This window comes from Homo sapiens, chromosome 17, assembly GCF_000001405.40.
Source record: "Homo sapiens chromosome 17, GRCh38.p14 Primary Assembly".
NCBI lineage: Eukaryota > Metazoa > Chordata > Mammalia > Primates > Hominidae > Homo > Homo sapiens.
In genome coordinates, this window is record NC_000017.11 from 19,057,419 (window position 1) to 19,477,007 (window position 419,589).

Here is a 419,589-nt window from a genome sequence, read left to right on the forward strand (position 1 = left end):
CTCGGCTCAATGCAACCTCTGCCTCCCACGCTCAAGCGATTCCCGTGCCTCAGCCTGCAGAGTAGCTGGGATTACAGGCTGGGATTACCACCACGCCCTGCTAATTTCTGCATTTTTAGTAAAGACAGGGTTTCATCGTGTTGGCCAGGCTGGTCTCGAACTCCTGGCCTCAGGCGATCTGCCCGCCTTGGCCTCCCAAAGTGCTGGGATTACACGTGTGAGCCACTGTGCCTGGCCTATTCCTGATGACTCTCCTTGCTCTGAAGTCTGTACTGTCTGAAATTAATATAGAGACTCCTGCTTTCTTTTGATCAGTGTTGGCATAGATCTTTCTTTATCCATTCGCTTTTAATACATAAGTCTTTAAAGTGTAGTTCTTGTAAGCAACATATAGTTACGTCTTGTTTTTTGCTCACTCTGACAATCTCTGTCTTTTAATTGGTTCATCTGGACCACTGATATGCAAAGGGATGTTGATATAATTGGATTAATAGCTGCCTTTTTTTGTTTTTACTGTTTTCTATTTGTTGCCTTTGTTTCTATTTTTGTCTTCCACTCTTTTTCTGCCTCTTGTAGTGTTTTGCCTTTGGGGTTTTTCTTTTTTTTATTTTCTTTTACTTTCTTTTTTTTTTTTTGAGACAGAGTCTCCCAGGCTGGAGTGCAGTGACGCGATCTCAACTCACTGTACTCTCTGCCTCCCCGGTTCAAGCAATTCTCCTGTTTTAGCCTCCCAAGTAGCTGGGACTACAGACACGCACTGCCACGCCCGGCTAATTTTTGTATTTTTATTAGAAATGGGGTTTCACCATGTTGGCCAGGATGGTCTTGATCTTCTGACCTCGTGATCCACCTGTCTCAGCCTCCCAAAGTGCTGGGATTACAGGCATGAGTCACCACACCCAGTCTATTTTTTTTTAAGTTTTTTGGTTTTTGTGTTTTTTTTTGAGATGGTATCTCGCTCTTGTTGCCCAGGCTGGAGTGCAATGGCAAGATCTCTGCTCGCTGCAACCTCCGCCTCCTGGGTTCAAGTGATTCTCCTGCCTCAGCCTTCCGAATCGCTGGAATTACGGGAGCCCGACACCACGCCCAGATAATTTTTTGTATTTTTAGTAGAGATGGGGTTTCACCATGTTGGCCAGGCTGGTGACGAACTCCTGACCTCAGGTGATCCACCCGCCTCAGCCTTCCAAAGAGGTTAGATTACACGCATGAGCCACCACGCCCGACCCTAAAAGTATTTTTTTTATAGAGATGGGGTCTCCCTCTGTTGCCCAAACTGGTCTCAAACCCCTGATCTCAAGTTACTGCCTGCCTCAGCTGCCCAGGTAGCAGGGATTACAGACACAAGCCACCGCCCCCGGCTCTATTTAGGAACATCTTAGTTCCAAGTTTTGGCAATTATGGATAAAGCCGCTATAAACGTATGTTTCCAGGCTTGTGCGGACATACATTTTCAACTCATTTGGGTAGACACCAAGAGCTGCATTCCAGCCTGGGCAACAAGAGTGAAATTCCGTCTCAAAAAAAAAAAAAAACACAGAAATGTAGGCCGGGCATGGTGGCTTGCACCTATAATCCCAGAACTTTGGGAGGCCAAGGCAGGCAGATCACTTGAGCTCAGGAGTTCAAGACCAGTCTGGCCAACATGGTGAAACCCTGTCTCTACTAAAAATACAAAAATTAGCCAGGCGCGGTGGCGCATGCCTGTAATCCCAGCTACTCAGGAGGCTGAGGCATGAGAATGACTTGAACCCAGGAGGCAGAGGTTGCAGTGAGCCCAGATCGTGCCACTGCACTCCAGCCTGGGTGATGAAGTGAAACTCTGTCAAAACAGAAATTATTCTCTCGCAGTTCTGGAGGCTCAAAGTCAGGAATCAAACTGTTGAAGCCTCGAAGGGGGATCCTTCCTTGACTCCTCCGGCGTCTGGAGGCTACTGGCCATCCTGGTGTTACTCAAACACCAGGGGTTCCATCTAGGGCCTGCCACTCACCTCACAGAAAGCCAATCAGTGAGACAACGATTCTTGCCAAGGAAGAAGGCTTTAATCAGGTGCTGCAGCTGAGGGGATGGGAGGGCTTCATCCCAGGAATGCAGGGGGTGGTTCAACATAAGAAAATCCGTTAACGTAATGTACCGCATTAGTAGAACAAAGGGAAAAAAACAGTCATTCCAGCTGACACAGAAAAAGCATCTAAGAAATTCTAACATTTCATCATTAAAACATAGAGAAAACTATGAAACGAGGGGATCTGCCTCAACATTATAAAAGGTATTTGTGAAAAAACCACAGTTACCATCATACTTAGTGGTGAAAGACTAAAAGCTTTCCCCCTAAGTTCAGGAACAAGACACAGAGGTTCACCTTTACCACTGCTACTCAATGTTTTTTTTTTTTGTTTTGTTGGTTTTGTTGTGTTTTCGAGAAGGAGTCTTGCTCTGTCGCCCAGGCTGGAATGCAGTGGCGTGATCTCGGCTCACTGCAGCCTCTGCCCCCGGGGTTCAAGCAATTCTCCTGCCTCAGCCTCCCCAGTAGCTGGGACTACAGGTGCGCACTGCCACGCCTGGCTAATTTTTGTATTCTTAGTAGAGACAGGGTTTCACCATGTTGGCCAGGATGCTCTTGAGCTCCTGACCTTGTTATCTGCCTGCCTCGGCCTCCCAAAATGCTGGAATTACAGATGTGAGCCACCGCGCCTGGCCTAGTCAACATTTTGCTAGAAGTTGTAGCCAGAGCCTTTAGGTAAGAAAAGGCACCAAATTGAGAAATAAGAAATAAAACCATCGCTTTAAATAGGGAAAATCCCAAAGAATACACGCACAATAATTACTAGAGCTAATAAGCAAATGCAGCAAAGTTTCAGGACACAAGATCAACTCACAAAAACCAGTTGTGTGGTTTCCTGTTTGTTTTTTTGAGGAGTTATGCTCTTATCGCCCAGGCCGGAGTGCAATGGCGTGATCTTGGCTCACTGCAGCCTCTGCCTCCCGGGTTCAAGCAATTCTCCTGCCTCAGCCTCCCCAGTAGCTGGGATTACAGGCGCAGGCCACCACGCCCGGCCAGTTTTTGTATTTTTAGTAGAGACGAGGTTTCACCACGTTGGCCAGGATGGTCTTGATCTCCTGACCTGGTGATCCACCCGCCTCGGCCTCCCAAAGTGCTAGGATGACAGGCGTGAGCCACCGTGCCCGGTCCAGTTGTGTTTTTATGCACTGGCAAGGAACAATTCAAAAATGTAATTAAGAAAACCGCTGGGCATGGTGGCTCACGCCTGTAGTCCCAGCACTTTGAGCGGCCGAGGCGGGTGGATCCCTTGATCCCAGGAGTTCAAGACCATCCTGGGCAATGTGGTGAAACCCCCTCCCTACAAAAAATACAAAAAATTAGCGGAGCGTGATGGCATGTGCCTACGATCCCAGCTACTCAGGAGGCTGACGTGGGAGGATCACCCGAGCCCTGGGGGTCAAGGCTGCAGTGAGCTGTCACATCATGCATCATTGCACTCCAGCCTGAAAAAGGAGTGAAATTCTGCAACATGTTACAACGTGAATGAACCTTGAAAACGTCATTCTAAGTGAAATAAGCCAGATACAAAAGGACAATATTGCATGTTTCCACTTATAGAGATACCTACAAGAATCAAATTCATAGAGACGGAAAGTAGAATAGTGGTTAAAGGGGTCTGGGCGGAGGGAGGAAAGGGAAGTTTGTTTTACGGGTAGAGTTTCAGTTTGGGATGTCGAAAAAGTTCTGGAGATAAATAATGGTGATGGTTACATGCCAATGGCTACACGAATGTACTTAATGCCACTGAATTGTATATGTGAAAAATGGTTAAAATGGTAAATTTTGTATCTATTTAATACCATCCCCCCTAAAAAAAAAATTGTTTTTAAGAGTCAAGATCTCACTCTGTCTCCCAGGCTGGGGTGCAGTGGGGTAACTGATCAGAGCTCACTGCAGCTTTGAACTCAGCCAGCTTCCCTGACTCAAACGATCATCCCGCTTCAGCCTCCCGAGTAGCTGGGACTACAGACGGTGCCATCACGCCCAGCTCATTGTTGATTCCCGCCCCCTTGGTAGAGACGGGATTCCGCTATATTGCCTGGGCTGGTGTCGAACTCATAGAACAAAGGATCCTCCCTCCTGGGCCTGGGCGTGGGCTCGCAAAACGCTGGGATTCCCGGATTACAGGCGGGCGCACCACACCAGGAGCAAACACTTCCGGTTTTAAAAATTCAGTTTGTGATTGGCTGTCATTCAGTATTATGCTAATTAAGCATGCCCGGTTTTAAACCTCTTAAAACAATTTTTAAAATTACCTTTCCACCTAAAACGTTAAAATTTGTCAAGTGATAATATTCGACAAGCTGTTATTGCCAAACTATTTTCCTATTTGTTTCCTAATGGCATCGGAACTAGCGAAAGTTTCTCGCCATCAGTTAAAAGTTTGCGGCAGATGTAGACCTAGCAGAGGTGTGCGAGGAGGCCATTAAGACTATACTTTCAGGGATCATTTCTATAGTGTGTTACTAGAGAAGTTTCTCTGAACGTGTAGAGCACCGAAAACCCCGAGGAAGAGAGGTAGCGTTTTCTCCTGAGCGTGAAGCCGGCTTTCTGGCGTTGCTTGGCTGCAACTGCCGTCAGCCATTGATGATCGTTCTTCTCTCCGTATTGGGGAGTGAGAGGGAGAGAACGCGGTCTGAGTGGTTTTTCCTTCTTGATGGCTCAATGACAGAGACTAGCTCGTAAACTCCGGGCCGTTTCCGGGCTGTTCGCTCCTGCTTGGCAATGTCGCGAGAAAGGTTTTCGCCTCCTGTTTCAGCGGTGACGGCTTTTGGGTTTTCCTCGGGGTGGCTTTTTAATTTTAGTCTTGGCGCGAGGCGGGGGATGCTGTGTGGCACCTCCTATTGTCTCTTTTTGCGTTTTCTCCCATTCTCGCTCCCTCTTTTGTCGCCGTTTCCCGCCCGCCACTCCCACCCCCAGACGGGGTCTCCGGGTCTCTTGTTCTGTCTGCCGGCCCCGGCTGGAGTGCAGTGGCGCGATCTCGGCTCCTAGCAACATCTGCCTCCCGGGCTCAAGCGAGTCTCCCGCCTAAGCCCTCCCGAGTAGCCGGGGCTTAAAGGCGCACACGCCACTCCAGGCTTTTTTTTTTTTTTTTTTTTTTTTTTTTGGCAGAAACGGGGTGTCAGCATGTTAGCCAGGCTGGTCTCCAACGCGTGATCTCAGGTGATCCGCCCGCCTCGGCCTCCCGAAGTTCTGGGATTACAGGCGTGAGCCACTGCACCCGGCCCTTCTATTTTTTTAAATAGCGACGGGGTTTCACCATGTTGGCCAGGCTGCTCCTGAACACCTGAGTTCAGGTGATCCGCCCGCCTCGGCCTCCCGAAGTTCTGGGATTACAGGAGTGAGCCACCGCGCCCGACTGAGAACTGTAAGAAATAAATTTGTGTTATTTAAGCCACAAAGTCTGTGTATTTTGTTATGGAGCCCAAGAAAAGCAGCTTCTTCTGAAACTAAACACTTTCGGTATGATCAGAACTCGTGCCTCTTGGTGTCTACCCAAATGAGTTGAAAATGTCCACACAAAAACCTGCACACCTGTTTATAGCAGCTTTATCCATAATTGCCAAAACTTGGAACTAAGATGTTCCTGAATAGAGCCAGCGGCTGTGGCTTGTGTCTGTAATCCCTGCTACTTGGGCAGCTGAGGCAGACAGTCAGTCACTTGAGATAAGCAGTTTGAGACCAGTCTGGGCAACAGAGTGAGACCCCATCTCTATAAAAAGTACTTTTAGGGCCGGGTGCGGGTGGCACGCCTGTAATCGCAGAACTTCGGGAGGCCGAGGCGGGCGGATCACCTGAACTCAGGTGTTCAGGAGCAGCCTGGCCAACATGGTGAAACCCCGTCGCTATTTAAAAAAATAGAAGGGCCGGGTGCAGTGGCTCACGCCTGTAATCCCAGAACTTCGGGAGGCCGAGGCCGGCGGATCACCTGAGATCACGCGTTGGAGACCAGCCTGGCTAACATGCTGACACCCCGTTTCTGCCAAAAAAAAAAAAAAAAAAAGCCTGGAGTGGCGTGTGCGCCTTTAAGCCCCGGCTACTCGGGAGGGCTTAGGCGGGAGACTCGCTTGAGCCCGGGAGGCAGATGTTGCTAGGAGCCGAGATCGCGCCACTGCACTCCAGCCGGGGCGGCAGACAGAACAAGAGACCCGGAGACCCCGTCTGGGGGTGGGAGTGGCGGGCGGGAAACGGCGACAAAAGAGGGAGCGAGAATGGGAGAAAACGCAAAAAGAGACAATAGGAGGTGCCACACAGCATCCCCCGCCTCGCGCCAAGACTAAAATTAAAAAGCCACCCCGAGAAAACCCAAGAGCCGTCACCGCTGAAACAGGAGGCGAAAACCTTTCTCGCTACACTGCCAAGCAGGAGCGAACAGCCCAGAAACGCCCCGGAGTTTACGAGCTAGTCTCTGTCATTGAGCCATCAAGAAGGAAAAACCACTCAGACCGCGTTCTCTCCCTCTCACTCCCCAATACGGAGAGAAGAACGATCATCAATGGCTGACGGCAGTTGCAGCCAAGCAACGCCAGAAAGCCGGCTTCACGCTCAGGAGAAAACGCTACCTCTCTTCCTCGGGGTTTTCGGTGCTCTACACGTTCAGAGAAACTTCTCTAGTAACACACTATAGAAATGATCCCTGAAAGTATAGTCTTAATGGCCTCCTCGCACACCTCTGCTAGGTCTACATCTGCCGCAAACTTTTAACTGATGGCGAGAAACTTTCGCTAGTTCCGATGCCATTAGGAAACAAATAGGAAAATAGTTTGGCAATAACAGCTTGTCGAATATTATCACTTGACAAATTTTAACGTTTTAGGTGGAAAGGTAATTTTAAAAATTGTTTTAAGAGGTTTAAAACCGGGCATGCTTAATTAGCATAATACTGAATGACAGCCAATCACAAACTGAATTTTTAAAACCGGAAGTGTTTGCTCCTGGTGTGGTGCGCCCGCCTGTAATCCGGGAATCCCAGCGTTTTGCGAGCCCACGCCCAGGCCCAGGAGGGAGGATCCTTTGTTCTATGAGTTCGACACCAGCCCAGGCAATATAGCGGAATCCCGTCTCTACCAAGGGGGGGGGGGCGGGGGGGCGGGAATCAACAATGAGTTGGGCGTGATGGCACCGTCTGTAGTCCCAGCTACTCGGGAGGCTGAAGCGGGATGATCGTTTGAGTCAGGGAAGCTGGCTGAGTTCAAAGCTGCAGTGAGCTCTGATCAGTTACCCCACTGCACCCCAGCCTGGGAGACAGAGTGAGATCTTGACTCTTAAAAACAATTTTTTTTTTAGGGGGGATGGTATTAAATAGATACAAAATTTACCATTTTAACCATTTTTCACATATACAATTCAGTGGCATTAAGTACATTCGTGTAGCCATTGGCATGTAACCATCACCATTATTTATCTCCAGAACTTTTTCGACATCCCAAACTGAAACTCTACCCGTAAAACAAACTTCCCTTTCCTCCCTCCGCCCAGACCCCTTTAACCACTATTCTACTTTCCGTCTCTATGAATTTGATTCTTGTAGGTATCTCTATAAGTGGAAACATGCAATATTGTCCTTTTGTATCTGGCTTATTTCACTTAGAATGACGTTTTCAAGGTTCATTCACGTTGTAACATGTTGCAGAATTTCACTCCTTTTTCAGGCTGGAGTGCAATGATGCATGATGTGACAGCTCACTGCAGCCTTGACCCCCAGGGCTCGGGTGATCCTCCCACGTCAGCCTCCTGAGTAGCTGGGATCGTAGGCACATGCCATCACGCTCCGCTAATTTTTTGTATTTTTTGTAGGGAGGGGGTTTCACCACATTGCCCAGGATGGTCTTGAACTCCTGGGATCAAGGGATCCACCCGCCTCGGCCGCTCAAAGTGCTGGGACTACAGGCGTGAGCCACCACGCCCAGCGGTTTTCTTAATTACATTTTTGAATTGTTCCTTGCCAGTGCATAAAAACACAACTGGACCGGGCACGGTGGCTCACGCCTGTCATCCTAGCACTTTGGGAGGCCGAGGCGGGTGGATCACCAGGTCAGGAGATCAAGACCATCCTGGCCAACGTGGTGAAACCTCGTCTCTACTAAAAATACAAAAACTGGCCGGGCGTGGTGGCCTGCGCCTGTAATCCCAGCTACTGGGGAGGCTGAGGCAGGAGAATTGCTTGAACCCGGGAGGCAGAGGCTGCAGTGAGCCAAGATCACGCCATTGCACTCCGGCCTGGGCGATAAGAGCATAACTCCTCAAAAAAACAAACAGGAAACCACACAACTGGTTTTTGTGAGTTGATCTTGTGTCCTGAAACTTTGCTGCATTTGCTTATTAGCTCTAGTAATTATTGTGCGTGTATTCTTTGGGATTTTCCCTATTTAAAGCGATGGTTTTATTTCTTATTTCTCAATTTGGTGCCTTTTCTTACCTAAAGGCTCTGGCTACAACTTCTAGCAAAATGTTGACTAGGCCAGGCGCGGTGGCTCACATCTGTAATTCCAGCATTTTGGGAGGCCGAGGCAGGCAGATAACAAGGTCAGGAGCTCAAGAGCATCCTGGCCAACATGGTGAAACCCTGTCTCTACTAAGAATACAAAAATTAGCCAGGCGTGGCAGTGCGCACCTGTAGTCCCAGCTACTGGGGAGGCTGAGGCAGGAGAATTGCTTGAACCCCGGGGGCAGAGGCTGCAGTGAGCCGAGATCACGCCACTGCATTCCAGCCTGGGCGACAGAGCAAGACTCCTTCTCGAAAACACAACAAAACCAACAAAACAAAAAAAAAAAACATTGAGTAGCAGTGGTAAAGGTGAACCTCTGTGTCTTGTTCCTGAACTTAGGGGGAAAGCTTTTAGTCTTTCACCACTAAGTATGATGGTAACTGTGGTTTTTTCACAAATACCTTTTATAATGTTGAGGCAGATCCCCTCGTTTCATAGTTTTCTCTATGTTTTAATGATGAAATGTTAGAATTTCTTAGATGCTTTTTCTGTGTCAGCTGGAATGACTGTTTTTTTCCCTTTGTTCTACTAATGCGGTACATTACGTTAACGGATTTTCTTATGTTGAACCACCCCCTGCATTCCTGGGATGAAGCCCTCCCATCCCCTCAGCTGCAGCACCTGATTAAAGCCTTCTTCCTTGGCAAGAATCGTTGTCTCACTGATTGGCTTTCTGTGAGGTGAGTGGCAGGCCCTAGATGGAACCCCTGGTGTTTGAGTAACACCAGGATGGCCAGTAGCCTCCAGACGCCGGAGGAGTCAAGGAAGGATCCCCCTTCGAGGCTTCAACAGTTTGATTCCTGACTTTGAGCCTCCAGAACTGCGAGAGAATAATTTCTGTTTTGACAGAGTTTCACTTCATCACCCAGGCTGGAGTGCAGTGGCACGATCTGGGCTCACTGCAACCTCTGCCTCCTGGGTTCAAGTCATTCTCATGCCTCAGCCTCCTGAGTAGCTGGGATTACAGGCATGCGCCACCGCGCCTGGCTAATTTTTGTATTTTTAGTAGAGACAGGGTTTCACCATGTTGGCCAGACTGGTCTTGAACTCCTGAGCTCAAGTGATCTGCCTGCCTTGGCCTCCCAAAGTTCTGGGATTATAGGTGCAAGCCGCCATGCCCGGCCTACATTTCTGTTTTGTTTTTTTTTTTTTTTTTTTTTTTTTGAGACGGAGTTTCGCTCTTGTTGCCCAGGCTGGAATGCAGCTCTTGGTGTCTACCCAAATGATTTGAAAACGTATGTCCGCACAAGCCTGCACACATATGTTTATAGCAGCTTTACCCATAATTGCCAAAACTTGGAACTAAGATGTTCCTAAATAGAGCCGGGGGCGGTGGCTTGTGACTGTAATCCCTGCTACTTGGGCAGCTGAGGCAGACAGTCACTTGAGATCAGGGGTTTAGGAGCTGCCTGGGCAACAGAGGGAGACCCCTGTCTCTAATAAAATAAAATAAAATAAAATAAAATAAAATAAAAAATATGTCTTCACTTTGAGAGGCCAAGGCAGGTGGATCTCCTGAGATCAGGAGCTCAAGACCAGCCTGGCCAACATGGCAAAACCCCATCTCTACTAAAAATACAAAAATTACACTGGGCGCAGTGGCTCCCGCCTGCAATCCCAGCACTTTGGGAGGCTGAGGCGGGCAGATCACGAGGTCAGGAGATCGAGATCATCCCGGCTAACATGGTGAAACGCCGTCTCTACTAAAAAAAAAAAAAAAAAAAAAAAAATACAAAAAATAAGCCGTGCGTGGTGGCGGGTGCCTGTAGTCCCAGCTACTCAGGAGGCTGAGGCAGGAGAATGGTGTGAACCCGGGAGGCAGAGCTTGCAGTGAGCCGAGATCGCGCCACTGCACTCCAGCCTGGGCGACAGAGCGAAACTCCATCTCAAAAAAAAAAAAAAAGAAAGAAAACAACAACAACAACAACAACAAAAATTAGCTGGGTGTGGTGGCACACGCCTGTAATCACAGCTACTCAGGAGGCTGAGGTAGGAGAATCGCTTGAACCTGGGAGGCAGAGGTTGCAGTGAGCTGAGGTCACCCTACTGCACTGCAGCCTGGGAGACAGAGTGAGACTCCACCTCAAAAAAAAAAAAAAAAAAGTCCTACATAGGTGAATGGATAAATAAACTGTGGTACATCCAGAGAATTAGATATTATTCAGTGCTAAAAACAAATGAGCTATCAAGCCATGAAAAAACATTCAAGAACCTTAAACGCATATTACTAAGAAAAAGAAGCCAATGTGAAAAGGCCATATACTGTACGATTCCATACACATGACCTTCTGGAAAAGCAAAACTATGGAGACAGTAAAAGGCTCAGTGGTTAGCAGGGGTTGGGGGAGGGAGGGATGGACAGGCAGAGCACAGGGGACTTTCAGGGCCACAAAACTACTCTGTATGACATGACAATGGTGGATACGGCATTACACATTTGTCCAAACCCACAGAATGTACAACACCAGGAATGAGCTGTAATGTGAGCTATGGACCTTATTTAATAATTCCATATGCATATTGGTACATCAGTTGTAACAGAAGTATCACGCTATAATGCAAAATGTTACTAACGGGGAAATGAGTGTAGGGGTCTGAGAGAGAGGATGTATGGGGATTCTGTTCTTTGTGCTCAATTCTTCTGTAAACCTATAACCGCTCCTCCCAGAAAAGTCTACTAATTAATTCTTTTTTTTTTTTTTTTTAAAGACGGAGTCTTGCTCTGTGTCCCAGCTGGAGTGCAGTGGTGCGATCTTGTCTCACTGAATCAAGAGATTCTCCTGCCTCAGCCTCCCAAGTAGCTGGGATTACAGACATGCATCACCATGCCTGGCTAATTTTTGTATTTTTAGTAGAGATGGGGTTTCACCGTGTTGGCCAGGTTAGTCTTGAACTCCTGATTTCAGGTGATCTGTCCACCTCGGCCTCCCAAAGTGCTGGGATTACAGGCATGAGCCACTGTGCCTGCCCTCTACTAATTAATTTTTTAAAACACTTAAAACACACAGGCATACGTACATAATGACAAGTCACTGGCTGTTCACACACAAACAGAATAGCATGGGTTATGATCCCAGTCTTAAAAAATCTTACCTGTCAGCTGGACGTGGTGGTTCACGCCTATAATCCCAGCACTTTGGGAGGCCAAGTTAGGAGGATCTCTTGTGCTCAGTAGTTCAAGACCAGCTTGGGCAACAGGGTGAAACCCCGTCTCTACAAAAAATACAAAACAATTAGCCAGGCATGGTGGCACGCATCTGTAGTCCCAGCTACTTGGGAGGCTGAGGCGGGAAAATGGCTTGAGCCCAGGAGGTGGAGGTTGCAGTGAGCCAAGATCATACCACTGCCCCCCAGCCTGGATAACAAAGCCAGACCCTGTCTCAAGAAAACAAAAAACTTGCCTGTCCATCCATTCATTCATCTTATATAGATAGATTGAGGCTGTGTGGAGAGAATTCTATGATGATGTTCATGAAATATAAAACCCCACAGATGGGGGAGATTTATTGCTTTTTTTCTGTATACTTTCTAAGTGGCTTGGATTTTTTCTGTTGAGCATGTTTATAAAACAAGTACTTAAAATTTTTTTTTAATTTAATGAAGTAGTGTGACATTTCTTGCACCTTTGAGTTTGTGAGCAAATATTCATAAATTTATATTTGGATGTATGAGTTTGTTGTGAGAAAAAGACCACAAATTCACGTATGAAAACCCAAAAACCCAATGTGGTTATTGATGAGGGGTAGGATAATAGATTGTTTGTTTGTTTGTTTGTTTGTTTATCTTTTCAGAGATAAGAGTCTTGCTCTGTCATCCAGGCTGGAGTGCAGTGGCATGATCACTGCTCACTGCAGCCTCAAACTCCTGGGCTCAAGTCAACCTCCCACCTCAGCCTCCCAAGTAGCTGAGACCAGAGGTGCTCGCCACCATACCTGACTTATTTATTTATTTACTTATTTATTTATTGTAGAGACAGGATTTCATTGTGTTGCCCAGGCTGGTCTTGATCTCCTGGCTTCAAGTAATCCCTTCCACTTCAGCATCCCGAAGTGCTGGAATTACAGGTGTGAGCCACCATGTCTGGCCCCTGGATTTTTTTTTAAGTGCATTTTATCATATTCTTTTTCCTCTTCCCCCTCCTCTTCCACTCCCCCTCCTCCTTTTCCTTCTATTTCATTTTCTAATCATGTCATTCCCTTGCTCACTGCTTTCAGTACCAGACACTAGGGAAATAAAAATTCCTTAAATTGTATGACTTATTAAAAGGTCCCAGCCCCTGTGGGAGGTCCACAGTTCCCCAAGCAAACGGGAAAAACAGGTTCACAAACTAGGTACCTTATATTCACATTATTTAAAGCTTACAGTAACCCATTTTACTGGTGGCAGGATTAAGAGCCTTAACCTAGGAATGGAGGAGCCCAGGTTCGAACCCACATGTGGGGCGCTGGGAGTGTGGTTCCTCCCAGGGCTGCCGGGTTTCTTAGCCGCATCTCAAGGCAGCCCCCAGCGGGCCGCGCCCCATCCTATGGCCGCCTCTGCCCTCTTGCGGCGGCTTCTGGAACTACAGGTCGCCTTCCGGTCCCGGAAGTGAATGAGGGGTCCCCCGGGGGCTGTGCTAAGGACGGCCTGTGGCAGGGCCACTCCACACCCCTCAGCGTCCGGGCCACACAGACACAGAACGCAAGAGAGAGACTGACCCACCCACGCACCGGTCCCCATAGACGCAGAGACCGAGGCAGAAATGACGGGATTGCCGCAGACCGGCCAGGAGCAGGGACAGACAGCGGCTCCGCAGACTCTGGTGGGACTGGGCTGAGGCCACTCTCGTGTTCTCACCACACCCTCTCTCAACTATAACTACCTAATAAAACTTAAAATTGTTCTATAAAGAGATGGGGGGGGGGGCGTGTTTGTTTGTTTGTTTGTTGAGATAGGGTCTTGCTCTGTCCCCAGGCTGGAGTGCAGTGCCGCAATCTCGGCTCATTGCAACCTCCCCCTCCTGGGCTCAAGCAATCCTCCCACCTCAGCCTCCCAAGTAGCTGGGACTACAGGCTTGTGCCACCACTCCCAGCTAATTGATGTATTTTTTGCAGAGACGAGGTCTTGCTATGTTGCGGAGGCTGGTCTTAAACTTTTGGGCTCAAGCCATCCTCCTGCCTCAGCCTCCCAAAATTCCTGGGATTACAGGCGTGAGCCACCACACCTGGTCAATACATGTACTCAAAGGGGGACTTTATCTATTGCTACTCTTAAATGGAAAATTTGTGTCACTTTCATAGGCAATAACAATGAAAGTGAATAGGATAAAAACAAAACAATGTTATTAAATGGTGTTGGATGCTTCCCCACAGAGGCTGTGTAGGATGAGTGCTCTGTTCAAAAACGAGTTTTAGCAAAGTGTGAGGACAGTTTTGCAAACATGTTTCATATTCCAACTCAGTAGACACAATTTTTCACAAAGTAACATTCTTCCTTTTCTGATATTTTCTATCGTATGTTATTCCATCTATTTCGTTTTATTTTTTAAAGCACTCAAAGGTGGGTAGAGGCAAGAAGTATAAAAACAGGTGGGGGTCGAGGCTGAGTGGCGGTAGTGAGGGCTCATACCTTCCACTTTTGTGCATGTTCAGATTTAATTTGCAAATTAAAAAGAAGTCGTGTATTTTGTTTTTTGTTTTTTTTTTTTTTTTTTTTTGAGACGGAGTTTCGCTCTGTCGCTCAGGCTGGAGTGCAGTGGCGCGATCTTGGGTCACTGCAAGCTCCGCCTCCCGGGTTCACGCCATTCTCCTGCCTCAGCCTCCCGAATAGCTGGGACTACAGGCGCCCACGACCACGCCCCACTAATTTTTTGTGTTTTTAGTAGCGACGGGGTTTCACCGTGTTAGCCAGGATGGTCTTGATCTCCTGACCTCGTGATCCGCCCGCCTCGGCCTCCCAAAGTGCTGGGATTACAGGCGTGAGCCACCGCACCCGGCCTTAAAAAGAAGTTTTAAAAAAACTAATTTGGATTCAGTATACTAACTTTATAGCTCACTAAGCAGTCACACCCCATAATTGGAAAAACTGTGTGCAAAATACGTAAAGCCCTAACACTGTGCAGAGATTTTACCTGGGCATAATCAGCAGACTGAAAGTGAATGAAGAAGGAAATTGCCTTCCCACTGTAGTTGATTGTCTACTGAGGCGGCCACCAAGAACTTCTCCCTGCCCTGTGCCCTCCGCCACCCCCACATCCAAAGGTGAAGCCTATTTCCCCTCCCCTTGCATCTGGCCTGGCCTTGTGGCTGTTTTCACCCCTAGAATGCACCCCCACTAGAATGCACCAGAAGCGATGTTCTGGGACTTCCAAGTTAAGACCTCAAGAGGACTAGCAGCTTCTGATTGTTATCATTTGGGATGCTCCTTCTGGAAATGAGCCACCACGTTGTGAGGAAGCCCAAGAAGCAACACAGAAAGACCCATGCGGAGAACTGAGGCCCTGGGCTAACAGCTCCAGCTAAGCTTCTAGCTGGCAGCCAGCAGCAACTGCCAGCCACATACTTCCTATCCATGCCTATGGCATCACATCACGAAAACACAGGATGACCGGGCGCAGTGGCTCACGCCTGTAATCCCAGCACTTTGGGAGGCCGAGGTGGGCGGATCACGAGGTCAGGAGATCGAGACCATCCTGGCTAACACGGTGAAACCCCATCTCTACTAAAAATACAAAAAATTAGCCGGGCGTGGTGGCGGGCGCCTGTAGTCCCAGCTACTCGGGAGGCTGAAGCAGAAAAATGGTGTGAACCCGGGAGGTAGAGCTTTCAGTGAACTGAGATCGCGCCACTGCACTCCAGCCTGGGCGACACAGCGAGACTCTGTCTCAAAACAAACAAAGAAACAAAAACAGGATTCCCAGTTAAAATTGAGTTTTGAAAAAATAGTGAAAAATTATTATCACTATTATTTTTATTTTTATTTTTTTGAGACGGAGTCTGGCTCTGTCACCCTGGCTGGAGTGCAGTGGCACGATCTTGGCTCACTGCTACCTCCGCCTCCCGGGCTCAAGCAAGTCTCCTGCCTGAGCCTCCCAAGTAGCTGGGACTACAGGCAAGCGCCACCACTCCTGGCTAATTTTTATACTTTTAGTAGAGACGGGGTTTCACCATATTGGCCAGGCTGGTCTCGAACCCCTGACCTTGTGATCTGCCCATCTCAGCCTCCCAAAGTGCTAGGATAACAGGCGTGAGCCACTGTGCCTGGCCTGACAAATTATTTAGTGTAAGTATGCCCCAAATAACGTGGGACATTCTCATACCAAAAAAAAAAAAAAAAAAAAATTCATTCATTGTTTTCTAATTTAACTGGGAGTCCTGTATTTTTATTTGATATATTCAACAACCCTGCGGACTTTCTCTGGCTTCAAGAGAATGCTCAGCCCGGGCGAAGGGCAAAAGAACAGTGAGGACAAGTGCCACCCTCTCCAGCCCTTGTTGGGACACTTCCGAGCTGTGCTCGCCCAAGAGCACTGAGCCTCTGCTGCCTGCAGCAGTGACCTGCTCCTTCTTGGCTTTCACCCCTTGATCTCACTTCTCCACATGCCTGCTGGTGCCTCCTAGGGTTACCTCCCAAAGAAACTCCCAGTACCGAAATTCTTGTCTCAGGGTCTTTTTTTTGAGACGGAGTCTCGTCCTGTCGCCCAGGCTGGAGTGTAGTGGTGCAATCTTGACTCACTGCAACCTCCACCCCCTGGGTTCAAGCAATTCTCCTGCCTCAGCCTCCCGAGTAGTTGGGACTACAGGCGTGTGCCACCACGCCTGGCTAATTTTTTGTATTTTTTAGTAGAAATAGGTTTTCACTATGTTGGCCAGGACGGTCTGGATCTCCTGACCTCATGATCCATCCGCTTCGGCCTTCCAAAGTACTGGGATTACAGGCGTGAGCCACCGCGCCCGGCCTATTTGAGAACTCAAACCAAGACAGGAAGAGCCGGGTAAACGCTAAGTTTAATGATGGCCGTTATTCCAGTTATTCACTCGCATTGCCTCTTACTGTAGAGGAAAATAAACAGGAATGTAATAATCACAGCTAACATTAATTAAGCCCCTACTGGATATGATACATGTTTCAGATGTACTAACTCACTTCTTACCAACAACCGTCTGAAATATCTTTAAGTCCATTTTCCACACAGGGAAACCAAGGCATAGAGAGCCTAAGCAACTTAACATCTCATTGCCAGCAAGCAACAGCAGCAGAATTCACACCTAGAAAGTGGGGCTTAATAAAATGTAAAATTGTTCTATAAATAGATAAAGTGTTATTAAAAAGAAAAATAGAATGAATTTTGAAACGTCAATTAATGTACTTATTTATTTATTTATTTATTTGAGATGGAGTCTTGCTTAGTCGCCCAGGCTGGAGTGCAGCGGTGCAATCTCGGCTCACTGCAAGCTCCGCCTCCCAGGTTCACGCCATTCTCCTGCCTCAGCCTCCCGAGTAGCTGGGACTACAGGCGCCCGCCACCATGCCCAGCTAATTTTTTTGTATTTTTAGTAGAGATGGGATTTCACTGTGTTAGCCAGGATGGTCTCGATCTCCTGACCTTGTGATCCGCCCGCCTTGGCCTCCCAAAGTGCTGGGATTACAGGCGTGAGCCACCGCACCTGGCCTATTCATTTTATTTTTAAGACAGGGTGTCACTCTGCTACCCAGGCTGGAGTGCAGTGGTACAATCATGGCTCACTTCAACCTCGAACTCCTGGGCTCAAGTGATCCTCTCACCTCAGCCTCCTGAGTAGCAGGTGGACACCACTCAGGGCCCATGTGTTCACATATTAGGCCACAGTGCCTCTCCAACCCCCAGAATGAAATCCAAGCCCCTTGGCCTGGTCCTCAAGTCTTTCTCTGACCTGGTCATCCCTGCCACCTGCCCTCTCTTCTCCAGCTACCTTGAATCACTTGAAGAATCTCCATGCCTCACAGCTTTCATTGCTGTTACTTCTGCCTTGAACACCCTTCCTCCTTGTCATTCCCACTTTTCAAGTCTCACATCAGCATGCACTGCCTCCTCCAGGAAGCCTCTCAGCACTCACCCCAGAGTCCGTCAGGCTCCTCCAGGTTCCTATGGCCTCCCAGCTGTCCCCTATTTGATCACAAGTGCTGGCTCTGGAAGAGTTGATAGAGGAGCAGGCGGCTGAGTGAGAGGCACCATGAGGAGTGGGCGGCTGAGTGAGAGGCACCGTCCTGCCCCATGGTTAGCGCAAAAATCGATAAACCAGCACCCAATGGGCACCTACTGTGTGCAAGGCACTGTTCTCAGTGCTGGGGCTACCCATGGAAGTAGACAGACAAAAATCCCCGCACTTACAGGCCGACTTTCTCCTGGGCAGGCAGACGATAAACACAGTAAGTAGGATGGAGAGCTGGGAGGTGGCCCAAGGAGAGCACATGAGGGAGGATGCTGGGCGTTCGTGCCATTTGCATGGCTATGACAGCGTGCTGCGGGGGCATCGATGTTCCCACCTCCCCATGAGGCCTCCCCTCGCATCCTCCGATACACACTGGCCCCTCCAGCTCCACTTCCCTTTTTTTTTTTTTTTTTTTTTTTTTTGAGAGAAGTCTTGCTCTGTCGCCCAGGCTGGAGTGCAGTGGCCCGATCTCGACTCACTGCAACCTCTGCCTCTCAGGTTCAAGCGATTCTCCTGCCTCAGCCTTCCAAGTAGCTGGGACTACAGGCGCCCACCACCATGCCCGGCTAATTTCTGTATTTTTAGTAGAGACAGGGTTTCACCGTGTTGGCCTGGCTGGTCTCCAACTCCTGACCTCAGGTGATCTGCCCGCCTCAGCCTCCCAAAGTGCTGGGATGACAGACGTGAGCCACCACGCCCGGCTTTTTTTTTTTTTTAGACTGAGTTTTGCTCTTGTTGCCCAGGCTGGAGTGCAATGGTGTGATCTCAGCTCACTGCAACCTCTGCCTCCCAGGTGCAAGTGACTCTCCTGCCTCAGCCTCCCGAGTAGCTGGGATTGCAGACATGCCCCACCATACCTGACTCATTTTTTATTTTTGGTAGAGACGGGGTTTCTCAGTGTTGGTCAGGCTGGTCTCAAACTCCTGACCTCAGGTGATCCGCCCGCCTCGACCTCCCAAAGTGCTGGGATTACAGGCGTGAGCCACCGCGCCCGGTCCGGCTTCACTTCTTTAAGCACTCACCCTGTGCTAGATAGACAACTGACATTCCGCGTTGTGTTTATTGTTTATTGCCCGTCCCCTCTATGTCAGCTTCCTGAGGCAGTGACTTTGCTCATCGTTGTCCCTGCGGTATCGCCGGTGCCCAACTCAGTATCTAGCACACGGTAAGTACTCAGGGAAGAGTTGTGGAGGATACATTTTGCGGAAGGGGAAACTGAATCTCAAGGAAGGAAGATGATTTGCTCGAGGCCACATGAAAATTAGAAGGCAGGAGAGGGATTTGAGCAGGGTCTGTGGCTCCGAGACCGAGGCTCCTCTCCGGGTGACTCTTCCCGGGATTCTGGCCTCATTTGGACCTCCAGGGCCCCGGACCTGAGCCTGGGGCAGAGCTGGGACCCAGGCGGGCGAGGCTGAGCGGCTAGCTGAGAGTCGCCAGCAGAGGGCGCTGTCTACACGTGTCCGGGCGCAAGGAGGCACCAGTAGGGCTGAGCCTGGGGAGGCAGAGAGAGCGGCGGGTTGTGGGGTGGTGGGGCAGTGGGGCGGTGGGGCGGTGGGGCGGTGGGGCGACAGGATGGGGAGGAGACTGAGGCAGCGGGTGCTGTGGGAACCTACAGGAGAACTTTACCAGCTGGATAAAGGCAGGTTTCCCAGGAGTTTATTTTTTAACTGTATGCTGAAAAATAAATGGGAGGTGGCGTTTGAGAAAGCGAAGTGTGTTCCAGGTGGAGAGAACAGCATGTGTGAAGGCCCAGAGCCGGCCCCCGGATCTTTTCAGAATGCATCTTGGTCAGGGGAGGATGGTCGGCCAGGACACATGCATGGCCCCCTGGAGTCGTGCAGCGCTGGCCTTGGTGAGTCTTCAGGCACAGATTGAGGCGTAAAGGAGGTGCTCCTGCCGAAATTTAATTATGCCCAGGCATGGTATCCCAGCATTTTGGGAGGCCAAGGTGAGAGGATTGCTTGAGGCCAGGAAGTTCGAGACCAGCCTGGGCAACATAGTGAGATGCGATCTCTACAAAAATTTAAAAAATTAGCCAGGTGTGGTGGCATACACTTGTAGTCCCAGCTACTCTGGAGGCTAAGGTGGAAGGATCACTTGAGCACAAGAAGTGGAGGCTGCAGTGAGCTGAAGGGGCCACTGCACTCCAGCCTGGGTGACAGAACAAGACCCTGTCTAAAAAACAAACAAAGAAGTAAATGCCCTAGTCTCAGGTATTCTGTTAGAGCAACACCAAACACACTAAGACAGGGAGGAAGGGGCTGGGTGGGCTCCCACAGTCCTGTCCAGCCACTGGGCCCGTGCAGCACAGCACTTCCCGGGTGCATCAGCATTGAGCCTTTCCTGAGTGCTGCTGCCATCTGTCCTCCAGTTATGAAGGGAACAAGAGACCCAGAAGGGGTGGGGCTGGCCCATGGTCTCCCTTGCTCACAGCCCTGGGCTGGAGCCCTTGTACAGAGCTGCCTCCTGGTCAGCCAAGAAAGGCTCACTGGAGGAGGAGGGGTAGGTCAGGCCTCTTCCTGGCCTCAGAACAGGATATGGGTGGGGGATGTTGGTGTCTCCTACACTGGGGCCTGCCCACCTTCTTCCCCCAATGTTCCTCCATCCTGCTCTGAGCGTTGTGCAGAGGACCCTGGACTGTGGGGTTCATCCTTTCCTAGGGAGCTTCCAAGGGCCCACACAGCCTGCTCCCCGCACCCCATGGAGGCGCAATGATAGCAGAATTACTGGCACTGTTAACCTGCTGGAGTGGGAACCTGGAGTCCTGGAAGGTCAGAGGTCAAGCTGGGGGGCTGGGGGCACTGCCTGCACTGGCCACTGCAGTGCAGAGAAGCTGAGGTGACCTCAATCTGAGAGACTGGAGACCAGGGTTGGGTGAGGGTGCATGGGAAACGGGTGGATGGGGACTGGGTGAATGGGTACTGAGTGGATGGGGACTGGGTGGATGGGGAGTGGGTGGATGGATAGTGGGTGGATGGGGACTGAGTGGATGGGGACTGGGTAGATGGATACTGGGTGGATGGGGACTGAGTGGATGGGTACTGGGTGGATGGGGACTGGGTGGGTGGGGATTGGTGGATGGGGATTGGTGGATGGGGACTGGGTGGATGGGGACTGGGTGGATGGGGATTGGTGGATGGGGACTGGGTGGATGGGGACTGGGTGGATGGGGATTGGTGGATGGGGACTGGGTGGATGGGGACTGGGTAGATGGGGACTGGGTGGGTGGGGACTGGGTGGATGGGGATTGGTAGATGGGGACTGGGTGGATGGGGATTTGTGGATGGGGACTGGGTGGATGGGGATTGGTGGATGGGGACTGGGTGGATGGGAACTGGGTAGATGGATACTGGGTGGATTGGGACTGGTGGATGGGGACTGACTGGATGGAAGGAGGGCAGGGGGCCAGGTGGGGCCAGGCAGCCTGCCTGCTCTGCTGAGCAGCCTGGACCCAGGGGCTGCCTCTCCCAGGCCTCAGTCTCATCATCTATAGAATGGAGTTTCCAGAGATGGTCTGAGGCCCCTTCCAACTACCTGCAATGTGCTGGGTCCCAGGTCCACAGGAAGGACTGGTTCCTAGGGTCTTCCTTCCCAGCAAATTGTCCCTCCTGCTTCTGGCAGCAAAAGCTTCCCAGGATAATATTATCAATAGTAATATTGTCCCCCCTCCTCCTCTGCCTCTTCTTGTGTTTCTATATTCCAGGAACTTTCCTAAATGATTCATTTATTTATCAAATAATTTAATCCCCCACAATCCCATGAGTAAGAGACATTTACTGATCCCTTTTTATAGTTGAGGAAACAGACTCAGGGAGGGGAGGTGACTTGCCAGAGCCACACAGCTGGCAATCTGGCTCCTGTACTTCCGCATCCCTGAGGTCACTTTGGTGCCCCCGCCGCATGCCAGGGATAAAGAGACCCAAGACCTTACCGCAACTCACGGAGACCTATGTGGCTGCATGTGTCACCCCCAGGCAGAGTGACTTGAAGGGCCCAGGGAGGGGCCTCTTTTCATCCTGGGGACTGCCAAGCCCTGGAGTCCAGCTGGGCACGGGCAGTCAGCCTGGGCTGGGGGATGGTGCCTGGCTGCTAGGATGCTGGTCCTAGCATGGCAGGCATGGGTTAAAATCCCAGCTGTGCCACTTTCTGGTGTGTGATTCCAGGCACGTGACCTTTCTGCTTTGTGCCTCAGTTTCCCCTTCTGTGGAACGGGGATAATAGCAACACCTCTTTTATAAGGCAAGGTGGTTGTGAGGATTCAATGAAGCAATACACGAAAGCAGTTGCCTGCTTGGTCCCGTGGGTTCTCCATGGGATAGGGAACCCACGGAAGCCACGCCCAGCTAATTTTTTTGTATTTTTTTTAGTAGAGACAGGGTTTCACCATGTTGGCCAGGCTGGTTTCAAACTCCTGACCTTGAGTGATCCACCCACTTCAGCCTCCCAAAGTGCTAGGATTACAGGCCTGAGCCACGGCTCCTGGCTGTTTGTTTTTTGAGACAGGGTCTCACTCTGTCGCCCAGGCTTGAGGGCAGTGGTGCTGTCATAGCTCATTGCAGCCTTGATCTCCTGGGCTCAAGTGATCCTCCCACTTCAGCCTCCTGAGTAGCTGGGACTACACGTCCACACTACCATGCCTGGCTAGTTTTTTATTTTGTAGAGGGGGGATTTCACCATGTTACCATGGTCTTGAACTCCTAAGCTCAAGTGATCCACCCACCTCGGCCTCCCAAAGTGCCGGAATTATAGGCATGACCCACCATGCCCAGCCTGAATGGCCACTTTTGATGGAGCACTTACTATGTGTCGCCAAACCCCTCTGAGCCTCAGTTTCCTCCTTTGTAGGTGGGACTTGCTCAGGGACTCACTGCTGGCCTTGGGGAGCAGAGAACTCAGGTCTTTGTGATTCCGAAGTCCAGGTTCTTCCACCTGCAACTGCAGTTTCCAGAATTGGTCCCACCCCAGGAGGATCAGCCAGGTGATATGAGATCCTGCTCGGGGCTGTGAAAAGGGAATGGGAAGTCAGGGCACCCTGCCTGGTCCCACACTGATCCACCTGGGGTACCCATCTGAGAAATAGGGGTGGAGACCAGACTGGATGATGCAAATGGCATGTGGCATTGATCATTGGCCCCTCACGCTGGCCACGGCCTCTAGGTGGGCAGAGTGCACTCCCTGTCTCTTGACTCTGGGCTCAGCCATGTAACTTGCTTTGGTCAATGGGATAGCAGTGGCTATAACAAGACCAAAGGCTTGAGGTGCACTTCCACAGTGGAGCTGTCTTCTTGGCTTCTGCTGTGAGAAGATTGTCCCCCTGAATGGCTGCCGGCCCTTCAGCCTCGCCCCGCCAAGAGACACATGGAACAGCCAGAGCCCAGCCTAGAGCCTGTATCCCAGCCTAGCCTGAGGCAGAGCCACCCAGCCAAGACCAACTGACCTTCAGCTAACCTGCAGATGCATCAGGGGGAATTAAATGATTGTTCTAAACCACTGAGTTTTGGGGTGGTTTGTTATGTGGCATTATTGCAGTGATAGCTAATACAAGCCTGGTGTCAGTCTACAACTCTTGGACTCTGAGCTGCATTTACGTCCTGAATCCATCACTTACTGAGAATCAGGTCTTTATTATTATTATTAATTTTACTCCATCAATTTCAAGTTTTCCATAAGAGACATAGACAATGTAAAGGTCAAAGATTTTGGGCGACAAAACAGAGATAACTACAAAACCTCTGGCAAACAACAGTTGCTACCTTTGCACCAAGCTGAGCTCTGAGCTTCCTGACAGGCATGGCAAAGAGAGGAAGAACATGCACTACTCATATGCTGGGGAGCATTAAGGTCCTACGGGCTGCGTCCCATGGGCTGGCGACCTCCCACTGGGGCCCTCTTCACATTGCTGTGGGATCCCAGCATTTTCCCCAACTTTCCTCCTTCCAGACCCTGCTCCAGTATCACCCCAACTTGAAGCCTTCCTGGCTGTTAGAATTTCTTACAGCAGATTGCCTCTGTCACTCATTAGTTCATCCCGTATCTGCTGGCATCAACCTATGTTGTGCTTAGAAAAGACTTATAGAGGCCGGGCGTGGTGGCTCACGCCTGTAATCCCAGCACTTTGGGAGGCCGAGGTGGGTGGATCATGAAGTCAAGAGATTGAGACCATCCTGGCCAACATGGTGAAACCCTGTCTCTACTAAAAAAATGCAAAAAAATTAGCTGGGCGTGGTGGCGGGCGCCTGTAGTCCCAGCTACTTGGGAGGCTGAGGCAGGAGAATCACTTGAACCCGGGAGGCGGAGCTTGCAGTGAGCTGAGATTCTGCCACTGCACTCCAGCCTGGCGACAGAGCGAGACTCTGTCTCAGAAAAAAAAAAAAAAAAAGAAAGAAAGAAAGAAAAGAAAAGATGTATTGAGGCTGGGCGCAGTGGCTGAAGCCTGTAATCCACCAAGGTGGGCGGATTGCCTGAGCTGAGGAGTTTGAGACCAGTTTGGGCAACATGGTGAAACTCCCGTCTCTACTAAAATACAAAAGAAATTAGCCAGGCATGGTGGCATCCGCCTGCAGTCCCAGCTACTCGGGAGGCTGAGGCAGGAGAATGGCTCGAACCCAGGAGGTGGAGGTTGCAATGAGCCGAGATTGCGCCACTGCATTCCAGCCTGGGCGACAGAGCATGACTCCATCTCTAAAAAAAAAAGAAAAGAAAAGAAAGGACTTGGCTGGGCACGGTGGCTCACGCCTGTAATCCCAGCACGTCGGGAAGCCAAGGTGGGTGGATCACGAGGTCAGGAGATCGAGCCCATCCTGGCTAACACAGTGAAACCCCGTCTGTATTAAAAATACAAAAAAATTAGCCAGGTGTGGTGACGGGTGCCTGTAGTCCCAGCTGCTCGGGAGGCTGAGGCAGGAGAATGGCGTGACCCCAGGAGGTGGAGCTTGCAGTGAGCCGAGATTGCACCACTGCACTCCAGCCTGGGCGACAGGGCGAGACTCTGTCTCAAAAAAAAAAAAAAAAGAAAAGAAAAGAAAAGAAAAGAAAAGACTTATCGAGTGAATAATGAATAAATGAATGAATGAGGAAATGAATTTACAGATGGGGAAGTGAATTAATGAAGTTAAAAGCAAGTACATGGAAGAAAGTGTTTGTTTACCTGAGTCTGATTAGGGGAAGGAGCCCTGAGTGGAGGCACTGTCGTTTGAGGTGGTCTTGCCTATACCTTTGTAAAGAATGCTTGAGAAGTTTCTTGAGGGGTTCTGGGAGCTGAGGATCACATAAGAATTCTAGCCGAGAACAATTTGTCAGCTGTCACAGTGCAGAGCATGATGGTTGAACTCAAATGCCGCCAAGCAGATGACAGGGACAGTTTCCACCTAGTTCAGGAACATAAGCTAAGGCACTTCAGGGAGGTTTTTTTGTTTGTTTGTTTTTAATTTTTTTGAGACAGGGCCTCACTCCGTCACCCAGGCTGACTGCAGTTGTGCGGTCTTGATTCACTGCAGCCTGGAACTCTTGGGCTCAAGGGATTCTCCCACCTCAGCCTCCTCAGTAGCTGGGATCACAGGCTTGCACCACTATGCCGGCTAATTTTTTAATTTTTTTCCAGAGAGGGGGTCTTGCTTTGTTGCCCAGGCTGCTCTCAAACTCCTGGCCTCAAGTGGTCCTTCCACCTCGGCCTCCTAAAGTGCTCAGATTACAGGCGTGAGCCACCGTGCCCAGCTGGGGAGTATTTTTATGTCCCCAAAATGCAGGATCTGCCTCCAGTTGATTTATCTTTAGTGAATAAGGATGAAAATGCTATCTATTTCCTGGAAAATCCTCTTGGCCTTCAACCAAAAATGGTTAAAACAGATCTTGAAGAAGAGCTAGTTGAGTGGGGCAAAATGGGAGCCTATGGTCACGAAGAAGGCAGCATCCTTGGGATACAGAGATGAGAGTATTGTAGGCCTACAGAAGGACTATAGGAGCCTACGAGAAAGAAATAGCCCTAGTGAATGCGCTGACTGTTAATCTACATCTTCTACTGTTACCCAGGGTCTCACTCTGTTGTCCAGGCTGGAGTGCAGTGGCACAATCACAGCTCACTGCAGCCTCAACTTCCCGGGCTCAGGTGATCCTCCCATCTTAACCTCCCAGGTAGCTGGGACTACAGGCACACACCACCACGCCAGACTAATTTTTGTATTTTTTTGTAGAGATGGGGTCTTGCCATGTTGCACAGGCTGGTCTCGAACTCCTTGGATTACAGGTGTGAGCCACCGCGCCCAGCCTTAGTCCAGTTATTGTTTAAGCCTATACCAAATGGTATAAAATTCTTATAGAAGCCAAAGCTTTCTCTTTTAATCATTATACTGTTGAGTCACAGCTACGACTCCATGGAGTTAACATTGAGGAAAGGGGATTATAAAGCCAAGACGGGGGAGGAAACCTTAAGAATAAAGGATATTGGCCGGGCGCGGTGGCTCATGCCTGTAATCCCAGCACTTTGAGAGGCCGAGGCCGGTGGATCACCAGAGGTCAGGAGTTTGAGACCAGCCTGGCCAACACGGTGAAACCCCGTCTCTACTAAAAGTACAAAAATTAGCTGGGCGTGGGCGTCGTGGCAGGCGCCTGTAATCCCAGCTACTCTGGAGGCTGAGGCAAGAGAATCGCTTGAACCCGGGAGGTGGAGGTTGCAGTGAGCTGAGATCGTGCCATTGCACTCCAGCCTGGGGGACAAGAGAGAGATTTCGTCTCAAAAAAAAAAAAAAAAGAAAAATTAGCTGGGTGTGGTGATGCATGCCTGTAATCCCAGCTACCCAGGAGGCTGAGACAGGAGAATCACTTGAACCCAGGAGGTGGAGGTTGCAGTGAGTCAAGATAGCGTCACTGCACTCCAGCCTGGGTGACACAGCAGGACTCCATCTGAGAAAAATAAATAAATAAATAAAATAAAATAAAGGATATCCCTGAAGCAATTGAGAAGGGAGGAGGCTCAATTACAGCAATCCTGTTCAGTGGGCTGCATTTTTATACTAGGCAGCTCTTTAATATACCTGCTACCACGAAAGCTGGACAAGTGAAGGGATGTTTTGCTGGCTTGATCTAGCATGTACAGTTGGAAATGCTGAACTCACTTACGTGACAGAAGAGTTGACTTTGCCCACTGGTGTTCCCACAATAATTTGAATGCAGGAGCAGGAGGTCTGGCAGGTACTTTTTCCATGAAAAGCATGCCCGTATGATTAAAGCTGTGCTGCTGGGGTGGTTTGGCTGTGAACTCAGCACCAGATTTGAGATGGATAACCAACTGCAGTTAATCCCTGGGGTTAGTGGATTCCAAATTTCAAATCCTCCCATTTTGTTGGTCTGTTTCTTACAGTTTAGAGATCTTTAGGCAGGCAGCGATTAAAGCATTGTGGAGAAAATCTATTTTGCTGACTGGTTATCTGGAATACCTGATCTAGCACTGCTATGGCAAAAATAAAGCAGAATCTAAGAAGCCAATGGTGACCTGGAGGTGACCATTACTCCATCCCATATGGAGGATCAGGGCTGCCAGCTGACACTAACATTTTTCTGTTCCAAAGAAAGATGTTTTCCAAGAGGTAGAAAAAAGAGGAGTGGTTTATGACAAGTGGAATCCAAATGTCATTCAAGTGGCTCCAGTTCCTTTCTATCATTCTTTCCATGATGTTTATAAATTTATCAATCTGGGCTGGGTGTGGTGGCTCACACCTGTAATCTCACCACTTTGGGAGGCCGAAGCCAGAGGATCACTTGAGCCTAGGAGTTTGAGAACAGCATGGACAACATAGTGAGACCCTGTTTCTACAAAAAAACAAACAAAAAAAAGTATTTTTAATTAGCCAGGCATGGTGGCACACACCTATAGTCCCTGCTACCCAGAAGGCTGAGGCAGGAGGATCACTTGATCCCAGGAGATCAAGGCTGCAGTGAGCTGTGATGGCACCACTGCACTCCAGCCTGGGCAAGAGAGTGAGACCCTGTCTCCAAAAAAAAAAAAAAAAAATTTATCAGTCTGCTCACTTCTGTACTTCACTCTGCAGAAACAAAAATTAGCAGTGTTTTCTAGAACAATTTAAGCAAATTATACTGAAAGCTGATGTGTGTTTTTTTTTTTACCATTATTCAATTTTTAGTTATTGAAAGTATTTTACAATTGATTGCATGTAGCTGGCAGTAAGTAATATACTTTACAGAAAAGAAAAATAAGTAAATGAAACAACAAGTAAGACTAAGGAGTGATGGGGGGGCTAAGGAAATTGCTTTTATTTTATACAAGTTTATTGAAAACCACCTGTACTTATCCCTGAGAGAGGATGCAGATATGGCCCCTGCTTATTAGAAGCACAGGTCTGAGGGGGGGAGGCAGATCCAGATCCAGACCCAGCCAATCATGGCTGAAGGTGATCAGTGCTGTGACAAAGGAGTCCCAGGGACTGAAGGGCCCAAGAAAGCCCCAGTCCATCCTGGAGGTCAGGGAAAGCTCCCTGGGGATGGAAAGAAATGGGTTGTATAGGAATTTGCCAGGAGAAGAGGTGGGAGAAGATGGAGCAACATGAGCAAAGGGTGAGGAATGAGAAGAACTAAGCAAATGTGCAGGAGAAATAAATGGAGCTTCTAGAAATTTAACACCTAGTAACATATTAAAAACTCAATGGAGAGTTTAAACGACAGTTTAGACAAAGCTGAATAGAGAATTCATGATCTGGAAGATGGATTTGAAGAAATTATCCAGAATTCAACCCAGAAAGAAAAATAAATGGAAAATGGGGGCAGGGGGGAAAGAAGAATTCAACCTGAGAAAGCTGAAGGAGGAGGAGGAGGAGGAGGAGGAGGAGGAGGTGGCAGCAGTAGCAAGGAGAAGGAGAAGAAGAAGGAGGAGGAGAAGGAGAAGGATGAGGAGGAGGGAGAGGAGAAGAAGAAGAAGACGAAGAAGAAGAGGAGGAGGAGGAAGAGGAGGAGGAGAAAACAAAGAAAAAAAGTGGTTAGGAGCCAGGGAGAATACAACAGGAAGAGCTAACATAGGTAGCAGTTCCAGACAGAGAAGGGAAAACGAGACAAATTCAATATTTGAAAACATGAAGTCTGACTTTTTTTCCATATCTAATAAGCACCACCAAATGCATAGATTCTAGAGATCCAATGAATCCCAAGCAAGATAGGTAGGAAGAAATTCATGTCTGGACATATTGTAGTGAAAATATAGAACACCAAAGTCAAAGAGGAGATCCTAGAAGCAACCAGAGAGAAAGCAGAGGAGATTCTTTAAGTGTTTCAGTGTTGCAACAGTGAGATATTCAAAGGCAGGGAGTATAGGGAAATGGGGCTCTAGTAGAGCCAATTATTAAGGGTGATTTTGAGCCAGAGGAGTGATACGATGAGATCTGTGTTTCAGAATCTGAGTATGGAAAGCCAGGTGCGCTGCTCAAACCTGTAATCTCAGCACTTTGGGGGGCCAAGGTGTGTGGATCGCTTGAGACCAGGAGTTTGAGACCAGCCTGGGCAACAGAGTAAGAGACGCTGTTTCTTTTTCTTTTCTTTTCTTTTTTTTTTTTTTTGAGACAGAGTTTCACTCTGTCACCCAGGCTGGAGTGCAGTGGCGTGATCTCGGCTCGCTGCAACCTCCGCCTCCCGGGTTCAAACGATTCTCCTGTCTCAGCCTCCCAAGTAGCTGGGACTACAGGTGCCCACAACCAGACCTGGCTAATTTTTGTAGTTTTAGTAGAGACAGGGTTTCATATTGGCCAGGCTGGTCTCGAACTCCTGACCTTGTGATCCACCTGCCTTGGCCTCCCAAAGTGCTGGAATTACAGGTGTGAGCCACCGCGCCTGGCAAGAGACGCTGTTTCTACAAAAAAATAAACAAAAAAAATTAGCTGAGCATGGTGGCATGTACCTATAGTCCCAGCCATTTGAGAGGCTGAGGTAGGAGGATCACCTGGGCCCGGGGGCTCAAGGCTACAGTGTTCACACCACTGCACTCCAGCCTAGTGTGCAGACTGGAGTGATGGAGTGAGACTCTGTCTCAAAAAAAAAAAAAAAAGAAAGAAAAGAAAAGAAAGATGCGGTTCTACTCAGCGTCATCTGATTGCTACCCTGTAAAAGTGCAGCCCCAGAGTTCTGAGCTTCTGATATCCCAAAAGAAATGGAAACAGGTGGCCCCTGGATGAAGGAGGAGGTCAGGGGTGGCTGGAAGGCAGGTCCTGGGGAGTGTAGGGGCTGGAAGAAGACGGAGGGGGAAGGTGTGGTAGACACTATTATAATAGCTGACTGATCCTTGTGTACCATTCCCAATTCCCCTCTTCCCTGCTGCTTTCCACTGTGGAGGCTGGAAAAGAGAAACTACTTACCTTCTCAGCCTTTGTTGCAGCTGGGAGTGACCATGTGACACAGTTTTGGCCAATGACATCTAAGGAGTCTCATTAGATCTCATTATGTGTGTGTGGCAGGGGTGGGGGTGGGGGGTGAGGGGGGCGGGGTGCCTGGGAAATTATTGACGAAAGTGACAAACGCTTTCAATTAACCCTGAAAGTAACCATTCCTTTTCCTTTCTGTCTTAAATGCGGAGGCAGATGCAACGCCAGGAGCAGCATCAGCCACGCTGTAAACAAGGGGGAAACGCCAAGCGCATTACAGAGGACGTCAGCCCTGCCATCACTGGGCTGGGGAAACAATGCCAGCCATGGCTGGTCTCCGGGTTCACAGTGATAAGGGAAATAAACCCTTATTTGTCTAAGCCATTGTGATTTGTTTTCCTTTTTTTTTTTTTTCAGCCACTTTACAGAAGAGGGATATTTGTTAAAATTCAGAAGGAGAGAGAAAAGGAGAGACTGCGCAGGTTGAAACGGTGGTGGGAAAATGTCAAAGAGAGAGAGACTTTGTTTGCAGGTGGCAGGGGCCTGAGCACGATTTTGTCACAATAGCAGATTGAGCACAGGATGTGCCAGGCACAGCGCTTTATACTGATCGACGCGTTTTAAAAATATTTTGTAGGCCGGGCGCGGTGGTTCACGCCTGTAATCCCAGCACTTTGGGAGGCTCAGGCGGGCGGATCACGAGGTCAGGAAATTGTGACCATCCTGGCTAACACGGTGAAACCCCGTCTCTAGCAAAAATACAAAAAATTAGCCAGGCGTGGTGGCACGCGCCTGTAGTCCCAGCTACTCGAGAGGATGAGGCAGGAGAATCGCTTGAACTCGGGAGACAGAGGTTGCAGTGAGCTGAGATCGCTCACTTGAGATCGCGCCACTGCACTCCAGCCTGGGCGATAGAGCGAGACTCCGGCTAAAAAACAAACAAACAAACAACAAAAAAAAACAAATTTGTAGAGACGGGGGGGGGGGGTCTCACAATGTTGACCAGGCTAGTCTCGAACTCCTGACCTCAAGCCGTCCTCAGGCCCGGCCTCCCAAAGTGCTAGGATTAAGGCCTGAGCCACCGCGCCCAGCAGAACGCATTTAGTTCTCACTGCAACTTTCTGAGGCAGGCTGTGCTGTTATCCCCACCACACAGAGGGAACTGCGGTGCTCTTCTTAGACAAGAAAAGCGCCAGCCAGCGGGTGGTGAGGCAGGATTTGAACTCGAGCACACGGAGCCCATCCAGTCCCGATGGACTGACTCCTCCGTCAGCGGAGGAGGGAGCGAGTCGTTAGGTGAACAGTGAGTGTCTCAGGGTCCCGAGTGTGAGGTGGGGCGTCGGATGTGTCGCGGGGTCCTGCCTGGCCGTGTCCGGGCCGAGGCAGGGGAGGACGATCCGGGGCAGGGCAGCCAGCACTGCTCTCCCTGAGGGCCGGGGCTGTGCGCGCTGCGCGGTCTGTGCGTGGGATACGCCGGGCCCCGCCTCGCCTTCCCGCCCCGTCTCCCAGTCCTCCGCCCTGGCCCTGCCATAGGGAGCCCGGCCCGGGGGTTCTGCGGCTGCCGCAGCCCTGACAGGGGCCGGGGGCGTGGAGGGAGCGGGCCGGCGCTGGCGCAGCCGCAGAACTGTGCAGGAGAGACTGTGACCCCGGTGGCCCTCTCTGAGTCTTGGTTTCTTCCTCCGTGAAATGGGGCTTGAGCAGCGCCTCCTCGACGGGGAAGAGGGCCCGCAGAGACAGCGCGCCAGAGAGTCCAGGGCAGCGCAGGGAAGGAGCCTGTGGATCCCTCCCAGACCCATCCCACCGCCGATCCCGCCCAGGGGCGGCCCAGAGCATTTCCTGAAGGGCCTCAGGAAATACCAGGCCCCCGCCCCCAACCCTCCCGCCACCCCCGCCGCCCCCGCCCGTCCGCCCGCTAGCGTCCAGCTCCCTGGCCGCCCCTCCCCCGCCTCCTTCCGGCCGGCCCCCTGCTCGCATCTTGGCTTGCTGAGGCTGCGGGTCTTGGCCGGGCCTTCGAGAATCCCCCGCCGCCTCCCCTTCTGGATGTATCTGCGCCGCCTCCTTTCTCCCTCCCCTTCCTTCCAGCCCTTCATTCCCTCGGGGCGGGCGGGCAGGCCGGCAGGCCCCGCGCAAACCTGGGGAAAGGTAGGTGGAGGGTGCGGGGTCCGATAACTGGCGGCCACACCCAGTAGGCCAGGCAGCTGCAGGAAAGAGGTTAAAGGAGTTGGAAGAGATTCTGGGAACTCGGGGAAGGAATCAGGGAAAGCTGCCTGGAGGAGGCGACATTTAAGTTTGGACTGGAAGAGCAAGGCGGGTCAGACAATAATTCATGTATTTACCAAGCATTTATCGAGCACTTACTGTGTTCAAGACCCTGGGGTTGGGGCAGGAGGCAAGATAACTGTGTCCTTATGGGTTTTGCAGTAGGGAAAACAGTGAAGGCAACCATCTCACAAACTGCTGGAGTTGAGACCACCAGAGGGGACAATAGAATGTTAGTTCCATTTGATCAATGAGACCAGAGAGGACTGGGGTGAAATTACTTTCCCACAGTCACAAGTAGTAGAACTGGGATTCGAACGTGTGCTACTGTAACATGAGCCCCTAACCACAGGAGTCTCTGTGGCTTTTCAAAGCAGACACGCTGCTGCACACAGGAGCAGCTGCCAGCCTGCCTTGCAGCAGCCATGGCCATGCTGCAGGGCCCACCCGGGGCAGGTGCTGGCAGAGGGGACAGCCAGCCACTGGTGGGAGATCTTGCCCTGGGAGAGGCAGCAGCGGAAATTGCTGTGGGATGGTGGAGGCTGTGGTGGCCATGATGTGGTTGCTTCGGGGCCCCTGTGGTTCCAACCAGGGCACTGTGCCTGCCTTCTGTGGCTTCTTCACCCACAGAGAACCCTCACTGGGGCCATGTCCTGCTTCCTGGAGCTGAGATTGAGTCTGGGAGCCCAGGTGGAACCCTTCTCACTCTCTGGGGACCTCCCACCCTTTATCTCCTGGGAGGCTGGGCTAGCATTCCTGCTTTATAGAAGAGGAAACCAGGGTCAGAGAGGCATGATGGCTCGTCCAGGGCCACACAGCAGAAGGCCCGTGTCTGCTCAATGACTGAAGATACGCGGCTCTTTTCTTGATTCTCCATTCATTCGTTCATTCACTCACTCACTGTAACACACGCACATATCCTCTGGGTACTCACTATTCCATTGCACAGCAACCTGAAGGCTTCCAGCTAAGCTTGAGCACCTGAGGACCAGCGACTCTGCCTGGGGGCTTCATCCAGCAGCTGCAGCCTGCTGGCCCCTGCCCCAGAAGGCCACCGTGGTGCTAGAGTAGGCTGTAAAGTGCTATCCCCCGAGTAGCCTTGATGCACAACTGACCTGGTGAGAGTTAGTGATAAACAGTTCTGCATCATCGCCCAAGGTTCCCCAGCTGTCCATAGTGTTATGTGCTCATTCCCATACCCTTTGTTGGCTCCTTCCCTTCCCTGTATCATTTTCCTGACAACCTGAAGGTGATTCTTGGGATCTCATTCAAGCCAAAAACCTTGCACTGGAATATTTTTCCGGACTGGGCTTCTGAGGGTAGCAAATGAAGACATTCATTTATTCAGTCTTCAAACACGATTGACCTAACCTGAGCCCGCCCCATGCTGGGCTCTGGGGGTGTGGGCATGATTCATAGGCATTTTCTGGCCTCCAGAGCCCCTTGCTTGACGGAAGAGGCAGGAACAGCTTCTGATGATTCTAACCCAGTGTGGTTAATGACGTGACCACATCTCCAGGGAGAATGACCCCTTCTGCCTGGGAGGTCAAGCGGCATCTCCAAAGATGTTCCCTTCCAGCTTGGCTTTGAAGGATGAGGAGGTGTTCCCCATCGGGACCAGGGGGCTGGGGAAATGGCATTCTTGGCAAAGAGAACAGCATGTGCAGACCAGGAGCAGGAGCAAGGAGGGGCTGACAGATGGTGGCACTAGGGACGTTGGCAGGGTCAGACTGTGCCAGCCTTGAAGGCCAGGGGAGACCCTGGGACTGTGGCGTGGTCATGGGAAACCACCACTGACAGTTTTGGAGCAAGGGCAGGATTTGGTTTTAGGAAACGCACTTTCTCTGGAAAGACCTACAGGTTTAACGGTCCTTCCTTCCTCATTGTAACTCCCAGCAAGTCAAGGGAGTCCACCCTGGTGCAGCTGAACAGCAGCATCGCTATACGTGGAGCTCTTATTAACACTTCATTCACTGGGTCTTCACACCCTTGAGTGAAGCATCCTTTTTAGTAACCTCTTTTTATAAGTGGGGAAACTGAGGCACGGTACAGGACTCAATCAAGGTCCCATAGCTAGGAAGCGGGGGCATTGGGATTAGAACCCATGTTTCTTGGCCAGGCATGGTGGCTCACGCCTGTAATCTCAGCACTTTGGGAGGCCGAGGTGAGCGGATCACCTGAAGTCAGGAGTTCGAGACTGGCCTGGCCAAGATGGCAAAACCCTAAACATACAAAAATTAGCCAGGCGTGGTGGCACACGCCTGTAATCCAAGCTACTCGGGAGGCTGAGGCAGGAGAATTGCTTGAACCCAGGAGGTGGAGGTTGCAGTGAGCCGAGATCGTGCCACTGCATCCAGCCTGGGCAACGGAGCAAGACTCCGTCTTAAAAAAAAAAAAAAAAAAAAAAGACTGGGCACGGTGGCTCATGCCTGTAATCCCAGCACTTTGGGAGGCCGAGGTGGGTGGATCATGAGGTCAGGAGATCGAGACCATCCTGGCTAACATGGTGAAACCCTGTCTCTACTAAAAATACAAAAAATTAGCTGAGCTTGGTGGCAGGTGCCTGTAGTCTCAGCTACTCGGGAGGCTGAGGCAGGAGAATGGCGTGAACCCAGGAGGCAGAGCTTGCAGAGAGCCAGGATCACACCACTGCACTCTCGGGACAGAGTGAGACTCTGTCTCAAAACAAAACAAAAACAAAAACCCAAACAACAACAACAACAACAAAAGAAGCTGTGTTTCTTTGGCTTTAAGCCCATCCTCTACGTTGCGCCACTGCCATGCTTTTCAGAGGCTAGAGGGCTCCAGGAACCACCTTCTTTCCCCGGCACAGCCCTGGGGGTGGGTGGGTGGGCAGAGAAGGGACAAGCAGCCCAAGTCACAGCCAGGGATGGAGACAGCATGGCTTCTTTCGGAGAAATGAAGAAGCAGGAGTGTTATTCTTGGCCAGGATGGGAAACGGGTTGGAATCTTGGCTCCTATGCTCACCAGCCATGTGGTCTGTGGCAAGCCACATCCTCTCTCTGTGTCTTGACTTACCCATCTGTAAAATGGTGGCTCCTCATAACCCCCACCTCATAGGGCTGTTGTGAAGATTGAACGTACTGAAGACTCAAATTCTTAGTACACTGCCAGGCACGTAGGAAGAGCTCTTAGAGTGTTATTTTATAGCCCTCATTTGAGAGGGTGTGGGCAGGAGCACAGCCTCTGGGCTCCAATCCACAAACTGCCATCTACTAGTCCATTTGTGAGCTGGCTGGTAAATTCACCTTCCTGGGCCTCAGTTTCTTCATCAGTAAAATGGGATAATGATGGTGCCTTCCTAGTTGGGTTGTGGTGAAGGTTAAATGAGATGCCATGTAGAAGTGCAGAGGAGAAGGGCTGCTATAAGGGGCTCCAGGTGGGTGCTGCTGTTATGATTGGGCACCTACTGCATGCTGTGTCCCTGCATACAGGAGTCGACCTTTGAGACCTGCTTGTTCATGGCTGTTTCACAGATGTCGAAGTGGAGGCTCAGCAGGGTTGGAGGTTCCCGGAGTCTCCCAGCTGGTAAGGGCGGTGTCAGGACTGGAACCCCAGCCAGGCTGACTCAGACATCCCTGGGGCCTGAGCCCAGCAGGGCAGCTGTGACTCAAGTTTGCAGGAAGAGGAGGAGGAGGGTGGGGTAAATGGGTGCTTGACGGAAGCCACAACCTCTATTCCCTCAGAAATGGAAGTGCTTGGTGAGGTTTGGTGTGTCCGAGCCGAAGAGCAGCCAATGACAGGCCTGGGGATCGTCTGGCACAGCCCACTTCTTGACAAGGCCTTGGAAACTTGGTCTCTGCAGCAGCAACCGGATTTCAGCCTGGGCCTCGGACACCTCGGCCTGGGTACGGATGCGACTTGGATGCAGTCCTTCCCTGGCAGTGGAGGGGATGCCCAGGCTGGCACAGGAGTCTCGGGTCTTCTCCGGCTCTACCCCAATCTGCTGTGTGATTTTGGGCCCAGGCAGGGACCCCTCTGGGCTCTGTTACTGGAGAAAAGGCAAATGGCTGGGACGGGTGGGTCCCCAGCCCTCCTTGCCTGGAGGTCTGCGAGTTGGAGGGCTCTGGGGTAAAGCCAGAGCCGGGCCCGGGGAGAGCCTAGGCTCATCTCTGGTGAACAGGGTACCCTCTAGCCAAAGCAGGGGCAAGGCGAGGCACATGCCCCTCATATGGGAGCTGGGGCTGACCCCCTCTCCTAGCCCTGCACACCTTGAGCACATGGCCTTGGCCCATCTGCCCTGTGGGTGGACACTTTCCAGCCCTGGGTCCTGAACTCTACCAATCAGCAGGAACCTAGACTCCTGAGGGGTGCAGCCTGGATGGGAGGTCAGGGAACTGGGTTCCTGAGCGCATCTCTGTGCCATTCATCTCTCCATTGGTTTCCCAAATGTGGACTGAGCACACACTGTGAGTCAGGCCTGAGCTAGGTTCTAGGGATGCTACTGTCAACAAGACAGATGAAGGTTCCTGCCCTCATGGAGGGGAGGGAGACAATAAGCAAAGAAATAAATGCATGATGTAATGTCAGCCAGGGAGCGATGCTGCAAAGCAGGGTGGGCGTGGGGAGTGACGCAGGCCGGGGTTGGGGAGGCATCGTTGTAGTGGTCGGGAAGACTGCTCCGAGAGGCAGACTGAGGGAAGGAGGATGGACATCTAGATGTCTGAGGGAAGGGCCATTTGGGCAGAGGAAAGAGCACAGGGCTCAGTGTGTGTGGGGGGGAGGTTGGAGGGGGCTCCGTGTGTAAGGGTGCGAATGGGGAAGGGAGGCAGGCTGCGAGTGGACAGGGCTATATGTAGACTTCATTCTAACTGTGACGCAAAGGCCTTGCAGGGTTTGGGAGGGGGACATGATCTCATTTGGTCTTCCCAATAACTCCCTGCCAGAAAGAGACAGAGCCCCAAATTGCAGTGAGGAAGCTGAGGCTTAGAGGACATCCCTGCACATGTCTGGGGTGTCATATCATCATCGGAGGAGCTGGGACTCAAACCCAGCTCTGGAACCTGCTCTGTCCCCAGCTCCATGATAACATTGTGTGAGGTGCTGGGTGCAGCTCCCAACTCCTCCCTGCTCAACCATGCTCTGTTAGCCTGTGGTCTACAGAGTGGCTTCCTCCAGGGATGTCTTGATGTCTTGCCTTTTTTTTTTTTTTTTTTTTGAGACAGGGTGTTGCTCCATTGCCCAGGCTGAAGTGCAGTGGTGGGATGATAACTCACTGCAGCCTCAACTTCCTGGGCTTAACAGATCCTCCCACCTCAGCCTCTCAAGTAGCTGAGATTACAGGTGCACACCAATACGCCTGGCTAATTAAAAAACAACAAACAAACAAACAAACAAACAAAAATATGTTTTTTTTGTAGAGATGGGGTCTCACTGGGTTGCCCAGGCTGGTCTGAAACTCTTGCCCTCAAGTGATCCTCCCGTCTCAGACTCTCCAAGTGCTAGGATTGAGCCACCACGCCCATCTGGGATGCCTTGTCTTTTATACCTTTACTCCACAAATATGTGCTTAGGCATTGCTTGCTGTGGCCAGAACCTTGCAGGGGTGAGAGACACAGGTAAATGAGAGCTGGTCCCAGCCCTCCCTCAGAAAGCTGCTGGACCACAGGGTGACAAAACTGAAGCTGTCTGTCACATCCGGGAGCAGGTGCTATGAGGATAAGCAGCCAGAGAAGACCCCTAACTTGATCTGTGGCCATCAAAGAAGGCACCCAAGGCAGGATGCCTCCCTGAATCCTAAAGCCAATTAGCAGTCAGCCAGGACAGCTGCTAGAGGGGGTCTAAGGGGGAGTGGAGAGGATGTTCCAGGCAGAGGGAACAGCAGACAGGAAGGCTCAGAGGTGAGTGTGAGCAGGCAGTCTCAGGGACCCCAGACAGTTGGTGAGGCTGCAGTGCTCAGGGGAGGTGTGCCAACAGGTAAGCTGGCAGGGCCGGGTCCCTGGGGGCTGGCTTGTCCTTTCTGCCATTGTCTGAGAGAGTGGGTGGCTGGTATCTGGTGGCCCAGATGAAGATAATGGAGATGCAATTGTGTTCTTCTTTCTGCTCAGTGCCTCTCAGTTAAGGACATTTGCAAAAATTAATAACAGCATATGCTTTTATGTCCTCCACTTAAATTTCCTTTGGATTAAAGAAAGTAACGGAGGGAAAGGAAGAAAAGCAGGAAGGAGCGAGAGAGGGAGGGGAGAAAGAGACAAAAGAAGGAAAATAATTTGGGGAAAAAAAATTTGTCCTTTTCTGGGCTAAGATAGCCCCAGCCTTTGCATTTTCTCACCCACTGAGTCACCAGCCTCCTGCCCTCTTTCAGGACTGTACATCTTGGCCTCTTACCTACTGTGTCCGCGTCAGCCTCCCTCACAGCCTGATGGCCCCTGCGGCAGCCCCAACCCGGTTTCAGGGGCTAAGAAAACTACAGTTGCATGAACGGGTGGAGGTGAGTGGGAGGCAGAAGCGGCGGGGAGAACCAGTCTGTTCCGAGATCTCTGGACCAACCAGTGGATCCTGATGGTCAGCCTTGTCTAGAGCCCCTTCCAGCGTGCAGGCCAGTCCTCCTGGCATTCTTCTAATTACACCGAGCTGTGAGTTATGTGTGCCAAGTATGTGCTGGATTTTGTACCAAGTGCTTTCCATTCATCAGTTCAGGGTAGTGATGCAGGTAGCTCCAGGCTCAGAGAGGAACAGTGACTTCTCCCAGGTCACACAGCTGGAAAGTGGCTGAGTCTGGATTCAAACCCAGACTTCCTTGTTGCTAGGACCTGTATTTTCAACCACTGCCTATGCCTCTATAACGAGCCAGCTTATGGCTGTGTTCACGCAAAGAGAAAAGCATCCAAATGGGAAGGCTGGAGAATTCAAGCAATTTTCCCGCGTGTCAGACAGTCCTGTTTCCCTCTCCCTTCAAAAAAAGTCCTGGATTATCTCTCTCTCTCTCTCTCTCTTTCTTTTTCCTTTTCCTTTTTGTTTTTTTTCTTTGTTTGTTCTTTCTTTCTTTCTTTTTTTTTTTTTTGAAACAGGGTATTACTCTGTTACTCAGGCTGGAGTGCAGTGGTGTGATCACAGCCCACTGCAGCCTTGATGTACCTGTGTCCCTGGCCTCAGGTGATCCTCCCACCTCAGCCTCCCAAGTAGCTGTGACTATCCCGAGAAGCTGAGACTACAGGTGTGCGCATGCCATCACGCCTCACTAATTATTTTACTTTTTGTAAAGACAGGTTTTTTTCGCCATGTTACTCAGACTGGTCTTGAACTCCTGGGCTTGAGTGATCCATCGGCTCCCAAAGTGTTGGGATTACAGGCATGAGCCACTGCACCTGGCCTGACATCTCAGTCTTGATTTGCACTTTTTGCCCAAAATAATCGAGTGTAAGGCAGGCCAGAAGTGGTCAGGGGGCAGGGACAGTCCCCAGCAGGGTGGCAAGTCTTTCTGCAACATTTTTGGAATACAAGCAGAAAGTGATTTGCTATTCCACACAAAACATGATTGGGAGGGCACTGGATGAATACAACTAAGATCTAAGCATTACTTCAACAAATATATACACAGAGCTAAATCAGTATCAGGAAGTAGTGGAGAAGCACTCAGAATAGGCACAGATCTCCACAGCTGTTAAGAGTCTTGTTACTTTTTTTTTTTTTTTTTGAGATGGATTCTTGCTCTGTCGCCCAGGCTGGAGTGCAGTGGCGCGATCTCAGCTCACTGCAACCTCCGCCTCCCGGGTTTAAGTGATTCTCCTGCCTCAGCCTCCCAAGTAGTTTGCCTTAAGGAGTGTAGACAAAAAGCAAGGGAAGCGTCCCCAGAGAGATCCCGGCCCACAGGGTCAGTGCCTCATCCCCACATAACATAAAAACAGCCTGGGACAGGCGCCCATCACCATGCCTGGCTAATTTTTGTATTTTTTAGTAGAGACGGGGTTTCACCAAATTGGCCAGGCTGGTCTCGAACTCCTGACCTGGTGATCCACCTGCCTCGGCCTCCCAAAGTGCTGGGATTACAGGCGTGAGCCACCGCGCCCGGCCACATTCTTTTTTTTTTTTTTTTTTTTTTTTTTGAGATGGAGTCTCGTTCTGTCACCCAGGCTGGAGTACAGTGGCATGATATCAGCTCACTGCAATCTCGGGCTCCCGGGTTCAAGCCATTCTCCTGCCTCAGCCTCCCAAGTAGCTGGGATTACAGGTGCACACCACCACGCCCAGCTAATTTTTGTATTTTTTAAGTAGAGACGGGGTTTCACCATGTTGGTCAGTCTGGACTCGAACTCCTGACCTTGTGATCCGCCCACCTCTGCCTCCGAAAGTGCTGGGATTACAGGCGTGAGCCACTGTGCTCGGTCAGCTGTTTATTGATTTTGAGTATGTTATTGATTTTGTGAATGGAGAAGGGATCATCGGGTAGGGTTCTTTGATCTGGAGCAAAAGATATGGATTCTGATTAACCAAAGGGGAAAAAAGAGGGGGGTGGATTTAGTGGAAAGAACTGGAGTAGTTCAGAGAACCAAAGGCAAGCCAGCACGGTGGCTCACGCCTATAATCCCAAAGACTTGGGAGGCTGAGGTGGGAGGATCGCTTGAGCCCAGGAGTTTGAGGCTGCAGTGAGCCATGATCACGCCGCTGCACTCCAGCCTGGGTAACAGAACAAGACTGTCTCAAAACAAATAAACAAAACAAAACAAAGGCCAGGCTTGGACAGGCCACCACCCAAGGTAGCTGCAGGATCTCAGAAATGAGAATTAACAGGCAAGTTTTTTGTTTGTTTGTTTGTTTGTTTGTTTTTGAGACGGAGTCTCGCTCTATCGCCCAGGCTGGAGTGCAGTGGCGCGATCTTGGCTCACTGCAAACTCCGCCTCCCGGGTTCATGCCATTCTCCTGCCTTAGCCTCCCGAGTAGCTGGGACTACAGGCGCCCGCCACCACACCCGGCTGATTTTTTGTATTTTTATAGAGACGGGGTTTCACTGTGTTAGCCAGGATGGTCTCGATCTGACCTCGTGATCCACCTGCCTCGGCCTCCCAAAGTTCTGGGATTACAGGCGTGAGCCACCGCGCCCGGCCTGTTTGTTTTTTGAGGTGGATTCTCGCTCTGTCACCCAGGCTGGAGTACAGTGGCGTCATCTCGGTGCACTGCAACCTCTGCCTCCCACGTTCAAGGGATTCTCCTGCCTCAGCCTCCCAAGTAGCTGGGACTACAGGCGTGTACCACCATGCCCCGCTAATTTTTGTATTTTTAGTAGAGACAGGGTTTCACCATGTTGGCCAGGCTAGTCTTGAACTCCTGATCTCATGTGATCCGCCTGCCTCGGCCTCCCAAAGTGCTGGGATTACAGGCATGAGCTACTGTGCCCGACCAGCAGGCAAGTTTTTGAAGGCAACACTGCTGTGGGTGGTCCACAGGGTGGACAGATGCTGGGCAGTTAATTCAACAGAGGACCTCTCCAGGTGGCTAGGGTGTTGGCTGACAGCATGCAAATCCCCAGAGCTCTCACCTGCAGCTGGCATGTGCAACCCCACTGAACATGAAGCAATTTTGTTCTGTAAATCCTACCTTTGGATCTGAGAACCAAATATAGGTTGAGATACCTGGCCTACCAGTAACCTTTAGTCTAGACTATGGAATTTCCCTTCTAGAAACTTACCCTGCAGTTAAATTTGCGCAAGAACATGTATGAGAAACAGAATGCAGGGTATAATGTACGTCATCTGCTGGGGACTGGTTAAATATAGGAAGGCTTTAAGAATGAGGTTGGGTACAGGGGCTCACGCCTGTAATCCCAGCACTTTGGGAGACCGAGGTGGGTGGATCACCTGAGGTCAGAAGTTCGAGACCAGCCTGGCCAATGTGGCGAAACCCCATCTCTACTAAAAATACAAAAATCAGGGGCCGGGAGTGGTGGCTCATGCCTGTAATCCCAGCACTTTGGGAGGCCAAGGTGGGTGGATCACTTGAGGTCAGGAGTTTGAGACCAGCCTGGCCAACACGGTGAAACCCCATCTCCACTAAAAATACAAAAAAGTAGCTGGGCATGGCGGCACATGCCTGTAATCCCAGCTACTCGGGAGGCTGAGGCAGGAGAATCGCTGAACCTGGGAGGTAGAGGTTGCAGTGAGCCAAGATCACACCACTGCACTCCAGCCTAGGCAACAGAGTGAGACTCCGTCTGAGAAAAAAAAAAATTTGGGCCGGGTGCAGTGGGTCACCTGAGGTCAGGAGTTCAAGACCAGCCTGGTCAACATGGTGAAACCGCATCTCTCCTAAAAATACAAACGTTATCTGGGCATGGTGGTGCATGCCTGTAGTCCCAGCTACTCGGGAGGCTGAGGCAGGACAATCATTTGAACCTGGAACACCGAGGTTGCAGTGAGCTGAGATTGTGCCACTGCACTCCAGCCTGGGCAACAGAGCAAGACTCTGACTCAAAAAAAAAAAAAAAAAAAAGAGCCTGGGCGTGGTGGCTGACGCCTGTAATCCTAGCACTTTGGGAGGCCGAGGCGGGTGGATCACCTGAGGTCAAGAGTTCAAGACCAGCCTGGCCAATATGGTGAAACCCAGTCTCTACTAAAAATACAAAAGAATTAGCTGGGCATGGTGGTGCATGCCTGTAATGCCAGCTGCTCGGGAGCCTGAGGCAGGAGAATTGCTTGAACCTGGGAGGCGTAGGTTGCAGTGAGCCGAGATCGTGCCACTGCACTCCAGCCTGAGCGACAGAGACTCCGTCTCAAAACAAACAAACAAACAAACAGAATAAGGCAGTTCTCTTTTGGTGGGTGTGCAACAATCTCCAAGAGTTACACTGTTAATGATATAAGCATGAGGTAGTGTGTGGAGGGAGTTACTGTTTCCATGCGTGGGGGTGAAGGAAATACATACAATAAGATTATGTCAGAATCTCTGTTACACTGTAACAGTGATTGCCATTAGGGAGGGGACCTGCAGATCAGGAGAAACAGTAGGAGGGAGACTTGTTGCATATGTCCTTGTGCACTGATTGAACTTTTTTTCTGTGCATGTATTTTTTTTTTTTTTCTTTTTCTTCGAGATGGCGTATTGCTCTGTCACCCAGGCTGGAGTGCAGTGATGCGATGTCAGCTCACTGCAAACTCCGCCTCCTGGGTTCAAGCAATTCTCCTGCCTTAGCCTCCTGAGTAGCTGAGATTACAGGCATGTGCCACCACGTCTGGCTAATTTTTGTACTTTTTTTTTTTTTTTTGTAGAGATGGGGTTTCCCTATGTTGCCCAGGCTGGTCAAATGCTACTCTTTTGAGCAGACTTCTTTGTATTACAGTTTGGAGTGGTTATGTTTTAACTCTCAAGCCAAGCTGAAAGTTTTAAGTGTGTGAAACTTGTCTGTAAATTTTCTGAAGAAGCAAGCACCGTGCCCTTCTGAGGCAGGTGAGGAGCTACGGCTTTCTCAGAACACACTAAGAGTCTCTTGTAGAAAGGTGCTATGCACATTTCCAAAGAAGGGGCGCTCTGAGAGAGGACAGCAGAGAATAGTGGATAGATGTTGGTCCCTGGCTCTGACTGACATGTGAAAATCTCAGCCTATCAGCTGGGCCACCAGCTATTGCCCCTCTCTGCACCTCAGTTTACTTTGCTCATCTGTTAAACAGTGATAAGTGTGCCTGTCCTACCCTGTTGCAACGATCTGTCAAGAAAACAAGCCAAGACCGGGTGCCGTGGCTCATGCCTGTAATCTTAGCACTTTGGGAGGCTGAGTCAGGCAGATCACTTGAGGCCAGGAGTTCAAGACCAGCCTGGCCAACATGGTAAAACTGTGTCTCTACTAAAAATACAAAAGTTAGCCGGGCATGGTGGCCTGCACCTGTAATTCCAGCTACTCTGGAGGCTGAGGCAGGAGAATCACTTGAACCTGGGAGGTGGAGGTTGCAGTGAGCCGAGATCTCACCACTGCACTCCAGCCTGGGTGACAGAAAACAAAAAAGACCTGAAGCCAAGGTTGTGTCTGTTTACTAAAACAATGCACGTGAAATGTTTTGTCCAGGTAGTTACCATTTCTTTTTCTTTGGGTGGGAGGGGGGTGTTGTTTGCTTTTTGTGGTTGTGTTTTTGTGTTTTGTTTGTTTGATTTGTTTTTGAGACAAGGTCTCGCTACTGGACCCAAGCGATTCTCCCACCTCAGTCTCCCAAAGTGCTGGGATTACAGGTGTGAACCACCAGGCTCAGCTTATGATAACTGTTTCAAGTCAGAATTTGACAATCTGAAGAAAACTTTTTTTTTTTTTTTGAGACGGAGTCTTGCTCTGTTGTCCAGGCTGGAGTGCAGTGGCGTGATCTTGGCTTACTGCAACCTCTGCCTCCCGGGTTCATGGGATTCTCCTGCCTCAGCCTCCCGAGTAGCTGGGATTACAGGTGTGCACCACCACGCCTGGCTAATTTTTGTATTTTTAGTAGAGACGGGGTTTCCCCATGTTGGCCAGGCTGGTCTCAAACTCCTGACCTCAAGTGATCCACCCACCTCGGTCGGCCTCCCAAAGTGCTGGGATTGGGATTACAGGCATGAGCCACTGTGCCCAGCCAAAAACATTTTTTTTTTCTTTTGAGAAAGAGTCTCACCCTGTCACCCAGGCTAGAGTGCAATGGTGTGATCTCAGCTCACTGCAACTTCTGCCTCCCAGGTTCAAGTGATTCTCTTGCTTCAGCCTCCCGAGTAGCTGGGATTACAGGCATGCACCACCACGCCCAGGTAATTTTTTGCGTCTTTAGTAGAGACAGGTTTTCATAATGTTGGCCAGGCTGGTCTCGAACTCCTGACCTTGTGATCCAGCCACCTCGGCCTCCCAAAGTGCTGGGATTATAGGCGTAAGCCACGGTGACCAGCCTGAAAACGTTTTCTAAATGGCCCATTTTGTTTGGAATCTTCACCACTTTGGGAAAAAGCCTAAAGATTAATGGAACAGAAATGTGCCATAAGATCAGAGACTAGATATTGAGTGGATGCTATCTTTTTTTTTTTTTTTTTTTTTTTTTTTTTGAGACGGAGTCTTGCTCTGTTGCCCAGGCTGGAGTGCAGTGGCACGATCTCAGCTCACTGCAACCTCTGCCTCCCAGGTTCAAGCAATTCTCTGCCTCAGCCTCCTGAGTAGCTGGGATTACAGGTGCCCGCCACCACGCCCGGCTAATTTTTTGGTATTTTTAGTAGAGACGGGGTTTCACCATCTTGGCCAGGATGGTCTCAAACTCCTGACCTTGTGATCCACCCTCCTCGGCCTCCCAAAGTGCTGGGATTATAGGCGTGAGCCACCGCGCCCAGCCACGGATGCTATTTTTATAGTTACACATTATGCTCTAGGGAGGAAAAATGATGAAGGTCATTGAAATTTGCTTATGAAATATAATTAAAGCTCTGGAAGAAAGATATTATGTAAATCCCAAGCAGAATGATCAGTTTATTAATTGATTTAATGAAGACTGAAAGTATGAAAGTTTGGAACTATCAAAAAAGCTAAATGGAAACCATTTCAAAATGGGGTTACTTAATCCCAGCACTCTGGGAGGCCGAGGCAGGAGAATAACCTGAGGTCAGGAGTTTGAGACCAGCCTGACCAACATGGTGAAACCCCGTCTCTACTAAAAATACAAAATTAGCCGGGGGCGGTAACGCGTGCCCGTAATCCCAGCCACTTAGGAGGCTGAAGCAGGAGAATCGCTTGAACTCCGGAGGCCGAGGTTGCAGTGAGCCAAGATCGAGCCACTGCATTCCAGCCTGGGCAACAAGAGCGAAACTCGGTCTCAAAAAACAAAACAAAACAAACAAAAAAACCCACAAAAAACAGAAAATGGGGTTACTATCAGGAATCTGGATACTGACTAATGAAAATGCAAGTGGGCTGGGCGCGGTGGCTCACGCCTGTAATCCCAGCACTTTGGGAAGCCGAGCCGGGCGGATCACGAGGTCAGGAGATCGAGACCATCCTGGCTAACACGGTGAAACCCCGTCTCTACTAAAAATATAAAAAATGAGCCGGGTGTGGTGGCGGGCACCTGTAGTCCCAGCTACTCGGGAGGCTAAGGCAGGAGTATGGCGTGAACCCGGGAGACGGAGCTTGCAGTGAGCTGAGATCACGCCACTGCACTTCAGCCTGGTCTACAGAGCAAGACTCCGTCTCAAAAAAAAAAAAAAAAAAAAAGAAAGAAAATGCTAGTGGTCTGGCTGAAGAAGGAGAAGAGGGAATTCATTAGTGTGGTGGGCACTCCTGGTCAGCATTTGTTCTTGTCGCAACTCCGGGAATGAGCCCTGATTTGACTACGCCAATTATCATAATTCCCCATTTCACCCTCCCATGATCCAAGTTCTTCCATTCAGAGCAAGCCTAGGATTTTAGTTTGCTGAATTGAGAGAAAGAGATGCTCTCTCTTCCTTCCTTCCTTCCTCCTTTCCTGTCTTCCTTTCTCTCTTTCTCTCTCTTTCTCTCTTTCTTTTTCTCTCTTTCTCTTTCTCTCTCTCTCTCTTTCTTTCTCTCTCTTTCTCTTTTCTTTCTGTCTCGCTCTGTCATCCAGGCTGGAGTGCAGTGGCATGATCTCGGCTCACTGCAACCTTCGCCTCCCGGGTTCAAGCGATTCTTCTGCCTCAGTCTGCCAAGTAGTTGAGACTACAGGCGCGCATCACTATGCCCAGCTAATTTTTGTATTTTTAGTAGAGATGGGGTTTCACCATATTGGCCAGGCTGGTCTCGAACTCCTGACCTTGTGATCTGCCCATCTCGGCTTCCCAAAGTGCTGGGATTACAGGTGTGAACCACTGCACCCAGACTGCTCTCTGTTTTCCATGGCATGGCCAGAGATCTGAGGCATGGATGTGCCACAGCCAATCTGCAGCTAGTCAAGACACCAGCCAAGGAAAATGGCCACATGTCCAAGAGGCATATGCTAAAGAATGGAGCCAGAGCCTTGATCGCACTGCACTTGAACCCTAGCTCTGGAAATTTTGGTTAAATGAGCCAATTGATTCCAATTATCATTTAAGCCAGTTTCAGTGGGGTTTTTCTCTTCCTTTCTTTCTTTCTTTCTTTCTTTTTTTTTTTTTTTTTTGGGTAGGGTCTTGCTCTGTTGTCCAGGCTGGAATACAGTGGCACAATCATGGCTCATTGCAACCTCAACCTGCTAGGCTTAAGGGATCCTCCCGCCTCAGCCTCCCAAGTAGCTGGGACTACAGGTGAGCACCACCACGTCCAACTAAGTAAAAAAAAAATTTTTTTTTTAAGAGACAACGTCCCACTATGTTGCCCAGGCTGGCCTCCTACTCCTAAACTCAAGTGATCCTCCCGTGTGGAGCACCAAAACTGCTAGGATTATAGGTGTGAGCCACCTCAGCTGGCCTGGGTTGGGTTTTCTTTTTCTGTTTTTTTTTTTTTTTTTTTTTTGAGAAGGAGTCTCACTCTGTTGCCAGGCTGGAGTGCAGTGGTGCAATCTGGGCTCACTACAACCTCTGACTCCCTGGTTCAAGCAATTCTCCTGCCTCAGCATCCTGAGTAGCTGGGATTATAGGCACGTACCAACATGCCCAATTAATTTTTCATATTTTTAGTAGAGACAGGGTTTCACCATTTTGGTCAGGATGGTCTTGATCTCCTGACCTCCTGATTCACCCGCCTTGGTCTCTCAAAGTGCTGGGATTACAGGCGTGAGCCACTGTGCCTGGCCTGAGTTGGGTTTTCTATCACAATAGTTCCAAAAAATGTATTGGCTTGTGTGCTGAAAAGTCTATGCTTAAAGCTTCAGGCATGGCTGGCTGGCTGGTTCAAGGTGCTTAATATCAGCAGGACTCTATCTTTTCTCTCATCTCTGTTCCCATCTGTGTTGGCTTCATTCTTAGGCTGGTTCTCCATTATGGAGCTACTCCAGGCTTATATCCCACTAGCTCAGTAACCTGATAGGAAGAGAAGCTTCTTTTTTTCTTTTTTTTGAGACGGAGTTTCACTCTTGTTGCCCAGGCTGGAGTGCAATGGCACAATCTTGGCTCACTGCAACCTCTGCCTCCTGGGTTTGAGCGATTCTCCTGCTTCAGCCTCCCAACCAAGTAGCTGGGATTACATGTACCACCACGCCTGGCTAACTTTTTTTTTTTGAGATGAAGTTTTGCTCCTGTTCCTCAGGCTGGAGTGCAGTGGCATGATCTCGGCTCACTGCAGCCTCCGCCTCCCAGGTTCAAGCGATTCTCCTGTCTAAGCCTCCTGAATAGCTGGGATTACAGGTGCACGCCACCACACCCAGCTAATTTTGTATTTTTAGTAAAGACGGGGTTTCACCATATTGGCCAGGCTGGTCTCAAACTCCTAACCTCAGGTGATCTGCCCGCCTCAGCCTCCCAAAGTGCTGGGATTACAGGCATGAACCACTGCACCCCGGCCCCTAGAAGCTTCTTTTTTCAATGATTTCTGTAGAAGTCCCAGGCTTGGCTTGAGAGTCATTGCTCTGCTATGAGTCAGGTGCCCATTCCTGAACTAATCACTGACCAGGGAGGGAAAGCTCTGATTGACTCAGGCTCAGAGCTGGAAGGGAGAAGGAGTCGCTCCCTTCAGCCTATTCAGATTCTTCCCAAGAGTTTAGTTTTAGGCATGGTGGCTCATCCCTGTAATCTCAGCACTTTGAGTGGGTGGCTGAGGCAGGGGGATCAACTCCAGGAGTTTGAGACCAGCCTGGGCAACATTATATGATCCTGTCTCTACAAAAAAATTGGAAAAAATAGCCAGGTGTGGTGTAGTCCCAGCTACTTGGGAGGCTGAGGTAGGAGGATTGTTTGAGCCTAGGAGATTGAGGATGCAGTGAACCATGATTGTGCCACTGCACTCTAGCCTGGGTGACAGAACAAGACCCGGTCTCTCTCTCACACACATACACACACACACACACACACAAAAGGCTGGGCATGGTGGCTCACTCCTGTAATCCCAGCACTTTGGGAGGCCAAGGTGGACAGATCACCTGAGTTCAGGTGTTCAGGACCAGCCTGGCCAACATGGTGAAACCCCGTCTCTAAAAAAATAGAAGGGCCGGGTGCAGTGGCTCATGCCTGTAATCCCATCACTTTGGGAGGCCAAGGCAGGCGGATCATCTGAGGTCAGGAGTTGGAGACCAGGCTGACCAACATGGTGAAACCACGTGTCTACTAAAAAAATACCAAAATTAGCTGGGCATGGTGGCACATGCCTGTAATCCCATCACTTTGGGAGGCCAAGGCAGGCGGATCATTTGAGGTCAGGAGTTCGAGACCAGGCTGACCAACATGGTGAAACGGCGTGTCTACTAAAAAAATACCAAAATTAGCTGGGCATGGTGGCACATGCCTGTAATCCCAGCTACTCAGGAGAATCGCTTGAACCAGGGAGGCGGAGGGTGCAATGAGCCGAGATTGCGCCACTGGACTCTAGCCTGGGCAACAGAGTGAGACTCCATCTTAAATAAATAAATAAATAAATAAATTTAGAAATACAAAAATTAGCCAGGTGTGGTGGCACATGTCTGTAATTCCAGCTACTTGGGAGGCTAAGGTAGGAAAATTGCTTGAACCTGGGAGGCGGAGGTTGCGGTGAACTCCGCGCCACTGCACTCCAGCCTGGGCAACAAGAACGAAACTTCGTCTCAAAAAACAAAGAAAAAAAGTTTAGCTTTGGAGTTTAGGCTTGGGTTTTCCAGGGTTACCACTTTTTAGCTGTGTTATCTTGGGCAAATAATGGAAGCTTTCTGAACCTCAGCTGTAAAATAAGGATAACGGTAGTCTCTACCTCTTAGGGTTTTTTATGAGGAGGAAATGAGGTACTGCATGCAAAACATTTGCACAATGCTCACTACTTTGTTGTCATTGTTACTAGTTCCTTTCTCCAGCACCTGCACTTCCAGGATGTTGGCACAGGTCCTTCCTTCCCCATGGGCTAGAAGGAAACTTCCTCCTGTGAGAGCTGTCATAGCTCTTTCTCTTGATTGTCTATGTGGCATTTGGTTTCTGCTCATGTTCATGCTGCCCAAACTCAAAACTTCTCTGTCCTAGACTTTCAACCCCTAGAAGGGAAAGGATGGCTCCATTCTTTTCAATGTCCTTAATAAGAGAACTGCCATCAACACCCATCCAGTGCATTTACAGTTTCCAAAGCATTTCCTCCTCTGCCTTTTCACCTGAGCCAGAATGCAATCCTAGGGAGTGGGAGGGGTTATTATTCCCACTTCACAGATGGGGAAACTGAGGTCCAGGGAGGGGCAGTGACGTCATGGTCAAGCAGCAAGTCGGTGGACAAGAAATTAGGTGTTTCTGGATTGCCAACACAAGTTTCTTTTTGTGGGACAAATAGTTTTGAATATAGAGTTCAAGCCTTTGGTGAAGATCCCGGGGAGCCTGTTCTGCACCTGTGCTAAGTGATTCTTTTCATTCAGCATGCAGTCTGTCCCTGTCTGCTGCCTGCCAGTCTTTCCCCCAAAGTCCCTTCCTGCTTGAAACCCTCCTTCCCTAACCCCAGAGACACCCCTGGCCTGCACTGCCAGCTCTTTCTTCTGAAATACACCTCTCCAACCGGCCCCCATCAGTCTGCTCCATTATCCACCTGGAACCAACCTCCAAACCTCTGCAAGGGCAGATGAGAGTGTCTCCTCCAGCCCTGTTTTCCATGGACTGCTTTGGGCACGGATGAAATTGTTCAGCTTATCCTGCAAGTTCCTCTGCAAGACTGCTTATGTGCTCTAGACTCATAGAACCTGGAATTGAATCCTAGCCCTGCCACATGCTGCCTCAGTTTCCGCATCTAAAATAGGAATAGGGCTGCTGACGTCAAGGGATCATCATGAGGATGAATTGAGAGAGGAATGCCAGGGGGCTGATACGCTTCAAGGAGGGGGTCCAGGAAAGAGAAATGACTTTGAGGAATGCAAGAATGTCCCCTCTGACCTTGCACGTGGCGGTCTTCCGGCCTCAGGACACCCTCCCCCACTTCTCAAGCCTGGGCTAATCTGGTGTTCTCCAACTCACTTCCTGTCCTGTAGGTTAGCTCATCATCTCATTATCTGTATCCAGTTCTCTTTCCAGGCTTGCATATTATCTGTGCGGCTACACACACTTGCTAGGTGGGTAGTGAAGGGAGTATTAGGCTCTGCATATGGAAAAGTGGGCCTGGGTGGCCAAGCCCCAGCATATCTCCAAACCTCAATTTCTTGTCTGTAAAATGTGAACAGCAAGAATGTGCACCTTGCTGGGCACGGTGGCTCACACCTGTAATCCCAACACTTTGGGAGGCTGAGGCGGGAGGATCACGAGGTCAGGAGTTCGAGACCAGCCTGGCCAACATGGTGAAACCCTGTCTCTACTAAAAATACAAAAATTAGCCAGGTGTGGGGGTGCGGGCCTGTAATCCCAGCCACGTGGGAGGCTGAGGCAGGAGAATCACTTGAACCTGGGAGATGGAGGTTGCAGTGAGCTGAGATTGTGCCATTGCATTTCAGCCTGGGCAATAGAGTGAGACTCCGTCTCAAAGCAAATAAATAAAAAAAGAATGTGCACTTGTGGAATTGTGGTAAGGTTTTAGACCAGCACTGGTCAGCATGGTAGCATCTAGCCACATATGGCTATTTACATTTAAATTAATAAAAGTTTAATGAAGTTTAAAAAATTCAGCCCCTCAGTCTCACTAGCCACATTTCAAGTGCTCGCTGGCCTCCTGTGACTCGTAGCTATCCTACGGACAGCACGCAGAAAGAACATTTCCATCGTGGAGGGAAATTCTGCTGAACAGTGCTGATTTAGAAGCATCACGCCCGTGCTGTGCATCAGCTCTGTGTTATAACTCATCTGACATTGTAAACTCAGGGCAGAAGCATGATTGCAGTGTAAAGTTCTGCTTTCCTTGGAGATGGGGTAAAGAGGTGAGGCTCACAAGGAATGTTGGACTGGTTGAGGGCATTCTCTGGGATGAGGGTGGACCAAGTTCAAAACGGGGAGCTCCGGCTTCTGCTGCAAGGCAGGCACATAGGGCATAATTCCCTCTGCTGGTGGAGAAGGGGCACCAAGCAGTGGGAAGGGTGGTTAACTGGAGAGTGTTTCTAGCATCTAGAGCTACCAGTGTTTGACTTTTCAAAGGAAAAGTGGCTATGTGGTTTTGCAAACGTGTTACAAGCTCTCTCCATTTTTATCGTATTTATTGTATCACTAGCTAGACTAATAAAGAAAAAAGAGAAGATACAAGTAAACATAATCAGAAAGGGCAAAGAGGACATTACCACCGACCCCATACAAACACAAAAAAGCCCTCAAAAACTATTATGAACACGTCTATGCACACACACTAAAAAACTTACAATAAATAGATGAATTCCTGGAAAGATACAACCTTTTTTTTTTTGCCAGAGAATGGAATTCCAGATCCTGGGTTGTTAGAACCTTAAGGGATACTTTCATCCCCTGGTTCCTGTACAGGGAGGAGGAATCTGAGGCTCAGAGAAGTACAGTGACTTGTTTAAGGTCCCTCAGTGAGTTAGGGCAGAGGAAGACTTCTGGCCACAGCTTCCCTGAAGCCAAGGCTAGGCAGAGTGTTGATGTCACCCAGGCAACAGGGATGGTGCCCTCTGCCCACCTAGCAAGCCCTGACTCATGCTCCGCGCCCCTGCTGTGAGAAGTCTCTGCTGACTCCCACCCTGATTGGAGCAGGTTAGTCAGCTTTGAGGTGCAGCCTCCAGTTCTGGCCCCTCCAGTTCCGGGACTCTCATTCGAGGCATTTGGGGCTGTCTCATTTCTGTGCCCAGCACAGGGCTTGGCACAGAGGAGGTGCTTTGTGGGTGCCCGCCAGTCAAGGGTTTCCGTTTTCGTGCCATGTAGGTAACCCCTTGCCATTCGTGCCCTTAGGTAACCCCTTGAGCAGCCTAAAGAAGCCTAGAGACTTCTCCGTTTTTGAGTATATTTTATTGACGTGAAATACACGCACGGAAAAGCGCACAAATCCAAAGTGTACTTCCGCGCATCTTCATAAAGTGAACACACTTGTAGCCTAAGAACCCAACCCTACCAGCGCCCGGCAGGCCCTGGCCCCCTTCCAGTCTCTCCTACTGAACAAGGTTTTTGAGTGAAACCGGCAGGCCGGAGCGTGAGTTTCTGCTTGACGGGGCGGGGTCTGCGCGTGCTGCCCGGCCGTGAGTGTGGGGGGGCCGTGAGTGTGTACGGGGTGGAGTGGCCTGAAGGGGATTAGAGTGCGCGCGTTCGGGTATTAATTTGCCAGGGTTTGTGTGGCGCTCGGGATTGGGGGTTTTTTGGGGGCTCGGGCGTCGACTGTGGGGCGCTGCGGAAGGGTGGGTCGTCCGCGTGGGGTCCTGGAGCGCAGGAGGCGGAGGGGAAGCCGCGCAGGGGCCACTAGGGAGGGGCTCTGGCGGGGTCGCAGGGGCGCGGTCTGCGGGCGTGGGGGCGGGACCTCGGGGGCGGGGCCTGAGGGCGCGCGCACGCCTCCGGCGCGCCCCCTCCCGGCCGCCATGTTGGCTGGTGTGTGGGTGTCAAACTGAGCCAGACGCGGCGGTGGCGGCGGCTCCGCGGGCTACGGTCGCTCCCGCCTCTCGAGCGCTGCCGGTGGCCGCAGCGGCGCACCCGCACCCGGCCCTAAAAGTACTTTTTATAGAGATGGGGTCTCACTCTGTTGCCCAGACTGGTCTCAAACTGCTTATCTCAAGTGACTGACTGTCTGCCTCAGCTGCCCAAGTAGCAGGGATTACAGACACAAGCCACAGCCGCTGGCTCTATTCAGGAACATCTTAGTTCCAAGTTTTGGGAATTATGGATAAAGCTGCTATATAAACAGGTGTGCAGGTTTTTGTGTGGACATTTTCAACTCATTTGGGTAGACACCAAGAGGCACGAGTTCTGATCATACCGAAAGTGTTTAGTTTCAGAAGAAGCTGCTTTTCTTGGGCTCCATAACAAAATACACAGACTTTGTGGCTTAAATAACACAAATTTATTTCTTACAGTTCTCAGTCGGGCGCGGTGGCTCACTCCTGTAATCCCAGAACTTCGGGAGGCCGAGGCGGGCGGATCACCTGAACTCAGGTGTTCAGGAGCAGCCTGGCCAACATGGTGAAACCCCGTCGCTATTTAAAAAAATAGAAGGGCCGGGTGCAGTGGCTCACGCCTGTAATCCCAGAACTTCGGGAGGCCGAGGCGGGCGGATCACCTGAGATCACGCGTTGGAGACCAGCCTGGCTAACATGCTGACACCCCGTTTCTGCCAAAAAAAAAAAGCCTGGAGTGGCGTGTGCGCCTTTAAGCCCCGGCTACTCGGGAGGGCTTAGGCGGGAGACTCGCTTGAGCCCGGGAGGCAGTTGTTGCTAGGAGCCGAGATCGCGCCACTGCACTCCAGCCGGGGCCGGCAGACAGAACAAGAGACCCGGAGACCCCGTCTGGGGGTGGGAGTGGCGGGCGGGAAACGGCGACAAAAGAGGGAGCGAGAATGGGAGAAAACGCAAAAAGAGACAATAGGAGGTGCCACACAGCATCCCCCGCCTCGCGCCAAGACTAAAATTAAAAAGCCACCCCGAGAAAACCCAAGAGCCGTCACCGCTGAAACAGGAGGCGAAAACCTTTCTCGCGACATTGCCAAGCAGGAGCGAACAGCCCGGAAACGGCCCGGAGTTTACGAGCTAGTCTCTGTCATTGAGCCATCAAGAAGGAAAAACCACTCAGACCGCGTTCTCTCCCTCTCACTCCCCAATACGGAGAGAAGAACGATCATCAATGGCTGACGGCAGTTGCAGCCAAGCAACGCCAGAAAGCCGGCTTCACGCTCAGGAGAAAACGCTACCTCTCTTCCTCGGGGTTTTCGGTGCTCTACACGTTCAAAGAAACTTCTCTAGTAACACACTATAGAAATGATCCCTGAAAGTATAGCCTTAACGGCCTCCTCGCACACCTCTGCTAGGTCTACATCTGCCGCAAACTTTTAACTGATGGCGAGAAACTTTCGCTAGTTCCGATGCCATTAGGAAACAAATAGGAAAATAGTTTGGCAATAACAGCTTGTCGAATATTATCACTTGACAAATTTTAACGTTTTAGGTGGAAAGGTAATTTTAAAAGTTGTTTTAAGAGGTTTAAAACCGGGCATGCTTAATTAGCATAATACTGAATGACAGCCAATCACAAACTGAATTTTTAAAACCGGAAGTGTTTGCTCCTGGTGTGGTGCGCCCGCCTGTAATCCGGGAATCCCAGCGTTTTGCGAGCCCACGCCCAGGCCCAGGAGGGAGGATCCTTTGTTCTATGAGTTCGACACCAGCCCAGGCAATATAGCGGAATCCCGTCTCTACCAAGGGGGCGGGAATCAACAATGAGCTGGGCGTGATGGCACCGTCTGTAGTCCCAGCTACTCGGGAGGCTGAAGCGGGATGATCGTTTGAGTCAGGGAAGCTGGCTGAGTTCAAAGCTGCAGTGAGCTCTGATCAGTTACCCCACTGCACCCCAGCCTGGGAGACAGAGTGAGATCTTGACTCTTAAAAACAATTTTTTTTTTAGGGGGGATGGTATTAAATAGATACAAAATTTACCATTTTAACCATTTTTCACATATACAATTCAGTGGCATTAAGTACATTCGTGTAGCCATTGGCATGTAACCATCACCATTATTTATCTCCAGAACTTTTTCGACATCCCAAACTGAAACTCTACCCGTAAAACAAACTTCCCTTTCCTCCCTCCGCCCAGACCCCTTTAACCACTATTCTACTTTCCGTCTCTATGAATTTGATTCTTGTAGGTATCTCTATAAGTGGAAACATGCAATATTGTCCTTTTGTATCTGGCTTATTTCACTTAGAATGACGTTTTCAAGGTTCATTCACGTTGTAACATGTTGCAGAATTTCACTCCTTTTTCAGGCTGGAGTGCAATGATGCATGATGTGACAGCTCACTGCAGCCTTGACCCCCAGGGCTCGGGTGATCCTCCCACGTCAGCCTCCTGAGTAGCTGGGATCGTAGGCACATGCCATCACGCTCCGCTAATTTTTTGTATTTTTTGTAGGGAGGGGGTTTCACCACATTGCCCAGGATGGTCTTGAACTCCTGGGATCAAGGGATCCACCCGCCTCGGCCGCTCAAAGTGCTGGGACTACAGGCGTGAGCCACCACGCCCAGCGGTTTTCTTAATTACATTTTTGAATTGTTCCTTGCCAGTGCATAAAAACACAACTGGACCGGGCACGGTGGCTCACGCCTGTCATCCTAGCACTTTGGGAGGCCGAGGCGGGTGGATCACCAGGTCAGGAGATCAAGACCATCCTGGCCAACGTGGTGAAACCTCGTCTCTACTAAAAATACAAAAACTGGCCGGGCGTGGTGGCCTGCGCCTGTAATCCCAGCTACTGGGGAGGCTGAGGCAGGAGAATTGCTTGAACCCGGGAGGCAGAGGCTGCAGTGAGCCAAGATCACGCCATTGCACTCCGGCCTGGGCGATAAGAGCATAACTCCTCAAAAAAACAAACAGGAAACCACACAACTGGTTTTTGTGAGTTGATCTTGTGTCCTGAAACTTTGCTGCATTTGCTTATTAGCTCTAGTAATTATTGTGCGTGTATTCTTTGGGATTTTCCCTATTTAAAGCGATGGTTTTATTTCTTATTTCTCAATTTGGTGCCTTTTCTTACCTAAAGGCTCTGGCTACAACTTCTAGCAAAATGTTGACTAGGCCAGGCGCGGTGGCTCACATCTGTAATTCCAGCATTTTGGGAGGCCGAGGCAGGCAGATAACAAGGTCAGGAGCTCAAGAGCATCCTGGCCAACATGGTGAAACCCTGTCTCTACTAAGAATACAAAAATTAGCCAGGCGTGGCAGTGCGCACCTGTAGTCCCAGCTACTGGGGAGGCTGAGGCAGGAGAATTGCTTGAACCCCGGGGGCAGAGGCTGCAGTGAGCCGAGATCACGCCACTGCATTCCAGCCTGGGCGACAGAGCAAGACTCCTTCTCGAAAACACAACAAAACCAACAAAACAAAAAAAAAAACATTGAGTAGCAGTGGTAAAGGTGAACCTCTGTGTCTTGTTCCTGAACTTAGGGGGAAAGCTTTTAGTCTTTCACCACTAAGTATGATGGTAACTGTGGTTTTTTCACAAATACCTTTTATAATGTTGAGGCAGATCCCCTCGTTTCATAGTTTTCTCTATGTTTTAATGATGAAATGTTAGAATTTCTTAGATGCTTTTTCTGTGTCAGCTGGAATGACTGTTTTTTTCCCTTTGTTCTACTAATGCGGTACATTACGTTAACGGATTTTCTTATGTTGAACCACCCCCTGCATTCCTGGGATGAAGCCCTCCCATCCCCTCAGCTGCAGCACCTGATTAAAGCCTTCTTCCTTGGCAAGAATCGTTGTCTCACTGATTGGCTTTCTGTGAGGTGAGTGGCAGGCCCTAGATGGAACCCCTGGTGTTTGAGTAACACCAGGATGGCCAGTAGCCTCCAGACGCCGGAGGAGTCAAGGAAGGATCCCCCTTCGAGGCTTCAACAGTTTGATTCCTGACTTTGAGCCTCCAGAACTGCGAGAGAATAATTTCTGTTTTGACAGAGTTTCACTTCATCACCCAGGCTGGAGTGCAGTGGCACGATCTGGGCTCACTGCAACCTCTGCCTCCTGGGTTCAAGTCATTCTCATGCCTCAGCCTCCTGAGTAGCTGGGATTACAGGCATGCGCCACCGCGCCTGGCTAATTTTTGTATTTTTAGTAGAGACAGGGTTTCACCATGTTGGCCAGACTGGTCTTGAACTCCTGAGCTCAAGTGATCTGCCTGCCTTGGCCTCCCAAAGTTCTGGGATTATAGGTGCAAGCCACCATGCCCGGCCTACATTTCTGTGTTTTTTTTTTTTTTTGAGACGGAATTTCACTCTTGTTGCCCAGGCTGGAATGCAGCTCTTGGTGTCTACCCAAATGAGTTGAAAATGTATGTCCGCACAAGCCTGGAAACATATGTTTATAGCGGCTTTATCCATAATTGCCAAAACTTGGAACTAAGATGTTCCTAAATAGAGCCGGGGGCGGTGGCTTGTGTCTGTAATCCCTGCTACCTGGGCAGCTGAGGCAGGCAGTAACTTGAGATCAGGGGTTTGAGACCAGTTTGGGCAACAGAGGGAGACCCCATCTCTATAAAAAAAATACTTTTAGGGTCGGGCGTGGTGGCTCATGCGTGTAATCTAACCTCTTTGGAAGGCTGAGGCGGGTGGATCACCTGAGGTCAGGAGTTCGTCACCAGCCTGGCCAACATGGTGAAACCCCATCTCTACTAAAAATACAAAAAATTATCTGGGCGTGGTGTCGGGCTCCCGTAATTCCAGCGATTCGGAAGGCTGAGGCAGGAGAATCACTTGAACCCAGGAGGCGGAGGTTGCAGCGAGCAGAGATCTTGCCATTGCACTCCAGCCTGGGCAACAAGAGCGAGATACCATCTCAAAAAAAAACACAAAAACCAAAAAACTTAAAAAAAAATAGACTGGGTGTGGTGACTCATGCCTGTAATCCCAGCACTTTGGGAGGCTGAGACAGGTGGATCACGAGGTCAGAAGATCAAGACCATCCTGGCCAACATGGTGAAACCCCATTTCTAATAAAAATACAAAAATTAGCCGGGCGTGGCAGTGCGTGTCTGTAGTCCCAGCTACTTGGGAGGCTAAAACAGGAGAATTGCTTGAACCGGGGAGGCAGAGAGTACAGTGAGTTGAGATCGCGTCACTGCACTCCAGCCTGGGAGACTCTGTCTCAAAAAAAAAAAAAGAAAGTAAAAGAAAATAAAAAAAAGAAAAACCCCAAAGGCAAAACACTACAAGAGGCAGAAAAAGAGTGGAAGACAAAAATAGAAACAAAGGCAACAAATAGAAAACAGTAAAAACAAAAAAAGGCAGCTATTAATCCAATTATATCAACATCCCTTTGCATATCAGTGGTCCAGATGAACCAATTAAAAGACAGAGATTGTCAGAGTGAGCAAAAAACAAGACGTAACTATATGTTGCTTACAAGAACTACACTTTAAAGACTTATGTATTAAAAGCGAATGGATAAAGAAAGATCTATGCCAACACTGATCAAAAGAAAGCAGGAGTCTCTATATTAATTTCAGACAGTACAGACTTCAGAGCAAGGAGAGTCATCAGGAATAGGCCAGGCACAGTGGCTCACACCTGTAATCCCAGCACTTTGGGAGGCCAAGGCGGGCAGATCGCCTGAGGCCAGGAGTTCGAGACCAGCCTGGCCAACACGATGAAACCCTGTCTTTACTAAAAATGCAGAAATTAGCAGGGCGTGGTGGTAATCCCAGCCTGTAATCCCAGCTACTCTGCAGGCTGAGGCACGGGAATCGCTTGAGCGTGGGAGGCAGAGGTTGCATTGAGCCGAGATCCCTGCACTCCAGCCTGGTTCGCAGAGACCTTGTCTGAAAAACAAAAAGAAAAGAAAAGAGAGTCATCCGGGATAAGGACAGGGCATTACATAATGATTAAGGAGTCAATGCTCAAAGAAGACATAACAGTCCTTAACATGTATGATCCTAACAAGAGAACATCAAAATATGTGAGGGAAAAAGCGACAGCACCGCAAGGAGAAACTATTATAGTTGGCGACTTCAATGTCCCTCTATCAGAAACGGACAGATCCAGCAGGCAGAAAATCCGTAACTCAGTAACACCCTCTATAACTGGATATAATGGAAACCTATGGACTATTTCATACAATGACAGCAGAAAAAAAAGAAAAGAAAAACGCTTTGGTTTTTCCCGTATCTTAGGCTGGAGAGCAGTGGCACGATCACAGCTCACTGCAGCCTTGAACTCCTGGGCTCAGGAGATCCTCCCGCCTCAGCATCCTGTCTAGTTGGGACTACAGGTGTGCACTAACACACGTGGCCAATTTTCTTTCTTTCTTTCTTTCTTTCTTTCTTTTTTTTTTTTTTGTGACGGAGTCTTGCTCTGTCGCCCAGGCTGGAGTACAATGGCACAATCTCGGCTCACTGCAAGCTCCGAGAATGGAGAATGGTTCACGCCATTCTCCTGCCTCAGCCTCCTGAGTAGCTGGGACTGCAGGCACCCACCACCATGCCCAGCTAATTTTTTGTATTTTTAGTAGAGATGGGGTTTCACCGCGTTAGCCAGGATGGTCTTGATCTCCTGACCTCATGATCCGCCCACCTCGACCTCCCAAAGTGCTGGGATTACAGGCGTGAGCCACCGCGCCCGGCCCTTCTTTCTTTCTTTTTAAATTTTTTTCATCATGCAGCTCAAAATGTCATAATTTTTAAAAATTTACTTTTCTGTAGAGATGGGATCTTGCTATGTTGCCCAGGCTAGTCTTGAACTCCTGGCCTCAAGCAATCCTCCTACCTCGGCCTCCCAAAGTTCTAGGATTACAGGTGTAAGCCTGAGTCACCATGCCTAACCACAAATATATATTTTTATTTTTTGAGACGGAGTTTCACTCTTCTTGCTCAGGCTGGAGTGTAATGGCATGATCTCAGCTCACCGCAACCTCCACCTCCCGGGTTCAAGCAATTCTCCTGCCTCAGCCTCCCGAGTAGCTGGGATTACAGGCATGTGCCACCATGCCTGGCTAATTTTGTATTTTTAGTAGAGATGGGGTTTCTCCATGTTGGTGAGGCTGGTCTCCAACTCCCGACCTCAGGTGATCCGCCCGCCTTGGCCTCCCAAAGTGCTGGGATTACAGGCGTGAGCCACCAAGCCTGGCCCAAATAAAATGTGGTGTTTTGTTTGTTTTTTTAGATGGAGTCTTGCTACGTAGCCCAGGCTGGAGTGCAGTGGCACGATCTCGGTTCACTGCAACCTCCGCCTCCTGGGTTCAAGCGATTCTCCTGCCTCAGCCTCCCAAGTAGCTGGGACCACAGGTGCGTGCCAACATGCCCGGCTAACTTTTTGTATTTTTAGTAGAGACGGGGTTTTACCATGTTAGCCAGGATAGTCTCGATCTCCTGACCTCGTGATCTGCCCACCTTGGCCTCCCAAAGTGCGGGGATTACAGGCGTGAGCCACCATGCCCAGCCTATAGATACTTTAAAAAAACATTTTATTTGTCACGGGTGCCGGGTGAGCGACCACGCCCGGCAATGATGAGTTTTATCTGGGCTGTTATACATCTGAGAAACGTCCAGGGGATGGCGCCCAAGAGGCATTTGGAGCTCAGAGAAGAGGTCAAAGGTGGACTTGGTGGGGTTAGGGAGGCTCTTGGGGCTGTGGGAGTGGTTCCTGAACTGTGATCCGCACTGTCCCCCAACTTACATACCCAGAACAGCCAGGCTTGGGTAATAGTGGGATCTCTCACCCTCAAAGGGCCAAACTGGGTAGAACTCAGGGCTTCCTTTTTTTTTTTTTTTTTGAGATGGAGTCTTGCTCTGTCGCCCAGGCTGGAGTGCAGTGGCACAGTCTCGGCTCACCGCAACCTCCGCCTCCCGGGTTCAAGTGAGTCTCCCGCCTCAGCCTCCCAAGTAGCTGAGATTACAGGTTCATGCCACCATGCCTGGCTAATTTTTTGTATTTTTTTTTAGTAGAAATGGGATTTCATCATGTTAGCCAGGCTGGTCTCAAACTCCTGACCTCAGGTGATCCTCCTGCCTCGGCCTCCCAAAGTGCTGGGATTACAGGCGTGAGCCACCACGCCCAGCCAGGGCTTCCTTTTTAGGATCCAAAGTTAGGGAGAAGCTGAGGCCACCCTGGCTGGTCTCTTAGCCCTGGAAGGATCTGACTGACCGTGATTAATGAGTCTTTTCACTCTAGCGGCACCAAGATATTCCAGGTCCCAGCTTGGTAGTGCCGGGAGCCAGCAATGAGTCCGCTCCAATGGAGCTCAGGCACCAGCAAGGACAGGGGGGCAGACAGGGGCAGGGGTCATCAAGACAGCAGGCATGGCTTAATAGCCATCCTAGGGATGTGAAGGGTGTGTCATTGTGGGTTCGACTTGCATTTCCCTAATGACAAATGAGGTTGAGCATCTTTCAGGAGCTGTGAGCCATTTGTATACCTTATTTGAGGAAAAGTCTTTTAGGATCCTTTGCCCATTTTTAAATTGTGTTTTAAATTGTTGTTTGTGTTCTAGTATTGAATTCTATGAGTTCTTGTGTATTCTGGATATGAAACTTTCACCAGATTTGTTATTTACAAATATTTTCTTCCATTCTGTAGGTTATCTTTTCACTTTCTTGAAAGTGTCCTTTGATGAGCAAAAGTTTTAATTTTGATAAAATACAATTTATCATTTCATTGCTTGTATTTTGAGTATCATATCAAAGGTTCCATTGACAAATACAAGGCATGAAAACGTACCCCTGCGTTTTTTATTTTTATTTAATTATTGTTATTTGTTTGTTGGTTGTTTCTGGTTTTTATTCTTTGAGACAAGGTCTTGCTCTGTGGCCCAGCCTGGAGTGTAGTGATGCGATCTCTGCTCACTGCAGACTTGACTTCTTGGGCTCCAGTGATTCTCCTGCCTGGGCTTTCCAAAGTGCTGGGATTACAGGCGCGAGCCGCCACACTCAGCCATTTTTTTTTTTCTTTATCAAGATTTTTTTGGCCGTTGTAGATCATTTGCAATTCCATATGAATTTCAAAATTAGCTGGTGAATCCCTTTAATGAATGTTTTATTTCAGTTACTATACTTTTCTTTTCTTTCTTTTCTTTTTTTTTATTTTTTTGAGACAGAGTTTCACTCTTGTCGCCCAGGCTGGAGTGCAGTGGCGTGATCTTGGCTCACTGTAACCTCTGCCTCCCGGGTTCAAGCGATTCTCCTGCCTCAGCCTCCCGAGTAGCTGGGATTACAGGTGCCCGCCACCATGCCTGGCTAATTTTGTATTTTTAGTAGAGATGGGGTTTCACCATCTCTGGCCTCCAAAAGTGCTGGGATTACAGGGGTGAGCCACTGCACCCGGCTATTTTAGTTACTATACTTTTCAACTTCATAATTTCCATTTGTTTTTTTTTTTTATAATTTCGATTTTTTTTTTTTTTAATTCGGAGTCTTGCCCTGTCGCCCAGGTTGGAGTGCAATGGTGCAATCTCAGCTCACCGCAACCTCTACCTCCCAGGTTCAAGGGATTCTCCTGTCTCAGCCTCCCGAGTAGCTGGGATTATAGGTATGCACCACCATACCCAGTTAATTTTTTTTTTTTTTAATCTTTAGTAGAGACAGGGTTTCACCATGTTGGCCAGGCTGGTCTCAAACTCCTGACCTCGTGATCCACCCGCCTCGGCCTCCCAAAGTGCTGGGATTACAGGCGTGAACCACCGTGCCTGGCAATTTCTATCTTTTTATCGGTATTCTCTATTTGATGAAACGCCATCATCATACATTCCTTTATTTATTTAGTCACAGTTTCCTTTGGTTTTATGAACGTGTGTATAATGGCTACTTTAAAGTCTTTTTCTGATAAATCAACATGTGCCCTCTCACAGGCAGTTTCCTTTGCCTGCATTTCCCCCTATCTATGGGTCATGCTTTCCTGTTTATTAAATTTTTTGCAGGCTTCATATTTTTTTTTTTTTTTTTGGAAACAGGACATTTAAATAATACATTGTAGCAATTCTGGGTATGAGTCTCCCCTGACCTGGGCTTGTTATTATTTTCTTGTTTATTTGTTTAGTGACTGGCTGGATTGTTTTAGTGAAGTCTATTTCTTCCGTACGATGTTCAGCTTCTATGGTCGTTCTCAGGGGGCCCAGCTTTGAGTATGCCTGCAGTTACTCTGGGATGACAGTGGTTTTGGAAGGCTCTCTTCCTCTTTCCCTGACCATATCCAGCTGTTAAGCTATGCAAATTTTCTTTTCTTTTTTCTTTCTTTCTTTCTTCTCTTTTTTTTTTTTTTTTTGAGATGGAGTCTCGCTCTGTCGCCCAGGCTGGAGTGCAGTGGCACAATCTCGGCTCACTGCAACCTCCGCCTCCCGGGTTCAAGCAATCCTCTGACTCAGCCTCCCAAGTAGTTGGGATTACAGGCACCTGCCACCACGCCCGGCTAATTATTGTATTTTTTGTTTTTTAGTAGAGACGGGGTTTGACCGTCTTGGCCAGGCTGGTCTTGAACTCCTGACCTAGTGATCCACCCACCTCAGCCTCCCAAAGTGTTGGGATTTTAGGCATGAGCCACTGCACCCAGCCCTTCTTTTTCTAATCCTTGCTTGGTTGAAATAAGCTCTGCAAGTTGCCAATGGATTGCTTTATAATTTCCTATAATGCCCTGCACTACACACTGATCCTATCAAGTTTGGCTCCTTGGAAGAAATAGTGTGTGAGGTCAATGTCTGCTATTTGTTCTGACCTCAGGAGGGCTCCCTCTACTGGTGCTATTCCCTGTTCTCTCCTGTAAACGAGCAGCCTAGAGTTCAGCTTGTGTCTTGAATCTTCTCCTAATTATCTCTCACCATAATCTCTACTATTCTCAAAAGCACCTTTTGGGCCGGGTGCGGTGGCTCACGCCTGTAATCCCAGCACTTTGGGAGGCTGAGGTGGGCGGATCACCTGAGGTCGGGAGTTCGAGACCAGCCTGGTCAACATGGTGCAAACCCCGTCTCTACTTAAAAAAAAAAAATTAGCTGGGTGTGGTGGTAGGCACCTGTAATCCCAGCTACTCGGGAGGCCGAGGCAGGAGAATCGCTTGAACCCAGGAGGCGGAGGTTGCAGTGAGCGGAGATCGCATCACTGCACTCTCAAACAAACCTAACCAAAATCAAAACAAAAGCAACTTTTGCCTTGAATTCCTTCGTTCTCTGTAGCAAATGAGGTCAGTTGCTTTGGGAAGAGATTAGGAAGTCTCTTTTTTATGGCCTGTTTCTTCATTAGACAAAAATCTCTCTGAGCCAGGGCCCTGGAGCTGGGGGTGGAGACTTTGGAAAGCTTCTCTCTGAGTGACACCCTGCGCTAGGGGCTGAGGACTTGGTGGGAGTGGGGACAATGGCCGAGGTCCTCAAAGTTTGCCTCTCCTGTTGTCGAGCTACTTCCACATGAGCCAGGGCCGGAGTGATCAGGACCCCAGCACTCGCAGCACACTGCACCCAAGGCAGAGCCTCTGTTCCTTGAGTGGGGCTGGGTGCAAGAAGGGGGCCCCCAACTCTTGGCTACACTCATCCAGGACTTAGTCTCAGCAACAGGTGGCTGGGGGTAGAATAGGAAATGGATGTCCTGTTCTTCGTGGGAGGCAAGCCCTCCCACTGGGAGCTGGGGGCAGAGGGAGCCCTGTTTCCCTGGTCTGGAGGCAGCAGGGGACCCCATGTTCTTGGCTGCAGCTGTCCAGAGTGGAGTCTCAGCCTCACTGAGCTGAGAGGAAGGGCAAGAGGGGCCATGATCTCAGTGCAAACACCATGGCCTCACCTTTTTAAACCAAATATTCATAGATGTTCATGAATCCATGTTTCTTCATTTGCATTTTCTTTTTTTTTTTCCAGACAAAGTCTCGCTCTGTCCTCAGAGGCAGGAGTACAATGGTGTGATCATAGCTCACTATCACCTTGAAATCCAGGACCGAAACGATCCTCCCACCTCAGCCTCCTGAGTAGCTGGGATTACAGGTGAGAGCCACCATGCCTGGCCTATTTTTGTTGTTGTTTATTTTTGTAGAGATGGGTTCTCACTATGTTGTCCAGGCTGGTCTTGAACTCCTGGGTTCAAGCATTCCTCCTGCTCCAGCTTCCCAAAGTGCTGGGATTACAGGTGTGAGCCACCATGCCTGGCCTGTTTCTTCATTTTCTTTTCTTTCTTTCTTTCTTTTTTTTTTTTTTTTTCTGAGACAGAGTCTCCCTCTGTCACCCAGGCTGGAGTGCAGTGGCACGATCTCTGCTCACTGCAATCTCCACCTCCCAGGTTCAAGTGATTCTATTTCCAAGTAGCTGGGACTACAGGCGTGCGCCACCATGCCTGGCCAATTTTTGTATTTCAAGTAGACACAGGGAGGTGGAGGTTGCAGTGAGCTGAGATCATGCCACTGCACTCTAGTTCAGGCAACAAAAGCAAAACTCTGTCTCAAAAAAATTTTTTTTCAGGGAGTTCTCTCAGGTGTTTCAGCCAATCTCTGATGATAAAAAGTTCCCCAATCAGCCTGTTTGGAGTGTTCCAGGGTCCAGTAGTCTAGCCCAGTCTACTAATTACAGAACTCAAACTGCATTGAAATTGCAGTTTCCATCCAATCTCACGACCCTTAACATAATCGCACCGGCAAAGTCCCTCTTGTCATATAAGGGAACGTTCCAAGTTCTTGAGATCAGGACCTGGATGTCTTCGGGGCTGTTACTCAGCTGATCACAGGGGGTTAGGGTTTCAGCACTGAGACAGTGGCTGGGTCTGCCCTGGCCTGGTGTGGCCTGTGGCCAGTGATGAGTTTTCCTCCTGTGAGCAGCTTTTGAGGGACCTCCATAAACCAAAACCAAAATCCTAAGCCCCTTAACCATCCAAATGGACTCCTTCTCTCGGCAAGGGCATTCCAAAGTTAACCTGAAAATGAGTTCAGGATATGATGGGAAGGGGGAGCTGGACATGCCTTGTTATAACCTCCTCGCTTTTGGAATTACTGTTAGAACGGACTCTTTCAGTCTGATAAGAAACATTTACACTATATTCTCTCTGAAGCCAGCTACCTGGAGGCTTCATCTGCATAATAAAACCTTGGTTTCCAAAACTCCTTATTTTGTTGTTTTTTTGTTTTTTTTTTTTTTTTGAGATAGGGTTTCTCTTTTGTTGCCCAGGCTGGAGTATAATGGGGTGATCTCGGCTCACTGCAACCTCCGCCTCCTGGGTTCAAGCAATTCTCCTGCCTCAGCTTCCCAAGTAGCTGGGATTACAGGCGTGCGCCACCACTCCCGGCTAATTTTGTATATACATTTTTTGAGATGGAGTTTCACTCTTGTCGCCCAGGCTGGAGTGCAGTGGCATGATCTTGGCTCACTGCAACTTCCGTCTCCTGGGTTCAAGTGATTCTCCTGCCTCAGCCTCCCAAGTAGCTGGGATTATAGGCACTCGCCACCACGCCTAGCTAATTTTTTATTTTTAGTAGAGACGGGGTTTCACTATGTTGGCCAGGCTGGTCTCAAACTCCTAACCTCAGGTGATCCACCTGCCTCGGCCTCCCAAAGTGCTGGGATTGCAGATGTGAGCCACCGTGCCCAGCCTAATTTTGTATTTTTGGTAGAGACAGGGTTTCACCATGTTGGTCAGGCTGGTCTCGAACTCCTGGCCTCAAGTGATCTGCCTGCCTTGACCTCCCAAAGTGCTGGGATTACAGGCATGAGCCACCGCGCCTGGCCCAAGCCTCCAGTTTCCGATGGCCCCTCGTTCCAGGCCCCAGCGTCTGCCTCATTTGGGGTGCTGCATTCTTCAAGGGTCCTCTCAGTCAAGTCCCATTTGTGGGGTCCTCTCTGGTCTCCCGGAATCAGGGCAGATTTACCCTCCAACAAAGCTTTGCTGCTTACCTCACTGCACTCCTTGAGCTCACTGTACAGTAGGCAGCCCAGGCTCCCAGCTCTGGCCCGAGCCACCTTGGGCAGGAATCCTTCGGGTTGAGGCCATGCGGCGAAGGAGTTGTAGGCATGGTTTGGCCCTCAGGCCTGCCTGGGTTTGAACCCCAGCCCTGCCACCTACCAACTATTGGTCACTTACCTCTTTGTAAAGGACTTGGCAGAGAATAAATACTTCTAAAACACATAAAAATAAACCCGGCATCTGTCCCACCGCCCCAGGGGACACCCATTCAGCTTCATAAGGGGAAGTCCTCCTCCCCTCATATGGCTAGAAGCACCTCAGAACTGAGGCGGGGGCCGATCCCAACCCCTCCATTGCATCATTCTGAGGCTTTGAAACCTCAACTGCAACAGAGCCGGAAAGAGGGGCCTTATAACATCCTGTCACCCTTGGGGTCGGGGGCAGCCAGAAGGCAGGGGTCTTTGAGTAGAGGGCAGCGTGGAGAAGCCCTGGAATGGAGCTGGGTGAGGCCAGGGCCAGCTCCATCCTGCCTGGTTGGCTCAGGGACTCCAGAGTGGGCGGCGGGCAGCTGTCATCTTCTCTTCTTCCCTCTCAACTATTTTTTTTTTTTTTTTTGAGATGGAGTCTTGATGTGTCACCCAGGCTAGAGTGCAATGGTGCGATCTCGGCTCACTGCAACTTCCATCTCCCAGGTTCAAGCGATTCTTCTATTATTGGCCAGAAGGTCAGGGTGTGTTCATAGAATGATGGGTCCATGTCAAAAGGATAAGGAGACAGCTTGAAGGAGACCCCACTGGCCTAATCAGGGGCATTTTAAGCATCAAAATAAATGTAATAGTAATGGATTATAATCCACTGGCTAAAATATGAAACCATGAGTCCATATTAATATAAATGAAGGAAGAAAAACTTCTTTACAGAAAAAAAACAATGTGACTTCACACTGATTCATCCAGTGTCCATGCAACACCACAGGGCTCTGCCTGGTTTTCCTTCCACGTCTGTGTCTCCCTTCTTTCCCAGGGAGAACCCTGGTTCCAAACAATACAGCTGTGCTTGTCCATTTGTGCGCTATCCTGCAACACTTGCAAAACAGTTTCAGAATTGCTACACCGATAACACTGCTCATAACAAACCCACTAAGGAAAGGTAGAGATTTATTTACAATTCTCTTTTTTTTTTTTTTTTTTTTTTGAGAAGGAGACTCGCTCTGTCACCCAGGCTGGAGTGCAATGGCGCAATCTCAGGCAGGAGGATCGCTTGAGTCCAGGAATTCAAGACCAGCCTTGGTAACATGGTGAAAACCCATCTCTACTAAAAATACAAATAATTAGCCAGACATGGTGGTGGGCACCTGTAGTCCGAGCTACTCTGGAGGCTGAGGTGGGAGGATTGCTTGGAGCCTGGATGGATCCTTGGCTCACTGCAGCCTCTGCCTCCCGGGTTCAAGCGATTCTTGTGCCTCAGCCTTCCCAGTAGCTGGGATTACAGGCACATGCCACCATGCCAGGCTAATTTTTTGTATTTTTATTAGAGATGAGGCTTCACCATGTTGGCCAGGCTGATCTCGAACTCCTGACCTCCAGTGATCCGCCCATCTTGGCCTCTCAAAGTGCTGGGATTATAGGCATGAGCCATCGCGACCGACCTACAAGTCTTGTTGACCTTAGGATTTAAGTCCCACCTAAGGTGCCCAGTGTCTAAACCAGAAGAGGTACCTTCTGAGCTGGTCTTTGATGGATGAATAGGAGTCTCCTGGGAGCAGAAAGAGGAGAACACCAGGCAGAGGAACCACGTGTGCAAAAGTCTGGGGTTGAAATGAGAGTTTGGTGTGGCCCCTTGCTGTGGCTGAAGCCCTGGGTTTGTTTAGAGTGAAGGGGATGACAAAGGATGAGAATGGGGGCTGTTTGTAGGGGCAGGTGGAGGTGGTGGATTGCAAGGGCCTTGAATGCCAGGTGAGGAGCTTGGGATTGAAGGAGCAGGAGGCAGGGCATCACAAGAGGCATCAGGGTTTAGGAAAAGATGGAGAGTCATTGGCAGATTGGTGAAGGGAGGCCAGCATCTGGTGCCATGAGACTCAGTGCCTGAGCCAGCAGGACAGCTTTGGCACTTCTCCTCCAGGCACCTCACTTTTACGGATGATAAAACATGGGCACAAGGGGGCCCCACTCCCAGAGCTTCAGGGAGACTCCCCAAGGGCCATTCCTGGCACCTGGGGTCTGAGGTAGGGACAGAGCTGGCTCACAAGCCCTCCCTGCTCTGTGACATGTCTGTTTCCTGTTTCTCCCCCATCAGGAGCAGTTTCAGTCTCAACTTCAAAAGAACAAACGCGCACTCAAAACAAAGGAAGACCGTCCTCGACTGCAGAGGAAGCAGGAAGCTGTCGGCCCAGCTCTGAGCCCAGCTGCTGGAGCCCCGAGCAGCGGCATGGAGTCCGTGGCCCTGTACAGCTTTCAGGCTACAGAGAGCGACGAGCTGGCCTTCAACAAGGGAGACACACTCAAGGTAGGGGGGCTGGAGCCTGCTGAGTTGGCCCCACACGGGGTGGGGGTGGATTTAGGAACCAGGGACCTGGGACTGTCCCAAGCAGACTGTGGCCCCTGGAAGACAGGCCCAGCCTCTCCAGTTATTGGCTGTGTGACTCTGGACAAGCCACCTTTTCCCTCGGAGCCTCAGATTCTCCATCTAGGAAATGGGGAGATAACTAATGACCCTCCTTTGGGGCTGTTGTGAGGATTCGATGAGATATTACCACAGTGTCTGGCAGGAGTTAGTTCAACCCCCAGTTTTCCAGGAAAAAGTTTGAAAAGAAAATTGTTGAGAGAGGGAGAGAATGAGAGCTAGAGAGAGAGACAGAGTATGGGAATGGAGAACAGAGCGAGAAAGAGGGAGAGAGAGAAGGTCTTAGGAAAGAAATAAGTACACATGCTAACCTAGTAGGGCTAAAATAGCTAAGATGAAAGTGTCAAGGATGAGCTTCCCAGTAGTGTGGAGAAAAGGGAAAATAGAGTCATACCACCGTTCATTTCTCCTTGTCTGGGCCGCTTTTGACAGATGTTGCAGCCTTCCAAGACGGTCTAGACAGTTGGGCCTGTGGAATGTGTCTCTGGAAATGTCCTTGCTTAAAAGTTTGCATATGAAAGCCATGCCCAGGATTCTGGGAGTGGCCATGCCAAGACGTGTGCACTGGAACTGCCAGTAAACCACACTAGGGAAGTGACTGCCCTTCCCTGGGCCTCAGTTTCCCCACTGGAGCAATGGGTGTTAGACTGGATGCTCCTCTGCGCTGAGCCCTGGGCGCTGCCCTTGGCCACAAGCTTCAAGCACAAGACGGGAGAGCTCCCTGTGCCATCACCCTGCTATAGCCAGGCCCCGAACTCAGCAGCACACCTCATGTACCATTTAAGCAATGGGGACTGGCACCCCCATTTCACAGGTGACTAAACTGAGGCACAGGGAGGCAACATGACCTGCTCGGTATGGAGTCAGTTTTGAACCCGTGTCCCTTTGGCTGTGGAACTTGCGCTTGGTCTGAACAGGCTGGGCTGGGGGTTGGGGTCCAGAGGAGGAGGAGCAATTCCTCCTTCTCTATGCTGGGGTGCTGGTGCTGGCACCTGGGGTCACTGCAGTGCTGGCTGTCGGCCTCGTGGACATGTGGCCAGATGGGGACAGGGCCAGGCTGAGCACTGGGGCTGTGAGCCCAAGGCATGACCCTCTGCGGGGATCCAAGTCTTGGTTTCTCATCTGAGAGCACTTCGAGGTCTCTAGACCCAAGTGTGGTGTTGGGAGGGAGTGGGGCAGTGATGAAATAGGAATGGGGTGCGCGGGAGGCGTTGAGCCAGGCTTGGAGGGATCAAGTGGCTGGGGTGGAAGCTGAGCTCCGCGACCATCCTGTCCTCTCGTCTAGCAAGTATTTTCCAGTGCTCCCTGTGGGCCAGCCCCTGCCATGGCACTGCCTGCCTACAGATTGAGTCCAGCCTGGGAGAGTGGGCGATGAAGCCCGTTCTTGAAATCTGAACTTTGGTCTTGGATGAAAACTCTGGCTCATGGACTCACCCTGGACAAATGGCCCCAAACATCACCTCCCTGGGACAAAGCCTCCCTCCCTGATAGGCCAGGCGTTTCTGGGTGCACGCACCCCCATGCTGTTGCCAGCTGGAGGGGCATGTGGTTAGTGGCTTCACTCCCATCTCTGCACGAGCAGCCTGGATGATGAGACCCAGACTCAGGAAGCCCATGTCACCTTGACATCTCCATGGGAAAGGGCGACGGTCCAGACCCAACACAGCCAGCCCTGGGCTCCCTGAACCTACTTTCTGCTGCCTGTCATTGTCTTGTCGGCAACTCTGGCAAAACCTACCCGAAGCCCCTCCTCCAGCCCAGGCCTCCATTGTCACTTACCTGGGCTTGCGTGGTGGCTCCCAAGGCCTCCCCGCAACAATCCCTGCTCCCCAGCCCAGTCTCCATGCAGTGGCCATGACTCAGAGCCTGGTCCTCCCCCGTACATCTTATGACATCTGCTCCTCCCTCCCTCAGCTCCAGACACCCTGGCCTCCTTTCTGTTTCAGGGACAGAGCTTGGCCCCACCTCAGAGCCTTGGCACTGGCTGTTCCGTCCGTCTTGGACACTGTTCCCCACATTTTCTTACCGCTGGTTCCTTCTTGTAATTCGGGTCTCAGCTTCCATGTCACTTCTTCAGAGAGGCCTTTCTGGACCACCCCACCTGTCCCGTGTTGACAATCTCCCTGCTCCCACCCAACCAGACATTCTCCATCTGTCACCTGATGTCCATTTTTCACAGCGCTTACTGCTCCATTAAACTACCTTGCTTATTTGTTTCTTCCCTTGTTTATGGTCTGTCTCTGCCTACTAGAATGTGAGCTTCTTGTTCCCTGCTCTGTCGTGGGGTGCCTGGCACACAGTAGGTGCTCAGTAAACAACTATCAAGCAGCAACTGCATCGGGCTGGGATGGTAAAGTGGGGCGGCAGCCTGGGTGGAGGGCACCATGTGGGCAAAGGCTCAGGGGCAGGCCAAGTTCTGCCTCTCACCTTGAGCAGTGATACTCCTCCAGGGAGGAGTTGGCCTCTCTCCCTTGTGAGAATTCCCGGGTCTCAGAGGGTCTGGGGCTTTCAAACAATGTTCACAGTAAGAAATCAGTTAACGTGAGGTCAAGAGATCGAGACCAGCCTGGCCAACATGGTGAAACCCCATCTCTACTAAAAATACAAAAATTTAGCTGGGCGTGGTGGCACACACCTGTAGTCCCAGCTACTCGGGAGGCTGAGGCAGGAGAATCGCTTGAACCCAGGAGGCAGAGGTTGCAGTGAGCTGAGATTGCGCCACTGCACTCCAGCCTGGTGACAGAGTGAGACTCCATCTCAAAAAGAAAAAAAAAAAGAAAAAAGAAAAAGAAATTAGCTAATGTAACCAATGGGACATTCCTGAGTCCTCTGAGTGCAGATGACAAAGAGACAAAACGAAGCAGGGACTGCATGAGACGTATTCCACCCAGTGTCCGCACTGCTGCATGCAGGGCAGGCCATAAATGCACCCATTGGACAGACGAGGGAGGACACTGAGGCCAAGGCCACAGAGAGAGTCAGAAGCAGACAGAATGTTCTGGAGCCCCAGGCTTCAGGGCATCCTCCTGGAATCCATGGCTGTGGTATGTGGCCTACAGGCCCTCATTTTCTCCTTAGGTTGGGGGAGTTGTTTTGTTTTTTTGAGACGGAGTCTCACTCTGTTGCCCAGGCTGGAGTGCAATGGCGCGATCTCGGCTCACTGCAGCCTCCAGCTCCCGGGTTCAAGTGATTCTCCTGCCTCAGCCTCCTGAGAAAGTTGGGGATTATGAGAGTATGCCACCATACTTGGCTAATTTTTTTGTATTTTTAGTAGAGACGGGGTTTCGCCATGTTGGCCAGGCTAGTCTTGAACTCCTGACCTCAGGTGGTCCACCCTCTTCAGCCTCCCAAAGTGCTGGGATTACAGGCGTGAACCACTGCGCCCGGCCTGTTTTGTTTTGTGTTGAGCGAAAGTTTTCCTGAGTCAGCCACCTGCTTCCGTTCACCCCTGGGTCTGCTGACCTGGCCCAGGCTGCAGGGGCAGGAAGGAAGAGGCTCAGCCAGCCTGGCCTGGTGGACAAAGCGGGGGTGGAGATGGGGGTGCAGAGGCCACCTGTGAGGGTGGGGCCTCAGGCCTGGGCCCTAGGAGGCCAATCCCAGCTACTCTTGGCAAAATATCACTGCTGGAGTTGATGCCCCTGTATTGGCCCGCCCTGGGCCTTTGGTACCCCGTGCCCAATTTTTTCTCTCAAGTACCCCTGAAGGATTGAGCTGACATTGGAACCTGCTCCAGGACTGACAGGAGAGATGTCCCCTCACAGGAGAGATGTCCCCTCAAGCTGGAGTCCAGTGACAAAGAGGACTGGAGGCAAAAATTGGTGGGCCAGGACCCCCTTGACCAGTGAGCCAAAAACTCCAGGCCTCAGAGTCCTGACTGACCAAACAGGCTCTGCCTCTCCCCTGCTGCGTGGCCTTGGCCAAGTCACTTCCCCTGTGGGCCTCAGTTTTGTTATTTGTAAAATAGCATTTGGTGATGTTGACCTTGGGGGCTATATGAGAATCAGGGGGACAGACGGAAGGCGTGCCCAGGGAATGGAGGCAGGACCCCCGGCCTCATGCTGTGCCCCTCCCAGGCCCGGCCCCGCCCCCCGCCTTGGTCGCTTGGTTGCTCCCCCTCAGGGACTCCCACCCCGGCTCTGGCTATTTCAGTTCCTCCGGGCCCACCTGTGGTGTGATGGGGGCCTCACAGGCTCGGAAGAGGAGCCCGTGTGACCGAGCAGGCCATGCCAGGGCTGAGAACCAGTCTGTCTCAGACCAAAGGCCCCCTTATCTGCTCCCCAGAGCCTGACGTCCCCCCACTGAATTGTCACCCCTGAGCTGTCTAAATGCGAGGGACCCTAGGTGACCACTGGTGGCTGTGCTCAGGCCGGGTCCCCCGACCTTCACCCCAAGGCTCAGTGCGTGGCATGTAAGTGCTGTGGGCCCCCCAAACTCGGGGGCACAACCCAGGAAGGAACTCAGGTCCCCAGTTCTGCTCCTGCAAACCCCATGGTCCGCAGGGCTCCTGGTGTCGGAGCCTGAGAATCCAGCTCCAGCCACCCCAAGCCTCCTACGAGTCCCCGACTGTGCCTCCCTTGGAGTCTGTGAATCACCTGAGGATGGGCTGTCCTGGGGCCAGGGGATGGGCAGCACTGAGGAACGAGGGCTTCTAATTCAGCCCTTGGGACCATGGGCAAGTCCTGTCCCAGGCCCCCAGCCCTGCTCTGTGAGTAGGCACAGAAGCTGGTGCAGGCGAGGCCCACCTGGGGCCTGGCGTGCAGTGGGGCCTCCGGGGGTGACAGTTGTTCCTTCTCGGTGACTGAGTGGCTTTGTGTCTCCTGCCCACAGATCCTGAACATGGAGGATGACCAGAACTGGTACAAGGCCGAGCTCCGGGGTGTCGAGGGATTTATTCCCAAGAACTACATCCGCGTCAAGCCCCATCCGTGAGTGGACAGCCCCATCCCATCCCCGTGGCTCTATCTCTCCTGGCCATGGGACCCCCTCACTCCTGGGCCTCTGTCCATCTGTCTGGGGCCCCCAGGCTCCACAGAGGCCACCAGCCTGGGCAGGCATAGGAGACTGAGTTCTGAGGACTTCCCCAGAGTGGGGACAGAGTCAGGGCAAGCCCAGGCTTCCACACTGAGGACGTGAGCCACTGGAGAATGTCCAGGAGGTCCCCGAGAGAGGACAAGGCCCTGGGCTTTCAGCTGGCTGCGCCACTGGCTGCTGTGTGGCCTCAGGCAGGTCCCTGCCCTCTGTTCCTCAGTTTTCCTATCTATAACTCAAGGAGGGCAGATGCTCCAATCTGTTCAGGGTGGAGGGTTCTAGAGCTCTTGCTGAGAGCTGGCCCGGCCCTGGGTTGTGGCTGGGAGAGGGCTGGGCGGGAAGCAGACCCTGTAGGCCCTGCCTTTGGAGTCTGGGGGGGAGTTGGACATTGGCAGAGCAGAGTCTGGTACCAGGGTGGAGCAAGAACTGGGCCTGGGGCCCAGCTATCCTGGGGCCTGGGACCTACCAGCCTAGGGATGTCCCAGGTTGGGCTCTGGGCAGGTGGCAGCCAACACTGCTGCCCTGAGAATGACTGGGGCAGGGCCCAGCCTCAGAACAGGCATGGGGCCCAAGAAATCTATGCAAACCAACTGGATATGCTTTAAATGGCAGCTGAGGCAGCCCCAAGATACAGCCACTTAGTCATTCACTAAACACTGGCCACAATTCCAGGGGGTCCAGCCCGGGTGATGCTGGAGACACAAGGGGTCAGAGCAGCTGTGTTCTGGGGGAGAAAGAGGACATGAAGGACATACTACATGGGAAGACAGTGAGCATTAAGGTGATTTCTCAGGGAAGGCTTCTCAGAAGAGGTGGCAATGAGTGAGGTTTTGAAGGATGTGTAGGAGTTGGTTAAGTAGAAAAAGAGAAAGGCATCCCTGGGAGAGGGTCAGGATGAGCAAAGGGAGAGCAATGAGAGAGAACTTGTGGCATGTGGGACTGGCAGGAGGCCCCCAAATGCCAAGCCATGTGGGGAGCCATGGAGGTGTTATGGTAGGACTCAGTCAGATATGGAGACAGGTGACAGGGCCAAGCAGGCTGGCGGGACAGTTTGGGAGCTGAGATGTGTGTGTGGCTGTGCGGTGGGAAGGGAAGGAGGTGCAGGGCCAGGGTGGGGCATGAGAGGTATTTCCTCTTTATCTCTCTTTAAGTTAGTTCCAAAGCTGCCACCACCTCCAGCTTCCTGTGCTGGGCGAGGCCCCCTCCGACCCAGGTCCTCAGCCACCTGCCCGGGCTGCAGGCACTCCCAGCCTCCCCCACAGAGGCTGCAGCTTCCAGTCGGCATCTGGGGCGGCAGCCTGGGTTCCAGGCCCCACTATGTCCCGCGTGGTTGTGTGACATTGGGCAGGTTTCTGTGATCTTTCTGTCAATTAAGGGGGAGAGGGAGGGGGGTGTGCGAAGAGGGAGAGAGACGAGAGAATCCGACCCAGGGCCACAAGCTGGAGCCAGTGCCCCAGGCCCCTGTAAGCCAATGGGACCATCCAGACATGCCAGAGGGCATGAACGGGAGCAATCCCCCTGGGCCAAGCTGTCAGGGAGGGGCCTTCAGGTGGAGGAAATGGCCTGGCAATGGCTGGAAGGCTGGCTGGCCTACAGCTGCTGAGAGGGTCGCATTTGCTCAGGCAGGGGAGAAAAGATGACAAAAGACCGCAGTGCCGGGCCAGGCCTGTCGAGGGGATGCCAGTGGTCGAGGCAAGACTCTAGCAGGGCAGTTGGGAGCCATGGAGGGTTTCAGCCTCCCATGCCTCTGGGGTCATCTCTGGCCATTTGTGTCTGGGACACAGCAGGGATGGGGTCAAGCCCCCGAGTAACCTGCCTGAAGTGATGCCCAGGTGTGTCCTCGACTAACCTCAGCACCTGCCTTGCTCCCCAAAATAACTATGGGGAAACTCCAGCTCCATACCTGACTTAGCCCATAAAGGCCTCAGGTGTGGGGTCAGAGGGAGGGCTGGGGCCTCAGAAATTCAGAGGTAGGCCTCGTGCCTATGCCAGGCCCACTCCTTCCCTGGGCACCCCCTCTCACCCCTGCCAACCCCAGGAGCCCCCGGGGGAGGCACAATGTACGCCAAGTGCTCCAGAGCCAGCCCCATCAGCAGGGGCCACAGCGGCAAGTGACCCAGCCTCACGGCCCATGGGAGTCAGGGATGGCTTCCTAGAGGAAGGGTGTGGCCCGCTGGGCCTGGAAGTTCAAGTAGATGTCTGCCAGGGAAGGCAGAGACAAGCCTGGCAGGGGGATGTGTGGGGGGAGCAGCAAACACCCGCGTACGAGCAGCTCATGCATCCTCCCAAGGCCCTGAGAGCTGAGCACCACCATCGCCATCTTTGAGATTAGCAGACAGAGGCACAGAGAGGTTGAGTGCCCCCCCAGGATCTCACAGCTGGCACGAGGTGGAGCGGGACTGCAGCCGTGTGGCATGGCCCTGGGCTGGGACACCCTGGAGGACAGCGGGGAAGCTCATAAGAACAGCTGTGGGACTGGGAGAGTCCCAGGCCATGCACTTGCTATGCAATCTGGTGGGGTGTGGGGGCGTCTCTGCCCCTATCTGGGCCTCGGTTTCCACATCAGTAAAACAGGAATGATGCGAGATGGCCACAAATGGAGTGACACTGGTGTGGGGGAAGGAGCCGGGCCCTGGAGTTTCAGGAAGTGCTTTCTTCTTGCCTCCATCCGTCAAGCCATGGTGGGGGCAGGGCTGGCAGGGGACGTGGGAACTCCTGGGAGGGTGTGATTGCGATGCTCTCTGAGGGCAACAGCCACCCACACACTGATGCCGCCTGAGGAGTTTTGTGGGTTCTTCGAAGAAACCTGCCCCCTCAGGAAACTCCCGCCCTGGGCCACGCTGGGCACTGTTGCGGGACGGAGCTGGGGGCTTCCTGGTGGAGAAGCTCTCTGCAGCTCCCCTGCCTGGTAACCCCAACCCTGGGCCCCCTACGCTCCCCTCCTGCTGCAGCCTGTGGCATTCACCTCTGGCCTTGAGACACCCAGGCTGGCTGGGCACCTGCCTTCAGGTCTCCAAACCCCAGAAGACCCAGGCTGAGCTCTCCGGATGGTTGCCCTGAGCCCTATACCCAGCGGCTACCTTCCCCACGTCCCCTCCCAGAAGGAAACTCGCTGGGACAGGGGCCGAGGGGCCCCCATTCGTTTGGGGGCAGCAGTGGTCTAGAATCTCATGTCTAGGAGTTCGGGTTTCTCCGGAAGCCGTCCCTGAGACACGAGCCTGATAACAAGGAATTTATATAACAGTGGAGAAGAGGACAGGGAAGTGGGGGAGCCAGTGGGGCAAACTGTTGGCGTCATCGCTGCTGGGGGTAACCGGAGCTCCATCTGGCTGGGGACCAGGGCCAGCTGGAGACAGTACAGAATGCGCACCTAGGAGTCATGCCTCCGGAAGGCCAGGCGCTGGGGCGTCTACCCCTCTGCTCCATCAGTCACCACTGGGAGTCAGACTGTTCCTGGGAGCCTCAGCCTGCCCTGAACCCAGGCCAAATATGTCAATCACCAGAAAAAAGGCCCCGAGGTCTGTACTGAGCAGCCTTCATCCTGCCAAGGCCGGCGCCGGGACATGGCCAGGACACTAGCGGCATGTGCAGCACCGCACGCCTTCTGCACTCAGCCCCGAGGGCTCATCAACATCCGAAACAACAGGAAAAGCCCCGCCTGGCTTCCACCACCTGTGCCGAGCTCAGTCTGACTCAGGGAGAGGAGCATTTATGGAAGGAGTGAAGGGGAACATTCTGTCATGGTGCCACCACGAGACCTGTGGCTGCTCTGGGCCTCAGTTTCCCCATCCGAACAATAAAGGGGTCAGAGCCAAAGCTGGGCTAAAACACTGGAGTTAGGAAAGCCAGTCAGAGACCACACAGCCCCTCCGATGGTGGGTGTTCTAGTCCTGCAGGCTGCTGTCACGGAATGCCATCCACTGGGTAGCTTATGAACAACAGACATTTGTTGCTCACTGTTCTGGAGTCTGAAGTTCAAGATCAAGGTGCCGGCAAATTCACGTCTGATGAGGCTACTTCCTGGTTCACAGACGGCTGTGTCTTTTAGCTGTGTCCTCACATGGCAGAGAGACAAGTGAGCTCTCTGGGGTCTCTTTCATAAGGGCACCAATCCCATTCATGGGGACTGCTAATCACCTCCCAATGACCCCACCTTTTACTGCTGTCACATGGGGGATTAGGTTTCAATATTTGAATTTTGGGGGACAGAAAGTCAGCCTATAGCAGTGGCAAATTCCTGAAGAGGCCGGGGGCTACCAGGAGCTACCAGGAGCCACACAGCAAGATAAGCAGGACTGGAAAAGGAGTTTCACTCCCAGACCCTGGGGATCTTGCAAGAGTCTAAGCATTTACCAGGCAACTTCTGCATACCCAGTTCTGTTTGGTCAGCAGCAAAAGGAACTTGTGCCTGTGAAAAAAATTCAGGTGGCCTGAGACTGTGGAATGGATATTTCCTCACCATATCAAAGCTACTATTATTTTTGTCATGTTTTTATATTTTCGACTTAAGAAGTTTTTTTTTTTTTGCCGGGTGCGGTGGCTCACGCCTGTAATCCCAGTACTTTGGGAGGCTGCGGTGGGCGGATCACGAGGTCAGGAGATCAAAACCATCCTGGCTAACATGGTGAAACCCTGTCTCTACTAAAAATACAAAAAAATATGTATATATGTATATTAGCCGGGGCGGTGGCACACACCTGTAGTCCCAGCTACTCGGGAGGCTGAGACAGGAGAATCACTTGAACCCAGGAGGCGGAGGTTGCAGTGAGCTGAGATCATGCCACCGCACTCCAACCTGGACGGCAGAACAAGACTCTATTTTTTAAAAAAAGTGTTTGTTTGTTTGTTTTTGAGACGGAGTCTTGCTCTGTCACCCAGGCTGGAGGACAGTGGTGCGATCTCGGCTCACTGCAAGCACCGCCTCCTGGGTTCATGCCATTCTCCTGCCTCAGCCTCCCCAGCAGCTGGGACTACAGGTGCATGCCGCCACGCTCGGCTAATTTTTTTGTATTTTTAGTAGAGATGGGGTTTCACCGTGTTAGCCAGGATGGTCTTGATCTTCTGACCTCGTGATCCTCCCGCCTCGGCCTCCTAAAGTGCTGGGATTACAGGCGGGAGCCACCGCACCCGGCCAGAAGTATTTTTTTAAGGAATGGGGGTGGGAGGTTCTCTATTCCCCAGGCTGGTCTCAAAGTCTTGGCCTCAAGTGATCCTCCCATCTCAGCCTCCCGAGTAGCTGAACTACGGTCACGCACCACCGAGCCTGATTTATTTTTTGACTTTAAAGAATCTACCATCTCAAAGGGAAAGTTAGACTGAGGTTGGCTGGGGTGTGGCTCACTGGAGTGTGACTTTTCTGTTTCCATAAGGGTATGTGTTTGCTGGCATGGTAGGAGAGGCTGGCCTCAGGAGCTAAAATGCTGGGATTGTGTTCCAGCTCCTGCCTGCCTCTGCTGTGTGATTGTGGGTGTATTGCTTCACCTCTCTGTGCCTCAGTTTTCCCATCTGTAAAATGGGTGCAATCACATCTCCCTTGTCTCAGACCTTGAACACCTGGCACGGGGTGGGAGGCTGGCTGAGAGCCTGGTCTCACACTGCCTTCACCGGCTCCCTCTCTCCGCAGGTGGTACTCGGGCAGGATTTCCCGGCAGCTGGCCGAAGAGATTCTGATGAAGCGGAACCATCTGGGAGCCTTCCTGATCCGGGAGAGTGAGAGCTCCCCAGGGGAGTTCTCTGTGTCTGTGAAGTGAGCTCTGGCCCTTGGGGGTGTGTGCAGAGGAGGGTGGGCGGGGTTGGGCAGCATTTGAGCTGAGCCTTGGGGCCCGGGACGGGCTCACGGAGTGAGGGTGGAGGAATGGCATCCCTGCAGAGGGAGCAGTCCGGGCAGAGGCCTTCCGGACACAGGCGGTGGTCTGGGCACCCCAGGGTGCAGCCCAGAGCAGTGGGGTGTGTTGGGAAAGCAGGATCAGGCCAGCTGTGCAAGGCCTCAATGCCAGGCTGAAGGTCCAGGCTTCTACGAGTATAGGAGCCATCATAGGTTCTTCATCAGGAGAGGGCGATGTCCAGGGTGGTGATGTGGCAAGAGATTGAGGGCAGGAGAGTGCTGAAACGCCCAGGGCGGGTGTCCAGGATGTGCTCCGCACAGGGTCCCACTCTATGTGATATAGTTGGGAAGATGCACCCTGAGGCCAGGCTGCCTGGGCTCAAATGCTAGTTCTGCCACTTCCTGGCTGTGTGAGCTTGGGCAAGTCACTTACCTTCTCTGTGCCTGTTTCTTCACATGTAAAATAGGCTATTGCACGGAAGAAACAAGTTGGTATATTTAAAGCAATTAGAATAGTCCCTGGCATGGAGGCAGGGTGGCCGTGCTGGGGAACATCTGGCATTGTATTAGGGCGGCCCTCAGCTGTGGTGTGGCAGCCTCTGGGCAGCACAGAATCCAATCCTAAAGGGCCACCCTGGAGTGATTGAGGAATCCAGGCTGGAAAGTAGCAGCAGGAATGGGGGTGGGGGTAGACAGGGTCAGGCTCCTAGTTAGTCTCTGTCCTTCCTACTCTTAGGCCTTGGTAGAATCTAGATGCATTAATTCAAGGAATATTTATTGATTAGGTGCCATGTGCCAGGATGCTCTAGGGGCTGGGGAAACCAAATGGGAAAAAAAACAAAGTTGCTGCTGTCGTGGGTTTCAGTCTTTGTGAGTGAACAAGAAAACATGTTAATACAGAATGAACCAAGGTGGTCAGGAAAGGGCTCTCTGAGGAGGTGGCCTTGCAGCAAAGATCTGAACTAGGAGGTGGAGGCTTCCCAGGTGCCCAGGAATGAGGAGGACCTGGGAAGAGAGGCTTCTAGGCAGAGGGAATAGCATTTGCAAAGACCCTGAGGTGGGAATGTGATTGGGGCATGTAGGAGCCCGGAGGAGGTGACGTGGCTGGAGCAGAGTGAGCGAAGGGCAGGGGCTGGAGTTCCACCCACATCCAGTGATCACAGAGGGCCTGAAAGGAGGTCGGGTTTTCTCTCAGAGCAATAGGGAGCCATGGAGGGTCTTGAGCAGGGGAGAGATGTAATTGGACTCCATTTTTAGCAGATGACTCTGAGTGCTGTGAGGAGAAAGAACTGTTGGGGGAGAGCGTGGTGGCAGGGAGGCCCGTGGGGAGTCAGGAGGGAGATGATGGCCTCTGGGACTGTACGGGTAGGGGCTGATGAGGGGACACAGAGAAATGGTTGGGCCCAGGCATGGAGGTGTGCGGGGGGACCACCAGCAGTACCAGCTCTCAGGGCTGCTGTGGGCACAGAGCCCGGAATGGAGGAGGCGCTTACCATGCCAGCTCTTACTGCCACCAGCGGAGCTAGCACTGGGGTGGTAAAGAGTCCAGCCGGGAGGAAGGGATGAAGGAAGGGGTGGCCCCAGAGGAGGGCAGAGTGGCCTCTCATGATCTCCTAAAGGATGAAGGCCAGGTGTGGTGGCTCACGCCTGTAATCCCAGCAGTTCGGGAGGCCAAGGCGGGTGGATCACTTGAGGTCAGGAGTTTGAGACCAGCCTGGCCAACATGCTGAAACCCCGTCTCTACTAAAAATACAAAAATCAGCCAGGCATGGTGGCGCACGCCTGTAATCTCAGCTACTCGGGAGGTTGAGACATGAGAATCATTTGAACCCGGGAGGCAGAGGCTGCAGTGAGCCGAGATTGTGCCACTGCACTCCAGCCTGGGTGATGGAGTAAGACTCTGTCTCAAAAAATAAAAATAAAAATAAAAATAAAGGACAAAGAAATACAGGCCTGGGTCGATAGCTAACACTGGGGCTGGGTGTGGAGATGCAAGCTTGATGGGGCTTGGAGTCAGGGGGTCCCAAAGAAGCAGACAAAGGCAGACTCAGACAGGCTGGGCCAGGAGCCCATGAGGGCTCCTGCTGGGGGAAAAGCATTCCCACCCACCTGATGCCTTCCAGGCTCTGCCGGGTCCCTGTGACTCCCATGTGTTCAGCCGGCCTGTTTTGAAACAAGCTCAAGCTGTTCACTGTGTGGGATCAGCACGTCTGCTGCTAGCCCTGCAGGGTGGCGAGCTCCCCTGAGCCTGGAGGCACCCGCAAGGAATAGGAGCCTATGGTCAGGAAGGCGGCTCTAGGGGTGTGTTCGTCCATTTAGTGTTGTGATAAAGGAACACGTGAGGCTGGGTAATTTATAAAGAAAAGGCGTTTATTTGACTTGGTGTTCTACAGGCTGTGTAGGAAGCATGGCACCGGCATGTGCCTCTGGTGAGGCCTCAGGAAGCTTTTACGCATGGTAAACGGGGAAGGGGATCCGGCGCATCACATGGCGAGACGGGGGCAAGTCGGGGAGGGAGGTGCCAGGCTCTTTTCAACAACCAGACCTCAGTCATTACTGCAAAGAGCCACTGATGAGGGTCTGTCCCATGACCCAAACACCCCCCACCAGGCCCCACTTCTAACACTGGGAGTCACGTTTCAGTGAGAGATTCGGAGAGGACAAACATCCAAACCATACCAGGGAGGCAGATCCAACGTCTCAGGGGTCACAGCCCCCCACATTCACCCTGAGCCCGGGCGCCCAGTTGGTGGAACCAGCCATCAGCCTTGTTCCCTTCCCTTTTCTCCTGGGGGCAGGCTGGTGATCCTGAGGGGCAGGAACGCGCATGCCCCCTCTGAGCCTCTATTTCCCCATCTTAAAAATGCGAGTGCTGTCAGCATGTGCGTGTGTGCGCTTGTGTGTGCTGGGGGTTTACTGTGCGTTCTTGGCCCTGACTGCCCACCCCCGGGATGGTGTGGGCACCTGGAGCCTGGAGTCCCCGCGGGCTCACCCCCCACCCCCCCAGCCCAGCCACCACTTCCCTGCAGCCCCGGGGAGCTGCGGCTCCTGCGGAGGCAGGACGTGGCAGTCTTCCAAGTGTCGGCTGTCCAGGGCCTGGTCATCTCCTGGGAATGGCGTCCGCCAGGCGGGCTGGCCTGGCTGAGTGGCTCCTGGAACCAACCCCAAAGCCCAAGGTCACCCAGCAAAGTGGGGGCACAGGGGACTCAAACTACGTCTGGAGCCCGAGTTGAGGGGGAGGGGCTGGCCCTCCCTCCGCCCTCCGGCTTCCTCCTCTAACAAATCACGCGGCCTCACTCTCCAAGTTAGCGCCCCAGTGTGCTGCCCTCTTCAGGCGTCTCTCTGTAAGTGCAGCCACCTGCGCACACGCACATGATCAGACCTGAACACCCCAGCCTTGTGAGTTTGCTCAGCACGCATTTATTGAGCATCAGCTGTGTGAAAACCACAAGGCAGGACTGAAACAGGAGACAAACCAGAGGCATGTGAAGGGGAAATGGTCACAGCCTGGCCCAGGGGTCTCTATGATGAGCAAATGAATAAATGAAATTCAATGACAGTGGATACATTCCACATAGTGAAGGCACCAGGGAGGAAGTGACATCTGAGTTGGGCTCTAAAGCATGAGTAGGATTTTGGCGCACAAGGAGAGTAGATGATATGCCAGGCACAGGGAACAGCATGAGTAGAGATCTAGAGGTGGGGAAGCGAGGGGTGTGTTTGGATAACAACGTGTTTTCTGACCAGGAGGGAAGATGGACAGTCTTAGGGAGCAGTTCTTGAGCAGGCGAGCCAGCACCGGTGTTTCCTGGGAAGGGATCTGGAAGCGACCCTCAGAGAAATCCTGGCCTGTGCCCCCGAACCTTTTGTCCAAGGCATACTGGCCAAGTGTGCCCAGGTCAAAACTGTCAGGAGCTTCCTGGGCTTGGCTGGCTGTGGGTTGTACACAGCACCAGCAGGTGGAGCCATTGACCCTTGGCTTCTTCCTGCCTGGGCCCAGGCTCCTGGGTCCTGCTCCCATTCTGTCCATCATCTGTCATGGGGCCTCTCAGTGGTCCTTGGACAACCACCAAGCAGGGGTCAGAGTTGGAAGCTGAGACTCAAATGGGGCATGTGGCTAAGAGCATGGTATTTTGAGCAACAGTCAGCTCTGACACCTGCTAGCTGCTCGCTGTATAATCCTGGGCAAGTTACCCCTCTGAGCCTCAGTTTCCTCATTTATAAAATGGACAGCTATGTAACGTGTTTTTTATGATGACTGGCACATGATAAGTGCCAGTTATCATAATTATATTAAGGCTCCAAGGACTGCACACCAAGCTGGGGAGGAATTAGGGAGCCCCTCCTGGCCTGGAAGGCTGCCCCCCACCCCCTGCCCATGAATCCAGCACTCTTAGAGAAGAGGCAGCAGCACAGGGAGTCAGGGAACCCAGATGCTGGGAAGCCGGGTGACCTGATGGCCACCTCGGAAAATGACAGCCTGGCAGATTTGTGTGTAAGAGCTCTTCCACCCTTGCTGGTTGGTACTTGGGAACTCTGATGGCACTATGCATGGCATCTCTGGCATACTCACACCAAGCCCTGTAAAGCTGTCAGAGGTGGGGTTTATGGGCCTCATGCTGCCTCCTAGAGCAACTGTGGCCATAGCTAGCTGCCCTTTATGAGTTTACAAAGGGCTGTCCCCCTCCTCCTCCAGGGAGCATGTCTGAGCTGGCGGGCAGCGGGCCAGGGGCCAAGGCTGGCGTGCAATGTCTGGGCTGCCTAACTTTTGCCCCACACTCCTATCCAAGCTACTGTGGACTCTTCTGCCATAAATGACAGTTTGTCTCCAAGTGACATATTTGCCTCCTTTCTAGCCAGAGGTACCCTGGAGTCAATGCACATGTGTTTGCCCTGCCCATCTGGTCACTGAACCCCTGCTGTGTGCCAGCCCTGTCCCAGGGCCTGGGGATTCAGCCAGCAACAAAATAGGGCAAAGCTCTCTGTCCCTCAAGTGCCCATGTGCTACTGGGTGACAGACAATAAGTGATTAGGAAATTGTATAAAATCTTACACAATGACCAAGGCTTTGGAGAAAATGAAGCAGGGAAGTGGTGGAGGGGGGGTGCAATTTTAGGAGGAAGGGACTGGCTGCAGGCAAGGACAGGGAGGAAGTGAGGAGACCTGCCTGATCCCCAGAAGCCCAGCTTGCAGGTAAGGAAACTGAAGCCTGGAGAGGTGCAGCAACTTCCCCAAGGTCACACAGCGAGGAACTTAGAGCTGGTGCCCACCGACCTCTGTGCCCTGACAGACCTGGTCTGTCCTCCACCCACCCTCCCTGAGCTCCAAAGACCCAGCAGGAGTCTGTCTGCACCAGTGTCCTGCCCCTCCCAAGCTCAGCTTGACTCTGGTTCCTGTCTGCTGCCGAACAGGTTGTTCCACCCCTCCTTTTCACAGATGGGCAAACTGAGGCCAGAGAGGGGCCATGCCTGATGGAGATCGCCCAGCGGGCAGTTAGCACCCAGGTGGGTCCACACGTCCACAAGCCCTGGTTGGGGTGGTGGAGGGGGTGTCCTAGGGCTCCTGCCCCCACCCCAGCCTTGTTTTTCCTCTCTGGGCTGACACTGTTACCTTTGCTGCTGCTGCTGCTGCTGCTGCTGCTGCCGCCACCAGGCCAGAAAAACTCGCTGGGCAGGACTGGCTGCTGCCAGCATTAGGCCTGACTTGGTCCTTGGGGCTTTTCTGACAGCCCAGGGGTCAGCCTAGCCCCTTGTTCCCCTGGGTAGGTGGATGTAGGGGTCACACAGAGAGACAAAGATACTCATGATTGCTCAGTGAGAGACTCACACATAACAGTCACTCCACACAGTGGGAGACACACACAGACACACACACACACAAGCATCCCAGGAATGCACACTCAGACACAATGGAGACGCTCTCACACCCCCGGCACTGCCCACTGAAGTGAATGGCTCCAGCAGCCTCTCCTCTCACCAACTCAGGCCCACAATCCCAGTGCCCCCTCCCTCCTCTGGCTCTGGGAGGCTCATGCAGCAGAGCCGGCTGCACTGGATCCAGCCCTCCCGGTTCCGGGGCCATCTGGACTCAGATTCAGTTCCTCCTGCAAGCCCTGAAGTTCCCACAGGCCTTGGGAAGGGGAGTGGAGATGAGGTCTGGAGAGGCCCCAGAGGGTAGCCCCAGTCTGGGGGATTCTCAAATGCTTTGAGGCTCCACCTGGGCCTTGAAGGATGGCTAAGGTCAAGACTAGACAGAGAAAAGGGAAAAGGCATTATTTCTGGTGAGGGCCATGAGCAAGAGCCCAGCCAGGCTAGGGAAAAGGGCCAGGCTGGGAGAGGGAGTGACAGCTGGGATGCTGGGCTGTGAGATGACAGAGACAGCACCGCTTGGCCTCAGGCAGGGGCTGGCTCAGCAGGAGGGGCTGCACCCAAGCCTCACTGTCCTCTGCTGTAAAGCAGGACATTTGGACCAGGTGGGAGAAGGGGCAAGATTTGCCATTTACTGAGCACCTAGTATGTGCCACACACAGACTAGGTAGGGGCTGGCACATGCACGTTTCCCAGATTTGAGAATTCTCCAGTTCCCAGGTTGGAAAGCCCTAGAATCCCTGGGTCCCTGGCTCCCTTTCCCTTATCTCCTGTTCTCCACTCCCTGACTCTACTATATGATCAAAGAACTGCTCCAGATAACGTTCTATCTGCTCTAGATAACTTTCCAAGTATCTAAAGATGAACTTCAAATACCATAAAATTCAAAGTTGTGGTCGTTTGGGTTTGAAATCATTTTCAAACCCACCACACCCTTTCTGTCCCCTCACCCAGAGGAGTGGGGCCACCTGTATGCAGGCCCCTCCTCGGGGCCAACAGGGAGTCAGGGCCTTCTGCCTGGGTACCCGGTGCCCCAGAGGTGGAGCCACTGGGATCCCTGTCTCCAGGCTTCTCGCCTGCCCAGCTGTGGGTCACCGTCACTCCACTGCTTGAAGCAGTGCTCCTCCCCAGGCACCACGGCCAAAGTTCAGTAAACCCTGGGCTGGTTAGCACGTGGCACTAGGGAGTCATGGGGCTCAGAGGCTGCCTCTCGGAAGCCTCTGGGAGGCTTCGGAAGGCCAGACAGGGCAGGAGACACACATCTGCCTGCACACCCACCTCCGCGTCACGAGCACATGAACTAGCTCTCTTTCTGGCTGTGTGACCCTGAGGGCTGGATGCATCTTAGAGCAATGGGTTGGCCACCGGAGCCTGGGTTCAGGGTCAGAACACCTGGTGGGCTGCAATCCCAGTTCAGAACCAACAGAAGTGGGTTTCAAGAACAAAGCATCGCAATGAGGACCTAAGACCTGGAAAGTGATGCTCTGTTTGCTGAGTCCCAGCTAGACTGGACCTTCAGGGCCCACTCCTGCCTCCCTGCCTTTTTAGTGTCTCATATGCAAGTCATTTTGAGTAGCAAGTTACAAGAAGGCTATGAGAGGGGCTGAGGGATCCAAGAAGGCCCTGACTGCGTGATGGGGTCTGATGCAGCTCTCACAGGATGCGCCATTTTACCTGGGCCTTGAGGCATGAGTAGGAGTTCAAGAAAAATTCCTTCCAGTTGGAGGAAATACTGTGTGCAAATGCCTGGAGGTGTATTTAGAAGTGGTTTGGGGCTGGGCGCCGTTGCTCACACCTGTAATCCCAGCACTTTGGGAGGCCGAGGTGGGCAGATCACCCAAGGTCAGGAGTTTGAGACCAGCCAGGCCAACATGGTGAAACCCTGTCTCTACTAAAAATACAAAAATTAGCTAGGCGTTGTGGCAGGTGCCTGTAATCCCAGCTACTAAAAATACAAAAATTAGCTAGGCGTTGTGGCAGGTGCCTGTAATCCCAGCTACTCAGAAGGCTTAGATGAGATAATCGCTTGAACCCAGGAGGCGGAGGCTGCAGTGAACCGAGATCGCACCATTGCACTCCAGCCTGGGTGACAGGGCGAGACTCCGTCTCAAAAAAAAAAAAAAGGGAGAAGTGGTTTGGACCCCTTGACTGTAATGGAGTAGGGGGAATCCCATTTTGCCCTACGCCTCATACAGACCAGAGGGTGGGAAACTTGAACACATCTTTATCTTAAATCTTTCATCTTAAAACATCAATAAGGAAGGAAGCCACCCCAGGGATGACTGGTGGAGAAACTCAACCACAGGCAGGGATAGGACAGATGGAGCAGCAGATCTGGGCAGCTGGGGTGACAGACACCACCCTCTTGTTCAGGAGAACCATAGACCTGAAGGAACTCAGGCTGTGGGTGAACCCAAGCTTGCAAATGTATTGCGACCAAATTGTTTAACCAGATTTCAATTTACAACCCAGGAGAGGTAGGGGTGTGTGTGTGTGTGTGTGTGTGTGTGTGTGTGTGCGCGCGCGCGCGCGTGCATGTGTCCCATCAAGGCATCAAGTGCTTTGGACTGGTGGTTGGATCTCATTTAGCCCAAATGTGAACAAAAAGATCCCTAGCCTGTGGCTCAGGAGGCTGAGGGGCTATCTACCTCCCAGTGGTCATCCTGTGCCCCTACCCTGCCTCACCCGGCTCACAGGGCCCCAGGCTTTCCCAGCTATTAGCTCCGCCAGCCACCTGAACAGGTGCCCTCCCTCGGGGTCCTAAACTGTCTTCTTTCTGGTTGGGAGCTGGGACTGTTCTGTGTTCTCCCCACAGCCCCTAGCCCAGCCAGGTGGGCCTAGGGTGGCTCTGTTGGCAGCACCCACACAGCCCCCAGGGTCCCAGGCCTCTCAGCTCCCTTGCAAGGAGTGCACTATCGCCCACATTTGGCAGGCCAGGACGCAGAGGCCCAGAGAGGTGGGCTGGGGTCTAAGTCCAGGCAGGCTGGCTATAGAGCTGGGAAGGGTAGCTAAGGTTTGGCCAGGCAGAGAGGATGAGGCAGGGAGGGAGGGCCTCCTGGGGGGCACAGCCCAGGTAGCAACATGGCAAAGTAGAAATGGACTTGGAATGATGAGCTCTGGAACAATAGTAATAGCATAATTGGAATAATTATTATTGCTATTGTTATGTGATAATAACCAATCAGGAGGGCATTAGGCAACGTTTTACATGTATGAGCTCAAATGTGGCCCCAGCTCTGACCTTTCTTGCTGTTGTGGCTCTGGGCAGGTCGCGGCTGCACTCGGGGCCTCAGTTTCCCCACTGGGGCATGAGGATTTCAAGAAAAATTCCCTCTAGCTGGAGGACACTCTGTGTGCAAATGCCTGGAGGTGTGTTTAGAAGTGGTTTGGACCCCTTGACTGGAATGGAGTAGGGGGAATCCTGTTTTGCCCTATGCCTCATACAGATCAGAGGGTGGGAACCTTGAACACATCTTTTTTTTTTTTTTAGAGACAGAGTCTTGCTCTGTCGCCCAGGCTGGAGTGCAGTGGCGCGATTTTGGCTCACTGCAACCTCCACCTCCTGGGTTCATGCCATTCTCCCGCCTCAGCCTCTGGAGTAGCTGGGACTACAGGCACCCGCCACCACGTCTGGCTAATTTTTTTTTGTTTTTTAGTAGAGATGGGGTTTAGCCAGGATGGTCTCGATCTCCTGACCTCTTGATCCGCCCGCCTCGGCCTCCCAAAGTGCTGGAATTACAGGCATGAGCCACCGCGCCCGGCCTTGAACACATCTTTATCTGAAATCTTTCATCTTAAAACATCAATAAAGCAGCAAGCTGCCCCAGGGATGACTGGTGGAGAAACTGAAACATAGGGCCCAATTTGCTCCTCCTGGGCCGTGAGGCAGGCCAGCCACCCCCGAAGCACAGCGGGGCAGCGCTGCAGTCATGTCTGCCATGATCTTGACCCACAGCTGCACCGCCTCCAGTCCCAGCCCCACAAGGCCTGTCCTGGGTGGACACGCCGAGTGTGAGAGGTTCCAGTTAGTTCCTCTGCCCAGTCCCAGCCAGGACAGGCTCTGCCTCTGGCCAGTTTGAAAGAGCAGGCTCGGCTGGGTGCGGTGGCTCACGCCTGTAATCCCAGCACTTTGGGAGGCTGAGGCGGGTGGATCACGAGGTCAGGAGTTCGAGACCATCCTGGCTAACACGGTGAAACCCCGTCTCTACTAAAAATACAAAAAAAATTAGCCGGGCGCGGTGGTGGGCGCCTGTAGTCCCAGCTACTCGGGAGGCTGAGGCAGGAGAATGGCGTGAACCTGGGAGGCGGAGCTTGCAGTGAGCCGAGATAGCGCCATTGCACTCTAGCCTGGGTGACAGAGCGAGACCACGCCTCAAAAAAAAAAAAAAAAAGAAAAGAAAAAAGAAAGAGCAGGCTCTCTCCTCCGCTGGGCTAGAAGGTACTTGGGGCGATTTGGCGATAGTGGGCTGGCTGGAAGGCTGGGCACAGACGGGAAATGAGAGAGAAAAATCCGTGGCTGGGCGCAGTGGCTCACGCCTATAATCCCAGCACTTTGGGAGGCCGAGGAGGGTGGATCACAAGGTCAGGAGTTTGAGACCATCCTGGCCAAGATGGTGAAACCCCGTCTCTACTAAAAATACCAAAAAATTAGCCGGGCGTGGTGGCGGGCACCTGTAATCCCAGCTACTCAGGAGGCTGAGGCAGAGAATTGCTTGAACCTGGGAGGCAGAGGTTGCAGTGAGCTGAGATCGTGCCACTGCACTCCAGCCTGGGCAACAGAGCAAGACTCTGTCTCAAAAAAAAAAAAAAAAAAAAAAAAAAAAGATAGCATCCACTCAATATCTAGTCTCTGATCTTATGGCACATTTCTGTTCCATTAATCTTTAGGCTTTTTCCCAAAGTGGTGAAGATTCCAAACAAAATGGGCCATTTAGAAAACGTTTTCAGGCTGGTCACCGTGGCTTACGCCTATAATCCCAGCACTTTGGGAGGCCGAGGTGGCTGGATCACAAGGTCAGGAGTTCGAGACCAGCCTGGCCAACATTATGAAAACCTGTCTCTACTAAAGACGCAAAAAATTACCTGGGCATGGTGGTGCATGCCTGTAATCCCAGCTACTCGGGAGGCTGAAGCAAGAGAATCACTTGAACCTGGGAGGCAGAAGTTGCAGTGAGCTGAGATCACACCATTGCACTCTAGCCTGGGTGACAGGGTGAGACTCTTTCTCAAAAGAAAAGAAAATGTTTTTGGCTGGGCACAGTGGCTCATGCCTGTAATCCCAATCCCAGCACTTTGGGAGGCCGACCGAGGTGGGTGGATCACTTGAGGTCAGGAGTTTGAGACCAGCCTGGCCAACATGGGGAAACCCCGTCTCTACTAAAAATACAAAAATTAGCCAGGCGTGGTGGTGCACACCTGTAATCCCAGCTACTCGGGAGGCTGAGGCAGGAGAATCCCATGAACCCGGGAGGCAGAGGTTGCAGTAAGCCAAGATCACGCCACTGCACTCCAGCCTGGACAACAGAGCAAGACTCCGTCTCAAAAAAAAAAAAAAAGTTTTCTTCAGATTGTCAAATTCTGACTTGAAACAGTTATCATAAGCTGAGCCTGGTGGTTCACACCTGTAATCCCAGCACTTTGGGAGACTGAGGTGGGAGAATCGCTTGGGTCCAGTAGCGAGACCTTGTCTCAAAAACAAATCAAACAAACAAAACACAAAAACACAACCACAAAAAGCAAACAACACCCCCCTCCCACCCAAAGAAAAAGAAATGGTAACTACCTGGACAAAACATTTCACGTGCATTGTTTTAGTAAACAGACACAACCTTGGCTTCAGGTCTTTTTTGTTTTCTGTCACCCAGGCTGGAGTGCAGTGGTGAGATCTCGGCTCACTGCAACCTCCACCTCCCAGGTTCAAGTGATTCTCCTGCCTCAGCCTCCAGAGTAGCTGGAATTACAGGTGCAGGCCACCATGCCCGGCTAACTTTTGTATTTTTAGTAGAGACACAGTTTTACCATGTTGGCCAGGCTGGTCTTGAACTCCTGGCCTCAAGTGATCTGCCTGACTCAGCCTCCCAAAGTGCTAAGATTACAGGCATGAGCCACGGCACCCGGTCTTGGCTTGTTTTCTTGACAGATCGTTGCAACAGGGTAGGACAGGCACACTTATCACTGTTTAACAGATGAGCAAAGTAAACTGAGGTGCAGAGAGGGGCAATAGCTGGTGGCCCAGCTGATAGGCTGAGATTTTCACATGTCAGTCAGAGCCAGGGACCAACATCTATCCACTATTCTCTGCTGTCCTCTCTCAGAGCGCCCCTTCTTTGGAAATGTGCATAGCACCTTTCTACAAGAGACTCTTAGTGTGTTCTGAGAAAGCCGTAGCTCCTCACCTGCCTCAGAAGGGCACGGTGCTTGCTTCTTCAGAAAATTTACAGACAAGTTTCACACACTTAAAACTTTCAGCTTGGCTTGAGAGTTAAAACATAACCACTCCAAACTGTAATACAAAGAAGTCTGCTCAAAAGAGTAGCATTTGACCAGCCTGGGCAACATAGGGAAACCCCATCTCTACAAAAAAAAAAAAAAAAGTACAAAAATTAGCCAGACGTGGTGGCACATGCCTGTAATCTCAGCTACTCAGGAGGCTAAGGCAGGAGAATTGCTTGAACCCAGGAGGCGGAGTTTGCAGTGAGCTGACATCGCATCACTGCACTCCAGCCTGGGTGACAGAGCAATACTCCATCTCGAAGAAAAAGAAAAAAAAAAAAAATACATGCACAGAAAAAAAGTTCAATCAGTGCATAAGGACATATGCAACAAGTCTCCCTCCTACTGTTTCTCCTGATCTGCAGGTCCCCTCCCTAATGGCAATCACTGTTACAGTGTAACAGAGATTCTGACATAATCTTATTGTATGTATTTCCTTCACCCCCACGCATGGAAACAGTAACTCCCTCCACACACTACCTCATGCTTATATCATTAACAGTGTAACTCTTGGAGATTGTTGCACACCCACCAAAAGAGAACTGCCTTATTCTGTTTGTTTGTTTGTTTGTTTTGAGACGGAGTCTCTGTCGCTCAGGCTGGAGTGCAGTGGCACGATCTCGGCTCACTGCAACCTACGCCTCCCAGGTTCAAGCAATTCTCCTGCCTCAGGCTCCCGAGCAGCTGGCATTACAGGCATGCACCACCATGCCCAGCTAATTCTTTTGTATTTTTAGTAGAGACTGGGTTTCACCATATTGGCCAGGCTGGTCTTGAACTCTTGACCTCAGGTGATCCACCCGCCTCGGCCTCCCAAAGTGCTAGGATTACAGGCGTCAGCCACCACGCCCAGGCTCTTTTTTTTTTTTTTTTTTTTGAGTCAGAGTCTTGCTCTGTTGCCCAGGCTGGAGTGCAGTGGCACAATCTCAGCTCACTGCAACCTCCGTGTTCCAGGTTCAAATGATTGTCCTGCCTCAGCCTCCCGAGTAGCTGGGACTACAGGCATGCACCACCATGCCCAGATAACGTTTGTATTTTTAGGAGAGATGCGGTTTCACCATGTTGACCAGGCTGGTCTTGAACTCCTGACCTCAGGTGACCCACTGCACCCGGCCCAAATTTTTTTTTTTCTCAGACGGAGTCTCACTCTGTTGCCTAGGCTGGAGTGCAGTGGTGTGATCTTGGCTCACTGCAACCTCTACCTCCCAGGTTCAGCGATTCTCCTGCCTCAGCCTCCCGAGTAGCTGGGATTACAGGCATGTGCCGCCATGCCCAGCTACTTTTTTGTATTTTTAGTGGAGATGGGGTTTCACCGTGTTGGCCAGGCTGGTCTCAAACTCCTGACCTCAAGTGATCCACCCACCTTGGCCTCCCAAAGTGCTGGGATTACAGGCGTGAGCCACCACTCCCGGCCCCTGATTTTTGTATTTTTAGTAGAGATGGGGTTTCGCCACATTGGCCAGGCTGGTCTCGAACTTCTGACCTCAGGTGATCCACCCACCTCGGTCTCCCAAAGTGCTGGGATTACAGGCGTGAGCCCCTGTACCCAACCTCATTCTTAAAGCCTTCCTATATTTAACCAGTCCCCAGCAGATGACGTACATTATACCCTGCATTCTGTTTCTCATACATGTTCTTGCGCAAATTTAACTGCAGGGTAAGTTTCTAGAAGGGAAATTCCATAGTCTAGACTAAAGGTTACTGGTAGGCCAGGTATCTCAACCTATATTTGGTTCTCAGATCCAAAGGTAGGATTTACAGAACAAAACTGCTTCATGTTCAGTGGGGTTTCACATGCCAGCTGCAGGTGAGAGCTCTGGGGATTTGCATGCTGTCAGCCAACACCCTAGCCACCTGGAGAGGTCCTCTGTTGAATTAACTGCCCAGCATCTGTCCACCCTGTGGACCACCCACAGCAGTGTTGCCTTCAAAAACTTGCCTGCTGGTCGGGCACAGTAGCTCATGCCTGTAATCCCAGCACTTTGGGAGGCCGAGGCAGGCGGATCACATGAGATCAGGAGTTCAAGACTAGCCTGGCCAACATGGTGAAACCCTGTCTCTACTAAAAATACAAAAATTAGCGGGGCATGGTGGTACACGCCTGTAGTCCCAGCTACTTGGGAGGCTGAGGCAGGAGAATCCCTTGAACGTGGGAGGCAGAGGTTGCAGTGCACCGAGATGACGCCACTGTACTCCAGCCTGGGTGACAGAGCGAGAATCCACCTCAAAAAACAAACAGGCCGGGCGCGGTGGCTCACGCCTGTAATCCCAGAACTTTGGGAGGCCGAGGCAGGTGGATCACGAGGTCAGATCGAGACCATCCTGGCTAACACAGTGAAACCCCGTCTCTATAAAAATACAAAAAATCAGCCGGGTGTGGTGGCGGGCGCCTGTAGTCCCAGCTACTCGGGAGGCTAAGGCAGGAGAATGGCATGAACCCGGGAGGCGGAGTTTGCAGTGAGCCAAGATCGCGCCACTGCACTCCAGCCTGGGCGATAGAGCGAGACTCCGTCTCAAAAACAAACAAACAAACAAACAAACAAAAAACTTGCCTGTTAATTCTCATTTCTGAGATCCTGCAGCTACCTTGGGTGGTGGCCTGTCCAAGCCTGGCCTTTGTTTTGTTTTGTTTATTTGTTTTGAGACAGTCTTGTTCTGTTACCCAGGCTGGAGTGCAGCGGCGTGATCATGGCTCACTGCAGCCTCAAACTCCTGGGCTCAAGCGATCCTCCCACCTCAGCCTCCCAAGTCTTTGGGATTATAGGCGTGAGCCACCGTGCTGGCTTGCCTTTGGTTCTCTGAACTACTCCAGTTCTTTCCACTAAATCCACCCCCCTCTTTTTTCCCCTTTGGTTAATCAGAATCCATATCTTTTGCTCCAGATCAAAGAACCCTACCCGATGATCCCTTCTCCATTCACAAAATCAATAACATACTCAAAATCAATAAACAGCTGACCGAGCACAGTGGCTCACGCCTGTAATCCCAGCACTTTCGGAGGCAGAGGTGGGCGGATCACAAGGTCAGGAGTTCGAGTCCAGACTGACCAACATGGTGAAACCCCGTCTCTACTTAAAAAATACAAAAATTAGCTGGGCGTGGTGGTGTGCACCTGTAATCCCAGCTACTTGGGAGGCTGAGGCAGGAGAATGGCTTGAACCCGGGAGCCCGAGATTGCAGTGAGCTGATATCATGCCACTGTACTCCAGCCTGGGTGACAGAACGAGACTCCATCTCAAAAAAAAAAAAAAAAAAAAAAAAAAAGAATGTGGCCGGGCGCGGTGGCTCACGCCTGTAATCCCAGCACTTTGGGAGGCCGAGGCAGGTGGATCACCAGGTCAGGAGTTCGAGACCAGCCTGGCCAATTTGGTGAAACCCCGTCTCTACTAAAAAATACAAAAATTAGCCAGGCATGGTGATGGGCGCCTGTCCCAGGCTGTTTTTATGTTATGTGGGGATGAGGCACTGACCCTGTGGGCCGGGATCTCTCTGGGGACGCTTCCCTTGCTTTTTGTCTACACTCCTTAAGGCAAACTACTTGGGAGGCTGAGGCAGGAGAATCACTTAAACCCGGGAGGCGGAGGTTGCAGTGAGCTGAGATCGCGCCACTGCACTCCAGCCTGGGCGACAGAGCAAGAATCCATCTCAAAAAAAAAAAAAAAAAGTAACAAGACTCTTAACAGCTGTGGAGATCTGTGCCTATTCTGAGTGCTTCTCCACTACTTCCTGATACTGATTTAGCTCTGTGTATATATTTGTTGAAGTAATGCTTAGATCTTAGTTGTATTCATCCAGTGCCCTCCCAATCATGTTTTGTGTGGAATAGCAAATCACTTTCTGCTTGTATTCCAAAAATGTTGCAGAAAGACTTGCCACCCTGCTGGGGACTGTCCCTGCCCCCTGACCACTTCTGGCCTGCCTTACACTCGATTATTTTGGGCAAAAAGTGCAAATCAAGACTGAGATGTCAGGCCAGGTGCAGTGGCTCATGCCTGTAATCCCAACACTTTGGGAGCCGATGGATCACTCAAGCCCAGGAGTTCAAGACCAGTCTGAGTAACATGGCGAAAAAAACCTGTCTTTACAAAAAGTAAAATAATTAGTGAGGCGTGATGGCATGCGCACACCTGTAGTCTCAGCTTCTCGGGATAGTCACAGCTACTTGGGAGGCTGAGGTGGGAGGATCACCTGAGGCCAGGGACACAGGTACATCAAGGCTGCAGTGGGCTGTGATCACACCACTGCACTCCAGCCTGAGTAACAGAGTAATACCCTGTTTCAAAAAAAAAAAAAAAGAAAGAAAGAAAGAACAAACAAAGAAAAAAAACAAAAAGGAAAAGGAAAAAGAAAGAGAGAGAGAGAGAGAGAGATAATCCAGGACTTTTTTTGAAGGGAGAGGGAAACAGGACTGTCTGACACGCGGGAAAATTGCTTGAATTCTCCAGCCTTCCCATTTGGATGCTTTTCTCTTTGCGTGAACACAGCCATAAGCTGGCTCGTTATAGAGGCATAGGCAGTGGTTGAAAATACAGGTCCTAGCAACAAGGAAGTCTGGGTTTGAATCCAGACTCAGCCACTTTCCAGCTGTGTGACCTGGGAGAAGTCACTGTTCCTCTCTGAGCCTGGAGCTACCTGCATCACTACCCTGAACTGATGAATGGAAAGCACTTGGTACAAAATCCAGCACATACTTGGCACACATAACTCACAGCTCGGTGTAATTAGAAGAATGCCAGGAGGACTGGCCTGCACGCTGGAAGGGGCTCTAGACAAGGCTGACCATCAGGATCCACTGGTTGGTCCAGAGATCTCGGAACAGACTGGTTCTCCCCGCCGCTTCTGCCTCCCACTCACCTCCACCCGTTCATGCAACTGTAGTTTTCTTAGCCCCTGAAACCGGGTTGGGGCTGCCGCAGGGGCCATCAGGCTGTGAGGGAGGCTGACGCGGACACAGTAGGTAAGAGGCCAAGATGTACAGTCCTGAAAGAGGGCAGGAGGCTGGTGACTCAGTGGGTGAGAAAATGCAAAGGCTGGGGCTATCTTAGCCCAGAAAAGGACAAATTTTTTTTCCCCAAATTATTTTCCTTCTTTTGTCTCTTTCTCCCCTCCCTCTCTCGCTCCTTCCTGCTTTTCTTCCTTTCCCTCCGTTACTTTCTTTAATCCAAAGGAAATTTAAGTGGAGGACATAAAAGCATATGCTGTTATTAATTTTTGCAAATGTCCTTAACTGAGAGGCACTGAGCAGAAAGAAGAACACAATTGCATCTCCATTATCTTCATCTGGGCCACCAGATACCAGCCACCCACTCTCTCAGACAATGGCAGAAAGGACAAGCCAGCCCCCAGGGACCCGGCCCTGCCAGCTTACCTGTTGGCACACCTCCCCTGAGCACTGCAGCCTCACCAACTGTCTGGGGTCCCTGAGACTGCCTGCTCACACTCACCTCTGAGCCTTCCTGTCTGCTGTTCCCTCTGCCTGGAACATCCTCTCCACTCCCCCTTAGACCCCCTCTAGCAGCTGTCCTGGCTGACTGCTAATTGGCTTTAGGATTCAGGGAGGCATCCTGCCTTGGGTGCCTTCTTTGATGGCCACAGATCAAGTTAGGGGTCTTCTCTGGCTGCTTATCCTCATAGCACCTGCTCCCGGATGTGACAGACAGCTTCAGTTTTGTCACCCTGTGGTCCAGCAGCTTTCTGAGGGAGGGCTGGGACCAGCTCTCATTTACCTGTGTCTCTCACCCCTGCAAGGTTCTGGCCACAGCAAGCAATGCCTAAGCACATATTTGTGGAGTAAAGGTATAAAAGACAAGGCATCCCAGATGGGCGTGGTGGCTCAATCCTAGCACTTGGAGAGTCTGAGACGGGAGGATCACTTGAGGGCAAGAGTTTCAGACCAGCCTGGGCAACCCAGTGAGACCCCATCTCTACAAAAAAAACATATTTTTGTTTGTTTGTTTGTTTGTTTGTTGTTTTTTAATTAGCCAGGCGTATTGGTGTGCACCTGTAATCTCAGCTACTTGAGAGGCTGAGGTGGGAGGATCTGTTAAGCCCAGGAAGTTGAGGCTGCAGTGAGTTATCATCCCACCACTGCACTTCAGCCTGGGCAATGGAGCAACACCCTGTCTCAAAAAAAAAAAAAAAAAAAAGGCAAGACATCAAGACATCCCTGGAGGAAGCCACTCTGTAGACCACAGGCTAACAGAGCATGGTTGAGCAGGGAGGAGTTGGGAGCTGCACCCAGCACCTCACACAATGTTATCATGGAGCTGGGGACAGAGCAGGTTCCAGAGCTGGGTTTGAGTCCCAGCTCCTCCGATGATGATATGACACCCCAGACATGTGCAGGGATGTCCTCTAAGCCTCAGCTTCCTCACTGCAATTTGGGGCTCTGTCTCTTTCTGGCAGGGAGTTATTGGGAAGACCAAATGAGATCATGTCCCCCTCCCAAACCCTGCAAGGCCTTTGCGTCACAGTTAGAATGAAGTCTACATATAGCCCTGTCCACTCGCAGCCTGCCTCCCTTCCCCATTCGCACCCTTACACACGGAGCCCCCTCCAACCTCCCCCCCACACACACTGAGCCCTGTGCTCTTTCCTCTGCCCAAATGGCCCTTCCCTCAGACATCTAGATGTCCATCCTCCTTCCCTCAGTCTGCCTCTCGGAGCAGTCTTCCCGACCACTACAACGATGCCTCCCCAACCCCGGCCTGCGTCACTCCCCACGCCCACCCTGCTTTGCAGCATCGCTCCCTGGCTGACATTACATCATGCATTTATTTCTTTGCTTATTGTCTCCCTCCCCTCCATGAGGGCAGGAACCTTCATCTGTCTTGTTGACAGTAGCATCCCTAGAACCTAGCTCAGGCCTGACTCACAGTGTGTGCTCAGTCCACATTTGGGAAACCAATGGAGAGATGAATGGCACAGAGATGCGCTCAGGAACCCAGTTCCCTGACCTCCCATCCAGGCTGCACCCCTCAGGAGTCTAGGTTCCTGCTGATTGGTAGAGTTCAGGACCCAGGGCTGGAAAGTGTCCACCCACAGGGCAGATGGGCCAAGGCCACGTGCTCAAGGTGTGCAGGGCTAGGAGAGGGGGTCAGCCCCAGCTCCCATATGAGGGGCATGTGCCTCGCCTTGCCCCTGCTTTGGCTAGAGGGTACCCTGTTCACCAGAGATGAGCCTAGGCTCTCCCCGGGCCTGGCTCTGGCTTTACCCCAGAGCCCTCCAACTCGCAGACCTCCAGGCAAGGAGGGCTGGGGACCCACCCGTACCAGCCATTTGCCTTTTCTCCAGTAACAGAGCCCAGAGGGGTCCCTGCCTGGGCCCAAAATCACACAGCAGATTGGGGTAGAGCCGGAGAGGACCCGAGACTCCTGTGCCAGCCTGGGCATCCCCTCCACTGCCAGGGAAGGACTGCATCCAAGTCGCATCCGTACCCAGGCCGAGGTGTCCGAGGCCCAGGCTGAAATCCGGTTGCTGCTGCAGAGACCAAGTTTCCAAGGCCTTGTCAAGTGGGCTGTGCCAGACGATCCCCAGGCCTGTCATTGGCTGCTCTTCGGCTCGGACACACCAAACCTCACCAAGCACTTCCATTTCTGAGGGAATAGAGGTTGTGGCTTCCGTCAAGCACCCATTTACCCCACCCTCCTCCTCCTCTTCCTGCAAACTTGAGTCACAGCTGCCCTGCTGGGCTCAGGCCCCAGGGATGTCTGAGTCAGCCTGGCTGGGGTTCCAGTCCTGACACCGCCCTTACCAGCTGGGAGACTCCGGGAACCTCCAACCCTGCTGAGCCTCCACTTCGACATCCGTGAAACAGCCATGAATAAGCAGGTCTCAAAGGTCGACTCCTGTATGCAGGGACACAGCATGCAGTAGGTGCCCAATCATAACAGCAGCACCCACCTGGAGCCCCTTATAGCAGCCCTTCTCCTCTGCACTTCCACATGGCATCTCATTTAACCTTCACCACAACCCAACTAGGAAGGCACCATCATTATCCCATTTTACTGATGAAGAAACTGAGGCCCAGGAAGGTGAATTTACCAGCCAGCTCACAAATGGACTAGTAGATGGCAGTTTGTGGATTGGAGCCCAGAGGCTGTGCTCCTGCCCACACCCTCTCAAATGAGGGCTATAAAATAACACTCTAAGAGCTCTTCCTACGTGCCTGGCAGTGTACTAAGAATTTGAGTCTTCAGTACGTTCAATCTTCACAACAGCCCTATGAGGTGGGGGTTATGAGGAGCCACCATTTTACAGATGGGTAAGTCAAGACACAGAGAGAGGATGTGGCTTGCCACAGACCACATGGCTGGTGAGCATAGGAGCCAAGATTCCAACCCGTTTCCCATCCTGGCCAAGAATAACACTCCTGCTTCTTCATTTCTCCGAAAGAAGCCATGCTGTCTCCATCCCTGGCTGTGACTTGGGCTGCTTGTCCCTTCTCTGCCCACCCACCCACCCCCAGGGCTGTGCCGGGGAAAGAAGGTGGTTCCTGGAGCCCTCTAGCCTCTGAAAAGCATGGCAGTGGCGCAACGTAGAGGATGGGCTTAAAGCCAAAGAAACACAGCTTCTTTTGTTGTTGTTGTTGTTGTTTGGGTTTTTGTTTTTGTTTTGTTTTGAGACAGAGTCTCACTCTGTCCCGAGAGTGCAGTGGTGTGATCCTGGCTCTCTGCAAGCTCTGCCTCCTGGGTTCACGCCATTCTCCTGCCTCAGCCTCCCGAGTAGCTGAGACTACAGGCACCTGCCACCAAGCTCAGCTAATTTTTTGTATTTTTAGTAGAGACAGGGTTTCACCATGTTAGCCAGGATGGTCTCGATCTCCTGACCTCATGATCCACCCACCTCGGCCTCCCAAAGTGCTGGGATTACAGGCATGAGCCACCGTGCCCAGTCTTTTTTTTTTTTTTTTTTTTTTAAGACGGAGTCTTGCTCCGTTGCCCAGGCTGGATGCAGTGGCACGATCTCGGCTCACTGCAACCTCCACCTCCTGGGTTCAAGCAATTCTCCTGCCTCAGCCTCCCGAGTAGCTTGGATTACAGGCGTGTGCCACCACGCCTGGCTAATTTTTGTATGTTTAGGGTTTTGCCATCTTGGCCAGGCCAGTCTCGAACTCCTGACTTCAGGTGATCCGCTCACCTCGGCCTCCCAAAGTGCTGAGATTACAGGCGTGAGCCACCATGCCTGGCCAAGAAACATGGGTTCTAATCCCAATGCCCCCGCTTCCTAGCTATGGGACCTTGATTGAGTCCTGTACCGTGCCTCAGTTTCCCCACTTATAAAAAGAGGTTACTAAAAAGGATGCTTCACTCAAGGGTGTGAAGACCCAGTGAATGAAGTGTTAATAAGAGCTCCACGTATAGCGATGCTGCTGTTCAGCTGCACCAGGGTGGACTCCCTTGACTTGCTGGGAGTTACAATGAGGAAGGAAGGACCGTTAAACCTGTAGGTCTTTCCAGAGAAAGTGCGTTTCCTAAAACCAAATCCTGCCCTTGCTCCAAAACTGTCAGTGGTGGTTTCCCATGACCACGCCACAGTCCCAGGGTCTCCCCTGGCCTTCAAGGCTGGCACAGTCTGACCCTGCCAACGTCCCTAGTGCCACCATCTGTCAGCCCCTCCTTGCTCCTGCTCCTGGTCTGCACATGCTGTTCTCTTTGCCAAGAATGCCATTTCCCCAGCCCCCTGGTCCCGATGGGGAACACCTCCTCATCCTTCAAAGCCAAGCTGGAAGGGAACATCTTTGGAGATGCCGCTTGACCTCCCAGGCAGAAGGGGTCATTCTCCCTGGAGATGTGGTCACGTCATTAACCACACTGGGTTAGAATCATCAGAAGCTGTTCCTGCCTCTTCCGTCAAGCAAGGGGCTCTGGAGGCCAGAAAATGCCTATGAATCATGCCCACACCCCCAGAGCCCAGCATGGGGCGGGCTCAGGTTAGGTCAATCGTGTTTGAAGACTGAATAAATGAATGTCTTCATTTGCTACCCTCAGAAGCCCAGTCCGGAAAAATATTCCAGTGCAAGGTTTTTGGCTTGAATGAGATCCCAAGAATCACCTTCAGGTTGTCAGGAAAATGATACAGGGAAGGGAAGGAGCCAACAAAGGGTATGGGAATGAGCACATAACACTATGGACAGCTGGGGAACCTTGGGCGATGATGCAGAACTGTTTATCACTAACTCTCACCAGGTCAGTTGTGCATCAAGGCTACTCGGGGGATAGCACTTTACAGCCTACTCTAGCACCACGGTGGCCTTCTGGGGCAGGGGCCAGCAGGCTGCAGCTGCTGGATGAAGCCCCCAGGCAGAGTCGCTGGTCCTCAGGTGCTCAAGCTTAGCTGGAAGCCTTCAGGTTGCTGTGCAATGGAATAGTGAGTACCCAGAGGATATGTGCGTGTGTTACAGTGAGTGAGTGAATGAACGAATGAATGGAGAATCAAGAAAAGAGCCGCGTATCTTCAGTCATTGAGCAGACACGGGCCTTCTGCTGTGTGGCCCTGGACGAGCCATCATGCCTCTCTGACCCTGGTTTCCTCTTCTATAAAGCAGGAATGCTAGCCCAGCCTCCCAGGAGATAAAGGGTGGGAGGTCCCCAGAGAGTGAGAAGGGTTCCACCTGGGCTCCCAGACTCAATCTCAGCTCCAGGAAGCAGGACATGGCCCCAGTGAGGGTTCTCTGTGGGTGAAGAAGCCACAGAAGGCAGGCACAGTGCCCTGGTTGGAACCACAGGGGCCCCGAAGCAACCACATCATGGCCACCACAGCCTCCACCATCCCACAGCAATTTCCGCTGCTGCCTCTCCCAGGGCAAGATCTCCCACCAGTGGCTGGCTGTCCCCTCTGCCAGCACCTGCCCCGGGTGGGCCCTGCAGCATGGCCATGGCTGCTGCAAGGCAGGCTGGCAGCTGCTCCTGTGTGCAGCAGCGTGTCTGCTTTGAAAAGCCACAGAGACTCCTGTGGTTAGGGGCTCATGTTACAGTAGCACACGTTCGAATCCCAGTTCTACTACTTGTGACTGTGGGAAAGTAATTTCACCCCAGTCCTCTCTGGTCTCATTGATCAAATGGAACTAACATTCTATTGTCCCCTCTGGTGGTCTCAACTCCAGCAGTTTGTGAGATGGTTGCCTTCACTGTTTTCCCTACTGCAAAACCCATAAGGACACAGTTATCTTGCCTCCTGCCCCAACCCCAGGGTCTTGAACACAGTAAGTGCTCGATAAATGCTTGGTAAATACATGAATTATTGTCTGACCCGCCTTGCTCTTCCAGTCCAAACTTAAATGTCGCCTCCTCCAGGCAGCTTTCCCTGATTCCTTCCCCGAGTTCCCAGAATCTCTTCCAACTCCTTTAACCTCTTTCCTGCAGCTGCCTGGCCTACTGGGTGTGGCCGCCAGTTATCGGACCCCGCACCCTCCACCTACCTTTCCCCAGGTTTGCGCGGGGCCTGCCGGCCTGCCCGCCCGCCCCGAGGGAATGAAGGGCTGGAAGGAAGGGGAGGGAGAAAGGAGGCGGCGCAGATACATCCAGAAGGGGAGGCGGCGGGGGATTCTCGAAGGCCCGGCCAAGACCCGCAGCCTCAGCAAGCCAAGATGCGAGCAGGGGGCCGGCCGGAAGGAGGCGGGGGAGGGGCGGCCAGGGAGCTGGACGCTAGCGGGCGGACGGGCGGGGGCGGCGGGGGTGGCGGGAGGGTTGGGGGCGGGGGCCTGGTATTTCCTGAGGCCCTTCAGGAAATGCTCTGGGCCGCCCCTGGGCGGGATCGGCGGTGGGATGGGTCTGGGAGGGATCCACAGGCTCCTTCCCTGCGCTGCCCTGGACTCTCTGGCGCGCTGTCTCTGCGGGCCCTCTTCCCCGTCGAGGAGGCGCTGCTCAAGCCCCATTTCACGGAGGAAGAAACCAAGACTCAGAGAGGGCCACCGGGGTCACAGTCTCTCCTGCACAGTTCTGCGGCTGCGCCAGCGCCGGCCCGCTCCCTCCACGTCCCCGGCCCCTGTCAGGGCTGCGGCAGCCGCAGAACCCCCGGGCCGGGCTCCCTATGGCAGGGCCAGGGCGGAGGACTGGGAGACGGGGCGGGAAGGCGAGGCGGGGCCCGGCGTATCCCACGCACAGACCGCGCAGCGCGCACAGCCCCGGCCCTCAGGGAGAGCAGTGCTGGCTGCCCTGCCCCGGATCGTCCTCCCCTGCCTCGGCCCGGACACGGCCAGGCAGGACCCCGCGACACATCCGACGCCCCACCTCACACTCGGGACCCTGAGACACTCACTGTTCACCTAACGACTCGCTCCCTCCTCCGCTGACGGAGGAGTCAGTCCATCGGGACTGGATGGGCTCCGTGTGCTCGAGTTCAAATCCTGCCTCACCACCCGCTGGCTGGCGCTTTTCTTGTCTAAGAAGAGCACCGCAGTTCCCTCTGTGTGGTGGGGATAACAGCACAGCCTGCCTCAGAAAGTTGCAGTGAGAACTAAATGCGTTCTGCTGGGCGCGGTGGCTCAGGCCTTAATCCTAGCACTTTGGGAGGCCGGGCCTGAGGACGGCTTGAGGTCAGGAGTTCGAGACTAGCCTGGTCAACATTGTGAGACCCCCCCCCCCCCCGTCTCTACAAATTTGTTTTTTTTTGTTGTTTGTTTGTTTGTTTTTTAGCCGGAGTCTCGCTCTATCGCCCAGGCTGGAGTGCAGTGGCGCGATCTCAAGTGAGCGATCTCAGCTCACTGCAACCTCTGTCTCCCGAGTTCAAGCGATTCTCCTGCCTCATCCTCTCGAGTAGCTGGGACTACAGGCGCGTGCCACCACGCCTGGCTAATTTTTTGTATTTTTGCTAGAGACGGGGTTTCACCGTGTTAGCCAGGATGGTCACAATTTCCTGACCTCGTGATCCGCCCGCCTGAGCCTCCCAAAGTGCTGGGATTACAGGCGTGAACCACCGCGCCCGGCCTACAAAATATTTTTAAAACGCGTCGATCAGTATAAAGCGCTGTGCCTGGCACATCCTGTGCTCAATCTGCTATTGTGACAAAATCGTGCTCAGGCCCCTGCCACCTGCAAACAAAGTCTCTCTCTCTTTGACATTTTCCCACCACCGTTTCAACCTGCGCAGTCTCTCCTTTTCTCTCTCCTTCTGAATTTTAACAAATATCCCTCTTCTGTAAAGTGGCTGAAAAAAAAAAAAAAGGAAAACAAATCACAATGGCTTAGACAAATAAGGGTTTATTTCCCCTATCACTGTGAACCCGGAGACCAGCCATGGCTGGCATTGTTTCCCCAGCCCAGTGATGGCAGGGCTGACGTCCTCTGTAATGCGCTTGGCGTTTCCCCCTTGTTTACAGCGTGGCTGATGCTGCTCCTGGCGTTGCATCTGCCTCCGCATTTAAGACAGAAAGGAAAAGGAATGGTTACTTTCAGGGTTAATTGAAAGCGTTTGTCACTTTCGTCAATAATTTCCCAGGCACCCCGCCCCCCTCACCCCCCACCCCCACCCCTGCCACACACACATAATGAGATCTAATGAGACTCCTTAGATGTCATTGGCCAAAACTGTGTCACATGGTCACTCCCAGCTGCAACAAAGGCTGAGAAGGTAAGTAGTTTCTCTTTTCCAGCCTCCACAGTGGAAAGCAGCAGGGAAGAGGGGAATTGGGAATGGTACACAAGGATCAGTCAGCTATTATAATAGTGTCTACCACACCTTCCCCCTCCGTCTTCTTCCAGCCCCTACACTCCCCAGGACCTGCCTTCCAGCCACCCCTGACCTCCTCCTTCATCCAGGGGCCACCTGTTTCCATTTCTTTTGGGATATCAGAAGCTCAGAACTCTGGGGCTGCACTTTTACAGGGTAGCAATCAGATGACGCTGAGTAGAACCGCATCTTTCTTTTCTTTTCTTTCTTTTTTTTTTTTTTTTTTGAGACAGAGTCTCACTCCATCACTCCAGTCTGCACACTAGGCTGGAGTGCAGTGGTGTGAACACTGTAGCCTTGAGCCCCCGGGCCCAGGTGATCCTCCTACCTCAGCCTCTCAAATGGCTGGGACTATAGGTACATGCCACCATGCTCAGCTAATTTTTTTTGTTTATTTTTTTGTAGAAACAGCGTCTCTTGCCAGGCGCGGTGGCTCACACCTGTAATTCCAGCACTTTGGGAGGCCAAGGCAGGTGGATCACAAGGTCAGGAGTTCGAGACCAGCCTGGCCAATATGAAACCCTGTCTCTACTAAAACTACAAAAATTAGCCAGGTCTGGTTGTGGGCACCTGTAGTCCCAGCTACTTGGGAGGCTGAGACAGGAGAATCGTTTGAACCCGGGAGGCGGAGGTTGCAGCGAGCCGAGATCACGCCACTGCACTCCAGCCTGGGTGACAGAGTGAAACTCTGTCTCAAAAAAAAAAAAAAGAAAAGAAAAGAAAAAGAAACAGCGTCTCTTACTCTGTTGCCCAGGCTGGTCTCAAACTCCTGGTCTCAAGCGATCCACACACCTTGGCCCCCCAAAGTGCTGAGATTACAGGTTTGAGCAGCGCACCTGGCTTTCCATACTCAGATTCTGAAACACAGATCTCATCGTATCACTCCTCTGGCTCAAAATCACCCTTAATAATTGGCTCTACTAGAGCCCCATTTCCCTATACTCCCTGCCTTTGAATATCTCACTGTTGCAACACTGAAACACTTAAAGAATCTCCTCTGCTTTCTCTCTGGTTGCTTCTAGGATCTCCTCTTTGACTTTGGTGTTCTATATTTTCACTACAATATGTCCAGACATGAATTTCTTCCTACCTATCTTGCTTGGGATTCATTGGATCTCTAGAATCTATGCATTTGGTGGTGCTTATTAGATATGGAAAAAAAGTCAGACTTCATGTTTTCAAATATTGAATTTGTCTCGTTTTCCCTTCTCTGTCTGGAACTGCTACCTATGTTAGCTCTTCCTGTTGTATTCTCCCTGGCTCCTAACCACTTTTTTTCTTTGTTTTCTCCTCCTCCTCTTCCTCCTCCTCCTCTTCTTCTTCGTCTTCTTCTTCTTCTCCTCTCCCTCCTCCTCATCCTTCTCCTTCTCCTCCTCCTTCTTCTTCTCCTTCTCCTTGCTACTGCTGCCACCTCCTCCTCCTCCTCCTCCTCCTCCTCCTCCTTCAGCTTTCTCAGGTTGAATTCTTCTTTCCCCCCTGCCCCCATTTTCCATTTATTTTTCTTTCTGGGTTGAATTCTGGATAATTTCTTCAAATCCATCTTCCAGATCATGAATTCTCTATTCAGCTTTGTCTAAACTGTCGTTTAAACTCTCCATTGAGTTTTTAATATGTTACCAGGTGTTAAATTTCTAGAAGCTCCATTTATTTCTCCTGCACATTTGCTTAGTTCTTCTCATTCCTCACCCTTTGCTCATGTTGCTCCATCTTCTCCCACCTCTTCTCCTGGCAAATTCCTATACAACCCATTTCTTTCCATCCCCAGGGAGCTTTCCCTGACCTCCAGGATGGACTGGGGCTTTCTTGGGCCCTTCAGTCCCTGGGACTCCTTTGTCACAGCACTGATCACCTTCAGCCATGATTGGCTGGGTCTGGATCTGGATCTGCCTCCCCCCCTCAGACCTGTGCTTCTAATAAGCAGGGGCCATATCTGCATCCTCTCTCAGGGATAAGTACAGGTGGTTTTCAATAAACTTGTATAAAATAAAAGCAATTTCCTTAGCCCCCCCATCACTCCTTAGTCTTACTTGTTGTTTCATTTACTTATTTTTCTTTTCTGTAAAGTATATTACTTACTGCCAGCTACATGCAATCAATTGTAAAATACTTTCAATAACTAAAAATTGAATAATGGTAAAAAAAAAAAACACACATCAGCTTTCAGTATAATTTGCTTAAATTGTTCTAGAAAACACTGCTAATTTTTGTTTCTGCAGAGTGAAGTACAGAAGTGAGCAGACTGATAAATTTTTTTTTTTTTTTTTTGGAGACAGGGTCTCACTCTCTTGCCCAGGCTGGAGTGCAGTGGTGCCATCACAGCTCACTGCAGCCTTGATCTCCTGGGATCAAGTGATCCTCCTGCCTCAGCCTTCTGGGTAGCAGGGACTATAGGTGTGTGCCACCATGCCTGGCTAATTAAAAATACTTTTTTTTGTTTGTTTTTTTGTAGAAACAGGGTCTCACTATGTTGTCCATGCTGTTCTCAAACTCCTAGGCTCAAGTGATCCTCTGGCTTCGGCCTCCCAAAGTGGTGAGATTACAGGTGTGAGCCACCACACCCAGCCCAGATTGATAAATTTATAAACATCATGGAAAGAATGATAGAAAGGAACTGGAGCCACTTGAATGACATTTGGATTCCACTTGTCATAAACCACTCCTCTTTTTTCTACCTCTTGGAAAACATCTTTCTTTGGAACAGAAAAATGTTAGTGTCAGCTGGCAGCCCTGATCCTCCATATGGGATGGAGTAATGGTCACCTCCAGGTCACCATTGGCTTCTTAGATTCTGCTTTATTTTTGCCATAGCAGTGCTAGATCAGGTATTCCAGATAACCAGTCAGCAAAATAGATTTTCTCCACAATGCTTTAATCGCTGCCTGCCTAAAGATCTCTAAACTGTAAGAAACAGACCAACAAAATGGGAGGATTTGAAATTTGGAATCCACTAACCCCAGGGATTAACTGCAGTTGGTTATCCATCTCAAATCTGGTGCTGAGTTCACAGCCAAACCACCCCAGCAGCACAGCTTTAATCATACGGGCATGCTTTTCATGGAAAAAGTACCTGCCAGACCTCCTGCTCCTGCATTCAAATTATTGTGGGAACACCAGTGGGCAAAGTCAACTCTTCTGTCACGTAAGTGAGTTCAGCATTTCCAACTGTACATGCTAGATCAAGCCAGCAAAACATCCCTTCACTTGTCCAGCTTTCGTGGTAGCAGGTATATTAAAGAGCTGCCTAGTATAAAAATGCAGCCCACTGAACAGGATTGCTGTAATTGAGCCTCCTCCCTTCTCAATTGCTTCAGGGATATCCTTTATTTTATTTTATTTATTTATTTATTTTTCTCAGATGGAGTCCTGCTGTGTCACCCAGGCTGGAGTGCAGTGACGCTATCTTGACTCACTGCAACCTCCACCTCCTGGGTTCAAGTGATTCTCCTGTCTCAGCCTCCTGGGTAGCTGGGATTACAGGCATGCATCACCACACCCAGCTAATTTTTCTTTTTTTTTTTTTTTTGAGACGAAATCTCTCTCTTGTCCCCCAGGCTGGAGTGCAATGGCACGATCTCAGCTCACTGCAACCTCCACCTCCCGGGTTCAAGCGATTCTCTTGCCTCAGCCTCCAGAGTAGCTGGGATTACAGGCGCCTGCCACGACGCCCACGCCCAGCTAATTTTTGTACTTTTAGTAGAGACGGGGTTTCACCGTGTTGGCCAGGCTGGTCTCAAACTCCTGACCTCTGGTGATCCACCGGCCTCGGCCTCTCAAAGTGCTGGGATTACAGGCATGAGCCACCGCGCCCGGCCAATATCCTTTATTCTTAAGGTTTCCTCCCCCGTCTTGGCTTTATAATCCCCTTTCCTCAATGTTAACTCCATGGAGTCGTAGCTGTGACTCAACAGTATAATGATTAAAAGAGAAAGCTTTGGCTTCTATAAGAATTTTATACCATTTGGTATAGGCTTAAACAATAACTGGACTAAGGCTGGGCGCGGTGGCTCACACCTGTAATCCAAGGAGTTCGAGACCAGCCTGTGCAACATGGCAAGACCCCATCTCTACAAAAAAATACAAAAATTAGTCTGGCGTGGTGGTGTGTGCCTGTAGTCCCAGCTACCTGGGAGGTTAAGATGGGAGGATCACCTGAGCCCGGGAAGTTGAGGCTGCAGTGAGCTGTGATTGTGCCACTGCACTCCAGCCTGGACAACAGAGTGAGACCCTGGGTAACAGTAGAAGATGTAGATTAACAGTCAGCGCATTCACTAGGGCTATTTCTTTCTCGTAGGCTCCTATAGTCCTTCTGTAGGCCTACAATACTCTCATCTCTGTATCCCAAGGATGCTGCCTTCTTCGTGACCATAGGCTCCCATTTTGCCCCACTCAACTAGCTCTTCTTCAAGATCTGTTTTAACCATTTTTGGTTGAAGGCCAAGAGGATTTTCCAGGAAATAGATAGCATTTTCATCCTTATTCACTAAAGATAAATCAACTGGAGGCAGATCCTGCATTTTGGGGACATAAAAATACTCCCCAGCTGGGCACGGTGGCTCACGCCTGTAATCTGAGCACTTTAGGAGGCCGAGATGGAAGGACCACTTGAGGCCAGGAGTTTGAGAGCAGCCTGGGCAACAAAGCAAGACCCCCTCTCTGGAAAAAAATTAAAAAATTAGCCGGCATAGTGGTGCAAGCCTGTGATCCCAGCTACTGAGGAGGCTGAGGTGGGAGAATCCCTTGAGCCCAAGAGTTCCAGGCTGCAGTGAATCAAGACCGCACAACTGCAGTCAGCCTGGGTGACGGAGTGAGGCCCTGTCTCAAAAAAATTAAAAACAAACAAACAAAAAAACCTCCCTGAAGTGCCTTAGCTTATGTTCCTGAACTAGGTGGAAACTGTCCCTGTCATCTGCTTGGCGGCATTTGAGTTCAACCATCATGCTCTGCACTGTGACAGCTGACAAATTGTTCTCGGCTAGAATTCTTATGTGATCCTCAGCTCCCAGAACCCCTCAAGAAACTTCTCAAGCATTCTTTACAAAGGTATAGGCAAGACCACCTCAAACGACAGTGCCTCCACTCAGGGCTCCTTCCCCTAATCAGACTCAGGTAAACAAACACTTTCTTCCATGTACTTGCTTTTAACTTCATTAATTCACTTCCCCATCTGTAAATTCATTTCCTCATTCATTCATTTATTCATTATTCACTCGATAAGTCTTTTCTTTTCTTTTCTTTTCTTTTTTTTTTTGAGACAGAGTCTCGCCCTGTCGCCCAGGCTGGAGTGCAGTGGTGCAATCTCGGCTCACTGCAAGCTCCACCTCCTGGGGTCACGCCATTCTCCTGCCTCAGCCTCCCGAGCAGCTGGGACTACAGGCACCCGTCACCACACCTGGCTAATTTTTTTGTATTTTTAATACAGACGGGGTTTCACTGTGTTAGCCAGGATGGTCTCGATCTCCTGACCTCGTGATCCACCCACCTTGGCTTCCCGACGTGCTGGGATTACAGGCGTGAGCCACCGTGCCCAGCCAAGTCCTTTCTTTTCTTTTCTTTTTTTTTTAGAGATGGAGTCATGCTCTGTCGCCCAGGCTGGAATGCAGTGGCGCAATCTCGGCTCATTGCAACCTCCACCTCCTGGGTTCGAGCCATTCTCCTGCCTCAGCCTCCCGAGTAGCTGGGACTGCAGGCGGATGCCACCATGCCTGGCTAATTTCTTTTGTATTTTAGTAGAGACGGGAGTTTCACCATGTTGCCCAAACTGGTCTCAAACTCCTCAGCTCAGGCAATCCGCCCACCTTGGTGGATTACAGGCTTCAGCCACTGCGCCCAGCCTCAATACATCTTTTCTTTTCTTTCTTTCTTTCTTTTTTTTTTTTTTTTTCTGAGACAGAGTCTCGCTCTGTCGCCAGGCTGGAGTGCAGTGGCAGAATCTCAGCTCACTGCAAGCTCCGCCTCCCGGGTTCAAGTGATTCTCCTGCCTCAGCCTCCCAAGTAGCTGGGACTACAGGCGCCCGCCACCACGCCCAGCTAATTTTTTTGCATTTTTTTAGTAGAGACAGGGTTTCACCATGTTGGCCAGGATGGTCTCAATCTCTTGACTTCATGATCCACCCACCTCGGCCTCCCAAAGTGCTGGGATTACAGGCGTGAGCCACCACGCCCGGCCTCTATAAGTCTTTTCTAAGCACAACATAGGTTGATGCCAGCAGATACGGGATGAACTAATGAGTGACAGAGGCAATCTGCTGTAAGAAATTCTAACAGCCAGGAAGGCTTCAAGTTGGGGTGATACTGGAGCAGGGTCTGGAAGGAGGAAAGTTGGGGAAAATGCTGGGATCCCACAGCAATGTGAAGAGGGCCCCAGTGGGAGGTCGCCAGCCCATGGGACGCAGCCCGTAGGACCTTAATGCTCCCCAGCATATGAGTAGTGCATGTTCTTCCTCTCTTTGCCATGCCTGTCAGGAAGCTCAGAGCTCAGCTTGGTGCAAAGGTAGCAACTGTTGTTTGCCAGAGGTTTTGTAGTTATCTCTGTTTTGTCGCCCAAAATCTTTGACCTTTACATTGTCTATGTCTCTTATGGAAAACTTGAAATTGATGGAGTAAAATTAATAATAATAATAAAGACCTGATTCTCAGTAAGTGATGGATTCAGGACGTAAATGCAGCTCAGAGTCCAAGAGTTGTAGACTGACACCAGGCTTGTATTAGCTATCACTGCAATAATGCCACATAACAAACCACCCCAAAACTCAGTGGTTTAGAACAATCATTTAATTCCCCCTGATGCATCTGCAGGTTAGCTGAAGGTCAGTTGGTCTTGGCTGGGTGGCTCTGCCTCAGGCTAGGCTGGGATACAGGCTCTAGGCTGGGCTCTGGCTGTTCCATGTGTCTCTTGGCGGGGCGAGGCTGAAGGGCCGGCAGCCATTCAGGGGGACAATCTTCTCACAGCAGAAGCCAAGAAGACAGCTCCACTGTGGAAGTGCACCTCAAGCCTTTGGTCTTGTTATAGCCACTGCTATCCCATTGACCAAAGCAAGTTACATGGCTGAGCCCAGAGTCAAGAGACAGGGAGTGCACTCTGCCCACCTAGAGGCCGTGGCCAGCGTGAGGGGCCAATGATCAATGCCACATGCCATTTGCATCATCCAGTCTGGTCTCCACCCCTATTTCTCAGATGGGTACCCCAGGTGGATCAGTGTGGGACCAGGCAGGGTGCCCTGACTTCCCATTCCCTTTTCACAGCCCCGAGCAGGATCTCATATCACCTGGCTGATCCTCCTGGGGTGGGACCAATTCTGGAAACTGCAGTTGCAGGTGGAAGAACCTGGACTTCGGAATCACAAAGACCTGAGTTCTCTGCTCCCCAAGGCCAGCAGTGAGTCCCTGAGCAAGTCCCACCTACAAAGGAGGAAACTGAGGCTCAGAGGGGTTTGGCGACACATAGTAAGTGCTCCATCAAAAGTGGCCATTCAGGCTGGGCATGGTGGGTCATGCCTATAATTCCGGCACTTTGGGAGGCCGAGGTGGGTGGATCACTTGAGCTTAGGAGTTCAAGACCATGGTAACATGGTGAAATCCCCCCTCTACAAAATAAAAAACTAGCCAGGCATGGTAGTGTGGACGTGTAGTCCCAGCTACTCAGGAGGCTGAAGTGGGAGGATCACTTGAGCCCAGGAGATCAAGGCTGCAATGAGCTATGACAGCACCACTGCCCTCAAGCCTGGGCGACAGAGTGAGACCCTGTCTCAAAAAACAAACAGCCAGGAGCCGTGGCTCAGGCCTGTAATCCTAGCACTTTGGGAGGCTGAAGTGGGTGGATCACTCAAGGTCAGGAGTTTGAAACCAGCCTGGCCAACATGGTGAAACCCTGTCTCTACTAAAAAAAATACAAAAAAATTAGCTGGGCGTGGCTTCCGTGGGTTCCCTATCCCATGGAGAACCCACGGGACCAAGCAGGCAACTGCTTTCGTGTATTGCTTCATTGAATCCTCACAACCACCTTGCCTTATAAAAGAGGTGTTGCTATTATCCCCGTTCCACAGAAGGGGAAACTGAGGCACAAAGCAGAAAGGTCACGTGCCTGGAATCACACACCAGAAAGTGGCACAGCTGGGATTTTAACCCATGCCTGCCATGCTAGGACCAGCATCCTAGCAGCCAGGCACCATCCCCCAGCCCAGGCTGACTGCCCGTGCCCAGCTGGACTCCAGGGCTTGGCAGTCCCCAGGATGAAAAGAGGCCCCTCCCTGGGCCCTTCAAGTCACTCTGCCTGGGGGTGACACATGCAGCCACATAGGTCTCCGTGAGTTGCGGTAAGGTCTTGGGTCTCTTTATCCCTGGCATGCGGCGGGGGCACCAAAGTGACCTCAGGGATGCGGAAGTACAGGAGCCAGATTGCCAGCTGTGTGGCTCTGGCAAGTCACCTCCCCTCCCTGAGTCTGTTTCCTCAACTATAAAAAGGGATCAGTAAATGTCTCTTACTCATGGGATTGTGGGGGATTAAATTATTTGATAAATAAATGAATCATTTAGGAAAGTTCCTGGAATATAGAAACACAAGAAGAGGCAGAGGAGGAGGGGGGACAATATTACTATTGATAATATTATCCTGGGAAGCTTTTGCTGCCAGAAGCAGGAGGGACAATTTGCTGGGAAGGAAGACCCTAGGAACCAGTCCTTCCTGTGGACCTGGGACCCAGCACATTGCAGGTAGTTGGAAGGGGCCTCAGACCATCTCTGGAAACTCCATTCTATAGATGATGAGACTGAGGCCTGGGAGAGGCAGCCCCTGGGTCCAGGCTGCTCAGCAGAGCAGGCAGGCTGCCTGGCCCCACCTGGCCCCCTGCCCTCCTTCCATCCAGTCAGTCCCCATCCACCAGTCCCAATCCACCCAGTATCCATCTACCCAGTTCCCATCCACCCAGTCCCCATCCACCAATCCCCATCCACCCAGTCCCCATCCACAAATCCCCATCCACCCAGTCCCCATCTACCAATCCCCATCCACCCAGTCCCCACCCACCCAGTCCCCATCTACCCAGTCCCCATCCACCCAGTCCCCATCCACCAATCCCCATCCACCCAGTCCCCATCCACCCAGTCCCCATCCACCAATCCCCATCCACCCAGTCCCCACCCACCCAGTCCCCATCCACCAATCCCCATCCACCAATCCCCATCCACCCAGTCCCCATCCACCAATCCCTACCCACCCAGTCCCCATCCACCCAGTACCCATCCACCAATCCCCACCCACCCAGTCCCCATCCACCCAGTCCCCATCCACCCAGTACCCATCCACCAATCCCCACCCACCCAGTCCCCATCCACCCAGTACCCATCCACTCAGTCCCCATCCACCCAGTATCCATCTACCCAGTCCCCATGCACTCAGTCCCCATCCACCCACTATCCATCCACCCACTCCCCATCCACCCAGTCCCCATCCACTCAGTACCCATTCACCCAGTCCCCATCCACCCGTTTCCCATGCACCCTCACCCAACCCTGGTCTCCAGTCTCTCAGATTGAGGTCACCTCAGCTTCTCTGCACTGCAGTGGCCAGTGCAGGCAGTGCCCCCAGCCCCCCAGCTTGACCTCTGACCTTCCAGGACTCCAGGTTCCCACTCCAGCAGGTTAACAGTGCCAGTAATTCTGCTATCATTGCGCCTCCATGGGGTGCGGGGAGCAGGCTGTGTGGGCCCTTGGAAGCTCCCTAGGAAAGGATGAACCCCACAGTCCAGGGTCCTCTGCACAACGCTCAGAGCAGGATGGAGGAACATTGGGGGAAGAAGGTGGGCAGGCCCCAGTGTAGGAGACACCAACATCCCCCACCCATATCCTGTTCTGAGGCCAGGAAGAGGCCTGACCTACCCCTCCTCCTCCAGTGAGCCTTTCTTGGCTGACCAGGAGGCAGCTCTGTACAAGGGCTCCAGCCCAGGGCTGTGAGCAAGGGAGACCATGGGCCAGCCCCACCCCTTCTGGGTCTCTTGTTCCCTTCATAACTGGAGGACAGATGGCAGCAGCACTCAGGAAAGGCTCAATGCTGATGCACCCGGGAAGTGCTGTGCTGCACGGGCCCAGTGGCTGGACAGGACTGTGGGAGCCCACCCAGCCCCTTCCTCCCTGTCTTAGTGTGTTTGGTGTTGCTCTAACAGAATACCTGAGACTAGGGCATTTACTTCTTTGTTTGTTTTTTAGACAGGGTCTTGTTCTGTCACCCAGGCTGGAGTGCAGTGGCCCCTTCAGCTCACTGCAGCCTCCACTTCTTGTGCTCAAGTGATCCTTCCACCTTAGCCTCCAGAGTAGCTGGGACTACAAGTGTATGCCACCACACCTGGCTAATTTTTTAAATTTTTGTAGAGATCGCATCTCACTATGTTGCCCAGGCTGGTCTCGAACTTCCTGGCCTCAAGCAATCCTCTCACCTTGGCCTCCCAAAATGCTGGGATACCATGCCTGGGCATAATTAAATTTCGGCAGGAGCACCTCCTTTACGCCTCAATCTGTGCCTCACCAAGGCCAGCGCTGCACGACTCCAGGGGGCCATGCATGTGTCCTGGCCGACCATCCTCCCCTGACCAAGATGCATTCTGAAAAGATCCGGGGGCCGGCTCTGGGCCTTCACACATGCTGTTCTCTCCACCTGGAACACACTTCGCTTTCTCAAACGCCACCTCCCATTTATTTTTCAGCATACAGTTAAAAAATAAACTCCTGGGAAACCTGCCTTTATCCAGCTGGTAAAGTTCTCCTGTAGGTTCCCACAGCACCCGCTGCCTCAGTCTCCTCCCCATCCTGTCGCCCCACCGCCCCACCGCCCCACCGCCCCACTGCCCCACCACCCCACAACCCGCCGCTCTCTCTGTCTCCCCAGGCTCAGCCCTACTGGTGCCTCCTTGCGCCCGGACACGTGTAGACAGCGCCCTCTGCTGGCGACTCTCAGCTAGCCGCTCAGCCTCGCCCGCCTGGGTCCCAGCTCTGCCCCAGGCTCAGGTCCGGGGCCCTGGAGGTCCAAATGAGGCCAGAATCCCGGGAAGAGTCACCCGGAGAGGAGCCTCGGTCTCGGAGCCACAGACCCTGCTCAAATCCCTCTCCTGCCTTCTAATTTTCATGTGGCCTCGAGCAAATCATCTTCCTTCCTTGAGATTCAGTTTCCCCTTCCGCAAAATGTATCCTCCACAACTCTTCCCTGAGTACTTACCGTGTGCTAGATACTGAGTTGGGCACCGGCGATACCGCAGGGACAACGATGAGCAAAGTCACTGCCTCAGGAAGCTGACATAGAGGGGACGGGCAATAAACAATAAACACAACGCGGAATGTCAGTTGTCTATCTAGCACAGGGTGAGTGCTTAAAGAAGTGAAGCCGGACCGGGCGCGGTGGCTCACGCCTGTAATCCCAGCACTTTGGGAGGTCGAGGCGGGCGGATCACCTGAGGTCAGGAGTTTGAGACCAGCCTGACCAACACTGAGAAACCCCGTCTCTACCAAAAATAAAAAATGAGTCAGGTATGGTGGGGCATGTCTGCAATCCCAGCTACTCGGGAGGCTGAGGCAGGAGAGTCACTTGCACCTGGGAGGCAGAGGTTGCAGTGAGCTGAGATCACACCATTGCACTCCAGCCTGGGCAACAAGAGCAAAACTCAGTCTAAAAAAAAAAAAAAGCCGGGCGTGGTGGCTCACGTCTGTCATCCCAGCACTTTGGGAGGCTGAGGCGGGCAGATCACCTGAGGTCAGGAGTTGGAGACCAGCCAGGCCAACACGGTGAAACCCTGTCTCTACTAAAAATACAGAAATTAGCCGGGCATGGTGGTGGGCGCCTGTAGTCCCAGCTACTTGGAAGGCTGAGGCAGGAGAATCGCTTGAACCTGAGAGGCAGAGGTTGCAGTGAGTCGAGATCGGGCCACTGCACTCCAGCCTGGGCGACAGAGCAAGACTTCATCTCAAAAAAAAAAAAAAAAAAAAAAAAAAGGGAAGTGGAGCTGGAGGGGCCAGTGTGTATCCGAGGATGCGAGGGGAGGCCTCATGGGGAGGTGGGAACATCGATGCCCCCGCAGCACGCTGTCATAGCCATGCAAATGGCACGAACGCCCAGCATCCTCCCTCATGTGCTCTCCTTGGGCCACCTCCCAGCTCTCCATCCTACTTACTGTGTTTATCGTCTGCCTGCCCAGGAGAAAGTCGGCCTGTAAGTGCGGGGATTTTTGTCTGTCTACTTCCATGGGTAGCCCCAGCACTGAGAACAGTGCCTTGCACACAGTAGGTGCCCATTGGGTGCTGGTTTATCGATTTTTGCGCTAACCATGGGGCAGGACGGTGCCTCTCACTCAGCCGCCCACTCCTCATGGTGCCTCTCACTCAGCCGCCTGCTCCTCTATCAACTCTTCCAGAGCCAGCACTTGTGATCAAATAGGGGACAGCTGGGAGGCCATAGGAACCTGGAGGAGCCTGACGGACTCTGGGGTGAGTGCTGAGAGGCTTCCTGGAGGAGGCAGTGCATGCTGATGTGAGACTTGAAAAGTGGGAATGACAAGGAGGAAGGGTGTTCAAGGCAGAAGTAACAGCAATGAAAGCTGTGAGGCATGGAGATTCTTCAAGTGATTCAAGGTAGCTGGAGAAGAGAGGGCAGGTGGCAGGGATGACCAGGTCAGAGAAAGACTTGAGGACCAGGCCAAGGGGCTTGGATTTCATTCTGGGGGTTGGAGAGGCACTGTGGCCTAATATGTGAACACATGGGCCCTGAGTGGTGTCCACCTGCTACTCAGGAGGCTGAGGTGAGAGGATCACTTGAGCCCAGGAGTTCGAGGTTGAAGTGAGCCATGATTGTACCACTGCACTCCAGCCTGGGTAACAGAGTGACACCCTGTCTTAAAAATAAAATGAATAGGCCAGGTGCGGTGGCTCACGCCTATAATCCCAGCACTTTGGGAGGCCAAGGCGGGCGGATCACAAGGTCAGGAGATCGAGACCATCCTGGCTAACACAGTGAAATCCCATCTCTACTAAAAATACAAAAAAATTAGCTGGGCATGGTGGCGGGCGCCTGTAGTCCCAGCTACTCGGGAGGCTGAGGCAGGAGAATGGCGTGAACCTGGGAGGCGGAGCTTGCAGTGAGCCGAGATTGCACCGCTGCACTCCAGCCTGGGCGACTAAGCAAGACTCCATCTCAAATAAATAAATAAATAAATAAGTACATTAATTGACGTTTCAAAATTCATTCTATTTTTCTTTTTAATAACACTTTATCTATTTATAGAACAATTTTACATTTTATTAAGCCCCACTTTCTAGGTGTGAATTCTGCTGCTGTTGCTTGCTGGCAATGAGATGTTAAGTTGCTTAGGCTCTCTATGCCTTGGTTTCCCTGTGTGGAAAATGGACTTAAAGATATTTCAGACGGTTGTTGGTAAGAAGTGAGTTAGTACATCTGAAACATGTATCATATCCAGTAGGGGCTTAATTAATGTTAGCTGTGATTATTACATTCCTGTTTATTTTCCTCTACAGTAAGAGGCAATGCGAGTGAATAACTGGAATAACGGCCATCATTAAACTTAGCGTTTACCCGGCTCTTCCTGTCTTGGTTTGAGTTCTCAAATAGGCCGGGCGCGGTGGCTCACGCCTGTAATCCCAGTACTTTGGAAGGCCGAAGCGGATGGATCATGAGGTCAGGAGATCCAGACCGTCCTGGCCAACATAGTGAAAACCTATTTCTACTAAAAAATACAAAAAATTAGCCAGGCGTGGTGGCACACGCCTGTAGTCCCAACTACTCGGGAGGCTGAGGCAGGAGAATTGCTTGAACCCAGGGGGTGGAGGTTGCAGTGAGTCAAGATTGCACCACTACACTCCAGCCTGGGCGACAGGACGAGACTCCGTCTCAAAAAAAAGACCCTGAGACAAGAATTTCGGTACTGGGAGTTTCTTTGGGAGGTAACCCTAGGAGGCACCAGCAGGCATGTGGAGAAGTGAGATCAAGGGGTGAAAGCCAAGAAGGAGCAGGTCACTGCTGCAGGCAGCAGAGGCTCAGTGCTCTTGGGCGAGCACAGCTCGGAAGTGTCCCAACAAGGGCTGGAGAGGGTGGCACTTGTCCTCACTGTTCTTTTGCCCTTCGCCCGGGCTGAGCATTCTCTTGAAGCCAGAGAAAGTCCGCAGGGTTGTTGAATATATCAAATAAAAATACAGGACTCCCAGTTAAATTAGAAAACAATGAATGAATTTTTTTTTTTTTTTTTTGGTATGAGAATGTCCCACGTTATTTGGGGCATACTTACACTAAATAATTTGTCAGGCCAGGCACAGTGGCTCACGCCTGTTATCCTAGCACTTTGGGAGGCTGAGATGGGCAGATCACAAGGTCAGGGGTTCGAGACCAGCCTGGCCAATATGGTGAAACCCCGTCTCTACTAAAAGTATAAAAATTAGCCAGGAGTGGTGGCGCTTGCCTGTAGTCCCAGCTACTTGGGAGGCTCAGGCAGGAGACTTGCTTGAGCCCGGGAGGCGGAGGTAGCAGTGAGCCAAGATCGTGCCACTGCACTCCAGCCAGGGTGACAGAGCCAGACTCCGTCTCAAAAAAATAAAAATAAAAATAATAGTGATAATAATTTTTCACTATTTTTTCAAAACTCAATTTTAACTGGGAATCCTGTTTTTGTTTCTTTGTTTGTTTTGAGACAGAGTCTCGCTGTGTCGCCCAGGCTGGAGTGCAGTGGCGCGATCTCAGTTCACTGAAAGCTCTACCTCCCGGGTTCACACCATTTTTCTGCTTCAGCCTCCCGAGTAGCTGGGACTACAGGCGCCCGCCACCACGCCCGGCTAATTTTTTGTATTTTTAGTAGAGATGGGGTTTCACCGTGTTAGCCAGGATGGTCTCGATCTCCTGACCTCGTGATCCGCCCACCTCGGCCTCCCAAAGTGCTGGGATTACAGGCGTGAGCCACTGCGCCCGGTCATCCTGTGTTTTCGTGATGTGATGCCATAGGCATGGATAGGAAGTATGTGGCTGGCAGTTGCTGCTGGCTGCCAGCTAGAAGCTTAGCTGGAGCTGTTAGCCCAGGGCCTCAGTTCTCCGCATGGGTCTTTCTGTGTTGCTTCTTGGGCTTCCTCACAACGTGGTGGCTCATTTCCAGAAGGAGCATCCCAAATGATAACAATCAGAAGCTGCTAGTCCTCTTGAGGTCTTAACTTGGAAGTCCCAGAACATCGCTTCTGGTGCATTCTAGTGGGGGTGCATTCTAGGGGTGAAAACAGCCACAAGGCCAGGCCAGATGCAAGGGGAGGGGAAATAGGCTTCACCTTTGGATGTGGGGGTGGCGGAGGGCACAGGGCAGGGAGAAGTTCTTGGTGGCCGCCTCAGTAGACAATCAACTACAGTGGGAAGGCAATTTCCTTCTTCATTCACTTTCAGTCTGCTGATTATGCCCAGGTAAAATCTCTGCACAGTGTTAGGGCTTTACGTATTTTGCACACAGTTTTTCCAATTATGGGGTGTGACTGCTTAGTGAGCTATAAAGTTAGTATACTGAATCCAAATTAGTTTTTTTAAAACTTCTTTTTAAGGCCGGGTGCGGTGGCTCACGCCTGTAATCCCAGCACTTTGGGAGGCCGAGGCGGGCGGATCACGAGGTCAGGAGATCAAGACCATCCTGGCTAACACGGTGAAACCCCGTCGCTACTAAAAACACAAAAAATTAGTGGGGCGTGGTCGTGGGCGCCTGTAGTCCCAGCTATTCGGGAGGCTGAGGCAGGAGAATGGCGTGAACCCGGGAGGCGGAGCTTGCAGTGACCCAAGATCGCGCCACTGCACTCCAGCCTGAGCGACAGAGCGAAACTCCGTCTCAAAAAAAAAAAAAAAAAAAAAAAAAACAAAATACACGACTTCTTTTTAATTTGCAAATTAAATCTGAACATGCACAAAAGTGGAAGGTATGAGCCCTCACTACCGCCACTCAGCCTCGACCCCCACCTGTTTTTATACTTCTTGCCTCTACCCACCTTTGAGTGCTTTAAAAAATAAAACGAAATAGATGGAATAACATACGATAGAAAATATCAGAAAAGGAAGAATGTTACTTTGTGAAAAATTGTGTCTACTGAGTTGGAATATGAAACATGTTTGCAAAACTGTCCTCACACTTTGCTAAAACTCGTTTTTGAACAGAGCACTCATCCTACACAGCCTCTGTGGGGAAGCATCCAACACCATTTAATAACATTGTTTTGTTTTTATCCTATTCACTTTCATTGTTATTGCCTATGAAAGTGACACAAATTTTCCATTTAAGAGTAGCAATAGATAAAGTCCCCCTTTGAGTACATGTATTGACCAGGTGTGGTGGCTCACGCCTGTAATCCCAGGAATTTTGGGAGGCTGAGGCAGGAGGATGGCTTGAGCCCAAAAGTTTAAGACCAGCCTCCGCAACATAGCAAGACCTCGTCTCTGCAAAAAATACATCAATTAGCTGGGAGTGGTGGCACAAGCCTGTAGTCCCAGCTACTTGGGAGGCTGAGGTGGGAGGATTGCTTGAGCCCAGGAGGGGGAGGTTGCAATGAGCCGAGATTGCGGCACTGCACTCCAGCCTGGGGACAGAGCAAGACCCTATCTCAACAAACAAACAAACAAACACGCCCCCCCCCCCATCTCTTTATAGAACAATTTTAAGTTTTATTAGGTAGTTATAGTTGAGAGAGGGTGTGGTGAGAACACGAGAGTGGCCTCAGCCCAGTCCCACCAGAGTCTGCGGAGCCGCTGTCTGTCCCTGCTCCTGGCCGGTCTGCGGCAATCCCGTCATTTCTGCCTCGGTCTCTGCGTCTATGGGGACCGGTGCGTGGGTGGGTCAGTCTCTCTCTTGCGTTCTGTGTCTGTGTGGCCCGGACGCTGAGGGGTGTGGAGTGGCCCTGCCACAGGCCGTCCTTAGCACAGCCCCCGGGGGACCCCTCATTCACTTCCGGGACCGGAAGGCGACCTGTAGTTCCAGAAGCCGCCGCAAGAGGGCAGAGGCGGCCATAGGATGGGGCGCGGCCCGCTGGGGGCTGCCTTGAGATGCGGCTAAGAAACCCGGCAGCCCTGGGAGGAACCACACTCCCAGCGCCCCACATGTGGGTTCGAACCTGGGCTCCTCCATTCCTAGGTTAAGGCTCTTAATCCTGCCACCAGTAAAATGGGTTACTGTAAGCTTTAAATAATGTGAATATAAGGTACCTAGTTTGTGAACCTGTTTTTCCCGTTTGCTTGGGGAACTGTGGACCTCCCACAGGGGCTGGGACCTTTTAATAAGTCATACAATTTAAGGAATTTTTATTTCCCTAGTGTCTGGTACTGAAAGCAGTGAGCAAGGGAATGACATGATTAGAAAATGAAATAGAAGGAAAAGGAGGAGGGGGAGTGGAAGAGGAGGGGGAAGAGGAAAAAGAATATGATAAAATGCACTTAAAAAAAAATCCAGGGGCCAGACATGGTGGCTCACACCTGTAATTCCAGCACTTCGGGATGCTGAAGTGGAAGGGATTACTTGAAGCCAGGAGATCAAGACCAGCCTGGGCAACACAATGAAATCCTGTCTCTACAATAAATAAATAAGTAAATAAATAAATAAGTCAGGTATGGTGGCGAGCACCTCTGGTCTCAGCTACTTGGGAGGCTGAGGTGGGAGGTTGACTTGAGCCCAGGAGTTTGAGGCTGCAGTGAGCAGTGATCATGCCACTGCACTCCAGCCTGGATGACAGAGCAAGACTCTTATCTCTGAAAAGATAAACAAACAAACAAACAAACAATCTATTATCCTACCCCTCATCAATAACCACATTGGGTTTTTGGGTTTTCATACGTGAATTTGTGGTCTTTTTCTCACAACAAACTCATACATCCAAATATAAATTTATGAATATTTGCTCACAAACTCAAAGGTGCAAGAAATGTCACACTACTTCATTAAATTAAAAAAAAATTTTAAGTACTTGTTTTATAAACATGCTCAACAGAAAAAATCCAAGCCACTTAGAAAGTATACAGAAAAAAAGCAATAAATCTCCCCCATCTGTGGGGTTTTATATTTCATGAACATCATCATAGAATTCTCTCCACACAGCCTCAATCTATCTATATAAGATGAATGAATGGATGGACAGGCAAGTTTTTTGTTTTCTTGAGACAGGGTCTGGCTTTGTTATCCAGGCTGGGGGGCAGTGGTATGATCTTGGCTCACTGCAACCTCCACCTCCTGGGCTCAAGCCATTTTCCCGCCTCAGCCTCCCAAGTAGCTGGGACTACAGATGCGTGCCACCATGCCTGGCTAATTGTTTTGTATTTTTTGTAGAGACGGGGTTTCACCCTGTTGCCCAAGCTGGTCTTGAACTACTGAGCACAAGAGATCCTCCTAACTTGGCCTCCCAAAGTGCTGGGATTATAGGCGTGAACCACCACGTCCAGCTGACAGGTAAGATTTTTTAAGACTGGGATCATAACCCATGCTATTCTGTTTGTGTGTGAACAGCCAGTGACTTGTCATTATGTACGTATGCCTGTGTGTTTTAAGTGTTTTAAAAAATTAATTAGTAGAGGGCAGGCACAGTGGCTCATGCCTGTAATCCCAGCACTTTGGGAGGCCGAGGTGGACAGATCACCTGAAATCAGGAGTTCAAGACTAACCTGGCCAACACGGTGAAACCCCATCTCTACTAAAAATACAAAAATTAGCCAGGCATGGTGATGCATGTCTGTAATCCCAGCTACTTGGGAGGCTGAGGCAGGAGAATCTCTTGATTCAGTGAGACAAGATCGCACCACTGCACTCCAGCTGGGACACAGAGCAAGACTCCGTCTTTAAAAAAAAAAAAAAAAGAATTAATTAGTAGACTTTTCTGGGAGGAGCGGTTATAGGTTTACAGAAGAATTGAGCACAAAGAACAGAATCCCCATACATCCTCTCTCTCAGACCCCTACACTCATTTCCCCGTTAGTAACATTTTGCATTATAGCGTGATACTTCTGTTACAACTGATGTACCAATATGCATATGGAATTATTAAATAAGGTCCATAGCTCACATTACAGCTCATTCCTGGTGTTGTACATTCTGTGGGTTTGGACAAATGTGTAATGCCGTATCCACCATTGTCATGTCATACAGAGTAGTTTTGTGGCCCTGAAAGTCCCCTGTGCTCTGCCTGTCCATCCCTCCCTCCCCCAACCCCTGCTAACCACTGAGCCTTTTACTGTCTCCATAGTTTTGCTTTTCCAGAAGGTCATGTGTATGGAATCGTACAGTATATGGCCTTTTCACATTGGCTTCTTTTTCTTAGTAATATGCGTTTAAGGTTCTTGAATGTTTTTTCATGGCTTGATAGCTCATTTGTTTTTAGCACTGAATAATATCTAATTCTCTGGATGTACCACAGTTTATTTATCCATTCACCTATGTAGGACTTTTTTTTTTTTTTTTTTGAGGTGGAGTCTCACTCTGTCTCCCAGGCTGCAGTGCAGTAGGGTGACCTCAGCTCACTGCAACCTCTGCCTCCCAGGTTCAAGCGATTCTCCTACCTCAGCCTCCTGAGTAGCTGTGATTACAGGCGTGTGCCACCACACCCAGCTAATTTTTGTTGTTGTTGTTGTTGTTGTTTTCTTTCTTTTTTTTTTTTTTTGAGATGGAGTTTCGCTCTGTCGCCCAGGCTGGAGTGCAGTGGCGCGATCTCGGCTCACTGCAAGCTCTGCCTCCCGGGTTCACACCATTCTCCTGCCTCAGCCTCCTGAGTAGCTGGGACTACAGGCACCCGCCACCACGCACGGCTTATTTTTTGTATTTTTTTTTTTTTTTTTTTTTTTTTTAGTAGAGACGGCGTTTCACCATGTTAGCCGGGATGATCTCGATCTCCTGACCTCGTGATCTGCCCGCCTCAGCCTCCCAAAGTGCTGGGATTGCAGGCGGGAGCCACTGCGCCCAGTGTAATTTTTGTATTTTTAGTAGAGATGGGGTTTTGCCATGTTGGCCAGGCTGGTCTTGAGCTCCTGATCTCAGGAGATCCACCTGCCTTGGCCTCTCAAAGTGAAGACATATTTTTTATTTTATTTTATTTTATTTTATTTTATTTTATTAGAGACAGGGGTCTCCCTCTGTTGCCCAGGCAGCTCCTAAACCCCTGATCTCAAGTGACTGTCTGCCTCAGCTGCCCAAGTAGCAGGGATTACAGTCACAAGCCACCGCCCCCGGCTCTGTTTAGGAACATCTTAGTTCCAAGTTTTGGCAATTATGGGTAAAGCTGCTATAAACATATGTGTGCAGGCTTGTGCGGACATACGTTTTCAAATCATTTGGGTAGACACCAAGAGCTGCATTCCAGCCTGGGCAACAAGAGCGAAACTCCGTCTCAAAAAAAAAAAAAAAAAAAAAAAAAAAACCAGAAATGTAGGCCGGGCATGGCGGCTTGCACCTATAATCCCAGAACTTTGGGAGGCCAAGGCAGGCAGATCACTTGAGGTCAGGAGTTCAAGACCAGCCTGTCCAACATGGCGAAACCCCGTCTCTACTAAAAATACAAATATTAGCCAGGCGTGGTGGCGCATGCCTGTAATCCCAGCTACTCAGGAGGCCGAGGCACGTGACTCACTTGAACTCAGGAGGCAGAGGTTGCAGTGAGCCCAGATCGTGCCACTGCACTCCAGCCTGGGTGATGAAGTGAAACTCTGTCAAAACAGAAATTATTCTCTCGCAGTTATGAAGTCTCAAAGGGGGATCCTTCCTTGGCTCCTCCGGCGTCTGGAGGCTACTGGCCATCCTGGTGTTACTCAAACACCAGGGGTTCCATCTAGGGCCTGCCACTCACCTCACAGAAAGCCAATCAGTGAGACAACGATTCTTGCCAAGGAAGAAGGCTTTAATCAGGTGCTGCAGCTGAGGGGATGGGAGGGCTTCATCCCAGGAATGCAGGGGGTGGTTCAACATAAGAAAATCCGTTAACGTAATGTACCGCATTAGTAGAACAAAGGGAAAAAAACAGTCATTCCAGCTGACACAGAAAAAGCATCTAAGAAATTCTAACATTTCATCATTAAAACATAGAGAAAACTATGAAACGAGGGGATCTGCCTCAACATTATAAAAGGTATTTGTGAAAAAACCACAGTTACCATCATACTTAGTGGTGAAAGACTAAAAGCTTTCCCCCTAAGTTCAGGAACAAGACACAGAGGTTCACCTTTACCACTGCTACTCAATGTTTTTTTTTTTTGTTTTGTTGGTTTTGTTGTGTTTTCGAGAAGGAGTCTTGCTCTGTCGCCCAGGCTGGAATGCAGTGGCGTGATCTCGGCTCACTGCAGCCTCTGCCCCCGGGGTTCAAGCAATTCTCCTGCCTCAGCCTCCCCAGTAGCTGGGACTACAGGTGCGCACTGCCACGCCTGGCTAATTTTTGTATTCTTAGTAGAGACAGGGTTTCACCATGTTGGCCAGGATGCTCTTGAGCTCCTGACCTTGTTATCTGCCTGCCTCGGCCTCCCAAAATGCTGGAATTACAGATGTGAGCCACCGCGCCTGGCCTAGTCAACATTTTGCTAGAAGTTGTAGCCAGAGCCTTTAGGTAAGAAAAGGCACCAAATTGAGAAATAAGAAATAAAACCATCGCTTTAAATAGGGAAAATCCCAAAGAATACACGCACAATAATTACTAGAGCTAATAAGCAAATGCAGCAAAGTTTCAGGACACAAGATCAACTCACAAAAACCAGTTGTGTGGTTTCCTGTTTGTTTTTTTGAGGAGTTATGCTCTTATCGCCCAGGCCGGAGTGCAATGGCGTGATCTTGGCTCACTGCAGCCTCTGCCTCCCGGGTTCAAGCAATTCTCCTGCCTCAGCCTCCCCAGTAGCTGGGATTACAGGCGCAGGCCACCACGCCCGGCCAGTTTTTGTATTTTTAGTAGAGACGAGGTTTCACCACGTTGGCCAGGATGGTCTTGATCTCCTGACCTGGTGATCCACCCGCCTCGGCCTCCCAAAGTGCTAGGATGACAGGCGTGAGCCACCGTGCCCGGTCCAGTTGTGTTTTTATGCACTGGCAAGGAACAATTCAAAAATGTAATTAAGAAAACCGCTGGGCGTGGTGGCTCACGCCTGTAGTCCCAGCACTTTGAGCGGCCGAGGCGGGTGGATCCCTTGATCCCAGGAGTTCAAGACCATCCTGGGCAATGTGGTGAAACCCCCTCCCTACAAAAAATACAAAAAATTAGCGGAGCGTGATGGCATGTGCCTACGATCCCAGCTACTCAGGAGGCTGACGTGGGAGGATCACCCGAGCCCTGGGGGTCAAGGCTGCAGTGAGCTGTCACATCATGCATCATTGCACTCCAGCCTGAAAAAGGAGTGAAATTCTGCAACATGTTACAACGTGAATGAACCTTGAAAACGTCATTCTAAGTGAAATAAGCCAGATACAAAAGGACAATATTGCATGTTTCCACTTATAGAGATACCTACAAGAATCAAATTCATAGAGACGGAAAGTAGAATAGTGGTTAAAGGGGTCTGGGCGGAGGGAGGAAAGGGAAGTTTGTTTTACGGGTAGAGTTTCAGTTTGGGATGTCGAAAAAGTTCTGGAGATAAATAATGGTGATGGTTACATGCCAATGGCTACACGAATGTACTTAATGCCACTGAATTGTATATGTGAAAAATGGTTAAAATGGTAAATTTTGTATCTATTTAATACCATCCCCCCTAAAAAAAAAATTGTTTTTAAGAGTCAAGATCTCACTCTGTCTCCCAGGCTGGGGTGCAGTGGGGTAACTGATCAGAGCTCACTGCAGCTTTGAACTCAGCCAGCTTCCCTGACTCAAACGATCATCCCGCTTCAGCCTCCCGAGTAGCTGGGACTACAGACGGTGCCATCACGCCCAGCTCATTGTTGATTCCCGCCCCCTTGGTAGAGACGGGATTCCGCTATATTGCCTGGGCTGGTGTCGAACTCATAGAACAAAGGATCCTCCCTCCTGGGCCTGGGCGTGGGCTCGCAAAACGCTGGGATTCCCGGATTACAGGCGGGCGCACCACACCAGGAGCAAACACTTCCGGTTTTAAAAATTCAGTTTGTGATTGGCTGTCATTCAGTATTATGCTAATTAAGCATGCCCGGTTTTAAACCTCTTAAAACAACTTTTAAAATTACCTTTCCACCTAAAACGTTAAAATTTGTCAAGTGATAATATTCGACAAGCTGTTATTGCCAAACTATTTTCCTATTTGTTTCCTAATGGCATCGGAACTAGCGAAAGTTTCTCGCCATCAGTTAAAAGTTTGCGGCAGATGTAGACCTAGCAGAGGTGTGCAAGGAGGCCGTTAAGACTATACTTTCAGGGATCATTTCTATAGTGTGTTACTAGAGAAGTTTCTCTGAACGTGTAGAGCACCGAAAACCACGAGGAAGAGAGGTAGCGTTTTCTCCTGAGCGTGAAGCCGGCTTTCTGGCGTTGCTTGGCTGCAACTGCCGTCAGCCATTGATGATCGTTCTTCTCTCCGTATTGGGGAGTGAGAGGGAGAGAACGCGGTCTGAGTGGTTTTTCCTTCTTGATGGCTCAATGACAGAGACTAGCTCGTAAACTCCGGGGCGTTTCTGGGCTGTTCGCTCCTGCTTGGCATGTCGCGAGAAAGGTTTTCGCCTCCTGTTTCAGCGGTGACGGCTCTTGGGTTTTCTCGGGGTGGCTTTTTAATTTTAGTCTTGGCGCGAGGCGGGGGATGCTGTGTGGCACCTCCTATTGTCTCTTTTTGCGTTTTCTCCCATTCTCGCTCCCTCTTTTGTCGCCGTTTCCCGCCCGCCACTCCCACCCCCAGACGGGGTCTCCGGGTCTCTTGTTCTGTCTGCCGGCCCCGGCTGGATTGCAGTGGCGCGATCTCGGCTCCTAGCAACATCTGCCTCCCGGGCTCAAGCGAGTCTCCCGCCTAAGCCCTCCCGAGTAGCCGGGGCTTAAAGGCGCACACGCCACTCCAGGCTTTTTTTTTTTTTTTTTTTTTTTTTTTGGCAGAAACGGGGTGTCAGCATGTTAGCCAGGCTGGTCTCCAACGCGTGATCTCAGGTGATCCGCCCGCCTCGGCCTCCCGAAGTTCTGGGATTACAGGCGTGAGCCACTGCACCCGGCCCTTCTATTTTTTTAAATAGCGACGGGGTTTCACCATGTTGGCCAGGCTGCTCCTGAACACCTGAGTTCAGGTGATCCGCCCGCCTCGGCCTCCCGAAGTTCTGGGATTACAGGAGTGAGCCACCGCGCCCGACTGAGAACTGTAAGAAATAAATTTGTGTTATTTAAGCCACAAAGTCTGTGTATTTTGTTATGGAGCCCAAGAAAAGCAGCTTCTTCTGAAACTAAACACTTTCGGTATGATCAGAACTCGTGCCTCTTGGTGTCTACCCAAATGAGTTGAAAATGTCCACACAAAAACCTGCACACCTGTTTATAGCAGCTTTATCCATAATTGCCAAAACTTGGAACTAAGATGTTCCTGAATAGAGCCAGCGGCTGTGGCTTGTGTCTGTAATCCCTGCTACTTGGGCAGCTGAGGCAGACAGTCAGTCACTTGAGATAAGCAGTTTGAGACCAGTCTGGGCAACAGAGTGAGACCCCATCTCTATAAAAAGTACTTTTAGGGCCGGGTGCGGGTGGCACGCCTGTAATCGCAGAACTTCGGGAGGCCGAGGCGGGCGGATCACCTGAACTCAGGTGTTCAGGAGCAGCCTGGCCAACATGGTGAAACCCCGTCGCTATTTAAAAAAATAGAAGGGCCGGGTGCAGTGGCTCACGCCTGTAATCCCAGAACTTCGGGAGGCCGAGGCCGGCGGATCACCTGAGATCACGCGTTGGAGACCAGCCTGGCTAACATGCTGACACCCCGTTTCTGCCAAAAAAAAAAAAAAAAAAAAAAAAAAAGCCTGGAGTGGCGTGTGCGCCTTTAAGCCCCGGCTACTCGGGAGGGCTTAGGCGGGAGACTCGCTTGAGCCCGGGAGGCAGATGTTGCTAGGAGCCGAGATCGCGCCACTGCAATCCAGCCGGGGCCGGCAGACAGAACAAGAGACCCGGAGACCCCGTCTGGGGGTGGGAGTGGCGGGCGGGAAACGGCGACAAAAGAGGGAGCGAGAATGGGAGAAAACGCAAAAAGAGACAATAGGAGGTGCCACACAGCATCCCCCGCCTCGCGCCAAGACTAAAATTAAAAAGCCACCCCGAGAAAACCCAAGAGCCGTCACCGCTGAAACAGGAGGCGAAAACCTTTCTCGCGACATGCCAAGCAGGAGCGAACAGCCCAGAAACGCCCCGGAGTTTACGAGCTAGTCTCTGTCATTGAGCCATCAAGAAGGAAAAACCACTCAGACCGCGTTCTCTCCCTCTCACTCCCCAATACGGAGAGAAGAACGATCATCAATGGCTGACGGCAGTTGCAGCCAAGCAACGCCAGAAAGCCGGCTTCACGTTCAGGAGAAAACGCTACCTCTCTTCCTCGTGGTTTTCGGTGCTCTACACGTTCAGAGAAACTTCTCTAGTAACACACTATAGAAATGATCCCTGAAAGTATAGTCTTAACGGCCTCCTTGCACACCTCTGCTAGGTCTACATCTGCCGCAAACTTTTAACTGATGGCGAGAAACTTTCGCTAGTTCCGATGCCATTAGGAAACAAATAGGAAAATAGTTTGGCAATAACAGCTTGTCGAATATTATCACTTGACAAATTTTAACGTTTTAGGTGGAAAGGTAATTTTAAAAGTTGTTTTAAGAGGTTTAAAACCGGGCATGCTTAATTAGCATAATACTGAATGACAGCCAATCACAAACTGAATTTTTAAAACCGGAAGTGTTTGCTCCTGGTGTGGTGCGCCCGCCTGTAATCCGGGAATCCCAGCGTTTTGCGAGCCCACGCCCAGGCCCAGGAGGGAGGATCCTTTGTTCTATGAGTTCGACACCAGCCCAGGCAATATAGCGGAATCCCGTCTCTACCAAGGGGGCGGGAATCAACAATGAGCTGGGCGTGATGGCACCGTCTGTAGTCCCAGCTACTCGGGAGGCTGAAGCGGGATGATCGTTTGAGTCAGGGAAGCTGGCTGAGTTCAAAGCTGCAGTGAGCTCTGATCAGTTACCCCACTGCACCCCAGCCTGGGAGACAGAGTGAGATCTTGACTCTTAAAAACAATTTTTTTTTTAGGGGGGATGGTATTAAATAGATACAAAATTTACCATTTTAACCATTTTTCACATATACAATTCAGTGGCATTAAGTACATTCGTGTAGCCATTGGCATGTAACCATCACCATTATTTATCTCCAGAACTTTTTCGACATCCCAAACTGAAACTCTACCCGTAAAACAAACTTCCCTTTCCTCCCTCCGCCCAGACCCCTTTAACCACTATTCTACTTTCCGTCTCTATGAATTTGATTCTTGTAGGTATCTCTATAAGTGGAAACATGCAATATTGTCCTTTTGTATCTGGCTTATTTCACTTAGAATGACGTTTTCAAGGTTCATTCACGTTGTAACATGTTGCAGAATTTCACTCCTTTTTCAGGCTGGAGTGCAATGATGCATGATGTGACAGCTCACTGCAGCCTTGACCCCCAGGGCTCGGGTGATCCTCCCACGTCAGCCTCCTGAGTAGCTGGGATCGTAGGCACATGCCATCACGCTCCGCTAATTTTTTGTATTTTTTGTAGGGAGGGGGTTTCACCACATTGCCCAGGATGGTCTTGAACTCCTGGGATCAAGGGATCCACCCGCCTCGGCCGCTCAAAGTGCTGGGACTACAGGCGTGAGCCACCACGCCCAGCGGTTTTCTTAATTACATTTTTGAATTGTTCCTTGCCAGTGCATAAAAACACAACTGGACCGGGCACGGTGGCTCACGCCTGTCATCCTAGCACTTTGGGAGGCCGAGGCGGGTGGATCACCAGGTCAGGAGATCAAGACCATCCTGGCCAACGTGGTGAAACCTCGTCTCTACTAAAAATACAAAAACTGGCCGGGCGTGGTGGCCTGCGCCTGTAATCCCAGCTACTGGGGAGGCTGAGGCAGGAGAATTGCTTGAACCCGGGAGGCAGAGGCTGCAGTGAGCCAAGATCACGCCATTGCACTCCGGCCTGGGCGATAAGAGCATAACTCCTCAAAAAAACAAACAGGAAACCACACAACTGGTTTTTGTGAGTTGATCTTGTGTCCTGAAACTTTGCTGCATTTGCTTATTAGCTCTAGTAATTATTGTGCGTGTATTCTTTGGGATTTTCCCTATTTAAAGCGATGGTTTTATTTCTTATTTCTCAATTTGGTGCCTTTTCTTACCTAAAGGCTCTGGCTACAACTTCTAGCAAAATGTTGACTAGGCCAGGCGCGGTGGCTCACATCTGTAATTCCAGCATTTTGGGAGGCCGAGGCAGGCAGATAACAAGGTCAGGAGCTCAAGAGCATCCTGGCCAACATGGTGAAACCCTGTCTCTACTAAGAATACAAAAATTAGCCAGGCGTGGCAGTGCGCACCTGTAGTCCCAGCTACTGGGGAGGCTGAGGCAGGAGAATTGCTTGAACCCCGGGGGCAGAGGCTGCAGTGAGCCGAGATCACGCCACTGCATTCCAGCCTGGGCGACAGAGCAAGACTCCTTCTCGAAAACACAACAAAACCAACAAAACAAAAAAAAAAAACATTGAGTAGCAGTGGTAAAGGTGAACCTCTGTGTCTTGTTCCTGAACTTAGGGGGAAAGCTTTTAGTCTTTCACCACTAAGTATGATGGTAACTGTGGTTTTTTCACAAATACCTTTTATAATGTTGAGGCAGATCCCCTCGTTTCATAGTTTTCTCTATGTTTTAATGATGAAATGTTAGAATTTCTTAGATGCTTTTTCTGTGTCAGCTGGAATGACTGTTTTTTTCCCTTTGTTCTACTAATGCGGTACATTACGTTAACGGATTTTCTTATGTTGAACCACCCCCTGCATTCCTGGGATGAAGCCCTCCCATCCCCTCAGCTGCAGCACCTGATTAAAGCCTTCTTCCTTGGCAAGAATCGTTGTCTCACTGATTGGCTTTCTGTGAGGTGAGTGGCAGGCCCTAGATGGAACCCCTGGTGTTTGAGTAACACCAGGATGGCCAGTAGCCTCCAGACGCCGGAGGAGCCAAGGAAGGATCCCCCTTTGAGACTTCATAACTGCGAGAGAATAATTTCTGTTTTGACAGAGTTTCACTTCATCACCCAGGCTGGAGTGCAGTGGCACGATCTGGGCTCACTGCAACCTCTGCCTCCTGAGTTCAAGTGAGTCACGTGCCTCGGCCTCCTGAGTAGCTGGGATTACAGGCATGCGCCACCACGCCTGGCTAATATTTGTATTTTTAGTAGAGACGGGGTTTCGCCATGTTGGACAGGCTGGTCTTGAACTCCTGACCTCAAGTGATCTGCCTGCCTTGGCCTCCCAAAGTTCTGGGATTATAGGTGCAAGCCGCCATGCCCGGCCTACATTTCTGGTTTTTTTTTTTTTTTTTTTTTTTTTTTTGAGACGGAGTTTCGCTCTTGTTGCCCAGGCTGGAATGCAGCTCTTGGTGTCTACCCAAATGATTTGAAAACGTATGTCCGCACAAGCCTGCACACATATGTTTATAGCAGCTTTACCCATAATTGCCAAAACTTGGAACTAAGATGTTCCTAAACAGAGCCGGGGGCGGTGGCTTGTGACTGTAATCCCTGCTACTTGGGCAGCTGAGGCAGACAGTCACTTGAGATCAGGGGTTTAGGAGCTGCCTGGGCAACAGAGGGAGACCCCTGTCTCTAATAAAATAAAATAAAATAAAATAAAATAAAATAAAAAATATGTCTTCACTTTGAGAGGCCAAGGCAGGTGGATCTCCTGAGATCAGGAGCTCAAGACCAGCCTGGCCAACATGGCAAAACCCCATCTCTACTAAAAATACAAAAATTACACTGGGCGCAGTGGCTCCCGCCTGCAATCCCAGCACTTTGGGAGGCTGAGGCGGGCAGATCACGAGGTCAGGAGATCGAGATCATCCCGGCTAACATGGTGAAACGCCGTCTCTACTAAAAAAAAAAAAAAAAAAAAAAAAAATACAAAAAATAAGCCGTGCGTGGTGGCGGGTGCCTGTAGTCCCAGCTACTCAGGAGGCTGAGGCAGGAGAATGGTGTGAACCCGGGAGGCAGAGCTTGCAGTGAGCCGAGATCGCGCCACTGCACTCCAGCCTGGGCGACAGAGCGAAACTCCATCTCAAAAAAAAAAAAAAAGAAAGAAAACAACAACAACAACAACAACAAAAATTAGCTGGGTGTGGTGGCACACGCCTGTAATCACAGCTACTCAGGAGGCTGAGGTAGGAGAATCGCTTGAACCTGGGAGGCAGAGGTTGCAGTGAGCTGAGGTCACCCTACTGCACTGCAGCCTGGGAGACAGAGTGAGACTCCACCTCAAAAAAAAAAAAAAAAAAGTCCTACATAGGTGAATGGATAAATAAACTGTGGTACATCCAGAGAATTAGATATTATTCAGTGCTAAAAACAAATGAGCTATCAAGCCATGAAAAAACATTCAAGAACCTTAAACGCATATTACTAAGAAAAAGAAGCCAATGTGAAAAGGCCATATACTGTACGATTCCATACACATGACCTTCTGGAAAAGCAAAACTATGGAGACAGTAAAAGGCTCAGTGGTTAGCAGGGGTTGGGGGAGGGAGGGATGGACAGGCAGAGCACAGGGGACTTTCAGGGCCACAAAACTACTCTGTATGACATGACAATGGTGGATACGGCATTACACATTTGTCCAAACCCACAGAATGTACAACACCAGGAATGAGCTGTAATGTGAGCTATGGACCTTATTTAATAATTCCATATGCATATTGGTACATCAGTTGTAACAGAAGTATCACGCTATAATGCAAAATGTTACTAACGGGGAAATGAGTGTAGGGGTCTGAGAGAGAGGATGTATGGGGATTCTGTTCTTTGTGCTCAATTCTTCTGTAAACCTATAACCGCTCCTCCCAGAAAAGTCTACTAATTAATTCTTTTTTTTTTTTTTTTAAAGACGGAGTCTTGCTCTGTGTCCCAGCTGGAGTGCAGTGGTGCGATCTTGTCTCACTGAATCAAGAGATTCTCCTGCCTCAGCCTCCCAAGTAGCTGGGATTACAGACATGCATCACCATGCCTGGCTAATTTTTGTATTTTTAGTAGAGATGGGGTTTCACCGTGTTGGCCAGGTTAGTCTTGAACTCCTGATTTCAGGTGATCTGTCCACCTCGGCCTCCCAAAGTGCTGGGATTACAGGCATGAGCCACTGTGCCTGCCCTCTACTAATTAATTTTTTAAAACACTTAAAACACACAGGCATACGTACATAATGACAAGTCACTGGCTGTTCACACACAAACAGAATAGCATGGGTTATGATCCCAGTCTTAAAAAATCTTACCTGTCAGCTGGACGTGGTGGTTCACGCCTATAATCCCAGCACTTTGGGAGGCCAAGTTAGGAGGATCTCTTGTGCTCAGTAGTTCAAGACCAGCTTGGGCAACAGGGTGAAACCCCGTCTCTACAAAAAATACAAAACAATTAGCCAGGCATGGTGGCACGCATCTGTAGTCCCAGCTACTTGGGAGGCTGAGGCGGGAAAATGGCTTGAGCCCAGGAGGTGGAGGTTGCAGTGAGCCAAGATCATACCACTGCCCCCCAGCCTGGATAACAAAGCCAGACCCTGTCTCAAGAAAACAAAAAACTTGCCTGTCCATCCATTCATTCATCTTATATAGATAGATTGAGGCTGTGTGGAGAGAATTCTATGATGATGTTCATGAAATATAAAACCCCACAGATGGGGGAGATTTATTGCTTTTTTTCTGTATACTTTCTAAGTGGCTTGGATTTTTTCTGTTGAGCATGTTTATAAAACAAGTACTTAAAATTTTTTTTTAATTTAATGAAGTAGTGTGACATTTCTTGCACCTTTGAGTTTGTGAGCAAATATTCATAAATTTATATTTGGATGTATGAGTTTGTTGTGAGAAAAAGACCACAAATTCACGTATGAAAACCCAAAAACCCAATGTGGTTATTGATGAGGGGTAGGATAATAGATTGTTTGTTTGTTTGTTTGTTTATCTTTTCAGAGATAAGAGTCTTGCTCTGTCATCCAGGCTGGAGTGCAGTGGCATGATCACTGCTCACTGCAGCCTCAAACTCCTGGGCTCAAGTCAACCTCCCACCTCAGCCTCCCAAGTAGCTGAGACCAGAGGTGCTCGCCACCATACCTGACTTATTTATTTATTTACTTATTTATTTATTGTAGAGACAGGATTTCATTGTGTTGCCCAGGCTGGTCTTGATCTCCTGGCTTCAAGTAATCCCTTCCACTTCAGCATCCCGAAGTGCTGGAATTACAGGTGTGAGCCACCATGTCTGGCCCCTGGATTTTTTTTTAAGTGCATTTTATCATATTCTTTTTCCTCTTCCCCCTCCTCTTCCACTCCCCCTCCTCCTTTTCCTTCTATTTCATTTTCTAATCATGTCATTCCCTTGCTCACTGCTTTCAGTACCAGACACTAGGGAAATAAAAATTCCTTAAATTGTATGACTTATTAAAAGGTCCCAGCCCCTGTGGGAGGTCCACAGTTCCCCAAGCAAACGGGAAAAACAGGTTCACAAACTAGGTACCTTATATTCACATTATTTAAAGCTTACAGTAACCCATTTTACTGGTGGCAGGATTAAGAGCCTTAACCTAGGAATGGAGGAGCCCAGGTTCGAACCCACATGTGGGGCGCTGGGAGTGTGGTTCCTCCCAGGGCTGCCGGGTTTCTTAGCCGCATCTCAAGGCAGCCCCCAGCGGGCCGCGCCCCATCCTATGGCCGCCTCTGCCCTCTTGCGGCGGCTTCTGGAACTACAGGTCGCCTTCCGGTCCCGGAAGTGAATGAGGGGTCCCCCGGGGGCTGTGCTAAGGACGGCCTGTGGCAGGGCCACTCCACACCCCTCAGCGTCCGGGCCACACAGACACAGAACGCAAGAGAGAGACTGACCCACCCACGCACCGGTACCCATAGACGCAGAGACCGAGGCAGAAATGACGGGATTGCCGCAGACCGGCCAGGAGCAGGGACAGACAGCGGCTCCGCAGACTCTGGTGGGACTGGGCTGAGGCCACTCTCGTGTTCTCACCACACCCTCTCTCAACTATAACTACCTAATAAAACTTAAAATTGTTCTATAAAGAGATGGGGGGGGGGCGTGTTTGTTTGTTTGTTTGTTGAGATAGGGTCTTGCTCTGTCCCCAGGCTGGAGTGCAGTGCCGCAATCTCGGCTCATTGCAACCTCCCCCTCCTGGGCTCAAGCAATCCTCCCACCTCAGCCTCCCAAGTAGCTGGGACTACAGGCTTGTGCCACCACTCCCAGCTAATTGATGTATTTTTTGCAGAGACGAGGTCTTGCTATGTTGCGGAGGCTGGTCTTAAACTTTTGGGCTCAAGCCATCCTCCTGCCTCAGCCTCCCAAAATTCCTGGGATTACAGGCGTGAGCCACCACACCTGGTCAATACATGTACTCAAAGGGGGACTTTATCTATTGCTACTCTTAAATGGAAAATTTGTGTCACTTTCATAGGCAATAACAATGAAAGTGAATAGGATAAAAACAAAACAATGTTATTAAATGGTGTTGGATGCTTCCCCACAGAGGCTGTGTAGGATGAGTGCTCTGTTCAAAAACGAGTTTTAGCAAAGTGTGAGGACAGTTTTGCAAACATGTTTCATATTCCAACTCAGTAGACACAATTTTTCACAAAGTAACATTCTTCCTTTTCTGATATTTTCTATCGTATGTTATTCCATCTATTTCGTTTTATTTTTTAAAGCACTCAAAGGTGGGTAGAGGCAAGAAGTATAAAAACAGGTGGGGGTCGAGGCTGAGTGGCGGTAGTGAGGGCTCATACCTTCCACTTTTGTGCATGTTCAGATTTAATTTGCAAATTAAAAAGAAGTCGTGTATTTTTTTTTTTGTTTTTTTTTTTTTTTTTTTTGAGACGGAGTTTCGCTCTGTCGCTCAGGCTGGAGTGCAGTGGCGCGATCTTGGGTCACTGCAAGCTCCGCCTCCCGGGTTCACGCCATTCTCCTGCCTCAGCCTCCCGAATAGCTGGGACTACAGGCGCCCACGACCACGCCCCACTAATTTTTTGTGTTTTTAGTAGCGACGGGGTTTCACCGTGTTAGCCAGGATGGTCTTGATCTCCTGACCTCGTGATCCGCCCGCCTCGGCCTCCCAAAGTGCTGGGATTACAGGCGTGAGCCACCGCACCCGGCCTTAAAAAGAAGTTTTAAAAAAACTAATTTGGATTCAGTATACTAACTTTATAGCTCACTAAGCAGTCACACCCCATAATTGGAAAAACTGTGTGCAAAATACGTAAAGCCCTAACACTGTGCAGAGATTTTACCTGGGCATAATCAGCAGACTGAAAGTGAATGAAGAAGGAAATTGCCTTCCCACTGTAGTTGATTGTCTACTGAGGCGGCCACCAAGAACTTCTCCCTGCCCTGTGCCCTCCGCCACCCCCACATCCAAAGGTGAAGCCTATTTCCCCTCCCCTTGCATCTGGCCTGGCCTTGTGGCTGTTTTCACCCCTAGAATGCACCCCCACTAGAATGCACCAGAAGCGATGTTCTGGGACTTCCAAGTTAAGACCTCAAGAGGACTAGCAGCTTCTGATTGTTATCATTTGGGATGCTCCTTCTGGAAATGAGCCACCACGTTGTGAGGAAGCCCAAGAAGCAACACAGAAAGACCCATGCGGAGAACTGAGGCCCTGGGCTAACAGCTCCAGCTAAGCTTCTAGCTGGCAGCCAGCAGCAACTGCCAGCCACATACTTCCTATCCATGCCTATGGCATCACATCACGAAAACACAGGATGACCGGGCGCAGTGGCTCACGCCTGTAATCCCAGCACTTTGGGAGGCCGAGGTGGGCGGATCACGAGGTCAGGAGATCGAGACCATCCTGGCTAACACGGTGAAACCCCATCTCTACTAAAAATACAAAAAATTAGCCGGGCGTGGTGGCGGGCGCCTGTAGTCCCAGCTACTCGGGAGGCTGAAGCAGAAAAATGGTGTGAACCCGGGAGGTAGAGCTTTCAGTGAACTGAGATCGCGCCACTGCACTCCAGCCTGGGCGACACAGCGAGACTCTGTCTCAAAACAAACAAAGAAACAAAAACAGGATTCCCAGTTAAAATTGAGTTTTGAAAAAATAGTGAAAAATTATTATCACTATTATTTTTATTTTTATTTTTTTGAGACGGAGTCTGGCTCTGTCACCCTGGCTGGAGTGCAGTGGCACGATCTTGGCTCACTGCTACCTCCGCCTCCCGGGCTCAAGCAAGTCTCCTGCCTGAGCCTCCCAAGTAGCTGGGACTACAGGCAAGCGCCACCACTCCTGGCTAATTTTTATACTTTTAGTAGAGACGGGGTTTCACCATATTGGCCAGGCTGGTCTCGAACCCCTGACCTTGTGATCTGCCCATCTCAGCCTCCCAAAGTGCTAGGATAACAGGCGTGAGCCACTGTGCCTGGCCTGACAAATTATTTAGTGTAAGTATGCCCCAAATAACGTGGGACATTCTCATACCAAAAAAAAAAAAAAAAAATTCATTCATTGTTTTCTAATTTAACTGGGAGTCCTGTATTTTTATTTGATATATTCAACAACCCTGCGGACTTTCTCTGGCTTCAAGAGAATGCTCAGCCCGGGCGAAGGGCAAAAGAACAGTGAGGACAAGTGCCACCCTCTCCAGCCCTTGTTGGGACACTTCCGAGCTGTGCTCGCCCAAGAGCACTGAGCCTCTGCTGCCTGCAGCAGTGACCTGCTCCTTCTTGGCTTTCACCCCTTGATCTCACTTCTCCACATGCCTGCTGGTGCCTCCTAGGGTTACCTCCCAAAGAAACTCCCAGTACCGAAATTCTTGTCTCAGGGTCTTTTTTTTGAGACGGAGTCTCGTCCTGTCGCCCAGGCTGGAGTGTAGTGGTGCAATCTTGACTCACTGCAACCTCCACCCCCTGGGTTCAAGCAATTCTCCTGCCTCAGCCTCCCGAGTAGTTGGGACTACAGGCGTGTGCCACCACGCCTGGCTAATTTTTTGTATTTTTTAGTAGAAATAGGTTTTCACTATGTTGGCCAGGACGGTCTGGATCTCCTGACCTCATGATCCATCCGCTTCGGCCTTCCAAAGTACTGGGATTACAGGCGTGAGCCACCGCGCCCGGCCTATTTGAGAACTCAAACCAAGACAGGAAGAGCCGGGTAAACGCTAAGTTTAATGATGGCCGTTATTCCAGTTATTCACTCGCATTGCCTCTTACTGTAGAGGAAAATAAACAGGAATGTAATAATCACAGCTAACATTAATTAAGCCCCTACTGGATATGATACATGTTTCAGATGTACTAACTCACTTCTTACCAACAACCGTCTGAAATATCTTTAAGTCCATTTTCCACACAGGGAAACCAAGGCATAGAGAGCCTAAGCAACTTAACATCTCATTGCCAGCAAGCAACAGCAGCAGAATTCACACCTAGAAAGTGGGGCTTAATAAAATGTAAAATTGTTCTATAAATAGATAAAGTGTTATTAAAAAGAAAAATAGAATGAATTTTGAAACGTCAATTAATGTACTTATTTATTTATTTATTTATTTGAGATGGAGTCTTGCTTAGTCGCCCAGGCTGGAGTGCAGCGGTGCAATCTCGGCTCACTGCAAGCTCCGCCTCCCAGGTTCACGCCATTCTCCTGCCTCAGCCTCCCGAGTAGCTGGGACTACAGGCGCCCGCCACCATGCCCAGCTAATTTTTTTGTATTTTTAGTAGAGATGGGATTTCACTGTGTTAGCCAGGATGGTCTCGATCTCCTGACCTTGTGATCCGCCCGCCTTGGCCTCCCAAAGTGCTGGGATTATAGGCGTGAGCCACCGCACCTGGCCTATTCATTTTATTTTTAAGACAGGGTGTCACTCTGTTACCCAGGCTGGAGTGCAGTGGTACAATCATGGCTCACTTCAACCTCGAACTCCTGGGCTCAAGTGATCCTCTCACCTCAGCCTCCTGAGTAGCAGGTGGACACCACTCAGGGCCCATGTGTTCACATATTAGGCCACAGTGCCTCTCCAACCCCCAGAATGAAATCCAAGCCCCTTGGCCTGGTCCTCAAGTCTTTCTCTGACCTGGTCATCCCTGCCACCTGCCCTCTCTTCTCCAGCTACCTTGAATCACTTGAAGAATCTCCATGCCTCACAGCTTTCATTGCTGTTACTTCTGCCTTGAACACCCTTCCTCCTTGTCATTCCCACTTTTCAAGTCTCACATCAGCATGCACTGCCTCCTCCAGGAAGCCTCTCAGCACTCACCCCAGAGTCCGTCAGGCTCCTCCAGGTTCCTATGGCCTCCCAGCTGTCCCCTATTTGATCACAAGTGCTGGCTCTGGAAGAGTTGATAGAGGAGCAGGCGGCTGAGTGAGAGGCACCATGAGGAGTGGGCGGCTGAGTGAGAGGCACCGTCCTGCCCCATGGTTAGCGCAAAAATCGATAAACCAGCACCCAATGGGCACCTACTGTGTGCAAGGCACTGTTCTCAGTGCTGGGGCTACCCATGGAAGTAGACAGACAAAAATCCCCGCACTTACAGGCCGACTTTCTCCTGGGCAGGCAGACGATAAACACAGTAAGTAGGATGGAGAGCTGGGAGGTGGCCCAAGGAGAGCACATGAGGGAGGATGCTGGGCGTTCGTGCCATTTGCATGGCTATGACAGCGTGCTGCGGGGGCATCGATGTTCCCACCTCCCCATGAGGCCTCCCCTCGCATCCTCGGATACACACTGGCCCCTCCAGCTCCACTTCCCTTTTTTTTTTTTTTTTTTTTTTTTTTGAGATGAAGTCTTGCTCTGTCGCCCAGGCTGGAGTGCAGTGGCCCGATCTCGACTCACTGCAACCTCTGCCTCTCAGGTTCAAGCGATTCTCCTGCCTCAGCCTTCCAAGTAGCTGGGACTACAGGCGCCCACCACCATGCCCGGCTAATTTCTGTATTTTTAGTAGAGACAGGGTTTCACCGTGTTGGCCTGGCTGGTCTCCAACTCCTGACCTCAGGTGATCTGCCCGCCTCAGCCTCCCAAAGTGCTGGGATGACAGACGTGAGCCACCACGCCCGGCTTTTTTTTTTTTTTAGACTGAGTTTTGCTCTTGTTGCCCAGGCTGGAGTGCAATGGTGTGATCTCAGCTCACTGCAACCTCTGCCTCCCAGGTGCAAGTGACTCTCCTGCCTCAGCCTCCCGAGTAGCTGGGATTGCAGACATGCCCCACCATACCTGACTCATTTTTTATTTTTGGTAGAGACGGGGTTTCTCAGTGTTGGTCAGGCTGGTCTCAAACTCCTGACCTCAGGTGATCCGCCCGCCTCGACCTCCCAAAGTGCTGGGATTACAGGCGTGAGCCACCGCGCCCGGTCCGGCTTCACTTCTTTAAGCACTCACCCTGTGCTAGATAGACAACTGACATTCCGCGTTGTGTTTATTGTTTATTGCCCGTCCCCTCTATGTCAGCTTCCTGAGGCAGTGACTTTGCTCATCGTTGTCCCTGCGGTATCGCCGGTGCCCAACTCAGTATCTAGCACACGGTAAGTACTCAGGGAAGAGTTGTGGAGGATACATTTTGCGGAAGGGGAAACTGAATCTCAAGGAAGGAAGATGATTTGCTCGAGGCCACATGAAAATTAGAAGGCAGGAGAGGGATTTGAGCAGGGTCTGTGGCTCCGAGACCGAGGCTCCTCTCCGGGTGACTCTTCCCGGGATTCTGGCCTCATTTGGACCTCCAGGGCCCCGGACCTGAGCCTGGGGCAGAGCTGGGACCCAGGCGGGCGAGGCTGAGCGGCTAGCTGAGAGTCGCCAGCAGAGGGCGCTGTCTACACGTGTCCGGGCGCAAGGAGGCACCAGTAGGGCTGAGCCTGGGGAGACAGAGAGAGCGGCGGGTTGTGGGGTGGTGGGGCAGTGGGGCGGTGGGGCGGTGGGGCGGTGGGGCGACAGGATGGGGAGGAGACTGAGGCAGCGGGTGCTGTGGGAACCTACAGGAGAACTTTACCAGCTGGATAAAGGCAGGTTTCCCAGGAGTTTATTTTTTAACTGTATGCTGAAAAATAAATGGGAGGTGGCGTTTGAGAAAGCGAAGTGTGTTCCAGGTGGAGAGAACAGCATGTGTGAAGGCCCAGAGCCGGCCCCCGGATCTTTTCAGAATGCATCTTGGTCAGGGGAGGATGGTCGGCCAGGACACATGCATGGCCCCCTGGAGTCGTGCAGCGCTGGCCTTGGTGAGGCACAGATTGAGGCGTAAAGGAGGTGCTCCTGCCGAAATTTAATTATGCCCAGGCATGGTATCCCAGCATTTTGGGAGGCCAAGGTGAGAGGATTGCTTGAGGCCAGGAAGTTCGAGACCAGCCTGGGCAACATAGTGAGATGCGATCTCTACAAAAATTTAAAAAATTAGCCAGGTGTGGTGGCATACACTTGTAGTCCCAGCTACTCTGGAGGCTAAGGTGGAAGGATCACTTGAGCACAAGAAGTGGAGGCTGCAGTGAGCTGAAGGGGCCACTGCACTCCAGCCTGGGTGACAGAACAAGACCCTGTCTAAAAAACAAACAAAGAAGTAAATGCCCTAGTCTCAGGTATTCTGTTAGAGCAACACCAAACACACTAAGACAGGGAGGAAGGGGCTGGGTGGGCTCCCACAGTCCTGTCCAGCCACTGGGCCCGTGCAGCACAGCACTTCCCGGGTGCATCAGCATTGAGCCTTTCCTGAGTGCTGCTGCCATCTGTCCTCCAGTTATGAAGGGAACAAGAGACCCAGAAGGGGTGGGGCTGGCCCATGGTCTCCCTTGCTCACAGCCCTGGGCTGGAGCCCTTGTACAGAGCTGCCTCCTGGTCAGCCAAGAAAGGCTCACTGGAGGAGGAGGGGTAGGTCAGGCCTCTTCCTGGCCTCAGAACAGGATATGGGTGGGGGATGTTGGTGTCTCCTACACTGGGGCCTGCCCACCTTCTTCCCCCAATGTTCCTCCATCCTGCTCTGAGCGTTGTGCAGAGGACCCTGGACTGTGGGGTTCATCCTTTCCTAGGGAGCTTCCAAGGGCCCACACAGCCTGCTCCCCGCACCCCATGGAGGCGCAATGATAGCAGAATTACTGGCACTGTTAACCTGCTGGAGTGGGAACCTGGAGTCCTGGAAGGTCAGAGGTCAAGCTGGGGGGCTGGGGGCACTGCCTGCACTGGCCACTGCAGTGCAGAGAAGCTGAGGTGACCTCAATCTGAGAGACTGGAGACCAGGGTTGGGTGAGGGTGCATGGGAAACGGGTGGATGGGGACTGGGTGAATGGGTACTGAGTGGATGGGGACTGGGTGGATGGGGAGTGGGTGGATGGATAGTGGGTGGATGGGGACTGAGTGGATGGGGACTGGGTAGATGGATACTGGGTGGATGGGGACTGAGTGGATGGGTACTGGGTGGATGGGGACTGGGTGGGTGGGGATTGGTGGATGGGTACTGGGTGGATGGGGACTGGGTGGATGGGGACTGGGTGGGTGGGGATTGGTGGATGGGTACTGGGTGGATGGGGACTGGGTGGGTAGGGATTGGTGGATGGGGACTGGGTGGATGGGGATTGGTGGATGGGGATTGGTGGATGGGGACTGGGTGGGTGGGGACTGGGTGGATGGGGATTGGTGGATGGGGACTGGGTGGATGGGGACTGGGTGGATGGGGATTGGTGGATGGGGACTGGGTGGATGGGGACTGGGTAGATGGGGACTGGGTGGGTGGGGACTGGGTGGATGGGGATTGGTAGATGGGGACTGGGTGGATGGGGATTTGTGGATGGGGACTGGGTGGATGGGGATTGGTGGATGGGGACTGGGTGGATGGGAACTGGGTAGATGGATACTGGGTGGATTGGGACTGGTGGATGGGGACTGACTGGATGGAAGGAGGGCAGGGGGCCAGGTGGGGCCAGGCAGCCTGCCTGCTCTGCTGAGCAGCCTGGACCCAGGGGCTGCCTCTCCCAGGCCTCAGTCTCATCATCTATAGAATGGAGTTTCCAGAGATGGTCTGAGGCCCCTTCCAACTACCTGCAATGTGCTGGGTCCCAGGTCCACAGGAAGGACTGGTTCCTAGGGTCTTCCTTCCCAGCAAATTGTCCCTCCTGCTTCTGGCAGCAAAAGCTTCCCAGGATAATATTATCAATAGTAATATTGTCCCCCCTCCTCCTCTGCCTCTTCTTGTGTTTCTATATTCCAGGAACTTTCCTAAATGATTCATTTATTTATCAAATAATTTAATCCCCCACAATCCCATGAGTAAGAGACATTTACTGATCCCTTTTTATAGTTGAGGAAACAGACTCAGGGAGGGGAGGTGACTTGCCAGAGCCACACAGCTGGCAATCTGGCTCCTGTACTTCCGCATCCCTGAGGTCACTTTGGTGCCCCCGCCGCATGCCAGGGATAAAGAGACCCAAGACCTTACCGCAACTCACGGAGACCTATGTGGCTGCATGTGTCACCCCCAGGCAGAGTGACTTGAAGGGCCCAGGGAGGGGCCTCTTTTCATCCTGGGGACTGCCAAGCCCTGGAGTCCAGCTGGGCACGGGCAGTCAGCCTGGGCTGGGGGATGGTGCCTGGCTGCTAGGATGCTGGTCCTAGCATGGCAGGCATGGGTTAAAATCCCAGCTGTGCCACTTTCTGGTGTGTGATTCCAGGCACGTGACCTTTCTGCTTTGTGCCTCAGTTTCCCCTTCTGTGGAACGGGGATAATAGCAACACCTCTTTTATAAGGCAAGGTGGTTGTGAGGATTCAATGAAGCAATACACGAAAGCAGTTGCCTGCTTGGTCCCGTGGGTTCTCCATGGGATAGGGAACCCACGGAAGCCACGCCCAGCTAATTTTTTTGTATTTTTTTTAGTAGAGACAGGGTTTCACCATGTTGGCCAGGCTGGTTTCAAACTCCTGACCTTGAGTGATCCACCCACTTCAGCCTCCCAAAGTGCTAGGATTACAGGCCTGAGCCACGGCTCCTGGCTGTTTGTTTTTTGAGACAGGGTCTCACTCTGTCGCCCAGGCTTGAGGGCAGTGGTGCTGTCATAGCTCATTGCAGCCTTGATCTCCTGGGCTCAAGTGATCCTCCCACTTCAGCCTCCTGAGTAGCTGGGACTACACGTCCACACTACCATGCCTGGCTAGTTTTTTATTTTGTAGAGGGGGGATTTCACCATGTTACCATGGTCTTGAACTCCTAAGCTCAAGTGATCCACCCACCTCGGCCTCCCAAAGTGCCGGAATTATAGGCATGACCCACCATGCCCAGCCTGAATGGCCACTTTTGATGGAGCACTTACTATGTGTCGCCAAACCCCTCTGAGCCTCAGTTTCCTCCTTTGTAGGTGGGACTTGCTCAGGGACTCACTGCTGGCCTTGGGGAGCAGAGAACTCAGGTCTTTGTGATTCCGAAGTCCAGGTTCTTCCACCTGCAACTGCAGTTTCCAGAATTGGTCCCACCCCAGGAGGATCAGCCAGGTGATATGAGATCCTGCTCGGGGCTGTGAAAAGGGAATGGGAAGTCAGGGCACCCTGCCTGGTCCCACACTGATCCACCTGGGGTACCCATCTGAGAAATAGGGGTGGAGACCAGACTGGATGATGCAAATGGCATGTGGCATTGATCATTGGCCCCTCACGCTGGCCACGGCCTCTAGGTGGGCAGAGTGCACTCCCTGTCTCTTGACTCTGGGCTCAGCCATGTAACTTGCTTTGGTCAATGGGATAGCAGTGGCTATAACAAGACCAAAGGCTTGAGGTGCACTTCCACAGTGGAGCTGTCTTCTTGGCTTCTGCTGTGAGAAGATTGTCCCCCTGAATGGCTGCCGGCCCTTCAGCCTCGCCCCGCCAAGAGACACATGGAACAGCCAGAGCCCAGCCTAGAGCCTGTATCCCAGCCTAGCCTGAGGCAGAGCCACCCAGCCAAGACCAACTGACCTTCAGCTAACCTGCAGATGCATCAGGGGGAATTAAATGATTGTTCTAAACCACTGAGTTTTGGGGTGGTTTGTTATGTGGCATTATTGCAGTGATAGCTAATACAAGCCTGGTGTCAGTCTACAACTCTTGGACTCTGAGCTGCATTTACGTCCTGAATCCATCACTTACTGAGAATCAGGTCTTTATTATTATTATTAATTTTACTCCATCAATTTCAAGTTTTCCATAAGAGACATAGACAATGTAAAGGTCAAAGATTTTGGGCGACAAAACAGAGATAACTACAAAACCTCTGGCAAACAACAGTTGCTACCTTTGCACCAAGCTGAGCTCTGAGCTTCCTGACAGGCATGGCAAAGAGAGGAAGAACATGCACTACTCATATGCTGGGGAGCATTAAGGTCCTACGGGCTGCGTCCCATGGGCTGGCGACCTCCCACTGGGGCCCTCTTCACATTGCTGTGGGATCCCAGCATTTTCCCCAACTTTCCTCCTTCCAGACCCTGCTCCAGTATCACCCCAACTTGAAGCCTTCCTGGCTGTTAGAATTTCTTACAGCAGATTGCCTCTGTCACTCATTAGTTCATCCCGTATCTGCTGGCATCAACCTATGTTGTGCTTAGAAAAGACTTATAGAGGCCGGGCGTGGTGGCTCACGCCTGTAATCCCAGCACTTTGGGAGGCCGAGGTGGGTGGATCATGAAGTCAAGAGATTGAGACCATCCTGGCCAACATGGTGAAACCCTGTCTCTACTAAAAAAATGCAAAAAAATTAGCTGGGCGTGGTGGCGGGCGCCTGTAGTCCCAGCTACTTGGGAGGCTGAGGCAGGAGAATCACTTGAACCCGGGAGGCGGAGCTTGCAGTGAGCTGAGATTCTGCCACTGCACTCCAGCCTGGCGACAGAGCGAGACTCTGTCTCAGAAAAAAAAAAAAAAAAAGAAAGAAAGAAAGAAAAGAAAAGATGTATTGAGGCTGGGCGCAGTGGCTGAAGCCTGTAATCCACCAAGGTGGGCGGATTGCCTGAGCTGAGGAGTTTGAGACCAGTTTGGGCAACATGGTGAAACTCCCGTCTCTACTAAAATACAAAAGAAATTAGCCAGGCATGGTGGCATCCGCCTGCAGTCCCAGCTACTCGGGAGGCTGAGGCAGGAGAATGGCTCGAACCCAGGAGGTGGAGGTTGCAATGAGCCGAGATTGCGCCACTGCATTCCAGCCTGGGCGACAGAGCATGACTCCATCTCTAAAAAAAAAAGAAAAGAAAAGAAAGGACTTGGCTGGGCACGGTGGCTCACGCCTGTAATCCCAGCACGTCGGGAAGCCAAGGTGGGTGGATCACGAGGTCAGGAGATCGAGACCATCCTGGCTAACACAGTGAAACCCCGTCTGTATTAAAAATACAAAAAAATTAGCCAGGTGTGGTGACGGGTGCCTGTAGTCCCAGCTGCTCGGGAGGCTGAGGCAGGAGAATGGCGTGACCCCAGGAGGTGGAGCTTGCAGTGAGCCGAGATTGCACCACTGCACTCCAGCCTGGGCGACAGGGCGAGACTCTGTCTCAAAAAAAAAAAGAAAAGAAAAGAAAAGAAAAGACTTATCGAGTGAATAATGAATAAATGAATGAATGAGGAAATGAATTTACAGATGGGGAAGTGAATTAATGAAGTTAAAAGCAAGTACATGGAAGAAAGTGTTTGTTTACCTGAGTCTGATTAGGGGAAGGAGCCCTGAGTGGAGGCACTGTCGTTTGAGGTGGTCTTGCCTATACCTTTGTAAAGAATGCTTGAGAAGTTTCTTGAGGGGTTCTGGGAGCTGAGGATCACATAAGAATTCTAGCCGAGAACAATTTGTCAGCTGTCACAGTGCAGAGCATGATGGTTGAACTCAAATGCCGCCAAGCAGATGACAGGGACAGTTTCCACCTAGTTCAGGAACATAAGCTAAGGCACTTCAGGGAGGTTTTTTTGTTTGTTTGTTTTTAATTTTTTTGAGACAGGGCCTCACTCCGTCACCCAGGCTGACTGCAGTTGTGCGGTCTTGATTCACTGCAGCCTGGAACTCTTGGGCTCAAGGGATTCTCCCACCTCAGCCTCCTCAGTAGCTGGGATCACAGGCTTGCACCACTATGCCGGCTAATTTTTTAATTTTTTTCCAGAGAGGGGGTCTTGCTTTGTTGCCCAGGCTGCTCTCAAACTCCTGGCCTCAAGTGGTCCTTCCATCTCGGCCTCCTAAAGTGCTCAGATTACAGGCGTGAGCCACCGTGCCCAGCTGGGGAGTATTTTTATGTCCCCAAAATGCAGGATCTGCCTCCAGTTGATTTATCTTTAGTGAATAAGGATGAAAATGCTATCTATTTCCTGGAAAATCCTCTTGGCCTTCAACCAAAAATGGTTAAAACAGATCTTGAAGAAGAGCTAGTTGAGTGGGGCAAAATGGGAGCCTATGGTCACGAAGAAGGCAGCATCCTTGGGATACAGAGATGAGAGTATTGTAGGCCTACAGAAGGACTATAGGAGCCTACGAGAAAGAAATAGCCCTAGTGAATGCGCTGACTGTTAATCTACATCTTCTACTGTTACCCAGGGTCTCACTCTGTTGTCCAGGCTGGAGTGCAGTGGCACAATCACAGCTCACTGCAGCCTCAACTTCCCGGGCTCAGGTGATCCTCCCATCTTAACCTCCCAGGTAGCTGGGACTACAGGCACACACCACCACGCCAGACTAATTTTTGTATTTTTTTGTAGAGATGGGGTCTTGCCATGTTGCACAGGCTGGTCTCGAACTCCTTGGATTACAGGTGTGAGCCACCGCGCCCAGCCTTAGTCCAGTTATTGTTTAAGCCTATACCAAATGGTATAAAATTCTTATAGAAGCCAAAGCTTTCTCTTTTAATCATTATACTGTTGAGTCACAGCTACGACTCCATGGAGTTAACATTGAGGAAAGGGGATTATAAAGCCAAGACGGGGGAGGAAACCTTAAGAATAAAGGATATTGGCCGGGCGCGGTGGCTCATGCCTGTAATCCCAGCACTTTGAGAGGCCGAGGCCGGTGGATCACCAGAGGTCAGGAGTTTGAGACCAGCCTGGCCAACACGGTGAAACCCCGTCTCTACTAAAAGTACAAAAATTAGCTGGGCGTCGTGGCAGGCGCCTGTAATCCCAGCTACTCTGGAGGCTGAGGCAAGAGAATCGCTTGAACCCGGGAGGTGGAGGTTGCAGTGAGCTGAGATCGTGCCATTGCACTCCAGCCTGGGGGACAAGAGAGAGATTTCGTCTCAAAAAAAAAAAAAAAAGAAAAATTAGCTGGGTGTGGTGATGCATGCCTGTAATCCCAGCTACCCAGGAGGCTGAGACAGGAGAATCACTTGAACCCAGGAGGTGGAGGTTGCAGTGAGTCAAGATAGCGTCACTGCACTCCAGCCTGGGTGACACAGCAGGACTCCATCTGAGAAAAATAAATAAATAAATAAAATAAAATAAAGGATATCCCTGAAGCAATTGAGAAGGGAGGAGGCTCAATTACAGCAATCCTGTTCAGTGGGCTGCATTTTTATACTAGGCAGCTCTTTAATATACCTGCTACCACGAAAGCTGGACAAGTGAAGGGATGTTTTGCTGGCTTGATCTAGCATGTACAGTTGGAAATGCTGAACTCACTTACGTGACAGAAGAGTTGACTTTGCCCACTGGTGTTCCCACAATAATTTGAATGCAGGAGCAGGAGGTCTGGCAGGTACTTTTTCCATGAAAAGCATGCCCGTATGATTAAAGCTGTGCTGCTGGGGTGGTTTGGCTGTGAACTCAGCACCAGATTTGAGATGGATAACCAACTGCAGTTAATCCCTGGGGTTAGTGGATTCCAAATTTCAAATCCTCCCATTTTGTTGGTCTGTTTCTTACAGTTTAGAGATCTTTAGGCAGGCAGCGATTAAAGCATTGTGGAGAAAATCTATTTTGCTGACTGGTTATCTGGAATACCTGATCTAGCACTGCTATGGCAAAAATAAAGCAGAATCTAAGAAGCCAATGGTGACCTGGAGGTGACCATTACTCCATCCCATATGGAGGATCAGGGCTGCCAGCTGACACTAACATTTTTCTGTTCCAAAGAAAGATGTTTTCCAAGAGGTAGAAAAAAGAGGAGTGGTTTATGACAAGTGGAATCCAAATGTCATTCAAGTGGCTCCAGTTCCTTTCTATCATTCTTTCCATGATGTTTATAAATTTATCAATCTGGGCTGGGTGTGGTGGCTCACACCTGTAATCTCACCACTTTGGGAGGCCGAAGCCAGAGGATCACTTGAGCCTAGGAGTTTGAGAACAGCATGGACAACATAGTGAGACCCTGTTTCTACAAAAAAACAAACAAAAAAAAGTATTTTTAATTAGCCAGGCATGGTGGCACACACCTATAGTCCCTGCTACCCAGAAGGCTGAGGCAGGAGGATCACTTGATCCCAGGAGATCAAGGCTGCAGTGAGCTGTGATGGCACCACTGCACTCCAGCCTGGGCAAGAGAGTGAGACCCTGTCTCCAAAAAAAAAAAAAAAAAATTTATCAGTCTGCTCACTTCTGTACTTCACTCTGCAGAAACAAAAATTAGCAGTGTTTTCTAGAACAATTTAAGCAAATTATACTGAAAGCTGATGTGTGTTTTTTTTTTTTACCATTATTCAATTTTTAGTTATTGAAAGTATTTTACAATTGATTGCATGTAGCTGGCAGTAAGTAATATACTTTACAGAAAAGAAAAATAAGTAAATGAAACAACAAGTAAGACTAAGGAGTGATGGGGGGGCTAAGGAAATTGCTTTTATTTTATACAAGTTTATTGAAAACCACCTGTACTTATCCCTGAGAGAGGATGCAGATATGGCCCCTGCTTATTAGAAGCACAGGTCTGAGGGGGGGAGGCAGATCCAGATCCAGACCCAGCCAATCATGGCTGAAGGTGATCAGTGCTGTGACAAAGGAGTCCCAGGGACTGAAGGGCCCAAGAAAGCCCCAGTCCATCCTGGAGGTCAGGGAAAGCTCCCTGGGGATGGAAAGAAATGGGTTGTATAGGAATTTGCCAGGAGAAGAGGTGGGAGAAGATGGAGCAACATGAGCAAAGGGTGAGGAATGAGAAGAACTAAGCAAATGTGCAGGAGAAATAAATGGAGCTTCTAGAAATTTAACACCTGGTAACATATTAAAAACTCAATGGAGAGTTTAAACGACAGTTTAGACAAAGCTGAATAGAGAATTCATGATCTGGAAGATGGATTTGAAGAAATTATCCAGAATTCAACCCAGAAAGAAAAATAAATGGAAAATGGGGGCAGGGGGGAAAGAAGAATTCAACCTGAGAAAGCTGAAGGAGGAGGAGGAGGAGGAGGAGGAGGAGGAGGTGGCAGCAGTAGCAAGGAGAAGGAGAAGAAGAAGGAGGAGGAGAAGGAGAAGGATGAGGAGGAGGGAGAGGAGAAGAAGAAGAAGACGAAGAAGAAGAGGAGGAGGAGGAAGAGGAGGAGGAGAAAACAAAGAAAAAAAGTGGTTAGGAGCCAGGGAGAATACAACAGGAAGAGCTAACATAGGTAGCAGTTCCAGACAGAGAAGGGAAAACGAGACAAATTCAATATTTGAAAACATGAAGTCTGACTTTTTTTCCATATCTAATAAGCACCACCAAATGCATAGATTCTAGAGATCCAATGAATCCCAAGCAAGATAGGTAGGAAGAAATTCATGTCTGGACATATTGTAGTGAAAATATAGAACACCAAAGTCAAAGAGGAGATCCTAGAAGCAACCAGAGAGAAAGCAGAGGAGATTCTTTAAGTGTTTCAGTGTTGCAACAGTGAGATATTCAAAGGCAGGGAGTATAGGGAAATGGGGCTCTAGTAGAGCCAATTATTAAGGGTGATTTTGAGCCAGAGGAGTGATACGATGAGATCTGTGTTTCAGAATCTGAGTATGGAAAGCCAGGTGCGCTGCTCAAACCTGTAATCTCAGCACTTTGGGGGGCCAAGGTGTGTGGATCGCTTGAGACCAGGAGTTTGAGACCAGCCTGGGCAACAGAGTAAGAGACGCTGTTTCTTTTTCTTTTCTTTTCTTTTTTTTTTTTTTGAGACAGAGTTTCACTCTGTCACCCAGGCTGGAGTGCAGTGGCGTGATCTCGGCTCGCTGCAACCTCCGCCTCCCGGGTTCAAACGATTCTCCTGTCTCAGCCTCCCAAGTAGCTGGGACTACAGGTGCCCACAACCAGACCTGGCTAATTTTTGTAGTTTTAGTAGAGACAGGGTTTCATATTGGCCAGGCTGGTCTCGAACTCCTGACCTTGTGATCCACCTGCCTTGGCCTCCCAAAGTGCTGGAATTACAGGTGTGAGCCACCGCGCCTGGCAAGAGATGCTGTTTCTACAAAAAAATAAACAAAAAAAATTAGCTGAGCATGGTGGCATGTACCTATAGTCCCAGCCATTTGAGAGGCTGAGGTAGGAGGATCACCTGGGCCCGGGGGCTCAAGGCTACAGTGTTCACACCACTGCACTCCAGCCTAGTGTGCAGACTGGAGTGATGGAGTGAGACTCTGTCTCAAAAAAAAAAAAAAAAAGAAAGAAAAGAAAAGAAAGATGCGGTTCTACTCAGCGTCATCTGATTGCTACCCTGTAAAAGTGCAGCCCCAGAGTTCTGAGCTTCTGATATCCCAAAAGAAATGGAAACAGGTGGCCCCTGGATGAAGGAGGAGGTCAGGGGTGGCTGGAAGGCAGGTCCTGGGGAGTGTAGGGGCTGGAAGAAGACGGAGGGGGAAGGTGTGGTAGACACTATTATAATAGCTGACTGATCCTTGTGTACCATTCCCAATTCCCCTCTTCCCTGCTGCTTTCCACTGTGGAGGCTGGAAAAGAGAAACTACTTACCTTCTCAGCCTTTGTTGCAGCTGGGAGTGACCATGTGACACAGTTTTGGCCAATGACATCTAAGGAGTCTCATTAGATCTCATTATGTGTGTGTGGCAGGGGTGGGGGTGGGGGGTGAGGGGGGCGGGGTGCCTGGGAAATTATTGACGAAAGTGACAAACGCTTTCAATTAACCCTGAAAGTAACCATTCCTTTTCCTTTCTGTCTTAAATGCGGAGGCAGATGCAACGCCAGGAGCAGCATCAGCCACGCTGTAAACAAGGGGGAAACGCCAAGCGCATTACAGAGGACGTCAGCCCTGCCATCACTGGGCTGGGGAAACAATGCCAGCCATGGCTGGTCTCCGGGTTCACAGTGATAGGGGAAATAAACCCTTATTTGTCTAAGCCATTGTGATTTGTTTTCCTTTTTTTTTTTTTTCAGCCACTTTACAGAAGAGGGATATTTGTTAAAATTCAGAAGGAGAGAGAAAAGGAGAGACTGCGCAGGTTGAAACGGTGGTGGGAAAATGTCAAAGAGAGAGAGACTTTGTTTGCAGGTGGCAGGGGCCTGAGCACGATTTTGTCACAATAGCAGATTGAGCACAGGATGTGCCAGGCACAGCGCTTTATACTGATCGACGCGTTTTAAAAATATTTTGTAGGCCGGGCGCGGTGGTTCACGCCTGTAATCCCAGCACTTTGGGAGGCTCAGGCGGGCGGATCACGAGGTCAGGAAATTGTGACCATCCTGGCTAACACGGTGAAACCCCGTCTCTAGCAAAAATACAAAAAATTAGCCAGGCGTGGTGGCACGCGCCTGTAGTCCCAGCTACTCGAGAGGATGAGGCAGGAGAATCGCTTGAACTCGGGAGACAGAGGTTGCAGTGAGCTGAGATCGCTCACTTGAGATCGCGCCACTGCACTCCAGCCTGGGCGATAGAGCGAGACTCCGGCTAAAAAACAAACAAACAAACAACAAAAAAAAACAAATTTGTAGAGACGGGGGGGGGGGGGGTCTCACAATGTTGACCAGGCTAGTCTCGAACTCCTGACCTCAAGCCGTCCTCAGGCCCGGCCTCCCAAAGTGCTAGGATTAAGGCCTGAGCCACCGCGCCCAGCAGAACGCATTTAGTTCTCACTGCAACTTTCTGAGGCAGGCTGTGCTGTTATCCCCACCACACAGAGGGAACTGCGGTGCTCTTCTTAGACAAGAAAAGCGCCAGCCAGCGGGTGGTGAGGCAGGATTTGAACTCGAGCACACGGAGCCCATCCAGTCCCGATGGACTGACTCCTCCGTCAGCGGAGGAGGGAGCGAGTCGTTAGGTGAACAGTGAGTGTCTCAGGGTCCCGAGTGTGAGGTGGGGCGTCGGATGTGTCGCGGGGTCCTGCCTGGCCGTGTCCGGGCCGAGGCAGGGGAGGACGATCCGGGGCAGGGCAGCCAGCACTGCTCTCCCTGAGGGCCGGGGCTGTGCGCGCTGCGCGGTCTGTGCGTGGGATACGCCGGGCCCCGCCTCGCCTTCCCGCCCCGTCTCCCAGTCCTCCGCCCTGGCCCTGCCATAGGGAGCCCGGCCCGGGGGTTCTGCGGCTGCCGCAGCCCTGACAGGGGCCGGGGACGTGGAGGGAGCGGGCCGGCGCTGGCGCAGCCGCAGAACTGTGCAGGAGAGACTGTGACCCCGGTGGCCCTCTCTGAGTCTTGGTTTCTTCCTCCGTGAAATGGGGCTTGAGCAGCGCCTCCTCGACGGGGAAGAGGGCCCGCAGAGACAGCGCGCCAGAGAGTCCAGGGCAGCGCAGGGAAGGAGCCTGTGGATCCCTCCCAGACCCATCCCACCGCCGATCCCGCCCAGGGGCGGCCCAGAGCATTTCCTGAAGGGCCTCAGGAAATACCAGGCCCCCGCCCCCAACCCTCCCGCCACCCCCGCCGCCCCCGCCCGTCCGCCCGCTAGCGTCCAGCTCCCTGGCCGCCCCTCCCCCGCCTCCTTCCGGCCGGCCCCCTGCTCGCATCTTGGCTTGCTGAGGCTGCGGGTCTTGGCCGGGCCTTCGAGAATCCCCCGCCGCCTCCCCTTCTGGATGTATCTGCGCCGCCTCCTTTCTCCCTCCCCTTCCTTCCAGCCCTTCATTCCCTCGGGGCGGGCGGGCAGGCCGGCAGGCCCCGCGCAAACCTGGGGAAAGGTAGGTGGAGGGTGCGGGGTCCGATAACTGGCGGCCACACCCAGTAGGCCAGGCAGCTGCAGGAAAGAGGTTAAAGGAGTTGGAAGAGATTCTGGGAACTCGGGGAAGGAATCAGGGAAAGCTGCCTGGAGGAGGCGACATTTAAGTTTGGACTGGAAGAGCAAGGCGGGTCAGACAATAATTCATGTATTTACCAAGCATTTATCGAGCACTTACTGTGTTCAAGACCCTGGGGTTGGGGCAGGAGGCAAGATAACTGTGTCCTTATGGGTTTTGCAGTAGGGAAAACAGTGAAGGCAACCATCTCACAAACTGCTGGAGTTGAGACCACCAGAGGGGACAATAGAATGTTAGTTCCATTTGATCAATGAGACCAGAGAGGACTGGGGTGAAATTACTTTCCCACAGTCACAAGTAGTAGAACTGGGATTCGAACGTGTGCTACTGTAACATGAGCCCCTAACCACAGGAGTCTCTGTGGCTTTTCAAAGCAGACACGCTGCTGCACACAGGAGCAGCTGCCAGCCTGCCTTGCAGCAGCCATGGCCATGCTGCAGGGCCCACCCGGGGCAGGTGCTGGCAGAGGGGACAGCCAGCCACTGGTGGGAGATCTTGCCCTGGGAGAGGCAGCAGCGGAAATTGCTGTGGGATGGTGGAGGCTGTGGTGGCCATGATGTGGTTGCTTCGGGGCCCCTGTGGTTCCAACCAGGGCACTGTGCCTGCCTTCTGTGGCTTCTTCACCCACAGAGAACCCTCACTGGGGCCATGTCCTGCTTCCTGGAGCTGAGATTGAGTCTGGGAGCCCAGGTGGAACCCTTCTCACTCTCTGGGGACCTCCCACCCTTTATCTCCTGGGAGGCTGGGCTAGCATTCCTGCTTTATAGAAGAGGAAACCAGGGTCAGAGAGGCATGATGGCTCGTCCAGGGCCACACAGCAGAAGGCCCGTGTCTGCTCAATGACTGAAGATACGCGGCTCTTTTCTTGATTCTCCATTCATTCGTTCATTCACTCACTCACTGTAACACACGCACATATCCTCTGGGTACTCACTATTCCATTGCACAGCAACCTGAAGGCTTCCAGCTAAGCTTGAGCACCTGAGGACCAGCGACTCTGCCTGGGGGCTTCATCCAGCAGCTGCAGCCTGCTGGCCCCTGCCCCAGAAGGCCACCGTGGTGCTAGAGTAGGCTGTAAAGTGCTATCCCCCGAGTAGCCTTGATGCACAACTGACCTGGTGAGAGTTAGTGATAAACAGTTCTGCATCATCGCCCAAGGTTCCCCAGCTGTCCATAGTGTTATGTGCTCATTCCCATACCCTTTGTTGGCTCCTTCCCTTCCCTGTATCATTTTCCTGACAACCTGAAGGTGATTCTTGGGATCTCATTCAAGCCAAAAACCTTGCACTGGAATATTTTTCCGGACTGGGCTTCTGAGGGTAGCAAATGAAGACATTCATTTATTCAGTCTTCAAACACGATTGACCTAACCTGAGCCCGCCCCATGCTGGGCTCTGGGGGTGTGGGCATGATTCATAGGCATTTTCTGGCCTCCAGAGCCCCTTGCTTGACGGAAGAGGCAGGAACAGCTTCTGATGATTCTAACCCAGTGTGGTTAATGACGTGACCACATCTCCAGGGAGAATGACCCCTTCTGCCTGGGAGGTCAAGCGGCATCTCCAAAGATGTTCCCTTCCAGCTTGGCTTTGAAGGATGAGGAGGTGTTCCCCATCGGGACCAGGGGGCTGGGGAAATGGCATTCTTGGCAAAGAGAACAGCATGTGCAGACCAGGAGCAGGAGCAAGGAGGGGCTGACAGATGGTGGCACTAGGGACGTTGGCAGGGTCAGACTGTGCCAGCCTTGAAGGCCAGGGGAGACCCTGGGACTGTGGCGTGGTCATGGGAAACCACCACTGACAGTTTTGGAGCAAGGGCAGGATTTGGTTTTAGGAAACGCACTTTCTCTGGAAAGACCTACAGGTTTAACGGTCCTTCCTTCCTCATTGTAACTCCCAGCAAGTCAAGGGAGTCCACCCTGGTGCAGCTGAACAGCAGCATCGCTATACGTGGAGCTCTTATTAACACTTCATTCACTGGGTCTTCACACCCTTGAGTGAAGCATCCTTTTTAGTAACCTCTTTTTATAAGTGGGGAAACTGAGGCACGGTACAGGACTCAATCAAGGTCCCATAGCTAGGAAGCGGGGGCATTGGGATTAGAACCCATGTTTCTTGGCCAGGCATGGTGGCTCACGCCTGTAATCTCAGCACTTTGGGAGGCCGAGGTGAGCGGATCACCTGAAGTCAGGAGTTCGAGACTGGCCTGGCCAAGATGGCAAAACCCTAAACATACAAAAATTAGCCAGGCGTGGTGGCACACGCCTGTAATCCAAGCTACTCGGGAGGCTGAGGCAGGAGAATTGCTTGAACCCAGGAGGTGGAGGTTGCAGTGAGCCGAGATCGTGCCACTGCATCCAGCCTGGGCAACGGAGCAAGACTCCGTCTTAAAAAAAAAAAAAAAAAAAAAAGACTGGGCACGGTGGCTCATGCCTGTAATCCCAGCACTTTGGGAGGCCGAGGTGGGTGGATCATGAGGTCAGGAGATCGAGACCATCCTGGCTAACATGGTGAAACCCTGTCTCTACTAAAAATACAAAAAATTAGCTGAGCTTGGTGGCAGGTGCCTGTAGTCTCAGCTACTCGGGAGGCTGAGGCAGGAGAATGGCGTGAACCCAGGAGGCAGAGCTTGCAGAGAGCCAGGATCACACCACTGCACTCTCGGGACAGAGTGAGACTCTGTCTCAAAACAAAACAAAAACAAAAACCCAAACAACAACAACAACAACAAAAGAAGCTGTGTTTCTTTGGCTTTAAGCCCATCCTCTACGTTGCGCCACTGCCATGCTTTTCAGAGGCTAGAGGGCTCCAGGAACCACCTTCTTTCCCCGGCACAGCCCTGGGGGTGGGTGGGTGGGCAGAGAAGGGACAAGCAGCCCAAGTCACAGCCAGGGATGGAGACAGCATGGCTTCTTTCGGAGAAATGAAGAAGCAGGAGTGTTATTCTTGGCCAGGATGGGAAACGGGTTGGAATCTTGGCTCCTATGCTCACCAGCCATGTGGTCTGTGGCAAGCCACATCCTCTCTCTGTGTCTTGACTTACCCATCTGTAAAATGGTGGCTCCTCATAACCCCCACCTCATAGGGCTGTTGTGAAGATTGAACGTACTGAAGACTCAAATTCTTAGTACACTGCCAGGCACGTAGGAAGAGCTCTTAGAGTGTTATTTTATAGCCCTCATTTGAGAGGGTGTGGGCAGGAGCACAGCCTCTGGGCTCCAATCCACAAACTGCCATCTACTAGTCCATTTGTGAGCTGGCTGGTAAATTCACCTTCCTGGGCCTCAGTTTCTTCATCAGTAAAATGGGATAATGATGGTGCCTTCCTAGTTGGGTTGTGGTGAAGGTTAAATGAGATGCCATGTGGAAGTGCAGAGGAGAAGGGCTGCTATAAGGGGCTCCAGGTGGGTGCTGCTGTTATGATTGGGCACCTACTGCATGCTGTGTCCCTGCATACAGGAGTCGACCTTTGAGACCTGCTTATTCATGGCTGTTTCACGGATGTCGAAGTGGAGGCTCAGCAGGGTTGGAGGTTCCCGGAGTCTCCCAGCTGGTAAGGGCGGTGTCAGGACTGGAACCCCAGCCAGGCTGACTCAGACATCCCTGGGGCCTGAGCCCAGCAGGGCAGCTGTGACTCAAGTTTGCAGGAAGAGGAGGAGGAGGGTGGGGTAAATGGGTGCTTGACGGAAGCCACAACCTCTATTCCCTCAGAAATGGAAGTGCTTGGTGAGGTTTGGTGTGTCCGAGCCGAAGAGCAGCCAATGACAGGCCTGGGGATCGTCTGGCACAGCCCACTTGACAAGGCCTTGGAAACTTGGTCTCTGCAGCAGCAACCGGATTTCAGCCTGGGCCTCGGACACCTCGGCCTGGGTACGGATGCGACTTGGATGCAGTCCTTCCCTGGCAGTGGAGGGGATGCCCAGGCTGGCACAGGAGTCTCGGGTCCTCTCCGGCTCTACCCCAATCTGCTGTGTGATTTTGGGCCCAGGCAGGGACCCCTCTGGGCTCTGTTACTGGAGAAAAGGCAAATGGCTGGTACGGGTGGGTCCCCAGCCCTCCTTGCCTGGAGGTCTGCGAGTTGGAGGGCTCTGGGGTAAAGCCAGAGCCAGGCCCGGGGAGAGCCTAGGCTCATCTCTGGTGAACAGGGTACCCTCTAGCCAAAGCAGGGGCAAGGCGAGGCACATGCCCCTCATATGGGAGCTGGGGCTGACCCCCTCTCCTAGCCCTGCACACCTTGAGCACGTGGCCTTGGCCCATCTGCCCTGTGGGTGGACACTTTCCAGCCCTGGGTCCTGAACTCTACCAATCAGCAGGAACCTAGACTCCTGAGGGGTGCAGCCTGGATGGGAGGTCAGGGAACTGGGTTCCTGAGCGCATCTCTGTGCCATTCATCTCTCCATTGGTTTCCCAAATGTGGACTGAGCACACACTGTGAGTCAGGCCTGAGCTAGGTTCTAGGGATGCTACTGTCAACAAGACAGATGAAGGTTCCTGCCCTCATGGAGGGGAGGGAGACAATAAGCAAAGAAATAAATGCATGATGTAATGTCAGCCAGGGAGCGATGCTGCAAAGCAGGGTGGGCGTGGGGAGTGACGCAGGCCGGGGTTGGGGAGGCATCGTTGTAGTGGTCGGGAAGACTGCTCCGAGAGGCAGACTGAGGGAAGGAGGATGGACATCTAGATGTCTGAGGGAAGGGCCATTTGGGCAGAGGAAAGAGCACAGGGCTCAGTGTGTGTGGGGGGGAGGTTGGAGGGGGCTCCGTGTGTAAGGGTGCGAATGGGGAAGGGAGGCAGGCTGCGAGTGGACAGGGCTATATGTAGACTTCATTCTAACTGTGACGCAAAGGCCTTGCAGGGTTTGGGAGGGGGACATGATCTCATTTGGTCTTCCCAATAACTCCCTGCCAGAAAGAGACAGAGCCCCAAATTGCAGTGAGGAAGCTGAGGCTTAGAGGACATCCCTGCACATGTCTGGGGTGTCATATCATCATCGGAGGAGCTGGGACTCAAACCCAGCTCTGGAACCTGCTCTGTCCCCAGCTCCATGATAACATTGTGTGAGGTGCTGGGTGCAGCTCCCAACTCCTCCCTGCTCAACCATGCTCTGTTAGCCTGTGGTCTACAGAGTGGCTTCCTCCAGGGATGTCTTGATGTCTTGCCTTTTTTTTTTTTTTTTTTTTGAGACAGGGTGTTGCTCCATTGCCCAGGCTGAAGTGCAGTGGTGGGATGATAACTCACTGCAGCCTCAACTTCCTGGGCTTAACAGATCCTCCCACCTCAGCCTCTCAAGTAGCTGAGATTACAGGTGCACACCAATACGCCTGGCTAATTAAAAAACAACAAACAAACAAACAAACAAACAAAAATATGTTTTTTTTGTAGAGATGGGGTCTCACTGGGTTGCCCAGGCTGGTCTGAAACTCTTGCCCTCAAGTGATCCTCCCGTCTCAGACTCTCCAAGTGCTAGGATTGAGCCACCACGCCCATCTGGGATGCCTTGTCTTTTATACCTTTACTCCACAAATATGTGCTTAGGCATTGCTTGCTGTGGCCAGAACCTTGCAGGGGTGAGAGACACAGGTAAATGAGAGCTGGTCCCAGCCCTCCCTCAGAAAGCTGCTGGACCACAGGGTGACAAAACTGAAGCTGTCTGTCACATCCGGGAGCAGGTGCTATGAGGATAAGCAGCCAGAGAAGACCCCTAACTTGATCTGTGGCCATCAAAGAAGGCACCCAAGGCAGGATGCCTCCCTGAATCCTAAAGCCAATTAGCAGTCAGCCAGGACAGCTGCTAGAGGGGGTCTAAGGGGGAGTGGAGAGGATGTTCCAGGCAGAGGGAACAGCAGACAGGAAGGCTCAGAGGTGAGTGTGAGCAGGCAGTCTCAGGGACCCCAGACAGTTGGTGAGGCTGCAGTGCTCAGGGGAGGTGTGCCAACAGGTAAGCTGGCAGGGCCGGGTCCCTGGGGGCTGGCTTGTCCTTTCTGCCATTGTCTGAGAGAGTGGGTGGCTGGTATCTGGTGGCCCAGATGAAGATAATGGAGATGCAATTGTGTTCTTCTTTCTGCTCAGTGCCTCTCAGTTAAGGACATTTGCAAAAATTAATAACAGCATATGCTTTTATGTCCTCCACTTAAATTTCCTTTGGATTAAAGAAAGTAACGGAGGGAAAGGAAGAAAAGCAGGAAGGAGCGAGAGAGGGAGGGGAGAAAGAGACAAAAGAAGGAAAATAATTTGGGGAAAAAAAATTTGTCCTTTTCTGGGCTAAGATAGCCCCAGCCTTTGCATTTTCTCACCCACTGAGTCACCAGCCTCCTGCCCTCTTTCAGGACTGTACATCTTGGCCTCTTACCTACTGTGTCCGCGTCAGCCTCCCTCACAGCCTGATGGCCCCTGCGGCAGCCCCAACCCGGTTTCAGGGGCTAAGAAAACTACAGTTGCATGAACGGGTGGAGGTGAGTGGGAGGCAGAAGCGGCGGGGAGAACCAGTCTGTTCCGAGATCTCTGGACCAACCAGTGGATCCTGATGGTCAGCCTTGTCTAGAGCCCCTTCCAGCGTGCAGGCCAGTCCTCCTGGCATTCTTCTAATTACACCGAGCTGTGAGTTATGTGTGCCAAGTATGTGCTGGATTTTGTACCAAGTGCTTTCCATTCATCAGTTCAGGGTAGTGATGCAGGTAGCTCCAGGCTCAGAGAGGAACAGTGACTTCTCCCAGGTCACACAGCTGGAAAGTGGCTGAGTCTGGATTCAAACCCAGACTTCCTTGTTGCTAGGACCTGTATTTTCAACCACTGCCTATGCCTCTATAACGAGCCAGCTTATGGCTGTGTTCACGCAAAGAGAAAAGCATCCAAATGGGAAGGCTGGAGAATTCAAGCAATTTTCCCGCGTGTCAGACAGTCCTGTTTCCCTCTCCCTTCAAAAAAAGTCCTGGATTATCTCTCTCTCTCTCTCTCTCTTTCTTTTTCCTTTTCCTTTTTGTTTTTTTTCTTTGTTTGTTCTTTCTTTCTTTCTTTTTTTTTTTTTTTGAAACAGGGTATTACTCTGTTACTCAGGCTGGAGTGCAGTGGTGTGATCACAGCCCACTGCAGCCTTGATGTACCTGTGTCCCTGGCCTCAGGTGATCCTCCCACCTCAGCCTCCCAAGTAGCTGTGACTATCCCGAGAAGCTGAGACTACAGGTGTGCGCATGCCATCACGCCTCACTAATTATTTTACTTTTTGTAAAGACAGGTTTTTTTCGCCATGTTACTCAGACTGGTCTTGAACTCCTGGGCTTGAGTGATCCATCGGCTCCCAAAGTGTTGGGATTACAGGCATGAGCCACTGCACCTGGCCTGACATCTCAGTCTTGATTTGCACTTTTTGCCCAAAATAATCGAGTGTAAGGCAGGCCAGAAGTGGTCAGGGGGCAGGGACAGTCCCCAGCAGGGTGGCAAGTCTTTCTGCAACATTTTTGGAATACAAGCAGAAAGTGATTTGCTATTCCACACAAAACATGATTGGGAGGGCACTGGATGAATACAACTAAGATCTAAGCATTACTTCAACAAATATATACACAGAGCTAAATCAGTATCAGGAAGTAGTGGAGAAGCACTCAGAATAGGCACAGATCTCCACAGCTGTTAAGAGTCTTGTTACTTTTTTTTTTTTTTTTTGAGATGGATTCTTGCTCTGTCGCCCAGGCTGGAGTGCAGTGGCGCGATCTCAGCTCACTGCAACCTCCGCCTCCCGGGTTTAAGTGATTCTCCTGCCTCAGCCTCCCAAGTAGTTTGCCTTAAGGAGTGTAGACAAAAAGCAAGGGAAGCGTCCCCAGAGAGATCCCGGCCCACAGGGTCAGTGCCTCATCCCCACATAACATAAAAACAGCCTGGGACAGGCGCCCATCACCATGCCTGGCTAATTTTTGTATTTTTTAGTAGAGACGGGGTTTCACCAAATTGGCCAGGCTGGTCTCGAACTCCTGACCTGGTGATCCACCTGCCTCGGCCTCCCAAAGTGCTGGGATTACAGGCGTGAGCCACCGCGCCCGGCCACATTCTTTTTTTTTTTTTTTTTTTTTTTTTTTTGAGATGGAGTCTCGTTCTGTCACCCAGGCTGGAGTACAGTGGCATGATATCAGCTCACTGCAATCTCGGGCTCCCGGGTTCAAGCCATTCTCCTGCCTCAGCCTCCCAAGTAGCTGGGATTACAGGTGCACACCACCACGCCCAGCTAATTTTTGTATTTTTTAAGTAGAGACGGGGTTTCACCATGTTGGTCAGTCTGGACTCGAACTCCTGACCTTGTGATCCGCCCACCTCTGCCTCCGAAAGTGCTGGGATTACAGGCGTGAGCCACTGTGCTCGGTCAGCTGTTTATTGATTTTGAGTATGTTATTGATTTTGTGAATGGAGAAGGGATCATCGGGTAGGGTTCTTTGATCTGGAGCAAAAGATATGGATTCTGATTAACCAAAGGGGAAAAAAGAGGGGGGTGGATTTAGTGGAAAGAACTGGAGTAGTTCAGAGAACCAAAGGCAAGCCAGCACGGTGGCTCACGCCTATAATCCCAAAGACTTGGGAGGCTGAGGTGGGAGGATCGCTTGAGCCCAGGAGTTTGAGGCTGCAGTGAGCCATGATCACGCCGCTGCACTCCAGCCTGGGTAACAGAACAAGACTGTCTCAAAACAAATAAACAAAACAAAACAAAGGCCAGGCTTGGACAGGCCACCACCCAAGGTAGCTGCAGGATCTCAGAAATGAGAATTAACAGGCAAGTTTTTTGTTTGTTTGTTTGTTTGTTTGTTTTTGAGACGGAGTCTCGCTCTATCGCCCAGGCTGGAGTGCAGTGGCGCGATCTTGGCTCACTGCAAACTCCGCCTCCCGGGTTCATGCCATTCTCCTGCCTTAGCCTCCTGAGTAGCTGGGACTACAGGCGCCCGCCACCACACCCGGCTGATTTTTTGTATTTTTATAGAGACGGGGTTTCACTGTGTTAGCCAGGATGGTCTCGATCTGACCTCGTGATCCACCTGCCTCGGCCTCCCAAAGTTCTGGGATTACAGGCGTGAGCCACCGCGCCCGGCCTGTTTGTTTTTTGAGGTGGATTCTCGCTCTGTCACCCAGGCTGGAGTACAGTGGCGTCATCTCGGTGCACTGCAACCTCTGCCTCCCACGTTCAAGGGATTCTCCTGCCTCAGCCTCCCAAGTAGCTGGGACTACAGGCGTGTACCACCATGCCCCGCTAATTTTTGTATTTTTAGTAGAGACAGGGTTTCACCATGTTGGCCAGGCTAGTCTTGAACTCCTGATCTCATGTGATCCGCCTGCCTCGGCCTCCCAAAGTGCTGGGATTACAGGCATGAGCTACTGTGCCCGACCAGCAGGCAAGTTTTTGAAGGCAACACTGCTGTGGGTGGTCCACAGGGTGGACAGATGCTGGGCAGTTAATTCAACAGAGGACCTCTCCAGGTGGCTAGGGTGTTGGCTGACAGCATGCAAATCCCCAGAGCTCTCACCTGCAGCTGGCATGTGAAACCCCACTGAACATGAAGCAGTTTTGTTCTGTAAATCCTACCTTTGGATCTGAGAACCAAATATAGGTTGAGATACCTGGCCTACCAGTAACCTTTAGTCTAGACTATGGAATTTCCCTTCTAGAAACTTACCCTGCAGTTAAATTTGCGCAAGAACATGTATGAGAAACAGAATGCAGGGTATAATGTACGTCATCTGCTGGGGACTGGTTAAATATAGGAAGGCTTTAAGAATGAGGTTGGGTACAGGGGCTCACGCCTGTAATCCCAGCACTTTGGGAGACCGAGGTGGGTGGATCACCTGAGGTCAGAAGTTCGAGACCAGCCTGGCCAATGTGGCGAAACCCCATCTCTACTAAAAATACAAAAATCAGGGGCCGGGAGTGGTGGCTCACGCCTGTAATCCCAGCACTTTGGGAGGCCAAGGTGGGTGGATCACTTGAGGTCAGGAGTTTGAGACCAGCCTGGCCAACACGGTGAAACCCCATCTCCACTAAAAATACAAAAAAGTAGCTGGGCATGGCGGCACATGCCTGTAATCCCAGCTACTCGGGAGGCTGAGGCAGGAGAATCGCTGAACCTGGGAGGTAGAGGTTGCAGTGAGCCAAGATCACACCACTGCACTCCAGCCTAGGCAACAGAGTGAGACTCCGTCTGAGAAAAAAAAAAATTTGGGCCGGGTGCAGTGGGTCACCTGAGGTCAGGAGTTCAAGACCAGCCTGGTCAACATGGTGAAACCGCATCTCTCCTAAAAATACAAACGTTATCTGGGCATGGTGGTGCATGCCTGTAGTCCCAGCTACTCGGGAGGCTGAGGCAGGACAATCATTTGAACCTGGAACACCGAGGTTGCAGTGAGCTGAGATTGTGCCACTGCACTCCAGCCTGGGCAACAGAGCAAGACTCTGACTCAAAAAAAAAAAAAAAAAAAGAGCCTGGGCGTGGTGGCTGACGCCTGTAATCCTAGCACTTTGGGAGGCCGAGGCGGGTGGATCACCTGAGGTCAAGAGTTCAAGACCAGCCTGGCCAATATGGTGAAACCCAGTCTCTACTAAAAATACAAAAGAATTAGCTGGGCATGGTGGTGCATGCCTGTAATGCCAGCTGCTCGGGAGCCTGAGGCAGGAGAATTGCTTGAACCTGGGAGGCGTAGGTTGCAGTGAGCCGAGATCGTGCCACTGCACTCCAGCCTGAGCGACAGAGACTCCGTCTCAAAACAAACAAACAAACAAACAGAATAAGGCAGTTCTCTTTTGGTGGGTGTGCAACAATCTCCAAGAGTTACACTGTTAATGATATAAGCATGAGGTAGTGTGTGGAGGGAGTTACTGTTTCCATGCGTGGGGGTGAAGGAAATACATACAATAAGATTATGTCAGAATCTCTGTTACACTGTAACAGTGATTGCCATTAGGGAGGGGACCTGCAGATCAGGAGAAACAGTAGGAGGGAGACTTGTTGCATATGTCCTTATGCACTGATTGAACTTTTTTTCTGTGCATGTATTTTTTTTTTTTTTCTTTTTCTTCGAGATGGAGTATTGCTCTGTCACCCAGGCTGGAGTGCAGTGATGCGATGTCAGCTCACTGCAAACTCCGCCTCCTGGGTTCAAGCAATTCTCCTGCCTTAGCCTCCTGAGTAGCTGAGATTACAGGCATGTGCCACCACGTCTGGCTAATTTTTGTACTTTTTTTTTTTTTTTTGTAGAGATGGGGTTTCCCTATGTTGCCCAGGCTGGTCAAATGCTACTCTTTTGAGCAGACTTCTTTGTATTACAGTTTGGAGTGGTTATGTTTTAACTCTCAAGCCAAGCTGAAAGTTTTAAGTGTGTGAAACTTGTCTGTAAATTTTCTGAAGAAGCAAGCACCGTGCCCTTCTGAGGCAGGTGAGGAGCTACGGCTTTCTCAGAACACACTAAGAGTCTCTTGTAGAAAGGTGCTATGCACATTTCCAAAGAAGGGGCGCTCTGAGAGAGGACAGCAGAGAATAGTGGATAGATGTTGGTCCCTGGCTCTGACTGACATGTGAAAATCTCAGCCTATCAGCTGGGCCACCAGCTATTGCCCCTCTCTGCACCTCAGTTTACTTTGCTCATCTGTTAAACAGTGATAAGTGTGCCTGTCCTACCCTGTTGCAACGATCTGTCAAGAAAACAAGCCAAGACCGGGTGCCGTGGCTCATGCCTGTAATCTTAGCACTTTGGGAGGCTGAGTCAGGCAGATCACTTGAGGCCAGGAGTTCAAGACCAGCCTGGCCAACATGGTAAAACTGTGTCTCTACTAAAAATACAAAAGTTAGCCGGGCATGGTGGCCTGCACCTGTAATTCCAGCTACTCTGGAGGCTGAGGCAGGAGAATCACTTGAACCTGGGAGGTGGAGGTTGCAGTGAGCCGAGATCTCACCACTGCACTCCAGCCTGGGTGACAGAAAACAAAAAAGACCTGAAGCCAAGGTTGTGTCTGTTTACTAAAACAATGCACGTGAAATGTTTTGTCCAGGTAGTTACCATTTCTTTTTCTTTGGGTGGGAGGGGGGTGTTGTTTGCTTTTTGTGGTTGTGTTTTTGTGTTTTGTTTGTTTGATTTGTTTTTGAGACAAGGTCTCGCTACTGGACCCAAGCGATTCTCCCACCTCAGTCTCCCAAAGTGCTGGGATTACAGGTGTGAACCACCAGGCTCAGCTTATGATAACTGTTTCAAGTCAGAATTTGACAATCTGAAGAAAACTTTTTTTTTTTTTTTGAGACGGAGTCTTGCTCTGTTGTCCAGGCTGGAGTGCAGTGGCGTGATCTTGGCTTACTGCAACCTCTGCCTCCCGGGTTCATGGGATTCTCCTGCCTCAGCCTCCCGAGTAGCTGGGATTACAGGTGTGCACCACCACGCCTGGCTAATTTTTGTATTTTTAGTAGAGACGGGGTTTCCCCATGTTGGCCAGGCTGGTCTCAAACTCCTGACCTCAAGTGATCCACCCACCTCGGTCGGCCTCCCAAAGTGCTGGGATTGGGATTACAGGCATGAGCCACTGTGCCCAGCCAAAAACATTTTTTTTTTCTTTTGAGAAAGAGTCTCACCCTGTCACCCAGGCTAGAGTGCAATGGTGTGATCTCAGCTCACTGCAACTTCTGCCTCCCAGGTTCAAGTGATTCTCTTGCTTCAGCCTCCCGAGTAGCTGGGATTACAGGCATGCACCACCACGCCCAGGTAATTTTTTGCGTCTTTAGTAGAGACAGGTTTTCATAATGTTGGCCAGGCTGGTCTCGAACTCCTGACCTTGTGATCCAGCCACCTCGGCCTCCCAAAGTGCTGGGATTATAGGCGTAAGCCACGGTGACCAGCCTGAAAACGTTTTCTAAATGGCCCATTTTGTTTGGAATCTTCACCACTTTGGGAAAAAGCCTAAAGATTAATGGAACAGAAATGTGCCATAAGATCAGAGACTAGATATTGAGTGGATGCTATCTTTTTTTTTTTTTTTTTTTTTTTTTTTTGAGACGGAGTCTTGCTCTGTTGCCCAGGCTGGAGTGCAGTGGCACGATCTCAGCTCACTGCAACCTCTGCCTCCCAGGTTCAAGCAATTCTCTGCCTCAGCCTCCTGAGTAGCTGGGATTACAGGTGCCCGCCACCACGCCCGGCTAATTTTTTGGTATTTTTAGTAGAGACGGGGTTTCACCATCTTGGCCAGGATGGTCTCAAACTCCTGACCTTGTGATCCACCCTCCTCGGCCTCCCAAAGTGCTGGGATTATAGGCGTGAGCCACCGCGCCCAGCCACGGATGCTATTTTTATAGTTACACATTATGCTCTAGGGAGGAAAAATGATGAAGGTCATTGAAATTTGCTTATGAAATATAATTAAAGCTCTGGAAGAAAGATATTATGTAAATCCCAAGCAGAATGATCAGTTTATTAATTGATTTAATGAAGACTGAAAGTATGAAAGTTTGGAACTATCAAAAAAGCTAAATGGAAACCATTTCAAAATGGGGTTACTTAATCCCAGCACTCTGGGAGGCCGAGGCAGGAGAATAACCTGAGGTCAGGAGTTTGAGACCAGCCTGACCAACATGGTGAAACCCCGTCTCTACTAAAAATACAAAATTAGCCGGGGGCGGTAACGCGTGCCCGTAATCCCAGCCACTTAGGAGGCTGAAGCAGGAGAATCGCTTGAACTCCGGAGGCCGAGGTTGCAGTGAGCCAAGATCGAGCCACTGCATTCCAGCCTGGGCAACAAGAGCGAAACTCGGTCTCAAAAAACAAAACAAAACAAACAAAAAAACCCACAAAAAACAGAAAATGGGGTTACTATCAGGAATCTGGATACTGACTAATGAAAATGCAAGTGGGCTGGGCGCGGTGGCTCACGCCTGTAATCCCAGCACTTTGGGAAGCCGAGCCGGGCGGATCACGAGGTCAGGAGATCGAGACCATCCTGGCTAACACGGTGAAACCCCGTCTCTACTAAAAATATAAAAAATGAGCCGGGTGTGGTGGCGGGCACCTGTAGTCCCAGCTACTCGGGAGGCTAAGGCAGGAGTATGGCGTGAACCCGGGAGACGGAGCTTGCAGTGAGCTGAGATCACGCCACTGCACTTCAGCCTGGTCTACAGAGCAAGACTCCGTCTCAAAAAAAAAAAAAAAAAAAAAGAAAGAAAATGCTAGTGGTCTGGCTGAAGAAGGAGAAGAGGGAATTCATTAGTGTGGTGGGCACTCCTGGTCAGCATTTGTTCTTGTCGCAACTCCGGGAATGAGCCCTGATTTGACTACGCCAATTATCATAATTCCCCATTTCACCCTCCCATGATCCAAGTTCTTCCATTCAGAGCAAGCCTAGGATTTTAGTTTGCTGAATTGAGAGAAAGAGATGCTCTCTCTTCCTTCCTTCCTTCCTCCTTTCCTGTCTTCCTTTCTCTCTTTCTCTCTCTTTCTCTCTTTCTTTTTCTCTCTTTCTCTTTCTCTCTCTCTCTCTTTCTTTCTCTCTCTTTCTCTTTTCTTTCTGTCTCGCTCTGTCATCCAGGCTGGAGTGCAGTGGCATGATCTCGGCTCACTGCAACCTTCGCCTCCCGGGTTCAAGCGATTCTTCTGCCTCAGTCTGCCAAGTAGTTGAGACTACAGGCGCGCATCACTATGCCCAGCTAATTTTTGTATTTTTAGTAGAGATGGGGTTTCACCATATTGGCCAGGCTGGTCTCGAACTCCTGACCTTGTGATCTGCCCATCTCGGCTTCCCAAAGTGCTGGGATTACAGGTGTGAACCACTGCACCCAGACTGCTCTCTGTTTTCCATGGCATGGCCAGAGATCTGAGGCATGGATGTGCCACAGCCAATCTGCAGCTAGTCAAGACACCAGCCAAGGAAAATGGCCACATGTCCAAGAGGCATATGCTAAAGAATGGAGCCAGAGCCTTGATCGCACTGCACTTGAACCCTAGCTCTGGAAATTTTGGTTAAATGAGCCAATTGATTCCAATTATCATTTAAGCCAGTTTCAGTGGGGTTTTTCTCTTCCTTTCTTTCTTTCTTTCTTTTTTTTTTTTTTTTTTGGGTAGGGTCTTGCTCTGTTGTCCAGGCTGGAATACAGTGGCACAATCATGGCTCATTGCAACCTCAACCTGCTAGGCTTAAGGGATCCTCCCGCCTCAGCCTCCCAAGTAGCTGGGACTACAGGTGAGCACCACCACGTCCAACTAAGTAAAAAAAAAATTTTTTTTTTAAGAGACAACGTCCCACTATGTTGCCCAGGCTGGCCTCCTACTCCTAAACTCAAGTGATCCTCCCGTGTGGAGCACCAAAACTGCTAGGATTATAGGTGTGAGCCACCTCAGCTGGCCTGGGTTGGGTTTTCTTTTTCTGTTTTTTTTTTTTTTTTTTTTTGAGAAGGAGTCTCACTCTGTTGCCAGGCTGGAGTGCAGTGGTGCAATCTGGGCTCACTACAACCTCTGACTCCCTGGTTCAAGCAATTCTCCTGCCTCAGCATCCTGAGTAGCTGGGATTATAGGCACGTACCAACATGCCCAATTAATTTTTCATATTTTTAGTAGAGACAGGGTTTCACCATTTTGGTCAGGATGGTCTTGATCTCCTGACCTCCTGATTCACCCGCCTTGGTCTCTCAAAGTGCTGGGATTACAGGCGTGAGCCACTGTGCCTGGCCTGAGTTGGGTTTTCTATCACAATAGTTCCAAAAAATGTATTGGCTTGTGTGCTGAAAAGTCTATGCTTAAAGCTTCAGGCATGGCTGGCTGGCTGGTTCAAGGTGCTTAATATCAGCAGGACTCTATCTTTTCTCTCATCTCTGTTCCCATCTGTGTTGGCTTCATTCTTAGGCTGGTTCTCCATTATGGAGCTACTCCAGGCTTATATCCCACTAGCTCAGTAACCTGATAGGAAGAGAAGCTTCTTTTTTTCTTTTTTTTGAGACGGAGTTTCACTCTTGTTGCCCAGGCTGGAGTGCAATGGCACAATCTTGGCTCACTGCAACCTCTGCCTCCTGGGTTTGAGCGATTCTCCTGCTTCAGCCTCCCAACCAAGTAGCTGGGATTACATGTACCACCACGCCTGGCTAACTTTTTTTTTTTGAGATGAAGTTTTGCTCCTGTTCCTCAGGCTGGAGTGCAGTGGCATGATCTCGGCTCACTGCAGCCTCCGCCTCCCAGGTTCAAGCGATTCTCCTGTCTAAGCCTCCTGAATAGCTGGGATTACAGGTGCACGCCACCACACCCAGCTAATTTTGTATTTTTAGTAAAGACGGGGTTTCACCATATTGGCCAGGCTGGTCTCAAACTCCTAACCTCAGGTGATCTGCCCGCCTCAGCCTCCCAAAGTGCTGGGATTACAGGCATGAACCACTGCACCCCGGCCCCTAGAAGCTTCTTTTTTCAATGATTTCTGTAGAAGTCCCAGGCTTGGCTTGAGAGTCATTGCTCTGCTATGAGTCAGGTGCCCATTCCTGAACTAATCACTGACCAGGGAGAGAAAGCTCTGATTGACTCAGGCTCAGAGCTGGAAGGGAGAAGGAGTCGCTCCCTTCAGCCTATTCAGATTCTTCCCAAGAGTTTAGTTTTAGGCATGGTGGCTCATCCCTGTAATCTCAGCACTTTGAGTGGGTGGCTGAGGCAGGGGGATCAACTCCAGGAGTTTGAGACCAGCCTGGGCAACATTATGTGATCCTGTCTCTACAAAAAAATTGGAAAAAATAGCCAGGTGTGGTGTAGTCCCAGCTACTTGGGAGGCTGAGGTAGGAGGATTGTTTGAGCCTAGGAGATTGAGGATGCAGTGAACCATGATTGTGCCACTGCACTCTAGCCTGGGTGACAGAACAAGACCCGGTCTCTCTCTCACACACATACACACACACACACACACACAAAAGGCTGGGCATGGTGGCTCACTCCTGTAATCCCAGCACTTTGGGAGGCCAAGGTGGACAGATCACCTGAGTTCAGGTGTTCAGGACCAGCCTGGCCAACATGGTGAAACCCCGTCTCTAAAAAAATAGAAGGGCCGGGTGCAGTGGCTCATGCCTGTAATCCCATCACTTTGGGAGGCCAAGGCAGGCGGATCATCTGAGGTCAGGAGTTGGAGACCAGGCTGACCAACATGGTGAAACCACGTGTCTACTAAAAAAATACCAAAATTAGCTGGGCATGGTGGCACATGCCTGTAATCCCATCACTTTGGGAGGCCAAGGCAGGCGGATCATTTGAGGTCAGGAGTTCGAGACCAGGCTGACCAACATGGTGAAACGGCGTGTCTACTAAAAAAATACCAAAATTAGCTGGGCATGGTGGCACATGCCTGTAATCCCAGCTACTCAGGAGAATCGCTTGAACCAGGGAGGCGGAGGGTGCAATGAGCCGAGATTGCGCCACTGGACTCTAGCCTGGGCAACAGAGTGAGACTCCATCTTAAATAAATAAATAAATAAATAAATTTAGAAATACAAAAATTAGCCAGGTGTGGTGGCACATGTCTGTAATTCCAGCTACTTGGGAGGCTAAGGTAGGAAAATTGCTTGAACCTGGGAGGCGGAGGTTGCGGTGAACTCCGCGCCACTGCACTCCAGCCTGGGCAACAAGAACGAAACTTCGTCTCAAAAAACAAAGAAAAAAAGTTTAGCTTTGGAGTTTAGGCTTGGGTTTTCCAGGGTTACCACTTTTTAGCTGTGTTATCTTGGGCAAATAATGGAAGCTTTCTGAACCTCAGCTGTAAAATAAGGATAACGGTAGTCTCTACCTCTTAGGGTTTTTTATGAAGAGGAAATGAGGTACTGCATGCAAAACATTTGCACAATGCTCACTACTTTGTTGTCATTGTTACTAGTTCCTTTCTCCAGCACCTGCACTTCCAGGATGTTGGCACAGGTCCTTCCTTCCCCATGGGCTAGAAGGAAACTTCCTCCTGTGAGAGCTGTCATAGCTCTTTCTCTTGATTGTCTATGTGGCATTTGGTTTCTGCTCATGTTCATGCTGCCCAAACTCAAAACTTCTCTGTCCTAGACTTTCAACCCCTAGAAGGGAAAGGATGGCTCCATTCTTTTCAATGTCCTTAATAAGAGAACTGCCATCAACACCCATCCAGTGCATTTACAGTTTCCAAAGCATTTCCTCCTCTGCCTTTTCACCTGAGCCAGAATGCAATCCTAGGGAGTGGGAGGGGTTATTATTCCCACTTCACAGATGGGGAAACTGAGGTCCAGGGAGGGGCAGTGACGTCATGGTCAAGCAGCAAGTCGGTGGACAAGAAATTAGGTGTTTCTGGATTGCCAACACAAGTTTCTTTTTGTGGGACAAATAGTTTTGAATATAGAGTTCAAGCCTTTGGTGAAGATCCCGGGGAGCCTGTTCTGCACCTGTGCTAAGTGATTCTTTTCATTCAGCATGCAGTCTGTCCCTGTCTGCTGCCTGCCAGTCTTTCCCCCAAAGTCCCTTCCTGCTTGAAACCCTCCTTCCCTAACCCCAGAGACACCCCTGGCCTGCACTGCCAGCTCTTTCTTCTGAAATACACCTCTCCAACCGGCCCCCATCAGTCTGCTCCATTATCCACCTGGAACCAACCTCCAAACCTCTGCAAGGGCAGATGAGAGTGTCTCCTCCAGCCCTGTTTTCCATGGACTGCTTTGGGCACGGATGAAATTGTTCAGCTTATCCTGCAAGTTCCTCTGCAAGACTGCTTATGTGCTCTAGACTCATAGAACCTGGAATTGAATCCTAGCCCTGCCACATGCTGCCTCAGTTTCCGCATCTAAAATAGGAATAGGGCTGCTGACGTCAAGGGATCATCATGAGGATGAATTGAGAGAGGAATGCCAGGGGGCTGATACGCTTCAAGGAGGGGGTCCAGGAAAGAGAAATGACTTTGAGGAATGCAAGAATGTCCCCTCTGACCTTGCACGTGGCGGTCTTCCGGCCTCAGGACACCCTCCTCCACTTCCCAAGCCTGGGCTAATCTGGTATTCTCCAACTCACTTCCTGTCCTGTAGGTTAGCTCATCATCTCATTATCTGTATCCAGTTCTCTTTCCAGGCTTGCATATTATCTGTGCGGCTACACACACTTGCTAGGTGGGTAGTGAAGGGAGTATTAGGCTCTGCATATGGAAAAGTGGGCCTGGGTGGCCAAGCCCCAGCATATCTCCAAACCTCAATTTCTTGTCTGTAAAATGTGAACAGCAAGAATGTGCACCTTGCTGGGCACGGTGGCTCACACCTGTAATCCCAACACTTTGGGAGGCTGAGGCGGGAGGATCACGAGGTCAGGAGTTCGAGACCAGCCTGGCCAACATGGTGAAACCCTGTCTCTACTAAAAATACAAAAATTAGCCAGGTGTGGGGGTGCGGGCCTGTAATCCCAGCCACGTGGGAGGCTGAGGCAGGAGAATCACTTGAACCTGGGAGATGGAGGTTGCAGTGAGCTGAGATTGTGCCATTGCATTTCAGCCTGGGCAATAGAGTGAGACTCCGTCTCAAAACAAATAAATAAAAAAAGAATGTGCACTTGTGGAATTGTGGTAAGGTTTTAGACCAGCACTGGTCAGCATGGTAGCATCTAGCCACATATGGCTATTTACATTTAAATTAATAAAAGTTTAATGAAGTTTAAAAAATTCAGCCCCTCAGTCTCACTAGCCACATTTCAAGTGCTCGCTGGCCTCCTGTGACTCGTAGCTATCCTACGGACAGCACGCAGAAAGAACATTTCCATCGTGGAGGGAAATTCTGCTGAACAGTGCTGATTTAGAAGCATCACGCCCGTGCTGTGCATCAGCTCTGTGTTATAACTCATCTGACATTGTAAACTCAGGGCAGAAGCATGATTGCAGTGTAAAGTTCTGCTTTCCTTGGAGATGGGGTAAAGAGGTGAGGCTCACAAGGAATGTTGGACTGGTTGAGGGCATTCTCTGGGATGAGGGTGGACCAAGTTCAAAACGGGGAGCTCCGGCTTCTGCTGCAAGGCAGGCACATAGGGCATAATTCCCTCTGCTGGTGGAGAAGGGGCACCAAGCAGTGGGAAGGGTGGTTAACTGGAGAGTGTTTCTAGCATCTAGAGCTACCAGTGTTTGACTTTTCAAAGGAAAAGTGGCTATGTGGTTTTGCAAACGTGTTACAAGCTCTCTCCATTTTTATCGTATTTATTGTATCACTAGCTAGACTAATAAAGAAAAAAGAGAAGATACAAGTAAACATAATCAGAAAGGGCAAAGAGGACATTACCACCGACCCCATACAAACACAAAAAAGCCCTCAAAAACTATTATGAACACGTCTATGCACACACACTAAAAAACTTACAATAAATAGATGAATTCCTGGAAAGATACAACCTTTTTTTTTTTTGCCAGAGAATGGAATTCCAGATCCTGGGTTGTTAGAACCTTAAGGGATACTTTCATCCCCTGGTTCCTGTACAGGGAGGAGGAATCTGAGGCTCAGAGAAGTACAGTGACTTGTTTAAGGTCCCTCAGTGAGTTAGGGCAGAGGAAGACTTCTGGCCACAGCTTCCCTGAAGCCAAGGCTAGGCAGAGTGTTGATGTCACCCAGGCAACAGGGATGGTGCCCTCTGCCCACCTAGCAAGCCCTGACTCATGCTCCGCGCCCCTGCTGTGAGAAGTCTCTGCTGACTCCCACCCTGATTGGAGCAGGTTAGTCAGCTTTGAGGTGCAGCCTCCAGTTCTGGCCCCTCCAGTTCCGGGACTCTCATTCGAGGCATTTGGGGCTGTCTCATTTCTGTGCCCAGCACAGGGCTTGGCACAGAGGAGGTGCTTTGTGGGTGCCCGCCAGTCAAGGGTTTCCGTTTTCGTGCCATGTAGGTAACCCCTTGCCATTCGTGCCCTTAGGTAACCCCTTGAGCAGCCTAAAGAAGCCTAGAGACTTCTCCGTTTTTGAGTATATTTTATTGACGTGAAATACACGCACGGAAAAGCGCACAAATCCAAAGTGTACTTCCGCGCATCTTCATAAAGTGAACACACTTGTAGCCTAAGAACCCAACCCTACCAGCGCCCGGCAGGCCCTGGCCCCCTTCCAGTCTCTCCTACTGAACAAGGTTTTTGAGTGAAACCGGCAGGCCGGAGCGTGAGTTTCTGCTTGACGGGGCGGGGTCTGCGCGTGCTGCCCGGCCGTGAGTGTGGGGGGGCCGTGAGTGTGTACGGGGTGGAGTGGCCTGAAGGGGATTAGAGTGCGCGCGTTCGGGTATTAATTTGCCAGGGTTTGTGTGGCGCTCGGGATTGGGGGTTTTTTGGGGGCTCGGGCGTCGACTGTGGGGCGCTGCGGAAGGGTGGGTCGTCCGCGTGGGGTCCTGGAGCGCAGGAGGCGGAGGGGAAGCCGCGCAGGGGCCACTAGGGAGGGGCTCTGGCGGGGTCGCAGGGGCGTGGTCTGCGGGCGTGGGGGCGGGACCTCGGGGCCTCGGGGGCGGGGCCTGAGGGCGCGCGCACGCGTCCGGCGCGCCCCCTCCCGGCCGCCATGTTGGCTGGTGTGTGGGTGTCAAACTGAGCCAGACGCGGCGGTGGCGGCGGCTCCGCGGGCTACGGTCGCTCCCGCCTCTCGAGCGCTGCCGGTGGCCGCAGCGGCGCACCCACGCCGGCCCGGAGGAGCAGAGGTGAGCCACAGCCCGTGGGGCTCCAAGGCCAGAGCGAGTCCCCGGGGCGAGGACCCTCCCCCTCTCCAGGGCGCGGACGCCCCCAGAGCACAGGCTCCCCTACCTCACCAGCCCCGCCAGGGCATGCGCCCCTGCCGCCCCGCTGGTCCCTACGCCAGGCTCTGGGGGATCCCCTTCTTTCCAACCAGGCCCCGCCCCACGGACTGGAGCATGGCCCCCTTCCCATCTGGATCCAGCTTTCCGCTGCAAGGATCTCCCCCCTTACCCGTCCCTATCACCGAGCATCTCCTTTTATGTCCCCAGAGTCCAGGGCGCCCCTTACTCCTACCTCGGATCCTGGAGCCCCGTTCATCTTGGAACAACCCCGCCCCCTCCCCAGAGCACGTTCCTCCTCTCCCCGAGCCCGGCGCCCCTTCCTCCTGAGCCCAGCCTGGTCTCCCGCCAGCCCCCGTGCAGAGCCCGGTCCGGGCGCCCTCCGGGAATCGGGGGAGGGGTCCTTATCTCTGTCCGGGATCCCGCCCGTCTCACCTTTCCTGGGGGCTGTAGCAGGGCCCCCTTCCGTCCTTGGGGACCAGGCTCCCCACTCCCCAGCCCCCACTCCCACGGAACAGCGGGGACGGGGGCGGAAGAGCCAGGCTCCAGCTGCCTTTTGTTCCGCGTGGGATGGCAGAGACCCACCCGGCCCGGCGGTCCTGCTCGGCTGATCCGGGTGGGTGAATGGGTGCGTGGGGTCTGGCCTCTTCCAGGAGAGACTTCCTCTCTCTCCCTGTGGGGCGGCTCCCCTAGAGCCGAGAGCCGAGCGCGTTGGGAGGCTGGCCTTTGCTAGAGGAGTCGGTGCCAACAGGTTTTTGTTTGCGACCTGAAGTTTGCCCAGTGGCTTTCCCTGGGGCAGCTTGAGCTCCCTGTGAATCCCCCCGCCGGAGCTTGTGGAAGGCCGTTTCTCCGCCCAAGGAGTCCGTCTGGGCGACTCCTTCACAGTTGTGCTTCCCTGGGGACGTATCTAAAATCTGTGCTTTAAGAGCGGAGAGGGCTTAACCATCATTAGGGTTCAGATGAGGGAAACTGAGGCCCAGAACTGCAGTAATTTGCCCAAGGTCACGCAGTGATACTGTGTCAGTGCAGAACTAGAAGCTAGGTCTCCAGGCTCTGTTTACCACATTTAATAACTTTTTTATCTTTTAGGGAGATGTTCAGGACCCTACCTTCCCCTTTATTTTTAATATTTATGCAAGAAAGTGGGCAGGAAAATATGAGAAGTAATGAGTTATTCCTTTTCACCTCCAGAAAATATCCTGTGAAAGAAGGGATTGGAACAGGGTGTTAAAATGATGGGAAAAGGTGAATTTTAAGAATCCAAGCTTCCTCTCATTATGTAATATAACGAAGATTTGGCAGAAAACGTGCCTCTTGTAGCTCTAGATACAGAATTTTAGGTGCTGACAAAATCTTATGCTGAATCTGGCACAGCAGTGATTGAGTTAGCATTGATAATTAAGTTTTCATCTGTATTTAAATGAACATCAAAAGGGACTACAATTTGCTTCTGAATGGTACTTGTTCGGTGCTTGTTTTTGGGACAAGTGATTGTGTTGGGGAAGCGCACCTAAACTTTTAAATTTTTTATTTATTTATTTTTTTGAGACGGAGTCTCTGTCACCCAGGCTAGAGTGCAGTGGCACGATCTCGGCTCACCGAAACCTCCGCCTCCTGGGTTCAAGCGATTCTCCTGCCTCAGCCTCCGGAGTAGCTGGGATTACAGGCGCACGCCATCCACCACGCCCGGCTAATCTTTGTATTTTTAGTAGAGACGGGATTTCGCCACGTTGGCCAGGCTGGTCTCGAACTCCTGACCTCATGTGATCCGCCCACCTCGGCCTCCCAAAGTGCTGGGATTACAGGCGTGAGCCAACACTCCCGGCCTAAATCTTTTATTTATCTGTATTTTTACTTTTACATTTTAAAAGCTTATTTATTTCCCTGGTTTTAAAATTGGGCTAGTCATCTTTACCAGTCTCACTGGGCTATTCTTTTGTAAGCAGGGAATGAGATACTGGTTATTAAAGATTTTGGTAAAGTGTAAGTTACTGTAAGGCATGATTCAGGACTGCGTCCCACAAGTCCCCGGACCAGGAGCCAGTTCGGATTGTCTTGTGGGATGTACCAAGTTTCCCTGGTTTACAGAGGCTTTTTGCCTCTCTGAAGCCTGAGCTGGCCAGATGGAGAGCTCTGTGGAAAACTTCCAGCAGTGTGTGTTGGGCCAAGCACTCGAGGTGTGAAGAAATGTAAAACTTTCAAGTGATAATATCTAGCATCGTGTATGCAGCCTTGAAAAATGACCCAACCTTTGTAGAAATTCTCTGTTATCACTAACCCTCTTCCATAATGAGCGGAGGATTTCCCAAGAATTGGGATTCTGATAAGAGTCCTGCAAAAGTTGAAAAGTTTTCGGACTTTTTTTTTTTTTAACTTTAATTAGGAGGAGCGGCAACTTTCGGTTGTGAACTGAAGTACTATGAGATTTTTATGCATGGAATTGTCCTTGTCATACTTTTGGAAAGTACATTAAAATTTTCTAAGTTTTCTGGCGGTTCTCACTGTTCCCCATAACCTTTCTCTCTGGTGTATAGGGGTGTGAAGGACCACGATTGTTGTCATTTTATGACATGTATACCTGGTGACCCTGAGCCTTGGAGAAGTCAAAGGGCTTGGATTTGGGGAATTTTTTTTTTTTTGAGATGGCGTCTCACGCTGTCACCCAGGCTGGAGTGCAGTGGCGCAATCTTGGCTCACTGCAAACCTCTGCCTCCTGGGTTCAAGTGATTCTCCTGCCTAACCTCCCGAGTAGCTGGGACTACAGGCGTGTGCCACCATGCCCGGCTAATTTTTGTATTTTTAGTAGAGATAGGGTTTTGCCATGCTGGCCAGGCTGATCTCGAACTCCTGACTTCAAGTGATCCACCTATCTTGGCCTCCCAAAGTGCTGGGATTACAGGTGTGAGCCACCATGGCCGGCCTTGGATTCGGGGAAGTTGAGGCTGGAAAAGATGTGAGGAATTACGTAGTTTGTATCCCTTTTTTGTCTGCTGGACTTTTAACTCATGTATTCGGTGTAAACAGACCTCTTCTGTCAATACTTTGCCGTCTAGCTCGTCCGATGTTTGGCCCCTTTTTCTCTGCTATCCTACCTTCACCAACCCACACAGTCTGCTGGTGCACTTACGACATTGTCCGTGTATCTGGGGCTCTTGTGACACTGTGACGTCTTTGAGGCCAGTGGTCAGCTTGTCTTTACTTCTCCAGTACCAGGCTCGGTCTCTGATAGATGGTAGATGCTCAGTAAAGGTTTGTCACCAGTATTCCTCGAGGCAGGGGAGCACATTTTTATGGCTCCCTACTGTTCTGTCGCACTGTTGCTGAAATCACTACTGTTGGTTCAGCAATTGTGTGTCAGTTGCATAGGTTTATCCACCTCATCTGCAGGTGAGGAAACTGAGGCCTAGGGAGCTTAAGTTACATGCTCGAGGTCGCGCAGCCAGTAAGTGATTTGAACAGATCTGTTGGACTCCAAAATGTTATTATACCTGTTACCTACTTCGAGGACCAAGTCTCATGGGGATGAAGAGACACACTGCAAGTTAACAGTGGACTGAGGGAGGTGGGGTGATATGATTAAGGTGGTTGAGGATGGGAAGAGCACATTTGTTTTTTGTCAGATGCATTGTGAAATGAATGTTTATGTCCATCTGTTGAGTTTTTGAAAATTGACAAACTTGCCGGGCATGGTGGCTCACGCCTGTAATTCCAGCACTTTGGGAGGCCAAAGCGGCCGGATCACCCTGAGGTCAAGGGATCGAGACCATTCTGGCCAACATGGTGAAACCCCATCTCTACTAAAAATACAAAAATTAGCTGGGCGTGGTGGTGCACACCTGTAGTCCCAGCTACTCGGGAGGCTGAGGCAGGAGAATCACTTGAACCTGGGAGGCAGAGGTTGCAGTGAGCCGAGATCGCACCACTGTGCTCCAGCTTGGCGACAGAGCAAGACTCTGTCTCAAAAAAAAAAAAAAAAAAAAAATTGACAAACTTTCTGATAAGTTCGTCAATGGAATTTTATTGCTTAACTAGTTCATTCAAGTTAACTAAAAATAGAAACTTAGAAAAACAAATACAGTGAAATAAGTATATGTTGAAAGCCGTTTCAGCAGCCTTTTTTTAAACCACTGTAATTTCCATCAACATTTAACATAGGGATTATCACCCATTTGTGAGTAGAAAAACTGAGGCCCAGAGAGGTTAAGTAAGCTGTGAGGAACTGGCACAGCCAGGATTCAAAGTGAATCTGTGTAATTCCCAGGCCTGGGTCCCTTCTGCTCCACTGGCCCCTGTAGAAGGCCCCACAAAATAATAGGTATTCATTTAAATAATAGAATAAATTTGTTGTCTGAAAGTCACCACCAAGTTTATTTAGAAGGTTGGGAATTGTGAATAACGAGATTTCTGGCTCTTTCCTAACCTTAGAACCTTTGAAAACACTGTGGTTTGAATGTCAATAATTAATGGATCATTTTAGCTGAGAGACACTAGATTTGGTGTTTGATCTGAAAAAAAAAAAAAAAAAGCCTAGGCCAGCCACGGTGGCTCATGCCTGTAATCCCAGCATTTTGGGAGGCTGAGGTGGGCGGATCACTTGAGGCCTAGAGTTTTTGAGACGAGTCTGGCCAGTATGGCAAAACCCTGTCTTGACCAAAAAAATACAAAAATTAGCCGGGCATAGTGGCATACACCTGTAGTCCCAGCTACTCAGGAGGCTGAGGCAGGAAAATCACTTGAACCTGGGAAGGGGAGGTTGCAGTGAGTCTCCAGCCTGGGTGACAGAGCAAGACTCTTGTCTCAAAAAACAAAAACAAAAAACCTGTCTTCTTTTGAACCAGATCCGCAACATTGTTAAAATGCTCCCTATCCATGCATTGGATTCTTTCTGTGACTCATTCCCCTAGTACCTAGGTGCTGGAGCCTGCTTCGTTCCTGGGCATAGAAAGTCCTTTTCCTGATTCTGTTTCCTGTTGGTCCTGGTCTAGGCAGAGTGTGCTTCACTTTCAAGCCCTCTAGAGACAGGACAGGTAACTTAATTCTCTTTCTGTTCAAAGCAATACAAGGAATTGGACATGCAAAGGGCTGTAAATAAAGGGACTCCCCATCTTCTCTTCATGGTAACCCTGCTGATATATAGAACAGGGAAAAGTAGGCTCATCCTGGGGGACGGCTGATTGTTTAGGGCTAATGCATGATGTGGATTTAAAAGCATTTATAATTAATCACTTCTGAGTGCAGGCTTCATTTTTCCTCTTGGTCCCACCCCTCTTAGGTAGTTGCACGTTGCAGCAGCTCGATAGCTGAGAACACCAAGTGGTACAGTTAATTTGGCTTCAAAGGCCATGTGGCAGATAGCTTTGGAATGAGGTGTGGGTACTAATGGGCCTCCTGGCTGGGTGGCTTTGGGCACTTTAATCACTGAGCTTTGGTGTCCTCATCTCTAAAGGGGGGCTCGTAATCACTACTTCATGAAATAGACTAGCCTTGTTTCTCAAACTCCTGTGTGCAGCAGAAGCACCCAGAGGGCTTGCTGAACACGTGGCTGGGGCTGCACCCCATTGTTTCTCATTAGGGAGGGGAGGCCTGAGAATGTGTCTTTTTTTTTTTTTTTTTGAGACAGAGTCTTGTTCTGTTGCCCAGGCTGGAGTGCGGTGGCGCGATCTTGGTTCGCTGCACTCCACCTCCCAGGTTAAAGCGATTTTTCTGCCTCAGCTTCCTGAGTAGCTGGGATTACAGGTGTGTGCTACCATGCCTGGCTAATTTTTTTTTTTTTTTTTTTTTTTTTTTTGAGACGGAGTCTCGCTGTCTCCCAGCCTGGAGTGCAGCGGCGCGATCTCAGCTCACTGCAAGCTCCGCCTCCCGGGTTCACGCCATTCTCCTGCCTCAGCCTCCCGAGTAGCTGGGACTACAGGCACCCGCCACCACACCCGGCTAATTTTTTTGTATTTTTAATAGAGATGGGGTTTCACCGTGTTAGCCAGGATGGTCTCGATCTCCTGACCTTGTGATCCGCCTGCCTCGGCCTCCCAAACTGCTGGGATTACAGGCATGAGCCACTGCGCCCGGCCATGCCCGGCTAATTTTTTGTATTTTTAGTAGAGATGGGGTTTTACCACGTTGGCCAGACTGGTCTCAAACTCCTGACCTCAAGTGATCCGCTTGTCTTGGCCTCCCAAAGTGCTGGGATTACAGGTATGAGCCACTGTGCCTGGCAGAGAATGTGTATTTTTAGCCAGCTTCCAAGTGCTGCTGATGCTGCCAGTCTAGGGACCAAATTTGGGAACCTTGGCCCAGAGGACTTTATGGGAAGGTGTGTAAGATGTCTAGCACCTGCTGGCTGTGCAGTAGGAACTCAAAAATGACACTGAAATGTTTCTGAATATTGGTCTGAAGATGATGGATGGCGTGACATTTGGAAAGGAAATGGGGAGAGAAGATGTCATTGTCCTTCAAAAAGGCTGTAAATCTTGGATGCTGTTGAAAAAGCAGGTTCATCATTCTCACACATCATGTAAGAAGTTTACTGTCTAGGCCTTTTAGAATTGTAACTTGGGGGCTGGGTGCAGTGGCTCATGCTTGTAATCCCAGCACTGGGAGGCTGAGGCTGGTGGATCACTTGAGGCCAGGAGTTGGAGACCAGCATGGCCAACATGGCGAAACCCCATTTCTACTAAAAATACAAAAATGAGCCAGGTGTGGTGGCGTGGGCCTGTAGTCCCAACTACTCGAGAGGCTGAGGCACGAGAATTGCTTGAACCTGGGAGGCGGAGGTTGCAGTGAGCCGAGATTGTGCCACTACACTCCAGACTGTGTGAGGGAGTGTGACTCTTCTCAAAAAAAAAAAAAAAAGAAAGAATTGTAACTTGAAAAGGTTGAGGGAGTAATGTTGTTGGGTCCTGGATTCCCACGGGGCCACTTGGCATGGACCACTGGTGTTAATGGAAGTTGCTTCTCCTCCCTGCAGCAATTCAGATTTAATATTCTTTCATGTTTACAGTTCGAATTTTTTTTCTTCAGTGGTAATTATCAACTTGTCCATCAAAACCGAATGTGCAGGGAGGTGTGTGTGAGCCCCGATGGTTTTTGAATATTTCCTGTGTGCGAGGCCTTATATTACTAATTTTATGCACTGTGTTTAATTTTCATGGTGGTCCTGCAAGCCCTATCACCATTTCTCATTTTGCATTTTAAAAAACTAAGAGGGGTTCAGTAACCTGCCCCAGGCCATACAGTTAGTATGAACTCCTGCTGGTATGCCCCAGCTGGTATTTGCTGCCACCTGTGTCAAACTCAGAACTGCTTTATTTCCACGACCTCATTTGCAGCTGTGCCAGGTGCGCCCATTACCTCACTGTACCCTCACAACAACCCCAAGAGGTAGGCTGAGCAAGCTGAGGCTCGGAAGAGGCAAGCTTGGTCATGGGCACCTGGCCAGTGGCTGGCTGGACCTGAATTCAGTCCCACACCTGTCTGATTTTGGAGCTTTATGAAGTTGTTTCTATGATAACAGCTTACCTCTCTGTCAGGTGGCCCTAAGCTGCCTGGATGTGTACAGCAGGGACCTAGGGCTACCCTAGATGGCTTGACCCCAAGGAAGTCTGTGTGGGCTAGTAAGGGTTTTTGTGTTTGCAGAGCTGTGTTAAAATAATTGGCCAAATTTTTCCTTGAGCGAAGGGGACATTTCTTTTTACTTTGTGATCCTGCAGCTCTGCACACTGGTGTGGGTACTAAGGACTGAAAACCCTCTACTAATGCTACTTTGTTAAAAGGGGGTCAAATATGGAATTTGGTAGTCTTTTTTTTTTTTTTTTGAGTTGGAGTCTCTGTTGCCAGGCTGGAGTGCAGTGGCGGGATCTCAGCTCACTGCAGCGGCGGGATCTCAGCTCACTGCAGCCTCTGCCTCCCAGGTTCAAGCAATCCTCCTGCCTCAGCCTCCCGAGTAGCTGGGACTATAGGCATGTGCCACCACACCCAGCTAATTTTTATATTTTTAGTAGAGATGGGGTTTTGCCATGTTAGCCAGGATGGTCTTGATCTCTTTTTTTTTTTTTTTTAAAGATGGAGTTTTGCTCTTGTCGCCTAAGCTGGAGTGCAATGGCGCGATCTCGGCTCACTGCAACCTCCATCTCCTGGGCTCAAGTGATTCTCCTGTCTCAGCCTCCTGAGTAGCTGGGACTACAGGCACGTACCACCACGCCTGGGTAATTTTTTTGTATTTTTAGTAGAGACCAGGTTTTACCATGTTGGCCAGGCTGGTCTCGAACTCCTGACCTCAGGTGATCTGCCCGCCTCGGCCTCTCAAAGTGCTGGGATTACAGGCGTGAGCCACCATGCCCGGCCCTTCTTCATCTCTTGACCTTGTGATCCTCCTACCTCGGGCTCCCCAAGTGCTGGGATTACAGGCGTGAGCTATCGCACCCAGCTGGAATTTGGTAGTCTTAAAAAGTTACATGTGGCTGGGCGTGGTGGCTCATACCTGTAATCCCAGCACTTTGGGAAGCCGAGGCAGGTGAATCATGAGGTCAAGAGATCAAGACCATCCTGGCCAAATGGTGAAACCCCATCTCTACTAAAAATACAAAAATTAGCTGGGCGTGGTGGCGCATGCCTGTAGTCCCAGCTACTTGGAAGGCTGAGGCAGGAGGATCGCTTGAACTGGGAGACAGAGGTCGCAGTGAGCTGAGATCATGCCACTGCACTCCAGCCTGGCGACAGAGCGAGACTGTCTCAAAATAATAAGAATAATAATAATTCCATGTGAAGTATGTCCTTCCCCAGTAGGCAATTAACACCTGGGTTCTAGCCAATGGGTAATTTTCTCTCTGGTCTTAAAATGTCCTGGGGAGGCTGGGGTGTGAGCATTTTCCCAAGGTTTGAGCACTCTTTGCAGCTCCCCAACCAAGGAATGGTAAACAGCTATGTGTTGGTGCTTGCCCTGCACTTGTGGGAGGCCCTGGAGGCTTGGACTTGAGTTTGTTTTGTGAACTCTTTAAGACTCTGAGGTGAATAAATCAATGTGAGCAAAAAGTTGTATTAAAAGGCCCCTTCCGCCCCCCCCAAAAAAATATCCTAGCAATAAAGGGACGCAGTTGTTTTGTTTTGTTTTTTTTTTCCCCCCTGAAAGCAAGTCCTCCCTGTGTGCCTTTTTTTTTTTTTTTTTTTGAAGCGGAGTCTCGCTCTGTCACCCAGGCTGGAGTGCAGTGGCGCGATCTCAGCTCACTGCAGGCTCCGCCCCCGGGTTCACGCCATTCTCCTGTCTCAGCCTCCCAAGTAGCTGGGACTACAGGCGCCCGCCACCACGCCTGGCTGATTTCTTTTTGTATTTATGGTAGAGAGGGGGTTTCACCGTGTTAGCCAGGATGGTCTTGATCTCCTGACCTCGTGATCTGCCCACCTCAGCTTCCCAAAGTACTGGGATTACAGGCGTGAGCCACTGCGCCCAGCCCCCTGTGTGCCTTTTTGATACTCAGAGCTGTCCTGGGATATAATGACTATACTATGGATGACAAAATTTGGGAAACATCTGATTGGAGAAAGAATTTGTATGTCACTTTATGAGAAGCAGCTGGGAGATGTAGAAGTATGGGCATTTCAAGGACAGTTTCATGACTGAGGCCAGTGTCAACCTGAAAAATATGGAACACGTGATCTAGAGGCAAATAATGGTTATAAATGAAATGCCACCAAGAACTTAATCTAATTGAGAAGACAAAGTTACTATTTGTGAGACAGAAGCTAGCAGTTTGTTGAGCCATGATTTTGATTCTTTGTCAGGGGGTCAAGAATGGAGAAAAAATTTAGAAGTCAGGGAAGCTATCAGGAGAAGGTAGGATTTGAGCTGGACCTTGAAGAACAAGAAACAGTATCCCTAAGTGGAAGGCAGATGGGAAGGTATTTCGGATCTCAGGAACAGCAGGAGTTAAAGCTTGAGATGGGATGGGGTAGGTGCTTGAGTGTGTGCTGGCTCCTGCAGCTGGTGACGGGTGGATGCCTGCTGGGAGCAGTGAGCTCCCAGGTGGCCAGATGGCCACTGGCTCTGATGAGACAGCAGCCTTGGGGTTTGGTTTTCTGGGTAGTAGGGAGCAGGGTAGGTCTTGAGTGGGTGCCACCTCAAGTGTTTGAGAAGGGGGCCCTGCGGAGTAATCTCTGTGGGTGGGGGCCTGGCCCAGACTGGCTTCCTGAGACTGGCTAGATAGCAGTTCTAGAGATGGAGAATGAAGAGAAGCCAGAGTTGAGTTGTGTTTAGGGAGTAAAGGGGGCCTCAGTGCTGGCTGGGAAGTTTGGATTTGACTCCCTGGGAGCCTGCAAATCATGTGGCCTGGAAAGCTAGAAAAATGCCCATGATGGGGCCCTACCCCAGACCAATCAAGGGGGAGCCAGTAATTTTTAGAAGTGCCCCCAGTTAATTCTCATAGTCTGTGTGGGTTGAGAAGCTGAGCTGTGTGCTTGGAGGAGCCTCTGGGAGTGTCAGGGATTGGAAGGGGAAAATTGAAGCCAGAAGAAGCCTTTGAAGTAATGTGGTGCGGGGACTGGGTTCCTGAGCTATTGTAGAATGACTGTGGATTGGCTGGTGGAATCAGGGCTGGAGAGGAACTGGCAGAAATGATCACCCTGGCTGAAATACGCCTCTAAGCTACCTTGGTAAATAAAGAAGGACAGCTTAGTAGAAAGTTTAAACAAGGGATGGGCAGAAGAGACTGTGATCCACCTATTTGGCAAGCCTCCTTTCAACCTGCATTTTAGCCACAGAGCAGGCACAGCAGGTTCTTATCTGTTCTCTCAAGCTTGCTAGCCAAGTTCCTCCCCACACCCTAAATTGTAATGACTGCAGCAGATGGTACATGTAAAATTTTAAATTACATTTCTTTAATTTTATTAAAGATAGTTGTAATGTGGAGTTACTAATTTAGATAGATTCAGTTTATTAGTCAAAGTCTAGAAGTGGGATTTTACATGGTACAGTTAATGCATGTCACAGTGTCATTGTAATATATGGTATTTCAGTCAAAAAATGAGTTTATAGTCCACTTCATTTATTCTTTACTTAATGCTTATTGAGCACATATGTATTATGTGCTGTTGGCTGGGAACGCCTGAGTGAATAAAATTTAAGTTCCTCTTACATTTCAAAATAGTTTTTGGTCTGCAGATGGTGGCTCTTGCCTCAGTAACAAGTAATATTAGCTTTGGGAGATAGCTGGGGGAGGGAAGTTTAGAAAGTGGTGTCAGACACTAGAATGGAACCTGGGAACCAGAGAAGGCTTCGAGGAAATAGTATGTGAGTCGAGTCTTGAAGGAAAAGTGGGAGTTCTCAGGGACAGAGATGAGAGGATCCCTGGCCGAGGGAGCTGCATTATGCAGAGGCCTGAGCTGAGCAAGGAGGGCGCAGAGGAGGAAGAGCTGGACATGTGGCAGAGGCCCAGCTGCCTGCTGACCAGACTCTCCAGGCAGGACAGGCGAGCTTGGTGAGGTTTGACTCATGGGCTGTGGTTTTCACGTAGCCTTTTGGCGGTGAGTGGGCAGGACTGTGGGCCTTCCACCCCACCTCTAATCAGAGCATCTCTGTGCTGGTGAAAGTGGGGAGCTAAAAAGAGCCCACTTGAGAAGTGTTCCTCTGCTGTTGAAGAACAACCGAAGTTATCTGGAGCTGCAGTGAGCAAGCTGGCACCCTGAGGGTGGCTGGGAGGGAGAGGTTGGAGGTTTCTTCCAGAGGACCTGAAGAGCCCTCACTTTTTTCTGTTTGCAGTGAGATGGATGTTCCCTCCTCTACTCCAGGCCAGTTTCCCAAGGCCTCTGGGTAATGTCTATGTGATTAAACAGTCTCTTGGGAATAGAACTCCTTTCAGTTAAGCAGCTCTATTTTCCAGAAATCCCTGGATAATTTTATGACCATGTGGTAAAGGTAAGGGACCTTGCGTTAACTTGGGGTGAATGTCAGAGAGCTGCTGTGTGCTAGGCTCCGTGCTGGGCACCCAGGAAATAGTCCTTGCCCTTGACTCTGCCCAGTCTGGACTAGAAAAGTGGTCCTTAGGTGGATTGAGCTCACAGATGTGTTTTGTTTGTGCCTCTTTCTAAACATTGAAATTGGTTGCTCTGTCAGTTTCCTATGGCTGCTGTGACAAATTGCCACAAATGCAGTGGCTTAAAACAATGCAGTTGTATAGGCGGGAAGTCCGACACAGGTCTTAATGGGCTGGGGTCATGGTGTAGTTAGAGCTGGTTCCTGCTGGAGGCTCTGGGGGGGAACCCGTTTTCTCTGCCTTTCCAACTTCTTGAGGCCTTTTGTGTTCCTTGGCTCGTGCTCCTTCCATCTTTAAAGCCAGCTGCGGTTTTCCACTCTTTCCCACGTGGTTTCTCTCTGACCCTGACTCTTCTGCCTCCCACTTCCACTTTTAAGGATCCTTGTGATTACGTTGGGCACACTGAATAATCCAGGATACTATGTTTTAAAGTCAGCTGATTAGAAACTGAATTTTTTTTTTTTTTTCAGACGGAGCCTCTCTCTGTCTCCTAGGCTGGAGTGCAGTGATGCCTATCTCGGCGCACTGCAACCTCCGCCTCCCTGGTTCAAGGGATTCTCCTGCCTCAGCCTCCCGAGTAGCTGGGATTACAGGTGTGCGCGACCATGCCTGGCTAATTTTTGTATTTTTTAATAGAGATAGGGTTTCACCATGTTGGCCAGGCTGGTGTCGAACCCCTAACCTCAAGTGATCCGCCTGTATCAGCCTCCCAAAGTGCTGGGATTACAGGCGTGAACCACCATGCCCTGCCTAGAAACTTAAATTCTAACTGCTACCTTAATTCTCCTTTGCCACAAAACCTAACATATTCACAGGTTCTGAGGTTAAGATGTGGTTATCTTTGGGAGGCCACTATTTGTTGGTCATAGTTGCCAATATTAAAAACAGGAGATCTTACATAGCCTCCTAGTCTTGCAGCTTCATTGACAAATCAGAACACTTGGCAGCCTGGGGCCTGTACTGTTGCCTGGTAACAGTGGGTCAGAGCCAGTGTCGGCGCCATCTCTAGTTGGGGCTTGCGGGTGCCAGTTCTCCACAGACTTCCACCCTCCACATGGTGCCTGCTTATTTCCCCTGGTTGTCTGGTCCCTGCTCTGGGGACACAGGGGCTTACACAGAGTCCAGTCAGGGCAGAATCCCCAACGCAGGGTGGCTGAGTTTGTCTACCTTTCTGTTCATACCCTGCTACTTGCCCCCCTGCACCTCCCCCCTCACTTACTGCCTCTATACCCTTTCCCTGAAGCCTCTTCTGCCTCTGCCTGGCACACACTGTCCCTCCTCCTCTCTGTGCCCTTCTCTCTCTGACCCAGGGCTCTACATTCTGCAGCATCTCTGGTGCTATTTTAGGTGGGATTGTTTGTGCCATGATTCCTTGTCTCTTGTCCCCTCCTTTTCTGGCACCCAACACTAGTACATTCTGATGCCTTCCCTTTTATGTCTTGCATTGGTGTTTGTGAAAAGCAAGTCTTTATAGTGTACCTTTAGAGCAATATCCATTAAAAACCAGGATCACACAACAAGCATGTAGTTGAACATCTGTGTGCCTTGCACTCTCCTAGACATTGGGAATGCCATGGGGACTCCTGCCCTACCTCTAGTTCTAGAAGAGGGATAGGGGAAACAAATGGATAGGCAATCACAGTGTCAGCTTCTTACTGCATCTGGAGAGGCAGGATCTTGCTTCCTTCAGCTCCCAAGCCTGGAGGTGAGCTCTCTTTGCACTGTGTGTTGGGTGGGGTTGTTTGTGGGGCTCTGTTAAAAGCGTTTCAGTGGAAGATCCCTGAGTTTGCAGACATCGCCTGGACCCCCAGCTTGTAGTTGAATTTTTTTTTTTTGAGAAGTGCAGTTGTGTAATCTCAGCTCACTGCAACCTCTGCCTCCCAGGTTCAAGCGATCCTCTTGCCTCAGCCTCCTGAGTAGCTGGGATTAGAGGTGCACGCCGCCACTCCTGGCTAATTTTTGTATTTTTAGTAGAGACAGGGTTTCACCATATTGGCCAGGCTGGTTTTGAACTGCTGACCTCAGGTGATCTGCCCACCTTGGCTTCCCAAAGTGTTGGGATTACAGGCGTGAGCCACTGCACCCGGCCAGGTAGTTGAGTGTTGAGCAGGCAACTTGGAAGCTTGGATATCATACAGGTTGAGTATCCCTTGTCTGAACTGCTTGGGACTAGAAATCTTTTAGATAGTAGACTTTTTTGGATTTTTCAGTGTTTGCATATGCATAATGAGATATCTTGGGGATGGAACCCAAGTCTAAACGTGAAATTCATTTATGTTTTGTGTATACCTTACACCCATAGCTTGAAGATAATTTTATATAATATTTTAAATAAGTTTGTGTACAAAACAAAGATTTGACTGCATTTTGATTGTGACCCCGTTGCATGAAGTCAGGTGTGGAGTTTTCCACTTGTGGTATCATGTTGCTGCTGCTCAAGAAGTTTCTGATTTTGGAACATTTTGGATTTTGGATTTTCACATTAGGGATACCTAATGTGAGAGAGACTAGGCCGCACAGCTCCCTGCACTGCTGCCTGGTGGTCTGAACTGGGGCTCTGATTGTTTTCTGAGGGGCCTTTTGTGTGCCTTCTGTGAAGGGGCCTGCATTGAGTGAGTCTACACTGTTGGGCTCAGTGTGGAGCATACCTGGTTGAGCCACCAGAGTTTGACAGCTTAAGGGCAGCCTGTCATTTTATCTACAGAGTATATTAATGATAAAGATCTTTGGAAACTTACTTAAAAACAAAATGAAACATTTCATGATGGAGGATTTCAAACAGAAAAATAGAATAATTTAGTGAACTCCCATCACTTAGCTTTAACAGTTAATTCTAGGCTCCCCCTACCTCAGATGATTTTAAAGCAAATCCCAGTATTCACTTTATTGGAAAATGCTTCAATACATATCTCTAACAGATAATGGACTCTTTATAAACTTATTTTTAAGTGAAGACTGACCACCAGCCTTCCTAATTCTGATTTTCATATTTCTGTGTTTGAAGCTGATTTTTTAAAATTGTGGAATAATGATTATATTTACACAAAATCTTGATTGATTGACTGAGATAGGGTCTTGCTCTGGCCCCAGATTGGAGTACAGTGGTGTGATCTCTGCTCACCGCAACCTCCGCCTCCTGGGCTCAAGCCATCCTCCCACCTCAGCCTCCTGAGCAGCTGGGGCTACAGGTGCGTGTCACCATCGCCGGCAAATTTTTTGTATTTTTTTTAGAGATGGGGTTTCACCATGTTTCCCTGCTCCAGACTGGTCTTGAACTCCTGAGTGCAAGAGATCTGCCTGCCTGTGTTGGCCTCCCAAAGTGCTGGGGTTATAGGCATGAGCCACCACACCCAGTCACCATGTTAAGGATTTAAAAGTGAACAATTCTGTGGCATGTGGTACATTTATAGTGTTGTGCCACTATCTAGTTTCAGAACTTTTTCATCACTCCAAAAGAAAATCCATACTCATTAGGTAGTTGCTCCTCAATTTCCCCAGCCCCTGGTATCCGTTAACCTACTTTCTGTCTCTATGGGGTTTGCCTATTCTGGACATTTCATATAAATGCAGTTATACAATATCTGGCTTTTTGTATTGGCTTCCTTCACCTAGTATGTTTTCCAAGTTCATCCATGTTGTAGCATGGATCCAAACTTGATTCCTTTTTATGACCAAATAATATTCCATTGTATGGATATACCACAATTTATTTATTTAGTGGTGGACACTTGGGTTGTTTCCACATTTGGCTATTGTAAATAGTTGCTTTTTTTTTTTTTTTTTTTTTTGATACAGGGTCTCACTCTGTCACCCAGGCTGGAGTGCAGTGGTGTGACCATGGCTCACTGCAGCCTTGACTTCCTGGGCTCAAGGGATCTTCCCACCTCAGCCTCCTGAGTAGCTGGGGCTACAGGCCTGGCTAATTGTTGTATTTTTTGTAGAGACAATGTTTCAGTGTTGCCCAGGCTGGTCTCGAACTTCTAGGTTCAGGTGATCCGCCTGCCTCAGCCTCCCACAGTGTTGGGATTATAGGTGTGAGCCACTGTGCCTGGCCAATAGTTGCCATTTTAATTTAACTTGTCATTGCTTAATTTGAAATATGGTGATGTGCTGCCTGGATCAAAAAGAAAATGTCACATGTGAGAGGGCAAGACAGTGATCTGCTCTTGACTCTATTTATTGCAATAAACACATTTTGAAAGAACTTATAACAGTCGTGGTGGCTCATACATGTAATACCAGCACTTTGGGAGACTGAGGCAGGATCACTTGAGGTCAGGAGTTTGAGACCAGCTTGGCCAACATGGTGAAAACCCTGTCTCTACTGAAAATACAAAATTAGCCAGGTGTGGTGGTGCACATCTGTGGTCCCAGCTACTCAGGAGGCTGAGGCAGGAGAATCACTTGAACCCAGGAGGCGGAGGTAGCAGTGAGCCATGATCACGCCACCGTACTCCAGCCTGGGCGACAGAGCAAGAATCTGTCTAAAAAGAAAGAGAGAGAGAGAGAAAGAGAAAGAAAGAAAAAAAGAAAGAAGGGAGGGAGGGAGGGAAGGAAAGGAAGGAAAGGAAAAAGGAAAGGAAAGGAAGGAAGGAGAACTTATAACTGAAGTATAGTAAATGTAACAGAGCTCACGCCTGTAATCCCAGCACTTTGGGAGGCCAAGGCCGGTGGATTACTTGAGGTCAGGAGTTCCAGACCAGCCTAGCCAACATGGTGAAACCTGTCTCTACTAAAAATACAAAAATTAGCCAGGCGTGGTGATGCATGCTTGTAATCTCAGCTACTCGGGAGGCTGAGGCAGGAGAATCCCTCGAACCCAGGAGGCAGAGGTTGCAGTGAGCTAAGATCGCACCACCGCACTCCATCTTGGGGGACAGAGCGAGACTCTGTCTCAAAAAAAACAAAAACAAAAACAAAAACAGAAAACTGTACTATATATAATGTTAGTATGTAAGGGACTTAGAGGCCTCTTCTGATTGTTTCTGGTGACCATTAGTCCTGCTTAACAGACTGGTAGTCTGATGGGCAAACCCCACCCTTCTTAGTCTTGAGGTTTGAGGATGAGTAGTGGCCTTTCTGAGCACTGGAATGGAGGTGGGTGATCAACAGCCTCTGGGACTTTTCCCCACTCCTGAGTTACAGGGACAGACTTCTGTTTTCATGAGAGTCATTGACAAAGGAGCTTGTTTTCCTGGATACCAAGTCTGTGTCTTTGTTTATGTACCTCAGCGACATAGGCAAAGAGTCTGTGCCTTTGTCTTACGTTTGCATTGTTGTGATGGCATGGTTGTCAGTGTGGAAAGTGAAGTGGATTTGGTGGTGTGTTTCATGTGCAGGGCATTGGTTTCAGCTAAGAGTTTGTTTCCAGCTAGGAGTTAGAGGGCAGCCTCTAATGAGTGGCCAAGTGCTGACTGGTGGGCACCCTTCTCAAGGGCTACTTCTGTGGAACTGTGCTTTGAGAGATGCAGTAAGAAGTAGCCTGTGTCACGTCTTTGGTGGATGTGGTCACAGCGTTGGGGTGCATACTCCGCCGCATCATGCTGTATGTCTTCTTTTGGAGGGTGTGAGGGAGGCATTTATCTCAGGTCCCAGGACAAGGAGAATCTTCTGTAGTGAATCTGGTTTGTTTTTTATCTTGTGGAGAGTGTGAATTCTCTGGCCACTAGGAAGCTCAGTTCAGAGCCATCATTTCCTAGCTGTAATGTGACCTGCACTTTGGGTTCTAACCTGGCCTTCTGGCTCAACTCCTCCACCCCCTATTTCCTTATTGCTTGAGTTTCTTCATTTACTTTATTTATTTATTTATTTATTTATTTATTTATTTATTTATTTATTTTCTTGTGTTCTCTGGATTTCTTTAACCCAGTGAGTCTCAACTTTGACTGTACCTTAATCAGCATCCTCTGGGGAGAGTTTTTTTTTTTTTTTTTTTTTTAAGTGCCAGTGCTTGGCCCCCATCCCTTATGTTTGATAGATTGGATTGATTTTTTTTGAGACAAAGAGTCTTGCTCTGTTGCCCAGCTGGAGTGTGGTGGCTCACTCATAGCTCACTGTAGCCTCTAGCTCCTGGGCTCAAACAGTCTTCCCTCCTCAGCCTCCTGAGTAGTTGGGATTACAGGCATATTCAACCACATGTGGCTAATTATTTATTTATTTGTAGAGACAGGGTCTCATTTTGTTGCCCAGGCTGATCTTGAACTCCTAGCTTTAAGCAATCCTTCTGTCTCGGCCCCCCAAAGTGTTGGTATTACAGACATGAGTCACCAAACCCAATCCCTCCTGTTTTTTATTTTTTATTTATTTTTTTTGAGACGGAGTCTTGGTCTGTTACCCAGGCTGGAGTGCAGGGGCGCGATCTCAGCTCACTGCAAGCTCTGCCTCCTGGGTTCATACCATTCTCCTGCCTCAGCCTCCCGAGTAGCTGGGACTACAGGTGCCCGCCACCACGCCCGGCTAATTTTTTGTATTTTTAGTAGAGACGGGGTTTCACCATGTTAGCCAGGATGGTCGCGATCTCCTGACCTCGTGATTTGCCCACCTTGGCCTCCCAAAGTGCTGGGATTACAGGCATGAGCCACCGCGCCTGGCCCCAGTCCTTCCTGTTGTAATTGTTCTGGGATGGGGCCTGAGCAAAAATGTTTCCAAAATTCTCCAAAAGCTGGGCGTGATGGCTTGCACCCATTATCCCAGCTACTCAGGAGGCTGAGAGGGGAGAATTGCTTGAGACCAGAAGTTTGAGGCCAGTCTGGGCAACATAGCAGGACCCTGTCTCAAAAAAAAAAAAAAAAAAAAAAAGTTCCTTAACAATTTGGATGTGTGGCCAGGTTTGAGAACTGCTGCTTTAGGCCATTTCATGTCTTTTTAGCATCAAGGCAGGGATAAGTAATCAAAAAGGATGGAGTCTGGGAGGATAGAGGGACCAAAGGCCAGTGGTATGAGCTCAGAGAAGCCTCGTAAAGGGGATTATATAGCGTCCAGTGGTTTTCGGCTGGTGGCACCCCGTGGGAAAGCTCTGAGGGGCTCCTCTCCTTGTCTAGAACCACAGGAGAGAGACTCAGCTCCTGGAGCTGAGTGACTTAAAATTTAGCTGTGAAGTCCATGGGCCTGTCTAATGGTGGCACAGCTTTGTAACAGGGTCTTCTGGGCCTTTCAGGACCCAAGTCCCACACTTGGAGCCTGATTTGTGCTTAATACCTATTTGCTGTATAATGTGATTGCAGAGAAGACTTGACAAATAAAGAGAACATTTAAAACATGGTCTTTGCAACTAATCTGGTCCTTCCTGTGCTTTAAAAAAGAAAAAAATTCCCACTGTCCCTGCTTTAAAGAGAAACAAGAAATTACAAAAGAAAACACAGACTTTCTTGATTTAAAAGAATACTGGTAGAAGAAAATAGCAAGTCGCACAAGAAATTACTATGTAATCTGACTGCAAAGTGTTGGGTAGATTTTAACATTTGAAGAAAAATGTTTCTTTAAGCAAATGAAACCCTAATTTCTCCCTTCCCCCTCCAAAAAACCCCCTAGATTTTCATTTAGCTATTTTGTCTTTGAACAAAAATCTTGCTTTTTCCCCCTTCTTTGCCTTTGCCCTCTGGTAATCAGTAGTTTCCAAAGACTGTGTAAAAGTCAGGTCTACCAAAACAGAATATATGCCACATGGTGTTTGCAGGCTGTGTTTCTTTTTTGTGCTAGGTCCCATGGAGATTGTTTGGAATGCCTGTTTTAATGGTCATCAGAGAAAATTCGGAAAGTATGCCTAAGTAGGATGGACCAAACTAGCACTTGACCTATAGCCTTAGGACCTATACGTCAAGTCCTAGTTCGGTCTGTAATCAATGTTAATATTTTGATTTATTTTCTCTCTCTCTCTCTCTTTTTTTTTTTTTTGACACGGGGTCTTGCTGTCACCCAGGCTGGAATGCAATGGTGCCATCTTGGCTCACTGCAACTGCCGCCTCCCGGGTTCAAGTGATTCTCCTGCCTCCACCTCCCGAGTAGCTGGGACTACAGGCATGTGCCACCATGCCTGGCTAATGTTTTGTATTTTTAGTAGAGACAGGTTTTTGCATGTTGACCAGGCTGGTCTCAAATTCTTGACTTCAGGTGATCCACCCGCCTTGGCCTCCCAAAGTGCTGGGATTACAGGTGTGAGCCACCACACCCAGCCCGGTTTATTTTCTCTAGGTAAATTGTGTTTGTTTAGTCCTCAGGGGTCTTTATGACCTCTGTAGCCATCATGGGATGGCTCAGAGCTTTCCCTTGACTGGCTATACTGGGAAGAGGTCAGCTGCCCCCTGTGATTTGTTTTCTATTCAAGGAAGCTTTTGGTCCCAGTCTCCCATGTTCCAGGTGGTAGGTGTCCCGCAGCCCGTCAGAGGTTTGGGAGGCCAGGAGGGAGCTGTCTAGTAGGGGAGAGGCTTTGCTGGACTTATAGGGCGTGTTAACCAGTTAGATGTGGGTGAGGGAAGAGGAATAAGCACTGACTCAGGTGGCTGCTGGTGCTGGTGCTGATGCTGATGCTGAGACAGTGTGGAGGAGAAAATTGGTCTGGTGAGGAAGATGATTTCAGTGCTGGACAATGGGACCAAAAACTGCTAGCCCTGTGTGCACTTCAGAGGCTTCCAGAATGGGGCAGAAACACTTACTGCTCTCTGGGCTTCAGTCTCCCCATCTATGATATAAATGAGAGAGTGGGACTAAGTGGTCGCCAGGTCCTTCCCAATGCCAGCGTGCTTTGATTCTGTCTTTTAAGACTCTGCCTTCCTGGGTGAGAGTCGCATTCCTGTCAGCAGCTATCTGGTTGTTTCTAAGCATATTCTTCTCCGTTTGGTGACGTTGGGTTGGGTTGGGTTGACAATGGGAAATTGGCAGTGGGTGTCAGCATATTCTTTCCACACAGTTTATTGCCTCTCTTTTCAGGAGTTTTCAGAAGGGAAAACAGGCCAATTCCTCAGGAAATGTGTTTGCCTGAGACTCAGCAGCTAACTGTGATTTAACCTAGAGAGCTAGTCCAGGCTGTGGGTCTAGCCAGTGTCTAGTAATTTCCTTCTGGGGGCCCTTGGCGTCGATGCTGCGTGTGGACAGCGCGGTTTGTGAGACCCTGTGAGCAGGGTTCCCACACAGGGAAAGGTCTCTGGTTCCCTGCCCACTGGTGTTAGGCCCACCTGACTGGTCACAGAGCCAACCCCAGCCTTCCCACAAGAGTGCAGCCACAGGGGTGAGACCGCTGTGTCAATGAGTCTAGCCGACGGCCCACCACGTGTGTGGCCCATACACATTGGAAGTCTATGTGTGTGCCACATCATATTACCAACTGGTGGATATTTAAGAAATCCATTTGATAGAATTAAAAGGCTACTGTGAAGGAATCTTTTTTCCATTTGGAAGAAAAAATCAGTTTATAATTTGGAATGGGGAAACAAATATTATCTGCCTTCAAAGAAAAAAATTCATTATATAACATAGCGGCTGCTGAATCAAGTCTTGGAAATTTGTGATTTTTTGAAAACCGCCCTATAAGGCTTATGGAAATACAATTTGGAATCCATTAGCTTCAGGTGTTTCTCCTTTTGGTGATAGGGAAACATGGTTTTGCTGCTGTTTTTGTCAAATGTGAGAGTCGTAGGTTATTGATCTGGCATCTTTTGAGTGTTGGGTCTTTTTTTTTTTTTTTTTTTTTTGAGATGGAGTCTCATTCTGTCACCCAGGCTGGAGTGCAGTGGCACGATCTCGGCTCACTGCAAGCTCCACCTCCCGGGTTCACACCATTTTCCTGCCTCAGCCTCCTGAGTAGCTGGCACTACAGGCGCCTGCCACCACGCCTGGCTAACTTTTTGTATTTTTAGTAGAGACGGGGTTTCACCGTGTTAGCCAGGATGGTCTCAATCTCCTGACCTTGTGATCTGCCCGCCTCGGCCTCCCAAAGTGCTGGGTTTACAGGCATGAGCCACAGCGCCCGGCTGAGTATTGGGTCTTTAGGGGTCAAAACTTTTGATCTTTGCTTGCAGTTTTTGTTTTTTTCTCTTTTACACTCTCCCTGTTCCCTGATTAAATGAAGGCCAGGCTTGCCTAGTTCCAGGGAAAAGGCCAAGGGTGCCTAGAGCAAGGTGGATGGGACTTTGTTCGCAGATGGGCCTTGAGAGAGCGACCCCTCGCTCCTAAATGCCCGGAGGAAGGGACGGACTTCTTTATCTTTACCATGGGTATTCTGCCTTACTGCTTTGGCCTGTGGCGTTTCTTCACTTGCTTTTCCTCATTTTGCTTGGAATGTGCTTTGCCTGTTGCATACCCACCTCGTCTGCCCCCTTGCACACTCCATGGCTGGCCTAAAAGCCCAGTCTGCTGTCCTGTGCCCTTTAGACTTCCACTGTAGGATTATGTTTCCACACTCCCTGTGGACTGTGCCACTGGAGCTCTCTGCAGACAGGGACTGTGTCAGGTTGACCTCCATCCTTCAGCACCAGCCCAGTGCCTGGCAGGTAGCAGGAAAGCAGAAGCTGAGGAAGGACTTGCTGCACAAGTGGATGCCAGGAGCTCTGGTTCTTCCCTTCTTGAATCTGCTACCTTATGATGGGAGGGACACAGGGCTGTGCTGGATTTGTGCACGATGCTTTGGACAGCCCATGGGAGAGGGCCAGGAGGAAGGAAACCCAGACTGAGTGGATAGCAGGCTGGATGGGGGCATTGACAGTGGGGGAAGCATTAAAGGCCATTTATAGCCTTCCAAATGTGAAGCTGGAGGGGCCTGGAAGAGAGTCACAGAAAGGAAGGGACAGACGCGGGACGGTGCAGGGTCCCTGCCCTCCAGCTTCACAGGTCTTGGTAATGGGCTCTTACACGGGTTGGTGGCGGAAGGACACAGGTGGACCTGGGCTGGTGGTCACTCCTGGGCTGCTCTTGGCCCTGGCATCTGAGACCTGTTGGCCAAAGGCTTTGATGTGGCTCTGGTATTTTTTCTTTTTTTTGAGAATGGAACTTTTTTTTTTTTTAATGAAATGCTCTTTTGAATAGGCAATACAGTCACGTTTCTAAAATGAAAATATATTAAAATATATTTTAAGAAATTTTGCCCCTCACTCCTGATCTCATCTCTGTCCTCCCTCCTCCCTGGTAACCACCTGTAGCAGTTTGAATACCCTTCTAGTTTTTCTTAATGCAAGTACAGCAAACACAAATTGTGTATTATTATTTCTCCCTTTTCAGTAAATGAAAGATAGCATTCTGTGTGTACTGTTCTTCATCTTGTGCTTTTTTTAACTTATTGTAGAGATTTTTCCATATCAGTGCATGGAGAATGGTTGTCATTCTCTTTCAGCTGTGTTGCACTGTGAAGTTGTCCCTGTTTGAATACTCACCCCTGAGGAAAGGCACCTGGCTGTTTCCAGCTTGTTTCATGACATGCCGGCGACAGTTGTCTCACGTGCACATCGTTTCCCACATTGCAGTGGTCCTGCAGGGTGGCATCCCGCAGGCACATTGCTGAGTCAAAGAGGAAACACAGTTGTAATTTTGACAGATTTTGCCCAGTTGCCCTCTACAGGGCTTGTTCCATGTTGCACTCCCACTGGCGGTGTTGATGCCTGATTCCCCACTGACTCGTCAACACAAGGTGTAGTCAAATGCTTGGAGTTCTGCCAGCCTGACACTTGTAAATAATATCTCAGTATAGTTTTAATTTGTATTTTTCTGAAGAGGAGCTGATCATGTTGTCATATGTTTAAGGACCATTTATAGTTTTCTGTGGACAGTTCTTCGATTTTTCTCTTGGGTTATTGGTTTTTTCTCAATTTCTGAAGGTGTTTTTTATATTTTTGGAAGGTTAGTTCATTGTCTTATGAGTTATAAATTTTTTTCAGGCTAGGAATTATTCTGATCTAGGCAGAGTCTTTAAATAATTCTATTCCTCCCCTTCCCTCTGCCCCATCTCCTTATGTTTGAAGATTTGGACAGTGGCTTTGGGACAGAACCACACCTTTGGCTTCCTTCCAGGATTTAAGTTAATTGGCCTTAGACACATTTTCGGTATGAACTTATGATAGCGTGGATGTGTTTGAGGTGTATCAGGATGGGCTACATGATGTGAGAACAGCCAACCCTCTCACCTCAGTGGCCTAACAGCAGAGGCTCATTTCTTTTTCATGGGGCATGTCCAGTGTATGTAGTCAGGAGACTTCACTCATAGTCACTCATGAACCTAGGATGATGGTGGCACAAGCTTTTTGTTTTGTCTTATTTTGTTTTGTTAACAGTTTTATTGGCTGGGAGTGGTGGCTCACACCTGTAATCCCAGGACTTTGGGAGGCCAAGGTGGGTGTATCACTTGAGGTCAGGAGTTCGAGACCAGCCTGGCCAACGTGGTGAAACCCATCTCTACTAAAAATACAAAAATCAGCCAGGCATGGTGGCGCATCCCTGTAGTCCCAGCTACTTGGGAGGCTGAGGCAGGAGAATTGCTTGAACCCAGGAGGCAGAGGTTGCAATGAGCTGAGATTGTGCCACTGCACTCCAGCCTGAGCAACAGAGCAAGACTCCATCTAAAAAAAAACAGGCCAGGTGCAGTGGCTCATGCCTGCAATCCCAGCACTTTGGGAGGCCAAGGCGGGCGGACCACCTGAGGTCGGGAGTTCAAGACCAGCCTGACCAACATGGAGAAACCCTGTCTCTACTAAAAATACAAAATTAGCTGGGTGTAGTGGCACATGCCTGTAATCCCAGCTACTTAGGAGGCTGAGGCAGGAGAATCGCTTGGACCCAGGAGGCGGAGGTTGCCGTGAGCCGAGATCACACCACTGCACTCCAGCCTGGGCAACAGGAGCGTTAAAACTCCATCTCAAAAACAAAACAAAACAAAACAAAAACAGTTTTATTGATGCATAATTTATTTGCCATGCAATAAAGTTCACCATCAGCATAATCTTATTTTAGAACATTTTATTACCCCCAAAAGCAACCCTGTACCCATTAAGCAGTCATTTCCCCTCCCATTCTCTCCAGCCCCTGGCAACTGCAATAAAGTTCACCATCAGCATAATCTTATTTTAGAACATTTTATTACCCCCAAAAGCAACCCTGTACCCATTAAGCAGTCATTTCCCCTCCCATTCTCTCCAGCCCCTGGCAACTATCAGTCTGCTTTCTGTCTCTGTGGATTTGCCTGTTCTGGACATTCCACATAAATGGAGTCATACAGTGTGTGGGCTTTTGTGTTTGGCTTCTTACATTCAGTGTAATGTTGTCGAGGTTCATCCATATGGTAGAATGGGCCAGAACTTCCTTTTTAAGGCTGAATAATATTCCATTGTGTGGATAGATCACATGTTGTTGATCTGTTCATCAATTGGACAAAGTTGTTTCCAGTCTTTGGCAGTCGTGAGTAACACAGCTGTGAACATGGTACATGAGTCCCTGTGTAGACATGCTTTCCTGTCTCTGGATAGATAAGGAGGCTCCATCCTGACATAGGCACCCACTGTCACCACCGCAGGGAATGTGGCACCTGCCTTTTACTGTTCAGCAGAGAGTGACACACATCATTTCTATCTCATCTCATTGCCGTGCCATGGCTGACTTCAGAGGAGGTGGGAAAATGCACTTCTGTCATAGGCCTAGAAGTGGGTGAACTGGAAATACTTGGTGACTAGGATCAGTACTTTAGAAGAGAAGAGAAGTGGGGCCCATCCCTGGGGCCCATGAGAGTGGTTTTGTTTGGACAAGTCATTCCGGAAAGCGTTCACTAGTAAGGAGGGAGTTCCAGGATAGAAATTACGTGGGTTGGCCTTGAAAGCTGGTTGGTGGAAAAACCTCACATCTTCCAAGGAGCGTCTTAGATGGGTATGATGATATTGGAACAGAGAAGGGCAACCACATAGAAGTAATATAAGTAGAATGGAGGTTTAGGATTGAGCACTTCTGAGTTTCACAGGAGGCATTGTGGCTGAGAGCTTCATCCCAGTTCTGTGATTTGCTGTATGTTATCCTCTCTCTTGTGTAATGCCTGCCTTGCAAAAGTGCAGCAAGATCAGTGCCATGAAACCCCTGGGTCAGTGCCTGGCACATGGTAGGCATTCAGTAAATTATAGCTGTCACCTTGGTGCATTTGACCAGCAGCAGCTGAGTCTGCAGTCACTGAGTCACCAGACCTGGCCTTCCTGAGGCCTTGGGCTTATGTTTTCCTTGTGAGGCATAAATATGCTGAAGAACATCCCTGTTTTCTTGGCCTGGTCCTCCCTGTGGTGGCTGAAGGAAAGAGGGGGGCTGGAGCGAGAAGGGGGGTTAGGGGCATGGATGTAGCCAGTGTATATTTGGAGGGCAAGTAAACAGTTCTTCCTTGGCCTCTCGGCACAAGTTTCTAAAGTAGAGCGATTTCTGAGTTTAGGAGCAGCTGGGCAGATCTGCACACGCACCCAGTTGTCAGTGCTGGAAACGCGCCCCTTTATTATTATTTTTCTAAACAAAGCAGGACAATGGCAGTGTAAACATTGTTTGAACAAAAAGCATTTGGCCAATGGAGATAAAACCAAAAGGAAAATAACAACTTTGATTTCCTTTTGGTTTTGTGTTTTGACATTTGGTAGCATACTTCTAATCTTTTAGGAATTATAAAAATTATATGGTTTGCGAACTCCAGTTTGTTTATGCTGTTAAATTTAGTGCGAAGTAAACTAAAAAATTCCCCTCCTGTTGGGATGTCAGCTTGCTCCCATTTTTGTTTTTCTTTGAGAGGCATGGTCAAAGGACCAGTGGGACCTGAAGAGGGCCCGTCAAAAGCATGTGAGGCATGTGGGGAAACCTGTAGTGAAGCAGAAAGTGCAGCCTTATTTCCTACAGCTCTCTCATGTTCCTTATCTTGCTGATTCTCGCTGGCTGCCATTTCCATTTTACAAATGAGGAAACTAAACTGAGATTCAGTGAGGTGACTAAAAGGTGCTGGGTAGAGCAGTGATCTTTTCATTCTGCCAGGTAGTTATTTTAAAACTTACCAATATTCATAGGCCATGTTTTATGTTCAGTGAGGGCATTTGTGGTTTGGTAAGGGTGTAGAGAGGATCAGAGAGCTTGGAGGAAGGGAGAGAGAAAGGGGGGAGTGTGTGAGCAGGTGGGGCTGGACTCGGTGCCCTGTAGAGTCATTCATTCTTGCAGCAGATGTGTGCCAGGCACTGTGCCAGGCCCAGCATGCAGCATCAAGGAGACAGTCGGGGTCTCTGTCCCTTGAGAGCCTGCAGTCCAGAGGTCGTGGGAGGAAGGAAGGAGGGTGGAGGGAAAGCCGGAAGCCCAGGCGAGCTCCAAGGCCTCTGGCTCAGTCAGCTGGGCAGCAGGTGGTGGATCCTGGGCAGAGCATCCCTGGAGGGAAGGAGAAGGGGGCAGGTGTGGAGCTGGGGATGATAGGTTCGGTTTTGTCCTGAAACTGGAGGGGAAGGTGGCATGGTGCAGAGGTGTGTACCAGTGACCAAGAAGGTCCGGTGGCCAGGCATGGTGGCTCACACTTACAATCTCAGCACTTTGGGATGCCGAGACAGGAGGATTGCTTGAGCCCAGGAGTTCGAGACCAGCCTGGCCAACATAGGGAAACCCCATCTCTACAAAAAATAATAAGCTGGGCTTGATGGTGCACACCTGTACTTAGGAGACTGAGGTAAGAGAATCACTTGTGCCTGGGAGGTCCAGGCTGTAATCAGCTATGATTGTGCTACTGTACTCCATCTTGGGTGACAGTGAGACCCTTTCTCAGGAAAAAAAAAAAAAAGAACGTCTAGGAAGTTACATGCGGTCTCACACAAAGGTGTCTGAACTATTCGTTGGTGGTCATTAGAAGGTGAAGACACTTCCCAAGCATGCACTGCTCTGCATGGGGCAGAAAGGCATGATCTCTTCATTCTCTGCTTCCCTGGCACTGGATGGTTCTCTTGTGTCCCTGCCCTGCTCTTGGCCCTTTCTTGGACTTGGCCGATGTCTACTTGCCTCCTCCTTAATTGCATTCTTGTCCCCATCTTCCTCTGCTCTCTCTCTCTCCCTTATGCCTCTCACCTGCTCCTCTGAGATGAACATGTTGGCCACAGTGCCCCTCCTGTGCCCTGGTCCTGGGCACCAGCTCCACTAGGCCATTTTCATTCTCCTCCAGGCCTGTCCTGCCAGCACCTCCAGCCATGTTTGTTTGAAATAAAACTAAGTATGCTGCCTCCTGCCTTCGTCTGGAACCTCTCCACCTTCCCTTTCTGTTAAGGGTGACTCCGTCCTCCTGGCTATTCCACCCCTTCTACCCCACCCACACTGACATTTGGTCATCAGGGTTCATGTTTCCACTCTGTTTATGTCCATCACCTTCCTTTCCCATTCCCCCGCAGCTGGATTCAGGCTCTGGACTCTGCTCATTGTGTTGTGTGGCTTCTCAGTCGTCTTTCTGTCTTCCTACTTCCGCCTCTGCCCTAATCCTTTCTCCCACTGCTGCTTGATCAAGATTCAGAAATACCATCCTGAAGACGTGAGTTCCCTGCTCCAAACAAAAATAAAAAATCAACCTTAGTAGCTTTGCCTTCCCCAGTATTTCCCAACATAATTTTAAGTGGCATACAGTTGAATGTTCTTAGTTTTAATCTTTGTCTTAGAAATGCCATAGTATTTTGGCAGTTCCTCAAAAGTTAAACGTGTAGTTACCATATGACCCAGCAGCTTCACTCCTCAGTATATACCCAGGAGAACTGAAAACTTGTCCACACAAACACCCCATAGATGTCCATCTCAACATTATTATTTATTTTATTTTTTTTTTTTTTTGAGACGGAGTCTCGCTCTGTCGCCCAGGCTGGAGTGCAGTGGCGCGATCTTGGCCCACTGCAAGCTCCGCCTCCCGGGTTCGTGCCATTCTCCTGCCTCAGCCTCCGGAGTAGCTGAGACTACAGGCGCCCGCTACCACGCCTGGCTAATTTTTTGTATTTTTAGTAGAGGTGGGGTTTCACTGTGTTAGCCAGGATGGTTTCGATCTCCTCACCTCGTGATCTGCCCGCCTCGGCCTCCCAAAGTGCTGGGATTACAGGCATAAGCCACCACGCCCGGCCATCTCAGCATTATGAATATGAATATATGAATATTCTTCATGGCATGATAGCCAAAAAAATTAGTAACAACCCAAATGTCCATCAACTGATGAATGGGTAAACAAAATGTGGTCCATCTTTACAAAGGAACATTATTTAGCCATAAAAAGTAATAGAATACTGGTACATAATGCAACACGGATGAACCTTGAAAACACTGAACCTGCCGGGCACGGTGGCTCAGGCCTGTAATCCCAGCACTTTGGGAGGCTGAGGCAGACGGATCACGAGGTCAGGAGATCGAGATAGCCACCACGCCTGGCTAATTTTTTGTATTTTTAGTAGAGACGGGGTTTCCCCGTGTTAGCCAGGATGGTCTCGATCTCCTGACCTTGTGATCCGCCTGCCTCGGCCTCCCAAAGTGCTGGGATGACAGGCGTGAGCCACTGCGCCCGGCCTAAATGTTCACATATTATTTCATTTGTGTGAAATGTCCAGAATAGGGAAATCCATAGGGAGTAGATTTGTCATTGCCAGGGGCTGGGAGTGAGGACGTGTGTGGTGACCACTAATGGATGTTGGGCTTAATTTTGGAGTGTTGAAAATGTTTTGGAATAATAGTGAAATAGTGATGATTGCACAACATTGTGAATATACTAAAAAAAAACCCCGTTGAATCGTATACTTTAAAATAGTGAATTTAATGCTATGTGAATTATATCTCAATAGAAACAAAACAAAAAGATCCCCCCATATGCCATAGCAGTAATACCTGACTTCGTATATGTTACTTAAAGTGAGTATTTGAATTTAAAAGTAAGTTGATGTGAAGAAAAATATGAAGCAAGCAGTAGAGCAGCTTTTTTTTTTTTTTTAAAAAAAGACAGAGTTCCACTCTGTCGCCCAGGCTGGAATGCAATGGCACAATCTCAGCTCACTGCAACCTCTGCCTCCCGGGTTCAAGCGATTCTCCTGCCTTAGCCTCCTGAGTAGCTGGGATTACAGGTGCGCATTACCACACCCGGCTAATTTTTGTATTTTTAATAGAGATGGGGTTTCACCATGTTGGTCAGGCTGGTCTCGAACTCCTGACCTCGTGATCCACCCACCTCAGCCTCCCAAAGTGCCGGGATTACAGGCAGGAGCCACCGCGTCCGGCCAATCAGCTTTTATAGTAAGGATTTGAATGGGCTAATTCCCGGGACAGTGCTTGCACATAGTGGGTGCTCTGTAAGTGTTAGTCATTGTTACTATTGAGAAGAGATGGCAAAAATCTTGAAGGTGAACAACTCAATTTGGCAAGTGCAGATTTCTTGTGTGCCTAGTGAGGCCCTGTTGGTGCAGCCTCAGCCTGCCGCAGCCTCTGCATTCCCAGCTACCTTAGTGGCAGGTGTGTCTCCCTGAGGGTTCTCACTCTGCCCGCAGAGGCCTCCTCTTCCATACTCAGGCACTCATCCCTCTCATTCTTCATTGCAGTGCCCTTGATGGCCCCAAGTCTTGTCCTTGTCTTCTCAGGAGCTGCCTGGAGCACCCAGTTGCAGTGTTTTGTTGCTCCCCCAGTCTAGACAGGGTGCCACATCTGTGCTTGTTCAGATCCCCTGTAGCTGCTGGCATGGGGATCTGGTCACACAGTGAGTGTGTGAAAAATACTTGGCAAACCTGTGTCAACTAAACTATGAATACATCTTTTTTTTTGAGGCAGGGTCTTGCTCTGTCGTCCAGGCTGAAGTATAGTGGCATGATCATGGCTCACTGCAGCCTCAAACTCCTGGGCTCAGGCGATCCTCCATCTCAGTCTCGCACTCCCAGAAGTGTTGGGATTATAGGCGTGAGCCACCACACCTGGCCTTAGTACATCTTTATAATGACAAAACGATGTTATAAATCAGGCAAAAATATTTTAAAAATATATTGCAGAGTTTGTATATCTTATGAATGAGCTGTTCTAGGAACAGACTCTAGAAAAAGCTGACCCACGTGTCCCAGGAGACATGCATGGCTATAGAAGCACTTTTCACAGTAGCAAAAATCTGGAAATAACCCAGATATCCATGGACAGGAACACGGGTAGGCACATGGTTAAATATTGGCATGATCACATGGTACACAGCGGTGACAGTGGGTGAGTGTCAGCTAGCTGTGCATAACAACAGAGAGAACCTCAGAAGCAGTATAGAATGCCACAGGCAGGCTGGGGAAGACTGCATACTGTTCAGTTTTACTAGTGTGTGATACAATTATGTTCTTTTTTAAAAAGTGAGGGACTGAAAACCCAATACCAGGGCTGTTTGCCTTAGAGGTCAAGGAGGTGGGGAGAGGGAAGTGAGGGGAGCCAGGTGGCTGGACATGGTGGTCATGTTCCAGGCCTTGAGGGGACTGTGGAGTCATGGGGACTTATTTTATTTGTCCTCACATGTGGTTTGCACATATTCTCTTATATGTACCTAATGTTACATAATAAAACATTTAAGAAAACAGAAGAACAACAAGAAAACATTAGGGCTGGCTCATACCTTTTGTGGGGTAGACTCTGACATTGAAGAGTTGGGAAGGAACATTTCCTCCTAATATATCCAGTCAGTGTTGCACAGTAAATAAAACACTGGGAATGTCTCCAGCAGAGGAGGAAAGAGGGAAGTAATATTTTTACTCTGCACCAAAAAAGGAAGTTTACCTTTCAACATGAAGAGACTCTTTTTCCTGAGTGGTATTTCAGATGACAACAGCTATTTCAAAGGAACAGTGCAGGTTTCTCAGGGTGTTAAAGTCGGTGTGACTGATTTAGTAGAAGACACTGTTAATAGCCAAAGAGGCATCATTTCTTGAGGATGTGAGTTCTGAAGAACACGTTTTTAGGAATAGTTTTAGAGTCTCTGTGTTGTTATTTTGGACCTCCACCCTGACTGACTCCATTGTATTGCCAGCGTGTAGAACCTTCCACATTTCAAGGTAAAAGTTTCTTTGAATAGCGTTAAAGCCTCTTCCCTTTTGCTGGCTGCACTGAAGGGAGCTGGGAATGCCAGGTTCTGTCCTGGCTTAGCACTGAATGGCTCTGGGTCCTGGCATCTACACGTGGTTGACTTCCAAGGCCCTTCTAGCTGTAGCATCTTTGCTCCTGCTTGTTTGACTTGGTGAGAGACTGGGGAAAGGATCCATTATGGCCCACAAAACATGAGGCTGGAAAACAGTTGTTTCCATGCCATCTTTTGGCCTCAAACATCTAGACAAGAGGGACCTTTGTAGGCCTGCAGATTCAGCAAAGGAAAGTTTCTTGTTCTTACGATTTTGAGCACTGAATTTGTCTAAAGCTACAAAGAATGAGAATAAGAATAGGGATTAAGAGGATGGGATCAGAAGTCAGAGTCTGAGAGCAAATCCTAGTCCCACCTCTTGCTGGCAGTGCAGCCTTGGGTCAGTTACTTAGCCTCTCTTTGCTTCACTTTTCCTCCTCTGTAAGATATGAATAAGAAGAATAACTCCTCCATAGGATTGTTATGAAGATGCCATCAGTGGACACATGTGACCTGCTCAGTTAGTATTCACTAGCCTCTTCTTAGAGAGCCCCTTCTGTTTCTTACTGCTCTTTTAATTCTGTTCTGTTACTAGTATCAAAGAGCACATCTGAGACTTTGCTTGGAAATGCCAGCTGCAGAGGAGAAGGGCAGGCAAGATTGTTGATGGTTTTGAACAGGTTGTGTGTATAGTCTAGAGAGAGATGCTTGTGGACAATGCCACCCACCCCTCTGGTAGGTGATTCCCACCCAGTGTGTTCTCATAGGGATGCCTCTGTAGGCTTTCATCTCCTGCCGAGCTGTCCTTAGGAACCTGCTGAGAAATGTCCCTGTGGACATTGCACCTTGGCAGGACACAGTAGAGGAGGCAGGTATTTGGACACCTCTTATTTGCCAGTCGTACTCTTACCAACCCTCACAGCCATGCTGAGCAGCACCTGTTACCTCTATTTGAGAGGTGTGGAAATAGAGGCTCAGGAAAGCTCAGCTTGCCTCGGACCATGCAGCTGGAAAGGCAGGACATAATCCCTGTGGCCGGAGTGAGAACTACATATTTCAGCCCTAGGCTGCTGCCCAGGCTGCTGGTGTCGCTCCTGAGTCCAGCTGTAAGGGGCATCGAGTGGATTCTCAGGCCCCGTGGTGCCTGGGCTTCGGCAGGTGCTGGTTCGTGTGGAGCATGTGTTAAGCACCTGGTAGGGCTGTTCCTGTTCCCAGGCAGTTTATTGTTAGGCAGACAATACAGCACTTGCCCTTTAACTCAAGAAATGGAGACCGAAAGGGAAACAGGAACTGGGAGAACAGCCTCAAGGTGTGAACTCTGGCAGTCTCTGAGTAGAGAGATAATGGGTATCTTTAACAGTGTTCTTATTTTTTGCTTCTGTGTCACATGGAAGGTGTTTGTTGAGGGCTGAGTGTGTGCCAGGCACTGTTCTAGACAGTGGCAAAGAGGCTGGGCCTTGGTCTCAGGGGGGTGGTGTGGGGGCAGGAGAGAAACAGATAAACAGGCACATAAGAAATGTCAGATAGAGGAGGGGCTCTGTTCCAGATGACAGCTGGTGACGTTGATAGAGAGTGCCTGATGGGTTCTGAGGAGGCCATGCGATCTGAGTGACAAGGAGCCAGTCTAGTGACAGATAGAGGAAGGACGCTGGGTGGGGGAAATGGCAGGTGCATAGAATGCAAGGCAGGAGCCACTTCCGGTCATAGGGAAAGTGACTGGAAATGAGAGTGCAGCATGTGGGTGGCACATAAAGAGTTAACCCTCAGGGATTGCTCTGCCCCAGAGCCCACCTTTGGGATGAAGGAGCTCATCCTTTGAGCTTCAGCTAAGGTGAGCCTGCTCTTGTGGTCTCTAAGATCCTGGCTCACTGCCCATCCCGCAGTGCTGCTTAGATGAGGCTCAGCGGACATCAACCATCACTACCACCAGTCCCTGCAAGTAACTCCCTCAGAAATCTGCATTGTTCAGAAATCTACCGTGTTCCTCTGAAGCTACTATGGAAAGAGTTAGATGTGACCTCCTGGAGGCACAGGTGGGAAGGCAGAGGTGAGCAAACCGCTTGTTTTTCTCACAGCTGTGGTCTTGCACTTGTACATGCACAGTGTAAAAATACCTGTTCCTTGGCCAGCATCTGGAGCTCTCTTTGAGAAAATATGTTACATCACTACTGTGCCCGAAACCCAAAGTCAGCAGGCCCTGCCTGAGGGGATCCACTGCCCCTCCTTTATTTCCACACTCTCGCAGGCTCCTCGCGAGATGGCGACAGCCCAGCAGTTAGCACCACCACATCCACCAGCCAGGTCTAAATTAAACACGAGATCATGGGAATGTAGATTTTCCCATGCAGCTCTGCATGTTTTTCAGATGTCTCAAGCTGGAAAATTATGCTGATCAAATGGTAGTCCATAGCTCGGCCTGTCCTGTGGGGTGGGGGTGAGTAGCCATCAAAGGCTCCCGTTCACTGCACCCAGTCTCTGGTTGGCTTCATCGTCTCCCATCAGCCAGTGTTTTCTCTAGCACAGCCACAGTGTGTGAGAAATGGGGAATCTCTGCCTAAGGGTCACAGCGGCCATCCTCAGAGGAGGGAAGGGTTCTGAAGGCTGCTTTTCACATTTCCAAAGGCTGAAGGGAAGCCCTAGTTTTTTGCCCACCATGAAGCCCCACAGACTAACAAAAACGTCTGCTGCTTGGCTGTGGCTGGAATTCTACTCCCTCAGTTGGTGACCTGTGGCTGGGCTGATCAGAAGCTTGGGTTTCTCATGACACCATGGAGATGGCAGGGAATTGAATCACTGGTCAGAATGGGGGCCTTTGGGACTGAAGGATTTGGGGTGAGCATCTGGTTTAATTCCATCATTTTAGAAGCGAGGACCCTGGGTACTGGCTTCTTGGTGCTACAGAGCGGTCGCAGCATTGGCCCTGATCCCTGGATTCCCATCTCCTCTCACTACCACATCATGTTATTTGCATTTTGGCATGATTTTTAAAAGAATGCTGTTCATAATTTGGTCATTTGTAAGACTGCTTTGAGGAATAGGAGAGGTAGGGGAGCATTCAACAATTCTCATTTGCCTTTATGGAGTGTTGCTGCCTGCACTTTGTGCTGTCACAGTGTTTGATCCTCTACACTGAGGGGGAGGTGCAGCTCCTTGCCATACCCCTGTTTTCCTGGATTGGCAGGAACAGCCAAAACCAGGTCTCCAGACCCCATCTTTTCTTCACACAGTCTTTAAAAAGACTGCATTTCCTCACCTGCCCATGTATTCTACACCCACAGGCTGCTCCTCCCAGAGACTAAATGATAAGGGCATGTTGATAACAAGAAATTAAATTCCTTGTGTATGTTTTGGTACTTGCTTTCTGCTTTTAGAAAATTGAGTACATATCAAGTTCTAGGAGGCCAAGTGACATCTAATTTGAGCTCTGCTGTGTCTGTTCCAGTGGCTCTCAGATCCTGGGAGAAGCTGCCTAGGTGGCTTCTTGAGGGTGGACCTCCTACTCCCCTTCAGGAGCCTCTGCCTGGTCATCTCGTCCTGCAAATAAAGTGGCCATTCTGTGGGTCTGCTCAGCCTTTTTTTTAGAGGTTGGTTCTTCCTATGCAGTCAGCCCTTCCTGGCTCCCCTTTGGCAGTAGGTTAACTGACACCTGCAGGGATCTTTCTTCCTTAGAAGAAAGTCCCAGGGGAGACAAGTAAGCACATGGGCAGTTTACCTTTTCCTGCTCTACTGTCTAGAAGTCAAGTCTGAAATGTTTGTTTTTCTTCAAAATTCTTTAAGTATATGAGTATAAAGGTTTTTTAGCCCAGTTTTTGGAGACTGATAAATTTTTTATTAAAAAAAAAACTATTCATTTTTATAGACAGGGTCTTGCTAGGTTGTCCAGGCTAGATTTGAACTCCTGGGCTCAAGTGATCCTCCTGCCTCAGCCTTCTGAGTAGCTGGGAAACAAGTGTGTAGCACCCTGCCCAGCTGATATAAAATTTGATTTCTCTAACCAACAAGAAGTCATCAGAATATAGATGCCCACTTTCAGTTAGTGAAGATGTTTATTTTTTGGCTGAATCTCACTGTTTTTCTGGTATGAGGGAAATAAAGGATTTTTTTCTTTTCATTTCTCTACGGGATGAGCAACAGTTATTAGGCTTTAAGTTATTGCTAGCGTGGCTGAAACAGAGTCATAATAGTCTTTTCTCTTTTGGCTGAAATGATGACTGTTGAAAAGAATGTAGCACTGTCCATATTGTCCTAACTGGCCTGTTGTCTTCTGGAGAGCCCGTGTGGTTTGGTCATGTGGTCTGTGGTCTCAGCTACCCCAACTGGGCCTCCTTGTAATGATCGTTGTACCCTTTTCTCCGGTAGGAAGATGGAGATGTTTCCTCACTCGTGGACTGCACCTCAGGAAAGATAAAGCCAGTGAATTGAGGATTGCGGAGTATTGCACACATTCAGGTGTCCTGCAGTGGACACCATGACACTGACTCCAGCATGCCTAGAAATCACCATGGGGGCTTAAGAGAGTGGCACCCCCTCAGCTCTGCCCCCAGAATGACTGGATTTTTGAACAGACTCCCAGGAAGTTCTGATGTATCTGGTTGATGGACCACACTGGTGGAACACTGTGGGAAAGGTGGGGTGTACCCCTTTCCCAAGCATTCTCTGTCATCTGCTTTTAGAAAAATAAAGTACATGTAGAAACATAGGAGGCTGCCAGACATACATAGGTGGAGCTACCATCTGAGGTGAAGATGTTCAGGTCAATTAATTCACCCGTATTTATTGATTGGGACTGGGTTTTCACAATGTTGATTGACCTGTGATTGTTAGGTTTGGGGAGGGGAGTGGAAAGACAGCTCCCTGACAGCCGAGCGTGATCTTCAATGATGGCTGCTCCCCATAGTTTCCTTAGGGACTTGATGTAGACCCCAGCTGAAAGGTGAACATCCTCCTCTCAGCACACGATCAGCCACACCTTGGTGGCACAGAGGCACGGGGTGTAGAGATGTGTGCCTTCACCACAGGCCCACCTGCACTGCTTGGAACTGTGAAAAGCCTCTGTCTCCCATGATGGGGAACTCTAGATTTGGAAAGAATTTCCCCACCCAGCATCTCAAGCCTTCAGAGCACATTTTTATGGAATACTTCTTGCCTCCTGGGGCATAACCCTAGCCTTGGAAATTTTTTTTTCCAGTTTTGTTCTGTTTGCTGTTTTGTTTAGTCTCTTTTCAGTCTCTACTCTCATTTGAATTCTGACTGTGTTTTCAAGTTTACCAGAAAATTCTCCCCCAGCTTGTCCCCTGCATGTATGGGGATCTAGCTGTTATTTTGTGGTTCCCGTCATGAGTCACTCTCAAAAAAGAGCAGATGATCCCAGACTTTGGTTGGGGTTGCCTCCTTCACAGGGAGTGCCGAGCCCTCCTGGGGAGGATGCAGTTCTTCCTTGGTCAGTCTTGGGTTGTGGGTCAACTGTGGCTGGGGGGAGCCTGACTGATGTCTCTGCACTCCTACTTGAGGCCCTGTTGGAGGTTCAGGGGAGCGCCCATGCTCTGTCCTTTTGTTGTTTGGCTGTTGTTGCCTTTCTACCTCTGGTTCTCTCAGGTGCTTTGTGCACAGGGTTTGCAGTTGCAGGGATCAAAAGCACACATTGCTGTAGGTTACAGCATGAGAATTTCAGGGAATAAATGGCTTCATGCACAGGTAGACATAGAGGTGCAGACCACGTGTTGTTATGTCTTGTGCCTTCTCCTTTCCTTGGCTTCTTGCTTTCTTCTGTGGCTGCTTCAATCATAGGTAAACTCTGACTCTGCCCCTGTGGTGTGTTCCAGCAGCTTAGCAACCCTGCTGGTTTCCCAGAAGTTTTAGGAACCATCCAGAGGGGTCTACAGGTGGTCCAGTCTGGATTCTTAACATATCACTGATGTAGCTGCTGGGCGGGGGAACTGTGGGGCTTTGATTGGCCTGGTCTGAGTCCTGGGCCTACTCCTGGCCAGTTTCCCAAGGATGACTGAAGTACTCTTTCCAAGAAGAGGGGGATTATGGTTGTTACATAGGCAAAACCAATGATTCAGTTTTCAGAATGGAAATGAAATATTATTTGGTTTAAAGAACCTTACCTAGTTCTGGGGACTAACTGTAGAAAAGTGAGTATTCGCTTTCATATTGAATAGATATGGCTTTTTACGTGGAGGCTCTGGAGCTCCCAGGGCATTTCAGAAGGCCTGACAATTTCTGCATTGCTCATGGTGCTACTTCCCCAGGCCACCTCAAGCATTCAGTTTCTTTGCTGTTGGTTGGAATTTATTGACACTGTGTGGTTAACAATTGTTATCTAACATGTGTCAGCACCCTGATTTCTTAGTAAAATGAATTATTAATTAATACAATTTCAAAACAGGTTTTTAGGGCTAGGGCTGGAGTGGGGAAGGTGTGGCTGGTGGGGTGGTGGCCAGGAGCTTCTGCCTGGTCATCTCTTCCTGCAAATAAAGTGGCCATTCTGTGGGCCTGCTCAGCCGTTTTTTTGAGACAAAGTTGCTCTTTCACCCAGGCTGGAGTGCAGTGGCATTATCATGGTCCACTGTAGCCTCCATCTCCTGGGCTCAAGGGATTCTCCCATCTCAGTCTCCTGAGTAGCTGGGACTGCAGATGTGCACCACCATGCCCAGCTAATTAAAATTTTTTTTTTTTTTTTTTTTTTTTTTTTTTTTGTAGAAATGAGGTCTCACCATGTTGTCCAGGCTGGTCTTGAACTCCTGGGCTCAAGTGATCCTCCTGCCTTGGCCTCCCGAAGTGCTGGGATTATAGGCGTGAGCCACTGCACCTGGCCCTATTCCTGTGACAGCTCTCTTGGAAGGTACAGAAAGGTTTGTTTGCCTTGAATAATGAATCTCACTTTACACCTTGCTGTCTTCATTTAAAAATATTTCAAGTTTTGACAGAATTGTACAAGTTCATGTACTTTATTTATCAATTAGCATCAAATAGTTCTAGGTAATAACTGATGATATGATGATAGAACTGGATTTCTAAAGGTGTTTCTAGTTACTGAGGATCCTTTCAATTGTCAGTATGTAATTTATGAGAATAAGTTTTTTTTTTTTTTTTTTGCTGTATTGGGTCTAAACTTTTAACAGAGTTTAATACTGTTTTTCCTTGTTTTGACAACCCTCCCACCTCCACCTCTAACATCCATATCTGGTGTAGAGGTTCATAAGAAATTATTGTGAGCTGATCACACACTTCCTCAGGTTTGAGTGAGGAGCCCAGAAGGTAACAAATGATCCTGTTTTAGTTGCATTTGCATGTGCATTAGTTCAGTCTCAGCAAGCTGGAAACAAGAAAATTGGAAAATTGAGAAGGAAAGTGGAGCGTGCAAACTATGCGAAAAAGAGGGAGAAGAAAACAAAACTCAGATTCTAGAAATAACAGAATGTGCCCGGGCACGGTGGCTCACGCCTGTCATCTCAGCAGTTTGGGAGGCCGAGGCGGGTGGATCACTTGAGGTCAGGAGTCCGAGACCAGCCTGGCCAAAATGTTGAAACCCCATCTCTACTAAAAACACAGAACTTAGCTGGGTGAGGTGGCAGGTGCCTATAATCCCAGCTACTTGGGTGGCTGAGGTGCCAGGATCACATGAACCTGAGAGGCAGAGGTTGCAGTGAGCCGAGATTGCACCACGGCACTCCAGCCTGGGCAAAAGGGTGAGACTCTGTCTCAAAAAAAAAAAAAAAAAAAAAGAGAGAAATAACAGGATTTGCCGTGGAGGGTGGTATATGTTTGGAGCTTGGAGCTTGCTCTTGGGATGGACTCATGGCAGATGTTTGCTGGGAGAGAAGATGTTTAAATGTTTACAGGCTGTCCTGTGGTTGAGGGGAAACAGTGAAAAATGGGGACCTGAGGTGTACAAGGTCAAGTGTGTCAAAGTATTGGAAGTCCAGGTGTTCAGCTGGAATAGCTGGAGCTTTGTGCCCACTGGCACTGCTGGAGTCCTGCTTCATGGCCCACGCATCATGGGCTGTCTCACGGTTGGAATAATTAGTTTCAGCCTCCAAAGTCTCGCTTAGGTGAGGTGCGTAGTCCAGTTGGCCTGGAAAATGAAAAGCTTTGGCCGGGCGCGGTGGCTCACGCCTGTAATCCCAGCACTCTGGGAGGCCAGGGTGGGCGGATCACGAGGTCAGGAGATCGAGACCATCCTGGCTAACACGGTGAAACCTCGTCTCCACTAAAAATACAAAAAAATTAGCTGGGCGTGGTGGTGGGTGCCTGTAGTCCCAGCTACTCAGGAGGCTGAGGCAGGAAGAATGGTGTGAACCTGGGAGGCGGAGCTTGCAGTGAGCCGAGATCACACCACTGCACCAGCCTGGGCGACAGAGCGAGACTATGTCTCAAAAAAAAAAAAAAAGAAAATGAAAAGCCTCCAGTGACTTTTCTCCTAGTGAGGATTATTTATTTGTTTGTTTATTTATTTATTTTTAGAGACGGGGTCTCGCCATGTTGCCCAGGTTGGTCTTGAACTCCTGAGCTCAAGTGATCTGCCCGCCTCGGCTTCCCAAAGTGCTGGGATTACAGACATGAGCCACCACACCTGGTCCTAGTGAGGTGTATTAGTCTGTTTTCACACTACTGATAAAGACATACCCGAGACTGGGAAGAAAAGGAGGTTTAATTGGACTTACAGTTCCACATGCCTGGAGAGGCCTCAGAATTATGGCAGGAGGTGAAAGGCACTTCTTACATGGCAGCAACAAGAGAAAAATGAGGAAGAAGCAAAAATGCAAACCCCTGATAAACCCATCAGATCTCATGAGACTTACTCACTATCACAGGAATAGCATGGGAAAGACTGGCCCGCATAATTCAATTACCTCTCCCGGGTCCCTTCCACAACACGTGGGAATTCTGGGAGACACAATTCAAGTTGAGATTTGGGTGGGGACACAACCAAACCATGTCATGAAGATTTCTTTTGGTTTTTCTCTTTTGAGACAGAGTCTTGCTCTGTCACCCAGGCTGGAGAGCAGTGGTGCCATCTCAGCTCACTCCAACCTCTGCCTCCTGGGTTGAAGCGATTCTCATGCCTCAGCTACCCAGGTAGCTGGGATTCCAGGTGTGCACCACCATGCCTGGCTAATTTTTATATTAGGGTTTTGCCCTGTTGGCCAAGCTATTGCTGAACTCCTGGCCTCAAGTGATCCTCCCACATCGGCCTCCCAGAGTGCTGGGATTACAGTCATGAACCACCGTGCCCGGCCCCTAGTGAGGATTTCTTAGTGAGGATTTCGAAAGCTGCTCCTGTCTATAAACTTCAAGAAAATAGCAGGCAGCCATGCAAATTATATAGGCCTTATTTCGTTTTTTTTTACTATAACCAGTATTTTATTATTTTATTAGCTTTTTCCTTTTTCCTGAAGTTTAAGTATTTCAGAGACCATCAGCAGATGTCCTTGCAAGTTAGTCTGTTAGAGAAAGCCCCTGCCTTGGTCAACAGCCCCTGTTTCTTAATTGTTTGGAGTTCCTTTCCCAGCTTATGTCTGGGAGGGCAGCGGCACCTTGGCCCTTGCTCACAGGAATCACTGCCTTTTCTTTGCTGCCAAAGGTCTAGGAGGCTCATTGGGAGCCCTGGCTGGGCCTCACAGCCTCCCTGGGAGGACACTAGGCCCAGCTGGAGGTCTTCTGCTTCCACCCACAAGGTCACCAGATGGGGGAGGGCAGCAGAGCCCAGAGCATTGTTTCTCACTTAGGAAAGTGTTCCTTTTTTTGTTTTTTTTTTTTGAGACAGAGTCTCACTGTGTCACCCAGGCTGGAGTGCAGTGGCGCAATCTCAGCTCACTGCAAGCTCTGCCTCCCGGGTTCACGCCATTCTCCCACCTCAGCCTCCCAAGTAGCTGGGACTACAGGCGCCCGCCACTATGCCTGGCTAATTTTTTGTATTTTTAGTAGAGACGGGGTTTCACCATTCACAGGATGGTCTTGATCTCCTGACCTTGTGATCCACCTGCCTCAGCCTCCCAAAGTGCTGGGATTACAGGCGTGAGCCACCGCACCCTGCAGGAAAGTGTTCCTTTTTTTTTTCTTAGGACATTCTCAACCATTTGAGACCATTTTACTGGGAAGGAGGTGGCCAAAGTCCTCTTTTTTTTCTTTACTTTTCTTTTCTTTTTTTTTTTTTTGAGACAGGGTCTCACTCTATCGCCCAGGCTGGAGTGCAGTGGCGCAATCTTGGCTCACTACAACCTCCACCTCTCGGGCTCAAGCAGTTCTCGTGCCTCAGCCTCCTGAGTAAGCTGGGATTACAGGTGTGTACCACCACACTCAGGTAATTTTTTGTATTTTTAGTAGAGACAGGGTTTTGCCATGTTGCCCAGGCTGGTCTTGAACTCCTGAGCTCAGGCAGTCTACCTGCCTGGGCCTCCCAAAGTGCTAGGATTACAGGTGTGAGCCACCATGCCCAGCCAAAGTCTTTGTCAGTGGTGAATCCTAGCTCTGCCCACTTCTCTGAGAAGCTGAAGAGTCATACCTGCTCTACATCAAATGGAACAACAAATTGAAGGGCCTGGTGGTCCCTGGCACATTGTAAGGCTCCTGAACATTAAGTACCTCTGAACATTACTATTGATTTTGACACATATTTGCCCTTTAAGCTGGGAAATATTCATTAAAAATTAAAGTGTTCTTTTTCTTTGTGAGGCCCATCGTATCTTTGCCAGCAGTGAATGTTGCATCATGAATGAAAAACCTAATTACATCAAATGTGCAGGTCACCGTGCAAAAGTTTTTATCCCTGGTCCTTTCACAGCCTTTGCAGAATATGCCTGCTTTTAGCTGAAGCCCTGTTCTGTGGCTTCAGATAGAGTCAGATTCCTTGACATATTTGAGGATGGAGAGAAGGCCTCCTTGGCCAGAGCAGATGTATGGGTTATTACCAGGGTGAAATTTTATGAGCTGTCCCCTTTTTGTGTGTGGAAAAATCATACAAAGTGCTTTTTCCTATTTTCTCACTTAACAGCAATCAATACAGATAACTTCTGTAACTTTCTCCCCACGTAACAAGCAAGCAGTCAGTTTTGCAGGACACCAGCTAGGTGTCCTTCAGTTCAACTCTGATATTTACCTGGAGATAGCTTCAGATCCCATATGTTGAGGGCTCAGTCCCACAAGAACACTCCCTTCTTCCCAGCAGTGCAAGTCCACGCCTCTGGAACTTCTGACCAACCAGCTTCAAGTTGAGACCCCTTCTTTGGGTTCAATTAATTCGGTAGAGTGGCTCACATAACTCAGCGAAATTGACTTATATTTACCTATTTATTATAAAGGATATTGCAAAGGATACAGATGAAGAGATGCATAGGCCAGGTGTGGGAGAAGGAGTGCAGAGCTTCCATGCCATACCTCAGTGCCACCGTTCAGGAACCTTTGTGTGTTCAGCCATCCAGAAGCTTCCTGAGCCTGTCCTTATGTCTTTTTATGGAGGCTTCATTATGGAGACATGATTGACTAAATGATTGGCCATTGGTGATAAACCTAATCTTCAGTCCATCTCCCCTTACCGGGACTGATCCTGCCTTGGTCTTTCTGGTAACCAGCCCCATCCTGAAGCTGCCTAGGGACTGCCAGCCCTCAGTCAATCATTCACATGCAAAAAGACATCACTGTGGAGATTCCGAGGATTTTAGGTTTGGAATCCCTGCCAAGTGCCCGGGATGAAGACCAAATACATATTTCACAATAGCAAACCCTTCTTTTTGTGTGATTGTTTGTGATGAGTAGTCATTGCATTTCCTGTGGCTTTTCCTTGCTTCTGCCACCTTTTGTTTACTTGCTTGTTTTTTTGATGTGCCCATTACCCATCTGAGGCTTTAGATGAGGAAGGTAGGAGCTACCTGTTGTTTCTGTGGCAGAAACATCTTGAGAGTAAAGACCACCACAGGAAGAAAGGGAGGCGCAGGTTCTGGGCCTGGAGTGACCTTAGTCAGCTGACCGTGTGATTCCAGGCTTCGGTTCCTCACTTGTGTAGTGGGAAAAATAATCCTTCCTCTGAGGGTTTGAGGGTGGGGGGTGGACAGCCAAGCAGGTGGTCAGAATGGTGGGTGGAGCCCCTTGCTTCCTATCCGGGCCCTAGCTGTCCTAATCTACCTGGGGCAATCCCTGGAGACTTCTAGGGCCTCAGTTTTCCCATTTTATAGGTAAGGAACCTTCATCCCCTGCCAGACTGTGGCCTTCTTGAGGGCAGGGACTCTGTTTTTAATCTGTAACATTCATTTATTTAACAGTGTTCATTTCTGTGTCGGGCACAGTGCTAAGTGCTGGGTGCTCACTGGTGATGAGGCAGATGAAGGTTACCAAACTTGTGGACAGGAGCCTCATATCAGAGACGTGGACCTCACTGTAGCCTGGTAAGTGAGTGTTATCTGGAGGAAGAGAGGGGATAGATGATGTGTTTGGTTGGAGCGAGTTAATAGATAGCCAGGGGTCTCAGTTTTCTTTGTGAAATGAGGGGCTGGGCTATAACCAGATTAGTTTTAAGGCTGTATTAGCTTGGGCCAGATGCTGGAGGCTTCTGAAAGCCAAGTGGAGGTCTTTATCCTTTTTCTAGAATTGCTGTTAGGAATCTTTATAAATTCTTGAACAGGGAAGGTCAGGCGAAAAGTGGTTGTCAAGGAGAATTTTCTGGACATTCGGAAACACAGTGGACCAAAGCAGTTTTGAAGGTATTGACAGGCATTTTTGAGTTAAGATAGACCTGAAATTAGTCTCTTTCTTGTCCTCATGTGTATTTTTTTTTATTTAAATAAACTTTAAAAAAATAGAGATGGGGGTATTGCTGTTTTGACCAGGCTGGCCTCAAGTAATCCTCCCATTTCAGCTTCGCAAAGTGCTGGGATTACAGGTGTGAGCCACCATATCTGGTCTCACATGTAATTTTAAATCTGCCAAGATCAGCTTCCCCCAGTGTTTCCGATTCTTCCACAGCTGGCTTTTGCCAGGCAGTGAAAAGACAACCCATAAAATAGCCATTCCAGTGGAAGTGTTTTGAAAATAGAGCAATAGTCATGATGTTTACTTCTTTTCTCCTAAAGGCTTAAACTTGAGTGTAAGTTTTATTCATTGTTGACTGGTGATATTGATTTTATCTTGGGTTCGTCCTAAGGAGGCTGGGTATGTCCACTCAGCTCCCCAGTTTTACCCAGTACCTGCTGCTGGACCACAGTCTCCCACCCTCACAGGGGGCTTACGTCGCAGTGGAATGGGTTTTCTCTTTCTCTAGGTCATGGCTTCCAGCTTTTCGAATCTGAGGCTCCAAAGGAGGAAATGACCATTCAGGGATCTTACTCCAGCTTGATTACGGAGACTGAACCTTCATAGGGTGCGCACTTACCAAGGACAGGAAGGTTTCTCTGTTTGAAGGGCTTTAAACTTATAACAAAGAAAATAAAAATGACGACTTCGTCTATCAGACGGCAGATGAAAAACATCGTGAACAATTACTCAGAGGCAGAAATCAAAGTCCGGGAAGCCACCTCCAATGACCCGTGGGGCCCGTCCAGTTCTCTGATGACCGAGATTGCCGACCTGACCTACAACGTGGTGGCCTTCTCGGAGATCATGAGCATGGTGTGGAAGCGGCTGAATGACCATGGCAAGAACTGGCGGCATGTGTACAAGGCGCTGACCCTGCTGGACTACCTCATCAAGACAGGCTCCGAACGTGTGGCCCAGCAGTGCCGGGAGAACATCTTCGCCATCCAGACCCTGAAGGACTTCCAGTACATTGACCGAGATGGCAAGGACCAGGGCATCAATGTGCGTGAGAAGTCAAAGCAACTGGTGGCTCTCCTCAAGGACGAGGAACGGTTGAAGGCTGAGAGGGCCCAGGCTCTCAAAACCAAAGAGCGCATGGCCCAGGTTGCCACTGGCATGGGCAGCAACCAGATCACCTTTGGGCGAGGCTCCAGCCAGCCCAACCTCTCCACCAGCCACTCGGAGCAGGAGTATGGCAAGGCCGGGGGCTCCCCGGCCTCCTACCATGGCTGTGAGTAATGGAAGTGCTTCTCACCCTTTGCCAGAGCAGCAGCAATGGGTGACAGGCAGGGTGGGTGTCTCTGGGCTTAGGGAGTGGTGGCCACTGCAGAGCTCGAACCTGTCCTCAGTACCCAGCTTTTGGTGGCCCAGGCAAATTGTCCTTGGTCTGGATTGAGTTTTGGTTATAAAGGGACTTTTAGTCCCTTGGCTGCTCTGGTTCAGGGATCTCTAACGCCCTTTGCTGCTCTGGGCCTCATTCTGTACATCTGGGCAGACGGTGGGCAGAGGCAGGTCTTTTCTGCTTCCTTGTCAGAATGGGTCTGGCAGCAAAGGAGTTGTCCTGCTGCACATACAATGGGGAGTTGACTCTGGTAGCCAGGAGGAAACAAATGCTCTTTCTTGATAATCTTGTTTCTTTAATCTCATATTAAGTGTTTTTCTGCTGACTGAGCTTCAGGTCTCTTGAATGGCTCAGTATTATTCTACTTCAGCAAAAAAACTTGTACAGGTTGCTAGTGTGAACAAGGCCTCCCTGCCAAACATGCAAATGAGAGTTGCTAGTGATCTGGTTGCATGGCTGGGTCTGCATTGAGTTCTGGTTTTGCATGTTGGATTAATTTGGGTCTTTGCCTTATGGTCAGAAGAGGTTTCAGGGAACAGAGTGGAGTTCAGGGCCTGATGGAAGCTGGTCTCTGTGAGTCACATTGGCATCCTGGCTGTTCATTGGAAGTGGTCCCCCAACAGGTGTTTCTCCATTTTCACAGTGCTATTCCAGCCACAGTGTGGACCCCACACTCAGAGAGACAGGTGGCCCTAGTGGCCTTTGGGGGACAGGGTGAGGATGGAGGTGGGGATTGTAGAAATTATATCTTCTGGCTGCTAAAACAAAAGTGCAGATCCCTAGTAACACTATGTCAGCATAGCAGAAAACTTCTTTTTAAAGGAAGTTGTCTGTAGTTTGACAGACCTCAGTCAACCCTTACTTAGTCAGTGTTCTGTTACCAGACCATTTACTAACATTTCCTGCTTTTGCAGGTTTCGATTTGACATTGTACCGCCACCACTAGCATTTTGAGAAATGTGTTAAATGAGAGATTTGCATATTAAAGTCAGATTTCCTGCTTCTAGGAATTCTGAATTATTACCGAGCTTGGAGCAGGTTAACATATTCTTGTCCCATATGTAGTTGTCATTTTTCTTCTTAGTTTGAACTGTTTTGCTTAAGCAAAGGTTGTGACCTTGGTTAAACCACTTGAAAACAATTTAACCTTAATCTCCAGAAGCCTCAATGCAGGGTTAAATTGCACCAAAACAAATGAAGATTGCCCTTTAAGAAGTGAAATTGTTTTATTTCTCTCAAGGATCCTCTTACCAACCCCCAGAGAGGCTCTCTTTGGATTGAGTTGGTCCCAACCTGCCTTGACTTCCTCTGTCCCTGTGACTGTGGCTGTGGCTTTGATGCAGGCCAAGGGGAGCTGCCATTCTCTTTATGTGCTTTTCATGGTCATTATTCTCAAGAAGCCAGAGGATGCTAAGCAAGGAGCTGAAACAGCTTCATGTTCCATGAACAATTTGTGGAACTTTGCAGATGCAGGGGTTGGAACAGTGGGGATGCAGGAGCCTGGTTTGATCCACCCCTCCTCCTCATACCGAGTCCAGGGCCTGTAGCCATAGGTCCTGCTGGGCTAAATGATACTGCTGCAGTTCCAGCTGTGATGTTTTTGGTTCCCTCAGACCTTACGCTTGAGCTGCATGTTCAGGGTCAGAATGTGGTCAGTGGGCTTTTCACAGCTTCCACCGCAGTGGGCTGCGGGGTTGACCCCGAGTGGCCTTGGCCCGTACCTCCTGCAGGGGCTGCTGCGCACCCTCTAATGGCGTGTCTCTCTGTGTGTGTGTGTGTGTCCCTGCCCCACAGCGCCTGAGGCCTCGCTGTGCCCCCAGCACCGCACAGGGGCCCCGCTGGGTCAGAGTGAGGAGCTGCAGCCACTGAGCCAGCGCCACCCCTTCCTGCCGCACCTGGGGCTGGCCTCCCGCCCAAATGGCGACTGGTCCCAGCCCTGCCTCACTTGTGACCGCGCAGCCCGAGGTGGGACGGCGGTTTGCTTTTTTCCTTACTAGAAATGCTGGGCAGCTTGCTGGGGGTGTGCTTGCCATGCCAGTACAGCCAACTCTCTCCCTGTCTCCTCTGGGCCTGGGGGTTTGGCCTCCAGCAGGCCCAGGAGCCCTTTCTTCCTCTCTCCTGGGAGCTTGTGGCCTGGTCGTGCTCCGCTTCCAGGATCACATGTCACTTGCTAGAAGTTCTGTCAAAGGTTTAGCAGGGGAGCTGTTCTTTGGGTAAGGCATGGGGTGATGGCCCATGCTCTCCCCATGCTCCCATTCCCTGACAAACTGGAGGGGGCTCTGCCACCTATCAGGCCCACCCATGGTGGTGGGTCAGACAACTTGGCTTGTTGGACCGGAAATGTGTGATTTAAACCTCACAACACCAGACAAATATAAGATCCTCAGTGATGGTCATTGGAAGCCATTATCCTTAATGCAGTAATGTATGCCTTGCCCTGAATAAAATGGGATTTTTTTTTTGCTTCCCAATTAACTGCTGTTCTTCCTGAAATCCCTGTTACCATGGAAAACAGAGAGTTAGCTGTACTGTCAATTCTAGGTCACGGTGTTTGAAGATACCTAATTCAATGGGTAACTAAAAATGGGGCTTCTCTTTCTACTAATTAATAATGTATCCTGATCAGAGCCTTACAACTGTAGCAGGTTAAACTGAAAACAGATTTTCACTGTTTCCTACAAGAAAATGCTCTCAGTCTACCATTGGTCCCAAGTGGGTTCTCTGCTACAGGGAAGAAAGGTGTCTGTTCTCTTCTACTCTTCTTACAAGAAGGGGCACGACAGAGAGCTTTTGTGCGACTTCCCTGATAAGGTGACCAGCCTTTATTCAGCCCTGGAAACAGTTACAGTTCATTCATGCCTCATTAATATTACAGCTTGTTTGACTTGGGTATTTGTGTAATAACTATATTTAACTCTAGGATATTTTCCTTCATGTCCCTGTTTTCCCCTAACAGTTTATACAGGATTTTGGCTTCTTCTAAACTGACATTAGAAAACGTAAGGAAGGCCAGCTCTGCACTGTAAAGAATGTAAATGATAAAAGCATTCGTTAAAGGGTCACCCAGAGGCATTGGAGTTACATGCCCATTTCACCCCCCCAGATAGTCAGAGGCTGCTGTTCTCAGCAGGTCCCGCGGAACTCTCCATGGAGTTCCCTTTTTGTTTTTCCCATGTTCTACCCATTTGGTAACTGACAAGGTCTGTTTTGAGCCTTGGTGGCCAATTTTGTGTTACCCTGGCCCTCTAGCTCTCCCGCTGGCAAACTGGCTTTCCTGGGACGTTTGCATGTTAAATACAGCCTGGCAGGCCTGCAGGCTGGCCATCTTCCCCCACTGCGGCTGTCTTTGGCCCTGCCTCTGCACCTTCGCCTGTGCCATTCCGTTCTCTCTGCTTGGATATCGCTCCCACCACCTGCCCCCTGTTCCCCCAACCTGGCAAGTTGCTTAAGGTATCCACCCCGTGTGGATTTATGTTGTCCTTCAGCCCTGATAGGAGTTGAAGATAAAAATGAGTATTTTTTTCTTTGAAGATTTCTCATGCCCCAGATGAGTTTTGAGCAAACAAGTGTTATATGGATTGCATTTCATCCTTTAACTGTTGGGTGTGGCATCCTCTCCACATCTCACTCCCTCCCCGTCAGAGGGTAGGGGGCTGTCGGAGTCCAGGGCAAAGATTCTGGCCATGTTTCTTCTCTGTTCTTTCTTGATGCTTCACAAAGGGTTGAGTATAAGGTAAGTGCTTAATCTATGCACACCAGTGGATTTGTTTGGAGCACACCTTCTTGGAAATCAGCAGTGGGAAGGTCAGAATGATGCCGGCCATTCAGAAAACTGTCAGGTGAGATGCAGGCTGTGATTCAGGAGAGATGTTTGTGAGGGGTGCATTTGGGACTGCAGACCCCACAGAGGCAGAGGAGGCAGACTGCTCAGAAGCCCTCTTCACATGAGAGCAGCCACAGCCGGGAAGGCCTCTTGTGTGACTGGCGATAATCATGAGGATGTCTGAGGAGAGCTTTCTTTCATGTGCCATATGTCATCTCATCCTCCCTGTGCCCCTCCCTCTCTCTCACCTCCCACATAGATCTGTAGATCTGACCTTGGAAGTCTCTTGAATTGTCCATCTTGTTCCATGGCCTCAATTCAGTGCCAGCCTTCTGACCAATTTCCTGCTGTCATTATCTCCCAGTCTCACCTACCCTCCATCTTCATAAAGGATGCCCTGGTCCTGAGTCTCAGCCCCTTTAGATGCCAGGCCCTGCAGGGCCATCCCAGAGCCTTTGACGTTGCAGACCTCAGTTGCTTCCACCAGCTGTGTCCCCTGCCCTCAGTCTGGGGGTCCTCCTGTTCCGGCGGAAGCATTCCAGACCTTCCCAGGCCTGCTGACGTCTGCCTGCAGGCACAGCTCTGGGCTTTCCTTTTGAAGCCTGGTCTACCTGCCCTCTGCTCTGTATTTATTGAGTTCCCATGGGGCACCAGGCACTGAGCACAGAACAGAGCCCCTTGCCCTCGTGGAGCTTATATGGTAATGGGAAAGAAAAACACAATATAAATTATTCAGCATGTTATGTAATGAGCGCTCTGGAAAACAGCAAAACAAAAACAGTCTTGCTTGAGTGTCTTTGGGGAGGTAAGAGAGGGTGGCTTGCAGTATGAATGGATCAAGGATTGAAGGAGTGTGAGGGTGAGCCTTGTGGAGGTTGGAAAGAGCCTTCCAGGCAGAAGGGCAGCTGTGCAAAGGCCCTGAGGTGGGAGTGTGCTCAGGGTGTTTGAGAAAAGGCAGCCAGTGAGGTGGCGATGAGTGACGGAGCATGGCCAGTATGTGGGGGTGGAGCGTGGCAGAGGTGGGCCTGGAGGAGGTGTGGGGCAGGGCCTCTCAACTCTGTCTGGTTGGGAGCATTCCTTGAATTCCTAGTCCATCCAGACGGGTCCTTTTGTGTCCATGTTTAGATGTTGTGCCGATGTCATTGCTAGGAGCTTTTGAAACACTTTCACTGTGCTTACCTTGCAGACCATGCACTCAGTGGCCCGGTGCTGGGCCTTCTGGGTTTATGTCAGAAATTTCTTTGACTTTCACTCACAGTGAGATGGGGGAAGATGAGGGTTAGGAGGATCCCTTGGGGTGTGTATGGGCAAGGTGGGAGCAGGGAGCCAGGTCAGGAGGCCACTGTCCCCATCCAGGTGGGAGATGGTGGGGGTCTGGACCTGGCAGGGCTGCAGAAATCTGGGCAGTAGCCAGGTTCTGGGTATGTTTTTTTTTTTTTTTTTTTTTTTTTTTTGAGACAGAATCTTGCACTGTCACCCAGGCTGGAGTGCAGTGGCACGATCTCCGCTTACTGCAAGCTCTGCCTCCCGGGTTCACGCCATTCTCCTGCCTCAGCCTCCCAAGTAGCTGGGACTACAGGCGCCCGCCACCACGCCCGGCTAATTTTTTGTATTTTTAGTAGAGATGAGGTTTCATCATGTTAGCCAGGATGGTCTTGATCTCCTGACCCCGTGATCCGCCCACCTTGGCCTCCCAAAGTGCTGGGATTACAGGTGTGAGCCACCGCACCTGGACGATTCTGGGTATGTTTTAAAGATGACCTGACAGACCTTGCTAGAGGACTGGGCAGAGTGAGAGGGGAGCTGAGGATGACTCTGAGGGCTGGGAGCAGAGCAGCTGGAGGCAGAGCTGCCATCATCTGAGATGAGGGCGGCTGTGGGTGCAGTAGGTTAGTGGAGGGGTTGAGTTCAGGACACATCGAAGTGTCTCCTAGACACGCAAGTGGAGGTGTCAAGAAGGTCTGAGAAGTCTGGAGTTGGGGGGAGAATTCTGGGCTGCAGGCACACTTTGGAAGTTGTCAGGGCATGGACAGTGCTTATAGCCGTCAGCTGTTCGGCCTCACCTGGCGCTCATGGTTTTTTTTTTTTTTTTTTTTGAGATGGAGTCTCACTCTGTTGGCCAGGCTAGAGTGTAGTGGGGTGATCTGGGCTCACTGCAACCTCCGCCTAGCTGGCTTCAAGCTATTCTTCCTCAGCCATCTGAGTAGCTGGGATTACAGGCACATGTCACCATGCCTGGCTAATTTTTGTATTTTTAGTAGAGATGAGGTTTCATCATGTTGGCCAGGTCTTGAACCCCTGACCTCAAGTGATCTGCCCAGCTCGGCCTCCCAAAGTGCTGGGATTACAGGCGTGAGCCACCATGCCTAGCCTCTGGCACTCATGTTTACTTGGTGGTCTTGTAATTTCAGACACACCAGCTGCCCTCCCAAGGCTGGCTCCTCTTAAGGCTTACCCGTGTTGGCTGCCCTCACATGATCCTGGCATGTAGTCAGTGCTCAGGACAGTTGTGTGTGGGCAGAAGCTGCGCAGCCCAAAGGAGGACCCTCAGGCCCAGGGGGTTGAGGGATTTGCCTAAGATCACGCAGAGATGGCAGCTGGCCTGAACTGCAACCTGGTGGGGGTGAGCAGCCCACATGTTACCCGCCCCCCGGGCTCTTTCCACCATTTCCTGTTCTGTTCTGCAGAACTGGCCACAGTGTCAAAAGGCTTTGGAGAAATTACAGAAGTTCTTGGGGTAGACGGAACCTACATCAAAGGGAGGCAGATGGGGATGAGAAAAGCATTCCTGAGTCAAGGAATGGAAAGAAAGATTGCTGCTGTCCTCTCACCAAGGACACTCTAAGGCCAGGGGCCAGATCTTCTGCCTTGGCTGGCCTCTGTTGAGGGTGGGTAAGGGAAGGAAGGAATGCTCAGCTTGGTGTTCTCAGCCCCCTTGCTGAGTCTGCGGAGCCAGAGCTACAGCTGTCTTGATGCTCCCTGAGCAAGTCCCGAGTTGCCTGGTACCTTGCAGTTCTTGGTGGGAGTTTAACTGCCCAGCATTCCCGTTCTCAAAAAAAAAAAAAAAGAAAAAAAAAGAAAAAGGAAGGCAGGCAGAATAGAAATCTTCATTGCTTTCTGATTCACTCAAGTGAATCAGAACCAACTTGGGTTCTGAAACCAAAGTAAGCAGTGGTGGGCTTTGTACCAGGTGGGGGCTGCTGCCTGCAGCCGGGTCTTCTTGGCTCTCCTCATGGCCCCTCCTGTCTTGCTGACGCCGCTGGCCCTGGCTGTAGTATGCTTCAAGTCTGCTCCCAGAGAAATGACAGGGATTCCTTTGGGCTACTGGTCCTCTGGGCTGAGAGCCCCTTGTGCTGAGGCTGCTCCTCTCACACCCCACCCGGCAAGGGTTTGCCAAGTGATTACTAGAAAGGATTTGAGTTGGCTTATAAAACACATGCAATGCCACAGGATTCAATAGATACCAGAAGAAATTGGGGCAAAAGGAAAACAGAGGTGAGAAAGAAAAGCCAGGATTGTATACAGTGGCTAGAGATGGATCCAAATTTGGTTTGATACTGTGCAGCTGGGAAGGCCAGAGTGTCAAGCAGCCTGCCCAGGACTTCATGGAGCAGTGGCCGTGATCATTGTCCTGCGGCATCACCCCAACAGCTGCTGCTGCTGTCCGCCAGGCCTTCGGGCCATGCCTCCACTCTCGAGTGGCCTGGCAAGAATCTAAGGGGAAACAGGATTTCTCAGGGAGTGGAATGGCAAGGCTATCCACGGTTATCAGCCATTCATTTTTTTTTTTTTTTTTTTTTTTTTTTTGAGACGGAGTCTCGCTCTTTCGCCCAGGCTGGACTGCAGTGGCGCTATCTTGGCTCACTGCAAGCTCCGCTTCCTGGGTTCACGCCGTTCTCCTGCCTCAGCCTCCTGAGTAGCTGGGACTACAGGCGCCCGCCACTGCGCCCGGCTAATTTTTTTTTGTGTTTTTTGTAGAGATGGGGTTTCACCGTGTTAGCCATGATGGTCTTGATCTCCTGACCTCATGATCCACCCGCCTCGGCCTCCCAAAGTGCTGGAATTACAGGCGTGAGCCATCGCGCCCGGCCTCATTCTTAAACCCAATGGGGACTTGGTAGAATTTGAAAGCTTTCTTGTGCGCTGTTTCATGAGTATGTCCAGGAAGTCCCCAGGCACAGTGGGCCCTCAGAGGACTCTCTACGGAAGCTGTCTTCATAACAAGGGAACCTCAGGGGTGAACCAGAGTTGTCATGGCCTCAGCCCTGCTTGCCCAGCTCTGGGAATAGAGCTGAAGCATGCGCACACACAGACACATGTGCACTTACACCAGACATGTACACACAAAGGAGAGTGTTTTGGTAAGAAGGAGGCATCTGAAAAGGGAGTCCTACATGGGTCTACTTTTGAAAACTCAAAGATGTGGGAAAATATATTGTTAAAAAAAAGAAAAGCCAAACCCAGCCAGCGTGTCAGAAGTGCTTCTGAGGTGGACCTTGGAAGGATCCTGGGCCAGCTGAGGTCTCCTGAGAGTGTGGGAGGTGACAGAGCTCCAAGGTGCAGGGCTGAGTGATGCTGCCAGGAACTAGGAGGGCAGCAGGGCCCGCCCGGGGCTGAGAGGTGGTTGGTGGCCACCAGCCAGGTATTTCCTAGTGTCAGGCCAGGGATAGCTACCTGTGGGGAGTGTGTCTAGCCCTCAGGGCCCTTCCATTGGGTTTTGGGGATGGACCAGGAATTTGGTGGGAGATGAGACTCATTTGGCATCTTGTTTTGGTGGAACAAATGTGTTCTGTAAGTCAGGGGAGCCCTGCATCTTCGGCTGGCAGTCAGTCCCAGGGGCAGAGGCACAGCAGGGCTGTCAGCGTTAGCTTACTCTAGAGAGAGTTAATCTCTTCAGGTGGAAAATTGAGTCATGGAGGAAGCTGATCAGTAACATGAACACACCCTCAGAGGCAGCAGATTTATTGACACATCTATCCAAGTATCAGGTATAAAAGATGCTCGTTCTTGCCACAAGGGCTTGGGTTTTAAGTGGGATTTGAATGTGATTCGTGAATGGCTGGGCTGCTAAAGTCAGACAGTTGCCCAACACAACCAGAAGGCATCTGGATCACCTCTCCTGGGCCTTTGCCTTCTCTTAGGAGGAGTCCATTTGCTTCTCACAGTTGTCTAGAAGGTAGGCAGGGCAGATGAGGTTAATAAGGAAACTGACATGAACTTGCTCCCCTAAATCCTCTCATTTGTAAGTGAAGAAGCTAGAATTAGAACTGGGATTTTGAAGAACTCTGGTTCTCTTTCCTCTACTTGACAGTTTTTGAAATTGCTTTAAAATTTTTTCTGCAAAATAGGCAAATACGGTGTACACCTATTACAATTTTAAAATTATATGGTTCATCTTATATAATGCTTTTTTCTGTATTATTATTTTTTTCTTTTTAAGATGGGATTGGCTGGGCAGGGTGGCTCACGCCTGTAATCCCAGCATGTTGGGAGGTTGAGACGGGCAGATCACCTGAGGCCAGGAGTTCGAGGCCAGCTTGGCCAATATGGTGAAACCCATCTCTACTAAAAATACAAAAAAATTAGCCGGTCATGGTGGTGGGCACCTGTAATCCCAGCTACTCAGGAGGCAGAGGTGGGAGATTCGCTTGAACCTGAGAGGCAGAGGTTGCAGTGAGCCGAGATCACTCCAGCCTGGGTGACAAGAGCGAAACTCCATCTCAAAAAAAAAAAAAAAAAAAGACAGGGTCTTGCTCTGTTGCTCAGGCTGGAGTGCAGTGGTGTGATTGTGGCTCACTGCAGCCTCTACCTCCCTGGGCTCAAGTGATGCTCTCACCTTAACCTCCTGGGTTGCTGAGACTACAGGTGCATGCCACCATACCCAGCTTTTTTTTTTTTTTTTTTTTTTTTTACTTTCTGTATTTTGTAGAGGTGGGGTTTTGCCACGTTGCCCAGGCTGATCTGGAACTCCTGGGCTCAAGCTATCCTCTGGCCTCGGCCTCTCAAAGTGTTGAGATTACAGGCATGCAGGCACAAGCCACCACACTCAGCCAGGAATACCTAATTAAACCATTATTTAATTGGGCCCCAGATCTTAAGGAGCTCCTCTGATTGTCAGAATATGGGATTGTTCTCAGAATTGAAACAGTGCTATCAAGGCTGGGCGCGGTGGCTCATGCCTATAATCCCAGCACTTTGGGAGGCCGAGGCTGGTGGATCACTTGAGGTCAGGAGTTTGAGACCAGCCTGACCAACATGGTGAAACCCCTGTCTCTACCAAAAATACAAAAAATTAGTCGGGTGTGGTGGTGGATGCTTGTAATCCCAGCTACCCAGGAAGCTGAGGCAGGAGATTGCTTGAAGCTTGGGAGGCAGAGGTTGCAGTGAGCTGAGATCGCACCACTGTACTCCAGCCTGGGCAACAGAGCAAGACTCTGTCTTTAAAAAAAAAAAAAAGAAACAGTGCTATCAAAATTGCTGATTGGGAGGCCGGCTGCAGTGGCCCATGCCTGTAATCCTAGCACTTCGAGAGGCTGAAGCAGGTGAATTGCTTGAGCTTAGGAGTTTGAGACCAGCCTGGACAACACAACAAAACCCCATCGCTACAAAAAAAAAAAAAATTAACCAGGCATGGTGGTGTGCACCTGTAGTCCCAGCTACTTTGTGGGGCTGAGGTGGGAGGAATCGCCTGAGCTCAGGAAGTCCAGGCTGCAGTGAACCAAGATTGTGCCACTGCATTCTAGCCTGGGTGACAAAGCGAGACCCTTTCTCAAAAGAAAAAAAATATTGGGGATTGGGTTATTGATTAAATGATTGACATTGGCGTGTGCCATAGAAAATGGATCAATACAATATTTACCTGTTTTTTAAGGATCCTTTGTAGTATAGGTAAACAAACTATTGTTTATAAACTGTCAATAAGTGTAGAAGGTTTCTCGATGCTTTAAGGTTGAGTTTAGCAACAGTATGATACATAGTTGTTAGTTTTTGTTTAGTGATACAAGGCAGTTCCTCATTTTGACAGTTGCCTTTTCTTTTTTCCCTAAATCACTAGCTCTCAAGCTTTTAAATCTCCCAAAATGTCCCAAATCCTGGGCCACACCTTTGCCACACTTCTCAAATGAGAATCTCTGGGAGGGCCCCAGGTACTGCGGTGGCACTGACAGCATTGTACTGGGGGCTGCTGGTTCCCTGTCAGATGTTTTAAGTCAGATTGGCTAGCATAGTCACAGCTGCTGACGGTGTCTTTATTCATGGATGCTCAGTACAGCAGTTGCTAGTTTCAAATAGACAACTTCCAGGAGGCATTAAAAAAAAATTATATGACTAGAAACAGGAGGGAAGGCATGCAGATAGATTTGTCTTCCCATGGGAAGTAGGCCATATAAGTTAAATCTCTCTCTGTATCATATCCTTTTTTACTATCTTCAGAGTCTTTTTCACTACCTGAAATTCTCTTATTTGCTTTGTTTTGTCTCCCTGCACTAAAACAAGCTGTTAGAGCAGGAGCCCCGTTCATGCCCCGTGCTGTATCCCTAGTGTCTTTAGCACAACACCTGAACCAGGAAAGGTGCTCAGAACATACTTCATGCATGAGTGCTAAATAAGCCTCTCTTCTCCTCTCTCCTCACCTGAGGGCAGGAGTTCGAGACTAGCCTTGCCAACGCAGTGAAACCCCATCTCTATTAAAAATACACACACACACACACACACACACACGCGCGTGCGCGCAAAATAGCCAGGTGTAGTGGTGCATGCCTGTAGTCCCAGCTACCTGGGAGGCTGAGGCAGGAGAATCACTTTAACCCAGGAAGTGGAGGTTGCAGTGAGCCGAGATCGTGCCATTAGACTCCAGCCTGGGTGACAAGAGTGAAACTCCCTCTCAGAAAAAAAAGAAAAGAAAAGAAAAAATACATTTGAAGTCAATTCCAGAAATATAGGAATGCCTTATATATTTGTGTGGTTTCTCGATGCTTTAAGGTTGAGTTTAGCAACAGTATGATTCATAGTTGTTGTTTTTGTTTAGTGATACAAGGCAGTTCCTCATTTTGACAGTTGCCTTTTTTCCCTAAATCACTAGCTCTCAAGCTTTTAAATCTCCCAAAATGTCCCAAATCCTGGGCCACACCTCTCCCACACCTCTCAAATTAGAATCTCTGGGAGGGCCCCAGGTGCCGCGGTGGCACTGACAGCAGTGTGCTGGGGGCTGCTGGTTCCCTGTCAGGCTTTAATCAGTTGAAGGGCTCTTCCTCCCCTCTCCCCTCAACTCATGGCCCGTAGCAGTGTCTTTTTACAGAGTTACAGGCAGCTAGGCAACACTCCAACTTGGAGCAGCTTGGAAATTGATATTACACATCAAATTAGTCTCCTCCTGCTGACTGCTAATGGAAAGCTTAGTCCAGCTTAGTCCAGCTTGCAGTGGGATAACCAGAGCTCCTCCCGCAAGTCCACTCTGCGACCTGCTTCTCCAAGTACAGTGAGGGCATGAAGTCATTCATTCTATTTTTTTTTTTTTAAACTGGGACAGAGTCTCACCCCGTCACCCAGGCTGGAGTGCAGTGGCGTGATCTCGGCTCACTACAACCTCTGCCTCCCAGGTTCAAGCAATTCTCATGTCTCAGCCTCCCGAGTAGCTGGGACTACAGGTGCGTGCCACCACGCCCAGCTAATTTTTGTATTTTTAGTAGAGATGGGGTTTCATCATGTTGACCAGGCTGGTCTTGAACTCCTGACCTCAGGTGATCCACCCACCTCTGCCTCCCAAAGTGCTGGGATTACAGACGTGAGCCACTGCGCCTGGCTCCTGCTAGATTTTTGGTACAAATGTAATAATGTATGTCCATTCATGATAATTGGGAAAATGCAAAAAAAATAGAAATAGAAAAAGAAGAAAAAAATCCTTCAATCTTAACTATAATATGCAAAGACAACTGTTATTCACATGTTGGTGTATTTATTTTTATTTTTATTTATTTGTTTTGAGACAGTGTCTTGCTGTTGCCCAGGCTGGAGCATTGTGGCACAATCATGGCCCATGCAGCCTCGAACTCCTAGGTTCAAACGATCCTTCTACCTCAGCCTTGCCTAGTAGCTGGAAGTACAGGCGCACACCACCACACGCAGCCGAATTTTTAATTTTTAGTAGAGACGAGGTCTTCCTATGTTGGCCAGGCTGATCTGGAACTCCTGGCCTCAAGCAATCCTCCTGCTGTGGCCTCGCAAAGTGCTGGGGTTACGGGACTGAGCCATCATGCCTGGCCACGTGTTGGTGTAGTTCCTTCTGGACTTTTTCCCAAGCATTTTCTTTTTCACACTGTGAACGCAACTTTGCATTCCTGCTTTTTGTCTTGTGACATTGAAACAGAAGCATTTTCTGTGGTTCCTACACACCCTGTAAACATTTTAACAGTTGTACATAGTATTCCTCTGGGTGAAGATCCCTAAGTCATCCTTGCCCTGACGTTGGACTGTCAGTCACTCCTCATCTTCACACTGAACAGCCTACAGATTTTAGTGACAGGGCCCTGGCTGCATAGACTGACCACTGGCAGTCGGGATCTACCAAGTTGTGCAGTTTTGTTGTAGCCATCTGTCTGTGGGCAAAGCATGCAGGTTCTTAATCTGGAGAGGAACTGAAGGCCAGGGCAAGACCCACATCCCCAAAAGTGCTGACAGATCTGAATCATAGGTCTGAAAACAAAGCAGATCTAACATTTTATATTATGCAGATAGTATAACAGTATTATGGACATGTCATTCACAACCGTGTGACATTTTCAAAACATATTTTCCAAAAAGTTGGTTCATGTGCTCACTTTCTGCACTCATGTGTGTGAGGGCCAGCCCTAAGCTTTCAGGGGCTTGCAGCTGGTAGCTGAGACCTTGTTTTTGGTGGGCCCCATTTAAGAGAGGCAGACATACCGACACCGTGTGGTGCTGGGTGTGGGGGAAGGTGGTGTTCAGGCAGGCAGTGCAGAGTGGCTGTAAACTATGGAGCTGCTGTAGCCCTTCACTTGTCATCATCCCAGTTTGCGAGGGAGCATGAGGCCAAGGGCAAGCCACTGGGGGGCCTAAACTAGGAGGGCAGGAGCAGTGACCTTGGTGCACTTGGCCACAGAGGGTGCCCATGAGAAATAGGACAATTATGCAGTTTGATTTTTTTGAAAAAATCTAACTCTATGCATTTTCCATGTTGCTAGATACTTAGTTATATTTATTTATCGATTCATTTATGTATTTTGTTTTGTTTTGTTTTTTTGAGACAGAGTCTCACTCTGTCACCCAGTGGCACGATCTCGGCTCACTGCAGCCCTGCCTCCTGGGTTCAAGCGATTCTTTTGCCCCAGCCTCCCGAGTAGCTGGGAGTACAGGTGCACGCCACCATGCCCAGCTAATTTTTGTATTTTTAGTAGAGATGGGGTTTCACCATATTGGCCAGACTGGTCTTGAACTCCTGACCTCGTGATCTGCCCTCCTCGGCCTCCCAAAGTGCTGGGATTACAGGCGTGAGCCACCACGCCCAGCCTCATTTATGTATTTTTAATTTATTTTTATTTATCTTTTTGAGACACAGTCTTGCTCTGTTGTCCAGGCTGGAGTGCAATGGCACGATTTCTGCTCACTGCAACCTCCGCCCCCCAGGTTCAAGTGATTCTCCTGCCTCAGCCTGCTGAGTAGTTGGGATTATAGGTGTGTGCCACCATGCCCAATTAATTTTTTGTATTTTTAGTAGAGATGGGGTTTTGCCATTTTGGCTAGGCTGGTCTCAAACTCCTGACCTCATGTGATCCTGCCCACCTCAAGGTCAGCTTCCCAAAGTGTTGGAATTATAGGCGTGAGCCACGGCACCCGGCCTATTTATGTTTTTTTTAGAGCTGGGGTCTCGCTATATCACTCAGGCTGGCTGGAGCGGTGTTGTGATTCTACCTCACTGTATCTTCAAACTCCTGGGCACAAGGGATCTTCCCATCTCAGCCTCTTGAGTAGCTTGGGACTACAGACACCCGCTACCGAGCCCAGCAACACTTAGTTTTAAAGGTTAAACCTTTGGCAGCTTACTTAATTTAACTTGGAGAAGTTGTAACTTGTAAAATGGACGTAACCATAGTGCTTCTCTCCCGGGTTATTGTGTACGTTACATATGCTAATAATGTATGCACTTCACATACCAGCTTGCACACAAGAAATGCTCCAGAAGTGGCCCTGTCACTGTTAATTCTTATGATCAGACTTGTTTCAGATTTTCACCAGTGTAAATAATGCTGTGGTAAACTTCTTTGAACAGAAAGCTTGTTTTTTTCTTTTTTTAAGGATTCTTTGGATTATTTCTTCAATGTGGAATTCCCAGAAGTGAGATTAGTGGGAAAAGTGTATGAACATTCTGTTTCTTGAAGCATGACAAATGTTTTCCAAACAGACTGTTTCCAAACAAATGCTTTCCCCCCAGCAGTGAAGGAGAGTGCTCAATTGGGAGCCCCTGAGCCCACAGCAGGTGCTATAATTTTGTAATCGATTATTTCCAATTGAATAGATGAAAATTACTATCAGAATACTAATTTTAAAAATGAGTTTCCTGTTTATAAGTATTACTCTAAGAAATTGTTGCAGGCATTTAACTTCTTTGAAGTTTATGATTGAATTAAAAAAGAGATAAATGATTATCTTTGTTGAAGTGCCCGCTCACCTCAGCTGGCACTGCCTGGGCTTCAGAACCCCTCCTCCCACCCTGGCTTACGCCTGGAGAGCTGCGGGTGGCTCAGGGTGAGGCTGCAGGTCCTCTTTTCCTTACTGCTGGTCCCCAGCCATGATGAGACCCCTGCCCCAGCACTCTACCTAGAGAATGACAGGCTGTAGCTTTGTTACTTTCACTATGGACAGAAGCAGCAGGAAGCTCAGGGACTCCTGAGGTAAATGACAGTGAGAAAAAGCTGCTTAGTGTTTTGGCTAAGTCCTTCCTTTCCCACCCAACAAGCTGGTGCTCTTACTGTAGGAGAGAGTTTAATAACAGCCCGAAGAGAATGGCACAACTTGCTTTTTTCTGACTGAGGATGGGATTTGACTCATGCAGACAAATGAATGGACTGCCTTTTGTCTCTGCTTTACCCTCCTGCCTCTTTCACCAGCCCTGCATTGGGGCCATAACGTGGTCATTGTTGGGGCTCTCCCTTTTTTCACCTGGTATTTCAGCTTCCTCCTCTGTAAACTGAGGCAGCGGTACCAGTGTTGCAGAGGGGTAGTGGAGAAGTTAGAGCCATTATTTGTTTTCACCAGAAACTAAACTTGACCATTATCTGATGGGTGTTTGAGCACCTACTTTGTGCCAGAAGTAAAGCTGACGTGGCCCCTGCTTTCCGCCCACTTGGGCAGATGGCCGGCTGGAAGCAGTTGAACGGATTAGAACATGCAGCTACAGGTGATCAGGGCTGCAGCCTAGGTGCCACCTAGCTGCCCCATGGTTCCGTGGTGGGCAGGTCTATGCAAATCTACCCCCAATGTCCGGAGAAGCGGAGGGGCCAAGGAAGGAGGCTGACAAATCCAGTTTCTTAGAAAGAAACAGGGACTTAGGAGCAGAAGCCATGTTTCTCTCAGGAAGTGGTGAGACAAGGTGTCAGATCCCACGCCATTAGCCCCCAGAGCCAGGGCTTATATGCCATAGGGAAGGAGTGGTTCAGAAAGAATGTGTAGGATATTTGAAGTATGATAACATTAAGGTAGTTTGACCTAAAGATAGGATTTAAGGTAAGTATGTGCTCTTACATAAAAACAATAAACTGTAAATCTTTTTTTTTTTTTTTTTTTGGAGACAGAGTCGCTCTTGTTGCCCAAGCTGGAGTGCAGTGGTGCAATCTCGGCTCACTGCAGCCTCCGCCTCCTGGGTTCAGGCGATTCTCCTGCCTCAGCCTCCCAAGTAGCTGGGATTACAGGCGCCTGTCACCACGCCTGGCTAATTTTGTATTTTTAGTAGAGACGGGGTTTCTCCATGTTGGTCAGGCTGGTCTCGAACTCCTGACCTCAGGTGATCCATCCGCCTTGGCCTCCCAAAGTGCTGGGATTACAGGCATGAGCCACCGGCACCCGGCAAACTGTCAATCTTGGAGGCCTTCCTGGAACTGGGATTAATCAGAAGCCAGCATGGTGAATTAGCCTCCAAGATGGAGCTGCTTTGGCCTCCACATCCACCAAGTGCTCCCTGTGCGCCAAGGCCAGCTCCAGGTATCAAGGTGTTAAGTAACAAAACGGATGGACCCCCTGCCCTGTGGAGCTCCCAGTCTGATGAGAGACTGGCCTGATAACACAGCCAGGGGAGGCGCAGTGAGAAGGTGGCCTTAGAGCTGATACTTAGGGATGAGGATGCGGTTCTCCTTCCCATTCGAGGACCACGAGCAGCATACACAGTGTGAGGGAGCAGCGGGCAAGCAAAGGCTCGAGGCAGGAAGGAGCCTGCGTGGCAGGTGCTGGGGGAGGATGGGAAGCGAGCAGGGCCCAGTGTTACTTGGCTAGCTGCTGTGTCACCCCAGTCTCTGCCTCCATGGTCCCATGGCAGTCTCCCCTGGTGTGTCTGTGTTTCTATCTCTTCTAAGGACACTAGTTCTATTGACTCTAGGGCCCATCTTGCTCCAGTATGACCTCATCTTCACTAATTATATCTTCACTAATTACATCTGCAGCTACCCTGTTTACAAATAAGGTCATGTTCTTCATCCTACTTTACGGGGGACCCAGTTCTGCCCATAACCCCTGGTCAGAAGAAGGCACTGTAAGTGCTGAGTCCACACCATGTGGCAGCATGACACACTAGCTGATTCAGGAACCAGGTGTCATACATAGGATCCCAATTAAATGTGTCCAGACTCTGGCCACTTCTCATCCCCTTCATAGCTACTTTTCTGGCCCAAGTTCCCTAGACCAGTCAAGTGGCATCACTGCCCCACTTAAGACTCTCCAAAGCACCTCTGACGGCTTCTGAACCCCCACCACTCTTTGGTCATGTGCCCTTGGGTGCCTCTGCTGACACTAGCCTCAGAGCCTGTCCCCTGCTCTCAGAACAGAAGTGCCCCTGCCCTTTTGCCGTTCCTTCCAGGGCTCTGTGCCATCGCCTCCTGTCAGAGCATAGCTGAGCAAGCTCTCCTCTTCCCCACCCTGCCCTGCCCTGTCCCTCCTTTTTAGATTTGTTTATGGTCTCTCCTTACTAGAACACAAGCTCATGGGAACAGGGACTTTCCTCAGGCCTAGAGGAGGCCCTGCTTGGTGTGGGTGTGCGCATGTAACTGACTGAGGGTGCAAAGCCCCTTTAGGGTGCTAGGAGCAAGCGTGGGGCATAGGTCCTGAGTCTTGGCTCTGAGTTCTCATCCTGCCCCTGGGCGGCTGTGAGCCGCAGCCATTTACCCTCTCTGGGCCCCGGTGTCCTCATCAGTGGGAAGGGTTGGTAATGAAGAGCCAGACCTTCAGGGTCAGACTCCACCTGCCCCAGCTGGGTGGCCTTGGGACAGTCACTGCACCCCTAGGCCTCAGCCTGGACTGTAAGTGGGGCAGCACCCCCTTATGGATGGAGGGTTCCTCGAGAGACAGTGTTGCACAGGCAGTGGGTGATTTTCACATCGCTTCTTGTTCGTTCCCCACAACAACCCTGGGAGACGGTTTCCCGTCCCCATTCTGCAGATGAGAAAACAGGCACTGAGAAGGTAATCACCTAGGCCAGGGGTCCCCAACCTCCGGGCCACAGACCCAAAGCTTCATCTGTATTTATAGCCGCTCCCCATCACTTGCATTACTGTCTGAGCTCCACCTCCTGTCAAATCAGCAGTGGCATTAGATTCTCATAGGAGCGCAAACCTTATTGTGAACTGCACATGTGAGGGATCTAGGTTGTATGCTCCTTATGAGAATCTAATGCCTGATGGTCAGTGTTTCCCATCACCCCCAGATGGAACTGTGTAGTTGCAAGGAAACAAGCTCAGGGCTCCCACTGATTCTATATTATGGTGAGTTGTAGAATTATTTCATTCTATATTACAATGTAATAATAATAGAAATAAAGTGCACAATAAATGTAATGTGCTTGAATCATCCTGAAACCATCCCCGACCCCACCCCTGGCCGTGGAAAAATTGTCTTCCACTAAACCAGTGTCTGGTGCCAGAAAGGTTGGGGACAGCTGACCTAGGCCAAGGTCATGCATTAAGAAGTGGCAGAGCCCAGATCTGAGCCCAGGCATGGACTTGAGGGCCCGTGCTCTCGTCTGCCACACTGGGCTGCTCTCTCAGGCTGATGACACTCGGCCTGGGGTCAGGCCCAGGTGGGAGAAGCACATAGGGCAGGGAGGAAGAGTTCCCTCTGGGCGAGTGTCAGAGACGGAAGCGCACTACAGGCATCCACACACAGAGTGTGCGTTCAGTCGCTTTCCTGGGTGGAAGCACAAGAAAATGTGAACAGCTGTTTCCTCTGGGGAGAGCAGTGGGGCAGGATGAGAGGAGTAGCTCTCACTTCCTTTTATGCTGAAATATTTAAGAATAAGTTGTGGGTATCCTCACATTACTCCCCTAAATGCTTCAGTACACATCTCTTCCTGGAGAGTCACACAGCCACTGTCACACACACAGTCACACACCTCACAAAATGGGAAATTAGCAGCATCATCTCACGCTGAGGTCATGGTCACATTTTTCAAGTTGTCTGAAAGTGTCTTGCTGCTGATCAGCCTAATGTGAGTCCACCCCAGGACCCCAGGCTGAGTCTGGCCATCCTGTCCCTGCAGTCTGTGTCATGGCAGCACGTTCTCCATTTCTCCGGGCCAGCCTTCCTTCGGGATGTCTGTCCCTGGCCTGGATCTGTCTGCTGCCTCTCACCATGCTCAGCCTGGCCCTCACCCTGAGCTTCCTGAGAACCGGAATCACGGCTAGAGTCTGGATTCTGTGCACATCAGCGTTTTGCTGGGACTGTCATAGATGGGGGTATGACGTCACCTGACAGGCAGCCCTCCCACCACCGATAGTGCCAGCGTTGGCCACAGCACAAAATAACTTTGTGGTTTGTCCCTGTGTTGTAAAGTCACATCCACCTTGTGGCTGGACAGTGATCTGGCTGTGGTCATGCTTCATTGCATTTTTCATTATACACCTTTTTGTCTTTTGCATCACATATATATATATGTTCCTGTTAAATATTACCTGGTGTAGTCCGGGTGGGGTGGCTCACGCCTGTAATCCCAGCAGTTTGGGAGGCCGAGGCAGGCAGATCACGAGGTTAGGAGTTCAAGACCAGCCTGGCCAACATAGTGAAATCCCGTCTCTCCTAAAAATACAAAAATTAGCTGGATGTGGTGGTGCGTGCCTGTAGTCCCAGCTACTCAGGAGGCTGAGGCAGGAGAATCGCTTGAACTCGGGAGGTGGAGGTTGAAGTGATCTGAGACCACTCCATTGCACTCCAGTCTAGGTGACAGAGTGAGACTCCGTCTCAAAAAATAAATAAATAAATAACCTGGTGTAATCTGAACTTAACTTTTTTATAATTTGCCTCGTTAGACTAAAAGCAGCCTTCCCAGCATCTCCCTGCGAGGAGGTAAAGTAAGGGCCTTGGAGGCTCTCCTGTGTTGAGAAGTGGCAGGAACGTCCTCAGTAGCCAAGGTCATTGCTGATTCAGGAAGTGGCCCCTGGAACCACAGGATGATGTCACCACATTGAGGAAGCGTTTCACTGCTGTTCAGTAACAAGGAAGGAACTTAGCTGAACTAGAGAACTGGCCACTGGACAGTGGACGCTGACCCTGTGCTCAGTGCTGGCTCCCTAGCCCCTCCCTCGAAGTAGGTCAGCCCAGCAGAAAGCAACCCCAGGCCTGTTCCTCGGAGGCCTGGGAAGGGCCACGCTTTCTGTGTGTGACGTGGAGGGTGGGGTGTCTGAAGGAGCTTAGCCCTCAGGTGGTCTGGTCCCCATGGATGGAGGAAAGAGCACCAGCTCAGGACAGGGCTGGAATCCACAGGGAAGAGCCAACTGCATCCCAGCACTCCTGACCCCTTGGTAGGTCAGTTGTTTACCTCCTCCCACAGGCCCCACTGTCTTCATTTCACTGATGTGGGAGCAGAAGCTCAAAGAGGTCAGGCTATCACATGGACTCCCACTGCTTGTCAGCGGTGGGGACAAGATTTGTCCGTCCAGTGCTCTTTCCACTATCTGGTCTTCCCTTGGCTGACATGCACAGGGTGTGAGAGGTGGTAGCAGTGCTTGGGCCCACATGGGGTCTTCTCACGCCCCCAAGGCCTGGCAACCTTTCATTTTTTCTGAGTTGTCAGACATGCCTGTGTACCCAGCATTGCCACACCAGGCCCAGGGACATAGGAAAACCAGGACCTCACCCTGCCTTCTCCACAGGGTCTGTGACGCTCACGTACCAGTGCAGTCATGCTGCCCACTGCACAGAGCCATTTGATGGTAGAATCCTGTCCCATGTGCTGTAAAATGTAAAAATATACTTTGGTTTTTTTTTTTTTTTTTTTTTTTTGAGACAGTCTTGCTCTGTTGCCCAGGCTGGAGTGCAGTGGTATGATCTTGGCTCGCTGCAACCTCCACCTGCTTAGTTCAAGTGATTTTCATGCCTCAGCCTCCTGGGTAGCTGGGACTACAGGCACGTGCCACCACACCCAGCTAAATTTTGTATGTTTAGTAGAGACAGGGTTTTGCCCTCGTTGGCCAGGCTGATCTCGAACTCCTGGCCTCAAGTGATCCACCCCCTTCGGTCTCCCAAAGTGCTGTGACATCATTACAAGCATGAGCCACCATGCCTAGCCTACATTTGTGTTTTTTGTACTTGCCACTTTCTTTCTGTTTGACCTATCCATGCAGATTAGAGGAGGCTTTTTAATCAGCACTATGTGACTGGCAGATGCTGCTTCCATACTTTCTAGGAAAATTGCAAAATGTAGCTGATAAGAATCAATTTCCTGTTTTTCTACCAACTCGATTGCCTTCTTTCACAGTTACCTGAAAGTGGCCCACTGAAGCATCTTTATTAAAAAATCTTTCACCCTTTGTTTTAGGAGCGCATTTGGGAAAGGGTGTCTCTCCCCCAGCACAGAGTACAGGCACCCAGGCTCTGCCGGGCAGTCCCTGGAGCAGACAGGGTGGACTCGAGTGGGAGAGACCCTTGTCTGCCTGAGTTGGGAGAGTTTTCTTGGTCTTCTTTTTAGATTGTATTTTGAGGGAAATGTTGGGCTTTTCTAGCCTTCCTACTCAGCCTCTCCCCCTTAGGCTTTTTCTCAGCTGGTGTGACAGACTGGAAAGGATAGAAATAAGGCCTACCTGTGGTTACAGTTCTTGACCACAGCAAGTGAAGACTTGGAGCTCTTCCAGTGGGGTTCATAATGCAAAAGGCCGCCTTCCTGGGAGAAGGTCCGTGCATTTGATGCGACTTTAGTGATGAGCTTAAACTAACAATTCCCGTTCTTCCTTCCAGTGAGTGTCTGGGAAAGCAACCTGCAACAATGAGAGAGTGGCACATCCCCCAGCACTTGCTTTTTCCCTTGGTCCCTGTGAGCTCTGAACCTTCAGATCCTCAGAGCAGAGCCAAGGCCAGGCTCAGGTGGTCAGAAGGGCCCATTCAGGCCTGTCTCACAACGACGTCTGTGTTCACTGTCATGTGCATGGGCACAAGAGGCCCTTTGTGGAGCTGAGTTGCTGTCACCAAGGCAAGAATATCTCTGCTGGAATCCTCCCTCGAAGCTCAGTCCCGTTGTGTGTAGCTCAGCTGATGTTCAATGGTTGGTGGCCAAGAATTCTGCCATCTGCAGAACTGAAAGCTGTACATCCGTTTATGAAAACCACAACATTCAGGGGAATACCCATTGTCTTTAATTTCTACATTGATGTGACGAGCTATGATGTGGTGAGCCAGTATGTGCCAGCTGTGCGTTATTCTAACAGTGTCAGTTATGGTAGACGTAAACATGTACATTTGCATTTGAAGCTATTCTGGCCTTGCAGATGTGCTAGAAAGCTCAGAGGACAAAGGAGGCCTCACTTCTCCAGCAGGTCCAGTTCAGAGCCCCGTGCCCACTCTCCCCCTCCAACCTGGCTGTATCAGGCACTGTAGCTGTGCAACTCAGTACCAGCTTCCCTGCCAGGATGGGGCTTGTTTTCCAGAGCACTTTTTTTGGGGTGGGGTGGGATATGAGCCTTCTACTTGATTCATTTGTGGTTTCCATTTGGTAGTAAATGAAGGATGTCGTAAGTGCAATATTTGCTTTATAGCAAGGGTTTTGTGAACCAAGCCTCAGAGATTCCTTATCAGGAAAGAGGCTGGGAACAGGTGGCTGGAGTGGTTAATGATTTGGGTGTGAGTGCCCTGTTCACTTGAGAAGAGTCCCCAGGAACTGTCTGGCTTCCTTTATTCTCTTCCATGTGGATGGTGACATCTTTTTGAACATAGGAAAGCCCAAACTTGAGAGTTCTGATTGGCATAGGTGAAGTTTAGGAACAAAACGAACAAAAAAATATACTTTTTGTTTTGGTGTATTATTAAGAAATCAAGTTGTTAAGGTGGATTGAGGACTTTTCTTTACCCTCTAGCTTTATTTCTGAAGAGATACTTTGGGAAATATAATTGAGTGATAACACTAGGATGGGATTTGACTTGATTTTATTTAGAAAAATACATTTATGTTTTTATAGCTGCAACTTTCTTTTTTTTTTGGAGATGGAGTCTCGCTCTGTCACCCAGGCTGGAGTGCAGTGGCGCGATCTCAGCTCACTGCAAGCTCTGCCTCTTGGGTTCATGCCATTTTCCTACCTCAGCCTCCTGAGTAGCTGGGATTATGGGTGCCCACCACCATGCCCGGCTAATTTATTTTGTATTTTTAGTAGAGATGAGGTTTCATCATGTTAGCTAGGATGGTCTCAATCTCCTGACCTCGTAGCTAGAATGGTCTCGATCTCCTGACCTCGTGATCTGCCTGCCTCGGCATCCCGAAGTGCTGGGATTACAGGCGTGAGCCACTGTGCCCGGCCCGTTCCAAAGTAAATTTATTGCTATATGTTTTGTGTGTTTTTAAGAATTTCATGACAGGGTGATGCCTCTGCTTGGCAACCTCACATGGTAGAGAAGTTCCCAGTCTCCTGCCCGGCCCCACCTCAGCCCTCTGCCCAGAAGCAGCCTCTTTCTACCTCCCCTGGTTCTTCTGTGGATCCCGTCTGTGGCCTGAATTGCATTTAGGCCTCTTCCCCTGTTTTATTCACCATAGCCATGGCCCAGCTATCTGAAAGCCTCCTTTGTCAGGAATTATTCCTAACCTTTTAGTTTCTCTCAAAGAGGAAAACCCTAAGAAGCAAATTTAGATTGGAAAGTAAGGCAGAAGCAACACCTAGGTGAATGAATCCTGCTAGTTAGGTTTCCTAAAATAGATGTAATGAAAGAAGGAAGTAAACTAATACACAATTAGAACATTTATTTATTTTTTGAGATGCAGTCTTGCTCTTTTGCCCAGGCTGGAGTGCAGTAGCTTGATCTTGGCTCACTGCAACCTCTGCCTTCTGTGTTCAAGCAATTCTCCTGCCTCAGCCTCCCAAGTAGTTGGGATTACTGGCGCCCGCCACCACACCCAGCTAATTTTTGTGTTTTTAGTAGAGACCGGGTTTTACCATTTTGGCCAGGCTTGTCTAGAACTCCTGGCCTCAGGTGATCCGCCCGTCTCAGCCTCCCAAAGTGCTAGGATTACAGGCATAAGCCGCCATGCCCGGCACAATTAGAACATTTTAAAATGACCCGTTAACCATGAAATTGAATTCTGTAGTTGTCCATCTGTCGACCTGTGCATGCACCTGTCTGTGCATGCATGTAAGCCTCCACCCAACAGGTGTTTGTCAGCCAGGGGTGAGTGCTACAAGGGAGAGGTGCAGAGGTGCAGAGTCTGACACAGCATCAGGATGGAGGGGAAGGACCAGGTCCGGGAAGCCGAGCTCTGACTACAAAAGAGGAGGTGGGTGCGCTGAGGGAACAGCCTGCACGGAGACCCGGGAGGAGGACAGGGCAAGGAACCATCTAAAGCAGTAGCTCCAAATCTCTCAGAGGGCAGGTCTTGTTCTGAGAGTTTTAGAGAAGCTATGGACCCTTCCTGAAACGGGGGCAGAGGTGGGCACATACTTCTAAAACTACAATAATTTCTAAAAGCATTTAGATTCCCTGATCGTGAAACATCCTGATGGCTGTGTAAGCCCCAGCACCCAGCACCATGGTTTATGTTGTGAATGTTAAGACTCCCGTGGGGTTTGTTACATCAGCTAGGAGTTCACATCTCATTCATTCAATAAAAACTGTCTTTCCAGGAGCTGCTTAGAAGTATTTAAACTAGCTAAGTGCACAGCAAAAGTGTCTGCATTTTTATCTGCATTTCTTTCTAATCAGTGTACAAAGCTGCTTACAGAACGAAAATGTTTGGGGTCACTGCAGAAATGGGCGGGCTTCATTTTCCATGATCTCGTAGTAACACTACGAGAGACAAAGGTCAACTCTTTTTTTTTTTTTTTTTTTGAGACGGAGTCTCGCTCTGTCACTAGGCTGGAGTGCAGTGGCGAGATCTTGGCTCACTGCAACCTCCATATCCCGGGTCTCTAAGTGATTCTCCTGCTAGCTGGGATTATAGGCACACGCCACCATGCCCAGCTAATTTTTGTATTTTTAGTAGAGATGGCGTTTCACCATGTTGGCCAGGATGGTCTCGATCTCTTGACCTTGTGATCCGCCCGCCTCGGCCTCCCAAAGTGTGAGGATTATAGGCGTGAGCCACCGCGCCTGGCCTCAAAAGTCAGCTCTTGAATGTTGGTGTGCCTGGAGTGGAGTCTTTGGTCTCCAGATGCCCTCCACCTGTTTGAAGGATGCTCTTTGGTTCATCTGTTCAAGAGCTATACTTTGGGTCTTTGAGTTAGTTCCTTTTTTGGAGCACTGCAGATCTGCCGTGAAGACTGAGGTTCTGATCCTTGTGAGGCCTGATGGCTGGGGCTTGCATACCCAAAGGCATCTTCTCTTGGTTGGTACCAGGGGACTTCTGTAGTTGGGAAAGCTACGTTTGACTGTCACTTGATTTTAACATTCAAATATTTGTAAGCCTTTCCTTTCCTCTGCCTGCATTGTTGGGCTACTGCTGGACCTTGCGGGTTTGAGATGGGAATGGAATGTGGTCTGCCCAGGAAACTGCTGTGCAGGAGCTGTATCAGCCTTGTCTTTTGCATATGATGACTTGGTCTTCCCCAACAGCCACCTCCCCGCGAGTGTCCTCCGAGCTGGAGCAAGCCCGGCCCCAGACTAGTGGAGAAGAGGAGCTTCAGCTGCAGCTGGCACTTGCCATGAGCAGAGAAGTGGCTGAGCAGGTCAGTGCCCCAGGCAGGTCTGCACTGCATTGACTGCCCATGCTCAGGGTGGAGTGTGGCTCACTGGGAAGAAGATGGCAGACACAGCCCTGTCTTCAAAACATTTCAGATATGCTTGCTGAGATGGCATTTCATGCTGCCGTAAGTGTGTATTCTTGTCACCCAGTGTCCCTCCCAGTCAGGGAGGGATCCCATGCAAAGTTACATTTAGGAAAGATTTTCTAGGAAGTCATTGCCAAGGAAAGAAACCAGTTAAAAATGCTTCCCAGAAACACTTGTGCAGACACGTGTCTGGGCTTTCCCTGAGTGAGCTGAGCCTGCACAGGCTCTTTGAAGGGTGGCATGCAGGGTGGGCGCAGGGATGCAGGCCTGAGGGGCAGGAGCCAGCCCAGCCCCCGCCAAGCACTTTGACCTGTAGCAAGAGATTTGCAAAAAACAAAGGCTGGGAAAAAATGCTCCCGAAATGAGAGTGCTTGTGTTTTGATGATGGAAGTATGTATAGTTTTAGTTTTTTTCAGTTCCCATTTTTCTTTTCTTTTCTCTTTTCTTTTCTTTCTCTCTTTCTCCTTCTTTCTTTTTTTTTTTTTTTTTTTTTTTTGAATCAGAGTCTCACTCTGTCACCCAGGCTGGAGTGCAGTGGTGCAATCTTGGCTCCCTGAGACCTCCGCGTCCTGGGTTCAAGTGATTCTCGTGCCTCAGCGTCCCGAGTAGCTGGGATTTCAGGCGCGTGCCACCATGCCCGGCTAATTTTTGTATTTTTAGTAGAGACAGGGTTTCACCATGTTGGTCGGGCTGGTCTCAAACTTCTGACCTCAAGTGATCTGCCCACCTCGGCCTCCCAAAGTGCTGAGAGTACAGTCTTGGGCCACCGTGCCTGGCCCCCATTTTTCTTTAGTAAGCATGCATTACTTTACAACAGCGAGAAGGGAAAGGAGCAATTAGAGTGGCCTTACAAATTGTCAAGCCTTTGGTTGCAGTTATCAGGGCTGTCTCCAATGACCTTTGGTTAAAAAAGGTAGATGGGACCAGGGGCAGCACAGGGATTCCTCTCCTCTATTAGAAGTTGGTGTTCAGAGAGGAATACTGGGGATAGTTAGATTTGAGTACTGACAAGTTCATCCCGGCATTGTTTGTGTGTCTATAACTGGCAACATTCTAAAGCTCAGTGACAGTGGGCAATCTCAGTTGTGGCCTCTCTGTCCCTGCAGTGGGAAACAGGCCACCAGTAACTGCCCAGGTGGATGCATGTGGCTTCATGGCCAGCAGCCCAGGAAGAAGGTGCGTGGTAGCATCCACTGAGAAACATAGGGACAGACGGACGGTTTGAGCCCATTTTAGTTAATATTTATAATAAAATATAAGGGAGCAAGTTCAAACTCCCGTGCTGATCAGTAGTGGCATTGTCCCTGTGAATAGCTACTGTGTAGCAGCCTGGGTAATACCATGAGACCCTATCTCTTAAAAACAAGAAAAGAAAAAATACAAGGAATATATTATTTATATTTAATTATTATATTATATAAAAGCTTAGGACAACCCTGTCTTTTGCATATGGTGACTTTGCCTTAAATAAAGATAGTGAATCATTTCTGTTAGGAATCATAGAAATATGCAGCCATTTTCCGGAAGCATACACAGTGGAGGTGGAATGATACGTGATTTTTATCTTCTTTCTAATTCCTTTTTGGGTTGTCAGATTTGTGTTTTATAAGGACACACATTGCTTCTATAAGTAGAATTTATAAAGCCAGTTTCATTTTGAGAAAAAAATATTTTAGATTAAGCATTCCCTTTCCCCAGTTTGGTGGTACCTGAGCCATAGTCTCCCTGGTGTGACCCCACAGGGGTCCAAGTCACAGGAGTCGCCATGAGGGAGGGGCCTTCTGGGTACACACACATTTGGGATTTGAAAGTAATTGTGTTTTACAAGTAGTTTTGAAATCTTCCTTTGAAATACTGCATCATACAATGTGCATTTCCTGTTTCTGGCCAGTGTGGCTTTGTTCTGTACAGTGATGTTATTACAATTACCAGTTTGCATTGTCCCTCTACAGGAAGAACGCCTCAGGCGGGGTGATGACCTCAGATTACAGATGGCCCTGGAAGAAAGCCGAAGGGACACAGTTAAAATTCCAAAAAAGAAAGAGGTAAGAGCTTGCTGGGAGGGTAGATGTTTCACCCTGTCCTGTAGTTGTTGCCTCAATATCCCCCCACCAACTTGCCTGGATGGCGTGATGCACAGTGAGTTCTCCAACCTCAGCAAATAACCTTCATGCCTGTAGTGAGCGAGAGCCAGGTGAGCAAGCGACTGAAAACACACCTGAACTAACCAGGAGACACTTAATGTCCCAGTGCCTCAGTCTGCTCGTTTGTAAAATGGAGGTGATGATAGTGCCTGCCTCCTGCCGCTGTGGCTACGGCAGCTGTCAAGTGAGCTACATGCCAGGGGCTGCGGAACGCTTTCCTGCAGCAGGGTGTGCCCCCAGAAGTGCTGGTTGCCTCTTCAGCCCTGTGCCAGGCTTCCTGCTGTGATGTAGAGATGACCAGGACATGGCTGGGCTCTTGACAAGCTCATCATCATCCAGTCAAGACCCAGACCCCTTCTACACCACAGGCCCCGGGGCTCCATTGGCCTCCTCTGTTACAGTGCTACTGAGGCCGGTGGAGCCCCTGGCTCCTGACTGGTTGATGTTGATGATCCCTGATGACACATGGGGTGGTCTTGAGAGTGGGGAGCATGCAGGTGCCCGAGGAGGAGGGCCCTCAGGCTGGCCCTGGATGGTGGCTGGCAGGTGGGAGGGATGGCGTTCTGGAGGAGGTCCACAGCCTGGGCAGAAGCCAGTGTTAGCCTGGAAAAGTCTGTTGAGCCCTGAGGTCTCTGAAGTCTGGTGAGGGGGTTTAGCAAACAGTAAATAGCTTGTTGTGACTGGAGAGCTGGCTGGACGGGGAGGGAGATGGGACGGCTCAGTTTCCAAGTTCTTCTCAGCCCCTCCTAGAGGGCTTCACTGGAGGAAGAGGCACAGGTGGGTGATATTTATGGCTAGTTCATGAGTATTTGCTGTAACTGTAGCATAGTAAAACCTGTCCCCTTCTCTTTGTCTTAAAAGCATGGCTCTCTCCCACAGCAGACTACGCTGTTGGATTTAATGGATGCTCTCCCCAGCTCGGGCCCCGCGGCCCAGAAAGCAGAGCCCTGGGGCCCGTCAGCCTCCACTAACCAGACCAACCCCTGGGGCGGGCCAGCGGCTCCTGCGAGTACTTCAGACCCCTGGCCATCGTTTGGTAAAGACCCCATTACTGGTCTCCCGTGCTTGCCTGCTGGATGGGTGAGGGGCAGGGCAGTGCTTCTTGCTGTCTCTCACCCACTTGGGTCTGGTCGATTGTGGTGGGTGTCCAGGCTCCTCCAGCCCTCAGCAGTGATATCCAACTGGCCCTTGCCCTCCTCCTTGAGGATGGTGGCATGGTGTTCCCTCTTTGTTTTGAGTGGTTTTCTGCTTTGGGAGAAGGAAAGTCAACCTCCCCTCAACCTCCCATTTGCATCAGAAATGGCTTGTGCCTTCTCTGGGACATGTTTCAACTCTTGCAGCCTCAGCGTTACACCCAGCGTCCCAGCTGAAGGAACCAAAATACACAGCATGGAACATCCAAATCAAGCTGCTGTAATTAGATGGAAATTATGATGTGCTTACCACCACTGCTGATGAAAAGGGGATACATTTGCTATAATTCTGCTTGTTACTTAAAGCAATAGAAAATCCGTTTAATAGGCTAAATGAATATTTTAAAGTTTTGCTTAATGTGAGATGTAAGAGGAATTGTGGTGGGAAGTTCAAAATGTGAGCATGACACAACTGGTTTGATTTGGGTGATGATCTTGGGCCCACGAGTTTCTTAATCACTGGGCAGGAGCATGGCCCAGCAGGCTTTATGAAGGCTTCCTGGCCTGGTGCCCTGGGAGGCCCCTCCTGGTGTGCTAAACCCTACTGGGCGTGGCTGACCTGTGGGCTGTTTGGGAACTTTGTATATCTTGTGGCATCTTGCCTGTATCTCCTGGAGTCTCTGTTTCTCTCAGAACCGTCTCTTGTGTTTAACTCGGTTCCCTAGATGTTTGCTAAAATGTACCAAGTGACAGGCTGTGTTCTGCTGTGCATGACCCCTGAGACAACAGGTGATTATTGTCCCTGTTGTCTGTTGTCAAGGCCCTGCTCAGGAGCGGGCAGGGCAGGAACACAGCGTAATAGCAGTACTGTGTAGTCCAGGACTCGATGGAGGTTATTTGAGAGCATCCTGGGATGAGATGAGACTCAGTACAGGAGTCCAGGAGTGTGAGGTAAGCATTTTGGAGGAAGGCCACTTCCGTTGAGTCCCCAGGGAAAAGAAGGTGTCCAGGCACCAAGAGGCAGGGAGTTCCCTGCAGAAGACTCAGCGTGTGAGAAGCAGAGGGGTACGGAGTGGTGGAGTGGGTGCAGATGCAACCAGCTGGTGTGAACTGGGAAGCAGGGGAGAAGGGCCCAGATCACTCAGGGCCTGCACTCAGCCTTACCAAGTGCTTGGACTTGGTCCAGAAGACACTGTCAGCCCCCGATGCCCTTTAGCATCTGGTGAGTTCCAATAGCTTGATGGTGGCCTCTGTAACCCAGGCAGGGCCTTATACCCCCTTTGGCAGGAGCCCTCTGGGCCTTGGGAAAAGCCCCAGGCAAAATTGCCCACAGCTTTCATTGACTGAAGGCCAGTTCCAGGGCTGCTCAAGAGGTTGGTTCACAAGGTTTGTCACTTGTGTGTGGTACCCCCAGGGAGCCTGTGGTATGGTTTTACTCACCACACATGGGGACTGTGGTGCCCCAGGGCTGGCAGACCCTTTTAGACAGTGGCTTTGGCTTTATTTTTAAATCTGAAGAATGATTAGTCTGTAAAGTGATGGCCACCATAAGTTATGGTTAGGATGTTTTCAGGAAAGACTGTTCATTAAACTGTCGGATAGTTGTCTTAGTGCCCTGTAAAGAAAGTGGTCACACCAGGAGCCAGGTGGGTTTAATAGAGTTAAATTCTGGGGAGGGAATTGGGGATCAGAGTGGTGGGAAGGAGACTTAGTTTTAACACTTTACCTTTTTATATTGTTTGGCTTGTTTACCAGGGGTAAGTTTTTCCCAGTCAGGAGAGACAAAAATCTCAAAATATCTTTAAATGACCAAGTTATGCCCAGCCCCTCCTTTGGCTGGTGAACAGGGCTGTGCCCTGGACCCAGTGTTCTGGGCCGAGCCAAGGACCTGACCTGACCCTCTAGGAACATAGCGTAATAGCAATACCATGTTGAGAGCACCCTGGGGTGAGACTCGGTACAGGAGTCCAGGGGGTGTGAGCGGAGGAGTCTCCCCTGATGAATGGGGGCAACTTGGTGGGCTTGATGGGCTGCTGCTTCACCTAGGAATGCTGCCCATGTGAATCTGCCCTCCCAAATTTTAAGAACTTGAGATAAAATTCACCATTTCAACTTTTTTTTTTCTTTTTTTTGAGACAGTCTCACTATTGCCCAGGCTGGAGTGCAGTGGCACCATCTTAGCTCATTGCAACCTTCGCCTCCCAGGTTCAAGCAATTCTCCTGCTTCATCCTCCTGAGTAGCTGGGATTACAGGCTTGTGCCACCACACCAACTAGTTTTTTATTTTTAGTAGAGACGGGGTTTCACCATGTTGGCTGGGCTGGTCTCAAACTCCTGACCTTAAGTGATCCGCTTGCCTCGGCCTCCCAAAGTGTTGGGATTACAGGCATGAGGCACCGCTCCTGGCCCATTTCAACCATTTTAAAGCGGACACTTCACTGGTTTTCAGCACATTCACAATGTTGTGCAGCCACCATCAGATATCTAATTCCAGAACATTTCCATCACCCCAGAAAGAAACCGCATACCCAGGCCCTGGCAACCAGTATGTGCTTTCTATCTCCAGGGATTTGCCTCTCTGGACATTTCATAGAAACGGAGTCATGCACTGTGTGGACTTTTGTGCCTGGCTTATTTTGTTTAGCATCATGTTTTCAAGGTTCATCAATGTTATAGCGTGTGTCAGTCCTTCATGACTTTCTGTGGATGAATAATATTCCATTGCATGGATATACAACACTTCGTTTAACCATTCAGCAATTGATGGATATTTGGGCTGTTTTCACATTTTGGCTATTATGAATCCAGTTTTTTAAAGAGAAGATAGAAACCTGGATTTTTGAAATCTAGTGTTTAAATGTTGGCTGTGAATTTTAAAAATTAAGAATATGGTTTGAGCTAATTAAAAGCTATCTGAGGATGGGCACATGTGGCTTGTTGACTGCCAGTTGGCCATCTCTTGCCACTTGCCCAGCCTAGGACCTTCTTGGTTCTGATGCACTTGGCATTATTACCAGTGACTTGGGGAGGAGATAGGCCACCAAAGCCCATAGACATTGTTAATAGGTTTGGGACAGGCTCAGTGCTTATGGCACCATGTCCTGTAGTTGTCACACCATCCTGGACTGCTGCAAGGCCCTTCTGTGGCCCTGGCATGTCCTGGAAAAGTCACCACAAATTCCAATATGGAGAGATAGCCACTGTTAAAATGTTAGCTTGTCTGCTTCCTGTCTTTTTTCTGGGCATTATGTTTTTACTCAGTTGAAGCTATATTGTATATATAATTACGTGTGTATGTATGTGTATATTTCAATTTGTAGTGTCATGAGCATTTCTAGGCATCATTAGAAATTCTAAACAATACCACGCTGTACCATCATTTACTAAGCAGCCTAGTGATGTTCATAGGGGTGTTTTTGCAGTTCTGGCACTCTGCTTTCAATAGAAAAATACATTAAAATCACAGTGATTTCTTTTAATTCTGAGATTCTTTTCTCAGTGGTGGTGTTGACCAGCTCTGCAGGAGAATGGCCCTCTGCTAGCTCCTGCATTCACTGAAGCGTGTTAGCACACCCTCTGCTTCCACATTCCATCAGCGTAGCCTCAGAGCAAGAGTGTGGTATTGGATTTATTGTTTAGCATCTAGTTAAATCCAATAGTGCAAATTTTCAGGGTCACCCCTCCATCCTGAGACTCATTCATAAATTAGAAAGATTGGAGTCCCTTCCCCTAACAGTGTTAGCTGTGCCCTCTGGATGAAAGAAACACTGTTTTGAAAGCCACCATTTGTAGTGAGCCCCATCATTACCAGTTTTTTCCAAGCAGCACTAGGAGCAACTTGGCCAAGTGGCCTTGGGAGGAAATGCTCAGGGTTGAAAGGAGGGAGATTGGAGCCTGCCAGGTCAGTGGGGCGCTTCCTCCTCTGTTCCAGACACACAAAGCAGCCACCTGGTCTGAGGAGGGCTTATAGCCTGCTGATTCAGAAGACCTTGGCTGGCTGGAGCCCTCTCTCTGTACTCCCGCCCACTGCCTGGGCTGGGACAGAGGCTGTCTTCCGCCCTGGCAGCAGCAGGTGGTGCTACTGGCTTCTTGGTGACCTCTGCACGGCTCAGTTCTTCTGTGACGCACCACCCCCCCGCGTTGTGACTGCCTCCCTGTGCACATGAATATTCATCTGTGAGGCTCGGGATGAGCCAGGCTGGCGGGTGGGAGGCGACCGGGACACAGGCTCCCTGTGAATGGGCCCCACAGAGGAAGAGGCCGGAAACTGCTTGATCTTTCAAACCTTGGTTCCATCTTCGTTTCCTCTCATTCACTTGAGCTTTCAACAAGCATTTATTGATTGGGTATGTGGCATGGCCTGGACCCTGCCGAGGACGTGGAGAGGGAGAGCACAGAGAGAAGCCTTGCAGCGGATCTACTGTCCATTCATAGAGGAGGAGCATGCCCATTGCCTCCCCGAGCCAGCAGGCGTTCCCTGAGGGTACAGCTGGCCCTCAGGGAATGATTGTGACTTTGTGACTTTGTCTCCAAGTCACATTTCAAGAAAGCAAGGTGCCACAGTGTGTGACCTTCCATGACTCCCCCGCACACAGCAAAGAAGGAGGTCACACTGGCCACGGGACTTTGTATGTGTCTGGGGGGCTTTGCCCATTTGTATAGTCTGAATTCAGCCCAGCAGTTTGCAGTGTCCTATACACATGGGTCCCCAGTGTCACTTGCAGAATGCAAACTAGACAGAGCCCACCCACGCCAAACAGCTTGTCCATGATTACCTGGGTGATTTGGAGGTGGTCAGGATTTGATTCAAGCACAGACTTCACTCTATGTTCAAAGCTGTCTGGGCTGTGACCAACTTTGTCTGTGTGGGCTATAAGAGTAGGGGGTTCTTGGCTGGACATGGTGGCTGACGCCTGTAATCCCAGCATTTTGGGAGGCTGAGGTGGGCGGATCACGAGGTCAAGAGATCGAGACCATCCTTGGCCAACATGGTGAAACCCCATCTCTACTGAAAATACAAAAACTAGCCAGGCGTAGTGGTGGGCACTTGTAATCCCAGCTACTTGGGAGGCTGAGGCAGGGAGAATCGCTTGAACCCGGGAGGCGGAGGTTGCAGTGAGCCGAGATCATGCCACTGCACTCCAGCGTGGGCAACAGAGCGAGACTCCATCTCAAAAAAAAAAAAAAAAAAGAGTAGGGGGTTCTTTCTGAGCCAAAACTTGTAGTTTCAACATTGTGCATGATACAGTTGCAGAGTTTTAAAATTCTTAGCAGTGCTGTTGTTTGTTATTTTAATAGCAGATTCTAAAGGGGAAGCAGGGCCCATAAGAGCTAACTGGAGGTGTCAGAAGAGTCTCTGGAATAGTTTCAGGTGGCATTCCACTGGAGTGTGGGGTTCTCACGTGGAAGCCTGGCCCATGAGTCCTGGATGGTGGGTCAGCGTGCTGCTGGCTCATGGAGAGTGCTTCAGAACCCGTGCAGTGGAGATACTGCACATATTGCAGAGTTCATGGTAGAAAGAATTCTTCCGGAAATGTTGGCTGGGCATGGTGTCTCACGTCTGTAATCACAGCACTTTAGGAGGCCAAGTTTGGCAGATCACATGAGGCCAAGAGTTCGAGACCAGCCTGGCCAACATGGTGAAACCCCGTCTCTACTAAAAATACAAAAAATTAGCCAGGTGTGGTGGTGTGTGCCTGTAATCCCAGCTACTTGGGAACCTGAGGCATGAGAATCGCTTGAACCCGGGAGGCAGAGATTGCAGTGAGCCAAGACCATGCCACTGCACTCCAGCCTGGGCAACAGTGAGACCCTGTCTCAAAAAAAAAAAATTTCCAGAAATGTTAAAATGCCTTGTGTTAACTCTTAAAGATATAAACCTATTAGTTTAAACTGTGTTTAGAACCTCACTGTCTGAGAGTACGTCTAGATGGAAGGACAGATTCTACTTTTTAAATTTTTTTTTTGAGATGGAGTCTCGTTTTGTCACCCAGGCTGGAGTGCAGTGGCGCAATCTCGGCTCACTGCAACCTCTGCCTTCCAGGTTCAAGCAATTCTCCTGACTCAGCCTCAGCCTCCCAAGTAGCTGAGATTACAGGCGAGTGCCACTACGCCCAGCTAATTTTTTTGTATTTTTAGTAGAGACGGGGTTTCACCATATTGGCCAGGCTGTTCTTGAACTCTTGACCTCATGATCCACCTGCCTTGGCCTGCCAAAGTGCTAGGATTACAGGCGTGAGCCACCTCGCCTGGCCCCTTTTTTTTTTATTTTTTATTTTTATTTTTTTTTGAGAGAAGGTTTCCCTCTGTTGCCCAGGCTGGAATGCAGTGGTATGATCTGGGCTCACTGCAACCTCCGCCTCCCAGGTTCAAGCAGTTCTCCTGCCTCAGCCTCCCAAGTAGCTGGGACTGCAGGCATCTGCCACCACACCCAGCTAATTTTTGTATTTTTATTAGAGACAGGGTTTCACCATAGTGACCAGGCTGGTCTCCAACTCCTGACCTTGATCCACCCGCCTCGGCCTCCCCAAGTGTTGGGATTACAGGCGTGAGCAGCGTTGGGATTACACCATGCCCAGCGACAGATTATACTTTTGCAGGGAGCCTGGGTGTGCAGCGGCTGAGGCCAGAAAGGCGAAGCCTGAGGGACCTGGGGCTCGGAGCAGAGCTCAGAGACTCCTCTCTGGTGAGGGCCTCTGCAGGGGCTCAGGCATCCTGGATTCCCTTAAATGCCTAATCTTTATATTGTGTCTCATTGTCTGCCTGGCAAACTCTTATGTATTTTTGAAATCATGGCTCAGACATCCCTACTCAGGGGATGTGGTCACCCCGTCCTCAGGCCTGCCTCTTGCCCTCTTGCCATTGATGGCTGCCTGTGACCCGCATGCTGGCTGTAGTGGCTGTCTGTTTCTCTATCTCAGAGGGAGGGGCCATCCTGGGGCCAGGCCTGGGGACTGCTGACCAAATGTTGCTTGGATAGAACAAGGTGACCGTGGGAGACCAGAGCTTGTCTCCACCACGCATCTGCCCACTCAGGCTTGTAAGTCTGAGCTGGGTGCTCACATGGGGCCTCATTTTTGAGGAGGGCTTGGTGAGAGGTCTGGGTGCACCCAGAGCTCAGTGTTTCTTATGCATCCTGTCTGCCCATTTGAGTCATCTCAGTAGCTTCTAAAAATCCAAATGCTCAGGCCCACCCCAGAATCTGTGTGTATGCAGAGGACAGCATCAGTATTTTACTAAAATCCCTAAGAGCTTCCCAAGAAGAACCATGGTTGAGAACCACTAGTCTGGTGCCCCCTGGCCCAGGGTGCATGAATACCACTCAGTCTAAGACACTTGAAAGCTCCATGTCTTAGATAATCAGGATGGAGATTATGGGCCACTCTAATCTGGTTGTGTTTCTGAGCCCCTGAATTGGACATTTATCCAGAACCTGTTAGAAGTGGTCACTGAACTCCAGTGTGCAGAGATGCAGATAAACTGCAAAGTCCCTGCCAGCCTGAGGTCCTGTGGGTCCCTTGATCCTTGTGACCTCTCTTCAATCCCTAGTTAGTGATGGAGCACACCCTCTGTGTGTCAGGCTTGGATCTCGGGGATGGGCAGCAAAGCAGACCCAGCCGATGTTCTCATGGAGCACATGCTTTGGCAAGGGGGACAGATGCAGTCTCACATGCACACAAGCGGCATGAGTGCCCTGAGAAGGGTTTTGAGCTGGGTTTAGAGTGGGAACTGCATGGCGGGCTGGCATAGAGGCTGCAGAGTGGGGGCTGGGCCTTCCCAGCAAGTGCCCCACATACAGTATGTCAGGGGAGCCAGTTTGTTCGAGATGTGATGCTGCCCTCAGCTTGACCCAGTGGCTAGGAGGTGACCACCAACACTCAGACCCCCTTTGCTGTGTTGTTCACCTCAGAAGCTCAACCCTTTGCTCTGGCACGCACAGTGGCTGCCTCTGGTGCCCACCTCATAGTCCCAGTTAACACAGCCCAGGGAATAGAGAGAGTGGATTTCTCTGTAGCTCCAGTACCATTTCTGGGATTTAGGGATGGGGGACTGGAGTTGGGGACACTTTGCAGATTGACTTTAACCAGTGAGAACCCTTTTCTGTTGCCAGGGCAGGATCTGTCCCTTTTGAGACTGACTGGAAGTGGGTGAGGGGAGAATTCTTCCAAGGAGAACCAGGGCATCCTTGCAGGAGAAAGCAGGAGTGGGGGATAGAAGTAACCGGGGCATGTCCCCTGACAGAGGCAAGTGGGAAGGGATAGTAGCTGGGGAGTGAGATATTGTGCAGGGGAGATGATGCATGGTCAGGGCTGCAGGGAAAGCGAGGCTCCAGTCTGTTATCCAGGCACAGCTGGGCTGCTGAGCATGGGCAGTGAGGAAGGCATGTTGACTCCCCCAGGCTCCACAGGGGGCCAGAATCAGCCTGGCACTTGGCCCCAGGTCTCCCGTGTCCTCTGTGTTGTGTCACCGCAGTCCTGAAGTCACACCACAGCTCTTCGGCTTGCAGTCAGCTCTCTCCCTGATTTGTCATTTCCACCATGCCACTTACGTCCAGCTGGGACAGAGAGCTGAGGACCCACAAGGTGTCCTGTTGCAGGGGGTTAGAGTGAGGGCTTGTCTCTACAGTGTGATTCCAGCAGGGGGCAGATTTTTGTTTACTGATAGCCCCTTCCCCATGTCGAGCAGAGGTGGACCTGGCAAGGGCAGCTTCAGTCCTGGGGGAGGACGATCTGCATGAGACACTGGAAGACGAGGAGTGAAGTGTCAGAAGAAGCTTCTGGATGGAAACAGTTATTTCTGGAGCCTCTAGAAGGTTGTGGGTTCTGGGGCAGTAGCAGGAGAAGCCCTGAGTCCAAACAGGAGTGGACAGGCCATGAGGAAACGAAAGGCACAAGTATCCATGGGATGTTGGGAACAAAGCTTGCAGATTGACATCTGCTTTGGCCTGGCCAGGCCCCCATCGCCGGGGCAAGCTTGGGAAGGAGTGAAGGCAGCACTCTCCTCCTCTCCCTCCTAGTGCTGCTACAGCTAGCCAGTAGCTGATCCCGGCCAAAAGTGAAAAAGGCCACCAAGATAGTGGCTGGTGGGCCAGGTGCAGTGTCTCCTTGCGCCTGGCCAATAATATATTTTTACGTAAGAATTTGTGGGACAACTGAAACCTGTGAGACCAGCCTGGGCAACATAGGGAGACCCCATCTTTACAAAAAATAAAAAAATCAGCCAGCATGGGGGTGTGTGCCTGTGGTCCCAGCTACTTGGGAGGCAGAAGTGGGAGGATCCCTTGAGCCTAGGAGGTTGAAACTGCAGTGAGCTGTGATTGCACCACTGCGCTCCAGCCTAGGTGACAGAGCAAGAACCTGTCTCTAAAAAAAAAAAAAAAAAAAGGTAGTGGCTGGTGTGGCTTAATAGGCCCTTACTAAAGCTATTCAGCATTTCAGAGACGAGAAGGCATGAAGCTACATGTAGGATGCCTAGCAGTTGGTTCATCTTTTTGAAAGCCAAGGAGTCTCCTCTTCACCTGTCCATCCTTGAGCAGCAGAGCTGGGGCTTTTAAGAGAAGCATTTGTAGAATTCAGAGTAGGAATGAGGGAAGAGACTAGTTGTCTCGGAGGCTCAGGGGAGCATTCCCTGGTCTTCTGAGATTGACACATCACTGCCACCTTCTGCTGCCTTTCTCTAGGCCTCAGAGCTCAGCCAGGCTGTCACAAGCTTGCTGGGTGCCACCCTAATGTCTGGTGCCAGGGCTGAAGGTAGCCCTCACTCCAGGGAGTTTACAGTGCATGAGAGACTCATAGTTAAATAATAGTTATGGTGCTGTATGATAAGTGATCTAAAAGTCAAGGGGGGGATTCCAGAGGAGTCAGAGAAGGCAGGAAGAGAAAATAAGAGGGCCGGAGAGGCCCAGAAGATGCCAGGCATTTGGGAAGCAGTTGGGAATCAGTGTGGCTGGGGGTAAACACGGGAGCAGAGTGAGGACACCTAACACATATCTGTTTGGAGTTTCAGAAGAGCTAATATTTGAAAGCTGACAGGGTTTTCCAGAATTTTGGAAAGATGCTCCTTCTCAGATCCAGGAAGCCTGGTGAATCCTAAGCAAGATAAATCAAAGAAATCCCCACCTGGACATATCATCAGGAAACTGCAGAACACCAGAGGAAGAAAATACCTTAAATAAACCTACAGAGAACAGGCCATTCATTACAAAGAAATGGCAACTAAATGGATAGCTAACTTATTGACAGCAACAGTAGATGTCTGAGTGGCATAGAGTCTTCAGTGTGCTGCAAGAAAAACACAGTCAACTAGAAAGCCATTGCTAGCAAAATCATCTTTCTTCCAAGAATTGATAATTTTTTTAAAAAAGATATTTTAAATTTGGAAACAACAACAGCAACAAAAACTGCCAACCCCCAGAATTCTGTATTCAGTGAAAGTGTTCTTGAAGAGTAAAGTTGAAAGGATGACATCTGTTAATAAAACACTAAGAGAATTTGTTGCCAGCACATCTGTACCACAGAAATGTTAAGAGAAGTTCTTCAGGCTGATAGGAGGGAAAACCAGATGGAAACTCAGATCTTCAGGACAGAATGAAGAGCATCGGAAATGGGAAATAATTTGGGAGAACATTTCAGAAGTAATAAGGATATAAGAAAATTTGAGCGGCACAATCCATAAGCTTATGAATTTGTTGTTCCCAGCAATTGGAGAATACACATTCTTTGCAGTCACATGCAGAATACTTGGAAAAAATTGATGATGTCCTAGACAGAAAAGCTAGTCTCAACAAATTGCAAAAAATTGGTATCACATATAACACAATTTCTGATCACAGTACACTTATGTAAAAAATCAGTTAAAAGGATAAGTAGAAAACCTTCATACACCTAAAATTTTAAGAACACTTCTAAATTCTTGAGTCACAGAAAAAATTATAATGAAAATCAGATATATTTAGAACCAAATTAAATATATATTTAGACGGAGTTTTGTTCTTGTTGCCCAGGCTGGAGTGCGATGGCGTGATCTCAGCTCACTGTAACCTCTGCCTCCCGGGTTCAAGCAATTCTCCTGCCTCAGTCTCCCGAGTAGCTGGGACTACGGGCATGTGCTACCACGCCCAGCTAATTTTGTATTTTTAGTAGAGATGAGGTTTCTCAATGTTGATCAGGCTGGTCTCAAGCTCCCGACCTCAGGTGATCCACCCACCTCGGCCTCCCAGAGAGCTGGGATTACAGGCATGAGCCACTGCGCCTGGCCAATAGTATATTTTTACATAAGAATTTGTGGGACAACTGAAGCAATAGTAAAATAAATTTATAGCTCTAAATGTTCACATTAGTAAAAAAGATATAATGAAGTTAGAATAGCATTACACTGACGTAAAATAAAAGGAAATTATAAGGATAAAGATAGAAATTAATGAAAAGAACATAAACACATAATAGTATCCGTAAAGACAAGTCAGTAATTGAAAAGAGTAATAGACAAATTTCTGGCAAGAAATTTTTTTAAGAGGAAGGGCACAAACAGCATTAGGAATGAAACAGCATAACTGCCGGCACACTCAGGATTTCATGTCGGGTGAGAGGCTGACTCTTTGATCAGCTCTGTGCTTACAAATCCAAAAACTTAGATAAAATGGATAAAATTAAAAAGGAAACAGCAAAGCTAACTGAAGAATAATAAAAAACCTATAAATAGAAATCTGTAATCATGGAAGGTATGGAATCGGTATTTAAAAATCCTCCCCTTCTGCAAATCCACCCAGAGGGCTTTGCTAGTAAGTACTAACAATATTCAAGAAACAATCCCACTTTCATACAAACTCCTTTAGAGAACAGGAAAATAAAGAATATTCCTAGTCATTGTATGAGACTAGCAGAAGCCTAATGGCAACACCAGACAAGGGCAGTGCAGTGAGAACAAACATTTCAGGCCAGTCTGGTTATGAATATAGATGTAAAAATCCTAAGGAAAGAAACAATTACAAAACCCAAGCCAGGGAAATATTTTCAAAGATGTACATTATGAAGTACTTTGTTTGCAAGAACCAACTCATTAGAAAATTTACAAATGTACCATATTAACAGATTAAAACAGAAAACATGTGGTCATCTTAGAGGCAGAAACCATTTGATAAAATTCATTAGCCATTTATTTCCAAATTCTAGCAAACTTGGAATAATGGCAAACTTCCATAACCTGATAAAGGGCTTCTAAAAGGAAAAAAGCCTATAGCTAACATTGAACTTAATGGTAAAATATTAAAAATTGATCCTGTAACATCAAGAGCAAGACAAGGATACCAACTACCAGCACTTCTATTTGATGATGTAACTGGTGATCCTAGCCAATGCAGTAAGACAAGAAAAAGACAAAGTATAAAGGACTAGAAAGAAGACACTAAATAGTCATCATTTGCAGGTGATGGGATTGTACATAGAACATGAAAAAATTTCTACAGATAAGTTATTAGAATTAAGAATTATTTGAATTATTATTAGAATCAATAATTGGAATGACTTCTAATTAACAGTTTGGCAAGATTGCTGGGTACAAAAGAGTATACAAAAGTTTTTCTGCATAACAATAAATAGATTTCTATGAAAAGTTTAAAAGATACTAGTTCCTAGAAATAATGCTTAGTTCCTAGGAATAAATCTTACAAAAGTTGTACAAATATCTGTGGGAGATAAAGGGTAAAAATTAAAAAGATTAAATTTGACCAAAAGATATTAAAACTTAAGCAAATGCAGAGATACCATGTGATCTTGGTTTGGAAAACTCACTATTGTAATGATAATGCTTCTCCCCAAATTGATCTTGGATGCAATGCAATTCTGGCCAAAATCCCAAAAATATTTAATTTTTGTTTCTTCACTTTTGTTTTTTAACTTGACAAGATGATTTTGAGATGACTACAGAAGAGCAGAGGGCCAAGAATAGCCAAAACAAGATTGTGATTTGCTGTATCAGATATCAAGAATTCTCATAACACTGTTTGTGAGGATAATTAAGAAGGTGCAAGTGGCCAGGCGTGGTGGCTCACGCCTGTAATCCCAGCACTTTGGGAGGCCAAGGCGGGCAGATCACAAGGTCAGGAGATCGAGACCATCCTGGCTAACACGGTGAAACCCCGTCTCTCCTAAAAAATACAAAAAATAAGCTGGGTGTGGTGGTGGGTGCCTGTAGTCCCAGCTACTCGGGAGGCTGAGGCAGGAGAATGGCATGAATCTGGGAGGTGGAGCTTGCAGTTAGCGATGATTGCGCCACTGCACTCCAGCCTGGGTGACAGAGCGAGACTCCGTCTCAAAAAAAAAAAAAAAAAAAAGTGCAAGGACGGAAATAGGTAAATGTAGAGAGCCCAGTAATAAGCCCACAAAGACTTGACTTACGACAGAGGAGGCCCTGCATACCATGCTGCGAGGAGTGGATGGACTCTAGTCCATGCTGCTGGGATGAGTCAAGAAGAAGGTAACCATAAGGGACGATCGGTAAAAGACTCAAATTGGCACCTTATAGGAGAGGAATCATGAGTGACCCATGAGTATATGAAAAGATGCACAGCCTCATTAAAGAACAGGGAAATGCACATCAAAACCACAATCAAATAACTTTTCAGCCCACCAGATTGGCACACATGGGAAAGTAAGCTAATACTAAGCATCAGAGAGGTTATGAGGCAACTCCTGGGGCGGCAAGACTGGCACCCACTGCTGGATGGAACATAAACTCGTGCCACCATGTGGAAATAGTTGTAGCATTCCTTGGTGAAGGCAGAGGTACCCATGACCCAGCAACTCGTGTATACATGTGAACAAGAACAAGCAGCAAAACCAAACGAGTATCCTTCAACAGAGGAATCATGACTTTTTTTTCATAGAATGGAACAAAACAAATTCCAGCTCCACCTCAACACAGATGACTCTCTCAAATAAAATGTGGAGTGAACAAAGCCAGCCACAAAGGAATGTGTACAGAATGCTTCTATTCATATAAAGTTCGGAAAATAGGGACTTGGCATGGTGGCTCACACCTGTATTCCTAGCACTTTGGGAGACTGAGGCAGGAGGATTGCTTGAGCCCAGGAGTTTGAGACCAGACTGGGCAACACGGTGAGACCCCATCTCGACGAAAATTAGAAAAAAAATTAGCCGGGCGTGGTGACATTCCTGTAGTCCCAGCTACTTGGGAGGCGGCGGTGGGAGGATCGCTTGAGCATGGGAGGTGGAGGCGTAGTGAGCTGTGATTGCACCACTGCACTCCAGTCTGGGTGACAGAGTGAGACCCTATCTGATAAATAAATGAATACACACACATATTTAGACACACATACATATACATAATATATATGTGTGTGTGTATTCAGAAAATAGGCACAACTAACTAAAGGTATCCCTACAAGATAAACTAGAAGGAGAAACAAGAGAAAGGCTAATAAACAGTTCATAATGGTTGGGGTAGGAATGTCATTGGGGAGGCACTTTCTGGTCCCTGAGAGGCGGCAGTGGTGTCTGAACACTTGCAGTGCTCCGCGAGAAGGAAGGAGATGTTGGTTTTATTTTATATGTACTCATGTATACACAAATCTGTGTCTATACATAAAGATGCACATCACAGCGTTGACACTTAACATTAGATGCACTCAGATGTTTTAGTTTTTTTGTGTGTGTTTTTTCTTTTTTTAAAAATTTTTTTCTCTGTTTTTTAAAGCCAGTTGTGACCCACTAAATTGATTTTGTCACTCCCTGTTTGAAAGTGTTTTATTGCTTAAGTTGGGTGGTAAGTATGTAGCTGTTTGTTTTATTCCTTTTTATACAGGACTCATCCATTTATATATGCTTCTGTCAGAAAGCAGAAACCACTCAAAGCACATGGGGAGAGGATGCCTCTGTGCCTCTACAGAGCCTGGGCCGAGGTGGGAGGGCTGCCTGGGGCCCCTTGTCTGAGGAGGGAGCCTGGATTCTGTGGGGAGATAGGTTTGTTTCAGATAGTCCATCGAAGTGGGGTTGAGCTCAGGAGCCCTTTGCAAGCCCCCTGTATGGTGGGGAGCTTGGAGAGAACCTCTTTCAGCTGCTTCCTCTGGTCATTACTAGAGGACAGGGAGAGGTTATCCTGGGACATCCTGGCCTAGCATGCTTCCTTACCAGGGTTGTTGGCCCTGGGCCCCAGCTGTGTCCCTCTTTGCTGGCGTGGGACAGTACCCTTTTGATGGCTGTCTCACCTGGCACAGGGCATAGACCCTGGTGTGGCTGGCAGTATCCTTTTCCCTTCTCACCCCAGCTGCCCAGACCCTCTGAAGGCATTTCTGAGCCCTGACCCTGCCTTCCAACAGGTACCAAGCCAGCTGCCTCCATTGACCCATGGGGGGTGCCCACTGGAGCCACCGTACAATCTGTCCCCAAGAACTCGGACCCCTGGGCAGCTTCACAGCAGCCTGCCTCCAGTGCTGGGAAAAGAGCTTCTGACGCGTGGGGCGCAGTCTCCACCACCAAGCCCGTGTCTGTCTCTGGTGAGCCCCTCACTCACCCACTTTCCTGCCTGGCCTCTGAGCGCCCACGGGCCCTGCAGCCGCTCCTGGCTCCTAGGCATCAGCCCTGTTGCTTTGCTTGCATTTGCTCCCCTCCTCCCCCTTAGCCTTTGTTCCTGATCCCCAGATCCCAGGTGCCCCAGTGTGAGAGTGAGTGAGTGCGAGTTCCCAGGCTTTGTGCGCTGGTACCTCCCTCCAAATTGAGGGGGCTTCCACCTGGGTGTTGAGAGAGAAGACTGCCCTGGGCCCACAGCCTGTGGGTCCTGTCCTCACCCCTGGGGGGCTGGGCAGGCTGGCCTCCAGGCACTCCTTCTGGTGACTTCCTACAGACCCTCATCCAAGCAACCAGACCCAGCTTGATGCACCTCCACCACTGCCAGCACCCCTTTGCCTTTTGGGGTGAGGGTGTTAGAAGCAGTAGCAGGTGGGCATCCCACACCCTGTCCTGGGAGGCCAGGCTCCCTGTCTCCCCTCCCAGCGTGCTGGTGACCCCAGGCTGTCTTGCCTCTTTGGCTCTCAGAATTCTCCTCCATGAGGTAGGGTAAGCGGGGAGAGGCCCCTGTTGCCAGCCCATCCTGAGGGTGTGCACTGGGCAGTGGAGTTGCCATGAAGTCCTGTGAGATGCCCCCAGTCATTGGCTTCTGTGTCCACCCAGGGTCCTTTGAGCTCTTCAGTAATCTGAATGGTACAATTAAAGATGACTTTTCTGAATTTGACAACCTTCGGACTTCAAAAAAAACAGGTATGTACAGGTGATGATGGTTTCCATAATCCTCCGTGCATTTGACCAGCTGAGTTATTGCAGAAATAATAATCAGCTTTCAAAACCCTTCAGCTTCCTGCATTTTCTTTGTATTTTGATCTTGGGAGCCTGAAGTTTCTAATTCTAAGAATTCATACATCAATAGTTAAAAATCACAAGGTAGAGTCCCCCAGGACTATGTCTCCAGGTTAGGATCCCCAAAGCTTCCTGCAGATTCCACAGCCCCGGCCTCCTCAGCTCAGAGTGGGCCTCACCTCTGGCCTGATCCAGCATTTCCATTCACCCTCCTCCTGCCAATTTCCACTCCTCAGAGGGCCTCCTTTTCCCAGACAACCACCTTTGGGCATCAGTGGGGCCAGCCTCTGCCCTGTGTTGTCACCTCCCAGGTGACCGCTCCAGCCCAGCAGACCCACAGTCCAGTCTCCAGACCTGTTTTCCTTCCCTGTGTGCCTCTGGGATGGAAGGATATCAGGTGGATGCAGTGGGCCAAGTGGCCAGTGGGCCAAGGTGGGCCTGGAGGGGTGGAGGGAGAAGGCCTGGGATGCATTCTTCACACACCCTGTTTGGACTGGGGTGTGACAGCCTCTGTCCATCTCTGGGCCACATCTCCCAGCCACACATGGCAACTTCTCTCTTTTTTTCTTTCCTGTCTTGGCTTCTGCTGCTTGCCTCCCCCAATTTCCCTACCACCTCTATCCCAGTCTCTTCTTTTTCTCCCTTCTCTTTTATCCCTCCCTACCAACTGTAGCCACAAGCCTGGCTAGGCCCTGGTGTGAGGTACAAGCAGCCTGGCACCGTTGACCCTGCTCGACCCCCTTGACCTCCTCTAACCCCTCTCAGTTCAAGAGCTCCCAGCTGAGAGACCAGAGGCAGCTTTGAGAATGTGCTGCTTTTTTGGGTCTTTCCTTTGCTGCATTAATAAGATTCCATGTGTCTTCTCTGTAGGCCAAAGTATAGCCTAACCTGTCCTTGACTCCTGCTCCGTGCCTCAGTGAGAAGGCAGCGTGGCCATTGTTACATGTCAGCTTTTGAAACATTTATCCCCTGCCGGTGCAGTGGCTCACACCTGCAATCCCAGCACTTTGAGAGGGCCAGCGTGGGAGGATTGCTTAAGCCCAGGAGTTTCAGACCAGCCTAGGCAACATAGTGAGACCCCCGTCTCTACAAAAAAATTAAAAAATTAGCCAGATGTGGTCGTGTGCACCTGCCTGTGGTCCCAGCTAGTCAAGAGGCTAAGGCGGGAGGATCCCTTGAGCCCAGGAGATTGAGACTGCAGTGAGCCTTGATCGATCGCCCAGGCTGGAGTGCACTGGTGTTATTGGTGTTTTGTTTTTTTGTTTTGTTTTGTTTTGAGTCTTTTTTGCTCAGCTCATATTGTCAGATAGAGTTGTCCTGCCCCTTGCCTCAACTTTTGTGGATTAACAGATTGAAAACATCTTCTCATGACTTTAAAACTTGTTAAAAAATACTTTGTTGCTATATAATCTCTCTTTATATGGCTCAGCAACAATTCAATAATTTGGGGGAGGACATTTTAGGTTGATTTCAGGTTTTGCTACTGTAAATGATGCTGTTGTGAAACTCTTTGTGCTTATAACCTTGTTCACATTTTACATTATTTGCTTAGACCAGATTCCTAGAAATGGGGTTACTAAGTGAGAGAATGACTGTTGTTAAGAATTCCTGTACCGTGAAGCATCCCGTCGTGGCAATCACATTCCTACCGGCCTGGCTCAGCACAGCCTGTGTTGCCTCTATGGGCTGAATTTTAAAAGACACAATTTGCTTTCTTTTTACTATCAAGAAGTTCATGTTTATTGTGGAAAATTTAGTAAATGGAAAATGTAAGAAAAAAAAAAAAAAGTAAATTGCCCATGCCTAGCTTCCAACCCAAAATGACATCTTGGTATTCTGGAGGAATGAGCTATACACACTCTTTTATAACCTGCTTTAGTATTTTGATAAAGCTTTCTTTGCTTATCATTAGGTATTCTTCTGTTCCTGCATGCTGGTGTTTCGTTATGTGGACACTTGATTTATCTAACCCAGCCCATGACTGGCTGTGTGTCGTCACGTGGCGCTGTCAGGCAGGCATGTCCCCAGGAGGCCATGTTTTGTGTTAAGTACACAGTCTTAGGCTCTCCCTGCCACACTCACCCTGCCATATGTGTCCTTGTCTTGTAGCCGAATCTGTGACCTCTCTGCCATCCCAAAACAATGGAACTACCAGCCCTGACCCCTTTGAGTCTCAACCCCTGACTGTCGCCTCAAGCAAGCCCAGCAGTGCCCGGAAAACACCTGAGTCCTTCCTGGGCCCCAACGCGGCCCTGGTGAACCTGGACTCACTGGTGACCAGGCCTGCCCCACCAGCCCAGTCCCTCAACCCTTTCCTGGCACCAGGTAGGCTCTCATCCCAGGCTTCATCCATTGCCTGCTGTGCCTGGGAATGGGTGTGCAGCAGGCCTCTTGGGGGCTCTTCCCACTGTGTGACGGGGAAGGGGTGGGACTAGCTGGAATCTCTAGATGATTACGTATGCCCTCGCCAGTGCTGCATGGGGTGGGGTGTGGAAGCCGTTGTCAGTTATGTGGGGAGTGTATGGGTAGGAAATAGCTCCTCTCCTCTCAGTTGAGACTACCAAGCAGAAACTGTCCCTGACTTGGTGCCCCCCCAGTTGTGAGACCCTCGAGGGAATGTCAGTTCTAAGACAGGTGGAGTAGGGTGGGCTGCTGGGGGTGAGGAAGAGCCAGGGTTTGGCGTGTAGCATTCCTCTCTCGGGAAAAATGTAACTTAGCCCTTGGGTACAAGCCTTCCTCCAGGTCCCTTGCTTCCACTCCTGGTGCCAGAGTCTGCCCCCTGCCCTCAGGGCTCAATGTTGGCTGCCGGCCAAGCCCCCAGCTGTTCAATTGGGTATCCAGGGCCATTATGGCCTGGTCCCACCCTCCTCTTCCCTTCCTGTGTGCATGAAACCCTTGTGACATCCAGCCCCTTGGCGCCCCTCAGCCTGTAGAGCCCTTCCTTAAGCCCAGGCTGTTACACACTCAGTTTCCCCTGCCTGGAATGTCCTCCCTCCTCTTCCCTAATGAAAGCATCTTCCTCATCCTTTGACACCTAGCTCAGATGACTCCCTTCTAGGAAGTCCACCCAGCCCCCTTCCTCACGGGGTTTCCCCAAAGCCTTGGGCTTCCCCCAGGGCAGGAATGTGTCACCCTCAGGTGTTCAGCCCCAGGCTGGCCCCACCATGTAGGGATCTGAGGATCTTGGGCCACCGTCCCTGACAGTACCTTGCAGAGGAGAATTACCACTGAACTTACAGAGGCTGAGGTTGGGGACCCTTGGGCAGAGGTGAGGTGTGTGGAGTTACTGGGTCCTGGCCAACCCTGAGGTCCTGAGATGGGTGAGGACATGGCTGCCCCCAGGGGAGGTGGTTCCCTGGGTGGAACTAGATTAGTTTCCAGCCTCCTCAGCCAGCCAGGAGTCTGTGTCTGCCCCAGGAGGCCTTATGCCTCTTCTGCCCAGAGAGCCCTTGAAGGCCCTGCAGGAGCTCCAGTGGTCATCTGTGTCTGTCAGCTCTTGGTGGGCACCTGGCTGGAGGCCTGAGGCAGCTTTGTTGGCTGCACACCAGTCATGGTTCCTGGGGGCTGCAGCCAAGATGGAGGAGGTTTGGGCAACTCTGCTGGACATACAGGGCCATTCTCCAGGCCACACAGGGTAGGGCCAGGCTGCATGGGAGAGTTGGTGCCAGCAGCGCACACACTTTTGCAAAGAAAAGGCTTTCTGGTATGAGGTAAATTCTGGAGACACTGGGAAAGACAAAGCTGCATCAACTTCTTGACTGCAGGATTTCTAGCCTTCGCGGTGTCATATGTGGATCCCTGGGTGCATTGTGGGCACTGCCACATGAGCCACACACTGCCAGTCCCATGTCCCTTTCAGCAAACAAAATGAGGGAGCAGTGGTAGCTGATGGCTGGTGAAGGTGTCCTGGGTGCCAGCACTGCAGAGGAGCCAGGGTGCCCCGAGATGGGTGTGTTCCTGGCATGGCCTTGTTCAGCTTTGTGACGCTGGACAAATCACTTGGCTTCTCACAGCCTCAATCTCCTCATCCTTAAAGTGCAGATTCATGCAGTCAGCAGATATTTGCTAGTGTCTGCCATGGACTCGGCCGGCACTGTCACGGGCTCTGAGGGCACAGCAGGGACCAGAACACCCGCATGCAGTCCCTGACCTGGGAGCTCAGAAAGCCACACCCTGACGGCTCAGCCTCTGCCCCTCCTTCTGTCTCCCCAGGTGCTCCCGCCACCTCGGCCCCTGTTAACCCTTTCCAGGTGAACCAGCCCCAGCCGCTGACACTGAACCAGCTTCGGGGGAGCCCAGTCCTGGGGACCAGCACATCCTTTGGGCCTGGCCCAGGAGTGGAGTCCATGGCTGTGGCCTCGATGACCTCCGCGGCCCCACAGCCAGCTCTGGGGGCCACTGGTTCCTCTCTGACACCACTGGGCCCTGCAATGATGAACATGGTGGGCAGTGTGGGTATACCCCCATCAGCAGCCCAGGCCACTGGCACAACCAACCCTTTCCTTCTCTAGTGCCTGGGCCTGGGACCCACCCAGAGCACCTGTGCTGGAGGATGCCGAGCAGGGACTCTCGTCTGTGGGACGGGATCCAAGAGTTTGGGGATTAGGGGTATTAGGGCTTTTCAGCTCCAGCTTCCTGATGAAAGGGCTGTCTTTACAGCCCCAACCCTCAGACCCTCGCCTTCCAAGGCAGGCCCCTCAGCCTGGCCTGCTCTCACCACCTCCTCCAAAGCACTGAGGTCCTGGCAGGGCTCCTCTGAGGCCTTGGACGAGGACGTGGAGTCATCAGTGTTGCCCTTGCCCCTAACCTCAGCCCGAGGGTCTCCAGGATGTTGCCTGGCCCAGGACTTGGGACAGTGGCCTTGTCTTTGTCCTCCCCACCCCCCAGCCCTAGGGACACCCCAGGCAGTCCTGGGTGTGGACACGATGAAGCACCGGCTCCATAAGACACCTTTTGGGGAAGTGGTTGTGCATATTTTATTTTTCTTTGACTCGTGTGAGTTCAAAGTAAACACCACCACCGTGGACAACTCTTGAATTAAATCCACTAGAGCGAGCTTTAAAACTAATCTGAGCATAACCCCCAACGTGGCTCTATGCTTGTGTACCTTTGCACATATTTTGTTTAGTACAGTTTCATATTTGAGTTTGCAGAATTATCTAATAGTCTTTTTTTGGCTAATATTTTTATAACGTGGTTCTTATTTAACTGTCTAGTTTTGATAGAATTTACCAGGTCTGGCTGAATGAAGATGTTGGCACGTGTCATTTTAGTGGTTTAAATCCTCTTATTTATGGTTTTAACTCTAAGAAAATTTTAAAAGGAAGAGATGTTTGGATGACAAAAAAATGCCTTATTGAAAAACTAAAGCAAATTCTTTATAGGAAGAAAATATGGGAATTTGATTACACATAGATGATGATGTTTATTTAAAAAAAAAACAACAGCAACAAAAAATCCTAGCCTCCAGTTGCCTTTTCCTTTCTTTAGCTCCTGTTTTTGGTGAATTACTAAACTGATTGACTTTCAGCCTTTTTGGCTAGATCCTGAGAGGCTATTTTTCTTACGAATATACCAACATCCTGAAAGTTAAAGAAAAAAATCTAATGTATGAATGTGACTCACCAATTTTTATCAACTAATTCCTTTTTTTTATTAAAGGCATGCAGGGATTAACAGGACTTCTGTTTACAATGGAAATCTGAAATGGAAGAAACATCTTTAACCTTGTGTGTCTGTGATCTCCTCTGTCTTAATCCACGCTCAGGCTAAAGATGGGGATAATGTGGAAATGGCAGTTGTCCCGAGGGCGTGGGGTGGGGGGTGCTTCTGTGCCCACGGGTCCCTGGGCAACAGTCCCTAGGCTAAGACAGGGGTGGGGGGCTAAGGGACCAGGGCTGGCCCTGATCCACCTACCTGCTAACTCCAGATATTATTTTTAAGTTGGAGACCTAAAAATAATTCTCTTGTATTTTGGAGATGAAGAAAAAAGTCATTCACCTGGGAGGGATTTTTAACAAACATGCACTAATATTACCTCCCTCTTCCAAACTCCTACTGTCCTCACCTCACCCACCACTGTAAAAGTATTACGTCGTGCATTAAAGACCAGAAAAGACTTGCTTTTACCCAGGGAGGGGACATTCCCCCAATCCTGTGTCTGGGCAGCTTGCCTGGTGGATGTTTCTGGCCCTTTTTCCACCATGGGAATTTCTCACCTCTAGCTCTAAGGGCAGCTGACCACCTGCCAGCCCCTCTCTGGTTCCAGAAGATTACCCTTCGCACCGGCACAGGAGAGATCTTAAATGGTCTCTGGGCTGCTGGGACATGCAGGCTCTGAGTGGGGACTGCACCCACTCATGCTGTTCCTGAGGCCGCCCTCTCCAGTCCCAGGAGCCGTGTCTAGAGTTCCTGACCAGCCACCTTCTGCCAGAACTGCAGGCCTGCGGCTGGGTCTTAGGCTCCCGCTGCCATTTGGGTAAGCCGGTGGCTGGTCTCGTCTGCCGGGGGAAGGGTGGGGAGGTGCAATGGGATGGGAGGCAGGATGCTTGCCCAGAAAGGTGCTTTCCTTCAGACGGTGCAGGGCCTGGGCCAGCCTTACAGGTCAGTAGACTAGACTCGACTACTTGGGGTCAGTGATTCTTTTGTAACGAGTCTTTCATGATGTGACTTTGAGGCCCCAACATGACAGCCACTGGGCCACCGGGACCCAAGAAGACAGCCCCCTGCCCCATCTTCTGGCACAGGCCATCCCGAGTGCATGTCCCTGTTGCCCACTGCACTGATCATGAAGCCACCGGCCACTGCCACGCATGTTGCACCTGTGCCATCGTGCTCCCTCCTGATGGGCACCGTGGTGGAGGAAGTCACCCAGCTGTTTCTCAGTCCCAGAGGCCGGTGGCTGGTTTTGAACTTGTGTTGACTGTTGATACTTATTTACTGTATAAATATAATTTATCATTTGTACCATGATGCGGTTTCTGGCTGTGTCCTTCTCCCACCCCATCTTCATCAGTCCTGTGCCACTGGAGAGGTGGGAGATGAGGGAGCCGATTCTTGTGGAGCTTGGTCTGCAGTTATTGAGGCCACCAGCCTGGTCCTAGTGCCCGCGTGAGCTGGGCATTTGGTTGCCCCTGAACCTCAGGGAAAGGGGGTGGGAGGCGTGCCTTTTGTGAGGTGCTGAGACTGGTGGCCTGCACGGGTGTGCTGGGGGAAGTGCTAGCCACTGCCCTTTACCCTTCTGTGTCCGCCCTCTTAATGCGGCCTTGTCACTGGTGGAGGCTGCTTTGGATGAGGTGGAAGTGACAGTGTGCCGGGTCCCCAGAGGCTTCCTGTGCTCTGCCTCCTCTTGTGTCCATGCTGCAGAAGAGCTGCTCTGGGAAGCCACTGCCTGTCAGCTGAGGCAACAGAGGGAGGGAGTGCGTGGAGCTGCCCAGCCAACTGCGTGTTCCTGAGAGGAAGGGCCTGTTGGAGCCACTGGTTCTTAGGTGGCTTGCTGTGCAACAGCTGACCGACAGAGGGCCTGTGCCTCAGAGCCACCAACCAGACGAGGGCAGCGGCGGGAGGACACGTGCATCTCCAGGCAGCAGAGGTGGAAGAGGTGCTCTGGTCACGGGAAGAGGCAAGGCCGAGGCAGAGGCGGCTGGGAGACCCTGATGGGAAGGGTTGGAGAGGCCTTGAGACGAGCCTGGAGGGAGGTCTGGGACTGCCCTGCAGCCCTCTGCTCTCTGTGCAAGTGCCTGGCTCCTGGTGTCCACCCAAGGATAAGCAGACAAGCTTGACTCAGAGCTAGGAGGCTAGGGACTGGTGGCAGGGGGTGCCCGTTCAGTGCAGGGGACAGGAGAGAAAGAAGGGTGTGTGGGATGCTCTTGGTTACGCTGCAGTAACACATCTCCAGGTCTCAGCGGCTTCCCGCGGAAGTTTCTCACAGAAGTCAGTGACTCAGGGACTCAAGCCGCTTTCATCTTGAAACACTGCTATCTTTGACAGACAGCCCTGAAGGTGGCTATGAAGGGAAAAATGGACAAGGGTCAAGCATAGATTTCTTACAGCCAGGCCTGGAATTGCCTCACTGCCACTCACACCAGTGCCAGAATTAGGCCCTCGGCCCCCATCCAGATGTGGGGTGGGTGGGGATGGGCAAGTGCAGGCTTCCTTAGTGGTGGAGGGTGGGAGGTGGGGAAATGGGCTTGGTTAACATTGCCAGTCTCTATCACAGCGGACTGTCTGGCTCCCAGAGAGTTATTTCAGTCTTCTTCTCAAACATAGACAGTAAGGTCCTGTGTCCTGGGCTCTGTGGAGTACAGAGCCTTCTCCAGCAAGGCAGACACAGCCTATAAACTAGAAAGACCTATGATCTGTGCCCTTCCCCCAACAATAACAACAAAGCAGGGCAGGGGTCAGTACCCACAGTCCAGCTCCATTTGGAGGAGCAGAGAATGGGAGACTGCCCCACAGTGCTGGAAGCTGCCGCACAGACTGAGGTCGCCTTGCGGTGAGGAGGGAAAGGACCTGATGGTGCCCTGCTCTGGGCTCTGCCCCCTGGTGGGGAGCTGGCCTTTTTTGTATTCCCTTGGCTGCAGCTCTTGGGCCAAGCTCAGCTTTCTCACCTGCTGCCTGTGGGTGGATGGTTCCAGGCCAGGACCTGTTTTGAGTGAGCCAGAGGCTTCAGTCCAGGCTCATGGACTTTGCACACTTCCATCAAAAATGTGGCAATCTTTGTACTTCTAATCAGTTCCATGTACAAATAACTGCATTATTTTGGTCAGAGTGTTACTTTGGTGGCCCCTGATGGACCTTGTCTCCCAGTGTGGTCTCCGTCACCTGATGGGCGTGGCCATATGACTAGATGGGGCCAGTGCCATGATGGCAGGAGGGGCTTGATAAATGCCTGCACATGGAGCTTGACCTCTTGGCATGTTCTGCTGGCAGCCCACATGTCGTACTATGAGAACTTCAAACACATGGAGAGGCCACATGGGGGAGAACGGAGGTGTTCTGTCAGTAGCCCCCATGAGCCCCAGACAACAGCCCACCATGTGAGTAATCATCTTGGTCAGCTCAGTGGAATAGCTCTAGCCAGAATCAAGTGTAGCATAGCCACCCAGCTGAGCCCAGTCCCCTGTAGGATCATGAGTGATAAATGATAGTGGTTTTAAGTGACAAAGTTTTGGGGTAATTTGTTACACAGCAATGGACAACTCAAGCACACACATAAAATTCTTTCCTAGACATAAGCTGCCTTATTTCCTTGCTGCCTTACCTCCATGCTTCTCTCAATTTAATGGTAGCTACCATGAGGCCATCTGGGATCATGATGGGAGAGCCACCCCCTTAATTCCGTATTTACCAAAAGACCAAGTTATTTTGTTCAGATGAGAAGTTTTATTATGCCTTTATTGCTGAAAGCAATTTTGAATCTTACCTTTTCTCATTAGAGTTTGAGAAAGTCTTTTGCAACCTTTTGATGCTAATTTTTTTTAGATTGTTGCCTTTCATTTCTGCTTGCAAACTAGCCAGTTCTTTCCTCCTTACTGTGATAGCATTCCAAAATGCAGTCAACAGTAGCCAACTCACACTGCACATCCTATCTGGCCTGTCCCTTTCCCCTAGAGCTGCTGTCTCTGGGGCACATAACCTGCCTCCCAAGTTAGCATGAGAGTCTTAGCAAATGTCTTGTACTTGCATAATATAGATCTCCTGCTGTCCAGCTTATGAGCTGTATTCTTTTTGCCTGCCACGCAGCTGCTTAGCCAACAAGAGTTTGTTTTTTCTGTTTTTTGGCTACAGCAGAAACCCACTCCTGATTTTCATATCATTTGCAATAGAATAGGCTATGCAGGATCAAATAACCCCAAGCTCTCATTGGCTGAGCACAGTATCTTATGAGTGTTTCTCACTCACAAAAAGCCTAATGGAGATGTTCCTGGCAGTGCTCTGCAAGCTGGGGTGCCCAGACTCAGGCTCCTCCCTTATGATGCTGCTTTCTTCAATGTGTGCCTCAAAGGGTGCCATGGACAAGAACGAGAAGTGCTTGTGTGACCCTGAAGTGGGTCAGACCTCTCAGTGGTGAAGATCCTTTTCATACTTTGCTTTGGCTAGAACTACCCAAATGGACCCACCTTGATACAAGGGGCCTAGGAAATGTAGTCTTCTGGTGTGCCAGGAGAAAAGGGAGATAGGCTGGTCAACATGCAGCTTTGTGACACCGACAGCATGGACAGCAAGTAAGCGTGGACCTGCAGGCCGTATGCCTCGACTGTCCTCATGGAGGGGGTCCCACATGCCCAACCCCCCCCCCCCCCCGGCTTCCCGGGCACTCGCGCCTTCAGCCTCTTAAATCTCACTGCATCATCTCTTACCTTGACTGGGCAGGGATGCAAGGAGCTTTGTGAAGTGACAGTGACATTTCTGTGCCTTTGGGGCTGGGTTGTGCATTCTTTTTTGAGATGGAGTCTCCCTCTGTCGCCCCGGCTGGAGTGCAGTGGCACAGTCTTGGCTCACTGCAACCTCCACCTCCCGGGTTCAAGCGATTCTCCTGCCTCAGCCTCCCGAGTAGCTGGGATTACAGGCGCCCGCCACCATGCCTGGCTAACTTTTTGTATTTTTAGTAGAGACGGGGTTTCACCATGTTGGCCAGGCTGGTCTTAACAGTCCTGACCTCAGGTGATCCGCCTGCATCAGCCTCCCAAAGTGCTGGGATTACAGGCGTCAGCACCATGTCCGGCCTGGTTGTGCATTCTTAAAGTATTCTTGGCCAGGCGCAGTGGCTCATGCCTGTAATCCCAACACTTTGGGAAGCTGGTGCAGGCGGATCACCTGCGGTCCGGAGTGCAAGACCAGCCTGGCCAACATGGTGAAACCCTGAAACCCTGTCTCTACTAAAAATACAAAAATTAGCCAGCTTCAGTGGCAGGTGCCTGTAATTTTAAGCTACTCGGGAGGCTGAGGCAGGAGAATCACTTGAACCCGGGAGGCAGAGGTTGCAGTCAGCCAGGACCGTGCCACTGCATTCCAGCCTGGGCGACAGAGTAAGACCCTGTCTCAAAAAAAAAAAAAAAAAAAAAAAGAGTTACGCATTTTGTTGTACGTAAATGTCCCCTCAAAAGAACACACTAAAGCCAGACACTGGATTCTGGTTAATGGTAAGTGTGCTGAAATATACAGAAGGTGGAGTCCTGATTTCACAGTTTATTTTGAAATGCAATAAAAATAGGATGGATTGAAGCAGGGATGAATAGTTGGATATATGTGAATATACAAGTACGGAACAGGAAATTGGTAATGGTAAAATCTAGGTGGTGGGTATGTGGTGTTCACTGTAAAATGATGTCAACTTTTCCACATTTAGACATTTCAGTAATGTTGAGAAAAATTGGAAAATTAAACATAACCAGAAGAGGGTGACTTAGTATTTCCCAGCTGCTGACAGGCTGGACAAATGGGGCCTGAGGCTTGTACGTGCACACCACAGGCTAGAGGCTTCAGGGAAGCTTCAGGTCCCCTTGATGTGGACCAAGGCCAGTGCCCTGGGTGAGGTGAGGCCATGGACAGAGAAGACAGCTTTCCGGGGAGCTGTGATAGCTGTGATAAAATGGGGCAGAGGACAGGAGCAGCTGAGGGTGCTGGGCTTTTGCTCTGTGTCGTCCCATGACACGTGGGGCACATGTGGAGGCTGGCGTGAAGGAGCCCGTGTAGGAAAACTCACGATGGAGGGAGAAGGGGAGAAGAAAGACCCTTGAGAGCACTGTATCTCCCACACACCTGAGGCATGTCCTCAGGTAGGGTAAGGAAGGCAGCTAATGTGGGGTGGTTGTGGGAACAGAAGGGAGCGCCTTAGCTAAGCTGGCAGGGAGGGTGCTGGAGGCCTGAAGAGACAAAGGCTGTTAAGTTTCCTCAGAGAATGCATGAGGGAGTTGTCTAGGGAAACACAGACCTGGGCCATGGATGGAACGCGAGCCGTTGTGGCTCTGGGGGCTCAGGCAGGTGCAGGGCAGGCGAAGGAACAGCTGGCTGTCACCAGGGTGGAGACCTTGCCAGGTGAGCATAAACGAAGGATGGAGGGCACTATGGGAAGTGCATGCAGATGACCAAGAGTTCTAAACTGGGCTGGGAGGAAAGCAAGGAAAGAGGGGCTGATGGTTGGCGAAAAGGGGCTGGGCCAGGAGCTTGGAGGGCCTGGTGGTTTGAAGAGCACAGGGAAGCGCCACATGAGGGAGGGCCTGGCCTGAGGGAGGGATGCCTCAATCCAGACTTTGGAGGCAGTGCCTTCACCAGTAACAAGAGATATGCCTGCCTGGCTGTGAGGGGTAGAGGTGAAGACAGACTGTTCCAAGTGAGGAGGTTGAGGAAGAGGCAAGGACACACCCCTGCTCTAGGCTCACCGCACATGGGGAGTGGGAGGAAAAAGATTCCACTTAAGAGGGCTGCAGGGTACTGAGTGGGCTTCAGTAAGGCCAGAAGGCAGAGGGAACTTCCTATTCCGAGAAGATGGAATCACAGGAATTTTGCTGACAACAGACGATGAGTTTCAGAACGCACAGTGAGTTGGGGGGAGGGCACGGGAGTGCTCGTGAGATAAAAGGCAGAAGAGGGTCGGCCCAGATGGTCTCAGGGCAAGTGCCATGACGACAGTCCAGGGCAACATGGGCGAGGCTGGGAGGTGGGGGTTTGCCAGGAGCCTGTGGTTTCTCTTGGATCCCGCTGAGGGCAGTATCTAGGCTGGGGCACCATGTCTGCCGAAAGCTCAGTGGCAGGGCAGAGAGGGCCTGGGGCTGCCTCGTGAGGTGCGAGGGGTTCTTGTGAAGGTGGGGAGGCCCAGGGTCAGGGCCTCCCAAAGTAATGCTGAAGGGGCTCTGCTTCCAGAAGGGCCTGGACAACCTCAGAGGTCAGGGTGTTGAGCCAGGGGGCTCACCTTCCTCTCCTGCCAAGGGGCTGCCAGAAAGCTGGACCCCAGCCAGCGGCCTCCCACCTCTGAGAGGTTTCCAGCCCCCATCCTTGGACTGTGGGTAGGGGGGCAGAGAGGGGAGTGGGCAGGCTGAGGGTCTGCCATCCCCCGGGGTACCTCACCATTCCAGCTCCCAATAACAGGGTTCTGTCCTTGCCAAGGGAGGCTGGTGGCCAGAAGCATGGCTGAACGGGTGATTCTACTTAACCCCAAGCCTCTAAGGAGGGTGCCATGCCCAGTTAGTTCAAGGAACAATGTGTTGCGGTATAGAAAAGGCCACACAGCTTTGAGTGGCAGAACCTGGTTATGTCAAAGCTCCCATCCCACATGCCATCCTGCTGCACGGTCTGGTCTCCTGGCAGCTTCCACGGCACAAGGGGTAGGGACAGGGAGAGCCCTGGAGGTGGGGCCAGGAAAGGCCCAAGAGCCCCCAGCTCCTGTGGGGGAGGGGCTAAACAGGAGAGAAGGCAGCCCCAGGCCTAGGCTCTCTGAAAATGAGACTTTATTATACAAAACTATTCTGTGTGCCCCCAGCTCTGGCCACCAGGCTGCCCCTCAGGCCGATGGGCAGCGGCTGACTTCGGGAAGGCAGCCCTTCATTATCAGAGACTGTGCAGCCTGTGGAGCCTTCACTGGGGGAAGCTCTGGGGTGGGCTGGGCCCCAACACACCCTGTGTATCAGAAGGCCCAGTGTCATAGCCCAGTTTCCTCATGTCCTTGGTCACCACGTTGAAGAGGAGGGTGACAAAGCCCTGAGAACGGACACGGGTCACTGGGGACAGAAGGGCAGCATCAGCCAGGCTGGGCTGGGGCAGAGAGAGACCCAGGTTGATCTGGGAATCTCAGCCTCAGCGTTCTCATCTGTAAAATGGGGACAACAGTGCCTGACCCAAGCCCCTCACTGGGAGGTAAAGGGGCTGCCGGGACAGGCAGACATGACAAACCCTCTGTGCTCCAACCAGGCCCTCATCTGGGAACATTTGTGGGCTAGCTCCTATGTGCCTGGCAGGTCCCCGGCATTCACCCCAACCCTGGGCCCACCCACTCCCAGGCTGTAACCTGTATGGGGGATGGGGGTAAGAGAGGGGAGGGAGCTTTACCTTCCCGGCCTTCACCCTGAGCCACCACCTTGGGGTCTGTGTACTCGGGCCGCCGCCCCATGAACCAGCTGGGAACACAGAAGAACACAGGTGAGCAGGGCCCCACCTGGGCATTCCTGGTCTTGGACGACACTGGATGTGGGCTCTCCTCGGTTCAGAAACCAGCACTCTTGTTCCAACCGCACCCCACCCCCACCAGGAGTCAGGCCCTAAGCAGAGCCTTCCCAGTGGCTGGGCTCCAGCGTGGGGTGTCCCTTGCCGAGGTCACACAGCCTAGCCAGGCCTCATGTGCTCTGCAGCCACGCTGCCTCCGCTGGCCGGTTAGGCTTTTCCATCTCTGGCTTCCATGGGTTTGGTTCACTGGGAATGAGAGCTCAGGAAGATTCTGGGGTGGGGGTGCTACCTGAACCCCCAGAAATCCCAGAAAAGTGACAGCAGCTGAGGTGGGGGAGGGGAGGGGACAGTGTGACCCTCCAGCCTCCCTGGAAGGGGGTCCCACCCCAGAGAGTCTGTGGGGTGGGCAGAAGGGCCAGAACGGCTCCTCAGCCTTACCTCCCACTAGTGTGGGGTCCAGGACATGTCACTTCCCATCTTGGCACCCACCGCAGGCCCTGCCAGGGGCGGCACACAGCCACCAGGCTGAGCATGCGCCCTCCCCAGCCCCAGACCCCAGTTGGGCCAGGCGGGAGGCCAGGAGGCCGGGGGTGTCAGGCCCCGCCGCCGACACACCCACGCGAGCCGGAAACAACCAGGAGCACTATTCCCGGCCGGGTGGGTCCAGCAGCCGCGGGCTTCGCCCCGCCGGGACTCGCGGCCGCGCCTCCTCTGTACCACAGCTCCCAAGGTCCCCCCACGGACACACCCGGCCCCGAGGGTCGCTGGCAACCATGCCGACCCAAAAGCCCACGCACCGCCCTCCCCGCGGCCTCTCCGTCTCTGAGGTGGGCACCAGCGCTCACCTGGGGCGGCTGCAGAGGGGCCCAGGCCAGGGAGGGGCTCTCAGCTGCCGCAGAGTTGGCCTGTGGAGACCACAGCCAGGGAGCACTGCCCACCAGCCCCCAACCCCAAGGAGGGAGCCAGAGAGTGAAAGCCAGCAGGCGCTCCCCAAGGGGAAGGGATGGGCAGCCACAACCCCTGCGCCTCAGTTTCTCCTTTGGGAGAGCAAGACTCTCACAGCACCCACCTCACAAGAGGCTATGTATGAGGACTGGGGCCTGGGAGCATCCCCACTGTGCCCAGCAGATCCCATCCCGGAGCTCACATGGAGCTCCCGTTCCCACTGAATTTCTTTCCTGGGGTCCACCCGGGTGGTCTGCTTAGCTGGCTGGGGTTGGGGAGACAAGACAGGCTGTTCTGGGAGAGCATTCCAGGCAAGGACCTGAGGCAAGGAAGGACCCCTCAGACTGCAGGAACTGAGGTAGATGGGAAGCAAGTGGGCAGAGGCCATGAGGTAGGCAGGGCCCGACCACCGGCCTGGCAGCATTCTGGTTGAAGTTCATTCTGACAGAGACAGGTTCTAGCAGGGGAGGGGTGCAGCCCCAGTTGTGTTTTAGGAACACCGTTTTTCTTGCTATGTGAAGACTAGACTGGAGGGGTGGCAGCAGGCTGAATGACGGCCCCTCAAAGATAGCAGATCCTAGTCCTGGGAAACCGTGCACGTGACCTTATTGAGAAACAGGGTCACGTGCACTTTGCACAGATATGATTAGGCTAAGGATCTTGAGGCGACTATCCAGGTGGACCCTAAAGGCCAGGACTCGAGTGATGAGGCCACAAGCCAAGGAAGGCTGGGGCCACCAGAAACTGAAAGGGCAATAAACAGAGTCTCCCCTAGAGCCTTGGGAGGGAGCACAGCCCTGTGGTGCCTTTTCTGGGCCCAGTGACCTGGATTTTGAACTCTGGCCTTCAGCATACATTTCTGCTGTTTTCAGCTATCACATTTGTGTGTTTTGTTGCAGCAGCCACCGTGGGAAACGAATACAGTGGCCAAGAGTGTTTGGGGCAGGCCCTAGGCCAGCGCTGGAGGATGTGGGGAGAGGCTGGGAGAGGGGTGGGGATGACCGAGGTGTCAGCCTGAGCAAGGAGCCTCCATATCTGGGAAGATTCTGCCAATCAAACTGCCTTCACTAATCAGAACTTTCTCCAGTTTTTGTAATCCAAGCACATACTGCCTTGCCCAGTTGCGAGCCCCTCCACAGGGGCTGTGAAACCCTTTCCTCAGCGAGCTGTCCCCTGGAGGCCCAAAGTCCTCCTTGGAGCTGTGGGCGGTGGAACAGGGTGAATAACCCAGCCTGGATGGCTGTGTGGGTCCCCAGTCTCTTAGGCTTTCCCAACCCACTGATGGGCACTGCCTCGCTGCCTCCCTGACAGCCTGTGGCATGGGGATTGTCACCTCCAGGTGATACTGGCCCAGGTCATCTGGGAAAGAAGTCCTTTGCTACAGGGTGGCCTCCCAGAAGGACTCCTAGGGGCAGTAGGCACACAAATTCTCAGGCTGAGGCCAGCGGAGACCCTGCCCTTCCTCCCCTCCACGGCTCTCAGAGCTCAGTGAAGCATTCTCGGCCCTGGGCGCGATGCTGTCCCTCCACCCAGCAGGGCTCTGGCCTGGTCTCACGCCCAGTACTGGCCAGGCTCGCAGGGGCTGCTTGCCGGCTGCTGCCCTGGAACCCAGGGAGTCCTCCATGTTCCACTTGTGCCTCACTAATCTGCCGGTGGGCGGCAGAGGCTTGCTGCCCAACTGCGCTAATGGTCCTCGAGTCAGAAGGCCAGGGCCCAGCTGGCCCTCTAAGCTCCCACTTGGATGTGAGCAGGGGTAAGAGGCCTTCATGCTGGGGCTGCATCCAGGCATCCCCTGGGCCCTCCCTGCAGGCCCTTGTGTCCTGGCCCCTGCCTGCCTCCCTGATGTCTCCCTCATTCTGCCTGGCTTACCACTTACTGGCCACACTGCCGTCCTGGCCACACCACCGTCCTGGCTTCTCTAGCATGCTAAGCTCACGCTCTCCTCAGCCTGGCAGGCACTGTTCCCTGTGCCTGATGTTCTTCCCCGGCTCTTCCCTCCACACTAAGCCTCTGCGCAAATGTCAGCTCCGGCCAGAGACTCCCACATGTAAAGGCATTTATCATGATTACTGTTCCAAGGTGTCTGACTCATACTGCTATATCCTCTTGTTTCCCACCTTTTAATGTCACATTATGTCATGAGCATTTTTCCCATCTGACAAGAGTTTTTCCTCTGCTCCCTCAGACACAAAGATTTTTCACAGGGCACAGGGTAAAATCGCCCGGCCTTCTGCTGCTGGAACAGGGCTGAAGGGAGCCCCGTGACTCAGCACTCCCAGGGGACCTGTTTCTATTTGTCCTCAGTGGGTGGAGCAGCTTGCAGATCTGAGGAGGCGACCAGGCACAAACTGAGGGGTAGAATGGGACATCCATTCATCCAGTAGATCAGGAGGGGCTGGGGTTATGGGTACAAAACTCACCTTGTAAACTTCTGCAGTTTAGACGTAGATTCTGGGACAAACATGGGGATGGTCCTTTTGTGCCTGAAACAAATGTTTTTGCAGACAGAGATGCTGAGTAAGAGACCTTTCTGAGCCTCCAGGGAGAAGAAACCCTCAGATCAGGCCAGTGCAGCTGCAGCGTGGGCCAAGTCAGGGCCAATGTCAACGAATCCAACCTGTGCTAACTGAGCACCCCCTGTGTCTGGGCAAGGTGCTGAGCGCCAGGAGACAGCCTCATGGAGGTCAGAGTCCCTCAGGGTCTTTTCTTTTCTGGGTCCCACTACCTCCCCAACCCACCTGGTGTGTGGCTGGCACCACCCATCTGAAAGGTTCTCCTCCCAAATACAGGCTACAACCCCCCTGGCCACCAGGCTGAGCTGCCCAGGCCCCTGGAGACCCCAGAGCATTCCCAGCCTGAACCTAAGACAGAAAACGAGGTGAAGTCTGTCCTAGGACAAGTCCTGCCCAGGGCCCAGGTCAGAATGAGGACCTACCGGCCAGGTGAGAAGGGCACGTGCACGGCCCCATAGCCTCGAACCACATCGTTCCCGAACACATCTGGTCCATACACGCTGAGCACGATCTGTGGCCCTTGGGAAGGACAAGGCAGGGGGTGGGCACATGAGGACACACAGGGGAGGTGCAGGGCAGAGAACAGGGCGTGTCCAGCTGAGGGTGCTCAAAGGATGGAGCTCAAAACTCTGGGGTGGCAGGCTTGAGAGGGGACAGGAGCAGGCATGGGAACCCAGACTGTGCCAAAGACTTCTGCCCACCCTGGTACTTCCTGTGTCTCCACTGAGGCCTGGGCACACATTCCACACCCCTTCTCACCGCTATGGAGTCAGTGCCCACTCAGTCACTCCATGTACAAGGAGGCACTTCCAGAGGCCTTATCTGGGCCCAGGGCCCCAGCTATGATCAGGGCCGACTAAGGACCTCTGCTCTCTGGGTGCTCCCTTCCTGATGGAGGCGGGCTCATGGGACTGAGGTGGCAGGGGCTCATTTTGGGGGTGTCTAGAAGTCAGAGAGAAAAGAAAAACCTTCTGGGCATTTTCCTTTAAAATATTATAGGTACTATAATAGGTGTGGCTGTTTTTACACCCGCTTCGTGTTGCCATTGAGGCGCATGAGGCACTTTCACCTCGCCAGTTTCAGGTGAGGCCCAGGGAGGGACTAGGAGCCGGCCTGACAGGCTCTGATCCTGCAGCCACGACTGAGGCAAGTTAGCCAACCTCTCTGCCCCTGTTTCATCATCTCTAAAACACATGAAATAGTACCTAATGCATAGTGAGTGCTCAGTAAATGTTAGGGAGAGGTTTGTGCCCTTCCCATTACTACCTTCCACCAAAGGTAACCATTATTCTGAATTTTAGGAAACTACCTCTTTACTTTTCTTTAAGACTTCACTGCCAAAGAATGCATCCCAAACCTGGTACTTTACCTTTACCAATGTTTTTGAAAGTTTATACAAAAGGAATTATACAGTACATTTATTTTTGTGCCCAGACTCTAATCCAAAATTATGTCCATTAGATTTTCTCAAATGGTTTCCTGTAAAGGGGCGTGTTCATGTTCAATACCATATAACATTCTGCGTGGGAATCTGTCACAATGACTGTTCATTCTAGTGCTGATGGACACATGGGCTGCCCTTCCTCTGGGGGCCACGCACCCAGTGCTGAGCACCATGGCGCAGGCTCTCGGTACTCGCGTGCACACATCTCTGGTGGGCACACACCCAAGAATGACACTGCACAGGGCCCATGTATGTTCCCTCCCAAAAGGTAACACCAAGCTGCCAGCATGGTCCTATCAGCCAGCACTCCCCCAGCAGTGGTATCTGATTCCTGCTCCTCTGTACCTCACGAAAACATGGCATTACCAATCTTTTAAATTTGAGCCGTCCTAGTGAGAGAATAGTGGTAGCTCACTGTAGCTTTAACTTATATTTTCCTTCATTTTAGATTTTTCTTACTGAAATAAGGTTGAGACCTTTACCTGTTTCTTGGTCACCTGGATGTCCTCTTTTGTGAAGAACCTACTCAAGTCTCTTGCCCGGTTTTCTACTTGATGGTCTTTTTCTTTTTTCTTCATTAAAAACATTTTTTTTTTTTGAGACAGGGTCTTGCTCTGTTGCCCAGGCTGGAGTGCAGTGGTGCAATCATGGCTCACTGCAACCTCAACCTCCTGGGCTGAAGTGATCCTCCCACCTCAGCCTCCCAAGTAGCTGGGACTATAGGCGTGTGCTGCCATGCCTAATTTTTAAATTTTTTGTAGAGATGGGGTCTCACTATGTTGCCCAGGCTAGTCTCAAACTCTTGGGCTCAAGCAATCTTCCTGCCTCAGCCTCCCGAAGTGCAGGGATTACAGGTGTGAGTCACCTTGCCTGGCCTGGCCTTTTTCTTATTGATTTATAGTGTGTATATGTGTGTTTATCCTGTGACTTATCTTTTCATTTTTAGTGATGTCTTTGAATGAACATAAGCCCTTAATTTTAATATAGTCAACTTCATTGATCTTCTCCTTCATGGAGTCCTGCCAGAAAATCTTCCCTTACCCTGATATCATGGCTATAGTCCTCTATGCTACATATCCATCTGAAATTGACTTGTGTGTATGAGGACAGGCTGAAGTTTTTTCCTATGTATATCAAATTGTCCCAGCACCATTTATTAAAAAGACCAGGCTGGCGGGCGCCTGTAGTCCCAGCCACTCAGGAGGCTGAGGCAGGAGAATGGCGTGAACCCGGGAGGCGGAGCTTGCAGTGAGCTGAGATCACGCCACTGCACTCCAGCCTGGGCGACAGAGCGAAATTCTGTCTCAAAAAAAAAAAAGACCAGGCTGGGAGCAGTGGCTCATGCCTGTAATCCCAGCACTTTGGGAGGCTGAGGTGGCAGATCACTTGAGGCCAGGAGTTCAAGACCAGCCTGGGTAACGTGGCAAAACCCCTTCTCTATGAAAAATCCAAAAATTAGGCGAGGCGCGGTGGCTCACACCTGTAATCCCAGCACTTTGGGAGGCTGAGGCAGGTGGATCATCTGAGGATGGGAGTTCAAGAACAGCCTGGCCAACATGGTGAAACCCCATCTCTACTAAAAATACAAAAATTGGCTGGGTGTGGTCGCATGTGCCTGTAGTCCCAGCTACTCCGGAGGCTGAGGCAGAATTGCTTGAACCCAGGAGGCAGAGGTTGCAGTGAGCTGAGATCGTGCCACTGCACTCCAGCCTGGGAGACAGAGCAAGACTCCATCTCAAAAATAAAAACAAAAACAAAAACAAAAATTAGCCGGGCATGGTGGTGCATGCCTGTAATCCCAGCTACTTGGAAGGCTGAGGCACCAGAATCGCTTGAATCCAGGAGGCCGAGGTTGCAGAAAAAATCTTTCAACATTTCACCAGTAAAAGTGATGTTTGCTCTAAGCTTTTCATAGATAATCTTGATCAGGTTAGGGAAGCTTCCTTCTATTCCTAGTTTACTAAGCTTTTATCATGAATGGGAGTTGAATTTTACCATGTGTTTTCTTCATTTATGGGGATGATCATGATTTTTTTTTTCTTTTTTTTTTTGAGATGGAGTCTTGCTCTGTCACTCAGGCTGGAGTGCAGTGGTGCAATCTTGGCTCACTGGAACCTCTGCCTCCCAGTTTCAAGCGATTCTCCTGCCTCAGCTTTCCAAGTAGCTGGGATCACAGGCGTGCGCCACCAAACCCGGCTAATTTTTGTATTTTTAGTAGAGAAGGAGTTTCACCATGTTGGCCAGGCTGGTCTCAAATTCCTGACCTCAAATGATCTGCCTGCCTCGGCCTCCCAAAGTGCTGGGATTACAGGTGTGAGCCATGGTGCCTGGCCTGACTCTGACTTTTCTTCTTTTTAATGTGGTGAATTATTTAGAGACAGGGTCTTGCTACGTTGCCCAGGTTAGTCTCAAACTCCTGGCCTCAAGCAATCTTCCCACCTCGGCCTCCATATGAGCCACTGTGCCTGGCCAACTATAGATGTCATAAAACCTTTGTATTTTTGGAATAAACCCTACTTCTCATGATGTATTATATTATCCTTTTTTTATCTTGCTAGTTTCTGAATATTTCATTTAGGAGTTTTGAATTCAGTTTCTGAATATTTTGTTTGGGAGTTTTGCAACTCTGTTCATGAAGGAGTTTCTTCTTTTTAATGTCCTCAGCAGGCTTTAGAATCAAAACTATGCTGACCTAAAAAAGCTGGGGAATGTTTAATCTTTTCAATTCTAGGAGTTTGTGTAAATCTGTCGTTACTTCCTCTTCTTTTTTTTCTTACACTTCTGCCATGGAAGGTGTCATTCTTTAAATGCCTGGTGGAACTCAGTGATGAAGACACTCGGACTTGGAACTTTCTTTGTGAGAACATTTTTAATTATAGATTCAATTTAATAGACATAGGACTACTCAGATTCTTATTCCTTTTTTGCAGTTTTGGTAGTTATCTTTTTCTAGGAATCTGACCATTTCATCTACCTTGCCAAATGTATAGCAAATGGCTGTTCTTTATATCTTATCTTTTTACTGTCTGCAAGATCTGTAACATGTTCCTTTTTCATTCCTGCCATTTCTGTCTTCTGTTTCTTCTTATTATTTTTTAGAGATAGGGTCTAGCGCTGGCACCCAGGCTGGAGTGCAGTAGCATGATCATAGCTCACTACACCCCCAAACTCCTAGGCTCAAACAATCCTCCCACCTCAGCCTCCCGAGTAGCTGGGACTACAGGTTTGAGCCACTGTGCCTGGCCAATTTTTCTATTTTTTGTAGAGACAGGGTCTCACCATGTTGCCCAGGTTAGTCTTGAACTCCTGGGCTCAAGCGATCCTACCGCCTCAGCCTCCCAAAGTGTTGGGATTATAGGTGTGAGTGACCCCACTTAGCCTGTTTTTTCATCGTCTTAACTTGGGGTTTTCAGTTTTAAAAACCAACTTTTGCCTCTTTCATCTCTTCTGTTGTAAGTGTGCTTTCTGTTTAATGAATTAATTTCTGCTGTTTCTCATTCTATTCTGCTTTCTTTGGGTTTAACTTGCTATTCTTTTACTAATTTCTTTTTTTTTTTGAGATTGAGTTTCACTCTTTCGCCCAGACCGGAGTGAAGTGGCACAATCTCAGCTGACTGCAACCTCTGCCCCCCAGGATCAAGTGATTCTCCTGCCTCACTCAGCCTCCCCATTAGCTGGGATTATAGGCACCTGCCACGGGCCTGGCTAATTTTTTTTTTTTTTTTTTTTTTTTGAGACGGAGTTTCGCTCTTGTTGCCCAGGCTGGAGTGCAATGGCATGATCTTGGCTCACTGCAACCTCCACCTCCCGGGTTCAAGTGATTGTCCTGCCTCAGCCTCCCGAGTAGCTGGAATTACAGGTACGTGCCACCATGCCTGGCTAATTTTGTATTTTTAGTAGAGACAGGGTTTCTCCATGTTGGCCAGGCTGGTCTCGAACTCCCGACCTCAGGGGATCCGCCCGCCTTGGCCTCCCAAAGTACTGGGATTACAGGCATGAGCCACTGCGCCCAGCCTATGCCTGGCTAATTTTTAATATTTTTAGTAGAGATGGGGTTTCACCATGTTGGCCAGGCTGGTCTCGAACTCCTGACATCAGGTGATCCACCCGTTTTGGCCTCCGAAAGTGCTGGGATTACAGGCGTGAGCCACCACACACAGCCTTCTTTTACTACTTCTTTTTTTTTTTTGAGATGGAGTCTCACTCTGTCGCCAGGCTGGAGTGTAGTGACGCGATCTCAGCTCACTGCTATCTCCACCTCCTGGGTTCAAGCGATTCCCCTGCCTCACCCTCCTGAGTAGCTGGGGCTACAGAAGCCCACCACCACACCTGGCTAATTTTTTGTATTTTAGTAGAGATGGGGTTTCACCATGTTGGCCAGGCTGGTCTTGAACTCCTGACCTCGTGATCCACCCGCCTCAGCCTCCCAAAATGCTGGGATTATAGGCATGAGCCACCGTACCCAGCCACTAATTTCTTAAGAGAGATGCTGAAATCATTAATTTTTCAGCCTATTTTCTTCTCTAACATGCATTTAAAATTACAAAATTGGTCAGGCGCAGTGCCTCAGGTCTGTAATCCCAGCACTTTGGGAGGCTGAGGTGGGTGGATCACCTGATGTCAGGAGTTGAGACCAGCCTGGCCAACATGGTGAAACCCCATCTCTAATAAAAACACAAAAAAAATCAGCTGGGCATAGTGGCAGGCGCCTGTAATCCCAGCTACTTGGGAGGGTGAGGCAGGAGAATCATTTGAACCCGGGAGGCAGGTTTGCAGTGAGCCAAGACCGCCCGCCATTGCACTCCAGCCTGGGCAACAAAAACGAGACTTCATTTCAAAAAATAAATAAATACGACCAGGCATGGTGGCTCACGCCTGTAATCCCAGCCCTTTGGGAGGCCGAGGTGGGCGGATCATTTGAGGTCAGGAGTTCGAGACCAGCATGACCAACATGGAAAAATCCTGTCTCTACTAAAAATACAAAATTAGCCGGGCGTGGTGGTACATGCCTGTAATCCCAGCTACTAAGGAGGCTGAGGCAGGAGAATCGGTTGAACTCAGGAGCAGGAGGTTGCAGTGAGCCGAGATCGTGCCATTGCACTCCTGCCTGGGCAACAAGAGCAAAACTCTGTCTCAAAAAATTAAATAAATAAATAAAAATTAAAAATAAAATAAAATGACAAAATTTCCCTCTATCCATGACTTTAACTGCCCCCTGCAAATTCAAATAGCTCAGTATTTTTATTATCATTCAATTCAAAATTCCATTATTCCATCAGTATTTCTTCTTTGACATATGGGTTGTTTTTAGAAGTTATTTTCTTATTTTTCAAACATATGGAGATTTTTCTCATTATCCTTGCTATTGGTCCCTAGCTTAAGTTCACTGTGGTCAAAGAAAATACTCCACTCCTCCTGAAAAGCTAAAAGAATTCCAATGTACTGGCGCTGACTCACTACCGGATCACCACTGACAGCTGAGTCTACTTGCTTTACTGCCTCTCCCCATGCCTCAGTCAACTCTTCCTACTTGTGAGGAATTTCAAAGTAAATCACAGATCTCTGGACACTTTCCCCAAAATACTTCACTATGCATGTCAGCAAATAGAGCTCAATATTTGTTCACAGTTCTTTTGAGATAAAATTTATGCATAATGAAACATAAATCTTAAAGTGTACTATTCAATGGATTTTGACAAATGCATACATCTGTGTACTAGCTGCTTTCAAGATTTTCTTTTTGGCTGGGTGCAGTGGCTCATGCCTGTAATCTCAGCACTTTGGGAGGCTGAGGTGGCTGGATCATGAGGTCAGGAGTTCAAGACCAGCCTGGCCAAAATGGTGAAACCCCATCTCTACTAAAAATACAAAAATTAGCCAGGCATGGTGGCAGGCACCTGTAATCCCCAGCTACTCAGGAGGCTGAGGCGGAGAATTGCTTGAACCTGGGAGGCGGAGGTTGCAGTGAGCCGAGATCGCGCCACTGCACTACAGCCTGGGTGACAGAGCAAGACTCCGTCTCGAAAAAAAGAGAAAAAAAAGATTTTCTTTTTGTCTTTGGTTTTCAACTGTTTGATTATCATGCACCTAGGGGTGGGTTTCTTCCATTTATCCTGCTTGAGTTTTGTCTTCTTGAATTTGTGGCTTGATGTCTCTCATCATTTTTGAAAAGAATTGTAGCTATTTATCCCTTCCAATATTGTCTCCAGCTTGTCCTCTCCCCCTCCTTCCAGGATTCCAATTCCATATGGCAGACTTTCAGTATTCTCTGTCTCCTACCTTCTCATCTATATTTTCTATTCTTGGGTTTCACTGTAGATATTTTCCTTTGACCTTTCAGTATATAGTTATCTCTTCAGCTGTGTTTAATCTGCTGAATTCCTGCTTTTGGTTATCATATTTTTCAATTCTAGAATTTCTATTACAATGTTTAAAAAATATGGCCAGGCATGGGGCTCAAGCCTGTAACACCAGAACTTTCTTAGGCCAAGGTGGGAGGATTGCCTGAGCTCAGGAGTTCAAGACCAGCCTGGCCAACATGGTGAAACCCTGTATCTACTAAAAATACAAAAAATTAGCCGGACATGGTGGTGCATGCCTGTAGTCCCAGCTACTGGGGAGGCTGAGGCATAAGAATCGCTTGAATCCAGGAGGTAGAGGTTGCAATGAGCTGAAATGGCGCCACTTTACTCAGAAAGACAGAGCAAGACTCTGTCTGCAATTAAAAAAAAAAAAAAAAATCGGCTGGGCGTGGTGGCTCACGCCTGTAATCCCAGCACTTTGGGAGGCTGAGGCGGGCAGATCACGAGGTCAGGAGATCGAGACCATCCTGGCTAACACGGTGAAACCCCGTCTCTACTAAAAATACAAAAAAAAAAATTAGCCGGGCACGGTGGTGGGTGCCTGTAGTCCCAGCTACTCGAGAGGCTGAGGCAGGAGAATGGCATGAACCCAGGAGGCAGAGCTTGCAGTGAGCTGAGATCGTGCCACTGCACTCCAGCCTGGGCAACAGAGCAAGACTCAGTCTCAAAAAAAAAAGTCAGGCTTCCTAGTTCTCTGCCATAATTCTCAGTCTGTTTTATCTCTTTTGATCATAGTAAAAATATATCTGACAATTTCAGTGTCTAGAGATTCTGTTTATCTCTATTGCTTTATTGCCTTATTTTTGCTGGTTATCATTTATGTTGTCTTGGTTCTTGTGTGCCTCATTATATGCCAGATACTACATTTGAAAAAATATATAGAAATAATTTTATGTCTATGAGATGTTATCTTTCTCCAAAGAGTTTTCTTTCTTTTTTTTTGAGACAGGGTCTCACTTTGTCACCCAGGCTGGAGTGCAGTGGCATAATCTCTGCTCACTGCAGCCTCGACCTCCTAGGCTCCAGCGATCCTTCTGCCTCAGCCCCCCAAGTAGCTAAGATTACAGGCGCCCACCCCCATGCCAAGCTAATTTTCGTATTTTTAGTAGAGAGAGATTTTTGCCATATTGCCCAGGCTGGTCTTAAACTCCTGAGCTCAGGCGATCTGCCTGCCTCAGCCTCCCAAAGTGCTGGAATTACAGGCATGAGCCACCATGCCCAGCCCAAAGAGGTTTCTAATTTGTTTTTGTCAGGTGCCTTGGTGTAACAATCTTGGAGCTGAATAGAAGAATCAGGAGGTTGAAATCATCAGGGGCTGAGCTGAAATCCCTGTGAGGCTGCTCTGCTTCCATCTCTCCCTTATTCCTAGGGCAGCTCTTTGAGGTCTTAACCCAGTTGGTGAGATTTACCTGAGGCCCTCCTCCCAACCCCTTGGAAGGCTCTGAACATCAGTTTTTTTGTGTCCTGGACCCAGAGAGGCTGTCAAAAGTCTTGATCAGTCTCTCAATCACCTCTATTGAAATCAGCAAACACTCCCAGAGGAGATGGGATTGGGGTAACCTCTCTGGATTTCTGTTCTCCTGGATCTTGCCTGGTAAATCTCTTCTACTTTGCTAGCTCTCTGATGCCTCTGAGGTAGTTGCTTTTTGTTTTTGCTTTTGTGTATTACATTTACCTCTCCTACCTGTCCTCGGCAGGAGGAGGTTCGTCCAGTACCTACAGTACCTATTGCACTGTTCCAGGAAGTCTATTGAAACTTCCTACTCATGGATGATGACAGCAGGATGGAATTCCCTGCTCAGGAGGACCACCAAGCATTTTCTGCTCCAGACCCTCCACACCGTGGTAAGCCTAGGCCCAGGCCACGTGCAGTAGAAAGGCCTAGATTGTGAAATCAGATGGGCCTGAATTAAAATCCACACTTGGTCACTAGATGTAAAGCAGAAGGCAAATGATGTCAATTTTGAGTGTCAGTTTCCTTATATGGGAAAAGAAATGGAGAGAAATCTCTCCAGCAGGTATGATTGGGAAGCTCGGATAAGTCCACACAGTGAAAGTATTCATAGTCCCCATGGAGACTAAGCCCAGGCTTTGTGCACAGTAGGCACTTATGAAGTGCAAGTGAACAATCAGAATGGTTAATAACCACCAGCCAAGGTAGAAAGTAAGCAATGCCAGCCAGGAAGCCCTTGGGAAAGAGGTTAGACATAGGACGTGGGAATGGTATCCAGACAGATGGATCGGCATGAATAAAGCTCAGATGAAGAAAGTTGAGGGACTAGCACAGGAGGAGAAAGTGCCAGGGTCTAGCCGGAACACAACACGCCATGGGAAGTCAGCAGGCACAGAGTCAGGCCTCCAGGCCAAACAGCCACAGTCCTGCATGCCAGGGTGGGGAGCCTGCCTTTTACAGGCGTGGCCACTAGCCCTGATGCACTCTGAACTTCCAGAAGGCCAGCTGCACAGCCTGTAGCAGATGAAGGGGGTGAGTGGGGATGAGGAAGAAGAGGAGGGAAAGGGACAGATGGCGAGAGAGAACGTTGAGGGCTGCTTCAAGAGCCCAGGTGACAATCTGAATGTGAACAGTCATGGGCTGGATGAGGCAGAGGCTGTCTTGGGGGTGCTGTGTGAAAGCTCTGCCACCCTACCCCACAGGGCCCCTGCAGACTCACAGCCGTAGGGGTTGGTGCTTTTAAAGGTGACATCAATGGGGAAGTTCCACACCAGTGCTTGCCGCACATCTTGGCTCTTGGATGTGATCTGTGAGATCCCCTCCTCCAGACCCTGTGAGGACAGTGACACAGACGGCTGGATTCAGAGCAGAGCCAAGCTGCTGCGGCTCCTCCCCTTACCTTCAGCAGGCAGTTGGGAGGGCTGTTTTCTCAGCTGTCTTCTCCCAAGACACGAACTTCCAAACAAAGGGGACTAAGAGATGATGGAGTACCTCTTTAAGTCTGGTACTTTAACGCCGTAGCTTGACAACCCTGGGAGGCCAGCCACTCTCCCGGGCACAAGGGCACTAGATCTGGTCCCAAGCTCTTGCCCCACTGAAGGAATGGTCCAGCATGCTTACACTCTCCTGCATCCCCACCCTCACCTGAGTATCCCCATCCTCACCTGAGTATCCCCATCGGTAAATACGTAAATGTGTTTTCTCCATCAAAAATAGTCCTCTTTCAACTCTGCGGCTTCTTCCACCCACCAACCCTTTCTCTGCTCCCTTTATAGCAAAACTGCCTCAAAGAGCTGCCACACTCACCGGCTCCAATTCCTCCCCTGCTATTCTTTTGTGACCCCACTCCAATGTGACTGCTGGCTCCAGCACTCTACCAAAGGGTTTTCTCCATTAATGCCCGTGACCAACATTGCTAGATCCAATGGTCATTTCTCTATCCTCGTGTTACTTGACCCATCAGCAGCACCTGATGCAGCTGCTTACTCCTTGATACACTGTCTTCCCTTGGCTTCTGGGTCTCTCCACTGCACAGGGTGGCCCCTGCTCAGTGGCTCTTGCTGGTTCCTTCTCAGTGTTGCCGTCCTAAGGCTGCATCTTTGGCCAGCTCCTCTACCTGTACTTGGTGATCTCATCCATCTCATGGCTTTCAATGTGCTCTAGATGTCGATGATTCCCAAATTTATGTCTCCAGCCTGGTCCTTGCCTCTGCACTCTGGATCAGCACCTCCTCTTGGATATCCAGTGGGTGCCTCAACCTTAACCCACACCAGGCTGAGCTCCAGGTAGCTCTCCCCAATCTGTTCTTCTCACTGAAAGGCAGCTGCCTACTTCTAAGTGCTCAGGCTAAAAGCCCTGCTGTGAATCCTAACTCCTCCTTCTCTCAGACCTCACATCCATCAAAAGAACCCAGCGGCTCTATCTTCAGAATATACTTGCAGTCCAGCCCCTCCCACCACCCCACTGCCACTGCCCTCCTCTCCCATCTCCACTGCTGTCAGAGCCAACTGGGCTGCCTGCTCTTGCCCTTTCCCCCCGAGTCTATCCTTGTCGTAGAAGCCAGGGAATCTTCTAAAAACATAAGTCAGATCACTTTCTCTGCTGAAAGTTCTCCAGTGGGATCCCATCTCCCTTTGAGTAAAGGTCACAGTCCTTACTCTGACAAGACCTGCCCAGGTGCCTCTCTGCTCCAGCCACTCTCCTGCTGGCTCGCTCTCCAGTGGCCACACAGCCTCCTTGCTGGTCCTCAAACATGCCAGGCAAGCTCCTGCTCCAGGGCCTTTGCACTCTCTGCTGTTTCTGCCTGGACAGTTCTCACGGGTTTCCACATGGCTTGTTCCCTCACTTCCTTCAGGTCTTTCCTCAAAAGTTACTTTCTCGGCAAGGCCCTCCCTGGCAGCCTTAGCGAGATCGCAGCCTCCTTCTCATCACTCATCCCTGTCACTTCCTGGCTTGGTCTCCCCTCACACTTCTGGCTTACTAACATCCTAGAATATGCACTCCTTATTATCTGACCCCCCAGCAAGAACGTGCGCTCCGGGAAGGCAGGGTCTTCTGGTTTGGCTTTGCTCACCCCTGCATCCCCAGCACCCAGAAGACAATCAATAAAGGGAAAAGAAGGATTATCATCTCAGTTGTACAAATGAGGAAACTGAGGCTCAGAGAGCTTAAATAAGTTCAGTCTCCTTTTCTTAAACTGCTATGAAGATGAAACAAGTGCTTTGCAAACAGCAGAGCACAGAGCGGGCTGAAGTTGTCACCACAGTCCCTCACCTGGTGGAGGCAAGCTACCCCTTGGGAAGTCCTGGAAGGAGAGCTCCTACTCTGTCTTTTTACTCCAGGTCCTCCCCACTGGCTGAGGAGAGGCCAAATGGTGAGCGGACTGGCCAGAGTGTCCACAGCTCAGCCACGTCCAGGCTGGCTCACTGGGGCCTGCCTCCTACTGCAGGTGTTGCTCTTTGCTGCCCCGGGGAAGCTCACAGGGTAGGGCTTCTGAGTGCAGTCTTGGTGGATGGATCAGGGAGTCCAACCATGGCTGTGTCCTCTGCTCCCGCTTTACCAGGAACACTCATGTTTGGGTTCCCCTGAACTCAGTCTCTACCTCTTAACTTGTTCTGAATGGGGAGGGGAAGGATATGACACCTTCAGAAACCCCAAAAGTCATGAAGGCGGTAAGGGAGGCCCAAGAGTCCAGCTTACCGCTGTGGGGGCCCAGTCCTGGCCGTACACAAAGCAGTACTTGCAGTAGAGGTCATCATACTCTGGAAACTGAAAAAAGCACAGACAGATTCTGTCGACTGGTATTCATGCTGAGGCCAATGCATTTGCTAGGCAGGTGCAGCCAAGGGGAATTCTGAACGTGAGACACCTGGGAGTGGGTCTAAGAGACGGCTGGAGATGTGTTCAGAGGAGAGGCTGAGGACCAAGAAGCGGGAGTCCACGGGAGACTCCCAGGTGCCACGGCCCCTGGCTTTTGCTCAGGCTCTGCCTTGTCTGATTTGTCCTTCCTACTTCATCCGGAAAACTCCTGCTCACCCTTCAAAACTTACCCTTCAGGGAGCCTGCTCTAACTCTCAAGCTGGTTTAAGGTCTCCTCTTGGCTCCCTTAGCCCCGTGCTTCCCTCCATAAAAGCAATGATTGCCTGTGTCTAAGTCTGTCAGTTCCTCTAGACCATGAGTAGAGAAGAGATTTAATGCCTTTCTGTGTCCCCACTGCCTGGCACAGGGCTGGGCACAGATAAGGTCTAAGGCAGGGGTCCTCAACCAGTCCGTGGCCTGTTAGGAACGGGTCCACACAGCAAGAGGTGAGGAGCAGGCGAGCAAGCAAAGCTTCAACTGTATTTACAGCTGCTCCCCATTGCTCGCATGACCACGGGAGCTCCACCTCCTTGTCAGATCAGTGGCGGCATTAGATTCTCATAGGAGCACGAACCCTACTGTGAACTGCACATGTGGGGGATCTAGGTTGCATGTTCCTTATGAGAATCTAACGCATGATGATCTGTCACTGTCTCCCATCACACCCAGATGGGACCATCTAGTTGCAGGAAAGCAAACTCAGGGCTCCCACTGATTCTACATTATGGTGAGTTGTATAATTATTTCATTATTATTTACAAGGTAATAATAGAAATAAAGTGCACAATAAATGTAATGTCCCCAAATCATCCCAAAACCATCCCTCGCCACCTGGTTTTCCACAAAACCAGTCCCTGGTGCCAAAAAGGTTGAGGACCACTGGTGTAAGGGAATGGTGCTGAAGTGAAAGGTCTGAGAACCCAGGAAGCCATCATATGCAAGGCTGGAGCTGAGGCCCTGAAAAGAGGGAGGTGCTGAGAGCAGAGCAGGGAGGAACAGTGTGACTGTCAGTGTGTGTGTGGCGGGGGGGTCGCTGATGCTGAGAGCACAGACACATGTGACTCAGCCCAGCCGAGAGCCCCTAATAGGAAAGGACAGGAGAGTGGGGAAAGACGGTCTTAGGCACTAGGCTAAGGCAGAGGCGGACAGGGTGGGAGCATGGAGTAGTATCCCTGATGAAATAGGAAGGCAGGAGACACCTACAAAGCATCAGGCCCTGTCAGAGCCTTACCCAAACCGTCTCAGTCAATCCTCACAATAATATTATAAAATAATAATAAACACCACCTCCAACAGCCTGGAAGGACAGTGTAGTGAAGCTTTGAGGTCAGATAGGCGTGGGTTCAATTCCCAGACAGGCCAGTTCCTTTGGTATATTTCCCCAGCTGTAAAATGGGGGTGTTAGTAGTGCCTATCTGGTAAGGCTGTAAGGGTGGACCAGTGCGGAGCACCGACTTTGGGACATATTGAGGACTTGGTGAGCGTTGGTTTATATTTACAATAAATGATTCCTCTAAAGTGTAGGGGGATGGGGAATAGCGTCCCTCGGGCCTAGCAGGCACACCTTCCTTGGGTCAATTCCAGGCCACCACCATTGTTGGATGGTTGGATTCGAACCCGAGTTCAAGGATCTGGGGATTCAGAACGCGGGACAGTAACTCCACACGGGACACAGCGCAAATGCTGGAAACTCGGCCAAGCCTCGGCTCCTCGCGTTAACCCCAGGAGGCTCCTGCCAGTGATCCAAGCAAGTGGGCATGACCCGTGCGAGGGCCCACAGGCTTGCCCGAGTGTGACCTCGGTACTAGCTCAACATCTCGAGGTCTGCTTCTATTCCTGCACATCGGGACTCAGGATCCGGGCAACCTCGCGCCAAGCTCTCCAATGCTGGCTCCCCTCCCCCGCCTAACCGAGAGGCTCAGAGGAATGACGTGGCTCTCCGGGGGCCACAGGGCAGCCCGGGGGGTTGCGGGAAGGGCCCCGGGGGACGCTGGGGGGCGGGCCCCGGCGGGGTCCACGGCCGCTCACCTGGGCGCTCTCCACCTGCCCGTTGACCATGAGTAGAAAGACGCTAGGACTCGCGGTCGCCATGGCAGGTCTGGGGGTGCCGGGGGGACCCACCTAGGCCGCGCGCGGTTGCTAAGAGACGCCGGCGTTGCCCTAGAAACAGACGGCGTAGCGCGCAGGACACGTTTCTTGGCAGCGACACCTTCGCGAAGGCCACGCGAGTGCGCGTGTGGCATGCGCAGGCGCAGTGAACGGGCGCCGTTATAAGGGGGCGGGGCACAAGGGGCGGGGATCCACGCCGAGGCTCCACCCCTCCTTAGGGCAGGTATGACCGAGAGCTGGGGCGGGAGCGTTGACCTGTCGGGTAAAGCCAGCCCTACCGCTCGACTCAGTTGCACGCGCAGGGAGTGTGTGTTCACTCTGACTCGGCCCGGCTCCCCGTCCCCGCCGAAGCGCAGAGGCGAATGAGAGCTGAGTCCTGGGGAGCAGCGCTCCGACTCACGCCCTCAGCAAGCCGAGTGTTTAAAATACATTCAGCCACTAGATGTCGCTGTGGCCCCACCGCGAGGACGCGGAGGGAGGCGCTGCAGAGCACGGGCGACGTGACCACAGCTGTCGGGGCTAACTCTGGAATGCCGGGTGCTCGGAGGAGCCTCCCCAGCTGGGGCCAAGCAGCGTCCAAGCAGGTGAAAAGGATGCGCCCCTGTGGCTTGGAGACGCTTGCCCTCGAAAAAGTTTATTAAACAAACTTGGGAGGGACCTCAAGAATCCTTACATCCAAGCCATCGCTCTTTAGTTCGAAGCTGGGGAAACTGAGGCCCGCAGCGGGCGGCGCCTGGCACCCCAATCAGCCAGCGCTCAGGGGAGTTGCTAGCCAAAATCCACGAATCTGTCAAGATACAGTCTTGTATCTTAGTGGCCTGTCACAGAGTAAGCACTTGGTAACTACTAACTTGTTGATAAATGAATAATTGAAGACATCTCCATTTTACAGAGGAGGAAACAGATTCAGATGGCAAAGGCAGGTAAGTAGCTAAGTCAGGATTCAAACCCAGGACTCCAGAGGCTAACAACCCTCACTGCCTCTGTCTTGTCCTGGGCCAGCCCCAACAGCATCTGTTGGCAGAGGTGTCAAAGGAGACGTTGGAGACATTATCTTGGATCCAGGAAATGAAGGGATTCACAGGTGTGTAGACTCCCGGGAGGCCAGGCTCCGAGCAGGGACCCCAGGTCATCACATTCTGCAGCTTCTAGCTTGGGAGCAGACTAGGGGAGTCCCATCAACCATCTGCACGAGGGAGGGAAGGAGCAGTCTCAGCCCAGCCTGCACCCACTGAACCACCCCCTGCCTAGTGAGCAAAGATATTTGATCAGGGGAGGGAGGCAGCGGGTAACCAGTTCACACATCTGACAAGAGCAGCTGGGGGAGGGGATGGGTGGGCTGGTGGCCCAAGTGCTGCACCCAGAGCCCAAGACAGGGCCCATTTCCCCTCCTGGAGAGGGGGTCATACTCCCTTCTTCCCCCGCTCTGTCCATCTCTTTCCAGTTAAAGTGCTTTCTCCCACACATTCTATCAGTCTCACCCAATTATTTCCTCCCTTTGGCCTTTGAGGCTCGGTGTTGCACACAAGTTAGTTTTCAGCAAAATGCTTGTAGTTATCGAATAACTGGGGGCTCCCAGTAGTTTAAGACCTGGCTATACCAAAGGTGGCCCCACATTCAAATAGGACATAATGGGGGAGTCTCCCCAAGGGGTGGGAAGTTCTAGGGTGGCCTTCAGGGGTACAAATAAGCCCGACCCCTGGGTGTTGGGGAATGGAAGACTCCAGGATAGGATGGGAGGGTGACCAGGCCTAACTTTAACAAGTCTAGTGGCATTAGAAGCGACTTTAGGAGAGGGGTCTCAGGGGCTTGCATAGGGGCTTGCATAGGGCCTGCTGGAATCCTTACCACCAGTTCAAGGGCCCAGTGGAGAGCCTGGTGTACTAGAAGTCCTTGGGCAGGCTGTCCTTCAGGTCAGGACAGTCAGGTTGGAGGAGAAGGTAGTTTCTGCAGATGCTGACACACAGCGATCTCAGCAGGACACTCTGCAGCTCTTGGGGTGGGATGTAGGGATCTGCAATGGGGTGGGGCAGACCCTCAGCCCAGCTGACATCCAGCCGATCTGCACCAGTCCAGCCATGCTGGTTGTTAACATATATTGCTGAGCTTCCCTGCCTGTGCCTGTGCCAAGTCTCTCCACCCCCAGATGCCTTCCTGGGCTCCTAGACATTCCTCGCTCCCACCTCACTCTTAGTACAGCTCTGTCCTCTGGTACACTCCCACGCAGTCCCCTCAGGGAAGCTTCCAGCACATTGGGCAGGCGGGGCTGTCAGCCATTGGGCAGGGGTGAGGCTGGAAGCTGGCTTGAGCAGAGCAGGTGTCAGCGCCAGCCCTCTTCCCTGCATGCCTATGGCCATGGTGCTGCCGGGCAGCTGGCCAGAGCCCCTGCAGGGTCCCAAGCTCCACCCTGGCCATCTGCCTCCCCCAGTCTCTCAACCATCCCAGGCTTCTGCTCCCATCCTTACTGAAATCGGGTTCAAACCCCTGGCCCCAGCAGAGCTGTCTCAGGAAGAGGGAACAGTGGGATTGAGTGGCCAGGGGGACGGCCTGCACAGCGCTGGTGAGCGACGGAGGCCTTGCCCCTTGCCAGTTGTGCCAGGACCAGGCTACCAAACCCAGAGCCCTCGGGCCCTGCTGAGGACAAGAGCAGCTCCCCCATGGTAACCTGATCTCACAAGAGTCCATCTGCAGTCGATCTGGACCCAAGGTCACACTGAAGTGGGACCAAGGCCAACTGTGGAGAGAGGAGGTGAAGGGGAGGTGGAGAGCTGGAGAGGCTGGGGGCCACCCTCCTGGAGCCCCTCTCCACCACCCCTCCTGGCTGTGCACCCACCTGTCAAAGCAGTTGGCGCCTGTGAGCACCCACTCTTGGGAGATGAGGGCCCCCTCACAGCGGCACCAGGTGTCCAGGAAGATGCTGGCCTGGCCAAGCCATTTGTCTGGGCCCTTCTTGCTGGAGGCCTCAGCCAGCCTGGACCCTGCACCTCAGGAGACTGAAGCCTCAGAGCTCAGCTCCGGGTCCCAGGGCCTTGCAGGTCTACCATGCATCTCTTTCCATCCAGCCCTGCGATCTCTGCAGCCCAGCTTCCACCCCTCACCCCTCCAGCTCAAAATCAGACTGCCTGCAGTGGAATCCTATGTGACTCAGGGAAAGTCCTTTAACCTCTCGGAGCCTCGGTTTCCTCATCACACCCAGGGGGTTGTTGTGAGGATTAAATGTGATAATATATGTCAAAGTTCCATACATTTGTAGCTATTCTTTTTTTTTTTTTAATTAAAAAGTTTATGGGCACATAGTAGGTGTATACATTGCAGCTATTCTTGTTGCTGAAGTCATTCCTGGGGTGCTCCTGCTTTTTCATGCCTCCTGGTTTGCACATGCTGTTCCTTCTACCTAGCTCATCATCTCCTACCTATCCGCCCAGAGAACTCCTATGTAGCCTTCAGAGCCCACTCTTGTGAAGTCTTCCTTGAACGCCTCTCCCCTTGGCCCCACAGTCTGCTCCCCACTTCCCACCCAGAAGCTCATTATAAGTGGGTGTCCGGCTCTGCTTGCTTTTCTCTTTAGACAGGGAGCTCACTCATCTCTAAGGAAGCTGGGCCTCCTTGAGGACAGCCCTCCATCTGCTCTGCCCTGGTCATCGGGGTCCACCCTCAGCACCTTCAAGGGGTGGGGAGCCCTGGGGTGCACACTAGGGGCAGGCATCCTGCATACAGACTTGGCGCTGGGGTCTCCAGATCCTCCTCCCAGGAGCTTGTCCTGGGTCCTGGGGCAGGGGACTTCTTAGAGTCCTGCTCTGCCCCGTCTCAGGTAAGAGGCAGAGAGGGCAGCTGGCTGAGACCAACAGTAACAATAATAATCCCATGTGCCCTCTCTTTACACCCCCACGAAGTCCTGAGCCCCTGTGATTCTGGGCTCCTCACAGTGACCCCCCAGACCAGTGCTCCTAGCCCCCTTTTACAGATGGGGAAGTCGAGGCTCAGAGACAAACCGACTTCCCAAGATCACAGTGAGTTGGAAGCAGAGTTGGGATTCAAATCAGGGTCCCTGTGACTCCAAGTCCCCAAATCATTTCTCTCAAAGGCCTTATAGGTCTTTCCTTCTGTCTTTGCCTCTTGGCTCTTCAGCGGAGGGGCCACACTTGGAACACCGGTTGCTTGAAATGCCTGGTGCAGGCACTCGGCTGAATTTCACAAATGGTGCAAAGTCAATACCCTTTGTGGCCTGTCCCTGACGATTCCTTGGGCCTCACCTCACCCTTCCCCTCAGGCTTGAAGTACTGTATGCCTGCGGTTCTAGGTGGGCAGGTCCATGCAAACCAGAAGCTACAGGGGCTGAGAGGCCAAAGAGAGAGGCAGACAAATCTGGTTTCTCAGAAAGAAGCATTTAATAGAGGCACATAAACAGAAGCCATGTCTAGGGCGGTCACGAGACATGTAGGTCTCTGCACTGTTACCTCTAGAGCCAGGGCATGTATAGCATAGGGAAAGGGCATACATGCTTCAGAAGGGGTGTGTAGGACAATTGATCAGCATTGCCAGTGACGGTAGATAAAGTAGAAATCTTAGAGGCCTTTCTGGAACTGGGGTCAATCAGAAGCCAGCATGGCAGATTTGCCTCTGAGATGGAGCCGCTTTGGCCTCTGCACCTGCACATGACGTTCTCAACAATGTTGTGTGTTTATTTTTTGAGAGGAAGTTCACATAACCTAAAATCAATCTTTTTTTTTTTTTTTTTTTTGAGACAGAGTTTCGCTCTTGTTGCCCAGGCTGGAGTGCAGTGGCGCCATCTCGGCTCACTGCAACCTCTGCCTCCTGGGTTCAAGCGATTCTCCTGCCTCAGCCTCCCGAGTAGCTGGGATTATTGGTGCCTGCCACCATGCCCAGCTAATTTTTGTATTTTTGGTAGAGACACGGTTTCCCCATGTTGGCCAGGCTGGGCTCAAAGTCCTGACCTCAAGTGATCCACCTGCCTTGGCCTCCCGAAGTGCTGGGATTACAGGCATGAGCCACTGCACCCGGCCAATCAGCCATTTTTTATGTGTATAATTCAGGGGCATTCTGTATATCACCTTGTCTTTGCAAATGTTGTTCCTTTGTTCTAGAAAGTCCTTCCTGCCATTTCTGCCTGGAAGCTTCCTGTTGAACTTCAAGAGCCCGATAAATGCCCCTTCCTCTGGGATGTCTTTTTTCTGATCCCCAACTTGGTCTAGGGGCTCTCCCTGGGCTTCCTCAGCCCCTTGGTCACAGCCCTTCCACACTAGTGGTCTGACTTGGTCTCCCCAGCCAGACTCAAAGTCCCGGCATATGCAGTGGAGGGTGGGTGCACTGGGATCATTTACTAAATGCTTGTTGAGTGAATGCATGAGTGGAGGTCTTTGGGGAGCACTCTGGGGGGCCCTGAGGCCTTGTGGGTAGGGCTGGGCCCTCGGGTTCCAGCCACAGGGAGGGCCTAGAGTCTGACATGGGGAGAGACAACTCGGATCCAGCCTCCTGCAGCATAACAGAATAAACCGGTCTGGGTCTGAGGCAGAGCCCGAGGTGGGATAGAGGGCTCTCAGTTTCCATTATCAGCCTTTCCTCAACTTGCAGTGTGAGCCCAGGCCAGTCACTGCCGTATTCTGGGCCTCAAAATCTTCATTAATGAGAAGAGGGCATTGCCTGGACTATCTCACTCTCCTGTTAAGTCATTTGAAGGGCTGCGGGAATCCCTGGCCTTTCTAAACCGTGACTCGGGCTAGGCATGCCCCCTTTACCCCTGAAGCTCACGGGAGAAAGTGCTTGGAGTAGCTTCTTCTAGGAGTTAGTCAGCAGACAGAGCTGAGTTCCAATCCAAACTCTTCCCCCTCACTGGCTATGTGACCTTGGGCTGTTTGCTTAACCTCTCTGAGACTCAGCTTCTGGGAAAATGAGGAACATAAGATCCCTACTAGTAGGGCTCAGTAAATGTCAGCAATGGTCTCCACAGTGAAGATGATGACATGATTGGAGTCCAGTTTACTTGCAGACAGACAAGTTGAATTGCTGGCCAAATTCTGAAAAAAATCGTAGGTCTTTAAAAATCATTCATTTGGGGGCGGGGCACAGTGACTCATGCCTATGATCCTAGCACTTTGGGAGGCTGGGGCAGGAGGATCATTCGAGCCCAGAAGTTCAAGACCAGCCTGGGCAAATAGAGACCCCGTCTCTAAGAAAAATACAATAAATAAATTAGCCAGGCATGGTGGTGTGGGCCTGTGACCCTGGCTACTTGGGAGGCTGAGGCGGGAGGAGCACTTGAGCCAGGGTTTGAGGATGCAGTGAGCTGATGGCGCCACAGCAAGACCCCATCTCTTACAAAACAAAAACAAACCCAGAACCATGAGTTCTGTTTCTTAACACTGGATGTTACTGAGTATAAGCACCTCTGACGGTTCTAGGATGCTTGTTTCTAAGAGCTACATTTTCCCCCTCTGAGAAACAGTGAAGTGGATGACATTCTTTTTTTGTTCTTGAGAACTGCTATGAAGAAAAAACATGAAGCATGGCAAAGAGCTAGCGAGGGATAGGGAAGCGTATAGGGTTATGGTAGACAAGCAATTCTCCTCTCAGGAGAAGACATTGGAGCAAAGTCCAGAAAGAAGTGAAGGGTTGAGTCATGCACGGATCTGGGGGTGTGTACGTCCAGGCAAAGAGCATAGTCGGTGCAAAGGCCCTGCATGGAGGGAGGGGCAGTCTGGAGCCTGCCTGCACTGAGACAACTGTGCACCTCTTCCCAGGGCCGCGTTCGGTGTGTCATGCTGGTAGCTTGCGATCAGCCACGGAAGGAATATTTACACTAAGGAAATTGGCCAATGCAACAATCAGGGCTTTACTATTTTATATTTTATTTTTTCTCAGAAAACGGGACGTGCTACTTTACCAGCACATCACTGGGGGTAGGAGATGAGGTCAGAGAACTCGCCAGGCCCAGATCACCCAGCGCCTGAGTGGCTGGAGGTTAAGTGAGTTGGGTTTTTACAGGGTCCCTCTGTGTGGGTGTGGGGGGAAAGCTGAGAGGCCGAGGAGCAGGCAGATGTGGTCATCCAGGTAGGTTTGCCAGACTTAGCAAAGAAAAATACAGGATGCATGCACTACTCGGGACATACCTAACTAAAGAATTATTTGTTGTTTATCTGAAATTCCAACTTAAAACACTGGGTATCCTGTATTTTAGCTAGCAACCCAGGTGGCAGGTGGAAGATGGAGATTCACGATTGCTTCTGGAAGACTCGCTGTGTGATTCCGCCCACCCCATGGCCATTCCCTCCTCCTGAGATGTTCAGAGCAGGATTCCTACCTAGTGCCCCGCCAAACATGGCCCACACCCCAAGTCACCCTGGACCACACCCGCCCCTCCGTCATTTCCTACAGGCTTTTCCTGCAGATTGAGAGAGGAAACTGGGCAGGGAGCACACCACTGATGGGTGAAATGATGATCTCACAGGAAACCAGACAAGCTAGAGTTGTCACCACACCCTGGACTCAGAGAACTTGGGTACTTCACCGACGGCCACCTCCCATCGCCCTTTCATTCTTCATGGGCAGGGCCTTGCAAGCCTTGGTGATGGATTTTATTCCATGAGATGGGGCAGCTGTTGCAGGAACACGATTTGAGTTGTTTTTTGAAAGATTGCTCTGGCTACTGTGCAGAGTGGCTTCTCAGGGTGCACACGGGGGAGATGTCGTAGGACAACTGGGTGTTGGATCTGGAGCTCAGGGAGAACAACCCTCAGAGGAGATGGCCCCTGGCTGAGCCTGGAGATACCACCATTCCAGAGAAGAGCAGAGGGCCAGGAGAAGGGGCGTGTGGCTGTGTGGTTGACATCTCGATGACATGTGCTGTGTGTGTCCCTCACAGACTTGGGATCTTTCTGGGAGGCAAACACAGGCCTTGGGGAATGTTCTGGGATGGGCGATGTCAGCCTCAGTGTGTTTGCTCAGCTGCTGGGCTCTCTTGGGACCATAGAGGACTGCAGCACCAATGGTGGAACTCCAGGCGTGGTGACAGGATGTGACCAGGTTCCCCCACCCAGGTCTGTGGTCAGCCTGGCTGTGCTGAATGGTGGAAGCAGGGGTGAGGCCCCGAGAGGTGTCTGGAGCCATCTGGCCGTGAGGTCAGCCACCCAGCCAGGCCTCTGGAAGCCATGGGCAGCCACTTCCCAGATGCGGCTTCCTGCCCTTTCCTCCACCAAAACCACACTCAGCTCATAGGCTGGCCTCAGGGGCAGTCCCTTTCCCACGGGGAGGGCCGCATGCAAATGCCACACTGAGCTGAGCCAAGGCAGGGGTCAATTCTGAAGGCCTGGATCCTCCATGTCCTATGGGCAGGTCAACCACAACAAAGCCCAGCCTGCCCATCAAGCCCCACTGCTTTCCACTGCTTTGGTGCCTTCGCCTCTCTGGGTGAACCCTGCTCACCCTGAGCCCCTGCATGTAAGGCACTTTTAGATGCAATCATCCCCTGCGATTTTCCTGATACAGGGAGAAGAAGGCAGGTGGCCCTGGCCACTGTGTGTGCTGACGCAGAGCGAACAGGCAGCAGCACTGGAGGGAGGGAGGAGTGTGTGTGTGGCTGTGCGTCCTGTGTGTGGATTTTTGTGTGCAAGTCCCGTGTGTGTACCTAGCATGTATGTCCCAGTAGCTTGTGTGTACCTGTGCCCTGGGTGTGTGCTTGTGCAAATCTCTGTGTGTGTTTGTGCAAATCTTTGTGAATGTAAACCTGTACCTAAGAGTGTTGTCTGTGTGTCAACGTGTGTGTATAGGCGCCTGGAACCAGTTATGATTTAGATCAACACCCCACTTTCAGCCTTGGCGAGATTCCTTCCTGCAGGACCGGGGAACAGATCACTACTCCCATTTTGCAGAAGTGAGACTGAGGCTCAGAGAGGGCCGAGACTTGCCTAAGGTCACCAGCTGATGGGATTACAATTCAGTCCTTACCTCTATGGTGGCTTCTAAGGGTTCATGGGTGTTCTTGGTCCCAAACTCTCCTCCCCAACCTGTTCCATTGGTGCCTGCAATACCCCTGTTGGGAAGAGACAGTGTCCTTGGCAGATTCATCTGTTAAACTGGCCTCCCTTCATGAAACAGGGACAATCCATCCTTCCCAAGACTGTCCTAGCGGGTAGATGGCCCCTGGAGCAGGAGGGCCTGCCAAGGAAGGCAGGGAAGGGGAAGGGGTGGGGGTCCTGCAGAAAGACAACTGCCTGCCCTTCAGAGTGTGGGCTGTGGGAGAGGCTGCCACAGACATGGGTGTGGGTTGTGGTTTGGCCACTTGGGCTTCCTCCTGGATGCCCCAGCCACACACTGGGTGACTGAACCGGATTACTTGTGGCTGCTGGCACTAATCAGAGAGCTGTGTGTGTGTAAAGAAGGAAAACCTGGTGCAGGGAGTCCTACAAACAGAGGCCCCTCCCACAGTTGAGCCCATTTTGTCACCTGTAACCAGGGACAATGATGCATCACCCGAGTCCCCCTCAGAGAAAGATGAAGGTAGAAACGCTTACACACTGAAGATGCTGCTGGAACACCGCAGGGACTGGGCGGAGCGGGGACAGCGTTAACAAGGGCGGCTGCTGCAGTGTGGGTGAAGGGCCAGACCTTGTGTCAGGTGCCCCTGCAGATATAATTCCTCGAGTCCACAAAACAATGCAACCAGGTGGATCTGAACATCCCCACTTCACAGATGAGGAACTCGAGGTCAGGGCTGTCAGTCTTGGCTACCTGCATGGCCTTGGGGCCCTGCATGGTCTCACCCCTGCCTAACTTTCTCGTCTCCATGTCTCTGTGACCCCCTCCCTCCTGCCACTTCCCTCTGGCCTTCTCGTGGCCCTGAGATGTGCCACACTCTCACCCGCATCAGCTCTGTGTCCTTTGCCCCCACTGTCCCTCTGCTGCCGCATGCTCGTCTATTAGGTCCTGACTTACATGTCACTTCCAGGGCCCCTTCCCGACTTCCTGTGCTGGGCAAAGGGCCCATTCTTAGCTCCCCAGGGCCGGCCCCCCATCTCGGTGCCTGTCACAGATTTCCCTCATCAGAGAAAGCTGGGACTTGTGCTCATGGCTCTGACCCCAGCACACAGCACAGACAAGAAAGGATGCCCCGGCCTCCATGTGACGGAGCTGGATTCAAACCCAGGTGTTTCTGAAACCAAAGCGTGCCTTCGTAAAACTTAAGAGCATGGGATTGGAAGGGAGGCAGTAACATCAGCAGAGCGGCACCCTGCTCGGACAATTCACCTGCGCTCCTCAAAGTTTTTAACCACACCCACTCTTGCGGCAGAGGGGTGCGAACAGTTGGGCACATCTATTATTTCTGCTGACCCACGTCCATCCACCTTCCTGAAAACTCAGGTTTCCTGTGGGGAAATGGCCCTCATCCATACGTGGTCTGAGGAGTTTGGCTGAGCCGGACTCCCTGTGCCACTTCCAGAGGTGGACAGGTGATTCAGGTCTGGCCAATCAGCATACCCCTCCCCTCCCCCACGCTGAGCCTGTCCAATGGGAGGCTACCCTGGAACCCATGCTGGGACTGACAAAAAGGGATGCCCACTGCCGTGATGGATGTCCCTGAAATGAGGGTAAGGTTCTGGGGCTCAGGAAGGTCTCCAGGCTTGGATTAGAGATAATAATTACCATATCACAGATGACTAAAAGAGTCTCAAAGCACATCAGCACCCCCCAACCTGTTCTGCTTCTTGGTTCCTCATTTTGGTGACATCTCCATTGCTAGAAATGGACACTATCACATGTCCTGCATTTACCCCTTTATATACCTCTTTTTTTTACTTTTTTTTTTTTTGAGACAGAGTCTCACTGTGTCACCCAGGCTGGAGTGCAATGGCACCATCTTGGCTCACTGCAACCTCCACCTCCCGAGTTCAAGCAATTCTCCTGCCTCAGCCTCCCGAGCAGCTGGGATTATAGGCGCCTGCCAACATGCCCAGCTAATTTTTGTATTTTGTATTTTTAGCAGAGACAGGGTTTCACCATGTTAGTCAGGCTGGTCTCAAACCCCTGACCTCAGGTGATCCACCTGCCGCGGACTCCCAAAGTGCCAGGATTGAGACACCGCGCCCAGCCTAATTTTTGTATTTTTAGTAGAGACAGGGTTTCATCATGTTGGCCAGGCTGGTCTCAAACTCTTGACCTCAGGTGATCCCCCAGCCTCAGCCTCCTAGAGTGCTGGGATTACAGGCGTGAGTCACCGCACCCAATCCCACGTCTGTCTTTTAATCAAGGCATGCTCTGCCTTCAAGTACACCCTCCATGATGTCTGCCAGAAATACCTTTCAGGAAGGCAGCTCTGAAGGGCATTTGTCTACTCAAAAATCCTAGGTAGACATTTACATTAGTTCAGGGGCTTTTGGTAACCTAAACCAGAAATCTTGAACTCAAATGCCCACTGTGGCCATGCAGGAAACGTGAGCCAAGTGAGTGGAGTATCTGTATATAACACATGAGATTGTCTTTGTTCCCACAAAAAGATATACTTGGTCTTTCTTTTCCTGAAACACATGTCATCTCAGCCTCTTTTGTTTTCCTGCTTTTAATAAGATGTAGAAAACAGTTGTGAAAGCACAATGATAAGTAGCATCTGACCCTCGGCCTGTGCTGGGGAGGCTGTCAGGGAGTGGCAGGGACTGTGGTGAATTAGAGAGCACATGTTCTTTCAATGGCGGGGTCACAGTTCGATGGCTACGTAGAAATGCTGATCTGATTTCCCAAAAGAAAGCAAAAATCAGGATTCTTATGGCAAATCTCCCCATTTTTGACAGGCAAATAATTCCAAGCTTTTAAAAAGCACCGTGTGAGTCATTCTCTCATACCACTGGTGGGTGTCTAAATCAGTATAATCTCTAAGGATAGAAATTTGACATTAGCTACTAAAATTGTAAGAACAATACTCTTTAACTTGACACTCCCACTTCTGGTATTCTTCCTGCATATACACTTGCTGTGTGCAAAATGATGTGTTCAAGAAAATTTATTGCAGCATTGTTTGCAATAGTGAAAAAACTGAACTCATCTAAATGTCTATCTAGGGGGTCTTGGTTAAATAGGTTATATTCGTAAAGGAATATCATGCAGCTGTAAAAATGAGTGCTTTTTTTTTAGATATGACAATAGCACAAGTGACAAAAGACAAAACAGATAACTGGACTTCATCAAAATTAAAAACTTTTGTGGAACAGAGGATGTTATCAAGAAAGTGAAAAGACGATCTGAGAAATGGAAGTAAATATCTGTAAATCATGGGAAGTAAATATCTGTAAATCATCTAATAAGGTAATATCTGTATCTGTAAATCATCTGATAAGGGACTTTTGTTTAGAATATATAAAGAACTCTGACAGCTCAACAATAAAAAGGCAAATAATCCAATTAAAAATGGACAGAGGGCTGATGCGGTGGCTCATGCCTGTAATCCCAGCACTTTGGGAGGCTGACGTAGGCCGATCACTTGAGCTCAGGAGTTCAAGACTAGCCTGGCCAACACAGTGAGACCCTGTCTCTGCTAAAAATACAAAAATTAGCTGAGTGCAATGATGTGTGCCTGTAGTCCTAGCTACTTGAGAGGCTGAGGCAGGAGAATCACTTGAGCTTGGGAGGCGGAGGCTGCAGTGAGCTGAGATCCTACCACCGCACTCTAGCCTGGGCTGGAGTGAAACCCTGTCTCAAAAAGAAAAAAAAAAAAGGTCAAAGGATTTGAATAGATATTGAACAGACATTTCCCCAAAGGAGACAAATGGCCAATAAACCGTGAAAACATCCTTAGTCATTAGGGAAATGCAAATCAAAACTACAATGACGTATCACTTCACACCCACTAGGATGGCTATAATTAAAAAATAATAATAATAATAAGGCTGGGTACTGTGGCTCATGCCTGTAATCCCAGCACTTTGGGAGGCTGAGGCAGGTGGATCACTTGAGGTCAGGAGTTCGAAACCAGCCTGACCATCTCTAATAAAAATATAAAAATTAGCTGGACATGGTGGTGGGGACCTGTAATCCCAACTACTCGGGAAGCTGAGGGAGAAGAATTGCTTGAACCTGGGGTGCAGATGTTGCAGTGAGCCGAGATCGTGCCAGTGCACTCCAGCCTGGGCGATAGAGTGAGACTCAGTATCAGAAAAAGAAAAGAGGTGTTGGTGAGGATGTGGAGAAATCGGAACTCTTAAATATTGCTGGTGAATTTGTAAAATGGTGCAACTGCTGGAGAAAACAGCTTGGCACTTTCTCAAGAAGTTAATAGTTTACCATGTGACCCAGCAATCCCACTCCCAAGAGAAAGGAAAACATGTCCACAAAAAAACTTGTAAACAAATGTTCTCAGAAGCATTATCATAATAGCCAAAAAGTTGAAACAACCCAAATGTTCATAAACTGATGGATAAACAAAATATGGTATATCTAAACAATGCAATATATTTGGCCATAAAAATTAGTGCTAATATGACAACATGAACTTTATGCTAAGTGAAATAAGCCAAACACAAAAGACTACACAGTGTGTGATTCCATTAGTATAGAGCATCCACAATACGCAAGTCCATAGAGACAGAAAGTAGTTCAGTGGTTGCAAGGGCTCTGGTGAAAGAGGAATGAGGAGTGACCGTTAATGGGTATAAACCAAAAATAAAATTAGAAGGCCCTTTGCAACCATCTGAATGGACTCCCTCCTTGGCCAGCACACCCTAAAATTTAACCTGAAAGACTGGTTCAGGCCACGATGGGAGGTGAGAGTTGGACATGCCTTATTATACCCCTCCAACATTAACATCAACACTGACCTTAAGTCTGATAAGAAATATTTGTCTATTCTCTCTATAGCCTGCTACTGGGAGGCTTCAACTGCATAATAAAACCTAGGTCTCCTGGCCAGGTGCAGTGGCTCACGCCTGTAATCCCAGCACTTTGGGAGGCCGGGAGCAGGGGGGCGTGGATGACTTGAGGTCAGGAGTTCGAGACCAGCCAGGCCAACAGGGTGAAACCCCATCTCTACTAAAATACAAAAAAAAAAAAAAAAAAAAAAAAAAAGCCGGGCTTGATGGCTCATGCCTGTGATCCCAGCTATTCGGGAGGCTGAGGCAGGAGACCAGGAGGGGGAGGTTGCAGTGAGCCGAGATCGCACCACTGCACTCCAGCCTGGGCAACAGAGTGAGACTCACTCTTCAAATAAAATAAAATAAAATAAAATAAAATAAAATAAAATAAAATAAAATAAACAACCAAAAAACCCTAGGTCTCCACAACCCCTTATCATAACCCAGATATTCCTTTCTATAGATAATAACTCTTGTAACCAACTGCCAATCAGGATATGTTTAAATCTACCTGTGACTTGGAAGCCCCTCCCCTTTGAGTTGTCCCGCCCTTCCAGAATAGACATTGAACAGACATTTCCCCAAAGGAGACAAATGGCCAATAAGCACATCAAATCAATGTCAATCTTGCATGTATTGACTTATGTATTATGTCTTCCTGAAATGTATAAAGGCTGACTATGCCCCGACCATCTTGGGCACATGTTGTAGGACCTCCTGAGGCTGTCACCACCATGTCCTTAACATTGGCAAAATAAACTTTCTAAATTGACTTGAGACTTGTCTCAGATACTTGGTTCACATAGGTTTCTTTTAGGGGCGATGAAAATGTTCCATAAACCACTCTACCTAAAATTAGGTAGTGATGATGGCTGCTCAACTGTGAATATACCAAAAAACACTGAATTGTACACTATAAAAGGATGAGTTTTATGGTATGTTATTAAAAGTTGTTTAAAAGTGAGGGACCCCTCCAGTTATTGATATGGAATGATCTTCAGGAAAAGAGCATAATATGCTACATTTTTGTACACCAAAGGGGAGGTAGGTACGAATATGCATACATATTGCTTTTTTCTAGAAGCCGCCTAGGAGTGAAACCAAAATTCTTCACTTCTTTTCGGCCCTACCTCGAGCTCCCTTTAGAAAACCTTTCCTTCCAGCTCACAGTATCCACCATGTCCACCTTCGCCTCCCGGCACTGAGCCTTAGAGGGGCGGTGCTCCATAAACATTTGCTACATGAATGAACGAATAAACTATCGGATTTTGGGGTGGGTCGGGACAGCTCGGTTCCAGCGAGGGCTCCGCCCACCCGCGGGCTCCGCAGAGGAGCAGAGGTTGGGCGGCCGCCTCGGTTAACTCCGCTGCAGCCCAAAGCACGGGAATCGCGGGACAGACAAACGAGCGGAGGGAAGATACCTAGAAGCCAGGAAACCGCGAGCTGCAGTCCAACTTGGCCGGAAGCTGCGGAGAGGCTCAGCCACCGGAAGTCAGTGGAGGGTTCGGCCGGACGCTCTAGAATCCCGGAGGACCGGGATCTCTGTGGTTGGCCGTGACGGGCACCCTCTACCGGGGATGACACATTCCCAGAGCTCCTGGGACCAAGCAAATGGCGGACACAATTCCCTGGGCGGAAGGGGACTTCGGGAGCCAGTAGCCAAGGTAACAGTCCCAGACCTGGGCATCTCAGGCCGGGCAGTTCCCCGAGCTCACGGGACTAGCTGTGATTGGCCGGATGAGGTTGAGAGCTTCATGGGGACGCGCGCGCTACGTGCAGGGGCGTTGCCTTCCATTCACTTGGCGCCCGACTGCCAGTGCGCATGCGTTTGAAGGCGGTGCAGGGCGGGGAGCACACCCCTGCGAAGTGCCGGGCACCCTTTGGGCGGCTCCCGCCGGCGAGCTGGACAGCGGCGCGCGCCAGGCGTGGCTTTCTCGGCCGGTGGGCTAGGATTGGACGCAGTAGGTAGAAGGGGCAGGACCCTCCGCAGCAGTAGCTCAGCGATTGGCCAGGAGCTGGAGGGAGCGTGGCCTTGGGAGGCGGGGCGGAGGGGGACGGACAGGGCAGCTCAAGACGCTGAGGTGGTGGCTGCGGCCTTTGAACAAGTAAGTGAGCCACCCTCGGAGACCCCCGCGCTGGGGACGGGAGGCCGGCGAGCCTCGGGACCTCTGAAAGCCTTGAGGAGGCGCGGGGGTGAGTGCGGCCCTGAGGAAACCCAGGTGCCCCGCCCCTCCCTTTCTTCCTGGCCCGCGCCTCGCCTACCCCTCCCCCGACCCTGGCGGGCCCCCGGCTCTGGGCCCGGACCCCTGGGGTAGCTAGTCTGCCACGAACCAGCCGCGCGCTTCTGCCCTTGTCGGTTTAGGAAACTGGGAAGTTCCCTGGTCCTGCTCCCCAGCCCGCAGAGGGGACACTGAGGCCCACGGTAGGTGGTCCTCTCCTCACCCGAGTCTCCACACAGACACCATGGCCGAGCCTCTGAAGGAGGAAGACGGCGAGGACGGCTCTGCGGAGCCCCCCGGGCCCGTGAAGGCCGAACCCGCCCACACCGCTGCCTCTGTAGCGGCCAAGAACCTGGCCCTGCTTAAAGCCCGCTCCTTCGATGTGACCTTTGACGTGGGCGACGAGTACGAGATCATCGAGACCATAGGCAACGGGGCCTATGGAGTGGTGTCCTCCGCCCGCCGCCGCCTCACCGGTGAGCTTCCTGAGCCGTCGCCTCCCAGATGTGGCAGCGTCGCAGGGAGTGGGAAACCGGCCTGTCCCAGACAGCCGGGAAGGAAAGCGGGGTGCGAGTTCTGGCTCCAGTCAACACACACTGACCAGGGCCTTCTGCCTGCCAGGCTCCGGGGAGGCTCGGTTCTCTGAAACTCCGGCCTGGTGGTTTTGCCATCCTGCCTGCCTACTTCCTCCTTAGGAAAATGATAGTCCCAGTTAGACCAGAATGGAGAGCCAGTCCTTCGTGTCTAAGAGAGAAATGTGTTCTGGAGCCAGACACTGGCATAAGGAACTGGTGGTGGGATGGGTGAGGTCTGAGATGGAGAGGGTGTAGGCATAAGAGGCTGAGCTACACCACTGGGCATCCGTGCAACCTCCAACAAGTTACTAAGCCATATTTCCTTCTCTTTAACGTTGACCTATTGGGACCTGCCCCGCAGGGGAGTTGTGAAGGTAACATTTAATAATGTAGGTAACATGCTTAGCACAGGGCTTGGCACATAGTAGGTACCCAATACTTGGTAGCTGTTGTCATTTGCATCCTAGAAGGGAGGTGTTGATAGGGGCTGAGTCGACTCTGCAGTTTCTCCAAGGTATCCTCTGGTATGTCCCTTTTCCCTGCTCCTCAGGCCAGCAGGTGGCCATCAAGAAGATCCCTAATGCTTTCGATGTGGTGACCAATGCCAAGCGGACCCTCAGGGAGCTGAAGATCCTCAAGCACTTTAAACACGACAACATCATCGCCATCAAGGACATCCTGAGGCCCACCGTGCCCTATGGCGAATTCAAATCTGTGTAAGAAGCGGGATGGGAGAGGGAGCCAGACTTGGGACTTTTCTGAAGGCTGCAACCATGTTGCCGAAGTTCTGGAAAGGCAGCTGAATCTAATCTGAAGCAGGCTGGGAAAATTCCCGCAGTTCTAGGACCAGTTCTTTAGAGTTTTGCCAGGGACAACTGTTATTCCTCAAGAAGTGTACAGATGATTTTACAGTTTTATAGAATCTTAGTATATAGGATGTCAAATGTAGGACATTCCTACTATGACCACACCCTCCTATTCCCATAGCAGACTTCACTAATCAATCACAGAACACTTTCCTACAGACAGTGGACAAGCCTGGTCAATTTTCATCATAGTTCTTCAAGCTGCCACTACCAAACAATGGAGATAGCCCCAAAAGGAAACCTATTGGCCAGCCCTGGTGTAGTCCAACCCCATCTTTTATCTGATGGGGAAACTAGGTCTGGAGACAAAAGTGATTTAACCAAGTTCATGGAAAAGTCGTAGAGAATCTAAAACGTGATGCTCTTCTTCCATACCATGCCGTCAGCCCCTATGGGGTCCCAGGGTAAGGCTGTTACCTGTCTGGAATCGGAAGGGTGTGGTGAGGATGGGGCTTGTCCCTGGAGTGTGATCAGGCCAACCCATGCTTCTCTCCTTCCTTCCCCTTCCAGCTACGTGGTCCTGGACCTGATGGAAAGCGACCTGCACCAGATCATCCACTCCTCACAGCCCCTCACACTGGAACACGTGCGCTACTTCCTGTACCAACTGCTGCGGGGCCTGAAGTACATGCACTCGGCTCAGGTCATCCACCGTGACCTGAAGCCCTCCAACCTATTGGTGAATGAGAACTGTGAGCTCAAGATTGGTGACTTTGGTATGGCTCGTGGCCTGTGCACCTCGCCCGCTGAACATCAGTACTTCATGACTGAGTATGTGGCCACGCGCTGGTACCGTGCGCCCGAGCTCATGCTCTCTTTGCATGAGTATACACAGGCTATTGACCTCTGGTCTGTGGGCTGCATCTTTGGTGAGATGCTGGCCCGGCGCCAGCTCTTCCCAGGCAAAAACTATGTACACCAGCTACAGCTCATCATGATGGTGCTGGGTACCCCATCACCAGCCGTGATTCAGGCTGTGGGGGCTGAGAGGGTGCGGGCCTATATCCAGAGCTTGCCACCACGCCAGCCTGTGCCCTGGGAGACAGTGTACCCAGGTGCCGACCGCCAGGCCCTATCACTGCTGGGTCGCATGCTGCGTTTTGAGCCCAGCGCTCGCATCTCAGCAGCTGCTGCCCTTCGCCACCCTTTCCTGGCCAAGTACCATGATCCTGATGATGAGCCTGACTGTGCCCCGCCCTTTGACTTTGCCTTTGACCGCGAAGCCCTCACTCGGGAGCGCATTAAGGAGGCCATTGTGGCTGAAATTGAGGACTTCCATGCAAGGCGTGAGGGCATCCGCCAACAGATCCGCTTCCAGCCTTCTCTACAGCCTGTGGCTAGTGAGCCTGGCTGTCCAGATGTTGAAATGCCCAGTCCCTGGGCTCCCAGTGGGGACTGTGCCATGGAGTCTCCACCACCAGCCCCGCCACCATGCCCCGGCCCTGCACCTGACACCATTGATCTGACCCTGCAGCCACCTCCACCAGTCAGTGAGCCTGCCCCACCAAAGAAAGATGGTGCCATCTCAGACAATACTAAGGCTGCCCTTAAAGCTGCCCTGCTCAAGTCTTTGAGGAGCCGGCTCAGAGGTGCCTTGTGGGCAGGTCGGGTGGGCAGAGGGGAGACTTGGACTTGGACAAGGCTTCAGGCTTTTACCTTCTCCCCTGCCCAACTTCCCCGCAGATGGCCCCAGCGCACCCCTGGAGGCTCCTGAGCCTCGGAAGCCGGTGACAGCCCAGGAGCGCCAGCGGGAGCGGGAGGAGAAGCGGCGGAGGCGGCAAGAACGAGCCAAGGAGCGGGAGAAACGGCGGCAGGAGCGGGAGCGAAAGGAACGGGGGGCTGGGGCCTCTGGGGGCCCCTCCACTGACCCCTTGGCTGGACTAGTGCTCAGTGACAATGACAGAAGCCTGTTGGAACGCTGGACTCGAATGGCCCGGCCCGCAGCCCCAGCCCTCACCTCTGTGCCGGCCCCTGCCCCAGCGCCAACGCCAACCCCAACCCCAGTCCAACCTACCAGTCCTCCTCCTGGCCCTGTAGCCCAGCCCACTGGCCCGCAACCACAATCTGCGGGCTCTACCTCTGGCCCTGTACCCCAGCCTGCCTGCCCACCCCCTGGCCCTGCACCCCACCCCACTGGCCCTCCTGGGCCCATCCCTGTCCCCGCGCCACCCCAGATTGCCACCTCCACCAGCCTCCTGGCTGCCCAGTCACTTGTGCCACCCCCTGGGCTGCCTGGCTCCAGCACCCCAGGAGTTTTGCCTTACTTCCCACCTGGCCTGCCGCCCCCAGACGCCGGGGGAGCCCCTCAGTCTTCCATGTCAGAGTCACCTGATGTCAACCTTGTGACCCAGCAGCTATCTAAGTCACAGGTGAGAGGGAGGCCCAGGCCATGGGGACACCTGGGTCTGGGCCAAAGGAAAATGGGTTCAGGAAGCGGTCAGTGTTCCACAAAAACTGAGCAGCAGATGGGGCTTTATCTCTGAACGTGTCCTCTTGCTCACAGAAGGAGCATAATGGCAATGAAGAGGTTGTTAGGAGACAAGTTAAATATGGCCTGCAAAGTGCCTAGCCCAGAGATGGGGCCAGCCAGCACTCACTGACTGCCGAGACTGGTGTTAGCACTCCCAGATATCCAGGCGGAGTAGTCAGCAGCATTGGGACAGGGTGGCCTACAGACCTCAGTCTGTCTGCATTGTAACCTGTCATTCCCTGCAGGTGGAGGACCCCCTGCCCCCTGTGTTCTCAGGCACACCAAAGGGCAGTGGGGCTGGCTACGGTGTTGGCTTTGACCTGGAGGAATTCTTAAACCAGTCTTTCGACATGGGCGTGGCTGATGGGCCACAGGATGGGTAAGGTGGCTGGACTGAGCTCCTAGACTGGGACTGTGGGGAGAGGTTCCTGGTGCAGGAGACATGCACCTGTGGGATGGGTGAGGGTCCAGCCTAGGCTAATAGCACCCCTCCCTTTCCTTCCCCTGCAGCCAGGCAGATTCAGCCTCTCTCTCAGCCTCCCTGCTTGCTGACTGGCTCGAAGGCCATGGCATGAACCCTGCCGATATTGAGTCCCTGCAGCGTGAGATCCAGATGGACTCCCCAATGCTGCTGGCTGACCTGCCTGACCTCCAGGACCCCTGAGGCCCCCAGCCTGTGCCTTGCTGCCACAGTAGACCTAGTTCCAGGATCCATGGGAGCATTCTCAAAGGCTTTAGCCCTGGACCCAGCAGGTGAGGCTCGGCTTGGATTATTCTGCAGGTTCATCTCAGACCCACCTTTCAGCCTTAAGCAGCCACCTGAGCCACCACCGAGCCATGGCAGGATCGGGAGACCCCAACTCCCCCTGAACAATCCTTTTCAGTATTATATTTTTATTATTATTATGTTATTATTACACTGTCTTTTTGCCATCAAAATGAGGCCTGTGAAATACAAGGTTCCCTTCTGCACCTGACTCCAGGTGTAATTTTTGGAGTTCGGGGTAGGACACCATCAGCAGGGGAGCAAGGAGGAGCCAGGTGCCTACATTTGGGGGATAAACAAATATGTTTGTGTGTATGAAGCCAGTTCATTCAGGTTCTGAAGGTTTATTGAGACCTTCAGTCCCTACCCACTCCCAGCCCTGCAGAGATTGTCCTCTGCTCCCTCATGTGGCTAAACCTCTCAACACCCAGAGGGTATGGGGAAGACCTCATATGCATGCCTACCTTGGCTGTGGCTGTTTCAGGGTGGTGTGCGGTAGCTGTGTTCTTGGCATAGAGCTTCAGGGGCTGGGATGGGCCATCAGGGGAAGCTGAGTATGATAGTGAGGTGGGCTGGGGTTCCACGGTACTCACCACAGGGGAGTAAGTTGGTGGGAGGGATGCTGAAGATGGGACATGGTTTGAGAGCAGCCCAGAGGAGTGCTGGGCTGTGGCCTAGAATACACCATGGGCCCTGTTCACACTGCACTGCTCAGCTTAGCACACTAGGGTGGCCCAGACAGGGGTCCACAGTGAGGAAGCAGGACAAGATGGACCACAAAGGCCTGCAGCTGGGAGAGTGGCTCCTGGCTGTCAGCTGTTGGGACAGGTTGGAGGCAACTCATTCTCATGGAGCCCAGCCAGGTCCAGGCTAGAACCATGTGCCTCTCGGAAGAGGCCTGGGGAACTGCTGGCAGTGTAACTTCAGGTGTAGGGGAGCCGGGTCTGGCTTAGGAATGGATGCCCTGGGTGTGTGACAGGGATGTGGCATGGCTGAGAGCCACAAGGCCCCCTTGTAAGGAGTTGGTGCTCGGGAATCAGCAGAAGCATGCATCAGGGGCAGCAGAGGGAGCACTCATGGAGACCATGGGTGTCCAGGGGAGGAAAGGTGCCTGAGGGGGCCAGCCCTTCAGGCCCGGCGGATTTTCATCTCAGTGCGTTTGAGGGAGTAGTAGAAGCCCTTCCACTGGGCCCAGTTGATGCCATTGGCATAAGAGAGGTGGGAGCCACCTAGGTAGAAGCCATTGAGGTTGGCAAAGTGGCAGCTGCGGAACCAGAAGGCTCCTGAGGAGAGAGCTGCGCAGTTCTGCACAAAGAGGTCCTGGTCCCGGTCGAAGGTAGAGAACTTCTGGCCACTGTGGTAGGACAGGGAGTCACCTGGCAGAGGAGAGAAGGGTTGGGGCTGCTGAGGCAGGGAACTGAGCCCCGAGCTGGCCGGGAGAGGGTGACAATGACGACTGTGAGAGATATCACGTGGCAGCCTGGCGGGATGGGGGCACCCTCCCTGAGCCAGATGTTGGGTTGATGTGCTTCTGCAATGAAGAGAAACAGCTGCTCCACCACAGAGTTGCCTGGAGCAGGGCCAGGATGGCTGCTCCCCAGGGCTGAGGCCCAAGCTGGTTTGAGCTTGTTTGGAGCCAGCTGTGGCCCTTCCAGATCCAGAAGGGTTGAAGGAGGGGCCTGAAGGAGGTTGGGGCTGACTGGGCAGGGCCAGCCCTGCCTTCTTTCCCCTCACAGCCCCTCCCAAAGCTAACAGCGGGTTATACCTGCCCCGCCATCCTCAAAGCCTGCCACAAAGAGGGTGTAGCCATCCTCCTCTGCGCTGACCGCGTTCGGGGAGATGGAGAAGTCAGCGTACTTGGCATAGGCCGTGTTGTTCTCAAAGTCCTCCAAGTCCACTCGCAGCTCATACTTCTGCTTCAGTGTCAGGAGGTGCATGTTCTGCAGCCCTGGGGAGGAGGGGCAGCTGGTCAACAAGGACCTGGCCCTGGGGCAGCCCCTCAGCCCACCTGGTCCCTGCCTTACCCAGCCAGTACTCTCCATCAGCACGGCCGAAGCCCAGCTTGTAGTCATTCCAGCCGCGGAAGAAACTTACTGAGCCATTGAATCTCTTCTGGAAAACCTGGAGCAGAGAAGATGAGACTGGATCATCAAGGGTCCAATGGGCAAGGTTCTGGTCCTGCCCTGCCCACCTCAAGCATGGACCCTGTGATGCTGTGGCCAGTTTGTTAAAGGACTGGGTTGGGGGTGGGGAGGGTGGTGGGAGTGGGGTTGCTAAAACAACGTCCACATTGGCACCAGGCCCCCTGTGGAGCAGTTGCCAGCACCCACCTGGGCTCTTCATACCCAGTTTCGTATAGAGGCAGGAAAGAGGCTAAGAGGGAGGCGTTCTAGAGTTCGAGTGCCTAGCTGTGGGATCTGGGCAAGTTACTTCACCTCTCTGGGCTTTAGTTCCTCACTACTTCCCAGGATTATTGTGAGGCTTATGTGCATTAACCTACCTCAGCTGGGCGCGGTGGCTCACGCCTGTTATCTCAGCACTTTGGGAGGCTGAGGCGGGCGGATCACCTGAGGTCAGGAGTTCAAGGCCAGCTTGGCCAACATGGTGAAACCTCATCTCTACTAAAAATAAAAAAATTAGCTGGGCATGGTGGCACATGCCTGTAATCCCAGCTACTCGGGAGCCTGAGGCAGGAGAATCTTTTGAACCTGGGAGGTGGAGTTTCCAGCAGTGAGCTGAGATGGAGCCACTGCACTCAAGCCTGGATGACAGAGTGAGGCTCCGCCTCAAAACAAACAAACAAACACCTACCTCAGGCACTTAGAATTAAGCGTTGGCAGCTGCTCAGAAGCTGTGCTGTGGGTATCATTATCCCCATTTTAAAGATGAAGAAACTGAGGTTCGCATATGTGAAGCCCAGGGTCACAGGGCTGGGATTAGAACCAGCTCTGGCCTCTGTTCCCTCCTCCCACTCACCGTCCACTTCCCGCCCTCGGTGGTCATGTCACAGAAGACGGGCACAGGCACACTGGGGCCCGAGGGGTAGATGAGGTACACGCCGTCTGACTGGTAGCCCTGGGCATAGATGTCGTCACAGTCCAGGGGTTGCTGAAGGCAAAACCTCTCCAGAGCTGGGGGTAGGGACATGGGGACAGTGAGGAGAGTGGGACTATGGCATCACTGACACCTCAGCACCCCAAGGTTTGCCTCAGTCCCTGGGGCTGGGGGACTTTGACACAAGGAGTCATGGAAGATTTCTTCAAGGGAGATGAGCAATGCTTATGTCATCCATCTGCCCCATTTTGTAAAGGAGGAACCTGAGTCCTGCAGAGCTGGGGCTCGGCCCTGACAGTCTGTTCTGACAGTCCAGCCTCTTCTTGCACAACCTGTGGGCCAGGCCGCGTCTGTGAGTGTGGGGCTGCTTACCATCTCCTCGGATCCCGGAGACCTGGGGGGCACACGGGGGCGTGGAGAGAAGCAGCAGCAGCGGCAGGGCCAGGAGTGCCTGGCGATGGGCAGACAGGGTCAGCACAGCCCCTTCCCAGCTCCAGAGATCCCCTGTTCTCTTTGCATTTGCCCCCACCATGCATGCACATACTGCCCTTGCCTGAATCCCTCTCCTGCTATTTGGCCCCTCTTCCCTGCCCCCCCACCCCGCCCGCCAAGTAACCCCACTCTCTGGGACGCTGTGTACCCTCATAGCTTACGAGTTTCAAGAGAACTCCTTGTGCCTTCATAGTGCCCTCTGTGGCCAGGGGCCTCTGGAGTGGGCTCAGTTCCCCCATGCTATGAGTCCCCCGACCCTGGGCCCCGTACCTTCATGCTGTCAGTTCTGCTCAGAGTGGCTGGGTGTCTGCGGCCCCAGACTGCAACCGCCCAGAGTTATGCGCTGGGCCCCCGCCAGCCGCCCCAGCCCCGCCCCCCTTCCCGTAGCTGCAGAACCCCCCTCTCCCCACCCCAGACAACCAGCATCAGTTTACACTATCAGGGGGCTGGGAGGTGGGGCTGGAGCCAGGGGACCACCTGTGTCTCATTAGTCCTGTCGGGCAAAGTACTGCAGACGTTAACTCCCTGCTGGCTCCAACTGTTCCCTGGATCCCACTCCATCCGCTATCCGCCATCTGCCACCCACCCTGCTAGACCTGTGGGCCCCCTGGCGCCCCCAGGCAGCCCCAGCCCGCCGCAGCCTGCCCCCTACTTCCTGATGGGCCCCCCTGCAGATGTCTGTTTATTCTTTCCCCTCCTTCCCTGGCCTGTGTTTCATCAGCCATTGAGGGGGAGGGCTGAGGGAGAGTGGGGGTGTCATATGCCTGGCTTCTGGGGACGGGAGGCCTGCTCTGGGGGAGCAGAAGGCTGAGGGGACAGTTTCAGAGCTCCTGATGTGGGAGCCTGGCTGGGGCTGGTGGGGGGACAGAGGCAGCAGTTTCTTGGCAGGCCTGGGACATTTCTGAGCCATGAGCACAAGGCTGCTGGCGTCCAACTGCTCTGTCTGCCCCAGCTCAGGCCAGGGCCCCTCTCCAGTCCCCCTCCCCAGCCCCCCTCACTCTGGCCACCTCAGGCCCACTCTTTTCCCCTCCCACAGTTCCCTGGCCCATCTGGCTCACATGCAATAGGTATGGGACCTCTTTTGTTTCTCCTCACTCCACCCCTCCTTTCTTCTTCCAAACCCTTCACTTTGGCTCCCACACCTCCCAGATTCATCTGAATCTCCCTACTTCTGGGCTCTCTCCTCCTATCCTTGGCACACTACCAGGAGAGTTGTTCTAGATGGCCTCTCAGATTATGTCACCCTGCTTAAAGCCTCATGGCTCCCTATTGCCTCAGGGCTGAGGCTAGGTTTCTCACCTTGGACATGAAAGGAATTTCAAGTCTGTCTCTGGCCTACCTTGAGGACCTTGTCCCTTATTGCTGTGACTCATAAACTACAGTGCAGCCACTCCAGACTTTTCACCATGGAGGTCCCCACTCTTTTGTGCTGCTCCTTGTGGTGCCCGCTCATCTGCCTCCTTTTGTTGGCCATAAGGGCCAGTGAGCAGGGTGTGTGTCTCATTTCTGCATGCTCAGTGCCCATCACAGAGCCTGGCACAGAGTAGGCTTGATATGTACATGCACAGTCACTTACGTATTTATATCTATATATAGATAAGATACTAGAGTCAGGGCCTTGCCCTGTTGCCCAAGTGCAATCATAGCTCACTGCAGCCTCAAGCTCCTGGGCTCAAGTGATCCTCCCACCTCAGCCTCCTAAGGAGCTAGGACTACAGGTGTGCCACCACACCCAGCTAATTTTTTAATTTTTTTGTAGAGATGGGGGGGGTCTCCCTATGTTGCCCAGGCTGGTCTTGAACTGGCCTCAAATGTTCTTCCCACCTTAGTCTCCCAAGAAGCTGGGACTACAGGGCCAGCACACCTGGCTCACAGATATCTTTTGAGCGCTGTGTGCTATAGGCTATGCTGGCTGCTGAGGATACAGTATCTGCCCCACAAGGAGTGGCAAGCACAGGTTTTGGACAGTGAATTGCAAATGTAAGGTGTATTACAAAAGGACATTTGTGTTGAATGGATGAACAGATGAAATATTCAAAGGCAAAGTGATGAGGCAGCTCTGGCTTAGGTCCCATCTCTCCACTCCTGAGTCAATAGATAAGCCCCTTGGCAAAGCCCCAGTTGGCCTCCCTGACTTGGTTCTGTGATTGCCTCTATTCATAGTTGTGTCTTGTGTCAGGCTACCTCAGTTCAAATCTAGATTCTGTTGCCTGTTAGCTGGGTGACCTTGCAAAAATTACCTAGTCTCTCTGTGCCTTGGTTTCCTCCTCTGTAAAATGAGGATAGTCATAGTATCTACTTCATAGGGGTGTGGTAAGGATTAAGTAATACATATCAAGTTCCTAAAACAGTGCCTACAAATGGCAGCTATTTAGTAAATATTAGCTATCGTCATCGTCATCATAAACATCATGATTCTCATATGAATGGGTTGTCTTCAACACAGCTTGTATGCTTGCCTGTGGAAGAGACAGTTGGCTGGCTCTCAATACTCGTTCTTCCCTTAGTCCTCAGTAGTAAGATCCTGATTTTTATCTGGGCTCATTGTCCAGCCTCCCTTGTAGCTAGGTGAGGTCACACATCTGAATTTTGGCCAACAAGATGCCAACAGGTATGTTGTAAAGGTAGGTGGCTTGTCCCTCTTCATCCTGCCCTCTGTCCTGCTGGATGTGATGGCTGGAGCTCTAGCTGCCACCTTGGACAGTGGGGATGAGGAAGATGAGGCCTCATCAGGGAATGGCAGAGGAGGAACTGGCAAAGCCTCTCACGACTTTGTGGAGTCGGTACAAAAACAGCCCTGGACTGCCCTCCTCTAGGCCTTTTTTATGCAGGAGAGAAAGAAACTTCTATGTATTTTAAGTGTCTGTTGTTTTTTTTTCTGTTACACACAGCTGAATCTAATCCTGATCTCTTCTTTCAGCAAATGCCAGCTAATTTTAACACAAGTCTATAAAAGGGAAAATAATGAAAAAAAATCAGTTATCAAAACAAATACTAAAATGGTCCAAAGTCAAGTATTGAAGACTTTTGGAGAATACCACTAATGAGCAAACATAGAAACTCCTTCTCCCCCTAGAAAAGAGAGAATTAAGATACGAGGTATCAATTACATTTTGCCAATTAGTTTTTACTTAAAAAATGCAATAATGTGTGTGGGTGCAGCAAAGCAGGCACTGTGTTCACTGGATGTGGCTGGAAATTAGTTTAACTTTTGTGGTAAAGAAATTTGGTAATAACATGCCCAGAGTCGGTAATCCTTCTAAGGTGTTGTCTGGAGGAAATACTCTGACATGTTGAAGAGGCTACAGATACAGCTGGGGGACATTACTTGTTGGCTGCCCAGCATGGGAAACCTCTTCCCACATTTGGGGTGTTCCTCTCCTAACTAGAATGCTGGGTGTTCACATTTCCAGGGTTCCTTGCAGTTTGATTGAAGGCACATGGCCTTGGTTTAGCTGATAAAATGCACGGTCCTGGGCTTCATTTTGGGAGAAAGTGATTTGAGAAGCAGAAGCAGGAAGAATCCATTCCTGGGGCGATGGTGACCCCAGTGCTGTCTGGGTCCTAGTTTCTCTGGGTGGTTGGTGGTGGCTTGGCAAGCACAGTGCTGAGTGACACTGGCTTAGGCTTAGGCTGCAAAGCCCTGAGCTTGGTTCTCAGCCCTCCCAGTGATCAGTTTGCTCTGCCTGCTGATGTTTTTGAAAGAGACCCCCAACTCACATGCATAAAGATGTTTGTGTCTAGATTCTGTCATTGCCAACAACAGACACTAACTCTGACTTTGTTGGGAGGCTTTGCTGGGAGTCTAGACTAGGGGTGGGTGGGAGCTGAGGCTGCCCTGGGCTCTGGAAAGCAGGCCCTCAGTGGGGGTCCTGTGGTGGGACAATGTTGGGTTGATGCTGCTCAATGCACATGGCTATGGCTTTGTCTGTCTGCCAGATTCCAGGAGTGAGGAGGGTCCATCCCATTGGCCTTGCTTGGGTAATTTTATGCATCCCTTGGCAAGGGGAGTGCAGTTGGACACCTTTCATTTGCCTCCCCACCTTTCTCCCTACTGCCCTGGGCCCCGGAAGGCCAGCCTCACCCTCTGGTTTCTGATTGGGTCCAGCCAATGAGGAGCTTATCAGGATTCAGCGGGAAGGAGAATGAAGTAGGAATATTCATTCCCCTCCTTGTAGAGTCCCCACACACTGGTTTTGTTTCTCAGCCAACAGTCTCAAGTCCTGCCAGGTAGCCATCTCCATACAGCCTCCTGACTCACTGTGGGTGACTCCTTCCTCCTCTGCCCGCTTCAGGTCTAGGGGTGTTGACAGCCCTGGTGTTACCAGCCCAGAGATAGGGGGCCATCTCCTGCTTACACCTCAGCAAATAGTCCTTTTATTAAATGCTACTCAAATTGTCCTAACCTGAGTGTTACTTGATGGAAACTGGACTGATTCAGGGAGAGAGGCATCCCTGACTATAATACAGAAAACGAGTGTGAGACTAGGAGGAGAAGTGGCTGCAAGTGTACAAAAAAGTCTCCACTAAATACCCTCTGTAATAGTCATTGTAATGTATGCTGTAATATTGTCAAACCCAGATGGCTCAGTAAAAACAGATGACCCCCTGTGCTTCCTCGATGTCATTTTGGTAAGACATTTGCTCAAGTTGGTATGGCTTCCGCCCCTGGGTTAGGCCTGTGCTGGTTGTTCTCTGCGTTCCCTGATCCACCCACATCCTCCTCTGTGCCTGGTGTGGGGGCTGCCCTGTAGGGAGGACATCGCTGGGTTTCCATGGCCCCTGGCTTCCAGCTGGGTTTGACTAATGGGAGACACCAGCAGGAGATGGGAGAAGAGAGAGGTTGAAGTATTTCTCCCAGCTCCTGTCCTGATGAGCACTGCAGTTTTGGCCGTAGCTGTGCCCGCTGTCCCTCCCGCCCCTCCCCCCCACCTCCTGATGACATCTCCTGCCATAACCTCCCTCACTGTCTCCAGTAACCCTGTTTCCTCCCCTTGCCCCTTAGGCTGGGATGATGAGGGCTGTCATCCTTGCTAGCCCCAGGATGCCTCAATGCCCCATGTTGGTTTTCTTAATGTTCACACCCAAGTAAATAGTCCCTTCATTAAATTCTCTGAATTAAAAAAAAAAAACCCAAACAGCTGAGTTCACCCTTTGTTTCCTGAGAGGACCCTGACTGACTCAAGGTCTTACTTTGGTTTCCTCTAAAAGCACAGCAGCCTGTGGAGTGGAGCATTTTCTGTTGTTTTGGACAACAGCTAAGGACAAGACCCCTATTCTCTCTGCAGGTGCAGACACCTCCCTGTGTGTCTTGCTGGCAGGCAGCTAGACTGCTCCTTTATCCACCCTCCTGTATCCGGAGCTAGAGAAGCCTGAGGAGAGTTTTTGAAGGAAACTCATCAAAGCAGAGAGCACCTAGGGAGAAGAGATGGTGGGTCCCCCCAACCCAGGCCAAGCAAAGGGGCTCCAAGAAAGAGGAGCTGTGTGCCAGAAGGACAGACTTGGGTTGACAGGCTGAGCTGCCCAAACCCAAGGGCCCTTTCCCAGAGGCCGCTGCTGCAGCAAAGTGAGAACGACTGTTTGGAAGACGGGTGAAGCCTAGGGCTACCCGAGTTGGAGAGGAGAGGGGGCAGGGGCTCGCACAGTCATCATTTGGCAGGACACAGATGTGGTGTTCCGAGTGGGTGCTGTGGAATATGAGGTCAGATTGGAATCAGGCCCATCCTCGTAACCTCATTTTACCTTAACTACCTCTTTAAAGGCTGTATCTCCAAATATAGTTGCATTCCAAGGTAGTGCATGGTACAGCTTCAGTGTGAATGTTGGGGTACACGATTCATCCCATAACAAGCATCTTAGAAGCACCAGGCACTCTTTAACCCTTTATAGGCAACCGTGCACAAGACAGAATCTCCAGCCCTCCTGGAGCTACAGAAGAGAAAGAAAAGTAAAGTGAAATGATAAGTACTATGAAAAATGAAGCAGGAAGGTAGCAGGAGTGGGGCCAAAGTTTGGAACAGGGCATGTCCAGAAGGCCGTAGTGTGGAGATGGTAATGGCAAACTCTGTGTCCAAGGGCAGACACAGACATTTTGTGGTGGGGAACACTCTGTCTTATTTCTGTAACATGGGGGAAGGTTTTAGGAGGGATTTAGTGTCTCTCCCCACCTTTTTATAGTTTGGGACAAGATCAGTTGATGGAGCTCAGGATGTGGCAGAGAGAAGAGGCAGATTAGAGATGGGGAGGGTGTTGAATGTAGGCTAAAACATTTGAACTTGATCCCAAGGGCCTTTGGGATTAGGGTATATTGAGATAATGTAACTTAGGTTCCTGATTTTACTTTGATGTGTAGATGCTACATAACTGGGGAGAAAGCATACAGATTAGAGGTCTTTTTGTGTTTAAATAAACAAATGCATGTGTATAATTGGGATAAGAGGGGTACTTGGAGGCCGTTTATGGAGAAACAGCAGTCCCTAGCCCTGTGTTTGATGAGTCCTGGGGTTGAGTCTTTCATTGTGCTGGCCAGCGAGTGGAGGTTTGTTTCCTTCAGTTCTGAGAAAATTCTTTTCTATTACTTCTTTGGCTATTTCTTTCCTCCCTTTTCTCTGTTCTGTTTGTGATAATTTTATTAGTTGGATATTGAATCTCTTAAATTGATCCTGTATTATATATTTCCCTAAAAATCCTCTGTGCTCTGCCAACCATCTCTTCCTCCCCCTAACCCCCTGGCAACTACTGAACTTTTTAGTGTCTCCATAATTTTATCTTTTCCAGAATGTCATATAGCTGTAATCATATAATAATTTGTAGCCTTTTCAGATTGGCTTCTTTCACTTAGCAATATGCATTTAAGTTTCCTGCATGTCTTCTCACGGTGTGTTAGCTTACTTCTTTTCAACACTGAATAATATGCAATTGTCTGGATGTACCACAGTTTATTTATCCATTCACTTAATAAAGGACATGTTGGTTGCTTCCAGGTTTGGGTGATTATGAATAAAGCTGCTATAAACATCTGTGTACAGGTTTTGTGTGGACATACATTTTCAACTCACTTGGGTAAATACCAAGGAGCATGATTGCTGGATCATATGGTAAGACTATGTTTAGTTTTGTGAAAAACTGCCAAACTATCTTCTGAAGTATCTGTACCATTTTATATTCCTACCAGCAATGAATGATTGCTGTTCCATATCTTTGCCAGCATTTAGTATTGTCGTTATTTTTTACTTTTAGTCTTATATGTATGTAATGATGTCTTGTGATTTTAATTTGAATTATTTAATAGCAAACGATGTTGAACATCTTTTCATGTGCTTGTTTGCCATCTGTATATCTTTTTCAGTGAAAAATCTGTTCATGTCTTTTGCCCATGTTCTTTTATTTTTGAGACAGGGGCTTGCTCTGTCACCCAGGCTGGGTGTAGTGATGCAATCTCAGCTCACTGCAGCCTCAACCTCCTAGGTTCAGGCCATCCTCCCACCTCAGCCTCCCAAGTAGCTGGGACTACAGGCGTGTGCCACCATGCTTGTCTAATTTTTGTATATTTTTTAGAGACGTGGTTTTGCCATGTTGCCCAGGCTGGTCTCTAACTCCTGGACTCAAGCAATCCTCTGGCCTCAGCCTCCCAACGTGCTGGGATTACAGGCATGAGCCACTGCACCCGCTCCCCCAACCCATGTTCTAATTGGACAATTTGCTTTTTTACTGCTGGAGTTTTGAGAGACCTTTATGTATTCTAGATACTAGTGCATTGTCAGCTATGTGGTTTGCAAATATTTTTACCCATTCTGTGGCTTGTCTTTTTATCCTCTTAACAGGGCCAGTCTTTTATAGAGCAAACATTTTAAATTTTGATTAAGTTGAATTAATCAACTTTAATGGATTGTGTTTTTGGTATTATATCTAGCAACTTTTTGCCTAGTCCTAGGTCCCAAAGATCTTCTATTTTTTTCTAGTTTTATAATTTTACATTTAAGTTGGTGATCCACTTTGAGTTAATATTTATAGAAGTCAAGTTCTTTTTTTCCCCCTTCTTTTTGTAGATTCCTTAGGATTTTCTACATAGATAATTAGGTCATCTGCAAATAGGGGAAAGTTTATTTCATCCTTTCCTATTTGTATATCTGTTATCTCCTTTTCTGGTCTTACTGCACTGGCTAGAATTTCTAATCCTGTGTTGAATAAGAATGATGAGAGCAGATATTGCCTCGTTCCTGATTTTAGCAAAAAAGCATCCAAGGCCAGGTGCGGTGGCTCACGCCTGTAATCCCAACACTTTGGGAGGCTGAGGTGGGAGGATCACTTGAGCCCAGGAGATTGAGGCTGCAGTGAGCTGTGATTGCACCACTACACTCCAGCCACGGTGACAGAGTCAGACCCTGTCTCAAAAAAAAAGAAAGCAAGCATTCAGTCTTTCACTGTTAGGAATAATGTTACCTGTAGGTTTTTTGTAGATGCTCTTTATCAAGTTGAGAAATTTCCCCTGTATTCCTACTTTTCTGACAATTTATCATTCATGGGGTGTTGAATTTTTTCAAATACTTTTTCCACATTGATTGATATAATCCTATGGGTTTTCTTCTTTAGCCTATTCACTTGGTGGGTTATATTGATTGATTTTCAAATATCGAACCAATCTCTCATTTCTAGAATAAATTACACTTGGTCATAGTGTAGAATTATTTTTATATTGCTGAATTCTATTTGGTAATATTCTGTTAAGAATTTTTGCACCTATTCATGAGGAATATTAGTCTGAACTTTTTTTTAAGTACCATCTTTGGTTTTGATACAGGGTCATAATAGCTTTGTAATGAATTGGGAAGTATTTCCTTCTCTTTCCTTCCGTTTTCTGGAAGATATTTTATATAACTAGTTTTAATTCTTTTTTTTGTTTGTTTTTTTGAAATAGGATCTTACTCTGTCACCCAGACTGGAGTGCAGTGGTGTGATCATGGCTTCCTGCAGCCTCACCCTCCTGGGCTCAAGCAATCCTCCGTCCTTGGCCTCCCAAAGTGCTGGGATTATCGGCATGAGCCACTGAGCCTGGCCCTGTGTTAATTCTTTTGTAAAAGTTTGGTAGAATTCTTCAGGGAAATCACGTGGGGCTGGAGATTTTTTTTTTTTCCTGAGAAATATTGTGATACATCTTTTAGGCCTCCATGGTTTTTCAAGAGATGTTTGTTGTCATTTAAATTGCTTTCCCCCTGTAAATAAAGCATTTTTGCCTAGGTGCTTTATATATTATTTTCTTAGTTTTTAGTTTTCAGAAATTTATAATGTGTTTTGCCATGAATTTTTGGGAGTTATCCTGATTAGGATTTGGTCACTCCTTTTTTTTTTTTTTTTTTTGAGACAGAGTCTTGCTTTGTCACCCAGGCTGGAAGTGTAGTGGCACAGTCTCGGCTCACTGCAAGCTCTGCCTCCCGGGTTCACACCATTCTCCTGCCTCAGCCTCCTGAGTAGCCAGGACTACAGGCACCTGCCATCACGCCCAGCTAATTTTTTGTATTTTTAGTAGAGACGGGGTTTCACCATGTTGGGGTTTCACCGTGTTAGCCAGGATGGTCTCGATCTCCTGACCTCATGATCCGTCTGCCTCGGCCTCCCAAAGTGCTGGGATTACAGGCGTGAGCCACCGAGCCCGGCTTGCTCACCTTTTTAATCTGTTGTTGGCTTATGTCTCTTGTCAAATTTGGGGAGTTTTCAGCCATTATTGATTTGAGTACTTCTTTTTGCCTCACACTCCTTCTTTCCTCTAAGGACTCCAGTGACACAAATGTTAGATCTTTGTTGTACGATAGTTCCCCAGGTCCATGAGTCTGTTCATATTTTTTCCAGTCTTTTTTCTCTCTTTTGTCAGATTAGGTAGCTCTATTGTTTTGTCTTGGAATTCACTGATTGTTCCCTCTGTCCTCTCCATTCTGCTCTTGAGCCCATCCACTGAGGTTTTTATTTTGATTATTGTATTTTTTGGTTTTAAAGTTTCCATTTGGTTCTTTATAGCTCCTTCTTTTTTTTTTCTTTTACTTTTCTTTCTTTTTTTTTTTTTGCTGAGGCTTTCTATGTTTTCATTTGTTTCAAGTGTGTTTGCAGTTGCTCATTGAAGCATTTTATCACAGCCATTTTAAACCTTTGTCAGCTAATCCTGACATCCCAGTCATCTCAGTGTTGGCATCTATCAGTTATCCTTTGTCATTCAGTTTGAGATTTGCTGGTTCTTTATATGATTAATACTTTTTGATTGAAACGTGGACATTTTGTATTATGTTATGAAACGCTGGGTCTTATTTAAACCTGTTTTTTGTTTGTTTGTTTGTTTGTTTTTTTGAGACTGAGTCTTGCTCTGTCACCCAGGCTGGAGTGCAGTGGCGTAATCTTGGCTCACTGCAACCTCCACCTCCCAGGTTCAAACGATTCTCCTGCCTCAGCCTCCCAAGTAGTTGGGACTACAGGGACATGCTACCATGCCTGGCTAAATTTTGTATTTTTATTAGGTTGGTGCAAAAGTAATTGTGACTTTGCCATTAATGGCAAAAACACTTACTTTTGCATCAACCTGATAGTAGAGATGGGCTTTCACCATGTTGCCCAGGCTGGTCCGGAACTCCTGGCCTCAAGTGATTCACCCACCTTGACTTCCCTAAGTGTTGGGATTACAGGTGTTGGCCACCACACCCAGCCTAAACTTGTTTTAGCTGGCCTCTGACACCCCTCTGGCCGGGAAAGGGGTGGCACTGCCTCAGTACCGCCAGGTGGGGGTAGAAGTCCAGGTTCCTCAGTTTGCTTCTGTTGACACTTAAGAGGGGGATTCCCTGTTACTGTTGGACAGGGTGCAAGTTTCAGCTCCCCACGTGGTCTCCACTAACACTGCAAGGTCAGGGAGAGCACCTGTAATGGCTGGGATGCAAGTCCTGGCTCCTACTTGGCCTTCTCTGTTACCACCCAGCTGGGGATGTTGGGACCCCTCGTTACTGCCTAGTCAGGAGGAGGTCTAGTCTCCCCATTCAGCCTTTGTGGCATGGGTGGGTGGAGCTGCATACTTTCCTGTGGCGTTTGGCTGCAGTAGGGTATTTATTGCCTAGGAATTTTCTGTCTTGCCAGGCCGCCCTTTTCCTGGTCCTTTGGCTACAGATAGCAGGTTTTGTTGAGGGTTTTTTTTTGTAGTGGCTGTTGGCATTTCCAGACTGCCAGCTTCTCCAGTACCCATTCTGGGATAATGAGACAAAAAGAAAGCCTAGGAGAGTCGCCACTGTCCTCAGTCCTGATGTCCCTGGCCCGCCTGCCTTCTTTTCTCCACCTTTCAGAGTCTTCTCATGTTTGTCTTGTACGTGATGTCCCAGGTTTTTAGTTGTACTTAGCAGGAAGTACAGGAAAAAATATACCTACTCCATCTTCCCACAAGTGGAAGTTCCTTAAAAAGAATTATGAGGCCTAAGTTACATAGAGTGACGTAGACCAGTATTTACAAATGTGTACCTGGGAACTACCACCCAGATTCCTAGCACCACAGCAGGCTTCCTGTGAGGAGTGACACATTTTTATTTGCATCTGTAAAAAATTGGGCTGGCTGCCAGGTGGAAAATGGATTGGTGGGAGGCAGGGGAGGGACTGATGGCCTGAGTGTTCTCAGACACCATCATCTGTCCCTGATGGCTCCTGTGGGTGGGGTGGGGTGGCCTGGGCTCCATGGGTCACCACCCTCCTCTTTGGCACTGGGTCATCAGTCAGGGTCAAGCAGTCCAGGGCTGCCTGATGTGGGTGGGGAACCTCTGCTCTTTCTGGCATCAGACTCATTGTCAGGAAGCAGAAGCACATTTCAGTTTTTGTACACCCTCTTTCCTGACCTCTGGGGTCAGCTGTTAATTTCCTGTTGCCTAACTGTACTCCACATTCATTTTGTCAGCAAACATGCTGTATTATGGATTGCTAAGGACATGACTGCTGTGGCTGCTTTGCTCTGCCCGGCCCTGGATTATGGTGTTGTGATAGGGAGAGCAAATGGGGTTAGAGAGAGAGGAAGAAGAAATACCATGTGTCTGCAAGAGAAAGAGACAGAGAGAAACAAATGGTAGAGACTAGATAGGAGATAGGCTTGGCTGCAGGTCACTTGGATAGCCTCAGTTTCCTCATCTGTAAAATGGAGCCAATATTTTCACCTTTAGAGAAATGTGGGGAGGATGGGAGATTCTGTTGTTACAAGGACTCAGCATATAGTAGGAGCCCAGTAAATAGACATGATCATTATTATCATTGTAATAAACTAATGGAAAACTGTACTTCTTTATCCATTGGATGTCTGTTCTCAGGCCTACTGTGTAAAAAGCCCTTCTTCTGTAAGAATCTCTTGGATTTTCCTTTGACAAAGAAAAAGAGGCGAGGTCTTGTGGGGGTTGGTCTGAGATCCAAGATGGGGCAGGACTGATGCTTGGGGACATCTGGGCACACTGAGGTAAGTGGCCCAGACTTGCTTCCAAGGCTGATTAACAGGGTAGCATTGGCCGGGCCCGGTGGCTCATGCCTGTAATCCCAACACTTTGGGAGGCCGAGGCGGGCGGATCACAAGGTCAGGAGTTCGAGACCATCCTGGCCAACATAGTAAAACCCCGTCTCCACTAAAAACACAAAAATTAGCTGGGTGTGGTGGTGTGTGCCTGTAATCCCAGCTACTTGGGAGGCTGAGGCAGGAGAATCATTTGAACCAGAGGGTCGGAGGTTGCAGTGAGCCAAGATGGTGCCACTGCACTCTAGCCTGGCAACAGAGCAAGCTCCGTCTCAAAAAAAAAAACAAAAAAACAAAAAACCAGGCTAGCATTTATTGAGCACCTACTATTCACCAGGCTTTCTGCACTGACCCTACATGGGAGTAATTGTATCTTCAGTTTTACCACTGAGGAAACTGAGCTTGAGTGAGAGAAGTGACTTTGCCTAGTGAGTTGAGTGGAACCAGTATTTGAACCAAGGCCTGTTTGGTGCCACAGCCTGGGTGCTGCCCAGAACGCACATAACCTTGCCAGTCAGGTTGAAGGATGGCATAGGTCAGTGGGCCAACAGAGGCTTACATGCAGAGGCCTGGACTGCAGCAGGCCTCTGGCTCCATTGTCTGCCTATCAAACCAGCTGCATGGGGCTGCCTCTTACTCCAGAGGGGTCTATGGGTCCTGGATCCAGTTGGGCATAGTCTGTGGAGGGAAGTTTGCTCCACAAGGGCCAGCTGGCCACATCTGTCAACTTCCTGGCTGACTGCCTGGATACTCCAGTCCCAGGGTCCTAATGGGCAGTATGCAAGTTGGAATGGGGGTGGTACAGCAGAGGAGAGGGGTCTGGAGCCTGGTCTCGATTCTGACTTGGAGCAGGGGAGATGATACCTAATGGTAGGTTGGCTGCCAGCAGCCAGGGACTGCTAGCCAGTGTGGACATCCAGAAGGGTGCTCAAGGTGTCTTCTAACTTGACTCTTATGACTTCCTTCTCCCCTGTTGTCCTCATCAGCTAGTGCCTCCCAACTTGTATGTCCTGCTTCGAACCTGCCTCTGAAGCCCACCTTCCTTCCTGTCCTCACCCTCCCACCCTCACCCCACCCCTTGTGCCCCATGCTTCATAGCTCTGGAGAGGCAGCCCATATTTGAATTTTGTCTTTCCCACTTTTTTCAATAAATCCAGCAAATGTTTGTTGGGCTACCCCAGGCCTGACTGTTTTCACTGTTAAAGCTTCAAATGAGATATTGGTATGAGGTTTGGGGAAGTAATTTAACTTCTCCAATTCTCTGTTTTCTCATCTATAAAATTGTGTGTGTGTGGGGTAGTGGGCGGCTTATATCCACCTCAAGGGTTGTGAGGGTTAAAAAGATGGGGCTCCAGTTATTTGGGCTTGGTGGCAGGCACCTGTAATCCCAGCTATTTGGGAGGCTGAGGCAGGAGAATTGCTTGAACCTGCGAATCAGAGGTTGCAGTAAGCCAAGATAGTGCCACTGCACTCCAGCCTGGCGACAGAGCAAGACTCCATCTCAAAAAAATAAAATAAAATTGGCCGGGTGCGGTGGTTCACACCTGTAATCCCAGCACTTTGGGAGGCTGAGGCGGGTGGATCACGAGATCAGGAGTTCGAGACCAGCCTGTCCAACGTGGTGAAACCCCATGTCTACTAAAAATACAAAAATTAGCTGGGCGTGGTGGTGCGCGCCTGTAATCCCAGCTACTCAGGAGGCTAAGGCAGGAGAATCACTTGAATCCGGGAGGCGGAGGTTGCAGTGAGCCAAGATCCTGCCACTGCACTCCAGCCTGGGTGACAGAGCGAGACTCCATCTCAAAAAATAAAAATAAAAAATAAATAAATAAATAAAATAAAAATAAAGTAAAGCTGTTTTTGACATGGCAGATAGATAACTGAAAAACTCCCTGCATAAGAGACAAAAATCATCCTTTAACATTTGTAGCCAAAATCAGCAAAGATCAATATGTATGATTTTGCTCTGTGTTGGTGAAGATATCCTTAAATTATACTTACCCAAGTGGAAACGGGGTAAGAATAGTAATATGTGCTACAGTGCTATTTGTTATAGCAAAATGTTAGCAATGCTCTAGATGTCTGTCACTAGAGGCCTAGCTCGAGGATGTTGTCAGTACTCAAAAGCGCCTAATGCAAAGTGGCTGTTGAAAGTAGCAAGGTGTCTCCTCCAGTCTGTCCCGGTGGACGCTCAGAATAATGGTTCAAGAACACAAATCTGTTCACATGTATCCCTGCTTAAAATAGTTTATGGCTCCACTGACATGCAGCAAAAATCCAAAAATCTGCCACATGGCCCTCCATCATCTGTTCCCTGCTGACTGACCTTGGTCCCCTTACCCTGCCTCTATCCTTCCTTCTTGCCAGCCCTCACCCTGTGCTCCAGCCGCACCCACACTGAACCTGCCCTGCCAACTCACTGCCAGGCCTTTGCACGTGCTGTCCCCTGTGTCTGGAGTCCCAGCCCTCAACAACGTTTACCCTGCTAACTCCCTTATCCTGCAAGACTGAGCCTTGCTGACTCCCAAGTCTGAGTGAGGGGCTTCCTCCAGGCTCCCACATTTCCCTGGGCAGCTCCTATACAGCAAGGGATGTGCTGCAAGGCAGCTGCTTCCTTGTTTGCACATAGTCTTTGAGCTCCTCAGGGCAGGGACCTGTCAAAAGACAAAATGACAATAAATTTAGTTTAAAGACCTAATTGGCTTTTATTTGAAATTTTAGAATTGGGCAACACCTCATTCTTATAAAACAGAATGATTATTTGACGAGCTGAACAGAGGAGATTGGCTTTACAGGCAAAAAGGGCTGAAGTAAGCAGACAGAACAAAAAGCAGACTGATTTCAAAGTTACTTTCCTTGTAAAAGTTAAAGCAGAGGGGACTTCCTATCATGCTGGCTAAAAGTGGCCTGTTTGGGGATTTGGCTATTATCTCTTTGTGTCCTGATTTCTTGGAAGATCAGATAAACAATTTAGTTTTGGCTTTGTAGCATGGAACTTCAGCATGAGTGAATCCTTTTTGGTTTGATCTGTTGGAGCTTATCCAGGAGCTCAATCCAGACCAATAACCTCCTATAAATCTTATTTAACAGACCACATCTTGTTATTTGTTGTAGTCTCTGCATCCAGCATCACTCTGGGTACATGCTTGGTACATCGGAGGCATTTCATAAGTTTGAAGAGCAAAGGGGAGGAGAGAGAAGGATGAGGAAGGGTTCCCTGTAGAAACTCTGAGCCAACCTGGGCCTGGGTGATGGGTTTCATGAAGGCAGGCAGAGACTGGCAAGGGTGTTCAAGGCAAGGAGAGTGGCTGGGGCAAAGGTGTGGAGGTGTGAATGTTGGGAGACCACAGCACACAGCAGGCCAGAAAGGAGGGGACGGCCCGGGATTGGGAGTCAGGGCATTTTATTTCTTCCAGGGCTGTCATTGGAAGGTTTCCTTAGCTCTCTAAACCTCAGTTTCCTCATTCAGAAAGCAGGGCTAATAGTCACTGTATTATGAGAATCAGTTGAGGTAGTAGGGCACATAACAACACATTGTGAGCCCTAAATTGCTAAGCAAATGTTGGATAATTGTACTATTATTAGTTGTTTCAGGATGCCTAGTACCAGATTGATGATGGGGGGCTTCAGAAGTAAAGCTGGGGAGCTCTGACTTCCTTCCAGCTGCTGATAGGAAGGCCTGGCCTTTGATGCTCACACAAGGGGACCTGGCACAGACACAGCTGTGGCGAGAGCAAGGAGGGCCACTGGGCCTGGGGGACAGGAGGAGGGCAGCCACAGGGAGCAGATGCTGCTGCACCTTGGGGCCAGGGTCAGGACCCGGATGGGGAAGGCAGCCATGTTGGCATGGACACCAGCTCACTACAGCCAGCAGCACCCAGAGGCCATTGGTTCAGCAGGACAGCAGGTGTCCCAAGCCCTGCAAGAAAGCAACGTACAGGCATGGACTAAGGGATGACACCAAGGGAGGGCTTACACACCTCTCTGTGACTGGCCCATCACCCTTACCTCTCCTCGCTTCACATGCTGCATTCCAGGTGAGCTGTTTATCTTGCAGCTCTGTGTCTTTGCATGGGCTGGTCTCTTTGCCGCACATGTTGTTTGCCTGTCCCCATTCCTTTGCCTGTCCACCTCATATTCATCCTTCAGATGCAGCTTTTGTGGGAAGCCTTCCTAGGTGCCCAGGTCTGAGCAAGGTGCCTTTGCTTGTTCCTCGTGCATCTCCCCTCACTCTACCTAATCAGAGAACTTACCACCCCGTACTTGTTTATTTTCCTTTCTGTCTCCCCAGTAGACTGGAAGCACCCTGAGGGCTCATCAGTCTACTCCCAGAGCCTAGTATGATGTCTGGTGTATTGCTCAATAAATGTTTGTAACATGGACAGATGGATGAATCCATGCATGGATGGATAAGTGTAAGAGTAGATGGTGGATGAGTAGATACACAGATAGTGGAGGAGTGATGGATGAAAAGATGTGTGTATGTGTGGGTGGATGGATGGAGCAAATCATGCATGTGTGCATGCGTGGATTGGTAGTTGGAGAATGGATGGATGAAAGAATATAAGAAATGAGGTCAGGTGTGGTGGCTCATATCTATAATCCCAGCACTTTGGGAGGTGGAGGTGGGCAGATGACTTGAGGTCAGAAGTTCAAGACCAGCCTGGCCAACATGGTGAAAACCCATCTCTACTAAAAATACAAAAGTTTCTACTAAAAATACAAAAAAATTAGCCGGGTGTGGTGGCGCACAGTTGTAATCCCAGGTACCCGGGAGGCTGAGGCAGGAGAATTGCCTGAACCCAGGAGATGGAGGTTGCAGTGAGCCGAGATTGTGCCACTGCACTCCCGCCTGGGTGATAGAGCAAGACTCTGTCTGAAAAAAAAAAAAAAAAAGAAAAAAAGAAAGAAATGAATGGTGGATACATAGATGAATTAATGGATGGATAATGAGTGCATGGGTGATTGAGTGAGTGGATGGATAAATAGGTAGATAATGCATTTATCTTGATGGATAAATAGGTAGATAATCAGTGCATGCATGGATAGATGGTTGGAGGAATGGAGAATGAATGAATGCATGGGTGGGTGAGTGGGCAGAAGATAAACAAGATGGTGACTGTGTCTTCCAAAGTTCAAGTGCTGGAAACTTAATCCTCAATGCAATGGTTTGAGAGATGGGACCTTTAAGAGGTGATTAAAGGTCACCTCAGGAATGGATTAATGCTGTCACCTCGGGAATGAGTTCTTTTATAAAAGGATGAGTTTGGTCCCCTTTCCTCTCTCTCTTGTCCCTGTAATGGCTTCTGCCATGTGATGACACAGCAGTAAGACCCTCATCAGATGCAGTCCTTTGTTCTTAGACTTCCCAGCCTCCAGAACCTTGAGCCAAATACATTTCTGCTCATTATAAATTACCCAGTCTGTGGTATTGTGTTATTGCAGCAGAAACAGGCTAAGACCCAGTGCTTACCAGGGCAATGCCCACAGTGCCAGGCTTCATGAAGGCCAGCTCCCAGGCTAAGAGGTGGGAGAGGACTGGGGGCGTTCCACCCAAAGGGACCTCTGATCTCATTGGCCCCCCGCCGACATTCACACATCAGGAAACAGGCCCAGAGAAGATCAAGGACTTGCCTGAGGTCACACAGCAAGCTGCGGTCAGAACCAGTCAGAACTCAGTTGCCTGTTTCCAATATTCTGCATAGACAGAGGCTGGACTGATTTTTATCCCCTTCTGAGGAAAGTGATGGCAAACTGAGACACAGCAAAACTACAAACTCTTTCCAAGGCTTATTGTAATAACTAACTTTATTTCTGCCACCAAACAGACCATGGAATGTAGTGGCTAAGAGCTTGGATTGGGGAGCCTGATGGCTTGGGTTTGGATTCCAGCTCTGCCATTAATAGCTGTGTGGTGTTAGACAAGTGACTTAACCTCTCTGTGCTTCAGTTCCCTCATCTATACAATGGAAGTGATATAGTACCTCCCTCATAGGTTGTGTTACTCGGGGTGAGCTTATCACATAAAGTGCTTGGAACAGCGCCTGTTGGGTAAGGATGTATGATGTGTGCGTGTGCGTGTAAGGCAGTAAGAGTGAGCCCGTGTGTAAATGTCCATGAGCATGAGGCCTGAAGGTACACACATATTTGTGTGTGAGTATGAAGGAGTGAGCATGTGAATGGATGTGGATGTGCAAGTGCGGTTGTGAGGGTGTAACTGTGTATGCATGTTTGTGTGTGTGTGTGAGCACTGTGGGTCTATATCGGGCAAGGTGGAGTCATGGATGTGCATGTGGCACAATGTGTGAGCACAGAGTGTGGGATACATGGAGTATTTTGACCATATGTGTATGGTATGTGTGAGGATTTACATGGAATAGTATGTTGGGGGAGGGCTGACCAGGTGTGTGCATGCATGCATGTGTGTGTGCGTGTGCGTTTGTGTGTGAAGCTGGCTCTTGCGTACATCAAGGGACTCAGAAACCTCCCCAAACAGGGTTCCAGTCTGTAAAACTGTATTTTTGACTCCTGAGGCTGGTTATTCCAAAAATGAGTCCACCTCCACTCCAACTCCCAGCCTGGAAGCTAGAGCCAGAGGTCAGGAAGTCAGGTTAGTGGCCTGAGCTGGGCCGCTTGTTCACAAGGATGGAAGAGGCAGAGGGAGAGCAGGTGCTGGGAGCTTTCAGCTTCAGGATCTGGAGGCCAAGGGCTGGATTTGGGCAGAGATCTGACAGGGTGGATGGCATGGAGCTAGTTGATGGTGCAGGGCCAGCCCAGCGTGCGCTGGGACTCCCAGGTCCATACTCCTTGAGTCTGTGCAAGGTCTCGAAGGTAGTGATCCTGTCTGGGTGAGTGATGGCCATATTCCTGGCATTTCTTTGCTGGGTAGAAGCACCTCACACCAACTTGGCCAATATTTGTTGGTGAATGAATGGACAACGGATGAAATGAGAAATAAGTCTGTCTCTAGGGCCTGCAATTCGCTCCCTCCCACAGTTCAAGCTCCACCCCCGAAACCCAGGACCTCCCCTCCCACCCCAACCCTCTCTGTGGACTCCATTCTCACTCAAGTCACTGCTCAGCCCCCAGCAGCACCCTGAGGGCCTGTCCACCTTGCAGGACCAGGCCTGGCTTAGTGTGGCTCTTCCTGTCCCGTTGAGTCCCTGGGGAAGGTCAGAGGCCAGTTAGGGGCACCATGAGAAACCTGTGTGGTAGCCTCACCATGGTTAGAAAGCAAGGAACTAGGCAGAGTGGAGTTTCTTCCATTCCTTTTCAGATTCGCTGAGGTCCACGTGGGGTAGTCATCCTCCTATGAGGGCCTTAGCTGCCAGGCTCAAGAACTTTGCAGGCCCTGGGCCCTTTGACTGTCAGGAGGACTCTCTCTAATCAGAGCAAACACATTAAAACACGTGGTATCCACAGCCCAGGTTGAGTTGAAATTTTTTGCCATTAATATTTTTCAAAGGATAGGATCATCTTTTGATAAGACACATTATTTATTTTGATGTCTGAACACTTTTTTTTTTTTTGAGACAGGGTCTCACTCTGTCACCCATACTGGGTACAGTGGTGCAATCTCGGCTCACTGCAACCTCCACTTCCTAGGCTCAAGTGATCCTCCCATTTCAGCCTCCTGAGCAGCTGTGCACCACCATGCCTGACTAATTGTGTGTGTGTGTGTGTGTGTGTGTGTGTGTGTGTGTGTGTGTGTATGTACAGACAGGGTTTCACCAAGTTGCCCAGACTGTTCTCGAACTCCTGAGCTGAAGCAATCCACCCACCTCGGCCTCTCAAAGTGCTGAGATTACAGGTGTGAGCCACCATGCCCGGTCGATGTCTCAACACTTTACTGCCATTACTTTCTCTGTTTTGGTCACCCTGACTCCTCAGAACCTAGCACTGTGCCCAGCACTTAGTAGGTGCTCAGTAAACATTTGTTGAATCAGTGCACTCATGACTTGAATCTGACTTTACAGATGATAACTCGAGCTGGGTTTACCAGCTAACATCATGTAAGGGGTACTGGGACATTAAACTAAGTGGGTGTTACTTTTGATTTTGAAATTTTCTTTTTGTGGTTTGGAGAGTCTCATTTTTCCATTAGGTTTCAAACATTCTCATAGACCGTAGACTCAAGAGACTCATGGAGCATAATGGATAAAGCGGGGCTGCCCATAGACATGGACCCAGGACCACCACACCTGGCCTCCCTGGGCCAGGGGTTCCCCTTGGGGCCCTAGATAGCATCAGAGGCCTCTGGCTGCAAAGGAGCAGGGCCCATCCTTTATCCCATCCTTTATCCAGGAGCAGGCCTGGTGTTCCTCCCGTCTCCTATCCACCTGGTCGGCCTGTACCGTGCCTTGGGGAATGCCCTCTTTTAGGTGCCCGGGTATGATCCCAAGTGGATCTGTATTTCCACTTGTGGCCTTGACTTCCCCAGCAGCACCCTCAGCCTCCCCGCTTGCCCCTCTAGTCTGTTGTCCATACAGCAGCCAGAGTGGGAGGGGCCAGCTTCCCAGGTATGCATCCAGTGCAGCCACTCAAGGCGAGAGCTCAGAAGGGCTGTGTGCTTGGGCTTCAGTGCTCTGGTCACCATCTTGAAACAATCATTTTAGCATTGAATTTGTGCTTTGTGAGTGAAGTCTGATGGGAAAATGGCGCCTTCACTGGGAATTCGGAAGCTGGTTTGTGTGTGTCCCATGTCCCACTGCCTCCCCAGCACAGGCTCTTGGCTGCCCACTCCCAGGCTCCCAGTGTCCCCACCTCTGCCCCACCATGGCTGCCCCCCTTCATCTGGAGGCCTGAATGCAGGCTCAAGGAGGACTGGGGACTGCTGGATTGGCCCCTGGCATCTTAGGGTGTGACAGAGTGGTGGCTCTCCCCTCCCTGGGCTGAAACTTAGCATAGGCTTCTCCCCGACCCCCAATCCAGGTATTGAGCGTGTCCTAAAATGACTGTGGCAATCTGGAGGGGCTGCCTGTTGGCCATGTGTGGAGGCAATGTGCCATTAGAAGAGGCAATGGACTTTCTTGCCTCTGGTGGGGGCTTTGCAGTTACATTTTTCACCAAATCCACAAATTGTATAGCTAGCCTGGCCAGGCACCATGGCTTATGCCTGTAATCCTAGGACTTTGGGAGGCCGAGATAAGCAGATCACTTTGAGCTCAGGAGTTTAAGAACAGCCTGGGCAACATGATGAAACCCCGTCTCTACAAAAAAATACAAAAAGTATCTGGGCATGGTGGTGTGCACCTGGGGTCCCAGCTACTGGAGAGGCTGAGTCTGGAGAATTGCTTGAACCCAGGAGGCAGAGGTTGCAGTGAGCTGAGATCACACCACTGTACTCCAGCCTGGGTGACAGAGTAAAACCCTATCTCAACAACAACAACAACAACAACAAAATTGGCCAGGCGTGGTGGCTGACACCTGTAATCCCAGCACTTTGGGAGGCCAAGGCAGGCAGATCACCTGAGGTCGGGAGTTCAAGACCAGCCTAACTAACATGGAGAAACCCCGTCTCTACTAAAAATTCAAAAATTAGCCAGATGTCATGGCACATGCCTCTAATCCCAGCTACTCAGGAGGCTGAGGCAGGAGAATCGCGTGAACCTGGGAGGCGGAGGTTGCAGTGAGCCGAGATCATGCCATTGCACTCCAGCCTGAGCAAGAGCGAAACTCCATCTCAAATAATAATAATAATAACAATAATTAATAAATAAAATTATATAGCCAGCCCTAAGAGTGAGGCTTCTACCATACATGTTTGCCCTGCGGGATCCCTCCTGAGATACTGACTGGTGAAGTCCCTATCCCCTCCTTTGGCCCCTGAGGGCCTGCATGACCCAGGCCTGCTCTGCCCTTCACCTTGGTGCACCCATCTTTGCATCAAATATTCCTGCCAGGCCAGCCGGACCTCCTTTGTTCCCCAGAATGGGTTCTGTGTCCCCTCTCCTCTGGGCCCTGTACCTGTGGTTTGCCCTGCCTTGACAACCTTTTTCTACCTCCTTGCTTATCAGGACAGCCTGACACCCCTCCTCACCCTCCCCGCATCCAGGTTCTCACCCAGATCATAGCAATGCCTTTTAATTGTCCAGTTGGGATCTTGGGGAGGATGGAGCTTTGTCTCTCTTGTTTCCAGCTGTACTGCAGTGTGAGACACAGTACCTGGTGCTCAGTAAGTATCATTAAGTGAAGACTGATTGTCCCATCTGCTTCCTCACATCTTTGCCTGGTGATGAGCAAATGGAAGCTCAGAGAGGGCAGTGACTCACCAGCATTTCATGCTGGGATGGAGGCAGGTTTAGAGCTTGAATCTGAGTCCAGCGCCCACGCTTTCTCTCCTGCAAGGATGAAAGGCTACAGGGGTTGAGAAAACCCTCCCTTCTGCCCTGAAGGCAGAGCTGTGGCACGGCTCAGGCTTGCTTCCTCATCCCCTGAGTGTGAGGCTTTGCTGCCAACACACAGGGGCTTGTCCCACCTGGGGCAGGAGGAGGCAGAGTCTATGGCACTGCTTCTCTGAATCTGATTGATTCAGCCCCACAATCTCAGGCCCTCCAGACACCAAAATGAACAAGATCCAGCCCCAGCTTCAGGGGTGTCTCCACCTGCTGAAGGTGGTCTCTGCTGAACTTTTCTAGGTTCTGAATCCCACCTCACCCCAACCCTTCTGCATCCTAGCTCATAGGATGTACGAATGACTCCCGTGCCTGGACTAGTGGCTTTACATAGGTAATGGTGGCTCCTCAGAGCACAGAGAGGTGCAGTGGAGTCCCAGAGCCCCTGAGCCGAGAATCAAGCCCAGATCTGCCTGGCTCTGAAGCCTGGGCTGCGCCAAGCCTATCACATATCCCAGCCCTCAACTGTCCAAGAACAAGACCGCACCCAGTTGGGAGGGGTGAGGAAAGGAGGCTCTAGGGAGGCCACAGCACCTGCACTGGGCCTAAGAGGGTGTCCCAGGAGGGATGAGAAGGAGCAGAGCAGCCAAGCCAGGGTGCAGAGGCAGGGAAGAGTGGGGCGAGAGAAGGGTGGAAGGAAGGTTCAGCCCAGTCCGCAGGCCGGAGAGTTTGGATTTTGATCTGATGGTAGTAGGGAGACACAAAAGGTGTTTGCGCAGTGTGAGGTCATCTGTGCTTGGGGAGCCTATGCTGGCTGTGCACTGGGGAGTGGAAGGGAGGCAAGGAGCCCAGTCAAGAGGCCATTAGAAGGTCCAGAGGTGGCTCATAGTTTTGATAGATTTCATCCTGCTCAAGTTTGAGGCAGAGTGAAAGCTATTGGGAGGGAAATACACCAGAGGACACGGAGGGCCCATGAGTGCTGAAGAAGGCTGCAGCTGGGTTGGGCGTCGATGACATAAACCTGAGAGAGAGCAGGAGGATGTGCAGGGCCATGTGAAGTAGGGTCTGCATTTGGGGGCTCTGTACATAGTAGGTACTCAGTAACTGTTCATTGGATGAATGGATGAATAACTCCTTGTCTCTGGGTCAGCTCTGGTCTTACCCTCTCCTGTTTCTCACACCTCTTCTCTTTGCCCACCCTGTCCTGTGGCCCTGGGGAGACCTCAGCTGGCCCAGTAGAGGCAGTGCTGGCCCATGGTTCTGCCGGAGGCGCCTCCATGTTTGCGGGTGCACCGCACGCCTTCTCCCTCTCTGTCCCCCTCCCCCTCCCTGTCCTTATCTTTCCCTTCTGTCTCCATGGCGACTCACCACCTCGGCTTGCCTGCATCCCAGCCTCTGCCAGGGATTCTGAGCCGGGCTCCATCCCTCCCTCCTCGGAGCCCTGCTACCCGCAGCCGTGTCTCCTCCCCCTGGGGTGAGTCCAGCAGCAGCCTCCTCTTTCCTGACTGTCACATTTCTTTTCCAGCTCTGACCGGGAGTCAGCTCCTCGGGGATACCATCCCCCGACCTCACCTTCTACCTACCGCAGCCTGCTAGCCTTTCCGGGAGAAAAGGCATCCTTACCTCTGGTTGAAGGTCTCGGGGCCTCCCCCTCTGCATCCGGACCCTCTCCCCATCCCAGCCTCCCATGCCAAGGCCCGCCTTGTCAGTCACTTCCTTTTGTCATCGGCTTGGCAAACGGGCAAGTCTTCAGTCCTAAGATCGGGAAGGAGAGTGGGGTGGGAAGGGCCCTCCTTGGGCTGGGGGATGGGCCGGGGGTGGGGAGGATGAGGGGTCCCTGGAAATCCAGGGTGAAGATAGAAGTCTGGATTATGTTCTAAATCTTTTTTTTTTTTTTTTTTCTCCAAGGAGAGAAAACAGAGCTTCATGGGAAACAGCGGCAACAGTTGGTAAGTAGCAGGGCCTTCCAGGCTGGGATGGGTGCAGTGAGGCCAGGCAGGTCAGTTGAAATGGCCGGTCCTGGAACACAGAGCCCGGCAGCCCAGCCGGGAGGGCTGTCCGCCTGAGGCTGGATCCGCCAGGCTGTGGAGGGAGGGACAGGAAGAAGCAGGTGGGTGCTGCAGGGAGGCAGATGCCAGCTCAGAGCAGAGAGCGGAAGGAATCTTCTAAGATCCAGAGCCATCTGCCCAACTGCAGCACAGGCTGATGGCTTCTCCTCACTGTCCCTGTAGCATGGGGTTGTGGAGGGTATCATCCCTGGGGGCCTGGCTGAAGTCAGCACCTCATGGAGGGAGCCCCGCTGTAGAACGCCGGGAGAGGCTCTTCCCAAGCATTTGCACCAGGCACTGTGCAGACAGCTGCACACGCCTCCTCTCGGATGGCCACCCCAACGGCCCCATGAGGGGTATTGCTATCCTCTCCATTGGGACAGTTAGGAAATTGAGGCCCAGAGAGGGGAAGGAACTTGCTTGCATTTGCATGGCTGGGATGTGGTGGAGTCCATTCCACTCAGATTTTCTCCCTCTCAGACTCTCTCACCATTGCTCTGCTGCCCCCACTCTGAGGCCCCCAGGTCCTAGGACACATGTCAGTGAGGAACGGGCAGAGCTTGGCCTCTCTGGGAGCAGCTCCGCCTGTCCATGGAGGCACTGATGGAAATTGGGTTGGCACAAAGGGACCTCCACTCCCAAGCCATCAGTCTTCCACCACAACCCTGGCCGGTACCCCCTGCCCCCAATAGACATCCTGCTTTTCAATGGCCTGTTTTGCCCCACAGGTCCCATACACCTTTCCCCAAGTTGGAGCTAGGCCTGGGGCCCCAGCCCATGGCGCCCCGGGAGCTCCCTACCTGCTCCATCTGCCTGGAGAGGTTGCGCGACCCCATCTCGCTGGACTGTGGCCACGACTTCTGCATACGGTGCTTCAGCACACACCGTCTCCCGGGCTGTGAGCCGCCCTGCTGTCCTGAGTGCCGGAAGATATGCAAGCAGAAGAGGGGCCTCCGGAGCCTGGGCGAGAAGATGAAGCTCCTGCCGCAGCGGCCGCTGCCCCCTGCACTGCAGGTCTGGGGACTGGGCCTAATCAGTCAGACCCAAGAGGAGGGGGTGGCTTTGGCCCTATTCTAGAACATCAGGACACAGAGCTCCAGGCTGAACACATTCCAGGGTCAGGAGCTGGTCCTGGATGCTCAGGGGCCCCTCTCTTCTCCTGGCCCAGGAGACGTGTCCTGTGAGGGCGGAGCCGCTGCTGCTGGTTCGCATCAATGCCTCTGGGGGCCTCATCCTTAGGATGGGGGCCATCAACCGCTGCCTGAAGCACCCTCTGGCCAGGGACACCCCAGTCTGCCTCCTCGCTGTCCTGGGGGAGCAGCACTCAGGGAAGTCCTTCCTCCTCAACCATTTGCTTCAGGGCTTGCCGGGCCTGGTGAGGGCGGGGCGGGGCAGGAGGGAGGCGGGGAGCAAGGATGGGGGTTCCTGCCTGGGGGAAGCTGGGTCTGGTATTCCGGTCTGTGGGGACAAGGAACCGACCAACTGATGCTCTCCCTTCTCTCCCCTGCAGGAGTCTGGTGAGGGCGGCCGGCCAAGAGGAGGAGAGGCATCCCTGCAGGGCTGCAGGTGGGGCGCCAATGGCCTCGCCAGGGGCATATGGATGTGGAGCCACCCCTTCTTGCTGGGGAAAGAAGGGAAGAAGGTGAGGGGGGAAGTGGCAGAAGGAGGTCAGGGATGGGAAGGGGAATCAAGAAGGGCGTCTCTGGGGTGAGGATAGAAGATGGGGATGGGACGGGGCAGGGTTGGGAAGAATGTGGGAGAACAAGGCAGGCCTGGCCCCTTGGGTCTTTCCCTACCCCCTGCATAGGTGGCGGTGTTCCTGGTGGACACAGGGGATGCCATGAGCCCTGAGCTGAGCAGGGAAACAAGGATCAAGCTCTGTGCTCTCACCACGATGCTGAGCTCCTACCAGGTGATGGGGGGCGCTGATGTTGGCATCCCCACCCCACACACCCTTCTCCAGCTCAGCTTCCTCAAGGCCAGAGCATCTCACAGGCTTTGGTGTCTGGGGTCCTGATAGGTTCTGGGGCTGCCTTAGAAGGGGGAAGGTGCTCCTAGTTGGTGAAGGTGGGAACGTGGGTTATTCCTAAAAGTGGGCTGATGGTCCCAGGGGCAGCTGAAGACCTGATGGATCACATTACCCTCCAGGCTTGTCTCCGGCCTTGAGGCCAGCCCAGCCCTGCAGCCTTCGAGGCCCCCATACTGGCCTCTCCCATACTCTGAGGCCCACAGGCTGCCTGCGAGCTCCCTACTCACCAGGGCCTTCCCCAGTGAAGTCACCCGGCCTCTGTAATCTCTCATACATGTTGTTCTCTCTGATTCCAGATCCTCAGCACCTCCCAGGAGCTGAAGGATACAGACCTGGACTATCTGGAGGTAAAGAGACCTCTGATGTTGGGGCATCCCCCACCCCCACCCTCCCCACTAGGGCTGGACCCAAAGGAACTAGGTGCCCTCCTGGTCTGGCCTAGGGTTTTATGACACTTGAACAGGGTTGAAGGGGGAGGGTGGAGAGTAAAGCAAGAGATGTGTGGTCTGGGGAGAGGCAGGAGAACCCCAGGCTGCAAAAGGGGGAGCCTAGCTCCTACAGCAGGCGTAGGGAGGTGGGGAGACAGGCTTGGGGTGCACCATAGTCCTCAAAGTGGCCCAGCCCTGACGCTTTCTGTGTCCCACCCCCAGATGTTTGTCCACGTGGCCGAGGTGATGGGCAAGCATTATGGGATGGTGCCAATCCAGGTGAGACACCTATCTCTGGATTCATTGGCCCCAGGCCCCGCCACCCCCATTTGCTGGTGTCAGGACCCCTTCTCTTTCAGCATCTGGACCTCTTAGTTCGTGACTCATCCCACCCCAACAAGGCAGGGCAGGGGCATGTAGGCAACATCTTCCAGGTGAGTGGTGCAAGGGGATGGGGTGGAGGGGCCATGGACAGGGCAGAGGTGGGGAAGACATGGGAGGCTGGACCTCCTAGCTCAGAGCACTCCTCTCGCTGCCTCACAGAGATTGTCTGGCAGATACCCCAAGGTGCAGGAGCTGCTGCAAGGGAAGCGAGCCCGTTGCTGCCTCTTGCCTGCCCCAGGGAGGCGGCGGATGAACCAAGGCCATGCAAGCCCTGGTGGTGAGTGTCTCTGAGAGCTGAACCTCTCTTGCGCTGCTCCCAGCTCCCCTCCGGCAACCGAGCCCCTTGAAGCACCCACCTCTCCTGGCCTCTGACACCCCTTCTCCTCCCAAAGCCCGCAGTCTCTCAGCATGCACATCTCTCCCTCAGACACAGATGATGACTTCCGCCACCTTCTGGGGGCCTACGTCTCAGATGTGCTGAGTGCGGCCCCCCAGCACGCTAAGAGCCGCTGCCAGGGGTACTGGAACGAGGGGCGCGCCGTGGCCAGGGGGGACAGACGCCTACTCACGGGGCAGCAGCTAGCTCAGGAAATCAAGGTGTGAAAACTCCCTGGAGACCCAGGCGACTCGGCTGGGCCCCTGCTCTCCCTGACCCCAGCGATGGTATCTCCGCAGAACCTCTCAGGATGGATGGGGAGGACAGGGCCCGGTTTCACCTCTCCGGATGAGGTATGAGCGCTGGGGGATCCAGCATTCTGGCAGGGAGACAGGGGAGGCAGGGAGGTGGGGGCTGTGCCGAGGCCTCCGGGGTGGGGGTCTGTGTGCCCTGGGAGTGGAGATGAGGAAACAAGCAGCGCCCCTGGCTGAGAAGGAAGGAAGGAGGCAGCCTGGGTTTTCCCGTGGACAGATGGCTGCTCAGCTGCACGACCTGAGGAAGGTGGAAGCTGCCAAGAGGGAGTTCGAGGAGTATGTGAGGCAGCAGGTGAGCCCCGGGGCTGCACGGGAGGCAGGTGTGGGCCGGGCAGGGTCCAGATCAGGGAGAGGATACCTGGGACTCCTGGTCAGGGCACCTTCTTTTCCCCTCCCTGTCACAGGACGTAGCCACCAAGCGCATATTCTCTGCGCTGCGGGTCCTGCCAGACACCATGCGGAACCTCCTCTCCACCCAGAAAGATGCCATTCTGGCCCGCCATGGTGTGGCCTTACTCTGCAAGGGGAGAGATCAGACCTTGGAGGCACTGGAAGCTGAGCTGCAGGCCACGGCCAAGGCCTTCATGGACTCCTACACGATGCGCTTCTGTGGCCACCTAGCTGCTGTGGGGGGTGCTGTGGGGGCCGGGCTCATGGGCCTGGCAGGGGGCGTGGTGGGTGCTGGCATGGCAGCAGCTGCACTGGCTGCAGAGGCTGGGATGGTGGCTGCTGGAGCTGCCGTGGGGGCCACAGGGGCCGCTGTGGTTGGGGGTGGCGTGGGTGCTGGGTTGGCTGCCACAGTGGGCTGCATGGAGAAGGAGGAGGATGAGAGGCTTCTGGAAGGGGACCGAGAGCCCCTTCTCCAGGAAGAGTAACAGCCCCAGGAGGTATTGAAGGACAGGAGAGATGTCAGGTGGGGATGAAGAAGAGGGGCAGGTCGGGGGAGGGTGATGCCAGGGATTCCAAGGCACCGCCATGTACTGCACTGCCCTGGTCGAATGCTCGGTGTCTGGGTGGCAGCTGAGCTGGGACTCAAGGTGGCTCTTGGAACCTGGGAGGCAGCATCTGGGGGCAGTGGATAGAACACCCGGCCTGTTTCTGGTTGCAGATGGTTGCCGATCTGCCCTTGTCACAGATAGGCTACATCCCAGGGTTTCTGGCTGCAAGTGAGACTCCACCCTCCCCACCTGGCTCATTTCCCCGATGACCCTGGATTGTAGGAAAGTTAAGCAGGCACCATCCTGGAAGTCTACCCCTAGGTGGTCGAGAGACCTGTTCTTTCACAGATGTGAGAAGCCCCAGGATGATTGACCATGGTGTTCAGGAGCGGGGAGCACTGATGAGGTGCTGGGGATGACAGGAAGGAAGGAACACTGGGCAGAACCAGAGAGATGGGACATGGTAGACTGTGGCCCAGACCCCAGAGCAGAGAAACTTGTTCCCATGACCCTTCCCAAATCTGCTCCAGCAGGACTAAGGTGGCTTTCCCACTCCTGGCCCACAGCCCCAGAGAGCCTGTCTGTGCATCCTGAACCACTCTTTGCTGGGCCTCCGCAAGGGCCTCTCTTGGGTCTGTGTCCTTTTTCAAGCCTGTTTAGATGGGGGAGTGCCCATGCCCTCTGTGAAGTGCCCAAATGCGAAAGAATAACACCTTTTCTTGCATTCTGAGCTAAGCCAGACAGCCTTTATACTAGATTCTATCAAAATCTTGCAAAGGAAAACAAAATGAACAACTTCTACCCTTAAACACATCCTTTCTCCCCTGGGCTTGTAAGAAGATGCAGCTTGATGCAGCTCCTCAAACACCAGGCCCCCTGGGAACTGGGGGTGCGGGAGTTCTCCCTCTGGGGGACAGAAAATCTGACTACTAGGAAGACTTCTAGGCTATGAAACTGACTTCTAGGCTATGAAACTTACAGGGTATGGGTGGGCACATTATCCTTTATTTTATGAAAAATAAAATGTGTGTATGTGAATGTCAGCTTCCCAGTATATTATTGAAACAGAATTTAACCCTCAGATGACTTCATGGTGGGAGCAGGTGAACCAATGAGATCCATTGCTGGAATGCACAGATGGGAAGAGGGAGATTGGAATTCAAGAGATCCAAGGAAGTGAACGTCAGAGGTCCCCATTCAGTGGCTGCAAGAGGCCTCAGGCCAAGGCCAAGTGGATATGGGCACCTTTGCAGGCTCTTCCACTAGGACTTGGGGTTCCGCTCCTCTTGTCTCCTCTCTGAGAAACTGCTTCCCATGATCCTGTCAACAGGCAGTCAACAAGCACCTGTCCCAGCAAGAGGACAGAATGGATACATAAGCAGAGAGAACTTGGTCAAGCCTTGAAGGAAGGAGAAGCCCAGGACCACTTCTGCAGGGCTCAGCCAGCCAGGAGTTCACCCAACTGATTCTCCTCCCAGCCCTGCTCCCCAGCTCCCCAGCTCCCCATCTCAGAACCACAGCAGTAGTCACTGCATCCAATCCTGGCATTTTATAGGTGCACACCCAGAGAGAGAAAGTCTCAGATAAGCCTGTGCAGCTGCTGATGACAGAAGCAGGGGAACCCCGAAGTCCTGGTTCCCAAGCTGGTGCACTTCCTGAAGTTATTTTGTTAAGGTCGACTGTGCTGAAATTGAGATGCTCCTTTTCAGATGCTTCTTCTGGCTGATCAGGTCCAGCTCCAGGGAAGTGTGTGGTGGGCAGAGGCAGCAACGTGGTCTAGAACAGATGGCTCAGCAGTGAAGCTATAGTTAACAGGCTGGGGACAAAATACAGAATGTAGAGAAATCCCAAAGCCAGGGTGGGGTTGAGTGGGGTAAAGACAAATGAGAGTGACTCTCTCTTTTAGGGTCTGAGCCAAGGGTGGGAACAGGGTCTTAACTTTGTGTAGTGTTTGTGGAGAAGGACTTTCTGGAAGCATCTTTCTGAGCCCTTCCACTGTCATCTGGTGGACACATGAGCTATGAAACCTTCCAGACTTTGGAGGCTCAGGATGAGGGGGCCCAGAGACTCAGAGAGGGAGGGTGTTACATGGCTAGAATCCCACCCGGCAGCACTGGAAGGAACAACAGTTCAGTGTCTACCTCTCCCCACTCTTTGCACAGATGGGAAGAAGTTGGCCCAGTGAGGGATGTCTCTGCAGAGACAAGATGAGTAATATTAAGTGGTGTTTGTCTTGTGCCTTGTAGCTTTCAAAACATTTCCTCAAACATTATCTCCCTTAAGCCTTGAAATCATCTCAAGCAGTATGTAGAACACACATTTTCACAGAGGAGGACGCTGAAGCTGAGAGAAATAATGTGTCTCAGTGGAAACAACTAGTCAGAGGTAGGCCAGGACTTGACCCCAAGAGTTCTGGTGCCAAATCCCTGGCTCAGTGGAGCCTTCAAGCCTCTCCAGACTCCAAGACGACCAGGCTTCTGGGTTCCAAACCTGATTAGTTGGCTTCCTGGGCTTCCAACATTGATTCTGTAATTCACAAGAGCCCAGGTGTGACTCATTGACCGAGGTCTCAGCAGCATGCTGACGTCTGGCTGGTTTCCCTTCTGTGACCCACTGCAGGTTCCAAGATTGGTAGGTTCCAAGATTGGGTTAGAGGTTTGGTGACTTGCCGTGTGGTTCCTGTTTCTGAGGCCTCCCTCATGTTGCAGATGGCAGTACTGCAAGACAAGAGGAACCTGCGACCTGAAGGCCCTTGACTGCTTGGATCAGGAATAAGCCCTCAACTCCACTGGCTCTCATCAAACCACGCCGCGAGCAAGGAATAAACTTTTACTGCATGAAGGGGATGCGACATCTAGGTCGACTTAGTACACCATCACCCACCCTACTCTAACACACACAGAAATGGGTTCTTTGAAATGGAGTGATGCTGTATCAGACAGGTAAAGTATCACCAGTTGGGGGCTGGGCAGTAAGGAAAAGCATTTTATGTCACAGCAGAACGTTTGCTAAAATTGTTGCCTACGGCAACTTGGAAGACAGACCTTGTGCTATCGAGGAAAAAAAACTATTTTAAATAAAATCTCCTGCCAACCCAGAATATTCTCTCCACAAATGTAGAAAATAAAGAAAATACTAGTTCTGTGATTGAATAAGCATTAAACACATGGATGCATTATCAGCTAACGCAATCATAAAGACAGTCAGAAATCCCCCTATTTATGTAGTCAAGCAGCTACAACCCGTTACACACATGCTGTCATGTGTGAGGACTTGAACTCAGGTGAGAGAGAGCTCCACAGCGTCGTTTGCTATACATGCACTTACAGCGTACCTAATTCACCTGGTGATTGGGGTGGTCATCTGTGCTAATTAGTGCCTTTTTCTGTAGGGAAAATAAAGCAACTTGAATCTCTAGGAAATGCAGTTGTTGGCCGGGCGCAGTGGCTCACATCTGTAATCCCAGCACTTTGGGAGGCCGAGGTGGGCAGATCACGAGGTCAGGAGTTCAAGACCAGCCTGGCCAACATAGTGAAACCCTGTCCCTACTAAAAATACAAAAAATTAGCCAGGTGTGGTGGTGGGCACCTGTAATCCCAGCTACTTGGGAAGCTGAGGCAGGAGAATCACTTGAACCCGGGAGGCGGAGGTTGCAGTGAGCCGAGATCACACCACTGTGCTCCAGCACAGGCGACAGTGTGAGACTCCGTCTCAACAAAAAAAGCAGGTTGTGCAAGGCACCTAGGCACGCCTTGACACACCGTTGGTGACAGCAACATGTCGTCCTTGATGTTACACTTACGAGAGGGGGCTCCCAGCCTTTTCAGAAAAACAGTTTTGGGTTTTAATTCTGGTAAAAGATTTATTTAAACTTTAAAAAGACTTGCATAAGTATCTGAAGGAACAGAGGAAGGATTTACAAATACAGGCTTTCTCAAGGAAATAGAAAGGGGAGGGGGAGAAGGGGTCTCTTTTCCTTTTGGAAACAAAACGAATGCCATCTTATTTTTATTTACCTTTACAGTTTCCCGCCCTTTGTTATCATTATTGTTATTATTATATTTTTGAGAAGGAATCTCACTCTGTCGCCCAGGCTGGAGTGCAGTGGCTCGATCTCAGTTCACTGCAAGCTCCGCCTCCCGGGTTCACACCATTCTCCTGCCTCAGCCTCCCGAGTAGCTGGGACTACAGGCGCCCACGACCATGCCGGGCTACTTTTTCTGTATTTTTAGTAGAGACGGGGTTTCACTGTGTTAGCCAGGATGGTCTCGATCTCCTGACCTCGTGGTCATCCCGTCTCAGCCTCCCAAAGTGCTGGGTATTATTATTTTATAACACTATAATTTATTTATTTACTTATTTATTTATTTATTTATTTTGAGATGGAGTCTCACTGTCTCCCAGGCTGGAGTGCAGTGGCACAATCTCAGCTCACTGCAAGCTCTGCCTCCTGGGTTCACACCATTCTCCTGCCTCAGCCTCCTGAGTAGCTGGGACTACAGGTGCCCACCAGCACTCCTGGCCAATTTTTTGTACTTTTAGTAGAGACGGGGTTTCACCATGTTAGCCAGGATGGTCTCGATCTCCTGACCTCGTGATCCACCCGCCTTGGCCTCCCAAAGTGCTGGGATTACAGGCGTGAGCCACCGCGCCCGGCCAGTAACGCTATAATTTACTAATGATCTCCATTGCTTTTTTTTTTTTTACCTTTCTTTGGGCAGTTTGCAGCCATTAAAATATTCAGCGAGCCCACAGTAAAACAGCAAAGCTGATCAGGCTGTTAGAACAAAACATCATAGACTGACTGGCTTATAAACAACAAAAATTTATTATAGTTCTGGAGGCTGGAACTCCAAGAACAAGGCTCCTGCAGATCTGATGTCTGGTGAGGGCCTGTTTCCTCATAGACTTCCATCTTCTCACTTTCACTTCACATGCTGGAAGGAGTGAAGGGTGTCTCTGGGTTCTCTTCTACAAGGGCACTAATCCCATTCACGAGTTCTCTGTCTTTATGACCTAATCACTCCCAAAGACCCCACCTCCTGATACCATCACCTTGGGGTTAGTTAGGATTTCAACATATGAATTTTGGGTGTACATAAACATTCAGCCTGTTGTAAAAGCAATGATCAGGATCTCAGTGGGATGAATTTAACAGTCAGTAGAATATGTACCTCGGGGAAAAACCTCTAAACACATCATACTAATGGTGAATGGTTAAAGCAAACTTGATTAGCAATGTGCAAAAATTCTCCTTCGGCACACATTAATGTTACAAACTGCCGTGCTGTCTTTATCACTTGCCCTTTCATGTAGTTAACTATTTGAGTATCATTTTGTAGTTGCTTACAAAGTCTTACCCAATCTAAGACTAAGGAGTGGCTTACCTGCAGCACCTATCTAAAAGTTTAAGACTTTTCTTTTTCTTTTTTTTTTCTTTGAGATGGAATTTTGCTCTTGTTGCCTAGGCTGGAGTACAATGGCATAATCTCGGCTCACCACAACCTTTGCCTCCTGGGTTCAAGCAATTCTCCTGCCTCAGCCTCCTGAGTAGCTGGAACTAGAGGCATGCACCACCACGCCCGGCTAATTTTGTACTTTTAGTAGAGACGGGGTTTCGCCATGTTGGTCAGGCTGGTCTCAATCTCCCGACCTCAGGTGATCTGCCCGCCTCGGCCTCCCGAAGTGCTGGGATTACAGGTGTGAGCCACCATGCCCGGCCATGTCCGTGGCTCTTATTATGTTAAGTCTTGAGGACAAACCCACCCATCGGCCATTTTCCACATCAGTCCAATCAATAGTTTTATTATGATAGCAGTATGTCATGCTGAACGAGTGATGAAATCTCAGAGCTTTTTTCTAGCTAATTGCTAAGCTGCTTTATTGCCAAGTCCCTCTGAGATCCTTGTGGTGAATTTTTGTTTGGGCATTACATTACTTCTCAACAGTCCAATTCTGAATTTTTGGCCGTTTCCATTGCAATTGTATTATGTGTTTTTGTAATTGTCTCAAAGCATTAAGTTTATTATTGAAAGTATCAGTATCAACAAGCATTAGCTACGCTTGTCTATTTCTATTCCTCCAAGGACTGTATTTAATGTTTCCTTTTGTCCTTGTATGGCCTCAGATAAGCCCCTTAATAATCAGATTTCATAATGCGAGCGCCTAGGGGATGCAATTCTGGTTATGCAAACTACTTAGCCTCAGACACTTTGTGTCAAACTTAGGGCTTGAGTATTTTGATGCATATTAGTTATGTTAGTGTTCCCAAAAATGCACTTTGGGAGGCCTAGGCAGGTGGATCACCTGAGGTCAGGAGTTCGAGACCAGCCTGGCCAACGTGGTGAAACCCTGTCTCTACTAAAAATACATAAATTAGCCAGGCGTTCACTCCTGTAATCCCAGCACTTTGGGAGACAGAGGCGGGTGGATCATGAGGTCAAGAGATCGAGACCATCCTGGCCAACATGGTCAAACCCTGTCTCTACTAAAAATACAAAAATTAGCCAGGTGCAATGGCAGGCACCTGTAATCCCAGCTACTCGGGAGGCTGAAGCAGGAGAATTGCTTGAACCTGGGAGGTGTGGGTTGCAGTGAGCCGAGATCAGGCCACTGCACTCTAGCCTGGGTGACAGAGCAAGACTCCATCTCAAAAAAAAAAAAAAAATTAGCCAGGCATGGTGGAGGGTGCCTGAAATCCCAGTTACTTGGGAGGCTGAGGCAGAAGAATCGCTTGAACCCGCAAGGTGGAGGTTGCAGTGAGCCGAGATCGTGCCATTGCACTGCAGCCTGGGTGACAAGAGCAAAACCCCGTCTCAAAAAAAAAAAAAAAAAAAATGGTCCCACCTTCACTCTGACGACAATCAGATTGTTAGTCTTATAAATTTGGGCCATATCTATCCTGAAAACACAATATAGAGCAGATGGGAAGTAAATAATTGTGGGGACCATTACTGGGAGTACAGAAAGAAAAGTAGTGTTACAAATAACATGTTTGTTTCTAGTAAATTATGAGTCTTAAAGTAATTGAAATCATCACTGCTGTGAATAGGCCAGCAGGGCTGTTTATGATAATAGTAATAATAAGTTCACAAAAATAGTTCTTTTCAGTTGAATTCAGTACCAATATCATTTATTCTAGAAGATTTAAGTTTCAAGTCCTTGTGGGAATCCAAGTCCAGTTGAAAGCATGAATCCAGCTGGATTTTTATTTCACTTTGATAATCATATCAGAACATGTGAAAGGGTCCCTCGCAGGGTGGTGACAGCCATCTTTCCTCTAGAACACCCTTATGTACATGAAATTACCTGATCGTTTATGGGGTCCAGATTTCCTTTGGCAGATCCTTCTGAATCCTTCTGGTTTTACGTCTCCAGGGAAGAGAGAAGCCCTTTTAAGTACAGAACACAATTATGAGAGGATTCAGTTAAATTGGGCCCAGGACATGGTCTCAGACCCAATTCCTAGGACTGCCAAACATAATTTCAAAGGGAGCAATATGTGCTTGCTTGCAGGGTTGCTCTCATTTTTAACAAGGCTAGCACTAAAGCATGAGGCCATTTTAGGCCAGCAGATTTCTAAATGAGGTTTTAGAGTCGAATTCATCTGCTCTATTTGTCCAGAGGACTGAGGGTAACAGGGAGTATGACAGCATGATTTGCATCATTCCTGAACCACAATAGACTATGGGCTATGTGGACATCCTAGAAAACATAACGTGACAAAAATCTTTTGCCTTCCACAGGCCTTAGTTCTACAGAATCCAGCTGCTGTGAGGTCCCTGGTGAAGCTGGTGGAAGAGAACCTTCTGTATGTACCTGGGGAGTGGGCTTAAAAGAATCCTGTCAACAACCCGCACATCAACATGTTTTGGATGATGCTACCTGCTCAGCAGGCATAGTGAAGTGGAGTGCCTTTAAGATCACTTTTCACTGGGGGATGGTTTTGTTGATGACACAACATTACTAATCAAGCAAATGGGAACCAAGGTACAATATTATTTTGTTAGCTAATTCCCATAGTCCAGTCAGATTTTTTTAGCCCCTTTCTTATTCCATTTGTCAATTTCCTTTTGTGATGCATAGTTTTGAAAGTAAATAAAAATTACTTATGTTAAAAGTGGGACTTCTGGCCGGGCGTGGAGGGCCACACCTGTAATTCCAGCACTTTGGGAGGTGGGGGCAGGCAGATCACTTGAGTCCAGGAGTTCGAGACCAGCCTGAGCAACATGGCTAAACCCCATCTCTACCAAAACTACAAAAATTAGCCGGGCTTGGTGGCGCATGCCTGTGGTCCCAGCTACTTGGGAGGCTGAGGCAGGAGAATCTCTTGGACCCGGGAGGCGGAGGTTGCAGTGAGCCGAGATCACACCACTGCACTTCAGCCTGGGTGACACAGCAAGACCCTGTCTGAAAAAAAGAAAGAAAAAAAAAGTGGGACTTCTAAGTTTGGGTCTGCCATATTTGAAGAGTGGCCTTTGCAGCTCTTCAGTAAAATTATTTCCTTTAGAAATGGCATTGTTTTGCCCATGTGAATGCTACAGTGTAATGCCTCTAAACACTCAGGTCTTAATTTTCTTTTCTTTTGCTTTTCTTTCTTTTTTTTTTTTTTCTTTAAGACAGGGTCTCTTTGCTCTGTTGCACAGGCAGGAGTGCATTGGCATGAACACGACTCACTGTAGACTTGAAATGGGCTCAAGCGATCCTCCTACCTTGGTCTCCAAAGTGCTAGGGTTACAGGTGTGAGCCAGCATGCCTGGCCTCAGCTCTTAATTTTCTGAGATAGTTTACTTCCTGTCAAAGTCAAGAATCTCCTATTTTTCAGAATCTTCCCTGTTGCATGACTGACACTAAACAGACATTTACTATCAGTACGTCCATTCGTTTGAAGTCCTGAGCCAAGCCCTAGTAAATGTAAGCTATTCATTAACTTGAATTGTGCTGAATTGATTCCAGGCAAAATAAGCTCCCACAATTTCATGAGCAGCTACCACAGCATAGGAAGCCTAAGTTGGCTATTTGCATCCTGTATGTGACCCATCGGCAAATGTGATCTGTCAAAAGACAAAAAGCACAAGTTTAAAAATCTTAATCGGCTTTTATTTGTGACTCAAGAATTGGGCAATAACTCATTCTTGTAAAACAGAATGAGTGTTCCGATGAGCTGAACGAGGAGGTTTGGCTTGATAGGCAGAAAAGGGCTGTGGAAAGCAGAAACAGAGAACAAAAAGCAGATGAGTGGTTTCAAAGTGACTTTCCTTGTATGATGGTCCCCAACTTAAAATGACTTAATTTGTAATATTTTTAATTTAGGATGGGTTTATTGGGAGCATCTGCAAAGTTTAAAGCAGAGGGGATGTCCTATCATGCTGGCTAAAACTGGCCTGTTTGGGGATTTGGCTATTATCCCTGTGTGTCCTGATTCCCTGGAAGGTCAGATAAACAATTTAGTTTTGGCTTGTTGGTGTGGAACTTCAGCATGAAGAACCCTATTTTGGTTTGGTCTGTTCGGCCTAGTGCAGAAGCTCACTCCAGACTAATTGCATCCTATAAATTTTATTTAACAGGTCAAAGCTGAATTTTTAACAGAAAAGTCAGATAAATCACATTGGAGCCCAGTGTCTTCTTTTATTACCATTTGTGTTAGGCTGTTCTTACTCTGCTATAAAGAAATACTGGAGAATGGGTAATTTATAAAGAAAAGAGGTTTAATTGGCTCATGGTTCTGCAGGCTTTACAGGAAGCATGGTACTGGCATCTGCCTGGTTTCTGGTGAAGCCTCGGGAAGCTTTCAATCATGGTAGAAGGCGAAGGGGAAACAGGCACATCACATGGCATAAGCAGGAGCAAGTGAGGCAGGTGGTGGCGCGGGTGAGCAGTGGAGGGGGGTTGGGGGAGGTACCACACACTTTTAAGTGACCAGATCTCGCAAGAACTCACTATCAGGAAGACAGCACCATGCCATGAGGGATCCAGCCCCAAGATCCAAACACCTTCCACCAGGCCCCACCTCCAGCATCGGGGATTACAATTCAATCTGAGATTTGGGCAAGGACAAATATCCAGACTAAATCAACATTGTACAACCATGATCATCTATTTGATCAAAGTCTGTTGAGATAGCAGAGTTTAGGAGATTGCATCTCCCAAGCACAATATAGGCATCGGATAATAATGCTTGTTCACAGCTGGTCCCATGGCACACCTACAAGTGTCGGGTCTTATGCACTGGTAAGATAGCTATCACAGTATGGGGGACATAAAAATAAGTCAAATGACTCTAGGGGCCAAGGGAAAACTTCTCCTTCACCCTCTGAATGTTTGCTGAAAAACCAACTCACAAAAGGCAGATTAATATGAGGAATAACATAGAAATTTACTAATGTGCACCAAAGGAAAATCGCAGTGATTATCCCAACCCCTCAATGGGATTCAGAAGCTTACTTACCCTCTTGAGGTTACAGAAAGAATCAGGGCTCAGAGCATGACCCAAACCAGATTACAGTGGTAGATCAGATTATGGCAGTTATGGAGGGGAAGAAGAGGAGGCCTGGCTAGCAAAGGGGGTCTTGTTATGTAGATGAAGCCTCACAGGTAGCGGCCCTTGAGAGAGAATAGGTGGTGAATGTTTCTTTTAGACTTTAAAGGTGTCAGACTCTCAGTTAATCTTTCCCAGGTCTGGATGAGGGAAGGCCTCAGAGACGGCCCGGCTTCGTCAGTGCAGATTTCTCTACAGATGCAAATCTCCCCCACAAAAGGCAGCTTTTTAGTTATTTTTGTATTTCCAGCCCTTCTGAATAGCCATCTTAAACTATATCAAGGAAGTATAGGCTGGGCGCGGTGGCTCACGCCTGTAATCCCAGCACTTTGGGAGGCTGAGGCGAGTGGATCACGAGGTCAGGAGATCGAGACCATCCTGGGTAACACAGTGAAACCCTGCCTCCACTAAAAATACTAAATAAATAAACAAACAAATAAATAAATAAATAAATAAATAAATAAGCCGGGCGTGGTGGTGGGTGCTTGTAGTCCCAGCTACTTGGGAGGCTGAGGCAGGAGAATGGCGTGAACCCGGGAGGCGGAGTTTGCAGTGGGCCAAGATTGCACCACAGCACTCCAGCCTGGGCAACAGAGCGAGACTCCATCTCAAAAAAAAAAAAAAACGAAGTATATTTTGGGGTGAAATATTTTTATTTTCTTCAGTCCCCAGTTTGAGACTTTTACCTTCAGAAAATTTCACATATGGAAAGGCAAGTTGAAGCCAGGTACAATGGCTTACGCCTGTAATCACACACTTTGGGAGGCTGAGGCAGGCGGATTTCCTGAGCTCAGGAGTTTGAGACCAGCCTGGCCAATATGGCGAAACCCTGTCTCTACAAAAAATACAAAAATTAGCCAAGCGTGGTGGTGCATGCGCCTGTAGTCCAGCTACTTGGGAGGCTGAGGTGGGAGGATTGCTTGAGCCCAGGAAGTGGAGGTTTCAGTGAGCCAAGATCGTGTCTCTGCACTCCAACCTGGGTGACAGAGCAAGACAGTGTCTCAAAGAAAAAAAAAAGGCAAGTTGATAGCTTTGAAAAGATTTGAGTTAGAGGTTGTTAGATAAGAAATAGGCAAAGGAGGGGAAAAACAAATTGAGATAAGCAGAAAAGAGCAAATTATATACATTTTCCCATATTCTTTTAAATCACTCTTCATACCGAGAATAAGTCAGTTTGGTTAAACAGCTTTGTCTAGTTTTAGGAGGTGACATTGCAGATGGGATAGGTCTGGAGTGCAGTGGCACAATCTTGGCTCACTGCAACCTCCACCTCCCGAGTTCAAGCAATTCTTCGGCCTCAGCCTCCTGAGTAGCTGGGATTATAAGTGTGCACCACCATGCCTGGCTAATTTTGGTATTTTTAGTAGAGACCAGGTTTTCACCATGTTGTCAGGGCTGGTGTCAAACTCCTGACCTCAGGTGATCCACCTGCCTCAGCCTCCTAAAGTGCAGGGGTTACAGGCTTGAGCCACTGCGCCCGGCCTGTGGTGGCATGCTGACAGATTTTTTGTGGACTGTAGTTCAAATCAGGTGTTCAAGTAACCTTTCTGAGTAGCCCATACACCAGCAGGCATGAAGGCTATTTACATTAAGTTGCTCTGGTGATTTATCCCAAAGTTTATATCAAGTTGTCTAGCTTCAGTATGCAGGGCTTCAAGAAAAACAGTTTTAATTTCCAGTGAGTCCAAGTCAGAAAAATGGGAGAAAAATGGAAAAACACTAATCTGGAGACTTGTAGCTGGAAAGATTTCAGGATTCAGCCCAATAATAATAATAGCAGGTGTACTGTGGTTTTCTTCTGAAACATAATTTTTCTGTCTCTAGTCCCCCTTTTCTACCAAAGACAAATCATAGTAGGACCATTTTATTTGTAAAATACAAAACAGTACAAAAAATTAGCCAGGCGTGGTGATGCACACCTGTAGTCCTAGCTACTCAGGAGGCTAAGGCACGAGAATCGCTTGAACCCGGGTGGCAGAGGTTGCAATGAGCTGAGATTGCACCATTGCACTCCAGCCTGAGCGACAGAGCAAGACTCCATCTCAATTTAAAAAATAAAATAAAATGAATAAATAAATATGTGAAAAGCAAGCACAGCTGGAAGGCAGAGCATCTAGATCCCCAAAAATAAAGGATCTCTTTTTTTTTTTTTGTGACGGAATCTCACTCACTCTTATCACCTAGGCTGGCGTGCAGTGGCTTGATCTCGGCTCACTGCAACCTATGCCTCCCAAGTTCAAGTGATTCTCCTGCCTCAGCCTCCTGAGTAGCTGGGATTACAGGTGCCTGCCACCATGCCTGGCTAATTTTGGTATTGTTTGTTGAGATGGGGTTTCACCATGTTGGCCAGGCAGGTCTCAAACTCCTGACCTCAAGTGATCCGCCTGCCTCGGCCTCCCAAAATGTTGAGATTACAGGCATGAGCCACCACGCCCAGCCAAGGATCTTATTTTTACATTGAATCCCAGGTCCCCCTAAAGAGGGACACTCCATAGGACCAAGTCTTTTTTTTTTTTTTTTTTTTGACACGGAGTTTCGCTCTTGTTGCCCAGGCTGGAGTGCAATGGTGCGATCACCTTAACATACGCCTCCCGGGTTCAACTGATTTTCTTGCCTCAGCCTCCCGAGTAGCTGGGATTACAGGCATGCACCACCATGCCCAGCTAATTTTGTATTTTTAGTAGAGACGGGGTTTCTTCATGTTGGTCAGGCTGGTCTCAAACTCCCGACCTCAGGTGATCCGCCCCCCTCGGCCTCCCAAAGTGCTGGGATTACAGGCGCGAGCCACTGCACCCGGCCAGGACCAAGTCTTGTACGATGCTTCCACAGTGCACCTTACTGCAAGAGAAACCCAATGCCAATCAGCCCATTCTGTGCTGAGCTCATTCTCTTGAGAGTCCTATGCCTTGGTGGTGAGTGTTTCCACAGCCTCCAAGTGTCCACACTGCACCTTTCTTATCTAAACACCCAAAGAAATGAGTAGCCCCTTGCAAACAGCTGCAGTCAGCCATCTCCAAAACTGCAGCCCTCACCAGTGACCAGCCAGCTTTCTCACACACACAAAGGTTGTGTTCTCTCATAGCACAGAGTAATCCCTGCTACCCCCACAAAGCCGAAGAGATCATGCAGTGCAATGCAAGAGGGAGCAGAGCTTTAGATGGAGGGGAACCTGCCTGCAACTCTTTGGAGGAAGAATTTCTCAAGGAAAACAGAAGACTTTAGAAAGGGGGTGAGTGGAGCCTTTTTCTGTTTTCCTCAAGGGTCTCAGAGTCATTAGAAGTCCCTTCTAGATGGCTTTATGTGGCACTGAAGATGACAAAACAAGGAGAAGCAGGGAGGATTAGAAGTAAATGGGAGAGGCTGGGCACAGTGGCTCATGCCTGTAATCCTAGCACTTTGGGAGGCTGAGGTGGGCCGATCACCTGAGGTCAGGAGTTCGAAACCAGCCTGGCCAACATGGTGAACCCCGTCTCTACTAAAAATACAAAAATTAGCCAGGCGTGGTGGTGCATGTCTGTAATCCCAGTTACTTGGGAGGCTGAGGCAAGAGAATAGCTTGAACCAGGGAGGTAGAGGTTGTACCACTGCACTCCAACCTGGACAAGAGAGCGAGATGCCATCAAAAAAAAAAAAAAAAAAAAAAAAAAGAAGTAAATGGGAGAACAATTCTCAAGGAAGGAAGCAAACAGAGAGACCAAGCACATAACTCAAAAAGGGGTTTCAAAAAAGAAGAAAAAAAAGAAAAAAAAGAAACACACATACAGAACATAACACACACACAAACACACACACACACACACACACACACAGGGTTTCAGTTGACTAGAAAAAAAAATCCCCAAAACAGGATCCAAAAAGCAGAAAGGCCTTTAGAAAAAAAATGTATGTAGCTTGAATATCAGCTTTTAATTAAGCCCACTTCTGACCACAGAGCTCTAGGAAAATATTTGCAAATCTCTTATTATCAGACTTTATTCAGAACAAGTAGCTAATACTCCTGGCTTTTGAACTCTTTTACTAAAGGTACCCTCTTCAATAAAAATTGGTCGCTCCCAGAAGTCAAAAGTCACACAAATGTCAAACCAAATGAGACTGATGCCCTGACTGGGAATTGAACACTGAATCCAGGCTATGGTGGTAAAAGTGTGGAATTTTAACTCCTAAACTGGAAGATAGAATGCGGTCATTGTAAATCCTACAGGGGATCCAAAGCAGGCAGTTTGAGCATACAAAGGATTTTAACTTCGTTTTAGGTCAATTTTTTTTTTAGATGGTATCTCACTCTGTCACCCAGGCTGGAATGCAGTGGCACCATCTTGGCTCACTGCAACCCCTGCCTCTTGGGTCCAAGTGATTCTCGTCCCGCAGTCTCCCGAGTAGCTGGAACTACAGGTGCACGCCACCACGCCCAGCTAATTTTTGTATTTTTAGTAGAGACAGGGTTTCGCAGTGTTGGCCAGGCTGGTCTCGAACTCCTGGCCTCAAGTGATCCACCTGCCTTGGCCTCCCAAATGCTGGGATTACAGGCATGAGCCACCATGCCTGGGTAGGTCAAATTTTTGATTGTTAATTTTCTCAAGAGAGTTTCTAAATCTAGTCATGACACCACTATGCTGTCTTTCTTTTAATTTAATTTTCTCATAAATACAAATAAGGCAATTGTTTAGAATAAGGGATCTCTAAAATCCTTTTTTAAAAAAAATTAGAAATGTTTCTAATTTAAAAGATCCGTCTGAGGAGGAGAGCAAACAATATGAATACTTTTACCAAAAAGTACACAAGAGTCGCTACACCCAAGACTAGACACGAATCCTTTTCTCCCATTAATCAAGATTTTGCAGAGGAAAATAGAGACACTGACTTTTACCTTCTGCTTGACTGGATTCTGCAAAAAGAGAGGCAGGGAGCCTGGGTGGTAAGAATGTCTTATCCTTCCACAGGCTGGTCAGGTCCTGGGTTCCCTAAACTGTGGCTTCAGAAGAGCAGAGCTTTGGTTTTGTCAGAAAAAGGAAAATCTTAAAAGTGGCCCAAGATGGCTGCAAGTTGGACATATGGGTAATAGAAACTGGGCCTATGGACTAAAGCTGAACTCTCGCCTGCAAGGCTTGAGTTTGTCAAATACTTCACTGAATTATTGATTACAACCTTGCCTATCCCACGAAGCACAAAGACAGTATAGAATCAGTCATCCCCTAAGATGCCTACATGCTCGTTAACCTTTTACCCTTGTCAACCTGAAATAATTGAAAGGATCAGCATCCAGTTTTAAGGAGTTTATTCAAGTGAAAAACTGGCAATTGCCATCCAGTAAACACAGACTCCAGTGCTCCGAAATTAAAAGTTAAGGTCTCGGCCAGGTGCGGTGGCTCACATCTGTAATCCCAGCACTTTGGGAGGCCGAGGCAGGCAGATCACAAGGTCGGGAGATCGAGACCATCCTGGTCAACATGGTGAAACCCCATCTCTACTAAAATACAAAAAATTAGCCAGGCGTGCTGGCGTACACGCCTGTAGTCCCAGCTACTCAGGAGGCTGAGGCAGGGGAATTGCTTGGACCCAGGGTGCGGAGGTTGCAGTGAGCCGAGATAGCACCACTGCACTGCAGCCTGGGCAACAGAGCGAGACTCCATCTCAAAAAAAAAAAGACAAGTTAAGGTCTCACTTATATTGACAGAAAACAAAAAAAAATCTAGTAGGATTATAACATTTTCTACACAGGGCTGGTTTATTAGTTACAGTTTAATTAGCTGCAGCATGTTTTCACCTCCTTTCCATTGTTAGATGTTAAACACACAAAAAGTGTGTTTAACATTCCATTTTAGACAATGTGATCCTCATGAAATCTTTGTGTGAGAGAGGAAAGAGGGAAGTTAATCTATGATGAAGATCAATAGTTGAGAGGGAAGGGGTCTTCCCTGGCATCCTTCATTCATTTACAACATTTTACAAAATAATTTAGGTAAGAAAAAAGACTAATGTATAATCAGGGAAACAAAAGTTACAGCTTCCTAGGTTACAGCTGCCAGTTTATGTGACTCAGGTCCCATAATCACATTCCCTTAAGGCTCAAAATATTTTAAGGTTCCAAAAGCTTAGATTTTGAATTACTTATTTTCACACCCTATATATGTTAACCACGTATTTGCTTTATCTTATGTACAACGTCACTGAGCACCAATCAGAATTGTAGGAATGTCACCTTTGCTTCTCCATTTCCATGTAACAGAATGTATAAATACTATCTCGTGTAGCCCACTTGGGGAGACATTTTTGGTTTGTTCTGAGTCTGTATTTCCCAGAGAATTAGTCCTCAAACTTCACTCGGGATAAAACTAACTTTAAATTTCTTTAAGTTATAGTGCCTGTTATGTAACCTTTCTGTCAATAGTATCCTGCTCACAGCACCAAAACTTAGGGGGCAAGGGAAAATTCTGCTGAAAAATCAACTCACAATAGGTAAATTAATAGGAGAAATGACATAGAAATGTACTAATATCCACAGAAGGAAAATCGCAGTGATTACCCCCACTCCCCAGTGGGGTTCTGAAGCTTATGTACTATCTTGAGGTTACATTAACAATGGGGGCTCACAGCAGGGCCAAAACCAGATTACAGTGTTAGATCAGTTTATGGCGGCAACAGAGGTTATGGAGGGGAAGAAGAGGAGGGCTGGCTAGCAAAGGGGGTCTTGTTATGTAGATGAAGCCTCACAGGTAGCGGCCCTCGAGAGAGAATAGGTGGTGAATGTTTCTGTTAGACTTTAAAGGTGTCAGACTCTCGCTTAATCTTTCCCAGATCTGGATGAGGGAAGGCCTCAGAGACAGCCTGGCTTCATCAGTGCAGATTTCTCTACAGATGCAAATCTCCCCCACAAAAGGCAGCTTTTTAGTTATTTTTGTATTTCCAACCCTTCTGAATATCTGCCTTGAGCTATGTCGAGAAAATATATTTTATGGTAAAATCATTTGATTTCCTTCAGATGCTTTGATATTGTGATTTTGATTTTTGTTCCTGGTTCCTGGCATACCAGCTCCTAAACTCTTGGGATGTCTGGAGTGATAAGTGTCTTTTTGTATGCTAGTGAGATGATTAGTGGCTGGGGGTTCCCAGATAGCCTTAGGATGGGGCTGGTTGACACGGAAACCAACCATACAATTAGAGGTTTGGCACTTTCAGCCCCACCTTCTAACACTGGAGAGTAGAGAGGGCCTGAAGCTTGAGTTGATTACCAATGGCCAATGATTGATCAATCATGCCTACATAATGAGCCTCCAGAACATTCCAAAAAGATGGGGTTCAGAGAGCTTCTGAATTGCTGAATAGATGGAGCTGTCTGTAGGGTGGCATGCTTACAGGATGCCATGGGGGTGTGCTGCAGGACAGGACATGGAAGCTTATTGCCCCTTACCTTCCATACCTTGCCCTATGGATCACTTCTGCCTGGCTATTCATCTACATCCTCTGTAATATTCCTTACTAATATAATAAGCTGGTAAACATAAGTAAATGTTTCCTTGAGTTCTGTGAACTTCCTAACAAATTAGAACGGGGTTGTGGGAACCCCAATTTATAGCTGCTCAGTTAGATGCATAGGTGACAACCTGCTACTTGCAATTGGTGTCTGAAAATAGGCCAGTCTTGTGAAAATAGAACTAAGCCTTAACCTGTGGGATCTGACACTATGCCCAGGTAGAGTGTCAGAATTGAATTGAATGGGAGGACTCCCACTTGGTATCCACTGTAGAACTGCTTAGTGTGTGAGGACAAGCCCACAGACATCTGGTGTCAGAAGTGAAGTGTTGTGTTGAGTGGTGTGAGTAGGAAAAGCAGTTTGTTTTTTTCATCTCTCTTATTAAGACCCAAAGTAAGGGCTTGAGCCCCTATAATAAGTGTAGCAGCTCCTGCCATAGCTCGAAGGCATCCAGGTACCCAGAAGAACTGAGAAGTATGCTACTGGTCTATCGTCTAATACCAACTTTTGAATTAAATTCTACTGTGGCAGGCCAGGTCTCACTAACAGCTGAACAGGCAGGCCTCCATGCCAACTGCTTCGGCACTGAGTGGTTAGGTTAAATATTAAAAGCTGAAAGACCCAGGGCCCCTATACAAAGGCTGGAATATAACAGAAGCCCACCAAGAGTCTTGCTTAGGCCTTTTCTGGGCCTTGAAGCATGACAGGATAATGAAGGAATTCTTAACAGGACCTGTTTAGAATTAAACAAGTTTTATTTTTTATTTTTTAAATGGAGTCTCACTGTGTTGCCCAGGCTGGAGTGCAGTGGCACAATCTCAGCTCACTGCACCTCCGCCTCCTGGGTTCAAGCGATTCTCTTGCCTCAGCTTCCTGAGTAGCTGGGACTGTAGGCATGTGCCACCACGCCCAGCTAATTTTTGTATTTTTGGTAGAGACGGGGTTTCACTATATTGGCCAGGCTGGTCACAAACTCCTGACCTCAGATGATCCACCCACCTCCGCCTCCCAAAGTACCGGGCATACAATAGGTGTAAGCTGCCATGCCCGGCCAAGATTAAACAAGTTGGGTTTTTTGTTTTGTTTTTGTTATTTTTGAGACAGAATTTTGCTCTTGTTACCCAGGCTGGAGTGCAATGGCACGATCTCGGCTCACTGCAACCTCCACTTCCCGAGTTCAAGAGATTCTCCTGCCTCAGCCTCCCAAGTAGCTGGGATTACAGGCGCCGGCCACCATGCCCAGCTAATTTTTTGTATTTTTAGTAGAGATGGGGTTTCACCATGTTGGCCAGGCTAGTCTTGAACTCCCGACCTCAGGTGATCCACCTGCCTCAGCCTCCTAAAGTGCTGGGATTATAGGCGTGAGCCACCGTGCCCGGCCAGATTAAACAAGTTTTGTTGGGGGTCTGAAGGATCTCCCAAACCTCCATGATTTAACAGGAGACAAGATAAGGGTAATCACGCCTGACACCTGGACCCATTTAGATTAAGTAAATTTACTGAGGCTCTAGAATAAGGTCTTCATGATTCAGACCTTAGTTATAGACTAGAAATTAATCACTTATGTATTTAGATGAATGCACACTTACACGCAGACATATATAACTTAGAAGGTATATAAGCTCTAGAAAACTTTGCAATTTTGGGTTGGTTTGGTGATATTTTCCTAACCTTTTCCCTGTACCCGGTTACAGAAATAAACTCTCTTCTTTCCCAGTTCATCTGCATCTTATTATTGGGCCATGAAAGTAAGCAGCCAGACCCTTGGTTTGGTCCAGGAACACTACCAGCAGTGCCTTTCATGGCAAATCACTTGGAAAGGTTTTTTCAAAGTTTGGAATTCTTGAAGCATGGAGAGAGACTATAGCCAATTTCAGTTGTTCAAAAGGCTCTTCAGGCTAGGCACGGTGGCTCATGCCTGTAATCCCAGCACTTTGGGAGGCCGAGGTGGGCGGATCATTTGAGACCAGGAGTTTGAGACCACTCTGGTCAACATGGTGAAACCCCGTCTCTACAAAATATAAAAATGAGCCAACTGTGGTGGCCTGTGCCCATAGTCCCAGCTATTTAGATGGCTGAGACATGAGAACCACTTGAACCCAGGAGGAGGAGGTTGCAGTGAGCCGAGATCATGCCATTGCACTCCAGCCTGGGCCACAGAGCAAGATTCTGTCTCAAAAACAAAACAAAACAAAAAAGCCTTTTCAGGTTCTAAGGATTAAGTCAGAGATTCTGGAATATTGTCATGTAATGCTCCATCAGAGGTTTTTGCCTGCCCTGTAAAAGCTGGTGTTAAGTAAAGTAAAATTATGGGAGATCATTGTTTTGGATGAAGCTCCTGCACTAGACCCCAGAGGACCAGACTAAAAATCAAAATAGAGTCACCTATGCTAAAGTTCCAGGTTACAAAACCAAAACTAAGTTGTTATCTGACAGGAGAGAGATTTCCCAAACAGGCCAGTTTCCATTTTTAAGCAGCATGATAATGAATTCTCTCTGCTTTAATCCTCACACAAAAGCAGCAGCCTGAAGCAACCTGAGAATAACCTAGTCAGTTATTCTCTATTGTTCTGTCTTCCTGTGCCCACCTTACCAGAAAAGTAGCTTTGAAACCAGGGATATGCTCTTTGTTCTTTGCTTCTGCTTTCTTCATCCCTTCTGTCTGTAAAGCCAACCCCTTCTGCTCAGCTCGTGGGAACACTTATTCTGTTTTCTGGAATGGAGTGTTGCCCAATTCTAGGCTCATAATAAAGTAAATTGAGATCTTTAAATTTGTTGTAGTTTTGTCGTTTGACCTTGGAGTCCACTGTGGAAAATATCCTACCCATCTCTAAAATTGTCTTTAAGTTATTTTTCCTGTTGTAGACCATTTCATGTGAAAAATTAGCTAACTCCTAGATTATAACACTTTTGTGTTCTTCAGTGACAAATGTCCTAAATATTTTACCTCAGTTTGGCAATATTACAATTTGTCTAGTAAGGCCTTAAGCCTCTCTGAAGTGAGGAATTCTAACAAAGCCAAAAGTATCAGTTTGGCATTGCTCTTTAGTTTCTTAGGCTATCAGCAAATCATCTACATATTGGATTGTAAACCAAAAATAAAATTCTAAGCCCCTTAACCAACTGAATGGACCCCTCTTCTTGGCCAAGGGGATTCCAAAATAAACTGAAACACTACTTCTGGCCATGATGGGAATGGGTGGTTTGATATGCCTCATTATACCTTCCTCCCTTGGAACTCAGGCACAACTGACCACCATTAATATTAAAACAAGAGACCTTAACACTGATGAAATAGACTCATTTTTTCTTTTTTTGAGACAGAGTCTCACTCTGTCCCCGAGGCTGGAGTGCAGTGGCACAATCTTGGCTCACTGCAACCTCCATCTGCCTCCCAGGTTCAAGTGATTCTCCCACCTCAGCCTCCTGAGTAGCTGGGATTACAGGTGCATGCCACCATGCTTGACTAATTTTTGGATTTAAATAGACCCTTTGCAGCAATAAGATACCAACATGACAGATAGCAGGCCCCAAAAGAAATAGAAATATTTTACCCCAAAATATATTTCTTTGACATATTTTGAAATGGCCCTGCACAGCTTTATCTTGTGGAGAAAATCTACATTCAGTAGAGAATCCCCTTCCCTTTCCAGGTATTTTTCCTGATGCAGGAGAGAATTAACTAAGAGTCTGGCACCTTTCTAAGTCTGATAAAAAAACATGTACAATCTATTCTCTCTGAAGTCTGCTACCTGAAGGCATCATCTGCATAATAAGAACCTTGATTTCCCAAACCCCTTATCTTAACCCAGATATTCTCTTCTATGGATTCCAGGTCTTTAGATAATAACTCTTTCAACCAGTTGCCAATTAGAAAATCTCTGAATTCACCTATGACCTGGAAGCCCCCTCTTTGAGTTGTCTCACCTTTCGGCACCAAACCAATGTATATCTTACATGTATTATTATTATTTTGAGACAGAGTCTTGCTCTGTCACCCAGGCTGGAGTGCAGTGGCGTGATCTCGGCTTACCATAACCTCTGCTTCCTGGGTTCAAGCAATTCTCCTGCCTCAGCCTCCTTAATAGCTGGGATTACAGGTGCACGCCACCACACCTGGATAATTTTTGTATTTTTAGTAGAGATGAGGTTTCACCATGTTGTTCAAGCTGGTCTTGAACTCCTGACCTTTTGATCCACCCGCCTCGGCCTCCCAAAATGCTGGGATTACAGGTGTGAGCCACCATGCCCAGCCATCTTACATGTATTGATTGTTGTCTTGTCTCCCTAGAATGTATGAAACCAAGTTATGGCCCAATCACCTTGGGTGCATGTTCTTAGGATCTCCTAGGGCTATGTCACATGTCATTGGTCCTCATGTTTGGCTCAGAATAAATCTCTTCAAATATTTTACAGAGTTTGACTCTTTTCGTTGACAGGATAATTATAAATTTCTCTGGTGGGACAAATTTCCCTAATATTTCCTGTAAATTGCTAGAGAAAAGAGTAGGAGAGTCCTGAAATCCTTGAGAAATTCTTTACTAAGTTAAGTATTGAACTCCTTTGTAGGTAAAAGCAAACAAGGGTTTGGACAGGAACAGGAAGAAAAAGCAGAACACATTACAGACAACAGAAACAAAGTCAAAATAGTTGCAGGATTAGGAACTACAAATTCATTTACTTCTCAAAGATCTTGTACAAATCTACACAATGGTCAACCATCTTTACCAAATTTACTTTCCTTGCTTACTGGAAGTATGGGAGTATGACAAGGTGAGGCTACCTTTTATAGAAGTATCCCTTGTTTTTCTAATTCTTTTATAATGGGTTTGATTCTCTCAAACCGAGCTCAGGACAAAGGATATTGTTTCACATACGGCCATTGTGGCATATCCTTTAGGTAAACCATTTTTATTGGTTTTATATCTTGAATTAAACCAGCAGTATTATTCCTCAGGGCCCAAAGGGACGCATGGATCTGAGTTAGTTGGGGGGCGCTTTTCAGCATGGTGTGAGATTGCCACTCTCTCTCATCACTTTTTTCTTCCAGAAGGCAGAGTAAACAAGTCAGGGTCCTTTGATTCTCTTTTCCAGGGAGCTTGACAAACACTTCATCTAAGTACAGAATATGGTTGCCTTTAAGTTTTGCAGCAGGTATCTCCCAAGTGGATTTTTTAGGAGAATTAGGAGAAAAGAAGAATACATTGTTCCTCATTCGGAGGATCTATCTGTATGGGAACCACAGAAAAGAAGGAACGGTTAAAAAGAATTCTAATTGCTGTTGGGTGGAGTCTTAAAAATATTAATTAGGTCAATGTGATTAATAGCACTGCCAAGTCTTAAGTATCTCCCCTGGGTTTTATATCTACTTGGTCATCAATTACTGAGAGAGGAATATTGAAATCTGTTACTGTAATTGTGGATTTGTCTGTTTCTCCTTGTAGTTCTATCAGGTTTGCTTCATGTATTTTGAAATTATGTTATTTAGTTGTATAGACATTTAAGAATGTCTTATCTTCCTTTTGCATGTAGCATTATGAAATTTTTCTCTTTAACATACGTCATAGTCATTTTGAAGTTTACTTTGTCTGATATTAATATGGCTATTCCATGTTTGTTTTATTTAGTGACTTTGTGGTATATCTTTTTTCATTTTGTTACTCTTAACTACCTGTGTCTTTAAATTTAAACTTGGTTTCTTGTTTCTTATAGACAGCATATTTTACATCTTGCTTTTCTTATTAATTCTGATGATATCTGCTTTTGTTCACAGTCTTTAGACCATTTATATTTAAAGGAATTCTGATATGATGTGCAGTGATGTGGTTTTTTCTTTTTTACTTTTTTATCATTATAAAATACAAAAAACGTAATGTGTGTATTTCTTTATGTTTCCTATGTTTAAGGTTTATTGAGATTCTTGGATCTGTTGGTTTATAATTTTCAGCAATTTTGGAAATTTTCATAAGATTATTCTTCATATTTTTCTTTACACTTTCTCATTCTAAAATTCCAATGTCATGTACATCAGATTACTTGATATTATCACAAAAATCCTTGATTATTTTTTCCATCTGTACTTCATTCTTTCTCTGATCTTTTCTTCTCTGGTCTTTTTTCTTTAATACTTATATGGTTTGGATTTGTGTCCCTGCCCAAATGTCATGTCAAATTGTAATCCCCAATGTTGGAAGAGGGGCCTGGTGGCAGGTGATTGGATCATGGGGGTGGACCTCCCTCTTGCTGTTCTTGTGATAGTGAGTTTTCATGAGATATGGTTGTTTCAAAGTGTGTAGCACCTTCCCCTTCACACTTTCCTCCTGCCCCGGGCATGCACCTGCTTCCCCTTTGCTTTCTGCCATGATTGTAAGTATTCTGAGGCTTCCCCAGCCATGCTTCCTGCACAGCCTGTGAAACTGTGAGTCAATTAAACATCCTTTCTTTATGAATTACCCAGTTTCAGGTAGTTCTTTATAGCAATGTGAGAATGGACAAATACAGAAAATTGATACTGGGAGTGAAGTATTGCTATAAAGATACCTGAGGTCTCCCTCTCCCTCTACCTCTCCCTCTCCCCACGGTCTCCCTCTCCCTCTCTTTCCACGGTCTCCCACTGATGCCGAGCCGAAGCTGGACTGTACTGCTGCCATCCCTGCTCACTGCAGCCTCCCTGCCTGATTCTCCTGCCTCAGCCTGCCGAGTGCCTGCGATTGCAGGCGCGCACCACCACGCCTGACTGGTTTTCGTATTTTTTTGGTGGAGACGGGGTTTCGCTGTGGTGGCCGGGCTGGTCTCCAGCTCCTAACTGCGAGTGATCCGCCAGCCTCGGCCTCCCGAGGTGCCGGGATTGCAGACAGAGTCTGGTTCACTCAGTGCTCAATGGTGCCCAGGCTGGAGTGCAGTGGCGTGATCTCGGCTTGCTACAACCTCCACCTCCCAGCCGCCTGCCTTGGCCTCCCAAAGTGCCAAGATTGCAGCCTCTGTCCGGCCTCCACCCCGTCTGGGAAGTGAGGAGCGTCTCTGCCTGGCCGCCCATCGTCTGGGACGTGAGGAGCCCCTCTGCCTGGCTACCCAGTCTGGAAAGTGAGGAGCGTCTCTTCCCGGCCGCCATCCCATCTAGGAAGTGAGGAGCGCCTCTTCCCAGCCGCCATCCCATCTAGGAAGTGAGGAGCGTCTCTGCCTGGCCGCCCATCGTCTGAGATGTGGGGAGGGCCTCTGACCCGCCGCCCCGTCTGGGATGTGAGGAGCGCCTCTACCCGGCCGCGACCCCGTCTGGGAGGTGAGGAGCATCTCTGCCCAGCCACCCCGTCTGAGAAGTGAGGAGACCCTCCGCCTGGCAACCGCCCCATATGAGAAGTGAGGAGCCCCTCCGCCTGGCAGCCACCCCGTCTGGGAAGTGAGGAGCGTCTCTGCCCGGCAGCCACCCCATCCGGGAGGGAGGTGGGGGTCAGCCCCCGCCAGGCCAGCCGCCCCGTCCGGGAGGGAGGTGGGGGGGGTCAGCCCCCCGCCCGGCCAGCCGCCCCGTCCGGGAGGGAGGTGGGGGTGTCAGCCCCCCGCCCGGCCAGCCGCCCGGTCTGGGAGGTGAGGGGCGCCTCTGCCCGGCCGCCCCTACTGGGAAGTGAGGAGCCCCTCTGCCCGGCCACCACCCCGTCTGGGAGGTGTGCCCAACAGCTCATTGAGAACGGGCCATGATGACAATGGCGGTTTTGTGGAATAGAAAGGGGGGAAAGGCGGGGAAAGGATTGAGAAATCGGATGGTTGCCATGTCTGTGTAGAAAGAGGTAGACACAGGAGACTTTTCATTTTGTTCTGTACTAAGAAAAATTCTTCTGCCTTGTGATCCTGTTGATCGGTGACCCTACCCGCAACCCTGTGCTCTCTGAAACATGTGCTGTGTCCACTCAGGGTTAAATGGATTAAGGGTGATGCAAGATGTGCTTTGTTAAACAGATGCTTGAAGGCAGCATGCTCGTTAAGAGTCATCACCACTCCCTAATCTCAAGTACCCAGGGACACAAACACTGCGGAAGGCCGCAGGGTCCTCTGCATAGGAAAACCAGAGACCTTTGTTCACTTGTTTATCTGCTGACCCTCCTTCCACTATTGTCCTATGACCCTGCCAAATCCCCCTCTGTGAGAAACACCCAAGAATGATCAATTAAAAAAAAAAAAAAAAAAGATACCTGAAAATGTGGAAGTGACTTTGGAAATGGGTAACGGGTAGAAGTTGGAACAGTTTGGAGATCTCAGAAGAAGACAGGAAGATAAAGGAAAGTTTGGAACTTCCTAGAGACTTGTTAAATTGTTGTGACCAAAATGCCGATAGTGATATGGTTAATGAAGTCCAGGCTGAGATGGTCTCAGATGGAGATGAGGAACTTATTGGGAACTGAAGCAAATGTCACTTTTGTTATGTGTTAGCAAAGAGGTTGGAGGCATTGTGCCCCTCCCCTAGAGATCTGTGGAACTTTGAACTTGAGAGTGTTGATATAGGGTATCTGGCAGAAGAAATTTCTAAGCTGCAAAACATTCAAGACTTGGCCTGGCTACTTCTAGCAGCCTATGCTTATATTTGTGAGCAAATAAATGAGCTGAAACTGGAACTTATCTTTAAGAGGGAAGCAGAGTGTAAAAGATTGGAAAGTTTTCAGCCCAGCCATGTGGTAGAAAAGAAAAACCCATTTTCAGGGAGGAATTCAACCCAGCTACAGAAATTTGCATAAGAGGAACCATAATAATAGCCAAGACAATGGGGTAAATGCCCAGAAGGGATTTCGGAGACTTTCATGACAGTCTCACCCATCACAGGCATGGAGGCCTAGAAGGGAAGAATTTCCTGGGCCAGGCCCGGGGCTCAACTGCCCTACACAACTTAGGGACACTGTTCCCTGCATCCCAGCTATGCCAGCTCCAGCCATGGCTAAAAGGGACCCAGATACATCTCAGGCCACTGCTCCAGAGGATGCAAGCCATAAGCCTTAGCAGCTTCCATGTGGTGTTAAGCTGGCGGGTACACAGAGAGGAAGAGTGGAGGCTTGGGAGCCTCTGCCTAGATTTCAGAGAAGATATATGGAAATGCCTGGATGTCCAGGAAGAAGTCTGCTGCAGGGAAGGAGCCCTGATGGAGGACCTCTACTAGGGCAATATGGAGGGGAAATATGGGGTTGGAGCTGCCACACAGAGTCCCCACTGGGGCACTGCTTAGTGGAGCTGTGAGAAGAGGACCACTCCCCAGAATGGTAGATTTACCATCAGCTTCCACTATGCACCTGGAGTGCCACAGGTACTCAACTCCAGCCCATGAAAGCAGCTGAGGGGGCTGTACCCTGCAGAGCCACAGAGGTAGAGCTGCCCAAGGCCCTGGGAGCCCACCTTTTGCATTGGTGTTCCCTGAATATGAGACATGGAGTCAAAGGAGATTATTTTGGAGCTTTAAGATTTAATGACTGCCCTGTTGGGTTTCAGACTTTCATGGGGCCTGTAGCCCTTTTGTTTTGGCCAATTTCTCCCATTTGGAATGGGAGAGAGTATTTAGCCAATGCCTGTACCCCCACTGTATCTTGGAAGTAACTAACTTGTTTTGATTTTACAGGTTCATAGGCAGAAGAACTTGCCTTATCTCAGATAAGACTTTGGATTGTGGACTTTTGAGTTAATGCTGGAATGAGTTAAGACTTTGGGGGACTGTTGGGAAGGCATGATTGTATTTTGAAATATGAGAAGGACATGAGATTTGGGAGGGGCCAGGGACAGAATAATATGGTTTACATTTTTGTCCTTGCCCAAATCTCATGTTGAATTGTAATCCCCAATGTTGGAGGAGGGGCCTGGGGGGAAGTGATTGGGTCATGGGGGCAGACTCCCCCTTGCTGTTCGCGTGATAGTGAGTTCTCATGAGATCTGGTTGTTTCAAAGTGTGTGGCACCTCCTGCTTCGTGCTCTTCCTTCTGCTCCCACCATGTAGGAGTGCCTGCTTTCCCTTCACCTTCTGCCATGATTGTAAGTTTCCTGAGGCCTCCCCAGACATGCTTCCTATACAGTCTGTGGAACTGTGAGTCAATTAAACCACTTTTCTTTTCTTTTTTTTTTTTGAGATGGAGTTTTGCTCTTGTCGCCCAGGCTGGAGTGGACTGGAGCGATCTCAGCTCACTGCAACCTCCGCCTCTGGGTTCAAGTGATTCTCCTGCCTCAGCCTCCCGAGTAGCTGGGATTACAGGCATCTGCCACCATGCCTGGCTAATTTTTGTATTTTTGGTAGAGATGGAGTTTCACCATGTTGGCCAGACTGGTCTCGAACTCCTGACCTCAGGTGATCCACTCACCTCAGCCTCCCAAAGTGTTAGGATCACAGGCGTGAACCACTGCACTTGGCCTAAACTTCTTTTCTTTATAAATTACCCAGTCTTAGGTAGTTCTTTATAGCAATGTGAGAATGAACTAATACAAATACCTACTCTGCTGTTAATTCCATCTAATGTTTCTTTAAAAATATTTTCTATTTATCTCCTCATCTTCTACATTCTTGAGCACGTGAACCATATTTATGATATCTATTTTCTATATCACGTCTGTTAATTGCATCATTTATGTCACTTATGAATCTTATTATATTGATGGATTTTTGTCCTGATTATGTGTGATATTTTCTTGCTTTTACCATGTCTATTAATTTAAAATTTTTTTTTAACTTATGGTAAAACAAATGTAACAGAATTTACCATTTTAACCATTTTTAAGCATACAGTTCAATGGCATTAAGTACATTCACATTATTGTGCCACCATCACAATCATTCATCTCCAGAATTTTTTTCGTCTTACAAAACTGAAACTCTGTACCCATTAAACAGTAACTCCCCATTCATTCCTCCGCCCAGTCCCTTGCAACCACCATGCCACTTTCTGTCTCTCAATTAATTCTGTCAATGTTGCTTCATACATTTGGGTGCTCTGCTGTTAGATGCGTATTTCTCCTTCAGTTTTGAAGGACAGTCTTGCCAGTCATAGTATTCTTGGTTGATAGCTTTTCTTCTCTGAACATGTTGAACATATCATCCCACCCCTTTCTTGCCTATACAATTTCTGTGGAGAAATCTACTTATACTATAATGGGAGCTCCCTTGTACATCATGAGTCACTGCCCTTGCTCTTTTAAAGACAATAGTTTGATTATAACATGTCTCTCTGTATGGGCCTCTTTGAGTTCATCTTACTAATAATCTTACTAATTTACTAATATTTGTTTTGAGATTGTTGAATTTGGATGTCCACTTCCTTTGTCAGATTTGGGACGTTTTCAGCCATTATTTCTTTAAATAAGTTCTCTTTCTTCTCTTTCTGGAATGCCTTTAATGTGTATGTTGATCTGCTTGATGATGTCCCATTAATCTCTTAGGCTATCCTCACTTTTCTTCATTTTTTCTTCTTTTTGCTCCCTGACTCAAAGATTCAAATGACCTGTTGTTTAGTCCACTGTTTTGTTTGATCAGGTCTGCTTTTGAACTCTTTTAGTGAATTTTTCAATTCAGTTGCTATATTCTTCAGCTCAAAAATTTCCGCTTCTTTCTTTTTTTTATCATTCTATCTCTTTGTTGATTTTCTCATCTTGTTGTTGCATTTTTAAAAATTTCATTTAATTATCTGTGTCCTCTTGAAGGTCACTGTGTTTCTTTTTTTTGTTTTGTTTTCACGCTTAATTCACTTTATTTTTCTTGTATAAAAACCCTATGTTGTAGCCACAGCTGGAGCCTGAGTCCGCTGCACGGAGACTCTGGTGTGGGTCTTGACGAGGTGGTCAGTGAATTCCTGATAGGGAGACTTGGTAAATACAGTCTCCTTCCAGAGGTCGGGGGTTAGGTAGCTGTAGGTCTTAGAAATGGCATCAAAGGTGGCCTTGGTGAAGTTGCCCAGGGTGGCAGTGCAGCCCCGGGCTGAGGTGTAGCAGTCATCGATACCAGCCATCATGAGCAGCTTCTTAGGCACAGGTGCGGAGACGATGCCAGTGCCCCTGGGTGCAGGGATGAGGCGTACCAGCACAGAGCCGCAGCAGCCTGTCACCTTGCAAGGGACAGTGTGGGGCTTGCCGATCTTGTTCCCCCAGTAGCCTCTGCGCACGGGGACGATGGAGAGCTTGGCCAGGATGATGGCCCCACGGATGGCGGTGGCCACCTCCTTGGAGCACTTAACACCCAGACCGACGTGGCCGTTGTAGTCCCCGATAGCAACAAATGCCTTGAACCTGGTGCGCTGGCCGGCACGGGTCTGCTTCTGCACTGGCATAATCTTCAAAACCTCATCCTTGAGAGAGGCCCCCAGGAAGAAATCAATGATCTCTGATTCCTTAATTGGGCAGGGAGAAGAGATAGATCTCCTCCAGGGACTTGATCTTCATGTCCTTGACCAAGCGGCCCAACTTGGTGACGGGCATCCACTCCTTATCCTCGGCCTTGCCTCCGCGAGCTCCGCGGCCTTGGCCCCGGCCCCGTCCACGGCCGCGACCCTGGCCCCGGATGCCACTGCCGAAACCTCCGCGGAAGCCACCGCGGTTCCCCATCTCAGGGCCACCAGGGCCTCCGGGCCCCCCCGCTGCACCGGCGTCATCCGCCATTTGGTGTTTTGTCGGAAAAGAAGCCACTGTGTTTCTTTAAGACAATTATTTTGAATTATTAATCCGATAGTTTATAGATCTCCATCTCTTCGGAGGCAGTTTCTAGAGATTTATTTTGTTCCTTTGATTTGGTTATATTTCCCTGCTTTATTGTGTGGCTTGTGATATTTTTTTTGTTGAGTTGTACGCATTTGAAAAAAAATAGCCTTCTCTCTCAGTCTTTATGGATTGGGTTTGTACGGGGGAATTCTGTTCACCAATCAGCCACACCTAGAGATTCTGGGGGCCTCTGAAATCTTTTTAGGAGGACGCAATTCCTCTGAGCTTTGCCTGTAATTTTCCAGTTAGAGAGGTTTGCCAGTTTCTTTTTCAGAAGATCATAATCTTTGGCTCCCTCTGGTGTCTGTCTCTAGAACTGCAGGTTCCCTGGTGCCACAGCAGCAAGCCACTCTCCTCTCCTTTGTTTTCAGAGGCCCCATCCAAAGTATGCTGGTTCCCTGTCAGCTCCCCTAGATCAGATGAGACATTCACCAGTCCTTGGAGCAGCTCTCTGAAAAGCTGGACAGCCAGCCAAACAGCCCACTCTTCTACCTCCCTGCCAAGGGAAGACCTATGAGTTGAGCACCTCCCAGTTACCCTGAGTCATGCCATCCTCTGTGTGCCGCACTTCAGGCCTTCTGGTGGCACAGTAAGCCACCCCATTCTCCCTTGCTTTCAGCATCCTCCAGGCATCCAAACTATTCTGGTTCCATTAGTGCCCTGAGTCAAGTAAGACAGAAACTAGTTTTCTGGGCAGCCTTCTGAGAAGCTGGAACGCTGGGCACTCTTCTCTCCCCTCCCTCTAACCTAAGGGAGAAGCCATGAGAAAAGCCGAGCTGTGCTAGCTTGGGACAGGGACAATTGCAGATAAAGTGAAATGGCTCTTCTTACTGATTTCAATGCACTGTTCTTGGCTTGATCTTGCCTTGGGGTACTGCAACTTCCTCACTGGTTTCTAGAGTTCTCATAAAGGTATTTTGGTCTATATATTGTTGTTAATTTGGTGTCACTGTGAAGGAAACAAGGGTGGGGGCTTCCTATTCTGCCATCTTGCTGATGTCACCCCAATTCCTCTATTCTTTACTCCAAAAGATCATATCAGGTCAAAAGATGTACAGAACTGGGTGTCAAAAAGGTGTTCAACACAAATATATTTAATGAAAGGTTGAACAAGTGAGGCAGAGGTTTAGTGTTACTCTAACAGAATACTGGAGACTGGGTAGTTTATGAAGAAAAGAGGTTTATTTAGCTTGCAATTCTGGTGGCTGGAAAGTTCAAGATTGGGCCTCTGGTGAGGGTCTCAGGCTGCTTCAGCTCAAGGTGGAATGTGAAAGGGGAATCGGCATGTGCAAAGAGATCACACATGCTGAAGAGGAAGCAAAGCAGGGAGGAGGTCCCAGGCTGGTTTGTTTGTTTCTTTGTTTTTTGAGACGTGGTCTTATTCTGTCACCCAGGCTGGACACTGTAACCTTGAACTCCTGGGCTCAAGCTATCTTCCCACGTCAGCCTCTTGAGTAACTAGGCCCATAGGTGCATGCCACCATGGCTGGCTAATTTTTTCCTTTTTGGTAAAGACAGGGATGTTGCAATGTCTGTGTTGCCCAGGCTGGTCTTGAATACTTGGCCTCAAGCAATCCTCCTGTCTTGGCATCAAGCAATCCTCCTGTCTTGGCATCCTAAAGTGTTGGGATTAGAGATGCGAACCATCACACTGGCCCAGGCTCCTTTTAACAACCAGCTCTCTTGTGAACTAATGGGAGGACATTAATTCATTCATGAGGGATCCACCCCCATGACTGAAACCCCTCCCACCAGGGCCTATCTCCCAAAATTGCCGCATTGGGGATCTAAATTTCAATACGAGGTTTGAAGGGGACCTTTTTTCTGATCTGCTGTTGTAAAACCACAGCAGCTGTGGGGACAAGGGTAACTCTATTTCAGATGCTAATCCACCATGTGACTCCTGACTAACCTCGAGTCTGGGAATGCCTCCAAGATGTCTAGTTGATGTATTATTCTTTATGTAGAAATCTCTGTTTACTGTAAGTTTTGCCTTCCCTCCTAATCAACCCTTGATGTTGTTGCACACATCATAGGCCATGACACCCTCAGCATTCTTTCAGCTATCTACACATTCCTTCCGGAGCATGTAGACTTCCCTCCCGATACATAAGCCATGGGTCTCAGGGGTTGCAGTACACAGATCTGCCTGTCTCGTGGCCATAGAAGACTACACTTCTGTGTGTAAGTTCCCTAATAAATCACCCTTTACTGACAAACTGGATTTGTCTGCCTTGTTCTTTGGTTTCTTATCTCCTTCTGTGTTTGTGGGTCACTTTGCATTTACAGGGCTTTTAGGAAAGAACAACAGACCAGACAAAGATTATACCTCCTTGAACTAGTGAGAAAACTAAAGATCAGGAAGGCTATTGGATATACCCAATGTCAAAGTCCTTAATAGCAAAGCAGCAATCAGAGAGCCAGAAAATCTGTAAGCAAGAGATAGATCTGTAGTGGATTGAGTAGTGTTCCTCCAGGTACTGTCTACCAGATCCTCAGAATGTGACTTCGTTTGGAAATGAAACGTCTTTGCAGATGTAACTAAGCTAAGGATCTCAAATGATGTCATACTGGACTTAAGGTGGGCCATAAGTCCCCTAACTGGCATCCTTGTGAAAGAAAGGAGAAGGAGATTTGAGACGAGACACAGAGGGAGATGCCTTGTGAAGATGGAGGCAGAGATTGGAGAGATGTGTCTGCATGACAAGGAACGCCAAATATTGCTGGCACCCACCAGAAACTAGGAGAGAGGCACAGAACAGACCCTCCCTCACAGCCTCTAGAAAAAATACCCCCACCGACACCTTGATCTTGGACTGCAGGCCTCCAGAATTGTGAGAGAATAAGCTTCTGTTTGTTTGAAGCCACACAGTTTGTGGGATTTTGTTACAGCAGCCTTAGGAAGCTTCTGTTGGGTTTAAATTTCAGAGCCATAACTTCTATTCCCAGTGACACCACAGGCCTTGAGAAGGGGATGGAGTCTCAGGCACTCTCACACCATGCTGACTGGACAGCAAATCTGTAAAGTCATTCTGTAGGGCAATCTGACTATATACATCAAATGTACGTTTTATTTTATCAGTAGCAACAATCGTAGGAGCCTCACTCAGATGCAACAGTAAAGGACCAAGGTCTGCAGGAATATTTAAGACACCATATTCTGAACCTAAGACCACTGCCCAGCCTTAGTGGACTTGTGATTTCTCTTCCCCCTAGTTTTACATTTGGGGGGCCTGCTCTGCAACGTGGTCATTCTGAAATCGAGACCAAATCTTGTTCAGATGCGAGAGAAACAAAACAAAACTAGGTTCCACCCTTGGCTAACACTCACCCCACTCACCACAAAGGATGGTAGTGAAACTACAGAAGAAAACAGAGGCCAGGCACGGTGGCTCACGCCTGTAACCCCAGCACTTTGGGGGGCCGAAGTGGGCAGATCACAAGGACAGAGGTTCGAGATTAGTCTGGCCAATATAGTGAAACCCCGTCTCTACTAAAAATACAAAAATTAGCCGGGCATGGTGGCAGGCGTGGGAGGCTGAGGCAGGAGAATCGCTTGAACCTGGGAGGCAGAGGTTGCAGTGAGCCGAGATTGCGCCACTGCACGCGCCACTGCACTCCAGCCTGGGCGACAGAGTGAGACCCCATCTCCAAAAAAAAAAGAAAAAAGAAAAAGAAAACAGATTTGGCTGGGTGAGGTGGCTCACACCTGTAATCCCAGCACTTTGGGAGGCCAAAGCGGGCGGATCACCTAAGGTCAGGAGTTTGAGACCAGCCTGGCCAACATGGTGAAACCCTGTCTCTACTAATAATACAAAAATTAGTCGGGTTTTGTTGGTGCATGCCTGTAATCCCAGCTACTCAGGAGGCTGAGGCAGGAGGATTGCTGGAACCCGGGAGGTAGAGGTTGCAGTGAGCCAAGATCACACCATTGCACTCTAGCCTGGGTGACAGAGCAAAACTCCGTCTCCAAAAAAAAAAAAAAAAGAAAAAAAGAAAACAGATCCAACTGAGAGGGGAATAACAGGCAAATTGGCATCAGAAAAATCAATCCCGTGCTTGTGTGCGGTTATAAATACCTCTGAAAATTGAGGACTTGCCCGTTGTTAGTGGATTGTTTCATCACTGTATTAAACGTAAAGGGGACAAGATAGAAGATGTGGTCTTCTAGGCACTGGCTCCATGGAACACTATCTGGGGGAACTTTCTTTAACACAGATAATGCAAATGCCTATTTTTCTAATAACAATTAATTTAAAAAATTTCTATCTTCAATAGTGAGAAAAACAAACAAATAAAAACAGAACAATAACAACAACAACAAAACAATGAATGAACAGACCGGGTGCAGTAGCTCATGCCTGTAATCCCAGCACTTTGGGAGGCTGAGATGGAAGGATTGCTTGAGCTCAGGAGTATCACGCCCAGCCTGGGCAAGATAATGAGACCCTGTTTCTACTACTACTACTACTACTACTAATAATAATAATAATAAATAGCCAGGAATGGTGATGTACACCTATAGTTCCAGCTACTCAGGAGGCTGAGGCAGGAGGATCACTTATGCCCTGGAGACCAAGGCTGCCATGAGCCATTAACACACCACTGCACTCTAGCCTGGGTGACAGAGAATCTGTCTCAAAAAAATAAGTAAACAAACAATTAATGGACAGATGTTTGGAAGACAAAGTTTACCTCCCAGAATTCTATAGACCTTTCCAGAGATGTGGAATGTTAGCATTTTTATTTATTTTTTATATTTATTTATTTATTTATTTATTTATTTATTTATTTATTTAGAGACGGAGTCTTGCTCTGTCATCCAGGCTGGAGTGCAATGGCACGATCTCTGCTCACTGCAAGCTCCGCCTCCTGGGTTCATGCCATTCTCCTGCCTCAGCCTCCCGAGTAGCTGGGACTACAGGCGCCCACCAACATGCCCGGCTAATTTTTCTGTATTTTTAGTAGAGACGGGGTTTCACCGTGTCAGCCGGGACTGTCTCGATCTCCTGACATTGTGATCCGCCCGCCTCGCCCTCCCAAAGTGCTGGGATTACAGGCGAGTCACCGCGCCTGGCGCAATTTTGTTTATATGATTCTGATATCGTCCCATTTAACACATCAAAAAATGCACAAATACATACTTTAAAAACATTCTACAGTTCTTTGACTTTTAAAAAATATCTTTCAAAAATCTTTTTAAGAATGCTTGACATTGTATCTACCCTCTTAACATGCAGACATGCACACGCAGGGTCATGCACACACACACTGGCTGGGACTGGCAGAAGGGGCCACTGTGGTGTGCCTGCAAGCCTAGGGGTGGGCCCAGGTGGCACCATGGCAGGGGCAGATCTTGGTGGTAGTAGTAAATATTCAAATGAGCGTTTTGAAGGCCAAAGTGGAGAAGGATTCCATGTGAAAAGCAGTTGAACATGGGTCAGTCGGTCCTGAGACAGGCGAGCATCATCCCAAAGGAGTAGGCATTGGCCTCAATCGCTGTCAGTGATAGAAAGGGAGTTGGGTTTGGATTCCCAAATCCAGAGTGGCGGAGATAGGAAACACCAAGTTGCCTTCTCCAGTGCTGTATCCTGGAGGAGCCGGCAGGAGCCCAGGGAGAGATCTCTTTTTCTTGTGAAGTGCAGGGCGTGCTAGAATAAATTCACAGTTCTGGAGACTTCTAGTGGCACTTGAGAATCCGGGGAAGGGGGTGCAAATCTCCGTGGCCCATATACCAGCAGGTCTCCCAGGTGAACAGCCTCTGGACAAAGTAGGTAAGGGAAGTCATCCAGCCAATCACTTACTTGGGAATAAAAATGGGCTCTAAGGGCTCGTCAGGTACTCTTGACTGGTGAATATGGTTTGGATGTCTGTCCCCTCCAAATCACGTGTTGCAGTGTGATCTCCAGTGCTTAAGGTAGGATCTGGTGGGAGGTTTTTGCGTCATGGGGGTAGATCTCTCATGAGTGGCTTGGTGCCCTTCCTGAACTGATGAGTGAGTTCTCACTCTATTAGTTCACATGAGAGCTGGTGGTTTAAGACAGCCTGTCATCTCTTGCTCTCTCTCTCACATGTGACACAGTGGCTCCCCTTTGCCTTTGGCCATGATTGGAAGCTCCCTGAGGCCTCACCAGAAGCAGGTGCTAGTGCCATGCTTCTTGTACATCCTGCAGAACTGTGAGCCAAATAACCCTCTTCTATATAAATTCCCCCAGCCTCAGGTATTTCTTTATAGTGAAGCAATATGGACTAACACACTAGATAAGGTGATTAACTTTCCCATCCTCACCCAGGATCCCCTGGACCTTAGATATCTCCAGCCTCCTGCCCCCAAGGAAGGGTGGATGTAGGGCCCTAGTGGGAGAAAGGGTCCTGCAGTGTCATGGGGTCGCTGGGTTCAGGGACTGTGGCTGTGGACAGGAGCTGGGCCTTTCCCATGGATAGCCCCAGCTGCTGTGGGCCTCGTGGCTGCCCAGGGAGCCCCAGTCTCCAGCAAAACCTCAGCCAAGGGAATGTGCTTGGAAGGATCTTGGGGAAAGACCCCAGAGACTGAGCGTGGTCTGGCCTGGTGAGGAGACAGAGGAGTCTGCTACTCCTGTGGTTTTCTCCAATGACCAGCAAGAGCATCCTGACCTCCAGGAATTTTCACCACCAGCTCTGGGGAGGTCCACTGGTGTCCCAAAGCAGGCCAGGGTTGACAGAACTTCCCCTGGAACAAAAGGGGGAAAGTGCACTTGATTTTCACTTTCAGGATGAACGGGAATGCAGGGCCTCTCCATCCTTCTAACTACGGGGATTTTACTCAGGTGACGTCAGACAAGTCATACAGGGATCCAGGTGAAGTGCACATCCCCATTTAATGCAGAAATACACAAATTGAGTTCCGATCTCCTGCCTGTCAGCACGGCCCCTACTAACCCTGAGACAGCATCCTCAGATTTTCAAAATGAAGGGAACTTCGCTGTCAGCAAACAGCTGTGGTACCCAGGTGCTCTGCCAAAGAAGCAACCAGGAACTTTAGAACTGTGCTCTTCAAATGCCTGGCAACCCCTGCACTTTTCTCCGTGAGAGGTGATCAGCCAGGGTCAGAGTGGAAACGCTAAAGAAGAGCTCCCTGGGAGTGTGGGCACCACGATAAGTCTCATCCCCAGACACCTCTCCACAGCCACTTTGCCTGAATTGCCAAGTGAATGGCGGTGCTGCAAACACTTTTGCTTTTAGTAGGTCTTTATGCAAGGAAATAAAAAATCTCAGGACCACTCAACTCCTTCTGCCAAAGGGAAAGTTAAGCCTGGAGGCTGAGTCACTGGCAACACCCTCTTCCAAATGAATTGCTGTTACTTCACAACCTTGTGTCAAAGCATTAGGCATTAGCTAGACCCCCATGGAAGGGCCTCAGGCATCTCCAGATGACAACCCCCACAAAGCACTCATAAGTAAACTCTTATGTCAATTGACTTGACTTACTGTCAATCAAGGAAAATAACCCAGGCAAGTCTCAATCATTTTGGGAGGCCTATTTGCCAAAGTTAAGGATGCACTCCCAGAGACAGGTCTATGCCTTTCTCTGAAGATAATTTTGGTGGCTTCAATATTTAAAGGGGAATGGGCGGAATATTGAGAAATACACAACTTTCATGTGAGAGCGGGGTAGGGAAAAACAGTCATTCATGCCTTTGCCTGGCTCAGTGAATCTGAATTTTTACATGAGATGCCATAGACCATAGGGCAGAGGAAACAGTAAGATATGCATTTGTCTCACATGGGCAGAAGCATGAATCTGAGCTCTGTCGTATGTCCCAGCACCTGTGAAGATAAGCTATCAATTTACATTGCCATGGTGAACTGCAAGAGAAACATTTTAGAGTAAAGATCTTGAGGCCCATAAGGATCTTTACCCTAAAATGTGAGGGAGGTATGTAGCTTTTCATCTTTGCAGCCATCTTATTTGTGACCCAAAATGGGAGGCAGGTTTGCATGCGCTGGTTCCCAGCTTGACTTTTCCCTCTGGCTGAGTGAGTTTGGGAGTCTCAATATTTATTTTCCTTTCACACACCTTTCAAGATGTCTTTCTTCCCATAAATAAGGACTTGAGATGTGCAATCCAAGTCCAGCTCCTAAAACTAAAGTCTGTTGTTGCATTCCACGCTGACAATGTCCATTACAAGCTTATCTTCCGAGGGGCAGAACAAAGTCGGCATGAGATCAACCATTCCTTCCCCTACCAAGAGACATCAGCATAATTGAGACCTCCTTTACTCCCCTCTTCCTTCAAACATTCACCTTATCTGATGTAAAATGTAGGTTTACTGGACACTAACTAAAGTCTCACAAGAATGTAACATTTGCCTTGCCACCTACCTGCCCCTTTTCCTACATGCATTCCCCCACTTTAAGGAAATTTATATGTACAGAAGCTCCTGAAAACTTCTCCACAAAAAAACAGCCACAGGTGCGTCTCTGGCTTGAGTTTTTCCTCAGATGTGCCCTCAAGCTCTAGCTTACTAAACCTCAAATCATTGAGCCTTGCCTCAGTCACTCATTTAGGGTACCATTTATAAACATGTGTGATGAGGCCCCCAAGTACTCCCATTTTTGCTGGAGTGAGAACCTTCCCTCTCTCCTCACAGTGATGCTGTAGCTGCCTGATGGGTTCTTCCTGGCCACTGCACAAAGGAGACCAATGCATTGCAGTAAAGAAAGAGTTGAACAGATGTAAGGCTGCTCACGCCATGTGGGAGACAAAAATTATTACTCAAATCAATCTCCTTGGGCTGGACATGGTGGCTCACACCTGTAATCCCAGCACTTTGGGAGGCCAAGGCAGGCAGATCACTTGAGTGCAGGTCAGGAGTTCGAGAACAGCCTGTCCAACATGGTGAAACCCCGCCTCTGTTTTAAAAATACAAAAATTACCTGGGTGTGGTGGTGGGTGCCTGTAATCCCAGCTACTCGGGAGGCTGAAGGATGAGAATTGCTTGAACCCAGGAGGTGGAGGTTGCAGTGAGCTGAGATGGTGCCACTGCACTCCAGCCTGGCTGACAGAGAGAGACTCTGTCTCAAAAAACAAAAACAAACAAACAAACAGAAGATCAATCTCCTTGAAGGCTCATAGGGTAGGGGTTTTTCAAAAGTAGTTTGGTGGGCAGGGGGCTAGGGTATGGGAAGTGCTGATTGGTTGGTTCAGAGATGAAATCAGGGGATTGAAGCTTCCTCTTGCACTGAATCATTTCTGGGTGGGGCCACAGGAGCAGTTGGCAGATCCTGGTGGGTCCAGGTGGAGCCATTGGTGTCAGACATGCAAAAATCCTGAAAAGATATCTCAAAAGGCCAATCTTAGATTCTACAATAGTGATGTTATCTGCAGGAGTAAGTGGGGAAATTGCATGTCTTGTGAGCTCTGGAATAATGGTAGTGATTGTTTATGTGTACTCCTTGGCAGAATCCAGGCTTCTCTTCCTCCTAGCCTGGTGGTCACTCACTAGCTTTACAAAGGCAATTGAGTTTTGGGAAAGGGCTATTAAAATTTAAACTATAAACTAAATGTCTCTCAAAGTTAGCTTGGCCGAAGCCCAGGAATAATTAAAGGCAGCTTGAAGGCTAAAGGCAAGAGTGGGGTTGGCTAGATCAGATCTCCCCCTCTGCCATAATTTTCTCACTGTTACAATTTTTGCAAAGCCAGTTTCAATGTGACTGGAGGGAGGAGAGGGTCCTTGTTCTCAGGAAAACAAAATCAGTCTGTGGAGGGAGATCTGTCCTCCCCTGTGGCTACTCAGTGATTATAGCGCTGCACAGTTGACCCTCGAACAACACAGGTTTGAACGGCATGAGTCCACTTACACGCAGCTCTTTTTCAACCGAATGAGGATGAAAAATACAGTATTCATGGGATGCAAAGCCCACATTTACAGAGTGTTGACTTTTCCTGCAAGGAGGTTTGGCAGGGCTGACTGTGGAAGTTGAGTATGTGGGGATCTGGTTATATGCCATTGGTCCTGGAACCAGTCCCCACATAGATCAAGGGACGACTGTATTTGATATTATTTAGGAAGCTTCTGAGCTCAGATTGGCCATTGGTTGAAAGAGTTATTATCAAAGTTCTAGAATCAATAGAAAGGAGTGTCTGTGTTACAATAAGAGGTGGTGGAGACCAAGGTTTTAGGCAGGCGAAGCCTCCACGTAGCAGGCTTCAGAGAGAATAGAGTGTTAATGTTTCTTGTCAGACTTGAGAGTCTGTTCTGTCAATCTTAAGGCCTCTGTGTTGATGTTCATGCTGGTCAGCTGTGCCAGAATTCCAACAGGGAGAAGGGTATAATGAGGCACACCTGATTCCCCCTTCTCATCATGGCCTGAACTGGTTTTGCAGGTTAACTTTGAAATGCCCTCGGCTAAGGGGAGGGGTCTGTACAGATGTTTGGGGGGCTTAGAATTTAATTTTTTGTTTACAGTGGTTTTCTGCAGCTCACCACTTAACATTAAATCTGTTTCCTCTGTTCCTAAATTGGCAAGCTGATCTTATCTATTCAAATGCAGAAAATCTTTTTTTTTTTTTTGAGACGGAGTCTCACTGTCACCCAGGCTGGAGTGCAGTGGCACAATCTTGGCTCACTGCAAACTCCACCTCCTGGGTTCAAGCGATTCTCCTGCCTCACCTCCCAAGTAGCTGGGATTACAGACACACGCCACCATGCCCAGCTAATTTTTGTATTTTTAGTAGAGATGGGGTTTCACCATGTTAGCCAGGCTGGTCTTGAACTCCTTACCTCAAGTGATCCACCTGCCTTGGCCTCCCAAAGTGCTGGGATTACAGGCGTGATCCACTGTACCTGGCTCAAATGCAGAAATTCTGAAGCCTGAAGTCCCTGTACAGTTGGAGCTTTTGATAAAACTTCAGGTTTCTTTAAAGGGCCTTCTTCAACACTCCACCCCTAGGCTGTGTTCAAAACTGCAGCGTAACTGAGAAAACGGTGGCAGCCTGGGGTGAATGCAGTCCCTCCCTTTTCCTAATCCATGAAACTCCTCTACATGAAAACCACTTGAAAGTTACAGACATGGAGGGAGGGACTTTATGTCTTCCTTGGGGGCAGCCAAGACAAAGAGGGATGCTAAGCAGATTATCTTGGTATTAATCATTCAAATGCAGGAGTGGAGACTTCAGGACTCAGGCCTAGCAGGGGAAGGTTGTGGCTCATGAACCCCTGCTTACAGCCTGGCACCCTCCTACTGCAACCGTGCTCTACGGACAGGTTTTCATCATTCATCCTCATGTTCCACAAGGTGTTCCAGAAATCCTCTGCCCCATTCCACACACCCACCGCAGTAGCCTGGTCAAGTGATTTCAAGTGGGTCCTCACCACTAAAAAGAGGAAGATGGACAAACTTTTACTCGCGTCCTTGTGAAGAGCCCACCAAACAGGCTTTATGTGAGCAATAAAGCTTTTAATCACCTGGGTGCAGTCGGGCTGAGTCCGAAAAGAGAGTCAGCAAAGGGAGATAGGGGTGGGGCCGTTTTATAGGATTTGGGTAGGTAAAGGAAAATTAGTCAAAGGGGGTTGTTCTCTGGCTGGCAGGGGTGGGGGTCACAAGGTGCTCAGTGGGGGAGCTTTTGAGCCAGGATGAGCCAGGAGAAGGAATTTCGCAAGGTAATGTCATCAGTTAAGGCGGGAACAGGTCATTTTCATCTCTTTTGTGATTCTTCAGTTACTTCAGGCCATCTGGATGTATACGTGCAGGTCACAGGGGATATGATGGCTTAGCTTGAGCTCAGAGGCCTGACACAAACATGAGTGAACGCCACAAATGGCACCTCCATATGAGGAACTGGGGCAAAAGGAATAGAGCGAGGGGGCTTTTGTTTGGCAAATTGTGCCTCTAAGACCCACTCTCAGGGTTGTATTAAAAAATGTAATCGATGTTTAAAAAGCTAACACAGAGCACAGGTATTTGAGGACTAAGCTCTGATTTTTTTCTTATCTTGCCCAAATTCCTATCTAAAGGGTCTGGAGAGTCATGCTCTACAAACCATAAATTCTCATCAGATGAGTTTTATTTAACCCTATATATCGTGACTTACTTTCCAATCTGACTCTGGCATAACATCACATGACAAAACAGAAAATCAAAATATTTTACCCCCAAACAAGTTTATTTGCCATACCTTGAAATGGCCCTGCAAAGCCATCCTTTGTGGGGGAGAAATTTGCATCTGTAAAGAATCTCTATTAACATAGCTAGATCTTTTTGTTTCAGGCCCTCCCAGTTCTGAAGAGATTAGCTGAGAGTCTACCAGCTTTTTAAAGGTCAGAATGGGAAACATTTGTCATCTATTGTCTCTAAGGGCAGCCACTATGAGACATCAAAAGAACCTTGGTCTCCACAATCTTTTATCTTAACCTAAACATTTCCTTTCTATTAATCCCAGGTCTTTAGACAAACTCAACCAATTGTCAACCAGAAAATGTTTAAATTTACCTATAGCCTGGAACCCCACCCCCCTTCAAATTGTCCTCCGTTTCTGGACCAAACAAATGTATTTCTCAAATGTATTTGATTGATGTCTCATGCATCTCTAAAATGTATAAAACCAGGCTTCTGCACCCCAGCCACTTTGGACACATGTTCTCAGGACCTCCTGAGGGCTGTGTCATGGGCCATGGTCACTCATATTTGGCTCAGAATAAATCTCTTCAAATATCTTACAGAGTTTGACTCTTTTTGTCAACATATTGTTCTGAGTGATTTTATTGTCCCCACATGAAACTCACAGAACCTCTGTGAGTTGGGCTCCATTGCCTTCCTCTTTGCATGTAGAGTGTGGGAATCTAAGACATGCCCTCAGCCCACAAATGATGGCCAGTGACAAGTAGGGGCTCAAATTCAAGTAGTCCAGTGCCAAAGAAACTTGATAACCCCTCTTAGGGTGTAGCCATTATGCACTTTGGCTCATTTTCCTTCCTGGTGACTTCAGATCAATTGTGGAGAAGAAGGAGCTGGATGAGCTTTGGGTGGGTCATTTATGGTGAGCAACACTTACAGAAAGAGCCTGTAAACCTCTGTGTTGTCACTCTGTCTCTTTCCTGCCATACACAGATTCCTTTATGAACATAGGCATTAAAGGGTATTATTTAAGGAAGTGTTCTTCCCACAACCTTAATTTTTAAAAATTTATCTCTTTTTTGAGACAAAGTCTCACTCTGTCACCCAGGCTGGAGTGCAGTGGTGTGAACACTGCAGCCTTGACCTCCTGGCCTCAAGCAAACCTCCCACCTCAGCCTCCCAAGTAGCTGGAACTGCAGGTGTGTGCTGCCATGCCTGGCTAATTTTTGTATCTTTTGTAGAGACAGGGTCTCCCCATGTGGCCCAGGCTGGTCTCACACTCCTGGGCTCAAGCGATCTGCCTGCCTCAGCCTCCCAAAGTGCTGGGATTACAGGTGTGAGCCACCGTGCCTATCCTTATTTTCATTTTTAACATGACACAGCCAGCTATAAATTCTGTGGGAAACAACGCCCTGTGGGATAAGATCATCACTTTCTATTTTTCCTTTAATAAAAGTCACCCTAAATGGGACTCAATAAAAATAATTATTTGCTGCCAAAATGAAAGTCAAAACTGAGAAATAGAAAAATCAAAGATAAAAATCCACTGTAATGAAGACTCACAAAAGATCAACTGAGAGAAATGTTTGCCACATTTATGGAAAATATAGAGTTAGTGAACAAATTAAGGAATTAAGGGCTCGAGGCTTATTTACCATCACTGCAGAAACCACACTCAATGTGTAAGAGGCGGGGTCCAAGGCGGCAGACCTCTGCTGGACTTCTGTGATCCCTGCTACTTTCTGGCAGGGGCACACTGGGTTCAGAGACTTGTCCTACATTCAGTTGGCAGTGGGACCTTGGATAGGTCATCCTCTCTGAGCCCTAATAAATTCACCAATAAACTGGAAACATCTCCTGATTGGTCACGGGTGGAAGGTCAGTGGGATGGAGAAGGATGACTGTGGGCAGCTGGGAGTACTTCCCTAGAGGGAGCCAAGTGGGCAAGCAGCCCCAGCATGATGTCACAGATGGCCCATTGTGACTTATATTTAAAATTTATATTCAAAAGGGAAGCAGAGCATAAAAGTTTGGAAATTTTGCAGCTTGAGCATGTGGCAGAAAAAGTAAAAGCACTATCAGGGGAAGAATTAAAGCAGGCTGCAGAATAATCATTTGCTAGAGAAATTTGCATAACTGAAAGGGAGCCAAGTGCTAATTAACAGCCAAGACAATGGGAAAAGGGCCTCAAAGGCATTTCACAGACCTTTAAGGAAGCTCCTCCCATCACAGGTGCAGAGGCCTAGAAAGAAAGAATGGTTTTATGGGCCCAGCCTGAAGTGTGCCCTGTGCCACTTAGGGAGGCTCCAGCTCCAGCCATGGCTCAAAGGGCCCTAGGGACAGCTTGGGCCACAGCCACAGAGGGTGCAAGCCATAAGCCTTGGTGGCTTCCATGTGGTGTTAAGCTTGTAGGCTGGCAGAGTACAACAGTGAATGAGGCTTGGCAGCTTCCCCCTAGATTTCAGAGGATGTATGAGAAAGCCTGGGTGCCCAAGCAGAAACCTACAGCAGGGCTGGAGCCCTCAGAGAGAACCTCTACTAGCACAGTATTGCCCAGCCTCAGGTATTCCTTTATAGCAATGCAAGAATGGCCTAACACAACCAGAAAGCCTCAGGACCTTTGGCCAACAAGCGAATAGAAACTAGTGTGTGGGACAGAGCACCATGTGGCAAACACCTGAGTAGAAAGAGAAAACCTCCGAAGAGGTGGAATAGTGGAAATGTGGGGTTGGAGGCCCCACACACAAAATCCCCACTGGTGCACTGTTTAGTGGAGCTCTGGGAAGGGGGGCTAATGTCCTCCAGGCCCTGGAATGGTAGAGCCACTGGCAGCTTGTACCCTTGTGCCCAGAAAACTGTGACAGGAGCGACGGGAGCTGAACCTTGCAAAGCCACAGGGGCGGAGCTGCCCAAAGCCTTGGGAGTCCAGACCTCATGCCAGTGTCCCTGGATGTGGGACATGGAGTCAAAGGAGATTCTTTTAGAGTTTAAGTTTTTTTTGTTTTGTTTTTGTTTTTTGTTATTTTGAGACAGGGTCTTGTTCTGTTGTCCAGGCTGGAGTGCAATGGTGTGATCTTGGCTTACTGCAACCTCCACCTCCCAGGCTCGAACGATCCTCCCACCTCAGCCTTCTGAGTAGCTGGGACCACAGGTGCACACCACCATACCCAGATTATATATATATATGTATGTTTATATATATAATATATATGTGTATGTTTATACATTATATATAATATGTATAATATATGTGTGTGTATGTTTATATATAATATATAATATTAATATTATATGATATATTATATATATAATATTATATATATGTGTGTGTGTATATATATGTAGAGATGAAGTTTAGCTATGCTGTCCAGGCTGGTCTCAAACTCTCAAGCTCAAGTGATCCACCTGCCTCGGCCTCTCAAAGTGCTAGGATTACAGGCATGATCCACCATGCCCAGCCTGGAGCTTTAAGATTTAATGACTGCCCTACTGAGTTTCTGACTTAATTGGAGCCTGTAGCCCTTTCCTTTTGGCCAATTTCTCCCTTTTGGAACAGGAATGTTTACCCAATGCCCACTTCCCCATTGTATCTTAGAAGTAAATAACTTGTTTTGATTTTACAGGCTTATAGATGGAGGAAGGAAATGAGTCTCAGATGAAACTCTGGACCTGGACATGGGACTTTGTGTTAATGCTGGAATGAGTTAAGACTTTGGGAGACTATTGGGGCCAGGCATGGTGGCTCATGCCTGTAATCCCAGCACTTCGGGAGGCCAAGACAGGTGGATCACTTGAAGCCAGTTGGTCAGACCAGCCTGACCAACATGGTGATACCCCGCATCTACTAAAAATACAAAAATTAGCCAGACACGGTGGCGCATGCCTGTAATCCCAGCTACTCGGATTGCTGAGGCATGAGAATCACTTGAACCCAGGAGGCAGAGGTTGCAGTGAGCCAAGATAGTGCCACTGCACTCCGGCCTGGGCAACAGAGTGAGGCACTGTCTAAAAAAAAAAAAGACTTTGGGAGACTATTGGGAAGGCATGATTGTATTTTGCAATGTGAGAAGAATATAAGATTTGGAGGGGCCAGGGGCAGAATGATAGAGTTTGGATGTTTGTCCCTGCCCAAACCTCACGTTGAGATGTAATCCCCAATGTTGGAGGTGGGGCTTGGAGGGAGGTGCTTGGATCGTGGGAGCAGATTCTTCGTGGCTTGGTGCTGTCCTCGTGATAGTGAGTTCTGCTGAGGTCTGGTTGTTTAAGTGTGCAGCTTCACTGGTGCAATGCTTTCTCTGCTTCTGCTTTCCCCATGTGACATGCTGCTCTCACTTCCCCTTCCACCACAAGTAAAAGCTCTGACACCTCCCCAGAAGCTGAGCAAATGCTGGTGCCCTGCTTCCTGTACAGCCTGCAGAACCGTGAGCCACTTAAACCTCTTTTCTTTATATTAGGTTGGTGCAAAAGTAATTTGCAGCTTTTGCATTAAGAAAAAGTAGCAAAAACTGCAATTATGTTTGCACCAATCCAATAAATTGCCCAGCCTCAGGTATTCCTTTATAGAAATGCAAGAATGACCTAACACATCCAGAGAGCCTCAGGACACCTGGGCAACAGGGGAATAGAAGCCAGGGTGTGGGACAGAGCATTGTGTACTGAACACCTGAGTAGGAAGAGGAAACCTCCGCTGGGTGTGGTGGCTCATGCCTGTAATCCCAGCACTTTGGGAGGCTGAGGCAGGTGGATCACCTGAGGTTGGGAGTTTGAGACCAGCCTGGTCAACATGGTGAAAACCTGTCTCTACTAAAAATACAAAAATTAACCAAGCGTGGTGGCGCATGCCTGTAATCCCTGCTACTCGGGAGGTTGAGGCAGGAGAATCACTTGAACCCGGGAGGTGGAGGTTGTGGTGAGCCGAGATCATGCCATTGCACTCCAGCCTGGGCCACAAGAGCCAAACTCCATCTCAAAAAAAAAAGAAAAAAGAAAACCTCCAAGGAGGAACCCTGTAGAAAACTGCAATGTGACACGTGTTCACTGCACGTGGCACAAGCCGGAGAAGAAAATGTAAATAAAGCCTAGGAACAAAAACTCAGAGCCCTAATGAGTAAGTTTGGATTTGCAGGAGAGGGGAAAGACACGCTTGGCACTCACAGCCTCACTGAGTACATTTTCTCCACCTAAGTGAGTCCACATGTTAATTTACTCATCGGGGAGCAGCCAGCACAAAGCCTGTCCCCCCCAGTGATATGAACACCCTGGCCAGGCACATGCAGCCAGCAGTGCATCCTCACTGGGACCATATCCATGGCTCCTGTGCTCTGCGACTCTGCTCCTGCCTGGGTAAGGCTTCTGTCCCCACAAAGACCACCACTGTTCTGCTTTTCTCCCACTCTGGGTAAGTTTTGCCTATTCTGGAACCTCCTATTCATGGGCTCATACAATATGTTCTCCGTTGGGAACTATGTTCTTTTTGTGCAGCGTGAGGCTGTGTGTGCCAGCGGTGCTTTTATTGCTGAGCAGTGTTCCATTGTGTGCCTGACCACAGATTGCTTTTCATTCTGCTATTGGTGGAATCCTGGGATATTTCCAGTTTGGGGATACTATGAATGAAGCTGCTATGAACATCCTTATACGAATCTTCTGGTGAAGTCATCATAGAATTTGGAGACCAAGTTTTTGCCATCATTTATTCGGAGCCTAAAGGACCAGACGAAAAACCTGCCCAGGGTCACACAAGACTGAGAAGCCCAGTAAAGCACTCTCTGACGTCAGCGACTCAGGTCCTTTGGTCCTGTGCCTGGCTTGGACAGAGTCAGGCTTGTTCAACACTCTCTCCCCATCACCTCAGGTTCCCCATATCCCATTTACAACATCAGGATTAGCTCCCAGGCTTCTGTGGGGTGAAGAATGGGGACTGGTTTTCCTGTTTCACTTTTAGCCTGGGCTTAGGCTATGAGCAGGTCAGAAAGGGGCAATGAGGCTGGTTGCAGTGGCTCATGCCTGTAATCCCAGCACTTTGGGAGGCCAAGGCGGGTGGATCACCTGAGGTCAGGAGTTCAAGACCAGCCTGGCCAACATGGCAAAACCCCATTTCTACTAAAATACAAAAATTAGCTGGGGGTGGTGGTGCATCTCTCTAATCCCAGCTATTGGGAGGCTGAGGCAGGATTGCTTGAACCTGGGAGGCGGAGGTTTCAGTGAGCTGAGATCACGCCACTGCACTCCAGCCTGGGTGACAGAGCGAGACTTCATCTCAAAAAAAAAGTGGGGGGGGGGTGGCAAGGAGAGCAATGAGATCATATTTCCCATGTGCTGTGTGAACACTGGTGCTCTGTGAAAGGGCCACATACGCAAAGCAGCCCCAAACGCAGAAGGAGCTGAGAAACCAAAGAACAAGGCACACACATCCAGTGTGTCAGCAAAGGGTGGTTTATTTGGGGAATTTAAGGCAGAAGCATGGTCTTGGGTGACAGCAAGACAGGTGTCCACACTCCCAGACCCAGGGCTTGTACACCATGGAGAAAGTGTGCATTGCTCTACAGAGACAATGGCAGCAATCCAGAGCAGGCAGGAATGCTGTGCATCATAGCCTAGAATTTGTGTGATAACATCAGGGTTGACACGTTCTCACACTAAGGACAGGAAATTAAGTCCAGGCCCTTTCATGGAACACCAGTGTTCCATGGTGTTCCTGATTAAGTGTAGGAATCAGGAGGCATTCCTGGGACTGGAGCTAATCAGAGTCAACACGGCAGGTTTGCAGCCCAAATGGTCACTTTGTCTCTGCAGTTGGTGTCTCCCTTCCCTTCTGAGTCTCATTAACCCCATGTGCAAATGAAGGGGATTAAGGTCACTCTGGGGCTCATTCTGGGCCTAATGGTCTCTGAGGTTAACCATCCATGATGGGTAAAGTGAAGAGGGGTGTCTTTCCCCTCTGCTTGCTCCAGTCACTTGGCCCAGAGGCCCCCCTCCAAGTGAGCTCCAGGAGGGCTCCTGCATACTCCTCTCCCAGAACACAGCTCCAAGGATGCCATGATGATCAGTGTTTTAAAATGTACCTGGTAGTTGCTTTTTATACAGATATGGCAAGGCTTACAGATCTGGAGACATTTGCCATTGAAAACTAGTTACTTGAGCACGGTGGCTCATGCCTGTAATCCCAGCACTTTGGGAGGCCAAGGTGGGTGGATCACCTGAGGTCATGAGTTTGAGACCAGCCTGGCCAACATGGCAAAACCCTGTCTCTACTGAAAATACAAAAATTAGCCTGACTTGGTGGTGGGTGCCCGTAATCCCAGCTACTCGAGAAACTGAGGCAGGAGACTCACTTGAACCCCGGGGGATGGAGGAGGTTGGGGTAAGCTGAGATTGTACCACTTCACTCCAGCCTGGGCAAAAGAGCAAAACTCCATCTCAAAAAGGAAAAGAAAAGAAAGCTAATTACTTGGCCAGGCATGGTAGCTCACCCCCAGCACTTTGGGAGGCTGAGACAGCCCAGAAGTTTAAGACCAACCTGGGCAACATGGCAAAACCCTCTGTCTACAAAAATACAAAAATTAGCCAGGCGTGGTAGCACGTGCCTGTAGTCCCAGCTACTCAGGAGGCTGAGGCAGAAGGATCACTTGCACCAGGAGGTGGAGGCTGCAGTGAACTGTGATTGTGCCACTGCACTCCAGCCTGGGTGACAGAGTGAGACTGTGAGGACCCCACCACAAAAAAAAAAAGAAAAAAAAAAGTTACAGTTCTCAAGAGGAGGGAGCACGCCACCCCATGCAGGGCCATGCAGAGAAGCATTGAGGTTGGCCAGAAGGCAGGAGCGAGGGGAAGGCGTGGATAAAAGGCTTTATTGGGTTTTCTCTGGAAGGAATGGGCAAGGCAAGGTGAGTAGGCTTAGGGTTGGTTAGTTTGAATAATTTCCGCAGGCTCTGCGGTGTAGAGTGTCCCAAGTTGTCTGTTACCTGGCCCTGGGATGATCTGGGGTGCAGAGGAGCTGCAGAGCCAGCCAGCCTGTGGAACTCCTGGCAGGGTTTCCTGTAGGCACTGCTCACCTCTCCTCTGCCTTCCCAGAGCTTCACTGCCAATGAGCAGAAAGTCCAAGGAATTGGGAGTGTATCTGCAGAGACCCATCTTAAACTATGTACAGGCTTCCAGAAGACAGTCATTTAACTGGAGACCAAGTTAGGCTGTGGGTTGGAGAGGGCTGGAAGAAAATGACAGTGAAATTTGTTTTTCCACCAAGAGACATAGTGCCTCTGTTGGGAGGTGGGGGAGCTTCTACACTGAAGTGGGTTAATCTCTGAACTGCTCCTCTAGGGCTGAGGCCCCCCAGCCGTGCATGATGCCCTGAGCAGAAGGGTCTGACCAGGAGAGGGCACCAGAGCAGAGTGCGGGTCAAAGTTGCTAAAGCCCACACCACGGGTGGCCTGGGGCTCTGGGGATCCCCTGGAGTGGCTGTGGATTGTTGAGCCTGGCAATATATTGTGCATCATTTTTTTTTTTTTTTTTGAGACAGAGTCTCACTCTGTAGCCCAGGCTGGAGTGCAGTGGCAGGATCACGGCTCACTGCAACCTCCGCCTCCTGGGTTCAAGCTATTCTCCTGCCTTGGCCTCCTGAGTACCTGGGATTACAGGCGTGCGCCACCACACCCAGCTAATTTTTGTACTTTTAGTAGAGACGGGGTTTCACCATGTTGGCCAGGCTGGTCTCGAACTCCTGACCTCGTGATCCACCCGCCTTGGCCTCCCAAAGTGCTGGGGTTACAGGTGTGAGCCACCGCACCTGGCCTACTTTTTTTTTTTTGAAACAGAGTCTCACTCTATCACCCAGGCTGGAGTGCAGTGGCATGATCTCAGCCCACTACAACCTCCATCTCCCGAGTATTCTCCAGCCTCAGCCTCCCAAGTAGCTGGAATTATAGACATGCACCACCACGCCTGGCTAATTTTTGTATTTTTTGTAGAGATGAGGTTTCACCATGTTGGCCAGGCTGGTCTTGAACTCAGGTGATCCACCTGCCTCAGCCTCCCAAAGTGCTGGGATTACAGGTGTGAGCCACCACTCCTGGCTTTTTGTATTTTTTTTTTTTTTTGAGATGGAGTTTTGCTCTTGTTGCACAGGCTGGAGTACAATGGCGCGATCTCAGCTCACTGCAAACTCCACCTCCCGGGTTCAAGCAATTCTCCTGCCTCAGCCTCCTGAGTTGCTGGTATTACAGGTGTACACCACCACACCCGGCTAATTTTTGGTATTTTTAGTAGAGATTTTGGCTAGTTTTTGGTATTTTTAGTAGAGACGGGGTCTCACCATGTTGACAGGAGTTCAAGGCTGGTCTTGAACTCCTGACCTTGTGATCTGCCTGTCTCGGCCTCCCAAAGTGTTGGGATTACAGGCATGAGCCACCGCACCCGGCCCGCTTTTTGTATTCTTTTAAAATAGAGAAGTGGTTTCACCATGTTGATCAGGCTGGTCTTGAACTCCTGACCTCAAGTGATTCTCCTGTCTCGGCCTTCCAAAGTGCTGGGATTACAGACATGAGCCTGTGCATTGGATTTATCTGATTTCAAAAATCTCAAAGACCCAGGAAATGCATGAATTAGTATGACAAAAGATCCCCCCACATGCGAATATTTGAACCCTAGAAAATCTGAGCCAGGGCTGGGCGCAGAGGCTCACGCCTGTAATCCCAGGACTTTGGGAGGCCGAGGTGGGCAGATCACGAGGTCAAGAGATTGAGACCATCCTGGCCAACACGGTGAAACCCTGTCTCTTAAAAACACAAAATTAGCTAGGCGTGGTAGCACGCACCTGTAATCCCAGCTACTCGGGAGGCTGAGGCAGGAGAAACACTTGAACCCAGGAGGCGGAGTTTGTGGAGAGCTGAGATCTCGAGATCTCGCCTTTGCACTCCAGCCTGGCGACAGAGCAAGACTCCATCTCAAAAAAAAAAAAAAAAAAAAGAAAATCTGACCCATGTGTGACCTCACAAATCATCCATCCAAAATGTTCATTCTACAGATAGGGAACCCATGACCCAAAGAATAAAGCTTGTCCAAGATCAAACTGAAGCCCAGGATTTGGGAATAGAAACCAAGGGGCAAGGAGGTAAATGGGATGTCCATCACTTATTTATTTATTTAGAGACGGAGTTTCACTGTTGTTGCCCAGGCTGGAGTACAGTGACGCGATCTCGGCTCACTGCAACCTTCGCCTCCCAGATTCAAGTGATTCTACTGCCTCACCCTCCCGAGTCACTGGGACTACAGGCATGCGCCACTACACCCAGGTACTTTTTTTGTATATTTTGTAGAGACAGGGTTTCACCATATTGGCCAGGCTGGTCTTGAACTCCTGACCTCAGGTGATCCATCCACTTGGCCTCCCAAAGTGCTGGGATTACAGGCGTGAGCCACTGCGCCCAACCCGGGTCACCAATTTCAGGGGCTGGAAAATCAAGCACAGGCTTATTCCTCCCTCGGTGCCTGGAGTGCCCTCTAATGGCTAGTTCAATAACCGCCTCGAACATCTTAAGGTAAGACACGACATAGTCATGAATATTTAAAGTCCTTCACTGCTCTCCAGGAACCTCCCCTCCTTCATTAGTGTATGTGTGGGGGAAACATACACATCACTGAAATTTAAGTGCCATCATGATGAACCTTTTTTTTTTTTTTTGAGACGGAGTCTTGTTCTGTCGCCCAGGCTGTAGTGCAGTGGCATCATCTCGGCTCACTGCAAGCTCTGCCTCCCGGGTTCACGTCATTCTCCTGCCTCAGCCTCCCGAGTAGCTGGGACTACAGGCTCCCGCCACCACGCCCGGCTAATTTTTGTATTTTTAGTAGAGATGGAGTTTCACTGTGTTAGCCAGGATGGTCTCCATCTCCTGACCTCGTGATCCGCCCGCCTCGGCCTTCCAAAGTGCTGGGATTACAGGCGTGAGCCACCGCGCCCGGCCGAACCTTTTTTTTTGAGACAGGGTTTGGCTCTGTCTCTCAGGTTGCAGTGCAGTGGTGAGATCATAGCTCACTGCAGCCTTGACCTGCCGGCCTCAAGCCGTCCTCCCACCTCAGCCTCCTGAGTAGATGGGATGACAGGCGCACACCACCATGCCTGGCTAATTTTTGTACTTTTTCTAGAAACGGAGTCTCTCTATGTTGCCCAGGCTTGTCTCAAACTCCTGAGCTCAAGCCATCTTCTGGCCTTGGCCTCGCAAAGTGCTGAAATTATGGGCGTGAGCCTGGCGAGGATGAATATTTTGTCTGCTTTGTTCAGGATAGTGGTCTCTGTGTCCATGGCAGTGACCACACCCATGCATAATAGACATTGAATAAATACTTGCTGAATGGCTGAATGAATTAAGTACTCACTCTGCACACAGCTCTATTTCTGGATTTTTGAGGTGCTTCAATCAACAGATATTTACCAGTGGCTTTCTGTGTGCAATATACCATGAAGAGAGTCATGGAGTCAGAAAAATTTTAAAGCCACTGTTCATGTCCTAATAGAGTTGCCGTTTATTAGTGTACAAGACAAACCACAAATCCTAAGTGTAGAGATAACATGGCAAAGATGAGAGGGGTGAGCAAAGCCATGGCGGCGAGCCAGGCAGACAGACGGACTGCAGCCAGGCTCCGGGGCCTCCCGGGGAGATGGGGTGCACGTCCAGGTGGGAGAAGTCGGCTTTCAGAACAGGAGAAGGGACGGCTTTCCAGGGCTGGGGCCAGTGCCTGCCTCATTTTCCATCTCTCAATTCCGCATTCTTCCTCCTCACTCACCACAGTCGTGGGGGCTGAATTCCCGAATTACTAAGACTCGCCTCTCTCGGGGAACTCGGTCGCTGTCCTTACCACCTCTCCGATGGCTCCTCCCATCCCTGGCCACGTCCACCTTTGGATGCTTCTTGCCGTCACACAGTCCCACACCCAGCTGCGCAACTGAGCACTCACAGTGTTTAGAATCCTGCAGCCGCTGGCCCCAGGCTTTGACTCCACGGGCTGAGGCCTTTAAGGACATCAGCAGGACCGAGCCAAAGGAGCTCCGCCCACCCAGCCAGAGAACACTGATGCAGGGAGATGGAAACAGGATTTAGTTACTGAGACCTTGTTTACACAAAGATACTCCAAGAGAACTCATGGATGGGAGGGAGTTGAGTCTTGGCTGCGGAAGCAGGCGAAAAGAGAAGTAAACCGATCTCCATGGACCGTGGAGCGGTTCTGGGCAGGTGGCACTGTAGGAAGAAGACAGGAGCAACGGCTAGATGGAAGGCAGGCGTGCTTTGAGTGTGGCAGACAGCGGGAGACTGGGTTCAGCAGGACCCTAGGGGTTCCAGGTCATGTCACAGCTTTATTAAGATATAATTCAGGCCGGGCGCTGTGGCTCACGCCTATAATCCCAGCACTTTGGGAGGCTGAGGTGGGCAGATCACCTGAGGTCGGGAGTTCGAGACCAGCCTGACCAACATGGAGAAACCCCGTCTCTACTAAAAAATACAAATAAAATTAGCTGGGCGTGGTGGCGCATGCCTGTAATCCCAGCTACTTGGAAGGCTGAGGCAGGAGAAGAGCTTGAACCTGGGAAGCAGAGGTTGCAGTGAGCCAAGATCGCACCATTGCACTCCAACCTGGGCAACAAGAGCGAAACTCCGTCTCAAAAAAAAAAAAAAAAAAAAAAAAAGGATATAATTCATATACAATTCATCAACATAAAGTGAGCAGTCAATAGTTTTTAATATATTCACAGAGCAGAGCTACCATCAACACAATCAATTCTAGAACATTTCCATCACCCCAAACAGGAACTCTGTCCTCATTAGTCGTCATTCCCAAATCCCCCACGTCCACTGCAGCCCTAGACACCACTAATCTACTTCCTGTCTCTAAGATTGCCTATTATGGACTTCCATATAAATGGAGTCGGTTGGGCGCAATGGCTCACGCTTGTAGTCTCAGCACTTTGGGAGAACAAGGCGGGTGGATCACCCGAGTTCAGGAGTTCGAGACCAGCCTGGCCAACATGGCGAAACCCCATCTCTACTAAAAATACAAAAATTAGCTGGGGGTGATGGTGGGTGCCTATAATCCCAGCTACTCGGGAGGCTGAGGCAGGAGAATCACTTGAACCCGAGGGGCGGAGGTTGCAGTGGGCTGAGATTGCACCATTGCACCCCAGCCTGGGCGAAAGAATGAAACTCCGTCACACACACACACACACACACACACACACACCCATAAATGGAGTGTACACATGGTCCTCTGTGACTGCCTTCTTTCCTTTGCATGTGCTTCCAAAGTTCATCCATGTTGGAGCATGGATCGGTATCTCATTCCTTTTCATGGCTGGAGAATATTCCAGTGTAGGATACACCACATTTGGTAATCAGCTGATGGACATTTGGGTTGTTTCCATCTTTGGCTACCGTGAACATACCATGAATGTTTAGGTAAGAGTTTTTGTGTGCATATATATTTTCATTTTTTTTGATATAATCTAAGTGGATTTGCTGGGTCAAATGGTGACACTGTTTAGTTTGGGAACTGCCAGTCTATCTCCCAAAGGGGCTTCAACACTTTACATTCCCACCAATAGCATTTAAGGGTTTCATTTGTCAACACTTCTCCAACTTCTTGCCAACACTTGTTATGACTTGTCTTTTTTTACTATACCCATCCTAGTGGGTGTCAAGTGGCATCTCAATGTGGTTTGGATTTAGACTTCCATGATGACAATTGATACTGAGCATCTTTCCATGGGCGTTGGGCAGTTTGTTTGTGTGTGTGTATATGTGTGTATATATATATATATATATATACATTTTTTTTTTGAGACAGCGTTTTGCTCATGTTGCCCAGGCTGGAGAGCAGTGGTGCAATCTCTGCTCACTGCAACCTCTGCCTCCTGGGTTCAACCAATTCCCCTCCCTCAGCCTCCCGAGCCTCCTGAGTAGCTGGGATTACAGGCATCTACCACCAGGCCCGGCTAATATTTTGTATTTTAGTAGAGACAGGGTTTCACCACTTTGGCCAGGCTGGTCTCGAACTCCTGACCTTAGGTGATCCACCCACCTCAGCCTCCCAAAGTGCTGGGATTACAGGCGTGAGCCACCGCGCCCGGCCAGTTTGTATATCTTCTTTGGGGAAATTTCAGATCTTTTGTCTATTTTAAAAATCCAGTTATTTGTCTTTTTATTATTGCATTGTAAGAGTTCTTTATATATTTGATATGTTTGGGTCACAGGGGCAGATCCCTCATGAATGGCTCAGTGCCCTCCCCATGGTAATAAGTGAGTTCTCACTCTGTTAGTTCACTAGAGAACTGGTTGTTAAAAGGAGCCTGGCACCTCCTCGCCTCTCTCCCACTCTCCCACTTGCCATGTGATGTGCCTATTCCCTCTTTGCCTTCTGCCATGATCGTAAGCTTCCTGAGGCCTCCTCAGAAGCTGAGCAGATGCGGCTGCCTGCTTGTACAGCCTGCAGAACTGTGAACCAAATAGATGTCTTTGTAAATTACCCAGTCTCAGGTATTTATTTATAGCAGTGCAAAAAGGACTAACACAATATTCTAGATATGAATTCCTTGTCAGGTATATGATTTGCAAATATTTTCTCCCATTTTGTGGGCTGTCTTTTCATTTTATTGGTAGTGTCCTTTGAAACACAGAAGTTTTTAATTTTCATGAAGCCGAATGTATCTATTTTTTATTATGTCGTTTATGCTTTTGGCATCATATCTAAGAATCCAAGCTCACAAAATCTTAGCCCTATGTTTTCTTCTAAAAGAGTTACAGTTCGGGCTCTTACATTTTGGTCTTTGGTCTATTTTGACTTAATTTTGTACATGACATGAAGTGGGCATACAACTTCATTCTTTTGCATGTGGATATCCAGTTATCCCAGAACCATTTGTTGAAAAGACTATTATTTTTCCACTGAATGGTCTTTGCAGCCCTGTTGAAAATCAGTTGACCATAGATACATGAATTTATTTCTGGACTCTCAATTTTATTCCATTGATCTATATGTCTATCCTCATGCCAGTACCACCGTCTCTTAGTTACTGTTGCTTTATAGTAAATTTTGAAATCCAGAAGTATGAGTCCTCCAACTTTGTTCTGTTTTCAAGATTGTTTTGGCTACGCTGCTGCATTGAGTACCCACACAGATTTTAGAACCAGCTTGTCAGTTTCCTCAAAGGATCCAGTCATTATTTTGATAGGATTGCATTGATTCTCTAGATCAATTTCAGAAGTACCAACATCTTAACAATATTCCCACCCATGAACGTGGAAAGTTTTATTTAGGTCTTTCTAAATTTCTTTCAATGAAATTTTGTAGTTTTTAGAGTATAAATTTTATACCTCTCTTATTAAATTTATTCCTATGTACTTTACTATTTTGAGGATATTTAAAATGTAATTATTTTCTTAATTTTATTTTTGAATTATTCATTGCTAGTATATATTTTTTTATTTTTAATTTCTTTTTTTTAACATTTTTTTAAGAGATGGGATCTTGCTATGTTGCCCAGGCTGGTCGTGAACTGCTGAGTTCAAGCACTCCTCCTTGGCCTCCCAAAGTGCTGGGATTATAGGTGTGAGCCACCACACCCAGCCCATTGCTAGTATGTAGAAATACAATGGATTTGGCTGGGCGCAGCAGCTGATGCCTGTAATCCCAGCACTTTGGGAGGCAGAGGTGGGCGGATCATGAGGTCAAGAGATCAAGACCATTCTGGCCAACATGGTGAAACCCCATCTCTACTAAAAGTACAAAGATTAGCTGGGCGTGGTGGCGCTCGCCTGTAGTCCCAGCTACTCGGGAGGCTGAGGCAGGAGAATTGCTTGAACCTGGGAGGCGGAGGTTGCAGTGAGCTGAGATCACGCCACTGCACTCCAGCCTGGCGACAGAGTGAGAATCTGTCTGAAAAAAAAAAAAAAAAAAAAAAAAAAAAAGCAATGGATTTTTGCATAGCAATCTTTTATCCTGCAAACTTGTGGAATTAAAACGTTTTAGTGGATTCCTTAGGATTTTCTGCATATCCTGTGGATTCATCTGGAATAGGGATAGTTTTACTTCTTCCTTTCCAATCTAGATGACTTTTATTTCTTGTTTTTGTTTAAAATCTCTACTACAAGGTTTAAAAGAAGTGATGGTCTTCTAAGTTCTTGATCTTAGGACTGGGGTAAAACATCTGTCTTTCACTATTAAGTGCAATGTTAGCTGTAGGCTTTTCTTAAGGTGCCCTTTAGAAAAATCCCACGCTCCCTCTCCCTCCCCCTCCCCCCTCCCTCTCCCTCTCCCCACGGTCTCCCTCTCCCCACGGTGTCCCTCTCCCTCTCTTTCCACGGTCTCCCTCTGATGCCGAGCCGAAGCTGGACTGTGCTGCTGCCATCTCGGCTCACTGCAAACCTCCCTGCCTGATTCTCCTTCCTCAGCCTGCCTAGTGCCTGCGATTGCAGGCGCGCGCCGCCACGCCTGACTGGTTTTCGTATTTTTTTGGTGGAGACGGGGTTTCGCTGTGTTGGCCGGGCTGGTCTCCAGCTCCTAACCGCGAGTGATCCGCCAGCCTCGGCCTCCCGAGGTGCCGGGATTGCAGACGGAGTCTCGTTAACTCAGTGCTCAATGTTGCCCAGGCTGGAGTGCAGTGGCGTGATCTCGGCTCCCTACAACCTCCACCTCCCAGCCGCCTGCCTTGGCCCCCCAAAGTGCCGAGATTGCAGCCTCTGCCCAGCCGCCACCCCGTCTGGGAAGTGAGGAGCGTCTCTGCCCAGCCGCCCATCATCTGGGATGTGAGGAGCACCTCTGCCTGGCTGCCCAGTCTGGAAAGTGAGGAGCGTCTCTTCCCGGCCGCCATCCCATCTAGGAAGTGAGGAGCGTCTCTGCCCGGCCACCCATCGTCTGAGATGTGGGGAGCGCCTCTGCCCCGCCGCCCCGTCTGGGATGTGAGGAGCGTCTCCGCCCGGCAGCCACCCCGTCCGGGAGGGAGGTGGGGGTCAGCCCCCCGCCCGGCCAGCTGCCCCGTCCGGGAGGGAGGTGGGGGGGTCAGCCCCCGGCCCGGCCAGCCGCCCCGTCCGGGAGGTGAGGGGCGCCTCTGCCCGGCCGCCCCTACTGGGAAGTGAGGAGCCCCTCTGCCCGGCCACCACCCCGTCTGGGAGGTGTACCCAACAGCTCATTGAGAACGGGCCATGATGACAATGGCGGTTTGGTGGAATAGAAAGGGGGGAAAGGCGGGGAAAAGATTGAGAAATCGGATGGTTGCTGTGTCTGTGTAGAAAGTAGAAGACATGGGAGACTTTTTTTTTGTTCTGTACTAAGAAAAATTCTTCTGCCTTGGGATCCTGTTGATCTATGACCTTACCCCCAACCCTGTGCTCTCTGAAACATGTGCTGTGTCCACTCAGGGTTAAATGGATTAAGGGTGGTGCAAGATGTGCTTTGTTAAACAGATGCTTGAAGGCAGCATGCTCGTTAAGAGTCATCACCATTCCCTAATCTCAAGTACCCAGGGACACAAACACTGCGGAAGGCCGCAGGGTCCTCTGCCTAGGAAAACCAGAGACCTTTGTTCACTTGTTTATCTGCTGACCTTCCCTCCACTATTGTCCTATGACCCTGCCAAATCCCCCTCTGCGAGAAACACCCAAGAATGATCAATAAAAAAATAAATAAAAATAAAAATAAAAATAAAAATCCCACGCTATTCCAAGACTGTTGGATGCTGACTTCCCTTTCCTAGACTTTATTGTGAAAGGGTGTTGGATTTTGTCAAATGCTTTTTCCATGTCTATTGGATTTTTTAGATTCTATTGATATGGTGTCTTACATTAATTGATTTTGGGATTTTAAACCAGCCTGATATTCCCTGGACAAATCCCACTTAGGCATGTCATATAGCTCTTTTTACATTTTGCTGAATGTGGTTTGCTCTGGATTTTGTTGAGGATTTTTTTCCTCTATATTTAGAT

At 49.8% G+C, this 419,589-nt stretch overlaps 6 protein-coding genes, 10 long non-coding RNA genes, 6 other non-coding genes and 4 pseudogenes across 65 annotated transcripts, besides 67 other annotated features; 14 read left to right on the forward strand and 12 right to left on the reverse strand.

The window, feature by feature from the left end:
• The first annotated feature begins 4,493 nt into the window (after nt 1-4,493).
• SNORD3B-1 (small nucleolar RNA, C/D box 3B-1) lies at nt 4,494-4,710 on the forward strand. Its single transcript, NR_003271.1, has one exon. It is a non-coding gene; the product is annotated as a small nucleolar RNA, C/D box 3B-1 (small nucleolar RNA).
• Nucleotides 5,918-6,512: a silencer, noted in NCBI's record as "fragment chr17:18966649-18967243 (GRCh37/hg19 assembly coordinates)". NCBI's record gives its function as "represses an EF-1alpha promoter that drives an FKBP-Casp9 reporter gene in an ReSE screen in K562 erythroleukemia cells {active_cell/tissue: K562}" and the evidence as "EXISTENCE:reporter gene assay evidence [ECO:0000049][PMID:32094911]".
• SNORD3B-2 (small nucleolar RNA, C/D box 3B-2) lies at nt 6,502-6,718 on the reverse strand. Its single transcript, NR_003924.1, has one exon. It is a non-coding gene; the product is annotated as a small nucleolar RNA, C/D box 3B-2 (small nucleolar RNA).
• On the forward strand, nt 25,441-26,993 carry KYNUP2 (kynureninase pseudogene 2; annotated as a pseudogene).
• Nucleotides 32,025-38,944, forward strand: LOC102724624 (uncharacterized protein ENSP00000382042-like). The gene is made up of 4 exons (NR_164158.1): nt 32,025-32,222; nt 35,795-35,888; nt 36,047-36,208; nt 38,665-38,944. It is a non-coding gene; the product is annotated as an uncharacterized protein ENSP00000382042-like (long non-coding RNA).
• Nucleotides 53,705-53,974: a silencer, noted in NCBI's record as "silent region_8283". NCBI's record gives its function as "represses an Ori minimal core promoter by ATAC-STARR-seq in GM12878 lymphoblastoid cells {active_cell/tissue: GM12878}" and the evidence as "EXISTENCE:reporter gene assay evidence [ECO:0000049][PMID:35858748]".
• Nucleotides 54,805-54,994: an enhancer, noted in NCBI's record as "active region_11849". NCBI's record gives its function as "activates an Ori minimal core promoter by ATAC-STARR-seq in GM12878 lymphoblastoid cells {active_cell/tissue: GM12878}" and the evidence as "EXISTENCE:reporter gene assay evidence [ECO:0000049][PMID:35858748]".
• SNORD3D (small nucleolar RNA, C/D box 3D) lies at nt 55,002-55,218 on the reverse strand. The gene has a single exon (NR_006882.1). It is a non-coding gene; the product is annotated as a small nucleolar RNA, C/D box 3D (small nucleolar RNA).
• Nucleotides 55,219-61,184: 5,966 nt separating this feature from the next.
• LOC124903946 (uncharacterized) lies at nt 61,185-68,427 on the forward strand. Its single transcript, XR_007065656.1, has 3 exons — nt 61,185-61,207; nt 65,749-65,871; nt 68,393-68,427. It is a non-coding gene; the product is annotated as an uncharacterized LOC124903946 (long non-coding RNA).
• Nucleotides 65,418-65,917: an enhancer, noted in NCBI's record as "H3K4me1 hESC enhancer chr17:19026149-19026648 (GRCh37/hg19 assembly coordinates)". NCBI's record gives its function as "activates a minimal SCP1, AML or CMV promoter by ChIP-STARR-seq in primed H9 embryonic stem cells {active_cell/tissue: H9 hESC(primed)}" and the evidence as "EXISTENCE:reporter gene assay evidence [ECO:0000049][PMID:30033119]".
• Nucleotides 70,112-70,843: an enhancer, noted in NCBI's record as "H3K27ac-H3K4me1 hESC enhancer chr17:19030843-19031574 (GRCh37/hg19 assembly coordinates)". NCBI's record gives its function as "activates a minimal SCP1, AML or CMV promoter by ChIP-STARR-seq in naive H9 embryonic stem cells {active_cell/tissue: H9 hESC(naive)}" and the evidence as "EXISTENCE:reporter gene assay evidence [ECO:0000049][PMID:30033119]".
• GRAPL (GRB2 related adaptor protein like) lies at nt 70,171-101,769 on the forward strand. 5 transcript variants are annotated; one of them, XR_007065298.1, is made up of 5 exons: nt 70,171-70,279; nt 75,224-75,321; nt 81,048-81,170; nt 86,685-86,752; nt 100,901-101,769. XR_007065298.1 is itself a non-coding variant. In XM_017024636.3 (4 exons), the coding sequence occupies exons 1-4, from the start codon at nt 70,202-70,204 to the stop codon at nt 96,407-96,409; spliced, it is 435 nt and encodes a 144-aa protein (XP_016880125.1). In that variant the 5' UTR covers nt 70,171-70,201; the 3' UTR covers nt 96,410-101,769. The 5 variants fall into 5 exon arrangements, 4 of the variants coding, with proteins under 4 accessions (XP_016880125.1, NP_001123250.1, NP_001340347.1 ...); XM_017024636.3 differs by lacking the exon at nt 86,685-86,752 and having other exon boundaries at nt 96,274-101,769; NM_001129778.3 differs by lacking the exon at nt 86,685-86,752.
• Nucleotides 83,420-84,021: an enhancer, noted in NCBI's record as "H3K4me1 hESC enhancer chr17:19044151-19044752 (GRCh37/hg19 assembly coordinates)". NCBI's record gives its function as "activates a minimal SCP1, AML or CMV promoter by ChIP-STARR-seq in naive H9 embryonic stem cells {active_cell/tissue: H9 hESC(naive)}" and the evidence as "EXISTENCE:reporter gene assay evidence [ECO:0000049][PMID:30033119]".
• Nucleotides 84,022-84,622: an enhancer, noted in NCBI's record as "H3K4me1 hESC enhancer chr17:19044753-19045353 (GRCh37/hg19 assembly coordinates)". NCBI's record gives its function as "activates a minimal SCP1, AML or CMV promoter by ChIP-STARR-seq in naive H9 embryonic stem cells {active_cell/tissue: H9 hESC(naive)}" and the evidence as "EXISTENCE:reporter gene assay evidence [ECO:0000049][PMID:30033119]".
• Nucleotides 85,680-86,192: an enhancer, noted in NCBI's record as "H3K4me1 hESC enhancer chr17:19046411-19046923 (GRCh37/hg19 assembly coordinates)". NCBI's record gives its function as "activates a minimal SCP1, AML or CMV promoter by ChIP-STARR-seq in primed H9 embryonic stem cells {active_cell/tissue: H9 hESC(primed)}" and the evidence as "EXISTENCE:reporter gene assay evidence [ECO:0000049][PMID:30033119]".
• Nucleotides 87,218-87,729: an enhancer, noted in NCBI's record as "H3K27ac-H3K4me1 hESC enhancer chr17:19047949-19048460 (GRCh37/hg19 assembly coordinates)". NCBI's record gives its function as "activates a minimal SCP1, AML or CMV promoter by ChIP-STARR-seq in naive H9 embryonic stem cells {active_cell/tissue: H9 hESC(naive)}" and the evidence as "EXISTENCE:reporter gene assay evidence [ECO:0000049][PMID:30033119]".
• GRAPL-AS1 (GRAPL antisense RNA 1) lies at nt 97,228-105,206 on the reverse strand. Its single transcript, NR_160285.2, has 4 exons — nt 105,027-105,206; nt 101,361-101,454; nt 101,044-101,202; nt 97,228-98,587 (listed from the first exon to the last, which is right to left on the reverse strand). It is a non-coding gene; the product is annotated as a GRAPL antisense RNA 1 (long non-coding RNA).
• Nucleotides 101,007-101,532: an enhancer, noted in NCBI's record as "H3K4me1 hESC enhancer chr17:19061738-19062263 (GRCh37/hg19 assembly coordinates)". NCBI's record gives its function as "activates a minimal SCP1, AML or CMV promoter by ChIP-STARR-seq in naive H9 embryonic stem cells {active_cell/tissue: H9 hESC(naive)}" and the evidence as "EXISTENCE:reporter gene assay evidence [ECO:0000049][PMID:30033119]".
• Nucleotides 110,260-111,812, reverse strand: KYNUP1 (kynureninase pseudogene 1; annotated as a pseudogene).
• Nucleotides 118,334-118,835: an enhancer, noted in NCBI's record as "H3K4me1 hESC enhancer chr17:19079065-19079566 (GRCh37/hg19 assembly coordinates)". NCBI's record gives its function as "activates a minimal SCP1, AML or CMV promoter by ChIP-STARR-seq in primed H9 embryonic stem cells {active_cell/tissue: H9 hESC(primed)}" and the evidence as "EXISTENCE:reporter gene assay evidence [ECO:0000049][PMID:30033119]".
• Nucleotides 118,836-119,335: an enhancer, noted in NCBI's record as "H3K4me1 hESC enhancer chr17:19079567-19080066 (GRCh37/hg19 assembly coordinates)". NCBI's record gives its function as "activates a minimal SCP1, AML or CMV promoter by ChIP-STARR-seq in primed H9 embryonic stem cells {active_cell/tissue: H9 hESC(primed)}" and the evidence as "EXISTENCE:reporter gene assay evidence [ECO:0000049][PMID:30033119]".
• On the forward strand, nt 130,598-130,814 carry SNORD3A (small nucleolar RNA, C/D box 3A). The gene has a single exon (NR_006880.1). It is a non-coding gene; the product is annotated as a small nucleolar RNA, C/D box 3A (small nucleolar RNA).
• Nucleotides 130,612-130,771: a silencer, noted in NCBI's record as "silent region_8284". NCBI's record gives its function as "represses an Ori minimal core promoter by ATAC-STARR-seq in GM12878 lymphoblastoid cells {active_cell/tissue: GM12878}" and the evidence as "EXISTENCE:reporter gene assay evidence [ECO:0000049][PMID:35858748]".
• Nucleotides 132,161-132,755: an enhancer, noted in NCBI's record as "OCT4-NANOG-H3K27ac-H3K4me1 hESC enhancer chr17:19092892-19093486 (GRCh37/hg19 assembly coordinates)". NCBI's record gives its function as "activates a minimal SCP1, AML or CMV promoter by ChIP-STARR-seq in naive H9 embryonic stem cells {active_cell/tissue: H9 hESC(naive)}" and the evidence as "EXISTENCE:reporter gene assay evidence [ECO:0000049][PMID:30033119]".
• SNORD3C (small nucleolar RNA, C/D box 3C) lies at nt 132,611-132,827 on the reverse strand. Its single transcript, NR_006881.1, has one exon. It is a non-coding gene; the product is annotated as a small nucleolar RNA, C/D box 3C (small nucleolar RNA).
• Nucleotides 132,756-133,349: an enhancer, noted in NCBI's record as "OCT4-NANOG-H3K27ac hESC enhancer chr17:19093487-19094080 (GRCh37/hg19 assembly coordinates)". NCBI's record gives its function as "activates a minimal SCP1, AML or CMV promoter by ChIP-STARR-seq in naive H9 embryonic stem cells {active_cell/tissue: H9 hESC(naive)}" and the evidence as "EXISTENCE:reporter gene assay evidence [ECO:0000049][PMID:30033119]".
• On the forward strand, nt 151,613-153,159 carry KYNUP3 (kynureninase pseudogene 3; annotated as a pseudogene).
• Nucleotides 157,013-157,541: an enhancer, noted in NCBI's record as "H3K27ac-H3K4me1 hESC enhancer chr17:19117744-19118272 (GRCh37/hg19 assembly coordinates)". NCBI's record gives its function as "activates a minimal SCP1, AML or CMV promoter by ChIP-STARR-seq in primed H9 embryonic stem cells {active_cell/tissue: H9 hESC(primed)}" and the evidence as "EXISTENCE:reporter gene assay evidence [ECO:0000049][PMID:30033119]".
• Nucleotides 157,542-158,071: an enhancer, noted in NCBI's record as "H3K27ac-H3K4me1 hESC enhancer chr17:19118273-19118802 (GRCh37/hg19 assembly coordinates)". NCBI's record gives its function as "activates a minimal SCP1, AML or CMV promoter by ChIP-STARR-seq in primed H9 embryonic stem cells {active_cell/tissue: H9 hESC(primed)}" and the evidence as "EXISTENCE:reporter gene assay evidence [ECO:0000049][PMID:30033119]".
• On the forward strand, nt 158,212-166,190 carry LOC388436 (uncharacterized protein ENSP00000382042). The gene is made up of 4 exons (NR_160286.1): nt 158,212-158,391; nt 161,964-162,057; nt 162,216-162,374; nt 164,831-166,190. It is a non-coding gene; the product is annotated as an uncharacterized protein ENSP00000382042 (long non-coding RNA).
• Nucleotides 179,856-180,325: a silencer, noted in NCBI's record as "silent region_8285". NCBI's record gives its function as "represses an Ori minimal core promoter by ATAC-STARR-seq in GM12878 lymphoblastoid cells {active_cell/tissue: GM12878}" and the evidence as "EXISTENCE:reporter gene assay evidence [ECO:0000049][PMID:35858748]".
• Nucleotides 179,948-279,297, forward strand: EPN2 (epsin 2). Of its 3 annotated transcripts, NM_014964.5 has the most exons (11): nt 179,948-180,113; nt 224,537-224,659; nt 225,532-226,296; nt 228,202-228,372; nt 252,467-252,579; nt 254,634-254,726; nt 255,687-255,861; nt 271,293-271,469; nt 272,143-272,229; nt 274,435-274,650; nt 276,538-279,297. In NM_014964.5, the coding sequence occupies exons 3-11, from the start codon at nt 225,702-225,704 to the stop codon at nt 276,834-276,836; spliced, it is 1,926 nt and encodes a 641-aa protein (NP_055779.2). In that variant the 5' UTR covers nt 179,948-180,113; nt 224,537-224,659; nt 225,532-225,701; the 3' UTR covers nt 276,837-279,297. The 3 variants fall into 3 exon arrangements, with proteins under 3 accessions (NP_055779.2, NP_683723.2, NP_001096134.1); NM_148921.4 differs by lacking the exon at nt 228,202-228,372; NM_001102664.2 differs by lacking the exons at nt 224,537-224,659; nt 225,532-226,296; nt 228,202-228,372.
• Nucleotides 213,408-213,677: an enhancer, noted in NCBI's record as "active region_11850". NCBI's record gives its function as "activates an Ori minimal core promoter by ATAC-STARR-seq in GM12878 lymphoblastoid cells {active_cell/tissue: GM12878}" and the evidence as "EXISTENCE:reporter gene assay evidence [ECO:0000049][PMID:35858748]".
• Nucleotides 213,688-213,777: an enhancer, noted in NCBI's record as "active region_11851". NCBI's record gives its function as "activates an Ori minimal core promoter by ATAC-STARR-seq in GM12878 lymphoblastoid cells {active_cell/tissue: GM12878}" and the evidence as "EXISTENCE:reporter gene assay evidence [ECO:0000049][PMID:35858748]".
• On the forward strand, nt 213,975-216,970 carry EPN2-IT1 (EPN2 intronic transcript 1). The gene is made up of 3 exons (NR_046824.1): nt 213,975-214,320; nt 215,716-215,857; nt 216,633-216,970. It is a non-coding gene; the product is annotated as an EPN2 intronic transcript 1 (long non-coding RNA).
• Nucleotides 227,246-227,385: a silencer, noted in NCBI's record as "silent region_8286". NCBI's record gives its function as "represses an Ori minimal core promoter by ATAC-STARR-seq in GM12878 lymphoblastoid cells {active_cell/tissue: GM12878}" and the evidence as "EXISTENCE:reporter gene assay evidence [ECO:0000049][PMID:35858748]".
• Nucleotides 228,272-228,820: an enhancer, noted in NCBI's record as "H3K27ac-H3K4me1 hESC enhancer chr17:19189003-19189551 (GRCh37/hg19 assembly coordinates)". NCBI's record gives its function as "activates a minimal SCP1, AML or CMV promoter by ChIP-STARR-seq in primed H9 embryonic stem cells {active_cell/tissue: H9 hESC(primed)}" and the evidence as "EXISTENCE:reporter gene assay evidence [ECO:0000049][PMID:30033119]".
• Nucleotides 232,202-232,795: an enhancer, noted in NCBI's record as "H3K27ac-H3K4me1 hESC enhancer chr17:19192933-19193526 (GRCh37/hg19 assembly coordinates)". NCBI's record gives its function as "activates a minimal SCP1, AML or CMV promoter by ChIP-STARR-seq in naive H9 embryonic stem cells {active_cell/tissue: H9 hESC(naive)}" and the evidence as "EXISTENCE:reporter gene assay evidence [ECO:0000049][PMID:30033119]".
• On the reverse strand, nt 239,178-248,843 carry EPN2-AS1 (EPN2 antisense RNA 1). Its single transcript, NR_048576.1, has 3 exons — nt 248,521-248,843; nt 246,397-246,520; nt 239,178-239,920 (listed from the first exon to the last, which is right to left on the reverse strand). It is a non-coding gene; the product is annotated as an EPN2 antisense RNA 1 (long non-coding RNA).
• Nucleotides 246,778-246,977: an enhancer, noted in NCBI's record as "active region_11852". NCBI's record gives its function as "activates an Ori minimal core promoter by ATAC-STARR-seq in GM12878 lymphoblastoid cells {active_cell/tissue: GM12878}" and the evidence as "EXISTENCE:reporter gene assay evidence [ECO:0000049][PMID:35858748]".
• Nucleotides 248,806-248,935: an enhancer, noted in NCBI's record as "active region_11853". NCBI's record gives its function as "activates an Ori minimal core promoter by ATAC-STARR-seq in GM12878 lymphoblastoid cells {active_cell/tissue: GM12878}" and the evidence as "EXISTENCE:reporter gene assay evidence [ECO:0000049][PMID:35858748]".
• Nucleotides 251,504-252,420: an enhancer, noted in NCBI's record as "H3K27ac-H3K4me1 hESC enhancer chr17:19212235-19213151 (GRCh37/hg19 assembly coordinates)". NCBI's record gives its function as "activates a minimal SCP1, AML or CMV promoter by ChIP-STARR-seq in primed H9 embryonic stem cells {active_cell/tissue: H9 hESC(primed)}" and the evidence as "EXISTENCE:reporter gene assay evidence [ECO:0000049][PMID:30033119]".
• Nucleotides 252,421-253,336: an enhancer, noted in NCBI's record as "H3K27ac-H3K4me1 hESC enhancer chr17:19213152-19214067 (GRCh37/hg19 assembly coordinates)". NCBI's record gives its function as "activates a minimal SCP1, AML or CMV promoter by ChIP-STARR-seq in primed H9 embryonic stem cells {active_cell/tissue: H9 hESC(primed)}" and the evidence as "EXISTENCE:reporter gene assay evidence [ECO:0000049][PMID:30033119]".
• Nucleotides 259,748-260,287: an enhancer, noted in NCBI's record as "OCT4-NANOG-H3K27ac-H3K4me1 hESC enhancer chr17:19220479-19221018 (GRCh37/hg19 assembly coordinates)". NCBI's record gives its function as "activates a minimal SCP1, AML or CMV promoter by ChIP-STARR-seq in primed H9 embryonic stem cells {active_cell/tissue: H9 hESC(primed)}" and the evidence as "EXISTENCE:reporter gene assay evidence [ECO:0000049][PMID:30033119]".
• Nucleotides 272,586-272,780: a silencer, noted in NCBI's record as "fragment chr17:19233317-19233511 (GRCh37/hg19 assembly coordinates)". NCBI's record gives its function as "represses an EF-1alpha promoter that drives an FKBP-Casp9 reporter gene in an ReSE screen in HepG2 liver carcinoma cells {active_cell/tissue: HepG2}" and the evidence as "EXISTENCE:reporter gene assay evidence [ECO:0000049][PMID:32094911]".
• Nucleotides 274,093-274,865: an enhancer, noted in NCBI's record as "H3K4me1 hESC enhancer chr17:19234824-19235596 (GRCh37/hg19 assembly coordinates)". NCBI's record gives its function as "activates a minimal SCP1, AML or CMV promoter by ChIP-STARR-seq in naive H9 embryonic stem cells {active_cell/tissue: H9 hESC(naive)}" and the evidence as "EXISTENCE:reporter gene assay evidence [ECO:0000049][PMID:30033119]".
• Nucleotides 275,322-275,471: an enhancer, noted in NCBI's record as "active region_11854". NCBI's record gives its function as "activates an Ori minimal core promoter by ATAC-STARR-seq in GM12878 lymphoblastoid cells {active_cell/tissue: GM12878}" and the evidence as "EXISTENCE:reporter gene assay evidence [ECO:0000049][PMID:35858748]".
• Nucleotides 275,542-275,591: an enhancer, noted in NCBI's record as "active region_11855". NCBI's record gives its function as "activates an Ori minimal core promoter by ATAC-STARR-seq in GM12878 lymphoblastoid cells {active_cell/tissue: GM12878}" and the evidence as "EXISTENCE:reporter gene assay evidence [ECO:0000049][PMID:35858748]".
• Nucleotides 276,412-277,183: an enhancer, noted in NCBI's record as "H3K4me1 hESC enhancer chr17:19237143-19237914 (GRCh37/hg19 assembly coordinates)". NCBI's record gives its function as "activates a minimal SCP1, AML or CMV promoter by ChIP-STARR-seq in naive H9 embryonic stem cells {active_cell/tissue: H9 hESC(naive)}" and the evidence as "EXISTENCE:reporter gene assay evidence [ECO:0000049][PMID:30033119]".
• On the reverse strand, nt 277,277-320,495 carry B9D1 (B9 domain containing 1). 17 transcript variants are annotated; one of them, XM_047435751.1, is made up of 11 exons: nt 320,441-320,495; nt 314,131-314,215; nt 307,018-307,183; nt 305,089-306,355; nt 302,902-302,970; nt 300,422-300,533; nt 290,366-290,462; nt 289,851-289,913; nt 286,372-286,439; nt 282,687-286,043; nt 277,277-280,330 (listed from the first exon to the last, which is right to left on the reverse strand). In XM_047435751.1, the coding sequence occupies exons 4-10, from the start codon at nt 305,149-305,151 to the stop codon at nt 285,901-285,903; spliced, it is 615 nt and encodes a 204-aa protein (XP_047291707.1). In that variant the 5' UTR covers nt 305,152-306,355; nt 307,018-307,183; nt 314,131-314,215; nt 320,441-320,495; the 3' UTR covers nt 277,277-280,330; nt 282,687-285,900. The 17 variants fall into 17 exon arrangements, with proteins under 17 accessions (XP_047291707.1, XP_047291710.1, XP_047291708.1 ...); XM_047435754.1 differs by having other exon boundaries at nt 282,687-286,077; XM_047435752.1 differs by having other exon boundaries at nt 282,687-286,132.
• Nucleotides 280,574-280,783: a silencer, noted in NCBI's record as "silent region_8287". NCBI's record gives its function as "represses an Ori minimal core promoter by ATAC-STARR-seq in GM12878 lymphoblastoid cells {active_cell/tissue: GM12878}" and the evidence as "EXISTENCE:reporter gene assay evidence [ECO:0000049][PMID:35858748]".
• Nucleotides 283,934-284,501: an enhancer, noted in NCBI's record as "H3K4me1 hESC enhancer chr17:19244665-19245232 (GRCh37/hg19 assembly coordinates)". NCBI's record gives its function as "activates a minimal SCP1, AML or CMV promoter by ChIP-STARR-seq in primed H9 embryonic stem cells {active_cell/tissue: H9 hESC(primed)}" and the evidence as "EXISTENCE:reporter gene assay evidence [ECO:0000049][PMID:30033119]".
• MIR1180 (microRNA 1180) lies at nt 287,088-287,156 on the reverse strand. Its single transcript, NR_031591.1, has one exon. It is a non-coding gene; the product is annotated as a microRNA 1180 (primary transcript).
• Nucleotides 288,178-288,472: a silencer, noted in NCBI's record as "tiled region #2588; K562 Repressive non-DNase unmatched - State 7:EnhWF". NCBI's record gives its function as "represses a minimal TATA promoter and a strong SV40 promoter by Sharpr-MPRA in K562 cells {active_cell/tissue: K562}" and the evidence as "EXISTENCE:reporter gene assay evidence [ECO:0000049][PMID:27701403]".
• Nucleotides 288,178-288,472: an enhancer, noted in NCBI's record as "tiled region #2588; HepG2 Activating DNase matched - State 5:Enh". NCBI's record gives its function as "activates a minimal TATA promoter and a strong SV40 promoter by Sharpr-MPRA in HepG2 cells {active_cell/tissue: HepG2}" and the evidence as "EXISTENCE:reporter gene assay evidence [ECO:0000049][PMID:27701403]".
• Nucleotides 300,284-300,783: an enhancer, noted in NCBI's record as "H3K4me1 hESC enhancer chr17:19261015-19261514 (GRCh37/hg19 assembly coordinates)". NCBI's record gives its function as "activates a minimal SCP1, AML or CMV promoter by ChIP-STARR-seq in naive H9 embryonic stem cells {active_cell/tissue: H9 hESC(naive)}" and the evidence as "EXISTENCE:reporter gene assay evidence [ECO:0000049][PMID:30033119]".
• Nucleotides 304,765-304,904: an enhancer, noted in NCBI's record as "active region_11856". NCBI's record gives its function as "activates an Ori minimal core promoter by ATAC-STARR-seq in GM12878 lymphoblastoid cells {active_cell/tissue: GM12878}" and the evidence as "EXISTENCE:reporter gene assay evidence [ECO:0000049][PMID:35858748]".
• Nucleotides 304,945-305,214: a silencer, noted in NCBI's record as "silent region_8288". NCBI's record gives its function as "represses an Ori minimal core promoter by ATAC-STARR-seq in GM12878 lymphoblastoid cells {active_cell/tissue: GM12878}" and the evidence as "EXISTENCE:reporter gene assay evidence [ECO:0000049][PMID:35858748]".
• On the forward strand, nt 305,359-314,314 carry LOC105371573 (uncharacterized). The gene is made up of 3 exons (XR_934302.4): nt 305,359-305,753; nt 306,062-306,092; nt 312,049-314,314. It is a non-coding gene; the product is annotated as an uncharacterized LOC105371573 (long non-coding RNA).
• Nucleotides 305,364-306,148: an enhancer, noted in NCBI's record as "H3K4me1 hESC enhancer chr17:19266095-19266879 (GRCh37/hg19 assembly coordinates)". NCBI's record gives its function as "activates a minimal SCP1, AML or CMV promoter by ChIP-STARR-seq in primed H9 embryonic stem cells {active_cell/tissue: H9 hESC(primed)}" and the evidence as "EXISTENCE:reporter gene assay evidence [ECO:0000049][PMID:30033119]".
• Nucleotides 305,705-305,774: an enhancer, noted in NCBI's record as "active region_11857". NCBI's record gives its function as "activates an Ori minimal core promoter by ATAC-STARR-seq in GM12878 lymphoblastoid cells {active_cell/tissue: GM12878}" and the evidence as "EXISTENCE:reporter gene assay evidence [ECO:0000049][PMID:35858748]".
• Nucleotides 314,076-314,135: a silencer, noted in NCBI's record as "silent region_8289". NCBI's record gives its function as "represses an Ori minimal core promoter by ATAC-STARR-seq in GM12878 lymphoblastoid cells {active_cell/tissue: GM12878}" and the evidence as "EXISTENCE:reporter gene assay evidence [ECO:0000049][PMID:35858748]".
• Nucleotides 315,218-315,767: an enhancer, noted in NCBI's record as "H3K4me1 hESC enhancer chr17:19275949-19276498 (GRCh37/hg19 assembly coordinates)". NCBI's record gives its function as "activates a minimal SCP1, AML or CMV promoter by ChIP-STARR-seq in primed H9 embryonic stem cells {active_cell/tissue: H9 hESC(primed)}" and the evidence as "EXISTENCE:reporter gene assay evidence [ECO:0000049][PMID:30033119]".
• Nucleotides 320,156-320,205: a silencer, noted in NCBI's record as "silent region_8290". NCBI's record gives its function as "represses an Ori minimal core promoter by ATAC-STARR-seq in GM12878 lymphoblastoid cells {active_cell/tissue: GM12878}" and the evidence as "EXISTENCE:reporter gene assay evidence [ECO:0000049][PMID:35858748]".
• MAPK7 (mitogen-activated protein kinase 7) lies at nt 320,332-326,126 on the forward strand. Of its 15 annotated transcripts, none has more exons than XM_006721558.4 (8): nt 320,332-320,683; nt 321,478-321,714; nt 322,364-322,529; nt 323,066-323,083; nt 323,190-324,268; nt 324,363-325,048; nt 325,395-325,528; nt 325,660-326,126. In XM_006721558.4, exons 2-8 carry the CDS (start codon nt 321,483-321,485, stop codon nt 325,811-325,813), a joined length of 2,469 nt encoding a protein of 822 aa, XP_006721621.1. In that variant the 5' UTR covers nt 320,332-320,683; nt 321,478-321,482; the 3' UTR covers nt 325,814-326,126. The 15 variants fall into 15 exon arrangements, with proteins under 15 accessions (XP_006721621.1, NP_620602.2, NP_620601.1 ...); XM_047436402.1 differs by lacking the exon at nt 320,332-320,683 and adding an exon at nt 321,080-321,212 and having other exon boundaries at nt 321,382-321,714; XM_006721557.4 differs by lacking the exon at nt 320,332-320,683 and adding an exon at nt 321,080-321,212.
• Nucleotides 320,476-320,705: an enhancer, noted in NCBI's record as "active region_11858". NCBI's record gives its function as "activates an Ori minimal core promoter by ATAC-STARR-seq in GM12878 lymphoblastoid cells {active_cell/tissue: GM12878}" and the evidence as "EXISTENCE:reporter gene assay evidence [ECO:0000049][PMID:35858748]".
• Nucleotides 320,916-320,975: a silencer, noted in NCBI's record as "silent region_8291". NCBI's record gives its function as "represses an Ori minimal core promoter by ATAC-STARR-seq in GM12878 lymphoblastoid cells {active_cell/tissue: GM12878}" and the evidence as "EXISTENCE:reporter gene assay evidence [ECO:0000049][PMID:35858748]".
• Nucleotides 321,046-321,305: a silencer, noted in NCBI's record as "silent region_8292". NCBI's record gives its function as "represses an Ori minimal core promoter by ATAC-STARR-seq in GM12878 lymphoblastoid cells {active_cell/tissue: GM12878}" and the evidence as "EXISTENCE:reporter gene assay evidence [ECO:0000049][PMID:35858748]".
• Nucleotides 323,043-324,005: an enhancer, noted in NCBI's record as "H3K4me1 hESC enhancer chr17:19283774-19284736 (GRCh37/hg19 assembly coordinates)". NCBI's record gives its function as "activates a minimal SCP1, AML or CMV promoter by ChIP-STARR-seq in naive H9 embryonic stem cells {active_cell/tissue: H9 hESC(naive)}" and the evidence as "EXISTENCE:reporter gene assay evidence [ECO:0000049][PMID:30033119]".
• Nucleotides 325,251-325,751: an enhancer, noted in NCBI's record as "H3K4me1 hESC enhancer chr17:19285982-19286482 (GRCh37/hg19 assembly coordinates)". NCBI's record gives its function as "activates a minimal SCP1, AML or CMV promoter by ChIP-STARR-seq in naive H9 embryonic stem cells {active_cell/tissue: H9 hESC(naive)}" and the evidence as "EXISTENCE:reporter gene assay evidence [ECO:0000049][PMID:30033119]".
• Nucleotides 325,752-326,252: an enhancer, noted in NCBI's record as "H3K4me1 hESC enhancer chr17:19286483-19286983 (GRCh37/hg19 assembly coordinates)". NCBI's record gives its function as "activates a minimal SCP1, AML or CMV promoter by ChIP-STARR-seq in naive H9 embryonic stem cells {active_cell/tissue: H9 hESC(naive)}" and the evidence as "EXISTENCE:reporter gene assay evidence [ECO:0000049][PMID:30033119]".
• On the reverse strand, nt 326,027-329,772 carry MFAP4 (microfibril associated protein 4). Of its 2 annotated transcripts, none has more exons than NM_002404.3 (6): nt 329,732-329,772; nt 329,342-329,420; nt 328,892-329,046; nt 327,940-328,036; nt 327,681-327,863; nt 326,027-327,291 (listed from the first exon to the last, which is right to left on the reverse strand). In NM_002404.3, exons 1-6 carry the CDS (start codon nt 329,735-329,737, stop codon nt 327,044-327,046), a joined length of 768 nt encoding a protein of 255 aa, NP_002395.1. In that variant the 5' UTR covers nt 329,738-329,772; the 3' UTR covers nt 326,027-327,043. The 2 variants fall into 2 exon arrangements, with proteins under 2 accessions (NP_002395.1, NP_001185624.1); NM_001198695.2 differs by having other exon boundaries at nt 329,623-329,772.
• Nucleotides 328,060-328,605: an enhancer, noted in NCBI's record as "H3K4me1 hESC enhancer chr17:19288791-19289336 (GRCh37/hg19 assembly coordinates)". NCBI's record gives its function as "activates a minimal SCP1, AML or CMV promoter by ChIP-STARR-seq in primed H9 embryonic stem cells {active_cell/tissue: H9 hESC(primed)}" and the evidence as "EXISTENCE:reporter gene assay evidence [ECO:0000049][PMID:30033119]".
• Nucleotides 328,606-329,151: an enhancer, noted in NCBI's record as "H3K4me1 hESC enhancer chr17:19289337-19289882 (GRCh37/hg19 assembly coordinates)". NCBI's record gives its function as "activates a minimal SCP1, AML or CMV promoter by ChIP-STARR-seq in primed H9 embryonic stem cells {active_cell/tissue: H9 hESC(primed)}" and the evidence as "EXISTENCE:reporter gene assay evidence [ECO:0000049][PMID:30033119]".
• Nucleotides 329,152-329,697: an enhancer, noted in NCBI's record as "H3K4me1 hESC enhancer chr17:19289883-19290428 (GRCh37/hg19 assembly coordinates)". NCBI's record gives its function as "activates a minimal SCP1, AML or CMV promoter by ChIP-STARR-seq in primed H9 embryonic stem cells {active_cell/tissue: H9 hESC(primed)}" and the evidence as "EXISTENCE:reporter gene assay evidence [ECO:0000049][PMID:30033119]".
• Nucleotides 333,688-334,601: an enhancer, noted in NCBI's record as "H3K4me1 hESC enhancer chr17:19294419-19295332 (GRCh37/hg19 assembly coordinates)". NCBI's record gives its function as "activates a minimal SCP1, AML or CMV promoter by ChIP-STARR-seq in primed H9 embryonic stem cells {active_cell/tissue: H9 hESC(primed)}" and the evidence as "EXISTENCE:reporter gene assay evidence [ECO:0000049][PMID:30033119]".
• LOC124903947 (uncharacterized) lies at nt 347,760-349,511 on the reverse strand. The gene is made up of 2 exons (XR_007065657.1): nt 349,191-349,511; nt 347,760-348,874 (listed from the first exon to the last, which is right to left on the reverse strand). It is a non-coding gene; the product is annotated as an uncharacterized LOC124903947 (long non-coding RNA).
• Nucleotides 349,512-353,813: 4,302 nt separating this feature from the next.
• Nucleotides 353,814-359,858, forward strand: RNF112 (ring finger protein 112). 6 transcript variants are annotated; one of them, XM_006721571.5, is made up of 14 exons: nt 353,814-354,044; nt 354,212-354,252; nt 355,080-355,365; nt 355,520-355,726; nt 355,862-355,993; nt 356,159-356,263; nt 356,677-356,727; nt 357,031-357,087; nt 357,168-357,242; nt 357,328-357,469; nt 357,620-357,789; nt 357,868-357,921; nt 358,100-358,174; nt 358,287-359,858. In XM_006721571.5, the coding sequence occupies exons 1-14, from the start codon at nt 353,991-353,993 to the stop codon at nt 358,755-358,757; spliced, it is 1,920 nt and encodes a 639-aa protein (XP_006721634.1). In that variant the 5' UTR covers nt 353,814-353,990; the 3' UTR covers nt 358,758-359,858. The 6 variants fall into 6 exon arrangements, with proteins under 6 accessions (XP_006721634.1, NP_009079.2, XP_006721635.1 ...); NM_007148.5 differs by having other exon boundaries at nt 357,352-357,469; XM_006721572.5 differs by having other exon boundaries at nt 355,523-355,726.
• A 1,071-nt stretch (nt 359,859-360,929) lies between these two features.
• Nucleotides 360,930-366,939, forward strand: LINC02094 (long intergenic non-protein coding RNA 2094). The gene is made up of 3 exons (NR_186796.1): nt 360,930-361,451; nt 361,529-361,762; nt 366,566-366,939. It is a non-coding gene; the product is annotated as a long intergenic non-protein coding RNA 2094 (long non-coding RNA).
• Nucleotides 375,779-376,317: an enhancer, noted in NCBI's record as "NANOG-H3K27ac hESC enhancer chr17:19336510-19337048 (GRCh37/hg19 assembly coordinates)". NCBI's record gives its function as "activates a minimal SCP1, AML or CMV promoter by ChIP-STARR-seq in primed H9 embryonic stem cells {active_cell/tissue: H9 hESC(primed)}" and the evidence as "EXISTENCE:reporter gene assay evidence [ECO:0000049][PMID:30033119]".
• Nucleotides 381,724-403,553, reverse strand: LOC105371574 (uncharacterized). 2 transcript variants are annotated; one of them, NR_188341.1, is made up of 3 exons: nt 403,285-403,553; nt 396,167-396,242; nt 381,724-382,056 (listed from the first exon to the last, which is right to left on the reverse strand). It is a non-coding gene; the product is annotated as an uncharacterized LOC105371574 (long non-coding RNA). The 2 variants fall into 2 exon arrangements; NR_188340.1 differs by lacking the exon at nt 396,167-396,242.
• Nucleotides 383,498-384,282: an enhancer, noted in NCBI's record as "H3K27ac hESC enhancer chr17:19344229-19345013 (GRCh37/hg19 assembly coordinates)". NCBI's record gives its function as "activates a minimal SCP1, AML or CMV promoter by ChIP-STARR-seq in naive H9 embryonic stem cells {active_cell/tissue: H9 hESC(naive)}" and the evidence as "EXISTENCE:reporter gene assay evidence [ECO:0000049][PMID:30033119]".
• Nucleotides 388,515-389,457, reverse strand: RPS2P46 (ribosomal protein S2 pseudogene 46; annotated as a pseudogene).
• Nucleotides 395,480-395,981: an enhancer, noted in NCBI's record as "H3K4me1 hESC enhancer chr17:19356211-19356712 (GRCh37/hg19 assembly coordinates)". NCBI's record gives its function as "activates a minimal SCP1, AML or CMV promoter by ChIP-STARR-seq in naive H9 embryonic stem cells {active_cell/tissue: H9 hESC(naive)}" and the evidence as "EXISTENCE:reporter gene assay evidence [ECO:0000049][PMID:30033119]".
• Nucleotides 395,982-396,481: an enhancer, noted in NCBI's record as "H3K4me1 hESC enhancer chr17:19356713-19357212 (GRCh37/hg19 assembly coordinates)". NCBI's record gives its function as "activates a minimal SCP1, AML or CMV promoter by ChIP-STARR-seq in naive H9 embryonic stem cells {active_cell/tissue: H9 hESC(naive)}" and the evidence as "EXISTENCE:reporter gene assay evidence [ECO:0000049][PMID:30033119]".
• Nucleotides 400,570-401,115: an enhancer, noted in NCBI's record as "OCT4-NANOG-H3K27ac-H3K4me1 hESC enhancer chr17:19361301-19361846 (GRCh37/hg19 assembly coordinates)". NCBI's record gives its function as "activates a minimal SCP1, AML or CMV promoter by ChIP-STARR-seq in primed H9 embryonic stem cells {active_cell/tissue: H9 hESC(primed)}" and the evidence as "EXISTENCE:reporter gene assay evidence [ECO:0000049][PMID:30033119]".
• Nucleotides 401,116-401,662: an enhancer, noted in NCBI's record as "OCT4-NANOG-H3K27ac-H3K4me1 hESC enhancer chr17:19361847-19362393 (GRCh37/hg19 assembly coordinates)". NCBI's record gives its function as "activates a minimal SCP1, AML or CMV promoter by ChIP-STARR-seq in primed H9 embryonic stem cells {active_cell/tissue: H9 hESC(primed)}" and the evidence as "EXISTENCE:reporter gene assay evidence [ECO:0000049][PMID:30033119]".
• Nucleotides 401,663-402,208: an enhancer, noted in NCBI's record as "OCT4-NANOG-H3K27ac hESC enhancer chr17:19362394-19362939 (GRCh37/hg19 assembly coordinates)". NCBI's record gives its function as "activates a minimal SCP1, AML or CMV promoter by ChIP-STARR-seq in naive and primed H9 embryonic stem cells {active_cell/tissue: H9 hESC(naive and primed)}" and the evidence as "EXISTENCE:reporter gene assay evidence [ECO:0000049][PMID:30033119]".
• Nucleotides 402,756-403,302: an enhancer, noted in NCBI's record as "NANOG-H3K27ac hESC enhancer chr17:19363487-19364033 (GRCh37/hg19 assembly coordinates)". NCBI's record gives its function as "activates a minimal SCP1, AML or CMV promoter by ChIP-STARR-seq in primed H9 embryonic stem cells {active_cell/tissue: H9 hESC(primed)}" and the evidence as "EXISTENCE:reporter gene assay evidence [ECO:0000049][PMID:30033119]".
• Nucleotides 403,303-403,849: an enhancer, noted in NCBI's record as "OCT4-NANOG-H3K27ac-H3K4me1 hESC enhancer chr17:19364034-19364580 (GRCh37/hg19 assembly coordinates)". NCBI's record gives its function as "activates a minimal SCP1, AML or CMV promoter by ChIP-STARR-seq in primed H9 embryonic stem cells {active_cell/tissue: H9 hESC(primed)}" and the evidence as "EXISTENCE:reporter gene assay evidence [ECO:0000049][PMID:30033119]".
• Nucleotides 405,490-406,035: an enhancer, noted in NCBI's record as "H3K27ac-H3K4me1 hESC enhancer chr17:19366221-19366766 (GRCh37/hg19 assembly coordinates)". NCBI's record gives its function as "activates a minimal SCP1, AML or CMV promoter by ChIP-STARR-seq in primed H9 embryonic stem cells {active_cell/tissue: H9 hESC(primed)}" and the evidence as "EXISTENCE:reporter gene assay evidence [ECO:0000049][PMID:30033119]".
• Nucleotides 413,584-414,093: an enhancer, noted in NCBI's record as "H3K27ac-H3K4me1 hESC enhancer chr17:19374315-19374824 (GRCh37/hg19 assembly coordinates)". NCBI's record gives its function as "activates a minimal SCP1, AML or CMV promoter by ChIP-STARR-seq in naive H9 embryonic stem cells {active_cell/tissue: H9 hESC(naive)}" and the evidence as "EXISTENCE:reporter gene assay evidence [ECO:0000049][PMID:30033119]".
• Nucleotides 417,688-418,525: an enhancer, noted in NCBI's record as "H3K27ac-H3K4me1 hESC enhancer chr17:19378419-19379256 (GRCh37/hg19 assembly coordinates)". NCBI's record gives its function as "activates a minimal SCP1, AML or CMV promoter by ChIP-STARR-seq in naive H9 embryonic stem cells {active_cell/tissue: H9 hESC(naive)}" and the evidence as "EXISTENCE:reporter gene assay evidence [ECO:0000049][PMID:30033119]".

Excerpts from the sequence above, each read along its gene's own strand:
- MAPK7 (XM_006721558.4), top strand. The coding sequence starts at position 321,483 with ATGGCCGAGCCTCTGAAGGAGGAAGACGGCGAGGACGGCTCTGCGGAG. Across the intron at positions 324,269-324,362 it reads TTTGAGGAGCCGGCTCAGAG|ATGGCCCCAGCGCACCCCTG; the intron begins GTGCCTTGTGGG and ends ACTTCCCCGCAG. Across the intron at positions 325,049-325,394 it reads AGCAGCTATCTAAGTCACAG|GTGGAGGACCCCCTGCCCCC; the intron begins GTGAGAGGGAGG and ends CATTCCCTGCAG.
- MFAP4 (NM_001198695.2), bottom strand. The coding sequence starts at position 329,700 with ATGGGGGAACTGAGCCCACTCCAGAGGCCCCTGGCCACAGAGGGCACT. Across the intron at positions 329,047-329,341 it reads CTCCGGGATCCGAGGAGATG|CTCTGGAGAGGTTTTGCCTT; the intron begins GTAAGCAGCCCC and ends CCCTACCCCCAG. Across the intron at positions 328,037-328,891 it reads CCGAGGGCGGGAAGTGGACG|GTTTTCCAGAAGAGATTCAA; the intron begins GTGAGTGGGAGG and ends TCTCTGCTCCAG.
- RNF112 (XM_006721571.5), top strand. The coding sequence starts at position 353,991 with ATGCCAAGGCCCGCCTTGTCAGTCACTTCCTTTTGTCATCGGCTTGGC. Across the intron at positions 357,470-357,619 it reads AGGCCATGCAAGCCCTGGTG|ACACAGATGATGACTTCCGC; the intron begins GTGAGTGTCTCT and ends TCTCTCCCTCAG. Across the intron at positions 357,790-357,867 it reads AGCTAGCTCAGGAAATCAAG|AACCTCTCAGGATGGATGGG; the intron begins GTGTGAAAACTC and ends GTATCTCCGCAG.
- EPN2 (NM_014964.5), top strand. The coding sequence starts at position 225,702 with ATGACGACTTCGTCTATCAGACGGCAGATGAAAAACATCGTGAACAAT. Across the intron at positions 252,580-254,633 it reads GCAGAGAAGTGGCTGAGCAG|GAAGAACGCCTCAGGCGGGG; the intron begins GTCAGTGCCCCA and ends GTCCCTCTACAG. Across the intron at positions 274,651-276,537 it reads CAACCCTTTCCTGGCACCAG|GTGCTCCCGCCACCTCGGCC; the intron begins GTAGGCTCTCAT and ends CTGTCTCCCCAG.
- B9D1 (XM_047435750.1), bottom strand. The coding sequence starts at position 302,960 with ATGATGACCTCTACTGCAAGTACTGCTTTGTGTACGGCCAGGACTGGG. Across the intron at positions 290,463-300,421 it reads AAGCACCAACCCCTACGGCT|GGCCACAGATCGTGCTCAGC; the intron begins GTGAGTCTGCAG and ends GTCCTTCCCAAG. Across the intron at positions 286,440-289,850 it reads AAACTGCAGAAGTTTACAAG|CTGGTTCATGGGGCGGCGGC; the intron begins GTGAGTTTTGTA and ends CTGTGTTCCCAG.
- GRAPL (XM_017024636.3), top strand. The coding sequence starts at position 70,202 with ATGGAGTCCGTGGCCCTGTACAGCTTTCAGGCTACAGAGAGCGACGAG. Across the intron at positions 70,280-75,223 it reads ACAAGGGAGACACACTCAAG|ATCCTGAACATGGAGGATGA; the intron begins GTAGGGGGGCTG and ends TCCTGCCCACAG. Across the intron at positions 81,171-96,273 it reads GAGTTCTCTGTGTCTGTGAA|GCTGGAGTGCAGCGGCGTGA; the intron begins GTGAGCTCTGGC and ends TCTGTTACCCAG.